The sequence below is a fragment of the Oncorhynchus mykiss genome, chromosome 5 (genome assembly GCF_013265735.2).
Source record: "Oncorhynchus mykiss isolate Arlee chromosome 5, USDA_OmykA_1.1, whole genome shotgun sequence".
NCBI lineage: Eukaryota > Metazoa > Chordata > Actinopteri > Salmoniformes > Salmonidae > Oncorhynchus > Oncorhynchus mykiss.
Window position 1 is genome coordinate 52296600 of NC_048569.1, and position 576716 is coordinate 52873315.

The 576716-nt window shown below is 42.8% G+C and overlaps 2 protein-coding genes across 28 annotated transcripts; both read right to left on the reverse strand.

Annotated features, from left to right (window-relative positions):
• Positions 1-55210: 55210 nt before the first annotated feature.
• Positions 55211-76802, reverse strand: LOC110524020 (thromboxane A2 receptor-like). 2 transcript variants are annotated; one of them, XM_021603305.2, is made up of 3 exons: positions 75213-76802; positions 67963-68846; positions 55211-55782 (listed from the first exon to the last, which is right to left on the reverse strand). In XM_021603305.2, exons 2-3 carry the CDS (start codon positions 68749-68751, stop codon positions 55453-55455), a joined length of 1119 nt encoding a protein of 372 aa, XP_021458980.1. In that variant the 5' UTR covers positions 68752-68846; positions 75213-76802; the 3' UTR covers positions 55211-55452. The 2 variants fall into 2 exon arrangements, with proteins under 2 accessions (XP_021458980.1, XP_021458981.2); XM_021603306.2 differs by lacking the exon at positions 55211-55782 and adding an exon at positions 59767-61591.
• A 31325-nt stretch (positions 76803-108127) lies between these two features.
• Positions 108128-391447, reverse strand: ptprsa (protein tyrosine phosphatase receptor type Sa). 26 transcript variants are annotated; one of them, XM_036977783.1, is made up of 39 exons: positions 391242-391447; positions 335750-335833; positions 264793-264978; positions 247184-247329; positions 244079-244220; positions 219233-219421; positions 217169-217177; positions 212517-212534; positions 203700-203810; positions 201469-201480; positions 193247-193516; positions 192505-193086; positions 192204-192340; positions 191859-192003; positions 184157-184483; positions 182970-183163; positions 181657-181683; positions 180283-180400; positions 170260-170853; positions 169102-169196; positions 168498-168748; positions 167843-167930; positions 166583-166795; positions 166087-166253; positions 165192-165206; positions 164777-164892; positions 156074-156121; positions 151705-151802; positions 149079-149202; positions 146223-146398; positions 142191-142316; positions 139113-139267; positions 136332-136617; positions 130258-130436; positions 129976-130102; positions 129613-129738; positions 125212-125366; positions 112871-113006; positions 108128-112258 (listed from the first exon to the last, which is right to left on the reverse strand). In XM_036977783.1, the coding sequence occupies exons 3-39, from the start codon at positions 264887-264889 to the stop codon at positions 112190-112192; spliced, it is 5868 nt and encodes a 1955-aa protein (XP_036833678.1). In that variant the 5' UTR covers positions 264890-264978; positions 335750-335833; positions 391242-391447; the 3' UTR covers positions 108128-112189. The 26 variants fall into 26 exon arrangements, with proteins under 26 accessions (XP_036833678.1, XP_036833682.1, XP_036833680.1 ...); XM_036977787.1 differs by lacking the exons at positions 335750-335833; positions 391242-391447 and adding an exon at positions 322120-322593 and having other exon boundaries at positions 142197-142316; positions 165192-165203; XM_036977785.1 differs by lacking the exons at positions 335750-335833; positions 391242-391447 and adding an exon at positions 322120-322593 and having other exon boundaries at positions 165192-165203.
• Between the last annotated feature and the right edge of the window lie 185269 nt (positions 391448-576716).

Genomic DNA, 576716 nt, shown 5'->3' on the forward strand with positions numbered 1-576716 from the left:
GACTAGTAACCGGAAGGTTGCAAGTTCAAATCCCCAAGCTGACAAGGTACAAATCTATTGTTCTGCCCCTGAACCCACTAGGCCATCATTGAAAATAAGAATTTGTTCTTAACTGACATAAGTTAAAATAAAAATGTTGATTTGTGCTTTATTACAAATGCCAAGTCACTCACCCACTATTGCACCTTGTAACAAATGGTGGGTTGGACCTCACTTTATATGCGCAGAAAGCTACATGTGTTGTGTATGTGTTCTACAAAGACTACAAAGACCTTTTGGGTAAACTCCCTCTTTACCTCTCTAGTCTAGTCTCCTTCACCACCAGCAATTACCATACCCGGTCTGCTAGGTGGTTGCTACTTAAAGTCCCCAGGACATTTACAGTATTAGGCAAGACTGCTTTCTCATCTTGTGCACCAGAGGCATGCAATAGTCTACAATCCATGCTTCATCTAGATACGTTATTATCACGGAATTAATAAAACAATTTGATAGGAGACTGTTACAGAGGAGTGTAAAATGCTTTTTTTTAGGCTGGATCATGTATTGCTGTATGTTTTAATTATGTATTGTATTGATTGTTGATGCCTTCTTGGCCAGGTCTCCCTTGAAAATTAGACTATGGGTAGGCTTTTCATGGTTAAATATAAAATAAAAAGAGAACAGAAGATCATAGGTTTGAATCTCACTGATACAATGTTACAATAGGTTTGCATGATTAATGCCCAAGCAAATACATTACCATGGGTCCTACTGTTTTGATGCTTGGGGTATTTTATTTTTTACACAAAATAAAGGAAGTTATTCAAAAACTTCCAAATAACCTTTACATTTACAGTGGGGCAAAAAAGTATTTAGTCAGCCACCAATTGTGCAAGTTCTCCCACTTAAAAAGATGAGAGAGGCCTGAAGATGTCATCATAGGTACACTTCAACTATGATAGACAAAATGAGAAAAAAAATCCAGAAAATCACATTGTAGGATTTTGAATGAATTTATTTGCAAATTATGGTGGAAAATAAGTATTTGGTCAATAACAAAAGTTTATCTCAATACTTTGTTATATACCCTTTGCTGGCAATGACAGAGGTCAAACGTTTTCTGTAAGTCTTCACAAGGTTTTCACACACTGTTGCTGGTATTTTGGCCCATTCCTCCATGCAGATCTCCTCTAGAGCAGTGATGTTTTGGGGCTGTTGCTGGGCAACACGGACTTTCAACTCCCTCCAAATATTTTCTATGGGGTTGAGATCTGGAGACTGACTAGGCCACTCCAGGACCTTGAAATGCTTCTTACAAAGCCACTCCTTCGTTGCCCGGGCGGTGTGTTTGGGGTCATTGTCATGCTGAAAGACCCAGCCACGTTTCATCTTCAATGCCCTTGCTGATGGAAGGAGGTTTTCACTCAAAATCTCACGATACATGGCCCCATTCATTCTTTCCTTTACACGGATCAGTCGTCCTGGTCCCTTTGCAGAAAAACAGCCCCAAAGCATGATGTTTCCACCCCCATGCTTCACAGTAGGTATGGTGTTCTTTGGATGCAACTCAGCATTCTTTGTCCTCCAAACACGACGAGTTGAGTTTTTACCAAAAAGTTATATTTTGGTTTCATCTGACCATATGACATTCTCCCAATCTTCTTCTGGATCATCCAAATGCTCTCTTGCAAACTTCAGACGGGCCTGGGCATGTACTGGCTTAAGCAGGGGGATACATCTGGCACTGCAGCATTTGAGTCCCTGACGGCGTAGTGTGTTACTGATGGTAGGCTTTGTTACTTTGGTCCCAGCTCTCTGCAGGTCATTCACTAGGTCCCCCCGTTCTGGGATTTTTGCTCACTGTTCTTGTGATCATTTTGACCCCACGGGGTGAGATCTTGCGTGGAGCCCCAGATCGAGGGAGATTATCAGTGGTCTTGTATGTCTTCCATTTCCTAATAATTGCTCCCACAGTTGATTTCTTCAAACCAAGCTGCTTACCTATTGCAGATTCAGTCTTCCCAGCCTGGTGCAGGTCTACAATTTTGTTTCTGGTGTCCTTTGACAGCTCTTTGGTCTTGGCCATAGTGGAGTTTGGAGTGTGACTGTTTGAGGTTGTGGACAGGTGTCTTTTATACTGATAACAAGTTCAAACAGGTGCCATTAATACAGGTAAAGAGGGGAGGACAGAGGAGCCTCTTAAAGAAGAAGTTACAGGTCTGTGAGAGCCAGAAATCTTGCTTGTTTGTAGGTGACCAAATACTTATTTTCCACCATAATTTGCAAATAATTTCATTCATTTCAACTTTCACAACATTTAATGTTATTATTTCATTATCTTCAAATAACCTAAAATATCCATTCTCAGTGTTAATCGCCCAGTGCAGTCGAAAACATGATTTTCCTGTGTTTTATTTACACTCACCAGCCAGTTTATGAAGTACACCACCCCATTCACCAAAATGGATCGCTCCTAGAGACAGTGAGTCATGTGGCCGTGGCTTATTATATAAAGTAAGCAGGCAGGCAGGCAGGCGGGCAGGCGGGCAGGCAGGCGGGCAGGCAGGCGGGCAGGCAGGCGGGCAGGCAGGCAGGCAGGCATCCAGTTACTGTTCGATTGAACGTTATAACGGGCGAAACGAGTAAACTAAGTGACTCAGAGCGGGATAAACGTCGGCGTCAGGCACACTGAATGCAGTGTCTCAGAAACAGCAGCCCTCCTGAGCTTTTCACACACGACAGCATCTAAGGTTTACCGAGAATGGTGCTACAAACAAAACATCCAGTTAGCGGCAGTCCTGTCGGTGAAAACAGCTCATTGATGAAAGAGGTCGAATGAGAATGGCAAGAATCGTGCATGCTAACAGGCGGGCTGCAAACAGACAAATAACAATAATGGTGTGGTAATGGTAATAATTATGGTGTGAATAGTGGCAGCTCGGAACGCACAACTTGTCGATCCTTGTCACGGATGGGCTATTGCAGCAGACGTCCACCCCGGGTTCCACTCCTATCAGCTTAAAATAATAATAAGCGACTCCAGTGGACACACGATGACCAACACTGGACAATTGAGAAGTGGAAAAACATTGCCTGGAACATAACAGCGAGTTCAGTTTACTTAAGTGACCTGCGCAGTCCCCAGACCTCAACCCAATAGAGTATATTTGAGCTGAGATGGAACGGGCTGTTCGCAGCATGAATGTACAGCCGTCAGATCTGCAGCAACTGCTTTATGCCGTCATTTCAGCATGGACCAACATCCCTGCGGAACGTTTCCGACACCTTGTAGAATGCCCCAAATAATTCAGGTTGTTCTGAAGGCAAAAGGGGGACCAATCCTGTACTAGATGGGTGTACCTAATTAAATATATTTCCACACTATGAGGTTGGAATAATACTGTAAAATTGTAAAGATTATGACAATGCCCTTATAATTTAGTGTAACATGCTGACCAGAACGCTCACGTGCATCCGCGTGCGCCATCACGCTCATGCTGATTTTGTCCTCCCACACCAGACGAGATCAGGAGACGCATGTTGAAATATAAAAACGAACTCTGAACCAACTATATTAATTTAGGGACAGGTTGAAAAGCAGGAAACATTTGAGGCAATTTAGCTAGCTAGCTTACTGTTGCTAGTTAATTTGTCCTGGGAAATAAACATTGGGTTGTTATTTTACCTGAAATGTACAAGGTCCTCTATTTTGACAATTAAACCACAGATAAAAGTGTCAACCTAGTTAGTTTCTAGTAATCTCTCCTCCTTCCGGCTTCTTCTTCTTTGGACTTTATATGGCAGTTGGAAACCAACTTTAAGGTGCATTACCACTACCAACTGGACTGGAGTGTGAACCTCACTTCATCTTTCAATCGCCCACGTGGGTATATGCTCAAAAAAAAACAATGAGGAGATGGGAGAGGTGGGAGTTGCAGCGTTTCAAGCGTCACAAGCGTCACAAATAGAACCAAGTTCTATTTTAGCAGTGTGGGCGCAATGATTGAATAACATGTATGTGTACATTTATTTTTGCAACGCTCACGCATGCAACGCGAGTGGTGTGGCCAGCATGTAAGAGCGGTTTGAAAAGACGACCTGAAATTTCAGCCTGTTTTGATGGGATGGCATTTTGGCCTGCCTGGTGACATGACCAGGTGGTAAATTAGACCAAGAGTTCCAAAGCTCTCTGCCAATAACAGATCGTTTTTCAGTTTTCCCTTCCCACTCAGACCATTCCTAGACAGTTGTAACTAAATTGTTGTTTGAGAAATTGCTCTTTGCTAAAAAGCTATTTGTTTCTTTTTGACAATTTTTATGAAAAACAATCACAATAAGGTACTTAAAGATACAATATGCAACTTCTTGGGTGAGCTGGCCAAATGCAGTTAGAAAGGTGAGTTATTGATCTGCCATTATCATTTAAAGCAAGTCTAAGAAGTGATAGATTTGTTCTGCGAGCGCTATTTCTATGCTTCCCGTTCTTAAGTTTAGGTTTTGCGTATTTTACTTTTTGGTTTTGTACACCAGCTCCAAGCAGCTGCAAATACTGTATTTTAGGTTATGGAAAATATATTTCATGGTTTAGATGGTACTATAATTCTCTATACACGATTACTGCTTGTTTTGTTACATAAACTGAAATCAGGCTAACTTTTAGCGACCAGGAAATGGCGGAGCGATTTATGCATATTGCACATTTAATTGTTACTCAGAAATTATATCATTGAGACAAAAACGACTGCATTGGAGCTTTAAATAAAATCTCCCAGAAAAACTTAAGGAAACAGAGTAAAACATTCTCAGAACTCCCTACAACCTAAAAATAAAGTTAGGTTGTAGGGAGACTAAATGTTCACTTCTGTTCTCATAATGTAAAACAATTTAGAAATCAGTTCTACCAGTCAAGAAACGTATGGCTTCGTTCCCACAACCAATGTGAAACCAAAAACACATGTTCCCACAACTTCCAACAAACTAAATGTGCTAGCTGTGTCTTCACATAAGGAACAGAGGAGGCACTGTAGTGCCACATGACACAGCAAACACTCCACACTCTAGCAATCGGGATGTCCGGCTGACAGGAAAACAAAGAGGGTGCTTGCAGTAGAGGATTAGGAAACAAGGCTTATAATAGAGCTGGGAGAGGTTGATGGGGATATGTTGAGGATATTGTGAAAAGGGATATAATGAAAATAAAGATCAGTTGTCATATGGGCGTGGTGGGGATTTTTGATAATTGCTCAGTGGAGTGGGTTCTTATGAAACATGGGGATATTTTGTCATTTTCATTACATTTATATTATTGTTCAGTGTTTTGGGCCTTACACATTTGATATCTATTTTTCCTACAGCACCAGTCATATTCTAGTAACCGTCAGGGCACAGTTCATCCCAGGCATTTGATTGGATAGGAACAACTGAGGAACTGTGTTGCACCAACATGATAGAAAACAAAATACCATGGTAATAGCTCTATAAGACTTTGTTAGTATACAATAAACTGTATAGTCTATCAATATTGACCATGTGAGTCATAAAAATGAACATGCTCATATGATTTTGGCCTACGCAAATAATATTCACGATTTCAAGGAGGAAATAGCATGGGCACTCAGAGAAGGCCAATAGTTTTTTGAAAATAATTTAAACATGTACACTACATGACCAAAAGCATGTGGACACCTGCTCATCGAACATCTCATTCCAAAATCAGTCAAGTTCTTCCACTCCAATCTCAAGCCATTTCTGTATGCACCACGCTTTGTGCAGGGAGGCATTGTCATGCTTAAACAGGAAAGGGCCTTCCAAAACTGTTGCCACAAAGTTGGAAGCACAGAATCATCTAGAATGTCATTGTATGCTTACTTTAAGACTTCCCTTCACTGGATCTAGGAGGCCTAGCCCAAACCATGAAAGACACCATGCCATTGGGGCGGCAGGGTAGCATAGGGGTTAGGGCATTGGACTATTAACTGAAAGGTTGCAAGTTCAAATCCCCGAGCTGACAAGGTACAAAATCTGTCGTTCTGCCCCTGAACAGGCAGTTAACCCACTGTTCCTAGGCCGTCATTGAAAATAAGAATTTGTTCTTAACTGACTTTCCTAGTTAAATAAAGGTAAAATAAAAAAAAAATTATTGATGGTGTGGAAAGGCACCCATGCAGGTGCCCACAAAGTTGTCAAAGCCACTAGTAAGGGGTTCTAAAAGACAGCCACCATGGATGCCCACTAGGTTTCTCTCTGAAAAAACAAACGAAAAGAAAAACACACAACAACTTAGGATAGGAAGTAAAAATAACATGGAGCAAAACGAACAGGGAAAACTCAGGCTTCTTTCAAACTTAAATAGGTTGCGCTTCAACTCTCAGCTCAGCTGACGTGAAGCGTAGCTTTCCCCACATCTCTCAAGCTCAAATGGAGCACTGGGCCAGCCACTCTTAAATATCCCCTGGGCCAGCCCTGGTGAAAAACCTTCCGACCAACGAGATGGACAAGCCAGAACAGGTACAACAAATACTCAGCAACGAAGTGAAACCAATCGGTGCGCCCCCATGTGCCACCTCGAAATACAAATAGAAAAAACAAAACCTGTTACAATATGACCCTAAAGGGTCTGGCATGTAGTAGTCAATGACATTTCAGATTTATATATGTGTCATGCCCTGACCATAGAGAGCTTTTTATACTCTATCTTGGTTAGGTCAGGGTGTGACTTGGGTGGGACATCTAGGTGATTATATTTCTATGTTGGCCTGGTATGGTTCCCAATCAGCTCCAATCAGTTCCCAATCAGCTGTTTATCGTTGTCTCTGATTGGGGATCATATTTAGGCAGCCATTTCCCCTTTGTGGGATCTTGACTCTGTATGCTAAGTAGACTATGAGAGCCAGAAATCTTGCTTGTTTGTAGGTGACCAAATACTTATTTTCCACCATAATTTGCAAATAAATTCATTAAAAATCCTACAATGTGATTTTCTAGATTTTTTTTTCTCATTTTGTCTGTCATAGTTGAAGTGTACCTAAGATGAAAATTACAGGCCTCTCTCATCCTTTTTAAGTGGGAGAACTTGCACAATTGGTGGCTGACTAAATACTTTTTTACCCCACTGTATAGGACTATTTTTTTGAAATTCTGAAACAACATAGTTTGACATTTGTTCACTTCAAAATATAACAGCCTCATTTCTCAATATTATTAAAAATAGTTTAAAACGAAATGTGTCATACTTGCTTCCGGCTTGGTAAAACGGTCTGAGCCTTTGCAACGCTTTGAGGGGATCTCTCATTTCTCATTTCCCAAATTTCCGGAGCATGACTGCTCAAGATTCTCTGCAGTAAAATATTGGACAGCATTATGGCAATTCTTAGTACAATTAGAATACCTTTCCCGGATACATTGATCTAGAATGAGAATAAGGGGTTGGCTGACGTTGTAAAGCGTCTTCCTCATTATAATCACTTGAAGGCTTGCGTGGTGTTTTAGTTTGCCATTTCCCCTCACCACCAATACTTAGTGGATTGCAGGGCGTTTTAGCCTTTTGCTTCTTAGTGGCATTGGCACAGGTTTTCTGGCACTTCAGAGCAGATTTTAGTGGAGGCTTGGGAAGGCCAAAAAAACAGCAACATGCAGCATTTTTCTACACTCAAATACAATATAAACACAATATAATTTCTACCAAACTTGAAACCAAAATTCTAAATGGAGAGTTTCATACTTGCATCTGCCACAGGAAAATGTTCTGATCCTTTGCAATGATTTTGTGAGGGGGAAATCGCTCAATTAAGAGAGAAGGAGCCTTGAGCCCTCATGCTCCAGGGTTAATCCATGTGAGAGACCAAGATGATTATCTGCAATAAAAGATTGGACATGTCAATTGTTTTTACAATAATGCATTTCTCAAATACAATAATCCAGAATAAGGAGATCGAAGGGTGTTCCTCACCAGCATTAGGCTACTTGGTGGCTTGTGCTGCATTTGAGCCTTTTTAGCCTAAATCATTGGGTACAGCGCAAGAAAAAAGTCAGAGTAATCTTAATAAATGGGGGCATTAATTCATGTTCACATTTACAACATAACATACATAGGCATTTTATCATTAAGACATTTAGAAAAATGTCTGTAGGGTGAAAATCCCAAAACATATTTTGCTCAGAGCATTATTTAAATCACCTCCCCTGTCAGATATCTTCATTTTCTCTATGCCACAAAATCTAAAAGGTAGAAATGTCATGTTTTGATCATTAAAATGTACCGCCACTGGATAATCCCTGCCGTTTCACCTAATGTAACTTTTATGTTCACAAATTTTCTGCAGAGAAGGAGAGATTTTGACCTACATAACACAGCCCACATGGACATTTAATCACGTAGATAACATGGGTGGTGGAGCACGTAATAATGTCATTTATTTGGCCAGCCGGGGTTTGTCCTTGTTCCATCACGCTGTAGTGACTCCTGTGGCGGGCCAGGCGCATGCACGCTGGTGTTTCCTCCGACACATTGGTGCGGCTGGCTTCTGGGTTAAGCGTGCATTGTGTCAAGAAGCAGCTTGGCGGGATTGTGTTTTGGAGGACACACGGCTCTCGACCTTTGCCTCTCCCGAGGCCGTACGGGAGTTGTAGCGATGGGACAAGACAATTGAATATAACGAAAAGGGGGAAAAAAAAAAAATTGTGGATGGGTATAATTTGTATGTTTAAAATGTATAATAGTAACTTTGTGTAATTTTCTATACATTTATTGAAAATTGCCCGATGTACTTGGGCCGATTCTGGGCAGTCACTCATTTTGAACATAGGCCGAACCCGAAACCCGATTCCAGGCCGATTCAATCAGTTCTGGCTGGGCAGGCCTGCTACGCTATGAAACCACACACTATTGCAGAGACAAAAATATGTGTCTCTAATATGGTCATACATTAGGCAGGAGGTAAGGAAATGCAGCTCAGTTTCCACCTCATTTTGTGGGCAGTGTGCAAATAGCCTGTTTTCTCTTGAGAGCCTGGTCTGCCTTCGGCGGCCTTTCTCAATAGCAAGGTGGGAAATAGCAAGGCTAGTGCAATAGCAAGGTCGGTCCATAGTCAAAGATGTCCTTAAATATTTGTCAGTCACGTGTACTTTCTGTTTAAGGCCACATAGCATTCTAGTATGCTCACTTTTTTTGTAAATTCTTTCCAATGTGTCAAGTAATTATCTTTTTGCTTTCTCATGATTTGGTTGGGTCTAATTATGTTGCTGTCCTGGGGCTCTGTTTTTGTGAACAGAGCCCCAGGACCTGCTTGTTATGGAAGGTTTGGAAATCACTTCCTTTTAGGTGGTTGTAGAATTTAACGTCTCTTTTCTGGATTTTGATCATTAGCGGGTATCGGCCTAATTCTAGTCTGCATTCATTATTTGGTGTTTTACGTTTTACACGGAGGATTTTTTTGCAGAAAACTGCATGCAGAGTCTCAATTAGGTGTTTTCCCCATTTTGTGAATTCTTGGTTGGTGAGCGGACCCCAGACTTCACAACCATTAAGGGCAATGGGTTCTGTAACTGATTCAAGTTTTTCTGCCAGATCCTAGTTGGTATGTCAAATTGTATGTTCCTTTTGATTGCATAGAAGGCCCTTCTTGCCTTCTCTGTCAGCTCGTTCACAGCTTTGTGGAAGTTACCTGTGGCGCTGATGTTTAGGCCGAGGTATGTAAAGTTTGTGTGCTGTAGGGCAACGGTGTCTAGATGGAATTTGTATTCGTGGTCCTCGCAACTGGACCTTTTTTGGAACACCATTATTTTTTAAAAATCATACTGAGATTTACTGTCAGGGCCCAAGTCTGACAGAATCTGTGCAGAAGATCTAGGTGCTGCTGTAATCCCTCCTTGGTTGGGGAGAGAAGCCCCAGATCATTAGCAAACAGTATACATTTGACTTTAGATTCTAGTCGGGTGAGGCCGGGTGCTGTAGACTGTTCTAGTGCCCTCGCCAATTCGTTGATATATATGTTGAACAGGGTGGGGCTTAAGCTGCATCTCTGTCTCACCTCCTGGCCCTGTGGAAAGAAATGTGTGTTTTTTGCCAATTTTAACTGCACACTTGTTGTTTGTGTACAGGGATTTTATAATGTTGTATATTTGTCCACCAACACCATTTCCCAAAAATGTGTATAGCAGGCCCTCATTCCAAATTTAGTCAAACTTTTTTGAAATCAACAAAGAATGAGAAGACTGCCTTTGTTTTGGTTTGTTTGTTTGTCAATTAGGGTGTGCAAGGTGAATATGTGGTCTGCCTGTCACGTTCTGACCTGTATTTCCTTTGTTTTGTATTTATTTAGTATGGTCAGGGCGTGAGTTGGGTGGGCAGTCTATGTTTGTTTTTCTATGTTTTGGGTTATTTCTATGTTTCGGCCTAGTATGGTTCTCAATCAGAGGCAGGTGTCATTAGTTGTCTCTGATTGAGAATCATACTTAGGTAGCCTGGGTTTCACTGTGTGTTTTGTGGGTGATTGTTCCTGTCTCTGTGTTTGCACCAGATAGGACTGTTTTTGGGTTTTCACGTTTCTTGTTTTTGTAGTGTTCATGTTTATCGTTTTGTCATTAAACATGAATCAAAGAAACCACGCTGCATTTTGGTCCGCCTCTACTTCACCCGAAGAGAACCGTTACAGAATCTGCCGTACAGTAATTTTGTAAAAAGGCAATTTGACATTTGCTCAGAACATTGTTTTCACAGAGGAAATATACGAGTCTGCTGTTAATGATAATGCAGAGGATTTCCCCAAGGCTCCAAATATCGGGAAGTATGCCAGAGCTGAGGATGATGTTAAAGAGTTTAAGTATAGCCAATTGGAATTTGTCTCTAAATTTTACAATTTATTTTAGGATACCATCAACCCCACAGGCATTTTTGGGTTGGGAAGGTTTGTATTTTGTCCTGTAGTTCATTCAATGTAATTGGAGAATCCAGTGTGTTCTGGTACTCTTTAATAGTTGATTCTTAGATTTGTACTTGATCATGTATATGTTTTTGTTGTTTGTTCTTTGTCATAGAGGCAAAAAGATTGGAGAAGTGGTTTATCCATATATCTCTGTTTTGGATATATAACTCTTCGTGTTGTTTGTTTAGAGTTTTCCAATTTTCCCAGAAGTGGTTAGATTCTATGGATTCTTCAATTACATTGAGCTGATTTCTGACGTGCTGTTCCTTCTTTTTCAGTAGTGTATTTTTGTATTGTTTTAGTGATTCACCATAGTAAAGGCATAGGCTCAGGTTTTCTGGGTCTCTATGTTTTTGGTTGGATATGTTTCTCAATTTCTTTCTTAGGTTTTTGCATTTTTCACCAAACCATTTGTTGCTAATTTTCTTAGGTTGTCTGCTTGATTTTTTTTATTTGATAGGGAGGCTGAGAGGTCAAATATATTGAACTCTCTGACTTCCGACATCAGTGCGTTCAAGACAACAAGGAAATAAACGTGCTCCGACTGGTAAAAATAGTTTTGGATGGTCATCCAACTCTGAATCTCGGGCCTCTTTCGAGAGCGCCGACTTTCTGACCTGAAGATCACTGACGTCATGATTTGTCCTCGTATTTTTCTGGGTTCCCAGTTGTCTTGAAAGCACCATCAGTGCTCTTGTCTGCTTTAAAACCAAAAATCAATCCAAGTTGGATGTGACAGCAGAGATGAGGTGCGTGCTGTCGACCACGCCCCCTGGCTTTGAGAAGCTCAGAGGTGACATGCATCAAGCACATCCATCTCATAAGTGGTGGTGAGATAATGTACATTATGTCAGACTCATTTACAATTGACTGTCATAGCCCCACATTAAAAGTATGTGATGGTGAGTTGAGAAGACAATCAGAAATACTGTTAGAATGTCTTTCAATTGACTGCCATAGCCCCAAATAAAAAAAGTTAACATTGGCTGTTAATTACAGAATTGTTTTCACATGGCTGGGGTTGCGAGAATTTTCAGATATCAAAAATAAGTTTGGGAACACCCATGGGATACAGTATAATCAACAAAAGCTAGAGTCATTTGCTGGTATTTCCTGATTCACGAGGGGGATAGAAGACCATTGTGTCTTCATCCCTGGGGATCTTGGGAAGAGCCCAGACATGTCAGGGACCACTGGACATGCTGCATCATAGTCCCATTATATTTGATTCATCTTTAAATAAGGCAATTAAATTAATCAATTGGATACACCACTAATGACAAAAGAAGTGCTATTCTTGTACCAGTCGGGTGTAGTGGAAACACTAACCAACACACATGCCTCCAGGCGAGGGGGGTTCAAGCCCTGCTTGGCCACTGTCGGTGCCCTTCCTTTCTGTGGCTTTCTTGAGATCTGTCTCCTTCTGTACTGACTATCCAGTCAAAATGTATCCTAAAAAAAGTAGATTACTTGTTTCCTAAATTTAGGGAATATCCTGTGCTTTCGGAAGCATACATAATTTTGCAGGACTGGTTCAAGGTTTTGTGAATAAAATGGTAGGTCTTACTGTGATCTATATTTACACCATAATATACAGTGGCAATAAAAAGTATGTGAACCCTTTGGAATTACCTGGATTTCTGCATAAATTGGTCATCAAAATCGATCTTATCTTCATCTAAGTCACAACAATAGACAAACACAGTGTGCTCCCAAGCGCCCAAGTATAAAGTCTCAAATTAGTATGATATATTACACAAAGATGTGCTCAAGATCCTGTTCAGAGTTGGAAGGACTTTGATCATTTTGACTTTTGATCGAATGTTACGTACTAAAAAAGTAAGATTGAAAATAATTCATTCAACATTTCCAGAACATTCCAGGCCTGATTTCTGAGTGACAGATCCTCAGTTTACTGACCTGTCTTGATAGTAACTGTGAATGAATGCTTTTAACATTGAACAACTCCAATGTGTGGATGTCCTTCTAGTAATGTCGTAAAAACAGCTGGAAGAACATACAAAATGTCCTTGAGAGAAATATACTGATCTGGCCTAATGAACAACCATTTAGTGGGTCACGGCCGTCCACACTGCAACCTGTTGCTGTCTCAATGCCATCACAGATGACATAAAGATAGGGATTATCTAAAAGGAGGTGAGTAGAATTATATAATATAGTTTTAAGAACAGTTTGATTTGATACTATAATATAGAATTGTCCTTTCTTGGGCGGTACAGTTTTTTGTCTTGTAAATGTTCCTAATAATGCTGTTGTTTGTGTACAGTTGGGCAAAAAAGTATTTAGTCAGCCACCATTTGTGCAAGTTCTCCCACTTAAAAAGATGAGAGGCCTGTAATTTTCATCATAGGTACACTTCAACTATGACAGACAAAATGAGAAAAAAAATCCAGAACATCACATTGTAGGATTTTTAATGAATTTATTTGCAAATTATGGTGGAAAATAAGTATTTGGTCAATAACAAAAGTGTATCTCAATACTTTGTTATATACCCTTTGTTGGCAATGACAGAGGTCAAACGTTTTCTGTAAGTCTTCACAAGGTTTTCACACATTGTTTCTGGTATTTTGGCCGATTCCTCCATGCAGATCTCCTCTATAGCAGTTATGTTTTGGGGCTGTTGCTGGGCAACACGGACTTGCAACTCCCTCCAAAGATTTTCTATGGGGTTGAGATCTGGAGACTGGCTAGGCCACTCCAGGACCTTGAAATGCTTCTTACGAAGCCACTCCTTCGTTGCCCGGGCGGTGTGTTTGGGATCATTGTCATGCTGAAAGACCCAGCCACGTTTCATCTTCAATGCCCTTGCTGATGGAAGGAGGTTTTCACTCAAAATCTCACGATACATGGCCCCATTCATTCTTTCCTTTACACGGATCAGTCGCCCTGGTCCCTTTGCAGAAAAACAGCCCCAAAGCATGATGTTTCCAGCCCCATGCTTCACAGTAGGTATGGTGTTCTTTGGATGCAACTCAGCATTCTTTGTCCTGCAAACACGACGAGTTGAGTTTTTACCAAAAAGTTATATTTTGGTTTCATCTGACCATATGACATTCTCCCAATCTTCTTCTGGATCATCCAAATGCTCTCTAGCAAACTTCAGACGGGCCTGGACATGTACTAGCTTAAGCAGGGGGACAGGTCTGGCACTGCAGGATTTGAGTCCCTGGCGGCATAGTGCGTTACTGATGGTAGGCTTTGTTACCTTGGTCCCAGCTCTCTGCAGGTCATTCACTAGGTCCCCCCGTGTGGTTCTGGGATTTTTGCTCACCGTTCTTGTGATAATTTTGACCCCACGGGGTGAGATCTTGCATGGAGCCCCAGATCGAGGGAGATTATCAGTGGTCTTGTATGTCTTCCATTTCCTAACAATTGCTCCCACAGTTGATTTCTTCAAACCAAGCTGCTTACCTATTGCAGATTCAGTCGTCCCAGCCTGGTGCAGGTCTACAATTTTGTTTCTGGTGTCCTTTGACAGCTCTTTGGTCTTGGCCATAGTGGAGTTTGGAGTGTGACTGTTTGAGGTTGTGGACAGGTGTTTTTTATACTGATAACAAGTTCAAACAGGTGCCATTAATACAGGTAACAAGTGGAGGACAGAGGAGCCTCTACCCTTTTGTGACTAGGGGGCAGTATTTTCATTTTTTGAAAAATAATGTGCCCGTAGTGGGATATGGGATATTTTGTCAAGACAAGATGCTAGAATATGCATATAATTGACAGCTTAGGATAGAAAACACTCTAAAGTTTCCAAAACTGTAAAAATATTGTCTGTGAGCATAACAGAACTGATGTTGCAGGCGAAAGCCTGAGAAAAATCCAATCCGGAAGTGCCTCATGTTTTGAAAGCACTGCGTTCCAATGCGTCCCCATTGAGCAGTGAATGGGCTATCAACCAGATTACTTTTTCTCCGTATTCCCCAAGGTGTCTACAGCATTGTGACGTAGTTTTACGCATTTATGTTGAAGAATACCCGTAAGCGGCTACATTGCGCAAGTGGTCACCTGATGCTCCCAGAGAGATTCTCGTAAAATACAGAGGTAGCCATTATTCCAATCGGTCCTACTGAAAAACTAATTGCCCGGTGGATATATTATCGAATAGATATTTGAAAAACACCTTGAGGATTGATTATAAACAACGTTTGCCATGTTTCTGTCAATATTATGGAGCTAATTTGGAATCTTTTTTTGCGTTTTCGTGACTGCAATTTCCGGGCGATTTCTCAGCCAAACGTGAAGAACAAACGGGAGCTATTTCGTCTACAAAAATAATATTTTGGGAAAAAATAAACATTGGCTGTCTAACAGGGAGTCTCGTGAGTGAAAACATCTGAAGCTCATCAAAGGTAAACAATTTAATTGGATTGCTTTTCTGATTTCCGTGACCAAGTTACCTGCTGCTAGCTGGACAAAATGCTATGCTAGGCTATCGATAAACTTACACAAATGCTTGTCTAGCTTTGGCTGTAAAACTTATTATGAAAATCTGAGATGACAGGGTGATTAACAAAAGGCTAAACTGTGTCTCAATATATTTCACTTGTGATTTTCATGAATAGGAATATTTTCTAGGAATATTTATGTCCGTTGCGTTATGCTAATTAGTGTCAGTCAATGATTACGCTCCCTCATGTGGGATGGGGAGTCACTAGAGGTTTTAAAGAAGGTCTGTGAGAGCCAGAAATCTTGCTTGTTTGTAGGTGACCAAATACTTATTTTCCACCATAATTTGCAAATAAATTCATTAAAAATCTTACAATGTGATTTTCTGGATTTTTTTTCTCATTTTGTCTGTCATAGTTGAAGTGTACCTATGATGAAAATTACAGGCCTCTCTCATCTTTTTAAGTGGGAGAACTTGCACAATTGGTGGCTGACTAAATACTTTTTTGCCTCACTGTATGTGGTATTATAGTGTGCCGTTTGTTCTCAAGTCTTATGAGCGGGAGTACCCTGAAATGTGATGCAGCCAGTCATGTATAGAACAGAACTATCAATGTGGAGTCACAGTTTCACATGGGTTTTCAAATCAAATCACACGATTTCATGTGATATTGGTGGTATCCAGGGCAAAGCGTCAGAGGCTCGTGAAGATTAGGTCACGTCTGTCTAACTAGTATCACACTATTTAAGTCCCATCTGCTCAATCTGTTTTCATGTATGTGGTTCTAGGCATTTATGTCATTTGTCTAATTGTGGAATATTTAAGTAACTGTCTTGTGTTTCCAGATTTCTAGGAAATATAATTATTTACAATATGAGTGAATTATTTTTCCTTAAACAAAATAAGCAGCTTTTATGTGTTGGAATGAAGTGGGCATACCCCAACAACAGAACGATGACGGCGTATACTGGTCATTAAAAATATGAACGCGAGTAGACCGCTGATTGGCCAGCTCATCTTCTTCAGGAGAATGACTTCATCTTTAGGAGAATGACTTCATCTATGAGGAAATAGCAAGCATTTTGTGAACGGTATGTTTGAGATACAAGTTTGAGGTGGGGTTTTTGAAGTGTTTTTTTTCTCTCCAATTTATGCTTTGACCACAAATACTAGTATAGGATGAGCCAACAACATTATTAAGAGAATATTAACTTGTAAAAGTGTCAGCTTGGGTGGCAGGTAGCCTAGTGGTTCGGCCAGTAACCGAAAGGTTGCTGGATTGAATCCACAAGCTGACGAGGTAAAAGTCTGTCGTTCTGCCCATGAACAAGGCAGTTAACCCATTGTTCCCCGGTAGGCCGTCATTGTAAATAACAATTTGTTCTTAAATGACTTGCCTAGTTAAATAAATACAAATCATTTCACTAGAAAGTTAATTTAATGATGTTGTCTTTTACTCAGTGCTCTTGAACATAAAAAAATTCCCGGACAAATACATTTTCTGATTATATTTCTAATTTTAGGCCTTTGGATAGCAAGCTGGCAGCATTTCACATTACAACCTGCAATAAAGTTCTAGTGTCACTTGACAGACAGGCTTATACCTGTCCTTGAACTAGTGTCGAAGACACTAGGCTAGGCTGAGATACAAGAGTTTATAGGTAACACATTACCTACAGGTTGCAAATTCAACATTGAGAGAGATTACAGAAGAGAGGTTATTGATGTTCCCAGTTATTGCATTAAACTAACAGTGTTTTAAGGAGGTAAAAATATAAAACTATGATTCGTTGAGAAAAGGATTGTCCAGTCCAGACAAGATCACAAAATGTTTTCATTAAGTTCTGTCGCTTGACTCTGTTACAACACTGCCCTCTGCTGTTGAGATTTAGATTTTTTTCTCCCTACTGAACATAATCCTATTGTCTCTTTTGATGTTGATGACCCTACTGAAATTTCATATAGATTAATCTTTAGACTTCATTACATTTTGGGGGAATATTCTTCAAATGTATTTGATTTTGAGGAATAGGCCTATTTACTATTTGTACAAGCCATATATCCATTCATTTGCACCACTTCATTGCGTTCCATACAGTGGTAGCTGTTTGTTTTATTGTTGAATGAGATTACATGTTTTGAACTATACTGAACTAAAATATAAACACAACATGTAAAGTGTTTGTCCCATTTTTAATGAGCTGAAATAAAAGACACCAGAAATGTTCCATGCGTACAAAAATGTTTTTTTTCTGTCGACTTTTGTGCACAAATTTGTTTACATCCCAGCATTTCTCCTTTGCCAAGATAATCCATCCACCTGACAGGTGTGGCATATCAAGAAGATGATTAAACATCATGATCATTACACAGGTGCACCTTGTGCTGGGGACAATTAAAGGCCACTCTAAAATGTGCAGTTTTGTCACACAACACAATGCCACAGATATCTCAAGTTGAGGGAGCCTGCAATTGGCATGCTGACTACAGGAATGTCCAACAGAGCTGTTGCCAGATAATTGAATGTTAATTTCTCGACCATAAGTCGCCTCCAACGTCATGTTGGAGAATTTGGCAGTACATCCAATCGGCTTCAAAACTGCAGACCAAGTGTAATCACGCCAGCCCAGGACCTCCACATCCGGCTTCTTCACCTGCGTGATTGTCTGAGGAGGGTGCTGAGGAGTATTTCTGTATGTAATAACAGTCTTTTGTGGGGAAAAACTCATTCTGATTGGCTGGACCTGGCTCCCAAGTGGGTGGGCCTATGCCCTCCCAGGCCCACCCATGGCTGCGCTCCTACCCAGTCATGTGAAATCCATAGATTAGGACCTAATGAATTTCTACCAATTGACTGATTTCCTTCTATGAACTGTAACTCTAACTCTGTAAAATCTTTAAAATTGTTACATTTATATTTTTGTTCAGTGTACCTTCATGTATTTCCTGTTGACCATTGCTCCTCTCTCTTTTCTCTCTGTGGGCATAGATCCACTTCTGAACTCCCACAAGGTGGACATGCAGAAGCTGTTGGGTGGTCAGATCAGCCTGGAGGAGTTAATCTTTTCCCATGTCAAGGGGGGAGACCAAAGAGGTGGAGGCCACCAAGACAGGACGCCCTCGGGCTGACCATCACTGGCAACGGAGCAGGATATGCTTTCATTAAAGTAAAGACGTACATTTGCAAAAATGACGAGGAAAAACAAACAATTTAATCAATTTTATAATAAAGCTGTAACGTAACAAAATGTGGAAAAAGTCAAGGGGTCTGAATAGTTTCTGAAGGCACTGTATATGTGAAAGCCAGAAGGAGGGACTAGAGCAGCGTTCCCCAAACTCGGTCCTCAGGACCCAAGGGGTGCATGTTTTGTTTTTTGCCCTAACACTACACTGCTGATTCAAATGATCTTATAAAATATATATTTTAAAAGTGTCAAAATTATTGGCATTCGTTTTCAAATACTCCCCTTGCGAGGGTAACGGCACTGAGCCAGCCTTTTTCTAAAATGTTTTATGAGAATGGAAAACACATTGGGGCATTCCTCCATGCAAAAATATCCTTCAGTCTGCGCTTATGGACTACCCTCTTCAGTTCAAACCACATGTTTTCAATGGGGTTCAAGTACAGACTCTGTACAGATGGTCATTGCAACATTTTTATTTTATGGTCAATTAACGTTTTCTTTGTGTATTTTGATGTATGGTTGGGGTTATTGTCTTGCTAGAAGATTCACTTGTGGGCAACTTTCAGCCTCCCGGCATAGGCAACCAGGTTTTTGGCTAAAACATCCTGGTACTTGGTAGAGTTCATGATGAGGTTAACCTTAACAAGGTCTCCAGGACCAGTGGAAGCAAAACAGTCCCATAACATCAAAGATCCACCACCATATTTTATAGTAGGTATGATGTTCTTTCCTGCAAATGCAACCTTTTTGCGACGCCAAACCCGCCACTAGTTTGCGTGGCCAAAGAGCTCTATTTTGTGTCATCTGACCAGTCCAAGTGCCGATGCCATTTAGCAAACTCCAGGCGTTTGCATTTGTTGGTTGCTCTCATTAAAGGCAAGAAACAGAACAACACATAGACATGAAACAGAAACAATGACGCCTGGGGAAGGAACCAAAGTGATATATATAGGGAAGGTAATCAGGGAAGTGATGGAGTCCAGGTGAGTCTAATGACGGCGCAGAGGCGCCTAACGATGGTGACAGGTGTGCGCCATAATGAGTTTCCTGGTGACCTAGAGGTCGGAGAGGGAGGAAACATGACATAAATAAATCCCCTTTGCACATAACAATAGATAAATCTGACAGGAGAGTGATGAAAGTTGGACAGAGGATCTCAATCTCTGAGAAAGATATTTTCTGGCAATTGTGCTGTTATTATGTGCAAGATGTTAAGACTACAAACCGTTATAAATAGCCCATTTGCGAGATTGACTCATTTCAATAGGCATAGGCTACAGACTAAAATTTGAGTTTATGATTGCAATTCAACTTTGCCATTGTTTGCTTGGATAAAGGCAGGTAGCCTAATATACCCTGATAGGCCTACATCTCATTTCAGTCTACAGTAGCCTAGCCAAGATGTAGGCAAGATGTAAACTGAACGATTTAGCAGCTTATTTAGTTCAAACTAACAGACCCATTTACTCATCATGAATAGTGAGGCGATTACAAGGTAAAAAGTGCTTGTTTCCTAAATAGCCTGCTGGAATAGGCTACTGAGGATGGGGTCATAATTTCAATCATTGAATTAAATATTAATAATATGTACATTGTATATGAACTGAATATGCTTGTCAACAGCCAGTATTTATTTTTGATCGGCAATTGCGATAGAGCTTTGATAACTTCCAATTTAATTAACTAAACATGTTCATTAATAATTGCATAATAACAACAACAACAATAAACTGAAGTTATAGGCTAGTTATTAAATTGGTTTGCCAGTTCCAGGTAGGCTACAGTGATATATTTATTGTATCAAATGGTAGCCTACAATGGCATAAAAATGAATAGGCTACTTGATGGTCAACAAAGGCAAATGTAGGCCTATCATTCTCCACATTTAATTTCCCCATAAAAAGAAGCACGCGAGGGAGTTCCATAACTTCCATTGTAAATTCACACTCGGGCAGCCCCCGGAGACCAAAGAACTGATCATGCATAAAACACTTTGCTTAATACCCTTTCCTTTAAACAAAGTCAACATTAGAATGCAATTTAAACAACCTCAGAGGGAATTTACGTAATGCGTTCTACTGCGCCCAATGTTGTTTTCCAGTCTCCATATTTTTTTGATGTGCATCAGTTCTAGCGTATTAATATATATATTTTTTAACGAAAAAAGGGTTGGAAATAGGTGTCTCCATAATGACAATCTAAATAGCCTACCTACAATTGGTAAAAAGTGTTCCCGCTCCTCTCGCTCAGCTGACAGCCTTACTTACTGCCTTTAAAAAAAAGGTTTCTACTGACAATTGAGATGTACAAACTATGGCATAAGCGAACAATGAGCGGATAGGAGGCAATCCGTAATTTCAATTAAGACAATGAGTGAGCTAGGACTAACGTAGTCAATATAACTATTTGTTCAGCACTTTTGAAATGTACAGCGACAGAGGGCCGTCCTCGCAGTATTCTCCCTGTACTCCAAGTCATAACAATAGGATACATAAAGGGGGCTTATAAGTAGACAATGAAAAATCATACAATTTGCGATGATGACATTTCTCTAAAAGAGGCTACAGGCTACATGTGCACCACCAGAACAAGTCAGAACAGTAGGCTAAGTTACGAGGGGGAAAGGGACCAAATTATTAGGGTGAGGCACTTGGGCTAATAACAACTTACTCCACAACACACACTTAGTATTACTTTCTTTGCTACAGTATACATATCTACCTGGCATATTACATAATTTATGCAGCATCATACAATACATTTCTGGACACACAGTTGTGCTGTGCTCAATTGAACAGGAAGGTGGTGCGGTGGGCCTTGTGGGCAAATTTTGTTATGAAACTTTGTCATCGAAGTCTGGCATTCTCTGGATTTATGGGGCTTTCAAGACAACTGGGAACAAGGTTGAATTATGACGTCAGTGATCTTCAGGTTGGAGCTCTAGAAAGAGGCCTGAGATCCTGACTTGAAATTCTGAGTTGGATGACCGTTCAAAACGTATTTTCCCAGTCAGAGCTATTTTTTTCAGAGTTCCCAGTTGTCTTGAACTCACTGAAGTCTGAGATTGACAGCATGGCCAATGTATACAACCTTTTCTGGCCCATGTGTGTGAAATGTTTACCATTTTAAGCTTGGAAAAAAGACCCTTAAACCCAGACTTGGACCACACACCCTCTCCACCGAATAGCAGGGGAAGCAAAATAGTGATTGCTTTGTAATCCTTGCAGTGAGCCACTTATTCCTTCCAAACCACTCATTGTTGAATTTGTGGTTTCCAACTTGTTGTGTAATGTTTATGTCCAATGACCGATGAGCACCGATAAGTTTTATCTATAATTTCTCTTCATATGGCAAGGATTGAAAAGGAATTGCCAATAGATTGTCGACATGATTCATGATGATAACTGCTTGTCTAGCTTCCTTGGCGTTCACGTCACCAACAAGCTAACATGGTCCAAGCACACCAAGACAGTTCTGAAAAGGGCACGACAAAACCTATTCCCACTCAGGAGAGTGGCATGGGTCCTCAGATCCTCAAAAGGTTCTACAGCTTCACCATCGAGAGCATCCTGACGGGTTGCATCACTGCCTGGTGTGGCAACCGCAAGGCACTACAGAGTGTACTGAGTACGGCCCAGTACATCACCGGGGCCAAGCTTCCTGCCATCCTTCCTGTCATCCTCTGACACCAGGCGGTGTAAAAAATCAAATGGCTACCCATACTATTTGCATTGCCCCCCTTCTACACTGCTGCTACTCTCTGTTATCTATTGTGGCAAAGAAGGGGGTCGAGTGATAAATGGCAGATATGTGAGAGCAGAACTAATAAACGGGCTCTGCCCGATCACTAAAATGGCCACCCCTGTCAGAACTACAGATCACAAAATGTCCGACCTCCAAAACTACAAGTCCCAGAAGCAAGGGGAACCCTCAGAAGGTGGAGCCGACCCACAGATAAAGGGGCAAGAAAAACCAGGAAGAGAGAGAGAGAGTGCTGGAAGGATCTATGAACAATAGAGAAAGAGACAATAGAGATTGGCTGGATTTACCATGTATGAGCTGGATTGTTTTGGATTTACCTGTTGGTGTTTGGACCTGGACCTACCGAGAACCCGATTCGTGTACTGAACCCTGCTATCCTTGACCTCGCCTACGGCCTGGGTGGACCAGGACGGAGAAACAAACACACAGGTACTGTCCTGTTCGAAAGAACTCTCATTCTTGGGTGATTTGGTGACAGTTTACCACTTAATTTGTGACAAACGCTCCTAACCTTGAAGAGGTTTGCCACACTATGCATACTCACTTTAATAACTCTACCTACATGTACATATTACCTTGACACCGGTGCCCCTGCACATTGACTCTGTACCATTACCCCCTGTATATAGCCCCGCTATTGTTATTTACTGCTGCTCTTTAAACATGCAACAAATAATTTGACCAAGAAGTGAATATAAATCATTACTACATAGAATTGCAGGACATTTGTTTAAAACAGCCATAAAATCAAGCTTTTGATATGGTGTATTCATGCATCTCAATAAACAATAACCTAAATGCACTCCCATTGACAATTCCCATTTCCAATTGCCTACCCTGACATACCAAGCTAGAACAGGCCCTGCATCTCAACCAATAGCCGATGTAGGCTAAATATCCCAAGTAGGGCTACAGCAACTTCCGGAGAGGGTCTGGTTCCTTGGGAATCTCCTTCCTGATCAGTATGACAGCTGCGTGGTACCATGGTGTTTATACTTGCGTACTATTGTTTGTACAGATGAACGTGGAAATTGCTCCCAAGGATGAACCAGACTTGTGGAAGTCTATAATTTTTTTTCTGAGTTCTTGGCTGATTTCTTTTGATTTTCCCATGATGTCAAGCAAAGAGGCACTGCGTTTGAAGGTAGGCCTTGAAATACATCCACAGATACACCTTCAATTGTTTCAATTGATGTCAGTTAGCCTAAAGCCATGGCATCATTTTCTGGAGTTTTCCAAGCTGTTTAAAGGCACAGTCAACTTAGTATCCGTAAACTTCTGACCCACTGGAATTGTGATACAGTGAGTTATAAGTGAAATAATCTGTCTGTAAACAATTGTTTGAAAAAATACTTGTGTTATGCACAAAGTAGATGTCCTAACCAACTTACCAAAACTATAGTTTGTTAACAAGAAATTTATGGAGTGGTTGAAAAACAAGTTTTAATGACTCCAACCTATGTGTATGTAAACTTACGACTTCAACTGTATGTAGAATAGAGTCCAATTTGATGATTTAAAGTGTTATATTTTGTATATCTTTTGTTTGTGTGTTAATTCATTTGTATAAAATGTTCTTTGACACTTAGAAAGTGATACTACCACAAACAAGTTCCCCATACAACCACCAGTTAGTGCCACAATGGCGCTCATTTGGGGAAGAAATGTAATGATGTATTGGGTGAATGTTGTGCGTTATTAAAGCTTGTCTAAGTTACTGCCTAGATCCACCAGCCTGGACAACTGGACGACAGGTCCGGAACGACGACTGAAAGAAATTGTATAATATCTGTACATTATAGGAACACCTGAAATTACAAAAGTACAATGATTCATGTTTTGCTTTAGTTTTGAGATTAAGAATCAGTGGTAGACACCTTGCAAGTGCATAAAGAGGTCAACTGTACAAAAGTCATATGCCTGTTTGTTGAAACTATACTTTCAGTTCCTGTTGATACTATGTTCCAGTCTTACTTCTGCTGGCACATGATATCAATAAGAGGAAGAAGGATTGGGAAATTAACTGCCAATAAGGATATAGCTGAACTCCACCTAGCAGAGACCTCTTTGTATTAGCAACTGATAATTATGAATTTATGAGCTTATATGGTATTAAAGTTAAAGGACATCACCCTGGGCACGGTAAACCTCAGTAGGGGATAAAAAGGGTAAACCCCATCTTGAGAACTGAGTGTGTTACTTGCAAATTACTGTAAGTGTATACTCTGGGTTGCATTCCGGATTGCAATCGTTATTAAACAAACTAACCGCTGATCAAAGAAGTTTCCTGTGGTCTCTTGTATGGCAAAAATCCCTAGCACGATCCACAACCAGGACATCCCATGGCCATTCATGTGGTGGTCTGCAGCTTGCAGAAATCCTACCAGGTTAAACCACCAGAGGAGGACTGACATGATGATCCACAAAACAGGACATGTATTTCTGTGTGTTATGTTATAATTAAGTCTATGATTTGATATTTGATAGAGCAGTCTGACTGAACGATGGTAGGCAGCAGCGGGCTCGTAAGCATTCATTCAAACAGCACTTTCGTGCATTTGCCAGCAGCTCTTCGCAATGCTTCAAGCATTGAGCTGTTTATGACTTCAAGCCTATCAACTCCCGAGATTAGGCTGGTGTAACCAATGTAAAATGGCTAGCTAGTTAGTGGGGTGCGCGCTGAGAGCGTTTCAATCGGTGATGTCACTCGCTCTGAGACTTGGAGTAGTTGTTCCCCTTGCTCTGCAAGGGCCTCGGCGTTTGTGGAGTGAAGGGTAACGATGCTTCAAGGGTGGCTGTTGTCGATGTGTTCCTGGTTCGAGCCCAGGTAGGGGCGAGGAGAGGGACGGAAGCTATACTGTTACACTGGCAATACTAAAGTGCCTATAAGAACATCCAATAGTCCAAGGTTAATGAAATACAAATGGTATAGAGATAAATAGTTCTATAATTCCTATAATAACTACAACCTAAAACGTTTTACCTGGGAATATTGAAGACTCATGTAAAAAGTAACCACCAGCTTTCATATGTTCTCATGTTCTGAGCAAGGAACTGAAACATTAGCTTTTTTACATTTCTTCTCCAACACGTTGTTTTTGCATTATTTAAACCAAATTGAACATGTTTCATTATTTATTTGAGGCTAAATTGATTTTATTGATGTATTATATTAAGGTAAACGAAAAGTGTTCATTCAGTATTGTTGTACAAATACATTAAAAAAAAAGTTTTTTTAAAAATCGGCTGATTAATCAGTATCGGCTTTTTGTGGTCCTCCAATAATCAGTATCGGCGTTGAAAAATCATAATCGGTCAACCTCTAAAAGAAATCAGCCAAGACCTCAGAAACAAAACTGTAGACCTCCACAAGTCTGGTTCATTCTTGGGAGCAATTTCCAAATGCCTGAAGGTACCACGTTCATGTGTACAAACAATAGTATGCAAGTATAAACACTGTGGGACCACGCAGCCGTAATACCACCTAGGAAGGAGATGTGTTCTGTCTCCTAGAGATTAACGTACTTTGGAGTGAAAAGTAAAAATGAATCCCAGAACAACAGCAAAGGACCCTGTGAAGATGCTGGAGGAAACAGGTACAAAAGTATCTATATCCACAGTAAAATTAGTCCTATATAGACATAACCTGAAAAGCCGCTCAGCAAGGAAGAAGCCACCGCTCCAAAACCCCCATAAAAAAGCCAGACTACGGTTTGCAACTGCACATGGGAAGAAAGATCGTACTTTTTGGAGAAATGTACTCTGGTCTGATGAAACAAAAATAGAACTGTTTGGCCATAATGACCATTGCTATGTTTGGAGGAAAAAGAGGGAGACTTGCAAGCCAAAGAACACCATCCCAACCGTGAAACACGGGGGTGGCAGCATCATGTTGTGGGTGTGTTTTGCTGCAAGAGGGACGGGTGCCATTCACAAAATAGATGGCATCATGAGAGAGGAAAATCATGTGGATATATTGAAGCAACATCTCAAGGCATAAATCAGGAAGCTAAAGCTTGGTCGCAAATGGGTCTTCCAAATGGGCAATGACCCCAAGCATACTTCCAAAGTTGTGGCAAAATGGCTTAAGGACAACAAAGTCAAGGTATTGGAGGGGTCATCACAATGCCCTGACCTCAGTCCTATAGAAAATTTGTGAGCAGAACTGAAAAAGCGTGTGCGAGCAAGGAGGCCTACAAACCTGACTCAGTTACACCAGCTCTGTCAGGAGGAATGGGCCAAAATTCACCCAACTTATTGTGGGAAGCTTGTGGAAGGCTACCCAAAACATTTGACCCAAGTTAAACAATTTAAAGGCAATGCTACCAAATACTAATTGAGTGTATGTAAACTTCTGACCCACTGGGAATGTGATGAAAGAAATAAAAGCTTAAATAAATCTCTCTACTATTATTCTGACATTTCACATTCTTAAAATAAAGTGGTGATCCTGACCTAAGACAGGGAATTCATATTTGGATTTAATGTCAGGAATTGTGAAAAACTGAGTTTAAATGTATTTGGCTAAGGTGTATGTAAACTTCCGACTATCTGTATGTTCAGCTTCATTAACAAAATAACACCATTGTTGTAATAACACTTTAAACAGGTAGTTTGTCAATGTGTAGAATGTGTTTGTTTTGGGTCCACACTGGTAAGTTAACTCATGTAAATTAAACAGTCACAAAGGATTTTCTACTGAATGACTGGTCAGGGCATAGGACTTTCCATTCAGCTTCAGACAACTTTGATGTAAGGCTTGATCACACCTGTAGTGACTAATTATATCCGTCACGCACATAGTTGCTTATCCATTGTTCTCTAGATATATCAATGTAATTACACCCAGCACAATGTTGAAAAACAGAATGCTTCCCTACACTAGATCACATAACTAGATGAGAGCTGGATGTGATCCCAACGCTTCCACCAATGTAGTGGAAGAGAAAGCTTCAACAGGGACTCTAACCAGGGCTCATACGTAGCAAAGTGAACTCTAACGGCCGTTGCCATGAAAGCCCAGTAGACTTTTGGGCAGAGGCAGTAGTCCTAAAATGCTTGTGCATTCGGAAAGTATTCAGACCTCTTGACTTATTACATTACAGCCTTAATCTAAAATGAATCAAAAACTTTTTTCCTCGTTAATCCACACACAATAACCCGTAATGACAAAGTGAAACCAAGTTTAGAAATGTTTGCTCATTTGTTAAAAATGAAAAACAGAAATATCTTATTTATATAAGTATTCAGACCCTTTGCTATGAGACTCGAAATTGAGCTCAGGTGCGTCCTGTTTCCATGGAAACAGCTTGACTTGATCCACCTGTGGTAAGTTCACTTGATTCGACATGATTTGGAAAGGCACACACCTGTCTATATAAGGTTCCACAGTTGACACTGCATGTCAGAGCAAAAACCAAGCCATGAGGTTGAAGGAATTGTCCCTAGAGCTCTGAGACAGGATTGTATTGAGGCACAGAACTCTGGAGAAGGGTACCAAAAAATGGCTGCAGCATTGAAGGTCTCCAAGAAAACAGTGATCTCCATCATTCTTAAATGGAAGAAGTTTGGAACGACCAAGACTCTTTCTAGAGCTGGCCGCCCGACCAAACGGAGCAATAGCGGGAGAATGGCCTTGGTCAGGGAGGTGAATGGCCTTGGTCAATGAACCTGATGGTCACCATGACATGAGTTCCAGAGTTCCTCTGTGGAGATGAGAGAACCTTCCAGAAGGACAACCAGCTCTGCAGCACTCCACCAATCAGGCCTTTATGGCCAGATGGAAGCAACTCCTCAGTAAAAGGCGCATGACAGCCCACTTGGAGTTTTCCAAAAGGCACCTAAAGAATCTCAGACCATGAGAAACACGATTCTCTGGTCTGATGAAACCAAGATTGAACTCTTCGGCCTGAATGCCTAGTGTCACATCTGAAGGAAAACTGGCACCATCCCTACGGTGAAGCATGGTGGTGACAGCATCATGCTGTGGGGTTGTTTTTCAGCGGCAGAGACTGGGAGACTAGTCAGGATCAAGGAAAAGACGAACGGAGCAAAGTACAAAGAGATCCTTTATGAAAACCTCCTCCGGAGTGTTCAGGACCTCAGACTGGGGCGAAGGTTCACCTTCCAACAGGACAACGACCCTAAGCGCCTAGCCAAGACAATGCAGGAGTGGAATTTAATGTCCTTGAGTGGCCCAGAAAAGCCTGGACTTGAATCTCTGGAGAGACCTGAAAATAGCTGTGCAGTGACACTCCCCATCCAACCTGACAGAGTTTGAGAGAATCTGCATAGAAGAATGGGAGAAACTCCCTAAATACAGGTGTGCCAATCTTGCCTCAACTGGTGCTTTGTTAACAAAGTACTGAATAAAGGGTCTGAATACTTATGTAAATGTGATATTTCAGTTTTTTTTTACTTTGCAAAAAAGTCTTAGAACCGATTTTTGCTTCTTCATTATGGGATATTGTCTGTAGGTTGATGAGGGGGAAAAAATGATTTAATACATTTTAACATAAGTCTAATGTAACAAAATGTGGAAAAAGTGAAGGGGTCTGAATACTTTTTGAATGCACTGTATAACATGATTGACACGACTGTAATAATCATCATGAAACAGCCTTGGAAAAGCCATGTGTAAGCCATCATAATTCATTATTTTACATTTATTTTTTTGTCTTTTAGATCATAATGAGTATAATTACATGGACAGGGGGGGACCTGATCCTTGACCAGCACTCCAACTCTGAGATGCTTTATACGGCTAGGGGTCCTGGAGTGCTACAGGGTGTGACTGGGAAGCTAACCGTCTTAGATGATGTATGATTATTAGAACATTACAACACCAAATACCTGAAAACAGAAACATGCACGTCTACTGCTCCACTAGGGTTAAAACATTTAAAAAATAGTTTATCAAGGGTTTATCATTTCTATATTTATATTTATATATTTATATCCGGCAATTGTTTTGTTCTCTCGCACCATCGGACGCACAGATGGAAGTCCCCCACACTCCAACCAAACCCACACATAAACGCAGACCCAATATCAATGTCTATGTACCCCTGGGACTTCGGAAAACACATTTCATTTCTTGACAAGTTTTACCGGTGAATGAGGACATTTATCTCGTCCTGTCACAAGGAACGAGGAAGGAAAGGCAAATGGCTTCGTCTTAACTCACGAGGGAAATGCCCTCTTCAGATGAACAAGAGACATGCAGAGATCTGGAGCCATCACCTGATTACATTAAATGGCCTCTTTATCAACTGGTTTCCACTAGCTACCACAGCCACAGAGTCAAAAAAGGTTAGGCATGAGATTAGCAGTGTGGTTAAGGTTAGGATTAAGGCTAGGGTTAGGTTTAAAATCACATTTGAAGAAGATACATTTTAGGAATAGGTAGGATTTATTACTCTGTGGCATTGGTAACTAGTGACGACCTTATCAACTTCCTGTTCAGACAGGAAATAAACCCTAAAGCCATGTACTGACTTCCTGTGAGTGATCAGTATCACTCAATTACTCTGTAGGAGTAAACATTGCATATCCATGATAACAAAAAAAGATGTGCTTTGTAGTTATGAAACATAATTACTGTGAAGGTAACTTGAACTTGTTGCAACGGGCAGCTGTTTTGGAATACATTAGAGTGTTGCACAGTGTATGAGTGTTGTACAAGCTCTACCAACGGCCCAGCCTGTCGTGGTACATATGGTTAGTCTGCACCACAGGATCATATGATCGAAGGATGTTCAGCTGCTCTCACTTACAAGAGTAAAACACCTCTCCATCCAAAGGTTTAAGGGATCATTCAGCAATTTTATATTTAAATATTTGTTTCCTTATCTTGAAAGCAGTCTATGGACAAGGAGGGACAACAATCCATACTTTTTCTGGTTTTGTAAACGAGCCACTGCCAACAAATGCTATTATTACACTGAAAATAAATATAAATGCAACATGCAACAATTTCAAATATTTTACCTAGTTACATACAGTTCATATAAGGGAATCAGTCAATTGAAATAAATTCATTAGGCCCTAATCTATGGATTTCACATGACTGGGAATACAGATATGCATCTGTTGGTCACAGATACCCACAGAAAACCTGTCAGTATCTAGTGTGACCACCATTTGCCTCATGCAGCTTGACACATCTCCTTCGCATAGAGTTAATTAGGCTATTGATTGTGGCTTGTGGAATGTTGTCCCACTCTTATTCAATGTCTGTGCGAAGTTGCTGGATATTGGTGGGAACTGGAACGCGGTGTCGTACATTTAGATCCAGAGCATCCCGAACGTGCTCAATGGGTGATAATGTAGGCCATGGAAGAACTGAGATATTTTCAGCTTCCAGGAATTGTGTACAGATTCTTGCGATATGGGGCCGTGTATTATCATGCTGAAACATGACGTGATGGTGGCAGATGAATGGCACAACAATGGGCCTCAGGATCTCATCACATTATCTCTATGCATTCAAATTGCCATCGCTAACATGCAATTGTGTTCGTTGTCCGTAGCTTAACCACACCGGCACCGGCACCATGGGGCACTCTGTTCATGATATTGACATCAGCAAACCGACACCATCTGCATGGTACATATGAAACTGGGATTCATCCGTAAAGAGCACACTTCTCCAGCATGCAAGTGGCCCTCAAAGTCAGTTACGACGCCAAACTGCAGTTAGATCAAGACCGTGGTGAGAACGACGAGCACGCAGATGAACTTCCCTGAGATGGTTTCTCACAGTTTGTGCAGAAATTCTTTAGATGTGTAAACCCACATTTTCATCAGGTATCCGGGTGGCTGATCTCAGACGATCCCACAAGTGAAGAAACCGGATGTGGAGGCCCTGGGCTGGCGTGGTTGGACGTAATGCAAAATTCTCTAAAATGACGTTGGAGGCGGCTTATGGTAGAGAAATTAACATAAAATGATCTGGCAACAGCTCTGGTGGACATTCCTGCAGTCAGCACAACAATTGCAAACTCCCTCAAAATTTGATTCACTGAGTTGTGTGACAAAACTGAGAGTGGCCTTATATTGTTCCCAGCACAAGGTGCACCTTTGTAATGATCATGCTGTTTAATCAGCTTCTTGATATGCCACACCTGTCAGGTGGATGGATTTTCTAGGCAAATATAGAAATGCTCACTAACAGGAATGTAACAAATGTGTGCAAAAATTTGAGAAAAATTAGCTTTGGAACATTTCTGGGATCTTTTATTTTAGCTCATGAAACATGCGACCAACACTTTACATGTTGCATTTATATTTTTGTTCAGTGTAGATTTTCTTTTTTTTACCATGTACTGTAAGTCAATCACAGGAGGTTGGTGGCAGCTTAATTGCTGAGGACGGGCTCATGGTAATGGCTGAAGCGGAATAAGTGGTGTGGTGTCAAACACATGGTTTCTATGTGTTTAATGCCATTCCATTAGCGCCGTTCCAGCCATTATTATGAGCCATCCTCCCCTCACCAACCCCCACTGGAGTTAATGTACCCCATTAAATATGGAATCAGCATTAGGAGAAACAGCGCCACTGGTCGCCCCCCAGCGCCTTTGTTATTGTTTTTGTTTTGTTGACTAAACAGAGGTGAGCAGTGTGGGATAAAAAAAATATCTGTACATATAAAGCTGTTCTATGCAATGAATGCATGCAATGAAAAAAAAAAAACTGTTTGTTGTTTGCAGTAGCTTCTTTATTGTTCTAATATCCCAAACAGACGTGGCAGTTTTACCGTTAAGGATTCCAGCTTTCATCATCTCTTAAATTGATTCAGTCACTCCTTGTCCATAGCCTGCTATTACGGTAAGGAAACAACATCTAAATACATACAAATGCTGAACTGTCCTTGACAATGTTACTTAGGTCACCCTACCTGGTCGAGAGGGGAAAATAATGTAATGAAACAACAGGGAGCACATCTCAAACCCGAGGTCCGGACTGTGCCGCAAAAGCATTTAAGCGGCAGAGTCGATTTCCGCACTTATAAACCTAGGGTCGTTACACTACTCCCTCCTTTCAAAGAGAGCGTCCTCTACGTCTTACAGGAACGCGCTCACCGGCTAAGCACACGCACTGTAGTGGATGCAAGGTCCGATCCCACTTCGGACACCAGTGTAACGAAACAGCAAGGAGCAAGTCTCGAACCCTCGACCTTCTAGCCCGAGGTCCGGCGCGCTATCGACTGTGCCGCAAAAGCATGCTCAAGCGGCAGAGACGATTTCCGCTCATGAACCCAGGGTCGTTACAATAATAACAATGGTTTCAATAAGGATTTAATAATAAAACCATGTATTTTGAAATCACCCCAGCGTGATTTGTAACATGAGAAATAGGTGTCAGAGAAAATAATTAATTAACTTTATGATTATTACTGTACCTTGTGTTCCCATCATGTATTTGAGGCAGAATAACTCAATTTCTCTTACAGGCCTAGTGTACACTTGATCACTATGGCTGACAAACTAAGAAAACATGCATGCATATCATATGAGTCTGCCAGTACATTTTTTCCATTGTCTGAGGCAGTAAATGGGTCGTTCCCAGAGCCGAAGCCAGGCTCTGGGTTTTAGTGAGGTCCGGACAGCCATTATCACATTGGTTGCTGTTGCTTCATTCACCACAGTCGATCTACAAACACATAGCCTATAAGCTATACAATTAGCTCAAAACACATTAACTCACAACCGGGATTCAAAACTGTAATTTAATACAATTTTGCAGACACTCTTATCCAGAAGCAATTAGGGTTAAGTGCCTAGGATATAAGGAGTTTTCCTATGACTTTGGCAGTGCATGGCCGGACAAACCATGTCTCAGGCCCTGGGATTGTAATTTTCCTGCAATTCAACAGTATTTGCTATGGGGCAGAGATACCTTTTGTTGATGCAGCTTTAAAGCGAATGTCCTGCAATTTGGCAAATTGTGCCATGAACCAGAGAGAAACAATTGCAGTTTTAAAGCTTGAATAACAGTGCATTTATGCTCAAACATTTTAAGGAGAATACAAGAAGTATTGGCTTTGAAAATGTATAATTGGTGGAGTACTGTGACCCTCCCAGGCCCATGTGGCCCAGGGTTAACCTTTTAATGCAGTGGGCTAAATCAGGGTCACACAGAGTGTTTCCTGGTAGTCTTAAACAAATCTACTTTGAAACCTCACACACATGGTTATGGGCTTAAAAAAAGAAGACACCTGAGCCATGTCAGATATAGAGTTGAAATGTATTCAATTTTGAGTTTGCATCCCAATATTACACTTGATATACATTACTGAAGACTGAAAACTGTTTGACATAGAAACAACAGATTTTCGGCAGTTAAAAAAAGAAAAAGTTCACTAATTATGAATTTATGACAAATATAAATAAAATTCCACCCATGAGGTCACTGGACTGGGACTTGATAATTTGACTGCAGGAAAGGGAACTATGAACATACATTGTAGATTAAAGAAAATGTCATATTTTTGTATACAAAAGGTCCTTAATATACCTACAGTAATAGTGGAATGATGGTGTTTTACAATATCTTTTCTCCCAAAAATGTATTGGGCACAGACAAAATTGTATTCTAATGGTGCAGCCTTCTAATTGGTCAACTAAAGATAGACCGTCTCATGTTGTCAAATTGACAATTTCTACACGTTTGACGCTTGCTCTTTGCTGGCCAACCTGACAACAAGAGATTTGCTGGCCCCAGTCAATTTGACAACAAGACACGGACCAATAAGGCTGCAAATTTAGAATACAATTTTCTGTGTGCCCAAAAATCTGTCCGCAGACCCCACTTTGAGAACCCCTGAGCTAATTTACCAATGTTTTTAACTGACATGGGCTAATTCAGTGACTGTCATTAACCGCGTTTCTATCCACAGTGTTTATGCAAGTAAAGTCATATCGTATAAAACAAAAATTCACAACAGCTGTGATGGAAACAGGATGTTTCGGTGTGATTTTATAAATGCAGATAGGTCATTTGTTCGTTCGACATGGTGGGATTTGTTTGTGTCTGTAAAATTAATTATACGGGGAATGGCGGTGGTAATGGAGTTATGATATGGTATGTAGTCCTCAGACTACGGCTCAGGAATCAATGCAGTTTGTTAGGCTACAGATTAAATAAATGATGATGAATTTCACAGGGTGGTGAAAGTGCACGGTGATGAGTTTGATGTTGCTTTCCAACAAATACAGAGGGTTTTATTCTGGTGGCATGATGATCGATGCTTGACTGCCGTTTGACAAATATTCTCGTTTTTTATGAGTTTTATGCATAATAATCTCATGTAGTCTAGCCAACCCACACAGCCTACCCGCACTGTATCTGCAAACTGTTGACTAGAGTGCAGGTGCCAAGACCAGAGTATGCACATTTGCTATTCAACGCAACAGTTTTTGTGACAAAACTATCCGTAGAGTTAAAACCTGCGATAACCGACAACTGCATAGCATAATCATTGCTTTGGTTTAGGCGATGTTGGAGGTATAATAGCATTGGAGCTGTCAAATCGGTGAGCGGCTGCTCTTGTGGTTGTCACACAAAAAAACACCCATCCCTAAATCCCACCCATGTTAGAAGTTCAGAACGAGAAAGGATTGAAAATCATGAAACAAAAGGATTTATATCAGCCTAACCACATTCCAGTGATTGAATTTGTAACAAGGCTGCATGGGATTTCTACTAATGTGACTTGGTGCATCTAGTGGCAATGTCCGCGATAGGTATATTGCCTTCAGAAGGTATTCACACCGCTTGAATTTGTTTTACAAAGTCTTGCCATAGATATTCAAGCCGATGTTGTCAAAACTGTAACGAGTCCACTCAGGAACATTCAATGTTGTCTTGGTAAGCAACTCCAGTGCCTTCGGAAAGTATACAGACCCCTTGACTTTTTCCACATTTTAAAATGGATTAAATAAAAACATTTCCTCAGGAATCTAACACTACACAATAATGACAAAGCAAAAACAGGTTTTAGAAATGTTTGCTAATTTATTTTAAACAGATACCTTATTTACATAAGCATTAAGACCCTTTACTATGAGACTCAACTGAGCTCAGTCGCATCCTGTTTCCATTTATCATAATTAAGATGTGTCTACAACTTGATTGGAGTCCACCTGTGGTAAAATAAATTGATTGGACATGATTTGGAAAGGCACACACCTGTGGTCCCACAGTTGACAGTGCGTGTCAAAGCAAAAACCAAGCCATGAGGTCGAAGGAACTGTCCGTAGAGGTCTGAGACAGGATTGTGTCGAGGCACAGATCTGAGGAAGGGTCCCAAAAAATGTCCCCAAGAACACAGTGGCCTCCATCATTCTTAAATGGAAAAAGTTTTGAACTACCAAGACTCTTTCTAGAGCTGGTCCCTCGGCCAAACTGGGCAATCGGGCGAGAAGGGCCTTGCCAAAGCGCACCTAAAGGACTCTCAGACCACGAGAAACAAGATTCTCTGGTCTGATGAAACCAAGATGAAACTCTTTGGTCTGAATTCCAAGCGTCACGTCTGAAGGAAACCTGGCACCATCCCTACGGTGAAGCATGGTGGTGGCAGCATCATGCTGTGGGGATGTTTTTCAGCGGCAGCAACTGGGAGACTAGTCAGGATTGAGGGAAAGATTAACAGAGTAAAGTACAGAGAGATCCTTGATGAAAACTTGCTCCAGAGTGCTGAGGACCGCAGACTGGGGCGATGGTTGAACTTCCAACAGGACAATGACCTTAATCACACAGCCAAGACAATGCAGGAGTGGCTTCGGGACAAGCCTCTGAATGTTCTTGAGTGGCCCAGCCAGAGTCCAGACTTCAACCTAGTCGAACATCTCTGGAGAGACCTGAACATAGCTGTGCCGCAACACTCCCCATCCAACCGGACAGATTTTGAGAGGATCTGCACAGAAGAATGGGAGAAACTTCCCAAATACAGGTGTGCCAAGCTTGTAGCTCCATACCCAAGTAGACACAAGACTCTAATCGCTGCCCAAGGTTATTCAACAACGTACTCAGTAAAGGGTCTGAATACTTATGTAAATGTTTTTATATTTTTATAAATTTGTTCAAATTTCTAAAAACTGTTTTTGCTTTGTCATTAAGGGGTATCATTTGTAAATTGATGAGGGGAAAAAAACTATTTAATACATTTTGTAATAATAATAACGTTACAAAATGTGTCAAGGTGTCTGAATACTTTCTGAATGCATTGTATATGTTTTAAGTTATTGTCCTGCTTTTTTTTTTTTTATCTTAAACTCCCTAGTCCTTGTTATAGTTATGAGGAAAGCATTTCATGTAACCTGGTAATGAGGGATTTGGTCTCTAGTCTCTTGACATGCATTTCCCACAGCACTCAGTCTGAACTGACAAGCATACCCATAGCATGATGCAGCCACCACCATGCTTAAAAATATAAAGAGTGGTACTCAGGGATGTATTGTGCTTGATTTGCCCCAAACATAACACTTTGTATTCAGGACATTAAGTTTGCCACATTGCAAACACAATGCATGTTTTGGAATAATGTTTTATTCTGTACAGGCTTCCATCTTTTCACTCTCATTTAGGTTAGTATTGTGGATCAACCACATTGTTGTTGATCCATCCTCAGTTTTCTCCTATCACAGCCGTTAAAACCCCCAAGAGTCGATGTCCATGCCCCCGCGGAAATCTAATGAGCTTAAAAGGATCCTCCCCCTTTTTTTCCCAATTTTTCTCAAAATGACATACTCAAATCTGACTGCCTGTAGCTCTGGACCCTCAAGCAAGGATAGGCATATTCTTGGTACCATTTGAAAGTAAACACTTTGAAGTTTGTGGAAATGTGAAATTAATTTAGGAGAACATAACACATTAGATCTGGTATAAGATAATACAAAGAAAAAGTATATACATTTTTTTTGTACCATCATCTTTGAAATGCAATAGAAAGGCCAAGTATTATTCCAGCCCAGAAGCAATTTAAACTTTGGCCACTAGATGGAAGCAGTGTATGGGCAACGTTTTAGACTATCCAATGAACCATTGCATATATGTTCAAAATGTTGTATCAAGACTGCCCAAATGTGCCTAATTGGTTTTTTCATACTTTTTAAAGTTCCTAATTGTGCACTCTCCTAAAACAATAGCATGGTATTCTTTCACTGTAATAGATATTGTTTTTTTTCGTACAACCTCATGCTAATCACATTAGCCTACGTTAGCTCAACCGTCCCAGACACCGATCGTGTAGAGGTTAATAAAAAATCCCCATAAAAATCTATCAGTTTAAACTCCTGATGTCGCACTTCCGCGGTGAGCGGTGTTTGTCAGACCATGTGACATCCCGAAAAATTGTCTGTAGCTTCAGAACAATTTGTGCTAATAACTATTATGACCGACCTATGGAAAGATGAGACTCTCACGAACATGTACATCACACTACCCAAAATGCACTCTACAAATGCACTCAAAAAGTGCTATCTAGAACCTTAGGAGAACCCTTTAAATAGCTTTTTTTTGGTTGCAGATTGAACCCTTTCAGTTCCAGGTAGAACACTTTTAGTTACATTTTTACATGTGTCCAAACTCAGCAAATCTAGCTAGCTAGCAAGCTAATGTTAGCACTAGCTAGATTAGTTACTATCTAGATAGCTAGCCAGCCACTTGCCATCATCAAAGTTAAAACATTCTGATTTTCATCTCGAGGTTGGACCCCAAATAGGAATATTATTGTCTTACTAGCTAAATAAAAATAGCAAATTGTTAATACTGTAGCTGAAAGCTAAATTGGCTGACGTTAGCTAGCTAGCTACCTCACCAACTGTTCCAATTTTGAAGTAATAACTGGCTAAGTTAGCTAGCTACATTTGAAGTCGGAAGTTTACATACACTTATGTTGGAGTCATTAAAACTCAATTTTCCAACCTCTCCACAAATTTCTTGTTTGCAAACTATAGTTTTGGCATGTCGGTTAGGACATCTACTTTGTGCATGACACAAGTAATTTTTCCAACAATTGTTTACAGACAGATTATTTCACTTATATTTCACTGTATCACAATTCCAGTGGGTCGGAAGTTTACAGACACTAAGTTGACTGTGCCTTTAAACTTCACTAGGGTGGGGGGCAGCATTCGGAATTTTGGATGAAAAGCTCGCCCAAATTAAACTGCCTGCTACTCAGGCCCAGAACCTAGGAAATGCATATAATTAGATTTGGATAGAAAACTCTAAAGTTTCCAAAACTGTTAAAACAATGTCTGTGAGTATAACAGAACTGATATGGCAGGCGGAAATCCGTGGAAAATCCATCCTGGAAGTACTATTATTTTGAAAGGCTATTTTTCCATTGAAAACCTATCCACCATACAAATACTTAGAACCCCGTTTACGATCTCTATGGCTTCCTCTACATGTGGCCAGTCTTTAGGCATTGTTTCATGCTTTTACTCTGAAAAAAGCGTGTAATCGGGAGCGTGCCTTTCTTGTTACTCCTTTTCTATTGACAAAGCTTTTGTCTGGTTTGAATATTATTTATGACAAAAACAACCTGAGGATTGATTTTAAACATCGTTTGACATGTTTCCACAAACTTTTATTGTACTTTTAAAAACTTTTCGTCTGAATATTGAGAGTGTGCATTGTGCCTTTGGAATACTGAACTAAACGCACCAACAAAACTAAGGTTTTTGGACATAAAGAGGGACATTATCAAACAAAACAAACATTTATTGTCTAACATGGAGACGTGGGAGTGCCACCAGATGAAGATCATCAAAGGTTAGTGATTAATTTAATCGCTATTTCTGACTTTTGTGACACCTCTCCTTGTTTGGAAAATGGCTGTATGGTTCTCTGTGGCTATGTGCTGACCTAACATAATCGCATGGTGTGCTTTTGCCGAAAATACTTTCTGAAATCTGACACAGCAGCTGGATTAACAAGATGTTTATATTTAATCCTATAAATAAAACTTGTATTTTTCATCAAGGTTTGAGTATTTCTATAATTTGATGTGGCTCTCTGAAATTTCACCAGATGTTTGTTAGAGACAATGATTACTGTACATAACGCGCCAATTTCAATAGATTTTTGGACATACAGATTAACTTTATCGAACAAAGCACACATTTATTGCGTAACATGAAGTCCTGTGAGTGCCATCTGATGAAGATCATCAAAGGTTAGTGATTCATTTAATCGCTATTTCTGACTTTTGTGAGCCCTCTCCTTGGCTGGAAAATGGCTCTAGGGTTTTCTGTGACTAGGCGCTGACCTAACATAATCTCGTGGTGAGCTTTCGCCGTAAAGCCTTTTTGAAATCAGACACTGTGGTTGGATTTATAAGAAGTTTCTTTAAAATGGTGTATAATACTTGTATGTTTGAGGAATTCTAATTATGGGATTTCTGTTGTTTTGAATTTGGCACCCTGCAATTTCACTTGCTGTTGTCGAGGTGGGACGCTACCGTCCACTGGTGCCAGAGAGGTTAAACAGCTTGGAAAATTCCAGAAAATTATATCGTGGCTGTAGATAGAAGCTTCTGATATGCTAATTGACATCATTTGAGTCAATTGGAGGTGGTCCTGTGGATGTATTTCAAGGCCTACCTTCAAACTCAGTGCCTCTTTGCTTGACATCATAGTAAAATCTAAAGAAATCAGCCAAGACCTCAGAAACAAAATTGTAGACCTCCACAAGTCTGGTTCATCCTTGGGAGCAATTTCCAAACGCCAGAAGGTACCATGTTCACCTGTACAAACAATAGTACGCAAGTATATACACCATGGGACCACGCAGCTGTCATACCGCTCAGGAAGGAGACGTGTTCTGTCTCTTTGAGATGAACGTACTTTGGTGCGAAACGTGCAAATCAGTCCCAGAACAACAGCAAAGGACCTTGTGAAGATGCTGGAGGAAACCGATACAAAAGTTTCTATATCCACAGTAAAACGAGTCCAATATCGACATAACCTGAAAGGCCACTCGGCAAGGAAGAAGCCAGTGCTCCAAAACCGCCATAAAAAAGCCAGACTATGGTTTGCAACTGCACATGGGGACAAAGATTGTACTTTTTGGAGAAATGTACTCTGGTCTGATGAAACAAAAGTAGAACTGTTTTACCATAATGACCATCGTTATGTTTGGAGGAAAAAAGGGGATGCTTGTAAGTCAAAGAACACCATCCCAACCGTGAAGCACGGGGGTGGCAGCATCATGTTGTGGGGGTATTTTGTTGCAGGAGGGACTGGTGCCATTCACAAAATAGATGGCTTCATGAGAGAGGAAAATGATGTGGATATATTGAAGCAACATCTCAAGACATCAGTCAGGAAGTTAAAGCTTGGTCGCAAATGGGTTTTCCAAATGGACAATGACCCCAAGCATACTTCCAAAGTTGTGGCAAAATGGCTTAAAGACAAAAGTCAAGGTATTGGAGTGGCCATCACAAAGCCCTGACCTCAATCCTATAGAACATTTGTGAGCAGAACTGAAAAAGTGTGTACGAACAAGGAGGCCTACAAACCTGACTCAGTTACACCAGCTCTATCAGGAGGAATGGGCCAAAATTCACCCACTTTTTGTGGGAAGTTTGTGGAAGGCTACCCAAAACGTTTGACCCAAGTTAAACAATTTAAAGGCATTGCTACCAAATACTAATTGAGTGTATGTAAACTTCAGACCCAATGGGAATGTGATGAAAGAAATAAAAGCTGAACTCATTCTCTCTACTATTATTCTGACATTTCACATTCTTAAAATAAATTGGTGATCCTAACTGACCTAAAACAGGACATTTTTACTGGGATTAAATGTCAAGAATTGTGGAAAACTGAGTTTAAATATATTTGGCTATAACGATTGTCTTCGGGTGAAAGAGAGGAGGACCAAGATGCAGCGTGATGACAATCCATATTTAATGGGAATACATAAACACCGAACAAACCGACAAAAGGAACGTAGACGAAACAGTCCCGTAACGTGAACACTAAACACTGGAACAATGGAACTGGAACAATCACCCACAAAATACCCAAAGAATATGGCTGCCTAATTATGGTTCCCAATCAGAGACAACGATAGACAGCTGCCTCTAATTGAGAACCAATCTAGGCAACCATAGACTTACAAAAACACCTAGAATAGAAAACACCCCCATAAACATACAAAACCCCTAGACGAGACAAAAACACATACATCACCGATGTCACACATCGGCTAAGGTGTATGTAAACTTCCGACTTCAACTGTAGCTATAGCTTTCAGTGATTGAGTACAATACTAAAACATGACAGCTATACATGGAACAACATAAGTTTTCAAATGTCTGTTTCCATAGGCTGAATGGAGAGAATGTGCTGCCCTGAAGACATTATCATGTAATTTAAAGCAGAGCAAGCTTTGTAATTGTGTGGGTCAATGTTAGGTAACATTTTATTTTGGAAAAAATGTGTCAAAAGTTGTTTTGCTTTAGGATGCCCACAGGCCCCGATCACACTTCGGGAACTATCTGTTGTTCCACGTAGCGAATCTATTATTCAATGCGTTTGTATGGGCTAATAGCAGTAAGGCCCAAATTTTTTTTTGAATCAAATATTTTTTATCTATATGTTTTTGATACTTCAATGGGTCTTAACATTCAATATCAAGTAGAAATATGATCATTGGTATGATCTTCTTAATACCCAAATCTAACTGCCTGTATCTTAGGACCTGAAGCAAGGATATGCATATTGTTGATACCATTTGAAAGGAAACACGAAAATTTGTGAAAATGTGAAATTAATGTAGGAGAATATTAATGTATATAGGAGAACACATTAGATCTAGTAAAAGATAATGCAAACATAAAAACGTGTTTAAATTTGTATTTATTTAAAATGCCTTAATGTATTATTGCAGTCTAGGTGCAATGTAGATTTTGGCAACTAGATGGAAGCAGTGGATGTGTGCAAAGTTTCAGATTGATCCAGTGAAGCATTTCAACACTGGACAATATTTTGTAACAAGTCTGTCAAGTTTGCCCAAATGTGTCGAATTGGTCAATTTATACATTTTCAAGTACATAACTATTGAGAACATAACTATTGAGCAAAAATGATAAGCTTACACACTCCAATGAATGACATACATGATGGATCATTAGCTTATACACTAACTTTCACACATCTAGATGGCCAGACGGGGTGGGTATGGAGCCAGACACAGCAGGGGTTCAAACTGTCGAACCTAGTTCCAACATTTGAATATAACAATTTATTTTATCAAACAAAACTATGCAACATTTTATCTCTGGGACCCTCAGGGTGACAAATCAGAGCAAGATTACTGAATTTAAGTACATTAAATATCTATCTATACTGAAGAAAATTATAAACGCAACATGCAACAATTTAATTTTTTTTACTGAGTTAGAGGAAATATATTAGGAAATTGGACAGTTGAAATAAATGCATTAGGCTCTAATCAAGGGATTTCACATGACTGGACAGAGTGCAGCCATGGGTGGGCCTGGGAGGCAATAGGCCCACCCACTGGGGAGTTAGGCCCAGCCAAGCAGAATGAGTTTTTCCCCACAAAAGGGCATTATTACAGACAGAAATACTCCTCAGTTTCATCAGATGTCCTGGTGGCTGGTCTCAGATGATCCAGCAGGTAAAGAAGCCGGATGTGGAATTCCTGGGCTGGCGTGGTACATGTGGTCTGCCGTTGTGAGGCCGTTTGGATGTACTGCCAAATTCTCTAAAACGACGATAGAGACGGCTTATGGTAGAGAAATTAACATTAAATTATCTGGCAACAGGTCTGGTGGACATTCCTGCAGTCAGCATGCCAAATGCACACTCCCTCAAAACGTGAGACATCTGTACATTGTGTGTGTCACAAAACAGCACATTTTAGAGAAAAAAATGAATTTTGTGCGTATGAAACATTTCTTGGATTTTTTTAAAATTTCAGCTCATGAAACATGGGACCAACACTTTACATGTTGCGTTTATATTCTTTGTTCAGTGGAGAACCCTTATGGTTCCAGGTGGAACCCTTTTGGATTCCATCTAGAACCCTTTCTACAGAGGGTTCTACATGGAACCCCAAAGGGTGTTACCTGGAACCACAATGGGTTCTTCTATGGGGAAGGCTGAGCCGAAGAACACTTTTGGATTGTTTTTTTCTAAGCCTGTATTGGTGGAACAACCCAAATATGGGCTGTTAATAATTTAATAGCCTTTGCTTGTAGTTAAAACATTAGCTAATTGGATCGTTGAATATGATGTATTACGTTTCATGGTCAAATTCCCTAATTACACTCTTGAGTGCACTCAGAACATCTCAGAGCACCCAGGAAAAACAGATCACAGTCACATGGCGGCTATATTTGACAGCAAGCTGGCTCACTTTCAGGACAGAGTTTATGGCTAAGGTTTCTAAACGATGACTGAAAGACTGTCATTATCCACAAATAGATATTTGGTAAACTTTCTCAGAACATATTCTGGTCAACTCGTCTGGCCTTCCTCTACTAGGCAGGTGTTTTGAGGATTTTCATTGGGACAATTTTGTTAGATCCCATACAAAACAAAAAAGCACTGTCAAGTAAGTTTTTATTTTAAAATGAACACATATGCCTACATTTTGCCAGCTGATGCTATTATCTTCTAAAGGCAATTAGTAGTTTCTCAAGTTACAATTTGACATGTGTGCAAACTCAGCAAAGTTAGCTAGCTAGCAAGCTAATGTTAGCACTAGATCTTTTTTTTGCTACAAGCTATGATAGCTATCAAGCTAGCCAGCCACTTGCCATCGTCAAAGTGAAAATAATCTGATTTTCATCTCAAGGTTAGACACCAATTAGGAGTATTGTGATCTAGCTAGGTAGGTAAAAATAGCATATTGTCAATACTGTCACGGAAAATTAAACTGGTTAATGTTAGCTAGCTATCTAGCTAGCTACCTTACCAACTGTTCCAATTTTTAAATAGTAGCTAGCTAGACACTGAACCAATCACTGAAAGCTATAGCTACTAACTCTCAAACATGACTGTGTAGCTATGCCGATCAGCTAGCTAGCTAGCTAGATACTTCAATAACTCTTCAAATGTGTGTTTCCATAGGCTGAATGGAGAAAATGTGCTGCCATGAAGACATTAACATGTAAAGTAAAGCAGAGCAAGCCTTGAAATTGTGTGGGTCAATGTTAGAAAATAATTTTATTTACAACAAAATGTCTCAAAAGTCGTTTTGCTCTAGAATGCTCACAGACTTCACAAGATTCATCTGAATGTCCACCGGTACCAGTTGTTCAATAAATAATCAAGCAATGTATATTTATTTGAAATTTGATTCACCATTTCTCGTTTCTTCACAGAGGTAAGATATGTATAGCTGGATGGCTTTGTAAACTTGGAATGTCATGTTTCCAACTAATTACTTCAAGAACTGTCTTAAAATGTGTCTGTGCTCTTTTCGTTTCCATAAACTGAAGTTAATGGAGAATGTGCTGTGAAGCCCGTAAGATCATAATGTAGTAAATGTAAGCAGAGATTAATAAAACTTGGAATTATGAGTCAATTCCAAATGTGAAAAAAACACCCTAATTTCAAATTCCACTGTTCACAGCAATGTTGATGGTGCAAACTGATGGTGCCTGCCTGATTTGTTAATGATATCAGGGTCATTTTTTTAAAGGTAAGTTTCAATTTAAAGGTTAGGAAACACAGTGTGGTCAAAGATTTAGTAACTTAGTTGTAGCCACGATCTGGTTACTTATGGTGCCTTGCAAAAGTTTTCATCCCCCTTGGCGTTTTTCCTATTTTGCTGCATTACAACCTGTAATTTAAATGTATTTTTATTTAGATTTCATGTAATGAACATACACAAAAGTCCAAATTGGTGAAGTGAAATGAAAAAAATAACTTGTTTCAAATAATTCAAATTGTTTTTTTGAAAACTGGTGCGTGCAAATGTATTCACCCACTTTGCTATGAAGCCCCTAAATAAGATCTGGTGCAACCAATTACCTTCAGAAGTCACATAATTACTTAGATTGCATACAGGTGGACTTTACTTAAGTGTCACATGATCTCAGTGTATATATACACACCTGTTCCAAAAGGCCCCAGAGTCTGCAACACCACGAAGCAAGGGGCACCACCAAGCAAGCGGCACCATGACGACCAAGGAGATTTCCAAACAGGTCATGGACAAAGTTGTGGAGAAGTACAGATCAAGGTTGGGTTATAAAAAATATCAGAAACTTTGAACATCCCACTGAGCACCATTAAATCCATTATTAAAAAATGGAAAGAATATGGCACGATAACAAACCTGCCAAGAGAGGTCCGTACCTGAAAACTTATGGACCAGGCAAGGAGGGCATTATTAATCAGAGGCAATAAGGAGACCAAAGATAACCCTGAAGAGCTGCAAAGCTCCACAGCGGAGATTGGAGTATCTGTCCATCGGACCACTTTAAGCCTCACACTCTACGGAAGATTGGCCAGTTAAAATCCATTGCTTAAAGAAAAAAATAAGCAAACACATTTGGTGTTCGCCAAAACGCGTGTGGGAGACTCCCCAAACATGAAAGAAAGTACTATGGTCAGATTAGACAAAAATTTAGCTTTTTGGTCATCAAGGAAAACGCTATGTCTGGCACAAACCTAACACCTCTCAACAACCCGAGAACACCATCCCCACAGTGAAGCATGGTGGTGGCAGCATCATGCTGTGGGGATGTTTTTCATCGGCAGGGACTGGGAAACTGGTCAGAATTGAAGGAATGATGGATGGCACTAAATACAGAGACATTCTTGAGGGAAAACTGTTTCTGTTTTTCATAGATTTGAGACTGTGACGGAGATTCACCTTCCAGCAAGACAATGACCCTAATTGTATTGCTAAAGCAACACTTGAATTGTTTAAGGGGAAACATTTAAATGTCTTGGCATGGCCTAGTCAAAGCCCAGACCTCAATCCAATTGAGAATCTGTGGTATGACTTACAGATTGCTGTACACCAGCGGAACCCATCCAACTTGAAGGAGCTGGAGCAGTTTTGCCTTGATGAATGGACAAAACTCCCAGTGGCTAGATGTGCCAGGCTTATAGAGACATACCCCAAGAGACTTGCAGCTGTAATTGCTGCATAAGGTGGCTGTAAAAAGTATTGACTTTGGGGGGTGAATACTTATGCACGCTCAAGTTTTCAGTTTGTGTTCTTTCTTGTTGGTTTCACAATATAAAATATCTTGCATCTTCAAAGTGGTAGGCATGTTGTGTAAATCAAATGATACAACCCCCCCCCCAAAAAATCAATTTTAGTTCCAGGTTGTAAGGCAACAAAATAGGAAAAAATGCCAAGGGGGGTGAATACTTTCGCAAGCCACTGTATAACTACAAACACAGTTATGTTTTTCTGTTATTACATTTTTATTAAGTTATTTCTCTATCTTCTAAACTACCCACAATGCACTATTTCTCAACGCCATATGGAGAATCTACTCTTTGCCACCAAGTTTGTATGCTAGCTCAGTGGCTAGCTCAAGCTGGCTAACATTAGCCACTAGCCATGCTAGCATGTAATTACATTCCAGACTTCCAGGCTGTGGTGAGCTACAATCCACCAATCTCGAAGAAGTGTGATGTAAACAAGAAACAGATTGGGCACGTATCCTCATGCTCTTCACAAACTTTGTGGCTGTGGTATATAGTGGGTACCCGTTAGCACGGCAGGATCTGATGCCTTCTTGCCGTGGACTCAAAGCGAAAGAGAAAATCATACCTGCTTGATCTAATTGTGTATGACCTCGTCTGTTCTCTTTTTTGTTTTGTCAACTTTTCGGTATGTTCTGGTAGGCTACTGGAGTTTTGTAACTTTTTCCACCTTGGCTTAGTGCTAATACGCTAGCTGTCTAACATCCCACTATTGGATTTCTCTCACTGACTCTCACTCGGACCGGTGAAGCACCCACCTCTCCATCGCTTTGGTAGCTAACTCGGCTTGTTAATCTTTTACATAAACTTTTACCCAGTCGTCAATCTGTAAGTCTCTGCTCTGTCTTTGCTTTTTTTAAATCTGTGGTTATGTTGTGCAACAGGGCCTCCCACTCCTCTTTTTATTCAAGTTAGAGCCCGTGAAGGGAGTAGTACAGTTTCAGAAGAAAGTTCTTTGTTTCTGGCCATTTTGAGCCTGTAATCGAACCCACAAATGCTGATACTCCAGATACTCAACTAGTCTAAAGAAAGCCAGTTGTATTGCTTCATTAATCAGGACAACATAATTGCAAAAGTGTTTTCTAATGATCAATTAGCTTTTTAAAATGATAAACTTGAATTAGCTAACACAACGTGCCATTGGAACAGAGGAGTGATGGTTGCTGATAGTGGGCCTCTGTACACCTATGTAGACATTCCATAAAAAATCTGCCGTTTTCAGTTACAATAATAATTTACATTAACACTGTATTTCTGATTAATTTGATGTCATATTAATGGACAAATGTGTTTTTCTTTCAAAAACAAGGACATTTCTAAGTGACCCCAAACTTTTGAACGGTAGTGTATAATATCAGCAGGAAAAATTGAGATGACATGACTTTTTTCTCTACGCTGACGCCAGCCAGAACATCTGCAGAGGGCTAAAACAAAGCCTTCATGCCAAGTCATGAGTTAGAGTGACTCAACATCTTAATTCATACCAGAGACACAAGTTAGCTTTTTTTCTATGAGCGCCAAGTTAAAGACCTATGGCCGTTAGATCCTAATTTATCTACAGTACATGTAGCAGTGCTTTTTGGTATTTTTGTACTTTTCCTTGGGACATCTTGTCGCAGTAAGCTATATCAGAGAGAATTGGAGGGCTTATAAAGGCCCAGTACAGTCAAAAACTTGGTTTGCCTGTGTTTTATTTACTATATTTCTACACCATGAGATTGGAATAATATAGTGAAATTGTTAAAATGACGAATGCCTGTTTCATGTTAGAGCTGTTTGAAAAGACCACCTACATTTTAAGCCTGTTTGATGGAATGGAGTTTTGGCCTGCCTGGTGACATCGCCGGGCGGTAAATTGGTTAATAAAAAAAGAGTTCAAAACAGCTCATTTTCAGTTTTCACCTCCCCACTCAGACCACTCACAGATAGTCCTAGCAAAATTCTTGCTTGAGAAAATACTCATAGCTAAGAAGCTATTTTAGTTTTTTTTAAACAATTTTAATTGAAAACAATCACACTAAGGTACTTAATTGTTACCCAGAAATTATTTGAAATTGAGAAGAAAAAAAAAATCCCTAGGGCCAATACATTTTCCTGACCAAGTGACCTGCAAAGAGAACTCTGGGCCCTAGTTAGGCCTATATTTCGAACCTCGATTTCAGGTTCTTACGTTCATTCAGAAATAGACAAGTTTCAATAGCCGAGTCAATTAGACTTGGAAGTGAAGCAACGCAAGGCGTGTATCTGATAACTGTGAGAAACCAAAAGGAGACTCATTACTATTTTCCACTCATGAGAGAACTCTCTCTTGCAGCCTTATGAGCTTAGTCTAACTGTAGTACAGAACCCAAAATATAAGCTTTGTAAAAAATGCAATTTTCAACAAAGATTGAATAGCCTCAAAACATGTTTAAAACTATAATTTGGGACTATATTTTGGATTATTGATGGTAAATCCTTGTATTCATAGCACTGTCTATGCATTTGAGAGCGGTTACATTTATCCAGCCTCATCCCTCAGCTGTTGACCAAATCAGTGTTGGGGTGCCCACTTTGTTGTTTGAACTGCAGATTGACCCTTTAATCAGTACAGAACCCAACCACTGTTGTGCATGCACACAAGCAAGTGATTATTCAAGTACACAGACAATAGTGGAAGTTTGAAGGTTCAATTCATATCTGAAACCAGGAAGTGATAAGAGCTTGTTTGTTTCAGACACAGATCACCACGGTTGTCATTAATTTGATCCAAAGGGAAGAGTGCCTTCTACAGACCCACCCACAATATATCTCCAGCAACAGGTAAAATTAAAGTAAATATATTGATATTCTTGTCATCTGAGAGAGTATATTTCAAGTGTATGAAAATATCTCTAAATCAAATATTGGTATGCTATAATAAAGTCATGTTGTTTGGCCATACCAAGCATTCCAATGTCTCCTTAAATCCATATAATTGTCAAACAGTAATTTTCCCAGTGAAGGAACTTGAGTCAAAATAATGGGGAATAGACAGGCTACTCACAACCAGTAAATTCATTGTGTATACCTTACAATACTAATGGAAAAACACAACATGATTTCAAGATTATTCATTGTAATTAAAGTAAATGAAAAACATGTTCGAAAGTCCCTCTTTCATTGCCTAGTATTTGTCCATTACTGTACCTTGTTTGCCTGAAAAAACAAGGTTATCATATTTTTTGTATGTTATCATTTACTGTCATAGGCTTTTGAACTAATTTCAAATATTCATTTTCTTCATCAAATAATACTTTTATATTATAAATCAGTGTGGGTTGTTTTAGAAACAGAATGTAAATAACAGTTACTTGAATTGTCAAATGTGTGGAAAGTTATACCTGTTTTGAATCATAAATGTATAAACTAGTAAAGTTGCGTGTGATAGTTTGACTTACAGTATCATTTAATGTCTGATGCATATTGTTATCACTATGGAGATCTGAAAATATTAGGGTTTGTCTTTACAATTGGTAATACAAATGTTCTAAGTCATTCTCAAGTTCTGTGCTTCCTAGAGCAACGACAGCATTGATAAGTTATTATTCTATGGATGTTCCTTCGATTCACAGCATAAGTACACATGCTCTGTTACTTAGTGTATTTTAACACCAGCTTAGAAATAAAGTCTAGACACTTAAAAAAATATTTATTTAAGTGTTTGGATGAGCGCACCAGTCTCATTTTCAAAGGGTAGTAAAAACAAAACAGACAAAGCAAACTTTGTCTAATCTTAATGTTTTATTTCCCCTTGGAGTAAACACATGCCAATGTTCGAGCACTGTATAAACTCTACATCTGCATTGCACATGCTGTGTCATGACACAATACTCTAAAATGTATGAACCATATACACAGTCAGACAACATAGTCCCATCTATTTTCCTTCTAAAAATAAGACTTGCAAAAGCAAGAGTGTACAAAACATTAAGGACACCTCTTTCCATGAGTTGCATCCCTGTGGAACGCTTTCAACACCTTGTAGAGCCCATGCTCTGACAAATCCTTAATGTTTTGAACACTTAGTGTACACATGCACAGTGAACTAACATGCAGCATGATATGTATTGTTTCTGGCATCCTCTCACATAAATAATATAATTATTTAATTATCCTTCAAAGGATTTGTAACACAATGAATGAGGAGTTTATTGGAGTAATGCTCATGATTAACAAATAATGATGCATTCATGTCCATATACTGGGAATATCTCTCCCTGGACGTGAATCCATGACATTCCACAAAATAAACGCCTCTTTGGCCCATCCCTTGCTTCACTGTATGAAAGTCAGCCAGAGTTGAACCCGAGGACAGAATAGGGGGTCAACTCTAAGAGTCATTAAGCAGATAAGGAGTGTTGAGTCAGTATCCCTCACCTGGGCATATTTTGTCTGAAGGGCAGTCAGCCAACCAACCTGCGGCACTGTTCCATCGGAGGCCAAATACCTCACCAGAGCCGATGACAGTTGTCCTTTGTTATCTTTGGTGATGAATACTGTGCTTGGTTGCTCTGTTAGAGCAGCTGCATACCATCAGGAGAAAGTTAGTGCACGCACACACACAAACACACTTTCACATGAAGGTATAAATTCAAGCGCATACTCACACACATACGCCACGACCTTGTGGTCTTTGGCATGGAAGCTGACGGCTGTTTATTCTTCAGAAACATCCACACGCTGCATACATTTCCTTGTTCTCAACTAAACAATGCTTAATACCACCACACACAATCACCCCACTGGCAACAGTATTTAAGTTTTTCTTTATTTATCCTTTATTTAACTAGGCAAGTCAGTTAAGAACAAATACTTATTTACAATGACGGTCTACACCGGCCAAACCCGGGCGATGCTGGGCTAATTAAGCACCGCCCTGTGATACAGCCTAGATTCAAACCAGGGTATCTGTAGTGACGCCTCTAGCACTGAGATGCAGTGCCTTAGACCTCTGCGCCACTCGGGAGCCCCACTATGTGCTTAAGGCACAGGAATAACCAGCTCTGAGCTCCAATGCCATGTGACAGCCCTGCCCATGTTCAGTCTACTTTTAGAACTCTATAAACAGCACATAAAAAAACCCAATATAAATCACAGTCAACACTCTTTAGGAAACAGTACAGCAGGAAGGCTGCCGGCCTAGACAAGGTCTCTCCAGCCACACTTAAGCACTGCGCTGACCAGCTCTTCCATTTTCACGGACATATTCAACCACTTACTAGAGCAATGCACTGTTCTTGCCGGTTTACATAATTGTTCCAGTTCTGAAAAAACAAAATGTGTCCTGTCTGAATGATTACAGACCTGTAGCGTTCACCTCAGTCATCACGAAAACCTTAAAGCGCCTCGTACTGTCCCATCTCAAAACCATCACTGATAGCTCCCTCGAGCCACTGCAGTTTGCCTACAGAGCTAATAGGTCTGTGGATGACGCTGTCAACATGGGCCTCACTACATCCTCAAACACCACGGTAACCCAAAGACATACGCAAGGATTTTGTTTGTGGACTTTAGCTCTGCGTTCAATACATCATCCCAGAAGTGCTACAAAACAAAACTCTCCCAGCTGAACGTGTCCATCTGTCCGTGGATCACTGACATCCTGACCAACAGGACGCAAAATGTGAAGCTGGGAAAGCTCGGACTCGGAACGCCGCAAGCATGTGCGTCCAAAGCATCTGTCAAACTACTCAAGTTTGCAGATGACACCAGACGGTGATTAGTCCATGCACAGTGGAGAGGTCGACCGGTTGGTGGCCTGGTGCAGTCGCAATAACATGGAACTCAACACAGACAAAACCGTGGAAATGGTGGTTGACTTCAGAAAACACCAAAGTCTGAAAGTTCAGACACTGACTTTTTCCACACTTTGTTACGTTACAGCCTTAATCTAAAATTGATTAAATTGCCCCCCCCCCCTCAATCTACACACAATACCCCATAATGATAAAGCAAAAACAGGTTTTTAGAAATGTTTGCTAATTTTTATAATAAAGACATTTTACATTTACATAAGTATTTAGATCATTTACTCAGTACTTTGTTGAAGCACCTTTGGCAGCAATTAGTCTTCTTGGGTATGACGCTACATGCTTGGCACACCTAATATTTGGAGAGTTTCTCTCATTCTTCTCTGTAGATCCTCTCAAGCTCTGTCAGGTCGGATGGGGAGCGTTGCTGCACAGCTATTTTCAGGTATCTCCAAAGATGTTCGATCGGGGTCAAATCCGGGCTCTGGCTGGGCCACTCAGAGACTTGTACCGAAGCCACTACTGCGTTGTCTTGGCTGTCTAGACGTGGCGCTAGGCATTCTGGCCAAATAGTGCAATCTTGGTTTCATCAGACCAGAGAGTCTGAGTGTTTAAGTGCCTTTTGGCAAACTCCAAGCGGGCGGTCATGTGCCTTTTACTGAGGAGTAGCTTCCGTCTGGTCACTCTACCATAAAGGCCTGATTGGTGTAGTGCTGCAGAGAAGGTTGTCCTTCTGGAAGGTTCTCCCATCTCCGCAGAGGAACTCTATAGCTCTGTCAGAGTGACCATCAGGTTCTTGGTCACCTCCCTGACTAAGGTCCTTCTCCCCCGATTTCTCAGTTTGGCCGGACGGCCAGCTCCAGAAAGAGTCTTGTTGGTTCCAAACTTCTTCCATTTGTGTTCTTGGGGATCTTCAATGCTGCAGACATTTTTGTATCCTTCCCCAGATCTGTGCCTCGACACAATCCTGTCTCAGAGCTCTACAGACAATTGCTTCGACCTCATGGCTTAGTTTTTGCTTTGACATACACTGTCAACTGCGGGATCTTATATACACAGGTGTGTGCCTTTCCAAATCATGTACAATCAATTGAATTTCACACAGGTTGACTCCAAGTTATAGATACATCATGGGTAATCAATGGAAACAGGATGCACCTGAACTCAATATCGAGTCTCATAGCAAAGGGTCTGAATACTTTTGTAAATAAGGTATGTTTATTTGTAATACATTTACAATCATTTCTAAAAACCTGTTTTCCCTTTGTCATTATGTGAAGATTTGAGGAAAAAGTTTTATTTAAGCAATTTTAGAATAAGACTAACGTAATAAAATTTGAATACTTTCCGAATGCACTGTAGCCATACTGATACTATACATTTGTATATATGCTCATTCTCTTATGCTCACACTGCCTAGTTGTATATAATGTACACTTCCGGCCCAAAGTTTTAGAACACCTCATTCAAGGGTTTTTCTTTACTTTTACAATTTCCTACATTGTAGAATAATTGTGAAGATATCAAAACAATGAAATAACACAGTAACAAAAAAAAAGTGTTAAATCAAAATATATTTGAGATTCTTCAAATGCCACCCTTTGCCTTGACAGCTTTGCACATTCTTGCCATTCTCTCAACCAGCTTCATGAGGCCATCATCTGGAATGCTCTTCAATTATAGGTGTTCCTTCTTAAAAGTTCATTTGTGGAATTTCTTTAATTCTTGATGCGTTTGAGCCAATCAGTTGTGTGGTCACAAGGTAGGGAGGGGTATATAGAATATAGCCCTATTTGGTAAAAGACCAAGTCCATATTATGGAAAAAAACAGTTCAAATAAGCAAAAATAAATGACTAAGACATGAAGGTCAGTCAATACGGAAAATGTCATGAACTTTCTTCAAGTGCAGTCACAAAAACCATCAAGCGCTGTGATGAAACTGGCTCTCATGAGGACCGCCACAGGAATGGAAGACCAAGAGTTACCTCTGCTACAGCGGATAAGTTCATTAGTTACCAGCCTCAGAAATTGCAGCCCAAGTAAATGCTTCATAGTTCAAATCAAATTTCATTGGTCCCATACACATGGCTAGCAGATGTTCATGCGAGTGTAGTGAAATGCTTGTGCTTCTAGTTCCCGACAGTGCAGTAATATCTAACAATTCCACAACAACTACCTAATACACAATCCAACGGGATGGAATAAGAATATGTACATATAAATATATGTCTTCAAGTAACAGACAACATCTCAACATCAACTGTTCAGAGGAGACTGTGTGAATCAGGCCTTCATGGTCAAATTGCTGCAAAGAAACCACTACTAAAGGACACCAATAATAAAGAAGAGACTTGCTTGGGCCAAGAAACACGAGCAATTAGACATTAGACCAGTGGAAATTTGTATTTTGGTCTGGAGTCCAAATTTGAGATTTTTGGTTCCAACCGTCGTGTCTGAGAAGCGATGTGGGTGAACGGATGATCTCCGCATGTGTATTTCCCAGCTTAAAGCATGGAGAAGGAGGTGTTATGGTGTGCTTTGCTGGTGACACTGTGATTTATTTAGAATTCAAGGTGCATGGCTACCACAGCAATATGCCATCCCATCTGGTTTGGGCTTAGTGGGACTATCATTTGTTTTTCAACAGGACACCTCCAGGCTGTGTAAGGACTATTTTACCAAGAAGGAAAGTGATGGGAGTGCTGCATCAGATGACCTGGTCTCCACAATCCCCGACCTCAACCCAATTGAGAGGGTTTGGGATGAGTCGGACCGCAGAGTGAAGGAAAAGCAGCCAACAAGTGCTCAGCATATGTGGGAACTCCTTCAAGACTGTTGGAAAAGAGAGAATGCCAAAATTGTGCAAAGCTGTCAAGGCAAAGCGTGACTACTTTGAAGAATCTCAAATATAAAATATATTTTGATTTTGTTTAACACTTTGGTTACTACATGATTCCATATGTGTTTGTTGATGTCTTCACTATTCTACAATGTGGAAAATTGTACAAATAAAGGAAAACCCTTGAATGAGTAGACGTTCAAAAACTTTTGACCGGTAGTGTATGTAAACTATTTTTAAACTCCGTTGTCTGTATTCTGTTTCTAAATGTTGTCTATCACCAACAGCACCAAGTAAAATAAAGTTGATTCTGAAATAACGACTTCACCGACAAAGATGAACACCAATGCACAACAGGAACCAGTCAAGGCGGTGAAGGTGGAGCCTTCACATTAAACGACTGGGGTTTGCCTTCCTCTTTGACCGACACACCCCCATCGCCTCCCCCTAGCGGGTCACTGCCCACGGAGGCACGGGTCAGCCGGCAGACGGTACCAACGAAGGAGGGGTACAGGGTCCTGATGGAGCCCTGGGACCAGTCCCAGCGGGGGTAGAGGCGCTTGAGGACAGCGCGGCGAAACAGGATGTACACCCAGGGGTCCAGGATTTGGTTCCAGGTGGCGAAGCGAATGAAGAGCAGCAGGTAGTGGATCCGGAGTGGGCTCCCCGAAAACACAGTCTTTGTAATAAACACCTGTGGAGTGTATGGGGAAGGAGGGAGGAATGGGTGGAGGAGAGAGGTAGATAGAGAGACAAATAAAGTAATAGGGAAAGAAATAGAAGGACAGAGAGAAAGACGGATATACATAGAGAGAAAAGGACAGAATAAGGAGAGAAGGAAAGACAAACCATTTACAGACAGACAATGAGAAAGGGGGGAAAAATAAAAACAACAGAGAGGGACAGAGGAAGTGAGAGGAAGAGAGAGTTGTCATCAGTCATTTGAACACACAAGTGCAGCAGCTTCGGCCTTCACACAAACACACATACATACACAAACAGATGTCTCAGAGCAGGACTTGGTCCACCCAGGGAGTACATTGCTGGGCTAATTTGGGCCGGGCCTCTGAGGTACTGGCCCAAGCGTCCACAGAGCAATCATTCTCCCATATAGGCATGCCTCTAGCCTTATTGCTAGTCCCATTAGCGCCAGGGCAACAACACTCTTTTGGGAGCAGCTAGATATGCTAACAAGCTATGCTAACAAGCTCGACTCCTCAGGCATAACATATGCACTTGTGTTCAGCAAATAATTTGCATTTTACAGATACATCTAACGCAATTGTAGGATCTTAATTTGAGCCGGTTTGCTACAGCAGGAAAATAATCCTGCAGCAACAGAAAATAGGAATTATGTGTACTACAAATAATGGACATTTTTTTTGTATGGGTTGATACATTTTTTTGCAAATCAAGTCTGTCATTTTAAAGTGGAAATCAAACTTTAGAATCCTTTTAAAACCTTGAATACACTACAAGTTTGCATTTTTTAGCAACAAAAGAGTGATACAATTAAAAATCCTACATCTGTATGTCAAAAATACTAAACAGACCCAAAGTGACTTAGTGTCTCAGAACTGCAGCTAACAGCCAGTGAGTCAATGCGGTCGGAGGGGTCATGCCCACAAGGGCATGTGCCGTAATTTTAAATAAAATATATACACTGCGATTCAAAAGTTTGGGGTCACTTAGAAATGACCTTGTTTTTGAAAGAAAAGCAAAACAAATTGTCCATTAAAATAACATCAAATTGATCAGAAAGAGTGTAGACATTGTTAATGTTGTAAATGACTATTATAGCAGGAAACATCTGATTTTCAATGGAATATCTACATAGGCGTACATTATCAGCAACCATCCCACCTGTGTTCCAATGGCATGTTGTGTTAGCTAATCCAAGTATCATTTTAAAAGGCTAATTGATCATTAGAAAACCCTTTTGCAATTATGTTAGCACAGCTGAAAACTGTTGTCCTGATTAAAGAAGCAATACAACTGGCCTTCTTTAGACTAGTTGAGTATCTGGAGCATCAGCATTTGTGGGTTTGATTACAGGCTCAAAAAGGCTAGACAAAGAATTTTCTGAAATTCAGTCTATTCTTGTTCTGAGAAATGAAGGCTATTCCATGCGAGAAATTGCCAAGAAACTGAAGATCTGGTATAACGCTGTGTACTACTCCCTTCACAGAACAGCGCAAACTGGCCCTAACCAGAATAGAAAGGGAAGTGGGAGGCCCTGGTGCACAACTGAGCAAGAGTGTCTATTTTGAGAAACAGACGTCTCACAAGTACTCAACTGGCAGATTCATTAAATAGTACCCGCAAAACACCAGCATGAATGGCAGTGTAGGGTCTGGGTGTTTCAGCAATGGGGCAGAGGTGAAATTCCCCTTCAGCAGGCGGAAGGTCTCATCAGCTGCAGGATTCCACGCCAACTTTCGAGGACCACCTCTGAGGGGAGAGGAGAAGCGGTGGAGCTGAAGTTCCTGATGAAGCGGCCAAAAAACGTTGTAGTCCCTTTATAGTGGTTGGGTCTGGCCATGACCTTACCACATCTACCTTTCTTTCCTCCATAACAACTCATTGCGGGCTGATCCGATATGCCAAGAAGGAGACGGCAACCGGATGGAACTGGCACTTCTCCACTTTCACATACAGATGGTTCTCCAGGAGGCATCCCGGGACTACCTGGATGTTGGCAATGTTCTACTCCAAGGTGTCCGAGTAGATCAGGATGTCGTCGATATACACGACCACCTGGCGCCCAAGCATGTCCCGAAACACCTCATTCACAAATGCCTGAAACAGCGATGGAGCATTGGTTAAACCATAAGGCATCACCAAGTACTCGTTGTGCCCAGACACTCTGCTGGTCTCGCCTTGTGCCCTTATAGTACGAACTGGCCATGACAGACCCAGCAGACTTGGACCAGCTCCGCCACGCTGTCTCCATGCAGGGAGCCACCATTGGGAGGCATGAAGAGTTACTACAGGACCTTTTGGAAGGGCTTCGTTCCCTGACGGAATGCCACGACTAAGTGTTTAAGGATATTATGGAACAAAATCAGGGAGTTAGTTATTAGGCAGCCTGCCACCTCTGAGAACCCCCAACCACCCAGTAACTTTTTCCCTATTAGTGGTGAATTTGCACAGCCTACTCCGGCTCCCCAAGAACCACGCTTACCTCCTCCGGAGCGATACTCTGGGGATCCTGGTACCTGTTGGGGTTTTCTGTCTCAGTGCTCTCTTATTTTTGAGCCAAAGTCATCTTTGTTTCCTTCGGACCGATAATGTCGGGAAGGGTGCTCTCCTGGGCTACGGCAGTTTGGCAGCAACAATCCGACATTTGTCATCATCTGGAGGATTTCATGGCAGAGGTGAGGAAGGTGTTCAATTCTCCGGTATCCGGGAGAGAGGTGGCCCAAAAACATATTGAATTACCTCAAGACTCCCGTAGTGTGGCAGACTACTCTGTTGACTTTCGCACGTTGGGCGCCGAGAGTGCCTGGAATCCAGAGTCTCTTTTCGATACCTTTCTTCACGGATTATCCTAGGTGGTAAAAGATGAGCTAGCTGCTCGGGAATTACTGGTGGACCTCAATTCCTTCATCGCCCTCACCATTAGACTTGATGGACATCTAAGGGAACACAGGAGTGAGAAGAGGTCTGGCCTAGGTCACACTCATTCATCCACAGTGGCTCGCTCACCTTCGAAGGAATCCGGAAGTTCCCAAAGGCTGTTTTTTTAGAGAGGATCCGAAGCCACCCGAGCTACCTCGAGAATCATCGGCGACGGATGAGCCAGATACTCCCTTTCTGGGATATGTCATAATTGAGGGAAATGTCCAGATGGATCCTGGAAAGGTGAAAGCAGTGGTGGATTGGCTTCAACCTACGTCCAGGGTGCAGTTGCAACGTTTCCTGGATTTTGTTAACTTCTACCGCGGTTTCATTCAGGGTTACAGCAACCCCCCTCTCTGCACTCACCTCTCCCAATGTCCCGTTCACATGGTCTCCAGCTGTCGACAGAGCCTTTGTGGACCTGAAGCATTGGTTCACCATAGCACCCATCCTCATCCGTCACGTCAATTTGTGTTGTGGTAGAGGTTGATGCTTCCGATGTTGGAGTGGGGGCAAACCTGTCCTAGTGATCTGCCCAGGACCAAAAGCTTCATTGCCTGTCCACGATCATTCTCTTGCCTACCCCGTTTGGATTGTTGAATAAATATCAAGACTCAAACCATCTGTCTCTGCATCTGGGTTTGGCCTGGTGCCCTTATACCTCTCAGATGCCGATCAAATTGTTAGCACTCCGCAGGTCCAGCTTGGTAAAACAAATTGGGCCCCGTGCAGCTGTTTAATGGCGGCCGGAACCAACTGGAGGGGTAAGAGACTTCTGTAGTCAGTACACAGAAGATGACCCACATCCTTGACCACGAAGATGCAGTGGTGGAAAAAGTCATGAGTAAAAGTAAAGATACCTTAATAGAAAATAACTAAAGTAAAAGTGAAGTTCACCCAGTAAAATACTATTTGAGTAAAAGTTAATAAATTTGGTTTTTAAATATACTAGTAAAAGTCAATGTAAAAAAGCTCAAATATACTTAAGATAAAAAGTAAAAGTACAAGTATAAATTATTTCATATTCTTTATATCAAGCAAAGCAGACAACCGCATTTTCTAGTTTTTTTAATTTACAGATAGGGCACACTTCAACACTCAGATATAATTTACGAATGAAGCATGTGTTTAGTGAGTCCGCCAGATCAGAGGCTGTAGGGATGACCAGGGATGTTCTCTTCATAAGTATGTGAATTAGACCACATTTCCTAACCTGCTAAGCATTCAAAATGTAACGACTACTTTTGGGTGTCAGGGAAAATTTAAAGTTCATTATTTTCTTTAGAAATGTAGTGATGTAAACATTGTCAAATACCCCCAAAAACGGACTTAAGTAGTACTTTAAAGTACTTTTACTTAAGGACTTTACACCACTGCGAAAAAGAAGCCAGCTAGTGCAGGGGAGTCGGCTGGGCGGATGAAACCTTGTTGGAGAGCCTCCTGGATGTGCTCCTTCAAAGGCTTGGTTTCAGCCACCGACGGGGTAGACGCGGCTGCGCAGAGGCGCAGATTCTGTAAGCAGGTCGATGGCTCAGTCCCAGGGGCAAAGAGGAGGGAGACAGGTGGCGTGAGTCTTGGAGAAAACCTCCCAGAGATCCTGGTAAACCTCTGGGATGTCGGCCTGGAGGAAAACCACTGGATTCTCAACCTACGTGAACCACAAGGTAAGGAAAGGCAGGTCTTCCGGCATCTTGGTACCCAGGCCGTAATCTCCATCCTCGGCCAGGACATGGTGGGGTCGTGGCGTTTAGCCACGGGAGGCCGACTTTGTGTACGGGTGCCTGGATAATGAAGGTGGTGATGCTTTCTTGGTGCTGGGCTCCCACGGTGATGGTGAGTAGTGCTGTGATGTGTGTGACTGTGCCAGATCCCAGTAGTTGGTTATCCAGTGCTTGAACTGAAAACGGAGAGGAGAGCCAGTATGATGTTCAGGGAGGAGGCAAGGGCCTGGTCAATAAAATTCCCGTGGCTCCGGAGTCAAATAAAGCTGTGGAAACAACACGAGGGACAGACAGCTATTGAAATAGGTACTAAGAAAGGTTTGTTGGAGAGTGAAGATGAATACTCACACCCTGATCTACCCCATGAGACGGATGATCATTGGACCGTCCCTCTGCTTCAGTGACTCTCGGTTTAGAACTTAGTGGACACAGTTGAAGCTGTCCCTCCTGGACACAATAGGGACATAGCCCTAGTTGTCTCCGACCGCATCACTCAGCCGTGGAGATACGCGTAGCCCCTACCTCCACTGGTTCAGGCTCTGACTCAGATCAGTCAACAAAGGAGGGAGATAAGCGATGGGAGTGCTGACGCTCCCGAAGGAGGTTATCCAGACAGATGGCCGTTGCGATGAGTGCGTCCAATGAGAGAGTGTCATCTCGGCATGCCAGCTCCGTCTGGACCTCCTCACTCAAACCTTTTGTGAATAAGGTGCGGAGCACCAGCATATTCCATCCACTGGATGCTGCCACAGTATGAAAGGTGAGGGCGTACTCCGCAGCAGTCTGGTCCTCCAGTCGTGGTTGGAGTAGGCGCTCAGTGTTGGGAGCTCCCGTTTGATGAGCAAAATAGAGGGGGCACTGGGGGAGGAAGGCACAGCATTTGGATGGAGTCCCATCATATTTGTCTGGAAGGGACAAACGGACATGGCTGACCAGGGCAGACTGCTGAATGGGCTGGGGTGCTGGTTCGCTGGGTCAACTCATGGTAGAGGATCCTCCGCTCATTGGGGGTGACTCCCTTGGGGAAGAATCTAGACGTTGAAGAACTCCGTTCCCAGGTGCGCCAGCTGATCGTGGTGTTGACGAAGTAGGTATCCCTGTTCGCCGACCATCTGGGAGACGTCTCGGTTGGCTGCCGTTTCCATTCTGTGAGGCAATATTCTGTAACGTAGATGCAGATGAGTCAGGAAGCAAGTGCAGTTAATGAGTTTAATGATGAAGAACATTGAACAATACAAAACAAGAAAATAAAGAAAAGTCCATATTTTGATTGTGGCATGACTGATTCAGGCATTTGGATGATCAGGTTCGAGATGAGGTCCGGACAGTCCCAACAGCCCAAACCAATGTGGGGTGAGTGAAGACAGGGGTGCTATACAAAAAAAAAAAAATCTTTGCCTCAGTCTTGACTCCTGGCACAGGATGTAAACCCAGGGGTCACATATCTGATTGAAGGTAGCTGGAGTGGCGATTTCCTATGAAAAGCCACGTGCGCAGGAGAGATCTGTCCATAACACAACAAAAATCAGATGTCCAAACGTTTTTGGGTGAATTTCCCATGTATTGCGCATATAAAATTTAAATAGCTCCAAAACACATTCCTGTAGAAAAGGTGCAGAGCGATGCATTCTATAAGCTACATCTGTGATACGGTAAGAACTGTAGGGGCTCTCCTCTCGCCTGTGCTAACCCTTCCTGGTCACCTGTGCTACCTATATACAGTGCCTTGCGAAAGTATTCGGCCCCATTGAACTTTGCAACCTTTTGCCATATTTCAGGCTTCAAACAAAGATATAAAACTATTTTTTTGTGAAGAATCAACAACAAGTGGGACACAATCATGAAGTGGAACGACATTTATTGGATATTTCAAACTTTAACAAATCAAAAACTGAAAAATTGGCCGTGCAAAATTATACAGCCCCCTTAAGTTAATACTTTGTAGCGCCACCTTTTGCTGCGATTACAGCTGTAAGTCGCTTGGGGTATGTCTCTATCAGTTTTGCACATCGAGAGTGACATTTTTTCCCATTCCTCCTTGCAAAACAGCTCGAGCTCAGTGAGGTTGGATGGAGAGCATTTGTGAACAGCAGTTTTCAGTTCTTTCCACAGATTCTCGATTGGATTCAGGTCTGGACTTTGACTTGGCCATTCTAACACCTGGATATGTTTATTTTTGAACCATTCCATTGTAGATTTTGCTTTATGTTTTGGATCATTCTCTTGTTGGAAGACAAATCTCCGTCCAAGTCTCAGGTCTTTTGCAGACTCCATCAGGTTTTCTTCCAGAATGGTCCTGTATTTGGCTCCATCCATCTTCCCATCAATTTTAACCATCTTCCCTGTCCCTGCTGAAGAAAAGCAGGCCCAAACCATGATGCTGCCACCACCATGTTTGACAGTGGGGATGGTGTGTTCAGCTGTGTTGCTTTTACGCCAAACATAACGTCTTGCATTGTTGCCAAAAAGTTCAATTTTGGTTTCATCTGACCAGATCAACTTCTTCCACGTTTGGTGTGTCTCCCAGGTGGCTTGTGGCAAACTTTAAACAAGACTTTTTATGGATATCTTTAAGAAATGGCTTTCTTCTTGCCACTCTTCCATAAAGGCCAGATTCGTGCAATATACGACTGATTGTTGTCCTATGGACAGAGTCTCCCACCTCAGCTGTAGATCTCTGCAGTTCATCCAGAGTGATCATGGGCCTCTTGGCTGCATCTCTGATCAGTCTTCTCCTTGTATGAGCTGAAAGTTTAGAGGGACGGCCAGGTCTTGGTAGATTTGCAGTGGTCTCATACTCCTTCCATTTCAATATTAAATCGCTTGCACAGTGCTCCTTGGGATGTTTAAAGCTTGGGAAATCTTTTTGTGTCCAAATCCGGCTTTAAACTTCTTCACAACAGTATCTCGGACCTGCCTGGTGTGTTCCTTGTTCTTCATGATGCTCTCTGCGCTTTTAACGGACCTCTGAGACTATCACAGTGCAGGTGCATTTATACGGAGACTTGATTATACACAGGTGGATTGTATTTATCATCATTAGTCATTTAGGTCAACATTGGATCATTCAGAGATCCTCACTGAACTTATGGAGAGAGTTTGCTGCACTGAAAGTAAAGGGGCTGAATAATTTTGCACCACCAATTTTTCAGTTTTTGATTTGTTAAAAAAGTTTGAAATATCCAATAAAATGTCGTTCCACTTCATGATTGTGTCCCACTTGTTGTTGATTCTTTACAAAAAAATACATTTTTATATCTTTATGTTTGAAGCCTGAAATGTGGCAAAAGGTCGCAAAGTTCAAGGGGGCCGAATACTTTCGCAAGGCACTGTACACACACACACACACACACACACACGACCAACATGTAGTACCCTCTAGTGGTCAGAGTTTGGGTGGGGGCTAAAGCTTAAGATGATTATTATGGCATTGCACACAGTCAGTGTGAACCAGAGTGACTTGACACAACAACAGTGGGCAAAGCAAGCTGTACAAGCAAAACAGAAACGGCACAGGACGTCTTATATAATGAAAGGGGTTGCAGTCTGCTGTGAGGCATTCATCCATGTACCGAGTAAGAGTCCAGCTACAGTTTCAAATATTATACATTTCTAATTTCGGCAGAAAGTTGTTTTCATTGCAAGTTGAAGCTTACTGTTAGCTAGCTAGCTGATGTTACATGGCTGGCTCGCTAGCTAACATTACGTGTATGATCTGTGTGTACAGTCACAGCCAAAAGTTGAGAATGACAGAAATATTCATTTTCACAAAGTCTGCTGCCTCAGTTTGTATGATGGCAATTTGCACATACTCCAGAATGTTATGAAGAGTGATCAGATGAATTGAAATTCATTGCAAAGTCCCTCTTTGCCTTGCAAATGAAATGAATCCCCCAAAAAACACTTCCACTGCATTTCAGCCATGCCACAAAAGGACCAGCTGACATGTCAGTGATTCTCTCGTTAACGCAGGTGTGAGTGTTGACGAGGACAAGGCTGGAGATCACTCTGTCATGTTGATTGAGTTCAAATAACAGACTGGAAGCTTCAAAAGGAGGGTGGTGCTTGGAATCATTGTTCTTCCTCTGTCAAACATGGTTACCTGCAAGGAAACACGTTCCGTCATCATTGCTTTGCAAAAAAAGGGCAAGGATATTGCTGCCATTAAGATTGCACCTAAATCAACCATTTATCGGATCATCAAGAACTTCAAGGAGAGCGGTTCAATTGTTGTGAAGAAGGCTTCAGGGCACCCAAGAAAGTCCAGCAAGCGCCAGGACCGTCTCCTAAAGTGGATTCAGCTGCGGGATCGGGGCACCACCAGTACAGGGCTTGCTCAGGAATGTCAGCAGGCAGGTGTGAGTGCATCGGACTTTTGGAGGATGGCCTGGTGTCAAGAAGGGCAACAAATAAGCCACTTCTCCCCAGGAAAAACATCAGGGACAGGCTGATATTCTACAATTGGTACATGGGACTGCTGAGGACTGGGGTAAAGTCATTTTCTCTGAATCCCCTTTCTGATTGTTTGGAACATCCGGAAAAAGCTTGTCCAGAGAAGACAAGGTGAGGGCTACAATCAGTCCTGTGTCATGCCAACAGTAAAGCATCCTGAGACCATTCATGTGTGGGGTTGCTTCTCAGCCAAGGGAGTGGGCTCACTCACAATTTTGCTTAAGAACACAGCCATGAATAAAGAATAGTACCAACACATCCTCCAAGAGCAACTTCTCCCAACCATCCAGGAACAGTTTGGTGACGAACAATGCCTTTTCCAGCATGATGGAGCACCTTGCCATAAGGCAAAATGTATAACTAAGTGGCTCGGGGAACAAAACATGGATATTTTGGGTCCATGGCCAGGAAACTCCCCAGACCTGAATCCCACTGAGAACTTGTTGTCAATCCTCAAGAGACGGGTGGACAAACAAAAACTCACAACTTCTGACAAACTCTAAGCATTGATAATGCAAGAATGGGCTGCCATCAGTCAGGATGTGGCCCAGAAGTTAATTGACATCTGCCCTGGCATGCTTGTAGAGGTCTTGAAAAAGAAGGGTCAACACTGCAAATATTGACTCTTTACACCAACTTCATGTGATTGTCAATAAAAGCCTTTGGACACTTATGAAACGCTTGTAATTATACTTCAGTACTCCATAGTAACATTTGACAAAAATATCTAAAGACACTGAAGCAGCAAACTTTGTGAAAATTAATATTTGTGTCATAGTCAGCAGACAATGATGGTAGCAGTAGACGATGGTACATTGCATTCAATTTGAAATCCGCAGCAGGTGAAACAGCGGCACTATTCTCCCCAGGCGCATTTGTTACTGTTTTGTTTTTGAAATGGGGCGGAGGAGCATCCTGTATCGTGGTAAAAAAAAGATCATAGAACCGCAGGGTGTGTGCTATCGCATGTGCAATCATGTGCAACGATGTCAGGGGGGAAAAAAAGTGTTTGTTGTTTAAGTCTGTTGTAGTAATATCAAAAACAAACGTGACAGTTTCACAGCTAAGGATTCCAGCTTAGAAATGACAAACTTTCTCACATAAATACTGAGTGATGATTAAAATGTGTTTAAAGGATATCATGTTCTCCTGACCTACGTGCATATATACTGTACAGTGCCTTCAGAAAGTATTCACACGCCTTGACATTTTCCACATTTTGTTGTTGTGTTACAGCTTGAATGTAAAATGGATTAAATTGAGATGTATTGTCACTGGCCTACACACAATACCCCATAAAGTCAGTGGAATTATGATTTCAGAAATAAAAAAAATGGAAATGTCTTGAGTCAAATAGTATTCAATGCCTTTGTTATGGCAAGCCTAAATAAGTTCAGGAGTACAAATTTGCTTAACAAGTCACATAAGTCGCATGGACTCACTCTGTGTGCAATAATAGTGTTTAACACGGTTTTGAAATGACTACCACACCTCTCTACACATACAATCATCTGTAGGGTCCCTCAGTCGAGCAGTGAATGTCAAACACAGATTCAACCACAAAGACCAGGGTGGTTTTCCAATGCCACACAAAGAAGGGCACGTAAAGTTATTAATGACACTTTGGATTGTGTATCAATACACCCAGTCACTACAAAGATACAGGCGTCCTTCCTCACTATCACGTTTCAGGGAAGACCCAGATGTAGACAATGTCAAAGTAATAAAAGTTTATTACTAGAAGAGGGGGCAGGCAAAACGACATGTCGATGGCATGCAGAGGTCAGTAATCCATATCAGAGTTCAAAAGGTACAGAACGCCAGGCAGTCGCGGGGTCAGGGCAGGCAGAGGTCAATAATCCAGTGTGGTGTGACAAGGTACAGAAACGGCAGGCAGGCTCAGGGCAGGCGGAATGGTGAAAACTAGAAAACTGGAACTAGAAACAGACAGGAGCAAGGGAAAACCGCTGGTAGGCTTGACAAATAAAAATGAACTGGCAACAGACAAACAGAGAACACAGGTATAAAAAAAAAAAAAATGGGGAAGATGGGCAACACCTGGAGGGGGGTGGAGACGAGCACAAAGACAGGTGAAACACTAACTCAGTTGCCAGAGAGGAAAGATTCCGCTCAGGGATTAAACCATGAGCCAATGGTGACTTTAAAACAGTTAGAGAGTTTAATGGCTGTGATATGAGAACTTAGGATGGATCAACAACATTGTAGTTACTCCACAATATTAACCTACATGACAGAGTGAAAGAAGGAAGCATGTATAGAATAAAAATACTTAAAAACATTAATCTGTTTGCAATAAGTTACTAAAGTAAAACTACAAAGCATTGTGTTTGGGGCAAATCCAACATGACACATCACTCTTCATAATTTCAAGCATGGTGGTGGCTGCATCATGTTATGGGTATGCTTGTAGGATAAAGGACAAAGGACAAAAAATAAATGAAATAAAGCTAAGTAGAGGCAAAATCCCCCCAAAAAACCTGATTCAGTCTGTTTTCCAACGGATACTGGGTTGACAAATTCAACTTTCAGCAGGACAATAACGTAACACACAAATATACACTGGAGTTGTTTACCAAGACATCATTGAATGTTCTTGAGTGGCGTAGTTAGTTTTGTTTTTTCAAGTCGGCTTAAATCTATAGCAAAACTTGAAAATGGTTGTCTAGCAATGATCAACAACCAACTTAACAGAGCTTGAAGATTTTTTAAAAGAATAAATATTGAACAATCCAGGTCTGCAATGCTCTTAGAGCCTTACCCAGAAGTACTCACAGCAGTAATCGCTGCCAAAGGAGTGTGAATACTTATGTAAATTAGATATCTGTATTTCATTTTCAATACATTTTCAAACATTTCTAAAAACATGTTTTCACTTTGTCATTAAGGGGTATTGTGTGTAGATGGGTGAGAAAAATTAACAATTTTATTAATTTTGAATTCAGGCTGTAACAAAACAAAATGTGAAATAAATCAAGGTATATTAATACTTTCTGAAGGCCCTGTATGTACTTTTTATTGTGTGTGCATGTGTTGACAGAGTGCCATAGGCCGCCACTTACCAGCAGGGGGCACCAGCAGATGGAAGCGATCATCATGATCCAGATGAGCTGCACCATCATCTCCACCTCGTAGTCGCGGCGCCGCTGCCTAGCGTCCTGGCTGCAGCACACCTTGACCAGGGTCACCACGCTTATTGTATTGAGCAAGAAGGACACGGCGATGGACAGCAGCCCTACCAGTGAGAAAAGCAGGCAAAAGGCCATGTCGCTTGCCTCTGAGCTAATTTTAAAGAAGCACCAGGAGCCCGGTATCTGCATGTGGTAGCTCCCAACACCAACCAGGGGCAGCAGTGAGATGCACCCCGCCCCTGCCCATACCAGCAGCACTATGGACACTGCCCGCGACTTGGTCATCATGCTGGTCGAGCGGGCGAACGGCCGATTGATGCCCACGAAACGCTCCATGGCCATGGTGGCTCCCAGCAGAAGCGGGCACAGGCCGTAGAAGACCATAGACATGCCCATGAAGTTGCAGAAGTGGCAGTGCGGGTCCAGGAGGCGCCAGTTGAACTGGGTGAAGTGGAAGGAGACCACGATGGAGCCGGTGACCAGGAGGCCCATGAAGTCGGTAAACACCAGGCCGCAGAGGAAGATGAGGAAGGAGGAGCGCGACCGGCTTTGCGTGCGTAGGAAGGACTTCAGGAGGACCACGAAGGCGATGAGGTTGAAGGTGAGGCCCAGTGCACTAAACACTGATGAGAAGTAGGCGGAAGCAATGGTGTGGGTGTAGTTGAAGGGGGGACTGTTGATGGAAAAGCACAGTGGGGTCGACTCGTTAGAGTGGTTCATGGTGGCTGGAGGAGGTTTGGCTATTCCCAACGCACTTCAGAAGAGAAGGAGGAACTAGTCCATTTTGAAGATTTCCATAGTCTTTTTTCTTCACCCTGACAAATAAGACAGAATTTTGGCTTAGTCAGAAATGTGAAGACAAAGTTTATGAAATTTCAGTTTACATCAGAGGACAGAATCATAAACGGTGTACACTTCCATTCAGCAGAGACTATATAATATGTTGTGGCTGAGTAATTATTCCAAAACTGGAATAATTACTGGACTGACCTCGAAAACTGCTTACAGCTTTCAAACATCTAGTTTCTGATGAAAAACATGGAAACTGTCTGGGAATTGCCAGAGACCTCACAATACGATATTATCATGATACATAGCTGCCGAGACGATGTATTGTGACTCTACATGTATTTATGATATGATACTGCAATTGTATTGCAATTTGATGTTCCAAACGTATTACTTACTATGTCTAATGCAGAGAGACAAGAGAGAGCATGAGAACATTTGTTTTGGCTTGGGGGGCAAAGGTGGGTAAGGATGGGAGGGTGGGACAAGCTTGGCTTGGGTGGGGTAAAGGGGGGAGTAAAGGTGGGAGGTGGTGGAGAGGGATGGATTTGGTTCGGGAGAGAGAGAAGAAAGGACTTAAATGTATAATTATATATGTTTTATGTCTTGTAAACCCATTGTAAAATGAATGAGTTCTGGACAGATTAGAAAATGTTGAATCATTAGTATTCCTTGTTTGTTATTAGAACTAAGATTTAATGGTGGTTATTGGTGAGAGAGGGGCTGTCTGGGGGATTGGGATGGGGTGACTGGGAGGGCATCAAACACTTCTCTGAGGTGTGCGTGGGGCCTACACACATCCCATTTCAGTCTCACAGAGGACCAACTCACCCCAAGTAGACCCCCACCATCCTTTACAAAACAACCACAGTACTTAAGTGGCAGTCCTTCAAACGTACAGTACCGGTCAAAAGTTTGGACACACCTATTCATTCAAGGGTTTAATAGTGAATAATAGTGAAGACATCAAAACTATGAAATAACATATGGAATCATGTAGTAATTATATATATATATATATATTTTAGATTCTTCAAATTAGCCACCCTTTGCCTTGATGACAGCCTTGTACATTTTTGGCATTCTTTCAACCAGCTTCACCTGGAATGCTTTTCCAACCGTCTTGAATGAGTTCCCACATATGCTGAGCACTTGATGGCTGCTTTTACTTCACTCTGCAGTCCAACTCATCCCAAACCATCTCAATTGGGTTGAGGTCAGGTGATTGTGGAGACCTGGTCATCTGATGCAGCACTCCATCACTCGCCTTCTTGGTCAAATAACCCTTACACAGGCTGGAGGTGTGGTGGGTCATTGTCCTGTTGAAAAACAAATGATAGTCCCACTAAGCGCAAACCAGGTGGGATGGCGTGTCACTGCAGAATGCTGTGGTAGCCATGCTGGTTACTAGCAAAGCACATCATCACACGTCCTCCTCCATGCTTCACGGTGGGAACCACACATGTGGAGATCATCCGTTCACCTACTCTGCATCTCACAAAGACATGGTGGTTGGAACCAAAAATCTTACATTTTGACTCGTCAGACCAAAAGGACAGACTTACACCGGTTTAATGTCCATTGCTCGTGTTTCTTGGCCCAAGCAAGTTGCTGAAAATAAATGCAGTTGATAGTGAGAGGACATTTCTTTTTTGCAAAGTTTTTTTTTTTTCATTCCAAAAACAAAACAAAGACTTTAATTTTTTAAATGTAACCTTTATTTAACCAGGAAGGCCAGTTGAGAACAAGTTCTCGTTTACAACTGCGACCTGGCCAAGTTAAAGCAAAGCAGTGCGACAAAAAACAACAGAGTTACACATAAACAAACTTAGTCAATAACACAAAATAAAAGAAATCTATGTACAGTGTGTGCAAATGTAGAAGAGTAGGGAGGTAGGCAATAAATAGACCATAGAGGCAAAATAATTACAATTTAGCATTAATACTGGAGTGATAGATGTGCAGCTGATGCTTAAAGTTAGAGGGAGATATAAGACTCCAGCTTCCTTGATTTTTGCAATTCATTCCAGTCATTGGCATATTTATATATTATCAAAAAAGGTAAATGATTTGGTAAGAGGAAATTTAAAAAAAATCAATGACAGAATTAAAAAGTAATGTTGGACTGACCAGTGTAGATAGTTTCAAATACATAGTTACATTAAGTTACATATCAGAAAATATCAATTTGAAATGTTTTGATCATCAGAGCAACCTTGAGGGAATCTTATTTGAGTCAGAAAATGATGTTCATATGATAAGGAAGATATACAAAACCTTGTAGAGAGCATATCCAACTGACTGTCTCAATTAGAAAAATATATAAACTATTGGAACCAAGATGGAGGGAAAGGTGGAGCATTACTAAAGAAATTACAGTTAACAAAAGTGTAGGCTTAATCCAGTATAAGATCAAGTAAATTAGTTTTGATCAGTCATGGAAATAAGTGCTGAAATCATGTCTCAATTTACTATTAAAAATAAGATGGAGAACAAGCTATAGGATGAAAAATACAGGCAGGCATATAGCCGACTACCACTAGCTGACGCTACATATATTTATTTTATATATTTAAAAAAAAAATTGAAATATGTAACTGTATCAATCCCCCCCACTACTGAAATACTGAAAAAAATTCCATAGCCTGGTGGAACCAGCCTGATTGCTACATTTACACTTTTATTAAACAGAGTGATCAGGCTGTTGCCACCTGGCTTATCTTAACATGCGGACACTGTTTAAACAGCAGACCCCTTACAAAAAAAGATTGCCGTTTTGAAACTGCAGTAAAAGAGCACTAACTGCAGTTGACTGTGATGCTTTGAATGCGGTAATTGCAGAATAACTGGAGTGTACTGCAGTTGAACTTCAGTTATACTGCACTCTATCTACAGTTACACTGCAATAAAAAAAAGAAGGTTATTTTGGAGGCAGTATTTGCAGTATAATGCAGTTATACTGCACTTTAACTATCATGGTTCCTCCTGGCACCAGGGGGTGGCAGAGACCGCCCTAGAGACTTTTATTGGACTCAGATGTGTCTTATTATTTCATGATTGTTTCCCTGTTAAAAGAGTTGCGTTTTCTGTTTTCCTATGTAGCAGAAGCTTGAATTGTTTACCGTGTGCGGTCGTTTCCTAAGTGAGTTTGAGACGTTTTATTTTTTCCCCAACTGTACTGTGATCCTGCGGCTACAGTTTCTCAGTAAAGTATTGTGTTTATCTTTAACCACGGATTCTTCGTCTGGTCTTTTCTCGGCACCTTGGTCCAACCTTACCACGTCACACTAACTGCAGTTATATTGGATTCTGACTGCAATCTTTTTTCATAATGGGATAATCTATCCCAAACCACTAATTCATACGATTAACAGTGTTAGTGTTAAATAACACTATGTAAAAACAAATGTTTAATGTTGCAGTTATAACAAGGTTGGTAGCAACATGTGAAAATCGTTGTCATGATTTTTATTTTTAGGGTGGATTATCCCTTTAATCAAGCCTTTCTAGACAACTATAATTTATGGTTGATCGAGAATTTAACCCCATGGATTCCATAGTGTGGGAGCTAGTGAACACACAAACATAACTGTCATAGCCTGTAGTATCTCTTGGCAGGAAATGCAGCTATGTTAACGTTACGTCAAAATTTACTTAATGATGTCCTTAATTAAAACTGACTTTTCAGAGGTCAGTTTACTAGTCATTCACTATTGCCATCAAACGAAATGGAAATTACAAAGCCTACCGGTAAAATTAGGGACTATCATGGGGACATACGGGAGGCACAAATAGTGAATGCTAACAGAATTTGAGGATGGTTGTTATACAATCCCAGGAAACACATATGCACTATCAAATTCTACCCTTTAAACATATATTGGCTTGGACCTGAAATATCCAAAATGGGAAAAACAGGAAACAGATTCTCCAAATGACATCCTAGAATGCTATCACTGAGGAACTTGTTCTAAATGCAATGAAGGTATGAACCCAAATCACTGCGGCCAGAACGTCATATGCTCTAGTAGATCATATAAGAAAACGTATCAGAGAAGTTGACCAATCAAATATTGAACACAGAGAGAGAGAGAAGGGTTCAGCTCAATATTAGTGGCTTAGTAGATAGTTGGGGTTGCTGAGATGTAGTTATTGATTTTGTTTCCTATACGAGACCCTTCCAGCTATGGCTTGACCTCCAGTCTTTCTGGGACCAGGATGCAAACCGGTATCAGGTATCGCCTGTATTCCTTGAAGGAATGGCATGCATTATGAGGGAGATGTTGCAACCAGGCTCCAGTCTTCCCTGTCTACCTCCATGATTTGACTACACCGTCACAAGAGTAATTACACTGAAGCACTCAGCCACTATCATAATCCTCATTTCTGTACTCCTTCAATTTTGTTTTCCAACTAATGAGAGTCGATTACCACTGGATAAATGCACCAAAAAGAGAGAGGACAGGAAATTAAAGACGACAACTAGTATTACAACAATTATTAATTACAACAGGAATAATAGTGTATGTATGGATTGTGCCATTTTTAATGCATGCCTTAGTTGCAGTCCACCTCTAAAAGGCCTAAATTATGATATTATGCTTTTCCTTTTAAGATCATGAGGTCAGGAAAAGATTAATCATGGCGCTATCATCTAATGTAGTCAATCTCCAATTTCCTTGCAATTTCTAGTAGTTAGGAAAGCAGCATCTTTCCATAATAACAAAAATTGGGTTTGTTAATCACATTTTGAACATGAAATCTGATATTATTGTCTGCCAGATGCCCTCTCATCGGTGTTAACAATCAGTCTCTACATTACTAGAAAATATGATCAAATGCTCAACAGTTTTAGAGAATAGGCAGCAGGATAAGTAAGCCAACATTGTAAATAAGAATGTGGTCTTAACTGACTTGCCTAGTTAAATAATGGTTAAAAAAAATTGTTTTAAGAAAACAAATAAATTGGCAACAGGTGCGGTGTTCAGTCAACAGTTTTATGACATGTGAATTTAGATTTGAGTTTTATGTAAGAGCTTTCAAATTGTTTAAATGAGAACCGTTTACAGTAATGTATAGTTTTATAAGTCTGGCTGTGGTCAATTCACAGTAGCCTAACCAGTTTAAAATAGCCTATAGGGCCTAACTGCATCGTTGTCACATGACCTGGGGGTCTGCCCTATATTCCCTCAGCCCAATTTTCACTCAGTACCCACAGAACCAATTTCAATCAAATTGGCACAAATGTTTATTGTTATAAAGTAGAAAAATCTGGATTATTTTCAGCATCCATGAATATGTAAGCGTATGGGACCTACTGAATATGTTCAACCATTATGACCATGACCTTTTGTCAATATCATATTTTACTCAAGTAAAAACGGTTTAATGCTTTCTCTGAACAGTTTTTTTCAAAATACAAAAATGATGTTACAATAAACACACATCTGATCTGTTATTGATGATCCTTGTTTATTGATTCAAGCAACAGTGAATCAAGTTACCAAAAGATCTGTGTACTTCAAGGATGTGAAAAATATTTTTTTCCCCCCTCCCTAAACAGGGTTACAATCTGTTTTTCCTCATTTGGCTTGCTAACGCCTGGTTTAGAAGATAGAACTGAGGGAACACAAGGCTGAGTAAAGATGGGGCTGAGGGAACATAGCGTGAGGGAAATACTGAGGAAACCTAGAGCTGAGGGAACATGGGGCTGAGGAAACATACATGCCAGCTAGCATAACGTTCTGAGATCCAGATGTTTCTTAGAGCTTGGTGAGAGCGTGGTTGTCCTATGGTTATTTTGCATACTATACTTCCCACAATGTTCTGGGAATTGCTTGCCATGGAACATTCTCAACACATTTAAGAAACTTGACAAAATAAATGTTATTTTCTTTGCATTTCATTACTTTAACAGAACGTTTCCTAAAAGTATATTTTTTTCTGTATTTTTCATCCTGTATTTTATCCAAATATTCAGAATAACCATCATATCAAAGTAAATTTGGAGTCATGCAATGATATGGCGTGTGTTACAAATGTGCTAGCTGGGATGGTCCCATGGCCAGTTCTACCCTTACTGTTTTAGGCTAAACTTGGGATTGCTTGACAGCTTGACACAATTAATTCGAAAATACAATTCCATCACGAGGCTATAAGAACAGCAATACGCAAACAAACATTTCTTAGTGAAATTGTTTACAATACCATTTCATGTAGACTAGGCACAAGCAAAACAACTTACAGTATTGTCCACTGGAAGAAGATACAGCCCATAGGCTCCGTAAACATGTTAAAGAGACATAACTTTGTGAATATTTGAATAGTCTAGAACTAGAATAGCCTACAATGACCTGTTCATTTCGGTTTCAAAAACGTAACATGAAACCTACCTTTCCACAGCAGAGCGTCGCTGTCAAACACAAGTCATCAGGCGAAGTTGACGGCACCTCATCTAATCGATTCCTCGAGTCCTTGCCCGCCGACTCGCATTTCTGGGTGTCAAGATTCGGAATTTACTCCTCGACTCCTAAGATTCAGTATTTTTTGCAACGGAGGAAACTATTTCCCTTGTATATTTCAAAAACAAAACTCTCACAGCAAAGAGCGAGCTAGCGATAGATATAGATGCAGACAGTCGGAACCGTGCATGAGGTAATCATAAAATGTAGGCTATAGGAATTTCTTGTCTTGCAATGTAGGGACAATCAATGAGTGGGCTGAGCTATTCTACACCCAACAGACCGAAGACCAAACACTAGCGAAGAGGAGCAGGCGAGGGAGAGAGAGGATCAGGGCAGGCAGATAGACAGTCAGTGCCGTTCACATAGGCTATATTTTGGTAATCTGTATCTAACAAAGCCTAAAATATACTTTTGGTCAATTTACGAGGCAATCACTATGGTGTACGGTTAAGGTATTATTCGTTGTGCCAGTGAATTTAAGTTGAACATCGCCAAATGTATCAGTTTAATTAGGCCTAAATTTGCAATAAAATGTGTTTTCTATAGTTTAGGCTATTTAATTCAACCCTGTTTTATGGCATAGGTGAGGGCTCTCCAATTCTGTTCCTGGATAGCTACCTTCCTATAGGTTTTGCTCCAACCCCACTTTTAACTAACCTGATTCAGTTTATCATCCAGCTAATTAATTAATCAGATGCCCTAGATTAGGGTTGGAGAACCTAACGAATGGTAGCTCTGCCATGGATGGATCACTAAAATAATTAGTATGATCACACTTCAATTTAAATGCACTGAACAAAAAGATAGTTTGGAAAAACGAACTCATTTTGTGTGAATCGTCCTCTGGAATAACGCATATCCTTGGATAATAATTACAAATCCAACGTCTCTAGTAACACCCATCCAAATAGGGCTATGATGTCATAATAGTCGTAGGCCTACGTTAGGTAACGGACCTCACGAGAGACACCTGTATATGAAAACATACATAATTGATAGAACCATGCAAAATGCCTCTAAAGTTCCCGGAAGAAAATAGGATTGGCTCTGGCAAACATCCAAATATTCTCAGGGCAAAGTTTTAAAGTAGACAGCAGTGAGAGATGCAAAATCGATGATTGAATCGTTGAAAGGTCTTGGAGATAAAGTGAGAATATAATTATGTGTTTACAGCTGTGAAATGTGACTCACGGAAAGTGATTTTCAGAAAAAAGTCCTAAGTGCTTTTTGCTTTACACTCCATTAGACCATAGCTCCATAGAGGCCCAAGTCAAAACAACTTCCCACACATTGGTCACTGATGACCATGAGTATCACAACAAGTGTGAAATATTTTGGTTATAAAACAGATGCACACACTCACAAACAGTTATGAAACCAATAACTAGCCTACTGATTTTGAAGTGGTAGTGAGATAGTGTGCTCTCTAAACTACCTAACACCTCCCCAACAAAAATAAAAAATAAACTACTTTACAGTCACCAATATCTATTTTTCTGAATGTTCCTTTTCCCCCTCCATAAAACACTGAGCTGCGAAACTATGAAACTTGGCTACAAAAACATCAACTCTGAGATAAAGCCCGTCTAAAAACCAGAAACCAGTCAAAGCCCCAACCATCAACTTCATTGCTCTGCATTCAGGTAATTTATTCCTGTGAAAATTACAACCTGGCTTCATAACCACTAAGCTAGTGTGAGATTCAGCTGATGGTTTTTTTGGTCAACAGAAATGTTTGGTGTATCCACACCCACAAAGGTAGTCAATTGTCAATTAATTGATTGCAGCTGGTAGTCATTAGATACTGCAGAACAATCACCTTAATTGGCAGCACCTGTCCCTTTATCAACCAGGCTTAGCACCTCTCTCGTTATCAACCAGGCTTAGCACTTGGACAAGGTTGCTGCTGCCCCCTGGGAAAGTTGAGTGTGGAATTGGTAGTGAGCTGAAGTGCGTCGTCTTAACTATCTAACCTATTCCACACACTCACTTTACATATTTAGCAGACACTCTTGTCCAGAGTGACTTACAGGAGAAATTAGGGTTAAGTACCTTGCTCAAGAGCACATCAAGAGATTTTTCACCTAGTCAGCTCATATGCAAATTAGGTTTTTGGTTACTGTGTGTTAACACCATTGAAATGTTTTACCTATAAAAACCAAGTTACATCATTTTAAATGAACTTGCTTCTCACAGAGAAAGCTAAACATACTAAATATCCTAAACATGTATTCAATATATTGACAACATTTACATGAGAGAAATGTGAACACTATGGGGATGTTGACCTTAGGATGATAAAAGGGGCAACTACAGAATGAACATGAGCCAAGTGATAACTGAGCAATAGCTTTCAACCAATGGAAGATTACATTTTTTTTTTTTTTTAACTAAATCAACCCATTGCATAACTATTGCCTTTTTGAGTGGACTTTGGAAATTGTGCCCTGTGGAAGTCCTTTGTTCAAAACATGTTGAATGCATGCACTGAAACAATCAGAAAACACAAAAACAACATTACGATACTGAAAACAATCGCTGAATTTTTTATTATTATTTTGGCATCATCAAAGGTAGACTCAGCAGCTAATGGGCAGGTTTGGCTTTGGAAAAATGGGGTCAGCTGTTACAAAGTTGCCTTGATGTTGCTATGCTTCTCACTGAAGCTGGCATTCTACATTTTTCAGCTAGGTAATAATATTTCTGCCTTGTATAAATGCTATATAAACAAACAATGTAGCTAGCAGAAACTGGGACTTAGGCCTACTAAATGTACCTTTAAATGTGTGGCCAACTGTTCCAATAGAGCCATAGTATGCAAGATTATTCTCCAGCCAAGTCTTAACACAATTGATTCAAGCTAATCTAATAAATATGATATTCAATCTAGACTGGGGACTTCATCATTAAGAGAAAGTTGTCTGCTTCCTGACTCAGGTGTATAAGGCTTGGGTGGAAGAAAAGCAACATACAATTGGGTTATGCCTAATGTGGCAATTCATATTATTTTTCCAAAATGAGTTATTGTTAACTTAAATCTCAAATCTATGCATGCAAGAAGCCTTGACCTGGTGCACATATATGTCTCTGTCCTCAGTTTGATTGAAGGCCTCAATCTGTACTTTTGCCTTGTAACTGATTGCTTCTGGAAAGAAAAAGAAACACATGATCAAGATGAGCTAGCTACCAGTTTAAAGCATTGAAAGATCTAATTGTTACAAATAATGAATGTATGGGCTACATTTATGAGAATAATACATGCATTTGCTGACCTTATCAAGCTTGAAGACGATACACACATTTTTCACTCAAAAAAAGTGTTGAGTGCACCACAAACATCTTTCCAGGGTGTTGATGCAGCCTCTAACAAAGCCTAAAATAGGTAGGAGAAGGGTATCCATCTGCAAAAGGGAACTGTTTGCCACTAGGGGCAATAAATATTATTGTTGCCAAAGGTTTGCTGCAGATTCACCACTAGTGGCAAACAATTTGCCACAAACCTGCGGGAAGTTTGGCGCAATAAATTCATTTTTGTAAGGGCAATGAAGGAGGCCCATTCATCTGCAGGAAATACACCAGACTGTACAAATGAGAACCATATTGAAAACATTATGTCACTAGTATAAGACATTTTAATGCTGGCAGTTACAGTAATGCTCAACTTCAGTAGCGTTCAGCTGCAACAGTGTTCAGCACTGCTGTTCCAGTCCAGGAGCGAGAGAATGTGCACAATTAATCTGAACACCATCCATTAGTAGTAACTGTCAGTGGATTAAAACACTCTCTCATGATAAGAGGATGGTGATGCCTTTGAACGAGACAGGGATGGCCTGAGGTACCAGACATTTCATGACAGAATCTTGATGATTAACAGGTCGGATTAACTTCTAGGTTGAAGATGGAAAAAGTTACATCTGGAAGCTGTTTCCAAGGCCATATGTATCTACTGTACTGTACTTCCTCGGTCTTACTTTGAAGATCACATTGAACTGCCATTTTGTATAGCCATCCTCCAGGGTCAAACATCATACCAATAGTCTAACATTGAGTAATGGATCGGGGCTGCAGGCAATTAGCAAATACACTTGAAACCGTCAAGCTCATTGACATCTTTATGTTGTTTGCACGACACACTAAAAAAGTCTGGTTTTACAATATTGTGTCCAGATATGTCCTCTTAAATGGGCATTACCCAAAGAGGCGTTACACCTAATATCTTCAAAGGGAGAGACTCACGCTACGATTTAAGGCTTTATCGTTTTATCCCGTAAAGAGGAACAGAAACCTTCATCATTGTGATCTGCCTGCCTGCTACTAATAGACCGTGACTACATGCAGTTGAATGTGGTCACATTATACACATCTAAATGACCTGATGCATACTTTATAGTAGTAAACATTACGTCAAGAAAACTAGTACAGCCAAAAATGTCTGTTAGAGCAGTAAGCTAAGATGTAAATGGAGTGTAAGATGTTACAACTAAACCGTGGACACATATTGGTCTAACATAGGGGTCTCACCACTGTCAAATCTACCTAGTACAGAGTAGTACTGAGCTGAGTGAGCACAGAACCCATCTTTTATCACTTAAAGGATTTCCTGTTCCCACAACAGGAACGTGCGTATGATGTACAGAAGGTTCTAGCGGCATACACTGCCATTTTGATTTTAATATGGAAATTATGATTTTGACACGTCACAGTAGATTACTCAAAGTGGTTCCAGTGGTTGTAGATTAATATCCCTTGTAGTGGATGATGACAGGCACAAGATCTTGGTGTACCAATCCAAAAATTGTTAAATTGTCAGCCACCCAAGTCATAGACTGTTCTCTCTGCTACCGCACGGTAAGCGGTACTGGAGCGCCAAGTCTGGGACCAAAAGGCTCCTTAACAGCCTTTAGCCCCAGCCATAAGACTGCTGGACAGTTAATGAATTGGCTATCTGGACTATTTCCATTCAACCGCTTATTTAATTTGTATCTATATTATAGTTTTTTGCACTGACTCTCTTGCACAGGCTTGATGTACAATCACTGGACTCTAACCACACATACAGTGCCTAGCAAAATTATTCATCCCCCTTGGCGTTTCTCCTATTTTGTTGCATTACAACCTGCAATTTAAATATATTTTTATTTGGATTTCATTTGATGGACATACACAAAATGGTCCAAATTGGTGAAGTGAAATTTAAAGAATAACTTGTTTAAAAAAAATTCAAAACAGAAAAGTGGTGAGTGCATATGTATTCACCCACTTTGCTATGAATCCCCTAAATAAGATCTGGTGCAACCAATTACCTTCAGAAGTCACATAATTAGTTAAATAAAGTCCACCTGTGTGCAATCTAAGTGCAATCTAAGTCTCACATGATCTCAGTATATACAGTGCCTTGCGAAAGTATTTGGCCCCCTTGAACTTTGCGACCTTTTGCCACATTTCAGGCTTCAAACATAAAGATATAAAACTGTATTATTTTGTGAAGAATCAACAACAAGTGGGACACAATCATGAAGTGGAACGACATTTATTGGATATTTCAAACTTTTTTTAACAAATCAAAAACTGAAAAATTGGCCGTGCAAAATTATTCAGCCCCTTTACTTTCAGTGCAGCAAACTCTCTCCAGAAGTTCAGTGAGGATCTCTGAATGATCCAATGTTGACCTAAATGACTAATGATGATAAATACAATCCACCTGTGTGTAATCAAGTCTCCGTATAAATGCACCTGCACTGTGATAGTCTCAGAGGTCCGTTAAAAGCGCAGAGAGCATCATGAAGAACAAGGAACACACCAGGCAGGTCCGAGATACTGCTGTGAAGAAGTTTAAAGCCGGATTTGGATACAAAAAGATTTCCCAAGCTTTAAACATCCCAAGGAGCACTGCGCAAGCGATAATATTGAAATGGAAGGAATATCAGACCACTGCAAATCTACCAAGACCTGGCCGTCCCTCTAAACTTTCAGCTCATACAAGAAGAAGACTGATCAGAGATGCAGCCAAGAGGCCCATGATCACTCTGGATGAACTGCAGAGATCTACAGCTGAGGTGGGAGACTCTGTCCATAGGACAACAATCAGTCGTATATTGCACAAATCTGGCCTTTTATGGAAGAGTGGCAAGAAGAAAGCCATTTCTTAAAGATATCCATAAAAAGTGTCGTTCAAAGTTTGCCACAAGCCACCTGGGAGACACACCAAACATGTGGAAGAAGGTGCTCTGGTCAGATGAAACAAAATTGAACTTTTTGGCAACGATGCAAAACGTTATGTTTGGCGTAAAAGCAACACAGCCCATCACCCTGAACACACCATCCCCACTGTCAAACATGGTGGTGGCAGCATCATGGTTTGGGCCTGCTTTTCTTCAGCAGGGACAGGGAAGATGGTTAAAATTGATGGGAAGATGGATGGAGCCAAATACAGGACCATTCTGGAAGAAAACCTGATGGAGTCTGCAAAAGACCTGAGACTGGGACGGAGATTTGTCTTCCAACAAGACAATGATCCAAAACATAAAGCAAAATCTACAATGGGATGGTTCAAAAATAAACATATCCAGGTGTTAGAATGGCCAAGTCAAAGTCCAGACCTGAATCCAATCGAGAATCTGTGGAATGAACTGAAAACTGCTGTTCACAAATGCTCTCCATCCAACCTCACTGAGCTCGAGCTGTTTTGCAAGGAGGAATGGGAAAACATTTCAGTCTCTCGATGTGCAAAACTGATAGAGACATACCCCAAGCGACTTACAGCTGTAATCGCAGCAAAAGGTGGCGCTACAAAGTATTAACTTAAGGGGGCTGAATAATTTTGCACGTCCAATTTTTCAGTTTTTGATTTGTTAAAAAAGTTTGAAATATCCAATAAATGTCGTTCCACTTCATGATTGTGTCCCACTTGTTGTTGATTCTTCACAAAAAAATACAGTTTTATGTTTGTTTATGTTTATGTTTGAAGCCTGAAATGTGGCAAAAGGTCGCAAAGTTCAAGGGGGCCGAATACTTTCGCAAGGCACTGTATATATATATATATATATATACCTGTTCTGAAAGGCCCCAGAGTTTGCAACACCATTAAGCAAGAGGCTCCACCAAACAAGTGGCATAATGAAGACCAAGGAGCTCTCCAAACAGGTCAGGGACAAAGTTGTGGAGAAGTACAGATCAGGGTTGGGTTATAAAAAAATATCAGAAACTTTGAACGTCCCACTGAGCACCATTAATTCCATAATAAAGAAATTGAAAGAATATGGCACCATAACAAACCTTCCAAGAGAAGGCAGGCCACCAAAACCAAAACTCATGGACCAGGCAAGGAGGGCATTAATCAAAGAGGCAACAAACAGACCAAAGATTACCCTGAAGGAGCTGCAAAGCTCCACAGCGGAGATTGGAGTATCTGTCCATAGGACCACTTTAAGTGGTACACTCCACAGAGCTGGGCTTTACAGAAGAGTGACCAGAAAAAAGCCATTGCTGGGATATGTGAGACGCTAGCTTCCCATCTCACCAACAGCCAGTGAAGTTGCAGGGCGCCAAATTCAAACAACAAATCTGATAATTACAATTCCTCAAACATACAAGTATTACACACCATTTTAAAGATAAAGATCTTGTTAATCCAGCCACAGTGTCTGATTTCAAAAAGTCTTTACGGCGAAAACACACCTTGCGATTATGTTAGGTCAGCGCCTAGCCACAGAAAACCATACAGCCATTTTCCAAAGAAGGAGAGTTGTCACAAAAGACAGAAATAGTATTAAAATTAATCACTAACCGTTGATGATCTTCACTGGATAACACTCCCAGGACTCCATGTTAGACAATAAATGTGTGTTTTGTTCGATAAAGTTAATCTTTATGTCCAAAAACCTCATTTGAAATTGGTGTCTTATGTTCAGAAATGCATTGTCTCAAACAAATATCCGGTGAAAGTGCAGAGAGCCACATCAAATTACAGAAATACTCATCATAAACATTGATCTAAGACACAAGTGTTATACATACGATTATAAATTATAAACTTCTCCTTAATGCAACCACTGTGTCAGATTTCCAAAAAGTTTTACGGTGAAAGCACAGCATGCAATTATGTTAGGTCAGCGCCTAGCCACAGAAAAGCATACAGCCATTTTCCAACCAAGGAGAGGTGTCACAAAAGACAGAAATAGCGTTAAAATTCATCTGATGGCACTCCAGGGTCTCCATGTTAGACAAATGTTTGTTTTGTTTGATACAGTTAATATTTATGTCCAAATACCTCCTTTTTGTTCGCTCATTTAGTCCAGTAATCCAAAATGAACAAAGCGTGGGCACAAGTCCAGACGAAAAGTAAAAAAAGTTCAATTACAGTTCGTAGAAACATGTCAAACGATGATCAATCTTTAGGAAGTTTTTGTCGTAAATCTTCAAAAATGTTTCAACCGGACAATTCCTTTGTCTTTAGAAATGAAAAGGAACGGAGCTCGTGCTCACGGCCGAGCGCGTGACTTAGCACTTGGCTTTCTGCCAGACCCCTGATTCAAACAGCTCTTATTCGCTCCCCCTTCATAGTAGAAGCCTGAAACAACGTTCTAAAGACTGTTGACATCTAGTGGATAGGCAATCACTTGAAAAACTACAAACCTCAGATTTCCCACTTCCTGGTTGGATTTCTTCTCAGGTTTTTGCCTGCCATATGAGTTCTGTTATACTCACAGACATCATTCAAACAGTTTTAGAAACGGCAGGGTGGCGGCCTCCCGGGTGGCGCAGTGGCTAAGGGCGCTGTACTGCAGCGCCAGCTGTGCCATCAGAGTCCCTGGGTTCGCGCCCAGGCTCTGTCGTAACCGGCCGCGACCGGGAGGTCCGTGGGGCGACGCACAATTGGCCTAGCGTCGTCCGGGTTAGGGAGGGATTGGTCGGTAGGGATCTCCTTGTCTCATCGCGCACCAGCGACCCCTGTGGCGGGCTGGGCGCAGTGCGCGCTAGCCAAGGTTGCCAGGTGCACGGTGTAGCCTCCGACACATTGGTGCGGCTGGCTTCTGGGTTGGAGGCGCGCTGTGTTAAGAAGCAGTACGGCTGGTTGGGTTGTGTATCGGAGGACGCATGACATTCATCCTTCGTCTCTCCCGAGCCCGTACGGGAGTTGTAGCAATGAGACAAAGATAGTAGCTACTACAACAATTGGATACCACGAAATTGGGGAGAAAAAGGGGTAAAAATTCAAAAAAAAGAAAAAAAGAAAAAGAAACGGCAGGGTGTTTTCTATCCAATACTACTAATAATATGCATATATTAGCATCTGGGACAGAGTAGGATGCAGTTCACTATGGGCACCTTATTCATCCAAGCTACTCAATACTGCCCCCCAGTCCCAAAGAAGTTAAAGAAAAAAATAAGCAAACACATTTGGTGTTCGCCAAAAGGCATGTCCATCAAGGAAAACGCTATGTCTAGCACAAACCCAACACCTCTCATCACCCCGAGAACGCCATCCCCACAGTGAAGAAGGGTGGTGGCAGCATCATGCTGCGGGAATGTTTTTCATCTGCAGGGACTGGAAAACTGGTCAGAATTGATGTAATGATGGATGGCGCTAAATACAGGGAAATTCTTGAGGGAAACCTGTTTCAGTCTTTCAGAGATTTGAGACTGGGACAAAGGTTCACCATCCATCAGGACAATGACCCTAAGCATACTGCTAAAGCAACACTCGAGTGGTTTAAGGGGAAACATTTAAATGTCTTGGAATGGCCAAGTCAAAGCCCAGACCTCAATCCAATTGAGAATTTGTGGTATGACTTAAAGATTGCTATACACCAGCGGAACCCATCCGAGTTGAAGGAGCTGGAGCAGTTTTGCCTTGATGAATGGGCAAAAATCCCAGTGGCTAGGTGTGCCAAGCTTACATACCCCAAGAGACTTGCAGCTGTAATTGCTGCAAAAGGTGGCTCTACAAAGTATTGACTTTTGGGGTGGAAAAGTTATGCATACTCAAGTTCTGTTTTTTGTGCTCTTTGTTGTTGGTTACACAATAAAAAATATTTTGCATCTTCAAAGTGGTAGGCACAAAATCTATTTTAGTTCCAGGTTGTAAGTCAACAGAATAGGAAAAATGCCAAGGGGGATGAATACTTTCGCAAGCCACTGTACTACACTGACACTCCAGCACACACACACACGGGGACACACAAAGTGCTCGTACTGTAAGTAAGCATTTCACAGTACAACCTGTTGTATTTGGCGCATGTGACTAATAACATTTGATTTGATTTGTAAGTGGGCACAGTGGGTCGTTCATGCATGAGATTTGGATTCTGGATAGATACCTCATAGAAGGTCTCCTGGTACTCACCACACAGTTCTGGAGAACACAACACCATATGATTACGATACATGATAAACTAGTAGGAAAACCTCCCAATGACCACTCTCGTCAATCTCACTGCGTGATGAACAGTCTCTCCCAGTGGGAGCGAAACAGCTGCAGTCAGGGTTGGACTGGCAATTGGGCAAATGCCAGATGGGCTGGTCCATTTTTGGTCCAGTGGGACTGTCTAAATTGTTTTTTTCCCCCAAAATCAGACAACCACATATCACAGTAAAATATATAGGATTTTCATACACATCTAAAAGCTAGGAATTAAAAATCGGAGAACAGTAATATTTTACACACACATAAGTCATTTCTGATGAAAACAACAAGTGCTGTTCCACCCTCCTTATGAAATCATGGCATATTTGAGGGAAAACAAACAAAGGGCAGTAATCTCTTCAGCCAGTTCCACAGACTGCTGTTTAAAATGTACTATGTTTTAAAGACGTCAAAAACTCCCTGTAGCATTTCCTAATCGCATGCTGTCTTTCACATCTGTACAATTCAGCATTGACATGACAGTTACACTATTTGCAACAAAAGCAACAATAATAGTCACATGACCTGTTCTGAAATGCCAGTCTAATGCCAGATCCAGATCAGACATCAATATCAGGCTCTTAATAAAAACAAGGCCATCTCTCCAAAGCACTGGGTTGAGTGGCACCTGGAACTCCACCCACCTGTCCCTCAAGCAGGTCTGCCGGTCGATATGAACAAACAGACAGGTTCCGCTTGGTTTCCCTCCAAATCGGCCCATTTCCCAGCTAATTGCATCAAGGTTCTGGTGCCAAAGCCCACAAGCTGGTATGCCAACCCCTCACCCCCTTCCTTGGGAGCCAGCTGGATACTTGAGGCACAAAAACAATATCTGATGGTTAGGAGGCATAGGTTAGAGGTGAGGGGTCAAAGATTAAGTGAGATGTGCCCAGACATGAGTGGAGGTATAATAGAGTACGCTTTGTTAGAGGATCTCATTATTAGACCATACCGCACTTATTTTTTTTATTTTAATTTAACCAAGAAAAGCCCATTGAGACCCAGAGTCTATTTTTCAAGGGAGACCTGGCCAAGAAGGCAGCAACAATGAATACAATACATAATTAAAACATACAACAATACAACATGATCCAGCCTAAGAAAAGCATTTACACTCCCCTGTAACAGAGTCTCCCATCAATATTTTAAATATCTAGATGAAGCATGGATTGTTAAACACACGTACCTGCACACACGCACACAAGCATGCACGCGCACACACGCGTTATGTTCTTCTATCCTCATGGGGACCTAAAATGTATTTCCATTCATAATACTATTTTCCCTAACCCTTATTCTAACCTTAACCCTAACCCAAGCCTAACCCAAATCCTAAATCTAACTCCCAACCACTAACCCCTTATCCTAACCTTTGTTGTAACCCTAACCCTAAACCTAACCCATAAACTGAAAATAGCCTTTGGCCTCATGCGGATGTGGGAAATCTCCCACGAGGGAGATGCAACTAGTGGTCTCAATGGTGCAGCTGTATAACCTTTTCAGGATCTGAGAACCCATGCCAAGTCTTTTCAGTCTCCTGAGGAAGAATAGGCGTTGTCGTGCCCTCTTCATGATTGTCTTGGTGTTGTTGGACCATGTTGGTGATGTGGACACAAAGGAACTTGAAGCTCTCGACATGCTCCACTACATCCTCGTCGATGAGAATGGGGGCATGGCTCGGCCCTCCTTTTCCACGATCATCTCGTTTGTCTTGATCACGTTGAGTAAGAGGTTGTTGTCCTTGGCACCACACTGCCAGGTCTCTGACCTCCTCCCAATAGACTGTCTCATCGTTGTCGGTGATCAGGCCTATAGTACCATCGTTGTGCCGTTGGTAAACTTAATGATGGTGTTGGAGTCGTGCTTGGCCACGCAGTCGTGGGTGAACAGGGAGTGCAGGAGGGGACTAATCACGCCATTACCTGAATCATTTGGAGTTAATGCCTAACCTTAAGATTTCAGAGTTAATCCCCAAACTTAACCCTAACCTTAAAAATTCTGAGTTAATGCTCAAACTGAACCTTAAGCACTTCTAAATTTGACTTTTGCAACACCATCAAAAATTTGACGTTAGAGAAACTTGTATGACGTGAGACTGTGATTGCTAGTTTTAACCAACAGAACCAGCTCGCTGGGCGCTGATGACATGGATGTCGATTATGGCAGCCCCAGCCACACCGTTCTGATTCAGAGGGATTGGGTTACATGCAGAAGACACATTTCAGTTGAATGTATTTAGTTGTGCAACTGACTAGGTATCCCCTTTCCCTCCCTTCCCATTGAGAAGCTTTGAAGCCACCGGTCAGCCATATTTGCACTACCCAGAAAGAGAAGTTCTCCATAGGAAATAATGGAATTCTACAGTATAACAATTAAATGTTTCAAGGACAAATATTGAAGTATTTTTGGGTTGTAGTTGGGACAGTAATATTAGTTATCTCCAAATGTATGTACTTTAAGGAAATTATACTTCAAGGGAAATGTTTTTAGACATTTTGTTCCAAAATATTTTTTACAATGGTGGGGAAGTGGTAAGATGGAGGCACAGTGGCTTCAACACAGCGTCCACTATCAGGCATCTAGTGTATATATAAACTATTGGACTAATTACTCTCGGTCTCCTTGAGACAGCAATGTACAGCATTCCTCTCTTGAAAAATGCATGAAAGAGGAGTTACCGAAATGTCTGCACAGGCTCACTACATTTCCACCCGCCTATGGGAGACATGTTCAAATAGAACCGAAGAGGGCAAATATTCAAGGTGAGAGGTATGAGTCATCATCTGTCACACTGTGACGAGTGTGCATTTCAATTTGGAGCCCACTAGAAATGCATGGCTTACCAATTTCGTTTTCAGACAAAGACAACCCATATGTCTGAGACCCTTCAAAGACACCACTGAAACTTTATTTTTCTAATGGGCGTACAGCTACAAATCCTTTTAATCTCTCTGCAGTACTAACAATGGAAAGGCAATAAACTATAAACAAATCTCTTTAAATGTAGGAATGATGTATCAAGTTCGGTCTTGGGATGGATCCAGAAGTACAGTTAAAGCGATAAGCATGTCCCCAGGGGTTGTGTGAACGCATCGACAGAAGAGGTTGTTAGCCCCTTAGTGTCGTGGAGAAAATACTTGACGAGTTTCATTCCAAAATGCTATATATCCATTTTCAGAAATGTTGGTTAATTAGTTCAATTGTTTAAAGAAATTATGAAAGTGTTTTAAGGTGTTTTTTTTCACTATTTAATCAAGCATGGGGTTGTTCAATGAGAGACATGTATTTGTTTAAAATCTATCTCTTGGCGGTTTCATGTCAGAGAGACATCTAATCATGTTTTTTTTTGTAAAATGCTATATATGTTTAATAAAGAAATCTACAAATGATATATTTGTGACATAAATATTCAATAATAATTTTAAAAATCAATGCAGTAATATGATTTTTGACATCGTAGTTATTTAGCAGATGCTCTTATCCAGAAAGGAAAGGGAAGAGGAGCGACTTACAGTAAGTGCATTAATCTTAAGACAGCAAGCTAGGTGAGGTATCCACATATCACAGTCAAATATACAGGATACAAACATTACAGCGAAACAATTTCATACACATCTAAAATCAAGTAATAAAATATCTGAAAACAGTAGTATTTTACACACACGTAAAGCAATCCCATAAGCAATCTTTTCTGATGAAAAAAACAAATGTGAAAATTGGTGGGAGGGAAAAGCCGGGCCAAAGCAAACAAACAAACAAAAACAGTAAGACCGGACCCATTGGTAGAATCTGAATGTATGTTTTATGAGAGGCTGGAGGATTGCGTGAGCAGGTGAAGCTTCTCAACTAGGCTATTTTTGTATCTGGTGGATGGAGTCTTTAATGCATAATGCAGCTTTTCCTGCTGCTCGATTTGAGTTCCTGCACTAGTATTAAAGTATACCCTTCGATAGGACTACTTCTATATACTTTCACTTAATGATGTTTCTGCTTTAGGAATGAGATTCACTTTCTGCCCTAGAATTATCCTGGTTGAGATTGAATTGTGTTCAAATGGTATTGCTCATATTTATGTGGTGGACGGTGATGACATGTCATACTATCCAGGTCTGTTCCCAGACAATATGAGCTTCTACTTTTAAAAATGCACCTTTCCAGAAACAAGTCTCTCACCGTTATCACTTGTTATAGACCCCCTGCAGCCCCCAGCTGTGCCCTGGACACCATATGTGAACTGATCACCCCCCATCTATCTCCAGAGTTCGTACTGTTAGGTGACCTAAACTGGGACTTGCTTAACACCCTGGCCATCCTACAATCTAATATAGATGCCCTCAATCTCACACAAATGATCAAGGAACCTACCAGGTACATCCCAAAATCCTGACCAACTTGCCCTCTAAATACACCTCTGTTGTCTTCAACCAGGATCTCAGCGATCACTGCCTCATTGCCTGCGTGCGTACTGGGTCCGCGGTCAAACGACCACCCCTCATCACTGTCAAACGCTACCTAAAACACTTCAGCGAGCAGGCCTTTCTAACCAACCTTGCCCGGGTATCCTGGAAGGATATTGACCTCATCCGGTCAGTAGAGGATGCCTGGTTGCTCTTCAAAAGTGCTTTCCTCTCCATCTTAAATAAGCATGCCCCATTCAAAACATGTAGAACTAAGAACAGATATAGCCCTTGGTTCACCCCAGACTAGACTGCCCTTGACCAGCACAAAAACATCCTGTGGCGTTCTGCATTAGCATGGAATAGCTCCCGCAATATGCAACTCTTCAGGGAAGTCAGGAACCAATATACTCAGTCAGTTTGGAAAGCTAAGGCTAGCTTTTTAAAACAGAAATTTGCTTCTTGTAGCACTAATTCCCAAAAGTTTTGGGACACTGTAAAGTCCATGTAGAGTAAAAGCACCTCCTCCCAGCTGCCCACTGCACTGAGGATAGGAAACAATGTCATCACCAATAAATCTACAATAATCGATCCTTTCAATTATCAGCTGAAATTGTTGCAACCCCTATTACTAGCCTATTCAACCTCCCTTTTGTATCGTCTGAGATCCCCAAAGATTGTAAAGCTGCCGTGGTCACCCCCCTTTTCAAAGGGAGAGACACCTTAAACCCAAACAGTTATAGACCTATATCCATCCTGCCCTGCCTTTCTAAATGCTTCGAAAGCCAAGTTAATAAACAGATCACCGACCATTTCGATTCCCACCTTCTCCACTATGCAATCTGGTTTCCGAGCTGGTCATGGGTGCACCTCAGCCACGCTCAAGGTCCTAAACGATATCATAACCACCATCGATAAAAGACAGTACGGTGCAGCTGTCTTCATCAACCTGGCCAAGGCTTTCGACTCTGTCAATCACTGCATTCTTATCGGCAGACTCAATAGCCTTGGCTTCTCAAATGACTGGTTCACCAACTACTTCTCTGATAGAGTTCAGTGTGTCAAATCGGAGGGCCTGTTGTCCTCGGGCAGTCGCTATGGGGGTGCCACAGGGCTCAATTCTCAGGCCGACTCTTTTCTCTGTATATATCAATGATGTCGCTCTTGTTGCTGGTGATTCTCTGATCCACCTCTACGCAGACAACACCATTCTGTATACATCTAGCCCTTTTTTGGACACTGTGCTAACAAACCTACAAACAAGCTTCAACGCCATACAACACTCGTTCTGTGGCCTCCAACTGCTCCATGCTCTTCAACCAATTGCTGCCCGCACCCTCCCGCCCGACTAGCATCACTACTCTGGACAGTTCTGACCTAGAATATGTGGACAACTACAAGTACCTAGGTGTCTGGTTAGACTGTAAGCTCTCCTTCCAGACTCAAATTAAGCATCTCCAGTCCAAAATTAAATCTAGAATCGGCTTCCTATTTCTCAACAAAGGCTCCTTCCCTCATGCCGCCAAACATACCCTCGTAAAACTGACTAACCTACCGATCCTTGACTTCGGCGATGTCATTTACAAAATAGCCCCCAACACTCTACTCAGCAAACTGGATGTAGTCTATCACAGTGCCATCCGTTTTATCACCAAAGCCCCATATACTACCCACCACTGCGACCTTGTTTGGTGTAAGTGTGCCACAAAGGAAATCACAAAGCAGTCAAAGGACACTTGCATGGCCGTTTACATAGTTAGAAACAGTGCAGCCTAGCAAGAAGGACGGAGAACGCTGGTCAGTAGTAATAGTGGAATGACACAATGTGTACAGTATGTGTTGTACTTAAACCACATTAAATGTAATCTGATGAGAACCAGTCCAATCAAGTGGCTTCAGTAAGAAGGCCTGAAATGGAGATGTCCCAGGGATATACTCTTGTAATGATACATGCACCATTTATACTTCTTCATATTTGGATCATGTGGAACCATTCAAGCAAACAGGGTAGTGTTTTTTTACTGCTCAATGGTGATTCAGGTACTTCATAAAAAAATAGCTTGAGGGTTAGTGGAGGTTCGGCTTTACTTGTCTCATCGCGCTCTAGCAACTCCTTGTGGCGGGCCGGGTACCTGCAGGCTGAGCCCGGTCGCCTGTTCAACAGGGTTTCCTCCGACATATTGGTGCGGCTGGCTTCCGGGCTAAGCTGGCGGGTGTTAAGGAGCGCAGTTAGGCGGATAATGTTTCGGAAGACGCATGACTCCACCTCTGCTTCTCCCATGCCCGTTGTGGAGTTGCAGCGATGAGACAAGATCGAGAATAAAGGGGTCAAATATTATTTATTTTTTAAATCATCCCAGCAGGAATTCCTCTCACAAACGTCTTCTTCTCCCCACACATAATCAAAGCCTAAACAACGTGATTAAATAGAACACAGCTATTTTTGCTTAACGACAAATTAACGGACAAATCTGATTACACATGACGATTTTGAAACAACCTTTAAAAAATGGCAAAATGTGTAGAATAGCATGAGATTAGATATAAAACTGCAAATGTTTCTCTCTGCCCCATGGCAAAATGTGTAGAATTGCAGGAAGATTGCTGTTTTCTTAAAAAATATATGTTTCCCCAGGGGGGCCCCTGGAGGTAGGTGCCCCGAGGCCCAAGATGTGGTGATCCTTCCCTGCCCTGCCCTGTAAGCCTGATAATGCAAACAGTGCACTGTATGGCAGTCAGACTTAACCACTTTAACAATCAAATACAGTTACTATTAATCTCGCATAGCAAGAGCAGGAGAGGGAAAGGAGAGGGAAAGAAAGGTGGAAGCAGGGGGAGAAATCGGAAAGGAGAGAGTGTACACTAAAGGCCCTATTAGACTTAGAAATTGTACTCCTGTCATACGCACGCCTTCCCTACGCAATTCTCCTTGGTTGGTTTTCAGACTTAACCTTATGCAAAGTGCATAAAGGGCTTTGCAGGCGTGCTTCCCTTGCACTCATTGAATCAATTTTATTAAGCCGCTGAAAACACTCCCACTTGCTGGGGAGGAGTTTTCATTCAATACGGTCTAAAGCCATCCCTTTAAGTTTGGTGTACATTTAAATATAATTTTCTAGACAGACTGGGGTCACTTTGAAATGTCCTTGTTTTTGAAAGAAATGCAAAAAATGTGTCCATTAAAATAACATACAATTGATCAGTAATACAGTGTAGACATTGTTAATGTTGTAAATGACTATTGTAGCTGGAAATGGCAGGTTTTTTAATGGAAAATCTGCATAGGCGTACAGAGGTCCATTATCAGCAACGATCACCCCTGTGTTCCAATGAAACGTTGTGTTAGCTAATTCAAGTTTATCATTTTAAAAGGCTAATTGATCTTTAGAAACCCTTTTGCAATTATGTCAGCACAGCTGAAAACAGTAAAACTGGCCTTCTTTAGACTAGTTGAGTATCTGGAGCATCAGCATTTGTGGGTTCGATTGCAGGCTCAAAATGGCCCGAACAAAGAACTTTCCTCTGAAACTCCTCAGTCTATTCTTGTTCTGAGAAATGAAGGCTATTCCATGCCAGAAATTGCCAAAAAACTGAAGATCTGGTACAAGGCTGTGTACTACTCCCTTCACTGGCTCTATCCAGAATAGGAAGAGGAGTGGGGGGCCCTGGTGCACAACTGAGCAGGAGGTTAAGTACATGAGAGTGTCTACTTTGAGAAACAGATGCCTCACAAGTCCTCAACTGGCAGCTTCAATAAATAGTACCCGCAAAACACCAGTCTCAACGTCACCAGTGAAGAGGAGACTCCGGGATGCTGGCCTTCTAGGCAGAGTTGCAAAGAAAAAGCCATATCTCAGACTGGCCAATAAAAAACAAAGATTAAGATGGGCAAAAGAACACAGACACTGGATAGAGGAACTCGGCCTAGAAGGCCAGCATTCTGGAGTCGCCTCTTCACTGTTGGTGTTGAGACAATAGTCATTTGCAACAGTAACAATGTCTACGCTGTATTTCTGATCAATTTGATGTTATTTTAATGGACACTTTTTTTTTCTTCATTTCATTTCTAAGTGACCCCAAACTTTTTAACGATAGTGTACGTGAGAACGGTTCAGAATAGTATGAATCAATGCTAGAAAGCCATGCAAATACACGCACATTTGTCTACTTCAGCACTGGTAGATACAAAAAATAATACTCTGATCTTGTATATTATTTAGGGTTCGGAAAGTATTCATGAATAGTACTAAAAAAACAGTTTGGAGAGCTTTCTTTGTGCACTAAACGTATGGGTTTATCAGAAATACAGTGGTTTGATTCATCCTGAAAGTTGCGATATTAAATTGTTCAATCCAGGTGACAAAAAAAGGGGTTGAACAGTAGTCCTATAAATATACCCTAATAATCCTCACTGGTCATGGGATTATGATGACAACGGTCCAGTCATTGTGAACTGTGCTGCGTTCCATAATGATTCAAATAGGCTTGTGAAACATTAGACTAATGTGATCCACTATTGCTAGCAATCCTCAGGAGCAACCACATAAACTTGACAGAGGAAAGCCACTGGGCACACGCTGGTTCAATCAATGTGGTTTCTGCTTAATTTCAATGAAATGACGTTGAACAATGTGGAATAGACGTTGAAATGATGTCTGTGTCCAGTAAGAAGAAAGATAAACTAACGGTGTAACGGAATGACGCAAATTTTAAGGCAACTAAAACTAAAGTGGCAGTAATAAATGTATGTGGGTATGACTGACAGTGGCTACCAATACTGTCTAATATTGAACATGATACAAATTGCTAAAAAACAATACAGTGAATAATCCAGGCATATAATGAAAACATTCTAGAAATCATAAATCAACTCAGTTGGTTTAGAATTGAGCATGGCTACAGAAGTATAGCTTGGGTCTCCAAATGTCATCCCTGTTACAAGGCCAGAATTTCATGAACTTCACTGTGGAAAGGTGATATGTTGATATGCTTCAATTTGCTGCCATATGTCTGGTTTCACATTTGTCTCCAGCGATCATGAGGTAAAATAGATCTGAAACAATTGCCATTTTGATTGACAATCCCCTTATCCAAACGGCTTACTAATTTACCTAGTTATTATCAATTGCCCCACTTGGCACAGAAGTAATTTCCATGTCTAGTTTTGATTTATATTTGGTTGAGTTGTCGTTCAATGTGAAATCAACAAAAAAATGTCACTATGTCATCAGATTTAGGTTAAAAGTTAGGCGAAAAAAAGTCAAAATCCCCGTACTTTGATGACTTTTTCAAATCTAATCAGTTTTCCACATTTGTTTCAACATCATCCTGTATATATTTTTTGCTGAAATGATATGGAAACAACGTTGATTCAAAACACTTTTTGGCCAATCTGTCTTATCAATTTGTAAATTGCAGTGCATGGAGGAATGGTGTTCGGAATTTAAAAAAAAAAGTTTTTCCACTTAGAACCTAAGTAAACTCACCCCATTCCGTACAAATGTGCATTACCGTGATATTCAAACGAGGCTACAAAGAAAACTAATGGGGCTGTAGTGACTGTGTTGACTTCAAAATCGGGGGTGTGAGCTAGGTTTCTATTCAAGCGTTGATCGACATGGTAATGGCTCTATAGTATTGGAGAAAAGTTTTCAAAAACGGACACTTACATCACGCATAAAGCAACTATTTCTGTCTTACAATCTCTCTCCGCCAGGTGTAGCACTACTCTCATCCTTTAAAAACAAGAAATGGACAGTGACAGGGGTAAGGGGAGGATACCTAGTCATTTTTTGCTTCATCATTGCGTGCTATCATCATTCTCAAAGCCGCTGTTTACTTCTTAGATCACTTTAGCACCGCCCTAAAAACCTGATTCAAATTCGACACAAACCTTCAAATAGGTATGTAATGACACATTATATAAACTCTTTATAGTTTTTTATTTACATTTTAGAGGCGGTAAGGTGATAAGTTGGACAGATCAAGTGAAAAAAAAACAATTTTTCCACACATCTCTCCATCCCGCATTAGTTTCGCTTCCCCACCCGCTATTTTTAAAAAGACCCGACAGGGCTCATTGCCTGCTTGAATTATGCAGAAACGGGCAATGTTTAGGTCATGTAATTGATTCTGTTGGAAAGGGGAGAAATTGTGCTTTACAATGGTATTGACATTACAGTTGATCTGGAAGTATTACGTTTTGGGGGCGCTAAAATAAGGGCAATTGTGACGGACCAAGGCGATGTACGAGTTTACGTTACAGGTTGCTCAACCTTCATGGTTTCACCGCGCGTAAAGGTGGTGTAATTATGAAGGAAATAATGTTCAAAATAAGGCGTATCTGTAGACACACCTTCATTTATTTGATCTCCACCCCAAACGAACAGCGAGTGAATAACATGCTATTCTCATGCTTAAATTCAAGGTCAGAATGCCCGTAGAGAGAAAAGTGCATTAATTAAGAAGAGAATTTACGTTCCATTTACAAGCGCTTAACTCCGGACAGAATTCCTCCCTATGAGAGCGAAAGAGCGCCTCAGTCTATTGAGAGGTGTTGGGCGGAGAAATCGGGAAGGAGAGAGTGTAGCCTCAGAGAGGTAGCCAGAAGAAACAATTAGAGGCAGCGAGGTAGAGAAACAGAAAGAGAGGGAGCGAGAGGGAGAGTTACCAATGGCCCCCTCTCTCTAACATTATCCAACTTTAATGTGGGCCATCAGTCAGTGGCGTCGCTGAGCCTGGACACAGACAGAGGAAGACGGGATGAGGGAGGAGAGAAGAGGTGGAGGGAGAAAGAGACAGATTGATGCAGCAAGCAGCAGGGAGGCATAAACAGTACCCGTTTGGAGAAGATGCTGATTTATATGGTTCCCCTTGACTGCTGGGAGACACTCAGACACACTCAGCAAGCCCCTCAAAAGTTTCCATAATGAAGGATGCAGATCATTTAGATACGTAGCCATACATTCGATGAGTTTGACTGCAGACTACCTATTTCTTACAATGCAACGGCGGTGGTCTATCACAATGCACTGTACAACAATGTCCTTAAATGTGCGCGTTATATGTGTAATTTCTTCCAAACCACGTCTTAAATCTTTGCAGACTAACACAATCAAATCTAATTTGACCATCTGTCTTGTAAGAAATGGACTAAATATCTTAAGGATTACAACAGTACCGCTGGGAAACAGAGCACACGCCGTCGCTCTACTACTACATCATCAATGTTCATCAATGATTTAATTGAACGGAAATGACACTTTAGTCAGTGTCAGAACGATAACCTATATTCTACAAAGTATCCAGGAGATGGCAGCATAGCCATGTGGATGTGAGAGAGAGAGCTTTTATCATGTTGAAGACCGCTGCTGAGTCTCGGCTTACTGATGTTACTGATGCATGAGAAATCTACTGAGAGATACAGGGTACCTGGGTACCTCTATGTCCCCCGGTGTAAGCTCGCAACTTTTAAAGGAGGAACCGCTGTAGCTAATCGCTTGCTTCAGATATATATTAAACATGTGGAAACCACATAACTATGCACACAGATGATCAAGTTATCAAACAAATGCCCTCTAACATTAAGTGATTGCAAGCCACAATACAGATGAGCTCATTTTAAGCACATCATCCAATTGCCATATGTTTTATTTCAGGATTGTCTCTCCACAGCCTCAGTTTACGAAAGTAATATGCTTCAATGTCTCTGTTAGACAACATGCACATTTTGTGACATGTACATTAATCACATGTAGCCTATGGAATTAAAGTTAACAACCCATCCCTCATCTTAAGGACAGTCACACTCTCTATCAAATTGACAGCCACCAGAGGTGATCTTTTCATATGCCTGAGCTATAGATTTTTTTTCTCACTTTACCACCATTGACCACCACCACTTTGCGGATATGAGATGAGTATTGAGCACCAGTGGCAGAGTGAGGTCCTGTAAAAATCCTTTCCTTTGTTCAATATCTAAATCAAGTCAGTAACATTTTGTCAATAACAGGTAGTCATACATAAATATCTAATGGCCAGTTATGATTTGTTTTACAATAATGATTTTGTGCTGCCACATAGGCCTGATACAGAGAAAAACCCATAGTGCAGCATTCTAAAAGCCTTTGTGAATGGATAACCTCCAAAAAGTGGCAAGACACAAGGCCTTTCCCGGTTATTACTTTTCCCAGGCCTGATTGGATTGATTTGTCATTTGCAACAGAGAGCTCGGCCACGGGACTGTGGATAATCCAATTTATCGCTTTTTCATTTATTACACATTCTTTTCCTGGCTTTTGGGTCCAGTGTCACATCGATTCTTTGATCGCTTGCTTAGCTGGCTCCTAATGAGCTTCCGTTTGAACCACTGCTTAATTACCATCCTACTTCCCTAGCTCTGTTGTCTCTGGGCTTGCCATTGACATCAGTTGAAGAAGACAATTCCAAACATAATACTTGAAGTGGTGTGTCATAATAGCTGCATTATTCTCTTCTAAGAGATAAATCCTTAACCTAATAATGTAACAATAATGTTGGATATTAAAACCTCTGTTTAGGGGACCTGCGTGGTTCTTGTACCAGCTCCGAACAACATTTCTGCTTACAAATCGATCTGTGCACACCGTAGATCGAAATGGCTTGCGTTGAGCGGCAGCCCTGGTTCTCGCAGACACAGAGAGATTATACATAAAGATCTGCAGGGCACACATAGAGGTCCTATTAAAACCTAACACACATATATATAAAAGTATTAAACTTAAAAATTATTTGAATATACAGTGGGGCAAAAAAGTATTTAGTCAGTCACCAATTGTGCAAGTTCTCCCACTTAAAAAGATGAGAGAGGCCTGTAATTTTCATCATAGGTACACTTCAACTATGACAAACAAAATTAGAAAATAAATCCAGAAAATCACATTGTAGGATTTTTAATGAATTTATTTGCAAATTATGGTGGAAAATAAGTATTTGGTCACCTACAAACAAGCAAGATTTCTAGCTCTCACAGACCTGTAACTTCTTCTTTAAGAGGCTCCTATGTCCCCCTCGTTACCTGTATTAATGGCACCTGTTTGAACTTGTTATCAGTATAAAAGACACCTGTCCACAACCTCAAACAGTCACACTCCAAACTCCACTATGGCCAAGACCAAAGAGCTGTCAAAGGATACCAGAAACAAAATTGTAGACCTGCACCAGGCTGGGAAGACTGAATCTGCAATAGGTAAGCAGCTTGGTTTGAGGAAATCAACGGTGGGAGCAATTATTAGGAAATGGAAGATATACAAGACCACTGATAATCTCCCTCGATCTGGGGCTTCATGCAAGATCTCACCCCGTGGGGTCAAAATGATCACAAGAACGGTGAGCAAAAATCCCAGAACCAAACAGGGGGACCTAGTGAATGACCTGCAGAGAGCTGGGACCAAAGTAACTAAGCCTACCATCAGTAACACACTATGCCGCCCGGCACTTAAATCCTGCAGTGCCAGATGTGTCCCCCTGCTTAAGCCAGTACATGTCCAGGCCCGTCAGAAGTTTGCTAGAGAGAATTTGAATGATCTAAAAAAAAGATTGGGAGAATGTCATATGGTCAGAGGAAACAAAAATATAACTTTTTGGTAAAAACTCAACTCGTCGTGTTTGGAGGACAAAGAATGCTGAGTTGCATCCAAAGAACACCATACCTACTGTGAAGCATGGGGGTGGAAACATCATGCTTTGGGGCTGTTTTTCTGAAAACCTCCTTCCATCAGCAAGGGCATTGAAGATGAAACGTCGCTGGGTCTTCCAGCATGACAATGATCCCAAACACACTGCCCGGGCAACGAAGGAGTGGCTTCGTAAGAAGCATTTCAAGGTCCTGGAGTGGCCTAGCCAGTCTCCAGATCTCAACCCCATAGAAAATCTTTGGAGGGAGTTGAAAGTCCGTGTTGCCCAGCAACAGCCCCAAAACATCACTGCCAAAATACCAGCAACAGTGTGTGAAAACCTTGTGAAGACTTACAGAAAACATATATAGGGTATATACAAAGGGTATATAACAAAGTATTGAGATAAACTTTTGTTATTGACCAAATACTTATTTTCCACCATAATTTGCAAATTAAAAATCCTACAATGTGATTTTCTCGATGTTTTTTCTTCTCATTTTGTCTGTCATAGTTGAAGTGTACCTATGATGAAAATTACAGGCCTCTCTCATCTTTTTAAGTGGGAGAACTTGCACAATTGGTGACTGACTAAATACTTTTTTGCCCCACTGTATGTAGAATTTGCCTTTACTACTATAGCCCATAGAAACACATTGAATAACACATTCATAAATGACAAAAAAATCCATATCTAGGAGATATAAGAAAGCACAGGAAATATATATATATAGTGTAGTGTAGTGTGTGTATATATATATATATATAAATGACATATGTAGTGTATATATATATATATATATATATATACTACAGGTCAAAAGTTGTAGAACACCTACTCACCTACTCAGGGTTTTTCTTTATTTTTACTATTTTCTACATTGTAGAATGAAAGTGAAGACATCAAAACTATGAAATAACACATACGGAATCATGTAGTAACCAATAAAGTGTTTAACAAATCAAAATATATTATATATTATATATTCTTCAAATAGCTACGGTTTCCTTGACAGCTTTACACACTCTCTCGCATTCTCTCAACCTGCTTCATGAGATAGTCACCTGGAGTGCATTTCAATTAACAGGTGTGCCTTGTTAAAAGTTAATTTGTGGAATTTTTTTGAGCCAATCAGTTGTGTTGTGAAAGGGGTGGTATACAGAAGATAGTCCTATTTGGTAAAAGACCAAGTCCATATTATGGCAAGAACAGCTCAAATAAGCAAGGAGAAATGACAGTCCATCATTACTTTAAGACATAAAGGTCAGTCAATACGGAACATTTCAAGAACTTTGAAAGTTTCTTCAAGTGCAGTCGCAAAAACCATCAAACGCCATGATGAAACTGGCTCTCATGAGGACCGCCACAGAAATGGAAGACCCAGAGTTACCTCTGCTGCAGAGGATAAGTTCATTAGAGTTACCAGCCTCAGAAATTGCAACCCAAATAAATGCTTCACAGAGTTCAAGTAACAGACACATCTCAACATCAACTGTTCAGTGGAGAATCAGCCGAATTGCTGCAAAGAAACTACGACTAAATCGCAGAATGGTGAACTTACTAAATGGCTGAGAGTTTGACTGTGTGATATTAGATTGCTTCTTGTGTAAATATTTTCAGTCTGGATTTTAAAGATTTAAAAGAAGAGACTTGATTGGGCCAAGAAACACGAGTAATGGATATCAGACTAGTGGAAATGAATCCTTTGGTCTAGAGTCCAAATTTGATATTTCTGGTTCTAACTTCTGTGTCTTTCTGAGACACGGTGTGTGTGAATGGATGATCTCTGCATGTGTTTTTCCCATCATAAAGCATGGAGTAGGAGGTGTTATGGTGTGGGGGTGTTTTGCTGTTGACACTGTCTGCGGTTTATTTACCGTTTCAAGGCACACTTAACCAGCATGTCTACCACATCATTCTGCAGCAATATGCTATCCCATCTGGTTTGGGCTTAGTGGGACTATCATTTGTTTTTCAACAGGACAATGACCCAATACACCTCCAGGCTGTGTAAGGGCTATTTTACCAAGAAGGAGAGTGATCGAGTGCTACATCAGCTGACCTGGCATCCACAATCCCCCGACCTCAACCAAATTTAGATGGTTTGGGATAAGTTTGACCGCAGAGTGAAGGAAAAGCAGCCAACAAGTGCTCAGTATATGTAGGAACTCCTTCAAGATGGTTGGAAAAGCATTCCAGGTGAAGTTGGTTGAGAAAATACCAAAAGTTTGCAAAGCTGTCATCAAGGCAAAGGGTGGCTATTTGAAGAATCTCAAATATAAAATATATTTGGATTTGTTAAACACTTTTTTGGTTACTACATGATTCCATATGTGTTATTTCATAGTTTTGATGTCTTCACTATTCTTCTACATTGGAGAAAATAGTAAAAATAAAGAAAAACTGTTGAATGAGTAGGTGTTCTAAAACCTTTGACCGGTAGTGTGTGTGTATATACATATATATATATATATGTATGTGAATGGAAGTTTCAGTATATATACTATATGTATATATATACATATATATATTTTACACATATTTAACACACCTCCAAACTTCCATTCACTTGTATGGGCTACCTTCAGACGAGTCCCGGAGCGTAGAGCAAAATGTTCTTTCGGACGCTACAGACGACCAAATTTTTGGGATGTCTCATGGTCAGACAAACAACGCTGTAGCTTGGCCACCTTCCACCACAGGCCGACATAGGCGGATGCGGTGTATTGCATCGCAGCCCATGGAGAAAAAAAAACTCCAGCTTAAACTGACGGATTTTGATTGGGATTGTTTTTATTATGTGACTTAGATTGAGGCATGGGTGCGTCAATAGACTGTTAAGGACTTTAAAGTACTTAGTATTCTAATTCCTAATTCTGTGAGTATACCTCTTCTGTCTGTGTGACTTAGGATGTGAAATATGACACTTTAAGCTGGGATTTCCCTCCTACCATTTAATTCGCTCTTCGGACTGTCCATCAACTCCTGGCTGAACCCTACGTCACAGCCATTGACAAAGCACATGCCTGCAATCCTAGTCGGAACTAGGACACTCGAACAGGTTGAACACAACACGTGTATAACTACAACAATTCTGAGTTCCAACTAGCGCGTGATCGTGGCATTACATCATAGCGCAGCAGGAGAGAGTGGTTTCGTCACTCTCGCACATTCACTTTATCAAAGTAATGTAAAATAATTCACACATTTAAAATAAAAAAAACGCTTTCTATTTGTCATATATGTACAATATTAATATGAGATGAAAGGCAAGTTCCTATCGAGTTCAGGAAGCCAAGTCAGAGATGTTTTGATCAAGAAAGATCTTTAGAAAATCTGCCCATTTTTTCTGTCACTAAACATTCAAATATGTATTTTAGTTGTTTTATAATTTGATTGTACTATAATAAAGAAAGCATATGTCATTTCAAGCTGGATTCATACAGATTTGTTGAATAGGAAATACAGTACATCATATAAAATATTTGTACTGTGTACTTGAAAGTCCTCAAAAGTGACCAAATCTCACCTATTTAAAAAAAAACTTTTCTTGGAGTATGCAGCATTACTAGTTATTGATAAATGATTAAAAAAATATTTTTGGGGGTTTTTACACATACTCCAGCATCTTATTTATTTAACTAGGCAAGTCAGTTAAGAACAAATTCTTATTTACAATGACAGCCAATGTACAGTGGTTTAACTGCCTTGTTCAGGGGTAGAACAATATATTTTTACCTTGACAGCTCAGGGATTTGATCTAGCAACCTTTTGGTTGCTGGCCCAACACTCTAACCACTAGGCTACCTGCCACCCCAGGCATAAAAAGCAATACAGATAAGCATGTCTTATTACAAGCAACTTAACCATAGGCCTGTTGCAACTTAAAGGCCTATGCTATTTCCTGTATGAATCATAAAGCAGTTAAAGGTCAAATGCAGGCGTTTTTATCACGTCAAACCATTTCTGGTTAACCATTTGTCAGTGCTTAAAATGTACTTTTTGGTCCACCAGGCACTGTGGCAGGTAGATGTAAAAATCTACCAGCCCCTCCAATTTTTCACCAGCCAAAATATATATATTTTTGCTGCTAAATTTATTATTAGTAAGAAGTAACTAATGTGGTATATTGAATCATTTAATTTCTTGTGACGAGTTTTTTAAACCAAAATAACACAGAAGCGACAAAAATTTTCACCTGCTCCTTTAAGGCAGGGAGGTTACCGTGGTTCTAGCGCGACTCGAGTCATGTTTGTACCTGTGAGACTGAGTCTGACTAGTAGAAGTGTTGTCTTCTCTCAGTTGAAACTCAAATACAGAAAAACAACCTAGCTTGTGAACAAAACACTGTACACTGAAGAAAAATATAAATGCAACATGCAACAATTTCAAAGATTTTACTGAGTTACAGTATATAGAATGAAATCAGTCAATTGAAATAAATTCATTAGGCCCCAATCTATGGATTTCACAACTGGGCAGGGGCGCAGCCATGGGTGGGCCTCGGTATAGACCCACCCACTAGGGGGCCAGGCCCACCCACCGGGGGGACAGGCCCAGACAATCGGATTGAGTTTTTCCCCACAAAAGTGCTTTATTACAGATATAAATAATCCTCAGCACCCCCTCCCCCTCCTCAGATAATCCCGCAGGTGAAGAAGCCGGATGTGGAGGTCCTGGGCTGGTGTGGTTACATGTGGTCTGCGGTTGTGAGGCCAGTTGGATGTACTGCCAAATTCTCTAAAACGATGTTGGAGGTGGCTTATGGTAGAGAAATGAACATTACATTCTCTGGAAACAGCTCTGTTGGACATCCCTGCAGTCAGCAAGCCAGTTGCACATCTGTGGCATTGTGTTGTGTGACAAAACTGCATATTATCGAGTGGCCTTATATTGTGTATCTTTCACTCAGCTCTTCACATGCGCACAGCCCCTAGCCAGGAAGTGTTGCAGCGCGAGGTGGAATAGGCTATATAGGATTCGTAGTTCTTTGACTTTGTGCGATTTAATTTACCAGATATGAAACAAAATGGCTGAAAAACTTTGAAAGCAGCTACTGCAGCACTTATTTTACTATAAATGTGAACATACTTTTATGATCAGACTATTTTTATTCACAAATGCGATTGAAATTCTCACACTGTGGCGCACTGACCACCTGCCAAGGTGGCTGGTGAAATAGACATCTACCCACCAATGTCAAAATCTACCTGCAGGTGACATGTTCATTTTTGGCCCTGGTAACAATCAAGTACCTTACTTTGATTGGTTTCAATTCAAATGGTCAAAAAGAAGAAGAAAGAAATGCTTCTTCTCAAGCAATAATTTTTATAGGACTGTTTGGGAGTGGTCTGAGTGTGGGTCCTAAATTGGAGGAGCCTAATGGGAGGGACATGTAACCTGAAAATTAGCTGTTATTGGCAGAGAGGAGGGACAACTCTATTTGTTATTGATCTCATAACCTTAACCGCCTGGTGATGTCACCAGGAAGTACAAAACCCGACCCTTGCAAAACAAGTTGAAATTTCTGGCAGCCTTTTTGAACAGCTCTTATACTAAAAGTGCTAATCCAACATAGTGTGTACATTTATTTAAACCACAAGAAAATCACGTTTTTTACTGCACTGCCCCTTTAAACATTTCAGTCTTGACCTGAACACTTTCCTTTTTTATACTTCATAAGGTTATATGGTTATAAGGTTATGCCATGTGTGTAAATGCTGTCATCGTAACATGTTAAAATAATTAGCTCTTATGTCTGCCATCATCTGTTCGATGTTGTATGAACTTGTTAACTCGCTGACACACCGATCACGTGCTGATACAGTGCCTTGCGAAAGTATTCGGCCCCCTTGAACTTTGCGACCTTTTGCCACATTTCAGGCTTCAAACATAAAGATATAAAACTGTATTTTTTTGTGAAGAATCAACAACAAGTGGGACACAATCATGAAGTGGAACGACATTTATAGGATATTTCAAACTTTTTTAACAAATAAAAAACTGAAAAATTGGGCGTGCAAAATTATTCAGCCCCTTTACTTTCAGTGCAGCAAACTCTCTCCAGAAGTTCAGTGAGGATCTCTGAATGATCCAATGTTGACCTAAATTACTAATGATGATAAATACAATCCACCTGTATGTAATCAAGTCTCCGTATAAATGCACCTGCACTGTGATAGTCTCAGAGGTCCGTTAAAAGCGCAGAGAGCATCATGAAGAAAAAAGAACACACCAGGCAGGTCCGAGATACTGTTGTGAAGAAGTTTAAAGCCGGATTTGGATACAAAAAGATTTCCCAAGCTTTAAACATCCCAAGGAGCACTGTGCAAGCGATAATATTGAAATGGAAGGAGTATCAGACCACTGCAAATCTACCAAGACCTGGCCGTCCCTCTAAACTTTCAGCTCATACAAGGAGAAGACTGATCAGAGATGCAGCCAAGAGGCCCATGATCACTCTGGATGAACTGCAGAGATCTACAGCTGAGGTGGGAGACTCTGTCCATAGGACAACAATCAGTCATATATTGCACAAATCTGGCCTTTATGGAAGAGTGGCAAGAAGAAAGCCATTTCTTAAAGATATCCATAAAAAGTGTTGTTTAAAGTTTGCCACAAGCCACATGGGAGACACACCAAACATGTGGAAGAAGGTGCTCTGGTCAGATGAAACCAAATTTGAACTTTTTGGCAACAATGCAAAACGTTATGTTTGGCGTAAAAGCAACACAGCTCATCACACTGAACACACCATCCCCACTGTCAAACATGGTGGTGGCAGCATCATGGTTTGGGCCTGCTTTTCTTCAGCAGGGACAGGGAAGATGGTTAAAATTGATGGGAAGATGGATGGAGCCAAATACAGGACCATTCTGGAAGAAAACCTGATGGAGTCTGCAAAAGACCTGAGACTGGGACGGAGATTTGTCTTCCAACAAGACAATGATCCAAAACATAAAGCAAAATCTACAATGGAATGGTTCAAAAATAAACATATCCAGGTGTTAGAATGGCCAAGTCAAAGTCCAGACCTGAATCCAATCGAGAATCTGTGGAAAGAACTGAAAACTGCTGTTCACAAATGCTCTCCATCCAACCTCACTGAGCTCGAGCTGTTTCGCAAGGAGGAATGGGAAAAAATGTCAGTCTCTCGATGTGCAAAACTGATAGAGACATACCCCAAGCGACTTACAGCTGTAATCGCAGCAAAAGGTGGCGCTACAAAGTATTAACTTAAGGGGGCTGAATAATTTTGCACGCCCAATTTTTCAGTTTTTGATTTGTTAAAAAAGTTTGAAATATCCTATAAATGTCGTTCCACTTCATGATTGTGTCCCACTTGTTGTTGATTCTTCACAAAAAAATACAGTTTTATATCTTTATGTTTGAAGCCTGAAATGTGGCAAAAGGTCGCAAAGTTCAAGGGGGCCGAATACTTTCGCAAGGCACTGTATATTGGCTTTGGGCAGAGCAGATGTGCGGAGAGGCTGGCTGAAGGACAGGTGGCAGGCAGAACAAATAGCAGCAGGTGAAGGTTTAGCCCCACCTTCACATCGACCCGTCTTAGTGGCATTTATCAAGTTCTTGACATGTTTGTAAACCAGGACATGAGCAAATATGGGAAAACACAAAACCCCCTTACAGGACAATTAAGTGTAATGTGTTTTCATGGATCCGTATGGAGACTAATGGGTTTTCATGACCATTAAGTGGTCAATTTTCACTTAACAAGTGGGGGTTTCTGAGTGTAGTGGTTGTTCACATTGTTAATCTACAGCATATGGTTTTGCAGATGTTGTGCAAGCAATGGTACAAGCCCAAAGGGGTTCTCAGTGAAATGGAGTAGGTTTACAGACATTTTAACACATCTCAAGAGATGTCAAAATGAGAGGTTATTTCAGCTACTTGGGACATTGGATGTTTCACTGAGATAGGTTGATGTCCAGACTAGTGCAGAGGCATGAGGTGTTCACAAAAAGATACAAATCCAGCTTCATTCATCCGATTTTGTCTCGTCAGAAGCTGCCATTGGGGACCCACAGCCATGACTTGCATAAAGTGTCGGAAGAAACAAAACCATGGGGGTGTCTTAAGCAATCATAAAAATGATTTTTACAATGATTACAAACACAGCACGGCATAAAGGAACACTGATTCGATAGCAGGTCTGCATAGAAAACAAAGAGTGTGCTTTTATGTACCATGCTCTGTGTCACCTGTAGATTGAGTCTCTCCTTTCAAACACTATAATTAAGTATTAGTATTTAGTAATCATTTATTAAAATGTGTACCATTACCATACTCAGAATGCCTTACGGACTACACTTAAACCTGGTTTAAAAAGGTTGGGCAATATTTGGATGAATAAAACGACAAGAGTACACTCTCAGACAACATTTCTTTAATACAAAGTCAACATATCTACATACACAGTGGGTTTTAAACCAATCATTGTTTCAGTTAGAAGTAACAGTTTGAAAGCGATAGCACTTGGCCCTCATAAAAAGAAAAACTATTTTGCTTGAGTTTGGGTTCTTCATCTTTTTGTTGGCTGTTGTATGTATACGTTCTATTATTTTGGAGTCATTTTTCTATTTCGTTCATTTCCCCCCTCCCTCTGTGGAACATTGCAGTAATTTGGCTGCTGTTGTCAAAAGTCTGGCATCTTTACATGAAGTCAAAGAGTAACACGTCACACGAGCATCCAAAGACGTCCACTGTCTTGGTTTTTGGCATAACCAAAACCAGTCTTTGAATTCAGTCACAAAAAAAGTCCTAATTTCAAGATTTAGTTCATATGAAATGGTTAGATTCCCACTGCTCTTTTCTCCTGGTCTTTGCATCACACGGCTCCTTCTCATCTAGTCCTGATTCATTCTGCATCCCGTAACAAAACATGGCAACAACAACAAAAAAGGAACACAGTATGGTTCTATACAAGTCTTATGTGAGCAAAACATATTACATCATTTCATGATTCAGGGGGCAGCGGTAGTGTAGTTCTCTGCCCCTAATGGCTGTGACCTCGCACTATGGCCAGTTGCTAAATAGCAAAATGATCTCCTCTTTCTCCCTTTGACTGCCAATGGACTGTCTACTTCTTGGCTTTTTAGGCAGTTGGGAAAACTAGCACTTCTCCTTTTTTTTGGGGAGCTTTTGTTTAGGAAAGGAATAGTCCTTTGGTTGCCATCATTTCCCATGTCTGGAGAAGGAAGCAGTGTTCACTTTGCAAGAAGCCTGTGCTGAGGCAAATGTTATGGGTCCTCACTGACCTGTCTCATAACAGAGTTAGCTGTGGGTGGCTAGTAGGGGATATTGCTAACATGGCATATATGACAAAGAAAGTGGGGACTTAAAAACAGGGAACAGTGGAATACAAATGTTACAAAGGGAGAAAGCACGCTTTACAAACACCAGGAACTTTGCAATGAGTCGAACCTTATAGTTGCAGTTCAGTCTTTGATTTGAAGGTAAGATAGCATCGAGGGTCAAATTATACAAATACATATAATCTATATATTTGTTTATTTACAGGTATTATATTCTGGATCATAGTTGATATCTAACAAAGGGATAATCATGTTGTGTCTGAAAAGAAAGACAAAATTAAAAGGAGGGACAAAGGGACTTCTGAGAAAGAGGGAGATCATAGTCTGTACATGGTCAAAAAGTACAGTACCTTTAGTCTGGCAAATTCATAAAAAATGTGTAATAATGTAGTTTGCCTCTAATTGAATGCTTTGTATACTATTTCAATCTACTATCTATGAAAATAATACTCAAACGAATACTAATAACTACTGTTAATGATAATAATAATTTCAACGACAATTAAAAATGCCATCTCCTTATCGGCACAGGTCTACCAAGTGGTAGGAATTAAAAAAGGGGTTGTAGGAGCGGCGCTCGGCTAGACAATTCCCCTCATTGTTCCCAGAGAAACAAACAATATTTCCCAAGGTTAAGGTTATGGTTACAAAAAAATATATATATACAAAAATCCATCATAATTTTACATGAGTAATTGAAAATGTATGGGTAAAAGAAAAACAACTAAATTCATACTAAGAGTTTGGGTATATTTTTATATTCTGTATTTAAATATATATGTATGTGTGAATGTGCGATATATAAGTATATATGCACACATCCACACAAACACATGTTATACTTAACATTTCTACAGTGAAAAAATAGAATGTATTTTAACATAATATGAACAAATAAGCATTTATTTCTTACTGCTAATTAAAAAATGTGATACAATATCTCTGTTAAAAAACTAAACAAAAACTAAAATAAAAGTCAGCTATGTAAAGTAAAATAACAATAGTCATCATAATACAACATTAATGTTTCCATAATGTTACAATAACAATAAGGCTTTTTTGGAAATAAGAAAGACTACACACAGTTCCTTTCATCACTCTGTTAGTGTACATACCAATCGAAAAGCCTTCATAGAAGCCAATGTAAAAGTATACTCCTGGGTATACCAATGCACTGACCTCTGATTAAAAAAATGAAATTGGGGGCTTTGAGGGCTTGTTTTTATCAGACACATGTACATAGTGCGTAGAATCGGCCCTGCTATCGTTTAGGTTTCAAGTTTGGTGATGTGCAATTCATTTGTATTGTGGCTATAACTTTCACCTCACGACATCCCAATCCAACATGGCCACCTCTTCCGCAGTCAACTTCAGTGGCCGTTGGCCTATAGGTGGAAGGGAAAAGACTGGAACCTTTCTCTGGGTTATCAACTCAGTTCCTCACAACTTTGAACTACTTTCCTTCCACTCTTAGTACCATAACTGCAAGAGGACTAGTTTCTTCGCTAAGCTTGGGACTAAAATGTCTAGTGAGAGATGGAGGAGGAGGAGGGGGGGCAATAACATGTGGATGCGCTTTCCATGACCAGACCAGGCACCTCCATTGTCATCCCATACCAAAGAGTTACACCTACAGCATACAGGAGAATAAGCAGCATGTTTGGTATAGACAGAAAACCCCAGAAACACAAGTAATTGTAAGACGAAGTAACAAGTGATTACAATGGGTTGTTGGTCACTGTACACGTTTGCGGAGAGCCCAGTTGCCGCCATTCACCATTCATTCCCCGACCTCATGTGGTGACTTCACTCGTTTTAGCCTAAAGGCCGCCTGAGCTCACCATTCAAAATGGTGGACACTGCACCAGTAACTCATGGCACAACTAGTCCTGAACGAAGAGTGATCGTAAAAAGTCATGGGACATGGTTGTCATTTCTCTGGTCTTGCAAGGGCGGTCATTTGCCCAGTGTCCTTGGTGACCGAGGCTAAGAGAGATATACCAATGGTTACTGTATAAACATGTGGGGTTTGTTCTCAACAGCACCAAAACAAAACAAAAAAACGGTCCACAAGTCAAGTGCTGGAGAAACTGACGCAGTAAATTGATTGAATTGGCATTTGACAAAATCCACCTATGGTCGTCACTTTAAGACACCGTCCTCACTTTCACCCAGACTATTCTTTACTGCAGAGGCTCCTCTCATCCCAAAGAGTTGAAGGGATATAGGGATGCCCTTTGTGGGTATGATGGACACTTGAAGAGTTGTGAGTTTGAAACGTCATACCAGAACTATGGGCAGTAGAAGTTCTCTTGCTAGAAAGAGGTGAGTGGTAGGGGGTACCGAATGGGGGTTGACTTCTCTTGCCAGTAACTTTAGCGTTAACTCGGTGTGTTAGTCTCATCACCGGTGTCCGACGTTTTGGGGGACAATCATCTGTGTTCACAGGCAACCACAGTTAGGCCATCAAAAGTGTTAATAAACAATTAGGAACTCTGAACCTCTGCCCTAACATGTTAAAAAATAAGACAGCTTCCCTCAGCCAAGCTACATCCAGTCCATCCTTTTCTCAGTTTTTCAATTCTTTAGCTTTTTTTTGTTTTTTTTTACCACAGTCACGTTCACCTAGTCACTTTTCCTTCATTTTTCTGTTATCTTTGTATTGTTTGTATGTAGTTATTTTTTTAATAGATGTCCACAAAATGTTTACAATGTCAACCGCCACATCTGAACACTTGAGGTAAGGTTAGCAGTCTGACACTTTTGATTATTCCCACCCCACAGCTTGAGCCACCACTTTTGGTTCCTTTCTCCCGAGTGAGGGCGTCAGTTGGTTTTGCTGATGGAATCATTTACACTTTCCTCACCGGCATCAAAGTCCATTAGGTCCAATTGGAATTGCACTATTGTTTGTGTTTTAAATGGATTTCTTTACAACAACAAAACATCTACAATTAGTTTGCTTTCCTGTTGGTTGAATTTTGTTTTCTGTTTGTTGTTGTTGTTGTTTTTTGTTGTAGTTGTTGTTGTTGTTGTCGCCATTTCAAATTTCAAGCACGTTTCTATGGCTCAGGAGACTGTTGAGGGGGACAACGGTTCGGGGGACGAGATGGCTTTTTACGTTGCATAGTGATCAAAGCTTCCTAGGTACTCCAGACCCGCCTGGTAGGAAAACTGATATTCATCCTGCATAGACAAAAGACAACATATGAAACATTAATATCACGTGGTGAAAGCAGCAGAAAAGAGAACCCTACACTGTTCAATGCAATACTTACTACAAAGCCAGCAGCTCTAAGACTTACAGAGAGTACCAATGCTAACGCAATTCCGATGCGTATTCCTAGCACCCGTAGCCAAACTACATAAAAAAAACACAAGGACCACAACATCCACAAAGGCTTGTGGGTCTAGAGTGGAGACGTCAAAACTATTTTTTCCTTCTTCACTGAGGTGGCACTTAAAATGTATTCAAATTCATGGCGTCAAAATGAGCAAAAAAAATTTAGTTATTTTCCGGTCGCTTTTGGAATTTTTTGATGCTCCCTGACTGTCGAGCTTTCATTTTGATAACTGTTAGCAAGCTGGGCAGAGTGAGGAGACTATAACTCTAGGTCCATTATCACTTCTACCCGGTTTCAATTTTGCTTTTAGTCATGGAAATGTCGATTGAGATCGTTTTTCATTAAACCTTTTTGAAATAAAATAAAAAATTACTCAGACCACCCACAGGTCGGATTGAATAGGCTCACCCTAGGGCCTTGAGTTTCACACATGTGGTCTAGAGTGACCTCTCACCTCTGTCTGCACCATGGCCGGCCTCTGTGTCCGCAGCATCTTGACCGTTTGGAAGATGTCCACTACGCCCTCGTAGCGCATCCTCTCTAGCACGATGCTGAGCGTGATGAAAACACCGGTCCGGCCAACTCCCGCACTGGGAAAAACAACAACAACACACACACAACAGATGAAGTCCAACTCCTACACCAAGAGCTCTATCTTGCGTGCATTTTTAAAAAAGTTGTCTAAAGTGTATTGGCTGGTTTAAAGCTAGAGTCCTTTATTGAAACAATACCAAACCACCTCTGTTTTGGTAAAAAAGCTGAGGGATGGGCCTGGAGAAATGTAACCACTCTCAGAGAGAGAGCCATGGATGACCATCCATGATATTAAAATTGTAGGTTGAACCATGTTTTGAGGCTTGTTTACATTTACATAATTTAGAAACATTGGAGTAAAACACGAGCGCATTTTGGATTCTGACGGAGTACGACAGTCTGAACTAAGCCCATGAGGCATGTATGTATAAGTTATATTCTTCAAGAATCAAACCGGTATATATCATTCATTTACATGTCAAAATAAAAATGTGTGCAGCAACTTCGGCTTTAAAATGAAGCCGAAATCCTTGACTTAAAAAGTATGAATGAATGGAGAATCTCCATTGAACATTATTCTTAGTCTAGGGCTAGGTTTATTAATCTACGTCCAGGAAACCAGCCCTAAATATGGGTCTAGGGAAATCAAGTTCCAGTAACAGCTATTATGTGTACATTTGGTTCATTCTATGTTCTTTCTTCTGTCCCTGGATACCAGTCATCATCTGCCGTCGCCAGACAGTTTAACGCCTGGTTGTAAAATGATCATGTGAGAGATAATCTTGACGTGAGGAACGTATACGTTCCATTTTGATGCCCGCCCGCCTACACAACACACACACACACATGCACGTACACAATCTCAAAAGCATTCGTGCACACACACACAAACACATACCCGCATATGAGCACGCACGCACGCACACGCGCACATACATGCACACATGCAAGTACACAATCTTGAACACACGCGAATGCATACATGGTCGCATGTACAGTTGAAGTCAGAAGTTTACATACACTTAGGTTGGAGTCATTAAAACTTGTTTTCAACCACTCCACAAATTTCTTGTTAACAGACTATAGTTTTGGCAAGTCGGTTAGGACATCTACTTTGTGCATGACACAAGTCATTTTTCCAAAAATTGTTTACAGCTAGATTATTTCACTTATAATTCACTGGTATCACAATTCCAGTGGGTCAGAAGTCTACATACACTAAGTTGACTGTGCCTTTAAACAGCTTGGAAAATTCCAGAAAATTATGTCATGGCTTTAGAAGCTTCTGATAGGCTAGTTAACATCATATGAGTCAATTGGATTACATGTGGATGTAATTCAAGGCCTACCTTCAAACTCAGTTTCTCTTCGCTTGACATCATGTGAAAATCTAAAGAAATCAGCCAAGACCTCAGAAAACAAATTGTAGACCTCCACAAGTCTGGTTCATCAATGGGAGCAATTTCCAAACGCCTGAAGGTACCACGTCTGTGCAAACAATAGTACGCAAGCACAAACACCATGGGACCACGCTGCCGTTATACCGCTCAGGAAGGAGACAAGTTCTGTCTCCTAGAGATGAACGTAATTTGGTGCAAAAAGTGCAAATCAATCCCAGAACAACAGCAAAGGACCTTGTGAAGATGCTAGAGGAAACAGGAACACAAGTATCCATATCCACAGTAAAACGAGTCCTATATCGACATAACCTGAAAGGCCTCTCAACAAGGAAGAAGCCACTGCTCCAAAACCGCCATAAAAAAGCCAGACTACGGTTTGCAACTGCACATGGGGACAAAGATCGTACTTTTTGGAGAAATGTCCTCTGGTCTGATGAAACAAAAAATAACTGTTTGGACGTAATGACCATCGTTACGTTTGGAGGAAAAAGGGGGAGGCTTGCGAGCTGAGGAACACCATTCCAAACATGATGCACGGGGGTGGCAGCATCATGTTGTGGGGGTGCTTTGCGGCAGGAGGGACTGGTGCACTTCACAAAATAGATGGCATCATGAGGTAGGAAAATGATGTGGATATATTGAAGCAACATCTCAAGACATCAGTCATGAAGTTAAAGCTTGGTCGCAAATGGGTCTTAAGGACAACAAAGTCAAGGTATCACAAAGCCCTGACCTCAATCCTATAGAAAATGTGTGGGCAGAACTGAAAAAGAGTGTGTGCGCAAGGAGACCTACAAACATGACTCAGTTACACCAGCTCTGTCAGGAGGAATGTGACAAAATTCACCCAACTTACTGTGGGAAGCTTGTGGAAGGCTACCCTAAACACTTGGCCCAATTTAAACATTTTAAAGGCAATGCTAACAAATACTAATTGATTGTATGTAAACTTCAGACCCACTGGGAATGTGATGAAAGAAAGAAAAGCTGAAATAAATCATTCTCTCTACTATTATTCTGACATTTCACATTCTTAAAATAAAGTGGTGATCCTAAGTGACCTAAAACAGGGATTTTTTTTTACTAGGATTAAATGTCAGGAATTGTGAAAAACTGAGTTTAAATATATTTGACTAAGGTGTATGTAAACTTCCGACTTCAACTGTATACACACACACACACACACACACACACACACACACACACACACACACACACACACACACACACACACACACACACACACACACACACACACACACTTTGAATCATTAAGCCCCCATTGCAAACCTTTCCCTGCAACAGTCCCCAGAAATAGGGCGAGTCTTAACTCTGATCCTGAAATACTTGAGGGCTGTCTCCGTAAGCTACTTTGGTGTGAAATGACTTCCACTTCACCAATGGAACAATAATTGATTTGACAACAGATTTATTTCTCTCTCTTACCCGCCCCATGACAGTTTCTGAAAGGTTACAACGTTTTTACCAAAGATAACTTTCACCATTTTCTACCTCGAAAACTTCCGACAGTAGATTGACCAGCGACCCCCCCCCCCCCCCCCACAAAAAAACCTCAACTGTGGACTATGTCACCACAAACCCCCTACTGTCTACCCCCTTCTGTCCTTTCAACCCCCCTTCCCCTCCTCCATTCCTACACACTAACCCCATCCTCTCCTGGAGTGTAAAGAAAGCTCTTCCTGGGGAGCTAGTCACAGCTTGTCATATGGCTCTTAAAGTCCATCAAACCCTTTTAAATAGATAGACTTCCAAATCTAACTGCCGTGGAAAGCAGCATTGAATGAGAGGATTTACTCTCCCATTCACAGAAAGTAATCAGGCAATTAATGACAAAAACCGTGTGGCTCTATTAGACAGGAATTGGGGAGGCAGTAGAATAGAGAGAAAGAGAGATGGAGAGAGAGTTGTTTGTTTGTTTATTTGGATCCCCATTAGCTTTTGCAGAGGCAGCGGTTATTCTTCCTGGGGTTCACAAAAAAACATAAAACATGACAAGTAAAAAAATAAATCAAAATAATACAAACAATACAACTAAATACTGTGCATAATGTGTGTGTGTGCCTGGGTGTGCATGTGTTTGTGTATGTGTCCCCTCAAAGTCCCTGCCGTTCCATGAGATGTTGTTTAATCTTGCCATCTTTGCTGTTTGCCATAGGAAGTGGAGATGGAAGGAAGTTCCATGTAATCATGGCTCTGGGGACTTGGGGACTGTGAAGAAACCCTTGGTGGCATGTCTTCTTGAGTAATGTAAGGGTGTCTGACCTGAATGTTATTTGATTATGCAGACAATCTGGAATTTTCATCAAAGTAATACTTCTCGTAATAACTAGAAGAGAAGCAGTTATTCTCTCATCAATCCACAACCAGGAGAGACGTTCTTGATGTTAGTTCTGTGTGTGCAGTTAAGGGCAAGGCGTGCTGCTCTGTTTTGAGCCAGGTGCAACTTTGCTAGGTCTTTCTTTGTTGCACTTGACCATATTACCAGACAATAAATCAAGATGGGACAAGGCCAGAGCCTGAACTACTAGGGTAGCTGATTTTTTTGTGTAAAAAAACGCTAAGGGGTTGGGTTAAATGCAGAAGACACATTTCCGTTGAATGCATTCAGTTGTGCAACTGACTAGGTATCCCCCTTTTCCTTTCCAACAACTTTAGCAATATGACTTGACCATGATAATTGACCATCCAGCTTCCTCAACTTGCTCAATGGTCACACCCTTTATACACAACACCAGTTGAGGTTGAGGTCATAGAGAATGTGCTCAACCAAATGAAATACTTTTAGTTTTAGATGTATTTAAGACCCGTTTATTATTAATCACCCATTCGGATACTGACTGTAACTCTCAGTGAGCTTTCAGTGAGCTCACTGGCTTTGGGTGCTGATTTGTGAAATCATCCACATACATAGTAATTCTAGCTTTGTGTAAGGGCAAATCATTTGTAAAAATAGAGAAGAGTAACGGCATAAGGCAACTGCCCTGAGGGACACTGCACGGTACATATCTGATGTTAGAGAAGCTTCCACTGAAGAACACTCTCTGGGTTCTACTGACTTGGAAGATTGAGTAAAGTTAAGGGGAAAATGCAAGACATTGAGAAAATATATGGAGGGATAAAAGATAAAGGAAGAAAGTGAGGGAAAGAAAATAATTATGTACCATCTTTTGATATAACACAGTGTGAGTAGTTGGTATTTGGTATTTTAGTATGATCCCCATTTGTTGTTGAAAAAGCAGCAGCTACTCTTCCTGGGGTCCACACAAAACATGATACATAATACAGAATGACATAATACAGAACATCAATAGACAAGAACAGTTCAAAGACAGAACTAAATACATGTTTTTTTTAAAGGCACACGTAGCCTACATATCAATGCTCACACACAAACTATCTAGGTCTAATAAGGGAAAGGCGTTGTGTCGCGAGGTGTTGCTTTCTGTTTTTTTTTTTTTTTTACTTCTTATGGCTAAGGGGCAACATTTCCACGTTTGGATGAAAAGCGTGCCCAAAGTAAACTGCCTGATACTCAGTCCCAGTTGTGAATATATGCATATTATTAGTAGATTTTGGTAGAAAACACTCTGACGTTTCTAAAACTGTTTCAGTGATGTCTGAGTATAACAGAACTCATATGGCAGGCAAAAACCTGAGAAAAATCCAACCAGGAAGTGGGAAATCTGAGGTTTGTAGTTTTTGAACTCTTGGCCTATCGAATACACAGTGTCTATGGGGTCACTTCCACTAGATGCCAACAGTCTTTAGAAACTTGTTTGAGGCTTCTACTATAAAGGGCTCTTAAGGGCTCTTTGAGTCAGTGGTCTGGCAGAGTGCCACGAGCTGGTCATGCGCATTCACATGAGAGGTAGCTCGGTTCCCATTGCTTTTCTGGAGACAAAGGAATTCTCCGGTTGAAACATTATTGAAGATTTATGTTTAAAAACATCCTAAAGTTTGATTCTATACATCATTTGACATGTTTCTACGGACTGTAACGGAACTTCTGAACTTTTGCCTGAAGTTTAGATTGTGTACTGAACGCGCAAACCAAAATGTTATTTGGACATAAATGATGGACTTTATGGAAAAAATCAAACATTTATTGTGGAACTGTGATTCCTGGGAGTGCATTCTGATGAAGATCATCAAAGGTAAGTTAATATTTATAATGCTATTTCTGACTTATGTTGACTCCAAAATGGCGGATATCTTTTTGGGTTGTTTTGGTCTCTGATCGCTGTACTCAGATTATTGCATGGTTTGCTTTTTCCGTAAAGTTTTTTTTAAATATGACACAGCGGTTGCATTAAGGAGAAGTATATCTTTAAATCTGTGAATAACACTTGTATCTTTTATCAATGTTTATTATGAGTATTTATGTAAATATATGTGGCTCTGTGAAAATTCACAGGATGTTTTGGAGGCAAAGCCAAATGTAAACTGAGGTTTTTGGATATAAATATGTACTTGATTGAACAAAACATACATGTATTGTGTAACATGTTGTCCCGGGAGTGTCATCTGATGAAGAATATCAAAAGGTTAGTGATTCATTTTTATCTCTATTTATGCTTTTGTGACTCCTCTCTTTGGTTGGAAAATCGCTGTATGCTTTCTGTGACTAGTTGCTGACCTAACATAATGATATATTCTGCTTTCGCCGAAAAGCTTTTTTGAAATCGGACACTGTGGTTGGATTAACTTCTTGAGTGTAGGGGGCAGGATTTTTGTTTTTGGCTTAAAAAAAACGTACCCATTTGAAACTGCCTATTTCTCAGGCCCAGAAACTAGAATAAAATAGAATATGCATATAATTGTCAGATTAGGATAGAAAACACTCAAAAGTATAACAGAACTGATATTGCAGGCGAAAACCTGAAGAAAATCAAACCAGGAAGTGCTGTTTTTCCTGAAAGCTCTCTGTTCCATTGGATGCCTTGCCTCCATTTAAAGGGATATCAACCAGATTCCTTTTCCTATGGCTTCCTCAAGGTGTCAACAGTCTTTAGACATAGTTTCAGGCTTTTATTTTGAAAAATGAGCGAGAAAGATAATATCGCGTGGATGGCTGGGTGTTCATAGAGTTTTGCTTGCGCAACAGAGTGGAGCAGCCATTGTCTCTCCCTTTCCTATTGAAAAAGCGACAGTCCCAGTTGATATATTATCGATTGTATATTTTAAAAACAACCCGAGGATTGATTATAAAAAAACTTTGACATGTTTCTGTGGACATTACGGATACTACTTGGAATGTCGTGACCGCTCGAGCCTATGGATTTCTGAACATAACGCGCCAAACAAATGGAGGTATTTTGGATTTATTGTGTGACTGGGAGTCTCGTGAGTGCAAACATCCGAAGATCATCAAAGGTAAGCGATTTAATCTATTGCTTTTCTGACTTTCGTGACCAAACTACTTGGCTGCTAGTGTTTGTAATATTTTGTCTACTGAGAGAGATGTTCTTACATAAACGCTTGTTATGCTTTTGCAGAAAAGCTGTATTGAAATCTGACACGCCAGGTGGATTAACAACAAGCTAAGCTGTGATTTGCTATATTGTACTTGTGATTTCATGAAAAAGTAATATTTTTAGTAATTTAATTTGAATTTAGCGCGCTGCAATTCAGCGGGTGTTGATGAAAATGATCCCGCTAAAGGGATGGGTGCGTCAAGAAGTTAAGGACAATTTTATCATTAAATTGGTGCCTAATACTTGAGATTTTTGTTGATTGAATTTGGCACCCTGAAATTTCATTGGCTGTTGGCGAGGGGTTTTGCTAGCGGAACAGGTTTGCTGTTTACTTGAGCAATATGAGATGGAAGGACGTTCCATGCAATTAGGGCTCTACGTAATACTGTATGCGTTCTTGAATTTGTTCTGGATATGAGGACTGGGAAAAGACCCCTGGTGGTATGTCTGGTGGGATAACTGTGTGTGTCAGAGCTGTGTGTAAGTTGACTATGCTTTTGAATTTTAAACACAATGTTTCTTATAAAAAAGTTTACGATCTAAAGTAACACCAAGTAATTTAGACTCCTCAACTTGTTCAACAGCCACACCATTTATTACCAGAATCAGCTGAGGTCTAGAACTTAAGGAATGACTTATACCAAATACAATGCTCTTAGTTTTAGAGATGTTCAGGACCAGTTTATTACTGGCCGCCCATTCCAAAACAGACTGCAACTCTTTGTTATGGGTTTCAGTGTCTTCATTAGCTGTGGTTGCCAATGCGTATATGGTTGAATCATCAGCATACATGGACACACATGCTTTGTTTAATGCCAGTGGCAGGTCATTGGCAAAAATAGAAAAGAGTAGAGGGCCTAGAGAGCTGCCCAGCGGTACACCACACTTTACGTGTTTGACATTAGAGAATCTTCCATTAAAGAAAACCCTTTTAGTCATATTAGATAGATAGCTCTGAATCCACAATATGGCAGAAAAAAAAAAAAAAAAACAGGTCAATAATATCAAAGGGTGCACTGAAATCTAACAGTACAGCTCCCACAATCTTCTAATTATCAATTTCTTTCAACCAATCATCAGTAATTTGTGTCAGTGCAGTACATGTTGAGTGCCTTTATAAGCTTGCTGAAAGTAAGTTGTTCGCTTTTTATTACAGAGAAATAGCATTGTATTTGGTCAAACACGTTTTTTTCCAACAGTTTGCTAAGAGCTGGCAGCAAGCTTATAGGTCTGCTGTTAGAGCCAGTAAAGTCCGCTTTACCACTCTTGGGTAGTGGAATTACTTTGGCTTCCCTCCAGGCCTGAGGACAAAGACTTTCTTTGGATTAAAAATATGACAGATAGGAGTGGCTATAGAGTCAGCTACCAACCTCAGTAGCTTTCCATCTAAGTTGTCAATGCCAGGAGGTTTGTCATTATTGATCGATTACAATTATTTTTCCACCTCTCCCACACTAACTTTACAAAATTAAAACTTGCAATGCTTTTCTTTATTTGTCATCATTATTTGTTTTTTATGCATGAATACAATTGCTCCCTGTTCGTTGTTGGCATTTCCTGCCTAAGTTTGCCCACTTTGCCAATTAAATAATCATGAAAATAATTGGCATCATCAAATGGTTTTGTGATGAATAAGCCATCTGATTCAATGAAAGATGGAGTTGCAATTGTCTTTCTGCCCATAATTTAATGTAAAGTACTCCAAAGTTTTATATCATCGATCTTGGCTTCATAAAACAGTTTCTTCTTCTTTTTGTTGAGTTTAGTCACATCATTTCTCAATTTTCAGTAAGTAAGCCAGTCTGATGGGCAGCCAGACTTATTAGCCACTCCTTTTGCCCCATCTCTTTCAACCATACAGTTTCTTAACAGTTATAACAGTCAGTTTCTTAACAGGTGCATGTTTATCAATAATTGGAAGAAGCAAATTCATAAATTCATCAAGTGCAGCGTCTGGATGCTCCTCATTAATCACATCAGACCAACAAATATTTTTTACATCATCCACAGAGTCACAGCAAAATCTTTTGTATGATCTCTTATACACTATTTTAGGCCCAGCTGTTGGAACTTTGGCTTTCCTGGATATAGCCAGTATATTGTGATCACTGCATCCAATGCCTATGGATACAGCTTTAGAACAAAGTTCTCCAGTATTAGTAAAAATGTGATCAATACATGTGGATGATCTTGTTCCTGTAGTGTTTGTAAACACTCTGGTAAACTGATTAATAACCTGAACCAGATTACAGGCACAGCTTGATGAAAACCAGTCAAGATTCAGGTCCCCAAGAAAGTACACCTCCCTGTTTACATCACATACTGTACACTATCAAGCATTTCACAGATATCACTTAGATACTGACTGTTAGCACTTGGTGGCCTATAGCGACACCCCAAAAGAAAAGGCTTTAGATGTGCCAAGTGAACCTGCAACCACAACACTTCAATAACACTTGACATAAGATCTTCTCTAAGCATTTCAGGAATATGGTTCTGAATATATACAGCAACACCTCGCCCATACGCATTTCTGTCTCTTCTATATATGCTATATCCTTGTTTTGCTACTGCTGTATAATCAAATGAATTATCTAAGTGAGTCTCAGAAATGGCTAATATATGAATCTTATCTGATGTTAGCAAGTTATTGATTTCATGAACCTTATTTCTAAGGCTACATATATTAATATGGGATATTTTCAGCCCTTTCCTGGGTAGCTTATCAGAGAAAAACAAAATACTGAAAAGAGCAGACAAAGCAAGATAAAAAAATATACATTCAGCAGTGAATTAATCAATTGGTGTGTGTGTGCAGCGGGGTTAAAGCTACAAACTCATAGGAGTGGCTCTTTTATCCCTTCCAGGCTTCTGGGAGGGAGGGTGGACAATGAGCCTGTTATAGCAGATGTAAGCAATGTCCCCACCCGCTCTGGCATCTTTCATGGCTGGGATCAGTTCTTTCCTCTTCTGGCGCAGCTTCAGGATAGTCATCGTTGAGGAAGATATAAGTTCCTCTCAAGTTCTTGGCTCTTTCCAGAACAGCTACCTTGTCCTTGAACCTCAGGAACTTGACCACTATTGGCCTGGGCCTGTTACCTGGGCGGTGGTGGAGTTTCCAGTCCTGTTGGTGCGCTCCACCTCAATCTTCCTGTGGTCCATCTTCAATTTCTCACCGATCCGCCCAGGTCTCATAATGGAGATTCTGCAATTCCGTTCACAACCATGTTGTTCCGCCTTGATTGTCCCTCGAGATAGTCTGATTTATCTGTCGTTGTTAACATGGGTTCACACACACAACTGATGTCCTTTCAAAATGATTTACGGATTGCTGTCATCTTGCCGTTCTCCTGTTTCAACTCATCGAGCTGACCCTGGGAGAACTGCAAACTGTTCTTCAGGTCCTGGACCTCTCTGGTCAGGTCGTCCATTATTTTATTAGTAGAATCCACAATTATTTGAACAAAACACTTGGAGCTATTTCTTGTTGTTGTAACAATTGCTTGTAGGTCTCTTTTTGTTTGTTTAAAAGATCCTTCACGTGTGATACAGAGACACCACTGTCCTCAACGGTACTCCACCCGGCTTTGGTTTTTGTCATGGTAGCTAGCAACGCATGTTAGGCTGTTACTCCTTGCAGTTCCAGACAGAGCAGGTCACTGGGAAAATTGAAATCAACAAACAGCAGGGATCTAGACAGCCACACACCCGGGACAAGCCGAGGTCCCAGCCAGTATTGCGAGCTGCGTTGCAAGCTGCATTCAAGAAAACCCTGCTAGCTTGATATGCGACGCCAAATAGCTCCTCAGACCCATCCTTGGTCGGCATAATCACTGGAAAGAGACAAGCAGTCCCAGCAACTGATGCCAACTGCATTGCAGGATCCAAAGAAGAACTAAGAAGCTAGCTAGCTACCAAGAACTTTCCAATACACTTTCAAACAACAAACTTCGGTGTTCAACAGGGAGTGACGTGAAAATCGAGAGGACAATAGGATAACAAAGGAGGGAACCTACACAGTCCAGACAGACAGACACTCCAGGCAGACAGACAGTAGCTGAGCCCAGTTCTCAGTGTTGGGCTTCCAGAGCTTTCCGAGAAGAGCAACGGTGGGAGGGGGCATCCCTGACTCGTTCCTACTTCCCAGCATGCATTGGGTCAGAACTGAGATGATTTCCGAGGTTTTAGAGTAGTTCTGCAATAACACTCCCGGGCCTGTGCTCAAAATCCCAGGCGAAGACAACGCCCTCACTGCATGCGTCCCGAATGGCACTATAGGGCTATGGTCAAAAGAAGTTCACTATATAGGGAATAGGGTGCCATTTGGGACATCGCCACTGAGCCCTCGCCTTCCTGAGCCGCTGCATTAGCTGTGCTTCCTCTACCAGGCTACTGGGCTAAATCCTTTCATCAAGGGAGGATAACTCAGCTTTATTGCAGGTCCTAAGACACAGCCCTCTCTCTTAAAGGGTATATGCAATGTCTGGTGGTGATATCATATTTTACCCATTGGAGTATGGTGGTGAAAGTCTGGTGACATAATAATGATGTCCATATTGGTAGATCTAGTGTATAGGTGGATCTCATGTTCGCCTGGTCCTAGATCTGTTTATGCAACCACCGGAGTTGGCTAAACAGTACAAACAGATCTGGGACCAGGCTAGTGTTTGGTGGCTTTGCGAAGGAAAAACGATGCAAAGAGGGAGTTTTTATTTTCAACCAACACGTTGTTTCAATACAATGATGACACTTTGCAAGTTAGCAGCGTGCAGGGACTTTTTTTTAAACCATAAACATACTAAGTAACACATTTCAGTGTGGTAGCCACACAAATATTTTTTGAATATGCTTGCCAAACTAATGACAAAGGTTACCTTGGAAGAAAGAAAACACAATGTGATAAAAATTTATCACACAGGGAATCGTAAAATAAAAATGGACGAATTATTTCATGTGCCTCCCATTTACAAATGCCAGGCTGGCGCTCCGTGTGATCAATTATGAATGAGCTGAGCCTTAGGCGTTGTAATGCCAGCCCACTGCAGTGGCAGTAAGGAGAGAGAGAGAGAGAGAGAGAGAAACATGCATCATGTCTGTGGAGGACATTAAGACTAGCACCACGGGAAGCTGGTTGTAATCCCCTTAACAACACAAGGTATCAGCCCGGGAGTCGGACACCCACACACCTACAGACTCAGGATACTGTGTTATGTGCTGACATTGTTAGGTACAAATAATGGTGTGGGTCTGAATTATAAAGAACACCACTGACACATGTCTCACACCTACACGCAGGCCCATGTGCGCATGGAGACACACTTAGACACACGCAGACACGCGCACACAAACACACACAGGGCTCTTACCTGCAGTGGACAGAGATGGGTCCGTCCTGGCCGAACTGCTCCTTAGTTTTGTGCACCTGGCCTATGAAGTCTATGAAGCCCTCCCCTGACTTGGGAACCCCCTGCTCCGGCCAATCAGTGAACTGGAACTGCCGCACTGTCCTGGACTGCCCATCCTGAGAAAGGGAACGAGAAGAAGAATGGATGGATGGAAAGGGTAAGAGACAAGGAAGAGAGGGATGGAGTGTGGGAGACAGAGGAGGATTGAGAAAACGGGAAAGAGAGTAGGATGTAAGGGGAGAGAAGGGATTGGTCAGTAAAAACCAAGGCCCTTCACGTTACACTTTACGTGCCACAGACTCTCTCATTGTCCACAATGATGACCACATGCCAAGCAAAAGAAACAGATTCAGGAACAGAAACAATAACTGTTTCACCACACTCCCCAGATAGAAACTTGATCTGGGGTCAGCGAACCGCCAAGTCCCAACGCTGTCCCTATCTGTGTCTAGTAGACAGCTCAATAACAACAACAACAACTGGTCCAGGTCCAGTTCAACTTCACCCTCATACAACACCACAATGTCCCGTCTCCCCTGACAGTCTATCAGTTCTCTTTTTCTCTCTAACTATTCTCTCTCTCTCTCTCTCTCTCTCTCTCTCTCTCTCTCTCTCTCTCTCTCTCTCTCTATTCTCTCTAACTATTCTCTCTCTCTAACTATTCTCTCTCTCTCTCTAATTATTCTCTCTAACTATTCTCTCTCTCTCTAATTATTCTCTCTAACTATTCTCTCTCTCTCATTAACTATTCTCTCTAACTATACTCTCTCTCTCTGCCTCTCTCTCTGCCTCTCTCTCTGCCTCTCTCTCTGCCTCTCTCTCTGCCTCTCTCTCTGCCTCTCTCTCATTTTAGCTTGTCATTTCTTCGGTGGAATAAGTCCCGGTTAGAGGAAATCAATAGGGCATTTGGCGTGACAAGCGTCTTCTTCTAAACATTGTGTTAAACGGGGTAATCGTGGACGGAGGACTGATGGACGGAGGGACCTGACATGCAAAAAATGGCATGCAGCCAGGAAGGGAGGAAGACCAATTTGGGGTGGCCACCCACATCGGTGCGGACTGGACTTATACTAATCGAGAAAATTGCTTTATTTGAATCTCTGCCGAAGGGTAGTCAATTATGGTGGGGTCTTAATTTCAGTAGTAGACTGGAAGAGAAAGGAAACGGTCTCTGAATTTGAATTTGGCAACTGAGGCTGAGGATACAATACAGAACCAAAGGCTACGTCCTTATACTCCTCAAACATTCCCTAGTCCTTAGCCCTGTCTTCTTCCTTGATGACCACTGATCATTGGACAGAGTTGATTGGGTTCCACAATGCTGCTTATACCTATCAAGTGATTTCAGGTCCATTGTCAGGAAAGGAGACAAGGAAAAAAGGAAAGGAGAGGAGGCTGGCTGTATGTTTAATTGGAACCCAGCCCTTCTACACTTAACAAAAATATAAACGCAACATGTAAAGTGTTGGTCCCATGTTTCATGAGCTGAAATAAAAGATTCCCGAAATTTTCCATATGCACAAAAAGCTTATTTATTTCAATTTTGTGGACAAATGTGTTTACATCCATGTTAATGAGCATTTTTCTTTTGCCAAGATAATCCATCCACATGACAGGTATTGTATTTCAAAATGCTGATTGAACAGCATGATCATTACACAGGTGCACCTTGTGCTGGGTTCAATAAAAGGCCACTCTAAAATGTGCAGTTTTGTCAATTTGGCAGTAGGTCCAAACAGCCTCACAACCACAGACCACGTGTGTGGGTTTGTGTGGGCGAGCGGTTTACTGATGTCAACATTGTGAACAGAGTGCCCCATGGTGGCGGTGTGGTTATGGAATGGGAAGGCATAAGCTATAGACAACAAACACAATTGCATTTTATAAGATACCGTGACGAGATCCTGTGACCCATTGACCTGCCACTCATTTTCCACCATCACCTCATGTTTCAGCATGATAATGTACAGACCCATGTCGCAAGGCTCTACACAATTCCTGGAATTTGAAAATGTCCCAGTTCTTTTATGGCCTGCATAATCACCAGAGATGTCACCCATTGGGAATGTTTGGGATGCTCTGGATCAACAATTACGACAGCGTGTTCCAGCTCCCGCCAATTTCCAGCAACTTCGCACAGCCACTGAAGAGAACATTCCATATTCCATAATCAGCAGCCTGATTAACTCTATGCGAAGGAGATGTGCCGGGCTGCATGAGGCAAATGGTGGACTGGTTTTATGATCTACGCCCCTATCTTTTTTTGAAGGCGCTGTATCTGTGACCAACAGATGCATATCTGTATTCCCAGTCATGTGAAATCCATAGATTAGGGCCTAATTAATTTATTTCAGTTGACTGATTTCCTTTTATGAACTGTAACACAGTAAAATCTTTGAAATTGTTGCATGTTACATTTATATTTTTGTTCAGTATAAAGTCCCAAGCAAAAGGCCAAAACATCCTAATACTCTCCAAAACGCTCCCTAGTCCCCTAGCCTTGTCTCATTTCCTTGACGACTATTCTTCAGACTCATCCGTGTCAAGAGTGTCTTTCATTTGACTGTCACAAGCCACTGTTTACTCTTATCTCTCGCTTACCATTCTGTCGCCTTTCTGAACCTTTGTTTTTTTCCTTTAAACCTCATTTGAAAAACGTTTTGCCTCCCCGCGCGGATTAAAAGCGAAGGAGGAGAAAAAAACAACAACACAATTAATGAAGTGCGTAGAGACAAATCTAAATAAATACATTTAACACACAACCTCAGGGTCTGCGCACTGTGTCAAATTGTGTGATTAAATACGTGACTGCCTCGCTAGCAGAGACAACTGAAGTGTGGAGTCTCTGCTATTGCACGGGCACGCACACACACACACACACGCAGACACACACCCCCCTACCCTTTCCACACAGGCATACCAACCACCTCCCATAACCTCCTCCTCTCTCCCACTCACCCACCTCTCTCGCTACCCTCTCTCGTTCCTTTCCTCGTCCTTCTCCCTCTTCCAGTCATCTCTGATTAGAGGTCCCTTTCATTTCTTAGGGAGACCTTACGCGTGCGGCCCAACCTGATTACTGGAGTGGGCCGCTTTGATGATTCAATCACAATTAACACAGCCTAGAATCACCGCTGCAGCTGCTGCTCCAGTCCACCTTTCCCGGGCACTCCTTACTCTGTGTGTGTGTGTGTGTGTGTGTGTGTGTGTGTGTGTGTGTGTGTGTGTGTGTGTGTGTGTGTGTGTGTGTGTGTGTGTGTGTGGTAGGGGAAGGTATAGTTTGTATGTGTGGTACCTTGAGCACCAGCTTAAGCAGCATTTATGTCTAATCTGCCCAGTGGGAGACACAGGGGGCTGAGTGCTAGGCCAGTGTGTAAAGTGTTTTTTTTCCCCCCAGACCAACATGAGTGCTCCTAACTAGCCGCCATGCTGGCTCAAGCAGCAATCCAACATGTCCGCCAGTCCCAGGTGGGCTAGTGTTCTGCAGTACAGTTACCGCTACATTGGACACAAAATGGTAGCCTATACTGTGGAATGGGCCTTTGTGCTTAAACAGATCACTGACAATCATATTATCATAGAAATGGTTGTGGTCATGCATTTCCTTGAAATGGGCGAATGGCACACACATATATGAAAAGGACAAAAAGGGCACTGTATGCTCCTTTGTCAGGTCAAAACTCTCTCTGGATCTAAATATTGTCGTTAATAGGGGCAATCTGGGATATTCTCCAACCCAATCCCTCAGGTGTTTACCAAAACAGTGGCGGAGTGGCCCCTTTGTTGTTGTTTGAACTACAGATTGCTCCTTTAAAGGTGGTATGAGGAGCAATCATACTAGCATACTCATGACACATACCCTATCAGCACTGTATTGTCATGTGATGGAGGAAAATAGCCTCAATCAGTTTGCTTTCTCAAGCCTCACTGATGATACAGGTGAAAGGTTGAATGGAACATAGACTAGGTATGCAGACGGAGTAGAACAGCCTCAATTCGTCGGGGCATGGACTTTACAAGGTGTCGAAAGCATTCGGGATGCTGGCCCATGTTGACTCAAATGCTTCCCGCATTTGTGTCAAGTAGGTAGTCTTAAAAATCCTTCTTTAAGCTGTCTCCTCCCCTTCATCTACACTGGTTGAAGTGGATATGAAAAAGTGACGTCAATAAGGGATCATAGCTTCCACCTGGATTCACCTGGTCAGTCTATGCCATGGAAAGAGCAGGTGTTCTTAATGTTTTGTATACTCAGTGTATAGGACAGTAGCGTTTCTAGACATAGTATCAATGGGAGGGAGGAATGAATAGAAATAGAATGTGTCATCCCTAAGGACATATGCATGGACACACACACACACATACCCTGGCGTCAGTGACTTTGAACTCTCGGAGGATGTACTGGGGCATGTTGTACTCAGCCATGGGGTCCACCACAAAGTACTGGTACCTGGCCGAGCGCTCAGCGGGCCAGTACTGATGACATTTTTCCTGTGAACAGAGAGAGAGAGAGACACACACATATGAGGAGGGGGCATAGGATAAATAGATCTGAGATGAGCGTGAATACATAGACTACAGTAAGTGCAGGTTAGGCATGTGCTCTGTTTGTCATTGGGGTAATAGTACAGACTGCACTACAGAGGATAACTGAATGATGGACAGAGAGAAGAATGCTTGAGTGGGTCTGTGTGAGTGAGTGAGTGAGTGAGATAAAGTATCTCCTACCCTGCCCATCTCTCGGAGTTTGGTGAGCATGACTACGATGGTAGAGTTGTTCTCCCACAGCATCCTCCAGAAGTCTTCTGTGGTCTCTGCCAACGGGCCCTGCGTGGCGATGTAAGCCTTCTGTTGCCTGGAAACACACACACACACACACACACACATACGTCAGACATGTAGTGTGGTGAGTCAGACAGACAGAGAGACAGTCACAGTTGCATGCACGCAAACACACACACCCCTCCCCGTCTTCCTCTCTCTTTCCGACCCCACACCCATTCCACCTACCTGTATCCGTCGATGAAGCTGGAGTTGATGTAGTCGGATCCCTCGAGGCCCCTGATGGGCTGCAGGCAGACGCGGGTGGTCTCGTAGGGCATGATGTTCACCAGACGGTTCTTGAACTTGTTGCAGGGCAGGTTGGCACTGATGAACCTGGACGTGTGGGCCTTGGAATTGGCCAGGCGCTGTAGAGGAGGAAGAGTCGGAGGATTGGGCGGAGGGATGAAGGGAGGAATGGCGAGAGGGAGCGGTGGAGGGATGAGGGAAGATGGGTGAGAAGAGAGGGAGGGAGGGAGAGAGGGAGAGGGACATGTAGAGGGCGGGAGAGGGGTAGGGGGAAGAGGGGAGAGAAGAGAGGGAAGGAGGGAGAGGGGTAGGGGGAGATAGGAATGAATGTCATATGGAACGAGAGTCAAAAGGATAGAAAGTGGTAGAGAGAGAAGCAGAGATGGAAGGAGAGCGAGAGATGGAAGACTGCAGAGTAATAAAGAACTGTGAGATGTTATCTAAGCAAGACAGAGCTGAGCCATAGACGTTCGCTGAAGCACCTTAAAAATGCAGACATATCTATTTGATGAATGATTTCATAATGTATGGCTGGATGGAGCAATCAAAGAACACAGTCTTTAATCTACTCCCCATTTCCTTTTCATATCTCTGTGTACTTTGCAATGTGAAGTCTTGTGTGAGGTGCTATGAGGTAAAATAGTACGACTTGAAGCACCCCTCTGTACTACTGTAACAAGCTACCATCAAACAGAAACTGGAGAGAGGGGTTTCTGTGAGGCAGTAAACCCGTCTGCAAAAAGTGGGTCACTTAAGTCTTTGATAATGGGAGTCTGGTATATGCTCTGCACACAGTCGAGCACACAGTCACACCGAATACATTCGAGCAGGCCCGTGCACACACACACACACAGTGTCATGATCCAAATTGGGACCTGTACTGACAAATGACCATCAAAGGGACCATCACGGCAGTTTGTGGGTCAGTCTGTCTGACAATATCATCCCTCACACGCACACCTCATCCCCCTCTTCTCCCTATTCACTCCTTTGACCTTGATGTCTGCTGTGTGTAAGCTATACTTTTTCTGACAGCCTCTCTCTATCCCTTCTCAATCTTTCTCTCGACCTAACTCTCGCTACTCCTTCCTCCCTCCCTAAAATGTCTCTCACCCTGTCCCCCAATGTAATTGTTTCTCTCTCCCTCTCCCCCTCTCTTTCTCCCTCGCCCCCTCATCTCTCTCCATCCCTCTTTCGGTGCCAAAAGCCCAGACTGTCATTGCCACTTGGATTTGGGTCAACCCCCCCTGTCCCCATCCCCTCCTCTCTTCCCTCTCTCCTTTCTTCCCTTTGATCCCCCTTTAACAGAGGCAACTGGAATGAGTCTGACTGGCAAGGCTGAAGACGCCCAGATCTGTTACTACACCAAACTCCGGGGGGAGAGTTTCGATTGGAAAACCAACCAATCTGGGAACCCGTCCTTGTTGCCCCCCCCCCCCCCCCCCCCCCCCGTAAGGGCAGAGACGCACCTAGGAAACCTCTAGTCAAAGAAACAACCTTAGTTGCCCCTTTCCACCGGGAGTTCTGGATGATACTGTACTTATGTTCTCTGTCATGTAGCCTACCACTACCACAATGCTAAGCATGATAGGCGGGATTTGCATTTTCTGGGACTATTCCATTGGTTCCATTGGGCCAGGCCAGCCTAATCGAGCATAGGTGAAGCGTCGTTTGAAAGAAAATAAATACTATTTGAACCTAGGTCTGGTGTGCGCGCTGGCAGTCGTAAGTAAACAAAGGCATAAATGTTGCTATGGACGACTGTACTGATCTCAAGCCTATAGACCAGGGTTTCCCAAACTCTGTCCTCGGCACACCAAGGGGTGCACATTTTGGTTTTTGCCCTAGCACGACACAGCTGATTCAAGTAATCAAGCAATCGTCAAGCTAGGGGGAAAAAAAAAAAACGAGCCAAAGACTTTTGGCGGTCATGAAAATTGTCAAGCAAAAAACAGCCGGTTTCAGGGTAATTGACTGTTAATGAACATAAACACATTTATCACAACTCCTGGCTCAATGCATAACCTATAAGCCACTGATGCAGACCTTTGGAACCGCTACATTTAATATAGGAACATCTGCATTTAATATAGCTTACACCATCACAATAAATACATTTTTTTTTTTACATTTCAGACAGGTCTAATAAAACATGATATGAATAAAATGTAGTCTATTTCAGAAGAACAGAATAGCATTGTCTGAGTTGTCCTTATGTTAGGCCCTGATCTGGCTATGCCATATGGCTGTGGGCTACACAAGTTAATTTAGCAGACAAGATTTGCTTAGAATTCCGTGGCATCATTTGATATTATTTTACGAAGAATACAATTGAACATAGCTGAAAATAGAATCGAACGGATATTTTCTCCAAACGATTTGCGGCACAGCCTTTGTGTAGCTGTAAATGCAACCTAAAAAAATCCTTGCCTTTTGCGGCCAGTTGTGCCCTTGGCCTGAACATAATAGTAAGAATTCCCTTCTCCTGGCAGCATGCTCTGAAGCACCTCTCACTCACATGGCTCTCTCAGATATCTCAATTCTTATTAGCCAACGCCCGTCATGTTGAACGGGTCCTTCCCACATGGCTACAAGTAAACATGGCTCTCCATCATGTAGGCTACAAGTGAAGACAGACACATCGGGAACGCAACTGCGCCAGTCCTTATTGAATTCCGAGGCGCATATTGAAGATGTTGGACTGTCTACATTTACTTTTTGTCAGTCAACAAGATGAGTAGAACTAACGAACGGAAAAATCACTAGCCTATGTCAATATACAATCCCCCATAGTACAAAATTTGAGGTATTATATTCTGTGCGAGAAATAAATATTCCCAACTTAGTCTGGGACAGTTGTGAGTTGCGATAGATCCCAGATTAATACAACGACTAACATTAAAAAAAAACATTTTAAAAGCAATGAGGCTGACGCAACAGAACTTTTAGCTTAAAATGTTGATCAACTATTAGGCTATTTCTTCACATTATAAGCGCAGCAATGCATACATGGAAATAGCGGGAAAACACCATCTCAAAAGTGACCGCAAATGCCATTATACAAGTAATGCTAATGGTGAAAAAAAAATTATGATAAAAATGATCTTCCCCAAACTTGAAACACGCTGCACATGTATGTATGCCATGTAGGCTCTACACCAGTTGTAAAGCGGATTAATGTGCTTCATTTTAAGAAGTTATTTGGCCACTTTAGTTGAGATAGAAAACGTCTCAAAACATATGGGCCTATGGCTAGGCTACATCGGGCGTGCAAATACGATTTGAAAAAGGTCGCAAAAAAAGGTATGCGATGTTTCTTGCCTAACGGCACACAAGCTGTGCATCATTCACAAGTGATAATATATCATTCACATGTGATAGGCTAATATGGTCAGCCATCAGAATATTCTTGATTTAATCTTGTCTTTACGTACAGTGCATTCGGAAAGTGTTTCAGACCCCTTGACTTTTTCCCCATTTTGTTACGTTACAGCCTTATTCTAAAATGTATTAAATAATCCCCCCCCCCTAATCAATCTACACACAATACCCCATAATGACAAATAAAGGTTCACTTTTTTTTTGCAAATTTATAAAAAATAAAAAACATAAAGTCCTTATTTAAAGAAATGTTCAGACCCTTTGCTATGAGACGTGAAATTGAGCTTTCCATTGATCATCCTTGAAATGTTACAGCTTGATTGGAGTCCACCTGTGGTAAATTCAATTGATTGGACATGATTTAGAAAAGCACACACCTGTCTATATAAGGTCCCATAGTGCATGTCAGAGCAAAAACCAAACCATGAGGTCAAAGGAATTGTCCGTAGAGTAGCCAGTCAGAAGCCACTCCTTAGTAAAAGGGACATGACAGCACGCTTGGAGTTTGCCAAAAGGTGCCTAAAAAACTCAGACCATGAGAAATAATATTCTCTGGTCTGATGAAACCAAGATTGAACTACAGGTGTGCCAAGCTTTTACCGTCATACCCAAGAAGACTTGAGGCTGTAATTGCTGCCAAAGGTGCTTCAACAAAGTACTGAGTAAAGAGTCTGAATACCTATGTAAATGTCATATTTCAGTTTTTATTTTTTAATACATTTTCACAAATAAAATTAAAAACATTTTTTTGCTTTGGCATTATGGGGTATTGTGTGTAGATTGAGGAGGGGAAAAAAATATTTACATTTGTTTTGATTTAAAATGGACCATTATCATGCAACTGTCTCCAAACAGGGTTAGGAGAAAATACATGTCATCTATGCACTTAAATAGGGAATGGAGGATGCTTTTCCCGTGGTTCATTTTCATGCCAGCCAGGTAGGCTATACTCCTGTTGTAAAGAGAAGCAATGTGCTTAATATTAGGGAAGTTGAGAAATAAATATTGTAGGCCTAGCCTATAGAAAGTTGATGGGACCCTCCTCTTTTTAATAGAGGCCATCAAAACTCTGTTTTCTCACTCATTGCATAGAAATGTTGTGCAACATGTGCTCATGAGCTCTCATGAAGTGTTTGATTTTCGAATACATTTGCATCGATGCCAGGATGATTAGAGGGACAATAGAGTGCTGAGTACCAGGCAGTTAGCAAGTTTGGTAGGCTACTAATGACTATCAGCAGCATCAGAGCTTGGAGAAGCCTAATTACCGTGACTAAATGGTCTTATTGAATTTGACTGCGAGTCATGACTCGTGACTGCCTGTGTGGCGGTAATATGGTCACCATACCAGCCCTACGTGCAACCCTTGGGGTCCTAAGGACCGAGTTTGGGAAACGCTGGCTAAACTGTTGCAGCAACTCCTTTCTAAGACGCAGTAACGTCTCTCTGTTCATTAGTGAGAGGACCGCCCTGCTTGCCCTCGCCGTTCGCCTCGCCGTGCGTCATCATTAACTATTAATAACATCCTTTCACTAACGCTCTCGCGCCACGACCGCCGCTGCTTGCCGTTATTAATCCGGCAACTGCATCCGACACGACTGCATACCTCTCAGTACCATTATCGCTATTACAGAAGGGGCTGTAGCTGTTAGAGATTATATCGTGGTATACTGTAGCAAATGTCTCGGATGAAACCGTCCTCATTATTGTTTCTTAGCGCGGCGAGATGATAAATGGCACTGGGAATATTACAAATGATTCTGAGGTGAGATAGGGGCATGTACATGTACAATTCAAGGTCAAGTGTGTCGTTGTGCAAAGGGGGAACAACAAAGTTCGGATAGCACTGGATCGTCGGTCTCTCGCTTAGTGTTTGGCCACATTCCATGCTCTTCCACGTTCGGATAATGGGTTCTCATCGTAGCAGTTATTTGTTAAGTTTAAATTCATCGTTTTATGCCTTTACAGAATAATCCTTCCTTTGGAGTCTATACGCTGATTACAAAGCTGCTCTATCTGGAGGATAGTACTTGAAATCCTTCAGAAATAGATTCACACCAAAGACAAAGAGCAGACAGCTTAACTGTTCAATTTCTAGCTTTTTAAAAGACAATGCTATTGAGTGGTGTGAGCAAACAGTGACTGAATGATGGAGGTTAAGGCTCACACGAAGGAGGTATAATAAACTGTCTATAAACATTTATACCTCCAGCAATTGGGTGTGATATCGACATGCCCATTCTAATGCGCCGTTAAAAAAATATATACAAGTCAATATATATTTAAAATGTTTCCAAGGCCATTTCAATTTCAAACGTTAGTGTTTTACCTCTGGCTCAAAGATATCATGGATATGACAGAGCATTGAGAGCAACTGAAGATAAAAAACGAAATGTTGCGTCTCCTCATAATTTATGATTTCGTAGTAGTAGGCCTCATCTGAAATAAACCTCCATTTTGTGCCTTTCCCCAACCTCTCTTTTCTCAGGGTCACCGCAGCCTACGTACCTAAATGTCTATGGCCTACCTTAAACTCAGGCTCTGCACCACTCTACCAAACAAACACCCTCCAGTTCGTACCTTCCCCAGCCTCCCCAGCCCCAGTTTCCCTACACCCTATCGGCATCCCCTACCTTAAACTCCAGCTCCATGCCGGTGACGTGCTCGCCCGTCTCCACCTGTGCCAGCTTCTGGATGTAGGAGTACAGGCTTCTGGCTGCCACCTCCGTGTTGCCGCACGCCACCGCCTCCAGCAGTGCATCGTGGATGAAGCTGTACTGGTCCTCCGTCTGCACCATGTAGTTCCGCTGCGAGCGCATGAGCGTCACGTGGCCGTAGATGTCCACCGTCTTCTCGTGCTTGATGCGCTCCAGCATGGCATCGATCACGATGAAGCAGCCCGTCCGCCCAACGCCCGCACTGGGGGAGTAGGGAGTGGGATTGGAAAACGGGGGGAAAAAAACGGGAGAGTGTGGAGAGGGGGAGAGAGAGAACATTAGAGATTATTCTTGAGGAATCACATAAGACGGACAGATAGAATTTCATCACAGATGAGAGATTTGAGCGATCGGAATTTCCCGTCTGTCGTTCGTGGCTTTGACAATGTCTGCTTGACCCGGTCACGCTAATACATCTACATTGCAGCGGTCATCTTGCCGACACCAATAGAGTGGGAGAGAGAGAGTGGGCGGGCCAGGAGAAAGACGCGGGAACAAAGAGAGGAAGAGAAGGGGGCGAAAGAGGACGTGAAGGAGAGACATAGTTGATAAGGAGCGAGTGTCTGTGTGAGTTGTGTGTCTGTGTGTGTGTGTGTGTGTGTGTGTGAGACTCAGAGCCCTGCAGTCTAGTGTTAACACATTAGAGAGCTATGACTTTCACTTTACTCACCACTACTACTGTTATTCCAGCACTGCGTGACTGGATCTACGCACTGAACCGTACAAACACACACACGCACGCACATACACACACACACACACTGATGTGTATCGTGTGTATTGTAAAGTGTATTGCTCACGCTGTTGAACAGTGGTTGTGTCACACCTCCTGTACAGGTTCCCACTGACATGGTAGGTTCCCACCGACAACTCGCTTGGTTGAACCCTTGTTTGTTGCCATGGCAGTAAACTATTTAGTACATTGAATTCAGAGCATACATACTGTGAGTGAGGATATCTTTCCAATAAATATGAATAATATGAATAATATGATCTACTACCATGCTGTGTGAACAAAGATACTGTAAGTATGGATCGAATCCTAACGGTACACTTAAAATCAGTCATCTACGGATGTGAGTGGAAAATGTAGGGTTACGATTTGGCCTCTGTATTCTGAGGAATAAGGAACTGTTTTTCTCAAGTGCTGGGTCCATAGTTCATTGGTGAGGAAACCTTGACACACCTCATTCAACGAATCTAGTTGAATCCTTATGCAGTCTCGTTAACCAAGTTGAATCTCATCCTAGTTTGGTCCAAAAGCTGGATCGAATCTCCGAGCTGACAAGGTAAAAATCTGTCATTCTGCCCCTGAGCAAGGCAGTTAACCCACTGATCCCCAGGCGCCGATGACGTGGATGTTGATTAAGGCAGCCCCCCCTTAAAACTTACTCGTGGGTGAACAGGGAGTACAGGAGAGGGCTCAGAACGCACCCTTTTGAGGCCCCAGTGTTGAGGGTCAGTGGGGTGGAGATGTTACCTACCCTCACCACCTGGGGGCGCCCCGTCAGGAAGTCCAGTACCCAGTTGCACAGGGCGGGGTCGAGACCTAGGGTCTCGAGCTTGATGACGAGTTTGGAGTGTACTATGGTGTTAAATGCTGAGCTGTAGTCGATGAACAGCATTCTCACGTAGGTATTCCTCTTGTCCATATGGGTTAGGTCAGTGTGCAGTGTGGTTGCGATTGCGTCATCTGTGGAACTATTGGGGCGGTAAGCAAATTGGAGTGGGTCTAGGGTGTCAGGTATGGTGGAGGTGATATGGTCCTTGACTTGTCTCTCAAAGCACTTCATGATGACAGAAGTGAGTGCTACGGGGCGGTAGTCGTTTAGCTCAGTTACCTTAGCTTTCTTGGGAACAGGAACAATGGTGGCCCTTTTGAAGCATGTGGGAACAGCAGACTGGGATAATTGATTGAATATGTCCGTAAACACACCAGCCAGCTGGTCTGCGCATGCTCTGAGGACTGTGATTGACTATAGACCCTGCCACATACCTCTTGTGTCTGAGCCGTGGAATTGCGGCTCTACTTTGTCTCTATACTGATGCTTAGCTTGTTTGATTGCCTTGCAGAGGGAATAGCTACACAGTTTGTATTCGGTCATGTTTCCTGTCACCTTGCCCTGGTTAAAAACAGTGGTTCGCGCTTTCAGTTTCACGCGAATGCTGTCATCAATCCACGGTTTCTGGTTTGGGAATGTTTTAATAGTTTCTGTGGGTACGACATCGCTCACCAAATCAGCATATTCGTCAATGTTGATGTTTGACACAATGCGGAACATATCCCAATCCACGTGATCGAAGCAATCTTGAAGCGTGGAATCAGATTGGTCGGACCAGCGTTGAATAGACCTGAGCGCGGGAGCTTCCTGTTTTTGTCTCTGTCTATAGGCAAGGAGCAACAAAATGGAGTCGTGGTCAGCTTTTCCGAAAGGAGGGCGGGGGAGGGCCTTATATGCATCGCGGAAGTTAGAATAACAATGATCCAGGGATTTACCAGCCCTGGTTGCACAATCGATATGCTGATAGAATTTAGGCAGTAGTAGTTGAATGGGGTGAAACAAAAACCTTCACCAAACTGTGTGTGGTCAGTCAGAAGTATTATTTTCATATACTATATACCCTGCTGTGAAACCTGTACACTATCTGTAGCTGTGTAGTGTGTGAGCGTGTGAGTGTATGTGTGTGTGTACCAACCTGCAATGGGCGATGATGGGGCCTGCGTCAGGGGGGTTACAGGTCTTGACTCTGCGTAGGAAAGCCAGGAAGGGGGTGGGGTACTCGGGGACACCGTGGTCAGGCCACGCTGTGAACTGGAACTGACGTACCTCCCGCTTCTCACTGGAACCATTCTGGAGGGGCAGAAGAGAGAGATGCGGGTTAATTCAACATGTGTTTGTTTGTGTGTGTGTGTGTGTGTGTGTGTGTGTGTGTGTGTGTGTGTGTGTGTGTTTGTGTGTGGGTAGGATGTGGGGGTAATATAACGTGTGTGTGTGTGGGGGGGGTAATTCAGTTTGTGTGTGTGTGTGTGTGTGTGGAGGGGGGGGGTAATTTAACACGTGTGTGTGTGTGTGTGGGGGGGGTAATTCAGTTTGTGTGTGTGTGTGCGTGTGTGTGTGTGTGCGTGTGTGTGTGTGGAGGGGGGGTAATTTAACACGTGTGTGTGTGTGTGTGTGGGGGGGGGGGGGGGGGTAATTTAACGTGTGTGTTGAGCGGAGGGTAATTCCACTTGTGGGTGTGTGTTTGTGTGGGGGAGGGGTTAATTTAACATGTGGGTGTGTGTGGGGTTAATTCAACGTGTGTGTGTTTGTGTGGGGTGGGTAATTCAACTTGTGTGTGTGTATGTGTGTGTGTGTGTGGGGGGGGGGGGGTGTTATGTCAATGTGTGTGTGTGTGAGTGAAACAGCTCTGATTTCAAGCCCCATGTCTATTTGGCTGTACATTTTTGGCTCGATGCAAACCCATTCAAAGACTGGTTCAACTAGCAACGTGCCTCCTATTCTTATATAGGACCTAGCATGTCACTATCTTAGCTAGTATTCATGTTTCTACCCCAAAATCTGTTCCCCTGTCTGTGGGCCAACCACAATAAACAGAGGACACGCCCGATACATGAAGAGAGCGGTAATAAGGGCGCATTGGAAAGCCGTCTAACGCATTAAAAACATTATCCAGCGCAGAAAAAACAAAAAACTAAATGAGAAAAAACACCTCACATTGCCCTGCCCTCTAGTTTTCCCTTTCCCTTTCTTCCTGGAAGCTCTTTAAAGCTATCGTTTGCATTTCAATGCAGCGTTTTCTGCTATCCTCACAGACTTTTCTGCTGAATAAATGAATAAATAGATGCATTAATTAAAAGCAAACTGACCTAGTTTGAGGGGATTTGTCTATTCTTTATCTATTTATTTCCTGGCCATTCCACTGGTTTTGTGTTTTCTGCTGTGGATGTGCTTCTTTCTTTGCAGGGAGGGATAACTAGCTGTCTGGTGCCCAGATTATTTTAAAGAATTTATCACTCGTCAGGAGGGTTCTGTGTCACTACACATTACGCACACATATGCCTGTGTGTGGAGAGTGTGTGTGTGTGGAGGGTGTGTGTGTGTGTGTTACAGACTCTCTACAAAGCAAATACCGTAACCAGAGTTCAGTTAAATCCAAGAACAGAACAATGAGACACTATACCAGAAATAAGGAGAGTAAGAGAGGGAATGAGGGGAGAGAGAGAGAGACAGAGAGAGAAAGAGAGAGAGAGAGAGAGAGAGAGAGAGAGAGAGAGAGAGAGAGAGAGAGAAAGATAGAGAGAGAGAGAGAGAGAGAGGTGGGGGGATAAGAGACAGCTGGGGAAGAAGAGAGAACATGGAGAGATGTGTGAGGGATAGAGGGAGGGTAAGAAGGAGATGGAATAGCAGCGTGTGGAGAAAACAGAGGAAAGAAAAAGGGGGGAGGGTGGAGTATAGAGAGCACAGAGGGATCTAGAGGGACGGGTCGACAAGCTGCCGTAAACCAACAGATGTGTACAACAAGCCTGAAAAATTGTAACCAAAAAAAAAAGCACCAGAAAGCACCAGTGCTACTAGCTAGCCTTAGCTAGCTACTCTACTTAGCTCCAGCATAAAGCAACAGAACGCGTTAGCATAGTGTTAGCCACGTAGCACTGAACCTAACTAGCCCAAAAGCACCTGTGTTACCAGCTAGCTAGTTCCCCTTAGCTCCAGCACATAGCAGTCTGTTAACATAGCATTAGCGTAGGCATCGTGCTCCATTTAACAGAACCAAAACACACTGCCACAGACATCTTAAAGGGCCCACTTATTGCAGTCGTAACTTTTAAAGATACATTTCCTTTTTTAGCTCTACTCTTTTATGTCGGCTTGACCGCCAAGAGTCGCGGAAGGGTGGGATATAAAAAGTCGGCCAATTATGCATGTAGCATTTTTTTCCGCTCACTTAGCTAAGTGCTTCTATTTGGCAGACGGGCATTAAAAGATGATTGGACAGCAAACAAGAGAGGAAGAGGAAAGAGGTCTGGGAAGAAGGAAAGAAAGTAAATAGTTTGGGAGAAGGAAAGAGAGAGAGAGAGAGAGAGAGAATTTCCTTCTCATTTCCATCCTTCACCTATTCCCCGCCATTCTGCTTGTTTATTTGCTTGTTGGATGCAGCAGGGGGATGTTGTGTTGAGTGCCGGCACCAAGAAATACACTGCTGGTGACTTTGACTCGCAAAGCCAATACAATACAAGGAGGCAGACAGACCGGCTCCTGAAGGGCTTGCTCTCCCCAGGGCCCACCACGCAAGGTCCTGCATACAGCAGCATATTACAGCTCATATCACATTCAGGACAATTCTTATTCCTTTCCTCACATTATTTCCACATTGGTTTCTCCTCAGATTGCCTCACAAGACATACAAACAAAGCCTCCGCTGAAACAATAAGACGGAGGGAAGAAACACGGGGAGGGTTCCGCCAAGCCTACGAGAAAGGCAGAGCCATAGTGCTTTGAACTACTACCGTACCTGGTATTTTCAGTTCTATAGGGGACCTGGGGAGTGGTATGGATATAAACCGTCTGGACTGGAGTGGTATAGTGTGCAATGTGGATACGTAGGAGTGGAGTGTAGAATGTAGGAAGTCCGATTTAAAATGTAGGGCCGTTTTAATTGTGTCGTGTGGTGAGGTATGTTTTGCCCGTGTGTACAGTACTCTGCAGTGTGACTCGCAGCACAACATCGTGTGAAATTTGTTTCAGTATGGGTGGAGTAAAGTTGTGTACTCACTCGTACCTTGTGCAGGGAGAAGGTGCGGACGCAGAAGGTGGCCAGCTCTATGGTGTCCAGTAGAGTCACCTGGGTCATCCCATAGGTCTCTGTTCCTCGACTGGGCCAGTACTGGTCACACTTGATCTGAGGAGAGAGGAGACGAGGTGGGTAAGTGCACAGACACTCCCAAACACGCAACAAAGGCAAACTATGGCATTCATTCACAAATATACACTCACACAAAAATGCAAACATGCACGCATACACACCCAAATGCAAAAAACGCACGCTCCACACACAAATCACACAGAATCCTATTACACAGTGAACCCCATTCCTTCACCAGCCGTCCTATAAAGAAAAAGGCTCACAGAACACACCAGGGCCCGTTTTCCCAATAGAACATAAGCTTAGTGTGTTTTAACGATGCATCATTCCTATAACGGCCGAAGAACTCACATGCGCTTCCCAAAACACCACATAGGGAGACATTTCTCAAAGTTCGTAGTCGGAGCTTGTGTCGATACAAATAGGATCGAAAGAAAGGCAGCACTGCTCTCAGATCAGATTTCTCCATTCACATCTTACTTTAACATTCAGATTATTCCACAATGCTGATGACAGATCAGTTCGTAGAGATAGGCTATCACTTATGGTACCATTCAAAAGTTTGGACACACCTACTCATTCAAGGGTTTTTCTTTATTTTTTACTATTTTCTACATTGTGGAATGAAAGGGAAGACGTCAAAACTATGAAATAACACATATATCACACACATCATGTAGTAACCAAAAAAGTGTTAAACAAATCTAAATATATTTTATATTTCAGATTCTTCAAATCAGCCACCCTTTGCCTCGATGACAGCTTTGCACACTCTTGGCATTCTCTCAACCAGCTTCATGAGGTAGTCCACTGGAATGCATTTCAATTAACGGGTGTGCATTGTTAAAAGTACATTTGTGGAATCTCTTTCCTTCTTAACTTCATATGGCTGCAGGGGCAGTGTTGAGTAGCTTGCATGAAAAGGTGCCCATTGTAAACGGCCAGCTCCTCGGTCTCAGTTGCTAATATATGCATATTATTGTTAGTATTGGATAGAAAACACTCTAAAGTTTCCAAACTGTCAGAATATTGTCTATGAGTATAACAGAACTGATATTGCAGGCGAAACCCTGAGGAAAATAAAAACAGGAAGTGGCTTCTATTTTGAAAACTCCATGTTCCATAGCCTCCCGTTGCTCCAGATTCCTTTTCCTATCGCTTCCTCAAGGTGTCAACAGTCTTCAGACATAGTTTCAGGCTTTTATTTTGAAAAGTGAGCCAGAACGATAACATCGCATCAAGTGGTCACATGAGTTTTGCTTGCGCAACAGAATTTGGACAGCCATTGTTTTCCCCTCTCCTACTGTGAAAGACATTTGGGGTTGATATATTATTGATTATATATTTTAAAAACAACCTGAGGATTGATTATAAAAAACGTTTGACATGTTTCTGTGGACATAATGGAAACTATTTGTAATTTTCGTCTGCGTTGTCGTGACCTCTCTTTCCTGTGGATTTCTGAACATAACACGACAAACAAACGGAGGTATTTTGGATATAAAAATCATCTTTATGGAACAAACGGAACATTTGTTGTGTAACTGGGAGTCTCGTGAGTGAAAACATCCGAAGATCATCAAAGGTAAATTATTAATTTGATTGCTTTTCTGATTTTCGTGACCGAGCTACCTGATGCTAAGTGTACTTAATGTTTTATCGTGCGATCGATAAACTTACACAAACGCTTGGATTGCTTTCGCTGTAAAGCATAATTTCAAAATCTGACACGATAGATGGATTAACAAAAGGCTAAGCTGTGTTTTCCTATATTGCACTTGTGAATTCATTTATTTATAGTAATATTTATTGTATGTAGCGCTATGCTATTCAGCGGTTGTTGATGACACTTATCCCGATAGGGGGATTGCAGCCATAACTGGTTAATGCATTTGAGCAAATCAGCTGCGTTGTGACAAGGTAGGGGTGGTATATTGAAGAATCTAAAATAAAAAACTATTTTGATTTCTTTAACAATTTTTTGGTTACTTCATAATTCCATGTGTTATTTCATAGTTTTGATGTCTTCACTATTATTCTACAATGTACAGTCGTGGCCAAAAGTTTTGAGAACGACACAAAAATACATTTTCACAAAGTTTGCTACTTCAGTGGCTTTAGATATTTTTGTCAGATGTTACTATGGAATACTGAAGTATAATTACAAGCATTTCATAAGTGGCAAAGGCTTTATTGACAAATGTTGCAGAATATCAGTCTGCCCCTGATGTTTTTCCTGGAGAGAAGTGGCTTCTTTGCTGCCCTTCTTGACACCAGGCCATTCTCCAAAAGTCTTCACCTCACTGTGCGTGCAGATGCACTCACACCTGCCTGCTGCCATTCCTGAGAAAGCTCTGTACTGGTGGTGCCCCAATCCCGCAACTGAATCAACTTTAGGAGATGGTCCTGGCGCTTGCTGGACTTTCTTGGGTGCCCTGAAGCCTTCTTCACAACAATTGAACCGCTCTCCTTAAAGTTCTTGATGATCCGATAAATGGTTGATTTAGGTGCAATCTTACTGGCAGCAATATCCTTGCTTGTGAAGCCCTTTTTGTGAAAAGCAATGACGACGGCAAGTGTTTCCTTGCAGGTAGCAACCTTGCATGGTTGACAGAGGAAAAACAATGATTCCAAGCACCACCATCCTTTTGAAGCTTCCAGTCTGTTATTCGAACTCAATCAGCATGACAGAGTGATCTCCAGCCTTGTCCTCGTCAACACTCACACCTGTGTTAACGAGAGAATCACTGACATGATGTCAGCTGGTCCTTTTGTGGCAGGGCTGAAATGCAGTGGAAATGTTTTTTGGGGGGATTCAGTTCATTTGCATGGCAAAGAGGGACTTTGCAATTAATTGCAATTCATCTTATCACTCTTCATAACATTCTGGAGTATATGCACATAGCCATCATACAAACTGAGGCAGCAGACTTTGTGAAAATGTATATTTGTGTCATTCTCAAAACTTTTGGCCATGACTGTAGAACATTTTTAAAATAAAGAAAAACCCTGGAATGAGTAGATGTGTCCAGACTTTTGGCTGGTACTGCATTTGGCTGTGAATATTAAGGTGGCTTATTCTAATGCTTACCCTATAATAATAGACTCATCTTATATTTGGTACATTATTGCTCACATGTTGTTACACTCCATGAAATACACTGAGTATACCAAACATTAGGAACACCTTCGGGCCCTGGGATGCCTTTACATTTTCTACACTCCAGGACAATAAACAGAGAGAACAGGGGGAATGAAAGGAAAAAAGAAGTGTCAAATCAACTCATTCCCTGTAGGCTTCACCTACAATCATCAAACCCCTCCCCATCCCTTCATCTTCCCATCCCCCTGCCTCCCCCTAGCAACAACCACCAATCAATCAAGGGTGGGTATGTATCCCTTTCAGCAGAGCTACACGCAGTGTGTCCAAGACAGCTCCCCCACCACTCCCCCTCCTCCATCCCAACACTCAGTCACCCTATCCTTCCTTTTCATCCTAACCTAATGAAGATTCATTCAATACGCCCCCCCCCCCTCCCCCCCAGGCCCTGATGCGATGTGACAGCTAGTCCAGGAAACGCATCGTTCTAACACTCTCATTGAGTTCACAGTCAACGCTTGCCGCCTGCTAACCCTGATGGTGTCTGACAGGGGTGGAACACACACGACGGAGGGATAGGTAAATGGATAAAAGGGGCAGAGATGGAGGAGGATAACAGAGAACGAGGTAAGATACCTGAGGTAAAGAAACTTGGCATTCTTCGTATTGTTGGAAGACGATTCACAATTCCTAGGCTGATTATGGCTTGCTTATAGACAACAACATTGCACCAACCACAAAGGATTATCTGTTCCTGTTTTTCTGTAAAGTCTGTTTTGGTCAGAAAACAAGCCTAACACTGATCCAGGGGGAACACCAGATTCAATTCTGTAGTTATTTACCCGTGATTTTTCTTCCAGTCTGGTCATCATGACCACAGTGGCTGCCCTCTGTTCCCACACCATCCTCCAGAAATCTCCGAACGTCTCGGGCAAAGGACCCTGCGTTGCGATGTAGGCATTCTGCTTCCTGTAACCGTCTATGTAGTTGGCGTTAATATAGTCGCTGCCTATGATACCTGGAAATTGAGAGAAGAGCGTAATAGAGTTGAAGAAGGTACAATTTCTAGAATGGTTGGTTGTTAATAAGCCAAGTGGCCAACTTTAACGGCAAAGGCAATTTTCCGACCTCGCTGTGCTCTTATTGCTCTTATTGCTGTGTTCTTAGGTCACTGTGTCCTCTCTCTTTCCACCTTTCTGCCTCTCAATTTCTTTCTTTCACTTTCGTCTTCTCACTCTCTCTCTCTCTCTCTAAGTTTTATTTATGTATTTCTCTGGCCTGGTGTTGTGGTTGTGATTTAGTGTTGATGCTGGAGTGTGCAGTAAGGAGCGCGGGCCTGGGGAGTAAATCAGTGCTCAGAGCGGTCCTCTCTCCTCCATCGCTCTACAGCCGTCACCACGGCCTGTCACACACACAGGCCCCACTAAATCTCAGCTAAAATAGCCCTCCTGCAAGCAGGCTGGGTGAGTGTTTGTGTCAGAATAAGCCCTGCAGTGTGTCTAATTGTGTGTCGCTGACATATGTATGAGATCGAGCACACAGCCATGCGATCTCCATAGTCAAACATTGGCTGTAGCATGGCCTGACTGACTGTTAACGTGGCACCGCCATAGGATGCCACCTTTCCAACAAGTCAGCTCATAACATTTCTACGCTGCTAGAGATGCCCCGGTCAACTGTAAGTGCTGTTGTTGCGAAGTGGAAATTTCTAGGAGCAACAACGGCTCAACTGCGAAGTGGTAGGCCATACAAACTCACAGAATGGAACCACCGAGTGCAGAAGCGCGTAGCGTCTAAAAATCGTCTATCCTCGGTTGCAACACTCACTACCGAGTTCCAAACTGCCACTGGAAGCAAAGTCAGCACAATAACTGTTCGTCAGGAGCTTCATGAAATGGGTTTCCATGGCCGACAAGCCGCACACAAGCCTAAGATCACCATGTGCAATGCCAAGCATCGGCAGGAGTGGTGTAAAGCTCGGTGCCATTGGACTCTGGAGCAGTGGAAATGCGTTCTCTGGAGTGATGAATCACGCTTCACCATCTAGCAGCCCGATGGACGAATCTGGGTTTGGCGGATGCCAGGAGAACGCTACCTGCCGGAATGCAGTGCCAACTATAATGTTTGGTGGTGGAGGAATAATGGTCTGGAGCTGTTTTTAATGGTTCGGGCTAGGCCCATTAGTTCCAATGAAGGGAAATCTTAACGCTACAGCATACAATTATATTTTAGACAATTCTGTGCTTCCAACTTTGTGGCGACAGTTTGGGGAAGGCCCTTTCCTGTTTCAGCATGACAATGCCCCCATACACAAAGCAAGCGCCATAGAGAAATGGTTTGTCAAGATCGGTCTGGAAGAATTGACCTCAACCCCATCGAACACCTTTAGGATGAATTGGAATGCCGAATGCGAGCCAGGTCTAATCACCCAATATCATTGCCCAACCTCACTAATGCTCTTGTGGTTGAATGGAAGCAAGTCCCCGCAGCAATGTTCCAACATCTAGTGGAAAGCCTTCCCAGAAGAGTAGAGGCTGTTATAGCAGCAAAGGGGGGAACAACTCCATATTAATGATTTTGGAATGTTTGACAAGCAGACTTCCACATACTTTTGGTCATGTAGTGTAGGTCTATCTTTGTGTGTGTGTGTGAAATAGTCAAATGTAGCTCATCGTTCCTCTCTGCCAAAAATAGCCATAGTCTATGTGTATATGCTCTTGAGACCCTGTCAGCTTAATATGTCCCAATGTCCAAAGCCTTTGACGCCATACACATGCCACCCACCACAATACATTCTTTAGGCAAATGCATATATAATATATGGGAGCTCTGAGAATACAATTCGTTTAGTCTCCAATGTATCCTCCGACCATTGTATCTATCTTTAACCAGGCAATCTGTAACCTCAATGACCCTACTAATTGTATTTACAGTTATCTAGACTAGAATCTACTCTTCTATCAACTAATAAAATATGGTTGAATGTCACACGCCTTCCTTTATAACATACTAGTTATAACTCTTAAACTCAAGCGACAAACAATGAAACACTCGACTGGGCTAATTTAAGAGTAGGGAGATGCGACAAAGAGCGCGGCGACAACCGTGGGGTGGGGGAGAGAAAGAGAGAGAAAAGGCAAACATCATTAAAAAGGATTCCACGTCGCACAATGCGATTGTGGCGCATTGGCGTTAGTCATAGCTAAGTGAACAGCAAATGGCTGCATACATGAATTGTTCTACTGCTGTGACTAATGGCAAAATCACTGCACTGTAAAATGGAAATTTCAGACTTGATTAATATTATGTATTTATGGACGCTTTGCCAGGGATGATTTTGTCATGTGTGCTGTCGCACTCTTAAATTGGGCTTATTGCGAACTGTCAAAATCAAGTCTAAATGGATAAGTCGCAGAAAAAGGTGGAGAGAGGTTGAGAGCTCGGCAGGGTTGAAGGGTGACGAGTTCACCTGGCTATGACGAACGCTAGGAGACTTTCACTGTTGAAGGGTGAGCTCCTCTGGCAATGTTCTCAACTATGCACCAATGGTCATTTCATAAGATCAAATAAGATAAGACCAAAGAGTATTGGGCAGTCAGTCTACCTCAAACCTTGGACTGCAAGACATAATAGACCAACACAGAGTATTGAAGTTGCAATTGGTGGAGTAAAAAGTTAATAAAAGTGTCTAGTCTTACCTTCGATGGGTGCAAGGATGACGCGGGAGTGGTCGTAGGCGATGACATTGGCATAGCGGTTTTTGGGCTTGTTCACCTCCAGGTTGGAGTGTTCCCATGTAAATTGCTGGCCCGGATCGATGGACTGTGGGACAGGATAGAACACACACACACACACACACACACACACACAGACACACACACACACACACAATATGACACCCTCCGAAAGGAGACGAAGGAAAGATACAGAGAGGGAAGGCACAGAAAGGAACACAACAACAGAGAGAGAGAGAGAGAGAGAGAGAGAGAGAGAGAGAGAGAGAGAGAAAGCAAGAAAAAAATGAAAAAAATAAACAAGGGAACAACAGCCTCATTAGCAGTTGCTCGTGCCCACTTCAAACATAAACGTCTGTGCAGGTGGCTTCGTCATCTCTTTAATGTAGACAGTGCATAATGGCAATGGAAATATTGATCAAGGTGGCAGCTCTTCTCTTAGGGAGAAAAAGAGAGAGGGGGAATAAACCAGGTTCCTGGGCCCGACACTGCTGGCAAGACAAATGCTGCCCGCGCTTGGAATACGAGATTTCCGGATAAATATTCTATTCCCTTGTCAGGGTAATTTAGTATTCCATTATGATTCGGCGCTCGCTCGCGGGCCCTGGCGCTAGCTTGAAGGATGTTTTCGGTTTGGGCCTGGCGCAGGGAACAGAGATTGAGGCTAAATAAAGTCCAAATAGGAGCCTGATGTAACAGTTTACCCGCAATCATCACAGTGAAATAACAGACAGCCAGCTCGGCACAAGGAGAACCTGCTCTGCATTGTCCCCATCTCTGTCTCTCTCTCTCATCCCATCCTTCTCCTTCTCTTTTTCTCTTGTCTGGTCTCCCCTGAGGCTGACTAGGATTATGTTGTGCGTAGTAGTGCTCTCTTGAAGGCGTGAGTGTGTGTGTGTTTGTATAATAGGGCGAGTGTGGTTTTGACTTTAACAGTCCTCTCCCTCCTCCACTTCCCCTATAATGACAAAAAGGTGTAGGCAAGGGGATGAGTATGAGTGACAGCTCCCATAAAAAGGGGGTGGGCCTTTCTTGAATGGGGCATGTTGTTGCTGACACCTGATGGATTAGTTACTCCACCTCCTCAGTACATTCCATAGCTTTAGACGATGATGGACCCTTCGAAAAAATCTCCTCCCTGTCCCTGTTTCCGGAACCTCCACCAGCCACGCCTGCTCTGTACATTCTCTGAAGATATGCCGCGCCTCTCCATCCAGCTCCTGTACTGCCTTCCTGATCATTAACCGAGCTCCCCTTCCTTACCCCTCTCCTATCTACGCTTTCTTCCCTCCTTCCTCCTCTCCTCCCACCTCCATCCCGCCACACTAGAAAAACCAATCACTCAGAGCCCCAAAGAGTCCGGGCTTGGCAAGCCAAGACGCCCAGATGAGCAGCCATTCATCAAGAAAATAACAAAATGAAAATTACACTTCTCCATTTAATTTGGTCATTTATTTTTCTGGGGGAGCGAGATGGCGAGGGGAGAGGGGGAGCGAGATGGAGAGGGGAGAGGGGGAGCGAGATGGGGAGAGAGAGAGAGCGAGAGAGAGAGAGAGAGAGAGAGAGAGAGAAGTGCACTGCAAGTAGCATTCCTTTTAGAGCCAAGTAATTAAGAACTTTGCGTTGTACCAAAGTGTTTCCGAAGTGGCAACAAGTCACTCTTTTCCAAACCCTCGCCGATGACTCGATACCCTCCTCCTTCTCTGCCTCGCCCGTGTGAAGGGAAGTCGATTTGGTACACGGTCCAACCCAGATGTATAAATAATAGATAAGAAGAAGATGTACTGTATGGCTGCAAGCAGTCATTATCCCAACAGCCACCAACATCCACCGCCAGCTTAACTGTGGTTCTACTGTTGGCTTCCAGTACTACAGTACCCACAACTCTCCCTGGTGCAGCTCTGATGCTCTGAGGGAGGATATTGCTGTATGCAAACGAGGGCTGATTCAGCGATCCTGATTTCTAATCAGCGGTGGGGTTCATTTATAACCTCCCTGGCTGCACTCGGGGCTTCGACAGCTCGGCTTCATGCTCGCCCGATGCCAGTGTATGTGTGTGTGTGTGTGTGTGTGAGTGTGTATGTGTGTGTGTGTAGATCCACCATGCTACAGCTTAGAATCTTAAGGGTGGTTGACAGGCCATCCGTTGACTGGTGTGGGACTAGATGCATTATGACGGAATAAGTGCTCAGTTATTTTTGGTAGGATTATGAAATTGCATTGGGGGAAGGGTTGTCTGGAAACCCAACATTTAAGTATAGAATGTAATTTGTGTTGATTCATTATTTTGCGCCCAATTGAAGAGGATGTGGTGGAGCTTTGATTATACTGTATATTACAACGCCAACTGATTAGATAACATGCCACTACAATGTTAATTGATACAGTTAGTTCACTAAAACCTTGGAATCCCAGTAATCTCATTCTACCCTGGTCAGGGGTGAAGTTTCTCCTAGGAACAGATCAAGGATTAGCTTCCTCTCCCCAAAACTGACCCAAGATCAGCATCTAGACGCAACTTCCACCTACACCATCCTACCTCACCAGAGACCCAACTTTAACCCTTAACCCCTGATCCCAGCCCACTCACCTCATACTCCTGGGAGAGCTTCAGGTTGTCGTTGGCTTTGAGAAGCTCTGTGTGTTCAGCCAGCTCTGCGATAGGGATGGGTGGATGATTCATCATACCTGTTCACCACACAGATGACGAGAGAGAGAACCGAGGGAGGGGGGAAGGAGGGATAGAAATAAAATGCATCAGTACAGCTGCCATGGCATTTGAAGTGAGAGGCTAAAACCCTCAAAAAGTTAAGAGAATGACAGGACAAGGGTTTGGGGGGAATGGGGGTTGTGGATAATGCGGTTCTGCTAGCTGCAGAGGAGACGGGGGGGGGGGGGGGGGGGGGTGAGTGACAAAGCCTTAAGTGACAAGGGAGGGAGGGAATACTAGGGAACATTCTGGAATTCAAACACACAGTCCGTATGGAGTTGATGGGTGATGTTAGGGAATACAGTTGAGACCAGGCCGGAGCTCAAATTTTTATTCTGCACACTCACTACTATTCCCCTTCGTAATGGCGCACAAGTTATAGGGCCGCAAATGAAGGACAACCAATGGGTGATTGCTATGGTGAGAAAGAACCCCCCGACCAATTACCGCTCAAGTCTACAGAGAGACGCGGCTTTTAATAGCTTGGCAACAGAGACAAGGCAACAAACCTCGGTTTTTGATGGGGGAAATAATAAAGGAGAAATAACACCCCTTGAGTTTAGCCTTTGGAGCCAATATGATGCAATGTTGACATAAATTGTTCATCACTCCTCAGTGCACAAAAACAAAAGGAATTATAGTTTCTATGCTAGGGTAAGAGGGAAAAAAACTAGAGCTTTCTCTTAACCGAGTCACTGTGACAAGGAAGAGCTATTAACAATAGCATGAAAGCTGCCCGTGAAAATCTTTTTCACATTCAGAGGCACAAATATTTAATATGGGAATTAACTCAAATCGTAAATAACGTCACCTCATTGTAGAGTGGCATTTCACACAAAATAACAACACTCATTTCCCATCAGCCAGGAAAACTAAGGCCTCAGTTTTTTGTTTTCTGAAAAATATATTTAGATTAATAAAACAAGCAGTCAAAATGTTGCCACAATGAAGTACCTCTACATCACTGCATCTGTAAACTAATCTGGCTTCTGTCTACCTAGTTCAGGGGTTAGGGGTTAGGGGACAGTTGACGAGCCCTGGCCTGGCGTTTCGGTTGGATGAGATGGACGAGGGGGAGGGGGTCAAGAGGGGAAGGTTATAGTGACAGTGGTGAGTGACGCGATGACGCAGCGAGCTGCTCCACTCCAGTCAGCCAAGGCCAAGCAAGCATGACGCTAGGATCAGTCACAGACACCCTTTTATGGCTTTCAGCCGGGCCATCCAAAAAAGCATCCAAAACCCTGGGCCCTTAAGATGGACGCCTCTCCACAGTATCCACACCACCCAAAATGTTAGAACCTGCGTAGTCGGTTAAAGACAATTTTTGCATGGTCTCTGTAGCACTCGTTCACCACTACCGCCTTCCCAGCAGCCCTAGAAATATAGTAATATTCAAACCAGCCGAGTCAGTACTGGGGATATTTTAGCGACTTTTTCTCTATAGCTCTCCAAGTGCACCAGGCAATGTGCTGTAACGTTATTGGCGGGGCTGTGTGTGTACACTGGAGCTAATCCATTTAGGAGCATAATGCTGGGCATGTAATGGAATACGGTGGAGTCATATATTGTTGGCCTGTCCCTGGACATATCCCCGGCACGGAACTTAACGCTAGTCATATTTTTAAAAGGAGCTTAAGCCCACTTTGTTGCTTTCTGCAAATGGAGGTCAAAAGTTGTCTAAATCTTGATGACGTCCTTGGGCGTGCAAAATCGGCGTAATCAGATTAAGCATCCTAAATTTATCCCATTTGCGTGGCGCTTAGCGTCCTCCCGAATGTCGACGGGATCACAAATGTTTTGTTTTGTCGGGGAGGGGACACTCGACCCTCCCTGGCGTCACTCCCAATTAGTGATGGTATTTTTTTTAAATGAAGGGAACAATGTTATGCCGACAATTACATGGGGATTAGCAAAGATTATAGGGATATAACAGGGATATAGGAGACACAGGGACTAATGGAGGTTGAGGCACTGAACACCACAGTTCTAGTTGATGACTGGACATGCTGTGTTGTATTAGAGGACTGGTTCAAAGGTGGATCACACTAGATCGTCTAAAGACCCACTGATTGAATAAGGCCCACTGATTGAATAAGGCCCACTGATTGAAGTTATTATTGTATTATTATGCTCAATTTAATTTTAACGGTGCTGGTGTTCATATTTTAGAGCATAAGAGATGTAGTTAAAACTTCACGGTCCCAGCACTGGCCAAATTCAAACACTGACTTTTACACAGTTCAATAGCATGTCTTCATTTTGTCAATAAGTGAACCAATCTGACGATCCTTTGTGTGAGGCCAAATAAAATTACCTTCTTAATAGTCCTTTAAGAATGGTTCTGTTCATTGATTTATTATCTTAAGTTGAATTAATAGACAAAACCTTGCATGGGAAGAGCAGTATTAGCAAGCCACCCCCCCGATGTATTAGGACACGTTCCTAAATTTGTTTGCTCACACATCAGTTTCTGACTGAGCTAACATTGCATTCTACTTTCCTATGGCCCCGGCTGGAAACTTGTTGTTATTAATCATTGCCGGATGGTGCATTTATTAACAACGAATGCGGGTTAGAAAACGGAAGAATTCGACTTGGGCTGTCAATTTGTTATCCCATAAACTCAACGGGAAAAGGTTTCAGGAGCTATAAGGCGAAAAGAACGGACGCAAACGAGGACGCCGCCTACCCTTATTTTCTCCTTTGGGGGAAAAAAAAGAGAGCGGTTTGTTAGCGGCAAGATCAAAAGCAGAGTGCGCTTAGTGTTTCAGTGGCAGACAGCGTTGTACTCAAACACTTAGTACCTCAGTGCCTATCTACAGCCAATCGTACTGCCTCAGATGTACTGTATATGCAGGACAGTTGCTACAGCCTGCGGAGGCTACGGTTTAAGTGTTTGGTTTGGAAAAAAGGAACTGTAACCTGGGATTTACAAAAGAACGTAAGCCCACTGGCATATGTGAACTGTATTAACTGTGTTTATTTAAACTTAGAGGAAATGTATATGAATTGGAATGACGTTTGCTTCATTAATTTAACAAAAGCACGGACGAGTAAATAATAGCTGTCTAGTATAATTTTACTGGCATTCATTTGGGCTCTCAATCTGTTTAAAACAAGCAATACATCTAAACTGTTTTTTTTATTTTTATGAATACAACCCACAATGCATTGCAGAGGAGCAGACTGGACCGCGCTCCGAGTTGGTGCTTATGGAGACAGTCCATTTTCATCTCGAATCCTGCCTAACTCAACAAAATATTATCTGTATCAACACAGACAGTGGGACTGCATCTGAAATGGCACCTATTGGTACCCTGTTCATTATTGTACAATGTTTAACCAGGGCTCAGAGAAAAAAGGTGAAATAGTACAAATTTAAGCACCCCCCCAAATCATTATTATTATTATTGGGCCAGCCAAAGACAAACGAGTCGATCACATGTAAAGTCTTTCAAGGACAAGTTATTGTCCACCCCCCACCCCCTACCCCCCACCTCCTCCTCCTCCTCTATCCCACCCCCCTCTTCTCCCACAGTCTTTCCTTCCAATATCGAAGTAGTCCCTCCGTTTGTTTCTCAGCAATTAACAGCAGCGATCAATGGGCACGGAGAAACACAACTAGCGTCTGATTAAACATTTCCAATCTCCGATCTGCAGTCGATATGCCTGGGGAAAAAAATATTCCTTTTGATAGCCCCAGCCACTGGCCTGTTTATATATGTTTATTTACATATAAAAGAGAAGATACTCTCAGCGTGCCTCGGCGTTGAAGGGAAAAAAAAAGATGTTCCTTTTTTTCCCCCCTGCGAGAGGGAGACGATCAAATGTCGAACCATCGTTTGCCAGGGTCTTTAATTAATTCCGCTCGTTATCTCGTAGACTGCAGAAAGACCCAGTCAGTTTAGATTGGAATTGAAGCAGTGGTGGGGGTGGAGGGATGGGAGCAAGGGGAGTGAGAGAGAGAAGACAGAACTCCTGCAAAAACCCAGTCTTTACATCAGCAGAAGTGATCGCAGAGGTTACGTATAGTGGATTAATGTGCAGCCAAACAGCTTTCAGTGAATAACGCAACTGAAAATCCAACCAAAGTCAAAAACAGCTGGGTTACGAAAGAAAGAAAAAAAAAGAAAATGGAGTGCTGAAATTGCAACGTGTGGGAAATAAACGTTGTAAATGGGGGCAATGCTAGAAAATCAAAAATAATGCGAGAGGACAAAACACAGGAGCTAAATGCGTAGGGACTAACTTTCATAGTCAAAATCGGCATCACTTAGAGGACTGCTCAGACCAGAATCTGTGAAGAATAGCAAACATAAAAAAGAAAGAAAAACTTGTTAAAAAAAATGCTGAAATGCAAAGGCAACTTAAAAATCCTAAAAATTGACACAATTATAAAAGGCGAAGAAACACACATACAGAGATGCAAATGATCTCAATCCTTCACTTATTCACAAATGTTTAACTATGTTATTAATCACTATTCTTTGGGTTATTTTTGTACAGATCCTCCCCTGTCCCAGAATTATTGAGCTCCTTCACAGGGAGTGTTGGATTTGAAGCCAGCCTGTCAGACAGGCAGGGGGAAAGTAGGCCACACATTCAGCAGCATACCTTGACCCTCCTCCCACCCACTGGCAAAATCAGTGCCGCGGTGGCAGCGCAAGCTGTTTGTTTGGCACAGGCGTCAATCACTCCTGCCCAATTGAAACTCCTCTATCAAGCTGTCTGGCCATAGTGTGGGTCAGAAATTGATTTTGTTTCTCGTACATAAACAGAGGTAAGAAAATTGCCATCATAAAAGAGAGCGAGAGAAAGAAATAAAGGAAGGAAGAAAGAAAGAAAGAAAGGGAAACGGCTTATATACAGTGCCTTGCGAAAGTATTCGGCCCCCTTGAACTTTGCGAACTTTTGCCACATTTCAGGCTTCAAACATAAAGATATAAAACTGTATTTTTTTGTGAAGAATCAACAACAAGTGGGACACAATCATGAAGTGGAACGACATTTATTGGATATTTCAAACTTTTTTAACAAATAAAAAACTGAAAAATTGGGCGTGCAAAATTATTCAGCCCCTTTACTTTCAGTGCAGCAAACTCTCTCCAGAAGTTCAGTGAGGATCTCTGAATGATCCAATGTTGACCTAAATGACTAATGATGATAAATACAATCCACCTGTGTGTAATCAAGTCTCCGTATAAATGCACCTGCACTGTGATAGTCTCAGAGGTCCGTTAAAAGCGCAGAGAGCATCATGAAGAACAAGGAACACACCAGGCAGGTCCGAGATACTGTTGTGAAGAAGTTTAAAGCCGGATTTGGATACAAAAAGATTTCCCAAGCTTTAAACATCCCAAGGAGCACTGTGCAAGCGATAATATTGAAATGGAAGGAGTATCAGACCACTGCAAATCTACCAAGAACTGGCCGTCCCTCTAAACGTTCAGCTCATACAAGGAGAAGACTGATCAGAGATGCAGCCAAGAGGCCCATGATCACTCTGGATGAACTGCAGAGATCTACAGCTGAGGTGGGAGACTCTGTCCATAGGACAACAATCAGTCGTATATTGCACAAATCTGGCCTTTATGGAAGAGTGGCAAGAAGAAAGCCATTTCTTAAAGAGATCCATACAAAGTGTCGTTTAAAGTTTGCCACAAGCCACCTGGGAGACACACCAAACATGTGGAAGAAGGTGCTCTGGTCAGATGAAACCAAAATTGAACTTTTTGGCGTAAAAACAACACAGCTCATCACCCTGAACACATCATCCCCACTGTCAAACATGGTGGTGGCAGCATCATGGTTTGGGCCTGCTTTTCTTCAGCAGGGACAGGGAAGATGGTTAAAATTGATGGAGCCAAATACAGGACCATTCTGGAAGAAAATCTGATGGAGTCTGCAAAAGACCTGAGACTGGGACTGAGATTTGTCTTCCAACAAGACAATGATCCAAAACATAAAGCAAAATCTACAATGGAATGGTTCAAAAATAAACATATCCAGGTGTTAGAATGGCCAAGTGAAAGTCCAGACCTGAATCCAATCGAGAATCTGTGGAAAGAACTGAAAACTGCTGTTCACAAATGCTCTCCATCCAACCTCACTGAGCTCGAGCTGTTTTGCATGGAGGAATGGGAAAAAATGTCAGTCTCTCGATGTGCAAAACTGATAGAGACATACCCCAAGCGACTTACAGCTGTAATCGCAGCAAAAGGTGGCACTACAAAGTATTAACTTAATTAAGGGGGCTGAATAATTTTGCACGCCCAATTTTTCAGTTTTTGATTTGTTAAAAAAGTTTGAAATATCCAATAAATGTCGTTCCACTTCATGATTGTGTCCCACTTGTTGTTGATTCTTCACAAAAAAAATACAGTTTTATATCTTTATGTTTGAAGCCTGAAATGTGGCAAAAGTTCGCAAAGTTCAAGGGGGCCGAATACTTTCGCAAGGCACTGTATCTTCTGAAAAATGAATGGTGAAAAGCCCCTTTGTTCAGAAGTCTGAGCTGGTGCGAAAGGAAGCAGTTCTGACAGTACAACGTCTGTCAAGAAGATCCATGAAGGTAAAAGCTGCGTCACAGCCACACCCTCTTAGGTCTCTGTCTGTCTTTCTACTCGGGCAGAAAGAGGGCCATCTTAGGCCGTGCTCCTCACATCTGTCTGTTTGGTCAAGATGAGGTCACTGAAGCTCGGCACTGCAGCTGCTTACTGCTCGGGACTCGAAAGGAGTGCAAATTCAGTTTCAGGGCCACAAAAGCATTTTCTTTTGAAAACACTCATGGACCGCTAGCACACGGTAGCCCAATGAAGCGTAGATGCATACTCTAGATTATAAGTACAAATGCTGCAGCAAATACAAATACTGTACACGGCAAGGGCACTTGGTGGTGAAAAGATTGAGTACGTGAACTCAGTTTTAGCGTTGCATATTGTGGCCTTACTGTAGCCCTCAAACTACATTGTAAGGAGAACAACGAACACTTGCCATTTGAGTAAACCATCACTGTTATAACAAAACATCTCCGCCAAAAAGCTTTCAGGGAATGGAAAAACTGCCGTATTGGACCATTTATGAAGACGCATAGCAACACTTTATTTCCAGCAGCTACAGGTTTTCTTCCGACAGAGACAAAACATACTTCTGGTCATATGCACAAGAGAAAGCAAGGAAACGAAACAGCGGATGTGCACAAAAGGTAGTGACCAAAAGGTTACAGGTCATCTCAATGGAAGTCCTCAGAGCACACGGTTTCCGGTCCTCAAAGTGTGACCTTAAAAACCCGTACCACACTTCAGAGATGAGTGGCTGGGTGTACCCAAAAGGCTAACTCCTAACTACGATTCATCCTTCTGTAAGTCATCCGGCCAGGCTTCTCTGAGTTGAGAATCTGACTCAATTGGCAATTTCCACGAAGAGAGACTGGGAGTAACGATAAGGGGATGAGAAGGTCAGGAAATCAGCAGATGAGTGCAGAAAGATGGGGACGAAGACGTGCGACATCCCCTTCTCTGATTTCACTGTGACAATAACTAATTAAACGGAGGGGGGGGGGGGGGGGGGGGGGCGTTCCCGATGCAAGCGTGGGGTTGGAGCATGTATTTGTGTGCACGGTGCCTTCGGAAAGTATTCACACCCCTTGAATTCTTCCACATTTTGTTGTGTCACAGCGTGAATTTAGATTTTTGTGTCACTGATCCACACACAACACCTCATAATATCAAAGTGGAATTATGTTTTTAGAAATGTTTACAAAATGAATTTAAAAAAATGAAAAGCTGAACTGTCTTGAGTCAGTAAGTATTCAACCCCTTTGTTACGGCAAGCCTAATTAAATTTGTGAGTAAAAATGTGCTTAACAAGTCACACAATAAGTTGCATGGACTCTTTGTGCAGTAATGTGATTTTTTAAATGACTACCTCATCTCTGTTCCCCACACATACAATTATCTGTAAGGTCCCTCAGTCGAGCAGTGGATTTCAAGCACAGATTCAACCACAAAGACCAGGGAGGTTTTCCGACGGCTCGGAAAGAAGACATTGAATATCCCTTTGAGCATTGTGAAGTGATTAATTACACTTAGGATGGTCACCCAATACACCCAGTCACTACAAAGATACAGGAACACTTCCTAACTCAGTTGCCAGAGTGGAAGGAAACCACTCAGGGATTTCACCATGAAGCCAATGGTGACTTTAAAACAGTTACAGAGTTTAATGGCTGTGATAGGAGATAACTGAGGATGGATCAACAACATTTTAGTTACTCCACAATATTAACATAGATGACAGAGTGAAAAGAAGGAAGCCTGTACAGAATAAAAATATTCCAAAATATGCACTGAAGTACTCCCAAAAATAAATTAACTTTTTGTTCTGAATACAAAGCGTTATGTTTGGGGCAAATCCAACACAACACATCACTGAGACTAGGGAGTTATTTGGGATAAAAAAAATGAATGGAATAGAGCAAAGCACAGAAAACATCCTAGAGGAAAACATGTTTCAGACTGCTTTCCAACACACAATGGGAGACAAATTCCCCTTTTAAGCAGGTAATTCAACAATTGCCTAAAACACAAGGCCAAATCTACACTGGAGCTGCTTACCAAGACGACATTGAACGTTCCTGAGTGGCCTAGTTACAGTTTTGACTTAAGTCGGCTTGAAAATCTATGGCAAGACTTGAAAATGGCTGTCTAGCAATGATCATCAACCAACTCGACAGAGCGGGGGAGCGAGAGATGAACAGAGGAAACAAGGGAGTAAGGAGAAAAGACAAGGATTTTTAAAAGAACAATGTGCAAATATTGAACAATCCAGGTGTGCAAAGTTCTTAGAGACTTACCCAGAAAAACTCTGACAGCTGCAATCGCTGCCAAAGGATGTATTGACTTAGGGGGTTGAATACTTATCTAATCAAGTTATATTAGTGTTTTATTTTCCATACATTTTTTTTATGTTCAAATTCTTCTTCCACTTTGACAAAACAGAGTATTTCGTGTAGATCGTTGACAAAAAAAAAAGGCAATTAAATCCATTTTAATCCCACTTTGTAACACAACAAAATGTGGAAAAAGTTGAGGTGCGTGAATACTTTCTGTATGTGTCTGTGTAAGTGTGTGGATGCATAAGTGAGCAGAGCATGGTATTCTCCTGCAGGCCTGGTAGAGGAAGTCAGCCTCCGACCAGAGGGCTTGGCAGGAAGTGAGATGATTAGAGCCGAGACCTCTGAGAGTTGGATTTGGAGATGTGGGAAAGTGGCCCTCAGAGAGAGAGAGAGAGAGAGAGAGAGAGAGAGCGAAAGCACAGAAAGAAAGGAACCAGAAAATGCAGACAGATGACAGGGGACAGAAAAATGTGAAAAGAAGGAAAAATGTGGGAAAGAATGGAGACAGAGATAGGAAGAGAGCGAGAGAGAGGTTAATAACTGTAGGAGGCACAAAATGAGGAAAAGAAAAAGAGAGAGAGATAACTAATAGCTATAGACGGGGAGGAGTGGGTTTGGAGGGGGAGATGACAGATATCAACTAAGTTGTGCTTCATTAGCCAGGCGAGTCTGGAGACAGACCCGGAGTACAAACCTAAAGATAAGGACAAAAGGGCGCCAGCGCAGCACGAACACACGCAAATACACACGCCTAGACTATAGTCTAGTTTAGCATCTGACATATCATCTAAAACATATTTCATGCTAACCCAAGGCAGCGGCCACTGCGCAGGCATGGGCTTGGTGACATATGCTCCTTTGGGTTGGACTGGAGGGCCCTCCAAGTGTAGTAGAGTACGCTCGTTTGAACAATGGCCACTATTAGCTAATGGGGATGTTCGAAAATGTTCTCCGCCCAGCTTAATTGCGCTAAAATGTCTGTTTAAATTAACATCTCACCGAGTGAAGAGATAATGACATTGAATTCAATGGAACGACAGTAATAGGCAAAAGGAGAAGAGGATTCACTTAATAATACGTAGAATGTGTGTGTGTGTGTGTGTGTGTGTGTGTGTGTGTTAGAGAGAGCCACCGTAATAAGGTTTTTCATTATTCTTTAAGGAGCGGTGGAGGAGGAGGAGAGGAGAGACGCAGAGGAGGGAATGTACTGGAAGGAAAGCAGACACAAATACGACCAAAGGCCATCATGCTCATTTTCTCTGCTATTACAGGACCGGTGGTGAGGGTGCAAGCCCTACATCCGAGAGTGTGTGATAAAGGAGAGGGGTTCAAGCTACTGGAACCTGTGTCTGCCTGTCTGTCTGCCTGTCTGCCTGTCTGCCTGTCTGCCTGCCTGCCTGCCTGCCTGTCTGCCTGCCTGCCTGCCTGCCTGCCTGCCAATGATATTTCGCTCTGTCCTCCAATGTACAAATAGGGTGGGGGTTACAAGTATAGGCTGCCTGCACCAAATCCCGAGTTCACCATGCAGCACAGGAGATTAGGTCCTTTGAAATGTGAGCCTTTTGATGGACTGAAGATTGGCGACAGAAGACTGATGACTGATAGACAAGGAGAGGGGGAGCGAGAGATGAACAGAGGAAACAAGGGAGTAAGGAGAAAAGACAAGGACGGCGGAATGTGTGACAAGGTCACAGGGTGTAGACAGACAACGAGGCCAGACAGAAGCCATGGGGAAATGTCAGCCAAGGCTTTAGACGGAGGAGCCCGGAGAAAATGAGAGCAGGATCAAGTGTTCTTGTCTTTTAACGGAGAGGGCTTTTCCAGCCAAGATGATGAACAACATAATACTTGAGGACAGTGATGGTGGAAGGACAGAAAAGTGGACTAAAAGTACAGGACGAGGTTTTGAGAAAGGTGCTTTTTGTACTACAAAAACAATCTCTAATCTTTATAATTTTAGAGATCCAAGGGGTTATGGTTATTGTGAATGGTTGGTTTGTAGTAGTATGTATGGGTAGATGGAGGAACACAGATTAAGTATCAGCACAAAACACAGCATTGGTCTACATTCAAAACATTTCAAATATAGTTTAATTGAGCTGATGGGACTGAAAGTCTGAAATCCACCATGGTTTTTAGTGATACATGAGCCATTCACATTTTTTTTCACATGATAATTGTGTGAGGTCACTTGGGTGTATGCATGAACATGTTTGTATGTGCATAAGCTGGAGAGAGTATGGATGTCTTTATGTTCCATGTGTATGTCAATGTGTGAGGGGTGTTTGATTGTTCGTGTACGAGGGTGTGCATTTTCCTAAAAAAGTATGTATGTACAAGTGTTGGGTGTTTGCATACACTACCATTCAAAAGTTTGGGGTCACTTAGAAATGTCCTTGTTTTTGAAGGTAAAGCAAATGTTTTGTCCGTTAAAATAACATCAAATTGAACAGAAATACAGTGTAGACATTGTTAATGTTGTAAATTACTATTGTAGCTGGGAACGGCAGATTTTCAATGGAATATCTACAGTACATATGCGCACAGAGGCCCAATTTCAGCAACCATCACACCTGTGTTCCAATGTCACGTTGTGTTAGCTAATCCAAGTGTATCATTTTAAAAGGCTTATTGATCATTAGAAAACCATTTTGCAAGTATGTTAGCACAGCTGAAAAAGGTTGTCCTGATTAAAGAAGCAATAAAACTTACCTTCTTTAGACTAGTTGTGTATCTGGAGCATCAGCATTTGTGGGTTCGATTACAGGCTCAAAATGGCCAGAAACCAAGAACTTCTCAAACTCGTCAGTCTATTCTTGTTCTGAGAAATGAAGGCTATTCCATGCCAGAAATTGCCAAGAAACTGAAGATCTCGTACAGCGCTGTGTACTACTCCCTTCACATTATAGCGCAAACTGGCCCTAACCAGAATAGAAAGAGGATTGGGAGGCCCCGGTGTACAACTGAGCAAGAGGACAAGTATATTAGAGTATCTAGTTTGAGAAACTAGAAGTCCTACAAGTCCTCAACTGGCAGCTTCATTAAATAGTACCCATCAAAACACCAGTCTCAACATCAACATTGAAGAGGTGACTCCGGGATGCTGGCCTTCTAGGCAGAGTTGCAAAGAAAAGCCATATCTCAGACTGGTCAATAAAAAGAAAATATTTAGATGGGCAAAAGAACACAGACACTGGACAGAGGAAGATTGGAAAAAAAGTGTAATGAAAAGACGAATCTAAGTTTGAGGTGTTCGGATCACAAAGAAGAACACCCGTGAGACGCAGAAAAAATGAAAAGATGCTGGAGGAGTGCTTGACGCCATCTGTCAAGCATTGTGTAGGCAATGTGATGGTCTGGGGGTGCTTTGGTGGTGGTAAAGTGGGAGATTTGTGCAGGGTAAAAGGGATCTTGAAGAAGGAAGGCTATCACTCCATTTTGCAACGCCATGCCATGCCCTGTGGACGGCGCTTAATTGGAGCCAATATCCTCCTACAACAGGACAATGACCCAAAGCACAGCTCCAAACTATGCAATAACTATTTAGGGAAGAAGCAGTCAGCTAGTATTCTGTCTATAATGGAGTGGCCAGCACATTCACCGAATCTCAACCCTATTGAGCTGTTGTGGGAGCAGCTTGACCGTATGGTATGTAAGATGTGCCCATCAAGCCAATCCAATTTGTGGGAGGTGCATCAGAAAGCATGGGGTGAAATCTCTTCAGAATACCTCAACAAATTGACAACTAGAATGCCAAAAGGTCTGCAAGGCAGTAATTGCTGCAAATGGAGGATTCGTTGACAAAAGCAAAGTTTTGAAGGGCACAACTATTATTTCAATTAAAAATCATTATTTTTAACCTTGGCAACGTCTTTACTATATTTCCTGTTCATTTTGCAACTCGTTTCATGTATGTTTACCATGGAAAACGAGGACATTTCTAAGTGAGCCCAAACTTTCGAACGGCCGTGTACATGTGCGCGCATTCACCTATAGGTCCCTACAATGCTGCTGAATTGGTCTGTGTTTGTATGTGTCCCGTGCCCCACACCGTACCTGGGGTTTGGAAGTTGATGCGTCTCATTTCCACGGGGTCTGTTGGATGGTGGGGTGTGATCTCTGCGTTGTTCAGCAGACATTTTGTTCTGGGCTCTGACTCCTTTCGTTTACGGCTTTGAAGGGGGGGGGGGGGGGGGGGGGGAACACAGACGCACACCGTCAAGACCCAACTGAAACAAAATGTCCACCCTCCACACACACAAAATAAAGCTCACTGTGCTGCTACGACAACTTTAGTGCTGAATGTTGAAATAACCCTCCACGAAACAAGTCCGAGAGTAATATCTAGTGAGCCAGCTTCTCTTTCCCTGACATTTTTTTCACCCCGACTAATTAAAAACATATTTTATGCTGAGACAGGTTATTTTCTCGCAGAAATAACACACAGCAATAAAGTACGGCTAAGCCTTACCTGTCAGGTTTGCTGCTTCCGGAGAAAGCAATGGGAGTTTCAAATAAATATATAAAGAGGGAAAAAACACAACACAAGGAGAGAGAGGGGGGAGAAGAGAGAAATCAATAGAGAGCATTTTAAAATTCACAGGGGCAGCCGCCTCGCAGTGCTAGCTAGATAAAGCTCATCAGCATTTGGAGGAGCCGGTCTGGGTCGTGTGTGTGTGTTACCGTGTGTGTGTGTGTGTGTGTGTGTGTGTGTGTGTGTGTGTGTGTGTGTGTGTGTGTGTGTGTTTATGACTGTGTGTGTGTCTTGGTGAGGGGGTGGGGGGTGTCAGGACCAAGGGCAGGTAGAAACACTAGCCACCAGGGAGAGAGAGGGAAAGCAGGAGAGAGAGGAGAGAGGAGAGAGAGAGAGATTCGAGGAGAGATGTTACTCTCCCTTACCACCAGCATGCAGAGGTACAAGCCAAGGTCAGACTAATTGTCAGGGAGCATCTGAAAGTTAGGCCCTGTTTCTCCTACTCAAACTTTGGCCGGCCTATTCTACATACATGACTGCACACAGTTACAGTATACTACCGGGGCTTGTGGTCTCTTAGACAGTGTGTTGCCTACAACTGTTAAACCAGAATCAGATACAGTACTTTAACTGCTTGCTTGCTCCAGCCCCTCAAAAACACATGTAAATACTTTAGATTTCAGTTACTTTCAGGTTAAAACAATGCTTTAGATATCTCCCCATCAAGTAAAGGAGCAGAGCATTAGCTCTTTCCGTAACTCTTCTATGTCTTCTTTTCCCCACAGTCCCTCCTTTTTTGTTCCCCGCCCCCCAACATACGGAACAAACGCCACCCCCTCAGAATCCCCTGTAGCCTACACACCCCCCCAGAGTCTCCTACAACGTAACTCACTTCTTGTAGAGGAGGATGGCGATGACGATGCAGATGATGAAGACCACGGCCAGCACGGGCCCCACCACCCAAATGAGGCCATCTCCGCCCGTCTCGATGGGCAGAGGATCCACTTCCATCTCTGGGGTCACCACTGGATCCGTGTATGGGCTGGCCGCAAACATTTTCTACACAGAGCGAGAGTAGAGAGAGATACACATAGGGCTCAATACAATTAACAGGAAACAAATAGACAGACATAAAATATAGACAAGGGCTCAATGGAATTAAACTGAGAAGTAGTGTAGCTTTGAATAACATGAATACCTTTCATTAACTCACTCACACATCTGGGATGACCAGTCAGTTATCTCTATACTGTATATGGATATTGCATATGGATCTGTGTGTGTGTGTGTGTGTGTGTGTGTGTGTGCGTGCAAGCGTATTTGTGTTCTGAGTGCGCATGTGCACGTGTATCCACATTGCGCCTCTCATCTCCATCTCTAGTCCTCACCCCGGCCGTGGTGTTGAGCTCGGCCAGCAGGAAGAAGACGTACTCCTGCCCAGGCTCCAGAGGTTTGTTCTCACAGCTGCTGTGGCGGTGCTCTGTGCCCAGGGTGAACGTGGTGGGGAGCTGCTTGAAGCAGGCTGTGATGTAGGGCTTTTTGCCGTCCGCCTGGCTCAGCTGGCGCCTGGTGCGACGCTTCGGGGTGATGTCCCTCAGCAGCTGGAGGAGACAGGGAGAGAGTGGTGAGGGGGAATGAGGTATGGAAGGGGGTTGAGGAGGGTGTGAGATGTCTAAGGGACTTTATCTTGGTTGGTTGGTTTGTCCGTCTGATTTGTCTCTCTGTCAAATGTATCTGTCTGTCCATCTCTCTGCATATTAATTGCTTCATCTCTATTTGATAAAGTGGACTGAGGATGTTCATGCGTGCTCTTTTAAAACGTCGAAAAGGGAAAGAGTTGGCAGACCCACGGTATCCATGAAAAGTACAGTCCGTCTGTCTATCTCTCTATCTTTTCCTCCACCGACCTGTCTACTCATCAGTTTATCATTCCTATTGCTCCGTCCGTCCACCTATCTGATCAGTCAGTGTGTGAGTGAAGAGGAGAACATCAATGGAGATAGTTTGTGTACAAATGTAAATGTCAGCTGAAAACGTCCTAAATAGGGTTTTTGCGGGTCGATTCCCTCCGTACACTCTGGCCCCAAAGTCAATAGGGTGCTTGTTGGCATGGTGCCCTGACAGACCAGGCCACTCCATTTCTTTACAACAAGAAAATGAAGGAGTCCTCAGAAGAGGCGGAATATTGGTCATTCCAAATCCAAGAGCTCACCGCTGATCCAAAGCCGCGGGAAGATCTCAACCCCCAACCCCCGAAACAATCTTCCCGCGGCCATTCGCTGATCACAGCTCAAGATCACCCCTAACAACCGAGGAAGGGTGGGAGCAGGGAGGTAATCCCCTTCTCTCCAGGCAGGATGGTTGGAGGGAGAGAGGTACCACCCCTGGGGGAAATGACAGTACCTCTCCGATATGGCAAACTTAGCCAGAACCACACGCGAGGGTGCAACATGACATTTTATAGAAATGTTGTGCCCTTTGTGAATGTCATACAACAACAACAAAAATGCAGTTTTACTCAGATATGGTTCAAGTTTTTAGTGATAAAAAAATAAGTTGAGTCACCTGGGAAGAGCACTGTGGTTGAAACACAATTCCATTGGGGACTTTGAGCAACACTGGGATGTGCGTAATTCCTCGGTTCTTACCTCTTCCAAGTCCATCTCGTCTGGGTTCTTGTGATGTCGGGCTGTTCCCGAGCCCTTCTTTAGTGGTACCACCACCACATAGAAATTCCTGCGAGGCACACAGACATCAGTACCGTCGACATACAACATCTTCAGAGAGCCATAACACTAACTTACACTAATAGGGACGAATGGGCTAGGTTGGATTTAGCCTGAAAGTGTGTGTGTGTGTGTGTGTGTGTGTGTGTATGTATGTATGTATGTATGTATTGATGTATGTATGTATGTATGTGTGAGAGTGATAGAGAGATAGAGAGCAAGATAGAGTGATAGAGATAGATAGTAAGTCAGAGGAAAAGGAACGTGAGAGGGAGAGGATAATGGAACACCGGAGTGAGAGTGGAGATGAGAGAGCAAGACAGAAGGTTGGCAACAGCGAGGGCAAGAAAGCAAGGTGTAATGTGTGCTCTGTGGAAGAGTGTGGGAGTTTGAGGAAGAGAGAAGAAAAAAAAAGAGAGGAGCGCAAGCAAGTGGGACGAACCGGCAAAAGAGCGGAAAGAAGAAAGCAAGATAGAAAGGAGGATGAACCAACAAGAGAAAGAACGATGAAAGAAAGAACCACGTCAGACAAACCCATGAACCCATATACCGAAACCTAGGTGTCAACTTCTCTCACTTGATGTCCTTGCTTTCCACCGGGGTGAAGCCCATGGTCAGAATGTTGTCCGGCTCCGAGTAGAGGTCCAGCTTGGGCTTCTTGACCAGGATGGGCGGTGCAGTCCTAGCGACCACACGGTGGCGAGGTCCACCCTCTGTTTTCTCCTGACACGTGACCCGGAACTCATAGGTGGTGTTGGGCCGCAGGCTGGTGACCAGCGCCTTGGTCAGCCGGGCGTCCACGTCCATCTTCTGGCGGTTGTACTCAATCTGGACAGGGGGCAGATGGACAAACGGAGACACACCAAAAAAAAATACACATTAGGGAAGCCTCAGCTCTGGGGTAAAACTGCTCGGTAAAAGCATGGACGATGTAAAATTAGTTTGAAGGAGATATTCTTTGGGAATAGTGTGTTCCAAGACGGCATGTGTATGCCTGGCTGTCTATAGACATCTCTCTGTGAGGATTGATTGACTCTATAATTTGGTCTATGCAAGATTGCATCGTTTGAACTATGACTTAAATCAAAATTGCAGTCGGTGGCATAATTAGTCACAAATGAATTTATAGAGTCCTGTAGACGTGTGCGTCCTTTTTGTCTGACTGTCTACCGTTTGCTCACCGTGCACCGGAATGGGAACCGCCTCTCAGCAAACTTCCACGTTAGCAACACCGTTGTCTTGGTGACCCACTTCACTGTGAAGTTCTTCGGGACGTCTGTCGTGAGAGAGAAGAGTAAAAAATAAAGAAAAAACGAACAAAACAAAAACAGAGAGGTTGTGTTTAGTTTGGAGAGCTGAGGAAGGAGGAAAGGAGAGAGTGAGAGAGTGTGAAAGAGAAAAAAAGGGAGCGTAGGTCATTTTCCCAGCTGGGGTTCCTCTGGGTTGGAGTAGTGAGTGGGCGGTGAGCTGTGCTGTGATAGGCTGTGAAGGGGGCAACGCTATTGGTTAGACACACAGCATGGGAGACTCATGGACAAGTACGGACCCATGGAGCACGGACGTGCCCGCTGGCTGGCCACCCGGGCAGTGCCAACCCCTCTCTGGCCACTACATCTTTCTACTAGTAACTATCCCCCTTTGCCCGCTCCCTTCCCATTGAAAACCAGGAGTCGTTGACCCTTGTGGTTCTGGCGCCAACCATCTCTGCACTCTGAGCATGGATTGGCACTGCCCACGATGTGCTGCCTGGCGGGCACAAAGACAGACCCAAACACAGCATGCCGACAGTCGTTAGCAGTGCATCGGGGGGATGCCATGCCACAAACCTTACCATAGTGGGAGGGGGGGAACAGAGTAGGACTCAAAACAAACTGAAAACCAACGGAAATAAGGAACCAAAGTCTTGTACTTGATAACGGAAATGTACTAAAACTCTTGACTGAAACAAACTCTTGACTGAGTTCCTACCTTTGTTTCGTTTCTTTGCAAATTGGGTGTGTGTGTGTGAGGCTGCATTAGCTGTGTAAATGTGTGAGGCTGCAAAGGGCTGAAAGGAGACTGCAAGGTGTCTGACCAACCGGCACTTACCTTGGAACGCCGCGTCTCCTCCCCTTTTTCAAACTGACTGACTGTAACTTACTGACTGGTTTTACCTTTGGGTTAGTGAAGTGAGTGTCCCCCGCAAACTTTTTAACGTTCTAGGATTTTTTTTTTGTCGTGGAGAAGAAGTGAAGGTGGTTGGAGGGGGGGGGAAGTTGGTTTCATTTTTGTGTTGTTGCTTGTTGTTTTCAATTTTGTATTTTCCCCCCCGGGTTGGGAGAGAAACAGGCAAGCCATACCTGTCTCAAACGCCACAGTCCGATACTGGATCGGCGGGCTGTAGGGCCCTGGACCTACACTCGTGTGCGCTCGTATTTTCACGTCGTACGCTGAGTTGGGTTTTAGGCTGTTGAGCACGTAGCTGGACTGGATGGCGGGCAGGCTGAGTTCCCGGGGTGCGCCCCCAACGCCCGTCTCCTGGTACGCCAGCGTGTACTCCGTGATGTCCCCGTTGCGCTCCGCCAGCACCGGGGGCGACCATGCCAATTCTACCGAGCAGCAGGTCACGTTGGAGCTCTCGCTGATTTGGGGGTACCCTTGGGGTGTTTGTTCAGGCACATGCAGTTCGGCCGTAGCCTCCTCCCCAAAGCCCCCTCGGCTCTTAGCCTGGACTTTGAAGAGGTAGGTGGCACCGCGGTGGACGCTGGCCACCGTGTACTGCCTCTCCTGGGGGGTGAACTCCAGAGTAGCCAGGGGGGACACGTCCTTGCGGCCAAACTGAAGCCGGTAACCCTGCAGCTCCATGCCAGGGATCATAACATCGGGTGCGTCCCAGCGCACCACGGCCGACGTCTCCGAATCGTGAGCCACTGACAGATAGGGCGGCCCGGGCACTGTTGAGGAAAGGAAACAAACAAAACTTTCATCCATTTATATTTTAACTCTAGGAGGTCAAACAGGATTTGTTTTGAAGAGCGAGAATGGTGTGTGGTTTGTACATCTAGGTACGTCAAAAACAAATAATAGACTGTGCTGTAACATTGTGGACAAGATTAAGGCTGCTCGGGAGGACAATGGTGTATGTTTGGTGTGGGATAAACGTGTTTTCTTCATTATCGAATGGAATGTGCCTTTTAGTGGGGCAAAAACATTTTTTTTCTTTCAGCAGATGAAAGGTTATGCAAGAACAGAGTCAGTAGAAACCACTAAAACCGATTTTGTCTGGGACTACTTTACACTTTCAACGGCATAATGTTGGGCCGGTAGACCTACAGTACTCTATTTGGGTTGGTGCCGATTCCATTTGAACTCAGTCAATTCCGATAATGACATGCAATTCAACTGCAGCTTCAAAGGTCCTCTCAACAGAAACAATGAGCCATTTCTCCTATTCACAAATTGATATTCAATACATTCCAGCATTGACGAGTAGAAGTGTGTGCAAATGCGAATTGGAACTCAAAGTGACTGTGATGTGGCCTTGTCACAGATCTGTTTGTGCTTGGCCAACTCCGTTGTCATTGTCAAGCCTTGGCAGAAACAGACCGGCACCCAGGCTAACTGTGATGTGACGCTCTGACCAAAAAAAAGTATTCTCAAAGTTTCAGTATAAAAGCTAAGAGATAATCAACTCTAGACATGAGGCTTTAGACTGGATGAGCCACAGACCGGATGATGCAGTAGTCTAGACGTTCTTCTTCAGTGACCCAGATTCGGGGTTGTGGATGGCTCTCTTCTCTGTGTTTCTCCCCGTTAGTTAGAGGTCCCATCAGTGTGATCGAGCCAGTGTCAACACGGAGGCTTTGTCTCAGAAGTGAGCGGCGCTTAGTGAGAGATGAGCGCTGTGAAATTGCACTTCAGTCCCATCTTAGTGCAGGCGATCCCACACCAGACTTGTCATCTAACGTTGTCTATGAAAATACATGAGGCGAAAGATGTGATCTTTCACTTGATACACCTGACTCCCAAAAACGCTATCCCCGAAATACTACTACACGGGCTTAATCATAAACATACACGCACAGGCTCCAACACACACACACATTAGGTGCAAAAGTTCAATTTGTGTACATGTGTGTTAGGCTACTCTGCAATATAAGTACTTCTGCCTTTTACGTGCGCACATGCTTATGTGTGTGTGGGTTGTGTATGCACCGTGCCTCGTGATTTAGCCCAACTCAGCAGACAGTTCCTGCCCTTACATCATCCCTGCTGCACACAGGGTAATTTGGCCTCTCTCCCAGGCCAGGGCCCAATATGGAGAAGCCAAACATTTGTCTGGAGCCATCGCTCCCTCCCTCTCACTGGCTGGAACAATATCTACCTCAATGCTATGTGTGTGTGTTTCAGTGTGTGTGTGTGTGTGTGGATTTCTGCCAACACTGTATGTGTGCACTCTTGTACACACACTCTTAGCCACTGTGTAGCACGCACACAGGCTCCCGTACCAATTGACAACTCACATCTACCCCACTTCCCCATATACCCATCCACTTTGTTCCTTCTTGTTAATGGGCCTGTTCTGGGCAGGGGCAAATTGAGTTGGAACAATAATGGAAAAACAGCAGTCTCCAAACAGCGGCGAGATGAATACGTCTATTACTCCCCGCTAACAAACTATAACTTCAGCCTTGCAATCAGCCTGCCTTGTTTAAACTTGACTCCCCTCACATTCACTGCTTAGTAAGCCCCAATGAGAACATCCGAGATAATGGGCCTGAGATGTGTGTGTGTGTGTGTTTACAGTGTAGGCTCGAGACTACTGTATATGAAGAGGAAAGGGTAGGTGGGGTTAACTGAGAAAGCAGGTTGATGCTAAGGGGAAACTGGAGGATGGAGGGAGGAAGAGGAGGAAGGGGTGAGAATGAGAGTCCTCATGGTGAAGGCGACATAGGACTGGGAGCAATCTGCCGCAAAGAGGGGACAACGAGGGAGGAGTGGGGGGGTGCGGACACCTTGATTTACCCCCCTCTCTCCACCTCCCCCTCCTTCCATCCCTCTCTTTCTCCTTCCATCACTCCATTCCTCTCCACTTGGCCTCCCTCAATCCCTCCCAGTGGAGCTAGAGGCACGTTTTCCATCAGGGCTGGCTTTAATGGCCGCTGTTGACACACAGTCATCTTGATTGAGTAGTGGATTGGGTTTCCTACTCATTTTCTCTCCTCTCACACACGCACACACACACACACACACACACACACACGTAAAACATACATGGGTGCATGCACACACAAAGACAGCACGCTCTCTCTATTGCTCTGTAATCCCCCCTAAAGACAAGTAATACGTGTGTCTGTGTATAAGAGCGTGTGTGTATGTGCCATGTGGAAGTGAAAGTTTTAAAAAATTGCAGCATTCTTACATGCTGACCAGACCCCTTGCAAGTGTGCATATTGATTTTGTCCACCCACACCAGACGCGATCAGGACACGCAGGTTGAAATATCAAAACGAACTCTGAAACAACTATATTCATTTGGTGACAGGTCAAAAAGCATGAAACATTTATGCTAATTTAGCTAGCTAGCTTGCTGTTGCTCGTTCATTTGTCCTGGGATATAAACATTGGGTTGTTATTTTACCTGAAATGTACAAGGTCCTCTACTCTGACAATAAATCCACAGATAAAAGGGGAAAAGTTTGAACCTCCTTCAGGCTTCTTCTTCTTCTTTGGACTTTATATGGCAGTTGCCAACCAACTTTAAGGTGCATTACCACCACCAACTGGACTGGAGTGTGAACCTCAGTTCATCTTTCAATCACCCATGTGGGTATATGCTCCTAAAAACCAACGAGGAGATGGGACAGGCAGGACTTGCAGCGCATCAAGTGTCACAAATAGAACCAAGTTCTATTTTAGCAGACACTCGTTGACGTGCGCGAGCAGTGTGGGTGCAATGATTGAATAACATGTACGTGTACAGTTATTTTTGCAACGCTCATGTCGCGCGGTCAGCATGTTAGTGGTTAACCTGCGGCTACAACTTCCAGAGAGATATATCAGGGGTCGTGGGCCCTCCTCACTCTACTGTACACTGGCTAAGGCACTCCAAAAGTGCTCCGCTGCATTTTTTGCATCCAATTGATATCAGGCGTTGAAGGTGGCACGAGCTGACCAGCGTTGGAGGGCAAACATAATTGAAAATGCTTCCCCACATATACCTAATTTAGCTGTGGCGATGAAAAATCGCCTTGCCCACACTTAGAGATTCAGCTGCTTTGACAGCAAAGGTCTTCTGTAATCCCTTCTGTTAAACCCTCCCATCTTAATTTTCCTTTCTTTTTTTTCACTATGCTTGACACTGACCCCAAAAATGTAAAGTCTCCACTCAAACAATGCTGACATTTCACCAACGTTTATTTAAGAACCCATTAGACTACCAGAATGCACCACTAAGTGGGTGGGTCAGTGGCCCACCAGAGACAGTTGACAAGAATCATTACATTAATTTAGCATCTATTTTAAGACAGAAAAGACAGAAGAAATCAAGATAGTTGAAGGAAAGCCATAAATATGCAGTGCTACAAGCTTCGGTTTGGTGCAATCACCACATGTTGTGCTAAGTAGCCAATTAGGAGAAGGAATAGCCAGGCGGTCTGTGAGGGCTAGTGGCATCCAGACGGTTTCTTCCCAGTGTATTCCGGGGCCTGTCCAGGCATCCCGGGATTAAAATAAACTCCCCGCTCCGCTCAACGTTATATAGCGCCAACATGCAATCTGCTCACCTCACGGGAGAATTGAAATGGGATGGGAGGATGAAGAGGAGGAGGGGGAAGATGGAGGGATGAAGACTAATGAGAAATTCTGACTATTAGAGTGGGAGGAGAAATGGCCTTTGGTGGCCTGGAATGTTAATGGACTTAATTGAACAGAGTAATGTCCTTCTGTATACATTATATTATTAGTACAGTATGGAGATATTTTAGTATTCCTTATTTTACTGTTATGAATAGTTAGGTACAGTTCAAAATGTGAGTGTGGGGGGGGGGGGGGGGGTTCAAAATAGAGGAGGGTTGTCTAACTTTATGTTTTGCTTTGAGGAGTGTTGTGTGTTATTTTTATTGGGTACAGGGGAGGGTAGTGTGTTTTTCTCCCCTGGTTTACATTCACTCTTTTGCAGGTTTTACTATGTAACTTGTTTACACCTAGCCAAACGTCCCCATCAACTTGCTTGCGCTATACTGTAGACACCCCAAAGACTCGGGCAAGTGCGCTAGTCCAGTTTAACTTTGATTACGCCTGCACATCATGGTTCACAAGCAGCCCCACACATCTAAAGAATAAGCTACCAGCCAAAACAAGCTTGTAAGAATTGTACTTAACTCCCCCCTCATTCTCATCTGGAGGTTGAGCATTTTAAGCAGCTAGGTTGGCTATCTGTAGAAAAAACGAGTACTATTAATTCAACTTGGTATGGTCCAGATAATTATCATGGACTCATCCCCCAGGTACAGTACCTACCCAACTATTTTTAATTTGTTAGAGATGTCCACCAGCATGAAATAGGAGCCAGAGACTCTAAAATTCGCTGTTTTAAATATAAGAGTCTATCTGGTACGAACACATTTTTTAAAATATAATCGGTGCTGTTGACTGGAACAAACTACCACAGCAACTCAAAGCCATACCAAAAATCATGTCAAAAGCTGGCTAATGTGTGCAGGATAAACTTTTTTTGGTCTGTATCTCTGTAACGTCATTGCATATGTGTTTACCTGTTTGTAAAAAATTGGGCCCACAATGGAAATAAGTCCCCGACTTTTTACTCACAAATAAAATCAATCAAACCAAACTATGCAGTGGCCATTTGATGAATGGAATGAGACATCTGTTACAAAACACCAAAAAGTTGAATGACATTCAGAGATTGTCAAGCGAAGCCTTTAATACTGGCTAGACCTACAAAGTCGGGAGGGATTGTATTTTCTGTTTGTCGAGATTGACATAGTCTATTTATTGCTGAAATCGCAAACCAGGATATTGAAGCGCCCAAAGTCGGTATGCTTTGTATATTGGTTGCATTGGCACAGAAACCTGTTGAGGCTCTGATTGCAGTGTAGGCCTAATGAAACAGGCAAGGAGAATGAGCTTGTACGCGGTAGTCGGACCCCTCAACCTTCTGGCCCGTAGCACTGTGTGTCATCAAATGTGCAGCAAAAGTCGATATCCACGTTTATAAACACAGGGTCGCTACAGTTATTGTTACTTGTTGTCGTAAACATTGTTTTAAGTTTATTCTATGAGGGAGGAGGGTGTGCAGTTTTTTGTTTATTTTCACAGTACAAGGGGTCATGCGAAAATATATTTTATGTTGGTTGTGGGGGGTGCTTTCTTTTTCATGAGACCTTGAGTTGGACCAGCCCCCCCTCCACCCATACATTTCAAACTGTCCCTTGTTCTGAATAGCCAGGGACTGGAGTATTCTAAACTCTGTTGTATGTAATTGCTGGCTTTTTTGCGTATCGCACAAAACCATTAATTTCAATTTGATGTACATGTCTGGCCCTTTCTTTCAAAGTAATTCAACTTACATCAACCATGAAGGCCTTAGAGCCCGAAGGCGATTTGAATAGACAAGGTGACGTCACACACCACAAAGTTCTATAAATCTGGCTGTTATTACTTGGTAAATTAACACAGAGGAAGCATAAGTAATGTTTGCCTGGCTACCAATACACCCACAGACGTTAGTTTCTTCTCCGCAATGAGTCTGGGTACCTCCCCAACTCTTCAAACAATGCGAACACATTAGGGCCGTCTGATTAGTCCAGAAACTGATGGGTTGGGCCAGAACCAGAACACACTTGGGTAAAGCGGTGGTTTGAAAAGTCGTCATTGGCTTTGATACTCTGATTGGTTAGAGACGATCCAATCGCTGATAACTTTGTTTTGTACAATGCCCCCCGTGCCCCTCAACACAATTCACTTCAATGATGGCAGTCTTAGACTAAAGTATGTTGCCGAAAGACAGAGCAGCGGAATAATTTAGTGTGAGTCATCAGGCTAAACTAACGCATGAAGACTGCTTCAAACCTCGACTCCAACACCTACACAAAAGTAGCTGGCTGTTACATGAAGTCATTGATCTTGACTTGATCAACCAACCCCTTTGAGTTGGATGAAATTATTCTATCCTTGATTTTCACAATGTTTGTATTGACGGAGTTTGAGGCATTATGTATTGAACCAAGAATTAAGAGTTTGATATAGTCCTACTTTCATCAACTTACCCTTTCTTTATTTTGCTGTCATAAGAGTCTACAGTCGTGGCCAAAAGTTTTGAGAATGACACAAATATTAATTTCCACAAAGTTTGCTGCTTCAGTGTCTTTAGATATTTTTGTCAGATGTTACTATGGATTACTGAAGTATAATTACAAGCATTTCATAAGTGTCAAAGGCTTTTATTGACAATTACATGAAGTTGATGCAAAGAGTCAATATTTGCAGTGCTGACCCTTCTTTTTCAAGACCTCTGCAATCCGCCCTGGCATGCTGTCAAATAACTTCTGGGCCACATACTGACTGATGGCAGCCCATTTTTGCATAATCAATGCTTGGAGTTTGTCAGAATTTGTGTGTTTTTGTTTGTCCACCCACCTCTTGAGGATTGACCACAAGTTCTCAATGGGAGTTTCCTGGCCATGGACCCAAAATATCGATGTTTTGTTCCCCGAGCCACTTTTGTTCCCCAAGCCACTTTTGCCATATGGCATGGTGCTCCATCATGCTGGAAAAGAAAATACATTGTCGTCACCAAACTGGTTGGGAGAAGTTGCTCTCGGAGGATGTGTTGGTACCATTCTTTATTCATGGCTGTGTTCTTAGGCAGAATTGTGAGTGAGCCCACTCTCTTGGCTGAGAAGCAACCCCACACATGAATGGTCTCAGGATGCTTTACTGTTGGCATGACACAGGACTGATGGTAGAGCTCACCTGGTCTTCTCCAGACAAGCTTTTTCCGGATGCCCCAAACAATCGGAAACAGGATTCACCAGAGACAATGACTTTACCCCAGTCCTCAGTAGTCCAATCCCTGTACCTTTTGCAGAATATCAGCCTGTCCCTGATGTTTTTTCTGGAGAGAAGGGGCTTCTTTGCTGCCCTTCTTGACACCAGGCCATCCTCCAAAAGTCTTCACCTCACCGTGCGTGCAGATGCACTCACACCTGCCTGCTGCCATTCCTGAGCAAGCTCTGTACTGATGGTGCCCCGATCCTGCAGCTGAATCAACTTTAGGAGACGGTCCTGGCGCTTGCTGGACTTTCTTGGGAGCCCTGAAGCCTTCTTCACTTCAAGTGAACCGCTATCCATTAAGTTCTTGATGATCTGATAAATGGTTGATTTAGGTGCAATCTTACTGGCAGCAATATCCTTGCCTGTGAAGCACTTTTTGTGCAAAGCAATGATGACGGCACGTGTTTCCTTGCAGGTAACCATGATTGACAGAGGAAGAACAATGATTCCAAGCACCCTTCTTTTGAAGCTTCCAATCTGTTATTCGAACTCAATCAGCATCAATTCGGCCTTCAGCCTTGTCCTCATCAACACTCGCACCTGTGTTAACGAGAGAATCACTGACATGATGTCAGCTGGTCCTTTTGTGGCAGGGATGAAATGCAGTGGAAATGTTTTTTTGGGGGGGGGGGGGGGGGGGGGGGGGGGGTTCGGTTCATTTGCATGACAAAGAGGGACTTTGCAATTCATTTGCATATTCTGTAGTATATGCAAATTGCCATCATACAAACTGAGGCAGAAGACTTTGTGAAAATTATTTATTTGTGTCTTTCTCAAAACTTTTGGCCACGACTGTAGTTGCACTTCTGAAAGATTAAAACCAGTCTCTCTTCCTGTGTGTGTGCACTCACTCTTTTCACATGCATTTGCATTACACACTTAACATGCACCAGTGTGTGTGTGTGTGTGTATGTTTGCAAACCAGTGTTTCCCAACCTCTGTCCTCGGGGCCCCAACGGGTGCACACTTTGGTTTTTCCCCTAACACCACGCAGCTGTTTCAAATGATCAAAGCTTGATGATTAATTGATAATTTGAATCAGCTGTGTCGTACTAGGGCAAAAACCAAAACGTGCACCCCTTGGTGTCCCGAGGACCGAGTTTGGGAAACCCTGGTGTAAACATTTGCAAGGGCCCTCCCTCCCATCTGTGCCTTTGCTTCATCAAAGTACAAGGCAGGGGCTTAACTTGTCTGACAGCACAATGTCTCCCTGAAATGGGCCTGAGAAAACCATGAAAACCGTCTGGACCACGATTTGACTAAGCCCCATGGCCGAGCTGGTAGCTCCACTGTCACATGAAAAATGAATAGGAAGCCTCCTTTATCTCCTAAGGGACTTCTTTTTTCTCTTCTTTTCTTTTTGTTCTTCCTCGCGCTAATTTATTTATTTGGGGCCGCGTAAGCCCTTTTTCCGCTCTTCAGTAATAAAAAGGGAAAGCGGGACGGCTTTGAGGGATGGATGGATGGAGTGAGTGATCAGTCAGCGCGGAACGACAAGGGAGGGAGGAGAGGAGTGACAGTACCAAGGCCCTTTGCCGCCCGTCACACTACCTGACACCTGCGATAGGCACACCTGTCAAGATCAGGACCTGTCATATGAGGCGTGTTTGTGTGAGAGTGTGTGTGGGTGTGTGTCTGCTTTCGAGTGTGTGTATATTGAGTGTCTGAAGGCCGTGAAGCGGACTGGCGTGGATGCATACACAAAGGAGCCTCATATCTTAGCCCTGACGGCCCCATATTTGCTCAAAGAGGGCTTTCACGGCTCTCCAGTCTTGCAGGTATAGGCCGTGTTCACAGTAGCTAAGCCTTCTGGGTTCTAAAGAGGCTTAAGTACCCTGGTTCAAATCAAATAGGATTGTCTCTGTCTTTCAAAATGTCTATTTTTTTCCCAATAAACCCACAACCGTTTCATCGAGAAATATTTGAATGGTAATTTTCTTTCCAATATAGGGAAGGTAGCTTAAAGCCTACAGGTGTAATGAATTATGATGCAGTACTAATGCATTGTAATATATGTCATGAGCAGGAAAAAGTACTCAATTGTCATACTTGAGTAAAAGTAAAGATACCTTAACAGAAAATGAAAGTGAAAGTCACCCGGTAAAATACTACTTGAGTAAAAGTTTAAAAAAAATTGGTTTTAAATATACTTAAGTATCAAAAGTAAATATAACTGCAAAAATATACTTAAGTATCAGAAGGTAAAGTAAAACTATAAATTATTTCACATTCCTTACATTAAGAAAACCAGACGGCACAATTGTGGTACTATATAGGCTGATATATAAACTGTATGAAAGACTGACCTGCTCCTTTGGTAACCACCAGTTTGGGTTTGCTGCGTGCTCCATCTCCCTTGGTGGTGTACGCAGCTACTGTGATGGAGTAGGTGGTGTCCGGCTGGAGCCCTCCGATGACCATTTCCTGTAGGAAACAGGAAGTAGACAAACAATATATCAGAACACTGGTGAAAACATATGACCATCACCAACTCCGCAGCCAACCACCTTCTCTTACTATTTTATCATGTTCTGCTTATTTTGACCTCTAAGGTGGATAGAATGCTTTCTGTCCTCCATTTTGTTTGCAGGTTGAATCCTAATCCTACCACTCCTAAACATCCTACAACTCTCCAAAGCTACAAGATGCATATGATAAGGAGGAGGCAAAAGGATATACATTATCTGAGGTATTAGCCAAGTTACGCTCACAATCAAAAAATGGATGCACCATGGCTGGTGCACGCAGTTTTCCTTCAGCCATTATTTTCTCTGGTGCTCTTGAGAGAGAAGAATCTTCGATCAATGCTGATGAATCTTTCAGTAGAGGGGCCTAGCTAGCTAAATGCATGCAGGATGTTTTTAGACTGGTCAGCTGGGAGATGGAGAGGTCAGTGGCGGTAAAGAGAGGACATTATGTACTGTTTTCACACCAAAGATGGCGGCGTCAATATCATGTATATCATGCAAGTGTTTATGAAACTGGGGAATGGGGCCAAACGTTAAGACTCAAATCATGTCAGAAAGGAATTGTTGATAAACACAAGGGTCAATCGGGTGAGTTTGAGAAGGTATGATGATGAGGCAGCCATTTTAGATTTCAAGTCTCTGATGATACATTATATCATTCATGTTAAGATTTACTTAAAAATAACTGTCTAAACAATGTGACCACTGATTAACAGATGATTTTTTTGATTATTATTTCACACTCAATCATAGGCATGGCACCAGCAAAGTAAAAGAAAAACAGAAAAATCGCAACACAAAACACACCATCACGACATGACACGACACACACCACGACAACACACAGTAGCACGTAGTAGCGTTAAGCAGTCCAGGCACAGGGAGAAGCAGCACCCAGATATTGCATCAGCCACCGTCTCATCATCCGCACAGCTAATTAGCATTATGAATTCTGCCTTTACTCTCTCTAGGACATCAATACTGGAGATAGGTAGCACCGGATAGGCTATGCTAACTTGAGAGAGCCTGTTTATAATCTATAGTGTTGGGGGGTTACTGATAAAGCACCATAATATCAAAGCTCTAGTGAATAGGATGATGTAAGTCCGGCCGGACTTACACATGTGAACGTGGCTGGGGTGATGCAATAACCAGTGCTTTTTAACCTCTCGACTACACCGTAGCACTCTGGCGACTCCATAATATACTCACGTATTCGGCTGTATCGTCCGTTTCCCACTAACCCACCCCCCCCATATAGAGGAGAGTGCAGGAAAGAGAGCGAATTTTAAAAGAGAGAGAAAGAGGGAAGAAAGAGGAATGTGAGAGGAACTCAAAGAGAAGGGGAATGTGAGAGGGGAGCGTGTTGTGAGGAGGTAGAGAAGAGGGCGAGGGCACAGACATGTCAGAACAGGTCAGACCAGAGAGGGAGAGAGAAAAGCTAGTCTGTTTTAAGGAGAGCAGTGGAGACTAGGGAAGAGGTGTGAACTGAAGTCTATGGGGGCTGTTTACAGTGTTTTTTTTTCATGAGGTTACTCTATCTACTATAATAACAGTGCATTACCACCAAGTTGGATGACTCAAATAATACATATAAAAGGTTACTAAAACATCCAAACTTTGGCTGAACCATTAACAATTTGTCAACAGCCTGTCATAATAAGGTTATTTTAATTAAAACATTTGTTTATACAGGCTATGCTCATTAAGATAAAGTCTATTTTACAAGAAAGACCTGTGAAAGAAGAGACCACACGTTATGAATGTTGCTTGAAAACGTTGTGGAATAGACTTCTGGGGATAAATATTCAGTTTGTTTGTGTACTTTCGCTTTGTTTGTCCTAGTGGTGCAGAGCTGTAATTTACTGTATGATGACACAGCACACCGAAAAAACTTTGTGTATTTCCTACACTGTTTTGTTGACAGAGGCTTTGTAAAAAACAACCATTGTGCCGGCTTCCATTATAATTCTAGCTTTCAGCGGGGGACAATTTTTCTCTAAAATGCTTTCATGCCAATTTTGGTTTTCCAGCCTCAAGAATACTATAATCAGCCATTTTGTGCCGAGTTACTATGCTCGATACGAGCCGTGCAATCACACTTTTCAAGAAGAGGACCACTGAGGTTCTCTTAAAGGGGAGTCTATACAGCCCTGATAAAAGGAGGGGAAGTGAAAGAAGGAAGGTGATTTTATTTGTTGAGGGCAGAGGAGAGGAATATTGCAGAAACATGAAATTATAAACTAAAAGGAGAGAGCGCACGTATTGTACATATCGTAGCACACATTGTAAAAGTAATGTGTAGCATTTACACTTCCACAAAACTTCAAACAAGACCACAGAACAAAGGTCTTCAGGTTCATCTTCAGGTTGTTGTACCCGTGACAATTTTTCTTTCAAATTACACTATCAAACAGAATTGAACTAATCTTTACATAGTCACTCCATAAGAGTGTGTCATTCCAATAGGACAGCTTGATACAATGAAATGGTTATTTAGGGGACCAAAAGGGGCTGGATCATACCTGGGCGTCGGCTAGCATGACATCCTTGATGAGAGGCAGGCCACGCGATTCTCCGTTCTCCACGCGCACATAGTGCACCTGGTAACCACGGATCTGGCCGTGCTGTCGCCCCGGCAACAGGGAGCGCCACATGACCTTGAGCGCAGTGGAGTTTAGCACCTCCACCTCGACCCGCCGAGGAGGAGCCCCTGGAACTGTGGGTAAAAAAAAGAAGATAGGGCCAATGTTAAAACACCGCGACAGCATAGTACACTCATACAGTATGAACAGGTTATCGATCGGGCGTAAGCGCACTTACACACAAAAACTACAAGAGCTATTCCCTTGAGAGCCAGATAGACTAGAAACTTAAACTCTGCAGTCTGCACACATAACCCCCCACCAGACTGTAGGGGCAAACCTTTCAAGCACACAAAACTGTACTAAACAACTCTCCCTCACAACCTGACCTCCCAATACGTGTCTACTCTGTGTCGCCGGTCTCCGGTTAAACCCCTATCTCTCAGACATAATGGAAAGCCTTTATGTGAGGCCTTGGCGTCCTGCCTTTTACTGTGCACCGACACTGGCCTCCAGAGACAAATTGGCTCCTACGCACGGTTAATAAAAGTGTGGCCCATTTGCACCAGTGTATTGTGAGGGATGGCGAGCCATCACTTGGCTGAGTTACTGTCAGCCTCCCATCAGTGGAATTGGCTGTGCTGTGACATGGCCAGCCATACGAGGTGTGGCATGCTCATAACTGTTAAGAGGCTAAACACTAGGCTGTTAGACACCATAGAGGAAGAATGAGATGAGATGGGGCGGCTATATCATACATTTAATGTAGGAGGGGAGGGAAACTGGTTTAACAACAACTTTTGGATTTCCAAAGGATATTGTGATGTTGCTGGGGGTGGTCTGGTTTTTTATTAAGACGCTTATGTCTGGGGGTCCTTGATTTGAACCACTGAGCTATGCTATTGGCAGTGTGAATTTATTCTATGTTTAGGGGTATGGGTGTCATAAGTGAAGCTTAGGTGAGGTAATTTTATGGGTTGCTACTGCTACATCCCTGTAACCATACGGTAGTAAAGGTATTGCCCATTGTCTGAGAAGCAGATTTTTGTGTAGCTATGTCGACAGCCCAGCTATTGTATTTGCCTCACAACAAGTGTACAGATTGCGGGTGAAATAAGCTCAATTACCATCCTCGTCGGTGCGGCAGAGCAGGGGTTCGCTCTCTGGGCCCGGCCCGATTTCGGTGAAGGCGGCCAAGGTGACACGGTACTGGGTCCACTTCTCCAGCTTCTGCAGCAGCACCTGCCCATCCCTGGGCGGCACGGCCGGCTCCTCCATGGGTTCTCCGGCACCGCCGCCTCCACCCTCTACGAAGGCTCCCACCACCTGGTAGCGCACTAGGTACCCCGCCAGGGCGCCATTCTGGCTCTCCACAGGCGGGGGGCGCCAACTTACCAGTAGGGTGGTGGAGCTGGAGCTGCTGCACTTAATGTCTTGAGGGGGGGCTGAGGGCTCTGGTCAGGTGGGAGGATAGGGAGGAAGGGGGGAGGAGGAGGCGGAGGAGGAGGAGGGGAGGAGGAGGGGAGGAAGGGGGAAAGGGGTGAAAAACAAAAAACAAAAAGATGGGAGAGATAAAGAAAATGATAAAAGGAAAAACCCAACTCAAAAGGAGACTTGAACTGACAAGAATGTTAACACAAAACAGAAACACTGACTCGTCAGGCAAATGTAAACGTAAAAGGTGTAAGGAGGACTGGACGACACAGCGTGCGTAATGATGAAGCAAAATGGACGCCTCTCGTGAGATACTGGGCCAGTTCTTTTGATAGCTGGGACTATGTCACGGACTCACAGAATTATATTTCCAGACATGTGCACAGTGGTCTGTAACACCAAGGGGTCTGTCAGGGTCTGTCAGTTATCAGCCCGTGTGTGATACCACGGGAGCTATCTGATGTTAGCCTGTCCAGGCCTGCACTGCGTGCTACACACTCACACTATCGATTAAAGGATAAAAACCAGAGCCCCTCTCTTTTTGGCAGACTTACACTCCTCCTTAAACTGAAAGATGTTGTGCTTCCAGTATGGGAGTTAGAGGAAGGGGGAGAAGTAGCAGAGTGGGTCTTTTTATTATTATTAATATTATTATTATTATTATATAAAAGCTATTCAACACAGTGGCTGGGTTTTTTTGTGTGGAGCGCTCTTCCAAAACATATTAAAAACGAAATCAAAATGGAAGCCTATACATTCTAATCTGCACAGAGCTCTTAGAACTCCTTGAGTGTGCAAGGAGTGATAAAATGTTTCACTTCTCAACCCGCACCAGGCATTAGACGGATACGAGAACATAGATGAGACCCTTTCTATCCAAGTCAAGATCCCCCTTTTTCTACCAACACTCCTCCGTTTTACTATAATATAACATTCTTCACATCATTTGTGACAAGCCCAGTTAATTTTTTACTATCTCATTCATCTGGGATAGTGGTGGGCTAAGCTAAATGAAAAACATGAATTCATAGAAAAAGGCATTCCACATTGTGCAAATCTTGGACAAAAATGGAAATGAAATACAGTATGTTTTCATTCCAAACAAGCAAAAGCAAAACACAAATTGACACGAGCTACTGGAAAATGAATTTGATCTGTAACCGAGGTGACTCAAAAGAAAAACGTTAGGGTCCGAAATGTCAAATCATAACAAACATGAAAAAAAACAGGCTATTGGGTAGAAAACGGAAAATAAGAACATTAAAACTTCAAAACACAAGTACAGTCTGCATTATACGTACCTGGCTTCCTTCAAATACTAACTTTTGAAGACCTTCTTACCACCAGCACCTGACTACAGATTGCGCTCACCCTGAGCCAGTGAGCTTACAACCCTCTCCTTCCACAGAGTGTGTCCAAATAGAGACACGTCTTATCAAATTCAAACCCAGACAACTGTGCTTTGTAGTCGGTCAAATTGGCCTGTTTTGGGCTGTTCCGGGTTGCTAAGAGGGAGAGAGTTGGCTCTGTGCTGTAGTCAGGACTGCATTATACTCTTGTATAACTTGGGCCGGAGGGAGGGTCCACAAGACTGAGGGATGGGAGCAGTTGGGGGAAAACCTACACCCACTGGATTCTGGGTGTCTGCATTTGACCTTGGGGGAAAGGACACAGTTCCTTTTTTATCTTAACCGTTTGCTCAGAGAATCCCATTTCATAGCTTCCCCACTTTTACCGACGGGGAGTAGCCTGCCTAACTCTTAAACAATAATGAAAAATAAAAAAAAGAACACAGGCAGCACCGGCACCGAGACGGATGACTTGTGCTGCTGCATTCATTAAGGTTACTGCTGCGGTACCAACCGCACTGCCACTCTTGCTAACAGTGCAGCCGGAGAAGACAGGAGGTATTTACAATCAGTGGACAGCCTCAGTCAAAAGCTATAAGAACGGACTGTTCTGGAACAGCTACAGTTTAGAACCTTTTCTGTGTCCAATGTGCTTATTTACTTACGGTTTTAACGGATTTGAGCCTTTCAGCTTCTTCTCTCTCCATTCTTCCCCACAATAGATTGTATTTTGCAAACTCTCAGTGTCAAGAATGATCGCTCGGTGCTCAATCATGTGAAGAGAGAAACTGTGGAATCTGTCAGGGTTTGAGCTATGGCGCCACGCAGACCCCTCACACCAGATAAACTTAAGACAGGCAAGGGGCAGAGCCATGGGGTAAGCCTCGGCTCCCACAAAGCCCAGTGGTGGAGATTATGGACGCTAGAACTATGACAGCAACAAAAGATGGAACTCTGGTAATGATTCACTTTCAGTAGGTCTTTTGAAGCATCTTTTGAAAGCCTGTATGAATGCCATATGATTTGACATACAGTATCATTAGTCATGTCTGTGGAGATATCGTAACCATATTCTAAGTCTGTTATGATGTGAACGGAAGCTTAGAGGGAGATGTGTTCTGGGTTGTTTTCTAGTGCTAGAGGCACTAGTGCTAGAGGCTTTATAAATGACTGCAAACATGTACCTCCTTCAATAGCCCTGCTCGCAACACAAGCTGGTCCACAAGTTATTCGTCTGCGGCTAGTCACAAATCAAATTCACATTCAGTCAGGAGTGTAAGTACAAGATGCGTGCGTTGTGTTTTCATTTTCACCGTCGAATGTCAGAGAGGTATTTGTCATCAGAGAGGTATTTGTCATCATTACGGAATTAATCCGACTCCATGCCAAATGGCCGCTTTCGTACAAATATTCCAATAAATCTAAAAACCTTCAGCAATTACAGTAAGTGGTGGGCTAAACTGCTTGTTTGGCTAAATACAGGGATTTAGAATCAGCCATTTTAATTTGAGCGATAACACTCCACTGGGTGCTGGCAGCTTCAAGGTATAATCTAAATGTGTAACAAAGCCTGACAATCCAGAGGTCTCCCTATAGCTCATCGGCAAAGCGTGAAACTAATTCAGACGCTATGAAATGGGATTCTTATCTGACATCCTAGGGCCCTTTACTCTCCCCTCTGCAAAAATCACGTAACACCCACCCCGGGGTCCTGCCTGCCCCCATTACCGTTCCTCTCGGCCAGGTAACGTTGAGGGAGACAGGGGAAGCTCCCGGTCCCGGTGTGTGGACCCTCCGCGGCCGCGTCTGAACGGTTGTCTCATAGGTATCTCAACCTCGTCTGACTGGGACAGCGTATCCCAAGGGGCCTTGCGTCTGAATGGGGGCCATTGCTGCCCACAGGACCAGTGTAGGAACATTTAACTCAATGGTGCCACATACATTTCTTTATTTCCTAGCCCAAAATAATTGGACTCGGATACACTTTAATTGATCTTCTTGGAGCCAGATATTGCAGATCTGAGATCAAATAAGTGACTTCTTGAAGCTAGGGTGTAGGTGAGGAGTCGGGCAAGAACTCCTTGGCTGTGGGTTTTCACTGGTCCTTAGTGGCAGAGCAGCCCCCATGACAATGGCCCCTGGTCACGCCACACTGACTGAAGACAAACTCCACACTCTGAGGACATTTGTACTGTACCAGAGAAGATCGACAGAAAGGAAACAAGGAGAAGATTGCCTTTTGTCTTTCACTTCACTTGGTTGGAAAAGAGGTCCAGTCTGCCGGGTAACGCAAGGGTATTTTGCCGGCTCAAATCTAGAATAAATCTTAAATGTTCTTGGGTAGTATTTTATTTTGTGTCTCCCGTCCTAATGGTCTTTCCCTAACATGTCATTAGTGTTTAAACACATCTGAGTGTGTGAGTAGCAGGCCCAGGCAAGCCTCTGGTAAACAAGGTTTCCTCTTTTCCTCATTATACTGTAGCCTGCAAATGTGTGTGTGTGTGTGTGTGTGTGTGTGTGTGTGTGTGTGTGTGTGTGTGTGTGTGTGTGTGTGTGTGTGTGTGTGTGTGTGTGTGTGTGTGTGTGTGTGTGTGTGTGTGTGTGTGTGTGTGTGTGTGTGTGGCTTATGTATAGCGAGCAATCTCATGCTACTCCAATGAGGTGTGTGTTTATAATGACAGTGTCTGGCAGTGCCGCACTAAGGTAATTGGATTCTTAGAAGGGGGAGGAGGATGGAGATATGTATGAGGGCCAGCAGTCTAGGGCGGGGCAGTCATGTGTCTCAAAGCAGTCTCCCAGAATCCCTTGGTTTGTTTTAAGGGTGGAACTATGTGATGATTGGCTTTGCTTTTTGCGATGGACACAGCATACTCTTTACTTTACTTGATGTACTTCTCCGCTCTTTTACTGCCAAAGTAGAATACATTTGTTTTCTAGAAAGCCAGCACTTTAGGGTGTGTGTGTGTGTGTGTGTGTGGGGGGGGGGGGGGACCACTGGGAGTGTTTGTTTTTGTGCTACACGTCGCACTCTAATAGTACACTCACTTTTGCTGAGGTTTTTGCCACGAGGCAGGGAGTTTCAACTAACTCCACTCTTCACTGCACTGAAGATACTTGCCCTGAGCTAAACATGTCACAAGGACCTTTATCAACTCAGACTGAGCTGTCTGGAAGAGACATATACTCTCTATTCCCAAAATGTATGAGTAGCCAAACCACAGACATGTTGTATTAATATTTAACCATTTCACATATGGAGTCTCCTAACCTATTTGTGTCTCTTATTTTGGGACAAGTATAATGGAAATAGACTTCTAAGTTGAGTGGCTAAGTGGCAGGGGTAATGGGGGGGTCAAAGGGGTAATGGGGGGGGGGAGGGGGTCATTGCTATGGGCTACGGCAGACTGGACCACCTGTGCCAAACAAACACTTACCTCAAAGATCATGTTTTGTTTTGATGTTTTTGTGTTGTGGTGTGAAACACAGTTTTGTTTTGACTGTCTGAGTTCGTAACCTTTCTGATCTCTTTGATGTGAAGCCACTGGCTTTTTCTGACACCTACTTCGGAAGGGGTGACTGGCTGTACACGAGCAGCCATTGACTAAGAGAAGTGACTGATGTCCCTGGACTCTAAGGACAGAGCTCAATGGGTTGAAAAAAGGAGACCCTCAGCACAAGCAGGGAGCTGAAATAGACCCCAGGAGATACTTACTCTAATTAAACGGATAAGGTTTGGAAATGTTATCACTAAGTGGTGTATGTTGTAGCTGGTGTGGTGGCTGCAGTTGACTTCACATTAGAACCCATTCGCCAGCAAAAATGTGGCAAGCTGCTTCCTGATGTAATGTGTGCTTAAAAAAAAAGTTAAATCTAACTAAAAAGTTATTAAATTGACTCAACAAAACAGGAGGAAGGAAACAAAGTAAGCAAGGTGATGTCAAGCCATTCCAAGGATAGATTTTGTTTCCATTTCAGACAAGGGTAACGTGACAGAGACAGCAATGGAAGGAGAGACAGAGACAGAGAGAGAGAGAGAGAAAGAGAGAAGGAGGGAGAGAGAGAATGGAATTGCTGGAATGGTGTGAATGGAATGGTATCAAACACATGGAAACCATGTGTTTGGTGTGTTCGATACCATTCCATTTATTCTGTTCCAGCCATTACAATGAGCCTGTCCTCCACAATTAAGGTGCCACCAGCCACCTGTGACATACATACATATACTGGCGGAAATACCAACACACATACTTGAAGACACAGAGACAGAGATGGAGTTGACTGTGCATATATAGGTAGGGTCATGCCTGGTGTAGCCGTTGATCAAGGATGCAGTTACAGAATCTCAACAGCACCCCCAGGGGATAGGAGGGAGTATTGCATGCAACTGGTGCCCTATAAGTGATTCAGCAGCACTGTCTGCATAGCTATCCAAACCACAACCAACATAAATGTGAAGTGGTTCTCCCAAAGCCCTATACCCCCAACAAGGGGCACGGCTAACAAGTTGCACTGGTAAAAACAGAAAATGTGTTAAAGGAGGTCTCCTCCCACTACCATGGCTTTCCGATGGCCAACCCCAGTCAAAGTTCTTCATTGTAAACCCCTTAGGAATCGGAAAGAGGACAAAACAGCTCCAACCTGTTCTCAAATTAAACATCCATGTACATTACTGAAATGATAATGGAATTGTGTGGGCTATGATTACATGGATGCTGTATGATTAATACACTCATTTGATCTAGGCTAGGGAATCCACATATTTGAGCAATGCTCATTGATCTGTACAATTTATCTATATTAACTTACTACCCTGCAGAAATGTCCAAATTGCACAAAGGCTGCCCTGATCCATCCACAATGTAAGCAAATCCAGATACATTGTCTGAGTTCTTTGGAGATAAAGCCTTAAACCTCAACACATAACTCATATCTAAATCTTTGAATACAGTATGTAACCCCTAAGGAAGTCTGGAGACTTACAGGCGATTGTACATGTAATATCCTAACAGCTCCACATTCCTCAACCAGCATTGAATATTTGTATTCCATCTTCTGCACCTACTGGGTACCATGATGTCACTTGTTTGGGACTATTTTTAGCAAGCAGTGTTTCAATTATTTAGATGTGTTCCTGGCATCTGGGGAAAAAATGTACAGGCCACTCCTGAGTTGACCGGCTGGAATTCATTTGCAAGGTAGGGCTGCTGAGGAACAGTAAAGGCTTGTGATTGGATGGTTTTGCTGCCTGTCTTCAGATTCCTACACCCACCCTCTCCCCTGTCTACTGACGGTTCAGCAGAAAGCCATGGCAGTTATTGGGGAGTTAGACATTTTCTATGTCTCAGTCACATGGGTTAAAGTGCACTTGCTGTTGACAAAGGAAAACCAACTGCAAAACCAAAGCAACTGCAAAACGTTGTCTGTCCACATTGACCGGTTTGTTTGACAATGTAGGATAAACTGCATCATAGTTAGCACCATGACATACAGTTTAAACCCAGGTTAGAAAATAATCAAATCAAAAGGTAAAAAGCGGTTAAAAGCCATAAACGACTGTGAATACAGTACTCACAACCTTTTGCATTACCGAACACAACCCTATCCTCCAGAAGAACAGCACAGTGTATGTCATGTTCATGAGGCAAACGTAAAGATATTGTTGTCACGTAGAAGTCTTTGGGAGAAAACATCATTGGTCATTCACAAAGCATTAAATCACATGTTTTCAAAAGATGACCTGCATAGTATTGAATCAAGAAAGACATTGCAAAACTGAATCAGCTTTGAACCCTGAGTATGGCCTCATAAAACACATTCACAGTTCAAAGGTGATGAGAACTTCGATATCAAGGCAATAACAGATACGCTTCCTTTAATTCCATGGTTCTAGCCTGGAGCCAGGAAGAGAGTTCATGTCCTCACAAAATATCTGCATGATTAAAGGTCCCCAGAAGACACACATTGTTAACCGCTGCACCACAGAATCCTACCACCCGCCCACACCCCACACAGAGTACATGGAAAAGAGAGCAAAAGGGCTACATACTGGCTTGCAAGGTTTTCTGGGATATTTCGTTGGTGAAGGCTCCAATGCCTTTGTTGGAAATGGCAGCCAGAGAGAAGTAGTACTCTGTGTTTGCTCGCAGACCCTCAACGACGTATGAGGCAGTGGGGACAAAGGTTTTGGTCACCTGTTGGTGGAGAACAGAGGGAGTGAGGCATGCTTTTGACGGAAATTAAATATCACTTCAGTTTACTGTACCTTTTGTTTGTTCCTTTTTTAACCTTGTTTGACCACCTTTCCTCAGATAGGGTGTTCAAGAGTACTTAAAGGCAAAAGCTTGGTTAACAATCTTCCCATAGCTTTAAACAATGGACAATAATATCTTACCTGGCTGCCAAAACTGCCCTCTTTGTACCGAAGCTCAAAGTTGATGATTCCCTCCTTCTCAAAGGCAGGTTCCCAGGTCAACTCGATGCTTGTGTCGGACACCGCGCCAACCTGGAACTTTGTTGGCTGTCCGGGGACTAAGATAGTCAAAGATACATTTAATTAGTGACAGTGATCATTGCAGTGAACCTTCTTTCCTTTCTACAGTACAGGATCATAATGGATCACTTGTGGTATGCATTCATCCCTAGTGAGAGCACACAGACATGTTGATAGGAAAGGTTGAACCCAGAACCCTAACCTCCTTGCAGCACTTTGACGTGGATGGGGTCAGAGAAGGGCCCATCGCCCACCGATGTAAAGGCCAGGACACGGATGGTGTAGGTCTCAGACGCCACCAGGCTCTGGATGGTGGTGATGATGCTATCCTGGACATTATGGATCTGCCATAGGCTCATGGGCTGGGACGGGTCCATGGTGTAGTACACCCGGTACCCTTTGATCTGCCCGTTGGGTTCCTCAGGCTCGTCCCAGCGGACCATCATGGTGTTCTGGGAGATGATCCGGGCCTGGATGTTGCGGGGCGGACTGGCCGGGGCTTGTTCCCCAGTACGGGTCTCCACCGGCTCACTGGGGGGGCCCTGGCCGATCGTGTTGAAGGCCGAAACGCGGATCTCATACTCTGTGTTGGGGTAAAGGCCTCCGATGCTGTATCGCGTGGTGGTGATGCCGTCCATGGTCTCAAACTTGCTGTCAGGAGACTTGGCGCGGTACTGGATGATGTAATAGGACACAGGGTCCGGGTTGCCCGAGTCCCAGGTGATGGTGACGCTGGTGGCCGTGGTCTCGGTCACCATGGGGATGCCTGGGGGCTTGGGCAGGGCTGTGGGGGTCAGGTGGGGAGGGAGGGGTGAAGAGGGACTTTTAGATGCAAACATAGAATTATCATAAAGATGACACCTCATAACACATCTCCATGCTGGTTTTGCCCGACCATAGCAGTAGTAGTAGTAGCCTAGATGAATCCCTGTGCCCCCTCTTACACTTGACTGTGATCTGCGCGACCGCCTCGATGATGCCCAGACTGCTCATGGCCACACATGTGTAGTTGGCCGACTCTCGCACGCTGTTGAGTTCCAGAACGTTCCGGCCCACCGGCATCTCGTCCTCCGGCGTCAGGTCCTCTGAGTTGAGCATCCATTTGACATAGGGCATGGGCGACCCTACCGCCACGCAGGTGATGTTCACACTGCCACCTGGCATGATCTCGTGACTGGTGGGCGGGATGGAGAAGCGAGGGGGCACGCGCCGGACTGGGAGTGGGAAGGAGGGAGGGAAGATGTGGAGGGAGGGAGTCAAAAAGAGAGAGAAAAAGAGGTAACAAGACCGGCCGATGAAAATTGACCCTTTCAACGGCATCCGTTACATCAACAGAAATCAACACGGTGCATGACAACTAAATCAACTAAATCTAGTACGTTTTTCTAGGACATACTTTCCAAATTAACAAAAAAATACTAAACTAACAAGAACTGCTTCAACAACAATATAGATTGACATTAAAGCAACGATTCATAGCAACAAGGTTCCATTTACCAAAATTTGACCCATCACGGCACAATTAAAGACACAAAAATCTATTATGAGTTTCTCATCTTTGAAAACTGAACTACTGACAGAATATGCATCTACAACATGGAGTTAACACCCATGAAGACAGAGTATAATATTTGAGGGAGTACTGTATGATCGATGCTATACAGTAAACAGGAACTTCCTGTCCTCACAGCCACTCACCACTCACAGCCATTATAGGCCCTCCCACGACAAAGGAAGAATAAAGGAAGATCTCAATTGCTTACTCCTCTCGTCCTCTCTCCTTGTCTCCCTCTCAAAACCCATAGGATGAGAAAACCAGAGCTCTCTCCACGCTGACCTTCTCCTCCAATGGGTTTTGAGAAGGAGACAAGGAAAGAGGAGAGAGGATGCGAGGAGTATGCAATTGAGATCTTCCCTAAGACATTTCTCCCATTGTATTTATTCTGTGGATAGAGTTATTATAGTTTGAGTTGGGGCCTCATGCACCTGATTGGTAAACAGGCTCGTGCTCTTAGTCCTAATGGTACCTGGCTAATGATGAGAAACTTTAATCAGATTTTTGTGTTTTAGGGTAGATCCACTGGACAAAGCCTTTTTAAGATCTGACACGGTTCCATTGATAGATGCAACTATCAGTCCCACAGACAGCATGCATAATAGACTGAGGTAAACCAAGGATTAAATGATAAGTAACAAAACCAGATATAAAATTTAGATAAAATGCATTGAGGAATATAACTTAAGGTTCGCTAGCATGCCCAGACAAAGACGATTGGAGAGGAAAAGAGAAATATCAGATATAGGATAAAGCGCGCGCAAGGAATAGAGACAGAGAGACAAAAAGAGAGAAGGGAGGGGTGGGAGGAGGGAGGGGGGGAAACCCACTTCAATGCTGTGTAAGCTCCTTTTTTTTTCTTTTTTTTTTTTTTTTTGCCAATGTGACCTAATGTGACAGTTGGCACATTGTCACATCGCAGTCCTGGCAGAAGTAACACAAAATAAGTATAGAGAAGAACAGGTAGTGTGTTTATAAGAGGACATAAAGAGATAGCTGTAGTAGTTGTAGCTAGAGCGGAACTATCACAGATAGTAAAAGAAGTCGAGAAACAAACCGACAGAAGGTAGAGGAAGAGCTGGAGAAAGGTACAGTACAATGGACGTCTAGGATGGGAGAGAATTGGCTGTGGGTTGAATGGTCAGAGGACGTTGATCATTGGATTGAGAGAGGGGAGAGGGTTGAGTTGGGTAATAGTTTGGGTTTATGTGAGCATGCATAGTATATCTACATGCGTGCGATGTTTGCGATATGTGTGATGTAATGCTATGTGTATGCATGTGCCTATTTGTGTGTGTGACAGACACACTGTGTATGAGGCTTTGGGACTCAGGTTGAGAGAGAGAGACGTAAAAAAAAATATGATGTGAATATGTAAGGGGTGAGACTCAGACTTTGAGACAGACAAGACAGACAGACAGAGGACAAGGAGACGGGACACAAGGCAGAACGGAACAGACCCAAGCAGCAAGGCAGCAGACTGAAGGGACAGACAGACAAGACACTGATGGGCACAAGGACGTACTGTACGCAGAGGGAGGGGAGAGGGTAGAGGAAGGTAGGAGGGGAGAGGGGCGGAAGTGGGATAGAGTAAGGAGACTGTGATTCTGGCCAAAGTAAACAAAAACATTGCTCAAAGTGGGTTCAAGGTCTCACACACTGGGGCTTCAAATCAGAGATTCAACTGCCCCCCCCCCCATCCCCCAGCTTGTTGCCAACAAAACCAGGGGTGCACTAAGGTTAGGGGGGGAAGATGGGACATAGAGGAAAAATGGCATTTCAAACACACCGTGTCGATCCAAATGGGATTCATTCGATAGTAATATTGGATAGCCTTGGTTGTTTTTCCACGAGGGAGCGCACCAATCAGCTTACAGCACACTCCTTCTAAAATGATTTACCCGTTTGTGTACACTACCGAGTGTGCATATCAATAAAGTAACTCTGGGCTGGGATCTATTATACATAAACCAAGCTTGTGCACAAAGAGACATCCAAGAAATGTTCATCTCTACTACTTTTTTTTAACTAGAATCTGAACTACAGAATACAACCAAAATTGATTGGTCACAGAATCATGGAGGCGTATCGCCTTTGACTGTATGTGTAAAATGACTAATAAAGCATTTATTCACATGATTGTTCTGATTGAGTTGAAGATGAATGGTGACCATCTATGGTCCCCATTGGCCGATAATCATATTATCTTATACACCCACACCACTGCTCTCCTGGAGTACCTTACAAAATACCTCTAATTCACTGACAATGTCATTTGTTCCAGTTACTACCTCAGAATGTCACAATCCAACCTTGAGGCTCTATTCCGATAAAGTAGAAGTAAGTTAGCTTGTGGTACCTACACATTTCCTTTTAAGATAACATTATGTAAAATACATTTGTGTTTACTTTTAGTAAAATGGTAACTCAAATTGCATCATGTCAAAAAGACACCAAATAAACCATAACACCTTTGAACTTTTTAGACACATTTGAGATAAACAATTATATCCAAAATTGGCTCCTATTTCCAAAAAACGAAAAGAGCGTAGGCACCATATTCAACAGGAAGTGACAATCACAATGCTAGTAAAACGGTGGCATGACATAATTTATTTCATAACAGGTCATGACTGAATCAACCCTCCATTTATATCAACGAGTATAACTTCGTTAACAGGCAGGAGAGTGTAGTTTCAACATCTTTCAGATGTTACAACAATCAGGCATGTCAGAACAAGGTCATATCTCTTAGCATTTTTGTCATGATCCCTGTCCTGTCCTGTTATGGTAGGTATGATGTCACTCTTATGGCAGCCGTTTTGTAGCGCACTTTGAGTAAAGCATTCAACCAAAAAGGCCATAGCCTTATTCTAATCCCTCCCCAAAAAGGGCTTATTGAAGAACAAAGGTGAAAGGGCAACCCATTCCTCACACGGACATGCATGGGTGTGACTATGGCATGAGTAACAGACAACAGTCAGGCATCCTTCCATCCACCAGGTCCGACACAAGAGAACCAGTACAGTCCAACCATGTCAACCAAGCCCATCCAAGCATGCCATTCCCAATCTAGCATGGTGTACACATACACCTTACATACACACAAAATCAAAGAAAGGAAATCCAACTTAAAATCCACAAAACCAGTCTTAATAGCATACACAATATCACAGTATGCATGTGTGTTCCTCAAGGCTCTGTATAAAGACCATTGGATGTTTTGGAACTTGTGTTTTTTTTTTGGGGGGGGGGGGGGGGGGGGGGGTCAAGGCAAATAGAGGACTTACGGACACTTTTATATTTGACTTACATAAATCAAATTCCAAACACTTGAATATCAAAGAAGTCTAATTTTAAGGGAAGTCCAATCAGGATGAATTGTATGGACATTCGAATAAGAGAATACCAGTATTGGTTTTGACGGTGCTGTTCTCTCCCTTGGGGCGAGGGTCAGCCAATGGACCGGGAGCATTGGTGGTTGAGTGAATGAGGCTTTAACAGAGGAAAATATCTAACCCTTCACCTTTGGCTACCTGCACTTCGAAGGCCCTACTGTTTTCTGTAATATAAATCTCCCCCCTGGAAAAAAGGGTACACCAACCTCCATTAAATTATTTCAAGCATGCGTCAAAGGAGCAGTCATCTAACCTCTAACCCTATGCATTTATGTAGCCTCTGATGAATTCTGATAAATTCTACCCTCGGAATGTCTCCAGAATATCTGTTTAAACAGAGCATCATTAGTTGACAATAAACGCAGCTTCGTTAAATCCTATTCATCTTGAGATGGGTAGGGTGACCGTGGCAGAGGAATTGGGAGCTGGGCCCCCAGTATGCCGTTACTGGTCGACATTTGTATCTCTAGCCAATGCCTCACCCACTACCATTACCTTGATATAGTACTGTATACGAGATAATTAAGGGATAGAGTGGAGTACATGTATTTATCATTGCACCTGGCTCTGTGAGATCGGCCGAGCAGACAAGATGTGGTGAGTGCTGCTCTTTCTTTGCAATGCTACCCTTTAGAAACGCAAACCCAGCTTAAAAAGAATCCCAATTGCATTGACACGTCTCCTCATTCACAAAGACCAGGAGCCCAACCGGCCGATATAGAATGGAGAGAATAATAGACCACTCATTTTGACTCAGTAACAAGTATATAATCCTATTTAAAGCCCCAATGTGGAGAGAGAAAGACAACTCAAAGGTCATACAGTGGACGATGGTGGAGAAGCAGTCAAGAGAGAACGCCAGAGTACTGCGGTAACTCCAAGTGGGCGGTACGTGGAAGGAGTTCAGTGCCAAAACAGAGGTCAGAAGAAGGCGGACATTATCGGCCATTTTGGTGAGGCAGTCTGTCCTGCCCCAAAATGAAGGGGTAAGCCAAAATAATGTGCAGCCTTTAGTGTCACCTTGAAGCTGAGATTACACCCTCTTGGTGCCTGAGGACACAGGCATGATATGGAGATCCTTTGGTTACACTCGTGGAGTGAGGCCGAGCACATTTACATAGAAACCACAGGGGCCGCCCATATTAACACACCGTGGCTGTGGCAATGCTAAATAGTCTCTATGGGTGGCTCATCAAAATGGATATTATCACATAAGGAATACTGACAGAAATCCTGGCTGGATATCTGATAATAGCAAACAGTAGGCTCAGAAGATTGTAGAGTGCCTTGTTTTTCCATCGTCTTACAGGTAGACAAGCAGCCAAACGATACTGCAGATATGTCTCAGCTTTGTGGTGAATTAGTCAGATTGGAAAATGTATAAACATTTGGTCCAGATTGAGAGTAAATTGATCCCTGTTTTGTGACCCCCAAAAAAGATGCATTTCTTAATTCATACAGGGCTCCAAGGAAACAGATATGTGCGGTTTTGAGGGGGCCTGTTATCTCCAGGACTCCTTCAAACAAACATCTACTTAGCAATGGCTGGCTTCCACTTTGGCCAGCGAGAAAATAAGGTGTAATCTAGCTTTCTTTCCCAACAGTTACACACAAATGCACAGCAGGACATGCAAGCGCATTCAAAACAAGGCAGGCATCATAGTAGGGGTGCAAACATTCACATGCATTCATCACAGCACAGTCTTCCTGCATCAATGACAATGTGGATAAAGTCTTTATTATATTTCTCCAGACACTAATTACAGACCTACTACAATAATATATATATATATAGTTATCAATATATGTCTGCAAAAAAAATCTACCGAAATGTAATCGTTGCCCAAGTCTCCTGGGCTCACTTGTTAAGTTTCCTTCGTTGGGATCATGTCATGTTTTAAGGACTCTATTGTGGGAGGACAATAATGGGAGGATATCAAGTCTGCGGTATGCAAGGCTTCAATTGGTACATTTGCTAATAGAGTGTATTTTTTATCATTAATTGGTGCAAGGTACAGTGGGAGCCGACAAACCCCCTCATTTGTGTCGGCGACGAGTGAGGGCTCAAAAGAGATGATTATGTACATTTGCCTAATAAACTGTCTCGCTGAACGGCGTTAAGACCGAGGATTTCAAAGGGGGCATTGGCTTAGTTGAGTCTAAAGCGAGACGGGCAAGGAGACACAAAAGAGACCACACATGTCGAGAGCAGCAGCAGAGCAGTGTGTGGGTCGACTATTGTGAGATGTCATTAACCCTCAACTGCAACTTGGTGGCTCCACTGCCCATATTGGGGTTAGGATATGTTACAGTGTGCCATTAAGATAGTACAGGACCAGGTCCACGGGCGAATACAACTACAAAACTAAGAACTAAAGCCAATAACCAAGTCCATGGAGACACGGCAGGGGGCGATGTGTTTCATTATTTATTCTTCCGCTTTTGCGTTGGCGAGGGTACAGGCAAAGGGGTGAACCTGTGTCTCTCTTAGGCAGCCGACATGCTCGGACCACATGGGCACTCGCGCCACAGGGGAGAGTGCAGCTCTCCACTCTGCGTCAATTTTAAAAAGGGACTATTTTGTCGCAGTTGGAACGCAACACGGCTCTGGACATGCTTTCGCAGACCCAGAGCAGGGCCACTTTTACCAATATACAGAGCTCATATTCTTGGACCTAATCCTCAGGAGATCCATAAAGAGAGAGAAATAAAAGAGAGAGAAATTATCATAGCTCTCAGAGGAGTTAGATACGGGAAGTCGTGAGCAAGTCTGCGATCTTTTCTGCCTGAATGAGTGATTTCTGCCTGATAGAACAAACTTGTTGAACCTCATGTAATTCTGTCGCCCAACAACCCGGCTTTTGCCCAAAATCTATGTAATGTATAAGCGCTCTGGAGCCGTGCAAGTTTACTGCAGTGGGTGACATGATATTTAATACAGATCTGGCTCTGATTCAGGTCAATATCTGCTGCTCCAAAACTAGCACACACACAGTAACACATTATGCTGAAAACTCATTCGAAAGCTGATGGAACGCTAGATTCAAGACACTCAATTTAGTGAACAAATGGTGCTCGCATTGGTCTGCAATTCATTTGGGGCCCTTCTCCTCACCATTAGACCGGGGTTTAAAGCAAACGCATCAACAACAACAAAAAACGCTCCGTATTTGTTTTTGTCCAGTTTGAGAACCTTCGTTACCCGCCCGAAAATCAATCCAGACATGCAGTGTCGAAAAGGCAACTGAATTAATAACAAAGCGGAGTTTGATTGAGTCTGCCGACTGCTGAAGGACAACGACAGTCAGCCAACGGACCAATCGTGTCTGATTGCCGCCATTGGAAAATAAAAAATACCCCTGCACCCGTGCAGGAGTCATTATATTGATATTGATCTTCTTGATACTGTAAAATGCTAAATCTCCACTCAACCCAATCTAGACCAATCAGGATTGATGTATTCATAATGGATTACTTTAAACACGATGACAGGAACACTGGCTGTATACACACATATTATTTGATCTAGCATTAAAATTTGTGTAGGGACTCAAGAAGCAGCAGCTTTACTGAGGTAAAAAACTAACAACCACAAACAAAAGAACCACGAATAACACATACATTTTAAGGAAAGGAAAGTAAAAAAAAACAGAACAAAACTAAGGGACAAACACGACACTAACACCACTATACAAAAGGACTAACTAAAAGAAGAAGCCAACTAAGGTCTCAATTAGGTAAACAGTGGGTGGGTAAACAGAAGAAGTAGAGAGAAACAAATTGAAGAAAAAAACACAGGAAAGAATGCAGAAATAAAAGAAAATGCCCAAAGGAATTCTGTTCAGGCATGCAAGCGTAGTTACATTCTCCAATCATGCATCAGGCCCTGTTATTTCCAAGTGCTGGGTTTCCATGAGAAACACATGCAAGAAAGCTTTCAGAGCAGAAGCAATACCAAAGGATGCAAACGAGAAAAGGCCCCACAATGCAAACTTAAAAGTAAAGAAACAAAACCCGAACTAAGCGGGTTTCTTTGAATCATTTCTTCTTTTGACTAAAGAAAATTGCCCTTCATAAGTATTTAGCATTTTTGATACAAATTGTTTAGGATTTCATCAAATTAGTAATGAATCGAGCTTTGTAATAGATAAATATATGTTCAACATGTTTTTTTATGTGGGTAAAAAAAGTAAAAAAGAAAAAACACACCAACCTTCTCGAAGCTCTGAGGGATGTAAAGGGGTTGATGCAGAACACAATGACATGAGGAGAAGAGAAAAATAGGGGAAACACAGAGAGAGTAAAAAAAGCCACCTCAAGGCGTTTAGCTGCAGCTACATTTCTAGTTTTAGGTTTTCCCTCGGCTCTCTGTCTCTGCTATCAGTGACATCCGTCTTTAAGAAACTTGCCTGGCCCGTTAAATAAGCTTTAACCCAAAACAATCAGATTCACCCCAGTGGCCGCGCTGTCGTCTGTTAGGAAAAATGGGCCGCCACTGGAGTAAAATCAAGCGTATCATCATTATCAAAATTCACAAGCTCCTTAGCCACCTAGAAGAGCTCCCATGGTGGCCGAATTTGCTTTCATTAGAGAACGAAACAAAATAAAGAGAAAATAAAAAAACAACCCAAAGTAAAAAAGAAAATAACCAATAGAAGGACACAGTTTGAGCTCAAATTAGCAGCTGCAGTATTAAGACATTTACTTCAACCAGGTGGTTATGAGCAAGCCAAAAAGTGACATTTTGACAATGGCTTGATTTTTGGATGGTCTATGGCTACAGTCTTATAATCAAGTACTGTATACTACTGCAGGGTAATGTCCATTTGAGGTTTGATCCCTACTGGAGCTGCTAATTTTAAGTGCAATTTGATTTGTGAACAAAACATACTAGTCAACATCAAATTTTAGAATTGAATGACAAATTAAAACCAAAAAGAGACAATCGACACAATCTAGGCATAACTTGTGCCACTGGATACAGATCATATGTAGACACCATCCTGGGGATTGCACTAGTTACTGGAACTAAACTTGGTCTAAACTTGGTCTGAGGACATGATATATATTTTTTGCATTCAGATTCTAAGATTACAAAATGCTGCCAATTGTTTTCTGTTTCTTACGTCGATGGGGCTCTTCGCTTAGATTGCCTTTTACTCTGTCACACAGGACATAAGCGTGGAGGTCAACTGCTTGACTCGGAGTGCCACAGCATCACATACTCTATATGTGAACGGGAACTGGAGGTGGAGCTCTAGTAGAGGAACGGCATTATTGCACTAGGATTTTTAACTCCCTGGTAAGCAGCTCCTTCCGAGGGCATGATAATGACGGCAATAATGAAAAGGCAGCTCCCTGACCCATTTTTATCATGTAAGAGGCGTGAATTATTTAGTGGGAACAAAGTTATTTGGTACACAGCGGGTACAAACTGAGCAGATATGTGAGGCATTTAAAAAAAAAATATGCACAAACTAAATAATACATGCCTAAAAATGCATCTGCCTCAATTTATTAAAGCTGCCTCACAAGGGATTCATTATCGTTTAGCATTAGTGGTAGGGAGTCACTTTTGTCTTCATCGCCTGCTTTGTAAGAAAATGAAACGCTTACTCAGATGGATTGTTCTTCATATTTTCACAATTTCAGAATACAGCAGCTAAATGACATATTTTAAGACAAAACCCCAAAATAGTAATGTCGTAATACTAGCAATGGATGTTTCTACTTTAGTGGTGCTGTAGGCATTGCCTTAGGTTATTGTACAGCAGTTCAAACCTTTTTTCCCAATCTGAAAGGAAGAATGGGGTTAAAAATGTTGATTGGTTTGCAGTAGGCTTTGCCACCCAATCAAAATCAGACTTACCGTCATAATCCTGTGACTTAAAATCGATTCAGAAACATTCCTTGGACACTCACTTTAAGACCATTAACTTAGAGAATGACATGGGCGTTTTACAGTAAACAGATTTAAAAGCCTACTACAACTATCGCCCACTTACTTGAATAATTACTGACCACATACGTTGTCATCATAAAAGCCTAAATTTTGCATATCTGCCTCTTTAGGGTATTTGTGGCTTTCAGAAAGGGAGCATATCAAGATTAAAAGACACCAATTTGAATTGAGCACTATAACAGGGAGGGTTAGTTGGTGGGATACAGTTCAACACTCTTCACTGCAAGTTAAATGAGCATTTATGAGGAACAATACTAGTATCAATGCCACAAGGATTATGTAAATAAATCAGATTTTTCCTTGCAAATACTCTATGATACACAATAGTGCCCCATTCAAAGTTAAGAAATTGTATTGTCCCCTTGGTCACGATTTCTTAAAATGTGACTTCCTAGTGCACTTAGACTGAGCTGCCTTCTGGCAGCCATTTCCGTCAAAGTAGTAGAAGGTGTTCTGGCCTCCGGCACCTTGTTGCACCCTACCTCGCACATATAGGTTAGCAGGGGATGAGTAGCGCACGCCTTCCACGTTAGACGCCACGCACTCGTACTTCCCCTGGTCCGTCTCCTCGCTGTTCTCAATCTGCAGGGCACCTGGGAAAGACAAACACCCGACAAAGACAAAAAGAGAGAAAGAGAGAGAGAAGAAGAGGGAGGAGGAGAAAATTATTAGTAAATCCATAATGGCAGGAGATTCAGAAACCTTCTTAATGGAAAGTATCCCTCGTAAATTTCTCAAGCCCGTTTGGTTGAAAATGGTTCTCTCCCTTAACACTAATGCATACTGCCTTCCACTAGCCTCACTAACCCACAAAAAAATGAAATAATTAAATTGGTGAACTGAATAAGTCAAACTAAATTTGCTGTTAAATGTGTACGGAAAAGATCCTTGTACATGTTTTTCTCCTCAAACACCCATGAGTGCCAGTGGTGCCAGTGGCGTGATAGACAAGATGTAGACGCTGAGAGGTTGCGATTGAATGGGGATGGACAGATCACCCTTCACATAGCACTCACTGAGGGAGTGTGTGTGTGTGTATATGTGTGTTGGGGGGGCATGGGCAGATCTCCAGACATACGATTCATCAGTTCATGTCCAAAATGAGCAACTCTGAAGCACTCTAATTAGTGCAGCATATCCATCCCCACTGCAGCACCACAGAGTGAATAATTGCTAACAGTGAGATATTAATTGTGTATGTCCGCATCAGTGGCTACAGGGACACCTTCTTCAAACCTTAGAACTTGCCAGGTAGAGCTGACAAACAAACCCCAGGTTCACGTTCAAGTCTCCATGTGCAAGTCTCAATATGGGTTACAGACGAGTAAGACCAGCACTAGCTAACAAAGTAAACAGTGTGGAGAATGAAGTAGATCGAAGACAGGAGGTGAAACAATGGGTGTCAGATCATTCCTCGTTAACGCTCAATGACGGCTGCTCCTGATGATATCATTAGGACTTCGGTCTGGCTCGGCCTGCTGACAGATTGCCGCCCCTGCCTCCCTGACAAACAGCACTGGCGCTCGTTAGCGTTTAGCTAAGGAGCGTCAATATGCCACTGTGCCTGTGCTCCTTTGTCAGATACACTACCACTTCAAAAAATAAGTAATTCAGATATACCACTGCAGAAAGCTAACATGTTAAGATAGGTCCCTATAATTAAGCAATAACGCCCGAGGATGTGTGGTACATGGCCAATATACCACGGGCCAAGGGCTGTTCTTACGCACGATGCAACGCGGAGTGCCCGGATACAGCCCTTAGTCGTGGTATATTGACCATATACCACAAACCCCGAGGTGCCTTATTGCTTTTATAAACTAGCTACCAAAGTAATTAGAGCAGTAAAAATATATGTTTTGTCATACCCATGTCAGCCAATCAGTATTCAGGGCTCGAAACACCCAGTTTATAACAAACCATATACAGTGCATTCGGAAAGTATTCATACCCCTTCACCTTTTCCTCATTTGTTACATTACAGCCTTATTCTAAAATGGATTGAATACTTTTTCCCCCTCATCGATTTACACACAATACCCCACAATGACAAAGCGAAATCAGGTTTTTAATATCATAAAAAACATAAATACCTTATTAACACTATTCAGGCCCTTTGATATGAGGCTCAAATTTGAGCTCAGGTGCATCCTGTATCCATTGATCATCCTTGAGATGTTTCTACAACTTGGAGTCAACCTGTGGTAAATTCAACTGATTGGACATGATTTGGAAAGGCACACGCCTGTCTATATAAGGTCCCAGAGTTGACAGTGCACGTCAGAGCAAAAAATAAGCCATGAGGTCTAAGGAAGGCACAGATCTGGGTGAAGGGTACCAAAAAATGTCTGCAGCAGTGAAGGTCCCCATGAACAGAGTGGAAGAAGTTTGAAACCACCAAGTATCTTACTAGAGCTAGCTGCCCGGCCAAATTGAGAAATCGGGGGAGAAGGGCCTTGGTCAGGGAGGTGACCATAAACCCAATGGTCACACTGACAGAGCTCTAGAGTTCCCCTGTGGAGATGAGAGACCCTTCCAGAAGGCCAACCAACTCTGCAGCACTCCACCAATCAGGCCTTTATGGTAGAGTGGCCAGACGGAAGCAACTCCTCGGTAAAAGGGACATGACAGCCCTTTTGGATTAACCAAAAGGCACCTAAAGGACTCTCAGACCATGATAAACAAGATCTGATCTGATCTGACTCTTTGGCCTGAATGCCAAGCATCACGTCTGAAAGAAACCTGGCACCATCCCTATGGTGAAGCATGGTGGTGGCAGCACTATGCTGTGGGGATCTTTTTCAGTGGCAGGGACTGGGAGACTAGTCAGGAATGAGGGAAAGATGAGCAGAGCAAAGTACAGAGAGGTCCTTGATGAAAACCTGCTCCAGAGTGCTCAGGACCTCAGACTGGGGCAAATGTTCACCTTCCAACAGGACAACGACCCTAAGCACACAAACAAGACAACACAGGAGTGGCTTAGGGACAAGTCTCTGAATGTCCTTGAATGGCCCAGCCAGAGCCCGGACTTGAACCCGATCTAACATCTCTGGAGAGACCAAAAAATAGCTGTGCAGCGACGCTCCCCATCCAACCTGATAGAGCTTGAGAGGATCTGCAGAAAAGAATGGGGAAAACTCCCCAAATACAGGTGTGCCAAGATTGTAGCGTCATATCCAAGAAGACTCAAGACTGTAATCGCTGCCAAAGGTGCTTTAACAAAGTACTGAGTAAAGGGTCTGAATATTTATGTAAATGTGATATCATAATTTTCAAAAATGTATAAATTAGCAAAAAATTCTAAACTGTTTTTGCTTTGTCATTATGAGGTATTGTGTGTAGATTGATGACGAATGAATCAATTTTAGAATAAGATTGTAACGTAACAAAATGTGGAAAAAGTCAAGGGGTCTGAATACTTTCCAAATGCACCGTGTTATGTTACTATCTTTACTCTGACTGCCTGCCTCAATTTCCATGTACAGTATGATCTCTAGCTAAGAGCTTGTGCAAAATAGAGAGACATAGACTCTGAAACTCGACCCATTTAGAATTCTCTTATTTTCTCTCTTTTTTTCTTATTTTCTCTCTTTCAGATCATCCCGTCCCCAATGGGGAGTCCTATCTGGCATGGTGAACACATACGGCAAACTGAAACCGTCTACCTGCAAGAACGCAGGTGGTGTTTTTGCTGTGTGTGTGGGGGACCTGATTTGGATCTGTTTGATGTGCGGTTGGCACAGCGAGTGCCAGAGTCACGGCAGGTGGGCTGGAGCGTGTTCAGAGAGGCCTCCTCAGTTGGACGGCAGGGAGGCCAGTGAATAAGAACCATGTGAAGTCTGACTCTGGGCAGAGACAGTTCCAGAAATTCCTGTTGGCCGAGCTGAATTCTGAAATCTTTAAGCTGATTGAAGGCCCGGCGACAGACATTTTAACGCCTCCATAAAGTGCTGAGGATAAATAAACAAAAAAGCCTGGGTGTTTACGAAGAGAGCAAGCCCTTCTCTCCCTTCCTGTGACCATAGATCTTCGGTTGGCCCCCCTTGCCATGGGCATGCCTTAACACCATGACACAGGCTATTATTTACCTGTTTCTATATTTATTGGAGTTCCTGAACCAAAAACGAATAGAACTAAACACAGTTTCTAACCAATACCTACAGATGCCAACTGAAACATTCGGGCGCCTAGGTTTCCGTCCAATTGGCGACAGATTTTCAAGCAAACATTCTCCCATCACATAAAACCAAGATGCACATTTTCGCACCAGAGATGTGTTCCATCAAATTGACTTGTGCGCGATGACGTAGTGCACATACAAATAACTCCTGCAGTTAAATTGCAATGTACCGAACAAGAAAAATGTACCGAACAAGAAAAATGTTCCGAACAAGAAAAATGTCCCGAACAAAAAAAAAGTTTAATGGGTTCCCATTGCATTTTCAACTCTAACGATGGTTTTGTCACAAAAATGTTGTGTTATATAGCGAATGTGCCCACTCTGGTATTGCCAAGTGCGCTCTAGCTAACAGCTCGCATATACAGTGCAGGTATAGCCTACATCAGGGTTCCCCAAATGGAGGCACGTGGGCCGAATCTAGTTGATGATCCCTGGGCTACATGAAGAGATTATTATGGGAGTCATAGTGGGAGGATTACAAAACATGTCATTGCATAACTCCAAATGTATATAAACATTTATGCACGAAAGCGCTTACGATGCCATTTCTCCCATAATTAACTTTACAGACACAAAAAGATCCCACCTTGTGTAGCATATTTGATTTTGAGGACATTTGGAAAGTTTACCGACAGATTTGCACTTTCCATCAGTTCTGTCGTGTTTTCTCCAACATGTAGTTTACTTGCATAAAAAGTTGGATGGAAACCTGATTATTGATTGTTTGTGTAAAACCGCACTGATTCAAAGTGAGAGAATCTCAAGATGACTACATAAACAGCCGAGCCAAATGAATTATACACTAATTAAAACCAACGAGAGGCTCCTGTGGATTGAGCTTTTCAATCAAGGAGCGACTTTGAGTGAGTGTGTTATCTGTGCGTCGCTCTTTTAGGTAACTCCTTTCTAAGAGCCATCAGCTGGTTCTAGGGTACCCACTGAGTTCATTACATAATTGCAGCCATTATTTCAAAGCACATCTCAGGAGTACAGAGAGTTCTTAAGCTGGGAAGAGCAGGCAAAAAAAATCACCATTTTATTCTATTTCAAGTTGCTTTCTCCCTCGATCTGTCAGTCTCTTTATCGTCAAATCGCTTCCTGGAACAGAGCTGGCAATGTAATTAATGGTTTCCGGTAGCATTGGTGCTACAGATTTCATATCCTTTATTTAGTATCCCTTTCTGTTGTGTATGTCTGCTCGAATTGTGTCTGCCTGTGTCATAGTACGTAATTCTTGTATACAATGGCGATAATTTCTGTTCAAACTAATTTGCATTAATTAATTCACTGTGCTCAAGACTCTCTCTCTCTCTCTCTCTCTCTATGCCTCCCCCATTCATCTAATACATAGCTAATTCTGTATTTTTGACCAAGCAGTCCCTGGCCAACTGAGGGTACCGTCTTTAAAGACAACAGGCCCTAAAGCTCTTTTAACATGCTGGAATCCAAAACAAAATGTCTTTGATGTTCCTTCTCTTGAAACCACCCCACCGCCTCCTCGGAATCCTCTCCACCAACTCACCCCCTCTCTCCTTTCCCCTTCTCTTTCAATTTTTTGTATGACTATTTTCCATGTATTTTGCATAATTCCACTCCTAGTTCCCTGGCAGCACCCAGACAGCCTGTAGCTTTCCAGAACGTGCACGGCCATTGGCGTTGCTTGTCATTTTGTTTGTGTCTTAAAAAAAACAGCACGAAAATAACACAGAAAGAATGATCTTGCGCCAGCAAGTGGCCATGTGCACAAAGCTCCACACGGCCACACAATGGGGGCTTACAGATAGAGACCCGCCGTATGTCTTTAAGATAAACAGCAATTTACAGCAACACTAGCACAATGGCCCTCGAAACACGTCAATAAAGTTCTCTCTCCGCAGGACATTCAGCACGCCACGAACCCTCTCCAGCTGTGAAGTCTTATCACAAGCACAACAATAACGACAACAATAAAGACTTCCGGGCGCACGTCTATTTTGTTTTATCTCTTTAGGGAAAAGGACGTGCTTGCCATACCACACATCTAATGGGCATGTTTATGGCTGATTAGTCAGTCCATCACAGCAGAACTAGTTATCATTGAGCTAGCTAGTTCTCAACGAGCCACCTAGTCAAAACTAGAGGCAATAAGATATCTACAACTATGGTGATATCGATACTACTACATCGCCCTTGGGGCTAGAGAGAAAAGAGGGAGGCTCCTATTCCCAAATAACCACAAATAGCCAGGCTCATCCACAAGGACGTCCCTTTCAAGACAGGTCTATCTCAACTCCCCTCTCTCAACTCCCAACAGACAACCACCTCACCCCCACCATATCATCATCACCAGAGAAGATGTTGTCAATGGGGGTCTTAGGCAGCCATGACAGCTCTAGCTCCCCTGGTTAACAGCAGATGTAGGCTGATCTGATGCAGTGTCGAGGAAGGCAGGTGTGATAATGAGAGGCCTGCCAAGGCGTGCGCCACACAAATACACGCCAGGCTATTAGGAGTGGGTGGCGATGACGAAGGAGAGAGAGATGGGGGAAGAGAAAGAGAGGGAGGGTAAGGTAGGGGAGGGGTCTGGCACAGACAGATGATTAATTCCAGAAAGTGCCCGCGGCCACAGGCTGCCCACCCCATTGCCTCCGTGCGCAGGCTTGGCCATGTGTACCCACCCAGTCCCATTTGTGTAATTCAATTAGTGCGGGCTGGCAGGCCCTGATTGATTTGTTTAGGAGATCAACAAGATGGCTGGCTGTGGTTTAACACCCACTGCAGAACTTGTCCAGGCCTGAGGGTGGCGCAGGAGAGAGAATCTGTATTTTTCATCTCTCCTTGCATGCGTTCTCATTTGTTTTCTCCTCCAATTCTTCTCATCTCCCTTCTCACTCTCCACTGGTACTCGCCTCTTCTTTTTTCTCTTTTCAACTCCCTTCTCTCTCATCTGCTTTTCTTGCATAATCCTCTCTGCATTTGTTTAAAGCCACACCTTTGAACACAACAATCAATTCACACCATTGGGAAAAAAACAGGTTCCCAACTGTGTTTAAGAACAGTGACAACGGTGCTTTCCCAAATCAAAGGGTGCTGGAGAGAGAGAGAGAGACAGAGCAGTCTGTTTGAGAAAACAGGAGCAGGGAAAGGTGACAGCTCTGTCCAAATCTGTTGTCCCCCCTCTCTCACTGTCACTGGGACCACTCTCAATCGCCACCCCAAGGTCATTAGATGTGAGGACCCCGAGACATGACTCCATTGTTTTCACCATCCATCTGGCGTTTTGTAACGCTCTCATCACACCTGTAATGAACTGCAGGTAGGGAGTCCACTGCTTTTCTTCAGGGCAGCTATGGCACTCTTGCATGACAATAGTGCTAACAGTAGTTTGGTCACAGTTTCGGGGCGCACACAGGGGTAAATAACAAGAAACAAGTGGCCGCTATGTATCACAGCATCTGTTGTGGCTTACAGGGACACCGGTGTCTGTGGAGCTAGCATCCAGAGATCCCAACTTCATACATCTCAAATCAGGTGGTACAGTCAATCCCCCTTCCCACCCTTGCCACTCCCTTTGGTTCTGCCTAGTTCCCACCATCCCTTTTGCTTTGATGCATCCACAAACCACCTGTGTCCCTATAAATCATCTGGGATAGGAGGACAGACACCCGCTCCCTCTATCCTTCTGCCATCGCCAACCCAGTTCAGGTCTCTGGGACTGGCTGCAGTGGAGCTTCCAGTGGAGCTCCGATGGTGAGGGAACTGTCCGTTGTGGATCGCTAATCATTATGCAAATGAAAAGTTCATAATTCACGCTCGCTTTTGTTCCCCACGCCTTTTTATGCCAGACATTGTGGATATGGCTGTTCGCTGGTTTACGGGCAAGGCTCTGCTTGCTGGTTCAAGGATTTCTCCTTCATGTACTGGGGATCGGGGTGTAGTTGGATTTTGTTTATTATCTATGGGCTCGCTCATGTATGGTAATAAAAAGATAGGTAAAGATCTTTAACTGATGAATACTAGTATCACTCCTCAAACAAAAAGATGAACTTGTTGATCATAATAACACCCATCCCTGCCTGCCACTATTGGCCCAATCCCCCCCAAAAATGAGGTGAAATACTGACAGAGAAATTAGATGTTTACCTACCTGCTTACCCCTGTAAAGTAAGCCATTTTATTTCAAACACAGTTAAGATCACTTTAAAACAATAAAGTACAAAGATCAACCTTTGGGAGGCAGTGTGTCAAGTGTGGCCCAGCTGGATGATCAAGAATGGCAGAGGGTATAGGAATAATCCAATGTGGACTTTGACCTTCCATATCAGTCACCGCAGCCATGGTAGCAATACTTTCCCACAATTTCCTGTGTTCCATTCAGCCGTCACATCCTCTCCCTTATAGCCTATCATTTGGTTTGGACAATGCATCTCGTATGCTGTTTAATGCAGTGGCCACAGCCATTTTAGAAATGCCCAGTGCCTATTCCCGTACTTCACTTCATGTTCCTAAGCCGCGCCGCGCCGCACTGCAGCAGGGGATGGAAATCAAACGTAATTTATGCGAGTTACTCCGACATTCCGGGAGCGTCTCCTGCCAGGACTCATAAGGAGGCGGCAGCGGGGCGGAACATTAACATACGTAATGTGGTCATCGCCCGGGCCGCCACTGCAACGGGAGAGGATATCAGGGCTGAGGGGTGGGGGTACAGTTTACCCAGCATTCATTAGCCTGGTAAGATCAACAAATACTTCCCAAAAACCCACCCCGCCATCTCCAAATGTTTGAAATGTCAGAGGCAAAAGCAAACAAACCACCCCTAATAACCCCCCCAACTCCAACACCAGATTGAAATTGCATCGGTAGTTCTCACATTGAAGGGGTTAGCAAACACAGAACACACACAGACACACATTAAGTACGCTAAGGATGGAATGAAACACAAAAAGGGAAAAACACAGACACACACACACATAGACAAAGACACAAAGGACAAAATATGAATGTTAGCTGGACATATAAAAAGGCTTGATTTCTTTGGAGAAGGAGCTCACTCAGTTTAGTCACTTCAATTGAATAGGGGTGGTTAAGTCTGGTTAGATTAGAGGTTAAGGTTCAGTTTTGTTGTTAGTTAAAGTCTTACCTCGGATGGGGGTACCCTCTGGAAGAAGAGATACAAAACGAAGAAGACAACAGTTTAGTTCAAGATTAACATTAGTAGGAGCCAGGAGTTATTTGTTTGGTGAATCGACCAGTTCCTTGCTAATTGGCCGTAATTATCTTTGTGTTTAAGAGTATCTTGACAAGGGAAATTTCAAATTCATTGGGACTGGAAAGACCTCCCACTGCTGGTCTCACAAAGGAACAGGGAGTTTAGTATGGCGGGCACACTCTCGTCCCTTATCTCCTCCTCTCCCTCTCTTCTCCTCAGTCATATTAAGGGGGGAACACAATGCAGTGCCTGGGTTCAGAGAGAAGCTTGGGGTCTTGGCGTGTGTGTTTTATCATTGCCACTATTCCCACTGATAAGGCAAGTCGAAATAGGATTGGCCTTAAGTCGACATGCCTGCTAAGATCACGTAAAGCCTTTTCCCAGCAAAATGACCTTGGGGTGGGAAGCCAAACAGTTGACAGCTCTGTTACTCCTACTAGACTACCCACACTCTGTAGAAGAGAGGCTGGGCAGAGGATAGGAACTGTAATGAGCATTGGGTTTGGCACCTAATTGGGAGGGTAGCGTGGCTCTCCTGGGGTTCTGAGCTGCTACCTAACGTACTGTAGGTCCCCCTGGAACAGAGACGTGAGTGGGAAAAGAGAGCCAACCTAACTTCAGTCTTTCTTTCTTACTCTAATACTATTCTTTTTAGTCTCTGCCGTTGTCCCTTTTTACTCGTGCAATCTCTTTTTTTCCTTGCTCTTTTTCCTCTCACACTTTCACCTTCCCTTTCTCTTCAATGCTCTTCCCCTCTTTTTCGTGCCACTCTTGCTCCCTCTTTCTCCTGTATTTCTATCTCCCTCCCTCTCTGGATGAGTCAAAACAGCAGACTGACAGTGTTCTGCCCTGGGCTACCCCCTGAGAGTGCCACCAGGGCGGCGCCAGCCCAGCGGAGGTGCCCTATTTAGCGCCCAGGCCTGCGGCACACCGCGCAGGGGTCAAAGGTTAATGCAGCCTGTTGTGGCTGACACTACAGCCATGGCCTGTGTGCCAGTGTGACTACAGGGAGCTAGAATCACAGACACAAAAACTATCCTCTGTCTTTCATAGCTGGTCACTACAGAGAAGGCGAGACTATGCAGTAAGGAAGCCACTGCAATGTTGGAACCACAGACATGATTTATAACGGCTTCTGTTTCAAGGCTACTGTTCCTGCTCTGGGTACAGAGTGCTCCTTTATTCTTCCAGCAGTGGGGAGGTTTGAGTGTTGAGCTTGGATGTTTTGCATGGTTTTCGATTCTCCGTGGATGTTCCAGTCCCAGAAATATATTACTTGCAGGTTCTTCGAAAATCTGGCAAAACATTTAATCCTTTTAAAATGCTCATATAAGAGATATCCAACAACACAGACAAGGGAGACAGGGTTTGGGTATGTTAAGTTGTTAGAGTTAGAGTTTAAGGGTAGCAGGAATCTTGTGGATTTATTTGTTCTCCAGTGAAGTCAGAACTTTAGTTAGGAGTAAGACGTTACGAGTTCAGGTTTGGTTAGGTGAGGGTTAGGTTGGTTAAGGTTAGGTTTGGTTAGGTTAGGTTAAGGTTAATAAAGTATGTTTGTAAAGCAAGGATTGTCAACTGTGGATCCTGAGTCAAAAAAAGAGGGGATAGGAAGATTTAAAGCGATTTGGTCTGAAAGAAACATCAAAATCTGAAAGTAAAGAAAAGGGAGCAGAAAGGAAACAGGGAAATAAAAAAAGACTAACTATAGGATGTATCCTTCTCTCAGAGCCTAAGTGAAGGAATGACTTGTTAATCTCTGAAAATTAGGAAAAATCTAAAATGTCAGTGCTCAAGAGACTAACTATGCATTTACAATGCCAACGCATATGTAAATTAAAAACACAGAAGGGCTCTGGTTGAGCTTTACCTCTAAGGACGATGAAAATCAGTCGGTGTGCGTGGCACCAATCCAGATCCACCTGTATTATTACAGTAAATACACGCAAGTCATAAACTCTGATTTTAAACTCCGGTGAACTGTGGCTGGATCGGCTTAAGGTGAGAGTGACTTAAATGTACCTTAACGGCCAATGACCTTCTGTGCAATCGCCAGCAGTGGCATCATTGACTCTGCATAACGCCTCCAACCGTGTGTGTAAAATGCTACATGTGGAGCAACAAAAAAAAAAAGGATTGTTGTGGATGTGGCTAGGTGGAGTGGAAAAAGGTGTGGGGTGCAGTGGGCTGGTTGGCCAAGTGCCAGGGTTTGACCCCCCCCGGATGTCTGGATGACCTTTTCGTGTCCATGGAGACCCCTCTGGGCTCCTGGCACCCTGGATGTTACAACACCTGGTCGCCACCACATCTGTACATCTGTCTGACTGAATCATGCCAGCTCCTACTGTTCTATCCCTGCCCCTGGACGATGTTCTGTGATGTTTAGTGCATCTGTGCTTGCCCACCATTTGTGTCTATGATGTGTGTATATGCACATTAGTATTTCAGAATTTGTATGTGCACGTGTGTGTGTGTGTGTGTGTAGAAAAAAGTCCACAGCAGGCTTGTAGCGTCGAATCGTCCAGTATCTTAGGGCCAAACCTGTCATATGCCAAACCATTGCTTCAAAGAGACTGAATAGAGACCTCATTCTTGAAGAATATGTACGCACCCCACGTTACTCTCGCTCCCTCTTTCCCTCCCTCGCTTCTCTCTCGCTAATCTGCCCGGCCTGACAAGGCCAGCGAGGGCCTGGGGTCAGGAGCCATGGGGACGGGAGAGAAATGTCAGGCCTCCTTCACACCTCCAGAGGAACTCACCTCGGGGATTCTGCATGCAAATATCACAGCTCTGCCAGCACAGCAGTCAGCACTGTCTCCAGAGGCTCAACACTACACGAGCTGCGTCCAAATGCAGCTCATGTTTTTTTATCTGGCTATAAAATCGCCATCTTTGTACATGGTAAACACAGTGGCATGTGATACTGGGATGGTAGTGTGTGTTTGTGAGGGACGGGGGTAAGAGTAAGCTGCTGAAAGCTCAGTACCTCCCACCCCCAACCCACATTGGGTGACACATCAATCTCAGAATCGCCCCTGGGTCAAGTCTGCTTGCAGCTAAATCAAGTGGCTACAGCAACAGCCAACCAGCAACCAGATCACGCAAAGGCAAAAAAAAAGACAGCCCCTATTGAGGAAGTTTAACCACCATGGGAACTTTTCTAGCTTTCTTCCTCGGCTTTTAAAAATGCATGTCTCCAAGGGCACTGTCGGCAGTGTCAGGAGTGCTGTACACACACCTGGATACGTTCCCATATATCACTGACGAAGAGATGCCTGGCACCAAAACGAAAAGTTAATGAATGCCTCGGCTTTAAACAAACGGAGAGAGGCATGGCGTACTCGGTGGAGAAAAAAAGCACCAACCTCCGAACTTCACTGAACAAAGATGGAATCCGAAACGCATCTCTCACACCTCAAGAGAGAAACAATATTGAAGTATTTCTTCTACCTTGAGCGTTTGAAGCGTCTGCTCCGTTCCTTTTGAAAAGGGGAATTAAAGATGAGAGTTCAGCTGCTTGACTGGAAATGATCGCAGCTGAGGGGGTTTGAGTGCGCAGGCCTTTGCTCATCAGCATAAATTCAGCTTGCTGGTGGACTGGGGTCTGCAGTAGCAACGGCAAGCCGTCTTCAACAGAGTCGGGCCCCAAAGCTATCCATCGCTAGAACAGGCCTTTATACCAGACAACTAGGCATGAATTTGAAACGCCCTTTAATTTGCCCCAAAATATAATAGAGTTATATAAAACGTAGGCCTCTGATAAAATCAGTAGTGTAGAAATGTGGAAATAACCAACCCAAAAACGGGCTACGAAGCTTTAAAAGACAGTGGGGGAGTACTGGGCAGCAGCAACAGTATTTCTTGAGAAAATATTTGGCACAGAAGGGAAGGTCGAGCTGGCCACAGTGTGGGGGCTGGAAGGTTCCGCCACACAACGCTCCTGCAACGCCCCCAAAACCTGGAAATAACTCAAATTCACCCCGTCACCACTACACTTTCCAAGCCTTTTTAGACAGGTTCACTGAAGCCCTCGACTGTGTGCTTTCTCGTGTGTGTGTGTGTGTGTGTGTGTGTGTGTGTGTGTGTGTGTGTGTTGGTGGGACAAATGTAATATTAAGATTTTTAGGTCATCTTAATATTTTTATACTCGTACACTCATCTCATTGTCCTACACCTCAATAATCGAGTCAAACTTCTACGCCAGAGCATTTGAAACTGCCTACATAGAACCATATGACAGAGGAGGTGGGAGTAGCTTGGCCAACATAGTATTGTTTTTAAGTAGAGGGTGAGAAGTGTGTGGGACACACAAACACACACCCCACCCAGGTTCCTGTCCTTGTTTCACCTTTCTACTCAAATCTGGGAGCCAAAGACGGTTCACATTAATGGGAGGGAATAGAGAAAAAGGTTTTTTTTATGTTTAAAAAAAAAGGGAGGGTAGGAAAAGGACAGAGGGAAGAAGATGGGGAGGAAGAAGGTGGGGGAGAGGACGTGGGGCATGCATTTTAAAAGTAGTTAAAATGCCATCTGCTTCGGGGACAGTGGGGGGGGGGGGGGGGGGGCTTGTGGACTTAGACACTTACCAAAGGCTTCTGGAAATTATAAGGGGAACAGAAAAACAAACAGAAAGAAGGAAAAACAGAACAATTTATTTTACGGTTTGGTTTTACTCCGGGAGTAGTACCAGATAGAGTTCTGGAATGACACTGTTTAGGTGGGTTTATATAACCCGAGAAGGCAAATATTACACGACATTTTTCACACAAAATGTCATATTCACACAGGCGTTCAGGTAGTGAAGATGTTAGCATTGAGTAAATGTAGCACTTCTTTACTTGTGTGTAAAACTGCCGTACTTAAAATCTAAAATGTTAAAATTGTATTTAATTACACTTTATTTCATTCTTCTGGCTTTATTACTGTTACTTGACAAAATGTAATTTGCCAAATGCCTTATTCATTGTAAAATGCCAGGAGGTAAAACATCTGTGATGCATATCAGGGACAAAGTATTAACCAATGTATTTGTATGTGTTTATAAAATTGGAAGTACATTTTTACATTTTAGACACTTTAATCATCGAATAGAGTTCAACTTCAGGTTAGAGAATTAGTTATTTGGTTGAATTAGTTATTTTGCTGTCCCGTTTTGTTATTGTTATTGTTATTGTTTAGTTGTGAGAACTGTTGTGGGTTAGCTGAAGGTCAAATGGAGGTTGTTGAAGTCTGCATGATGTGTGTTCGGAGTGACACGTCATCGTTTCAACAGACAGACAAGACACAACACACACAGAGATACAGCGAGGCAATCCGCTCTGGGTGCAAAAAGCAGACGTGCAGAGAAAAGTAAAGACATTGTGAAACAGAGAGACAAGTGAGAGACGCAAACACGGGGTAGAGGTGTATATATCAGACAGCTCACGAGACGAAAATACTGTACTAACCCACCGCACCCACCTTTCTCTGAAACTCTTTGAGCCTCACTATGAGCAAAAAGGTACAAACACACAAACATCTCAGGATGTCAAGCCTAATCATGTTTCAGTATGCATGGTTGTCCGTACAATCGAAAAATGAATGTGCCTCCTATGGTTAGAGCCCAGGGAGAGCCCTGACTGTGTGCTAAAATGAGCTCTAGATCCTAAACATTAACATAAGTTAAGGGAAAAAAACGTGCTTCCTAGGAATCCCCTACAGTGGATTGCTGTCCTCAGATAGGGAAGTCAAGAGCATTTTGCACACAACCTCGGCACTCCAAAGCACTCGGAGAGCTCCTGATACCCCCACAGGGTAAACCCTGTCCACTAACACCAGGACACGGAGCACTCGGAAAGTTGTACAACATCATCTAAGTGAGCTAACACTTTCGTTTGACACCATGGGATTTCTTGTGGTGAAATTGAAGTGTATATTTTCAGCTACAACTTCTGGCGGGCCAAAGGTCATAGAAAACAGGCATTTGTTGTTTGCTACATTTCCAAGAGTCAAAGGTCCATAAAAACTGCAATTTTCTATTTCGGTCATATCTAGCCAGCCTTAAAAGTGGATACAAATCAAGTGTTTTTGTGCGTAGTTCGCAGGGATCATAAATAGGGCAAGAACTCGATTGCATCAGACTCTTTATTTAGTGTTGTTCACCCTTTTACATTAGCAGCTGCAAATCAAATGGGATGCACTGGATTTTTCTGATGGTGACAAATCATCGACCCCCAATATCTACCCCCTGTTGCCTGGGGCCTCTCTTGGGCTGTCATTTAATTAGGTATATAATTATACTTTTTATTTACTGGGTCTCTCAATAAAGTTTAATCAACGGCGGCACCTCTTACAATATTGTGGTGGTAACATCTAGACCAAGCCTCTCTTTCTCTCTCTGTGACACATTTCTGAGTCCTAGTGAATCCTTTTTGAGTGAGTCCTGCCCTCGATCAGAGGTATTGAACAGTATCAAGCCCAAAATCATCCTGCCAGTCATCGCGTATCAATCATAACGTTTCAGGGCTAAGCTATAGCGTTCACAAACTGAATCGTGTGCACTCACTTTTTTTGTACCATTTCAAAATCCTTCAAAATCAATCGGGGCAGCTGAAGGTGTAGCTAAGCAACAGGACATAGAAAGTCAAGCAAAAAGTGCATCACTTCCTTACCTGAGCGCAGCTGTTTGATTCGCCCGTTACTTGCGTTGGGGTCTATGGGCAGGAAGTCCTTGAACCAGGTGATTTCTGGATCAGGGTTGCCGCTGGCAGCACAAAGCATGGTGGCCGTCCGTGTGCGCTCCACCACTTTGAGCTGGGGACCCATGTCTATGTTGGGGAATCCTGTCGGGAGCAAGTCCTCTGTAGAGGGGACAAAGGAAAGCGACATGGTTATGTATACCGGTGAAATTAATTGACTAGCTACATCGCTACTGCAGTAGCACGACTCCACAGTGAGTCTAATCAAGAGTACCTAAATGGCTATCGTTCATCAACACTCTTAGGTAGTTGGTTAAAGCAATACACATCCTGCTTTAATGTGACTAATTCAAATGGAGGCTGTGTTCTGTGAGAGTCACCAGAGTGATCACTGTACTTATTCTAACACAGCTTTATCCACATACCTCTACTTACACATAGGGAAGAAAATAGCATAAAATAATTGTAAAAAGCAATACTCCTTAAATATCATGATTGTATAACCTGATGACAGATCAGTACCCTAACTGTATCCTCTAATATGCTTTATCACAGGCCTAAAGGACAGTGGCCATTCAGTCACCGAATATCCTAATCTGAACAACGGCAGACAGCTACACCTCTAGAGTTTGGGATTACGCTCGGCGCAGAGACAGATCAACTCCGATAAACCAGTAGAGCATATTGGGATCATAAACCCACAAAACGACACTCCTCTGAGGCCCAAGAAGTCCCGGCCTTACTCACCAGGGGACGGGAGACACTGGAACCCGTCTCCCGAGGAGGGAAAAAGCAAACCTGATCGGCAAATGTTTTGTAATCCCAGAAACAGCCTCCTACTTCCTCATTCTAAATGGGTATATTGGGCTGAGCCAATCTGAGGAGGCGTGGCAACCCACACAAACACAGCTGACCAATTAGAATACAGAATACCCAGCCTGAATTTCAAGTACCTGTGAGTGAGTATTCAAACAAATATAAACAACAGCTTGTGCCCGTTGTGTACCACCAAGCCCACCTCAACCACACTCCAAGACACAGCTACGATTAGAGAAGTGCCTTGTCTATCACCACTGGTCTTTCCATAAACAAACACTAGTAATGCTAGTCAAAGCGCACTTTCGAACAGGGAGGGAACACATACAGCACTAGAAGGCTAATTAGCCATTCAGTTGTTTTACACTGTGGCAATTTAGCAATTACTGTTGTACTTGGTCATGCACGCTGAACCAATTTAGCGCTATCAAGCAATGAGGGGCTAGTTAAGAGGTTCACAACTAGCAGTGCATTTAATGCTAAGTGTTATTAGAATGGGGAATCTCCCATTGTCTTCTGGACATGGGCTCTGGAGCGTCTTCATGCCTGACCTCTACTCAGAAGAGCTGAGTCGTGACTCACGGTTGGGCATTGAGAACCTGGGACTACCCCCTGCAGTGTAATATGCATCAGACGCCTCCGGCTACTGAGCCAGCTGTGAAGGAAAAACAGGGTCAACCTTACAGCAGAGGTCATCTCTTATCTTCAGAGTACGGACAATGACCTCACATGAACTGCCAGACATCATGACGGGCATGTCAACTCCTGGAGACCGCTTGATTGAGGAAATAAGGCCAGTCAGTTTAGTTTGAGTCACGGAGAAGAGTGGTACAAGCAGGGGTAAGCAGCTATCCCGGGTGAATAAGAGAGAGAGAGAGAGATTATCTGAGAGGAAGAGAGAGAATGAGAGAAAAAAAAGCGAGGTTGGAGAGAAAGAGAGCGAAGATGAGTGAGAAACAGACAGAGAGAGAAAGCATGAGCGAGAGGCCTCTAAAGAAGGCCCCCTCACAGACTTCCAAGCATGGGTACTGACACCAGCAGAGAAGACTAAATATTTCAGTATTTGGTTCAAAAGAATGAGAGGCATTTGTGCTGTTTTAGGCTCCATGCCAAATCCTCCCCATTGATTATTAACGAATGCTGATGTATGATCTCTTTGTACTGCGATTCCCCTGAGGGCTGAACGCTACAGCGAGCCTGTATTTCATCCCACACTTGAAGATGGGACAGAGCTGTGTGAGTCTCCCTTACTCTCTCGCTCTCTACTAGTCCCTCTGTGACATCAATGTACTATGCGTTAGACGCGTTAAGAGTTGTGGGACTACGCTACCCCCTCCGGTTATACTGGCAGGACAGACCTGTGTTTTCCCCCACAAGAGGCAGGCTATGCTGTCCCGCTTCTCCAGGAGGCTCTCGGAGATGTCTGACGTTGAGCATCCATCCACGCTTTATATCACATTGAGTTCGCCTCAACGGCCTGGAAGTGGGGGAGCGACTCCTCGAACCACATCTAGTAGTAAATGAAGCCACAAGAAACACACAACGAGTAATTTGGTTTTGAGTATAATTCAATTGGGCGGGTGACGCAGGGATCAGTGCAGAGATGTCGAGAGGAGCTCGGAGTGGCGGATGGTGGGTAAACGGAACGAACGAGCAGTCGGACAACAACAAGTACCGGGGTGGAGGAATCACAGAGCAATTACACTATCATTACCCGCCGTTCCCAGTTTCGGAGACAGCAGCCGAAAAATCTCCCTCCTTGGTAAATACCATGCGGAAGCTATTAGCTTCCCCGGGATTGGTGGTGGATACAATCTCCCCTGCCGATAGAACCTGCCATGCAAGAATAAATAAATCACTGTTTAAAAAAAAAGAATGTTAGTTCAGGGTCAGCCAGCCTGAGAGAGGGAAAGGAAAAGACAGAGAGAGAGAGAGAGAGAGAGAGAGCGAGAGAGGGAGAGCAGACAATGACGAGAGTTGATTGTACCCAGAGTTTCCCTGGGGGCGTCCTAGGACTGGCATCGATTATATTTGTGTATGACTGGTGTTCTCCGCAATGGCAACTCTCCGGAACAAATCAAATCAGCCCTGCTGCGACCCGATCGGTCAGTTGCACAAAGCCATTGTTTAATTCGCCAGAAGGGTGTCCGAACGCTCATCATCATGCGTTCGTCAGCCACGAAGCGACTGGATTTTTTACACAGGTAGCAAGTACACCCCCGCCCGGGTCAGCTCCGCAGCCCTGCCGTGCCTGTTTTTGTTTTAGGGCTATGGCTAATGCACTAACCCCCACACCTATCCTTAATTGGAGAGATTTCAAACAAACCTTGTCCATTACACTAAAAACATCTCTGATCACTCAGCGGTTACATTGGCTTTCGCAGGAGAGGGGGGACGTTGAAAGCATACTTTACCCAGCATGCAAACCAGTTGTCGCCCCCATATTTGTAGAGGGCTTTTGTTTACTGTCGCTTTTAGAAAACACGTGTCCCATTGATGCTTGAAATTGGCAGTGCCTTGCAATTACGTTTTGGTGCTCTTGCAGAGGAATTGGTATCTGGGCAGCTTAGTCTGACCCTGGCCATCCTTGGAGGCTGTGCGTCTGAAAATGGTGTCATTATGACGATCGCAATGTTGGATTACATATGTTATCTACGCCATCCAACAGCTGGCTGAGGACCCGCAAAGTGGCGGCGCAAAGCAGGGATGGCGCTCATTATCTGTAATTGTCTTTAATTGTGCTGCGCTCTTGAATGTTATTACGCAAGAGACAGGTGCAAAGCCTTTAATCTGATAGGTAAAGCTTAGCAACCGCATGACGACACGACATCTGTGGACTCGCGCCTGCTGTCATGTCCCCCTTCTCGTCTTCTGCGAGCTACGGCCCACACGAGACGGTCATCTTGAGATGGAGTTTTTACACCCACCATTTACACTCAAATCATTCCACTTCTCCTGACCTGGACTTGTGAATCAGAGCGGACAAGGGTGTAAAATGCAACTTGATAGAGTAGCTATTGAAGCAAACGATGTCACCCTTTCTGATAGGCTGGCATCAAAGCTCCATCTATTACCATCCCGAAAGGGGTTGGGGGGAAAAAAACAACACTTTCCCAATCGTAAGCCAGGGGACTGCAGCGAATGTCATCGGTGAACCTCCCTCCCCCGCACTTATTACTCATATTATTATTTTCACTTACCGAAATGATTTAATTTCATCAGTGGCATAATCAGGTTAACTGATTACCCCTCGCCACAGCCAGCAATGGGGCTTTAGAAAAGGCTGTACATTAATATCACAGAGAGACTGTGGAGGGAGAGAGGGTAGAGAGGGAGAGGGAGGGATGAGTGCTGGGGCTGCAGAGACACACACACACACACACACAGAGAGAGAGAGAGAGAGAGAGAGAGAGAGAGAGAGAGAGAGGAGTCCACTTGCAAAACAAGATTTCATCAAATGGGACAAACACCCCATTGAAACCCTGCATGCAGAGTTCTGTAAGATTCTCCGACATGTCCAGAGGAAAACTACAAAACGATGCATGCAGGGCAGAATTAGGCCAATATCCACAAATAATACAAACTCAAAAATGAGCAATTCAGTTTTGGAAACCTCTAAAATACAGTGACCCCCTCATATCATTACTGAGCAAAGACAAGAGTCCCCTCATCCAGCTGGTCCTGAGTTCACAAACTTGTTCTACCAGAACATCCAATCAATCAGGATAAACCAAACTACAACACAGTCAAAACAAAACTATATTGCTTATTGGGAAACACAAACACAAGCACAAAGCAAAATCCAGTGCTATCTGGCCCTAAATCGACAGTACACCGTGGCTAAATATTTGATCATGGTTACTGATCAAAACCTTAGAAAAACCTTGACAAAGTACAGGCTCAGTGAGCACAGCCTTGCCATTGAGAAGGGTAGACACAGGAAAACCTGGCTCCCTGTTGAGGAAAGGCTGTGCAACCACTGCACAACAGCAGAACCTGGCTCCCTGTAGAGGAAAGGCTGCGCAACCACTGCACAACAGCAGAACCTGAGACAGAGTTGCATTTCCTGACAAAATGTCAAAAATATAAAACAATTAGAGAGTGTCATTTTCCCAAATTTGAAACCCTTATTCAAGGTTTCAAAGACCTCTCTGATGAGGATAGGCTACCCGTCCTGTTGGGGGAGGACACAGAGATTAAATTCACTTTATTGGCATGACGTAACAATGTACATATTGCCAAAGCTTATTTTGGATATTTACAAAATAAAAACCCATTGGGTTGGTAGCGCACTACATTACTGCCTGCCATAAGTTGAGGGACAGTGTCTGACAGACCAGTCAACCTGCACATGTACTCTACTGTATGCTTATTATTATTGTTGAATGTATGGTTATTTTGACCCTTGGTTATTGTTGTTACTGTTGTCCCGTTGACAATTTTGATTCTCATTTTAATTTATTTTTAGTTTGTAAATATCCAAAATAAGCTTTGGCAATATGTACATTGTTACGTCATGCCAATAAAGTGAATTGAATTGAATTGAAAATTGAGAGAGAGAGAGAGAGAGAGAGAGAGAGAGAGAGAGAGAGAGAGAGAGAGAGAGAGAGAGAGAGAAAGAGAGAGAGAGAGAGAGAGAGAGAGAGAAAAGCCTCAGTATTACCATAGCCTTTGAATAAATAGACATTTAACTATTCTGCAGCCCCAGCTGTTCGGACTCCGGAGATGGACAACTGAAGATCAACACAAGATTGACAGAGTGTGAGTTGAAAGTGCAATCTTAATCAGGCTAGCTAGCTAAGTTGAAATGCCGCTCCCACTACATGCTGGGCTCACTCTGAGTCACTTACTACATGCCGCTCCCACTACATGCTGGGCTCACTCTGCGTCACTTACTACATGCCGCTCCCACTACATGCTGGGCTCACTCTGCGTCACTTACTACATGCCGCTCCCACTACATGCTGGGCTCACTCTGAGTCACTTACTACATGCCGCTCCCACTACATGCTGGGCTCACTCTGCGTCACTTACTACATGCCGTGCCCACTGCCATTGAAGCTGCTAGCTAGCTAGGACACAGGCACACAGTCCTTTACACTTGATTATTGTTGTTACTGGTTGTCCCGTTGACAATCTTGATCACTATTGTTGTTATTTTCATTATATTGCAAATTAATAACCTAATTTCCAAAGTACGCTGTGGCAATATGTACTTTGTTACATAATGCCAATAAAGCAATTATAATTTCATGTAATTCAATTTAGAGAGCGAGAAAGAAAGAAAGGGGAAGGGGAAAGGGGGATACCTAGTCAGTTGTACAACTGAATGCCTTCAACTGAAATGTGTCTTCCGCATTTAACCCTACCCCTCTGAATCAGAGAAGTGCGGGGGGGCTCCCTTAATCGACATCCACGTCTTCGGCGGCCGGGGAACAGTGGAGAGAGAGAGAGAGAGAGAGAGAGAGCGAGAGAGAGAGAGAGCGAGAGAGGGTCGGCTGGTGAGGCTGAAGATTGTTTGTGGGGGAACGGTAGGGGGATGGCAGAAGCGGGCATAGTGGGAAGCCAGGTCTTTCAGGGGGTCCTGGGTAGCGACGTTTTTTGGCTGCGCCTGTGTCAGCATGGACCGCCACAAGGGGAGAGGGGAGGGAAGCAGCGTAGGAAAACTAATCACGGCCTCTTCGTCGTGCTCCCCTTTGGACTCCAATCTCAGGTAGATAATGGGTATTATGCAGCATGCGCTCAACCTCTCCTCTCCTCTCACTGCATTTTCACAGTCTGCATGCTCTGAGAGGTGACCGGCGCCTATTGGTATTCTTCACGCTTGCCGCGGGACCAAGAGCGGAATTTACATCCAAATCTCAAAATGGAGGTGGGAAAAAAGTTTGGAGCCACTCCAGATGGCAGTTTGAACGAGTTTTTGTCGGGTCAGCTTTTTGAACATAGCAGTCGCAGGGGGTGCCACAGTGTATCTGTTTTAGGAGAGCGGTTTACACTTCCATTCTGATTGACGGACTGTGGCCTCAGCAGCTTTTCAGCTCTTGTGCTCGTCAATTCAACAGTCCCCTCACTGTGAAGATAACTTTCCTCTGGCGTATGAAGCGGTGCTGTGAGTGCTCCACAGACACTGTCCAGATCCCTGTAAACCCAGAATACAACCTTATTAGGCCGCACTTGTAAAGCTATCATCACAACTGGCCAAACTGTAAGTAGCCTTTGCCACAAGCAAAGTGTGTTCCAACCACTGTAACGGCAGCCCAGTAGCAGGGTTTTTTTCCTGAGAGCCACGTCCAATAACAACCACAGCTATAGCCTCTGGGGCTACACATTTGTCACTTCTGAAGCCTAAATGTGGACTTGTTTCAGTGAATGCTATTGGGTGCCCGAGAAGTGAGAATCCAGGAAAACAGGGTGGACTGAAGTGACAAAGGTCTTCACATTTCCCTACTTTGAACTCTCATCGCACTTCCTCTTCCTCCCAACAACCTCAATTGAGCTGAACTTTATACCCCATACAGCACTTTGAGATACAGAACTACAGCCTGACCACCAGCACTGACAGCCAAAAGCCTTTATGTCAAAGGCTCTCAGGGCCAGAGGCTATGTTCAGCAGCTTCCGCACTTCACAGCTGAGTCCAACACAGGCTAACGCAGGCCGCCCCCTTTCCCTACCTCAGCAAAAGACGAGAGAAGTAATTGCCCGGGACAGCTCCGACCCATCTCCTGCCTGCGAGGTGGCAGTACCAAATTTGAGAGAGGAAAAAAAAAGCTCTACTCTGTTTCAGCCACTGAACTAGTGAAGCATCGCCCAGCGTGCCATCTCGCCCAGGTTCCTGAGTGGCCCAGGGTTAGACAGGGGAACTCCAGGGGAGACAGGAGATGAGGCCGGGCCATTAGAAGAAATGCCTGTCCTCTGAGAGACACGACGTCGATCAGTCAAGTTGCATTCGGCAGGGGGCACCTCACGGCATGGGCTTTCACTTGCATGACACACCTGCAGGTTCGCCAATTAAACAACTTCCTTTCGATTAGTAGGCCAAAGACACAGAACTATTTACTGCAATATTGGCCTTATTACCTATATCTGTGTTTCAAGGGGTAGAATTTCAGTTCAATTGTTGACCCCCCCCCCCCCCCCCCCCCAGTCAATAACGAATGCTTTAAACAGTGTGAAATACAACAAAGGAATTCCAAATAATGCCTGTTCGTTCTCCGTACAACAATGCAAGCTTGGAGTCCCACGAGCGAGGCTGCATGAGAAGACTTCATTCACCTGAAAGAGAGAGGCCTTTTCAGAGAGCCCTCTTTAAGCCCATTCTGCAGCCGGAGCCGAAACAACCATGATTTGAGCTTAGAGCTTTGAGCTCCCCGCTGAACCTCTCCAGGGACAGCAGAAGACAGCAGGGGCCATCGCCTTGCAGAGGCCTGTATCCCCGATCAACCCAACTGTATACAGCGCAATCAGCTGAACGGTTTTGAAACCGAAAATGAGTCAAATGATAATTGTGAAGGATTGGGGGTGACATTGGCCACATTTCCCTGTAGGGCCATTGGCTTTGTGCAATTAAGCATCTAATAACAGGGTGGGAGGCAATAGGGGTGTCATGGGGAGGGCGGTTGGAGCGGTTGAATAAATAAATTGTTTAAAAACATGGCAAGCGTGAGATGATGTGCCCAGAATGACAAAAGGCCAGAGGGAAAGAGAGGACATTCCCTTTGCGATAGTGAAAGGACACAAGAGATATTTATGTGGCTGTCCCTTCCTTTTAAAAGCAAAGAAGCCAGGCTTCAATTTCAACATCATTTCCTGGGAAGACCGGTCCTCGACGGAAGAATTGGCCACAGTGGTTTAACTTTCACTCAGTCAACAGTGCACATGCCAGAAACAACAACAAAGTAAATTAACAAAAAAAAATAGGACAAGGCCATAAAAACAAACCCTTCCCTTAACTCCCACACTTACAGTAAATTTCCCAATATAACTTGTTCGGAGCCGTTCGGTTCAAAAACGACCAAAAAACCCAACAGAAGTCAACATTGCTTTTAATTACCACCATCCGCACCGTGCTCATTTAGCATCCAGCGGCTCTGTAAGAAAAGACGCTGCTGTTCCGTTCAGTCCGCTCATCTCCTGATGCGGATGAGCGTTGGTTAGTGTCGGACAAGTATCTCAGTGCGAAGTTGATGAAGAGGGAGCAGAGGGAGCGGAGAGAAAAGGCAAACAGTGCACTCAGGGAACAGATGTTCATTTTGCATGGTCCAGTGCCAACGGCAGTGCCTGGCAGAGGGAGCGGGCGCCAGCCGAGGAGGAGGAAGAGGCGGCGGGCAGGGCTAGAGCAACAGTGAGTTGCGTGCGGCATGCCCTTTAAGGCAGGAGGATGCAGAGGCTTCTTTAAATATTAAACAGCTGCTACTATGAAGCCAGTCAGGCTGAGTCAGCACTCCCGAACAGAAGCTCTGTAATCAAGGAAAAGCTGTCCGGATAGCATCTCCATTCCTTTCTCCTTTACTCTCTTTTCTCTTACTCACTCCGTCTCTCTTTTGTGGTAGGTAGTAGGATATAGTATATTTCATGGGAATTCTCAGAGCGGGGTAATGAGAATTAAATGAAATGAGAGCGAAATACTGAGATTATCAAGGAGATATCGAAACCCGTCCCTTCTCCCACTCCCCTCCACACATCCTGTGTAGCGAAACAGCGTCCTGTGCGGGAACTGAAGGCCTATCAGTTCTGCCAGAACGTGGCAGTTGGTGTGACCTCTGTGTCAATCACCTGGGTAGTGGCTCGTGTTTATTCTTGAGGACGGTGGCCCATGCCGCCTCCCCCAGCTCCTCTTTATTCATTCACAACCATCACGGCAACTGTCATTGTGGGCAGCTCAATGGTGAGACATTTCGGCCAGCCTACGGTCTGTGGACCGACTAAGGTCCACTGTCACCCAGGAGCCAGTGTCCGAATCAACTTCCTCCTACCCACGGTTCTGGCCAACTACTCAAATATTGGCAACACCGTCACGCACGTTGGTTGTAAAGACCTTCGCTTTAGGTGATCTAAGGAACTGAGGGAAGACTACAAAATCATTTGAAACACCCTCGTTAGCACAGGGAAGAAAATAATTATATCTGACCCTCTCCCGCGCTATCGAAGGGGTTCGAGAATGTTTCAGTTGCCTCGTGGCCCTAAATGAGTACCTAAAAGAACTTTGCAACAACAATGTCTCCTTTGGTGACAGTTTTGTCTTGCTATGGGTGCAACCAGCACTCTTTAAAAGAAACAGTTCTGAACCTAACCACAGGGGCTCAAGATGTATATCCAGCAACATTGCAACCTGTTTTAACCTCAATAGGGTAGGGGGCACTATTTTCACCTCCGGATGAAAAGCGTGCCCAAAGTAAACTGCCTGCTACTCAGGCCCAGAAGCTAGGATATGCATATAATTAGTAGATTTGGATAGAAAAACACTCCAAAGTTTCTAAAACTGTTAAAATCATGTCTGTGAGTATAACAGAACTGAAATGGCAGGCAAAAACCTGAGAAAAATGTTTGTAGTTTTCCATTGACTGCCTATACAGATTCCATTGACTTAGGACTCAAATTGCACTTCCTATGGCTTCCACTAGATGTCAACAGTCTTTAGAAATTGTTTCAGGCTTGTATTCTGAAAAATGAGGGAGTAAGACCACTCTGAATGAGTGGACACTGCAGTGTCTCAGAGGTTTTTCATGCGTGCGACCAAGAGCGTGTCTTTCTTGTTTTCCTTTTATATTGACAAAGCTTTTGTCCGGTTGAAATATTATTGATTATTATGACTAAAAACAACCTGAGGATTGATTTTAAACATCGTTTGACATGTTTCTATGAACTTTACTGATACTTTTAGGATTTTTCGTCTGCCTGTTGTGACTGCCTTTGAGCCTGTGGATTACTGAGCAAAACGAACGAACAAAACTGAGGTTTTTGGATATAAAGAGGGACTTTATTGAACAAAACAAACATTTATTGAGTCTTCTGAGTGCAACCATATGAAGATCATCAAAGGTAAGTGATTCATTTTATCGCTATTTCTGACTTGTGTAACTCCTCTACTTGGCTGGTAACTGTTTGTAATGATTTGTCTGCTGGGCGCTGTTCTCAGATAATTGCATGGTATGCTTTCGCCGTAAAGCGTTTTTGAAGTCTGACACCGTGGTTGGATTAACAAGAAGTTCATCTTTAAACTGATGTATAACACTTTTATGTTTTATACATTTTTATAATGAGTATTTCTGTTTTTGAATTTGGCGCTCTGCAATTTCACTGGATGTTGGCCAGGTGGGACGCTACCATCCTACACCCCCTAGAGAGGTTAAAGCCTGACGGCCTGGGTCTATTAGTGCTCCAGTCCTCCCTGTCATAATCATCAACAGGGGACATGAAAGGCATATAACCTCTCGTAGACACTGTAGTGCAGTCAATATAAGTAACCTAATTTATGTTCCTTTAACTACCCTGAATACATCTGTCAATCTGACAGCTATTGTCAGCAGTAATCATTTGCCTATGGACCTGAATTGCACTATTAGCACTGAGTCTGTTTGCCCTAGTAGGAAGCCCACCGTGGGCTCAAATGTAAATATCACTGTCATGTCTACCTCCAAAAAGCTTCCCAGGAAAGCACCAAAAACAAACAAGCAACCCTGAAAAGGGCTAAAAATAGCCTACATTAACATATGCAAACTGAGAAACAAGGTTTATGAAATCAATAACTTACTAACATCAGATAACATTCCATACAGGCTATATCTCAAACTCAGATCGTTCATTTGATGATACAGTGGTAGCAACACACCATAACTATAACACACTATAACATCTATAGAAGAGACAGGAATGCCAATGGGGGAGGTGTTGCTGTATCTATTCGGAATCACGTTCCTGTAATGCTTAGAGAGGATCTCATGCCAAATGCTGCTGAAGTATAATATGGCAACAGGTTTGCCTGCCTCACCTAAAGCCTATTCTTGTGGGAAGTTTCTAGAGAGCCAGTATCTGGATTATATGTGTGAAATGGTTGATATAATGTTAAATCATTTGACTAAAGACAAATAAACTGTACTAGGATGATACTAAAAAGCTTTGGAGTACCTCAAATTACATTTTGGGCCAAAAGGCGAACTCGGCTCCATCCTTCATTGAATCAGATGGCTAAGTAAGAACCACTGCATCCCTTAACAAAGAGCTGCAGTGTAACGGTTTTCGTTGGTGGAAGGAGAGGAGGACCAAAGTGCAGCGTGGTACATATCCATAATACTTTTACTCCAGAGTGAATACACGAACAAAAACAACAAAACGATAAACGAACAGTCATAGTGGGAACACAGGCTACCTAAGTATGGTTCTCAATCAGAGACAACGATTGACAGCTGCCTCTGATTGGGAACCATACCAGGCCAAAAGCAGAAATACAAAACATAGAACAAAAACATCAAATGCCCACCCCAACTCACGCCCTGGCCAAACTAAAACAGAGACATAAAAAAGGAACTAGGGTCAGGACGTGACATGAAGTCAGTTTTAGAATGGGTGGCTAGTAATAAGCTAGTCCTAAATATATAAAAACTAAAAGCATTATATTTGGGACAAATTATTTACTAAACCCTCATCTAAATCTAGTAATGAATCATGTGGAAAATGAGCAAGTGGAGGAGACTAACCTGCTTGGTGTAACCGTAGATTGTAAACTGGTTATTAAGATGGGGAGAGGTCTGTCCGTGATAAAGCGCTGCTTTGCTTTCTTGACATCACAATCAACCAGACAAGTCCTACAGGACCTAGTTTTATCCCACCTGGACTACCGCCCAGTTATATTGTCAAGTGGTGTAAAGAAGGACATAGGCAAATTACAGTTGTCCCACAACAGAGCAGCACAGCTGGCCCTTAAATATGCACCGGGGGCTAATATCACGAACACGCATGTCAATCTCTCCTGGCTCAATAGTAAGAGGAGAGATTGACCGCATCGCTGCTTGTCTTTGTGAGAGGTATTGATGTGTTGCGTTGTTTCTGCTTGGGCCACAGGAAGTAGTGGCTGCCTTGGCAGCAGCTAATGGGGAGCCTAATACAAAAAAAGCACAGTTAATGTGCTGGGCCCTCCGAGGGGCCGTCATGGAGCCCCGTTTCCATGGGAACCGCCCTTATCCGCCACTTTCCTTTTCCTTTCAGAGCAGGTTGAGTGTAACAGTACAGTCTATCCGCTTGGTCACCTCCAGATAAGGTTGGGGGAAAAACGAGATGACAGGCAAAGAGGAAGATACTCGGCTTAAAGAAGGGTTAAAAAGAAAGAAGAGAGCACTGAACTGAAGAGAGGAAAAACAGAAGGTCTGATCTCAACTCAGAGAGTCACAGGGGCAATCAAACAATTGAGCACTTATCCCCTTGTAAAACCAATCCCGGAGACACTGATCTTTCAATTTAGCCCGGATCGTCGAGTTGCGGCCGACACAGGATCCATTTAGCCAAACTTTACACCAAGTAATAAACCAATCAGGTCCACTGAGTTGGCCAAACCATTCTCTATCTTTTTTTTTATCCCAGCCCTGTCCCCACAGGAGGCCTTTTGCCTCTCGCAAGGCCGTCATTGTAAACAACAATTTATCCTTAATTGACTTGCCTGGTTAAATAAAGGTAAATTCCAGTCTCCCAGGCACTTTCTGAGAGGGGCTGGAGAGAGATGGAGCTGGAGGGAGTCGGGCTTGGCGTACAAATTCAGCCCAGGCACTCAGTGAGGATGAGAGGGGGAGGATGGGGTTGGGTGAGAGATGGACAGAGGGATGTTTTCTCTGCTGAGCAGTGAGAGATGACTTCAGTAAAAAAGGGGCGGGCAAAAACTTAAAACGCCACCTCATAACCTCAAAAAACCAACACATCCTTAAAAGTATAGATAGGTATAATATGACCAAACACCCGTAACACAAGAGCTAAACAAACCATTTTCAAAATACTAGTATTACTCTGAACGCACAACAACACTAACACTAACACTACGCTCTATCACAACACAAATGGGGACGTAAACATAGGGAAACGCCATTTCCCGTTTGGAGAACACTCTCGGTTGATAGTGCCGTGTGCGCAAATGTAGCCACGCGCAGCAAAGCCCCGTAGCAGATTGTGCTAGATCTTAACCGTGCTAAACACATGTATTATGCAGCAGTGGCGCAGCTGAGAGAGAGAGGGAGCGAGGTGAGGCAGTGGGAATGGGAGTTGGCTTGGAGATAATACAGTGGGCACATACAGTTGGGCGGGTGTTAATGCCGGCTCACTGCAGACTTAATCACATGAGGTCTGCTAGGGTTGCCTCTGAGATGGAGGCCCCTCTCTCTTTCTCTCTCATCTTTCTTATGTCTCTTTCTTTCTTTCTTCCTCTCTCTCGTTTTCTCTGGTTATTTTGTCGTCGTCCCCCCCCTCCTCTCGTTCGTCCGTCTGTTAGTCGGTTTCTCTATGTCTGTCTCCCCGTCTTTCTTTCATCATGAATGCTTTATCACTGCTCTCTCTCTCTCTCTCTCTCTCTCTCTGCGCCCATTTATTGATGGCCTGTTCCTACTCGTTTTCCCTCTCTCCATCTCCCCCTGCTTAGTGCATGTGGACTTGGCGGAGAGCTAAAGGTGAGATCAGCAGGTGGATCAGAGGAGGAGGGAGGAGAGGGAGGAGAGGAGGAGGGGGTAGATCTGCACCATATTTGACAGTGTCTTATTAAGACTCAATGCCCACCTGCTCCACGCACACAAGCAGACCTGCACAAACACACACGCGCGCAGAGCTACACACACACACACACACACACACACACACACACACACACACACACACACACACACACACACACACACACACACACACACACACACACACACACACACACACACACCTCTCCTTTTAGCACCCTCTGTTTTTCCATCCCTTTACCTCCCCCTTTCTCTTTCTTATCTCTTCGTCTCCTCTTCATCTTTCCCGTATCTCTTTCTACACCTTCTGAATATGTCACTTGGAAACAGGAGACACATTTATTTCCATGACAGAATTCAAAAGTCATTTTGGACTGACCAATGGAGATGGTTTCAAATGCATGCCACTTAAAAGTTACATGTCACAAAATGTCGATTTGAGATATTTTGGTCATCAGAGCAACCTTGAGGGAATCTTATTTGAGTCAGAAAAGGATGTTCATATGATAAGGAAGATATACAAAACCTTGTAGAGAGCATATCCAACTGACTATCTATTAGAAACAAATATTAACTATTGGAACCAAGACTTCAAAATAACTGATGTTGGCAGTTTTATTTAATTAGGCAAGTCAGTTAAGAGCAAATTCTTATTTCCGATGACGACCTACCCTGGCCAAATCCGGACCGCGCTAGGCCAATTGTGCGCCTCTCTATGGGACTCCCAATCACGGCCGGATGTAATACAGCCTGGAATTGAACCAGGATGTCTATATTGACACCTCAAGCACTAAGATGCAGTGCCTTTGACCACTGCGCCACTCGGGAGCCCAAAGTTGGAGCATAACTAACGAAATTACAGTTTACAAAAATGTATGCTTAATCCAGTATCAACTAACGTATAGAATGTATTATAGAAGAGACAAAATTCACAAATTCTACAGCACAACGGCAGAGTCATGTCTTAAGTGTAAAACAAATAATGACTCAATAATCCGTGCTTTCTGGGAATGCTATAAAGTCCTGAAGCTGTGGGCGGAGCTAGAAAGTTGGCCGCCAGAAGCATCACAATGTAAACATACTTTTAATCCGTCTGTCTGCATATTTCAAGACCCGATGGGCTGGACGATTCTCTTCTCATCACTCATCTTGAAAACATTTATACTAAAAACGTGGAAATCAATCTATTCGCCATCATTAACACAATGGACAAATCAAATGATTTATTATTTAAATATTGAAAGTGTGTTGGCTATGGAGAGAAACAAAATGGTAAAGTTTCAGGCCACGCGGTGGAAAGTGAGATGGGGGTGTGGGTTAGGGTTAGGGTTAGGGTTAGGGTTAGGGTATGTATGATGTTGCTGTTTGTATGTGTATGTTTTGTGTTGTTTTTTGTTTTTTTATCTATAAAATCGTAGAAAAAAAACTAACGTCACTTCCTCCTCCTCTCTCTACTTCTCTACTCTTACGACATGCTTTCCGTCACATTTGATTCACAGGTGTTAATAACAAGCATGAGAGTGATACGAAACCAAGACTATCACTGAAACAACTAGCTTTTCATGTAAGGAATGATATAACAACTACACAAGTGTAGATCATTGAAGTGGGAACTGTACATTTAATAAAACATATGATCGATCACTCTCTCTTTCCCTCACCCCAGTTGAGAGGTGAATTGTAAACTTGTCTCGTTGTTAAATCTGTCCCAGCCAATCGGGCGTTTCCTTTTCACTGGTGGCCTTATTTAACTGGCCAATTAGGCTCCTGATTCAGTCTGTTGTTGGGGTGTGGTGACCTCTGCCCCGCCCAGCACGACACAATTACCCATGAGCCACAGAAGCACGACGGAGTCGGAGAGCAGCCAAGGAGCCGGCCAAACCAAGATAATGGAGAGATGCATCATGCATGAAAACACATACTGTATACACGCACACGCACGCGCACACACACACACACACACACACACACACACACACACACACACACACACACACACTGTGACATGCATGGACGCACTCACATGCACCACACACAAATGTACCGCACACAAACACACTAATAAATTCAGAGTCACGGATGAAGAGTTTACTGAAGGAGAACAGGAACAGGGGATCAATGGACAGGGGGAAGGAGCGGGAGAATTTAGCAGAGGAGAAAGGTCACACACACACACACACACACACTCAAATACAATTTGATTTGATTTGTATTTGATTTGATCTCTATTAAGAGAGGGGTCCTGAGTATTGCTCACGTGTTCAGCCGGCCAATAGAGAAGGACTTGTTGATTGTACATGAAGCACCATTTAACCCTGCTTCTCTATGTCTCTATGGCTACTCCATTGGGACAGCAGGGAACAGGGATAGGAATAGGGAACAGCAGTAAAAAGATAGCGAATGCCTGCTTCCCAAATGGCACCCTATTCCCTATATAGTGCAGTGCACTATATTGGGAATTGGGTTCCATTTGGGACGTATCGAACATGCAGTGGGCAGGTGGGTGGTTGGGGTCTGGAAGTCAATACCCATCCATTCATATGTATCCCTAGAACTTAGTGTCTTCCCTGCCTGTCCCGAACCCACCCATTGTCACCTTCCTGGCTAGCTACAAGTGGCTCCCTGACACCTTCCCACACACATAGGATCACATGCACACTCACGTATAATTTTTTTTTGTTGTTGTTTATTCGCCAGGGACAATGTCCAACAAAACATACGTCTCAGAGTCGGAGAACGGAAGTGTCCGTTGCACCAGTTTTAGCTGACAATCCCAGGACATGGGGAACATCTAAACAGAGATCAGGACGTTCAGACATATACATGCACACACGGACACACACCCGACAACGATACACGCGCACGCATGCATGTACGCGCAAGCACCCACACACGTTTTATTTTACTATACCTGTGGGGATCAAACTATTTATTCCCATTCTAAATCCTATTTCAACCCTAACCCTTAAACCAAACTCTAACCTAATTCTAACCCTAACCCTAATTTCAACTCTAAACCTAACCCCCAAAATAACATTGTTCCTTGTGGGGACTGGCGAAATGTCCCCACTTGTCCAAATTTGACTTGTTCTACTCTCCCTGCGAGAATGTCTGATCCAACCACACAAGGGTAGGAAAACCAAAACAAAAAAAAACACACTATTTCTCAGGCCTGTGTTGTGAAGCGTCCCTCCGGCTCCCTAATGCATGATAATGCACTTTTTCTCTCCAGCTGCACTCGGGCTTTCCGGAGGAATACAGCGGGAACGATCATCAGCCACGCTCCGTTACTCCAAATCATTCACGGCACGGCTTTAAGAACACATCGCTCGCTAATACCCTGCCACCCCTGGGGCTGGCCGTCAACCACTGCAGCTACTGCACTGAACTGCCTCGACCGGTGTGGAGAGAGAGAGAGAGAGAGAGAGAGAGAGAGAGAAAGAGAGAGAGAGAGAGAGAGGAGGGAGTGATGGAGGGAGGGAGGGAGGGAGAGAGAGAGAGCGAGAGAGAGAGAGAGGGAGGGTGGGAGGGAGGGAGGGAGGGAGGGAGAGAGAGAGAGAGGGGGGGGGAGGGAGGGAGGGAGGGAGGGAGGGAGGGAGGGAGGGAGAGAGAGAGAGAGAGAGAGAGAGAGAGAGAGAGAGAGAGAGAGAGAGAGATCTCTAAAGAAATACAGAGAGACAAGGGGAGAGGGAAGAGAAGGAGAGAAGAGGATAAGGAGACATAGGGAGGGCAATGCGAGAGGACGTCCTAAGGCTTGGCCTGGAGCCAAAAGCCCCCCCCCCCTCTCCGATCTCTCTTTTATTTTAATCTGAGAAATTGGTGCCCAGCAGCGTTTGGGGCTGAGGCTATTTGGGGGGTTGATTGGGTCCTGTTTGTGGCCCACAGTGAGTTTGCTTTGCTCACAGCAAACTACCAGGGGAGGGCTGGGCAGCAGTGGTGAAGTTGGAGGTTTGTCTGGAAACCACATTCTTCTCTCCGCCACTCCTCTCTCCACTCTCGGGCCAATTCAGAGGCGAGGATGGAGTGGGGCCGATGCGATTTAGAGATTTAGATGATTCATAGGATAGCACACCAGGGCCAAGGCAGCGGTTAGGGGGCGGGGTTATACCTGATGCAGAGCTCTGCATTCTACACGGCACCCTATTCCCTATGTTGTGCCCTGTAGGGATCTGGTCAAAAGTATTGCATTACATTGGGAATAGGATGCTGTTTGGGACGTAGCCAGGCTTTTTCGTTTCGAACTATGACGGGAGGCAAAGGAAGCCCACTTTCATTTGCCAGGCGAGAGGATGTCAACAGAATTTGCCCCGAGGTTTGAGTTGAGCCAGAGGTGATATTAAAATAGCCGTGTGGACACGGGGGTTGTAATAAAAATGGGACGCCAAAACCCCAGTGTGTGCATGCGTGTCGGTTCATGTGTCTGTGCGTAACTGTGCGTGTTGGCCGGAATCCAATTAAATCGGCATGGGCAGTGAGTTGCCGAAACAAACACCGCTTCCCTGGTCACCCTGGAAAGCAGCCAATTAGCAGGCTGCCTGATCAAACGAGCCTGGTGGCCTCGCCCCGCCCGCGCGACACCACTCTACTCACTAACGAGCTCACTCAGCTAGTAGTGTCAACGAGAGAGGGGGGGGGGGTGAAAATGAATGACAGATGGGAGAGAGACACAGAGGGAGAAATACAACTGAAAGAAAGAGGTAGAGTGAAGAGCGAAGATCCAATAGAGTGAAAAAGGCCAGGGAACCTGGGAAATAGGCAACTCTATATAGCCTCAAAATCCCGGCACCTGTTATTTGAGTTGTCCTATGCCGGGAGAGAGTAGTGGGGGGGCAGAAAAGAGAGGGAGAAAGTGAGCATGGCAGAGAAGAGAGGCCTTGGTCAGGGCTACAGTGGAGTTTATCCAGGCACGCTACAGGAGGAGGGGAGAGGTTGGGATTAGTTCCACCTTGGGAGGCAATGAGGATGAAAAAGGTGGGGAAGTGGGAGGAGGAGGAGGATGAGAGAGAGAGAGAGAGAGAGAGAAAGAGACGGAGAACGAGTGTGTGTTTCTCCCTCTGTGTGTGTGTGTGTGTGTGTGTGTGTGTGTGTGTGTGTGTGTGTGTGTGTGTGTGTGTGTGTGTGTGTGTGTGTGTGTGTGTGTGTGGCAAAGTGCCAGGCAGGGCCAAAGCCAGGGTTAACAGGCAGGGAAAGAAAGAATGTGAAAGAGGGATAGAGAGAGAGAGAGAGAGAGCAGAGAGAGAGAGAGAGAGAGAGAGAGAGAGAGAGAGCAGAGAGAGAGAGAGAGAGAGAGAGAGCAGAGAGAGAGAGAGAGAGAGAGAGAGAGAGAGCGAGAGAGAGAGAGCAGAGCGAGAGAGAGAGAGAGAGAGAGAGAGAGAGAGAGAGAGAGAGAGAGAGCAGAGAGCAGAGAGAGAGACAGAGCAGAGCGAGAGGTCCACAGCCGGTAAAAACAGGATAGACAAGGAAGAAAAGAAAAGAAGAAAGAGAGGTGACCCACAGAGAGAGAGAAATGGAGCGGCGGCACAACGGAGGGTGAGAAGCAGTGAGCAAACTATGGCGGAAGGAAATACAGAACGCAGATGGGGAAAGGAAGAGAAGGAGGGAGAGAGAGAGAAATGAAAAGGAAACAGAGAGAAGGATACAGAAAGGAAAGAAATTACAGGTGTCTAAAGTCTTCCCAAGGACTCCCGGAGGACTGGGTGCAGAAGGCAGATGGCCCTGTTTCTTAGGCATTCAGCTCACTGTTCTACTGTAGGGCAGCGGCCAGGAGGTGCCACAAGCTTAAATGCATCTCTGCCAGACTCGGGACAGCACAGGAACACAGCTCGAGACAGGGCACTGCTTCTCGATACTAATGCTGAATCGAGCGGCCCGATCACTAGAAATAGACTTCGATTTCGGATGTTGGAAAAGGTCCTGAAAAAAGTCGATTACATGCCTTCCTCTGCGGACACAAAAAGAATGCTACTGTCCAGCACGGGCCGCGAACTCACGACGCTCTGAGTCGAAGAGCGCTAGTCAGACTCCTGTGCTCCAGCAGTTCACAGAGCTCTTAACTAGCCGTGAGAATACTAATACTGATGATGCCTAATGGTAATGGAACGTCATTTTTGTTTTGTTTTTTGTTGTTGTTTGTGTGTGTGTGTGTGTGTGTGTGTGTGTGTGTGTGTGTGTGTGTGTGTGTGTGTGTGTGTGTGTGTGTGTGTGTGTGTGTGTGTGTGTGTGAGGAGGGTGTGTTTGTGTGTGTTTGTTCACTAGCACCATGTCACTTGCCTCATGTCCTACATCTCCAAGTCTTTGTCCAACATCCCCTGACCCCTGACCTCTATAACCCATTGTTCTTTCTCTCATATTCACTGTTACCCCTTTTCTCTTACACAGTATACAGTGTACTCTATCCCCTGTCCCTTATACCTTGTCCATTCTCTCTCTACCCTAAGCTTTTGTCCAACTTCCCCTTGTCCCACTATTGTCTCCCATCCTCTACTTACCTCTCCCCCGTCCCCTCTCTCTCACCCAGTCCCAGCCTGCTAGGCTGATAAACCTGTACGAGGCAATGCCTCGACACAGATGGAGAGAGAGGGGGGGGGGGGGCTTATACTCTCTCCTCCACCCCCAACAGCCTCCACCCTACAGCCCCACCCACCCCCTTCCACCCTCCAGCCCTATGCCTGGAAAGAGAGAGCCCTGTCTCTGCCTGCCTGAGGGGCCTGTGTTGTGTGGGTGTGGGACGGTGCAAGGCCGCCTGGGCCCTGCTCCAAAGCCTGGATTTCCATGTGAGACTGTGGCTGCCGACAATAACCCCGGATCCTGGTCCAGTCAGCACAGGAGAGGAGCTTCACGACTGCACCACCACAAGCTACTGCCAGCTCTACGGCTCAGCCCAAGCCCCAGTCACAGCCACAACCGGGACAGATGGCAGCAGTGGAGGAGACAGAGAGGGGGAGAGGGAGGGAGAACGAAAGCGAGAGAGAGACAGCGAGAGAAAGAGAGCGATAGAGAGTGAGGGAGTGTGTATGTGTGTATGCCTGTGTGCATGTGCATGTGTATGTTTTTGAGAGATAGAGAGAGAGAGAGAGAGAAAGAGAGAGAGAGAGATGGAGAGAGAAATAGAGAGAGAGAGCGAGAGAATGGAGCGAGAATGGCGAGAGAACAGACAGTAAAGCTCTTGTCCCTGTCCAAGTGTGACGTAAAGCCAATAGAGTAGTGCCAGAATGGACAAACAGGATGAGCCACAACATGGGAGGCAGTGAGGCCGCAAAGCATGACGGGACAACAAGAGTGACTGGGACATTAATATCTGCCCAAGTACTACCTTGAACATTCATCAACCTAAATCAAATCTAATCTCATTTTATTTGTCACATGCACAGAATATAACAGTAATTTCACTTTACTGTGAAATGCTTACTTATAAGCCCTTAACCAACAACGCAGTTTTAAGAAAATACAACAACAACAACAAAAACTCAATAAACCGGCCATACTGTTTTGCACCAATCGTAAGGGCAAGTTCCATTTGAAAGAAGATATGGTTGATAAGCAGTTTTTTGGCACAGATTGTGGCCAATATAAGGGCCACGGTTCCTGTTTTCGGTAACACTTTATTTGGACAGTCCATCTGTAGATGCTCTACAGACTATCTACTAACCCTAGCCCTAGCCCTTAACTCTAACCATTATTCTAAACCTAACCTTAACCATAACCTTAGAAAGCAGTTAGCTCTCACCGTTACAGAAGGGAAATTCGAACTATCCAAATCAAGTGGGTTTTCTTTACCAATCACCAATCCCTCCCCCTCTCACTCCCCTCCCTTCCCATCAGTGTACACAGCAGAGAGAGAGAGAGAAAAAAATGACTTAATCCTGTGCTAGTCAGTTGACATACTTGTCTCAGGGGCCTCCTGTAGCATGAGTGTTCTATTTACACCACCTCATGTCCGTGTCCCACATGGCACCCTATTCCCTATATAGTGCACTACTTTTGACCAGGGCCCATATTTTTTTTAATATATTTTTTACATTTTACCCCCTTTTTCCCCCCAATTTCGTATCCAATTGTTAGTAATTACTATTACTATTGCTCTCGTCAAAATAAGTGCACTATAAAGGGACTTGTGTGCCATTTGGGATTACAACCCGTCTCACACATCTGTCTGATACCTCCCTCTAAGATCCTGTGTGTCCCTGTGTGACCAATCACCAGCCTTTCTTCAGGCCCTCTCTCTAGACCAATCAGAGGGCTTTCTTCAGACCCTCTATCCAGGCAAAGATCCCTGTTAGCACCCCGTCTGCTGCTATTGGGATACAGAGGCTGAACATTCCTCTCTGAATGGAGAGTTGATTAGTTGCAATGCAGAATGACGCTTGACAGATATCACCCACAATAGACAAGGAAGTGCACCTAGTGACTGACGTAGGATCAGCTTTCCTCATGTCCTAGTAGATTTTAGCCATACAGGGGTAAAACATTTAAACCAACATACAGTGCCTTGCGAAAGTATTCGGCCCCTTGAACTTTGCAACCTTTTGCCACATTTCAGGCTTCAAACATAAAGATATAAAACTGTATTTTTTTGTGAAGAATCAACAACAAGTGGGACACAATCAAGAAGTGGAACGACAGTTATTGGATATTTCAAACTTTTTTAACAAATCAAAAACTGAAAAATTGGGCGTGCAAAATTATTCAGCCCCTTTACTTTCAGTGCAGCAAACTCTCTCCAGAAGTTCAGTGAGGATCTCTGAATGATCCAATGTTGACCTAAATGACTAATGATGATAAATACAATCCACCTGTGTGTAATCAAGCCTCTGTATAAATGCACCTGCACTGTGATAGTCTCAGAGGTCCGTTAAAAGCGCAGAGAGCATCATGAAGAACAAGGAACACACCAGGCAGGTCCGAGATACTGTTGTGAAGAAGTTTAAAGCCGGATTTGGACAAAAAGATTTCCCAAGCTTTAAACATCCCAAGGAGCACTGTGCAAGCGATAATATTTTAAATGGAAGGAGTATCAGACCACTGCAAATCTACCAAGACCTGGCCGTCCCTCTAAACTTTCAGCTCATACAAGGAGAAGACTGATCAGAGATGCAGCCAAGAGGCCCATGATCACTCTGGATGAACTGCAGAGATCTACAGCTGAGGTGGGAGACTCTGTCCATAGGACAACAATCAGTTGTATATTGCACAAATCTGGCCTTTATGGAAGAGTGGCAAGAAGAAAGCCATTTCTTAAAGATATCCATAAAAAGTGTTGTTTAAAGTTTGCCACAAGCCACCTGGGAGACACACCAAACATGTGGAAGAAGGTGCTCTGGTCAGATGAAACCAAAATTGAACTTTTTGGCAACAATGCAAAATGTTATGTTTGGCGTAAAAGCAACACAGCTCATCACCCTGAACACACCATCCCCACTGTCAAACATGGTGGTGGCAGCATCATGGTTTGGGCCTGCTGTTCTTCAGCAGGGACAGGGAAGATGTTTAAAATTGATGGGAAGATGGATGGAGCCAAATACAGGACCATTCTGGAAGAAACCCTGATGGAGTCTGCAAAAGACCTGAGACTGGGACGGAGATTTGTCTTCCAACAAGACAATGATCCAAAACATAAAGCAAAATCTACAATGGAATGGTTCAAAAATAAACATATCCAGGTGTTAGAATGGCCAAGTCAAAGTCCAGACCTGAATCCAATCGAGAATCTGTGGAAAGAACTGAAAACTGCTGTTCACAAATGCTCTCCATCCAACCTCACTGAGCTCGAGCTGTTTTGCAAGGAGGAATGGGAAAAAATGTCAGTCTCTCGATGTGCAAAACTGATAGAGACATACCCCAAGCGACTTACAGCTGTAATCGCAGCAAATGGTGGCGCTACAAAGTATTAACTTAAGGGGGCTGAATAATTTTGCACGCCCAATTTTTCAGTTTTTGATTTGTTAAAAAAGTTTGAAATATCCAATAAATGTCGTTCCACTTCATGATTGTGTCCCACTTGTTGTTGATTCTTCACAAAAAAATACAGTTTTATATCTTTATGTTTGAAGCCTGAAATGTGGCAAAAGGTCGCAAAGTTCAAGGGGGCCGAATACTTTCGCAAGGCACTGTAGGGTTACGAGCGACAAAATAATTGATACATGGAATAAGCTAACACTATCTAGGCAGGAAGCTATCTGAGAATATTGGTGCTATCAAACACGATTGCAACAAGAAGATTATATTATCAGACTATTGAACCATGGGTCCCATTGGTCCATGGTCAATGGCCTCGTCATTAGTCGCCGCCGAGTGACTCACCTCTAATGATGGACAGCTTGGCATTGACGTTGACCTCCCCCTCGCTGTTCTCCGCCACGCACTCGTAGATATTCTCATCCCGCGGTGCTCGTAGAGGCTGGATCCGAAGCACGGCTCCGGCGGCCTCATCGAACTCTATAGTCTTTGTCAGAGAGAATTTTGTAATGTTAGAGCTATCTGTTGCTGAGATAAAGACAACCTAACTATACTTCTAGAATAAGGCTCAACAACTCCAGGTATAGCGCCTAGGGACCCCTTCATTTCACATATACAGTACCAGTCAAAAGTATGGACTTTTGGGTTTTCTTTATTTTTACTATTTTCTACATTGTAGAATACTAGCTAAGACGTCAAAACTATGAAATAAGACATATGTAATCATGTAGTAAGCAAAAAAGTGTTAAAACAAATATATTTTAGATTTTATATTCTTCAAAGTAGCCACCATTTCCTTTGCACACTCTTGGAATTCTCTCAACCAGCTTCATGAGTTCTGGAATATGATATGGTCTGATTAACAATATAGGCCTACTGCCCAAACCTCATTCCTACAAAACTCTTTATGTGAGGTTAATGTAAAAAAAATCTGAGCAGTAGATCTCAGCTTGCTTTTTGACTGCGAAAGTGATCTTGACTCAGAAAAGGTTGATGACCACTGCTTTAAGACATGAAGGTCAGGCAACGCGGAACATTTTAAAGAACTTTGAAAGTTTCTTCAAGTGCAGTCACAAAAACCATGAAGCGCTATGATGAAACTAGATCTCATGAGGACTGCCACAGAAAAGGAAGACCCAGAGTTACCTCTGCTGCAGAGGATACGTTCATTAGAGTTACCAGCCTCAGAAATTGCAGCCCAAATAAATGCTTCACAGAGTTCAAGTAACAGACACATCTCAACATCAACTGTTCAGAGGAGACTGCATGAATCAGGCCTTTATGGTCGAATTTCTGCAAAGAAATAATAAGAAGAGACTTGATTGGACCAAGAAACATGAGCAATGGACATTAGACTTGTGGAAATCTGTCCTTTGGTTTGGTGAGTCTAAATTTGAAATGTTTGGTTCCAACCACTATGTCTTTGTGAGATGCAGAGTAGGGGAACGGATGATCTCCGCATGTGTGGTTCCCACCGTGAAGCATGGAGGAGGAGGTGTGATGATGTGTGGGTGCTTTGCTGGTGGCACTGTCAGTGATTTATTTAGAATTCAAGGCACACTTAACCAGCAGGGCTACCACAGCATTCTGCAGTGATACGCCATCCCATCTGGCTTGCGCTTAGTGGGACTATAATCTGTTTTTCAACAGGACAATGACCCACGTCACCTCCAGGCTGTGTAAGGGCTATTTGATCAAGAAGGAGAGTGATGGAGTGCTGCATCAGATGACCTGGTCTCCACAGTCACCCAACCTCAACCCAATTGAGATGGTTTGGGATGAGTTGGAACGCAGAGTGAAGGAAAAGCAGCCAACAAGGGCTCAGCATATGTGGGAACTCCTTCAAGACTATTGGAAAAGCATTCCACTTTTTTGGTTACTACTTGATTGTATATGTGTTATTTCATAGTTTTGATGTCTTAACTATTATTCTACAATGTAGAAAATAGTAAAACATGAAGAAAAACCCTTGAATGAGAAGGTGTGTACAAAATTTGGACTGGTACTGTATATATATTTTTTTGCTGCAAAGCTTCAAAATATGAGCCAGGACACCACTATGCTAGTCCAGAGTGTGCTCATATCAGAGTGTGCTCATATTGTACTCTTATGTTGCACTATATTGTACTCATATGTTGCACTATACCTGTAATTTCATCATTATATAAGGAAGAGGACAAACACATTGGATCGATACGGGTGACCGTGTAGAGTGACGTGCTGCTGTGCTTTTTGTCAGACGAAGGAAAAGTTCAGCGTCGAGCCGTGATGAATCTCAAGGCCATAACACTAATGAGGAACAGTAACTGTGACTGAGTGCACATCCCAGTCAATATCAAAGTAGAAAGCTGCTGGAGGGGGAACGCAACGATTTCTATCCTCCTTCGTAAAATGACTGTTTTAAAAGAAAGGAAATAGCCATCATTTGACCCAGAGTTCAATCGCTAGCTAAATAACCTTGGGTTTGGGTTTGTCTGTAGTACGCGGCGGGAGGAGAACGCAAAATGCTAAACAGCACGGGTTGGACTGATTTTGCCCTCCATGATGATATTTCACTGGCTTGTTTATCCATTTTCTTCATGCTCCTCTTTGTGCCAGGGTTCCATCTTCTCCCCTTCTTCTCTCCTTCCCAGCGCGCTGGCAGAGTGTGTGTGTGTGTGTTCTTCCCAGTGCTGGCAGAGTTGTAATGACACTTCTCTAATTCCCCTTTCTCTTATTCTTCATTGTGCTCCTCTTCAGGCCAGGGTTCCATCTTCTCCCCTCCTTCTCTCCATTCCCAGCGAGCTGGCAGCGTTGTTAATGTGAGCGTGTGTGTGTTCACTGAGAGAGGGTGTGTGTGTGTACATTGTCGGCGCGAGGAGCGAGTTTTAATTAAGGAAACACTGAGCGTCAATCACGACTTTAGAGCCGGCAACTGAGCCGAAGCAGGGACACACAACAAACAAACATCAGAAATAATGCAAAGCGTGCATAGGGGAATGTAGACCTGCAGCCGCCATTACTAGCCCCGAATGTTTCATTAAGCTAGTCATTCAAGTGTAAGAGGACAAGTAGAGTGTATTGGCACTGTGCAAAGTCATGTCACTCGACATGCGCTGATGTCTTATAATTGATGCCTGGTTAAATGCAAACTGTCTGTCATGACAACTGATTGTGAGGTAGTCTGTGTGTGCTAGTTCAAGGACAGTGGACGGAAATGATCCACCGAGCTCACCTTGGTGGAAACAGAAAAGTGATACATCCGTGTCAAATAAATCAATAGACGCGCTGCTCAGTTGGTAAGAGCACTCGCAACGCCAGGGTCGAGGGTTCAATTCCCGCTGGGGCTGCATATACCAAAATGTATGCACTCACTGTTGCTTTGGATAAAAACTTGGTATAGATTATGTGTATTCATATTTCCACACTATCTCCACAGCAGTGTAAGGTTACAAGCCTTTAATGTCTCACCTCAATGCGTTGGGAGTTGACCTTCTTCCCCTTCTTGTTCCAGCTCACCCGAGGCTTGGGGTCTCCCGTCGCCTGGCACACGAACGAGACCACGCCCCCGGATACACCGATCTGGTCGACGGGAACTTTAGTGAACCTTGGTGGCGCTGGAGACAGAGAGAGAGAGAGAGAGAGAGAGAGAGAGAGAGAGAGAGAGAGAGAGAGAGAGAGAGAGAGAGAGAGAGAGAGAGAGAGAGATAGAGACAGACAGAGAGGGAGAGAGATAGCGAGAGAGAGGGGGAGAGAGAGAGAGAGAGAGAGAGAGAGAGAGAGAGAGAAGAAGAGGGCATTAGAACAGATTTAAGAGAACTAAAGTGATGCAACAACAAGCTCCAGTGGAGATAACCCAATTCATTACGGGGCCAGTTGTAGCTGCAAATGAAGGTAATTACATTTCGAAAAGCTTGTGTGCACACACTTTCATTGTATGAGAAGATAATAAAGTCTTGAGTGGCCTTTGGAATTCCTCAATTTCGTCCGCTGTATAATGTCACGGTCAGACACACCCACTCCGTGTGCTGCAGAGAGAGCCTATGGAAAACGGCAGTCTGCAGACTGGAGAGGCGAGGGGAATCATGGGGCTTGGATGTATAGAGAGCTGGTGGAAGGAAGGGAAGCGAGCGGCCGTGCATCAACACAGAGGTAATTACACTACAGACAATGCACACCCTGACACGCTGACGCCAACATGAATAATTTAATGGAGCAATGAATAATAAAGTGCCCACAGAGAAGCTTCTGTCTTGATTTTATGCCCCCCCATACATAAACGCACACACGCACACACACGTTCACACGTCACCCCCTACTCACAGAGAGCCCATCCAAAACCCACACACGTCCCTCACTGGCTGAGCCAGGCGCACACACGCAAACGCCAACTGAAGAAAGGGATGGCGGGATAAGAGGATGACGAACATCCATACCAGGAAGGCCGAGTGCGTTCGTTGTTGGGCATTCGGCTGTGGGGGCTGACAGGGGCTTTAGGCAAGATACGAGAAGTCAGAGAACTCATTTGTTCTGCATTACAAATGAACTTAACACCTTGCTTCCCAGTTTTTAGAAGCTTTATTTTTTTTTTTCACCTAACATCCCTCACCTTCACTGTAAAAATTGAAATCAACAATAACACGTTCGTTACCTTCCTTATATTCTCTGATATTACCAGACTTGCTTGGGAGGACGGCGCTACTTTTTGAGTTTCTTCCCTCTTTTTCTGGTGGGTCGGGGGGGGGGGTCAGCTCTCACAACAACAAGCCGGGTAGAGGAAACTCTCTGGGGGAACTTGTTAACTCCGGGGCGTAGGGATGATGAAACGTGCGGAGCGCGTTCATGTGGATTAATAATTAACGGACCGTGGGCAGGCAGGCCCCCTCTCTCTTTACTCTCTCTCCTCTCCCTGGGCCCCTATAAACACACACGAAGGAGAGCTCTGCTGCATTTGATTAGGGACAGGAGAGAGAGAGCTGGAGAGAAAGAGGGAGGAGGGAGAGGGAGGGAGGGGGTGGGTGGGGGCTGGCTGGCTGGCTGGGAGGGAGGGAGGGAGGGAGACAAAAGGTGGATGAGTGGGTGGGGTAGAAAATGAAAATAGAGGCAGCAAGGGGTAGAGAGAAAGGGAGAGGGAGAAAGAGAGAGACGGTGGTTGAGGGAAGGGACTGAAAGAGAGGTCTCGAGATTGAGACAGAGAGAGAGAGAGACTGCCCGAGGACAGCAGAAGCGTGGCACAGAAAGTTCAACATACTCCAAAAGCAATCCCTATCACACAGACCTCCACGCTCCCTTCACAGACCTGTACATGAGTCGGGAAGAGTCCAATTGACACTCAGCGAAACGTGACCCCATCGGTCTTTGTTGTGGGGGACCAGTCTCTCTTGAGGTTCCCTACAATATTCCCAGGCCGGAATCCCAAATGGTCCCCTATACCTGAAATAGTGCACTACCTTTTGACCAGAACCTTACGGGCCCTGGTCAAAAGTAGTGCTCTAAGTTCTAAATAGGGTACCACACGTAATAGGGTACCATTCAAGATGCAGCTCCAGCGATGGGAGGCCGGCCAAGGTGTCCTCTATACGTGATGCGCGTCGCGGCTCAACAACAAACAATACAAATGACGTGATGGCGAGAGATGAAACGAGGCTCGGCGCAGGCTGATGACCCGTGGCAGCCTGCCAACGACGCCACAGAGAACATTACCGACAAGCGAGCCACAAGCCTTCTCCTATGGTACAGTAACACTGTCCACTGATGAAAGGAGCAAGAGATAAGATTGTGACATTTTCTTCCTTAGAAAAGAAGCAGAGGGGATTCACCTTTTCCCGGGCTATCTTGTCGGCCGGCGTCTTGACGAATTGATCCCTGTGACGGTCGAATGAGCAGACACGAAAATATTGACCGCAGAATCTTACTGGATCTCAGTGATTGTATCTTCCTTTGGCAAAAGCTACAGGTGGGTGGCTTGCAGCTGCATTTTGCGTAGCATCCCTCCACTATGCTCGCCTTAGAGAGTATGACTCCTGGGCCCGTATGAAAAAAAGAGAAGATCTAGGATCAGCATTTTAAGCCTTTTAAATCATAATACATGTGACTATATAAACAGGGGTAATTGATCCGCTTTTTGAATAGAAGAGATAGAGATATCTACATGGGCGAGCTGGGAGTGGCCTCTGTACTGGCCGGGTCCGGCTGGGTCCACAGGCCCAGTGCCCATTAGACCAGCCGGTCAATCACGAGCTTCCCTCTGATCTCTGCCATTAAATAATACTGTTGGATTCTGGCTTGAAATATACTTATTCATGTCACCATATTAGAACATATGAATTACTTTCTACGTATAGGAAAAGGACATGTTAGGGGTCAATGGGAACCTTGTGGTTCGAAAGTCACTGTGTGTGAGACAAGGGGACGTATGGAATGTTCATGGCCGTTCAAACATGTTATTGCAGAATATTGGTATTTCTAAGGAAGGAGGCGAATTGCAACAGTCTAGTTTCAGTTCCTAGTAGCCAAGTTTCCGTTTCAGTTTCAGTTCCTGGCAGGCCAGTTGCTGTTGAACTAGAGCAAGGAGGTGTGTGGAACTCAACTAGAGATAAGGTCAACAGTTGAAGGACCATGACAATACCAGTAAGAGGAACAGACTGAGTTCCTGCCTAGCAACAAACAAGGATTGTCTGTCTTAGACATGCAGGAGGTTACTCCGCCCAGTCGAAAGGCACCAACGTGTGCTTGTGTGACCTGTATGTTGTGCTTGCAGCTGAGGTACCCAGTGGGTTGAATACACCTGGTTTGAGTTTTTGCTCTGCTTGTTCAGAACCGAACAATACCAAAGGCACTCATGAGGTTCTCTCTCTCCTGGGTTAAACTCACAGCAGAAGCTTTCAGAGGGTGAACGAAGAAAAGGGGTTGAAAAGAGAAGGGGAACAGGGAGGAGAAGAGCAACGGAGAGAGAGAAGAGACATCAAAGAGAGGGATGGGAAAAGTAGAAACGGAAAGCACAAGAGATGGAGGAAAAGGCAGCGAAGCCTTCAGTGTCCAGTGAGCTACCAGAGCAGACGTGAAGCTCCTACATGCGTCACTCCAGGCCTCGGGCACCATTTTATACCCAGCTGAGAACAGAGGATCTGACAGAAGGTTGGCCATTATGAAAAGTAGGTAGGTAGTGTGTGTGTGTGTGTGTGTGTGTGTGTGTGTGTGTGTGTGTGTGTGTGTGTGTGTGTGTGTGTGTGTGTGTGTGTGTGTGTGTGTGTGTGTGTGTGTGCGTGAGCAAATGCATGCCCATGGGTGCATGCCCCCGTCTGTACGTCTCTAAATACAATGCTGTGTGTGTGTGTGTGTGTGTGTGTGTGTGGTGTGTGTGTTTGGATGACATCCGAGATCAGCATAATTAACCTTTAAACATTTTCAATTGCCTCCTGCCTCAGGCATACCGCTGGTGGTTATTGTTGAATTCAACCCTTTATTCAGCGTCTGAACACCACTGTCACGCAGGCAGTAATTGCATGATAGAAATTGGCTATTGAAAATAAATTGCTTTCTCATTCCACCATAATAAGCAACATCACCGCAAACTAAACAATATGATACTGAAATTTCAACCAAAAAACACAAACACATTATGATCTAGGTATAGCCTGGATGTTATCTCGGCAATTTGACTGTAATGCCTGGGAAAAGTCCATAAAAGTCCACAATAACAAACTGGTGTATCACTGACAAGTGGGTTATTGGGTTCAATAAGTATCATTAGATGAATCATATTGGGACTTTCGTTACTCCTGTGTCTCATTCCACCTCAGCAGAGCTGTCCCTCATTATCTCCCTCTATCACGGGCCTCTTTCAAATAGAGAAACGTACAGCTTTACACTGATAAAGCAAACAGGACCCAGTTTATCTGCCCAAGCAGGAGACGACATCGGGACAGAAATAACCTGAAATGTGGGTAGTGAGCTATCTTCACAGGGACATAGAATGGAATTTTTATTGAGCCAACTGCCACTGCTAGCGGGGAAGGCTAACCCATACTGTGTAAAGCAGACACTTGTTTTGCTAATGTAGCATCCCTCTACTGACTGGTAGGTTCTGCTCACCCAGATAAGAGAAACGACACCGCCTCCTTTCAAATAGCCTTTCGCTCCATGTGAGTGCGAATTCCATTTGCAGTACCTCCAGATTGCCATTTAGTAGGTAAATCAGGCAATGGTAGGGTTTGGTTAAATGCGTAACACTGTAATCGATGAGAAGCTTTTGGAGAAAAATAGGACCCATTATGATGTGGCTTAGGAAAGAAGAGGCCAAAATTGTACCTCATCTACCCATTGAATGATTTATAAAAAAGGGGTGATGGGTAGAAGCCACTTGTCTTTCATATTGATCAAAATAGGCACCTTTTACAGCCGATAACACCTTTTACAGGCTTATTTGGTGGTGAAAGGAACATTTGGACATATTAGAGGTACTATTCACCAACGAATTTGACCTTCCTCTCTAATACCCCAGAGGCCAATAACAGTGGAAGAAGGTTAGAGTGATTTTTGTGTCATTTTTTTGTAAATGCTGCTGGCTTAGAGAACAAAAGAAACTGCTATATTTGAGGGTCACATAAGCTTCACAACCCACACAACCAAACATGCACACCATAATTACTCATGTGTACAAATTGGATTAGCCCTGTCAGCATTTTCTGACAGGACACCATCCTTTTTCATTGCTGGACGATAATACATTTAGTCAGTAATGAAGAAGAAATGTTGTAAGGACAAAAATACGAGTATTCAAGTAACCACCTACTAACCTACTTAAGCATAGATATTTGCGGCTCAGCTGTGTGAGGTAGGCCCACATCCACAGATCTCAGCATGCTAGCTAGCCACTTGTTACAGAATCCTGACGGGCTAGGGCCTGGCTTAAGACCTACCCCCCCTCTACCCCCCCCCCCCCCCCCCCCCCCCCCACAACACCCTCCAGGCCTCAACACATCAAGCCCCTATCAGCCAGGAACCAATTTTCACCGGCTGCCCAGGCAAGATCTATCGCTATGGAAACTGGCCTCTGTTTCTATACCCCTTGCCTCTCTTGCTCTTTTGTCTTGGGTTCCTGTCTCTCGCACACTCTTGCTCCTGGCTAGGGCTAATCAACTGCTGTGAGGAAGAGGATGAACCAGGAAGCAGAAGAACGAACGAAGCAGGAGCATGGGCGTATGGGAAAAGAGGTGGTTGGTTGGGCTTCCCGGCCGCCTGCTCCGATACCCCACCCCAGAGTTACATCGGTGGTGTAAGCGGTCATGGGAACCACTAAGATGGAGGTTTGACGTACGAGGACATCCCAGTTCCCCATTCTAGCTGTAGCGATGCTGGAAGACATATGGCTCTTGATCCTCCACTCATTGACTGGTGTCGGTCCCATGTTAGACCGTTGCTGTTAACAGATAATGGCTTCCACCGAGTCCCATCAATAAACAATTGGCAGCCCGTGCTAATCCTGTGCCACGCAGTGAAGTTTCCGAGGGCTCATTTGGCATCTCTCACCACCTGATGTACTGTAATCCTCGCCTTGCCTGGCAAATCTAACGACTTAATGAAACAATTGCTTTTTCAATTAAGGCAGGGGAAGAGGGGTTCATTGGGATTTGCTCTCGGGGCCAGGTGGTGGATCGAGTCACCTTGGATGCAGTCATTCACAAACTGAGCGTGCTGACTGGATTGTCAGACCAAACATCCGAGGGGGCCATCTTCTTATTCTCACTCCAGTCCAACTGGGCCAGGGGGTTGGAGCTACGGAGGCTCAGGAGGCCCAGACTGAGGAACCGCACGATAATAATGATCATTTTTATCTTCACGTCTTCACATTGTCTCCTTCCGCTAAGTATCATAAAGTGAATGCGGTCCGTCTACACTGCAAATGAGGTTGCACAGTACACAGTAGGCAGGCCAACAAAAAACTTACTGCGGGATGTGGGAAGGAAATGCGAGTTCTCAGAGTGTTAATGCCCAGTGGTCTCCCAACCACACGACTGTCGAAGAAGCTGAACTGGAAAGTGGTGCGCTCATAATAGCTCCAAATTGGTCCCATTGAAACCATTGTTTAGTGCACAGACTAAAAGAAAACAGCTAAGTATACCTTACCTCGTTGGAAATAAATCAGTTCAATTCCGGGGAGGTGACAGAAAATTAAGTTTAAGAGCGCAAGCAATTTCAAAATGGCTATGCGATCAGGGGAGTTAGTGCAATAGGCACAATTTTGTGTCATTCTGAGTCTCTTCAGGCAATTGACACTTGGTGACTCCACCTGAATGAAAAGAACACCTGCAATTGCTGAGAGCCAAAGACGGCTCAGGGACACATCTTGGGTCAAAACGTGTAACGCGAGACACAGAAAATGGGTCTGCCTGAAAGGAGAAAGAGATAAATCCACTCCATCTTCTCACTGAATAATAACTTTAGTGGGGGAGAAGGAAAAATACAAAGACACAGCCTTTTGTTCATGACACAGGGTAATTGGAAACGTTCAGTTTTTTTATGAAAAAGATCACTGTCTTTGCTTAATTCAACAAGGCATGAGAACAATCACGAGGTCATTACTTAGTGTACTTTTTTTAAAGTCAGTCTACATTTTGACAGCCATACTCATATTCAACCTGAATACCCAACGTCAGCACATGAAACCAATCAAGCGCTCACCCGGGAAAAGCCATGAGCAAAACAAATGTTGTTGACAACATCATGAATGGTAGAAATGTAAAGTCCCATATTTTGGAAAACTACTGCATTTCCATCCAGAAGAATCGGCTCTTATTTAAATCACATGGAGGTCTAGTATAAAATTAAATGATATTATTCCATTTGTAAAAAACCTTTGAAGATGTAAACTTGAGGAGAGTGCTCATCAAAGTGTTTGACACATTACAATTTCATGCACTTCAATCACCTGCATTGGCTTGTCAAACTTGACTTGAACAACATCACTCAAACTAATGGACCAAATAACCTAAATAAACTTGGCCTGTGTCTACACCTGACACTTACATATGTCCTCTGCTATCAGAATACGAAGATCGCATTGAAAAGACAGGTTGCATTGTGTTCCGATCTGGCTGACCACTTCAGGTGGTGGTCAGGGATGTGGATTTCTCCTCAATTTGGATGCAATCAGCCCTTGTAAAAATGAATTTGTTGCAGCAAACTTCCTGCAAGTTTGTAGCAAATTTGCTGCAAACTAAAGAGCGTGCCGCAAAATGTTGCCAGAAGTTTGTGGTGAATATGCGGCAAACCTTTGGCAACAATTATATTTATTGCCACTAGTGGAAAACACTTCACCAGAGGTTTTTTCTGGCAAACAATTTTCTCAAGATTATATTTGAATCTGTGGCAAACCTGTGGCAACAATATGTATTATCCACTAGTAGCAAACAGTTTACCAGAAGCCGTATCTGGTGAACACATGAGTTCCTAGACCAGTAACCGTTGACAACTAATCAGGGAGGATTAAAAAAAACCTGTTGGAAAATGATAGCTATCTACCAAAGTTGTCCTGTGAGTATCTAACTTTTTAATTAAACTTCCTAATAAACATTAAAATGGTGTTAGCTAATTGATATCCAGTTAGCAATGTCATGTTTTATGGGATAGAGTGAAACACATTTTGTTGATACCGGTTTCATTCTGTCAGCCCCACTGACTGGCCAGCGTTTGGCTATCATATTTTTTTTTTAGGTGAAGACGTTGGGGTCTTTTAATACGAACATGCATGTTAATATGCTACGGTCCATTTTCAGTAGCATATTAGCTAGCACCACAGCTAAGGTAGCAACAATAGGAGCTGACTTGACATCAAAGCAAGACGTCAATTTTGCAGATGGATGCCCTTCCCCTACCCTGAGGCTATCTTAGCTGGAGGCTGCATCAACACCCTGGAAATATGTTTGTGGTGCACTCACTCATAACCCTTTTTTTGTGATAAATGATACTTCAAGACTGATAAGGTAAGTAAACTGATGTATTACTTTCATAAATGTAGCTCATACAGTCATTCCTTGTAATAATGACATATTTCATTTCTTTCAACTAGTAGCTAGCACATCTTGATCATGTGTTGTCCCTTCTCTCTTTCTAGAAACAATCATTTACAAGGCAAAAAGACCGATTGAGGCGTTCAATCAAACTGAGGACAGAGACATATGTGTGCACCAAATACATTTTGGGAAAATAATATGAATTGCCAAATTAGGCATTTATGTTGCTTTTCTTCCACCCAAGCCTTATACACCTGAGTCAGGAAGGAGAGACAACTAGTAGACAACTGTCTTTTAATGATGAAGTCCCAAGTCTAGGTTGAATATCATAATTAGTTGATTAGTTTGAACAATTGTGTTAAGGCTAGGCTGGAGACAAATATTGTACACTGTGGCTCTAGGAACAGTTGGCCACACATTTAAAAGGTAACCAATTGAAGTTAAAAAGATTGTAAAAATTGTAATTAAATATGACAAAATTGGGGAGAAAAGGGGGTAAAAAGTATTTTTTTTAAAGGCATGAGGTAGAAGAAATTGTCCGTAGAGCTCCGAGTCAGGATTGTGTCGAGGCACAGATCTGGGGAAGGGTACAAAAAAATGTGTGCAGCATTAAAGGTCATTAAAGGAACATAGTGGCGTCCATCATTCTTAAATGGAATAAGTTTGGAACCACCAAGACTCCTTCTAGAGCTGGCCGCCTGGCCAAACCGAGCAATTGCGGGAGTATGGCCTTGGTCAGGGAACTGACCAAGAACTAGAGGTCGACCGATTATGATTTTTCAACGCCGATACCGATTATTGGAGGACCAGAAAAGCTGATACAGATTAATCGGGTGATTTTTAAAATGTATTTGTAATAATGACAATTACAACAATACTGAATGAACACTTATTTTAATTTAATATAATATATTAATAAAATCAATTTAGCCTCAAATAAATAATGAAACATGTTCAATTTGGTTTAAATAATGCAAAAACAAAGTGAAGGAGAAGAAAGTAAAAGTGCAATATGTGCCATGTAAGAAAGCTAACGCTTAAGTTCCTTGCTCAGAACATGAGAACATATGAAAGCTGGTGGTTCCTTTTAATATGAGTCTTCAATATTCCCAGGTAAGAAGTTTTAGGTTGTAGTTATTATAGGAATTATAGGACTATTTCTCTCTATAACATTTGTATTTCATATACCTTTGGATGTTCTTATAGGCACTTTAGTATTGCCAGTGTAACAGTATAGCTTCCGTCCCTCTCCTCGCTCCTACCTGGGCTCGAACCAGGAACACAACGACAACAGCCACCCTCGAAGCAGCGTTACCCATGCAGAGCAAGGGGAACAACTACTCCAAGTATCAGAACGAGTGACGTTTGAAACGCTATTAGCGCGCACCCCGCTAACTAGCTAGCCATTTCACATCACATCGTTACACCAGCCTAATCTCAGGAGTTGATAGGCTTGAATTCATAAACAGCAGAGCTGCTGGCAAAATGCACGAAAGTGCTGTTTGAATGAATGCTTATGAGCCTGCTGGTGCCTCCCATCGCTCAGTCAGACTGCTCTATCAATTCATAGACTTAATTATAACATAATAACACACAGAAATACGAGCCGTAGGTCATTAATATGGTCAAATCCGGAAACTATCATCTCGAAAACAAAACATTTATTCTTTCAGTGAAATACGGAACCGTTCCATATGTTATCTAACGGGTGGCATCCATCAGTCTAAATATTCCTGTTACATTGCACAACCTTCAATATTATGTCATAATTACGTAAAATTCTGGCAAATTAGTTCGCAATGAGCCAGGCTGCCCAAACTGTTGCATAAACCCTGACTCTGCGTGCAATGAACGCAAGAGAAGTGACACAATTTCACCTGGTTAATATTGCCTGCTAACCTGGATTTATTTTCGCTAAATATGCAGGTTTAAAAATATATACTTCTGTGTATTGATTTTAAGAAAGGCATTTATTTTTCTGGTTAGGTACACATTGGAGCAACGACAGTCCTTTTTCGCGAATGAGCACCGCATCGATTATTTGCAACGCAGGACATGCTAGATAAACTAGCAATATCATCAACCATGTGTAGTTATAACTAGTGATTATGATTGATTAAGTTTAATGCTAGCTAGCAACTTACCTTGGCTTCTTACTGCATTCGCGTAACAGGCGGGCTCCTCGTGAGGCTAGAGCGTTGGACTAGTTAACCGTAAGGTTGCAAGATTGAATCTCTGAGCTGACAAGGTCAAAATCTGTCGTTCTGCCCCTGAATAAGGCAGTTAACCCACCGTTCCTAGGCCGTCATTGAAAATAAGAATGTGTTTAATCTAAAGATTAAAAAAGGTCTACAAAATAAATAAAAAATAAAATAAAAAAATCGGCAAAATTGGCGTCCAAAATTTCCGATTTCCGATTGTTATGAAAACTTGAAATCGGCCCTAATTAATCAGCCATTCCGATTAATCGGTCGACCTTAACCAAGAACCCGACCTCAGACTGGGGCAAAGGTTCACCTTTCAACAGGACAATGACCCTAAGCACAAAGCCAAGACAAGGGAATCAAGACACAATGTGGACATGCTAGACACATTTAAATGTAGGCACGACGTGTTCTGAATTCCATGATCAGAACTCCATGATCAGAACTCCATGATCAGAACTCCATGATCAGAACTCCATGATCAGAACTCCATGATCAGAACTCCATGATCAGAATTCAAAAGCTGCACGAAATGTCAAGTCTAGACACGGCCTCAGAAAAAGGGCAGAGTAAGCTTCAGTGCTCATAAGGCGAAGCAACAGAATTGACAAGAACATATGTGTGTTCTGCAATACATGACGTACCACATAAAAACATTAGAAGTCAACATCACTAAATCCTGATAGTTACTAACAGTGTGGCCTGTGAATGGTTAAACAACAATTTAACTCAAAACTATATGAGGAATAGGGTTGAGAGTGAGAGAACCAGAAAATGACTCTCTCCTGCCTAAGGGGCCTGAAATGTTTCACTTGGCAACTTCAAAGGAAAATAAATAATTGACCCCCCCCCCCCCCCCCCCCCGCCTTCCATCACTTTGGGCTCTAGTCAATTACAATTAGGCGGTCCAGCCAGAACACTAGGCTAGCACAGCCACTCTTAAGTAGATTGCACATAAGGACAGGGGGCATAAATAAACGTCGCAAATAAACATCACAGTATTCAATTGTCCTTGCTTGTTGCACACAAAAAAGCACTTGTACCCTCCCAAAAAATAGAACATTGTGCTAATACCCATATGTTTATGTATATAATACTGTATATATACATTCCAAGAAAATGTTAACATTGGTTGGAGTAGAGGGCCTCATTTATTGCTCAATATTGTTGGGGAATTGACGAGCCGTCCAGAGTAGAAGGGGAAGAGGCGCTTTTTATGGCGGAGGGAGGCGGAGTAACTGACCGCAGAAGAACAAATACGACTGTGCAGCCAATTGTTATTTCTGGACGACGGCGCTGTCGCCCGTGGTGTCTGGCAGTCGGGCGTTTTTTTGGACGAGACAGACGGAAGGATAATGGTGGCCCTGGGTGCTGTGGTTAGACACACTGACACACCCTGGACGGAGGGACAGGGCCTTTAAATAGTGTGTGTGTGTGTGTGTGTGTGTGTGTGTGTGTGTGTGTGTGTGTGTGTGTGTGTGTGTGTGTGTGTGTGTGTGTGTGTGTGTGTGTGTGTGTGTGTGTGTGTGTGTGTGTGTGTGTGTGTAGGAATTGAGAAATGTGGGAATCAGGACGCCGACATTTGGCCCCTTTTGGAAAGGAAGAGGGTAGTCCCACACTGCAGGGATCAGATCTGAGGAAACACAAACACACACACACACACACACACAAACACACACACACACACACACACAAACACAAACAGAACAAAAAACAAACATCGACCAAACATGCATCCATTTCTCTGAATTTGAAGGGCAAAAACAAGGAGCAGAGCTTGTGATTGGTCAATCGAGGGGAGTGACCGCTTGTTTTGCTAGGTGACCCTACAATCTCCTCTAGTACACAGGCAATTTAGAAGATGAGGGACCGCTATGCTCTTTTCCCAACAAGGCTGTTAGCAGGGGGTTACACACACACACACACACACACACACACACACACACACACACACACACACACACACACACACACACACACACACACACACACACACACACACAGTGATATAAACCAATGCTTTATTACAGCGGGGTAGCTAGATTTATTCAACAGCCTTTTTTCCCTTTTTGATTAAAAACATCTCCTCCTCGTTGTGATTTATGACAGTGAAAGGAGTAGCGAGAGAGGGAGAGAGAAAGGGAAAGGGAGGGGGGAGAATGACATCATGCTTTTAGCACAGGCCCCCTTTGATGAGGTGACATCCACTTGCTCTGCGCGTGTGAGAGAGAGAGAACAAGAGAGTGGGAGGTGTTGATGGAAAGAGAGAGAGGGGGGGGTAGGAGGTGTTGATGGTGAGAGCGAGAGAGAGCGAGAGAGAGAGAAATAGAGCAAGAGAGAGAGAGAGAGAGAGAGAGAGAGACAGACGGGAGGGAGGGAGGGAGGGAGGGAGGGAGGGAGGGAGGGGAGACTAATGTGAGGCTCTTCGTCCCCCTACGATGAGCAGGTGGGAGAAAATAAAGTTGGATGACTGCACCCCTGGGCCACTCTGGTGTGTGTGTGTGTGTCTGTGAGCGCATATGCACGTGTGTGTGTGTGTGTGTGTGTGTGTGTGTGTGTGTGTGTGTGTGTGTGTGTGTGTGTGTGTGTGTGTGCATGTGTCAGGCTTCATCACAGATAAAGCCCACAGGTGCATCGAAACAAAAAGGGTTGGGAGGAGAGAGGTAGAGAGATGGAGGGAGCGACAGACAGATTGCTTAAACGAGGCAGGGGGGAGAAAAACAGGATTGAGACAAAACAAAAAAGAGGGGGAGGGTGGGGGTAGCTCTGTCAATCAGTGGGAGAGGAGTGGTGGCTGGATCCAATCTCATCCAGCAATCAGAGGAGGGAGAGAGACGGCGAGATGGATGGACTGTGTGTGTGTCTAAGTTTTTTATGTCCACCTCAGTGTGCATATTGATGTGTATTAGAAAGCGTGTACCTGAATGTGAATGTGCGTGTGTGTGTATGTGTGTGCGTATGTGTGTGTGTGTGTGTTCGTGTGTGCCTGTTTACTGCTAACAGGACCACGAGGGGGGCCGGTGAGCCGGGTGGTTGGGGGAATTGTGGGAAGAGTGATTAGAGGTTGGGGGTTGAGGGAGGCTGTGTGTGTGTGTGTGTGTGTGTGTGTGTGTGTGTGTGTGTGTGTGTGTGTGTGTGTGTGTGTGTGTGTGTGTGTGTGTGTGTGTGTGTGTGTGCGCTGCCTGCTAAGAGACTGCCGTGCATTATTAGGAGGGTTGAATACAAAAGCTCTGCTGATGGAGAAGGAGGAGGCTGAGAGAGACAGAGAGATTGATAAAAAGAGCTATCATATCCGCTGCCGGAACCTGATGAAATGGGGCAGAATCTCAATACTGACAAATTGCAAACAGAAGAAAGAGATGGAGGGACGTTTGTGTGTGTTTGTGCATGTACAGTTGAAGTCGGAAGTTTACATACACCTTAGCCAAATACAGTTGAAGTTGGAAGTTTACATACTGTACACATTAGCCAAATACATTTAAACTCAGTTTTTCACAATGCGTGACATTTAATCCTAGTACAGATTCCCTGTCTTAGTTAAGTTAGGATCACCACTTTATTTTAAGAATGTGAAATGTCAGAATAATAGAAGAGAGAAGGATTTATTTCAGCTTTTATTTCTTTCATCACATTCCCAGTGGGTCAGAAGTTTATATACACTCAATTAGTATTTGGTAGCATTGCCTTTAAATTATTTAACTTGAGTCAAACGTTTCGGGTAGCCTTCCACAAGCTTCCCACAATAACTTTTAAAGTATGCTTGGGGTCATTGTCCATTTGGAAGACCCATTTGCGACCAAGCTTTAACTTCCTGACTGATGTCTTGAGATGTTGCTTCAATATATCCACATCATTTTCCTACCTCATGATGCCATCTATTTTGTGAAGTGCACCAGTTCCTGCAGCAAAGCACCCCCACAACATGATGGTGCCACCCCGGTGCTTCATAGTTGGGATGGCGTTCTTCGGCTTGCAAGCTTCCCCCTTTTTCCTCCAAACATAATGATGGTCATTATGGCCAAACAGTTATATTTCTGTTTCATCAGACCAGAGGACATTTCTCCAAAAAGTATGATCTTTGTCCCCATGTGCAGTTGCAAACCGTAGTCTGGCTTTTTAATGGTGGTTTTGGAGCATGGCTTCTTCCTTGCTGAGCGGCCTTTCAGGTTATGTCGATATAGGACTCGTTTTACTGTGGATATAGATACTTTTGTACTTGTTTCCTCCAGCATCTTAAAAGGGTAATTTGATGTTGTTCTGGGATTGATTTGCACTTTTTGCACAAAAGTACATTAATCTCAAGGAGACCTTCCTGAGCAGTATGACAGCTGCGTGGTCCCATGGTGTTTATACTTGCATACTATTGTTTGTACAGATGAACATGGTACCATCAGGCGTTTGGAAATTGCTCCCAAGGATGAACCAGACTTGTGGAGGTCTATCATTGTTTTATGAGGCATTGGCTGATTTATTTTGATTTTCCCATGATGTCAAGCAAAGATGCATTGAGTTTGAAGGTAGGTCTCAAAATATATCCACAGGTACACCTCCAATTGACTCAAATGATGTCAATTAGCCTATCAGAAGCTTCTAAATTCTTGACATCATTTTCTGGAATTTTCCAAGCTTTTTAACGGCACAGTCAACTTAGCTTATATAAACTTCTGACCCACTGGAATTGTGATACAGTGAATTATAAGTGAAATAATCTGTCTGGAAACAATAGTTGGAAAAATTACTTGTCATGCACAATGTAGATGTCCTAACCGACTTGCCAAAACTATAGTTTGTTAACAAGAAATGTGTGGAGTGGTTGAAAAACTAGTTTTAATGACTCCAACCTAAGTGTATGTAAACTTCTGACTTCAACTGTATGTGTGTGAGGGAGAGATAATGTGTGTGTGTGTTTGTGTGTGTAACAGTATAGCTTCCGTCCCTCTCCTCGCCTCTACCTGGGCTCGAACCAACAGCCACCCTCGAAGCGTCGTTACCCACCGCTCCACAAAAGCCGCAGCCCTTGCGGAGCAAGGTGAACAACTACTTCAGGTCTCAGAGCGAGTGACGTCACCCGATTGGAAACGCTATTAGCGCGCACCACCGCTAACTAGCTAGCCATTTCACATCGGTTACATGCGCATGATCCTCTCTCCCAGCTATTTAAACAGCGCACAATGAGTGAAAGAGAGGGGGAAAGAGGTGAGGAAGAGAGAACAGGCAACAATAGATCACGTTGTGGAACAGACAGGTAGATAGACGGGGACTGATTCCAGACAAGAGGAGTGATAGATATACATCAGCCTATGGCGTGAGTGTGCCATCAGTCTCTACTCCAGACACTGGCCACAGAACAGAACAAACAGACACAAAGAGCAAAGGACCAATCGTAAACAGATAGTCGGACAACTCTCTATACGCTGTATACGCCGTATGCATTCTATCATGCACGGTGTTACCATGCACGCAAGCTCAACCATACACACACAAAACACAAGCAACAACAACAATAAAGACTGAGAAGAAGAGATGAGGAGAATATTGGGGAAAGAAAAGGAGATGGAAGAGGAGAGGGAGGAAAAGGACCAGAATGTGACACATTGTCATGCAGTCACACACACACACCACAGACCCTACCAGCCGTACACTGACTCAACTGGATTTAAACAGTGAGAAAGTGTGTGAACAGTGAGAAAGTGTCTCTCTTCTCCCTCGTTCTCTCCCTCTTTTATTTCTCTCTGCACTCCCTTTGTTTTGTTTTCCTAACGCGTCTCTAAATCCATCTTATTTCGGGATAAGAGAGCCGACGATATTGAAAATCGGAGGAGCGATGGGGGTACGTCACAAATGGCACCTTATTCCCTATGTAGTACAGTGCTTTTGACCAGGGCCCATAGTGAATTGGGTGCCATTTGGGACAAAGCCATTGTATGGTGAGAGATGGGACGACATACCGGTAGTGTCACGCTGGTATCAATGATTCGGGAGACAGACGCAGGAATGCGTAATATTTTTTTTTATCAAGGCCCAAATTACATCGTGCCGTGTAAAGGCACGGGGACGAAAACCAAACAAACAAGTAACAAAACACAAGGTAGAAACCCAAAACAAAAGAGCGGGGAGTACCTCGAATAAATAACACTAGCGCACAATGATTATCACACGGGACGAGACCCGGAATCATCTGCACAATCCACAAGGGCACGAAAGCCCAAAACACACAGCCCAGGTACTCACACGCACCAACGGACATAGTAACAATTATGGTAAACAAAAAGGCACATACATACAAATACAATCAGTGGGAATAGGGGCCAGGTGTGCGCAATGAAAGTTCCAGAGGGATCCGTGACAGATGGACAGATAGACAGACACACAACAACTCCGTGTATGTCATGTCATCTGACGTACAACATGTCGTTAATAAAAGTGAATAACATATTAAATAGGTCACAAAGTAAAACTCAAACTCAGAACGTAGGTGATATCCAGTCAAAACCCTGAAAGTGCATTTGATTTGAAAAACAATGTGACATTCATATGATTTTTACACTAAAGTGCTGACCAAAACCAAACTGTGAAGTTCCACATATTTTATATTCACATGATCCTTTTCAAGCCGGTTCCAGCATTGATGCATAATCAGGCCGGCTCAGTACAGCATGGTTTAGAATGTCTCGGTTCAGCTCAGTAGTGTGAATAGCCTTCAAGACGTACAGTATACACGTTCTCTCACACACACACAAACTATACCTTTCCCACCACGCACACACACGCACACACACACAAGCACACACACACACACACACACACACACACACACACACACACACACACACACACACACAAATATTATAGTAGTACTCACATAGGGCATGGGAGCCAGTGAACAGCAAACAGAGCAACAGAGCGCAGAGGGGCAGCAGGGCCGGCAGAGAAAGGCAGGGTGGACCGCCGGCGGCCATCTTGTTCCGGGGGCGACTTTTTACCTGGCTGGAGAGCCGAGGCCCCACAAGAAGGAGGCTGGGGTCTTCACACAGGACGTCGTGGCACTCTGCAGGGAGGAGGAGAGGAAGAGAGGAGATGATGAGCTAGGATGTCGCCAATTGAGTGTTCAAGTGTTTTAAAAGGGAGTCTGCTTCAAAGCCTGAGGTGATGTCAAACACACACATCCCGGTCACATACAACACATGAATCTTTACTTTTTTCAACAATGGACACATTCCAAACCTCTACCGCCTCTCTGTGAGTAAATGCACAGTGTTGAGCATACATTACCATACATGTTCCTATCAGCTGTGTTGCTAGTGAGACAACACAAGGCTCATATGCACGGAAAACATTTATGACAAGACACACACCACCGTCACATAGATTGAGAGAGGCAAGGAAGCAGGAAACCATCTCCAGAGCTGTTCTCCCCCTATCCTAATAAACTGCTTTTCACATCTCATAATTAGCTGGAGCATTTATCTCTCGATCTTGTCATTATTTGCTTATCGGCACATTGTGTAATTATGGGGGTACCCGCCGATATTTCAGACAGCGTGTCTTTGTTTTAGTCAAATTACCATTAATCCCTGCATGTGTCCCGAAGTGCACCCTATACCCTTCGTAGTGGACTACTTTCAACGGGCGACTTACGGGCCCTGGTCAAAAGAAGTGCACTATAAGGGTAATAGGATGCCATTTGGCACGGATCCCCTGTGTGCGCACGGCGGTGGCGCCCAGCAAGTGGGCCCTCGTTGATATGTCTGCCACGTTTAATGCCCGAGCGCAGTTACACACTTTAATTAAAAGAGGAGGAATTAAGAGAACACGGAGGGGAAGAGAGAGGAGAGAGATGAGTGATTTTTCAGGATCCATGACAGGAATGGAGAGGAGTCTGAATACCTGGTATTATGAATACCTGTGTATGTGTGTGTGTTTGTGTTTGTGTTTGTGTGTGTGTGTGTATGTATGTACACTGAGATGCTGTGCTTGGTAGACAGAATGGGGCTTGGTAACAACTGCCATTTCGTAGCTGCGTTCCAGGTCACTGGCAGGTTCTAAAAGTTCCAGACTAGTTCTGAGGGGTTCTAAAATGTTTGGAGACATCAAAATAACCACTACCACTGGGTTGACCACCTCTTCCAATTACCCATTAGTGTAGTCATTTATGTGGTCAATCCTCGACTGCTGTGTGACCGCAAAACATTCACTGTGCATCAGATGCCATTAAAATTCCTCAGTGTTCCACTTCCAATGGGACAAGCCTGAGGTCTCTTTTATTTTAGCCACGTGAACGTAGCTAGAGGGAGGATTGTTTTGCAACACACACCTCCAGTCAGGCAGGCCGCAGCTATACTTGCAGTGTAACCCGGCACCCCAGACGCCACGCCACACCGCCTGCCAAGTCTTCACCCGCCTAGCCGCAGGGCCCATCCCTCCACACACACATACACACATGGAGATACCCACGCACACAGACAGACACACGAGCAAGCGGGCACACCCGCATACACACACACTTCGAGACTCATACACACACACGTACACACAACGTAAGCACACACACACACTCCGGGGAGGAGTCGAGTCGGCAGAGCTCCTTAGCTCCAACAATGGGCCCTTTGTGGTTCTCCGCGCCAAAGACTGGGGGCCCGTCAGAACCTGAGCTCATCGCTCAACACACACACACAGACACTCTCAGTACACGCTTCTAGCACTCTTCCTCCCTCTCCTCTTTCGTATTTGTGTTTAGAAACAGTCTTGTGTTGTTGTTTTTTTCTTCAGGGCAGGTGATGTCAGTTAGAGAGAGGGAGAGGTAATGAGAGGGGGGGGGGTATGGAAGTGTGGAGGGGGATGGTTTGCTGTGTCAGGCTTATTGTTCTAGATGTAAACGGTGGGGGTGGGGGGCGTGGAGGAATCGCACCGTGTTTCTGGATCTCTCCAGCAGGAGGCTAAGCCTCGCCTGTCTGAAGCCCATAGGAAGTAAACATTGTGTGGGGTAGTGATTTATTGCGCTCCCCTTGAGCTGGCTCCCTGCCTCCAGGCTCAGGTTACAATGCAAAATGGCCTATTGTTGTGGTGAAGTACCATCACCTGAGCATCCTGATCACATACACAGGTTCACACGAGAACAAACGTGCAGACACGAGAACGCATGTGCACACATGACGACAAACAGACACACACACACACACACACACACAAACAGACACACACTTCAAATGTGAGACGGATAATAGAGCGATAATATCTCAAAAACGACATAGACAATACCTAGAAATCCAGACGCCACCATTCCACAATGACCAGCTATGTGTGTAGACTTGCAGCTGTCCATAGAAACACGAGAATCACACTCACACACTCATGGTCGGGTGGTTGAAGCACAGCAGCGCAGCACTTCCCTGGCTAATAGCACCTCGCCGGGAGAAGAGGAGAGGAGGAGCTCTACTAAGAGTGGCCACGGCCTCCGCCATGGAGATGGAGGCGAGATGAACAGTGCTTCACAGTCAAGTGATGCTCGCACCCATCGATTGGTAAAACCTCGCCGCAACGAGGGGCAGGCGGAGTGGAGTGGAAACCGTCAATCGCTAGCTAGCGGCTAACGCTCACGTTTCACTTTGTTTCAGATTTGTCCTTGAGCAGCTCCAGGAAGGTTTTTCTTGTGTTAGGACGGTATTGGCAACTCGTTTCACAATATATGCCTGTATTATTTTTTATTGGGATAGGAGCGCAGATTGCTAGCTCATTGACATATTTGGCCTAATATGAGCGCTAATCGCTAACACTGACATTGCACTGACTTCAACTGTCCGATACGTATATGTTTTCACTGGCTACACAATAGCCTAACTCTGACATAGAACGAGTCCAAATGGCCAGGCGTCTGAGAACCGTTAACATGCTAAATGCAAGATATCCAGGGTCCTGCATTAAAATGCTTTATCTTGGCCAGGTCTCAGTTGTAAATGAGAACTTGTTCTCAGCTGGCCTACCTGGTTAAATAAAGGTGAAATGAAATTACATTTAAAAAATGAATTATCGAGCTTTGTAACCATCTCCAGAAGGCTCTTGTCCCCGTTTTCCACGCTGACAGACTAGAATCTATCACATACAGTAATAATGAAATGCAGAAACACACACATACACTCAACAGGTGATCAATACAGGCCGCTACTCCCCACATATTTCAGATATGTATGTTTCTCCACTGGACCAAGTTTCACTCTCCCTGTCTCTCAATGCCTCTCATTCCCTCACACCACCTTGATGGTCGCTGTGTTTCTGGGGTTTCTCCCGCAGTCAGTAGCAATCAGGGATGCTCTCTCTGACACGCAAAGCCTCCTAATCCAGCACTTCACCATGCATTATTGATGCTGACATGTTGGACTCGGTCTGGAGACGAGAATTATGGGTAAAGACAAGAAGGGGAGGGACCAAGTCAAAGCCGGCAGGGAGAGAGCAGGAGCCAAAGCACAGCGTGGAAATACACTCAAGCATGTGCACTTACACATACACAAATGGAGATGCGCACGCACCCACACACACATACACACACACACACACACACACACACACACACACACACGCACACACACACACACACTGTGAAAAGATGTGAAATAACACTAATGAGAAAAAACAACATCTCTCCGCCCGAGGGGCCAGAAAAACATGTCTCTCCAAGACGAGCGGATCTTGCATCAGGTTACCGTGCACAGCACACACATACACACACCCGCACACACACATGCACACACACACAGCCTTAACCACCGATAACCTACTCAAGGGGAGACAGCTACTTTTCATGCGTACGGCTCTAAATAACGCATTTCTTAGGCCTTTTGTCCTGAATAAAGTTCAATGTTGGTGCTAGGTTTAGGTCCCCCGTGTAAAATGCTGTTCCAGCGCAGCATCCATATCATATCCATGATCCCCCCCCCCCCTTGCGCAACAGGTTGCTAGCTTAGCTGGGCTGGTTCAAAGTGACACCGCCGCGTGATTATGAAACAGCACAGGGGCTGTTGATCCTCCAGGGCAACAGGGTGGGGTGTGGGTGTGTGGTGCGCAGGGCAACCACCCTTCTTAGACCGGGACAGTGCGGGCAAAGATATAGGTAGCAGGGAGAGAGAGAGAGAGAGAGAGAGAGAGAGAGAGAGAGAGATAGAGAGAATTGGGTAACAATGAGTGTAGTTGTGTGTATGTTGTGCACTTGAGCAGAAGATGGACCTGCCATGATGGGTCTACATCAGCAACTCACTCTGTGGAGGCCAAGATAATGCTAGTGGGTGTGTGTTTGGTTAAGTGATGGTGGCGTCTTGGGTGAGGACGGGGGTAGTAGTAGACGAGGAGCAGTGTGTGGGGGGTCTGAGAAAAATACTTGATTGTGTGTTCAGACCTTTGAATGGGACAGACAAGAAGAACTCAAGAGTCGAGACTAGACTACCACATGAATGCCACTCTATCAAGGCAAACACTTGTATCCGGGGAGAGACAACAACAGCTAATTCCCATTGTCATCAAGAGAAAGGGGCCATATAACCATTAAGTGAAGTGATGCAAATATACGCAATGAGGCACGGAGGAAGACCTTGTTGATTGGAACCAAACGGGACGTAATGTCAGACAGGGCCACTTAACAACACAGTATCGAGAGCTATATAGGTTCATCTAATGAATAGCACAAACTGATGTCTGATTTTGTCTGATTAAAAAACAAAAGGATGTCTATTTAATTATTTTTTAATTTTTTTTTAAACAGTTCGTAGGCTCTTCGCAATAGTCTGGAGACAAAATAACCAACTGAAGCTGGATTGATGCTTTTTAAACTTCTCTGACTATACGGATGATTCTCAGCAAGTGTAACGCTTCACTCTTTTATTTTAATTTTTTTACAGCCGTCCCTAAAGTCCAGTGTCCGCTCATCCCTATGTATGTTAACAATGAAAAGGTGTTGTAAAGAGTGCATACGACCGCTCACTCCAATCATCGCCTTTTCAGTGTGTGAGCCTTACGCGCCACCACGCACTTAATTCCTAGCATTTAACTCAGGAGTCTTTATTTGATTCATCAGACCATAGCATAGATCGTCTTTTGCTGTCGTAAAGCTAGAGGCTGCCGCAGACCAAAAAAAAAAAATCTGTATTTCGACGCCTATTCCACGTTGGTTTCGGCGTAATTCCATTGGAAGTGATGCGGGGAACAACGTAGATTCACCAAAGTGTGTGCCCAGTGAGTTATCAAAGCTCTCCTCTCTCTCTGTTACTCCTCTCTTTTTCTCCTCCTGTCGTAACTCAGTTGCTCTCCATCCATCATTTTTGACTGACTACTTCCTCGTACTGTGCACCGGGCAGTGTTCATAAACACAGTGTACCCCTTCAAAACAGGCCAGTATTTGCATTTTGGTCATTGAGCAGACGGTCTCATCCAGAGCGACGTACGGTCAGTATCATAATAAGAAGCACAAGGATAGGTGTGTTTCATATGCGCCAGCGCACGCACTTGTGTGGCTCAGCTAAAAATCCCATCAGGCTCATCCTCCTTCATCCCCCCCTCTGTTTTCCATTTTCCCTCTCTCCCTCCCTCATAAGCATGCATACTTTAAGAAGTGGGCTTTCATTGCCGATGTTAAGTGGGAATTCTATTAATGTGCATGGTTCATTGTAAACGCCAGTGCCTGTGTGTCTGTCTATCCCCCCTTCCTTCCCTCCCTCCTTCCTCACTGTCTCCTACTCCCCCATCCCCCATCCCTCCATCACAGCTAAACCTGCACATTAAGAAGGCCCTTCTCAGACTATTAACCCTTGATGCTCCACACACCACCCAGCGTCGCCAATTCCAGTACAGAGAGCAAAACAACCACGACGTGGATTGACTGAAATTGACATGATACCTTCGCGGAAATGTCTCCTACAAGCCCACTGTCTTGTTGTGTCTTAGTGCCGACACTACAGCTATAGAGTTGTATTGGTTCGTATCCTTGTGCTGTGCTGTAGCGTCAGCCACTGCCTAAAACGTGTGACCCATCTGCCGCACAGTAGCCATTGACAAGACACAGCCTCAATTGGAACCCTGGGTGGAGGAAGGTCCTTCACGTATGTAGGGTGCTACAGACGGACTTTAGTGACCTCCTTAAAATATACCCAATAACCTTGCCTGACAACAACCCTCTTTCTCGGAGGAGCTTTCCCATGAGCCTTTGCTCTTATGTCAGGTCTCTCCAAAGAAGTGGCATTCAGACGGCAGGGAGCGCTGGTTGACACCTCAGCGCCACCGCCGAGCCAACCTCCAAGCAGCTCCTGGGGCCTTGGGCTTTCATCGGGAGTTAGGGCTTTTCTGCTTTGATTTTGCCTGTTGCTACAGCCAGACGAAGGAGGTTCACTGTTGCTGAGACTATAAAAACACTTCCCCTCAGAGTGAAGGAGGACACAAAATGGCTGACAGTTGCTCGTAGTTCCAAATGTTTAAACCTGCATTTTGATATGTCAGCAGGTGGATAGAAGACTAATTTCTTTCATACCGGGCTTTGCTTATAAATTATTAAAAACACAGGTGTCACGTTCTGACCTTAGTTCTGTTATTATATCTTTGTTTTAGTATGGTCAGGGCGTGAGTTGGGTGGGCAGTCTATGTTGGTTTTTCTATGTTGGTTTTTGAGTTCTGCCTAGTATGGTTCTCAATCAGAGGCAGCTGTCAATAATTGTCCCTGATTGTGAATCATACTTAGGTAGCCTGGGTTTCACTTTTGGGTTGTGGGTGTTTGTCTTTGTGTTAGTGTTCGTACCACACGGGGAATGTTTTGTTCATTTCACGTTTATTGTTTTGTATTTCGTAGTGTTCAGTTTATGTATTCAAATAAACATTATGGACACTTACCACGCTGAAAATTGGTCCTCCGATCCTTCTCGCTACTCCTCCTCAGAAGAGGAGGACGAGGTTCGTTACAGCAGGTATATATGACACGGAGTTGTTATATTCCTGAGTAAAGTGGTAGAACTGCTTTTGCTGCCCTCTTAACTTAACCTCAGTGAGGTTGAGCACACGAGAGTGACAGCGTGGAATTGGGCAGAGCTGACCCCTAAATCTAGGCATTATTACTGCCCACTTTTCTACGACAGAGGGCACACTATCTGTCTCTCTGACTGACCCTGCTATGACAGGCTGGTTTGGCAGCAGAGAGAGAGGGAGAGGGAGGAGAGGAAATAGAGAGGGGGGGGGGATAGGGAGAGATAGGGAGAGAGAGGGAGGAGAGAGGGAGAGATAGGGTGATGGATAGGGAGAGAGAGAGGGTGAGACACCGACACCAAGAGAAAATCCTTACTTCGCCTGTTCTGCTTTATCCTCACCAGTCTCCCTACCCTACAAGCATCACAAAGGGCAGAGGTCACCGTCCAGCTCTTACAAGCATCACCTGGGCGGGCAGCAGAACGAGGAAGGTCACATTATAGATGGGTAGCATTTAATTACGACACACTGCAGCGGTCTTGGCAGGAGGCAGGGAGTACAGAGACACATTAGTCCTTAACAAAAGGGGTAACGTCAAGCACTGGCAACCTGCCAAGACTGACAGACAGACATCAGAATGACTCTCAAAGTGATAGCCGCCCAGAGAGAAAACAAGACTTAGAGGGCAACGGGACTGTTAGGGATGGAGGTGGAGGGAAGGAGATGGAAGGAGAGAAGGAAGACACAACGAGATTATGGTAAGCAGGTGAGACAGAGGAGAAATTGGCCTGAGAGAGAAACTAGAAAGAGTCTCACACAGGGGTTGCGCCCCCCATCTGTGTGCTCCAAAGTTTCCTGGGGGGCTCACGGGACCTTCCTTGATTTGAGGTGTAAAAAAAAAAAAATCTGTGATTGTATATACTTCTCTATATCGACACAGAAATCCGTGATGCTTTAAGCTAGAAAGAATCGGTAAAATGCCAGAGAACAACACTACGCTGATTGGAGATATCTTTGTCTCTATGACATTCAGAAGCTGAGCTACAACATTCTAAAGTCGACAAGTCAAAGAAATTGGACTTTGCTTGGAAAGTAATCTTTTACCATGTGTGGCTGTCGCTATCAAATGATCTATTCACTTTTTGTAAAAGAGGGATATCGGGTCCTTATCCATTATTATTATTATTATTATTATCATCATCATCATTAAATAGCCTGCCTAAAAGATGTTATGAGTTTTGTTAAGTTAAGGATCCAAACCTTTTCTTCAATTTTTGCCTAAAATGACATACTCAAATCTAACTGCCTGTAGCTCAGGACCTGAAGCAAGAATATGCATATTCTTGATTCCACTTGAAAGGAAACGGAAAGGAAGTTTGTGGAAATGTAAAAGGAATGTAGGAGAATATAACACATTAGATCTGGTAAAAGATAATACAAACCAAAAACATGCTTTTTTTTTGGTTCCATCATGTTTCAAATGCAAGAGAAAGATCATAATGTAATTATTCCAGCCCAGGCGCAATTTAGATTTTGGCAACTAGATGGCAGTGTACGTGCAACGTTTTAGACTGATCAAATGAACCATTGCATATCTGTTCAAAATGTTGTATCGAGACTGCCCAAATGTGCCTATTTGGATTATTAATACATTGTCAAGGTCATAATGGTGCACTCTCCTCATGGTATTCTTTCACTGTAATGGAGTTAGATTAACAATAATTTAAGCTTCCAGCCCATATCAGACATGTCTATGTCCTGGGATTTTTTTGTTTGTTACTTCCAACCTCATGCTAATCACATTAGCCTACATTAGCTAAATCGTGCCGCGGGGTGGGACCCGATCACATAGAGTTTAAACTATGTAGAACTGAAGGAAATGAGCTTCAAAACAACTACATTTTTGTAGGACCCTCATAATTAACAAAATCAAGCAGATTTCATATGTGAAAAAAAGGGGAACTGGTGTAAAAAATAGGGAACCCCTGAATTAGAATACTCCAAATAATGGTATTGGGATAGGGGTCGCTTGATATGTATAAATAAATACTGGTGTGTGTGTGTATCCATACATGTTTATGTATGTGACCGTGTGTGTGTGTTTGTGTGTGTGTGCGAGCGTGTGTACGTACAGTATGTGTCGGTGTGTGTGTGTGTGTGTGTGCGAGCGTGTGTACGTACAGTATGTGTCGGTGTGTGTGTGTGTGTGTGCGAGCGTGTGTACGTACAGTATGTGTGTGGGTGTGTGTGTGTGCGAGCGTGTGTACGTACAGTATGTGTCGGTGTGTGTGTGGGTGTGTATGTGCATACATTTTTATGTATGTGATCGTGTGTGTGTGTGTGTGTGTGTGTGTTTGTGATTTATCCTATCACAGGGACACAAATGCAGTGCCAGTCATTGTAACTGACAGTTACAGCAGCATCCCTGCTTTCCTGGTTCATTAGTATTCCAGCCCAGTTTTGGCCCTCTTTATTCACCGCTAGGTATAACCGGGTCCTGGGACGGCAGTGTGTCAGCCGGGCCCGACCCGAGTGGGGACGTATCGAGCTATGTGTCTGGTCCAGGTGTCAAGGCCACCCATCCATTTACAAGCAGAACCGAGGAAAGCAAAAATGTTGCGAATTGTATGGTCTTTCAGTGAATACAGATGCATGTGTCATTACTATTAAAGTCATTGTGGGTTCAAATAGTATTTGAAATCTTTCGATCACTTTTTTCCCCTCCAGGCTGCTAGGAGTGCCAGATGGGCGGGCATTTGCAGTTATGGGACTATTATATTGGTCCATTTGTCAGGCAAGCTCAATCAAACACAGAATAAGACGGAATAAGTTCAAATAGTATTTGAGTCCAGGTCTGTCTTTGTACACCACTGAATCCACTAAAGGATTTAATTATATTTTCCTGAATGGGGCCAGGGTTCTATGAGAGAGAGAGTGTAATGTGAGTGTAAATGTTTACTGTTTTTTTTTATTACACTTTTGTATATTATCTACTTCACTTGCTTTGGCATTGTTAACATATGTTTCCCATGCCAATAAATCCCCTTGAATTGAATTGAGAGAGGGAGAGAACTATATAAATACTAGTTAATCAAGGACATCCATCTCTTCGAAGTTCAAAATGAATTGAAAGAAATAAACCTGCTAATTTGTCAGCAATTTGGTGTCAAATCATCAGCGATTTGCTTGAGCACCACTTAGTAACCTAGCCTGGGGAAGATTATCAAGGAGGTCCTTTACACAGCAGAAACTCATGTTAGAGTAACACAGCAAATATGTGTTAGGATAAAAAAAATACAATTACATGTATGTCTTATGAGGTAAGGCCAACGTCAATTTCCCATCTGTGTGTGGACAATAAATTGCTCCTACTCTATGCTGTAATACCTTATTCTATTCTATTATACTCTACTCTGCAGCATCAATATTTTAGGATTGTACAAAAGCCGCTCGCCCATATCCATTCAATGCCTGTGCATGCTAGCGGCAGAGAGATTTGAAACTGAGAGACTCCACACATGTGCTTGAATACTTTCTAGAGGGTCGTTCTGAAAGTAGCGCCCACCAGCCAAAGGTGGTTCCCGGAAGATGGCGTGCTTACGTCACAAATGTGCCGATGCGTGCACCACGTCACTGCTCTCTCTCACGCTCTACTCTGTGTGCGCGTCTTGCTAGCTGCCACTCAAATGGCGAGGGGCTGAAGCTCATTGGCTGAGACTCAAATTGCTAAGGGGCTTGGCCCAAGTGGGGTGACATGTAGGGAAAATGGTGCCGCACAGCTTCCAGAAAACAGTTGCTTTCAAACTAGGGATGATTCTGTGGATGATTCAGGTAAAACTGTGATTCCGGTCATAGATTATGCATGTACGAACAACACATTGACACATCTATCCAACAAGTGGAAGAAAAAAAAAAAACACTTACTATTCGCCAAAGTAACCGGAGCATGTCTTTAACACTCACGAGGAAGACTTGGACCAACGTCAATGGGAGCGTGACAAATTCTTCAGTACTAGTTAGGCTATTCCCAGGAAGTAATTGCTTCTTGATTCTCTCGGTTTCAAATCTCTCTTGCATTTGCACGCAATGGCTTGATTTGGCCTGATAATAGCGTGATAGGGAGACAGCGTGATAACAGACACTGGCTATTAACAGCAGCAACTGTTATGGCAATGCATAGTGCTCAGAGTTGTATACAGACAGACAACACAGACTACATCCCAAATGGAATGGTACCACGTTCCCTATATAGTGCACTACTTTCCGACCAGGGCCCATAGGGCTCTGGTTAAAAGTAGTGCACTATATAAGGAATGGGGTGCCATTTGGGACTCACCCACAGCCTAATTCGAGGTGTCAGTTGAAGGGTAGTTAGAGTGTGTGGGGGGGGGGGGGGGGGGGGGGGGGTCCTCGTGTCTCCTGCCTCCAGCGACGCTCTATAAAAGAGCAAAGACAGATGGTCAGGTTAGGCTGGTGGCTGCCTGTCACCTTATTCTCCTCTATATCCTCCCACCATTCCGGGAAAACAACTGGCCTGGGCCTCCCCTTCGTCCGGAGTTGCAGTCAAACCAAGAGGAACCTTGACTTGTAGCATTTAGCTGACGATATATATCCCTGGATATCCTCTCTTTTGAAATGGTTGATGAAATCTAAAATGGCTGACAACGGAGAGTCAGGGATATACAGAGTAGGGCGATTTCTGGAAAGTTCTGATTCTGAAGTAGCGTTGGTAGAGCGAGCGCGAGAGAGTCGCATGACCCGAGTGTAACTTGGGCCAGGGGTTCAGGGGTTGGGCGGCCATGGCATGGCCTGGGTTAATGCATTCCTACATAACAAGGGAGGGAGAGATGTGGGGAAACACAGGCTATGTTGTCCAGTGTTCCTCCTCCTCTGTCGTAAAGGGCGGTGGTGCCGAGGCTGGCTGGAGAGGCAGACACAAGGTTATTGTTGGAGCCCAGGGCCACGTGTGTAAGGAGCCATGAAGACCGCCAGTGTTCCCCACAATGTCGCCCAGGGTTGAAAACCAAACACTGTCACAAATATGCGCACACACACACACACACACAGGCACATATGCACATGGACACATACACAGTAGTGAAGTCATAAAACCATGCAGGCATGAACATGCCCACATACACACCCACGTGCATACCTGCACATGCACACCAATTAGTGTAGGCGCACACACACACACACACACACACACACTCACACTCACACTCACACTCACACTCACACACACACATACTCTCAAAGTCACAGTTCATTCTTTTCTCCCCTGAGACCCCCCCTCCACCTTCCCAAACCGCCCCTCAGCCTCAAACCTCCCTGGTTTCTCTGTTGCCAACTGAGAGGTTTCAGTGAGGGGTCAGAGTTGAAGGGTCAAGCAGCTGGTAAAGCTCTTAAATGGTTATTTCTTTATACTACACAGCATTCCTTCACAGCATGGGCCAACACATTCCATTCCTGTCTCGTTTAGGCCCAAAGGACAGGGCTTGGAAAGGAAATATCACGAGGATGTTTGGATTTGTTTGGGGGGGAATATCAGAAGACACAGGTGAGGTGCGGTAATAGCACTGCTTTTAGAAAAAGGATTTCGGAACCCCATGCCTTGCTCATAAACAAGCTCTCTGGCGTTGCCACTTTGCACGCACCAGACTATTGTCAGAGAGGGACAGAAAAAGAGAGAGGGAAAGAAAGAGGAGCAGAGAAAAAGAGAAAGGGAGAGAGGACGACCCACAGGGCAAAAACTGGTTGAATCAATGTTTTTTCCACGTCATTTCAACCCAAAAAATGTAATGTGATGACGTTGAATCAATGTGGAAAACTGATTAGATTTTTTAAAAGTTATCAACTTATGGGAATTTACGTCTTTTTTTTCACCCAACTTTTAACCTAAATCCAATGATATGGTGAAATGTGTTGTTGATTTTATGTTAATTTGACATTAGTTGACAACTCAACCAAATGTAAATCAGTTGTAAATCAAATATAAACCAAATGTAAATCAAATGTAAACCAAATGTAAATCAACTGTGCCTAGTGGGGAGCGAGACAGAGCAATTGAGGAGACTTCCAAAATCCCTTTATTCTAATTGGAATGGCCGATTAATTAGGGCCGATTTCAAGTTTTCATAACAATCGGAAATCGGTAATTTTATTTAATCTTTATTTAACTAGGCAAGTCAGTTAAGAACACATTCTTATTTTCAATTATGGCCTAGGAACGGTGGGTTAACTGCCTTGTTCAGGGGCAGAACGACAGATTTTTACTTTGTCAGCTCAGGGATTCAATCTTGCAACCTTACGGTTAACTAGTCCAACGCTCTAACCACCTGCCTCACGAGGAGCCCGCCTGTTACGCGAATGCAGTAAGAAGCAAAGGTAAGTTGCTAGCTAGCATTAAACTTAATCAATCATAATCACTAGTTATAACTACACATGGTTGATGATATTACTAGTTTATCTAGCATGTCCTGCGTTGCATATAATCAATGCAGTGCACATTTGCGAAAAAGGACTGTCGTTGCTCCAACGTGTACCTAACCATAAACACCAATGCCTTTCTTAAAATCAATACACAGAAGTATATATTTTTCAACCTGAATATTTAGCTAAAAGAAATCCAGGTTAGCAGGCAATATTAACCAGGTGAAATTGTGTCACTTCTCTTGCGTTCATTGCACGCAGAGTCAGGGTTTATGCAACAGTTTGGGCAGCCTGGCTCATTGCGAACTAATTTGCCAGAATTTTACGTAATTATGACATAATATTGAAGGTTGTGCAATGTAACAGGAATATTTAGACTGATGGATGCCACCCGTTCGATAACATATGGAACGGTTCCGTATTTTACTGAAAGAATAAATGTTTTGTTTTCGAGATGATAGTTTCCGGATTCGACCATATTAATGACCTACGGCTCGTATTTCTGTGTGTTATTATATTCTAATTAAGTCTATGATTTGATAGAGCAGTCTGACTGAGCGATGGGAGGCACCAGCAGGCTCATAATGATTCATTCAAACAGCACTTTCGTGCGTTTTGCCAGCAGCTCTGCTGTTTATGACTTCAAGCCTATCAACTCCCGAGATTAGGCTGGTGTAACGATGTGATGTGAAATGGCTAGCTAGTTAGCGGGGTGCGCGCTAATAACGTTTCAAACGTCACTCGCTCTGAGACTTGGAGTAGTTGTTCCCCTTGCTCTGCATGGGTAACGCTGCTTCGAGGGTGGCTGTTGTCATTGTGTTCCTGGTTCGAGCCCAGGTAGGAGCGAGGAGAGGGACGGAAGCTATACTGTTACACTGGCAATACTAAAGTGCCTATAAGAACATCCAAAGGTATATGAAATACAAATGTTATAGAGAGAAATAGTCCTATAATTCCTATAATAACTACAACCTAAAACTTCTTACCTGGGAATATTGAAGACTCATGTTAAAAGGAACCACCAGCTTTCATATGTTCTCATGTTCTGAGCAAGGAACTTAAACGTTAGCTTTCTTACATGGCACATATTGCACTTTTACTTTCTTCTCCTTCACTTTGTTTTTGCATTATTTAAACCAAATTGAACATGTTTCATTATTTATTTGAGGCTAAATTTATTTTATTGATGTATTGTATTAAGTTAAAATAAGTGTTAATTCAGTATTGTTGTAATTGTCATTATTACAAATACATTTTAAAAATCGTCTGATTAATCGGTATCTGCTTTTTTTGTCCTCCAATAATCGGTATCGGTATCGGCGTTGGAAAATCATAATCAGTCGACCTATAGTGTATGTTACATGAAAACATGAAGTTTTTAGATCGGAGAAGCAATCTGAGGGCTACCGATTTCGTTTTTGAGCAAACCTAGACGTCCTGATGTTTGATTTTATCGGCACAAAATCTGCAATGCTCATGTAGTGTGAGATGTGCAACAACAAGTTTAGAGAACGGAGGTCAGCAAATAACCAATGAGAGTTCACCAGAGAAGAAGCCAGTGAGATGACAACGTTGTTCTGCATCAACCCAGAATGCATAGACTCTCGAGCAGGAGCGATGACTACCACTAGTATGTGTTTGTACTCACCTTTAACCAAAGCCAAAGTGTCAAATCGTTACAGCTCTGAAGTTCACAAGCAATGTTATTCAATTCAAAATGTTGGCTAGATATTTCAACGTGAATGTCTGACAGAAAACATTTGAGGCTGCTTTGAGCCACAGCTCGTTGTAGTCACTTTCAAATGTAATCATATCGTCACATCATTGTTTTCGCGAGACAGTGTGGTATCAAGAATCCTCACGACCAGGTGAAGAATCTTCTAGTGTGTCCCAGACAAGGTCTACATTCTTTAGTGTACGTACCACTACGCTGGCAAGCCAAAAAAAACGACAGAAATAGTATTTTTAATGTGAGAGGATCAGCAATGTTAGAATTTTGTAGTGTGCACCTGGCTTAAAGCACATCACAAACAACACGCACGGATAGAGAGATGGAAAATGAGGGACATAAAAGAGAGAGCTCCCTTCCTCATCACTAGGGCAACCTGACATGGCTTCCTAGCCAGCGTGTGTGCACACACACTCACACACGCACACATGCTCTATCCCTCTCACACACAACCATCGCCATAAAACTCCCCAGGCCCCAAAAACGTGCCCTTGGGGGTGAGAGTAGTGAGAGAAAAAAAAATGGAGGTGAGTTCCTGCAGGTGTCCAGGTAAGAAAGACAGGGCAGTGCTGAAGGAGCATTACTCTAATCCCTCTCTATTAGCCATGCTCAATTGACCCTGCCTCGTTCATATTCCTGGAATGACCCACAGAACTCAGAGAGTGGGAGGGGGGGGGGGGGGGGGGGGGGGGTGCTGTTCACCTCTGCCACCTCGGGGAAAAAAAGAGGAAAAGAGAGAAAAAATAGAGAGAAAGAAAGTGCAGTCGATAAGAAAGAAAGAAAGAAAGAGGGATGAGCAAAAGAACGAGCGAGATAAAGACAGAGATTGGAAGAGAGAGAGAGAGAGAGCGATATAGCCCACATCTGTCCTTTGTCCTCTACCACTCGGTGTAACCACATCCAGGTCAATCAGATGGATCGATGCCACACACAAACACACACACACACAGTCTTGCTGGGGGGCACAAGCTAGACTTATTACCGACGGATCCATTTTTCATTACTGTTACCATTGTCCCAGCCGACCAAGGTCTGAATGCCAGTTGCTATCGGCTACACTTAAATAATGGAGGGAAAAGTGCCTCATCACGACCATGATTTAGAAATGCACCTATATTTATCTGCAATATCACAACAGGATGCTTTTAAGTGAGCATAAATGAAGAACTAGCTCAAGAGCTAATATTTCAAGGCGTTCACTTTATGGGTAGACCATAGTAATAACGAAAGCAGAAAGCATCTCGACTCATCTGGTGAAGTCTGTTCCACTAAAGTGAATTGTGCCAGCTCTGCCACAGCCTCAGTCTTGCCTCTGCCTAGTTAGTACTCAGCCAGTTTCGAAACAAAACGTGTGGACTGCCTTCAATGAAAATCATACGGGATTCAAATCCCTTAAATTAAAAAGCACTCAGTGGGGTGTCTTGCCTGAAGCTTGTTGTTAGGGTAGGACCACCTGGGATGCAGGGGGTAAAAGGATTGACTCAAGGTATTCACCGGAATGAAAAACAAAATGGGGGCTCCAATGTTGGAAACGGGTGTTTAACCAATTCAGCCGTTCTTTATTTTCTGCGCGAGAGAGACTCCCTCGAGGTGAATGCTTGTTTTCAGTGCTACCCATTGTCAGTTGTACTGAAGGAAAAAACACTTTTGAAACCTCCGGGGTCTGAAATACCAGGTCAGAATCCAAGTTCTAATCACACTTGGCCTGCACTGCACTGCACTACAGTCACGATTCTCTTCTAGTGTTTATGGAAGTGTGTGAGAGAGAGAGAGAGAGAGAGAGAGAGAGAGAGAGAGAGAGAGAGAGAGAGAGAGAGAGAGAGAGAGAAAGAGAGAAAGAGAGAGAGAGAGAGAGAGAGAGAGAGAGAGAGAGACATAGGAGGGGGAGAAGGGCATCATTAAACTACCTTGGAAGTAGGTCAAAAGGAAACCTCAGTATTTGACTATGATTTGTGTTGACTGATAGCCTTGTCCTATGGCAGGGTTCCACAACTGGTGGCTCATGGACAGTTTTATTTCCCCCCCAAGTTTAAACATTTTCATTGTTGGATATAAAAGACTGTAGAACACCAGGAAATCAGCTCCAAGTGATTTTAATTTTGGAAATCTGTACCCAAGTATTCCCATGCAGGACAGAGAGACACGTGATCGTATACAAATGTAAGGTTTGATTGTTTTAGTAAAATATTATAATTGTTTGGCCTTCTTGCGGTCAATTTGCAGTCTACTAATTATTTGTACTTATGTTCCAGCCCCCGACCATCCGCTCTAGACAAAAAAATCGACCTTCGGCTGAATCTAGTTGATGATCCCTGTCCTATGGTGTCGATTCTTTCCCGTCCTCTTTGTTTGAGGAAGTAAATTTGTTGGGGGGAAAAAATGTGCATGTGTGTGTGTGTGGTTAAACGAGTGTGGCCTGCCCCTCCAGTGTGCCTCAAGCTGTTCAGCTGTCGTCAAGCGAGCTCAGCAAGATGCAGGCAGCTCCATATGGCACGCACAGCCCTTCCATCTCTAGAGACACGCGCAGTCTGTGTATGAGTATGTATGTGTTATTCTGTGTGTTTGTTACGTTGCGTGTATTCACACTGGGAGGTAGTCTGAAAAGACAGCCATGACCTGGGGCCCTGTATATCTGAGGCCTGGTTGGGCTAAAGGCGTCTGTTAACTAGATTCGGTTTGCTCCTAGCAGAACTCTGCCAGGTGAAGGGAACGTCTGTGCCTCGTAAACTCCCTTAAAAGACCTTCTCTTGAAAAAACAAGGAAAAAGTACTGTTTGTTCCTCTTGAGATGATGTAGCCAGTATACACCTCTTCAAAATAGTCTGAATCAATCTAAGATTACTTAAGAAATCTGTAACTCATTTAGACATTTTATTTTTTTTACCTTACTCATGCAATTTTACATCTAACGAAGATGTCAGGTGTTGTATTTCTCAAATGAAAAAAATGTGCATGAAAACGAGTCTTCTCTCGTTAAATGACAACAAACACTTAATTGAATTCCTACTGTTGACCCATCACCGACGAAGGCTACCAAACTTTGTCTTGCCTCAACAACAAAAATAATTGTGTGCACACGAACAGCCGAAAAAACCCTTGTCAAAGACCAAAACGAAGAAAGAAAACGTCACAAAATGGCATCATAATACCATTGCACAAACTGTTTCGAACTGTTTCTGAGGGGAAGCACGTGGACACATTAAAGATGCACTATGCATAAATCGCTCTGCCATTTTTTGGGTCCTTAAATTCTAATAGTTCGCCTAATTTCAGTTTATGTGACAAAACAAGCATAGTGTAGAGAATCAATGTACCATCTAAAAAAAACGAAACTTAATAACGTGAAGCATAAAAATTGCGCACATAGAACAGATCTACCGCCTCTTAAACGTCCTTTCAATGAGAGTGACAGACCTATAACTCACATTTCTATGTGAATTTGGTCGGGTTGCCCCAAAAAGTTACATATTGCAGCTTTAAGGGGTATTTCCTTACCCCGCGTCAGCTTGTGTCTGCCTGTGTCCACTGCGGTGACAGAAGGGGAGATGAGAATGAAAGAGGCCGTTGCCAAAAGCAAAGGCACCCCTGCCAAAATGGGCTCTCTGGAATTTTACAGGCTTGCCTATTTCTAGAGCAGAGGGCCCGAGCCACCGAGTACACCGCCTGCCAGCCAGAGAGAGCTATTTGGGTATATGTGTGAGAGATATGGCTGTGGATGATTATCATGTATTATTCTGAATGAAGACTAGGGCTACATCTGCAATGGCACTCTATTCAGTATGTAGTGCACTCCTTTTTTGACAAGGATCCATAAGGCTCTGATTAAAAGTAGAGCACTATATAGGGAATAGGGTGCATTTCATACACACTCGGGGTATTGCTGTCCTGTTGTCTTTGAATCCTCCATATCGTTGAGGATGCAGACATATTCCTTGTCCAGTTACACTCCTACCTCATTTCGACTCTCCTCGCAATCTTATATTTTTTTCACTATACTGCTGTCTGTCAAAGGGATATTTGGGGATTTTTATCAATGAGTAAGATGAACTTGTGGATACCATATTTATGTCTTGGCGTCCAGTATAAAGGAAGTTGGAGCTAGTTTAGTGAGCAAATGCTAACTAGCGTTAGCGCAATGACTAGGAGTCTACAGGAACAGTTAGCATGCTAACTGTTCCCATAGACTTCCAGTCATTGTGCTGAAACTAGTCAGCAATTGCGCAAATGATAGAAAGCAACTCCATTGAAACTGAAAGCACAGGCAAAAATGGTATCCACAAGTTCATCTGAAGATAAAGAGCCTCAATGCCAAAATCCCCAACTATCCCTTATGAGAACAGGCCTTCAACCGGCCTACTTGGTTATAGGCCTATATGACAGAGAAAATACATCATATCAAGCTTGAAATGTCATAAAAGGTGAAGGATGACAAATAAACAAGACATAAACAAGCAGGTTTCATAGAAAACTGGGTTGGCCTTCACCTAGTGACACAGAGGTTAGCTTCCTGAAGCTAATCTTGTATTTTTCTTCCCTCAGGCTGTGTCTACCACCTCCTAGAAACCCTCTCTACTCCCATGGGGCTGGGAGCTGTGTGTGTGTGTGTGAGAGAGAGAGCGAGAGAGAGAGAGAGAGAGAGAGAGAGAGAGAGAGAGAGAGAGAGAGAGAGAGAGAGAGAGAGAGAGAGAGAGAGAGAGAGAGAGAGAGAGAGAGAGAGAGAGAGAGAGAGAGAGAGAGAGAGAGAGAGAGAGCGAGAGAGAGAGAGAGAGAGAGAGAGAGAGAGAGAGAGAGAGAGAGAGAGAGAGAGAGAGAGAGAGAGAGAGAGAGAGAGAGAGAGAGAGAGAGAGAGAGAGAGAGAGAGAGAGAGAGAGAGAGAGAGAGAGAGAGAGAGAGAATTGAGCCCTCCATGCTAACAGCTAGCTTCAATCCATTACTACAGTAGGGGGCTAAAGTGGCTAGCGAGCTGTTTTGGTTAATGTAGCTCTTATGTCTAGTGGCATTATTTGACCATTCTGTGAGGTTATAAAAGCAGCACAAATTACAACATTCTCAAGCACTGTGTAATTAAAATTGTATGCAAGGGCAATGTGCGAGCATGAGTAGAGCAGAAGTGTGTGGGCACGAGAGTGATAGAGTGAAACAAGTGCTAGGAGCTAACAAAGCTACCACAAACCTCTATTAATTCTTAGCTGCAGAAGAATTCCTGTATGTGTGAGTATTAGGGCTGTCCCCCGTCAAAAGACAAAATCGTGGTCTACCCAGAGTCGTCTGTTCTTTCGACTAATCGCTTGGTTGAAATGTTAAAATGTGTATTTCTCAACATCCTATGTGTTTTAATCAAATCAACTACATGCACTGATCTTGTCTGACTCTGTAAGCAAACTGTTTGATGAAGTAATTAAGGTACACAAACGACTAGAGGGAGTCCAACCGCTATTGATTTCATTGTGCCGGGCCTGGCTCGGGGGTTTCTGCGATGTGTTCAAACAAAAAAAAAGGGGGGAGAAAAAGTGAGTGACTGCGTGACTAGCATCCTGTCTGCTGCAGCGACCACCACAGAACATCAGCAGTGTTTGTCGCGCTGTCCGTGTTGCTGAAGCATAATTACAGCCATTTCTAACTGAAAAGCTCTGTTACCAAACTTCCAAATTTGTTTAGGAAAAAAAAGGACCCTGTTCCCTCAACCCTTGCTCTCCTTACGTGACACATGTACCTATCACAATCACATCGATAAATTGTTTCTAACAAACTCTGAACACAGTTACACTTGTGCAGCGAAATGGATGCGAATGGCATGACAAATTCACAGGGGAGCGTGTACCCCGCTTGCGCAAAGGGGAAGTGAGCTGTGTGGAATAAATTTGGCTAGTTGTGGAAAATACGTGAGATTAAGAAAAAATAAGGTAAGGAGGAAGCTCGGCGTGCATATTATGTGTGCCAAACAGGCGCAGTTCGATTACAAAATAATTTTTCAGACCAATGATAAGTGGGGTGGCAGGTAGACTAGTGGTTGGAGCGCTGGACTAATAACCGAAAGGTTGCGAAATTGAATCCCGGAGTTGACAAGGCGAAAACAATTCTGCCGTTCTATACCTGAACAAGCCACTGTTCCTAGGCCGTCATTGAAAATAAGAATTTGTTCTTAACTGACTTGCCTAGTTAAACAGCAAAGACTTGAGAAAAAAAAGTCGCATTCATTCGTGAATACAATTTCTGAAATGGAACAGTTCAGGCCGATTTATTGTTTACACCAATTATTCAATGGTCGCTTTGTTAATTCATTTTAAAACCAAAATGCTTGATTGCATTTCTTATCATGAATGACTGGTATGCTGTGCGATGACATAAACAAATAGATGATCGATTGATACAGTAGCCTGGAAAGTATATTGAAATATAGGCCTAAGAAAGTTACGGTATTAAGACTGAACAGGATGCTCTCTTAGGCCTACAGCTCGATGGTGGTTATACAAGACTACTACACAAAGGCTACTAATGATAACGACATGACTTATTATTATAATTATGATCATTATTATAATAGTAATAATAACAATAAGAAGGAAATCAAGGAAAAGGGGAGGGTGACTATCATTATTATAAATATATTTTTCGGACAATTTGGAACGGTGTAAACAACATATACACATTACATAAATAATTATAATTATATATAATATATATATATATAAATAATGCCAGAGAGGCTGGTCTAACAAAGAAAAGTATAAAGCCTTTATTATAATATAGCAAATATTAAAAACAGCTGCATGTTTTAAATTGTTGCGTGAGACTTGGTGCTCACAGAATCAGTAGGCTATTGAACGAACAGTCAAACAGGCAACAGAAGCCGGATCTGTTCATTTTATGTAGATATATATATATATATATGGATGATTTATAAAGCCAGGCACATTTAAGTTCGGCTGTTGATTGTAGACCTAACCAGGTTGGGGGGTTTCCTCTCTCCTCACTTTTCTTAAGACAGTAAAGGCACCGGCTGTTTTCTCCTCACTCCGCTGCTGACTCCGTCGCATTGTTCTCAACACCAATAGGCTGTCGCTATTAGGCACATAGCAACATGGCCTAGGAAAAGGCGCCAAATCAACGGCACACGGATGTGTTTCAGAGACGTGGACAGCGGCCGCTATCCAATGCGGGAGAAAGCGCCTTTTGTTTTCAAATATTCTTGTTTTTAGTTGTGTTGCGCCACTGTTCTTACATAATATAACCACGTACAATTTGTACTTTCATACGCAATTTTAGTAGCACGTCTCAGACTGACGGACTGTGCCATCCTTACGGCCTCCACCATGTCCACTCAGTCCACTCAGACAGGCGCAAATCAGAGAGATGTCTTGTACACTATGATTTGTATTTTTTTTAAAGAAAAAAATGTAAAAAACGTTTTGCTACTGCTCGACTAAGACATCTCGGTCGAGCAACAGCCTATCAACCAAACAATCGACCAGTCGACTAAATGGGGTCAGCCCAAGTAAGTACAGAGTGAGTGAAAGAAGTGTGTGTTCACCAAGGCGGGGGTAGGTCAATGAGGGAGTTGTGTGTGTGTGTGTGTGTGTGTGTGTGTGTGTGTGTGTGTGTCAGACGGGGGTAGGGAGGGAGGCTGGAGTGCAGCTGGCTGCCGTCTCCCTCCCGTGGAAATGTGAACCAGCTGTGCCATTCTGGGGCTCGATCTGCTCCAGGAGATAACACAGAGCCTTTTGTACCCCTGCTCCGTCCCCTCTGACATTCTCCCCCTCTGCCTCATTCCTCATCCCCTGTGTTCTCTCTCCTTATCTCCTCCACTCTCCCTCCCTCTTTACCTCATTCCATGCTCTCTCTTGCTCTCTCTCTCTCTCTCTCTCTCTCTCTCTCTCTCTCTCTTTCTCCTTATCTCCTCCACTCTCCCTCCCTCTACCTCATGCCATGCCATCTCTCTCTCTCTCTCTCTCTCTCTCTCTCTCTCTCATACCCTGCTTTCTTTCTTTCTCTCTGTTTATTTCTCTCTCATGCCCTGATTTCTCTCTCTCTCTCTCTTCCCTTATCTCCTCCACTCTCCCTCCCTCTTTACCTCATTCCATGCTCTCTCTCTCTCTCTCTCTCTCTCATACCCTGCTTTCTTTCTCTGTCTTTCTCTCTTCCCTTATCTCCTCCACTCAACCTCCCTCCACCTCTCACTCTCCAGTCACTCATTCGTCATTCCCCTCCTCCCTCCCTCTCTCACTCCCCTGCCAATCAGGCACAGTAGACAAGGGCAGCTCAGTGAGAGGGCTAACTCTCACTCCCTCACACACAAACGCTATCGGGAAGGCGAACACACATACAGACGAACACCCAAACAAACTTGAAATGGACACACGCACACGAAAAATAAACAGGGCTGTCAACAGAACATTGCAGCACTCGACAATTGCACCGAGGGGATAGTGTTTCGGGTAATCGCAGGTCGCAAATGAGAAAATGACAGTGTGGTCATTGTTTTGCTTGGTCGTATTGGGAGTATGTAAAGATCAAATACAGCATGACATTTACGTGTATTATTAATTAATTAATCCCAATTGAGAGAGAGAGAGAGAGAGAGAGAGAGAGAGAGAGAGAGAGAGAGAGAGAGAGAGAGAGTGACAGTCCCTACTAAGGCACATGACACCAGAGGACAGCTTTGTCTCTTAGGAAATCACATACATCTTATCTCTGAGGTGTATAATTGCTACACTACACCGGTGTCGCCACACACACGCACACATGCACACATATGGGCGAGTGCACACACACATACAAGCAGTTAGTGAAAACCTACCACCCTCACTCACTCTTTTCATCAGCCCTGTCCGTTGTCCCAAAACTCAATACGGTGTCTATCTTGCCTACACTGCCCTCCTCCGCATTCCTTCACCAGAATAAATGACCCTGTTTAGGATGGCATTTTAATGCATGTGTGTGTGGCAGTAGGTCTCAAAGGGTGAGGATATAATGTATACACACACAGTCTCCACGGTGGAACAACAAACCCCTGTTAAGCCAGTGTGTGGGAGAGGGATATTACAGACATGCCATTGACAAAAAGACAGCCGACGACAAAGTACCACATAACTACATTACCCACAATTACTCATCATCTCCATTGTACTTACTAGTTAAGCCAGGCTAGTTTATTACCCAGGGACAATTCAGCACTTAAAGGCGACGCTAAGCTACCTAAGCCACAGCAATAACACTGCTAACATAGCTGCCGTAGCAGCATTAATATTACATCAACACACACACACACACACACACACACACACACACACACACACACACACACACACACTGCCGCCAAATCCCACATCAAATCTGAAAAGATTTGGAGTGGTCCCTCAGATCCTCAAAAAGTTCTATAGCTGCACCAACGAGAGCATCTTGACTGGCTGCACCACCGCTTGGTATGGCAACTGCTTGGCATCCGCCGTAAGGTGCTACAGAGGGTAGTGTGTGAAGCTCAGTACATCACTGGGGCCGAGCTCCCTGCCATCCAGGACCTCTATATCAGAGGAAGGCCCTAAAAATGGTCAAAGACTACAGCCACCCAAGTCATAGACTGTTCTTCCGCACGGCAAGTGGTACCCGACGTCAATTCTGGGACCAAAAGGCTCCCGAACAGCTTCTACTCCCAATCCATAAAATAATCTACTGGCTACCCAAACTATTTGTGTTGACCACCTTTTTTCTGGGGGCACTGGCTGTCTTGCGCTGGCTCTATGCACACTCACTGGACTCTACCCACAGACTCACACACTCACACATAAACACACTTTCACAGTCTTTTACACTCTTCACATGAGCTGCTGTTATTCTATTTATTGTGTATCCTGATTGCCTAGTCACTTTAACCCCTACCTACATGTACATTTTACCTCAATTACCTCAACTACCTCGTACCCCTGCACATTGACTCTGTACTCCTTGTATATAGCCTCGTTATTGTTATTCTATTCTGCTATTTTGGAAACGGGGACAAGGATGACACACAGACAAGGAGAAACACTGAGAGGAGGCATACACACACACACACACATATATATATACACACACACACACACACACATGAGGAGACACACACTGTTAAAGCTCTCGTTCTCCACAAGCCCGTTTATAACCTTCAATTAACCTCTGTCCTAGAGAGAGAGATGTGTGTGTCCCTGCTGAAGTGTGTGTGCGTGTGTGCATCAGCTTATGGGTGTGTGCCGAAATGTGTCTGTTATGTGTGCGCATGAATGTGTTGAGCACCAAAATCTATTTTACTAAACCCCTTCAATCAACTGTAGGCAAAGCCCTATTCAAATTCACCACACATTTCCCCCCAGGACACGGATAATGAATATAAACCAAAGCTTGTTCAATCTAAATAAATAACTACTTTAAAGAACATAGTCAAACTAAACAAGTTTTTAATTCTTACATTTTCGCAAGGGTTTTATATGTTATTTAAAATCGCCAGGAATGACTTGTGTTTTATCTTAGTAACTGAACACAGAGATAAACGGCACGTGACACACACAAAATTAGTACTTTGTTTTGCATTGTGCCTATGAACGCCCCTGAGCTGTATGTTATTCACAATATATCACGGGTTCTCATGCCTTATTGTTTGGATAAAAAAAATATATATATATATAGTCACATATAGTAGGTGAAGTGAAATGTGTTGTTTTACAGGGTTAGCCGTAGAAGTGCAGCATTCCTAGTTGCAAATTAGGTTTAAGTGCCTTTGTCGATTTTCACATAGACACCGAACCAGCAACCGTTCGGTTCCTGGCCCAACGCTCTAACCGCTAGGCTACCTGCCGCCTAATATCGAACAGCCAGTGCGGGGATTAGTTCGGTGGAAAAGTTATATATTACATATATTACATATATTACATATATATTACATTTCCATTACATTTAACAAAAGTAACGTGTTACTTTACAACACATTTCTTTTGTAACGCGTTACAGACAACACTGCTAACATCTAATATCTATTATGACCCTGCTAGCTGGTTCTTCTCTTCATTGCGGGCAGACAGCGGGTGACAAACGGGGAGATTTGTGACGCCATGAGAGACTCGTGGAGTGTGGCTGACTCTGGGTGGTGTTGGGACCGGACACGTGAGGCTGCATTGGTGGCGATTTATTGCAATGTGAGCCAGAAGAAGCTATTCAAGCCTCCTTTGGAAGGCACTGGGTGAAAGGATGAGCCTGGATCTCTGCTGAACAAAAAATATAAACGCAACATGTAAAGTGTTGGACCTACGTTTCATGAGCTGAAATAAAAGCTCTCAGAAATGTTCCCATACGCACAAACAGCTTATTTCGCTCCAATGTTGTGACCATGTGTGACCACGCCAGCCCAGGACCTCCACATCTGGCTTCTTCACCTGCGGGATTGTCTGAGACCAGTATTTATGTCTGTAATAAAGCCTGACTGTCTGATCCTGGCTACCCAGGCCCACCCATGGCTGCGCCCCTGCCCAGGCATGTGACCAGTAGATTAGGGCCTAAAATCAGTAGGCTGATTGACTGATTTCCTTATATAAACTGTGACTTGTTCTATTTTGCATTCATATTTTTGGTCAGCATACTGTTAACTTGGGTCGTGGGGGTGAGTGAGCTACCTGCTGTGTTGCTGGTGCTGTGTGTGTAACTGTTCCGTGATACATCTGAGGGCAGGAACAGATGTTGCTTGGAGCGCGCGTAGGGGAACACATGCGCAGACAAACACATTGGCACTCACTCACCCGCCCGTGTGTGGAGTACACGAACTCAAAGCGGCACGCACGCTGAGATATGTGCAAAGATACACTCGCACACAAACACGAACGCCCACCCACAGTCACACACTTCCACTAAAAAGAGCAACTTCCCAGTTCCCAATAAATCTTGGCCTCTTGTCTTATCGGCCCATAGCCTTCCTACGTGTGACGAGGCCATCTCACACAAACACCCAGCCCCACCACCACCACCAACAACCTGCATTTGCAAGTCAAGTAACCCCAATTCACATTCACTGGAGACAGCCCAGAGCCGATAGCGTCTGCCCTGTGGCTAGCGGCAGCGCTGATTGATAAGAAGCTAAATGAATAGGCACAAACTGGGGGTGGCTTACTGCCTGTTACAAGTTGCTGGGCTAGGTAGACATGGGAATAGGGCATAGGTGTGCAGAAGAGGGGGCGTCGTGAGAGACTTGAACAAACCACGAAGACCTTAACGTTGGCTGTCCGATGTTTGTCTAATGTTTGCTTTACGTTAACATCCTCTGCATCTTAAAACATGACTGACGCCCTGCTCTCGATGTGAGCGGCTCATATTGCCACTGACAACTACCCCGGACGAGAGACTTAGAGCCAAGGGGCTGGGTGAGCAGAGAAGTAGCGGCAGCAAATCCCCGAACAGGAGCGGCGACCATCTTGGAAAAGGGAAGCTGCTGTTCAGAGTATAGTGCCGTGAATTTTGTGGGGCAGAAACCTCTCTTTCTACACTTGTCCTGGGGGAATCTTATGTTGGGATCCCCCTTGACATAGCAGTTAAGAGGGGTATAATGACGACAATAGGCAGACAGAAGGGTGCCAGATGAAAAAGGAGGAGAATGAAAAAAACGAGAGGAAAAAGCAAATGGAGATTTGAAAAACCCAAATTCCTCCTGTTGCTGCTTGTGTTTTACCCTTTCCCTTGTCACCCGGAGCTCGGGTGCTAAAAATAGCTAGCGAAGCAACGAGCACCTAGGAAAAAACACTCCCAGCCCCATCCCTGGGGATAGAAACCAGGGTTGTTACTAAGGCCCCGAGTCAATATGAGTTAGGCGGCACAAACAAATGAACAGAATCAATATAAAGACCTGGGCCTGGTTACTATTTTCTCAAGAGCTTTCTCAATGAAAGAGAAAGTCATTTGACCTATTGGAAACATTACACAGAGGTCTAGATAGCCATAGAACCCCCCCCCCCCCCCCCCCCCCGTCTGTGCCTAAGAGATAGGGAATCGATGGAAAAATGTGTCTTGACTAGAGGTCGGTCGATTAATTAGGGCCGATTTCAAGTTTTCGTAACAATTTGTGGACGCCGATTATGGCCGATTCCATTGCACTCCATGAGGAGTCTACGTGGCAGGCTGACTACCTGCAGCAAGGAGCAAAGGTCAGTTGCTAGCTAGCATTAAACTTATCTCATAAAAAACAATCAATCTTAACATAATCACTAGTTAACTACACATGGTTGATGAAACTAATAGTTTAACTAGCTTGTCTGGCGTTGCATATAATCAATGCGGGTCCTGTTAAATTATCATTGAATCACAGCCTACTTCGCCAAACGGGTGATGATTTAACAGGCGCATTCGCGAAAAGAGCACTGTCGCTGCACCAATGTACCTAACCATTGTAACGGGTGCGTGCTGGTGGCAGGGAAGTCAGGCGCAGGATAGTGAACTTGGTACGAACGGAGCAGTTTAAGGAATATACAAAAAACTCGGAAAACCAAAATATACAAAATAAAATGAGAGGGTGCAAAATCCGTTGCACACCAGAACATAACTAGCACCAATACATACAACAAACAATCACCGACAAGGACATGAGGGGAAACATGTCCTTGTCAAGACAAGACAAAACCAATGGAAAATGAAAAAATGGATCAGCGATGGCTAGAAGGTTACGTCGACCGCCGAACACCACCCGAACAAGGAGAGGGACCGACTTCGGCGGGAGTCGTGACAACCATAAACATCAATGCCTTTCTTAAAATCAATAGACAAGTATATATTTTTAAACCTGCATATTTAGTTAAAGATATATTCATGTTAGCAGGCAATATTAACTAGGGAAATTGTGTCACTTCTCTTGCGCTGTGTGCAAGTAGAGTTAGGGTATATGCAGCAGTTTGGGCCGCCTGGCTCGTTGCGGACTGTGTGAAGACCATTTATTCCTAACAAATACCATAATTAATTTGCCAGAATTTTACATAATTATGACATAACTTTGACGGTTGTGCAATGTAACAGCAATATTTAGATTTAGGGATGCCAGCCGTTCGATAAAATATGGAACAAAATAATAAACAGAACGAAATAATAAATGTTTTGTTTTCTAAATTATGGTTTCCGGATTTGACCATATTAATGACCTAAGGCTCTGTGTGTTTATTAAATTATAATTAAGTCTATGATTTGATATTTGATAGAGCAGTCTGACTAAGCGGTGGTAGGCAGCAGCAGGCTCGTAAGCATTCATTCAAACAGCACTTTCCTGCGTTTGCCAGCAGCTCTTCGCAATGCTTGAAGCACAGCGCTGTTTATGACTTCAAGCCTATCAACTCCCGAGATTAGGCTGGCAATACTATAGTGCCTATAAGAACATCCAATAGTCAAAGGTAAATAACATACTGTACAAATAGTAGAGAGAAATAGTCCTATAATTCCTATAATAACTACAACCTAAAACTTCTTAACTGGGAATATTGAAGACTCATGTTAAAAGGAACCACCAGCTTTTTTACATGGCACATATTGCACTTTTACTTTCTTCTCAAAAACTGTGTTTTTGTGTTATTTAAACCAAATTAAACATGTTTCATTATTTATTTGAGGATAAATTGATTTTATTTATGTTTTATATTAAGTTAAAAATAAAAGTTTTCATTCAGTTTTGTTGTAATTGTCATTATTACAAATATATATATATATATATAAAAATCGGCCTATTAGTCGGTATCGTCTTTTCTGGTCCTCCAATAATCGGTATCGGCGTTGAAAAATCATAATCGGTCGACCACCAGTCTTGACAGTTCATGTGGTAAACTGAGGTCTCATAGGTTAAAGCAAAGGACCTGAGGTAGTGAAGAAGAGAGAGAGAAAGAGTGTCCTGTTGCGTGAGAGTGTACTTGTGTTTGTTTGGGTATAGCATGAGCAAGAAAAAAAGATCAACAGAGGAGAATTCAAAGAAGTGCATCTAAGCCCTCGCTTGGAAGAAAATAGTCTGCTTAATGCCGTATATTATATGAAGATGGTAGATGCCACTCCCTGCAGCAGCCCCATACCCCATCAAACCTTTCCCTACATGCCAGTAGTAAGAACACCCCATCCCCCTCACATTCCTCTACACAACGAGGGGGCCTGATGACTTCCTGTCCAGCCCTCACTGACTGACACACACCCACACAAGTGGAAAACGAGCACCAGGCCAACATCAGGATTCCTGGAAGAGAGTTGTGTGTTTATTATTAGTTGAGTTTTATTTACAGAGTGGGGAGAGGGGTGTAGTTAGCTACGGTACAGTACTATTACTCTGATTGAGGAGGGGGTTTGCTCTGAGATGGCTCTGAACAGAGACATCACTGCATGTGCGGTAGCCTACGTAAGGTGTTTGTGTGTGTCCATGTGTATAAGTGTCCGTGTGTATCCGGTGAGTGTATGAAGAGTGTGTGCAAATACAGTGTAGGAGCACGTAGCATGCTTTGCGTATCAATTTATCTGGGTGTATCAAGCGTGCATGGGGTGCTCTACTGTATTGCCTGCCAGCCCAGGTGTCTGCATGCCGGCACATGTATACACATGTACATCCCTCCCTGTTTCCCTGCCACCGCCAGTCACTGCTCAGACACAGAGAAGGGATGTGCTGAATTGTAATCTGGTGTGAAAAATTGGCTGCGTGCGTGTGTGTCTAGCACGTGTGTGTCTTGCACGTTTGTGCGTGTGTCTAGCGTGTGTGCCTACAGTGGGGCAAAAAAGTATTTAGTCAGCCACCAATTGTGCAAGTTCTCCCACTTAAAAAGATGAGAGAGGCCTGTAATTTTCATCATAGGTACACCTTCATCTATGACAGACAAAAAAAAATCCAGAAAATCACATTGTAGGATTTTTTATGAATTTATTTGCAAATTTTGGTGGAAAATAAGTATTTGGTCACCTAAAAACAAGCAAGATTTCTGGCTCTCACAGACCTGTAACTTCTTCTTTAAGAGGCTCCTCTGTCCTCCACTCGTTACCTGTATTAATGGCACCTGTTTGAACTTGTTATCAGTATAAAAGACACCTGTCCACAACCTCAAACAGTCACAATCCAAACTCCACTATGGCCAAGACCAAAGAGCTGTCAAAGGACACCAGAAACAAAATAGTAGACCTGTACCAGGCTGGGAAGACTGAATCTGCAATAGGTAAGCAGCTTGGTTTGAAGAAATCAACTGTGGGAGCAATTATTAGGAAATGGAAGACATACAAGACCACTAATAATCTCCCTCGATCTGGGGCTCCACGCAAGATCTCACCCCGTGGGGTCAAAGTGATCACAAGAACAGTGAGCAAAAACCCCAGAACCACACCCCCCGTGTGGCCTAGTGAATGACCTGCAGAGAGCTGGGACCAAAGTAACAAAGCCTACCATCAGTAACACACTATGCCGCCAGGGACTCAAATCCTGCAGTGCCAGACGTGTCCCCCTGCTTAAGCCAGTACATGTCCAGGCCCGTCTGAAGTTTGCTAGAGAGCATTTGGATGATCCAGAAGAAGATTGGGAGAATGTCATATGGTCAGATGAAACCAAAATATAACTTTTTGGTAAAAACTCAACTCGTCGTGTTTGGAGGACAAAGAATACTGAGTTGCATCCAAAGAACACCATACCTACTGTGAAGCATGGGGGTGGAAACATCATGCTTTGGGGCTGTGTTTCTGCAAAGGGACCAGGACGACTGATCCGTGTAAAGGAAAGAATGAATGGGGCCATGTATCGTGAGATTTTGAGTGAAAACCTCCTTCCATCAGCAAGGGCATTGAAGATGAAACGTGGCTGGGTCTTTCAGCATGACAATGATCCCAAACACACTGCCAGGGCAACGAAGGAGTGGCTTCGTAAGAAGCATTTCAAGGTCCTGGAGTGGCCTAGCCAGTCTCCAGATCTCAACCCCATAGAAAATCTTTGGAGGGAGTTGAAAGTCCGTGTTGCCCAGCAACAGCCCCAAAACATCACTGCTCTAGAGGAGATCTGCATGGAGGAATGGGCCAAAATACCAGCAACAGTGTGTGAAAACCTTGTGAAGACTTACAGAAAACGTGCCAACAAAGGGTATATAACAAAGTATTGAGATAAACTTTTGTTATTGACCAAATACTTATTTTCCACCATAATTTGCAAATAAATTCATAAAAAATCCTACAATGTGATTTTCAGATTTTTTTTTGTTGTCTGTCATAGTTGAAGTGTACCTATGATGAAAATTACAGGCACCTCTCATCTTTTTAAGTGGGTGAACTTGCACAATTGGTGGCTGACTAAATACTTTTTTGCTCCACTGTATGTGTGAGTGTTGCCTCCTCTTCCCCACATTGTCTGGAGGTTAATCCTAGCAGGAGGATTTGACTGAGAGCAAGCCAAGAGACCAAGTAGCGGACACACACACACACCACTTTCATCCTCGGCACACAAGCTAAACACAAGAGAGTTGGTAAGGGCTCCTCTCTCTGTCTCTTTCTGTATGGATGAAAAATGCATAAAGGCTCGCTGGCTATTTACATGAAGCCCCTAGCCATTCCACCTCACTTTACATCTGAGGTGAAGAGGAAGCGGTTGCATGAAAAGCAGACGAGCTGAGAGATGCTCCACTCAGAACCAAACCTGGCTTGCGGGGGGAATATGATTGCAGTCCATCATCTTTCAGTCATTAAAATGCCTCCCTGTTCCTTAAATTGACTGTTCAACCTTAGGAATCTGCCCTCGTTTGCTTTGGCCTAACCTCGTCAGTCTGGAATTTAAAATAAGGACCACATCCAAATTGAAAAGGAATCTTTACAGTCCTCGACCTTCGATATTCAAATGTCCAAATGTTCCTGGACTGGAGAGTGATTTAATTTGTCCGCGCCGGCTTCCTCGTCCATTTAGTTATCGTTAATCAGCTCAGAGAGGACAAAATGGCAGCTATCGCCGTTACTCATCGACAGAGCTAACAAGGACACAAAAGTCAAGGCAGGAGAAAGCCAGGGGTATCAAACGAGAGAGAAAAAGAGAGTGGATGGTGGTATTTCGCTTGTAACGGCTACTGAGCTCGTTTGATCAGTATAAAAACAAAGATGACGTTCTGGACTCTTCGACTGCTGTTAATTAAGCAGGCTAGGTGTTGGATTATTCAGGATGAATGATAAGATATGGAGTGAGTGAGGCGCGGGGAGCCGTGCTTTGAATCACAAAGTTTCACCAGGCACTGTGGACATTGAATTTTTTTTTAAACGCTTTGGATGTGTCTTTTTGTGGTCGTGTGTGCGTGCGTGTGTGTGTGTGTATGTATGTGCAGATCTCAATCTAAGATTTACCTGTACTCAGATTTCAGCAAGAAACCAGGTAGGGGGTGTTGTGTAATAGTGTATAATAGTTTGATTAAAACGTTTATGTGCTTTGCAAGAAGAACAACTTGCCTAATAATGCTGTTTACATGAACACATCTGAAATCAGGCTACCTGATGGCACTCTGATAAACGCAGAGACAATCGGCAATCAAAATGAACGTTCTCCCGCATGACAATGTTCTTTGTTTATATTTGATTCTGAGTTTGGTCATATCGAGTTTGTATGTGAAAACTACTTCTAAGATGCACACATGCAGACAGTTGTTGGGGTTTACCTGACTTGTTTAAGGGCAGAACGGCAGGTTTTCCACCTTGCCGGCTTGGGGATTCAAACCGGCGACTTTGTGATTACTGGCTCAACACTAGGCTACCTGCCGAGCATTGAAAGCCATAGGCCTTGGCTAGCAAATCAACATCCACTTCCCAGCTTCTTGATGTCTGTATGCTTTTCCAGCCTGCAAAAGAAACGGCAAAAGCACTTCTCCTTAAACGCTCTAACTTTCAGGGGAACAAGGAAACCCATTGACGGCGGCAGGCTTCATGCCGTTAAGTTGAACATTATTTTGGTTGCTGTGATCGAATTTCACTCGTGTTACTATTTTCTACTTGAGCGCCATCCAAGAAACCGGGGAGGAGGAGACCCAGAGAAGGGATTGAGCAAGAGCAAAGCTCAGCGGAGGAATGCAGAAGGAAAACAGAGAGCTGAAAAGAAGAAAAACAAGAAGGGAGAGAAGGGAGAGAGGAAATCAAGACCTTCTCTTGAGGAGAGGCCGACAATCCGTTTACCTTTATTACACTGATCAACAGCATCTACATAGAAGATGCGATCCCTGTCTCTTTAAGACCCAAAATATGATCTCGACTTGGAAGCGACGTGAGGCGGGGGGAGACAAGTGAATTAATAGCGTTTTTTGGGGGGGTGACATCATCTTTGTAATCAGCAATATTTTGGTTTGCATTATGGTTTGCATATTATCACAAACAAGGTACTAGGGTCGTAAATTGATGTTGGCTTCAGCTGTAAACTAGCAGGTAAAGTTAGCCTGCGAACCTGGCAGCTACCGGTATCTTCTTGCAATTGTAAGGTGCTCTAGCCTGTACTGGACATTGTTTTGGGAACAGTAATTAACAGTTTCAACATTTCTACATGCCGTGCATTAATCAAGTGTGTTAACTTCTGTGCAGCATAATGTGATGCAGCCCAGACTCCCAGTAAGTTCAGTGGTTCCTCATGGCAGGCTAGAGCTAGCAATGAGTGAGTAGAGCAGGCCCGGTGCCCTCACGCTATAAGGGGACATTGGCTGCGCTGATAGACAGACATGATCCTCACTCAATCAGTAGACGACGTGAGACACATTTGACAGAAGCACTGAACTTTTTTGTGTTTTTTTTATCTAGTACCGAACCGTTTTTCATCTTCGAGTATTGAAAAAGTCTACGGTCACATACTCCAGCTCTGAATCACAGTCTTGTAACAACAAATGTCTCTGTTTCTCAACGCCCACCAGAAACCATGACATTGGACAGTGGTGTAAGACCTTGATTCAGCAGCTGGACGATGGGAAGAAACAACAACACAGCCACATGAAGGGGCGTGGAGGGGTGAAGGGGGGAATGTTTCGCAAATGGCATGCCGGAACATTTGTGGAATGCTGTGGAGCACCACAGGACTTTGAGAAGCTGCCACTCGAGGCCAACTGAAAGGGGAAGGGTGTTGACTGGATACACTAACAGTCTAACAAGGTTAACTGCGGAAAATTGCTAGCATGCTGTCGAGCTTTCAATATTCTTAGCTTAATCATTGGCTTGCCACTGAGGACTGTTTGTCCCAATGTCTTATAAAAGGGACTATCTTCCCTAAGACACGTGCAACCTATATAGCGACGTTACCAAACTGATCTAATTGAACTCACTTTCCCCCGAAGGGCCTGGCTTTTTCGACAGCTTACAGCAAAGTTTCCTGTTGGTCAGAACATTGGTTTTCCGTGAAATGCGAGTTGACGTATGAAGGACAAAACTGACAGAGTTTGGTGACAGTTGCTGCCCGTACCATATCACAGGACGTCTAGTACATATTGATACGGACAACAGGGATGAGTAAACTACGTTACCCAACATGCCTCATTTCCCCCCCGTGAATGCTGGGAGTGATTTGACAACTCCAGAGGGGAGCTCTGTGGCAGTAAAGTGCTTGGCTGACAATATCACTGGTGAGGAGAAGTCAGGCTAATGTCAGGAAGCATCATCCAACTTCTCCAAGTTGAGAGTTTCACAGAGTGATGAGTGGATGAGTTGGTGGTTCTGCTTCAGACAAAAGCAAAGCAGCTGAAAAGAGGATGGTGGGGTTAATCTGGTAGCCTACCACCAACTACAGTTGAAGTCAGAAGTTTGCATACACCTTAGCCAAATACATTTTAACTCCGTTTTTCATCATTCCTGACATTCCTGGTCTGATTAAACAAAAATAGAACTGTTTGGCCATAATGATCATTGTTATGTTTGGAGGAAAAAGGGGGAGGCTTGCAAGCCAAAGAACACCATCCCAACTGTAAAAGCAAGGGGGTGGCAGCATCATGTTGTGGGGGTGTTTTGCTGCAGGAGGAACTGGTGCACTTCACGAAATAGAGGAGGAAAATTAAGTGGATATATTGAAACATCTCAAAGCATCAGACAGGAAGTTAAAGTTTGGTCCAAATGGGTCTTCCAAATGGACAATGACCCCAAGCATATTTCCAAAGTTGTGGCAAAATGGCTTAAACAAAGTCAAGGTATTGGAGTGGCCATCACAAAGCCCTGAACTCAATCCTATAGAAAATGTGTGGGCAGAACTGAAAAAGCGGCTGCGAGCAAGGAGACCTACAAACCTGACTCAGTTACACCAGCTCTGCCAGGAGGAATGGGCCAAAATTCACCCAACTTATTGTGGGAAGCTTGTGGAAGGCTACTCGAAACGTTTGACCCAAGTTTAAAAAATGTAAAGGCAATGCTACCAAATACTAATTGAGTGTATGTAAACTGCTGACCCACTGGGAATGTGATGAAAGAAAGAAAAGCTGAAATAAATCCTTCTCTCTACTATTATTCTGACATTTCACATTCTTAAAATAGAGTGGTGATCCTAACTGACCTAAGACAGGGAATTTGTAATAGGATTAATTGTCAGGAATAATGAAAAAGTTTAAATGTATTTGGCTAAGGTGTATGTAAACTTCCGACTTCAACTGTAATAGCGTTTCTTTAAGCATCAAACATATCACAAAAAGGAGCTTGTGTCTGTGTCACTTGAAAAATGTAACTTGCGCATGTGAAAATAGAAAACATTGAAAAATGAAAATGGTTCTGGCCTTTCATCATTATTTGTAGTGACCCTGAAACATCAATTGCTTTTGATGTTATTCATTTGTATGCACTAAGGAACAAAAATACACCGGGTAGATTCCCCACTGAATCCACAAGCAAATAATATCTTCCATTGAAAATACACTGAGGAGCGCCTGTCATTCTTATCAGAAAGCTCACAGTAATTCCCATTGGTAGAGCCTAGGAAAAGGCCACAACCTCAGCAGAGATCACGCCAAGACATAAGAAGGTAACAGTCGCAATCGACGTGCAATAAGCAGCGTAGGAGAAACACACACACACACAGCAGGCAGTTGGAATGAATTAGGCCCGAGAGTTGCGAGATAGACATGTCATTAAACGGTGCAATGGAAGCGATTACAGGCTCCCTTTTTACATTGCATTGTTTCCTTCCTTGACGGCTACGGTTAAGCTGACGGAATGGCTCCTTCCTCCTGCTATGTGGGGGATCCTCCATCGTCCTTCCAATGCACCTGTTCAGTAAACCCGCTACTAATAGCCGTATGTGCCGTGCCCACCGGCAAAGCGGAGCATCATTAAAATCTGATTGGACCACATCAAAGGTGAGGTCTAGCTCTCTCCCCTTCTCTCTCTCTCTCTCTCTCTTCCTTCATTCGCTCCTTTTGTCTCCACCTCTTCTCTCTCTGCTTCAATCACTCGACTGGTCTCTCTCTCTTTCTAATGGCCGCTCTCTGTTTCCTTCCTCCTCTCTCACTCCCCCTCTCTCACTCCCCCTCTCCACTTCTCCTTGACAGAGCTGGCAGCTTCCGTCTCTAAGTCTCTAAAGGCTTCCACCCCCCCCCCCCCCCCCCCCCCCCCTCTTCCTCCTCCTTTCTCTCCATCTCTCGTTCCACACAGAACAAGTGGAAAAAGAATACGGCTGCACACTGCAGAGCACATCCCTGGTTCCTACTCTCCCTCCATCCTTCATCCCTCCATCCTTCCCTCCCTCCTGCATCCCCCCAGTGTGCAGAGCCCACGCAGCTCAGGCATAACAGGTCAAGTGCACGCAATCGCTTCAGCTAACGACCTGCACCAACTGAGATCAAGTGAGATCATACTCTCTGAGTAAAAATATCTCATGGTTCTGGCCTCGATTCAAAGGAAAATAAGAACAAACTAGTTTTAACAAAGGGTCCTGTTTGGGTCTTTGTGGTGAGCTTGTGAAACAATCATTCCGGGTGTTTTGATGTGTACATGTAGGATACATATGATTCACTGTGCATAAAACGGTGAGAATATTACAAAGGCCCAGTGCTATGGGTCTTTTTTGTCTCTTGGTGCTAAATGATTGAACACTACTGGTCCAATTTCAACCTCTATTATCAATAAGTAAGGGTGACATTACTGGGGGCCAATGTCACCTTCGGAGTAGTCCACAAGTGCGGACAGCCTTGTCACATGCTATAAGCTGGAGGGGGCTGATGGATAGCTAGCCCAAACACTGGCTCGACTCCCTGACCACTAGAGATGACTAGGACACAATTCTCCATTGTTCACAACTCCACTGCTCTGTGGAGTAGAGGAGAGAAGGGGGTAACTCCGTGCGAATACACACACCGCATGCACAGGAGCATATGCACACAGAGAAAAACACACACACAGTGTATTGGTATTGTGATGAAAGGACACACTGTTCAGGCAGATACAGTTGAAGTCGGACGTTGACATACACCTTAGCCAAATACATTTAAACTCTGTTTTTCATTATTCCTGACATTTAATCCAAGTAAAAACTCCCTGTTTTAGGTCAGTTAGGATCACCACTTTATTTTAGTAATGTGAAATGTCAGAATAAAAGTAGAGAGAATGATTTATTTCAGCTTTTATTTATTTCATCACATTCCTAGTGGGTCAGCAGTTTACAAACACTCAATTAGTATTTGGTAGCATTGCCTTTAAAATGTTTAACTGTTTTCGGGTAGTCATCCACAAGCTTCTCTCAATAAGTTGGGTGGATTTTGGCCCATTCCTCCTGACAGAGCTGGTGTAACTGAGTCAGGTTTATAGGCCTCCTTGCTCGCACACGCTTTTTCAGTTCTGCCCACAAATTGAGGTTAGGGCTTTGTGATGGCCGCTCCAATACCTTGACTTTGTTGCCCTTAAGCCATTTTGCCACAAATTTGTAAGTATGCTTGGGGTCATTGTCCATTTGGAAAACCCATTTGCGACCAAGCTTTAACTTCCTGGCTGATGTCTTGAGATGTTGCTTCAATATATCCACATAATTTTCCTCCCTCATGACGCCATCTATTTTGTGAAGTGCACCAGTTCCTCCTGCAGCAAAGCACCCCCACACAAACCACCCTCGTGCTTCACGGTTGGGATGGTGTTCTTTGGCTTGCAAGCCACCCCCTTTTTCCCCCAAACATAACAATGGTCATTATGGCCAAACAGTTCTAGTTTTGTTTAATCTGACCAGAGGACATTTCTCCAAAAAGTACAATCTTTGTCCCATGTGCCGTTGCTAACCGTAGTCTGGCTTTTTAATGGTGGTTTTGGAGCATGGCTTCTTCCTTGCTGAGCGGCCTTTCAGGTTATGTTGATATAGGACTCGTTTTTACTGTGGATATAGATATTTTTTGTTCCTGTTTCCTCCAGCATCTTCACAATGTCCTTTGCTGTTGTTCTGGGATTGATTTGCACTTTTCGCACCAAAGTTCGTTCATCTCTAGGAGACAGAATGCGTCTCCTTCCTGAGCGGTATGACGGCTGCGTGGTCCCATGGTGTTTATACTTGCGTACTATTGTTTGTACAGATGAACGTGGTACCTTCGGGCATTTGGAAATTGCTCCCAAGGAAGAACCAGACTTGTGTAGGTCTACAACATTTTTTTCTGAGGTCTTGGCTGATTTCTTTTGATTTCCCCATGATGTCAAACAAAAAGGCACTGAGTTTGAAGTTAGGCCTTGAAATACATCCACAGGTACACCTCCAATTGACCCAAATTATGTCAATTAGCCTATCAGAAGCTTCTAAAGCCATGACATCATTTTATGGAATTTTCCAAGCTGTTTAAAAGCACAGTCAACTTAGTGTATGTAAAATTCTGACCCACTGGAATTGTGATTAAGTGAATTATTAGTGAAATAATCTGTCTGTAAACAATTGTTGGAAAAATGACTTGTGTCGTGCACAAAGTAGATATCCTAACCGACTTGCCAAAACTATACTTTGTTAACACGAAATTTGTGGAGTGTTTGAAAAATGAGTTTTAATGACTTCAACCTAAGTGTATGTAAACTTCTGACTTCAACTGTACATAGTTATGCAAGCTCACACACAATCCGGGCATCTTTAGAACTACATTGGACAAGCATCTTGGTGCTTCAATCAACAGGCTAATCTTACACTACTACACACAGGTCAGGAGTAAGCAAGGGTTTTAAAACTTGTTTTTCCACATAATTAAAGATTTGATTTAAACAAGTTTTTCTTAATTCTTCATCCCGTTGACATCAAAGTCATTAGTGCTTTTGAAGTTAATTACAACATGTGGCTTCTTAAAAATATGGCCTGCGAGTGTGGCTTTGATGATGGCAGATCTGGTGTGGCCACAGGGCTTGTGTTCACCAGCTTTCTCCAATCCCATGCAGTCTAGTCATAGTCATTGAAGCCAATGGGCACAAACCACAACTGAGGCCCTACACACCAACCACGCTCAAATCTCCACATTACTCATAAACCACAGGGGTCAAATCGACTTAACTATGACTCCACACACTGCAATGTGCCTCCAGAATTCCAGCTTGTTGGCGGAGGCAGCCGTAGCCAAGCTCTATCATAGCATTGACCCTTTTTTTAAACTTTTTTTTAAGTCATCACATATGCTGCTACTGTTTACTATCTGTCACTCAATTCTTAGTTATATGTACATATCTACCTCAATTACCTTGAACCCCTGCACATTGACTGGGTGCTGGTACCGCTTGTACATAGCCAAGTAATCGTTACTCGTTGTGTATCTATTATTACCCGGTTTACTTGTTTTCTTACTCTCTGCATTCTTGGGAAGGGCCCATAAGTAAGCATTTTACTGTTAGTCCACGCCAGTTGTCTACGAAACATGTGACAAATAAAATCTGATTCAGTTTTTCAACCACTCCACAAATTTCGTGTTACCAAACTATGGTTTTGGCAAGTCGGTTAGGAAATCTACTTTGTGCATGACACAAGTAATTTTTCCAACAATTGTTTACAGGCAGATTATTTCACTTATAATTCACTGTATCACAATTGGTCCACCCACACAGACAGCATCGTGAAGAAGGCGCAGCAGCGCCTCTTCAACCTCAGGAGGCTGAAGAAATTCGGCTTGTCACCAAAAGCACTCACAAACTTCTACAGATGCACAATCGAGAGCATCCTGTCGGACTGTATCACCGCCTGGTACGACAACTGCTCCGCCCACAACCGTAAGGCTCTCCAGAGGGTAGTGAGGTCTGCACAACGCATCACCGTGGGCAAACTACCTGCCCTCCAGGACACCTACACCACCCGATGTCACAGGAAGGCCATAAAGATCATCAAGGACAACAACCACCCAAGCCAATGCCTGTTCACCCCGCTATCATCCAGAAGGCAGGGGCGGCAGGGTAGCTTAGTGGTTAGAGTGTTGGACTAGTAACCGGAAGGTTGCGAGTTCAAACCCCCGAGCTGACAAGGTACAAACAAATCTGTCGTTCTGCCCCTGAACAGGCAGTTAACCCACTGTTCCCAGGCCGTCATTGAAAATAAGAATTTGTTCTTAACTGACTTGCCTGGTTAAATAAAGGTAAAATAAATAAAATAAAAAAAAGGCGAGGTCAGTACAGGTGCATCAAAGCTGGGACCGAGAGACTGAAAAACAGCTTCTATCTCAAGGCCATCAGACTGTTAAACAGCCACCACTAACATTGAGTGGCTGCTGCCAACACACTGACTCAACTCCAGCCACTTTAATAATGGGAATTGATGGGAAATGATGTAAAATATATCACTAGCCACTTTAAACAATGCTACCTAATATAATGTTTGCATACCCTACATTATTCATCTCATATGTATACGTATATACTGTACTCTATATCATCTACTGCATCTTTATGTAATACATGTATCACTAGCCACTTTGTTTACATACTCATCTCATATGTATATACTGCACTCAATACCATCTACTGTATCTTGCCTATGCCGCTCTGTACCATCACTCATTCATATATCTTTATGTACATATTCTTTATCCCCTTACACTTGTGTCTATAATGTAGTAGTTTTGGAATTGTTAGCTAGATTACTTGTTGGTTATTACTGCATTGTCGGAACTAGAAGCACAAACATTTCGCTACACTCGCATTAACATCTGCTAACCATGTGTATGTGACAAATAAAATTTGATTTGATTTGAATTCCAGTGGGTCAGAAGTTTACATACACTAAGTTGACTGTGCCTTTAAACAGCTTATAAAAACACCCGGAAAATTATGTAATGGCTTTAGAAGCTTCTGTTAAGCTAATTGACATAATTTGAGTCAATTGGAGGTGTACCTGTGGATATATTTCAAGACCTACCTTCAAACTCAGTGACTCTTTGCTTGACATCATGGGAAAATCTAAAGAAATCAGCCAGGACCACCTCAAGTATGGTTCATCCTTGGGAGCAATTTCCAAACACCTGAAGGTATAATCTCAAGACATCAGTCAGGAAGTTAAAGCTTGATCACAAATGGGTCTTCCAAATGGGCAATGACTACAAGCATACTTCCAAAATTGTGGCAAAATGGCTTAACCTCTTGAACCTATAGGGGCGCTGTGTCATTATTGGATAAAAAGACGTGCCCGTTTTATGCGCAATATTTTGTCACGAAAAGATGCTCGACTATGCATGGAATTGACAGCCTTGGAAAGACACACCTCTGACGTCTCCAAAACTGCAAAGATATTATCTGTGCGTGCCCCAGAACTAATGCAACAGGCGAAACCAAGATGATGTTTCATACAGGAAATGCCCCGGATTCTGAAGGCGCTGTGTTCCAATGTCTCCTTATAGGGCTGTGAATGCGCCAGGAATGAGCCTGCGCTTCCTGTATATTCCCCGAGGTGTCTGCAGCATTGTGACGTGTTTGTAGGCATATCATTGGAAGATTGACCATAAGAGACTACATTTACCTGGTGTCCCGCCCGGTGTCCTGTGTGCGTAATCAGTAAGTCCATGCGCGTTCCATTTCTTCAGAATTGAAAGTAAACTGCCACGATGGATTTTATCGTCGATAGGTATGTGAAAAACACCTTGAGGATTGATTCTAAACATCGTTTGCCATGTTTCTGTCGATATTATGGAGTTAATTTGGAAAAAAGTTTGCGTTTTAATGACTTTTTTTTTTCTTTCGGAGTGATTAGTCGACACAAATAATATTTTTTGTAAAAACGGAACATTTGCTATCTAACAGAGTCTCCTCATTGAAAACATCTGAAGTTCTTCAAAGGTAAATTATTTTATTTGAATGCTTTTATGTTTTTTTGTGGAAAATGTTGCATGCTGAATGCTAGGCTTAATGCAGTGCTAGGCTATCAATACTCTTACACAAATGCTTGTTTAGCTATGGTTCAAAAGCATATTTTGAAAATCTGAGATGACAGTGTTGTTAACAAAAGGCTAAGCTTGAGAGCAAATAGATTAATTTCATTTCATTAGCCATTTTCATGAATAGTTAACGTTGTGTTATGCTAATGAGTTTGCTGATAGATTTACACAATCCTGGATACAGGGGTTTTTTCGTAGCTAAACGTGACGCAGAAAACGGAGCGATTTGTCCTAAACAAATAATCTTTCAGGAAAAACTGAACATTTGCTATCTGAGTCTCCTCATTGAAAACATCTGAAGTTCTTCAAAGGTAAATTATTTTATTTGAATGCTTTTCTGTTTTTTTTGTGTAAATGTTGCATGCTGAATGCTAACGCTAAATGCTACGCTAAATGCTACGTTAGCCATCAATACTGTTACACAAATGCTTGTTTTGCAATGGTTGAGAAGCATATTTTGAAAATCTGAGATGACAGTGTTGTTAACAAAAGGCTAAGCTTGAGAGCTAGCATATTTATTTCATTTCATTTGCGATTTTCATGAATAGTTAACGTTGCGTTATGGTAATGAGCTTGAGTCTGTATTCACGATCCCGGATCCGGGATGGGGAGATCAGAAAGGTTAAGAACAACAAAGTCAAGGTATTGGAGTGGCCATCACAAAGCCCTGACCTCAATCCTATTGAAAATTTGTGAGCATAACTGAAAAAGCGGGTGCGAGCAAGGAGGCCTACAAACCTGATTCAGTTACACCAGCTCTGTCAGGAGGAATGGGCTAAAATTCACCCAACTTATTGTGGGAAGCTTGTGGAAGGCTACTCGAAATGTTGAACCCAAGTTAAACCATATAAAGGCAATGCTAACAAATACTAATTGAGTGTATGTAAACTTCTGACCCACTGGGAATGTGATGAAATAAATAAAAGCTGATATAAATAATTCTCTCTACTATTAATCTGACATTTCACATTCTTAAAATAAAGTGGTAATCCTAACTGACCTACGACAGGGAACCTTTACTAGGATTACATGCCAGGAATTATGAAAAACTGAGTTTAAATGTATTTGTCTAAGGAGTATGTAAACTTCTGACTCCAACTGTAGGTAACGTTTTCAAAAAATCCCTAAACTAAACCATTTTTTTTTACAAAATTAAAATCACAGTGTAGTTATCACAAAACTACAACTAACAGGTTCCGATCATCATTATAAATGATTTTATTTAATATTTTTTTTTACAAATACCTAATGTAACAATGCTGTAACGTAGCTCCAAGGCCGGCAGGTGGCTATTGAGTTCTTTCATTTTACAGTCTGGAGGCATAGTATGCAGCCAGCTATACAATCGTATCCCCTGTCGCCCGGTTTTTATATAAATCACTCTCCATACAGGCTGCAAAGGCATTGATTCCTCCTTAACTTGATTTAATGGCGAAAAAGCAAAAAAAAGGGGGGAAATATGGGTACTTTCTTTATGAAACACCCTTTTCCACCACCATGCTAGAGTGACTAATTCCTAAGAACGCTAGTGCCAGATGTTGCATATTGTGTTCAGACAATCAGGTTGCAGCAGTCTGTTGTTTACCCCTGGCTGAACGCAGGGCGCAACATCAGGAAGTTGCATTAGCTACTCTATTATGATGGTAAAAAATGGTGTTTCAGTATTCTCCCGCCTTCTTGCCATTAAATCGAGTTACGGAGGAAATGAACGCCTTTGCAGGCTGAATGGAGAATGTTTTATGTATGAACTGCTCCACCAGGGATACGTGTTTATAGCTAGCTGCATACAATGCCTTCGGACGGTAAGATGAAACGACTCAATATCGCCATCTGACGGCCTTTTGGGCTAGCTGTAACGTTAGTAGGAAGAGATATGCATATTTCAAATGCCACGGATATGAAGCGCTCTGCACGTCATCATCGTTAAGAGTTGGGGGAAGAAGGCAGAAAGGGAGACAGGGAAGAGACGGCAGCAAAGTATAGCAATACTTCGAGAAGTTAAATGAGAAGGTGGTGAAATGCAAGCTTTACAGTGGCAGGACTCATAAACACCAGTGCTGAACGGGAGGCACCTCAAGACCCAACCTGTTGCTCGCAACAGTGTGATAAGGGACGAGTGAGAAAATCACAGAAATTATGTCGGCTTCAAGAACCAGACTACAAGATGCCATGTTGGAAAAAACTGTGACTGCCCAGATGGAGATATTGTGGGACATGAAGTCCCATGTACTGACAACAGAGAACATGGAGGAGAGGCACACAGCAGAGAACCTACCACCGTTGCTGAGAGGCCAGGTCTGCGGAAGATTGAAACTACATTTCCCGCTAGTGGTCATACGCAACACCATATCTGAATTGTGAATTCACTTCATTATATGATTTCTTCTTGTCATTTAAACAATATGGGCAGTTTAAATGTTTTTGTTACTTTTATTTAACTAGGCAAGTCAGTTAAGAACAAATTCTTATTTTCAATGACAGTCTAGGAACAGTGGGTTAACTGCCTGTTCAGGGGCAGAATGACAGATTTGTACCTTGTCAGCTCAGGGATTTGAACTTGCAACCTTCCGGTTACTAGCCCAACGCTCTAACCACTAGGCTACCCTGCCGACCCAATGTTAACAACATTTTTACATTTGTCAAATCCCTATATAACAGTACACCACGCACACACGCATTTGCAATTGCATTTCCCATCCGAATAAAGCTAGTATCATACACACACAAACACACTTCACCTTGAGTTACAGCCCTGCTCCCAATACAGCTACAGTATACCCTTCTAGAAAAAAACATTGGTTATGAGTCGCAGATTGTGTACGTAGGAAAAAAAGAAAATCAATAGGTTTGCAATGAAATTCCGTCTTTGAAGTCGGTGACGCACTTGAATGGGATTAAATAGCTGACTTCAAATGAGGCCGTAGGTTTCCTCAAGGTTCCTTCTAGCCTTGACCTGTTTAAAGCTACGTTGATATTTTGTAGGGGGGGGGGGGGGGGGGGGGGGGTGCAAGGAGAGGTTTTTAATATATTTGTCATGAGAGCTGAAAAAGTTTTTTTTTTTTTAAATGTCATAATCTCTCAGACTGGTCCAAACCGGTCCATAACTGTTTAACTGTTCCCTCAACTCTAATTTTGTCCAAAATGCCAATGTCAGAAGACAGATGAATCTCCCCGTCAACTTGAATTCCTAAATGGCCATCCTACCTCGCGTCCCTTCTCTGTTGTCTTTAATATTCAGTTAGCATTCATTAGTGTTGAACAAAGGTAAAGGCCAGAGACTGATCACTTTTACAGCCATTACACCCAACAAGACCCGACTGTGATTTACAATGGAGGGGCCCACCTCTTTATTCGTTTCCGGGTAGAAGCGCCTGAGGACTGATTATTCCCACCACACAGCTACAGCTGGAAGATAGGCAGATACACTGGCTCTGTGTGTGTGTATGCTAGCTAACAACACGCTAACATGAAAGATATGGTTGTGTATCTCAAGAATAGCTAGTCAAAACAAAGCTACAGGCAACTGTAGAGTTCCATCGTGCGGCAAAAGGAAACACTGATAGAGGTTGGCAGTGGCCAGAAAACACAAACAAACACAAGAAAATGAATTCAAGTCTACACTTACATACAGTGGGGCAAAAAAAGGATTTAGTCAGCCACCAATTGTGCAAGTTCTCCCACTTAAAAAGATGAGAGAGGCCTGTAATTTTCATCATAGGTACACTTCAACTATGACAGACAAAATGATTTTTAATGAATTTATTTGCAAATTATGGTGGAAAATAAGTATTTGGTCAATAACAAAAGTTTATCTCAATACTTTGTTATATACCCTTTGTTGGCAATGACAGAGGTCAAACATTTTCTGTACACCCTCTTTACTTTACAAACTACACCCTGTAGCACGCTAGCTACAACCCACCACACAGAGATACATGGACAGATAGATTAATAATCTGCTTGGCAGATGGTACGGTTGTATTCAGGCACTCCCCCTCTGGCATTGCCACTATAATATGGCCCTGGCAGGGGCTCTGCCACAGCAGTTGGCAAGTGAAGCGGCAGGCGGCCATCTTGGGCAGAATGGGGTTAAAAGCAGCCTGACATGAGGAGAGAGAGTTTGGCTCTGGTTGGTGGAGCTGAAGCCAGCCTGTCTCTATTTATCTCTCTCTTCACCCATATGGAACCGCAAAGGAAGAATGGACAGGGATCAAATTCATTAGCCCACCTTTATCTCGATGCTAATGACAGCTAGCCCCTCGCCTGTCTCTCCATCTCCCTTCTGCTTCTCTGACAGGCTCTCTGTCTGTCTGTCACTCTCTCGCTCTCTTTCTCCATCTTTGTCCCCCTCTCCATCCATCTTTTCACCCCAGGGCAGCTCCCATGCTCCGCCTGTTACCCCCCTCAGACCTGCTTTTGTTTCTCCTCGTGTTCTCCCTCTCCTCCTCCACCTCCGCCCAATCGCGACTACAGATTGGGGGCTGCGCGATGACACATGTCATGTGGGGACACGCCCCCCCGTACCCCACCATGGATGGAGAGGGAGTGCCAGCCTATGTGCTCAGTCATAGAGGGTTCGGTAACGAAGGGCGTCCTTCCAAAACGTCCCATTTCTCTGACCGGGTTATCCATAAAGTTCAAACTGCCTGATGCGTGCATGTGCGTTCATGTAACAGCACTTCCACAACTCCCTCTTCCTGCTTAACACACCTCTCATATCTAGCCTCCATATTCCTTCCTAGCATGTACAGCAGCAGTCAAAAGTTCAAGGCAAAGGGTGGCTACTTTGAATATTTTAAAATCAAATATAATTAAAACACTTTTTTGGGGGGTCACTACATGATTCCATATGTGTTAATTCATAGTTTTGATGTCCTCACTATTATTATACAATGTAGAAAATACTACCAATATAGGAAAACACTTGAATGAGTTGCCGTGTCCAAACTTTTGACTGCTACTGTATATGAGAAGGCCTCTACATCTCCCCATGCAGCGCACACTGTGAGAGCTCGCTGCCTCGCCAAGGTACACAGCAGGCCTTAATCCACCAATGCCTGCTCCGCACACCCTTTATTTGTTGACGCTATCCCCTTGCATCAACCGGCAAATAGACAGCGCGAGATAACGGCCCCATTTATTTCCTTGTAGGCTTTCCCTTCCTGTTCTCCCTCCTTTGTTCATCCAATTCCCATCCCCGCAGATAAATCGGCAGTCTTTCTTTGTTAGAGCACCGCTGCTCAATGGCAAAAGGCAAGGTCAAAGCAGAACGCTGAGACAACGCTCAGGTAATGCTCTAGCAACGTCGGAAGCCCACAAATTACAGGTGTACGGCGAGGTATCATTGATCTTATTCTCTAATCTTGACACTGGGGGGAAAAGAGGGAGCGCGACAGGGGCCCTCAATCAGCTACTCTAGCTGCCACAAATCCCCACTTTTGTAACAAACAAAAAGTGTAAAGCGGTTTACCGTCGGAGACAATCTCTCCTATTAAAAAAATGATTTTTTTTTTTCCCCCAAATGTATTTCAGCATGCGTAATAATAAATAAATAAGAAGGCTATATAGATACACCTCCCTCTGGTCCCAGTAATCTCCAAAGCGCTGTATCGCTCTGATTGCCAGGATTATCTCCACTGACACTGAGACACAAGAGTTAATTTATGTATTTTCCCCATCATTCTTCCCTTCTCAATTACGTTTAGCTACCGCTACAGAGATTGGCTACTGTTCAAAATTTGGGGATGAGGTAAGAAAAAAATTAAGACAAAAAAAAATACAGTTTTATTGTAACATACACCAGGGGGCCTTGGTGTCACTGTGTATCAAGGGGATATGTTGCTACCTTTCATATATGTGTGTGTGTGTGTGTGTGTGTGTGTGTGTGTGTGTGTGTGTGTGTGTGTGTGTGTGTGTGTGTGTGTGTGTGTGTGTGTGTGTGTGTGTGTGTGTGTGTGTGTGTGTGTGTGTGTGTGTGTGGCCAGAGGTTGTGGACAACCCGAGGCACATACACGGATAGCAGCAGTGCTCTAAACAAGAAAATAAGGAGCTACAACTATGCCTTCATCCCACCTGACAGGGTAACGGTTGGGTCCAAACAGCCAAGCATTTACCACAACAAATGTCTGGGAAAAACAGTCTGTTAGCTGTCCTCCTGAATACAGCGGGGGCCGCCCGGTATTTACATAGAAATGTCATACATCGAGCTGCCTGCGAGGGCGTCTCGCCTCCGAAAGGTGTACTTGCTTCCAGAGCGATGCGCATGACAAAACACGTTCCTTTCTTCTCGTCGGCAAGAGACAAGCCTGTGATTCGCAGCAAAGGCGAGGGAAACAAAATGCATCTCGACTCGCTCTTTTACACGCACCACTGGTGCAGTGTCATTTGTGTATACAGGCTAGAGCACATGTCTTTTGAAAACCAGGCGCACACTGCTACGCTATTAGAAGGAGCTCGATCTCCCAGTTGTAATTACAGTCTTTTGATTGGAGCTTTGACGGGAAAGGGGGATTATTAATACAAAATAAATGGTTTCAGTGTGTCGGTCTGAAAAGAGACGGAAATTAGAATTACGAGAAATCGTGAGGAGGCGTTTTAGGCACACAACAACAGCCACTGTATTTGCAACAAAAAAAAACAGCGTCTGCATACAAATCGAGTCAAGATCGGATACCAGAAATATAGGATACCAGAAAGACTGTACGCCTTCCGGGTACTTCCAATTGGACTTGTTTGAGGCTGACATAGGGGGCTCCCTGACTGCTATGCTATTTGTCACAACCAGACGAATATCCCCCATGTACTGAGATGAACAAATGACTTGACAGAATGGTTCTTACTCCTGTTTAACCCTAGCCATCCTTGAGTGATGCGCTGTAACAGCCATGAGATGCAAACTCATTCCCCCCCTCTCTCCTCCTTTCCCTAGCCCCTGCTCTCCCAGAGGCCCATGTTTCCATGCTTGCACTACACACAATTACTTGCATCCATCAATTATCTGCCAACTCCCATTGGTCGTTCCCTCCTTTTCGCTATAACAACACCCCCTTTCCCTCACTCGCTCAACCCCCCTTCCCCCAAAGTTCCCCCATTGCCATTCCGTTTCCCCTACCAGATGTCCGCCAGTTTTGGGTGGAGAACGACAACAAAAGAGGGGCTTTTGAATGCGCCCGGACCTACCCATCTTGCCCTGGGCTTTCTGTTTGGACACAAAAGCCAGAGGATTAACAGCTTTTCGCACATGAAGACCCCCATCTCCCTCGCTCTCGCTCTTTTTCCCTCCCCTACCCCTTCTCCCCTCGAGGCTTTTTTAGCTTCTAAAGACTCAACGCCCAACACCCCCCCCCCCCCCCCCCCCCCCCCCCCCCCCCCCCCCCCCCCCCCCCCGCACACACCCCCCTTAACCCCTATCTTTACCACCCCTCCTTCAGCTTGGGCAGGCTGTTACTACTACCTGACCCAATCTTCCACTACTGTTGCCAGTTTCAGTCTAAGTATAGCAGTAGCCCCACTCCCAAGCCTGAAGCGCTAACACAGCAACATTCCCACTTTCTATAGCACTGAAATGCTAAAGCCGGGGGAAAACAATAAAGATTTACTATGTTTGGTATGCATTTCGAATGTCACATGTTGGCATTCTAGCAAACCTCGTACATTGCTAATAGAAATGTTAAACGTAATGTGTAATTCAAGTGCCACGTCGTGCATTAACAGAGCGAGTGCTTTTTGTTTGTGACTGAGGATAAAGTCTGTGTCACTTGTCATCTTAGCATTCATTCGTCTTAGCAACATTCATTTTGCTCTGCGAGATGCGTGAAAGACGGAAAACAAAGGTGTGTTTATGTACAGTCGTGGCCAAAAGTTTTGAGAATGACACAAATATTAATTTTCACAGTCTGCTGCCTCAGGTTTGTATGATGGCAATTTGCATATACTCCAGAATGTTATGAAGAGTGATCAGATGAATTGCAATTAGTTGCAATTGCAAGTCCCTCTTTGCCATGCAAATGAACTGAATCTCCAAAAACATTTCCACTGCATTTCATCCCTGCCACAAAAGGACCAGCTGACATCATGTCAGTGATTCTCTCGTTAACACAGGTGTGAGTATGAGATCACTCTGTCATGCTGATTGATTTCGATTAACAGACTGGAAGCTTCAAAATGAGGGTGGTGCTTGGAATCATTGTTCTTCCTCTGTCAACCATAGTTACCTGCAAGGAAACACGTGCCGTCATCATTGCTTTGCACAAAACGGGCATCACAGGCAAGGATATTTCTGCCAGTACGATTGCACTTAAATCAAACATTTATCGGATAATCAAGAACTTCAAGGAGAGCGGTTCAATTGTTGTGCAGAAGGCTTCAGGGCTCCCAAGAAAGTCCAGCAAGCGCCAGGACCGTCTCCTAAAGTTGATTCAGCTGCGGGATCGTGGATACCACCAATACAGAGCTTGCTCAGGAATGGCAGCAGGCAGGTGTGAGTGCATCTGCACGCACAGTGAGGCGAAGAATTTTGGAGGATGGCCTGGTGTCAAGAAGGGCAGCAAAGAAGCCATTTCTCTCCAGGGAAAACATCAGGGACAGACTGATATTCTGCAAAAGGTACAGGGTTTGGACTGCTGAGGACTGGGGTGAAGTCATTTTCTCTGATGAATCCCCTTTCCGATTGTTTGGGGCATCCGGAAAAAAGCTTGTCCAGAGAAGACAAGGTGAGCTTTACCATCAGTTTACCAACAGCAAAGCATCCTGAGACCATTCATGTGTGGGGTTGCTTCTCAGCCAAGGGAGTGGGCTCACTCACAATTTTGCCTAAGAACACAGCCATTAATAAAGAATTGTACCAACACATCCTCCGAGATCAACTTCTCCCAACCATCCAGGAACAGTTTGGTGACGAACAATGCCTTTGCCAGCATGATGGAGCACCTTGCTATAAGGCAAAAGTGATAACTCAGTGGCTCGGGGAACAAAACATCGATATTTTGGGTCCATGGCTAGGAAACTCCCCAGGCCTTAATCCCATTGAGAACTTGTGGTCAATCCTCAATTGTCGGGAGGACAAACGAAAACCCACAAATTCTGACAAAGTCCAAGCATTGATTATGCAAGAATGGGCTGCCATCAGTCAGGATGTCGCCCTGAGGTTAATTGACAGCATGCCAGGGTGAATTGCAGAGGTCTTGAAAAATAAGGGTCAACACTGCAAATATAGACTATTTTCATCATCTTCATGTAATTGTCAATAAAAGCCTTTGACAACTATGAAATGCTTGTAATTATACTTCAGTATTCCATAGCAACGTCTGACCAAAATCTCAAGACACTGAAGCAGCAAACTTTGTGGAAATTAATATTTGTGTCATTCTCAAAACGTTTGGCCACGACTGTATATGTGTGTCCTTCCTCCTGCCTTTTGCTCGTTCAGAAAAGTATCTCAATTGACCTTGAATTCCTTTACTTCAACATGTTGGAGTGATCAACAGCATTGATTGAGAATGCACTGGGGGATGGGGATCCCCTTCGATACTACACCCCACCAGCACACAACTCCGACAGTCTGTCGGTGGGTCTGAGGAATACTTACAATACTTCATGTAGGCCTACATTTACGACAACTCCTTATTAGACAAACTAAGACTTCACAAATCCCCCTGCCAATGGCTCAATGGGACAGCCATCCAGTGTGGGCCCTAAATGGAGAATAAATGGGCCAATCCCAACCTGCCAACATGACCCCCTCAGGCGTATGAATGGGGTGTCAGTGGCTCTCCACAACCTCCTAGGGGTCATAACTCTGGGTGGGGTGCCTTTTTCCTGACATAACCAGGTTTGTGAGGACGCCCCACGGCGAAGGCTCCATCAATCTGGGAACACCAGCTGGTAATCATACTTAACAAGCTGGAGAGCGGCCCAGTGACGGAATCAGAGGGGGCATGAGAGACAGAAAGAGCCCAATCGCCTGGCTTATCCCAGGCGGGGTGTTAATTACAACCTCTCCATGAAACACCAGTTCACATTAACTCCATAACCATAAAGACTGAGGATTGGAACAGGAGGGGTGTGTGGGGAATAGCCGGCATAGGAGTCAAACAAGGGGGTACCCTTGCCCCCTCCCCAAAGTAAATAATGCACTATCAACACATCATCATCAAAGGAACTGGAGCAAATCATTGGGGCAAACCCCCCGTATCTGGGGACGAGGGATGTGTATGCCCTGGCAGTGTGTCTATGAAGTCCCTTTAGAGCCCCCAGATAAACAAGAGGAAGTTCTGGTGCTAAAGCAAGGTCAGGGCTTGAGCTTTATCTGTCTGTGGGCAGATTTAGGAAAAGCCAGCATGAGACAGAGAAGAGACTTGAGCCTCCCGTCCTAGCTCAGGCGTACAACCGAGAATGATATGGATCAATCCTGTCGAGTTCGCCGCCACTATTCCTGTCTGTCTTATCTGGTCTCGGGCTCTGACCCTGCGGCACCCCCTAAAGCGAGCACTGCTTGTTTTGGGCCAACCGCGCTCAGGGGAGACTCGTGTGTAAATACAATTTTGGGAATCTCGGGATTAGGGCAAATTCTCACCTCCAACAGGGGCCTGTTGCCGAGGCCAATCTACTGATTTGGACTCCGGTGAACACGTCTGGGCAAAGCGGTCAATAATTCCACAGCCCTAATCGCTTATCCCCTGTGGCCACAGTGCAGGTGTGAGGTGGAAAGCTACAAGCAGTAACTGGAGCCTGGAAGAAGGTCCGATTTATTTCAACACTACTTTTGGGCAGTTTGAATGGAGGCTACTCCGTCTACGATTCACCACTGAGATCTTGATGAAGGGTTAAGTCACAAACCAGTCATAGCCCTCATTATTATTTTGTTTTGCTCCTTTGTACCCGTTTCTCTACTTGAACATTCATCTTCTTCACATCTACCACTCCTGTGTTTAATTGCTAAATTGAAATGATTTCGCCACTATGGCCGATTTAATGCCTCACCTCCCTAATCTTACCTCATTTGCACACTGTATATGTACATTTTTTTGTGTTATTGACTGTATGTTTGTATATCCCATGTGTAACTCTGTGTTGTTGTTTGTGTCACACTGCTTTGCTTTATCTTGGCCAGGTCGCAGTTGTAAATGAGAACTTGTTCTCAACTGGCCTACCTGGTTAAATAAAGGTGAAATAAATCAAATAAAAAATCTACAGCGCAAGTCATGATCCACCCTTTCCATTAACTGACTAAGTAAAAGGTTTCCTCCCTTAGTGACGATTGAAACCACTAAGTCTGGGTATCAAAGGGAAAGGGCTACCGTTCAAAGACACAATGCCTCCTCCATTCACCGCCAGACAAATTGCACCCAACGCCAGTTGAAGTGCACCGATTTAGCACTCAGGACAAATTAAGAGGAATAAACACAATTAGTAGGCCGAGTAAAGACGGCAGGTGCTGCACACACGTCTCTCTATCCCGCTCGCTCTCTCTCTCTCGCTGATAACACAATAGAGTCCGCTGGTGCAGCTGCTATTAATGCTGCCTGTCACCATAGCGTCCAAAGCTGAAAAGCAACAGGGCTAATTGGAAAACATGTTGCCAAAAATGTTCTTATTTCATTTCAAACGCAATCAACATGGCACTGGGTGGTAAAGACTCACCCAATAGAAAAAAATCAATTAGGCCTAGTACTACATGAAATTGTTAATAATACAAAGATTTTTTTTAACTTGGTTTGACAACGCGGCATGAAGGTCCTGCAATCTAACAGTATAAAGAACCATTGCCTTGTGTGAGCTCCTAAACAGGCCTCAAAGTGGGAGGCAGAAAGTCAAACAACTGAAAACTTAATTTTGTGCCCCTCAGTGTAATTAGTATTTACTCTGACAGTGGGCCTGAAGACTAGAGTCTGGAATCACCTCCTTTTGATCCTTTCAAAAATGGAGAAAAAGCACTGTGCAGATAAGTGGGAAATAAGAAAACAGCTCTGAAAGTAATAATTGCAAGGAAATGAATTTCACAACCCTAGGGAGGACACCTACAAAGACCTTTTTACAAAAATCATATCCGGGGCACAATTCAATTAACTTTTTCCCTTCCAAGTGAGAAGAAGAAGAAAAAAAATCCCCCAACGCTTCGGGGAAATCAAAAGTTTGTTCAATAAACAGAGTTTTCAGATTAAATGTTTTCATCACTGAGCAACTTTTATTCATTACAGCTCCTTACGGGCTTGTCAGTCATAAATGCATTGATTTGTGGTTTATCCGAAGGCAGATACAGAGTCTGTGACATCCTTTGGTCACAGTTAACTGCCTCTGCCTGGCTGGCAGCATTCCTCTTGCCTTTTCCTCTTCTTTGTTTCCTAGCATCTGACAGTGATCAGTGGTGATAAATTGTTCAATTAAAGTGACATTAAGGATGCTGGACACAGTTGGCTCGTGCCTCTTTGTATGCAAGGTGTTGTCCAATTACTCTAAAGGATTACACTTTTTCTCCCTTCTGACAATCAACATGTGGATCTCATCATTACAAAGTGGTTTATTTATTCTATCCAACAACAAGATGTAATATTTAACTGCAAGCAGATTTCACAATTTAAAAAGCCTGGAAGAAAACAATAAATCCAATGTTTTTCTGTTGACATAGACCTCAATATATGTATTTTGTGAAGCTATTATATATATATACACGCTGCATTAGAGGGTGGTGTAATATGTCATATATAATATGACAACAATATAGTCCAAACGTAAGTATTTCATTGTTATTTCTATGTATCAGTCACACTGATTCATTGTCTTTCCTTATTTGGGTTTAAATTAAGTGAGAGTGTGTTCAAAAGGAACAAAATGTTGCCTCTGGAAAGATTTTAGAAGTGCTTAGATGCTAAATCAAGACCAATTGTGATTCAAATTCGATTCGTCCTACATAAAATAGGATAATTCAGCACTGCCTGTGGGCAACCGAACCGTGTCCAAAACTTTCCAGCACAGCATGCGTCATCAAAAGTTCACCGCGTCCTCACTGATATATTGAACTGATGTTAATAGGAGAGTGAAACAGAAGCTATGGCTCAACTTCAATCTTTTTCTGAGCTATAATTTAGGAATAGGCCTAGATCTTTTATGCCCAATGATTTCATGACAATCGCCCTCAGATCACGCTTCAATAGCGGCTCCTACAATTGAGCTCATCTCAAAAGGAACACATCATCAACATAATAACAGTCTTGAGATAGGCCGTCCTTGGGAACGAAGTGAAAAGCGCATATCCCCTGGGCACAAGCCTTCACCAATTGCCGCGACGTTTTGATACGGTTGTTTGCAACACGAAAACATAGTGGAGACCACATTTAACGAGATTACTGTAGACTACATACGAGTCTCTAAACCAAAAATAGTCATCAAGGAATTCAACTTCATTTGTCTAAATACATTTGAAAGGCTTGGCTACATACTGCAACATTGTAGCTTTATTTACTCAACGTCTTGCTGACTGTAAGTCAAATAGAATAAAACACTAATGACTTTCTTAGTTATGGTTGAAAAGATGAATTACTTAAGAAAATAAAAAAAGTACGTTTTGCTATAATAATACAGTTATAATGTAACTTTGTCATACTGGTGTGAAATAAGTGTTTTTTAAACTGTTTTCGTTTTGTGAAGTTGAACAAAGGCATCTGCGGGAAGCAAGTAAGGGTAAGTTGAAGACTAATGTTACTGGTGAGAAAACGTTTACAGCCTATGGATAGGTACTTTGAATCAAACAACTATTATTTTCGTTCTCATTTCTCTCTAAAAAAAAACGCAAGAAAGCCAGAAAGGAAATAGTAAGACCTTACTTTAGTGGCGTGAGAAGAGTCTTTTTTTTTTAAACCGCCCCCCTCCGAGAGGTTAGTTTATGGGGGGCAGATGAGAGATACTTGAAAATTCCTTCTCCAGTGCAAAAAAAAGCTTATGTCGCGTCCATGAAATAACGAAGTGGAGAATAATCATACATTTCAATTGGGCAAAAGCGTTGAGTCACTTTGATACGGGGAAAACCACCGCTACAATCATTCTCTTTCTTGCAAGTCTGTCTTCCGTTTTCATATCAGTCTCCTTCAGTAAGTAGATCGCCTCAATAGAACAGAAGTATATGATCCCAAATGCGAGCCGTGCGATGATTTCCATGCGTATCTGTTTGCTGCTGTGGTTTATCTCCACGTCCCAGGTTTTGGGATTTTTCCTAAATCCACCTCATTCGACTGGCGGTGGGAAGACCCGTGTCGAGTGCCCCCATAGTCGATTTACCCCCCCGCCACACACACACACACACTCACTCACACACACACACACAACGTACAGCCTCCTCTCTACACTCACGTGACCGCTCGCTGGTGAATGACATTACAGAGTGGAAACAGATGAGGATTTGGGGGTCGAACGTTATTTGAAACCTTCACGGTCGACCCTTTTGAGGAAAAACTGGGCCAGGAGAGAGGGAGGGTTGTGGAAGGTTAGCGGTGTATGGGTACAACGTGGACATAGTGATCTTAAATTAGCCAGTTTTCTTACATGTGTTCTCAAACAGTCAGATGTGGTATTTTACACTACGATAGATAGGCAGGACAGTAGGCTGCATTTGGACCTGATTTGCGCGCGTGCGTCTGCCCATTCCGTTCAATCGGAACAGCATAGTGTTCCGCAAAGAATAAACATTCATTATTTGCGCATTCATTTGATCAAACATGTAATTAACCTACCATTGCTTGTGGTTAAATAACTGAATGTTATAAATTAAATGTAAATGTTGACAATATTGTTGTTAAACAATAGGCCTACACGATTGAAATCTGACGTAAAAATTAATAGTTCATAGGTTCATAAAATATGATACACATTAAGAAAAGTGGGTTTGCCAAGGGTTCTTAGCAGTTTAGGAAAGGGTTCTTCCCTCTTTTAGTGATAATTCAAATGTAAGTGGCTGATTAGAATATTTTGGGGGCGTGGTTTGATCACAGCTCTTTTTCTTTAACAGTGAGTAAATGTCATTCCAGTGGATTTAACCTGTTGTGTTATATGACATTGCATTGTGAATATGACCATGGCCGTTAATGGCGTCTTGTGAAAGACTCACGTTTGGCCTTCTGTCAATTCAAATCACATTTATTTATATAGCCCTTCTTACATCAGCTGAAATCTCAAAGTGCTGTTGTCTACATCAGTTCTCAATTTTGTCCTCAGGCAGCCACAGCCATTTCAGGGCTAGCACATTTGATTCAACTTGGCAATTAACACAATAATAACGTCTATGGAAATGAAACGATTATAATATGGCGTACCAAAATAAATAAACAAACCTGTATGGTTCTTCAAAAGGGTATACAAAATAACCCTCAAGATTGAAGAAGGTTATTTATAGAACCATTCTCCATAAAGGTTGTATAAAGAACCATAAGAACATTTGTTCTATATAGCCACAAAAAGGGTTGTAACCATAGGAGACACTTTTTTTGTTGTTGTTGCTATGTGGAACTTTTTATTAATGGTTCTTTGTAGAACCCTTTTTATAGCACCTTAAAGCTTAATTTTGGAACCTTATAAACATGGTTCTTTATAGAACATTCCAATAAAGGTTCTATATAGCACCATAAAAGATCTGCTATGGTTACAAGCCAAAAAACACTTATTTGGCACTATATAGACTTTTTGTGTGTACCTAGGTTAGTAAAATAAGGTTAAGTGTAAATCAATACATTTTATGATTTCACTTTTAGTTTACTTCAATTGCCAATATTCCTTCCTTAAAAAACAATAGGTGACATCTTTGCACAAGTGCAAAAGTCATAAATCAGTCCCATTAGCCTATTTCGAAACCAAAGATCAAAAAAGTTTACTCTCTCTGAGAGTCGGTTATTAAATGACAGCTTCCTAAAGGCTCTTTAATGGGGGAGTTTTTAAACAACAATCTTTAGTTGCACTTTTCAAATCAGCTGTTACAGATCCCCTGCCTGAATTCCAGTTAGCGTGCAAACACGACTGGTTCATCCTCTACAAGTACAAGTTGGTCTCCGTTGTTTGGCCTGAGGCTCTGTTCAAATCGGTTATAATTGACATGAACACTTTCAAATCGAATGATGTCAACACTTCTGTTTATTAGCCTTGAGGCTGTTGCCATCCGCAATGGATATTGGACAAGAAAATAGAACAAGTAGAGGCGTGGCATGCCTTTTGGAGGAACAGCACTAACAAGGCCATTTCTCCAATTTGAGGGTGTATTTGTGCCGTGAACTTTTCAAGGGGATCAGATCGTAATGGATTAAGTCTTTCAAATATCAATATCTAGTGTACATTCTGTGACAAACTACCCATGCGAGCACCCCCCCCCCCCTTCACTACTCTTTGTTTGAAACCCAGTTTGATATGTAACACTGTAAAAGGTAAAACGGGGCTAATCAATTTGAACACTGAATAAAACTTCGGCGTGATTTTTATGTAGATTTTTCTTCTCCTCCCCATCCTCCTTATTCGCCGCTGCCTAATTTAATCATTCCGATAAATCTTGGAGCGCTGCACACCGCTTTTCCCCTGGTGGCGTGGGGCTTAACATGGTAAATTTCACTGGGACTAGGGAAATACGGGTTAGTGCATGGAAGGATAAAGGAGCACTTACGGCTTGACATGTGCAATCCATAACAGAGTAATGAGTCGACTACACTGGGAGTTCTTATCCTCTCTCTCTCTCCCTCTCTCTCTCCCTCTCTCATTGTTTTTGTTGAGGGTTCACCAAAGCTGTGTAACTGCATGTGATGCATGCCGCTGGAGAAAGTGGAAGAGATATAATTTTGATGTGATGTGTCTCATTACTAAATCATGCACATACAGTGGGGAGAACAAGTATTTGATACAATGCCGATTTTGCAGGTAGTAGGAAAACCTGCAAAATTGGCAGTGTATCAAATACTTGTTCTCCCCACTGTAGAAGTGATGGAACAATGCTTGAAAAGTGTTGATTGCTTGAAATATTTGGAAATCTTTGGGAAAGCATATTGATTGTAATAAAAAAAACAATTAACTATAAGCTTGGGTTACTATACAGATCTAATAATTGTTTTACTGTATCCATTAGAAAGACCTTAGTAACCCATTTGCTGCTTTCTGTCCTAGACTATGGTGACATCATCCATAAAAAAAAATCAATTCCTGGATGCCATTATAAGACACGTCATTGCAGACTGTATGAGTCACTAAATTGTCTGTAACTTCCAAACAGAAGATAACTGCGTATTGGTAACAATGTATTTTTTTTAAATGTACCAACTTACATTTCCCTGTATATAATAAGGAACAACTAACTTTACAATACACTATTCCTTTTGACAATGGCAGCAATTACAAATGCAAAGCGTACATCCTGACAGGAATAATGATGATATGTGTAAATATGTATGTAGATATTATAGGTACATAGTTTTATTAGTTGTATTAGTAGTTTTTAGCAGTAGTTTTTATTAGTTGTAGGCCTATTAGTAGTTGTACATCATCTTTTTTTTATGCTGTTAATGTATGTTTTAGTTGACTATTATTATTATTATTATTATTATTATTGTTATTTCATTGTTTTTTGTATTAGACAGTAGTTGCCATATTATTCTTCTTACGAAGTATTGTTTTTTGTTTTGTTTTTCTTCCGAGCCTGTGAAGACGATATAATCCCCAAACGATCATATTTTAACACGTTACTTTATACAGCATGGGTCAGATTGAGCCTAGTCTTGGACTAATATGCGTTCTCAAAGGAGATTCTCTGGGAATCTGTGTTTGGGAAATTGGCACTGTATGGATTATACAGTACTATAAATATGTGGTCCCTATATGCTTTCAAGCTTAGGGGGTCAGGGTTGACATTCCAATCCAAAATAGTCACCACGTGTTACTCAAGGTCCACGGCTGAGAAGACCTGTTGCAATTATTTTTTACGTGTAACCTTTATTTAACTGGGCAAGTCAATTAAAAACAAATTCTTATTGACAATGACGGCCTACCCCGGCCAAACCCTAACACGGATGACGCTGGGCCAATTGTGCGCCACCCTATTGGACTCCCAATCACGGCCTGTTGTGATACAGCCCAGGATCACACCAGGGTCTCTAGTGACGCCTCTAGCACTGAAATGCAATGCCTTAGACCGCTGCGCCACTCGGGGGAAAGTAGCTCAGATTCTCTCCTGTTCTGTTTTCAGGTGACAACACATGTGCAGGAAAATGAAAGATGCTCTACAGTCCCCCTCCTCCTCTGTTCCTCTGTGTCACCCAGAGGGGTGGCAGCGGCAGCTGGCAACTTCAGTTACTTAGAGTTCCTCATATGGCACTATTTACTCCCCCTGTGATGGAGAGTTTGTCAGGTAGGTCTAGGAGAAGAAGAAGAAGAAGGCCCCAGGTACAAAACACATTTATTTCCAGCCAAACGTCCCTTAGGGGCTCCCTCTCCCCGACACTTAACACTCAAATATATTCTCATCTTTTTAGAGGAATTCGCACCATTTTCATCTTGGTGGATGGACACACAGAGAGCTGAGGACTGTAGCTTTGTGAGGGAGCAGTACTGGGGCTGCTGCTGATGGCTTGATTGGTTTCCACACACACACACACACACACACACACACACACACACACACAGGCACGCCAGTGGCGCTCAGTGCAATTCAAGATTAGGGAGGGCGCTTTTTTTGTGTGCATGAATTTGCCCTACAAAATTAAAGTTTATAACGTAGGTGCACAGGTGATACCGTCTAGCTGATCTGGGGTGTAACCTTTTGTCCAAACAGTTGCAGAATGTGAAAGGACAAATTCAGGTAGGTCCCTCCCCATTTCGTTGCATTTGCTTCTGTTTAAGAAACATTTAGCCACCGAATCGGTAGAATCAATACACCCCTGATCACCCACACACAGTTCACAGCTACATACAGCATCATCACTTTGCTCATTGTATAATTCTTTCTCACATCTACGAGTTCTCCGCCTCTGACCTTTTCCCTTCGCTTGTGGACTTTAGTGCACAGCATAACAGCTGTCTGTGACCAGGTGCTAAAACCTGTCCTAGCCAAACCTTCATACCATAACTGCTAAAAACGGGCCTCAAGGGGTGCACGTTTTGGTTTTTGCCCTAGCACGACACAGCTGATTCAAAAAATCAACTAATTATCAATCTTGGATCATTTGAATTAGCTGTGTAGTGTTAGGGAAAAATACAAAATGTTCACCCCTTGGGGTCCCAAGGACTGAGTTTGGGAAATGCTGCGCTAACCGCTACACAGCCTACACCGTTGTCACCATATATATTAACATTATAGTCAACAAACTAGAACTAACACGTTAGTAAACCCACAATCCAATCAATGTGTACAATCATGCAGTACAGTGTACAACAAGCCGTTTATCAATTACACCGGCAGGCCCCAGTGGCAATAAATTAGTAAAACTGAAAGCTTACCTTGAGTTGGAAGAGTTGCAGTGTTGAATGGCAGCCAGCTAGCTAACATAGCATTCCTCTCTTTTTGAGTTAGGTTGTCGAGTAGGTTAAATTAGCCGCATTAGCTAAGTAAGTGAAAGGTAAACTAAGAAGAGAAAATCTAGATTGAATTATTCAATTCAATATAAGGGATTTATTGACATGGGAAACATATGTTAGCATTGCCAAAGCAAGTGAAATAGATAACAAACAAAAGTGAAATTAACAATAAAAACATTAACAGCAAACAAACCCTCAAAAATTCCAAAAGACATTTCAAAGGTCATATGTGCAAATAGTTCAAGTTCACAAGGGAAAATAAGCAAACATAAATATGGGTTCTATTTACAATGGTGTCTCGCTGATGGTATTTCACCCAGTAGATATGGGAGTTTATCAAAATTGGCTTTGTAATAATATGGTCATGCATTTGGCAGGAGGTTAGGAAGTGCAGCTCAGTTTCCACCTCATTTTGTGGGCAGTGTGCACATAGCCTGTCTTTTCTTGTGTAACAACGGCACTGGAGAAGAAGGCTAACGTTTTACGTGTCCCCAACCGATTGTGCTTTTATGTTTGTTTATTTGAGTTGTTTGTAACTTATTTGTGTACTTATTTTGTACATAATGTTGCCACTATCGTCTCTTATGACGAAAATAACTTCTGGACATCAGGACTGTGATTACTCACCACGGACTGGTAGAATCCTTTTTTCCCTTGAACAAGTCTGAAGAGCCCGACGCGAATGATATACTGCTTTCTCGGGAACAGGCCCAGATCCCTGTGATTTGCATGAAAAAGAGGCAGAGAAAAGGGGGCCAGAGGGCGGGCTGCCTTCTGAGAATTCGTAGGTGATCGAATAAACCTCCACTTCCTTCCATTCTGCTAGCAAACGTGCTATCTTTGGAGAATAAAATAGATGACCGATGCAGAAGAATAAAAAACCAACGGGACATTCAAAACTGTAATATCTTATGCTTCACGGAGTCATAGCTGAATGACGACACTATCAACATACAGCTGGCTGGTTAAACGCTGTACTGGCAGGATAGAACAGCGGCGTCTGGTAAGACAAGGGGCGGCGGACTATGTATTTTCGTAAATAACAGCTGGTGCACGATATCTAAGGAAATCTCAAGCTATTGCTCGCCTGAGGTAGAGTATCTCATGATAAGCTGTAGACCACACTATCTACCTAGAGATTTTTGATCTGTATTTTTCGTAGCTGTTTACATACCACCACAGACTGAGGCACTAAGATATCATTGAATGAGCTATATTCCGCCATAAGCAAATAAGAAAATGCTCACCCAGAGGTGACGCTCCTAGCAGCCGGGGACTTTAATGCAGGGAAACTTTTATCTGTTTTACCAAATTTCTATCAGCATGTTAACATTTAACATGCTGATAGAAATTTGGTAAAACAGATAAAAGTTTCCCTGCATTAAAGTCCCCGGCTGCTAGGAGCGTCACCTCTGGGTGAGCATTTTCTTATTTGCTTATGGCGGAATATAGCTCATTGTTGTTGCAACCAGAGGGAAAAATACTCTGGACCACCTTTACTCCACATACAAAGCTCTGCCTCGTACTCCATTTGGCAGACGGATTACCAGGACGTGCACTGCGTGCATGCGCTGACCAACTGGCAAGTGTCTTCACTGACATTTTCAACCTCTCCCTGTCCAAGTCTGTAATACCAACATGTTTTAAGCAGACCACCATAGCGCCTGTGCCCAAGAACACTAAGGTAACCTGCCTAAATGACTACCGACCCGTAGCACTCACGTCTGAAGCCATGAAGTGCTTTGAAAGGCTGGTCATGACTCACATCAACACCATTATCCCAGAAACCCTAGACCCACTCCAATTCGCATACCGCCCCAACAGATCCACAGATGATGCAATCTCTATTGCACTCCACACTGCCCTTTCCCACCTGGACAAAATAAATACCTATGTGAGAATGCTATTCATTGACTACAGCTCAGCGTTCAACACCATAGTGCCCTCAAAGCACATGAATAAGCTACGAACCCTGGGACAAAACACATCCCTCTGCAACTGGATCTTGGATTTCCTTACGGGCCGCCCCCAGATGGTAAGGGTAGGTAACAACACATCCGCCACACTGATCCTCAACACAGGGGCCCCTCAGGGGTGCGTGCTCAGTCCCCTCCTGTTAACCTGTTCACTCATGACTTTACGGCTAGGCACGACTCCAACACCATCATTAAGTTTGCCGATGACACAACAGTGGTAGGCCTGATTACCGACAACGACGAGACAGCTTATAGGGAGAAGGTCAGAGACCTGGCTGTGATCAAGACAAAGGAGATGATTGTGGACTACAGGAAAAAGAGGACAGAGAACGCCTCCATTCTCATCAACTGGGCTGTAGTGGAGCATGTTGAGAGCTCCTAGGTTCCTAGGTTGTCCACATCACCAACAAACGAACATGGTCCAAGCACACCTAGACAGTCTCTGTGGGGTCTGCTTGTGTTTGTGAACAGAGCCCAAGGACCAGCTTGCTTAGGGGGCTCTTCTCCAGGTTCATCTCTATGTAGGTGATGGCTTTGTTATGGTTTGTGAATCGCTTCCTTTTTGGTGGTTGTAAAATTTAAAGGCTCTTTTCTGGATTTTGAAAATTAGCGGGTTTCGGCCTTATTCTGCTCTGCGTTCACTATTTTGTGTTTTACTTTGCACACGGAGGATATTTTTGCAGAATTCTGCATGCAGAGTCTCAATTTGGTGTTTGTCACATTATTTTTAGCCAGATCCTAATTGGTATGTCGAATTTTATGTTCCTTTTGATGGCATAGAAGGCCCTTTGTGGAAGTTACCTGTGGCACTGATGTTTAGGCCGAGGTATGTATTGTTTTTTGTGTGCTCTAGGGCAACGGTGTCTAGATGGAATTTGTATTTGTGGTCCTGGCAACTTTCTCTCTCTCTCTCTCTCTCTCTCTCTCTCTCTCTCTCTCTCTCTCTCTCTCTCATTCTCTCTCTGTTGCTTCTCCTTAATTTGTTTAAAAAGGTTCAACTACTGTCTTTCTCTCGCTTTGCGTCAACTACTCACCACATTTTATGCACTGCAGTGCTAGCTAGCTGTAGCTTATGCCTTCAGTACTAGATTCATTCTCTGACCCTTTGATTGGATGGGAAGGATGTTAGTTCATACCGTAAGAGCTCTGATAGGTTGTCCTCTGAAAGTCGTCACAATTACTGTGTAAGTCTACGGTGTTGAGAACCTTGAGCTTCCTAGGCTTTGTATTGAAGTCAATGTACCCAGAGGAGGACGGAAAATACCTGTCCTCCGGCTATACCATGGTGCTACCCTAGAGGCTACTGTAGACCTTCATTGTGTTTTATTCAGTTATTTAGTGACGGGAATATATTTAGCATAGTTGTATATAAACAGGATAACTTCTTTATTGTTTCACAATTTTTGTCTTCTTCAGATATTCGCTGAGTAGGATGGTCCTCCCCTTCCTCCTCTGAGGAGCCTCCACTGATGCACACACACACACACACACACACAAAGGGAGGGAGGGAGGGAGAGAGGGAGAGAGGGAGAGAGGGAGAGAGAGAGAAGAGAGGCAGACTGACAGCTATTAGAGCAGAATGATGCTTCTCTTATCTCCACGGCGATAGAGATCTACAAAGGCCTCGGCTAGAGATTATGAATTCATTACCTCGATACACAAGCAGCGGAATGGGTGGGGGTGTGGAGCGATGAAGGGAGGTGGGTCATTTGTGCTAGATTTTCTATTAATATTGACTGTGGGCCTGTGACTGGGCATTTGATTTGGAGATAGGGGTGTATTGTGAGTCGAGATCAGTTCTGACCTCTTTGTGTTAGTGCAGAGCTGTCCAAACCTGTTCCTGGAGAGCTACCGTCCTGTAGTTTTTCACTCCAACCCTAAATTAGCGCACCATTTTCTAATAATTAGCTGGTTGATCAGCTGCATCAGGTTTGTTACAACTGGAGCTAGAGCGAACACTCTCTAACACTCATCAGTGGAACAAGGAGTGTGGTCTATGTGGAGGAAATGGGTCCCTCCCACCAGGAAAGTGGTTGAAAATAATCGACAGACATATTACTAAACAGCACAGAGGAAGCTTTTAACTGTGTGCATTTCTGAAATCAAACACGTTTACCTCTATCAAACACGTTTACCTCTATCTTTCTTGTTCTGTCTCTCTCCCTCTCTCTATTTTTCTCTCTCAATGACTCATCCTCGTTCTCACTGCCTATCTCAGTCCTTTCTTCACCTCAGCTTTTGTTGAACTCAACTGCCATTTGCCAGTGTGTGAATACCATGGAGAAATCCACAAGTGGAGAGAAAGAGCTAGAGGAAGAAAGAGAGAGAGAGAGCAAGAGGGAGGTGTGTAAGTGAGGGAGAGGCAGAGAGAGAGAGAGGGAGAGGGAGAGAGAGAGGAAGACGAGTAAGTGAGTGAGAGAGAGAAAGAGAGAGAACAGTCAGCTTTCCACACCTCTATGAGAGGAGAACTGTTTTGTGAGTGATGAGTGAAGCCAGGGGCTGTTTCTCTCCAGACCTTTGGCTAACTGGCTGGCTGGTTGGCTGTGTCTTTCTTATTTGGTGCAGGGAGAATATTGGACTGAGGGAGCCACGGCACTCTGTTTACACATGGGTTCACGAGGTCAGCACAACGCCGCTGCTGCAGAGCAAATACAGCACTGCTCACCACTGACACTGACTGAGGCATTATGGGGGATTCTACTCTCACACTGACAGACTAGAGTGGGGTCAGCCTGTGCATGGTTAGACCTGCCCGTTCGGGTTCTTGCACTGTGTACCCACATGAAAAGATACTACAGTTTACTCTAGAACACTACAGTACTTACTATAGAATTATGTAGTAAACTGTAGAATACTTTACTTCACATTGTAGTATACCTCAACCAAATCCCCCACTGCTATGTTAAAGATAATAAAACAAAACACTATATTAAATACTACAGTAATGTCTGCAAAAACACTACAGTAAATACTACAATATACTACAGTCCACAAAAATTCTACAGTAATTACTATAGTATAACTACAGTAATTTTTACTACATGTTTTAGACTATAGTGAACTGTAAAAACTACAGTATAGTACAGTCATGTCCGCAAAAAAACAGTAAATACTACAGTAAAGTCTACTATAGTATTTAACGATAGTATACTATCGTATTTTTCATGCGGGTATGTGAGAATGAGACAGGTTTGAATGTAAATATAAACTGTTTAACAGTGCACATGCATGTACACTCATAAACTGTGAAAACACATCCCGAAACACCAAGACAAGTACGACACCAACACAAGGACATAGCTAGAGCCTGGAGACAACACCAACGGAAAGGGATCGATGAAAACAACATGGCTGCCTCAGAGAGCATGGCTCTACCGAGCAGTGTTTACACTGTGGCCCGACCCAGGCAGAGAATGGATTCAGCCAACACAGCACTGTGCTCTCAACCAGGGCTAATTGAGGCTGGCAAGTCTGAGCCGCAGACCATTCGCTCTGCCTGTCTCAGGATTTTGTAGGCCGGGCCCTCGAGCAACGCACAACTGGTCCGGCTTTGTTAATAAAATGCTAAATGATAGCATCTCCAAACTAGATTTGACCGTATAGGCTATACCCACCATTGCCAACCATTTCTCTTTGTTTGTCTGTCAACTCGGGAAAAGATGTGTGAAAGTGTACTGCGGTGGCCTGAGAAAGTAGTTTTTTGTTAGTTTTTTTGTGCAGTGGTAAAGTTTAAGGTGGTTTGAATTCCAGGGACTCATGCTAATGTGAGGTTAGGAGCCATACAAAATGGTTGTCATTTGTGAAATTAACAGTTGGGTTGAATTGAATAACCGTCATGAATCCTGGCTGGTTTCCAAAATGGGATACGCACAACACAAAGCCCTTAACGAACAGACAAACAAACAAACTCATGTAACGCCTTGGAATGTGTACAAATATTCACCAAACAATATGAATGATCCTCTTTTAAAATGCGACACACTGCTTAAGCTGGATGTGCATTACTGGTGGGGGGAACATCTAAAAAAGAAAATACGCCTTTTGATTCCCAAATAGCATGAAATTATATACGCCGGAGGAATCAAATTCATTACCTCAAGACTTGAGGTTAATTTACATTTCTTTAAACACAGCTGTAAATAATTGGAGCGTTCATAATTGAATAATGGTAGTTTATTTCCTATTGCACAGGGCAGCTGGCCTGGCACATTGGGGTGGCAGGGTAGCCTAGTGGTTAGGGTTTTGGACTAGTAACCAAAAGGTTGCAAGTTCAAATCCCCGAGCTGACAAGGTATCTGTCGTTCTGCCCCTGAACAGGCAGTTAACCCACTGTTCCTAGGCCATCATTGAAAATAAGAATTTGTTCTTAACTGACTTGCCTGGTTAAATAACGGTAAAAAATTCAATAAAAAAAAAAACAGACTATCAAACAAGGCCGCCATGCTAGCTGCTGCTAAAACAGAGCGCCGCCGTCCGACCCAATGCTAGTAGTAAAGATGAACATGCCCTCATGAGCACTGCTCTTTCACTTCTATCCATACTAAAGCCCACCCAATGGTAGGTAGTACTCCTTGTTCATTCCGGTGCATAGCCCTTAAAGAATTGCCCATTCGAGCCTAAGCTCCCAGTCTCTCCCACATTGAGTGCTGCTGCTGCTCCGGAGGGTCCAGATGTGGCACTTCTCTGTTCTCCACTTTCACAGTTAAACGAAAGCAGGTCATCGAGGGCCTAAGTATCATCTCCCTCAACATGCTGAATGCGGCTATTAATACGGCTGCTTGTGAGCCTTAAGACAGTGTTGGAGAATGGCCTGCTAGTGCTGACACCAAGAAACCATCTGTCTGCCTAGTTGCTAACTGTACGGTAGTGCTGACATCCCTAACAAAGTGCGGAAGTCCATTTTCTTCTGTGTCCCCTGTTCCCAGGCCGTCATTGAAAATAAGAATTTGTTCTTAACTGACTTGCCTGGTTAAATAAAGGTAAAATAAAATAAATAAATACAGTGGATAAAGTATGTTATATGTTAAAGTTGATGTCAATGAGATTTGTCAATATTCAAAAACACAGGTAGCTAAGATATTGCCCAGACGGAAGCAGTGCATATCGAAAGTAAAAAGTTAATGCCCTCCAACTTAAACGATGGGTAAATGTAAGATCACGTGCGTAAATAGAAGATTTCCATCAGTGTTGAAAGTAGGAAGATAATGTCATTTGTCAGTAGTCAAAAACCGAGGTAATACCCAGAAGGAAGCAGTGAATACTGGAGAGTTGGTGTCTGCCAACCTAGGGAAATGAAACCCTGAGCACCGAGAGGAATGTGCAGGCAGGTAGACTGGACTACAGAGGGTAAACAACGCTCCTCAACATTAACCTGCTCTGACAGTTGGATGATGGTTCTCTCTTTTGGACACAGCTGTCAATACAGATGGATGGCCTGCGCAGACGGGGGAGAAATTAACCTGAGTGGTGGCACTCTGACCTCTTACTACAGACACACACATCTGATTGGTGGAAATCATTGGACTGATGGTTGACTAGTAGAGGTTGTTACTACTACTACTACTACTACTACCAATCTGCTAATAATATCACAGCAAATACTCAAATATTTAAAAAATGTAGTAGTGTAGTAGTAATAGTACTTCTAGTAGGTTGAGAAGTAATGATTGTTGGGGTTTTGGCATTTCTAATTCTATAGTACCATAGTGGTAATAGCACAATTTTAAAGTACAGTAATACTGGTAGACATAGGCCTAATAGGAATCTCAGCTGTAAAGTTGGAGAGTGTTTACGCAATGTTTTTGAGGTAGAAAGTGCAATTGATTCTTTTGGGGCCTAGAGAAATTCGAGCTGGAACAGAATTAGGCCACTATAACTGCCGTTTCTTCCCCCTCCCACCAAGATGGATGAGGCCCGGGGCCATGCAAAGTTTAGAGCCACTTACCTCTCGTTTGCTTTCAAAAGCCCTTTAGCTTCATATCTTCAGTTGTTTCAGTGGCGTTGTCTTCTCCTTTTTGCTCAAGTGTACCTTTAACCAGAGAGGGAGAAATGAAAGAGAAATGTTAATGAAAGGGACTGCCAAATGAACGGCCTCTTTGAGTGGAGAAACTTAGCGCCTAGATGATTTTCACTTTTTTTCCCCTGCCCTTCGGTGTTCGAATCACAGGGCTCGAACGAGGCAAGGCTGATTGCTGGAGAACATTGCTGGAGTGTGAATCTACATTAAATTCCACTTGCATTTAAAAAAATATATATAATCCATAATGAGGGCCTGGCCAGAGTGTGTGTACGTGTGTGTACGTGTCCATGTGTGTGCACATGGACACGTAGCCTGTATGTATGCGCGCGAGTGTGTACATTTGACTATGCATGCGTGCTTGGCAAGTTCATCTCTCTCTCTCTCCTATGTCACACACACACACCTCCACCACAGTCTTGTGTGTGTGTGTGTTGTGGATGCTTCGCTCACCGGGGGGAGAGGGGTTATCTTTACCAAAGGTCAGAGTATCTCATCATTAAAAAAGGCCCCAGGATCACTCTTATAAGACATTACCATGAATACTGTAGTAATATGATTATGAAAAGGTGTATATTATACATGCCAGCCTGACACCTTGTGTGTTCCAGGGTTGCATTATGACTGAGCAACACTGAGCGGAAAAGGACTTTCTCCTCCCTCGATTTCTCTTACACCGCCCTTTGTCCCCTCCCTCCCTCATTCTCTTCCTTGTTCTCTCAGCTCAGTTCATAGACAGGCCCCCCAGCAACCCCATCGTTACCACGACAACCAGCCAGCAGGGAGACATGATTCCTCATCCTGACTGCCGCTTGAATTCCAGCCCGGCCAATCATAACAGCTAAAAGGGGTTGTGCCTAGTCCCCAGTGGAGCTGGGCTGGGGCACAGGGAGGAGGACGCGGAGGGGGGTATGTACAGTGTGTGTGTGTGTGTGTGTGTGTGTGAGAGAGAGATAAAGAGAGCAAGAGAGAGACAGAGAGAGAATGAGAGAGTATCTGTGTGTGAAAGAGTGTGTGTATGTGTGTGTATATGTGTGTGTGTGTACACATGTGTGCATGGAGGGGGTATGGAAATCTGGGCTCCAGTGTGTCCTCCCCTTTGCAGCTAATCTGCTGCCAAGAGAAGCGCAAAGGGAATTTGTTTAATGTATGGCATTTCTTCTCTGCACACGGTGTTGCACTACTGCTGCTCCCCTCTCTTATGTCCCTGCTAACAATGCACAGAGGCTAACGCTAGGCTAACGCTATGGCTAACGCTACGGCTAAAGCAGTGCTGTATCCTCACATTTTGGTATGAAACGAGGGCGAGGCCGCATCTCCACCCATGAGGAAAGAGCTCTCCGGTTTGTTTTCTCATGACCCTGCAACATATTGGCATGAAGTTTAGTCACCGCTGAGACAGATGGCCAAGCATCATGGTGCACAGTAAATTGGGAGATGGTGGAACGCGGATGAAAAGACATCTCAGTAGAGCCTGCATCCTGTGATTTTCTCACTCTGTTTTTCTTTCTCCAGTACTGTGACATGATTGGTGTAGTGAGGCAAAGGCGTTTGAGTCCTTTTGTAGCTCAGTTGGTAGAGCATGGCGCTTGTAACACCAGTGTAGTGGGCTTGATTCCCGGGACGACCCATATGTAAAATGCGTCTGCTGAATGGCATGTATTATATAATTATATACAATGAGTGTACAAAACATTAAGAACACAGTCCTCATATTCAGTTGCCCTCAGAACCGCCTCAATTCGTCAGGGCATGGACTCTACAAGGTGTCGAAAGTGTGCCACAGGGATGTTGGCCCATGTCGACTCCAATGCTTCCCACAGTAGTGTCAAGTTGGTTGGATGTTCTTCGGGTGGTGGAACATTCTTGATACACACGGGACACTGTTGAAAAACCCAGCAGTGTTGCAGCTCTTGACACGAAGGCACTTGCGTCTTGCCCATTCACCCTCTGAATGGCACGCACACACAATCAATGTCTCAATTGTCTTCAGGCTTAAAAATCATTCTTTAACCCGTCTCCTCCCCTTCATCGATACTGATTGAAGTGGCTTTAACAAGTGACATCAATAAGGGATCATAGCTTTCACCTGGATTCACCTGGTCAGTCTATGTCATGGAAAGAGCAGGTGTCCAGAATATGTTGTACACTGTGTATATTATCAGATTTAGCACATGGGCCAAAATACAAACACCACAAATGTCTGACCTATTCAAGAAATGTGTCTCTGTCAACAAGTGTTGTACTTGTAAAGTAAAAAACCCACCTTTACTAGTGGGTTGAATATATTGGACGAATGAAATAGCACCACCAGCTTAAGCCTCGGTGTCTGCATTCTGCACTGTATTTGGTGTTTGGGTGGGTGTGCCCCCTGTCTCTCCAAATGAGGTTCCTCCACCACACACACATGCATGCACTCGCACACACCGAAAGTCTTTTGACTGGAAAAGGACATAACCATAGCAACCTCCGTCACCCCCCACTTCCCGGTCTCACCACACCTATCACCTTGTGTGACCCTGTCGTCCCCCCGCCCCTCCCCCCTCTCCAACCCCCCCTCCCTTCTTCAATGTTCTGAGGGCAAAAAGTGATTGTTGTGACCCACAGCAATTAAACCTGGGCCTCTGCCACGGAGCCGGGGGGTTAGGGAAGGGGTTGGGGAGGGGGGGAGCTCACCTAAGCTCCTCTAATATATTGGACAGATAGAGGATCTGTGCTCTTGGCAGTCGTCCACTGTCTACCGGCGGGCGGAAGGTCAGTCACTCACTCATCCCCTTTCTCTTTTTATTTCGATATATAGGTGAAATTATGTTATCGAAAATAAATAGAAACAGCACCCTATGAATGCAAACAGTAAATATTACATGGCTTAGGAGATACATCAGCGGTGTAATCCTGTTGAGTAAAATGAGATGAAAAAGAGAAAAAACATTTAATGCAGATTGTAGATGATAATTCAATGGCATTGGAAGAATGGAGCGCTGAGGAGTCCGCCAAGGCCTTCGGGCATGAGATGATGAACTACAGGGCTTTCAGAAAGTACAGCATTCACACCCCTTGACTTTTTCCACATTTGGTTGTGTTGTAGCCTGAATTTGAAGTGGATTACATTGATATTTTAAGTCACTGGTTTACACACAATACCCCATAATGTCAAAGTGGAATTCTGTTTTTAGAAATGTGTAAAAATGTAGAAAAAAATGATAATCTAAAATGTTTTGTGTCAATAAGTATTGAGTAAAAAAAATAATAAATGTAACGAGTAAAAATGTACAAGTCACAAAATACGTTTCATGGACTAACTCTGTCTGCAATAATAGTGTTTAATGTGATTTTTGAATGACTACCTCATCTCTGTACCCCACACATACAATTATCTGTAAGGTCCCTCAGTCGAGCAGGGAATATCAAACGATTCAAACAGAAACAACAGGGAGGTTTTCCAATGCCTCGCAAAGAAGGGTTCCTAACGGTAGAAAAACAGACACTGAATATCCCTTTGAGCATGGTGAAGTTATTAATTACACTTTGGATGGTGTATCAATACACCCAGTCACTAAAAAGATACAGGTGTCTTTTCTTACCCAGTTGTCAGAGAGGAAGGAAACCGTTCAGGGATTTCACCATGAGGCTAATGGTGACTTTAAAACAGTTGCAGAGTTTAATGGCTGTGATAGGAGAAAACTGAGGATGGATCAACAACATTGTAGTTAGTCCACAATACTAACCAACATGACAGAGTGAAAAGAAGGAAGCCTGCTGAGAACAAAATTATTCCAAAAACATGCATCATGTTTGCAGGAAGGCACTAAAGTAAAACTGCAAAAAGTGTGGCAAAGAAATTAACTTAATGTCCTGAATACAAATCCAATACAACACACCACTGAGTACCACCCTTCATATTTCCAAGCATGGTGGTGGCTGCGTCATGTTATGGGTATGCTTGTCACCAGCAAGGACTAGGAGGAGGGGGGGGGGATAAATGGAATAGTGCTAAGCACAGGCAAAATCCTAGAGGAAAACCTGGTTCAGTCTGCTTTCCAACAGACACTGGGAGACAAATTCACCTTTCATCAGGACAATAACCAGAAACACAGGGCCAAATACGCACCGGATTAGATGTTCCTGAGTGGCCTAGTAAATTTAAATTGGCTTGAAAATCTATGGCAAGACTTGAAAATGGCTTTTTAGCAATGATCAACAACCAATTTAACATTTTTTTAATGTGGAAATATTGTACAATCCAATGTGCAAAGTGTTTAGAGAGTCACCCAAAAAGACTCTCAGCTGTAGTCACTGCCAAAGGGGATCCTAACATGTATTGACTCAGGGGTGTGAACATTTATGTGAATGAGATATTTCTGGTTTATTTACATTTAAATAAATACATGTGCATTTCTAAAAACGTGTTTCCACTTTGTCATTTGTTGTGTGGTGTGCAGATGGATGCAAACAAAAATCTATTCAATCAATTTTGAATTCAGGCTGTAACATAATAAGTCAATGGGTATGAATACTTTCTGAAGGCAGGAAAACCTGTATCTTACAGTTGACAAATAATGAAAAGTCTGTTTTTATCCTTTAAATGTGGAGCTACGTCCAAAATAACACTCTAGCAAGTCCGTCACACAGGTTCCAGAAAGTGATTAACGTATAATCTGTTACACTTTACAATGAGGCTATATTTATTTTTATTTTTTAATTTTTTTTTTATTTCACCTTTATTTAACCAGGTAGGCTAGTTGAGAACAAGTTCTCATTTACAACTGCGACCTGGCCAAGATAAAGCATAGCAGTGTGAACAGACAGCAACACAGAGTTACACATGGAGTAAACAATAAACAAGTCAATAACACAGAAGAAAAAAAGAGGAAAAAAAATTTAACATTAAAAAAAAAAAAATAGTCTATATACATTGTGTGCAAAAGGCATGAGGAGGTAGACGAATAATTACAATTTAGCAGATTAACACTGGAGTGATAAATGATTAGATGGTCGGTCATGTGCAGGTAGAGATACTAACGTGCAAAAGAGCAGAAAAGTAAATAAATAAAAACAGTATGGGGATGAGGTAGGTAAATTGGGTGGGCTATTTACCGATGGACTATGTACAACTGCAGCGATCGGTTAGCTGCTCAGATAGCAGATGTTTAAAGTTGGTGAGGGAGATAAAAGTCTCCAACTTCAACGATTTTTGCAATTCGTTCCAGTCACAGGCAGCAGAGAACTGGAAGGAAAGGCGGCCAAATGAGGTATTGGCTTTAGGGATAATCAGTGAGATACACCTGCTGGAGCGCGTGCTACGGGTGGGAGTTGCCATCATGACCAGTGAACTGAGATAAGACGGAGCTTTACCTAGCATGGACTTGTAGATGACCTGGAGCCAGTGGGTCTGGCGACGAATATGTAGCGAGGGCCAGCCGACTAGAGCATACAGGTTGCAGTGGTGGGTGGTATAAAGTGCTTTAGTAACAATGCGGATGGCACTGTGATAAACTGCATCCAGTTTGCTGAGTAGAGTATTGGAAGCCATTTTGTAGATGACATCGCCGAAGTCGAGGATCGGTAGGATAGTCAGTTTTACTAGGGTAAATTTGGCGGCGTGAGTGAAGGAGGCTTTGTTGCGAAATAGAAAGCCGATTCTAGATTTGATTTTGGATTGGAGATGTTTGATATGAGTCTGGAAGGAGAGTTTACAGTCTAGATATTAATAAGCATTAGTTGATGTGCCCTTATTGTAAAGTCGTTCCATACTATCATTTACATGTTTATCATAAATTATTTTCCAGACACTCATGGGTATTTTGCAACCAGTTAGGAAGGCTGTTAGGAAGGAACGTGTTGAATTACCTCATGACTTATTTAAATGATGCAATGGCTTCGTCTGAAATGCCACCTGTTGTTCAAAGTGGTGTGTCCCCCCCGTTCAACAAATGGGCAGCTCTGTTTCAGGATCCATCCAGCATCCATGCACTAAAACAAATAGCTAGGCCATCAGTTGGGGTCAGGTTTGGTTCAATGTCATTTCAATAATATGTATTTCTTTGTATGTGATGCAACTCAAACGGCAGCCCAAACAGCGTTGCCTTGAACTCTCCTGATCACTCAAAAAATTAGACGCGCACACACACACACACACACACACACACACACACACACAATCCTCCACCCCACCGCCTCCATATCCTCACATACAGATCGCCCTTCTAGCGAATCCCATTATAAGCAACAGAAGGCCTGAACAATCACACAGCCCTGTATGTTTTGTTTCTGTGGAACATCTCCCACAGACTGACGAGCCACTCCACGGCAGCCACTATGATTCAAGTTTCATTAGGGGGTCTGTTTTGCGCCGATAAACGCAACAGTGCCCATTATGTTAGCTGACTCTCAGCGAATTCCCAAACAATAATTACTGCTGTGTCTGTCTGTCTGCCGTAGTTGGCCTCAGCATTTCCCCTTCTCCTGTAGATGCTTCTGGGAATTGGGGTGGGAGTGGCGTTTCAATTAGAGGACCTGCCCGACTAAAGTCTCGGCAGTTTCCCCCCCTGTTCACTAAATCACAATCACAACGCCAGACAGACTGGAGTTAGATATTCCTAATATCACAATAACTTATGTTATTGAATCTGGTGGTGATGTCTTTCACAATGCTAAACTATCCCCGAAGTAGCCTCCTACCTAGGAGGAGTCTGGTCCCTTGAATGACTGTGTTAACTGGGGTTAGGTTTGTATAAATCATAAAACAATTTCAAACACCTTTGTAAGCTTTCAAATGTTATCAAACTCAACTTTTTTATTTTTCAGTGATGAAGACATGTCTCATGGTGGGGTATGCAAAATGGATCAACTTTGATCACCTCAATCTCCTGAATGTTTTGGTATTCAGGTCCAAAAAGTCACTTTCTGACCACTTCTACCATAGGTAAACACATATGGAAGGTTTCCTTCAAATCAAAATGGGATGCAGTCAGAAAGTGATTGAAATCATATGGAACGATCTGTCTAGTAAATCTGCTGATGCCCTTCAGTGAGAGGCTGGTGACATTGGATTGGAAGCATTATTTGGTCACAGATGTGTCCCTCGGCCAGGGGGACTGGACACAGCAGAGGATTAATTACTATAAATCATCTCTCTCTCTCTCGCTCTCTTTCTCTCTCTCTCTCTCTCTCTCTCTCATAGACACACACAGACACACAGACACAGACACAGACACACACACACACACACACACACACACACACACACACACACACACACACACACACACACACACACACACACACACACACACACACACACACACACACACACACACACACACTTACTCACACATGTTTATGACTGCTCAGACTGTTGGGTCCAGCTTGCGGCATTCTCTTTATCCATCTATCCATCTCCATCTATCTCTCTCCATTTACGTCATCTCTCTCCCTTCCTCTTTTTCTCTCATATTGTGGAAGAAGTTTTGTATGGCTGTTCTGTAGCCTATGTTAAAGGTATCCCATATTTCTCTGAGGAAAGCCAAGATATCACTACGTCTTCACATCGGCCCATAAATCTCAAGATTCGCTGTTTGGTAAAAACAATGGCACCCATCAAATGGGATCGAGGGGACCAAGAAACAAGCCTGTAAACTTGCCCTGTGGATGAAATTGGGACATAAGTCACTCGTATTTAATAGATGCTTGCAAATATTGACAGTTAGTTGAACAGACCAGTGGAAAGTCCCATTTCCAAACGTTATTTGTCATCTTCTCACACGTGACGACTCGGCAAATAATTAAATGAATAAACAAATTGCTTTGGAGAAATATAATCAGTGCTTAGTACGCCCGTCGTCATTGAGGGAGGGGGTAGGGCTGGTGTGGCATGGCGATTGGCAGCAGGGGGTAGTGGGTGGGTTCTGGGAAGGGGGGGGGGGGGGGGGGGGGGTGGCGATGGGAGGGGGAGGGGGGTGAAGTAGTTTAGTTCATTATTACTATTATCTACTGTTGCCGTATTTGTGTGGCATGGAATTCCGAAGCTTCCGAGAACTTTGACCTCCCCAGCCCTGGACCAGGGGTTTGCAAAGCCTGGATCATCCCCTCTAATCCGCACTCATTAAGGATGAGCTGCATGATAGCGCACCACCACCCTCCACACCCATCCACACTCTAACCAGCCTCCCCACTGTGGATAAGTGGCGGCTTTTATGGCAAATGTTATAAATTACTGCAGGCCATTGCATGTGCGCAACTGCTGGCTCAGTAAATAAAGCACCCACACACATCAGCATTAATAGGGACTATAGTGATTGGAGTGACAAACTGTGTGTGTGTGTGTGGGGGGGGGGGGCGTTTGGTCGATCAAGGGAAGTTTACTGTAAGTTGTGCACTGCACTGTACTCACATGAAATTAGTTGTTTTAAGAGATGAGAAGTTGAGACTTAGAGTTCTAGGTTCATTGGGTTGAGACAGCTTGCGGTAAGTATGCTGTAGGCCAATCTGACACTCGGGATGCCCATTTTTACCCACTTAAAATGTGCTTCCTTCTATAAATACTTTAGGTAGGTCCATAAGAGGAGCAGGTATTATATTGGCCAAAACATGGAAAGTAAAATATTTTTGGGGATGTTATATTAGAGACATTGGACTTCATATACATTCCAAATGGCCTCTCCTCTCCGCCAAGCCTACACATGAAGCCCTGGGGTGAACAACAGCTGGGAGTTTAGATAAATGACATCTACACTATCCTCCAAAGATGTGATCTCGGTTCCAGAGCAGCAAATTAAAAATGTAAACCCATTTAGCAAGGTGGCCCAGAGTAACTTCAAGCAGTGTGGTCGGGAGGGGAGGGATGCCCGATATTCCATCAGCGTCGTGTCACGCCGACCCTCTGAGTAATGACACCAGTCGCCAGACTCGCCGCTACTCAGCGAGAGGCCCATCCACGAGAGGAAAATGTGCCACAATATACTCCAGCCGTAATTGATCTTAGTGCCATCTTTATTTTTAAACCCCCTTTCCTTTCCGTCGTCTTCTTGAAATGTCTGGCGAATTTCAATAAAGTGCCACCACTGGGCCTATTACTCGGACAGAAACGAGGCAGTGCTCCTGACTTAATTGTTCTCCTGTCTGCCTGGAGCAGAGAGGAGATTTTAGACGGTCCCTTTGGAGAGTGCCATGTTTAAAAATGCACAGCCTCACCGAGGTAGTATTAAAAGCACAAGGACAAGGGGTAAAATGAAGATAGAAGGGATAGAACGAAGAAGGGGATCGTTCATGACAAAGAGAACTATCATAAGTACTGAGCTGAAGCTGAGGCCAACCAAGCAAAATGCAGTCACATACACATACTCATTCAAAGAGTCCACCAAAAAGTTCTGATACAACCTCAGCAAATCAATTAATTCACATTAAAATCCTCCATAAACAAATTGAATAACATTCATAAATGGCAAGACAAAATAAGTAATAAGGTTTTGAAGTGTCTTTCCTCCAGTATATCTAGGGGCATATAAAAAAGCTAAGGACATATTGTTTTTTTGGGGGACACAAAACTACATCCATACTTCCATTCATTTTTTTGTTTGTTTTACCAGTACTGGTTACTTTCAGACGAGTCCCGTGGGGCTTGAGGGGGTCATAGGGCAAGATGGAGAACACTATCATGTTTTTGAGAGTCTAATTTTTCTATATAGTGGGTCATATTAGTTTGTCAAGCTGGTCGGACGCTACAGACGTTTTTGTGAGACAAACACCACTGCAGCTCGGCCACCTTCCACCGCAGATGCTGAAGGCCGACATAAGCAGATGCCTTGGATTGAGACGCCCCATGCCCCATGCAAAAAGCCAGATATCACTTGCTTAAACTGACAGATTTTTACAGGGATTTAAAAAATCTTGTTGCATAGATTGATGCATGGGTGCGACACACAGCCTATGTATCACTTTCCCTTACTTCAGAAACAGGCTCCTGGCAAACAGTTGTTGCAAATATTTGGCCAATTGGCGGTAAATTTTCACAAGAAAATTTGTTTTGCGGCACACTGTTGTGACAAATTTGCGACGATTTGTGAAGTTCTGGCAAACAATTCTGGGAAACTTGTGGTGAACATTCTACTGTTTGCTGTAAATTTGCTGCAAAATCATTATGAATATGCAAATTAGAGTCAATAAGTATTCAACCCCTTTGTCATGGCAAGCCTAAATAAGTTAACAAATTACATAATAAGTTGCATGGACTCATTCTGTGTTCAATAATAGTGGTTAACATGATTTTTTTTTTACCTCATCTCTGTACCCCATAAATACAATTATCTGTAGGGATCCTCAGTAGAGCAGTGAATTTCAAACACAGATTCAACCACAAAGACCAAGGAGGTTTTTCAATGCATTGCAAAGAAGGGCACAGATTAGTACATGTGATTAAAAAAAAAAAAGAATCTCCCTTTGAGCATGGTGAAGTTATTAATTAGGCTTTGGATGGTGTATCAATACACCCAGTCACTGCAAAGACAAAGGCCTCCTTTTTAACTCCTTTGCTGGAGAGGAAGGGAACTGCTCAGGGATTTCACTAATAGGTCAATGGTGGTTTTAAAACAGTTACAGAGTTTAATGGTTGTGATATGAGAAAACTGAGAATGGATCAACACCTTTGTAATTACTCCAAAATTACAAACCTAAATGACAGAGTGAAAAGAAGAAAGCTTGTGCATCCTGTTTACAACAAAGTAATACTGCCAAAAATGTGGCAAAGAAATGTACTTTTTGTCCTGAATATGAAGTGGTATGTTTGGGGAAAATCTGTTTGGGGAAAATCTATGTTTGGGGAGTACCATTCTTCATATTTTCAAGCATTAGCATCAAGCATTCAACAGAGGTTGAAGAATTAAAAAAATAATAATGGGCAAACATTGTTCAATCCAGGTGTGCAAAGCTCTTAGACACTTAGCCAAAAAAACACAGCTGTAATCGCTGCCAAAGGTGTTCCTAACATGTATTGTCTCAATGGGATGATAACTTACATTTTCAAGATATATTAGATTGACCTAAAATGACAGATCAATCAATTCTAATCCCACTTCGTAACACAACAAAATGTGGAAAAAGTCAAGGGGTGTGAATACTTTCTGAAGGCACTGAAGCTACTTAAACCAAATCACATATAACTTTAACTTAACCTGCCTCTCACAGTGAAAAAAACTCAAATCATACTAAATTTACTAAATATACTAAACAACACGTATTCAATGTCTTAACAGATAAATATACATCCAATACAGTTTTAGTGATCTTATAATGAAAACGTTATGCCAAGTGCCACAATAAAAACCTTGAAATCATCAGCATGTAAATTAGAGAAAGAGAATGAACAACATTTCTGTATTTAAAACCACAAAAACAAATCAACCCCAATTCAGGACTATAGCCTTTTTGAGCGAACTTTGGAGGCCCCCTTTTGGGGGCCGTAAGAGAGATATGGTTTGGGGGCTCTCCACCTCGCTGCAAAACATTTTAATGGCCCCCATCCTGATGGCGGAGAGAAATGTTTTTGTTTTAATGTTCATTTCCTGCAATTTGACACATTTTGGCATACGACATACAGAAAATGTTGCTGCTTTATAACATATTTCATGCATTTCTCTACTCATTTTGCCACGGGGCAGAGATCATTTTTTGTTGCAATTTTACAGCTAATTTACTGCAATTCTACACATTTTGCCATATGGTGGAGAGATATGTTTGCAGTTTTAAAGAACATGTCCTGTAATTATACACATTTTTCCATGACTTATGCCATGTTAACATGATATCTGAGTGAGAATGACTAACAAAATCAATGGGGGGGACACCTGGAGGTCAGGGCCTCTGGGCATGGTCGGTATTTGGCCAAGTTTAGATAGCTGGCTAGACTAACCACCAATCAAAAAATTGTGAGCTTACATGGTTAATTAAGTGACTGACATAACAAGAGAATAACTGCTGATGCACAACCAAATATCGAAATTGCATCTGGTTTATTCTACTATTCTTACTCTCAATAGTAAGTTGAGAACCTGACTGAGATCCTCTGTTGGGGTTGGGGGCCCGAAGCAACCAATTATGTTGCTTATGCCTGGAGCCGGCCCTGCGAAAGTCCTTCATCCAAAGCTGGTTGAATGCATGCACTGAAACAATTAGAAAAGACCAAAAAAACAACATTAAAACATACTGAAAACAATTACTGAAAACATTTTCTATTTTGGCATCTTAAAAGGTAGACAGTGGCTAATGGGCAGGTTTGGCTTTGGAAAAGTGGGGTCAGCTGTTACAAAGTTGTATAAAAGCTATATGAACAAACAATGCAGCTAGCATAAACTGGGACATAAACTGTCCCGGACAAAAAAAATGGTTGACCAATATTCATCTGTTCTTAAAACGTGTATTTTCCCATATATAGACAATCCTATGTGTTTTAATCAAATCAACTATATGCACTGAGCTTGTCTGATGCTTTAAGCACACTTTTGATAAAATACTTAAGACAAACAAATGACTAGAAGGAGTCCGACCGCAATTTGATTGTGCAGGGCTGGGCTCAGACTTGACTTGCTGTGCTGTGCTAAAAAGAATTAAAGCGAGTGACTGCGTGACTAGCACCCGTTGTCTCTCTCTCCTCTCTGCTGCAGCGACCACCACAGAACATCAGCAGTGTTTATCACGCTGTCCGTGTTGCTGAAGCATAATTACAGACATTTCTAACTGAAAAGTTCTGTTACCGAAATCCCTAATTTGTTTCAGAAAAACATTCCCTATTCCCTCAAGCCTTGCTCTCTTACAATACACATGTATGCATCGCATGTGAGCAGCAGGGCTTGACCCATAGCATATCATAATCACATCAATAAATTGGTTATAAGACCATAACAGCAAAATGGATGAAGAGGTAATGACAAAAAAAATCTAAATAGTGGAATGTTTACTGGTTGCCCAGGGGGTAAAGGGGAAGTCAGATATGTGGAATAAATTTGACTACTTGTGGAAAATACTGGAGATCAAGAAAAAGAAGGTAAGGAGCAAGCTCTGCGTGCATATGTCTACTAAGCTGTATGGAATTGTTTTAACAAGGTCATACCATGGATCATTTTGCTATTTTATTTTGAAGTATTTAAAGTATTCAAGTATTTTTTTAAAAATGGGGGAAAAAAATGTCTGACATTTTTTCTTTGGCCTTATATTAGCTCATGCAAATGCATTGAACAACAGATTCACTGCATAGAACAGATAGTCCCAACAAAATCTAAAGGAAGTTTGTTCTGAAGTGTCTGTCCTATACTGAGAGACATAAGAATTATTTTAATTAATGTATTTAACCCTTTATTTTTGGCACTAAACAGTCCCCATATACTGTACAGTGCCTTTGGAAAGTATTCAGACCCATTGACTTTTCCACATTTTGATACGTTACAGCCTTATTCTAAAATGGATTAAATTGTTTTCTTTCCTAATCAATCTACACATAATATCCCATAATGACAAAGCAAAAACTATTTGAAAAAATACATATATTACAAATTTAAAAAATGATTTCAGACCTTTTACTCAGGACTTTGTTGAAGCACCTTTGGCAGTGATTACAGAAACAAGTCTTCTTGGGTATGACGCTACAAGCTTGGCACAACTGTATTTGTGGAGTTTCTCCCATTATTCTCTGCAGATCCTCTCAAGCTCTGCACAGCTATTTTCAGGTCTCTCTAGAGATGTTCAATCGGGTTCAAGTCCGGGCTCTGGCTGGGCCACTCAAGGACCTTCAGAGACTTGTCACAGCCACTCCTGCATTGTCTTGTCTGTGTGCTTAGGGTCGTTGTCCTGTTGGAAGGTGAACCTTCACCCCAGTCTGAGGTCCTGAGCACTCTGGAGAAAGGTTTCATCAAGGATCTCTCTGTAATTTGTTCTGTTCATCGTTGCCTCAATCCTGACTAGTCTCCCAGTCCCTTCCACTGAAACATCCCAATATCATAATGCTGCGACCACCATTCTTCACTGTAGGGATGGTGCCAGGTTTCCTCCAGACGTGACCCTTGGCATTACAGCCAAGGTGTTCAATCTTGGTTTCATCAGACTAGAGTCCATTAGGTGCCTTTTGGCAAAGTTCAAGCAGGCTGTCATGTGGCTTTTGCTGAGGAGTGGCTTCCGTCTGGCCACTCTACCATAAAGGTCTGATTAGTGGAGTGCTGCAGAGATTGTTTTCCTTCTGGAGGTTTCTCCCATCTCCACAGAGAAACTCTAGAGCTCTGTCAGAGTGACCATCGGGTTCTTGGTCACCTCCCTGTCCAAGGCCATTCTCCCCCGATTGCTTAGTTTGGCCGGGCGGCCAGCTCTAGAAAGAGTCTTGGTGGTTCCAAACTTCTTCCATTTAAGAATGATGGAGGCCACTGTGTTCTTGGGGACATTCAAAGCTGCAGAAAGGATCTGTGCCTTGACACAATCCTGTCTCTAAGCTCTACGGACAATTCATTTGACCTCATGGCTTGGTTTTTGCTCTGACATGCACTGTCAACTGTTGGACCTTATATAGAAAGGTGTGTGTTTTTCCAAATCATGTCCAATCAATTGAATTTACCACAGGTGGACTCCAACCAAGTTGTAGAAACATTTCAAGGATGATCAATGGAAACAGGATGCACCTGAGCTCAATTTCGAGTCTCATAGCAAAAGTATGAACGTTTTTCGCTTTGTCGTTATGAGGTATTGTGTATAGATTGCTGAGTATTTGGGTTTATTTAATTCATTTTAGAAGGGTGCTGAATACTTTCCGATGGCACTGTATTCATTTTTTTCAACTGGTACCAGGGACCCGCAGACGAGTCTTGTGAGGCCTGTGGGCATCCTAGATTTTCGGGATGTCTCATGGTCTGATAAACACCTATCTAGCTCTGTCACCTTTCACCGCAGATGCGGAAGTGTGACATAGGCGGATGCTGTGGATTGAGACACATCCAATGCAAAAAATATTTCTAGCATAAACAAGCAGATTTTGGGTGGGGGGGGGTTTAATTATGCTAATTCGATTCCCGTGGGAGCGCAGACACCGACCTTAGGGGGTTAAAGCAATTAAAGTTCTAATTGTTACAAGGAAATAATGAATTGACTACAGTTATAAGAATAAAACATGCATTTGCTTACCTTATCAAGCTTGAAGATGATACACTGTTATGAGTGAGTGTACCACAAGCATCAGGGTGTTGATGTATCCTTCCAACACCATGGGTAGGGAGGGGAAGGGTATTTTACTTTGCCTAGTTTTTCTTTGATGTCAAGTTAGCGCATATTGTTGCTACCTTAGCTGTTGAGCTGGCTAACATGCTACTGAACAGTGATGGTAGCATACTGACATGCACATAGGTATTAAGTCAGCAACGTCTTCACCTAAAAATACACAGGTAGAAACTGAAATATCCCCGCACTCAACTGGCGGACCGCGGTCTAAATCCAGACCCTCACCTCACCTCCTCCCTGTAGGCTGTCTCGTCATTCTTGGTAATCAGGCCTACTACTGTTGTGTTGTCTGCAAACTTGATGATTGAGTTGGAGGGGTGCGTGGCCAGGGAGTACAGGAGATGGCCCAGCACACACCCATGTGGGGCCCCTGTGTTGAGGATCAGCGAAGTGGAGGTGTTGTTTCCTACCTTCACCACCTAGGGGGCTGCCCGTCAGGAAGTCCAAGACTAATGTGTTGACCAGACTTTCTCAAATAGTACTTGAGTAACCCTGTGATATAGCAACCAAATGTGTTTCACTCTATCCCATAAAACATGACTTTGGTAGGTAGCTAGATCCCCTGGTTTCCATTTGCAACTGATTTTCTGGTCTTGGAACTCATGTGTTCACCAGAAACAACTTCTGGTAAACTGTTTTCTACTAGCAATAAATATTGTTGCCACAGATTCAAACAGAATCTCAAGATAATTATTTACCAGAAAAAAACTGTGGCGTTCTGTTTGCCACTAGTGGTAATAAATATTATTGTTGCCAAAGGTTTGCTGCAAATTCATCACTACTGGCAAACATTTGAAACTTCTGGCAACATTTTGTGGCACACTATTTAGTTTTCAGCAACTTTGCAACAAACTTGCGGGAAGTTTGCAGTAACAAATTCATTTTGGTAATGGTTTCCAGATGAAGAAAGAAAAAGCTAATTAATCTGGAACTCATTACAAAAACGTCTTCCGTTCATTACCTCAGTGTTATAAATAAATGAGATGGGGAGGGTTGCAGGAGTTTAATAGAGCCAACCTGACAATGAACTGAGTAAAAAGTGTTTTGTCGCTTGAATTTCATTACCAGTTTTATTCATCCTCTCTACTCTACCGATAAATAAGAATGCCTTCAATTGTAGCTTCGTCCCAGCAATGTTGGAACATCTCCCTAGACTTGCTTTTCATTAGCTTTTTTCTCACCCCTGTTAACAATGACCACATCCCAGAAGAGTAAAATGTACTATTAACGTGCTTTTAGAAGTCATTAGTATTGTTTTTTTATTGGAGGACCCCCAAAAATAATATATACAGTACCAGTCAAAAGTTTGGACACACCTACTCATTTAAGGGTTTTTCTTTATGTTTGCTATTTTCCACATTGCAGAATAATAGTGAAGACATAAAAACTGTATAATAAACACTTCGCCTTGATGACAGCTTTGCAAGCTCTTGGCATTCTCTCAACCAGCTTCATGAAGGAGTTCCCACATATGCTCAGCACTTGCTGGCTGCTTTTCCTTCACTCTGCGGTTCAACTCATCCCAAACCATCTCAATTAGGATGAGGTTGGGGGATTGTGGAGGCCAAGCCATCTCATGCAGCACTCCATCACTCTCCTTCTTGGTCAAACATCCCTTACACAGGCTGAGGTGTGTCTTGGGTCATTGTCCTGTTGAAAGACAAATGATAGTCCTCCTAAGCTCAAACCAGATGGGATGGCGTGTCGCTGCAGAATCCTGTGGTAGCCATGCTGCTTAAGTATTCATTGAATTCTTAATAAATCACTGACAGTGTCACACCATCACACCTCCTCCTCCATGCTTCACAGTGGGAACCACATATTCGGAGATCATCCATTCACATACTCCGCATCTCACAAAGACACAATGGTTGGAACCAAAAATCTCAAATTTGGACTCATCAGACCAAAGGACAGATTTCCACCGGTCTAATATCGATTGATCGTTTCTTGGCCCAAGCAATAACTTCTTCTCATTGGTGTCCTTTAGGAGTGGTTTCTTTGCAGCAATTCGACCATGACAGCCTGATTCACGCAGTCTCCTCTGAACAGTTGATGTTGAGATGTGTCTGTTACTTGAAACATTAATTTGGGGTGCAATCTGAGGCTGGTAACTCTAATGAACGTATCCTCTGTAGCAGAGGTAACTCTGGGTCTTCCTTTCCTGGGGCAGTCCTCATGAGAGCCAGTTTCATGTTAGCGCTTGATGGTTTTTGCAACTGCACTTGAAGAAACGTTCAATGTTCTTGAAATTTGCAGGATTGACTGACCTTCATGTCTTAAAGTAAAGTAAAGACTGACATTTCTCTTTGCTTATTTGAGCCGTTCTTGCCATAATATGAACTTGGTCTTTTACCAAATAGGGCTATATTCTGTATACCACTCCTACCTTGTCACAACACAACTGATTAGCTCAAACGCATTAAGAAGGTAAGAAATTCCACAAATGAACTTTTAACCAAGCACACCTGTTAATTGAAATGCATTCCAGGTGACTACCGTATGAAGTCGTTTGAGAGAATGCCAAGAGTATGCAAAGATGTCATCAAGGCAAAGGGTGGCTACTTTAAATAACCTCAAATATAAAATATATTTTGATATGTTTAACCAGTTGCATCTCTAGGGGCGCTATTTCATTTTTGGATAAAAAACGTTCCCGTTTTAAGCGCGATATTTTGTCACGAAAAGATGCTCGACTATGCATATTCTTGACAGTTTTGGAAAGAAAACACTCTGAAGTTTCAGAATCTGCAAAGATTTTGTCTGTAAGTGCCCCAGAACTCATTCTACAGGCGAAACCAAGATGATACGTCAAACAGGAAATGAGCAGAATTTCTGAAGCTCTGTTTTCTAATGTCTCCTTATATGGCTGTGAATGCGACAGGAATAAGCTTAGACCTTCTGCCGTTTCCCCAAGATGTCGGCAGCATTGTGACGTATTTGTAGGCATATCATTGGAAGATTGGCCATAAGAGACTACATTTTCCAGGGGTCCGCCCGGTGTCCTTTGTCTAAATTTGTGCGTAATCTTCAGGTGCGGGCATTTTCTCCTGGGATTCAGGAGAGAAAGCACACTTCCACGAACGATATATCATCGAAGAGATATGTGAAAAACACCTTGAGGATTGATTCTAAACAACGTTTGCCATGTTTTCAGTCGATATTATGGAGTTAATTTGGAAAAAAGTTCGCGTTTTGAGGACTGAATTTTCGTTTTTTTTTTGGTAGCCAAATGTGATGTACAAAACGGAGCTATTTCTAATACACAAAGAATATTTTTGGAAAAACTGAGCATCTGCTATCTAACTGAGAGTCTCCTCATTGAAAACATCTGAAGTTCTTCAAAGGTAAATGATTTTATTTGAAGGCTTTTATGTTTTTGTTGAAATGTTGCGTGCTGGATGCTAACGCTAATGCTAACGCTAAATGCTAACGCTAAATGCTACGCTAGCTAGCTACTTTTACACAAATGATTGTTTTCCTATGGTTGAGAAGCATATTTTGAAAATCTGAGATGACAGTGTTGTTTACAAAAGGCAAAGCTTGAGAGATGGCATATTTATTTCATTTGCGATTTTCATGAATAGTTAACGTTGTGTTATGCTAATGAGCTTGCTGATAGATTTACACAATCCTGGATACAGGGGTTTTTTCATAGCTAAACGTGACGCAGAAAACGGAGCGATTTGTCCTAAACAAATAATCTTTCAGGAAAAACTGAACATTTGCTGTCTGAGAGTCTCCTCATTGAAAACATCTAAAGTTCTTCAAAGGTAAATGATTTTATTTGAATGCTTTTCTGTTTTTTTGTGTAAATGTTGCCAGCTGAATGCTAATGCTAAATGCTACGCTAAATGCTACGTTAGCCATCAATACTGTTACACAAATGCTTGTTTTGCAATGGTTGAGAGCATATTTTGAAAATCTGAGATGACAGTGTTGTTAACAAAAGGCTAAGCTTGAGAGCTAGCATATTTATTTCATTTCATTTGCGATTTTCATGAATAGTTAACGTTGCGTTATGGTAATGAGCTTGAGTCTGTATTCACGATCCCGGATCCGGGATGGGGAGATCAGAAAGGTTAAACACTTTTTTGGTTACTACATGATTCCATATGTGTTATTTCATAGTTCTGATGTATTCACTATTATTCTACAATGTAGAAAATAGCAAAAAATAAATAAAAACCCTGGAATGAGTAGGTGTGTCCAAACATTTGACTGGTACTGTATGTATATAGATCGGAGAGTGATCTGAAAAACTCTTGCAGTAAATAAAAGGAGTGGTTTCAGTTCACTTCAATGACTGAATAGTTACACAACCATGTGTCTTTGTCTGTTTACAACTCCCAGAATGCACCTCTCTAGGTGTGGGCGTGAGGGGGGCTGGGGATGAGAGTGACGGGTAACAACCCTCACCTTATTCTCGGAGAGTTTGTGATAGATGTCCTCCGGTGAGTTTCTAGAAGGAGGCTTCATTTTTTTTCTCTCTACTGAAACATTGGCTGGATTAACCCAATCAAAAGATAAATCAGACCTGGAACACCAAAGGCAGTGATGGTGGCCTCTTAAACTGACTACACCGGGCAAGAGGATTGAGATGGAGAGCGGGGAGACAGTGGATAGACATGGTTCCCACACCCTTTAGGATTTCCTCGACTGCCAAAAGCTTGAGAGGCTAGGGAAATGAGCTGTTCCCAGTTTACCCGAGATGGAGTGGGATTTCTACAGGAAAGATTCATTACCATGAGGACAAGGGAGGAATAGTTTACTGTGACTGCCAAACAATAGACAGGTGCGTTGGTGAGATTGAGGGATTCAAATAAAGTGGGAATAAACGTAATGCTAGTACCAATGTGATGTAACCACTGTTATCCGAGAAATTTGCCTTCGAACTGAAGGTAAGTGAGTAGGAGCATGATGAAATGCCTCAATAACCACCGGTATTTGTCAAAGATCTCGAACTAGAATGACAGTTCTAGTTAGATAGTCCTAACTAGAACTGTTATGATAGTTAGGAACCTTGAGGGAGGACAGTTGATGTCTCAACCCCGATCTAAGTGGACAGGCCCAAAATATACCCAGCCCCAGCCTATACTACACTTCTCCTGACCTAGTCGACTTCGTCCTTGCTCACTCCATTATAGCCTGCACCAGTCAGACTGCCACAAGCCCTATACAGCAGAAGCCCCAACCTTACATCCAGCAAACTCATCCCGTCATACATTGCAGCCCACCCCAGTTTACTGTACATGACACTCTGCCAACTCTGGCCTACGCCAGCCTACTCACACTAACCCTGGTGTGCTCGCTGTGTCCTCACTTTACTGACCATCAGGGCATGAGACACCATTAAGGGCAATCCCAGCCTATCACCAGGGATTTAAATGCGCGAGACGCGATTGCCCCAAAACTAGCGGAAATTAGCTTTTCCTCGTGCCCTGTTTGCCCGGGCCCTATAATATTGTATACATCTGGGTAGTAACGCTGCGCTACACTTTCTTTTTAAGCTACCCTGGGCCACATGGTCGAAGGACGAGGGATTTTTTTTTCCGGGTGGGAGAAAATGAGATATACGGCCTTAATCTGTGGTGGAACAAACACATAAATAAAACATGTCAAGGAATTACTTCTCCATCTGTCTGCCTTAAATGCTGATGCATCTAATCGTTGAGCTTGGTGAAAGAGAGAGAAAAAAAGAAAAAACAATGGTGTCCATCCATGAGAAAAAATACTGGGGGTTGAGTTAGAACAGAGGCCTCCCTGACTGTTCTGTAGTGATACAGTTGAACATGGAGCACTGTCAAAGGCTGGTGTTGCAGTAACAGGGTCATTGATAGGATATAGTGATCTTTGGCTCACCTGATGACTTCTATACCCCAGCGCTCAGCTTGAGGCCAAACTCCAAGCATTCTTTTCTCTCTCTTTTCTCCCTATCCCTAAATTGATTCGATGATGCAGCGAGGTGGAAACCTATACTGCTTCGCCACGGTCACTTAATTGTACGGGGAACATCATTTTTCAACCACAGCACAACTCTTCCCATCCCCAAGAGGTGCTTTTCTTTAAGAGTAATCATTATGTGTTTCAGAATGAGCCGCTAGGCAGAATGAAAATGCAACTAGGACCAACAAACCGAGAAACAAACAGAGGCACACCCCAGGAGTATGGCGCACGACGGAGCAAAAAACAAGGAACAAACCCCGTGGAGAAATGGAGCGAGCGTCTCACTTTGATCGCCTAAAGTCCCTTGCGATTTATCGATACCGGAATCCCGTCTCAAGCTTCGCTTTTCCCCGCGCTCACGCTCGCAGTGCTACTGGAAGATATGCATCTCTCAGCGTTCAGTCTGAATGCACTTAAACAGAATTGAAGAGGAAAAAGGGACAAACCACGTTTTAAGGAGTTAGCCGGGAGTCAGCTCATAGCCGTTTATCGTCAAATTCATAATGATGTCGACAACTTTCCCAAAAAGGGACATTCTGATTATTTGTTTACTGAACCATGCTACTTTGTCGTCGAGTCAAGCCCACTTATTCTGTATTCCACTTCCTTCTTCAAATTCGCTCCCTGTCAAAACGTGTAATATATGGCCCCGCTCGTCATTGACACCTGAGAAAAAATATCGTTTCACTGTCCGTTACAGTGCAGCCGCCGTCTCATTTGTGACAAATTCAGGGATGTCACCCGATAACACCTTGACAAATGGCTTCCCTCCCCCTCCTCCAATAACCAATACGTCTCTCTCTGTCTGGCTGTCTGGCTCCAATATTAGATGGTATTATGTGATATTATATCACGACACAGCTGAGCACATTAACCAGACTGGGTCTGAATAGCTATGGAGGAAGCATTGGTGGGAAAGGGTTTTGAGTGAGGAGCAGGGCCCTGGTCAAATATCTTTCAAATTCATCCTTCCTTCCTTCCTCCCTTCCTTGAGATAATCACAAGGCTTCTTTCTACCCCATTGTTCTCACCAATCTTACTGTGTTAGATCAGTGATTTTCTTAAGGAAAGTAAGGGAAGAAGGAAGGGTGCATTTTAAAGTTATATATATATATAAAAAAAGGAAAAGCTGCATGGGCCTCAATGGGGAAGAAGAACCCGAGGCTAGAATCCCCAGTCCCCACAGAACTAGTTATCACCTGTCAGTGGCTGGTGCACTGGGATGGGTAATATGCACATAGAATGAGTCCCTCTGAGGCTCAGAGAGAGAGAGAGAGAGAGAGAGACGTATGCACACAGGCACTGTGCAAGCTGGCTCTCCCTGCAACCCGTCAAAACACTGGGGTTAGTTTGCCTTGCAACCCGTCATCACATCATCACAGTGGGGTAATATAAACACACGTTGTACGAGAGGAAGAGTGCACGGCGTACACGCTTGAGCAAGGAGAGATATAATCTGTCTCACAGTTGGATCACAGGCAGAGAGAGAGAGCAGTGTCTGCAGGAAAAGGGAAGTTTCCAGAATTTCCTCGACTAGAGTTACACGTGTGTTGCGGTTGTGGCTGTAACGTTTCTTTGTCCTAGTTTGTCCTCCTTTGTTGCATTTGTGTAGAAGTATTTTGGTTTGCTGTGGCTAAGAAAGGCCACCTGCAAAGATGAATATAGTAGCATACAGTGTGTGAAGAGGCATACATAGAAGTCCTGTGTGGATGAAGCATTTTAGGTACGGTAGCTTGCCTTGACCTGAGCACCTGTGTGTTGTGCTGCTGTCAGCCGTTAGTGAAGAGAGGGCATCATTCTCTCGCACATCGTGCCTGTCTGTCCCCGAGGAGCGGCCCGAAATAGTCTTGCGTCACCGACCAATGGGGCGCCATGAAGCCTCTTCTCCCAGAACATGCACCACCGAGCCGAGGTGGGTGGTGGTGGGAGCCACGGAGGGCAGCAACAGGGCCCAGATAAGAGGATTATACCACTATTATGTACCCCAGGGGGTTTTAGCCAGTGCAGAGAAACAGTGTTTAGAAGGGCAGGACCTCAGCCTCCACGGCCTCTACCAGTGACAGTGTAATAGACGGAAATGGAAGCTGGTGACACAGCGTGAGGAAGGCAGGGGAGGCATCAGGGTCGCGGCCAACGTGCTTCACATCCACACAAGCCCCCGGACTGTGTTTTAACACGGCCCTGTAAGGGGAGTGCATCACGCGGAGCGCTTCTCGTGTCTCTTCTCTCCCCTCCTGGGAAGAGTGAAATGGTCTGGTTGAGATGGAGGAGAGGATTCCTACTATGGGCCTTAAGATGGGATTTTATTCATATACAGTGCCTTCAGAAAGTATTCACACCCCTTGACTTATTCAAAATGTTGTTGTGTTACAGTCTGAATTTAAAATGGATTAAATTGAGATTTTGTGCCACTGACCTACACAAGATACACCATAATGTATAGATTTAGCAGCAAGGCCAAGAGGTGGTATTTATGTTAAAATGTCTGAAAATGAGCTACAGTTCTTTTGCAACATAAGTGTACGACATTTAGGCTAATTGAGACATTAACCCAAAACTATATCCAGTCACAGGGCATTGCAATGGGATCCCCTTTCGCACCTAATTATGCAAATGTTTGAAGAAGATTTTTTTGTAATAATGATAATTAGTTTAGACCCCTCTTGAAATGTCGGGTTCACTTATATTGATTCTGCTTTTTTTTTCATTTGGAGTGGGACCTAGGAGCAATTGGAAGGGTTCAGACTGTACATTAATTCCAGGTTGCCCACTATTAAGTTCACTCTCAAATCCAGTGAGGAAACAACGGACTTCAGACCACTGTGTTCCACGAGACAGACTTTTCCTGGACTTTTCAAGTCACCATCCGTTTACTCTTAGACACAGTCTACCTTATAGCTCACAGAAGAATGTGTAATACCGACGATACATTTGAAAAACAAGCAACCACCTGTGATCACTTTGTCTCCAAGGGTTGTGATGAGAAGTTGTCGGATTAGTCTGTTCTTAGAGTGCGTAATGTTATACAAGACCCCGTTATTGAGCCCTAAACCTGCAGCTCCTAACGATCAACGCGCTGTATTTGTGTCTACCTATTCCCCTTTCTCGAGCTCAACGTTCGTTAAAAAAGCATTGGCTTGTTCTGCTTACAGACCCCTCTGTGGGCCGGCCACTTCAGAATATTCCTCAATTCGCTTTTAAACGTGCTAGAGACCTATGAACATGTGACCCCTCAGTATTTCCGATCTACCCTCCCGCCAGGCAATTTTCCCTGCCATAATTGTGTAAACTGTAACGCAACGATCAAGGGAGATTTATTTATTACCCCCCATACGGGAAAGAAAATGTATGTGAGGGTTAAAACATCTTGTAAATCCCCATTTGTGGTCTATTTACTGAAGTGTCCATGTGGTTATTATTATGTTGGGAAGTCTGAGAGAGATTTGAAGGTACACATTAAAGAGGACCACAGCAATATCAGAACTGGTGATGAGAGGCCCCCTGTAGTCAGACACGTTAATGCGGCGGGTCATGACGTGTGACAACTCAGATTTTAGGGCATAGAAATCGTGCAGTCACCAAAGAATTGATAGACGGAGGCATATTGTATTGATGCCTTACAAAAGCCTGAAGGAAGAACTTCCGTTAGGTTGCTTCCTGTGAGCAACAGGTGCGATATTCTCTATTTAAAAAAAGCTCTTTGTCGCAAAACAGTAGAAAATGTATGCAAATAAACGTAAACAATGCATCGACATAATGAATGCAAACACGGATTGTAAAATGATGAATGTGAGTAATGATGGTAAATAATGAATGTGCATAATGAATGTGCATAACGAATGTACATAATGAATGTACATAATGAATGCAAATAATGATTGTAAAATAATGCATGTAAAATAGTGATTGTAAATAATGACTGTACTGAACAAATAGTCCTGCCGATCACTGAGCATTGAGCATTTGCATCGGGCTCGCTCTTTAACGTCAGACGGGATTTGCTCTGGGATCTTATGGCGATGCCTGCCGAGGGATACCCGAGATAATAATAATTGTAGATAATGACTGTGAAAAAAACGAAAGAAGCAGCACTACAATGTAACATTATCTATAAACATGGGTGAATGCCTTTGGTTCTCCAAAGGCTGACCAAGGCTGTGGCCAAAACACGTCAGTTTCCTCCTGCAAAAATATATATATACATATACAGTGCCTTGCGAAAGTATTCGGCCCCCTTGAACTTTGCGACCTTTTGCCACATTTCAGGCTTCAAACATAAAGATATAAAACTGTATTTTTTTGTGAAGAATCAACAACAAGTGGGACACAATCATGAAGTGGAACAACATTTATTGGATATTTCAAACCTTTTTAACAAATCAAAAACTGAAAAATTGGGCATGCAAAATTATTCAACCCCTTTACTTTCAGTGCAGCAAACTCTCTCCAGAAGTTCAGTGAGGATCTCTGAACGATCCAATGTTGACCTAAATGACTAATGATGATAAATACAATCCACCTGTGTGTAATCAAGTCTCCGTATAAATGCACCTGCACTGTGATAGTCTCAGAGGTCCGTCAAAAGCGCAGAGAGCATCATGAAGAACAAGGAACACACCAGGCAGGTCCGAGATACTGTTGTGAAGAAGTTTAAAGCCGGATTTGGATACAAAAAGATTTCCCAAGCTTTAAACATCCCAAGGAGCACTGTGCAAGCAATAATATTGAAATGGAAGGAGTATCAGACCACTGCAAATCTACCAAGACCTGGCCGTCCCTCTAAACTTTCAGCTCATACAAGGAGAAGACTGATCAGAGATGCAGCCAAGAGGCCCATGATCACTCTGGATGAACTGCAGAGATCTACAGCTGAGGTGGGAGACTCTGTCCATAGGACAACAATCAGTCGTATATTGCACAAATCTGGCCTTTATGGAAGAGTGGCAAGAAGAAAGCCATTTCTTAAAGATATCCATTAAAAGTGTCGTTTAAAGTTTGCCACAAGCCACCTGGGAAACACACCAAACATGTGGAAGAAGGTGCTCTGGTCAGATGAAACCAAATTTGAACTTTTTGGCAACAATGCAAAACGTTATGTTTGGCGTAAAAGCAACACAGCTCATCACACTGAACACACCATCCCCACTGTCAAACATGGTGGTGGCAGCATCATGGTTTGGGCCTGCTTTCCTTCAGCATGGACAGGGAAGATGGTTAAAATTGATGGGAAGATGGATGGAGCCAAATACAGGACCATTCTGGAAGAAAACCTGATGGAGTCTGCAAAAGACCTGAGACTGGGATGGAGATTTGTCTTCCAACAAGACAATGATCCAAAACATAAAGCAAAATCTACAATGGAATGGTTCAAAAATAAACATATCCAGGTGTTAGAATGGCCAAGTCAAAGTCCAGACCTGAATCCAATCGAGAATCTGTGGAAAGAACTGAAAACTGCTGTTCACAAATGCTCTCCATCCAACCTCACTGAGCTCGAGCTGTTTTGCAAGGAGGAATGGGAAAAAATGTCAGTCTCTCGATGTGCAAAACTGATAGAGACATACCCCAAGCGACTTACAGCTGTAATCGCAGCAAAAGGTGGCGCTACAAAGTATTAACTTAAGGGGGCTGAATAATTTTGCACGCCCAATTTTTCAGTTTTTGATTTGTTAAAAAAGTTTGAAATATCCTATAAATGTCCTTCCACTTCATGATTGTGTCCCACTTGTTGATTCTTCACAAAAAAATACAGTTTTATATCTTTATGTTTGAAGCCTGAAATGTGGCAAAAGGTCGCAAAGTTCAAGGGGGCCGAATACTTTCGCAAAGGCACTAACTTCAAAGAATATTCTTTGAGAGTGTTTTTTTTTCTTCTTCTTTCGTTTCTTTCATTGTGCCAGTACAAGCAACATGTAAACAGCATTTAAAAACCCAACCAGGTGCCTTAACGGGAAAATTCACTTAAAAACTATCTTTTGGTATGTTGAAACAGTCCCAAAATGTTTTGCACGTCAACAGCTAAGTTTTCAAAATATTGGAATTTCAAGAAGAAACGTGTCATTTGGCCACATCATCATGATGATGAAAAATGCCATACACCTAACTCAGTTGCCGAGTCCAGGAGAGTTGTCGACGGAGCACTTGCTTTGTTACCAACCAATAAGGAGCTCTTACAAAGACCTTAGAGTGTCAGGAAATGACTGTCAATCAAGCTGAGAGCTCACAGAACAGTGACTGTCACACACACACACACACACACACACACACACACACACACACACACACACACACACACACACACACACACACACACACACACACACACACACACACACACACACACACACACACACACACACACCCCTACAGGGCTCCACAGCTGTGCCCTGGCAGCAGAGTAGAAGAAAGCTCTTTCATGGGGAGTCAGGAAATTCCCCCGCTGGCGCTGTAGCAACAGCCGATGAAGAGGGCTGCCACAGAGGCCACTCCATAGAGTAAAATACCAGCCATCCAGGGTTTACCTGCCTGGGCCGTTCCACTCCATTCAACGGCAGAGGGGGACACTTTCAGGACCTTCGTAACTCGCAGCACTTACAGCCAAAGCATTCAAGTCTGGGAACAGTTCTCCAAGGCCCCCCCCCCTTTTCTTCTCCCACAAACTTCCCATAAAATAAATAGCTTTTTCCTCTCCCACATCACAGGATAACTCGGTGAATAGCAAATAGGAGTCCTGGCCTGGCCCAGTCAAGGTTATGAAGACCTGGAACGTAAACATTTTTATTTAGTGGCTCGTGATAAAGCATGCTAAAAGTTAAAGCCAAGGCTGATGAAAAGAGCCATGTTGGAAAACGAGCATATGGCAGGTGAGATGCAACCCTTGCAGCCTCAACGGGCCACTCGTGTCTGGGAGTAAGTGCCGCCGATCGACAGAGAAAGAAACACAGATAAGGCCAAGTGGAAAGACAGCCCGAGAAATGTACCAAGGGAAAATATATGACCTCTGCCCTCTGGGTGGCTCTTCGGCTCTCTTTCCCTTCGCTCTCTCTTTCTCTCTATCAGCCACACACATGGGACATGGTTGTGCGCATCCACACCGACAATCTCATGCTCTCTTATGCAGTAATACACACACATGCTCAGTCAGTAAGACACACACACACACCAATCCAGACAGGCAATCTCTCGCTCTCTCATGCACATACAATCCCCCCCACCCACACGCACAAGCGCTCACTGTCCAACAGTCAATATTTTCTGAACGATGGCCTCCCTTGGGGACTGCAGGCAATCTGGAGCGGTATAAGGCCCTGCACAATGAAAGAGCCTGTGATTGCATTCGACCGTGCCTTAAAAAGATGTCATACATCAAACGGAGCAACAGATAAAATGGCCATTCAGAGTGAATTAATCAATGGAGTGCCATTCATGGGCACACGACCATTTGTCTCAATATTATAAATAAGGCGGTTCCGTACAAGCCGTTTTTCAATAAAAAAGCACAAATGTAAATAACCCGAGACAACGACGCGTGGTACCAGGCTGCTGAATGTGCTCGCCAGGCATTAGACCATGCTCAACGGCTATCGGCGGTGGGTTATTATCCGACCATTGCGAGATGGAGTGACCTTGACTCAGGTGTCGTGTTACGAGCCTTTCTTCTGTTAATAGCATAACTAGCGTTAATAGCATGCCACGTCTCCCGTCCCTCTCTCCCCAATTTAACTGGCTCAATTGTGAAGAATCTGGCCACGTAGATTCCCAGTCACTGCAGGAACAAGTAGTCCTGCCGAGCATTGAACATTTGCATCGGGCTCGCTCTTTAACGTCAGAGAGGATATGCTCTGTGATCTTATGGCGATGCCTGCTGAGGGATACCAGAGATAAATCACAGATTGCGTTGGCCCCCCACTTCCAACCCGCATTTCAATCAAATTAGGCCGACAATCTGGTTAAAGCCACAGAAACACACAGAAAGATCAATGAAAAGGACAAGAAATTTCACCCCTGGAGAGAGTCTCACAAATACTGAAGAAAATAAAAAAAACGCTTCAAAGACCTGGTCTCTAAGTGGGTAACGGCGCATACCTCCTTGCATGGAGGGCTACAGCAGCACGGTGCCTTCTTTTGATCAAGCATATGAAATGGTCTTGTTGGTCTCCTTGTGTCTTGTTCTGCCTCGCAAAATTGCACAAAAACATAACGGAGGACCAGACCACACATGAAGGGGACCTAATTCAATTCACTTTTGAGTGTCTAGCTTTTGTTTGTAGCCTATTTGTTAGCATTAGCAAAATGCTTGTTCTGTCGCACTACGTTAGCATAGCACACGTCGCTGGCATTTGAGCAGTTCAAAAGACTGTGGAAAGACAGGGCTGTTATTCCACTGAGAATACTATGTCTGGATCCATACTCTGTCTGCTGACTGGACGTTGAACAGGCAGTCTTCAGTCTCAGGACACACTGGCCCAAGGCATCGGACATCAGCATGTCAGTCTGTTTCATCATGGAGTGATGCATCGGTAATGAGTAACCATCTGTAGTAAACACAGTAAATGAAAGGTTGGGTCAATATGGTGCCATAATGCCTAGCCTAAGGGCCATGATGTCTTACCGTGGCCCTGACTCTCAATAAGGAGATGATGTCTCTAGAGCCCCCTCTAGGTGTTCTCTCTCTCTCTCTCTTTTCTGTGTGTGTGTGTCTTCGTGAACTAAACTTAACACACACACCCGCACACACACAGTCACAGGCAAGTTATGAGTACACCACTTCATCAGACATCTGCCGTATCACCCTCCCCAGCATCATCAACAATCAACAGGATGTACTTGGTCTTTTCATTCCCATGCCAAGAACAACCGACAATCTACCACCAAGGTTACTTGAATGGCAACTCCGATAGCTACTGAGCAGCTCGACGGAGAGGTGGAGAGGGGAAGAAAGGAGGAGGAGTTGACATTACTTCAGAAGTGTCTCTCTCTTTCCCTCTCTCTGCCACTCTGTGGCCGTTTCACACACACACACACACACACTTCTCTCTCTATCTCTCCCCTAAGAACAGGGGGAGAGCTAATGCTGTCTCTGAATTATTAATCGTCAGACAACAAGGAGTCGGAATCTCTGGGAATTATCTGACGGAAGGTCAAACCAGGAGCTCAGCGTAGCCAGAAACCAAACCCTGGCTCCTTTCATCCGTCCATCCTTCCACTCTCCTTTTCCTTGGCTGCCTAGTGGAGAGAGAGAGAGAGAGAGAGAGAGAGAGAGAGAGAGAGAGAGAGAGAGAGAGAGAGAGAGAGAGAGAGAGAGAGAGAGAGAGAGAGAGAGAGAGAGAGAGAGAGAGAGAGAGAGAGAGAGAGAGAGAGAGAGAGAGAGAGAGAGAGAGAGAGAGAGAGAGAGAGAGAGCAGAGGCACCTCGGGCATCTAACTGCAGCAAAGTGCCCTGATCGCCCAAGTACACAGCTGTGAACGGGAAGCAAAAACAAAACCGGGGAAACACATCTAAATCCTGTAGTGTTGTTGAATCCTTAATAGCAGAGAAAATGCAGTGCATGATGCTGCATCACGGTCACATTGTATCTGCGTGGGAGTTGAATACAGAGTATGAGAAAGACCTGTTTGTCAGAGATGTTTTTGTCGATCAGGGGGAAATATTTTACGAGGCAGGATGAGTCCCAAATGGCTCTAGCCCCCTATGGGCCCTGGTCAAAAGTTGTATATTATACAGAGGTGCCATATGGGATGCAGCCGCACTCCCTGTAAGGGAAGGAAATCGTGACGTTTTAGTAGAGTCGAGGGGTAGATACTGTACGTGTCAGAAGTGTGGACAAGTTGAGGGCGTGTCGGTGTCTCACATTGCGTCTACTGCTACAGGAGGAAAACTAACAGCCGCGGGTCGGTCGTCTTAAAATGAAAAAGAGGGAGGTCGGAACTTAGTCGCCAACATGACTTCGATCTCTCTCGGTTCAGTCGGTGATCAAATACCGACACCGGGCTGTCGGGCTGGAAAGTTCCATTTAACCCTTCACCCCTCCGTCACTCGAAATGAGACGGCCCACATCCATCACACAGATGAGTGCAGGGCAGTGGATGGGGGGCGGGAATGGTCTCGACCCCACTCAATGGCTGGACACGCACCGGCCTCATGAAGCAACCTTTTAAACATGGCGGACCATCCACCAAACTAGACATAAAGGCCTATAATAGGCCTTAAGCCGGAACTTTACATTGGATAGTTGTATGGTTGTGAACAGGAGAGGGAGAGAGGTAGAGAATTATAGGGAGGGATTCCCCAGAGGTCTTCCTTGTCAATACTCAGGCCTGGTCTCTTGGATTCCAGGGGTAGCCAGAGAGCAGCCATCCATCAGGCTTCAACTCACATAACATGAGGCGGAGGGAAAAACAGAATGATTTATGTCCCTCTGTAGCCTGGTCAGTCTCTCTCCTCTCTCTCTCTCTCTCTCTCTCTCACTCTCTCTCTCTCTCTCTTTCTCACATACACACACAGACACAAAGTTATGAACTGCGTAAGCTTATAACGTGGCAAAGAGAAATAGCCCGGCTCAACTTCTTCCCTGGCTAACCTCGACACCTTGAGGGTATTATACTGTAGTAAGAACAGCCACGGAGCCACCGGTACAACTCCGTAAGTCTGCCATTACACATGTTAGAGGAGGTTGGAACTGGAACAACTGCTAGCTAGCATACACAGTATATCTGGCTTAGTGAACTCCTGAACGATCTAAAAGTGGCAATGTTTGCCTTTTTGCCATCTGAAAAATCCAATTGTATTAACATAAAAGCCCGTAAAATACTTTATAACGGAACAAGACATTTTATGAACGAGGAAACCCGTTTTATGCAAACAAAAATATTGTCCAAAACTAGGAAACCACATATTCAACGCATAACAACGCATTATGTATTAAACGCAATACACATTATGTATTCTAATACAAAGCGCTGTCCTGCAGCCTAATTCCAGAAAGAATTATCATTTCACCATAGAGCCACAGAACCAAAACCAAACAACATTCCAGCACTTCAGCTGCGCATCTGCAGGAGCCGTACTATCTGCTACAGCATGTGATCCGTCTCTTCCTGTATTGAGTCATTACTTACTAATGTTTACATGGATGTTGGACAGAGATCCGGGCTGATCATTGCACACGCACGCACGCAGGCACGCACGCACACACACACACACACACACACACACACACACACACACACACACACACACACACACACACACACACACACACACACACACACACACACACATTCAATGAATGAAGCCCTAATGGTCATGCACTCAGTCTATCAGTCTATCTGATTAGCAGAATGGGGTATTGGATAGTTGATCATGGATAAAGTCAAACCGTATTGCATGTTATTGGCTGTATAAGATTAGGCTCTTAAGAAACCTCTGTAAGCGGACTAATGTCGGTACCACCTCAAACGATGTTAACGGGGGCTTTCCTAGAACCCACACTCTTTATCCAACCACAGATCAATGCAGCGTATAGTGAGTGGCTAAGGTGCATTAATAGTGTGGAGGCAGGGTTGACGGGTGTAGAGGTGGAGGTCAGGCTGAGTGAAGGGCAGTCATCCATTGAAACGACACCACACAATAGAAGATAATTGACAAGTGCATTGGGGGGGGGGGGGGGGGGGGGGGGGGATTATGACCTGTGAGTTTTTCTGAATAGGGAGCCAATATGTAAAACAGTAGCATCAAGACATGATCGATTAATGATTCTCACCGATGGTGGTGTTAATCACAGCTGATCAATTGGGAATTTTGAGTGGAGGGGACTGTCACTGAAAAATGTGATACTTTTGTCCACAGTGTGATAGGGTTTCGTCCACCATCTCATCAAAAGGTGATGGGACTCTGGTTTATTATATTCCTACAAAATGTACACCTGGGGCACAAGCTTGCCAAAGTCCCCCACGGAAAACGTGCATTGGTTGGAGTATGAAGTTCCTTTACGGAACTCTGTTGAAGTGTTCTATCCGAATTCTATCCGAATTCATCCCAGATCTGACATGATAGGATAGGTTGAAACAAGGGTTCCACTCCTATATCCCACGCTATCGACACATAGAGCTATACAGCAGCAATCCTTTGCCTATGGACCTGAATTGCACTGTTAGCACTGAGACTATTTGCCCTAGTAGGAAACCCGCTGTGGGCATACGTATCCCACAAGACATGCCACCATGGGTCTCTTCACAGTCCAAAAAAAGAGGCCGGGAAAATCAGTGATGGCCACAAGTACAGTAGGTGAGGAAGAAAGAATGAAAGAAAGACAGAAGGGACGAACAAACAAATGAATGAATGAATAAATGAATGACCAAACCATTAACCAAAAGTGCAATTTCTTTCTCCAAACTGGGCTACAGCGGTGAGTACTGGGTTAGGACACTTGGCTGTAGTCTCAGTGGACGCTATTGGCCTGGCCTGCCCATCAGTCAGCCTGATGCATGGTTCCAGGGGACACAAATGAAACCTGTCACAACAAGGGTAATGATGTCAGACGCACTATATCTCACTGTAGAGTGTAGAACAGAGCTGGAGTGTCGCTCGGCAACGCCAGGTCCCCGCTGACCTTGAGGTGGGGTTTGGAGGAGGGACAGGGGGTGGGTGAGGGGTGGTTGGTGAGGTAACCTGAAACTTTGTCCACAAAGGGGTACTTAAAGGGCGAAGCAATCCTTTTCTCCCTTCTCTCTGTGCGTATGTTGCGATTATACAGGCTCATCATCCATTATCATTCACATCATCCCTCCCTTTTTGTCCTTGCCACCCTGTTTTCCTCCCTAACAACCCCTCTCTCTCTCTTAATTTCACATCTCAAGAAATATGTATTTCTCTAATGGATTGAAAGTCTTGTGAAGAACCAACAGTGATTGAAAGATTGTCATGACTGATATTCTGAAGGACAATCTCTATATGCCAAGTGCGTGTATGCGTGTGTGTGTGTGTGCGTGCGTGTGCGTGTGTGCGTGCGTGTGCGTGCGTGTGTGTGTGTGTGTGGGAGAGAGAGAGAGAGAGAGAGAGAGGAGGAGGACGTGCATGGGTCAGCTCTTCTCAAATGCCCTCTTCATTACCAGCCATTAGGCAAAGACAGAGGGAGGAAGAGAGGAAAGAGAGCGAGAGAGAGTCCAACTCTAAAACAGCCATAGTGCAGGAGGATGGGTTAGTCCATAAAGACACATTACACATTTTCCTGTCTCAGCCAGAACTTAGAGGCCATTAAAGCAGCCACTTCCAACAATTAGCATCACTCTAAACCACTCGATAGTATTCTTGAAGAAGTAGTCCTCGTGCAGTATGTACTGTACAGTAGCCACATACCCTCCACACTTTTATGAAGAAATAACATGAGAAGGACTCCGTCATTTCACATCACAATGATTGAGAATACAGGCCTATATTGCATTTCAAGCACCTTTCGAGAAGCTCAAGGACAAAAGAAGAGGAGGAAAAAAGCAAGGAATAGGCACTTGAAGTTGGTCGCCAATACCAATAACGCACAGTAGCTACAGAGTGATTAACAAGTTCTACTATACAGTAGGCTATCTCCTTATGCCGAGCATTAGCCCGCCATAAATAGTTAAGGCCCACACAAGCATGTCTGATTTATGGTGTTTGCGCCTGATCAGGAGGAGGATGATAGGAGAATGGATTGCCTCCCAAGCCTTTTACACACAGCTATAAATTAGAGCAAATTTGTCAAAAGGGAAAGAAAGGAGAGACACAGTAAGTGTGAAGTCAGGGCCACAAATAAAACGGTATCACAACATCATACCCAATACACTGTCAGGATACAGCTGTTGTTCGGGGGGGGAGGCATATGTTTCTGACAATGTGGAGATAGTAGGCTATAGACATTCATGAGAGGAGAGAGGAGATGAGTAGCTACTTGACTCACTAGTGCGGTGCCCTATGTACATAGGAGTGTACACTTAAATTGAAGTAGGCCTAGAATACATGTGAAATGGAAAGGTTCTCTTTTACCCATACCATCATTTACTGGTATATATTTCCAGGCAACAAAAAAAAGGCCCAGAGGTCGACAAGAAGAGAACATCAATATGAAAGCATTCAGAAATAACAGTAGGACCAAAACAAGGCAAGTCAGCCTTTTGAAAAGAGGATAACAATTCATTATGGTAGATATCAATTCATTTGATTGATGTTCGGGACTTTGAGAAAGGCCCGTTGGTCTAATAGCTTCGTGTCTCGACTAAAAGGCACCAAGACCTATAGAAAAGAGATACATAGAAAAAAGGACCTTTGATCACTCTCTCTCCAGAGAGTCGTCATTTCAACCATTTTACTGACGGGAATGAAGGTTTGACCTGCATATCAATTTGCTAACATACTTTATGCTAATCCTGAGTGTGCTGTAGAGAGTGAAGAGAAAAAGATGATGTCCTTATGTCAGTGAATACAGTGCACAGAGTGCAAGGATACATATATAGCGATCTAACCAACAAGATCTCATAGTTTCCTTTTCGAAAATTAAATGTGTTATGGGTGAATGTCTATATTTGATGCATTCATCCCACTTGCTTCCAGGGTTGAAACAGAAACGACTCAACGGGTTAAGTTTCGGTATTAATTCCCGAGTGATTAAGGTTGGTGCAATGGTTTTCAGGGGGAAGGCTTAAAACAAGATCATGAAAAAAATAAACGACACGCTATTACCATCAGGTATCATCAATATTCTTGTGGCTTGCTAGGGCACTGCGAACCGCCAGAGCGCAGTGCTCCAAAGGAGAACTCTGCGGAGCCGAGCAACACGAGTTTGCTCCGATCGCTGGGCAGTCGTTTGCGGTGAGCACAGAGGAAGGCATACACCGACGTCCTCGGGACCTTTTTCTCAAACGTCCGAAATCACAGTGTTGTTTCTAGTGTTCCCCTTTCCCTTTCCTTTGCAAAAACTCCCTCCACACACACACTTGTGCGATACCAGAGAATACAACCCCGCACATCTATGTCATTCCAGTGAAGGCAATGAAAGCAGAGTCGGTCCAGGTAAATATTAAACAGAGTGTCTGGTGTTGATCATTGCTTTGAATACCAAAAGATGCAAACAAAGGTGGCCATTAATGCACTATATTGAGAGGGTTAAAATGCCAAGGCTTAGCAGGAACTAGTGGAGACGAGGGCCACTCAGAGTAGGACACGAGGGACATGAAAAATTCATAGCAGGTGACGATCCGCATTAGATGGGGTTGGCATTTAATATAGTCACACATACAGTGGGGCAAAAAAGTATTTAGTCAGCCACCAATTGTGCAAGTTCTCGCACTTAAAAATATGAGAGAGGCCTGTAATTGTCATCATAGGTACACTTCAACTATGACAGACAAAATTAGATTTTTTTTCTCCAGAAAATCACATTGTAGGATTTTTTATGAATTTATTTGCAAATTATGGTGGAAAATAAGTATTTGGTCACCTACAAACAAGCAAGATTTCTGGCTCTCACAGACCTGTAACTTCTTCTTTAAGAGGCTCCTCTGTCCTCCACTCATTACCTGTATTAATGGCACCTGTTTGAACTTGTTATCAGTATAAAAGACACCTGTCCACAACCTCAAACAGTCACACTACAAACTCCACTATGGCCACGACCATAGGACACCAGAAACAAAATTGTAGACCTGCACCAAGCTGGGAAGACTGAATCTGCAATAGGTAAGCAGCTTGGTTTGAAGAAATCAACTGTGGGAGCAATTATTAGGAAATTATTAGACATACAATTATTAGATATACAAGACCACTGATAATCTCCCTCGATCTGGGGCTCCATGCAAGATCTCACCCCCGTGGGGTCAAAATGATCACAAGAACGGTGAGCAAAAATCCCAGAACCACATGGGGGGGGGGGCCTAGTGAATGACCTGCAGAGAGCTGGGACCAAAGTAACAAAGCCTACCATCAGCAAGGGCATTGAAGATGAAACGTGGCTGGGTCTTCCAGCATGACAATGATCCCAAACACACTGCCAGGGCAACGAAGGAGTGGCTTCGTAAGAAGCATTTCAAGGTCCTGGAGTGGCCTAGCCAGTCTCCAGATCTCAACCCCATAGAAAATCTTTGGAGGGAGTTGAAAGTTCGTGTTGCCCAGCAACAGCCCCAAAACATCACTGCTCTAAAGGAGATCTGCATGGAGGAATGGGCCAAAATACCAGCAACAGTGTGTGAAAACCTTGTGAAGACAGAAAACGTTTGACCTCTGTCATTGCCAACAAAGTGTATATAACAAAGTATTGAGATAAACTTTTGTTATTGACCAAATACTTATTTTCCACCATAATTTGCAAATTAATTAATTAATTAATTAAATCCTACAATGTGATTTTCTGGATTTTTTTCCTCCTTTTGTCTGTCATGGTTGAAGGTGTACCTATGATGAAAATTACAGGCCTCTCTCATCTTTTTAAGTGGGAGAACATGCACAATTGGTGGCTGACTAAATACTTTTTTGCCCCACTGTACGTGCACTTCTAGTCTAACTCTGAAACTCCCATAGTAAACACACAGCGGGAAGCACATTTGAGAGAGTTTCTCAAACCGGCAGCTAGGATACGTCTATGACATGGCATACATTGTTTTTCCATCAAATGGGTATCATGACTCACTTAAAAATCCATCCCGTGTGCTGAAGTAAAATGTACTATAGGTAAGAACTACTAACCTTCGCTTTGGTTTCATAAAATTAGACTATGGGTAACAAATCTCCAATTACGAGACCATAAGGATTTCAACGTCAGCTTCATTTCAAAACGTATAATGGTACTGGCTAATTTATGCAGATTGGCCTATATATTTTCCAGAGCTGACTGCCTAGGAAAGTCTCTAAACAATACCTGACCTCAGTCCCTATCTGTCTTCATTTCCCTCTTTAAAAAGAAACCCCAGAATGCTTTAGAAATCGAGTGGAAGAGATGACAAGCGGAGAGGCAAGCCAGGAGAGAATTCAAGAGGGAAATGCAAATAGATGAAGGGAAAGAGAGAGACTTAGAGAGAAGAAAGGGAGAGAGCAGAGGAATCAGTGGGGAATGGAAGGGAGTTGAGCAGCTGAGGAGTAAACGAGAGAGAATGAGAGACAGAGAGAAAGAGAGATAGAGAGAGAGAACGTGAGAGAGGAAAATGAGAAACAGAGGAGAGAATTTACTTGAAATGACATGAAACAGGCTCAGCAATCGAGGCTCTCGAGTGGATAATGAGGCCTTTCTTCTCCTGTCAATTAAAAAAGGCACTCGCTGACTTCACAGAGGTACACAGAGGTTGGGGGGTTAGTGGAGGGGGTGAACTCCCTGCTCTCACTCTCTCTCCCTCCCTCCAGTGGCACTGCTGAGTCATCAAGAGGTTGCAGCTGGACCGAGACATGAGGTGTTATCCTCCTCTCATCGCTCCCTCTTAAAACATTTAAACATTCTGAAAAAGCAGCCAAGCCAAGTTCTCCAGGACTGTCCAGTAATAAGCAAGTCTAACCATACCCCATATCTCCCCAGCCCATCTCTGTGAATATGATGAACAGGGCAGCGTTGAGAAATTGACAGTCCGATTTGGTTTGTCAAAGGTCTGTTACATACCAAAGCAATGGCGATAGAGGGGGAATTGGCAGTGTTTGTGCGTTTTTTTTCTTCTCTTTTTTAAGCCCTGTGAAACTCCCCCCTGGTTAACTCATCTACCTCACTGCCACAGTAACACGCACCTCCAAGGACATGAATTAAACAGAGAGGCAGCAGCGACTTCCTGCTGGAAAGCCGCCCGACAGCACTTAGCTGGGGGTCATAAACAACCGGCGCTTTGTCACTTCCTCCCTTGCCCCAACAAAGCAACAGCAGAAATAAATAACCTTTAAGTAGACTTCATCCTTCCACCGAGCATCCTTCCTACCTTCTGTCTCTATCCTACCTCTGATTGGAGGTGGCTAACCAACAAGCAACTGACCGAAAACAAGCAACCAAGCAAACAAACGGCAGCTATAATAAACACGAAAAACTTGAACATGGAGGCAGGAAGCAGAAGTAAGATGGCACGGCCAATCATAAAGCTTGAACACAGAGGCAAGAGGCAGAGGGAGAGGTTTGATGAGCGCAGGTTATGTGTGGGAAAGAGGGCCCGAACCTCTCTAGGAGTTATCATTGGGTTCAAATATGCTAAGCTCCCTGCGTCTGAAAACACGTTGGGACCTCTGGCTGCTCTCCGGCTTTCAATCATCTCTCCGCCTGTTCCTCCTTCGCAAACCGCACCTGGGAATCCTCCCTCCCTTTCTCCCCTTCTTTCTCCAGGATTATGAAAGTAAAAAACAACCAGGCACATTCCCAACATTCCATAGATTACACAGACTCATCCATCCACAGCAGAGGACAAGCACATTGCACATTCATTGCTTCTTACTCTTGTATCTGAGGCCCAGTAGCCCACCCATAGATAAGAGCCAGACATTTTTTAACCATTCACTAAGCACTGTTAGCTAAGCTAATGATCCTTGGCACTCATCTCCTCCTCATGAAACTCTATCTTCGCTTTGAAAATTAGTAAACAAGCGAAAGGCAGCCTCTTCTCCACTTAGTTTTACTCAACATGCCTATCAAATCAAATCAAACCAAATCAGAGGAGAAGCCAAGCTAACACTAGCAGTCAGGGCGGCTATTGAACTCGCTGGCTGAAGAAAACACAGGTCAGGCGCAGGCAAAACAATTACGAGAATCCTTTAATCAATGGGACTGGACAAACAATAAATCCTGCGGGGCTTCAGCAAAGTGTGGCAAGGGGGACATTTTTCAACTCTTAATTAAATGCAATACTCCTGATAGACTATCATGTGCTAATAACTACACCGCAGTGCCATTTAGCCCCTCAGATTGGGTTTGTGAGACGCTACAAGGCTGAGCGGAGACAGAGGCCCGAATTCACAAACATAATGGCTCGCAAAAAAAGAGCACGACAAAAACTAACATGCCTACTGAAGCAACATTTCGGCGTGTCGCCTAAGCCTATCCTTTGTGCTGGTGTTTATAGCTTGTTAGCCCGTCAAGAGTGACACACACAAATAGGATAGTCTGTTCATTCTCTTAGATGCAACCCGGAGCATTGAAATTCCAATTCCAATTCCAAATCCTCCCCAGTTGGATCCAGAATCTGGATTCACTCGCATGCATGGATCGAAGCCTAATAGGACACTTGGAATTACGTCTCCGGGAGGGTGAGTCTAAGAAATGGCCTGGGAATCAGGTAGACAAATCCATTTGGATTCACGAGGCTTTGTTTGAGCCGGTAATAGGAGAATATATAGACTGAGAGAACAGAGGGGAGGGAGTGAATGGCACTAGCATTGAATAATATAATGTGTATGCTGTTGTAGGTAGCTCTTCACCAGCGATGGAAAGTCGAGAAGGGGAGGCAAAGATAATAATCCAGCAAGGTAGGCTGGACATGTTTCAACCAGGTACAATGGCAGACATATATCCACATTGATCAATAATTGTTGATGCCTCTTACAAAGGCCCAGTCCCCCCTTTTCTCTCTCTCTCTCTCTCTCTCTCTCTCTCTCTCTCTCTCTCTCTCTCTCTCTCTCTCTCTCTCTCTCTCTCTCTCTCTCTCTCTCTCTCTCTCTCTCTCTCTCTCTCTCTCTCTCTCTCTCTCTCTCTCTCTCTCTCTCTCTCTCTCTCTCTCTCTCTCTCTCTCTCTCTCTCTCTCTCTCTCTCTCTCTCTCTCTCTCTCTCTCTCTCTCTCTCTCTCTCTCTCTCTCTCTCTCTCTCTCTCTCTCTCTCTCTCTCTCTCTCTCTCTCTCTCTCTCTCTCTCTCTCTCTCTCTCTCTCTCTCTCTCTCTCTCTCTCTCTCCCTTTCTCTGTCCCTCACTCCCAGTTCCCCGGGCCCATTGTTGCATGCAAACGGAAGCTTGCACAGCACTCTCGGCTAAATAATTGACGAGGCCCACATGGTCACGCACACAGCGGAGTAAGTGGTTTATTCTTGGGGAGATCAATGTGGGGGCTATGAGGATTTTATTGTACCTGCAGGTGAAATGTACAGGGTCTTAATTCTGCTGCCCTAGCCTTGGTCCTCCCTTGAACTCACAAAACATACAAAACACACACAGACCATTGTAGTATCACTTGAATAAAATATGAAGGCATTGAAGACAAAAATATAAATAATTCACAGATAATACACCGATAAATAAATGATGTTGACGAACAACCAGCGGTTGTTCAAACTAAGAGAGTAAACAACTATCGATGGCGTCTTCCTGCCGTTGTCTCAAAGAGCTATCATCATGGGTTCCCCTCGCTGGGACAGACGTTATCTGCAGCAACCAGCGACTGGGTTGTCACGGCAAAGAAGCGTCGGGGAGCAGGGGAAATGTTGAGGTGACCTTCAAGAGGTAAAGACCGGAGGGGCCATGTGGCGCTAGCCTCGTTAACAGCATAACCCAGAGAGAGACTTCTTCCTCAATGCCAATGATAGAGCTCTCAACTGTCTATGCTCCTGAATAAAGGTGTCCTGCCAGGGAGAGTTTGTTGTCCAATCTGTATGGAGCTGATTGGAGACGGGGGAACCTGCCCGTGCAGGGAGGATGAGACATCAATCACAGCATGGTTTCTCATCCGCCACCATTCATAGTCTATCTTGACATTCACTTCGTGACTGTTGCTTCATGTTGATCCAATTAAATGTCTTGTGTAATACGTCGTGTTGTACGTTCTGTGTATATGTCAGGGTAGAACAACTGCCCCCTCTCATTGACAGGCTGACAACGGTACTGCAGGCATTGTTAGCAGAAAACAGGATCCCTCATTATAGTGTATGGGAAAATGGCAATCTTTGTGGTCAATCTTCGTGTACATTTTTTAAAATTAAAAATCTAAGACAATCATGGTACAAATAATTGCTTCTATTACAGCAGATATATGCCGTTGAACTGTTTATTTTCAAATTGCACACAGAATAGGTTTACTTGCTAATAGTAGCCTGCCGTACACCGGTCGACCCAGCAAACCGGGAACATTGCCCAAATATCTACTAAGATTCCCATGAACTTCTTGTTAGAAAAAAAATCCTAACATTAGGATAATAACATCCCAAAATCATTAAAAGAATGATCATACATTTATTTATTTGAAAAAATATGAAATATCCTTGGAATGCTCTCATAACACACACTAAAATGTTGTACACAACATCTGTAACAGTCACAACATTCCCAATAAGTTCTCATTGAGGTTTCCAGGTAATGTTATAATACAATGTACCAGTAATGTTTTCCCAACAAACTAAAATTGGTTCTGTGAATGTTCCCAGAACATTTGCTAGGTCGCGGCAAATGTTCTCATAACACAATAACTGTCCAGTCGTGCTGATGATTCTACATTGTTTGTATAAAGCATTCACCTAACGTTGCAAGAACATTCCAGAACACATCTAGTCTGTTCTTTTAAAGGTTCCCAGAATGTTTCATTAGTTTGTGGGAACAGTCTGGTGGGAACATTGTGGGGACATCACAAAGTATATGGCCCCACTACAAGGTGATATAGACACACAGTATTTTATTAATAGGACATTTGAACAGTGTTTAATCTAACAAACACAACCACATTTTCTACACGTTAACAATATTCACATGTGGGTTCTGAACCTATAATGGTTGGTTTCCAAGCCAGATCTTTCATCCTCTGGCAGTATGGTCAATCAGGAATTACATGCTTCCTTTTTAGCCTTAGACATAACTAACAGGGAAATACTGGTTATTCCCCATCATTTCACTAATCCTCTTTATATTCTACGTACTTCTGGGACCATATTTACAAGGTATTCAAGACTATGAGTGAACTAGGATCACTTTTTCTTTTCAGATCATGAAATATATGACAGGGGAGACCATGTCAAGCTTCACAAAGTAGAAATTATATTGGGTGCGTTTCAAAAAAGAGAGTTCAACAGTCATTTTTACACTATTATTTATTGTTTAGAGTTAATAAATTCTGCATTTCTGACTGGATGTATAAATATTTATGAAACAAATAGTTATCTGTCAGTAGAGTGTATCTGAGCCTCAATTTCACAATTGTATTTTTCTTCAAAAGAAACATGGTAAAAGAAGCCTGCAATCTTCAGATCTGTAACTAGATCATTAGCCCTCTGTGCCACCAGTGGATAGCTATGGCCTTGCAGGGGTTTTTCGGTCTAATATGGTCAGTCGGGACACAGAACCATTTCAGAGTTATAAAAACATTCCCATCCTCTTCATACAGTGCATTCGGAAAGTATTCAGACCCCTTGACGTTATGTTGCAGCCTTATTCTAAAATGGAATACATTATACATTTTTCCCTCATCAATCTACAGACAATACCACATAATAACAAAGTGAAAACAGGTTTTCAGAAATGTTTGCATGTGTATTCAAAATAAAAAACTTAAATATCACAATTAGATAAGTATTCAGACCCTTTGCTAAGACACTCGAAATTGAGCTCAGGTGCATCCTGTCTCCATTGATCATCCTTGAGATGTTTCTACACCTTGATTCGAGTCCACCTGTGTTAAATTCAATTGATTGGACATGATTTGGAAAGGCACACACCTGTCTATATAAGGTCCTACAGTTGACAGTGCATGTCAGAGAAAAAACCAAGCCATAAGGTCGAAGGAATTGTCCGTAGAGCTCCGAGATAGGATTATGTCGAGGCACAGATCTGGGGAAGGCTACCCCAAAAAAATTCTGCTGCATTGAAGGTCCCCAAGAACACAGTAACCTCCATCATTCTTAAATGGAAGAAGTTTGTAACCACCAAGACTCTTCCTAGAGCTGACCGCATGGCTAAACTGAGCAATCGTGGGAGAAGGGCCTTCGTCAGGGAGGTGACCTAGAACCCGATGGTCACTCTGACAGAGCTCCAAATCAAATTGTATTGGTCACATACACATATTTAGCAAATGTTAATGCGGGTGTAGCAAAACGCTTCCTCTGTGGAGATTGGACAACCTTCCAGAAGCACAAACATCTCTGCAGTACTCCACCAATCAGTCCTTTATGGTAGAGTGGCCAGACGGAAGCCACTCCTCAGTAAAAGGCAGGTGACAGCCCGCTTGGAGTTTGCCAAAAGACACCGAAAGGACTCTCAGACCATGAGAAACAAGATTCTCTGGTCTGTAGAAACCAAGATTGAACTCTTTGGCCTGAATGCCAAGCGTCATGTCTGGAGGAAACCTGGCACCATCCCTATGGTGAAGCACGGTGGTTGCAGCATCATACTGTAGGGATGTTTTTCAGTGGCAGGGACTGGGAGACTAGTCAGGATCAAGGGAAAGATGAATGGGAGCAAAGTACAGAGAGATCCTTGACAAAAACCTGCTCCAGAGTGCTCAGGACCTTAGACAGGAGCAAAGGTTTATTTTGTTTTTTTCACCTTTATTTAACCAGGTAGGCCAGCTGAGAACAAATTATCATTTACAACTGCGACCTGGCCAAGATAAAGTAAAGCAGTGTGACAAAAACAACACAGAGTTACAGATAAACAAACGTACAGTCAATAACACATATTAAAAGAAAAATAGAAAAATCTATGTACATTGTGTGCATATGTAGAAGAGTATGGCGGTAGGCAATAAATACGCCCTAGAGGCAAAAATAATTACAATTTACCATTAGTCACGGAGTGATAGATGTGCAGATGATGATGTACCAGTAGAGATACTGGGGGTGCAAAAGAGCAAGAGGGTAAGTAACACTATGTGGATGAGATAGCCAGGTGTGCTATTTACAGATTGGCTGCTGGAGTGCGCGCTGCGAGTGGGTGTTGCTATGGTGACCAGTGAGCTAAGATTAGGCGGGGACCCCTAGCTTATAGATGGGGCCTCCCGGGTGGCGCAGTGGTCTAAGGCACTGCATCACTGTGCCACCAGAGATTCTGGGTTCAAGCCCAGGCTCTGTCGCAGATGGCCGAGACCGGGAGGCGCTTGAGGCGGCGCACAATCGGCCCAGCGTCGTCCGGGTTGGAGAGGGCTTGGCCGGCAGGGATATCCATTGTATCATCGCGCACTAGCGATTCCTGTGTCGGGCCGGGTGCAGTGCACACTGACCAGGTCGCCAGGTGTTTTATGTTTCCTCCGACACATTGGTGCGGCTGGCTACCGGGTCGGATGTGCATTGTGTCAAGAAGCAGTGCGGCTTGGTTGGGTTGTGTTTCGGAGGACGCAGGGCTCTCAACCTTTGCCTCTCCCGAGCCCGAGTTTCAGCGTTGAGACAAGACTGTAATTACTACCAATTGGATACCACGAAATTGGGAAGAAAAAAAGGGTGAAAAAAAGACTCATAGATGACCTGGAGCCAGTGTGTTTAGCAACAGGTATGTAGTGATGGCCAGCCAACAAGAGCATACAGGTCGCAGTGGTGGGTAGTATATGGTGATAAAACGGATGGCACTGTGATAGACTACATCCAGTTTGCTGAGTAGAGTGTTGGGGGCTATTCTGTAAATGACATCGCCAAAGTCAAGGATCGGTAGGAATGTCAGTTTTACGAGGGTTAGTTTGGCTGCATGAGTGAAATAGGAAGCCGATTCTAGATTTAATTTTGGATTGTAAAAGCTTAATGTGAGTCTGGAAGGAGAGTTTACAGTTTACAGTCACCTAGGTATTTGTAGTTGTCCACATATTCTAGGTCAGAACCGTCCAGAGTAGTGATGTTAGTCGGGCTGAGGGTGCGGGCAGCAATCGGTTGAAGAACATGCCCTTAGTTTTAGTGGCATTAAAAAGCAATTGGAGGCTACAGAAGGAGTGTTGTATGGCGTTGAAGCTTGTTTGGAGGTTTGTTAGCACGGTGTCCAAAGAAGGGCCAGATGTATACAGAATGGTGTCGTCTGCGTAGAGATGGATCAGAGAATCACCAGCAGCAAGAGCGAGATCACTGATATATACAGAGAAAAGAGTCGGCCCGAGAATTGAACCCTGTGTCACCCACATAGAGATTTGACACACTGAACTCTATATGAGAAGTAGTTGGTGAACCAAGCGGCGCAGTCATTTAAGAAGCCAAGACTATTGAGTCTGCTGATAAGAATGCGGTGACTTGGCCAGGTCGATGAAGAGGGCTGCACAGTACTTATGACATTGTGTAGGACCTTGAGTGTGGCTGAGGTGCACCCATGACCAGCTCAGAAACCAGATTGCATAGAGGAGAAAGTACGGTGGGATTCAAAATGGTCGGTGATCTGTTTATTAACATGACGTTCGAAGAGTTTAGAAAGGCAGGGCAGGATGGATATTGGTCTATAACAGTTTGCGTCTAGAGTGTCTCCTCCTTTGAAGAGGGGGATGACCGCGGTAGCTTTCCAATCTGTGGGGATCTCGGGCGATACGAAAGAGAGGTTGAATAGGCTAGTAATAAGGGTTGCAATTTCTGCGGATAATTTTGAAAGAGAGGGACCAGATTGTCTAGTCCAGCTGATTCGTAGGGATCTAGATTTTGCAGGTTCACCTTCCAACAGGACTACGACCCTAAACACACAGCCAAGACAACGCAGGAGTGGCTTGGGGACAAATCCCTGAATGTCCTTGAGTGGCCCAGCCAGAGCCCAGACAAAAATTAGTTTTTGCTTTGTCATTATGGGGTATTTGTATTTTATGATGTATTCCAATCTGATTTCTTATGCTTTAAGGAGCTACAAATGTGCATGCTGAGAATGTTCTTGAAATATTCTGAGGACCTCCAAGACAAGGTAAAATGTTTATTTCGTGATCATCAATGGAATATTATGTTAAACCTAAAACAAATATGCAATGATTCGTCATAAAAATGACTTATTTGGAAATTGTGGAACATTGCGCAAAGTTGTTGGAATGTTCTGTGCAACCTATGTGAGTATCCCAGACAACTCCCATAACTTAATGAAATGTTCTGGGAACCTTTAAAGAACTCAGAACGGCTGTTCTGTCAACATGCTTGCATCAATTAAATGTTTTGTGAACCCTGATAAAAACATTATCTGAATGTCAGCACAACTGGGCTGTTTTAGTGTTTTAGTGTTTTTCTCCTTGTCATTTCCCCACATAGTTCCCACTACCTAAAGAAGCAGTCTGTGTTCTGGGAACGTTCTTGCAACATCAGGTGAATGTTTTTTTGCACCCTAAAAGAATCATTGTAGAATCATCCGCACAACTGGATAGTTTTTATATTTAGGAACATATCTTCTGTGATGTCCCCACAATGTTCTCACCAGGGTGTTCCCACAACCTAATAAAACATTCTGGGAACCATTAAAGAACAGACTAAATGTGTTCTAGGAATGTCCTTGCAACATCAGGCAAATGTTTTATTCAAACATTGTATAATCATCAGCACGACTGGACAGCTTTTGTGTTATGAGAACATTTGTCGATACCAAATGAATGTTCTGGGAACTTTCACAGAGACACTTTGGGTTTTCTGGGGATACTCATTGAAAGGGGAAACACTGAGCTAGCCTGCAATATCACTTCCTGGACTAGCTCAAACTGTGTATGTTGGCTTCAAATGCCCTGTTAAATCTTCACATAGGAATGAATGTTGTCACGTGATCGATGGCTTTGTCCATTCATATACAGTTGTGGTGTCTTTGGCTATGCCGGATTAAGTGATATGACATGCTATTCTATAAAATCCTTTCTCTGTAATTAATATTACCTGATTGAGCTAATCATGTAAATGTAATTAACTAGTAAGTAGTTATCTTCCGAATAAACTCTTAAAGACCTAGAAATATTTTACATCAATAGCAGTCAATATTAATCGTCATCTTTTTTCAGTCTCAACAAAGAATTTACAACTTTCAGATATCTTCACGAACCCTGGCTAACAAGTTGAATCAGCAATACAAAATTGGGTTTAATTATTTATTTACTAAATACCTAATACCTAATCACACAGAATTACATATACACAGAATGAACTATACATTGATTACAAATAATTTCATAAAGGAAAACGTCCCTAACGTCCGAAGCGATGTCTCTGTCGGGCCGTAGGCAGCTACTCTATCGTACATGAAGAATCTTATGCATTCTAAATTACCGCCCATTTGGAAAAGGAAAATGCAATAAATATTTACTCTGAGCTGCGCTTCGGTAGGTTGGTCGTAGATGCTGATCGTGTTGGCCAACAGAGATCTTCCTGCCCTCGGAAGAATGTATCTGGTGGTAATTGGATACGTTGTAGTAACGTCATTGTGTGGTAGACGGGATACCCTGTCTGTTCTTTCCTAGCCCACGTTTGCAGCTGCTGTTGCTAACTCAACGGCTAGGAGGAATAATTTCTGTAGTGAATAAGAGTTCAAAGTTCATACCATTCGCAACCAAAGCTCACGCTGAGGTTGGCTTCGTTCTGTAGTTATTATCTGAACCCTTCTGATATCGGATCGTCATCCTAATGTACCTGGAACAGAAAGTTATATTGTCGTCAAGGCTTTATATAGGAAGGGAGAGGAGGGCGTGTTTCATAGTTTATAACCAATTTCTCTTCACGTGGGTGGGCCACTGAGTCGGGCCAAATTCACTCATGAAAACCCAAGTCTCACATTTTAGAAGCTAAAATCACATTTCATCCACTCCCAAATAATTTCAAATTCAAACATTTAAATTGCACAACAATTCCATGTGAACCTGATAACTATAATGTGTAGACTTTCCACTGTACCGTTTATGTCATCCTATCATTGATGAGAATGTCTCAGATGACAACCGAACTGACATCATATTCATTAAGTACCAACGCATATGTTCAACTGGTTGGATTACCAAACTATGGTTCATTTCCCCCCACCTTCTGACGTTCCCAGAACGTCTCTGTTTAACAAAGGCTTTCAAGAGTCCCTCTGTAGAGTCAAGAGAGAGGGAAGGGAGAAATGTATTTATGGGGGGGGGGTCATAAACCTTACCCACAGGCCAACGTCATGACACAGTCATCTGTACCTGGTGTTGCAAACTGTCAGTGCTTCAAAGATGAAACGTCCAAGAGAAAGTGCCTAAAGGGCAATTAAGAATTCTACTCTCATTTGAATGTCTCTAAGCACGCAATCTATCATGTTGGCTCAAACAGGTTTGTTGAGTACACACCAACACAGAAGGATAAAACGTAGTAAAAATAGAAATCCATTCCCTTGTTTTCAGCTTGTCCATCATACTCTTCGACATCAAAATCACACATTACTAATGCTTGTGTGTAAAAGGCCTATTTCCAAGTAAAAGCAGTGGAGTACCAGAATTCAGGGCACACGTGATGCGGTCTCAACACCACTGAAATGATGCCATGATTACTTCTATTATGTGTTTCCAAACATATATTTACCGGTGTGTCTTATATGCCATGTAATTGGATTTCCCTCTATTAGCTTAATTCCTAAATATACAATAACTGTATCTCTGTGTAGTTATTACAATGATGTGTTGATTTTTCTTTTGAACCTTTATTTAACTAGGCAGTTAAGAACAAATTATTATTTACAATGACTGCCTTGTGAAACCCCCCAGGAAAACCCTCCCCTAACGATGCTGGGCCAATAGTGCGCTGCCCTATGGGACTCCAGATCACGGACGATTGTGACACAGCCTGGGATCGAACCCGTGTCTGTAGTGACGCCTCTAGCATGGCGACGCAGTGCCGTAGAACGCTGCGCTACTCAGGAGGCCTAAGTGTTACTGAGATGGCAACACGGTGAGAAATGACTTAAATTGAGCAGGCGTTTCTCAAAATATACTTAATGATACTTCATAAAAAAATACATGTGAGTAGATTTGAAGTCAACAGTAGGCTGTATACTAATGAGTAACATACAGTAGGAGAGAAAAAGTATAGTGCACAACACCTGTAACTTAGGCTATATCTATCTATTACTGGATGGATATCTGGAGGCGACACTCCCTAACCTCCAATAGAGGCTAAGCCTGTAGCTCAGAAAATACAAAGGAAATCAGCACTTGATGATTTCTTCAGCATTCACAGCAGCATCTCTTGCTATCTTTCTCCCCCCTCTTTTCCTCCCTCCATCCCTTCCCTCTCTCCTTATCGGTTGATCAGAAACCAAGCCAGACTTTACCATGAGTGCCACCTCCTTTCTTGCATCCCCCAAGAACATCGATCGTTCCCCTTTAAACAGAGAAGCATCCAGCTGTGCGCTGACGGTCACGTGGTCTACCAACCGCCAAGCATATGCGTGTGAGTCTCAGATGGTATTTTTGCGTCACAAACGGCATGTGCGAGCGCAACCTGTCGACCTTTATTGGTCTTGTGCATCGCCTGAGTCAGTTGCTTTGTTCCAGGGAGTCAGTGTGCAACTCACATACCAGTTGGCGCACTAGCTCTGGTCCGTGGTGTTATGTCAACCACCGTTGTTTATGTAGCTAGCTAGTACACTCTAACTAGTACACACTAGCTAGCTAGTACATTCTAGCTAGTACACACTAGCTAACTAGTACACACTGGCTAGCTAGTACACAATAGCGTGTACCAAGCTTCTAATTGTAAATGTAATTACACCACCTGTGCTGTTGGTGGCGGTAACGGACCTGCCTCTCTGGCACCCTTCGGCATCCTGTCTCATCTCCTGTGTCTCACAGCGTCTGTGGAGTGAGGAGAAAGTATCTGCTGGAGCAAGACCCTATTGCTTTAACTGAGAGACAACGTTGAGACAACGGATCACTCCGCGTAGTCCCCTTCCATTTGGTTGCCACGGGAGACGCCCTCAAGGTGTTTCTCCCAGAAACCTCAGAGACATGGAGAGGAGAGTGAGCTTGATCTCTCTCCCCAGATCAGAGGAGACGTCCCTGGCTTTCCACATGCAGTGTACCCCTGTCCTCATCTTGCTTTTTCTTGAAATCCCCACTTGTTCAGGAAGTGCATACACATCAAACCCATTAAATTGTCACGAGTAAAATGAGGCCAGAATGTTCATGGATGGAAACTTAGTGGTGAATCATTATTTTCTTCACTCGCTCTAGTTCTAGAGGCAATGAACATCATAAAAGGTCTAGCAAGTCTGCAGTGATGATGGTGGACCACTAGATCTATTCAGCTAAAAGCAAGGGATTTTTATCACCTTCCCTGAGTATTCATGGGATGGATTTGCATATACAGTTGAAGACCATATGCTTCCTGATAAGAACTACTGTATGAACCACCATTTGGCAGCAGCAGAGAACTAGCTGCACCAGTCGTGGGTTTCTCTCACATTATCTGACTTCTGATCTCGTTTAAATGACTAATTCACGGCGAGTTGCGAGGGTGCTCAGAGTGTAGAGTCTGTGGATGTAGGAGGGATATTTAGACTTTTACATTTTCCTACTCAGAAATTCGAATTCCGCTGGCAGCGTGAAAACATGACCCCAAATGTTTATCTTGACGTGACAACTAACAAGCTCTCGCCGGATAATTAGATGGCCGCCGCCGAGTGTATGTGTGTGCGACAAAGCTCTCGATAACACTTGACATTATTATATATTTCTTGCTATGCGCCATGCCTTTATGGTGCTTTAAAAGCCTCGCCAGCCGCATCCATTTCCATTTGGACTGCATTAACGAACGCGGCGGCCACGCTCATGTACTGTATGGTGGTGAAGTAATGAGACTGCAGAATGTGACTCATCTCAGTAACTGTGGATTGGAACCGGTGTACGTTTGTGAGCACATGCATGTCGATGCACGTTAATGTGTGTATGTGTGTATAAACCGACCAGCAGCAGTATACCTCCCATCTGGCAACAGCCCTCTTTCGCCAGGGAACATGATTGAAGTGAAGGTCTCGCATTGTAAACGAAAGTTGCTCAACCACCCTGAACCCACCCCCAGTTGCATACGTACAGGTCTGCTTGATTGATTAGACGTGCTACATTTTAGTAATTCAGCAAATGCTCTTAGCCAGAGCAATTAAGGTTAAGTGCCTTGCTCAAGGGCACAACAACTGATTTTTCACCTAGTCGGTGCAGAGATTTGAACCAGTGACATTGCGGTTGCTGGCCCAAAGCTCATAACCGCTAGGCTACCTTCCGCCCTAAAGCCTGCATGCCTAAAGCTTCTTAACAACCTACAGCCTCTTTGGTCTGACCGTAGGCCCCTAACAAAACATGGTACAACAGTAGATTGCTGATCGGCTCTGGGCGTGTTACAGCACACATCCGGCAACACAGGTATTTGACTGTGTGTGAACAACACATTTTACGAGTGGATGCTTCATAAACCACGTACAGGCCATTAACTCCCGGGAAGTCCCCCTTAATATGGATGTCAAGTGACAGAGCTGACTAAAGACATTGTGGAGGAGACTCCTGTTTAGTCCTCACCTGGTAAGATAACGTCTCTACAGAAGAGATGAAACACTGAATCATTTCTCAAATCTTTGAGCTAAAATATAACGAATAGACATTCACCTCTCAGAAATGTCTGGTGGCACTGGTGGAGGGAGGGAGATATAATATCTATTGGAGCCAACATTAGAGCTGGAAGGAGAAACAGAGGATGCCATGGATTATTTCCATGTAGTTCCATGTAATATTACATAATAAAGAATGGGGTGTGGTCTAGACCTATATTAGAAATGACATAATTTATGGTGTGATGGTTTTCAGTATTTGACTGGCATTTACACAACATCATTTAGAACAAAACGTTTGGCTAAGGTTAAATTACAACCGGATGTCTTAACTGTTCTTTGAAGAAGAGGAGGAAGGGGGAAAGGAGAGGAATGGAGGAAGGAGAGGGCGGGAGGAGAGAGGTAAGAGGAAAGGGATGGAGGGAGGATTCTGAAACAAGATATGCTGAAAATTACATAGACTTTTCCAATGGGCAAGCCCCCAATTATACCCACACATATTCGAATTAAACATTTTCGTTCAGATAATATTCAATAGTTCCAAACCAATCCAGGTTCAAATGTTTGAGTAGCCCCCATTCAGACTACTGAGACTCAGACTGGGTTATTTTCAGTTTGAGTGTGAGCAAGGGGCGTGGTCGTGCTTTCTGTGGAAATCTTAGGTGAGATGCCACCTGCACGTCTTGGATGCTTACCGGCATCCAGGAGAGAGGAGTCAGTCCACATTTCTCACGTGATGATGCGTAATGGAGAACTGTAATACACAGCAACATCATATACATTTGATTACATTACATTGGAAACCCGTAAGCCATTTCCTAGGCATCATAAAAAAGCTATAACTACGTTACCGGGGTAGGACAGCGGAAAACCCCCCCGAATAAACCCATTTTCTTTTAACAGCCTTGGCCCTGGCAATATACGGTTCCTCGCGAGCTTTTATGATGTGCCTCGCTAAAGCTTATAACGCACACCCATTCCGATCAAGTCAGGAGATTTCGTCTACAAGGCAGGATGCGCAACTTCATAAAATAATAGGATTAGCCTATAATGATGTATTAATCACAACCAAATTAAATTGGATCAGTTTGAAAAAAAGGTTACATTTTAGATGTCGTGGTTCCCTCTTCCCCATTTTCAATGAAAGTGTTTCATTGGGGGAAACTGAGTGATTGTATCGGCTATAACAATTGAACATTTTATTATCCTATTTGGGAAACAAGGAAATATGTTTTTCAATAGCACTTTTTGCAAGGTTCTTTATGATATGTGCCTATATTGGTAACCAATCAATGGCACTTAAAATCTCCATCCTTCGGTGACAAGTCCACATAATGGCAATGCGTCTGTGAAGCCGATTGCAGTGTAACTGGTGCCAATAGTAAAACACCATATACTTCAGGATAAATAATGTTTAGGCTAATCTCCATATAGAGAACTAACAAATAGAATCCTAAACCTCATTTCAAAAGGCTAAATAAGTAATTATGTAGAGTATACATAAAAGGCTAAAAAATAATGCAACCTAAAATAGAGAGTAGCAGTCCCTCTACAAGTAAAATCTCTCCAGCAGTCAAGGCGGTCGAAATAGGATAATGACATTAAGAAGGGTGTCACCTGCACTCTAAAATTCAGACAATCACCAGACATCACACTGCTCCTGACTCCACCTTTCAATGAATGGGTTTGGGAGCGCACCTTGAAAAAACGCACCACAACTAAAAATCATTGGCAAGAAAAAGAACCCCGCTATTGAATGCGCAAACATGGATCAGAGTCAGATTCCCGACGATACAGACCTATGTCAATGCATGTTCAAAATCTGCATTAGGCTACCACAACAATAGATCAAATTGACGTTACTTGTCTGATGCCATTGAATTCTCGAAACGTATCAGGTACCGTGCCATTTATGATCAATACGATTGTATAATGTGATATCAATAGCCTACATGCATATCAGTGAACTCAACTGCAACGCATTCGCATCTCATGGTTGGCTTCATTAACCGGTGGAGATATGCACCTGCTACATTGAGCATTCATTTACATGTTAGTCATTTAGCAGACGCTCTTATGCAGAGCGACTTACATGAGCAATTAGCGTTAAGTTCCTTGTTCAAGGACACATCGACAGATTTTTCCCCCAGTCGGCTCGGGGAATCGAACCACTAAACTACCTGCCGCTTCTACCTGCCGCAGCACCCCCCCCCCCCCCCTCCTCCTCCCATTGAAGATGATTCAGAAATGCGTTATTAAGACTAGCCACCTCTGAAGCGTACAGGCTTTATAATGTAACAAATGGTTGCGTGAAATGCATGCCCAGTTTCACCCCAGTTAGGATATTGTAAATTCATCCTGGTGTGGTTTAAATAAGACAGAGTGAATAAACTTGTAATGACCAAATGCCGTCAAAACGAGGGTCACATAGCCGACCCTGTATTCTTTATAACAGCTCTTTTGGCTATAACGTTTGCCGCCACCAGTACTGACACTGTACAAGAATATGAGAGGATGGCATCGGGCACATTTTGGCTACGGAGTAGGGCTACAGCATCACCTAACCTTTGCTATAGCCTATCAGCGTCAGCTCTACCCCGCCGAGTTCCGCGGCACTGGTACGCTTCTTGCAGTATTCTTGAGAGCTGTTTTTTGGGTACCACTACCAGCCTGCATCCCCCTCCTAGGCTACTCAATCAGCATTTACAAGTATGTACACAGACAGGCACTATCGGGCGCAGACTGCCCTTCACGCATTCCACAGTGGAGAACCAGTTGAAATAGCTTAATTATTTTCTCGTTTCAAGAAGCACCTCCAAGCATGCGGATACAACTCCGTTAGAAAAAAAGACAACTGTTCCTACCGTTATCAATGATGGAGTTCCTTTCTTTCTTATTGTGCATATACAAAACACACACACATTTTGTTCAAATAAACAAATAAACAATAATCCCGTATGCGAGCGTCCTGCGGCAGATCCAGAGAATCGGTTCAGGTTCTAGCGGTGAGTAGTGTTTAAAATCCCCCTGACAGCGCAGGTTGCTCGGACGCATGTGGAATCGCAGGACTGTACCCTCAACCGCGCTTGGATAAACCACAGCTCTATGCGTTTGGCTGGAGGGTGATGTCATAGCGCCCCCCTACTTCTCCTCTCTCGCCCCCCTCCCTTTTATCCCACCCCTCTACTCGCAGCTGTCCTCCTCCTTTCTCTTCCCATCCCGTGCGCTCTTTTCACCCCCTCCTTTCCTTTTCCTCCACATAACGTGATGAAGTCATGGCGTTGCGCACGCCTTGCTAGCGGTGCAGTCCAGTAGCATCCGCAGCCTCATTTCCCGGGATTAGATGGAAGAAAAGGTGGCATAAAACAGGCCAATGCGTGAGGGAGGATTTGAAGGCTACCGCCCCTCGTGATCATGAAGTTAGCGCTGCTTAAAGGAAAAGTGCATACTCCTGAAAAAGATAGACGGTATAAAATAGTTATAAGGGCTAGAATAAAGTAATCATACATTTTTTTCTTCCCTGAACCTGAAAAATGACTATCAAATGCTTAAAAATGCAATCAAGTTAATCGCAGGATTTGCTGTGATTAATCTAGATTAGTCACAAATGTAGAATTAGCTCAAATTGAGCGGCAATTTAATAGTTAAAAAAAAAAAACACAAAAAAACATTAGCATGCAAGAATATTGAAGTTTAGATTTTGTCCAAGCGTTTAGCAAAATCAGGCAAATTGATAAAGCACACTTTAACCCCAATGTCAACAATTTCACATTGTTGTTTTTAGCTGTATAAATTATGTATTTTGGATGTTTTCAGTCGAGTTTAAATCCTTTTAGACCAAGATAAAATAAACTGTGCACTAAAATCACAAAATGTTAACTTAAGTTAACTGATTCATTCAAAAGCAGCTCTTTCTGTAAAAGTACCTGTTTACATTCATTACAGTAGCAAACATATTCACACATTTTTAAATACATTAAAATCCCATTTAGGCCTTTGAATGACATGTAACAAAAACCAATGGACAGCTAACAATAACAAGAAGCTAAAAATAGCTAGCTAGTTAATATAAAAAGTAACCTAAAATATATATTTTTAAATGTGTGTGGTTTCTATGTACATGTAAATACACTCATACAAAGTGTGTTAGCTACTTAGCTTGGCTACACTCATGTAGATGAAAATAATCTCACTAGTTTTTCATTCGGTCAAAACAATTAAATCATACTGTACATCAAAATGACTAGAAAACTCAACACAGTTTTATTAAACATTGCGCACATTGCTTGCTGTTTGGGGTTTTAGGCTGGGTTTCTGTATAGCACTTTGTGACATCTATCAAAAGGGCTTTATAAATGCATTTGACTTATTGATTAAACATGTGATCTCTATATTTAGAAAACGTAACCAAATGTAACCATCAACAGCAAAGATGGCACATGAGTAACATGTGTAAAAATGGACACCACCAGAATACGTGAATTTATTTCAAATGTGAACTTGCAATTCCACATATGAAAGTGGAATATTTACATGTGGATTTTTTTTATTTAATAAATGTAGCATTTTCTTTTACCCCTTTTTCTCCCCAATTGGTAGTTTACAGTCTTGTCCCATCACTGCAACTCCCGTACGGACTCGGGAGAGGCGAAGGTCCTCCGAAACACAACCGAAATGCTCGGCCCGCCACAGTAGTTGCTAGTGCGCGATGGGACAAGAAAATCCCTGCCGGCCAAACCCTCCCCTAACCCGGACGACACTGGGCCAATTGTGAAACTGCAATTCACATGTAAGGTCTTGTTATTTTCCTCACATGACAAAAGGTTAAAATGTGAATTCTAAATTTAAAGGTTTTGCACAGTGAAAATGATATTTTTCATCAAATTGGATGATATTTGGATGAAACCAGTTCAAAGTAGGGTGACCTAAGTTTGAAAAATAACTAGCTGGTACATTGATAAAGTTTTATCGTAAAGTCACGGGTCCCCTTCCACCGAGTCAATAACTTGGATTCAGGAGGCAAGCATTACCAAGGATTTGCTACCGGCTTTCTGCAACATCACATAAAGCAGGAAATATAATACAATGGCAGCGTTTTATCGTCTTAACTAATTGAAACATTAAAACCATCATCGAAAATGAAACGTATTCTACAAGAACCAATATCACTCCCTAAACACACAACATTATTCAACAATCCTTGGATAGCTTTTCAGAATTCACAGATAAATTGGTCCACATGGAAAACTAAAGGCATTGAAACCGTAAATGACTTGGTAGCAGGAAATACATTTAGTTCCATGACAGAATTAAAAAGTAATTATGAACTGACCAACTTAAAAGTTAAATAGCACAAAATTTCGATTTCAAATCTTTTGGACATCAGAGCAACCTTGAGGGAATCTTACTTGAGTCAGAAAAGTATGTTCATATAATAGGAAAGACATACAAAACCTTGCAGAGAGCATATCCAACTGACAATCTCGTAGCAAAAAATTGGAAGCAAGACATACAAATATTTGATTTTGGCACAAGATGGAGGGAAAGTTGGAGCATAACTAACAAAATTATAGTTAACGAAAATATACGCTTAATCCCGTATAAAATAATGTAGCTCTATAGAATGTATTATACAAGAGACAAAATTCAGAAATTCTACAGCATAATGGCAGAGTAATCCCTTAGTGTAAAATTAATAATGACTCAATAAGTCCAAAAGTTATGGGTGGAGCTAAAAAGTTGGCTGTCAGAAGTATTACAATGTAAATGTACTTTTAATCAGTCTGTCTGCATATTTCAAGACATGGCGAATGGGGGTGTAGTGAGATACCCAATGGGCTGGACGATTCTCTTCTCATCACTCATCTTGAAAAAACACATACTAAAAACTTAGAACTCAATCCACCATCATTAACACAAAGGAAACATCTAATTATTTAGATATTGAAATGGCATGAGCGACTGAGAAAAACAAATTGGTATAATTTAAGGCCAAGTGACGAACAATAATGCTGGCACTAGGAATGGGGGTTTGAGCATGCGAGTCTTGGCAAATAAGATGTAGTAGTTGTTTGTGGGCATCTGTCAGTGGTTTGTGTGTATACATTTGTATTCGGAGTTTAAAAAAAAAGAATAAAGCAAATATCCGTATCTATACAGTACCTTTCAAAAGTCTGAGGTGCTGAGCTCTCTTGAGCAAGTTTTCATCCAATATCTCGTCGTACTTTTCTCCGTTCATCTTTCCTTCGATCCTGACTAGTCTCCCAGTCCCTGCCGCTGAAAAACATCCCCACAGCATGCTGCCACCATCATGCTTCACCGTAGGGATGGTGCCAGGTTTCTTCCAGACATGACGCTTGGTATTCAGACCAAATAGTTCAATCTTGGTTTAATCAGACCAGAGAATCTTGCTTCTCATGGTCTGAGAGTCTTTTAGGTGCCTTTTTGTCAAAGTCCAAGCGGGCTGTCATGTGCCTTTTACTGAGGAGTGGCTTCCTTCTGGCCACTCTACCATAAAGGCCTGATAGGTGGAGTGCTGCAGAGATTTTTGTCCTCATATTTCCACAGACGAACTCTGGAGCTCTGTCAGAGTGACAATCGGGTTCTTGGTCACCTTCCTGACCAAGGCCCTTCTCCACCGACTGCTCAGTTTGGCAGAGTGGCCAGCTCTAGGAAGAGTCTTGGTGGTTCCTAACCTCTTCCATTTAAGAATGATGGAGGCCACTGTGTCCTTGGGGAACTTTAATGCTGCATACTTTTTTTGTACCCTTCCCTAAATCCCTAGATCTGTGCCTCGACACAATCCTGTCTCTGAGCTCTATGGACAATACCTTCGACCTCATGGCTTGTCAACTGTGGGACCTTATATCGACAGGTGTGTGCCTTTCCAATTCATGTCAATTGAATTTACCACAGGTGGACTCCAATCAGGTTGTAGAAACATCTCAAGGATGATCAATGAAAACCGGATGCACCTGAGCTCAATTTCGAGTCTCATAACAAAGGGTCTGATTACTTATGTAAACTTGTATTACATTTTTTAATGTAACTTTTATTTAACTAGACAAGTCAGTTAAGAACAAATTCTTATTTAAGGAGAATTTGGGGGGCAAAAAAGTTATGCAAGTTCTCCCGCTTAAAAAGATGAGAGAGGCCTGTAATTTATCATAGGTACACTTCAACTATGACAGACAAAATGAAAAAAACTATCCAGAAAATCACATTGTAGGGTTTTTAATGAATTTATTTGCAAATTATTTTGGAAAATAAGTATTTGGTCACCTACAAACAAGCAAGATTTCTGGCTCTCACAGACCTGTAACTTCTTCTTTAAGAGGCTCCTGTGTCCTCAACACGTTACCTGTATTAATGGCACCTGTTTGAACTTGTTATCAGTATAAAAGACACCTGTCCACAACCTCAAACAGTCACACTCCAAACTCCACTATGGCCAAGACCAAAAAGCTGTGAAAGGACACCAGAAACAAAATTGTAGACCTGCACCAGGCTGGGAAGACTGAATCTGCAATAGGTAAGCAGCTTGGTTTGAAGAAATCAACTGTGGGAGCAATTATTTGGAAATGGAACAAAATTGTGGACCTGCACCAGGCTGGGAAGACTGAATCTGCAATAGGTAAGCATCTTGGTTTGAAGAAATCAACTGTGGGAGCAATTATTAGGAAATGGAAGACATACAAGACCACTGATAATCTCCCTCGATCTGGGGCTCCACGCAAAATCTCACCCCGTGGGGTCAAAATGATCACAAGAACGGTGAGCAAAAATCCCAGAACCAGACAGGGGGACCTAGTGAATGACCTGCAGAGAGCTGGGACCAAAGTAACCAAGCCTACCATCAGTAACACACTATGCCGCCAGGGACTCAAATCCTGCAGTGCCAGACGTGTCCCCCTGCTTAAGCAAGTACATGTCCAGGGCCGTCTGAAGTTTGCTAGAGATCATTTGGATGATCCAGAAGAAGATTGGGAGAATGTCATATGGTCAGATGAAACCAAAATATAACTTTTTGGTAAAAACTGAACTTGTCGTGTTTGGAGGACAACGAATGCTGAGTTGCATCCAAAGAACACCATACCTACTGTGATGCATGGGGGTGGAAACATCATGCTTTGGTGCTGTTTTTCTGCAAATGGACCAGGACGACTGATCTGTGTAAAGGAAAGAATGAATGGGGCCATGTATCGTGTGATTTTGAGTGAAAACCTCCTTCCATCAGCAAGGGCATTGAAGATGAAATGTGGCTGGGTCTTTCAGCATGACAATGATCCCAAACACACTGCCCGGGCAACGAAGGAGTGGCTTCGGAAGAAGCATTTCAAGGTCCTGGAGTAGCCTAGCTAGTCTCCAGATCTCAACCCCATAAAAAATCTTTGGAGGGAGTTGAAAGTTTGTGTTGCCCAGCAACAGCCCCAAAACATCACTGCTCTAGAGGAGATCTGCATGGAGGAATGGGCCAAAATACCAGCAACAGTGTGTGAAAACCTTGTGAAGTCAGAAAACGTTTGACCTCTGTCATTGCCAACAAAGGGTATATAACAAAGTATTGAGATAAACTTTTGTTATTGACCAAATACTTATTTTCCACCATAATTTGCAACTAAATTCATAAAAAATCCTACAATGTGATTTTCTGGATTTTTTCCCTCCTTTTGTCTGTCATAGTTGAAGGTGTACCTATGATGAAAATTACAGGCCTCTCTCATCTTTTTAAGTGGGAGAACTTGCACAATTGGTGGCTGACTAAATACTTTATTGCCCACTGTATATCTATAATTCCATGTGTATAATTTATATTATCATCTACATTTATGATGAGTATTTCTGTTGAATTGATGTGGCTATGCAAAATCACTGGATGTTTTTGGAACTAGTGAACGTAACGTGCCAATGTAAACTCAGATTTTTTGATATAAATATGAACTTTATCAAACAAAACATACATGTATTGTGTAACATGAAGTCCTATGAGTGTCATCTGATGAAGATCATCAAAGGTTAGTGATTACTTTTATCTCTATTTGTGCTTTTTGTGACTCCTCTCTTTGGCTGGAAAAATGGCTGTGTTTTTCTGTGGCTTGGTGGTAACCTAACATAATCGTTTGTGGTGCTTTCGCTGTAAAGCATATTTGAAATTGGACACTGTGGTGGGATTAACAACCAGATTACCTTTAAATGGTATTAGATACATGTATGTTTGAGGAATTTTAATTATGAGATTTCTGTTGTTTTGAATTTGGCGCCCTGCACTTTCACTGGCTGTTGTCATATTATCCCGTTAATGGGATTGCAGCCCTAAGAAGTTTAAATAACGTATTTCTGCTTGAAATTTTTAATAAATGTTTTTTTCAATTCTATGAAACCTGTTTTCACTTTGTCATTATGGGGTATTGTGGGTAGATTGATGACAATTTTTCAATTCATTTTAGAATAAGGCTGTAACGTGACAAAATTGTGAAAAAGGTGAATTTTTTTTTTTTTAAAAGGTGAAAAATATATATATATTCACACAAAAGCATGTGTACACTTCTTCAAAATAGTGCATTTGGCTAGTTCAGGAACACCGGTTTCTGATAGGTGTATAAAATCGAGCACACAACCATGCAATCTTCATAGACACAATGGCAGTAGAATGACTTTCAATGTGGCACCGTCATAGGATGCCATCTTTCTAACAAGTCAGCTTGTAAAGTTTCTGTCCTGCTAGAGCTGCACTGGTCAACTGTAAGTGCTGTTCTCTGGAGTGATGAATTGCGATTCACCATCTTGCAGTCCGACGGACAAATCTGGGTTTGGCAGGTGCCAGGAACACGCTACCTGTCCCAATGCATAGTACCAACTGTAAAGTTTGGTGTAGGAGGAATAATGGTCTGGGGCTGTTTTTCATGGTTCGTGCTAGGCCCGAAATCTTAATGCTACAGTATACATTGACATTCTAGACAATTCTGTGCTTCCAACTTTGTGGCAACAGTTTGGGGAAGGCTCTTTTCTGTTTCAGCATGACAATGTTGAAAGGTTTGTAGACATCGGTGTGGAAAAACTTGACTGGTCTGCACAGAGCCCTGAACTCAACCCCATCGAACACCTTTGGGATGTATTGGAAAGCAGACTGTGAGCCAGGCCTAATCGCCCAACATCAGTGCCGACCTCACAAATTCTGTTGTTGCCGAATGGAAGCAGGGCCCAGCAGCAGTGTTCCAACATCTAGTGGAAAGTCTTCCCAGAAGAGTGGAGGCTGTTATAGCAGCAAAAGAGGGACCAACTCCATATTACTGGCCATGATTTTGGAATGAGATGTTCAATAAGTGGGTCTCCATATACTTTTGTTCATGTGGTGTGTATAAAAAAATAAATAAAACATCATTAAATATGCCAGCCTGGTCTCAGAGACTAGACGTAACATAGTAAAAGTCAGTCCGGTACACAAATTAGTGGGATATGTTACATTTGGTATGGTTACATAAGAGAGAAGGTTACTTAAGGCAAAAACTAATGTACATTAGGGTGTTTGGTCGGGAGGATGGGCGGATGTATAACGCTAACGTCTAGCAACTACTTACACATTTTTAGCTACCTTGCAACTACTTAGGTTGTTCGCTAACCCTTCCCCTAACCCTTTAACCTAACTTCTAACCTTAATCTTAACCCCTAACTTAGCTAATGTAAAGAGAACAGTCTATGACCAGGGTGGCTGGAGTCTGTGACAATTTTTAGGGCCTTCGTCTGACACTGCCTGGTATAGAGGTCCTGGATGGCTGGAAGCTTGGCCCTGGTGATGTACTGGGCCGTACGCACTACCCTCTGTAGTGCCTTGCGGTCCCAGGCCGAGCATTTGCCATACCATCCAGTGATGCAACAAGTCAGGATGCTCTCGATGGTGCAGCTGTAGAACCTTTTGAGGATCTGAGGACCCAATAGAGTCACACCCTCCATATATATACCTCCTAGTAATTAATTGGGTAAAACAAAATACCAGGAAACACCAAAAATACCATGGACATCCACAAATTAATACAGTGTCCCGGATTTACATTTACTATGTTACGTCTACTCCTGAGTCTAGGATGCATGTGCGCGTATGCCTTTCTTTGTTTACAAACCATAAGCTAGCTACTAGTAGATAGCTCAAACAGAACTTACAACCAAATGTACTGGCAACCTTTAATCTGTGGTGTGACTGTTAGCTAGCAAGCTACTTACCAGCATGCCAGCAAAAGCACACTATGTTTTGACAGGATGCCATAATGTAACATTTTGAGAAGAATGAAGGCATCTGACAGCTGTGGCTGCTTTTCATTTTCCTACTCAAGCATTTCGCTCCACACGCAATAACATCTGCCAGATATGTGTATGAGACCAATAAAATCAATTTGATTTGATTTTGGGTGGACAGTCTGAGCTGAAAATTTGAATAATGCCATTGATTTATCAATTGGGGAGAACATTCGATGGGTCTTGCCAGGAAAGCTAATCCTGAAGACGCATGCTGTACCGTCATAGACAGTGGATCATACAAGTGCTGACCATAATGCAACTTTCAGAGTTTGATGAGTCTGAAAAAGTATCCAACATTTTTTGGGGGGGGATCGTGGGCTAACGTTACATAAATGCAAACGTCGCTGTGTACTGCTTTGACTTGTGAACACACTTGTAACACACTTACCTGATAGTCACTGTTCTTCCATCCCCATTGGGTATTAAAACTGCTAGCACACAGCAGGCAAAAAAGGAATGCTGTCCACAAAAGGAGTTGCGGTGTGTGTGTGTAGTATTTGTAGTTTACCTCTGAAAATCACATTTTGCCATTCCATTGTGTGGGTCATTTTCTTACACTTGATGTACAGTAGCTTGTGTCACAAGGGCTAATGATTAGCCCCAATGTTCCATCTCCTTTTGTCTTTCCACTATCATCAAGCTGTAATGATATACATTTTCGAAAATTCAACATCTCCTGCACATTTTCCCAGACAACCACCGCAGCAGGAATGGTGTAATACAGCTTTCCCAAGGCAAAGAAGGGAGTGGTATGCTGTGAAAGCCTGTGAACACAGACCCAACGTACCTATAAGTCATAGCTATTCATTTAAAATCCGCATCAACTGAGCATTTCAGGCACACAAACATTTCAACTACAAACATTGAAAAGTTTCACAAAAAAAGTGCACGACCAAAAATGGCATTTTTCAAATTGTGTACTTCCGAAACACCAGTAAAATCAACTCTTTGACAGCCTCACACCTCAGAACAGTAAATAAAGGGAAATTCAATTCACTACTCGTTTTAAACATTTCCCTTTTCAAAAAAATTACAGGCTTCGTAGACAGGCTCCTGTATCTCCTGGACTGAGGTAGACAGGCTCCGAGGTCACCATGGACTGAGGTCCGTATGTGGGGAAGCTGTGCGGGCTGTCCATCCCAGGACCCCTGTCTGCCCAGTGTGAGAGGCCTGACAAGGAAGAGGCCATAGCTGGATTTAGTCTCCCACTTTAATCTTGGGGGTGACTGAAGCCTGCTTGATTTGAAGCAGGGTACATGGGTCCCCCCCCTTTCCCGCTCTCCTCCCCATCAATCTCTGTAGTTGGTTGCATTTCTTAAAGCCTAACTAACTCACTTTTATGTGATCTCATATCACATTTCGTTACGTTGTATTATTTTATTCAAGCATGCGGATGGGAGATGATTGTTACAAATTGTACGAATCAATGGGTCCTGCATACTGATCTATACTGGGCTAATGGCTCTAATATTTTTAATGTCAAATTATGTCTCACCATGAATTCTTTATTTATTTCTCATGAGTGTTCACGTTGATCAATATTTTGGCTATGCTGGCCTGTTGTAAAATATAAAAATAAATGTCTGATCAATACGCTGTTTTCATGTACATTCCCTTATGTCTAACATGACTGAACACCTCCCTCTGCAACTGGGTCCTGTACTTCCTAGGTAGGCCTGATTACCGATGACGATGAGACAGCCTATAGGAGGAGGTCAGAGACCTGTCAGTGTGGTGCCAGGACAGCAAGACAAAGGAGCTGATCGTGGACTACAGGAAAAGGAGAGCCGAGCACATCCCCATTCACATCGACGGGGCTGTAGTGGAGCAGGTCGAGAGCTTCACGTTCCTCAGCGTCCACATCACAAAGGATCTATCATGGTCCACACACACCAACACAGTCGTGAAGAGGGCACGACCATGCCTCTCCCCCCTCATGAGACTGAAAAGATTTGGCATGGGCCCTATGACTGGCTGCATCGCCGCTTGACATGGCAACTGCTTGGCAACTGACATCCAATCTCAAGGCACTACAGAGGGTGATGGTACGGCCTAGTACATCACTGGGTCCGAGATCCCTGCCATCCAGGACCTCTATAGCAGGCAGTGTCAAAGAAAGGCCCTAAAATTCAAGTCACATACTGTACTCTCTGCTTGGCATCAATCCAAGTCTGGAACTAACAGGACCCTGAAAAGCTTCTACGCCCCAGACTGCTAAATAGTTAGTGAAATGGTTAACCAGATAGCTACCCGGACCATCTTCATTGACTCTTTTTGAACTCCCTTTTTGAACTCATCACATACGCTGCTGCTACTGTTTATTATCTATCCCGTTGCCAAGTCATTTTATTCCTAGATATATGCACATATCTAGCTCAATTACCTCGTTCCCCTGCACATCGACTCGGTACTGGTACCCCGTGTATATAGCCAAGTTGTCACACCCTGACCTTAGAGATCCTTTTTATGTCTCTATTTTGGTTTGGTCAGGGCGTGAGTTGGGGTGGGCATTCTATGTTTTCTATTTCTTTGTGTTTGGCCGTGAATGGTTCTCAATCAGGGATAGCTGTCTATCAGTGGTCTCTGATTGGGATCCATACTTAGGCACCCTTTTTCCCACCTGTGGGTGTGGGAAGTAGACTTTGTTTAGAGCACTTTGCTTTTGAGCTTCACCGTTTGTTTTCGTAGTGTTTAGTTTGGCGTCATTTTGATTAAAATAAAGAAAATGCACGCTCACCACGCTGCACCTTGGTCCTCTCCTTTGAACAGCCGTGACACAAGTTATCATTACTCATTGTGTATTTATTATTATGTGTTATTACTTTTCTAAAGTGACTCAGTCTTTACTAATTCTTGTTAAGAAGTATATCAGTGAAGTGTATTCTGTAATTACAAAACAATAGCAATACAATTGTGTATTGGTGCTATTTTTCTGATATCTAACAGTCCATGATTAGCTCTGTTGACCATGAGAGCATTTTGCAGAGAAAATGGGTTGAGGCATACTATTTAGGCTTGGAATGACATGTGGACCATTGTTTACCTAGTCATCAATGACATGTGGCCCATTGTTTACTTTGTTACCTGGCAATGACCAAAGAGCTGTCAGTCATGAACATAAGCTCCCCGTCCACTCGTCCTGTTCTTTCAGGCTTCCTAATAGTTAGAGATGAGAGTAAAGGTACAATTTCTTCAAATCTGAGCATTTTTATAGCATACAAATATTATGGGTGATGTTTTGGTCATTCAAAGTCTGTTTTTACTTGGGGAAATAGGATGACTGTGTGGGACATTTAATACACGTGAAAAGATGGTTTCACGTGTGAAATTTAAGCTCAACATGTGAAAACAGCCATTTCACATGTGAAATCTCCGCCATCTTTCAAACAGACCTGGCATACCATAATTTTTTATGTCGACTACAAAGGATTCTGTGTACAGGCCAATGTAGCAAGGCCTAGACCTCAAAGCCATTGTTGTGAATCATACTGTGATGCCAATGAAGGCTGTTTGGTGAATCAAGCTTGCATCATGAGACCAGGTTCAAGATTGACTTTAAAATTGGATGTTTGTCCATGTCCTCCTGAGGATGTTTGTAAATGCCTTCAAAACCGGCCACTAGGGGCAACAGTGAGTGCTATTACCATAACACGTTAACACTGATGGTTGCGTGTTTTAGACTATACCATACCTTAACCCTTCACTTCACCATTCAGAATGAGTGCTTAATCTTAGTGTTTTAACCATATCCAAAACCTAAACCCTTAACTTCTGAATTTGACGCTTGGAGCAACTTAGAAATTGGACGTTTGGAGAAAAGTGCAAAAACGTCTAATTCTGCATTGAGTGTGTGAGAGCTTGTAGCAGGCATTGCGAAACCTTGCCTTACCTTAAGGCATGCAACAGTTCCCCAAGCTTATGCGTAAGCTTTAGCTCAGAGGGCTAACAATCACGTGGCACCCAAGAGACTTGAGTTTAAACCCAGTTGGACACTCCAGTGCATTCCTTTTCCCAACAATCCCTTTTTAATTGCACTACTCTCCATTATGAGAGTGAGAAGTGTGAGGTTAAGACTGAAGTGGTATGAGCCTTCATTAAGCCTACTGCAATGCTCTCTCACCATCGGAGCTATAGAGGTGTGACCATCTTATCTGCCCACAGATGAGGCTGGGGCTCAGCCTAGAAGACCAGCAACCTCCTCCCATTTCCTCGCATTTCCCTCCCGCCCTCCAGTTGCACCCTTCTATTCCTGGCTTCTAACCTTGCCCTGACCCCTCTCTCCATCTTGCTCTCCATCCCTCCTTCCCTCCCTCTTTCACTTTACACAACTAGCTGTGTGTGGGAAGTAGCCAGTGTCAATCAGGGGGGCCATGGACAGATGAGAGCTTTAATTAGTGGAGGGAAGGAATGTTTCACCTCTCAGTGAATGGGAGTGCAGAGCGGTCAATCAGGGGTGACAGAAGGCAGGGAGACCTGGACGGGCACTGATAGGCCATAAGTGTTATAGCGCCTTAACTAGATGTTACATGCTTTTGATTGGGATGTTAGCACAGCTTTAATATGGAGTCGCTCAGATGAGAAGCCATCAAATGTCCTATCTAGCCAGACTGTCATGTTTATGTGCAGTGCTGGAGGCCACAGGGTGTTTGTGCAACCAACTGGGCTTTCCTGTGCACCACAAGACTGTATTAGCCCTCTGAGCTTAGGTCTCAGATAAAGTCAGTCATCGCGATTGTGGTTCTGAATCACATTACCACATTTCATAAGCACACAATAAGGGTTGGCGTTCACATGAATGACAGATGCAATAATAAGGATATTTTTGACAAAGGTAGTGGGGCATGGTTAGCTTTACATCAATTCCTATATTTCAATTCACTTCCCGACTACAACAATGAGGCATTTTATAATGACTCCTAACCCCAAAAAATGCCTACTGTACAAATGAGTTCCTGAGATTGGTAATGGATGAAGGAAGTCAATCCAATGATGTGTAAATTGTCATTCGTTACCACTCAATGATCTATTTAATCGACTACAGTTACAATCAAAGGTACATCATTAATTAAGCTGTACAATGAAATCACATTAGGTTGCGCAAGACTTCAGAATCAAAATAAATATCCCTACTTCAGAGGAATTAGCTGCGACACTATCATCATTCACACCGTCCAAAATAATACATTGAAACACACACAGGAAATCTATGCATTACTGAATAATAATTGGCCAGTGAATGACAGAAGATGTAATGAGACCAAACATACTTTCAGCCAGTTTCAAGAGAAATATCCATCATCTTTATGGCTCTGTCGTGCAAACAGTTTCTTTGATGATTTGATGTGAAACAGATTATGGAAACAACGAAGGATTCTCAGATGGGGAGAAATGAATGTGGGATTCTAGATCCATTTGAGATATTTGGAGAATTCATTTGACTACCCAAGATTCCCACTGGGCAGAAGCAGCGAAGTCTTCAATATTTCATAATCTTTGTTTCAAAGGGTTAACAGAAGCAACTGAATGAACCTATTCCCTTTATAGTGCATTACTTCTGACCAGGGCCTATAGGGCTCTGGTCAAAAGTAGTGCACTATGTAGGGAATAAAATGCCACTTGGGACAGTCGCCATAGAGTCCTTATTTTAAATTGCACTGCGATGATAACGGTTGTTTTCATAACCCGCAGTTTACCATCATTTGAAGTTCTCAAAGGAAATCCGCGAGCATCGCGTCTGTCATCATGCTACTTAAAGCTAGACAATTACATGTGAATTAATGAGCCACTCACAACAAATAAACACCATCAAGACATGCCAAGGGAAGCCAGGCTTCCCCAAATATCTGACCAATAAAAATAAATGAAATAAAAATAATGTATCTTTTGTCTCTCTCTGTGTTCTCATCATTTTTTGTTAATTTGCAAGTGGCTGAATCTGAATCTCACCGGTGAAATCATCCGAATGAGGGAAACTGCGCCCCCATTCTCAATATGTGTAGCCCATGTATCTGATGCCCATGTATCTGATGCTGTCTAGACCAAAAGAGTAAAACATGTTTCTGCCTTAGCATTTGATTGAATGACGCCAGCAAGCATTTGGCATCCCTTGATAAAAAAATGATAGAAATAATTAGCCAATCAGCATTAAGCTGAACTCAGCTGTGGGTTGCCCTGGTGCAGCAAAATGCCCCCCAAGTTAGGCCAGTTTGGATTTAGCTTCAGACCAATTGTTTTTGGTATCTTTAAGTTCGTTTTCAGTGTATTAAATTAAGTATAGCCTTGCTGATTTGATGATGTTTAAATGTTTAAGGTAAAATGGTGTTGGAATAGCGACCTGTTGTGTTTTTGCTGACTTGCGCCAAATCTGTGGTTCTAAATCCGTAGTTGTTTAGTAAACTGCTAAACGTTGAACTTGCTTGAACATGCAGCAGGTGATAAAATGGTTTGTTATATGCAATATTTATTTTGTGGACTTCACCTTTATTCTGCCACTATGTGACTTGTCTTTTTGCTGTCACAGCCTTATTGTATATCACGGTGGCGTATGAACATATGGGTTATGGGAGCAAACAAAGCAATTATCACAACATAGGTTGTAATATGGCATTCTTACTGGCTTGGTTTCCTCAGTGATTGTACCCACGCACCGCTGCTGATGTAGTCGGAGTGTGCTTGATTAGGAGAGAAAAGTGAAAAGGGCAAAGACATTGGAGCAACTTGAAATGATGAAGGGGAGCTATGCTCTAGTTAGCGTTGAGTGTGGGAGAAGTACTGTGCTGTACTGGTGACAAATGGCCAATAGCAGCTGCGGTACAGTGCTGCCGTTGTAAGCGGAAGCCATTGAGAAGCACCTGGCTCATCAGGTTAAGGAGTTCACGGTCGGAAGCTCGTGCTTTTTTATTATAATCCTTCTTTTTTTGTTGTCTATCTCTCCTTCTCTCACTGACAGACAACAACTCTCGTTTAATATAATTCCATTCCATGAGTCTATTTTCTCTCTTCCCTTTCTCTCTTTCCTTCTATTTCTGCTCTCCACCTACCATTCCTGTTCTGTGAGGAGAGCACCTATAGCAACAGCCTGACATGACATTTCAGGTGGGCGAAGGTGCTAAAAAGCCCCTTAGAAAAATAGAACATGATTTCTACTTGCTTGGCCTCTACAGTCTAAGTGTACCTGCTTCATAAGCAAACAAATAGAATAATCGCTATTCATTATTAGTGCAAACACTAGATGACTGGAGACATTAGTTTGGGTGGTGTGTATTTAGGAACCATCCATTTTCTATTGCAAGATAATTAATAGTACAAACAGAAGAAAAAAATCCAAAATGGTGGCTTGTTGAATTAATACTCGGACCAGGTAAGAAACAAAGCCAACTGGGTTTGTTTTCTAGGTGTGAGTTAGGGAACAACTGCTTTACACATTTTCCACCTCAGAAAATGTGAGTTTATGCTAGTGTTTGAATGCCAAAGGGAGAGAAGAAAAAAAAAATGACATCATCAAATAATTTTACCTCAACCTTTGCTTGCCCTCTTTCCCACCACCACTACCCAGGTACTGTAGCTTCGTTCCTCTCACCGTAGTGGTGTGATCATTTGACTATAACCTTGGCGAGGTAGAGCACCTCCAACAATAACACCGCCCTGTCACTACTGCGAAACATCACCTCTCCTAGGGAGAAACAACCAAGGGATGAGGCACTGTGAGTCCTTGCTTGCGTGTAGCTACTAGTTAGCTCCCTGCCCTGTTAATTTTATTACTATTGGGCCGAAGCCACTCTCACTGAGGTATTTTACTTTCTTAATGTTTCGTGACATCTGTTTTCCTCCCTCTCTACCTCTCTCTGTTTCCCTCACCTTTCTTTTTTTTGTTCCTATCGGTGGCTGACATCTCCGTGCCACCTTGCCCACCCCGAGGGCAGCGAGCCGAAAATAGCACCCAATGATGAGCCAATTAATGAGACTCTACAGAAACCAGAAACAACGTGTCGTAAGAAGAACTTTAGAGAGAGAATACCCAGGGTAGTGTTCAACACAATTCCAACCAAAGTAAGTACAACAAACACAAAGTATACGGACTGAGATTTGGTGAAAGTGTGCAGTATGTCGATAACAAACCAAACCTATTCCATGACAGAAAAGAGAAACAGTGTCTACAGAGTGGGGAGCATCAGTCAGCGATAGCTCTAGCCTCACAATGAGACAGGTCAGTTAGCGCTGTAGCAAGCAGGTGTTCACAGTTTGTCTCGTGCTAACAGGGTACACTGAGTGTCCAAAACATTAGGAACACCTGCTCTTTCCACGACAGACTGACCAGATAAAAGCTATGATTCTTTATTGATGTCAATAATATGCCACTTCAATGCCTTGAGACAATTGAGACGTGGTTTGTGTATGTGTGCCATTCAGAGGGTGAATGGGCAAGACAAAAGTAGTAAGTGCCATGCTCACCGGTTTGAGTGTTTCAAAGAACTGCAAAGCTGCTGGGTTTTTCACAATCAACAGTGTCTGTATCAGTGTGTGTATCAAGAATGGTCCACCCCCCCAAAGGATAGCCATCCAACTTGAACTGTGGATACCATCCATCCAACTTGAACTGTGGAAACCATTGGAGTCAACATAGACCAGCTTCCCTCTGGAATGCTTTCGACGCCTTTTAAGAGTCCATGCCCCGATGAATTGGGGCTGTTCTGAGGGAAAAGGGGGTGCAACTCAATGTTAGGAAGGTGTTCCTAATGTTTTGTAAACACAGTGAAGATCTTAGGTTAGATGATAAGTGAGGGGGGTAGACATGCTCTTTTTAGGGACTGAAAACAGACTGCTGCTGGTGGTATGTTTGTGTGTGTGTGTGTGTGTGTTTTGCCTTGCAGCTGGTGATAGAGAGAGACTGGAGTATGCTGATATGTCAGCCTCTCACTAGGACTAGGTTGACGATAATATCTAGAGACGGTTGGGTATTTACTCCCAGGCAGAAAATACTCTCCTACTGTATATCCCCTACAAGTGAACATACTGATTAAATGTCAATATGTAATTGAAAATGGGCTTGCTGTTGTTCTGTTTGTGAATCTCATGAGGTGGCACATAATAAGCTCTAAAGCCCTGGGAATTTAGAATGGAAAAATAGTTTACACACCCTCTCCCTGTCACACTCACACAAGAGTTAGACACTGACACGTACGTCGGCATGCACACACACACACACAAACAAACACACACACACACCTGAGGATCTGCATGTTGTTTTGTAGGGAAAGTCTAGCTGCTTCCGAGGTCCATTAACCACGGTGTTGGATGTTTATGTGAAGTAAGCTTTGTTTCAGATTCTCCCTCTCGGTCCTCTTGTTGTATCCGCCCGTCTCTTTTTGTCGCTGTCTCTATGTACTTTCCACTGTCTCTTTCTGTCTCTTGTGGTTTCCTCATCATCAGTATCTCTTGGCCTCAAGCTTAACAACAAATACCTGGGGACATTTGGCAACAGGTTTACACCCTCATACTCAGATACATCCATATTATCCATATGCACGCTGACGTAAAGAACAGGTGTACACAGGAGTACACACACAGACACACACGGATCTGTGCCTGCGCCCCCCCCCCCCCCCCCCCCCCCCCCCGCCCCCCTCCAAACTGATCCAGCAGACTTTATTACATAGCTGCCATGTTGCTGCCATGTTGCTGCCAATTGAAAGTGGCAGCGGAGTTCGTCACAGAATCCTAATCACGGGAGGTAATTGGCGGCTGGTTCAGCCTGGGTGTGTGGGATAGAGATAGCTGTGTGAGCATGTCTGGCTCACCCCGTGGTGAGGTCAGTCAGCATGTGTCGGGAGAGAGCAGGTCTGCTTGACCAGGCAGCTGTGGTCAAATGCTGCCTGTCTTGCGTCATGAGCTGCCAACAGATTTGATCAAATCTCAATGCTATGTAAATACTGTGAAATAGTGGATGGAGGTGGATTCATCTGTCATAATATAATGTATCCATGCCAGAAACGGTTGATATCATGAGAACAGTATCTGTGCAATCTATGTACAACGTAATTGGAGTACACAATCATGATATAACATGCTTTCGACCAAATCCACTCCGGCTCCAGAGTGGTGCAGTGGTCTAAGGCACTGCATCTCAGTGCAAGCGGTGTCACTATAATTCCTGGTTCCCATGGGGCAGCACACACTTACCCCAGGTCCAGGTTTGACTGGGGTATGCTGTCATTATAGATAATAATTTGTTTTTAACTGACTTGCCTTGTCAGTTAAATTTAAAAAGCTTGGTTGCCATTTAGAAGGTTTGCCAGAGCGCAACTCCTCCATCCTTTATTCTGTGCCAAGTTCTCTAAATATACACTCTCTCTCTGCAGAGATGAAAACATACGATCGTGACCCTGAGGTTCATCCAAAGATAAAATGTATTCTAGATGCCAGAGGGGTATGCAGCAGGTGCAAAGTTTGAAGGGAAACATGTTAACCAGAAATCTATTGCCTCTCAAGATTTGGTCAGTTCAATCGTCTCACATGGAAATGAAAGTAAATGGTGCCCATTGTTTCCTGCCTGGTGTGGTATTTAAAACGTGTGGTGCATTACATTCACCCCCGCCCTCCACAGTTCCTTGTTCCCCCGACTCCTCATATAGAACACGAACAGTTAATTTGCTGTGAACAGGAAATCAATGGATGAGGAAAGATGGCTTCCTTCCCTGCGAGGGAGATACATCAGGTGGTGGTGGGACGTTTCTGGGAATCAATGGCAGCGAGAGAGAATTGCTACACGAATGGGGTTGTAGCTGGGACTCAGATCACAAGAAAATTGATCAAAATTTCAGCAGCAGAGGGAGAGAGAGTAAATGGGTGAGCTCTCGTAGTGGGCACACACAGGACATTTGACATCAAGAGACTGTGTTCTCCAAAGATTTCAGGGCTATAGGCTGATGTTGCAGCCATTGCGTAGCAGCCCTAACTTGGTTTGTTCTTCAGAGATTTGGTGGAGATAGACAGAGGATGGGTAGCTTTCTGGAAAGTGAGAAAACTGAGGATGTGTGGGATTGTTTGCTTGTTTTTCAACCAATTGACTTCTCTAAATTGTCTTTGTGAGTTGGTACGAGCCTAAGTGTAGAACAGATACTCGCTTTGCAACGGTCCTCCAACAGTTAGACCTCCTCGGCACAACCAAAGCTAAACCTGAGGGTGTGTCAGAGGTGACATGACCTCTGGAAGTTAAGGTCACGTAGACAGGAAGCAGTTAAAATGACATGCAGGAAGGAGATGCCACCAAGGAATTACCTTTAGAACAACGGAAGGAAAATCCTGGAAAGAACAACTTGACTTTTCTCTTTGAGAGTTAGAAATTTCTGTCACGTCGGTAGACTTTCTCTGCCTCTCTCTCAGATGTCAGAGCCTGCAATGAAGTCTTTTATCCTGGGTGACGCTAAGGTGCATTATCATGCTGCTCTTATTCAGCAGAGCACAGGAGATAGGGAGCTGGAAGTGAAGTTGGGCAACCAGTGGGTTGTGTGTCTCGTTAGGGATGGGATCCAATATGGTGGCTGGGGTGAAGGTTGATGGTGTCAATGTACCCAAATTAGGCATAAGGTTTGTGGCTCTAGATGGGAGGAAACTGCTTTTACAGGGGTGCGTTCACCAGAAACCAAATAGAACTAAATAGGCATGGAAACACCTTGAATTTGTTCAATAAAAACTCTCTGGAAAACGTTTTGCTACAGTGTGCATTAATGTATACACCCCAGGTATTTGCAAAATACAAAACGCTCCAGATTACGAAGGGTTCACCCTCATCCCATTTGCACCGCAGGTCCTCTCTGCCCCCTAAATGACGCCCCTGACTAGAGGCGTAGTCATTATCTGTGTAAACCATGAGGTAACATCGTAATTAAATAATTGATATGAATAATAATGGTAACTACATACACATTGTTGTCAGCTATTTTCAAGATCGAGCACTTTCAGTACAGAACAAAAAACTGTTAGATGATGCATTTTCCAAAATATACTTTTTGAGTGTAGAACTCCTTTAATGTGTTACTTTCATCTTTCAGAAGTGTTTCAATCTCCACTTGGTGTCTTCAGACTCGGTGATCACAACCAACCAATCAGGCTTTGAAGAAAGAAAAGCATGGTGGTGGTTTTAAATTGGCCCTTGAAAAGATTGCCAAAAGATTGCCAATTGTGATGCAAAGCAACTATTTAGCACCCCACCATTCTCTATACAGTGGGTGGATGTGGGTTTCCACTTGCCATTGTGAACCCTGAATATCATTTCAGGCTTAGGTGGAGACACAAGTTTGCTGTGAATGTGTTTGGACCATCACCGCACTCTATTTTACACCTCACTAGCTTTCGATGAACTCATAAAATGACCTCACCAAGTCTTTCCCATGCAGTAAACCCGGTATTGCCAACCCTCCCCATTCTTTCCTCAGAATTGTATATAAATTCATGACTTATTTTCTCCGCCTCCATTACTTTCAAAAGGCCCGATTCCGACTTGAGTTAAGCGCACGTCAATGGAACGTTATTTCCATTTATGGGGTGGCAGGGTAGCCTAGTGGCTAGAGTGTTGGACTAGCAACCAGAAGGTTGCAAGTTCAAATCCCTGAGCTAACAGGGTACAAATCTGTCATTCTACCTCTGAAGTTAACCCACTGTTCCTAGGCCATCATTAAAAATAAGAATTTGTTCTTAACTGACTTGCCTCGTTAAATAAAGGTACAATCATGCACATTTCTCTCTGTGTTTTCTGACCTTGAACTTAAAGCATTCACGAAAAGAAGGTGTGGTAGTGTGTCTACAAAATTGTATTCTATAAAGATGAAATAAGTGTAAATTCTATCATAAGGATTGACATACCACTTTTCAGGACGAAATTAGGTTAAGTGCACTCTTTGTGATAACGCCTAGAATTCTTGATAGATTGGCACCTGCAACCCCCACGGGGAAAAAGATGCTGCTGACAATGTTGACGGAGGAAGCGGTATAGAATGGTTAACAATAACAACACAAATATGTTGATTGAATGTATAGAATTGTAATTACCGGCTCTATTTATTTGATAATTTACTTGTTGCCTGGAATGTCCTTGGGCGAGGAAACTAAAGAATTAGTCACAAGTTTCTTTCAAGTGCAACAGGCTTCCAGGTGGGTTGCTGCGAGGCGTTTTGATCATATTTATTTCCACTATCGATTGAGTGAAGGTCATATGAATAAGGTACAATTTACGGTATCTATACAGTCTTCAATACCATAAAAAAACAGCTTTGCTTGCTTGGGAAGGTAAAGTAAGGTCATACTCACGCACATCATCAACCAGGCAGGCACAAGAGTCCTATAGCATTTGGTGTTTGCCAAAGAAGTCCCTCAATTTATGGGGTGGCAGGGTAGCCTAGTGGCTAGAGTGTTGGACTAGCAACCAGAAGGTTTGCGTTCCTGTTGCTTTTTAAGGTTTACTCAAGCACGCTTCTCAACATCAATATCCATGTTCAAGTGAGCTTTGATGTTTAATCAAGCTTCTAGACGAGTAACAACAACCACCAAAAGACCAAGCTATCCAGTGCAGGTGTGAGAGGGAGTTTCTGAACCACCGTCACAGCAGAACAAATAGTGCATTGTCTCGAAACAACGTCTTTGTCAAACCTGTCTATTCCTGGCTTCTCTGTTCTTTTATTTTGCATTGTAACATGTCAAACAGATGTTTCGGGAAGATATACAACCCGGCGCCATGCTCCAGCGACACTCAGAGAATGACAATCCTTTGCTGTAAAGGTGTGCCTTCGTGGGAATATTTAATTAAGGTTGTAACAAATGTCATGTTGCGGAGGATGATAATTTTTTTTTTTTTTTAAATGGCCCGCGGGATATCTCTGAGAAGGAAATCCTTGGAATAACAATAGCTATGAGAAATGTTTTTTTATTTCTCTCTGGGTCTCAGTAGCTGTCAATAATCTCTCTTAATTTTATAAATTAAACTACGATTTATAAGATTTATTGTAATAAGAAGGCATCTTCTCTCCATTATTATCTACAATTGACGATTGCCCCCAAAAATCTTTCTCCAACTGAATAAAGTGAGCTTTCTGACAGTTATTGTATGCTATCAACAAAACCAAGCTACAGCCTCATGCAGTTTTTATCTACAACTAAATGTCAATATTGATTCAATCCCACGTCTGGAGAATTCCACTGCTTTAGAGGTGACACTAGCTCCACAATGAAGACTATTTGTGGTCGCACGTTACCATTCATTGGTTCATAAATGCTATTATGACAATCATCAATCCATATGAGCTTTAATCTCCCCAAAGAAACACACACAGTGACCGTAAACCAGACATTAAACTGGACGCTCTTTTCCTACGATACCAATTCAGGCACACGGCGGCGGCCATTTTGTATTTGTTGCAGTGGTGCTCGAGTGAATGTTTTATTCCAGCCAGCGTGGCTATGGGTAATTACAGCACCTTTGTTACCCAGCGCCATCCTCTGACAGGGTTCTAATGGATTCCGCGCTCCACAAACACCTGTCAGCGCCCGCGTGAGGGGAGCGTCTGTGTTTCCTTTTACATTTCAGTCATTATTTCATTACTCATTCTGTGCTTACATTCTGTCTCGCCTCGGGTCATTCGGGCCCCCTCTCTTTCTTTGGGTGAGCGGGGGAACGAGCGAGTGTGACATGAAAAATTAATGAACACTCCTTGGCTGTTATTAAAACTGAGACAGCGAGTTATGCAGAGAGAGGGAGGGAGAGAGGGAGGAGGGAGAGTGAATGAAAGAGTAAGAGTTTTCGTGTTGTGTGAGATGAACACTTTGAAGCGTTTGCTTATAGTTGAGTTGATCTTGCCACAGAGTCTGAAGAGCATAGCTACAAGCTGAATAGGTTGTCAATTAAATAAATACAGCAGAACAAAAGAACCTGACATTTCACAACCATTATCTGTGGTTGGAAGGAGGATTGATAAGCAAATTGTGCTCCATTCAACAGGACCAACCTACTGTCACTATCAAGTCCGTTTGCCAAGCATTTCATGTGTAATGATCATGAAGTAACCAAATTGATGGCTATCAGCTAGCCCATCAACTGAAATTGAACTTGTGGAACTTAAAGAGTAAAGATGGTCAATTACTTTGGCAGTCTAGTTGTGGTTGTCGGTTTGCTGTTTACTGTTATCACAGATATCAACAAGAAAGTGAATTCATCAATGACAACAAGTGTGTGATACTAACCATTGATCAGCAATTTGTTGAAAGCCCCAAAGACGTAATGATATATAATAGCTACACTAGTAGCAAGCAAGCTGTGAATAACCAACCAATGCCAAACTTAACGATAGGCCATTTGCTTGTAATGGCAACAACATGGGTTATATTTCTATCAAGACTTTTGAAATTCTACCCTGTTTCTATGGTGATACGAGTGGGCTCTCAAATGAAGAGGCTATTTCAGCTCAGTTAAGACCTGCTCTTTACAAATGGAGTGTCACTCATACTTAACATTTAGATCCTGCCTGTGATACATTTGCTACTTGTGGCTGGTATTATCACAAAAATAACATTTACATCTACAGAATATAGAGGTACATGTGCTGGTAATTCATTCTTGGGGAGTATTATTTGGCATGAACGAGAATGACGGATCACTCTATGGACCTTTCTATATGTCCCCTGTTGGCGCTTGGACCATGTCAATCCCAGGACAGAGTGTGTGTGTGTGGGGGGGGGGTTGTGCATATCACAACAGCGTGACTGCTTGGACGGTAATTAGGATTTTGCACCACGTTTCTCAGAAGCAACCTAGAAGCAAGATGTAACTTGATTAGAATGTTGATAGCATTTCTATCTTGAATCTGTATTATCAAGCATTGTGAACTGAAACATCCCGTTTGAAAACAGACTAAATTAATTACACTAAAATAGGCTCGATTAAGGGGCCTTTGGTCAGTCCAAGGCCAATGCCCCGACCAAGTCACACAAACTACACTCACACTGTAAGTATGCGCTGTATACCATCCTCTTGACCCACTACCATGCATTGCATTAGAACTAGGGGCGAGACTGTACTACCACAGTACTGTCTCCCGAGAAGAACATCCACATATTCAGCTTTGGACAAAAGAAAGAGAAGAAGGTCACACTTGGGGAGTAGAAAGTAAATGTTTACTGCTGCTGTCTCAGCCTCCTCCCCTCAACCCCTCCTCACCCCTCCCTCCCCCACTTTGTTCTGCACTCTTTCTCACCTTGAAGGCATAATCAGCTCCTCTAATCCATTCCCCTAGGTTTAAGTGCTGCTTCTTCCTCCATCCGGGCCATACCATCGAACACACCGTCTTCCCAGTCTTTCAGAAAGCCTTCCCAGTCGCACAGAGGAGATTGAGCGGCGATCCTCATAGCTCGTCTGACGATGCGTGCTCTATTTGAACGACTTCTTAAAATAGGTGGAGAGTGTTTTTTTTTTATCTGTTTCGTCATGGATGTCACCATACAATACTGGGGTATTCTCGTGCCACCTTTCCCTAGAGGAGATAAGCTATTTCTAGTCACCAATCAGATGGAATAACATTGTACTGTATCTTTCTCGACATTAAATGTATGTTACATAAAGGCAATTGTTATAAATCAAGTTCCTTATACAACAGGTTAAGTAAACAGAGAAAGGAGGCAGCGTTGGAGTTATTTATAATAGTCGCAGTATTAAAAAAAAAGAAAAATTGTTAAGTACAGTGGGTGGAAGTGTTTGCATGCACTCATCTTGGAATATGAACGAGGAAGGCAATTACAAAGCCAAGAAAACATCCTACATTCCATGTAACAGGGTTTTTTTGCGAGACTCACACAGAGACAGATACTGTTCACTGGAGCCTATCTTCGTGGAGCTATCAAAATAACCATTAGGTCAAAAGGACCGAACAGCGCAGACCGAACAGACCGAACAGTGAAAATCCCCAATTTTCAAGATCACCAACGAAACATCCATTCCAACGGGACTGACTCAGCTAGCTCAAAACACGTGGGGCTTTGAGCATTCTGCATCTCGTCTCTCACAGACACAGGTGAATCATCCAAGATGGCTGCTCTGTATGTGTCCGGGGCAACTATCTTTGAACAGACCTGATTATTTCAGTTGGAACACCAAAGCAAGACACCCGCTTGCCATTTCACACAGTCTCTTTTCAACGTTCAAACCTTCCTTCATTGGAACTTCAAAATTGGAGTTTTAAAGCCTCTGTGTGAGTCCTGCCGCCCACACTTGAGTATCGGAGCCACAGGGTCCTTCTCGTTCGCCGATGCTGGTGTATGCCAGAGACCGGTGGGCGTTCATGCCTTTACCTCTGTCTGAACGGCCTCTACATCTAATCACTGTTTTATAATTGGCGGTTAGAGTGGTCATCAAAGAGATAAAGTCAAACAACCTAAATGACTACTCTCCCATCAACAATTCAGGGTCCGGCTGTCTTTTTCATTCAGGCTGAAGGGTAGACATCATTTGCTGAAAATAAAGTAAGGGGCGCTTTTTTGATGTTATATTGCAGAATGGAGCTGAAATGCACGGTGAGACAGAATCCGCATCACAGCCACCCTCCCTGGATCCTCCTCTTTTCTCTCCCCTCATTAATTCTACAACATGTCGAGCTTGTCGTAACCTTTGAGAGTCGCTGAGTTGTCGGGAACAATCAGCGTGGCTGCTAACTCTTTATACAGCTCAGACTAATCTTACCTTAATCTACCTGTTTCCCTGGCCTAAAATCAGAGCAAGGCTAGCTCCCACAGGGAGAAGTCGCTGACTCACTCTCTGGACCTTTTAGTAAGATACTGCAGGACTTACTAGGCATCAGACCAGGCCTGGAATAATCAAATAGGATAGATTTATTTATGATCTAGATTTAAAGGTAAACTGTTAGCTGTGGGTCATCTTTATCCAATATGACTCCAAAACCCCTAAACTCTGCCGAAAACGTCATTGAAATCTTCAAACGTCTGCGCTATTTCTCACTGCACAGCTTCACATTTCAACCATTTTGTAACAATGTTTCAGTTGGAGAAATGCTACTGAGTTGTCTGAAATGGGTTAACTTGCCTTTCATTGCAGGAACACTTTATAGTCCATTTGAGGCCTATTCTCCAAGGCCCAGTGAAGCCAAGCCAGTGATGTGATCTGATGACGCACTCCCTGTGCTGTTACATTCTTTGTTTTGTGCATACTTACAGTGCATTCGGAAAGCATTCAGATCTCTAGACTTTTTCCACAAATGTATAAATTGTTGTTTTTTCCTCATCAATTGACACACATTTTTTAAAATGTAAAAAAAAAACTAAAATATAACAGTTGTCAGCCATCACAGCCTCGAGTTGTCTTGGGTATGACACTAAAAGCTTGGCACACCTGTATTTGGGGAGTTTCTCTCTTTCTTCTCTGCAGATCCTCTCAAGCTCTCTCAGGTTGGATGGGGAGCTGCGCTGCACAGCTATTTTCAGGTCTCTCCAGAGATGTTCGATCGGGTTCAAGTCTGGACTCTGGCTGGGCCAATCAAGGACATTCAGAGACTTGTCCCGAAGCCACTCCTGCCTTGTCTTGGCTGTGTGCTTAGGGTCATTGTACTGTTGGAAGGTGAATCTTCCTGAGCGGTCTGGAGTAGGTCCTTTGCTTTGTTTATCTTTCCCTCGCTTGGCATTCAGGCCAAAGAGTTCAATCTTGGTTTCATCAGATCAAAGCATCTTGTTTCTCATGGTCTGAGAGTCCTATAGTTGCTTTTTGGCAAACTCCATAAAGGTCTGATTGGTGGAGTGCTGCAGAGATGGTTGTCTTTCTGGGAGGTTCATTCATCTCCACAGAGGAACTCTGGAGCTACGTCAGAGTGATCATCGGGTGCTTGGTCACCTCCCAGACCAAGGCCCTTCTCCCCTGATTGCTCAGGTTTGCCGGGTGACCAGCTCTAGGAAGTCTTGGTGGTTACAAACATTTTCCATTTAAGAATGATGGAGGCCACTGTGTTCTTGGGGACCTTCAATACAGCACACATTTTTTGATACCCTTCCCTAGATCTGTGACTCGACACAATCCTGTCTCGAAGATCTATGGACAATTCCTTCAACCTCATGGCTTGTTTTTTGCTCTGACATGCACTTATATAGGTGTGTGCCTTTCCAAGTCATGTCCAATCAATTGAATTTAACATAGGTGGACTCCAATCAAGTTGTATAAACATCTCAAGGATGATCAATGGAAACAGGATGCACCTGAGCTTAATTCCGAGTCTCATAGCAAAGGGTCTGAATACTTACATTGGCATGAAAAAGTATGTGAACCCTTTGGAATTACCTGGTTTTCTGCATAAATTGGTCATCAAATTTGATCTGATCTTCATCTAAGTCACAACAATAGACAAACAGTGTGCTTAAATTAATAACACACAAATTATTGTATTTTTCTTGTCTCTACATAATTTAAACATTCACAGTGTAGTTAGGAAAAAGTATGTGAACCCCTAGGCTCATAACTTCTCCAAAAGCTAATTGTAGTCAGGAGTCAGCTAACCTGGAGTCCAATCAATGAGATGAGATTGGAGATGTTGGTTAGAGTTTGCCCTAAAAAACACTTACACAATTAGAGTTTGCTATTCACAAGAAGCATTGCCTGATGTGAACCATGCCTCGAACAAAAGAGATCTCAGATGACCCAAGATTAAGAATTGTTGACTTGCATAAAGCTGGAAAGGGTTACAAAAGTATCTCTAAAAGCTGTTCATCAGTCCACGGTAAGACAAATTGTCTATAAATGGAGAATGTTCAGCACTGTTGCTACTCTCCCTAGAAGTGGCCGTCCTGCAAAGATGACTGCAAGAACACCGTGCAGAATGCTCAATGAGATTAAGAAGAATCTTAGAGTGTCAGATAAAGACTTACAGACATACCTGAAACATGCTAACATCTCCGTTGACGAGTCTACGATAGGTAAAACACGAAACAAGAATGGTGTTCATGGGAGGACACAACAGAAGAAGCCACTGCTGTCAAACAAAACATTGCTGCACGTCTGAAGTTTGCAAAAGTGCACCTGGATGTTCCACAGCGCTACTGGCGAAATATTTTGTTGAGTTGTTTGGAAGGAACACAACACTATATGCGGAGAAAAAAAGGCACAGCACACCAAAATCAAAACCTCATCCCAACTGTAAAGTATGGTGGAGGGAGCATCATGGTTTGGGGCTGCTTTGCTGCCTCAGGGCCTGGACAGCTTGCTATTATCGACAGAAACATTTATTCCCAAGTTTATCAAGACATTGTGCAGTAGAGTGCAGGAGAATGTTAGGCTGTACTCCAATTGAAGCTCAACAGAAGTAGGGTAATGCAACAGGACAATGACCCAAAACACAGAAGTAAATCAACGGAATGGCTTCAACAGAAGAAAATACGCATAACCTCAACCTGAGTCCTAAACTCAACCCGATTTTGAGATGCTGTGGCATGACCTCAATAGAGCATGTCACACCAGACATCCCAGGAATATTGCTGAACTGAAACCGTTTTGTAAATAGGAATGGTCCAAAATTCCTCCTGACCGTTGCGCAGGCCTGATCCACTCTACAGAAAACGCTTGGTTGAGGTTATTGCTGACATAGGAGGGTCAACCAATTATTAAATCCACAGCTTTACATACTTTTCCCACAGACTGTTTGTGTATTTGTTGGTCAAATTTTATGACCAATTTATGCAGAAATCCAGGTATATCCAAAGGGTTCCCATACATTTTCTTGCCACTGTATGTAAATAAGGTATATCTGAGAAAGAAAGTCTAAGAACCTGTTTTCACTTTTTCATTATGTGGTATTGTGTGTAGATGGATGATAAAAAAAATTTTTTAATACATTTTTGAGTAAGGCTGTACCGTAACAAAATGTGGAAAAAGTCAATGTGTCTGAATATTTTCCGAATGCACTGTATATCTGTCATCATCCAGCACGCTTTACAAGGACAATAAAACCTAATCTGATCTGGAGACATTCATCTCTCAAGGTGAAACGCTGTCTTCAAACACCTGTGTCAGTGGTGGATCATCGCTAGGGCAATTCAAATGTCCACCTCTTCCAGTTCCATCATTGGTCCTCTTCTCCCTCTCCCTCCTCTTTGTCTCTGGATATTACAGGAGGGCATCCACTCGGCACCTTATCTATCACCGCACGTCAGCCATTTTCAATGTAGTCTGTTTGGCCATATCCAGTCTGCTGATTTAAGGCGGACCTCCGGCCCTCCCTAGCCGTGTCTCCTCTTGCCTCCTGACAGTTCCACTATCAACCCACCGGGACCTTCCCTTTTTACATGATGGATCACGGCATCCTCACAGCATCCGCATGCACAGCCCCAGCATGCAATGCAAACATGCATCCATCACACGTGAGGTGATGATAGTCGGGCTGAGAAGAAACCCATTCTGGAAAATGCACAGTACAAGGTTGAGGTGGGAAGGGGAGGGAGGAATGTACAGTGTGCGTTTGGTGTGAATTGTCTAAATTGGCTGTGATGTCATGTACTTCTCCTGGTTCCATATTTGACATTTAGAGCAGGGGGTGTGATTAAGGGTTTAAATAATTGCCCTTGAAAGCCGCCAAGTGTTTGCCATTCGATCGCGGAGCCATGCTGTTTGTTGAAGCGTGTAAAGATCCTGCAACACCCGAAGTCGGTTGCATTAAGTTAATAATTCATCTTCGCTTTAATCAAGATTTCTCAACATTTGGGGAATGTAGCTACGTGACGCAGTCAACAAAGAAATGCCCAGGTCTGCAGAAGTAGGAAATCACTTCAAAGGGGCCAGACTGCTGCTGAAGAAGTTCATGCACCACTAGACTCAATTATAACCCACTCGTCCAATGCCTACCCATTGAGAAAAGGAACAAAATGGTGTTTACGTTGCTTCTGTCAAGCAAACAGTGTTTAAAGGACGATACTTATTTATTCATTGTTCTGTTGCCAACTCCCGTGTGCACCTTGGTAATTTAAAAAGTGTCTGCGAGTTACTACTCGCCTTTGATTGATTTGATAGAATTCAAAGTGCAAAGTTAATGCACAAGCTGAAGTTACTCATCCTTGGCCTAAGGATTTGCCAGTGACTATGAGAGTTGAAAGAGTGATTGGGATCTTTCACTGTCATCCTGCGTACACTGTTCTCAAGAAATACCCACTTGCACACTGAACATATTTAATCTACTGTTGGAGGAAGGCCTTTTAGCCATTACGGCGCTTGCAAATATGTTCCTTAATATTAATAGAGACAAGCTCTTTGGCTATATCACCTTGAAAAGACCAGGGGATTACAGTAGGTGTGCAAATGACAGGTGCCACTGATATTCTGGTATCCGTCTGTATCATGCTGATATTAGGAGCACTTTGTGGATGATACGTACTGCGCTTGGTTTATTTGGTCTGCGACCTTGTAAACAGACGGCATTCAGGCAGACATCGAAAACACAATTATCCCTCAGCATAGCAAACCTGTGTGGGAAATGTTACCATTGAGCCATTCGTTTTATGACATTAAGTAAAAGAGGATCTGAGCAGTGAGAACTTAAAAGGTGACTGGTTTCTTGCAACAGGCTAAAAGATGAAAGGAGGGAAGGTTAATAGAGGTAGGAGAGGAGGAGAGAGACAGAGAGATCGGTGGATGATGAAAAGGGATGGGGGCTGGATGGGTGAGAGATGGGGGCAAGACTGAAGTCAGAACACGAGACTGACTGGGGACGTAGGAGGGGGTTAATGGTCAGCGACTTAAAAACAGTAAACAGCACAACATAGCTAGGCTTACACTCTGTATCTTTGAGCTAGCATTGCCGATAGTTGTTGTATTGTTTTTTTGTCTCTGTATCCCAAGCATTAATCCTGTATTAGCAGGTCCACTAATTATCCCACATGTCCTCTTTTAATCCTGGTAATTGTAATGACCCGTCTCTTCAGAATCTCTTATCTTTACTCCGTTCTCTGTCGGAGACACTCAACCTGCCAACATAACGACTGTGTTACTGCAGGGCCATTTAAGAGTAATAATCATCATAACAATTAGAAAGCCTCTCAGACAGTCTAGCCATGACAATATTTTACAGCACCAATTATTTTCTCTCGCCATGACTCAAGTGTCATGCTGTAATTCCTTTCGGGGTGTTGTCAACGGAATAATAATAAAAAAAAAAATTAACAGCCCCAAAAAAATAAAAATAAAAGGGGCCGAAAAAAAATGAAACACCACAGGGTGGTTTAGCATTCGACATGGCAGATGATTAAAATGTTGAGGATTACAAACATGGAAATTGAGCTTAAACACAAGCACTGAAAGCACTATGGAGAGCTTCCTAACAGTACTCACGCCGGCGAGGGTGACTGACATGGAAATAACTGTTGAGAGGGTCATTTCAAGTTTGAGAACTGAGGTCATTGATCACTGACGCCAGAGACCCAGAGTAGCCAAGGTCCTTTTCATCACTGGTAATGATGCATCAGTAGGGCCATTTTTGAAGTCGACCATTTTGAGTGCAAAAGACATTCTTCGTCCATTGATGTGCCCTTAAGATCATTCACAAAGAATGCACAGAACCTTCAAAAACAGCCATACTACAGTTACTATTTTAAACACAAACTACACATCCCTCCTCCTACTCTTTTTTTCCCACCATTCTTCTTGCTCCAACTGATTAATCTGCTGAAAACCCCTACATTTTAATTGCTGTCAGGTGTGAAAAAGCAGCACAATTAAATGCCAAATCAAGGAATAAAAAGCTGCGGTCATAAATGCAAGTTGTTAATTTGGCATACATTTGAGCACTTTTCACATTCCCCAATTTACTTAGCAGTTATATGGTGTAGGCAGAACTGTTTAAGACAAATATGGCACACTTCTCCTGTCTGCACAAATCATCATAATTGTGTTACTTTTTAATAGAACCAGTCGATTCCGTGTCATTTTTTATAGGGATCATCAAATAACTCACCAATAGAGCATGAAGTACATTAAATAGGAGTGTATGAATAGGAAGGGTTGGACAGAGTAAGGCAGAGAGAAGCAGATCAATTGAGGTGGATTATTAGCTTTCTCGAGAAACATTGTCAGAGGCAATGAGGATTTGAAGTACTCCACAAACTGGCTGATTGCATTATAGACATCCTGCACAGCTGGCAGCTGCTTCCTGACAATATGATGATTAAAAAACAAACACTTGGTTCTTCTCAAACCAGTCAATTAAGGGGAGAATCATTGAATGATACTGATTCAGCACAGATGCCTCAGCCAGCTCACCTGCACATAAACTGGTGTTCTGGAAAAATACATTTATGACAAACATGTCTGATGGCAATTAATGCTAAGTCCCTGATGGATGCAGTGTTTTCCCTACCGTAGTTCGCAAACCAGGCCAAAGACCCCTCAGAGACACCAATACTCCTTAGCCGGCCCACAAGAATGGAATGGTCTACTGTATCAAATGCTTTGGCCAAGTCAATAAAAATAGCAGCACAACATTGCTTACAATCAAGGGCAATGGTGACATCATTGAGTGCACTTCTTTCTCATTTGCCTGAACGAGAGCCAGTCAGCCTGAGTATGCGTGTGCCGAGCCTTTTGCCAAATGCAATTCTTGAGGTGGAGTAACTCTGCAAGATCACGGCCGAACCAGGGGCTGAGCATGTTTTTAATTCTCATTTTCTTTTCGGGGCGTGTTTGTTAACAATACCACTGAAAATATTTAAAAAAGAAGGTCTTTGATCGAGGGGATCAAAGCTCTAATCGCTACCGAAGGTGCTTCAACAAAGTACTGAGTAAAGGGTCTGAATACTTAAGTAAATATGATATATCCGTTTTTTTATTGTCTAAAAAACAGTTTTTTCTCTGTCATTATGGGGTATTGTGTGTAGACTGATGGGGAAGAAAAGCAATTTCATACATTTTAGAATAATGCCGTAACGTAACTAAATGTGGAAAAAGTCAAGTGGTCTGAATACTTTCTGAATGCACCGTACGTGGTCAAATAAATCCTGGTAAATCGCTAACAGTCACAGCGTTGGGTGACATGGATTATGTGCAATTGCAGCAATTACAGTACGTTACAGTAGAAAATGATGGATTTTGTCTTCTGTAACCTTGTTCTTTAGCTAATGTATACCATGGATAAAATAACATTTTTTTTCTTCAAAATAGGATAAAAAAAAATGACATTACTAATTCCTATGTGTGAGAAGGGCAGATCAAAACTCTCTAATGCACACACACACACGTGCAGACACACACACACGTGCAGACACACTCTCTCTGCTGTTAGACCTTGACTAACATGGCTCCCATTGAGAAGGATGATAAAGAAGTCTAATTGGGCTCCAGAGCCAGCTCCCACGTTTTCATGGTCAATCAAGCGATCTTGATCCTGCAGAGACAGCAGAGAGGGGTCGTGCAGCAGCACCGGTGGATGGAGAGAGGAGAACCCACATCAAGCCAAGTGAAAATCTGAGAGAGAGAGAGAGAGAAAGACAGAGAGAGAGAGAGAGAGAGAGAGAGCAGCTACACAGCCACAGAGTGGGAATTAGTGTAGCAAATCAAATGTTTGTTAATAGTGAGTGGTTAATAGCAAAACACCGTTGATAACTATACTGAACAAAAATATAAATGCAGCATGTAAAGTGTTGGTGCCATATTCCATGAGTTGAAATAAAAGATCCCCAAAATGTTCCAAACGTTCAAAAATATAAATTCTCTCAAATGTTTTTCACAAATGTATTTAATGTTAATTTCTCTACCATAAGCCTCCTCCAAGGTCGTTTTAGAGGATTTAGCAGTACGTCTAACCCGGCCTCACAACCGCAAACCACAGCCCAGGACCTCCACATCCGGCTTCTTCCCCTGCGGGATCGTCTGAGACCAGCCACTCTGACAGCAGAGGAAACTGTGGGTTTGCACAACAGAAGAATTTCTGCACAAACTATCAGAAACATCTCAGTGAAGCTCATCTGTGTGCTCGCCATCCTCACCAGGGTCTTGACCTGACTGCAGTTTGGCGTCATAACCGAATTCAGTGGGAAAATGCTCACCTTCGATGGCCACTGTTATGCTGGAGAAGTGTGCTCTTCACAGATGAATCCCGGTTTCAACTTTACTAAATAGATGGCGGTATGCCGTCGTGTGGGCGAGCGGTTTGCTGATGTTGTGCCCCATGGGTGGTGGGATTACGGTATGGGCAGGCATAAGCTAGGGATTTTATCAATGGCAATTTGAATACAAAGAGATACCGTGATGAGATCCTGAGGCCTATTGTCGTACCATTCATCCATCGCCTCATATCACCTCATATTTCAGCATGTCGCAAGGATCTCTACACAGTTCCTGTAAATTGAAAATATCCCAGTTCTTACATGGCCTGCATACTCAGACATTTCACCCATTGAGCATGTTTAGGATGCTCTTGATCGACATGTACGACAGCGTGTTTCAGTTCCTGCCAATATCCAGCAATTTCGCACAGACATTAAAGAGGAGTGAGATAACATTCCACAGGCCACAATCAACTCTATGCGAAGGTGATGTGTTGCGCTGCATGAAGCAAATGGTTGTCACAACATATACTGACTGGTATTCTCATCCACTCCCTTACTTTAAAAAAAGTAATCTGTGGCCAACAGATCTGTATTCCCAGTCATGTGAAATACAGAGATTAAGGCCTAAAGAATTTATTTCAATTGACCGATTTCCTCATATGAACTGTAACTCAGTAAAATCTTTGAAATTGTTGTATGTCACGTTTTCAGTGCATTCAGAAAGTATTCAGACCCCATACCTTGACGTTTTTACAGCTATTTTCAGGTCTCTCCAGAGATGTTCATTCGGGTTCAAGTCCGGGTTCTGGCAGTGCCACTCAAGGACATTCAGAGACTTGTCCCGAAGCCACTCCTGCTTTTTCTTGGCTGTGTGTTACGGTCATTGTCCTGTTGGAAGGTGAACCTTCACCCCAGTCTGTGGTCCTGAGCACTCTGGAGCAGGTTTTCATCAATGATCCCTCTGTACTGCTCCGTTCACCTTTCCCTCAATCCTGATTAGTCTCCCAGTCCCTGCTGCTGAAAAACACAGACCCAGAGCATGATTCTGCCACCACCATGCTTCACCGTAGGGATGGTGCCAGGTTTCCTCCAGACGTGACACTTGGCTTTCAAGCCAGAGAGTACAGTCTTGGTTTCATCAGACCAGATAATCTTGTTTCTCATGGTCTGAGAGTCTTTAGGTGCCTTTTGGAAAGGCCCAGCGGGCTATCATGTGCCTTTTACTGAAGAGTAGCTTTCGTATTTTGCCTGATTGTTAGAGTGCTGTAGAGATGGTTGTCCTTCTGGAAGGTTCTCCCATATCCATAGAGGAACTCTGGAGCAGTGGTGGTCAGTGCCGTTTAAGACAAGGGAGGCCAAATCTTTTTTAATGAGCGTGGCCTGATTTCTATTACAACATATTGAATGACCGTCATTCATATTCCATTCACCCAGTTCAATGTAACATTGATATGTTTAGGCTACTAAATGATACTAACATATTCCCTATACCCATCATGAGGTTGCTATAACCGAGCCTATGAATGAAAGTTTACAACGTAGGTGCAAACAGGTTGAGAGACAAATTTGAGGTGACAAACAGTGACACACTTGCAACCAAGAGTTTCTATTGGACAAATTCAGGTATGTTATCTCCGTTTTGTTGCGTTTGCTTCCGTTTAAGAAATGTTTTCAACAGAATCAGTGGAATGAATACACCCTTGATCACTAGTAAACATAGTTCACTTTTGTAGCAGCCACTTTGTATTCCTTCTTGCATGCGCTCTCCTCCTCTGCACCTCTTCCCTTCGCTTGTGGACTTCAATGCACAACACATCAGCTGTATGTGACCAGGCGAAAAAACCTATCCAAGCCAAACCGGTAAACACAGCTTACATAGTTGTATTTGCTAAAGTAACATCATAGTCAGCATAACTAAGATAACTAACGTGTCAGTAAACCCGCTACAATCATGCAATAATGTTACAGTGTACAGTCAGTAAGCCGTTACACCGGTGTGCCCCAGAGTCAATAAATTAGTAAAATATAAGCTTGCCTTGACTTGGAAGAGTTCCAGTGTTGAGTGGGATAGTCATAGCCAGCTAGCTAACATAGCATCCCTCTGTTTAAGCAGGGTGATTCCATAGAATGAAACTAGCTAGCTGCATTTGCTAGCTAAACAAGTGAAACTGAAGGTGAAAAAAAATATAATCTCTCTCTCTCTATATTTCTTTCTTGCTTCTCCTTCATTTTGGAAGAAAAACATTTCTTTAAAACTGTTCAACTATTGTCTTTCTCTCTCTTTGAGTCAACTACTTACCACATTTTATGCACTGCAGTGCTAGCTAGCTGTATCTTATGCTTTCAGTTCTAGATTCATTCTCTGATCCTTTGATTGGATGGACAACATGTCAGTTCATGCTGCAACAGCTCTGATAGTTTGGAGGACGTCTTCCGGAAGTTGTCATAATTACTGTGTAAGTCTATGGAAGGGGGTGAGAACCATTTGCCTCCTAGATTTTGTACTGAAGTCATTGTACCCAGAGGAGGACGGAAGCTAGCTATCCTCCGGCTACACCATGATGCTTCCCTACAGAGTGCTGTGGAGGCTACTGTAAACCTTCTTTGCAAAATAGTTTTCTAGTCAATTATGTGGTGACGTGATTTATATTTAGTTTAGTTTTATCGAAAAAGTTTGGGGTCACTTAGAATGTCCTTGTTTTTGAAAGAAAACAATTTTTTTTGTCCATTAAAATAACATCAAATTGATCAGAAATACAGTGTAGACATTGTTAATGTTGTAATTGACATTATATGGAAACGGCAGATTATTTTCTGGAATATCTAAATAGGCGTACAGAGGCCCATTATCAACCACCATCACTCCTGTGTTCCAATAGTGGTAGCTAATCCAAGTTTATAATTTTAAAAGGCTAATTGATCATTAGAAAACCATTTTGCAATGATGTAAGCACAGCTGAAAACTGTTGTTCTGATTAAAGAAGCACTAAAACGGGCCTTCCTTGGACTAGTTGAGTATCTGGAGCATCAGCATTTGTGGGTTCGATTACAGGCTCAAAATGGCCAGAAACAAATAACTTTTTTCTGAAACTCGTCAGTCTGTTCTTGTTCTCAGAAATGAAGGCTATTCCATTCGAGAAATTGCCAAGAAACTGAAGATCAACACAGTGTACTACTCCCTTCACAGACCAGTGCAAACGGTCTCTAAGCAGAATAGAAAGAGGAGTGGGAGGCCCCGGTGCACAACTGAGCAAAATGACAAGTACATTAGAGTGTCTAGTTTGTGAAACAGACTCCTAGATTTTAGATTCTTCAAAGTAGCCACCCTTTGCCTTGATGACAGCTTTGCACAATCTTGACATTTTCTCAACCAGCTTCACCTGGGATGCTTTTCCAACAGTCTTGAAGGAGTTCCCACATATGCTGAGCACCCGTTCATTGCTTTTCCTTCACTCTGTAGTCCAACTCATCCCAAACCATCTCAATTGGGTTGAGGTCGGCTGATAGTGGAGGAGAGGTAATTTGATGCAGCACTCCATCAGCGCATGTTAAGCAAAAACCAAACCATGAGGTCGAAGGAATTGTCCGTTGAGTTTCGAGACAGGATTGTGTTGAGGCACAGATCTGGGGAAATTTCTGCAGCATCTTAAATGGAAGAAGTTTGGAACCACCAAGACTCTTCCTAGAGCTGGCCACCTAGCCAAACTGAGAAATTAGTGGAGAAGAGCCTTGGTCAGGGAGGTGACAAAGAACCCGATGGTCACTCTGACAGAGCTCCAGAGTTCCTCTATGGATACGGGAGAACCTTCCAGAAAGAAAACAATCTCTGCAGCACTCAACCTTTATTTTAGAGTGGCCAGACGGAAGCCATTCCTCAGTAAAAAGCTCATGACAGCTCGCTTGGAGTTTGCCAGAAGGCACCTAAAGGAATTTCACACCATGAGAAACAAGATTTTCTGGTCTCTGGTCAAGTTTGAACTCTTTGGCCTGAATGCCAAGCGTCATGTCTGGAGGAAACCTGACACCATCCCAACGGGGAAGCGTGGTGGTGGCAGCATCATGCTGTGGGGATGTTTTTCAGTGGCAGGGACTGGGAGACTAGTCAGAATTGAGGGACAGATAAACGGAGCAAAGTACAGAGAGAGATCCTTGATGAAAACCTGCTCCAGAGTGCTCAGGACCTCAGACTGGGGCGAAGGTTCACCTTCCAACAGGACAATGAGTCTAAGCACAAAGCCAAGAGAAATGGCTTTGGGACATGTCTCTGAATGTTCTTGAGTGGCCCAGCCAGAGCCAAACATCTCTGTGCAGTGACGCTCCCCATCCAACCTGACAGAACTTGAGAGGATCTGCAGAGAAGAATGGGAGAAACTCCCCAAATACAGGTGTGCTAAGCTTGTTGTGTCATACCCAATAAGAATCGAGCCTATAATCGCTGCCAATGGTGCGTCAACAAAATACTTAGTAAACGGTTTGAATTCTTATGTAGATGTGATATTTCAGTGTTTAATTTGTAATAAAAAATAAAAAAATTCAAAAAACATGTTTTGCTTTGTCATTATGGGGTATTATGTGTAGATTGAAAAATTACTATGTAATATATTTTAGAATAAGGCTGTAACATATCAAAATGTGATAAAAGTCAAGGGGTCTGAATAATTTCCGAATGCACTGTAGATGTGACCATTTGGGGATCTGATAGTATTTCTGACTGGCTTAAAGCACCACCACATCTGTGGAGCTTCTCAAAGTAATGTTTTCTTCACCTCAAACAACAATCTAACAAAGACTGTTTTTACATCCATTGAGAATGACAAAAATTACTCAATGTATTTGAAAAATCTTTCCATCCCTTTCGATAACCACTCAGCGTGAAACTGACAAATGTCATGCTCTGATCCAGTGGAAACTTCATAAAATAGGCCTACTTGATTACTTTTTTAGCCCTTGTGCATAAAGCCTACGTCTTCTTCTGTCCCGAGCTCACTGGTGCAGGAAACTCTGAGGTCCCAGAATATTTTATATAATGTTGCAAGGAGCTTCAGGCCAGACCCAAGTTAATAGTTCATACAATTTTTCAAGTGTGCTGCAGACAGGCCATGCGTAGCCAATGTGATTCATAGGATATTTATTTTAATCAGGATATTTTCTACCTGCAGGCTGCAATGTTGTTATTTATTGGATTTATAGGCTATTTTGACATACTTGGCAATGACAATAGAAGTTAATTTTTAGGTTTGTATAATTTTAATTTAGATTTGGATGGAATTTTGATTAACCACATGACAATGATTTTGAATAGGAAGATCGTATTATAAATTTAATGAAACTGTTCCACAAAAATGTGCGTATGAAAACCATAAGTGGCATGCAGATCAGTAGAAATGATAAGCTAAATTGGCATTCCACAAGTTTGCGGACTCCTCGTGTAGCTTTTACTGGCAAATTCGGCAGAATCTGCGAAGCCAGTAAGAGGATGGTCGGGACAGGTAAGGTATTTTTTCTTCTGGTTATCTTGATCTCTGGCTCCCTCTTCAGTCATGTGTGTCTTATTTAACACAACAGTGAGCTTAAAGTATCAGAAAAGCTCAGTGCATATATAGTTGATTTTATTAAAACACAAAGGGTGTGTCTACATATGGAAAAATACACTAACAATTTTGAACAATCAATTGATCGAAAGAACAGACGACATTCGGTCGACCAAGATTTGTTTTAGTCGGGGACAGGTGAATTAAGGACAGTCCAGTCAAGATAAAACTCTATAAGATTGATAGTTGACAATGTAAGCCAAACGATCTCACATTTTCTTATACAGTATGTGTCAAACCAAACAGATGCACTGGAATAGTTACATTTCTGGCACTTGTGCTTGTCGCCTTTTATTCATCATAAACTGTCAATAAATTGACCCAAAAAGCTGTTTGTGTGCCTCAAGTGTTTTGCATTTCATTGGTTGATTCTTCTCCAACATTCTTTAAGATGAACCTACACATCACATTGGCGAAAGGTTTGCAACCACACTACAAGTTCACTTCAGCAACCAACAGTCAACCCAAGTCATGTTAACCGTGAATCCATACTAGCCGACTCCCCTTGAGCTAATTGTTGATTTCCAACTGAGACTTCATATTATGACAAACTTTAATTACTCTCTCGCAGATTCCTCTCCGTAAGAACACTTCTTGCCCACCCAGAATTTATAAATACACCATGCAGTCAAAAAAAAAAGAAGCCATGGCAGCAGAGACACATTCTGAAGTGACTCACCTAGGTGTAACAATGCCTGTGTTCCAAATGGCATCATATGCACTACTTTTGACCAGAGCCCTATGGGAATAGGACGCCATTTGGGACGCGGGCCAATGGCTTCTGCCAGTGAAACAGATGTTCCCTGTTACGTAAAAGATATGCACCCCCGATGGGCTGGGGAAGGAGGAGAGTGGTTCTCCCCTGTGACTGCTACATATGAAAGCTCTTTGAACATGCGGGTGAAGTTCCCTGTTGTGACAGAGAGAGAAGGATAGAGAGATAAGGTAAGAGAGAAAGGAAAACAACTAAGAGAGCGAGAAAGAGGTGCTGGTGGAAGGAGGAGTAGATGAGAAGGTGAAGAGGGAAATGGATGGAGCTTGGATGGGCTGAAGGACAGTACAGCCAGGACAGGTGGATATACACTGAGTATACCAAACATTAGGAACGCCTTCCTGATATTGAGTTGCACCCCCCTTCACACCAACCATTTGCCATGAGGGAAAAAAAGACCAGAGAATATGAGGACACAGCCCTTAGCCCTCAAATCCTTGTTGTCCCCATCTCTCCCTCTATATACACTGAGTGTACAAAACTAATATTGATTTGCACCCCCTTTTGCCCTCAGAACAGTCTCAATTCGTCGGGGCATGAACTCTACAAGGTGTCGAAAGCTGCTGGGTTTTTCATGCTGAACAGTTACACTGTTAAGGCTTTTATGAGGGCAAAAAGGGGTGCAACTCAATGTTAGGAAGGTGTTCCTAATGTTTTGTACTCTCAGTGTATATAGAGGGAGAAATGGGGACAACAAGGATTCGAGGGCTAAAGGCTGTGTCATCATGTTATCTGGTCTTCTTTCCCTCATAGCAAATGGTTGGCAAACAAACTGTCATCTACTGACTCATTTCAGATATTTGACCGTAGAAGGAAAGTCAAGTCAGAAAGTAAGACAAGGTGTAGCAGCCATTTTAGACTACTGAGGACATGGCCGTAGACAGACAATCCCATAGTCCTCTGCTCTGGGCTTTGGACATTTTGGAGCAGCATCTGGGATGGGCTGACAGATGTGAACTGTTCTGTCTCCAGAAGACCCCAGCTGTTCATCCCTCTCTCTTTATCTCTCTCTTTCTCTCTCTCCCCCCATCCCAAATTAAAAGTGTGTTTCAGAAGTCCTGGGAATTGGGTTGTTGAGGATGTGACACTCAAACCTTACAACATTTTAATTTGAGTTCAAACAAAGAGTCAGTCGGCCCTGGCCTGCATTCGCAACACATATGACTAAACAAAAAAGTAGTCAAACATCAGTTAGAAGTGGTACGGTATATGCGTTCATATCAACTCACATCTCCTTATAAAGGCCCATTAGGCTAGCTGTGCAAATGCTTGTACAGAAAATAAAGTACAAATGCACAATGCATTACACACAGGTGGTTCATCTAGTGTTAGATCTAATTGAAGTTGATGCTGAGTTACAGATGCACTCATCCATGGAGGAGTAGTCAGTCAAATGTGGAGTTGATGGCAGCGCTATGGAGAGGCCTTGTGTTGATGCCCTGGCTTGTGCCTGTCTTGCTCTTGGGCATGGTGGGCGAGTCTGGGTACCATGCTGGGGCGAGGCAGGGTGCTGTCTAGGTGTCTGGCCCATCCAGAGTGATGGGTCCATTAGAAGAAAAAGAGAGGGGAAAAAAGAGGTAGAAGGAGGAGAAGAATTCGGGAGGGATTGACATGCCAAAGTAGTCAATCATGCTAGGAAACACACTCACTGTTCCTCACTTGCTCTCTATCTCGCTCTCCTTCTCCTTCCCTCTCTCCTCATCTTTCACCACTTGTCTATCTCTCATCCTCTCTCCTATCTCTCACCCTCTCTTGATCTCTCCATCTCGACTACAGAGTGATATTTGTCTACAGCCTCACTGCTCCCCCCTTTTCCCTACTATAGCCCCAGAACATGTGACCCTGCCACCTACCTCCCTCCACCCCATGCTGTCTCCACCCCCTCCATCCATTATGTCTGTCTCTCTGATGTCTGGTACAAGGGTAACAAGATTACAGCCATCCATCTGTCACGGGCCATTCAAATGATCTGTGCGTGTTCATGCCCGGCAATCAAGCTATTATCCCAGAAACCCTAGACCCACTCCAATTTGCATACCGCCCCAACAGATCCACAGATGATCCAATCTATTGCACTCCGCGCTGCTTTGAACAGTTGATTCTCACAACACCTATGTGAGAAGGCTATTCATTGACTACAGCTCTGCGTTCAACACCATAGTGCCCTCAAAACACATCAATAAGCTAAGGACCCTGGGACTACACACCTCCCTCTGCCACTGGATCCTGGACTTCTTGACGGCCTGACCCCAGGTGGTAAGGGTAGGTAACAACATATCCGCCACGCTGATCCTCAACACAGGGGCCCCTCAGGGGTGCGTGCTCAGTCCCCTCCCATACTCCCAGTTCACTCATGACTGCACGGCCATGCACGACTCCAACACCATCATTAAGTTTGCCGATGACACAACAGTGGTAGGCCTGATCACCGACAACGACGAGACAGCTTATAGGGAGGAGATTAGAGACAGATCAACAACCTCTCCATCAACATCATCAAGACAAAGGAGATGATTGTGGACTACAGGAAAAAGAGGACCGAGTACTCCCCCATTCTCATCGACGGGGCTGCAGTGTAGCAGGTTGAGAGCTTCAAGTTCCTTGGTGTCCACATTACCAACAAACTAACATGGTCCAAGCACACCAAGACAGTCATGAAGAGGGCACGACAAAACCTATTCCCCCTCAGGAGACTGAAAAGATTTGGCATGCGTCCTCAGATCCTCAAAAGGTTCTACAGCTGCACCATCGAGAGCATCCTGACTGGTTGCATCACTGCCTGGTATCGCAACTGCTCGGCCTCCAACCGCAAGGCACTATAGAGGGTAGTGCGAACAGGCCAGTACATCACTGGGGCCAAGCTTCCTGCCATCCAGGACCTCTATACAAGGCTGTGTCAGAGGAAGGTCCTAAAAATTGTCAAAGACCCAAGCCTCCCTAGTCATAGACTGTTCTCTCTGCTTCTGAAAGGCAAGTGGTATCAGAGCGCCAAGTCTAGGTCCAAGAGGCTTCTAAACTGCTTCTACCCCCAAGCCTTAAGACTCCTGAACATCTAATCAAATGGCTACCCAGACTATTTTTTTTATTATTGTTATTTTTACCTTTATTTAACTATGCAACTCAGTTAAGAACAAATCCTCATTTACAATGACAGCCTAGGAACAGTGGGTTAACTGCCTTGTTCAGGAGCAGAACGACAGATTTTTACTTTGTCAGCTCTGTGATTCGATCTAGCAACCATTTCGATTACTGGTCCAACGTCCTAACCACTAGGCTAACCCCCCCCCCCCCCCTTTACACTGCTACTCTCTGTTGTTATCATCAATGCATAGTCACTTTAATAACTTTACCTGTGTGTGGTGTATTGGAGGTTGTGCATATTACTCAACTATAGTCTTGCTATTGTAATTTTACTGCTGCTTTTTAATTACTTGTCGCTTTCATTTCTTATTATTATCCTTATTTTTTAAAACTGCATTGTATTTAGGGGCTCGAAAGTAAGCATTTCACTGGAAGGTCTACACATGTTGTATTCTGCGCATGTGACTAATAACATTTGATTTGACTTATAGACAGTTCAAAGCAAATTGTATAGTATATTTGAGATGCATTACCGACATGTGTGTCTGTTCCAGGAGCTCGCATATGAACTCACCTGTCTGCCGTTACCCTTAACGAGCCTGCAATACAGAAGCACACCTTCAGAGTAGACGCTAATGACACTGACGAAGACTTAGGTCTATCTACCAATCCCTGAATTAAATAAATACTAAAAAGGAATCTTGAATCTCCTTTTTGAGTGCGGACCACCTACACTATTTTGGAATTCTATTACATTTTGGTCGACACACCTGTACTGAGCGTAGTGGTCACACATACTTTCATCCCCATAGAGGGCATGCCACATCACAACAACGCTCAGTGAGATTGAACGCAGCCCAAATGGAGCCCCCCAGTGGGTGTTCAAGAGCTAAAAAGTCTCCCATTGATCAGCCCAACCTCGGAGACTTATAAATTGATGCTAATCCAGTTGAAGTTTACGTGCTGTGCAGTCGGGCAGTTTTTGTTAGCGAAAGTGATTGGTGTATTGGAGGTTATTGACTTTTCCAATCAGTTTGGAATTTACTGTAGATGAGTAAAATGATGCCCAGGGGAAATCCTGATGATTTGTATGGGCCAAGTCTACGGCTACTGTTGCCAGCTTAGGCGGTCTTGGGGTGTTTGAGGTTGTTTTCACACTTGTTCCCTTTTAGCCCATTTTTGTGAACTCGGTTGGCTTAATGTTTTGTGCAGTGGGAACATTCCAAAAGAGACCCCGAAGTGAACCGAACTGAGACCATCTTGAAGTCCATGGTCTGGTTCTTACTTTTAAGACGATGTAAACACTAAGCTCTCCAGGTTTGCTTGTCATTATTCCTTCGCCACACACTAGACTACTTCAATACCGTTTCCCCTGTCATAACCCTTCACATTGATGCCCTAAAAGAGAGAAGATGATGATGTACATGTTCGCGGAAAAAACATGTGCTGTTTTTGGATATTGATTGGTGACTTTCAAGGATGTACAGACGTTACAAAATATGTGCTGAGTTTTGTATGTTCAGGTTGTTTGTTCGTAATATATGATCTGTAGGCTAAGTGCTTCATAAACTGTTTATAATGTGGGGTTTGAATAGTGTGAGAAGACAACAACATATTTGGTGAAACAATGCTAAGTCTTAAAGGGGCAGTAGCCTACATTAGGTGTACAATTTTCAGCATTACTTAATCTGCAGAAATTATTTTGCTATTTATTCTGTTACCAATAATATTTACATGTATTTTTACATGTATAACATGTATAATATTTACATGATTATAATTATTATGTCTCATATTTTAAGTAAATGCAATCTTTTAGCTTCCAAAATGTAAGTAGGTATATCTAGCTGTCCGATAACACATTCTGATGGGATGGCTTGACCTGCACTTTGTAAAAACCATTGTGCATTGAGTGAATGTTGGAAAAAGATCTTGGTTCCTTTCTAAACATAGGAATGTGAATGCAAAGAGGACTCGGACCACAAAATAGGTGAATTGAACTGGCAAAAACAGTTGAGTCCTCATTCAAATTCAAGGGCAGCTTGAAAAGAAAGAGAACTGAGTTCTTTAGCTTTTTTTTCACCCTAGAGTTCACTTGAACCTTTTCACACATGCCAACAAACAGGTGTGATCATTCTACAGTGGTCCCTGCAGCCAATGCTCAAACCGGTGTGATTAGAACGCTTATTTTGGGCGTCCAGTTCCCATTGACCCAACAGTCAGCGTTTGAGCTCGCCACACTGGTTTTTCACAGAGGCATTTTCCACAAACACCTTCCTTAAAAAATGATGTCCTGAATGTGATCAGTTTATTTTTGGATGCAATGTTCAGACATTCACTGAAGTAGCTACAGCATTCAACATAATCCAAACCCGGAAAATGTTGGCTACATTAGTCCTTGCGCTAACTGAGGAAAGATTGACATAACACAAGCTGTCATATTTAGAGAACTCTCCGCTGACATAAACCACAATATGAATGAGCTAATAGCAATTACTATTTATAATTCATCACATCATGAGTGAGCTCAACATTGATCCAAATAATTGAGTGAAACACATTCTAGAAATCTAACATCATCCAACGATGGGTACTTTGTGTGCGCCGCCATATTTATTTTTCTGCGTCTACTAAAGATAATAAGAGGAGACAAGATGAGTTTGGTCTGTCTGCAGTATGCATGTTAAAGGGTGTGTGTCGTATATGGAATCATTCACTTCCCTTAATACACTCCCGGAAGTTTATCGAAAGATAAGTGAACCATTTCTTCACCTCCATTATAACATCTTTGGTCTGACAGACGTTTACGTGACACACAGAATGCATTTTAGAATGTCAACCAACATGGCGCCACACATAGCTGGCAAATAGCTTAGCATTAGCTCGTTATAATCAGTACAACCTTCAAAAAAGTATTTTACACACATCATAGGTGTCCATTGCAATCTATGAAATAATAGGAATGCAGTACTTGAAAACGTGAATAAAACTGCAAAACACCCGTCTCAACGTCAACAGTGAAGAGGTGACTCCGGGATGCTGGCCTTCAGAGTTGCAAAGAAAAAGTCATATCTCAGACTGGCAATAAAATATTAAAATGGGCAAAATAACACAGACACTGGACATAGGAACTCTGCCTAGAAGGCCAGCATCCCGGAGTCGCCTCTCACTGTTGACGTTGAGACTGGTGTTTTGCAGCTACTATTTAATGAAGCTGCCAGTTGAGGACGAGGAATCTGTTTCTCAAACTAGACACTCTAATGTACTTTTCTACTTGCTCTAATGTACTTGTCTACTTGTGCACCGGGGCCTCCCACTCCTCTTTTTATTGTAGTTAGAGCCAGTTTGCGTTGCTCTGTGAAGGGAGTAGTAGACAGCATTGTGCGAGATCATCAGTTTCTTGGCAATTTCTCGCATGGAATAGCCTTCATTTCTCAGAACAAGAATAGACTGAAGAGTTTCAGGAGAAAGTTATTTGTTTTTGGCCATTTTGAGCCTGTAATCGAACCCACAAATGCTGATGCTCCAGATACCAGATACTCAACTAGTCTAAAGAAGGCCAGTTTTTTGCTTCTTTAATCAGCACACCGTTTTCAGCTGTGCTAACATATTTGAAAAGGGGTTTTCTAATCATCAATTGGCCCAAAAATGTGCTTTTCTTTAAAAAACAAGGACATTTCTAAGTGACCCCCAAAAATAGGACAAGTTTTACCAAAGCTTATGAATAAAAGTGGTGATACAGAGGTGTATGTGCACTACTCTGGAAAGTACTTGTAAAAGAGTGCTCTGGCATCAATAAAACTGAACTTTCTGACATCAAAAACCAACCAAAGGGACAAAGCTGTACTCCAAGAGAGGGGACACTTGGGAGTAGTTTCTTAAAATGGGACAATGTGTTATCCTCAAGAATATTTGTAATATTCTGACTTGAATTACCCTTAGGCTTGTTTTCAATACAGCATGTCTTGGCTCCCTGTTTCTTTATCTTTCCAGCGTTAGATGTGTCCCATGAATAACGAATGCAACAAAAAAAAACACTTCCATGTGCCTTTCACATTCCAGTTTGATCAAATCTGTGGCGTCATTTCCATTTGTCTAGCTAGCAGATGCACAGTGGTCAAGAAAGCAACCCTGAAAGTGTTGAAGGGTTTCAGTTATGTATAAAGGAAATTCAATGTGGCCCCCTGCTTTGCTCCCCTGAAAGTACCAGAAACCCAGATGAATAACGCCCAGACGTCTCGAATCCGACACAGCCAAGCCAAGCTGAGAGAAAAGGCCTCCTTTTCATTTAGCAGAAAAATAGGCTTGTCGTCCTCCTTTTCTCCCAATTTCCCCAAGTCTTTCATTCGAAGGCTGGCTTTGTGGAGTCCATCAGCTGCCACAAAAGCCATGGGGTCCCGCTGTCCCTGTTTGGCCCCCTCAAACTGGGCTGGGTGAAACACCCCCAAGTCTGACTTAATACCAATATATAGACATGTCTGTCGCACTGCAGCGGGGGAAGTTTAACACTTTTAGCTACCATTTGACAGCGACGCCTGCCTGGGGACCAGAAATCCCAGTTCAATCCTGAGACTTTTGCCTGCAATGTAAGTCTTAAGACACTGATGTGCTATACCAGAGTTTTTTCCTCCGCAGAGGTCGAGCCACAGTGCAAAATGCCACCGCAGGCCTTTTTTATTTACTGCACTTTGGGCGCACTTTGAAAAAGTTGCCTTCAGAGACCAACCCTGTCTCGAATGTACATCAATTAAATAGGATTTCGGAAATCATACAACACACTCCGATGATACTTCAAACATTCTCGCAGCTCGTCCAGTGATCCTCTCATCTCGCATATTAGTTGCAATTCATGTAATTGCACAGACAGGCGATCAAAACAACCCCAAATTATGCGGTGGGATGATTCTAACCAACTTAGCTTTTTGAGTAGGAAATAATGAATTCATCATCAGTGGTGAGGGCAAACATCTGATTCCCCCCACAGTGTGGAGAGACTGAATAGGAGCTGCAGAGGATAGGCACACTTCAGTGTTATTAGAGAGAAGAGGTTATGATGTAGAGAGGGAGTGGTAGACGGGGAGTGAGAAAGTTGCTGGTGTAAACAGCATCAGTGTGCTAGCTTAGCAGCTATGCTTGCAAACACACGTGACGGCCCAATTGACAACATACCAACCAGTCGCACCACTGAAAAGGATCTACTGTGGTTGGGAGAGAGTTGACCTGAGAGAATCGGAAGTGTACATAGATGGAGGGAAATGAAAAGGTAAGGGGATGTATGGATGGATTTTCTGAATGAGTGAATGGATGGGAGAATGAACAACCTGATCATTGAGTGATAATACAGTTGAGGTCGAGAGAAATGGAAGGGTACGTGGATTGAGGGAGCGATGGAAAGATGATAAAATGACTCTTACATTGACTCTGGGGACAAACTCCTGTACAGATGTGTCGATTTGGGAGACATCTGGCAGTCAGGCATATAAGTGTATACAGTGGAGTGAGGTTAGGGATTAGGGGCCCTACATGTCTGCTTCCCTTTTTTCTTCACTATGCACTGTAAAGGGGTTATTGTGAATTTGACAGCTTACAGGCAGCTCCGTGGCAAGTAAAATTCTGTATTTCATATTACAGTACACCTACTGTAATATAAATATGGTATCAAAGCAAGTACTGTGTTATGACACACAGTATAATACTGTAAAATTGACTGTATTATGCTGTAAAAATAATAATAAATGCTACCGTAATCAGATTGAATGGATGAATTGATGAAATTTATTGAGGGGAGGGGTTTGCATTTCACAGTTGGCTGCAGTTGGTTGAATTAGTACAGCATTCTCACTCACGGGTGCAACAAATATAGCCTCAAAATATGATGATGAGCCAAAACAATACCATGCACCCGCTAGTGTTCAAAGGGTTTATGGCGCTCCAAAGATACGGTAAAAGATACGGTATGGTACTGGAATTACAGTACCATTCGAAATACTGCAATTCTTTCCCCGCCCACAACATTTGCCCACAACGCACCATAATTTACAATATGCTTCAGTAAAACACATTTGACTGTTATTAATACCCCAAATTACCATATCATTTATTGTTTTCTATTGCAGTGTGTGAACAGAATTCCTCCGCCTGGATGTTACAGACTTTATAATTTGCTCACTTGTTGCCTGCACCATCCTCACCTCTGCCAGATTGCGGACTCAGCCAATCAGTGATTAGCCATGAACCCTCACCCCGTGGCATGCCCCGTAGCATGCATTGTTTCTAGGTCCTGATTGTTCAACCAGCCCAACCCACACTCTCTCAAGGGCATAAATAGAGCAGTCTTTTTTCCTTCCCAGTGTTGTCCTTGTGAGAGCGTGGTTGAATTGATGGCTTTGGGGTGCATGCATAAAAGTATGTTGGCTATTTGTTACTGCTTTTATCATTGCAGTGTGTACTAGCTTAGCTTTGTTTATCGACGTAATTACACCTTGTTGTTATTATTGTGTTATTGCCAACACTTTTGTCCACAATAACAAGTAACATCCTTCCCACATCGATTCCCTGTCTGCTGTGTGTGTAAATAAAGTTTCCATGTGTGTGTAAATAAAGTTTCCATTTGTGTGTAAATAAAGTTTCCATGTGTGTGTAAATAAAGTTTCCATGTGTGTGTAAATAAAGTTTCCATGTTTGTGTAAATGAAGTTTCCATGTGTGTGTAACTAAAAAGTTTCCATGTGTGTGTAAATAAAGTTTCCATGTGTGTGTAAATAAATTTTCTATGTGTGTGTAAATAAAGTTTCCATGTGTGTGTAACTCCTGTGAGGCTGCTTTATTCCCCACTCACCGGGGACGGTGTCAGTGGGTCACAGACCAGCAAACGCGTAGAGCCGGGTCGCTCTCTTTCACTATGTGTTTTGCAATGTAATTGCAAGGCAGATGACAAACTTTGAGTCGAACCCAGACCTCTCATATGAAATCAAAATCAACAAATACAGGAAGTGATTCCACAAAACCTCCAATGGGGTAGAAAAATATTTGTCCCATTTTAAAATGTATCTAATCCCACTGTTAATGAAAACGGTACTAGCAGCTTCACCAACAGTATTCCTCTATACTCTCCAAAATCCTGAGCTGGAACAGAATAGCCTGTTTTGCGCACTGACTGTAGCCTGAGAGTGACACAAAATAAAACCGACAGGCACGATTTCCAAAGATCAACTCCGATCAATCACTCAAACTCAGATTTTCAGTTTTACAATTTCTTGTCACGGTGACTCTATCCAGACTGAGTTCCACCATTTCTGAACACGACACCTTTCTGGCTTTCTCTGTCCTCTCTCTTCACATTTGGGAGAACATTCGATTATGTAGAACACGGTAGCGTTAGCCGTCCAGGAGAGCCCCTTATTGGTATTTACCTAGTTGCAGGGAAATGGAGGGGTTTCTGTGGTGACCCTGCCTGCTCTGATATCCGTCAGCGGCCCTACGACCGGCTGTAAAAAAAAATCCTCTGCGAGCTGTCAGGTGGGGGGGACCAAAGTTTTTATGTCAGGAGGATATAAATATTTCCTTTGTGTTTATTGTCCTTAATGCCAGCACCGTGACATGTGTTGGGATGTATTTTCTCCGTAGCGGTCTGACTCAGGCTACACTGTGGCTCTATTGGGACTGCTTTCTGGTCCACTGAAGGGGGACTGACAAGACATGACTGGTTTGTATGGTGTGTGGGAAGGGGAGAGTAGAAGGTGACAGCAACTCCCATGACTTCTATTTAGAACTGCAATGCCTTCAGAAAGTATTCACACCCTTGACTTTTTCCACATTCTGTTGTGTTACAGCCTGAATGTAAAATGGATTTAAAATAAAACATTTTGTCACTGGCCTGTGAATTTCTTTTGTGCAAATTATTGAAAAATTTGAAACCTGAAATGTCTTCAGTCAATACGTTTTCAACGCCTTTGTTATGGCAAGCCTACATACGTCCAGGATTAAAGATGAACACGTCACAATAATAGCGTTTAACATGATTTTTTGAATGTCTATCTCATCTCTGTACCCAAACGCATACAATTATCTGTAAGGTCCCTCAGTCAAGTAATGAATTTCAAACACATTCAGCCACAAAGACCAAGTAGTGCCTCGCAAAGAAGGGCACCTATTGGTAGATGGGTAAAAATACTAAAAGTAGACATTGAATATCCCTTTGAGCACGGTGAAGGTATTAATTACACTTTGTAGGGTGTATCTGTAGAGAGGTGCGTACTGGCGGCAGAGAAGTCAGGTGCAGGAGAGCAGAAACTGATTTACAACGATGTCGTTTAATATCCATAAACCACCGTCAACAGAACAATAAATGGGTCAAACAAAACCCGGTAAATACCAGCATACCGTTGCATAAGCACTACAAGAAACAATTACCGACAAGGACATGGGGGGGGGAACAGAGGGTTAAATACACAACATGTAATTGATGGAATTGGAACCAGGTGTGATGGAAGACAAGACAAAACCAATGGAAAATGAAAAGTGGATCAGCGACGGCTAGAAGGTCGGTGACTTCGACCGCCGAACGCCGCCCGAACAAGGAGCGGGACCAACTTCGGCGGAAGTCGTGACAGTCGCAATATCCAGTCACTACAAAGAAGTCCTTCCTAACTCAGTTGTCAGAGAGGAAGGAAAGCTCTCAGGGATTTCATCATGAGGCCAATGATAACTTTAAAACACAGAGTTTAATGGTTGTGATAGGAGAATGGATGGATCAACAACATTGTAGTTACTCCACAATACTAACCTAATTGACAGAGTGAAAAGAAGGAATCCTGTACAGAATACAAATATTCTAAAACATGCATCCTGTTTGCAACAATACACTAAAGTAACACTGCAAAAAATGTGGCAAAGCAATTTACTTTTTGTCCTAAATACAAAGTGATATGTTTGGGCCAAATCCAATAAAACACATCACTGAGTACCACCCTCCATATTTTCAAGCATAGTGGTGCTGCATCATGCTATTGGTTTTCTTGTAATCGTTAAGGACTGGGGAGTTTTTCAGGATAAAAAAGAAACGGAATGGAGCTAAGCACAGGCAAAATCCTAGAGGAAAACCTGGTGCAGTCTGTTTTCTACCAGACACTGGTAGGAAAATTCACATTTCAGCAGGACAATAACCTAACACAAGGTAAAAATCTACCTAGACTGAATACAGTGAATGCTAGTGGCCAAGTTACAGTTTTGACTATGAAATTCTATGTCAAAACCTGAAAACGGTTGTCTAGCAATTGTCAACAACCAATTTGACAGAGCTTGAAGTATTCTGAAAAGAATAATGGGCAAGTGTTGTACAGTCTAGGTGTGGAAAGCTCTTGGAGACTTACCCAGAAATACTCAGTAATTACCCAGTAATTGCTGCCAAAGGTGCTTCTACAAAGCATTGACTCAGGGGTGTGAATACTTATATAAATCAGATATTTCTGTATTTCATTTTCAATAAATTTGCAAACTTTTCTAAAAACATGTTTTCACTTTGTCGTTGTGTGTAGATGGGTGAGGAAAAACATCAATTGAATCCATTTTGAATTCAGGCTTTAACACAGCAACATGTGGAATAAGTCAAAGGGTATGTGTACTTTCTGAAGGCACTATATACGGACAACTACATTCAAGGGTAGAAGTACAGTTGTAGCTATTCTAATGTAGACCAATTAGTGTTGATGTCAGTGTCATTGTCATCACTCCTCCTCCTCATCTTCATAATCACTTTTATATTCCGCATAACCTTGCTATTATTGTGCATATCCTTATTCCCACTCTGTGGCATCCTGTTGTTCTTTTGGATATTCATACATTATAGTCCCCATATTTGTTCTGACCTCCCACACCACCACTCACCACTGATACTGTGGCCTGGTGAGTAAACAAACATGCTCGGCTGCACAGGATTCTGGGCCAGTGCTGTCAGGGCCTGAGTAAATATGATATGACCTGACCCCCGGGACCTTGGCAGTGCCCATTGGCATGGCTACCTGCTGTGCCCTCTCACCCCAGACGCCTCTGCCCGGGGCAGAGTGAGCTGTGAGCTATCAGCGCGTGGCGCCAGTAGGTTGGCCCACCTCCGCTTTGACAGACAGGGTGTCAGATTGGCCCCTAGACACAGTGGCCAGGGCCCAGTGCTTCACTCTGGATTATCTTTCTCCTGAGTATCTATTGTCTACGGCTGCTGCCGGTTGCCGTATTCAGTAGTGTGTTTACACACTGGTGGGCTGCCTGCGGTTGATTCTTTTTGGGTTGTGGCTAGAGAGGGGGGAGTCATTGAAAGTCCCAAAAGCTTTAGGTATGGTCGTCGCACAAACAAAGTAGGTAACCACTTAGATACCATATCAGGACAAAACAGCATGTTCCATTTCTGTATTTACAAGTAACCATTGTTAATTAAAACAGACTGCAACATAAATACACATGACATAATAAATGATGAATTTTGAGGGCATAGCATTTGGCACAAACTGAAAAGTGCACGCTGTAGGACTAAGCCGATGTCATAAAATCTAGTTTGGGTGGCAAAAAGTACCACAACACTTGGACTGCTCAACAGCAGAGACTAAAAAAAATCACATCACTGCCCAAAAATAGAAACGCCCTTTCGCCCTTCCTGGGCAATTGACCATATTGATCCGGCTTAGCAATAACGCCACAGGTAAACATAACCAAAAAACAGGAAGTCTGTTTTTAGCACGACGTGAGCACCTCTAATTGTGATAAAGGGGGCGTCCGACATGTCCCAGAAGTGCATGGAGCGCTACGGGAGAACGTTACGAGAGAGGAGCTGACATGGCAGCGTTGTGTGTGCCAGGGATCTCTCCCTATGCCACGGCCCCGTAGACTGTGATTTATGGCAGGCCCAGGAGGCTGACACTCATCTTCCGTGGAGGAAGGGAGGAAAGGAACAGGAAGCTCTTTATTTTCAGCTCATCAAGCTCAGGAGTGATGGCTACCTGCTGTATGGCTGTATATTGTAGTGTAGTGGAAGTGGGGTGGGCGGAGGAGGTGGCATGAAAAAAAGAGGCCCCAGTTTAAAAATAGTGGACTTCCTGTCTGGTTTGTCTGACGTCGTTCACAGCACCTGGTACTGTTTTCGCTATCATAGTTTCATGCAGTATTCGATCCTCTTAGGGTTAGAAAATAGTCTTTGAAATCTTTCCACCAAATCAATGGATTTTCCCAAATAAATTCTCTCTCTTATAGGATTCCTTATTGCGCATCAAAGTCTATACTGGTCAATGACGAGAACAGGAGCATTCCAGTCCCTTCCTCATGTCTTCACTCCAAACGGATTCTTTCAGAAGACAGAGATATCTATTCCAGGGAGAGGTGTAGCGGACATCCCAAAGAGCACCTGCAATTGTGCTGAATTAGAAATCGATAGCGCTGTTCTATATTAATTACCCGCCCAAGGCAGCAGGGGAGGCGGGAATGGAAAACGACGAGCGCGGTTGGTTGGGGCCCTTCACTCTGTGTGTGTGTGTGTGTGTGTGTGTGTGTGTGTGTGTGTGTGTGTGTGTGTGTGTGTGTGTGTGTGTGTGTGTGTGTGTGTGTGTGTGTGTGTGTGTGTGTTTGTGTGTGTGTGTGCGTGTGTGCGTGTGTGTGCGTGTGCATGCGTGTGTGTCTTGCAATCTGTACCCTAAACACCAAACTCATTATGGCTCCAATCAATGAACAGGCCTAACGGATGACTGATCTGTGTTCTGTTTTAGAGACACCTTCTTCTCTCTTTCTTACCTCCCTTGTCCCTCCATCGTGGCTGACTGTGGGTTATAGTAAGGTTCTCTAGGGCAGAGCTGAACTGCCATGTGACACAGTGACATGCCACTGACTGACAACTCTGTCTTCTCTACTCTTTGGGGTGATATGATCTGTCACTGAAACTGAAAGGAACAGTTTGAACATGTCTTTATTCTAGGCATTATAAAATTGAAAAGGATGTATTAGATCACAGAATGCCCTTGCCATCATTGGGGCCCATTTTGACAGAGCAAATAAAAATAGAACGTGTCAAACAAGATTATAATACTCCTTAGAATTAGTCCTTAGATTTCTTTCAATACATCTTATTCTGTGTGGTCCATTTCAAATGTAACACTATACAAGAGGTACAAATCAGACAATCAGACTTTCAATTTCAAGCTGAGGCTTTGTGGTGTAACAATGTGTGAAAAGGTTCATCAGGCTAGCGAGCTAACCACATTTACACTATATGTGCAAAACTATGTGGACACCGCTTTAAATGATTGGATTTGGCTATTTCAGCCACACCAGTTGCTGATGTGTGTATAAAATCGACCACACAGTCATACATTCTCCATAGAGAAACATCGGCTGTAGAATGGCCTTACTGAAGAGCTCAGTGAAATTCAACATTGCACCGTCATAGGATGCCACCTTTCCAACAAGTCAGTTCGTCAAATTTCTGCCCTGCTGGAGCTTCACCGGTCATCTGTAAGTGCTGTTATGTGAAGTGGAAACGTCTAGGAGCAACAACGGCTCAGCCGCGAAGTGGTGGCCACACAAGCTCACAGAACGGGACCACCAAGTGCTGAAGTGCTTAAAAATTGTCTGTTCTCGGTTGCAACACTCACTACCTAGTTCCAAACTGCCTCTGGAAGCAACGTCAGCAGAAAAGCTATTAGTCAAGAGATTCATGAAATGGGTTTCCATGGCCGAGCAGCCGCACACAAGCCTAAGATCACCATATGCAATGCCAAGCGTTGGCTGGAGTAGGGTAAAACTCGCCGCCATTGGACTCTGGAGCAGTGAAAACGCGTTCTCTTGAGTGATGAATCACGCTTCAACATCTGGCAGTCCGATGGTCAAATCTGGGTTTGGCGGATGCCAGGAGAACGCTACCTGCCCCAATGCATAGTGCCAACTGTAAAGTTTGGTGGAGGAGGAATAATAGTTTGGGGCTGTTTTTCATGGTTCGGACTAGGCCCTTTCATTCCAGTGAAGGGAAATCTTGACGGTATAGCCTACAATGACGTTCTAGATGATTCTGTGCTTCCAACTTTGTGGCTACAGTTTGGGGAAGATGGATTAGATGGTTTAAATTTTTTGGGCATATTAACCTATACAGTCCAAATAATGATAATACAAGCTTCTTTGAAAAAATATATAACAATTTATCAACTCTACAAGCAACATTATAGACTATTATTATGTGGGGGATTTCAATACGGTTTTAAAGACCAACATGGACCGTAAAGGAAATCACACTACAAGCTATCACCCTTAGGCACTTAAGGAAATCATGAACGTCATGGATATATTGGAATTAGTGGATATATGGAGGTTTAAATACCCTGACCTAGTGAGATATACATGGCGGAGGCTAAATAAAGCTAATCGTCTTGATTACTTTCTTATGTCATTCTCTCTGGCACCAAAAGTTAAAGTTAAAAAGTGTTGATAGGGGACAGAATGCGGTCGGATCATCACATAATTGGCATGTACAGTGCCTTGCGAAAGTATTCGGGCCCCTTGAACTTTGCGACCTTTTGCCACATTTCAGGCTTCAAACATAAAGATATAAAACTGTATTTTTTTGTGAAGAATCAACATCAAGTGGGACACAATCATGAAGTGGAACGACATTTATTGGATATTTCAAACTTTTTTAACAAATCAAAAACTGAAAAATTGGGCGTGCAAAATTATTCAGCCCCCTTAAGTTAATACTTTGTAGCGCCACCTTTTGCTGCAATTACAGCTGTAAGTCGCTTGGGGTATGTCTCTATCAGTTTTGCACATCGAGAGACTGACATTTTTTCCCATTCCTCCTTGCAAAACAGCTCGAGCTCAGTGAGGTTGGATGGAGAGCATTTGTGAACAGCAGTTTTCAGTTCTTTCCACAGATTCTCGATTGGATTCAGGTCTGGACTTTGACTTGGCCATTCTAACACCTGGATATGTTTATTTTTGAACCATTCCATTGTAGATTTTGCTTTATGTTTTGGATCATTGTCTTGTTGGAAGACAAATCTCCGTCCCAGTCTCAGGTCTTTTGCAGACTCCATCAGGGTTTCTTCCAGAATGGTCCTGTATTTGGCTCCATCCATCTTCCCATCAATTTTAAACATCTTCCCTGTCCCTGCTGAAGAACAGCAGGCCCAAACCATGATGCTGCCACCACCATGTTTGACAGTGGGGATGGTGTGTTCAGGGTGATGAGCTGTGTTGCTTTTACGCCAAACATAACATTTTGCATTGTTGCCAAAAAGTTCAATTTTGGTTTCATCTGACCAGAGCACCTTCTTCCACATGTTTGGTGTGTCTCCCAGGTGGCTTGTGGCAAACTTTAAACAACACTTTTTATGGATATCTTTAAGAAATGGCTTTCTTCTTGCCACTCTTCCATAAAGGCCAGATTTGTGCAATATACAACTGATTGTTGTCCTATGGACAGAGTCTCCCACCTCAGCTGTAGATCTCTGCAGTTCATCCAGAGTGATCATGGGCCTCTTGGCTGCATCTCTGATCAGTCTTCTCCTTGTATGAGCTGAAAATGTAGAGGGACGGGTAGGTCTTGGTAGATTTGCAGTGGTCTGATACTCCTTCCATTTCAATATTATCGCTTGCACAGTGCTCCTTGGGATGTTTAAAGCTTGGGAAATCTTTTTGTATCCAAATCCGGCTTTAAACTTCTTCACAACAGTATCTCGGACCTGCCTGGTGTGTTCCTTGTTCTTCATGATGCTCTCTGCGCTTTTAACGGACCTCTGAGACTATCACAGTGCAGGTGCATTTATACGGAGACTTGATTACACACAGGTGGATTGTATTTATCATCATTAGTCATTTAGGTCAACATTGGATCATTCAGAGATCCTCACTGAACTTCTGGAGAGAGTTTGCTGCACTGAAAGTAAAGGGGCTGAATAATTTTGCACGCCCAATTTTTCAGTTTTTGATTTGTTAAAAAAGTTTGAAATATCCAATAAATGTCGTTCCACTTCATGATTGTGTCCCACTTGTTGTTGATTCTTCACAAAAAAATACAGTTTTATATCTTTATGTTTGAAGCCTGAAATGTGGCAAAAGGTCGCAAAGTTCAAGGGGGCCGAATACTTTCGCAAGGCACTGTATATTACTCTAACAGAATTTCCACATGGGCGAGGATATTGGACATTTAATCAAAGCCTACTGGATGATAACTTTTTATTTTTTTATATATTTTTTTTATAACTAGGATAGAATAATTTACAACTGACTTTTTCCGACATAACATAGATACAGCAGATCCCCTTATTGCATGGGACACTTTTAAATGTGCCTTTAGAGGCCATGCGATTCAGTACCTACCTATAAAACAAAAGCAATTTAAATCAAAAGATTACATTTCAACAAAGGACATGGAAGGACTAACAGTACAGCTAAATGGCAATAAAAACTGTACCATAGAGGCACAGTGTCACGCCCTGACCTTAGAGAGCCTTTTATTCTCAAATTGGGTTAGGTCGGGGTGTGACTAGGGTGCGTACTCTAGTTTTGTTATTTCTATGTTGGCCTGGTATGGTTCCCAATCAGAGGCAGCTGTCTATCTTTGTCTCTGATTGGGGATCATATTTAGGCAGCCTTTTCCCACTGGGTTTTTGGTAGGATCTTGTTTGTTTGTGTGTAGTTGCCAGTGAGCACTGCATTTTACTTCACGTTTCGTTTCGTTCTGTATTGTTTTGAGTTAGTGCATGTTGCACCTCTTATGTTGTTTGTTTCCTTTTTGTTTTGTAAGTTTCACAAAAATAAAGATGTGGACCTCAGAGAAACTACTCTAGTTTTGTTATTTCTATGTTGGCCTGGTATGGTTCCCAATCAGAGGCAGCTGTCTATCTCCTTGGTCCGTCTCTCCACACAGCCGGGACACACAGAATATGTTAGAGGAAAAACAAAAAGAAATGGACAAACTTATTCAAGAAAGATCCAGTGTAATATATTATAAAAATAAACCGAACTGGATGGAATATGGGGGAAAATGCACCAAATTCTTTTTCAATCTTCAACATAGAAATGCTACTATTTTGAAAGGGAATATGTTTTATTTTCGGTCTCCTCCATCTCCAGTAACTGAAGCTAATTGTATGGATTTTTTCCCTATTAATAACTTATTAATAATAATTTTCCCTATTAATAACTTCTTGATGCAATTAAAGCCTCTAAGGCTGGGAAGACTCCAGGGCTGGATGGCATAGCAGTGGAAGCAATGCAACTTTTACATTACCATGTAGTTTACCAATAAAAAGGTCTGACGGGGATGTGGACATACTCGGTATACATATCCCGAAAGAAAGAAATGATCTCACTCCAATACATTTTTATAGAAAGTTTGCAAATATAGATAAGATCTTGCTACCATGGAAAGGAAAATACCGGTCTATTTGCAGAAAAATTACCCGGATGAACTATTTAGTCATATCACAGTTTACCTACTTGCTTATGGTTTCGCCTACACCTCGTGACCTGCGTTTTAAATTATATGAACAAAAAATATTCAATTTTATTTGGAACGGCAAGCCAGACAAAATTAAAAAGGCCTATTTATATAACGAATATGAATTCGGAGGGCAGAAATGATTAAATATTAAAGCATTAGACCCCTCACTAAAGGCATCAGTCATACAAAAGTTATACTATATCTGAAATGGTTCTCTCGTAAACTGGTAAAAATGTCTCACCCCATGTTCAAGAATGGCCTTTTTCCCTTTACTCAGATTACAACTGCTCACTTTTGGTTATTTGAAAACTAAATAATCTCCAATAATCTGCAACATATTTTTTTTTAAACAAGCCTTAGAAAGTTGGTTGTAATTTCAGTTTAATGAATCTACTTGAGACGCACATGTCCCAAGTAGGCACCTGGAAATGCAAATGCGCTACGCTAAATGCTAAATGTACTCGTTAAAACTCAAACCTTGATCAAAATTCACAAGCAGGGTATTAAATTAAAGCTACACTCGTTGTGAACCTAGCCAGCAAGTCAGATTTTTAAAATGCTTTTCGGCGAAAGCATCAGAAGCTATTATCTGATAGCATGCACCCCCCAAAATGCCAGCTCGACACGTAAACAACAGATTTTGCGATAGACGGCGCTACCCAAAACGCAGAAATAAAATATAAAACATTCATTACCTTAGACGAGCTTCTTTCTTGGCACTCCTATATGCCCCATAAACATCACTATTGGGTCTTTTTTTCGTTTAAATCGGTCCATATATACCCAAAATAGCTTTGTATAGAAGTAGTGTCATTCAGAAAAATTCATCGTTTTTAAACGCTGCGTAATTTTTTAAAATTAAAAAAGTCGACGATAAACTTTCACAAAACACTTCGAAATCCTTTTGTAATCCAACTTTAGGTATTAGTAAACGTTTATAATCTATCAAAACGATTACAGGGCGATGTCTCTTCAATAGGTCCTCACTTCAAAAACAATGCAATCTGATCTCTCCTTGAACTGCATCCGGGTGAAGACTGGAAAACTTGGGGTCAGACAGATGGATTTTCCAACAATTAATTCGATTGAAAATTAGTACAATGGCGCCATCGTGCGGAATTTGTATGAAGTGCAGGCAAATTTCCATTAAATTCTGTTCTCCTTTAACAACTGGTGGAAGTGACTTATGGAAATTATTTTTTGCTTTCAGAGAGCAGTTTTTCTTGCGTTTTTCAATGAAACACACGCTCTGTTATAGTCACAGCCGTGATTTAACCAGTTTTATAAACTTCAGAGTGTTTTCTATCCACACATACTAATCATATGCATATACTATATTCCTGGCATGAGTAGCAGGACGCTGAAAAGTTGCGCGATTTTTAACAGAATTTTCAAAAAAGGTGGGGGTAGATTTAACAGGTTAATCCACCTGAAAAGACAGAACAAATAATGCAACAAATATTGTGGTTTAACTCAAATATACTAATTGATCATTTTTTAAAAATCTATAAAAAAGGTATAATTTTTGTAAATGATATCATAAATAAGACTGGTGGAATTGTGTCACACATGCAGCTAACACAGACATAGGGAAGTGTCTGCTCTACCAAATATTACAACCAACTAATGGCAGCATTTACCACATTTCCACAAAAATGGAAGAGGCAAGTAGAAGGGGGACAAAGTAAGGAACTTGTCTGTCGGCCCTGCATAAATGGTTAAAGAAAATTGTGATAAATAACTACCTATACGAATTTAATTTAGGGACCAAAGAATGGACAGCTGTGCCGTATAAATTGCAAAGTAGTTGGGATGAGATTTTCAATGTACCGATTCCATGGCACATGGTATGTGAATTGAAACGCAAAACAACGCCAGAGTCAATATATCGCATTTTTGTATTTAAATGATTATACAAAATTCATGCAACCAATAGAATGTTATATATATGGGGGATACAATCTTCCCAGCTCAGATTTTGCTGTGAGGAGGCAGAGTCATTAGATTATTTTGTTTTGGTACTGTCCGTTTTTGGCCAGAGGTCCAGGAATGGCTGAAGAATTGCAACATTTACTTAGAACTAACACTGCAGATAGCAATACTGGGTGATTTGAAAAGTCATAGTCAATCAATCAATAATATAATAATTATTTTAGCAAAAATGTTATCTTTAATTTACAATCTGTAGAAGCTATGAGAATAGAAAAGTTCAGTACATTTTGTGAAGCATTACAGCACAATTGGAAAATATATGGCAAATAGAAATCCAAAATGGGTGGTATTAATTCTTAAGGATCAGTGTCCCGCTAGAGGGACAACTTCCGGGAAACTGGAGGGCGCGCAATTCAAATAAATAATCATAAATATTATGGATTTTAAACATTTTGGTACATATATCTTATTTAATATCTTATATCGGCTGAAAGCTTAAATTCTTGTTAATCTAACTGCACTGTCCAATTTACAGTAGCTTTTACAGCGAAATCACGCCATGCAATTGTTTGAGCACGGTGCCCCATATCAATATATTTTTCCACCGGCACAGGTTTCATATAACGACTAAATATTCACTTACTTTTTGAAAATCTTCCTCTGATTTTTCATCCAAAGGGCTCCAGCTTTAACATTGTGGTGTCGTTTTGTTAGATAAAAATCTTCTTTATATCCCAAAAAGTCTGTTTAGTTGGCGCCATCAATTTGGGTAATCCACTCGTTCAACTTGCAGAGAAAGGAATCTGAAAATCTACTTTGTTTCAACAAGTCAAAATACATTTCAATTTACTCCTCAGACACCCTAAAATGTAATCAAACTATAATATATCTTTCGGAAAGAAGTATTTTCAATAGGAAACCGATTTTAGCAGTTGCATAATGTCTTCATTGTGTGTGCAAACACAGATTTCCAAGACTGTGTCCTACTAAAACTGTTCGTTTTTGAAGTTACAAGCCTGAAACCTTGAACATTGCATCCAGGGAGATAATTTTCAATATGACCTTTTTCTTGCGTTTCTAAGAGAATGGTCTCTCAAATAAATAAAAAATTGGTTTTTCTTGGTGGTTTTTCTTTGTATTTTCTCCTACCATATCTATTGTGTTATATTATCCTACATTATTTTAACATTTCTACAAACTTCAAAGTGTTTTCAAATAATCACAGCTATAACCATTGCTAAAAGTGATTCTAATATGTGTTGACTCAGGGGGTTGAATACTTATTTATTATTACTGTTTTATTTTTCATTAATCTTTCAAGCATGTTAGAATTTGTCTTCCACTGACATTACAGAGTATGTTGTATAGATTGTTGAAAAAAAAAAATTAATTAATATTAATCCATTTTAATCCCAATTTGTAACAAAATGTGAATACTGTCACGCCCTGACCTTAGAGAGCTAATTATGTCTCTATTTTGGTTTGGTCAGGGTGTGATTTGGGTGGGCATTCTATGTTCATTTTCTATGTTTTGTATTTCTTTGTGTTTGGCCGGGTGTGGTTCTCAATCAGAGGCAGCTGTCTATCGTTGTCTCTGATTGAGAATCATACTTAGGCAGCTTTTTCCCACCTGTGTTTTGTGGGTAGTTGTTTTCTGTTTTGTGTCTGCACCAGGCAGAACTGTTTTGTTCCATTTTGTTATTTTGTCTCAGTGTCCAGTTTAAATAAATGATCGTGAACACGTACCACGCTGCTCTTTGGTCCACTCCTTCGACGACAAGCGTCACAAATACTTTCTGAAAGTACCGTAAATGGACTGATCCACTCTAAGTAGTTTTTTTTTTACTCATCTATGTTTTGGCATTAACATGATTCAACTTAACAGTTAAGAGCACACAAATCAGCAAATCAATGGTGCTTGAGAGTCATCTCTAGTTTTTCCAATAATGAATAGCAAATGTCAAAGCAGCACATTGCCATTATGAAGAAAGCACCATCTCTTTCATGGGGGTTTGGAAATAGTATGCTTAATCATAGTACTCATACACACTACACACATCAAGGGAATACAAGGTTTGTGACTCCTGTGTGTCCCTGTACACTTCAGAAAGTAGCCTACACTTTTAGCTGGATCCTATTCCAATGTGAAGGGCCAAATTGCCTTCCTCGAGCAAGCAAGAGAATGTGATCGTGTAATTTTTTTGAATGGAAAAGTATTCTTATGTGTTTACATCAAATACCCTACCCCTTGAAAGTTGTGTAATGATATAGCATATGTGATGAATGATGAACACGGGCAATCAACAGCTGCAGTGTAGCTCTTTGGATAACCACATATCATGGAATAGGCTACGAAAGGCTGTGAAAGTTCAAAAAGACAAAAGAGTGACACGTGGAATTAGTTTATTTGGATGGATGGTTGACATGACAGAATGGTAAACAGATATCTAAAAGGTGGGACATAAAAGGACATACAAGTTACACAGGGGGCCCTGAAATTGTTGACACTCTTGATAAAAATTTGCAAAACTGACTATATCATATAAATAATTCAAAGCTGAGCTACATGTACATGTGCATTTGGAAAGTATTCAGACCCCTTGATTTTTTTCCCCCACATTTTTTAGGTTACAGTCTTATTCTAAAATGTTCACTCATCAATCTACACACAATGTCCTATAATGACAAAGCAAAAACAGGTTTTTAGAAATGTTTGCAAATGTATTACAAATAAAAAACAGAAATATCGTATTAACATAAGTATTCAGAAGCTTTGCTATGAGCTGGCCGCGCGGCCTAACTGAGCAATTGGGGGAGAAGGACCTTAGTCAGGGAGGTAAACCGAGAACCTTCCAGAAGGACAACCATCTGTGCAGCACTTCAACAATCAGGCCTTTATGGTAGAGTGGTCAGATGGAAGCCACTCTTTAGTAAAAGGCACATGACTCCGCTTGGAGTTTGCCAAAAGGCACCTAAAGGACTCTCAGACCATGAGAAACAAGATTCTCTGGTCTGATGAAACCAAGATTGAACTCTTTGACCTAGTCTCCCAGTCACTGCCACTGAAAAACATCCCCACAGCATGATGCTGCCACCACCATGCTTCACCGTAGGGATGGTGCCAGGTGCCAGGTTTCCTCCAGACATGACGCTTGACATGCCAAGCGTCATGTCTGGAGGAAACCTGACACCATCCCTACGGTGAAGCATGGTGGTGGCAGCATCATGCTGTGGGGATGTTTTTCAGTGGCAGTGACTGGGAGACTAGTCAGGATCGAGGGAAAGATGAATGGAGCAATGTACAGAGATCCTTGATGTAAACCCGTTGAAGGTCGCTCAGGACTTCAGACTGGGGCAAAGGGTCCCTTTCCAACAGGATGACAACCCTAAGCACACAGCAGGAGTGGCTCCGGGACAAGTTTCTGAATGTCCTTGAGAGGCCCAGCCAAAGCCCGGACTTGATCAGCCAAAGCCCGGACCCAATCTAGCATCTCTGGAGAGACCTGAAATTAGCTGTGCAGCGATGCTCCCGTCCAACCTGACAGAGCTTGAGAGGATCTGCAGTTAAGAATGGGAGAAACTCCCCAAATACAGGTGTGCCAAGCTCATACCCAAGAAGACTTGAGGCTGTAATCGTAAAAAAATTAAAAATAAATACTGAGTAAAGGGTCAGAAAACATATGTAAATGTGATATTTCAGTTTTTGAATCTATTTTAGAATAAGGCTGTAACGTAACAAAATGTGAAAAAATGTAAGGGGTCTGAATACTTTCTGAATGCACCGTACCTCTGTGGCATTTCACCAATGCAGTCTCTTCTCACCCTCCCCCCACCCTCACACACCATAATTAACATCCAAATTAGCGTCGCAGACACAGAGACGAATATTCCTTTCTCTTTCTTCTCTTTTACACTGGCTCTCATCTCCGGCATATGATCTTTTCCATTACAATGAGTTGGGTGAAAATATGTGGCAAACACAACATTCATTTTGATGATCTGCTGCAGCTCAAATCAGTTACATTCCATCATGGGCGGATTGGCCATCCGGCAATTCTGGCAAATGACTGAAGGGCCGGACCATCTTTTTTTGCACTATTTCTCTGTTGTCATTATTTTCTATATTGAGCATTTGGCTGACCGTTGGGCAAAGGCCGGCCCCCCTACCTAAATGGGCCAGCACAGATCTCTGATTGGCTGAGCTGACGTGGCACAAATTCACTTTCAAAGTCAAACTTATATCATCAAAAGAGTGAGACCGAGAGTGATTGCGATACCGCGAAGTTCTGGTTCTGCTGGTCAGAGTGCTTTGTCTGTGTCCGTGAGAAAGGGCAGACCCTCTGCTGTGGTGCAGTCGATGTACAGTAGGGAGAAAACAGAGAGAGACACTCTCGCGCACACTGACACAGATCATGTAGCCTACTACTGCCAGTTCGGCCTAATATTTTGTCTGTATATTGTATAATAAAAAGCCAGCTCATGCTTTATGTTGTCCGTATATTGTATGAAATATTTGTCATAACTACTTTAGTAGGCTAATCGGAATGGGGATCCGGTGGGAACATTTGCAAAATCGTCTAACAAGTCATTAGATTGACTTTTATAACACACAGCTAGGCAATAGCCATCTACTAGAAATGTATACTATGCTTTTAATAAACACAAGACATCAGGTATTACAATTAGGGGACTGGCTGTGTATTTTTAATGTTTTATCAGCTGAAAGGCCCGGCAATTTTTGATAGAAAGATACACACTTGAAATGCACACATTTGTAATATGTAGTTTGAATGTTATAAGATATTATATAAGCCATTGGTCATCATATCGAGCTAAAATATCAATAAACTGGCAGTACATGTATCAGTGTGTGTGTGTAGCTCGCTCTCTCGCCGTTTTCTCCCTACATCCACTATACCTGACTGCTGCAACAGCAGCTGAGATGTTTGTGCTGCTAAGCCTAGCATCACTGTGACCAGAAGACCAGGGGACAACACTGTCTGCGCTGGGCCCAGCAACCTGCTATGGTATATGTTATAGTAATGAACCCTTACGATAGGTGGGACATGTATGATAGCCAGGCACTTATTTTTGAAATATAAGTAGCTAGGCTTTTATAAGGAGTTATGAGGAATTATAAGGAATTAGACATTTATTCAGTCATCTGAATTTTTTTACCTAATAAATGTTTTTATTCATTCACAACTAGGATGTTACTGTGCCCGGCACAGGCAATGTGGTCCTCTGATCTTCCGGGTACTGGTGCTGTGAAATGCCAGGGCCGAATTTTTGTCCCAGTCCGCCCTCGCATCCCATTAAATATTCAATGGATTTTGGCTCTGATTATGGTTTGGAAGAATGGGAGTATGCACCATGCGGACGCGGTATGGACACGCACATTGATTGCAAATGCAGCAAATAGATCTTTTTTTTTATGACTTCCCTTCTTCTCATTTGTTATAAAGTAGCTTGCTTCTATTTTCTGCAACAAAAAAAATTACCCACTGGGGTTCAGAGCTATGCAGTATGCACCATTCTGTCGACACACATTTTCTAAACACGTTCAATGTTTTTTGAATGGTTGGACTGGCAGTCACATGAAGTGTTCCTATGAAAGTACTGTGGTCCGAGGGGCTTTGTCCCATTTAGTAATTCTATGGCATACACTTTGTTATGCAAGTACTGAGGATTAGTTACTGCGTAGGTTATGGAGAGGGCCAAAGCTATGTAGAGTAGTGCATGCAGGCAAAGCATTTTACAACCATGTTAGCTTGTAGTGATGACTAGGTTCATATGTTTCATAGTTTCACATGAATGTATTTGAATGGAATGATGAGTAGGTGCCTACTTTTATTTGCACCGCCTTGTTGCACATTGCATCGTTGGACACGCATGTTTTGTCACCACCGAGAGACGTCCCCAGACCATTTTCACATGTTCCCAGTAGAACCAAACTGATATGAACTATTTTTGTTTGTTATTTCTATTGAACTGTGGCTTGTAAATCCGTTAGACCTGTACACCAAATGTGGTCAATCAATCAATTAATCAATCACATTTATTTCATAAAGCCCATTTTACAACCGCAGTTGTCACAAAGTGCTATACAGATAACCAGTCTAAAACAAGAGCAAGCAATGCAGATGTAGAAGCACAGTGGCTAGGAAAAACTCCCTAGAAAGGCAGGAACCTAGGAAGAAACCTAGAGAGGAACCCGGGCGCTGAGGGGTGGCCAGTACACTTCTGGCTGTGCGGGTGGAGTTTAGCCATTTAGAGTACGGCCATTTAGGCCAGATCATTCTTCAAGACGTTTAAGCGTTCATAGATGACCAGCAGGGTAAGATAATAACCACAGTGCTTATAGAGGGTGCCGTCAGTTGACTTTTCATAGCCGAGCATTCAGAGGTCGAGAGAGAGAGTGAGAGACAGAGAGATACCCTTTTCAAACTAAACATGCATGCTGCCTACAGCGAGTGCAAAATGCTTGATTGGCTGTACATTCAATGCAATTTTAAAAGCAAAATGCTACAGCCCACACTTTTATTGTTCAATATTGTTGTTCAATGTTCTATCTCCTGCCTTGTTATAGACTCTGAGATACACTATGATGTTGAGCTCCTATCGCACAGTAGCCTATGTCTGTACTGTCAAATCTTTTACATAAGGTAGCGGTTTATTTACTGTGTTGGCAGAATGTTTGAATCTTTTGCATTCCGTTTATGCTGCATTTGGCAAAGGACTGGGACAATTTCTGAAAGAGAAAACTATGGCGCTTAGCGCTGACTTTCCTCCGAGCCTAATGTGCCAGACTGCCAGCGGGATTCTGAAACATTGTCTAGGCTACTCAGTTTTGTTTTAAATTACAGTAGCCTACAAACTTTAATAACTGAAATATTTCAAAGTAAAATATAAACCGTTTCCGTGTTCACCGGTGGAATTTGACTGTAGGCTATAAACCGGCTTCCAATGGGATTGCATTACTAACCAAACCAAAAGATCAAGAATTTATTCTGCAATGGTTATGAAAATAAAATAAATAGGATTAGATTCCTATGTCTAATTATTCCAAAAATAAAACACTGATTTCCGATATTCTCACTAATGGCAAATTACTGCATCTTATCATGTTTTTATGAATAAGTGTGTCATCATATCCACCATTTGCACAAAGTACTTACATGCCTTCTTGCGATGCAATACTTCAACCACTAGAAAATGTCTAAAGTTTGTGTGGAGGAAAGGACATTCTCAAACCAAGTTCCGTTTTTATTGTGCAGATCAGAATGTAAGGAGCTCCTCCTTTGTGGATCTATATGGATTATTTTGGGAATCTCACCTACTACTGGTTTACCGGTATACTATGTACTGGATATAGACTAAATACTGCATGTACCAGCTTGTGTTGTAAATGATTAGAAACCCCCCCACTCCAACCAGACCCTAATCTATAGTAGCTCTGATATGCCACGTTGCTCCACCTCCATGCCCAGTGTTTCTCTATCCATTCCTGGGTAGACCACAGGGGGTGCACTTTTTGTTTTAGCCTAGTGCTAACATACCAGATGAATCTTAGGCTTGGTGGCAGTGCAATCCATGAAGGTTCACGAAGAATGGATCGAGAAACAATGTACAGCCAGTTGCTTCGCCACGATAGACTCCAACCAGCATCACTGGCGAAAACACTGAAGAGTTGCATCCCAATAATGTCTCCTTCCTTCTGAAGTGTAAACTCGTTCATTACACCCACACGTTTAAAAGCATTGGATTGGTGTAGCAAGGACATTTCTATCAAAGCTATTGTAGTTGTATTTTTTGGTTTTTATTTCTATTAGATTGTCAATGTTTATTTTGGTTGTAGTTAGTTTTACCGACCTGATTTGCTAGTTTTAATTTAGTTTTAGTTGTATTAAAATATTTTCTATTTTGTTTTTTAATATTATTTCCTTTTAGTTTTAGGGACAGAAAGCATGCTTTTGAGGCCATGTGTTTTTTGGGATGTAATTTCTTGCAACTGGGGGGGGGGGGTAATACATAAGATAATGGGTCAAAGGTTAGGTTAGGTTTAAATTATAAAGTCAATCTCAAGTTGACTTGGATTTAAATATTGCAGAGACTGGTGCAACAAAATATGGTGGAAGAAAACGCTCTCGCCCACGTTTACACCAATCCAATGCTTTAGTAGTACACACAAGAAGAATCAAGTTCGCTTCCTAGACAATGTTTTTCCCTGTAAGCTAGTGATAACTAGTGATACTAAATGGACAAGCTAGGCCTATTTGAAACATCACCATCTTAAAGATAGTAGTTTCAGTACAGTTTTCATTCATTGAATAGGTTTGTTAATTATTTTGTTTCAGTTTACTATTCTTTTTTTCATGATATTTTTTCACTTTAATTTACGATAATAATGTTGGTTTCCATAAACACGTACATTTCTTTCAAAGCCATGAAGGAAAGTTGTCACGATCGTCGTAGTGAGGAGACCAAAGTGATGTGAATACATACTTTTAAATGTAAGACGAATGAACACGAAGTACACTACACAAACAAAATAACAAAACGACCGTGACCGCTATCAACACTGAGTGAAAACATGCAACATCACATAGACAATCACCCACAAATTACCCAAGGAATATGGCTGCCTAAATATGGTTCCCAATCAGAGACAACGATAAACAGCTGCCTCTAATTGAGAACCAATCTAGGCAACCATAGACATACAAAACACCTAGACTAGCAAACAACCCCATAAACATACAAAAACCCTAGACAGGACAAAAACACAACAAACCACTCCTTGTCACACACTGACCTAACCAAAATAATAAATAAAACAAAGATAACTAAGGTCAGGGAGTGACAGTACCAGCACCAACCTAAACCGATACGGGAGGGTATGGGTGGGCATTACTCCGCGGTGGCGGTTCTGGTGAGGGACGTGGACCCCATTTCACTTCTGACTCGGCCCACTTACGTAATGTCTCTGGAGCGGGAACACTCACCACCAGCGACGGACAAGCAGGAGACTCCGGCAGCTCAGGACAGACGGGAGACTCCGGCAGCTCAGGACAGACGGGAGACTCTGTAGGGAGGAGACGGAGAGACAGGCTGGTACGGGGGGCTGCCACCGGAGGCCTGGTCTGTGGAGGAGGCACCCGATAGACCGGACCGTGGAGGCGCACTGGAGGTCTCAAGCACCGAGCCTGTACAACCCTACCTGGCTGGATGGTCCCCGTAGCCATGCCAGTGCGGCGAGGTGGAATAGACCGCACTGGGCTGTGCTGGCGAACCGGGGACACCATGCGCAGGGCTGGTGCCATGTACCCTGGCCCGAGGAGACGCACTTGAGACCAGATGCGCTGAGCCGGCTTCATGGCACCTGGCTCGATGCCCACTCTAGCCCGGCCGATACGAGGCGCTGCGATGTAACGCACCGTGCACCTCACGGCATAACACGGTGCCAGCCCGGTCCACCTCTCTCCATGGTAAACATGGGGAGTTGGCTCAGGTCTCCTACCTGACTTAGCCACACTCCCCGTGTGCCCCCCCCCCCCCCCCCCCCCCCCCCCAATACATTTTTGGGGCTGCCTCTCGTCCCAGCCGTGCTGCCGTGCTGCCTCCTCATATCGTCGCCTCTCCGCTTTCGCTGCCTCCAGCTCTGTCTTGGGGCGGCAATATTCCCCAGCCTGTGCCCAGGGTCCTTTGCCGTCCAAAATCTCCTCCCATGTCCAGGAGTCTGGAGATCGCTGCTGCTGCCCGTTACCACGCTGTTTGGTCCTTGGTTGGTGGGTGATTCTGTCACGATCGTCGTAGTGAGGAGACCAAAGCGCAGCGTGATGTGAATACATACTTTTAATGTAAGACGAATGAACACGAAGTACACTAAACAAACAAACAAAATAACAAAACGAACGTGACCACTATCAACACTGAGTGCAAACATGCAACATCACATAGACAATCACCCACGAATTACCCAAGGAATATGGCTGCCTAAATATGGTTCCCAATCAGAGACCACGATAAACAGATGCCTCTAATTGAGAAACAATCTAGGCAACCATAGACATACAAAACACCTAGACTAGTAAACAACCCCATAAACATTCCTTGTCACACCCTGACCTAACCAAAATAATAAAGAAAACAAAGATAACTAAGGTCAGGGCGTGACAAAGTGAACAAGCGCACACTAGAGTAGTAAGGAGAGATTATTGGCAAGTAAGCCATTTTTCCAACATCATCATCGCTGGTGGACCACAATTTTTTGGGAAAGTTGAAGCTCATTTACTGAATTTCATTTACTGAAATGCTATTTGGAGAACAGCAAAAACGAACAAAAATGACCCCTGCTATTATCACCTTGGCCGCTGTAGGTACATTCACGTCAGTCGATCTACAAAAACCACATAGCCTATTAGCGATACATTTGTAATGTTATACTCCTGAAAGGGATTACAGAGGTTATAGAGTAAACAACACAATTATCACAACACATAGGTTGTAATATGGCTGGTTTTCCTGGCTTGGCTTCACCAGCGATTTTACCCACACACGGCTATTGGTGTCAGCACAATGGACAGGGTACATTGCGGTGTATGTAGAGGGGCTTTGGAAAGCTACTGGGTGGTTAGGTATGACTCCTTTGCGTTTCCATAAAAATATGAGTCAAGTTTACTGTTGAAGCTGCTCCGCGCCTAGCTAGCTGTAAAAATTGTGCGTGTTATTAGCCTCAGCCTATTGAGCTGGCTTGAACTAGCTTATCTGTCACGACGGATATCAGAGAAACAAAGGAGAAGCAGTAGCATCAGACCACAGAGGCCGCCACCAAGCCCAGCAGTGATGAGCTCCAGCTGCTCTGTGTGCAAAGCCTACCTACACCAGGATAATGGCTCCACAGCCGTCTCCACCTTCGACTGTTCCTGATGATCTTGAAACAGAGGAGCCAGCCCAGGTTAGCCTAGAATCCTACCCTAGCCACAGGTTTCATGTGCCAAAAATGTTAATTTAATAGCAACTCGGTTACTGCAGAAGCTATCATGGTTTTCTTGGTAGCCTACTGGTTTTCATATCTGTTTGGAGGAAGAAGAAGGATGAGTACAACCCCAAGAACACCATCCCAACCATGAAGCATGGAGGTGGAAACAGCTTTCCTTGGGGATGCTTTTCTGCAAAGGGGACAGGACGACTGCACCGTATTGAGGGAGGATGGATGGGGCCATGTATCACGAGATCTTGGCTAACAACCTCCTTCCCTCAGTAAGTGCATTGAAGATGGGTCGTGGCTGGGTCTTCCAGCATGACAACGACCCGAAACACACAGCTAGGGCAACTAAGGAGTGGCTCCGTAAGAAGCATCTCAAGGTCCTGGAGTGGCTTAGCCAGTCTCCAGACCTGAACCTAATAGAACATCTTTGGAGGGAGCTGAAAGTCCGTATTGCCCAGCGACAGCCCCGAAACCTGAAGGATCTGGAGAAGGTCTGTATGGAGGAGTGGGCCAAAATCCCTGCTGCAGTGTGTGCAAACCTGGTCAAGAACTACAGGAAACGTATGATCTTTGTGTCACGCCCTGGCCTTAGTTATATTTGTTTTCGTTATTATTTTGGTTAGGTCAGGGTGTGACATGGGGGATTCATGTGTTTTGTCTGGTCTAGGGGTTTTGTATGTTTATGGGGTGTCACCTAATCTATCTAGGTGTTTATGCAAGTCTATGGTTGCCTTGATTGGTTCTCAATTAGAGGCAGGTGTTTATCGTTGCCTCTGATTGGGAACCATATTTTAGGCAGCCATGTTCTTTGGGTATTTTGTGGGTGGTTGTCTTCTGTTTCCTGTGTCTGTTTCGTTGCTAGTTCACTTTGTTATTTTGTATGTGTTTATGTTCAGTTTTTCACATTAATAACCATGGACACTTACCACGCCGCGTATTGGTCCGATGCTTGTTACACCTCTTCAGAGGAAGAGGAGGAAATCTGCCGTGACACACTAATTGCAAACAAAGGTTTCTGTACCAAATATAAAGTTATGCTTTTCTGATGTATCAAATACTTATGTAATGTCAATAAAATGCTAATTAATTAAAAATCATACATGGTGATTTTCAGGATTTTTGTTTTAGATTCCATCTCTCACAGTTGAAGTGTACCTATGATAAAAATGACAGACCTCTACATGCTTTGAAAGTAGGAAAACCTGCTAAATCAGCAGTGTCTCAAATACTTGTCTCCCCACTGTGTATGTATATTTCTTATACTTCAAAATCTAATAGCAAAATTATCCTTGGTATGACCTTAAAACAATTCCACATAGCTTAGTAGTCCTCCCTCCTTCCCTGGTTTACACAGGATTTAGACTCTTATGGGTTAAATAGGCTATGTCTATATATACTTACAGGAACCATAATGGCTCCCTGTGGGCATATCATATTAAAGCAACACAGACTATGGAGGGTTTTACGCACATCCAACCTTTTCTCAGTAGCTGGACAAAGATCCAATATAAAGAGAAAGGAAGAATGTCCACCAGTGGAGGCTCCTCAGAGGAGGAAGGGGAGGACCGGGTCTTCCTCAAGGAATCTCTTAAAAAGTGACATTTTTAGATACAACTATACTAAATATATTCCCCTCACCAAGAAGGTTTACAGTAGCCTCAACAGCATTCAGTAGCTGTAACAAAGTCAAGAAGCAGGTGCAGATGAAATGCTTAATAAAACAACAAACATGGAACGAGACAACATAACAGAAGCATCTTTGCATAAACACAGGATCAATACTGACTGGGGAAGGAAGCTAAGGGATGGAGTCCAGGTGTGCCTCATGATGACGTACAGGTGCGTGTAATGATTGATGCTAGGTGTGCGTAATGATTGATCCCAGGTCCGCTGGTTTGTATACCGGAGACGTCGAACGCCAGAGGGGAGGAGCGGGAGTAGAAGTGACAGTAGCAACATGGTGTAGGCAGAGGACAGCTAGATTCAGTCCTCCTCTGGGTACATTGACTTAAAATCTAATCAAATCAAGTTTTATTTACATAGCACATTTCAGACATGAATGCAACACAATGCGCTTGACAGGAAAAAACTCATAAACAATGAAATTAAAAACAGAAATATTTACTACACAACAAACATAAGAGGATGAAAAAACTAAACAATTTAAAACTGAAAGAAAAAACCCCCCGAAGGAAAAGCAAAGAAAAAAAAGTGTGTTTTGAGATCTCTTTTAAACATGTCCACACTTTTGGCCCCCCTCAGGTTCTCTGGCAGGTGAGTATTCTGCCAGAGGCAAAGGGCATAGTCATTAAAAGCTGCCTCTCCATGTATCTTGGTCCTAGGCTTTGGGATAGTTAAAAGGCCAGTGCCAGAGGACCTGAGGGACCTACTGGGTACATAACTTAAAAGCATGTCTGATATGTATTGGGGTGCACAATCGCGGATTGGCTTGAAAACCAATAGAAGATACTTAAAATTAATTCTTAAACTCACAGGCAGAGACTTTAAAACCGGTGTAATGTGTGCTATCCATCTCGTCTTGGTCAATACTCGTGCATTGAGTCTCTCTGTATCAGCCTGAGATAGAAACGGCTGCACCTTGGCAATGTTCCTCAGCTATTTGGTCACATTCCCAACGTGTGATTCCTAACGTGTTATATCTTTATTACTGTGAATTGCCGTAAATTAAAATATTGGACCAGATTCTCTTTCTGTGCTTTGGCTCCAATAATAAGTACCTCGGGTTTTAGCTCTAGGAAGTTGTGAGCCATCCAAGTATTTAAATCACTAATACAGTCTAATAATTTATCCGTGGAGCTAAACTCCTCTGGTGACACAGAAATGTGAAGTTGTGTATCGTCTGTGAAAATCAATGCTTTCTGATAACGCTGCCAAGGGGTAACATATTTAAACTGAACAATACCGGACCCAAAATTGAACCTTGTGGAACGCCACATGTGATATCTACTTTCATCATGTTCAACAGTGTCGAACGCAGCACTTACATCCAAGAGTACAAGGACACAGAGCTATTTGGCATCTGTGTTGGCTCTAAGATAATTTACCACTTTAACTAAGGCTGTCTCTTTGCTGTGGTGGGCCTGAAAACCAGATTGGAATTTTTCTCAAATACTGTTTGTACTTAAAAATTAATTTAGCTGTTTGAAAACCAATTTCTCCAGAATTTTGCTTAAGAATGGAAGGTTGGAGATTGGCTGAAAGTTGCTAAGAGCTGAAGAATCTAGATTACTTTTCTTCAGAAGGGGTTTCACCATAGCAGTTTTTAGTGCAGTGGGGAAAGTGGCTGTGAACAGGGAGTGATTAACAATAGCTTGCACTTCTTCAGATATGCAATTAAAACCTGTGTTGAAGAAGGTGGTGGGAATAGGATCGAGAAGGCAAGTAGAAAGGCTTAAGTTTTATATCACTTTCCCGAGCACGTCTGTTTCAACCAGGGAAAATAACTCCATAGTGCCTTCTCATCAGGTCTTGCTTGACTGATACCCAGCCTAATGTTTTTCTATCTTATCTCTGAAATGTGCCGCATAGTCATCACATTTAGATGTGGGGGAAAGTTCATATAGGTTTGCGGGGTTAGGATTTATCAGGCCATCAATGGTCGAGAAAGGCACTCTCAAATTATTCTGATTATTAGTGATCAAGTCAGAAAGACCATCCCGTCTGGAATTTCTAATTGCCTTGTTATATATGTCAAGTTGCTCTCTCTGAATATTATAATGGACCTGTAACTTTGACTTTCTACACTTCCGCTCTGCCTTTCTGCAATTGCTCTTTAATTTATTTGTTTGAATGTGGCCTTTTTCATGCTTACTGGAGCTATGGCATCAATGGTTGACCATAATTTGCTATTAACTTTATGAACTAAATCCTCAAAAGATGAAGGCAGAAGAGGTGATGTTTTATTGTTCATGCACTCAATAAAATCTTTAGCAACATCCGAGGTAAGATAGCGTTTCTTATTGTGTTCAGTATTAACCTGTGCTATAGGCAACAAGGTAGTAAAAAAATACACAGTGGTGATCAGATAAAGCAACATCAACAATAGAGGATATGTTAATAGAAAGCCCCTTGGTAATAACCAGGTCCAGAGTACGGTTATAGGTAGGCCCGTTAACATCTTGGATAAAGTCCATAGATCTCAAAAGATTCACAAATTCAATGGCCTTGGAGTCAACCTCTTTGTCAATACGTATACTGAAATAACCCAACACAATGATTTTTATCATAGTTCTCAAGGCCAATAGGCAATAGTTCAGAGAAATCCATAAAGAAAGTTGGGCAGTGCTTTTGGCGGCCTATACAGGGTTATGACCAGCACTGGTGGCTGATATTTTAACAGTATGGCATGATACTCAAAAGACCCAAAGTCATCAAATGAAATGTCCTTACAGCTGAGAGCATTAGTAAAAATAAAGGCTGTTCCACCACCCTTTTTCCTTTTTATGATAGAGTATGAAAAGCTGTAGTCTGGGGGGGGGGGGGGGGGGGGGGCTCTGCCCCTGGGCCATCTGCCTCGAGGTAACCAATGGAATAATAACAAAGTTATTAATGTTATAACCACGTTTTCTGACCGTCTCCAATCTATCAGAATGGAAGGATATGATAGTTTGTATAAACTCACTAGAATGCGGAGTGGGGGGAACATAAATTAGATTACTCACAATAACCATTGTGCCATTTCTAAAGGGAGTTGATACAGTGCCTTCGAAAAGTATTCAGACCCCTGGACTTTTTCCACATTTTGTTACATTACAGCCTTAAAACCTCTTAAGTGTCCACCCTTTTTTTTTTTATGTTCACCTAAAATGACCTACCCAAGTCTAACTGCCTGTAGCTCAGGCTCTGAAACAAGGATATGCATGTTCTTTGTACCATTTGAAACACTTTGAAGTTTGTGGAAATGTGAAAGGAATGTAGGAGAATATAACACAATAGATCTGGTAAAAGATAATACAAAGGAAAAAAAAACCTTTCCTTTGTATTTTTTTTGTACCATCATCTTTGAAATGCAACAGAAAGGTCATAATATATTATTCCAGCCCAGGTGCAGTGTATGTGCAAAGTTTTAGATTGCTCCAATGAATCATTGTACTTCTGTTCAAAATGTTATATCAAGACTGCCAAAATGTGCCTAATTTGTTTATTAATAACTTTTCATGTTGAAAATTGTGCGCTCTCCTCAAACAATAGCATGGTATTCTTTCACTGTAATAGCTACTGTAAATTGGACAGTGCAGTTAGATTAACACAAATTTAAGCTTTCTGCCAATATCAGATATGTCTATGTCCTGGGAAATGTTCTTGTTACGTACAATCTCATGCTAATCGCATTAGCCTACATCAGCTTAACCGTCCCGTGGACGGGACACCGATCCTGAAGAAGTTTTAAATAAAAATCTTCAACAATCTACACACATAACTCAATGACAAAGTGAAAACATGTCTTTCAAAATTTTGGCAAAATTATTGCAAATTAAAAACAGAAATACCTTATTTAAATAGTATTCAGTCCCTTTGCTATGAGACTTGAAATTGAGCTCAGGTGAATCCTGTTCCCATTGATCATCCTTGAGATGTATCTACAACTTGATTGGAGTCCACCTGTGGCATCTTCAAATGATTGGACACGATTTGGAAAGGCACACACCTGTGTATATAAGATCCCACAGTTGACAGTGCATGTCAGGGCAAAAACCAAGCCATGAGGTCGAAGGAATTATGCGTAGAGCTCTGAGGCAGGTTTGTGCTGAGGCACAGCTCTGGGGAAGGGTACCAAAAAATGCATTGAAGGTCCCCAAGAGCATAGTGGCCTCCATCATTCTTAAATGGAAGATGTTTGGAACCACCAAGACTCTTCCTGGAGCTGGCCGCCCAGCCAAACTGAGCAATCGGGGGAGAAGGGCCTTGGTAGGTGACCAATAACCACTCCAACAATCAGACCTTTACGGTAGAGTGGTCAGATGTAAGCCATTCCTCAGTAAAAGGCACATGACAGCCCGCTTGGAGTTTGTCAAAAGGTACCTAAAGACTCTCAGACCATGAGAAAGACGATTCTCTGGTCTGATGAAACCAAGATTGAACTCCTTGCCATGAATGCCAAGCGTAACGTCTGGAGGAAACCTTGCACCATCCCTACGGCGACGCACGGTGGTGGCAGCATCATGCTGTGGGGATGTTTTGCAGCAGCAGGGACTGGGAGACTAGTCAGGATCTAGGGAAAGAGGAACGAAGCAAAGTACAGAGAATCCTTGATGAAAACCTGCTCCAGAGTGCTCAGGACCTCAGACTGGGGGCGAAGGGTCACCTTCCAACAGGACAAAGACCCTACGCACACAGCCAAGACAATACAGGAATGGCTTCGGAGTCTCTGATTGTCCTTGAGTGGCCCAGCCAGAGCTTGAACCTGATCAAACATCTCTGTAGAGACCTGTAAATAGCTGTGCAGCAACGCTCCCCATGTGCCAAGCTTGTAGCATCATACCCAAGAAGAATCGATGGTGTAATCGCTGCCAAAGGTGCTTCAAGAAAGTACTGAGTAAAGGGTCTGAGAACTTATGTAAATGTGATATTTAATTGTTTACTATTTTTTTATGTAAATGTTTTTGCTTTGTCATTGTGAGGTATTGTGTGTAGATTGATGAGAGGAAAAAAATATTTCATCCATTTTATAATAAGGTTGTAATGTAACAAAATGTGCAAAAGTCAAGGGGTCTGAATACTTTTAGGAGGCACTGTATGCTTCCCAAGTCCTCTGTTGCTTATTGTGACAGGGAGGACAGGAGCACTACCAGACCCTTTTCGTCAGCCTCTAAAAGAGTTTGCGATACTGCTGGAAATAATCCTGGAACCCCTGCGGTTAGGTTGAATCCAGTCTCTTTTAAAAAGTTCTGGTTGCTCCCACAACAAAAAATCTAAGTTGGCACAAAAGGTGACATTCCTATCATTGCAAAGTTTCTTCATGTACACGTTTAGGGCAACGAGTGAAGGTAATTAAAGTTGACACAGGCTCCTGGTTGACAGTGAACCTTGGTCAATCCACAGACCGTAGGCAGATCCAAATCTCTCCCCATTGAGCTGCCCACAATGATGGTGGCCATGATGGAATCCGATTGGGAAGGAAGAGGGGGAGCGGGATGGGACTGAGAGCGGGGATGGATGCTTCTAGCAAGGATGGCCTGACTCTTCGCAACAGCGGATGGCGTCGGAAACCCCAGGAAGGTGTAAGTTGGCCCAAGATCCTTCTATCTTGAGTCAGCGACCTGCTCAACTGTGTTGGCCATGGGGAAGGGTGCCACCAGGCGGCTGCAGGCCGGTGGCATACTCCCAGGATCCATGTTGAGTCCCGGATATGGTAGGTCCTTCTCAAGCGGGCCAAAGCTTTTTGATAGCTGGATCCGATCTTCTCGGATAGATGAATGGTGGCCAGACTGCCTCCCTGAGAATACTATTGAGAATGCACAGGGCAAAGTTATATTTATAAGAAAATGTGCTTCCTTTCCGAGTTTCTGCGCTGCTGGGATGGTGTATATAAAACTAGGCTACACTGCATTACACACTGCACTGGACAGGTTATCCCATCATGAGCTCTGGCCAAAAATAATAATATCTGTGTGCGCAAACTAGGCCTATTGATGTCCTGTTCAGTTTGAGAGGGAGAGCGTGAAGATGAGGAGGACCGGAGGTAAGCTCACTTAATTTATTATGTGGGTCGAATTTGATTCACAGAAGTGTATTATACCATATCACAGCGAGATGCTGAACTCATGAGTGAGCGGCATGATTTTCCATGTTTGAAGCTGGCCTGTATAGGTCTATTTTACTTGGCAAGACAGCTGTGCATGGCTGCATCTCAATGTAGAAGGTTGTAGGCTATGTTTTGGTTATTTGGATCCCCGTTCACCTTTTGTTTATTGCCTTTGTTTACTCTTAATGTAACTAGCCTAAATATACTGTAGATTGTCATGCCTTTATCGATCTGGTATTTTGTTTACTACTTGGAACCGCTGTTTTGTTCTGTTCACGTTGGTTCGCACTCGCAGTTGTGGCGGTATTCTAAGCCAAACTGCAATTCGGTATTTTTGTTTGCATGCATGAATAACTAGGCTACTACTTTCAGCATTTAGTGAGCAGTATTTGGGTAAGACAGCTGTGTGTACGGCTGCATTCACATGGGCTGTTTTTAATAGCCTACAGTACATTCATTACCAAAATGGCTTACAGTTCCTTCAGAAAGTATTCACACCCCTTTACTTTCCCCACATTTTGTTGTGTTACAAAGTGTGCTTAAAATGGATTTAATTGTACATTTTTGAAAACTCTCTACACACAATATTCTGTAATGTCAAAGTGGAAGAGAAATTAAAACTTGTAAAAACATGAAAAATATAACACTAATATATCTTGATTAGATAAGTATTCAACATTTTACAATCACCTTTGGAAGTGATTACACCTGCAAGTCTTTCTGGGTAAGTCTCTAAGAGCTGGATTGTACAACATTAGCAAAATGTTTTAGCATTATTCTTCAAGCTCCGTCAAGTTGGTTGTTGATTATTGCAAGACAGCCATTTTTCAAGTCTTGCCATAGATTTTCAAGACAATTTCAGCCAAAAACGTTACAAGGCCACTCACTAACATTCAATGATTTTTTGGTAAGCAACTCCAGTGTATATTTGGCCTTGTGTTTTTAGGTTATTGTCCTGCTGAAAGGTGAATTTGTCTCCCATTATCTCTTGGAAAGCAGACTGAACCAGGTTTTCCTCTAGGATTTTGCCTGTGCTTAGCACTATTCCATTTATATTTTTACATAACCTCCCTTGCCGATGACAAGCGTACTCATAACATGATGCAGCCACCACCATGATTTAAAATATAAATAGTGGTACTCAGTAATATGTTGCATTGGATTTGCCCCAAAAATAATGCTCTGTATTCAGAACATAAAGTATATTTATTTGCCACATGTTTTTTAGTTTTAGTTTAGTGCCTTATTGCAAACAGGATTCATGTTTTGGAATTGTTTGATTATGTACAGGCTTCCTTCTTTTCACTTTCTCAATTAGGTTAGTATTACATTGATGGAAGCAACAATCTGTCCACAATATTAAAGCTGATCGACCCCAATAAAAATAAAAATAAATGAGTTTAGTATTGCAGAGTAACTACAATTTTGTTGATCCACCCTCAGTTTTCTCCTATCGCAGCCATTAAACTCTAACTGTTTTAAGATCACCAATGGCCTCATGGTGAAAACCCTGAGCGGTGTCCTTCCTCTCTTGAAACTGAGTTAGGAGGGACGCCTGTATCTTTGCAGTGACTCGGTGTATTGATACACCATCCAAAGTGAAAATATTAATTTCACCATGCCCAAAGGGATATTTAATGTCTTCTTAAATTTTTTTTTTTTTACCCATCTACCAATAGGTGCCCTTCTATGCGAGGCACTGGAAACCAGTAAAAAAAAATCAGGTTTAACACTATCATTGCACACAGAGTGAATCCATGCAGCTTAGTATGTGACTTGTTAAGCACATTTTTACTCCTGAACTTATTTAGGCTTGCCTTAACAAAGGGGTTGAATACTTATTGACTACTTAGAGTCCCTACAGGAGTTGCAGCAATGAGACAAGACTGTAATACCAAATGGACATCATGAAAAAGGGGTACAAAAATTTGAGATATGGACTGTGTATGTGTGCCGTTCAGAGGGAAGACAAAAGATTTAACTTCTTGTTGCACCCATCCTGTTAGCGGGATCATTTTCATCATCATCCGCTGAATTGCAGAGCGCCAAATTCAAATTAAATTACTAAAAATATTTAATTTTCATGAAATCACAAGTGCAATATAGCAAAACACAGCTTAGCTTGTTGTTAATCCACCTGGTGTGTCAGATTTCAAAAAAGCTTTTCGGCGAAAGCATACCAAGCGTTTATGTAAGGACATCTCTCTCAGTAGACAAAACATTACAAACAGATAGCAGCCAAGTAGATTGGTCACGAAAGTCAGAAAAGCAATAAAATGAATCGCTTACCTTCGATGATCTTCGGATGTTTTCACTCACGAGACTCCCAGTTACACAGTAAATGTTCCTTTTGTTCCATAAAGATTATTTTTATATCCAAAATACCTCCATTTGGATGGCGCGTTATGTTCAGAAATCCACAGGCTTGAACGGTCATGACATCGTAGGTGAAAATTCCAAATAGTATCCGTAAAGTTCGTAGAAGCATGTCAAACGTTTTTTATAATCAATCCTCAGGTTGGTTTTACAATATATAAAAAAAATATATACTTCAACCGGGACTGTAGCTTCTTCAATAGGAGAGAGAGAGAAAATGTCTGCTCCAAGCTGTTGCGCATGCAAAATGCTGCTGGCACCCAGCCATACAATGACGCAATGTGATCTTTCTCGCTCATTTTTCAAAATAAAAGCCTGAAACTATGTCTGAAGACTGTTCACACCATGCGGAAGCCATAGGAAAGGGAATCTGGTTGATATCCCTTTAAATGGAGCGAAGGCAGGCAATGTAACAGAGAGCTTTCAGGAAAAACGGCACTGGATTTTTGGTTTTCGCCTGCAATATCAGTTCTGTTATACTCACATACAATATTTTGACCGTTTTGGAAACTTTAGAGTGTTTTCTATCCTAATCTGACAATTATATACATATTCTAGATTCTGGGCCTGAGAAATAGGCAGTTTCATTTGGTTACGTTTTTCATCCAAACATAAATACTGCCCCCTAGTCTCAAGAGGTTTTAAGTGCCTTAAAATGTAAGTTCCTTTGATTTAAGTGCCTTTTAAAGTTGATGATGTGTTTGTTACTGACAAGAAGCACATGGCTGAGCTCTTTATTCACCACTTCATTAAGTCAGGATTGCTATTTGACTCAGCCATGCCTCCATGCCCGTCCAACATTTCCTCACCTCCCACCCCTTCAAATGCAACTATCCCCGATGCTTCTCCCTCTTTTCCCCTGCCCCGCTACAAAGTTTCTCCCTGCAGGCAGTCACTGAGTCCGAGGTGCTAGAGGTGCTCCTGAAACTTGACCCCCAAAAAACATCTGGGTCAGATGGTTTAGACCCTTTCTTCTTTAAGGTTGCTGCCCCTATCATCGCCAAGCCTTTCTTTTTCTAATTCTATTTTGCCCTGTTTATAAAAAGTGTTGGAAAATCTTGTCAATAATCATCTGAATGGCTTTCTTGATGTCTATAGTATTCTCTCTGGTATGCAATCTGGTTTCCGCTCAGGTTATGGATGTGACACTGCAACCTTAAAGGTCCTCAATGATGTTACCATTGCACTTGATTCTATTGGTGTCTCTGAGGGGTCTTTGGCTTGGTTTGCTAACTACCTTTCTCAAAGAGTGCAGTCTATAAAGTCAGAAAATCTGCTGTCTCAACCACTGCCTGTCACCAAGGGAGTACCCCAAGGCTCAATCCAAGACCCCACGCTCTTCTCAATTTACATCAACAACATAGCTCAGGCAGTAGGAAGCTCTCTCATCCACTTATATCCAGATGATACAGTCTTATACTCAGCTGACCCTTCCACGGATTTTGTGCTAAACTCTCTACAACAAAGCTTCCTTAGTGTTCAACCAGCTTTCTCTACCCTTAACCTTGTTCTGAACTCCTCCAAAACAAAGGTTATGTGGTTTGGTAAGAAGAATGGCTCTCTCCCCACAGGTGTGATTACTACCTCTGAGGGTTTAGAGCTTGAGGTAGTCACCTCATTCTGGTAGTATGGCTAGACAGTACACTGTCCTTCTCTCAGCACATATCAAAGCTGCAGGCTAAAGTTAAATCTAGACTTGGTTTCCTCTATCGTAACCGCTCCTCTTTCATCCCAGCTGCCAAACTAACCCTGATTCAGATGACCATCCTACCCATGCTTGATTACGGAGACATAATTTATATATCAGCAGGTAAGGGTGCTCTCGAGTGACTAGATGTTCTTTACCATTCAACCATTATTTGCCATCACTGCACTCTATACTCCTCTGTAAACTGGTCATCTCTGTATACCCGTCACAATATCAAATCAAATCAAATGTATTTATATAGCCCTTCGTACATCAGCTGATATCTCAAAGTGCTGTACAGAAACCCAGCCTAAAACCCCAAACAGCAAGCAATGCAGGTGTAGAAGCACCACTTGTTGATGCTTAATTATAAAACCCTCTTAGGCAACACTCCCCCCTATCTGAGATATCTACTGCAGCCCTCATCCTCCACATACAACACCCATTCTGACAGTCACATTCACTTAAAGTTCCCCAAAGCACACACATCCCTGGGCCGCTCGTCTTTTCAGTTCGCTGCAGCTAGCGACTGGAACGAGCTGCAACAAACACTCACACTGGACAGTTTTATCTCAATCTCTTAATTCACAGACTCAATCATGGACACTCTTACTGACAGGTGTGGCTGCTTTGCATGATGCATTGTTGTCTCTACCTTATTGCCCTGTGTGCTGTTGTCTGTGCCCAATAATGTTTGTACCATGTTTTGTGCTGCTACCATGTTGTGTTGTTACCGTGTTGTTATCATGTTGTGTTGCTACCATTCTGTGTTGTCATGTGTTGCTGCCTTGCTATGTTGTCTTAGGTCTCTCTTTATGTAGTGTTGTCTCTCTTTTCTTGATGTGGGTTTTGTCCTATATTTCTGTTTTTTTTATTATAGTTTTTTTTATTTAATCCCAGGCCCGTCCCCGCAGGAGGTCTTTTGCCTTTTGGTAGGCCGTCATTGTAAATAAGAATTTGTTCTTAACTGACTTGTACAATTTTGAACGGGGTATGGTAGTAAGTCCCAGGTGCACTGGTTTGTGTCAAGAACTGCAATGCTGCTGGGTTTTTCATGCTCAACAGTTTCCCGTGTGTTTCAAGAATAGTCCACCACCCAAAGGACATCCAGCCATCTTGACACATTTGTGGGAAGCATTGGAGTGAACATGGACCAGCTTCCCTGTGGAACGCTCTCAACACCTTGTAGAGAGGGTGTAACTCAATAATAGGAAGGTGTTCCTAATGTTTTGTGTACTCAGTGTATAAGTGACTATTTAACAGTTGTGCACTCATTCTACGAGAATCCAATTTTGTTTGTTTGTGGGTAGTTTGTTTCACGTTGCCCTTGGCTTTTGCCGCGAGAGGGCAGAGTTAGCCATTTGAGAGAGTGGTGAATGTGCTGTTAATGACGCAAATCCGGGGGACACAGGCGAACATAACGAACACACCACTGTTCATGATTCCACTCGTTCACAAAATGGCAGGCGCGATTAGAACTCGATCAGATCAAGAATATAAGCGTTCTGAGCTTTGATCAACGCTGGGATCAATACTTAGATGTTGACCAGTAATGCAAAATCAGTTTTGTAGCATAATGAGAATTATTAAAACCAGTCTCCAAAACTTGACTAAATAAATCGTTGGAATATTCAACTTCAGTCTCGTAACCTCATATTCAGGATAATCGGCACACTGTCACATGGACTGAAACTAAGATTTACCATGGTTGATATTTTCAAGGTGCACAGTGCACAGTGTTAGTTAGGTTAAGTTTACATACATTGATTTTACAATGCCTTATTATTATTACCAACAAAACATGAAGGTTTGGGCACCATACTCAAGAGAAACTGCTGGAGAAGGACAGAGAGTAGCTGTCTCTTATTTCCCAGAAGCCAAACGGAGAAGAAGAAGGCCCAAGAGAACATGGAAGAGAACAACGGAGGCTGAGCTCCAACATTATCAGCAACAAAAGCTGTGTCACAATGGAGAAGACGTCCAAAGACCTTCAGAAGTGGAGAGCCTTTGTTGCTGCCCTATGCGACCGCTGGCAGTATTGGGATAAGAGAGTAATTACATAACTATCTACTTACCATAGTATTGTGAGATGACAATGAGTGATGACAACCACAAGGTCAGGTCACCTTATCTTAGACGGTGAGTTTTTCCCATTTTTGGACTTAGAAATTAGTGATATATATCTTAAACCCATCGAATCTTGTGGAATATAACTTAGAAATGCCTCATGGCTTAGTTCAACTGTCGTACCCCATCAGAACCCAAAATATGAGCTTGTTTTACTCCAACGTTCGTAAACAATGCTAATGTAAACAAACCACTCTACAGCCTCAAAACATGGTTAAAACTATCCATTTTGTTTAAACGAAGGACTCTCGCTTTAAGTCATACTGTACATAATCATAGTATTCCCTCGCTCACTGTCCTTGATAGGTCTGCTCTTTTCTCTAAGATCACCAGCTTTGTCAGCGAAGTAGGGAGGCATGTTCTGCCGTTGTGTGACCATATGGGTGCTATTAGAGAGTGAACACACAGGGCTGCTACATTAAACAAAGCCCAACAGTGTCCTTTGTCACGGGTGCTTACAGGCCTGGTGCAGAAGGCCTTCCTTGGCAGAGAGCTCCATCAGGGAGGTTGAGCCCAGATGGGGAGCAGTGGAGTGCAGTCAGAGGGCAAGCTGGCAGAGGCCCTTACCCATGCAAAATACACACACAAAAAAAGTGCATGCACACACACTGCAGGGAAACATTAACCCACACACAGGCATGCTCATGCATGCACACGTGCACGTCACACACACACAAACATATGCATTCATGCTTATATGCAGGATTGGGTAGGTTACTTTCTAAATGTAATCCGTGACGGTCGCTAGTTACCTGTCCAAAAATTGTAATCAGTAACGTAACTTTTGGATTAACCAAACTCAGTAATTAACCAAACTCAGTTACATTCAGTTACTTTTAGATTACTTTCCCCTTAAGAGGCATTAGAAGAACACACAAATGTATGTTACCAATTGAACAATATCTATTACAGGATAAATCAATGTTAAAGTTTACATAGCTGACTATAATATGGATGTAAAATTTTACTTTATGGGTTGGTTATGTGGCCTTCTTCTAACCCATCGCTTTCTACTACGTATCATTCTGTGATTAAGTTATATCTTTATGTAAATAACCAAAGTCTATCAGAAATCCAGTCTTCCCAATACATCTTATACCCCTTGTTCTTCAAGAATAGGACTTGAAAATCAAATCAAATTTTATTTGTCATGTTTAGCAGATGTTGTTGCGGGTGTAGCGAAATGCTTGTGTTTCTAGCTCCAACAGTGCAGTAATATCTAACAATACACACAATCTAAAGTAAAGGAATGGAATTAAGAATATATAAATAATTGGACGAGCAATGTCAGAGCGGCATAGACTAAGATACAGTAGAATAGGATAGAATACAGTGTATACATATGAGATGAGTAATGCAAAATATGTAAACATTATTGAAGTACTAGTGTTCCATTGTTAAAGTGGCCCGTGACTTCAAGTCTAATGTGCTAGTGATGGCTATTTAAAAGCCTGAGACATGTAACCAATCTCAGATTAATAGACAGAGCTATGGATGCAAGGACTGACCATCCATGATATCAAAATTATTGTTTTAACTTCTTCGGGACCGGTGGTTGAGCTAATGTAGGCCAATGCGATTAGCACGAGGTAGTAAGTAACAAGAACATTTCCCAGGACATAGACATATCTGATATTGGCAGAAAGCTTAAATTCTTGTTAATCTAACTGCACTGTCCAATTTATAGTAGCTATTACAGTGAAATAATACCATGCTATTGTTTGAGGAGAGTGCACGATATTGAACATGAAAAGTTATTAATGAACAAATTCGGCACATTCGGGCAGTCTTGATACAACATTTTGAACAGAAATGCAATGGTTCATTGGATCAGTTTAAACTTTGCACATACACTGATGCCATCTAGTGGACAATATCTAAATTGCACCTGGGCTGGAATTACACCTTATGGCCTTTCTCTTGCATTTCAAAGATGATGGTACAAAAAAAACGTAATAATTTTTTTTTTTGTATTATCTTTTTCTAGATCTATTGTGTTATATTCTACTACATTCCATTCACATTTCCATAAAGTTCCAGGTGTTTCCTTTGAAATGGTACCAAGAATATGTATATCCTTGCTTCATGGTCTGAGCTACAGGCAGTTAGATTTGGGTATATATATATACATTTGAAGTCAGAAGTCAGAAGTTTACATACACCAGAAGTTTACATACACCTTAGCCAAATACATTTAAACTCAGTTTTCACAATTCCTGACATTTAATCCTAGTAAAAATCCTTGTCTTAGGTCAGTTAGGATCACCACTTTATTTTAAGAATGTGAAATGTCAGAATAATAGTAGAGAGTGATTTATTTCAGCTTTCATTTCTTTCATCACATTCCCAGTGGGTCAAAAGTTTACCTACACTCAATTAGTATTTGGTAGCATTGCCTTTAAATTGTTTAACTTGGATCAGCCTTCCACAAGGGGTAGATGTTTCGGGTAGCCTTCCACTACATTGTAGAATAATAGTGAAAACATCACAACTATGAAAAAACATGTATGGAATCATGTAGTAACCAAAAAAGTGTTAAACAAATAAAATATATTTTAGATTTTAGATTCTTCAAAGTAGCCACCCTTTCCCTTGATGACAGCTTTTCACACTCTTGGCATTCTCTCAATTTATATGTCCAAAAATGGATGTTGCAACTACATATTGCCCCTAAGTCTATCACGCTCTCCGAAGCCGATGTAAGTAAGACCTTCAAACACGTCAACATTCACAAGGCCGCAGGGCCAGACGGATTACCAGGACATGTACTCCGAGCATACGGTGACCAACTGGCAAGTGTCTTCACCGTCATTTTTAACCTCTCCCTGTCTGAGTCTGTAACACCAACATGTTTCAAGCAGACCACCATAGTCCCTGTGCCCAAGAAAACTAAGGTAACCTGCCTAAATGACTACTGACCCGTAGCACACATGTCTGTAGCCATGAAATGCTCCGAAATGCTTGTTATGGCTCACATCAACACCATTGTCCCAGAAACCCTAGACCCATTCCAATTTGCATACCGCACCAACAGATCCACAGATGATGCAATCTCTATTGAACTCCACACTGCCCTTTCACACCTGGACAAAAGGAACACCTATGTGAGAATGCTATTCATTGACTACAGCTCAGCGTTCAACACTATTGTGCCCTAAAAGCTCATTACTTAGCTAAGGACTATGGGACTAAACACCTCCCTCTGCAACTGGATCCTGGACCGCGCCCAGGTGGTAAGGGTAGGTAAAAACACATCCGCCACGCTGATCCTCAACACAGGTGTCCCTCAGGGGTGCGTGCTCAGCCCCCTCCTGTACTCCCTGTCCACTAATGACTGGACGGCCAGGTATGACTCCAATACCATAATTACGTTAGCTGATGACACAACAGTGGTAGGCCTGATCACAGACAATGATGAGACAGCCTATAGGGAGGAGGTCAGAGATCTGACTGTGTGGTGCAAGGACAACAACCTCTCCCTCAATGTGATCAAGACAAAGGAGATGATTGTGGACTACAGGAAAAGGAGGACCGAGCACTCCCCCATTCTCATCGACAGGGCTGTAGTGGAGCAGGTTGAGAGCTTCAAGTTCCTTGGCGTCCACATCACCAACAAACTAACATGGCCCAAGCACTTTTTTTTTTTTATTTTTTTTTATTTCACCTTTATTTAACCAGGTAGGCTAGTTGAGAACAAGTTCTCATTTGCAACTGCGACCTGGCCAAGATAAGGCATAGCAGTGTGAACAGACAACACAAAGTTACACATGGAGTAAACAATTAACAAGTCAATAACACAGTAGAAAAAAGGGGAGTCTATATATACATTGTGTGCAAAAGGCATGAGAAGGTATGCAAATAATTACAATTATGCAGATTAACACTGGAGTGATAAATGATCAGATGGTTATGTAAAGGTAGAGATAGAGATATTGGTGTGCAAAAGAGCAGAAAAATAAATAAATAAAAACAGTATGGGGATGAGGTAGGTGAAAATGGGTGGGCTATTTACCAATAGACTATGTACAGCTGCAGCGCACACCAAGCACACCAAGACAGTCGTGAAGAGGGCACGACAAAACCTTTTCCCCCTCAGGAGACTGAAAAGATTTGTCATGGGTCCTCAGATCCTCAAAAGTTTCTACAGCTGCACCATCGAGAGCGTCCTGATGAGTTGCATCACTGCCTGGTATGGCAACTGCTCGCCCTCCAACTGCAAAGCACTACAAAGGTTAGTGTGTAAGGCCCAGTACATCACCGGGTCCAAGCTTCCTGCTCCAGGACCTCTATACCAGGCGGTGTCAGAGGAAGGCCCTAAAATTGTCAAAGACTCCAGCCACCCTAGTGATAGACTGTTCTCTCTGCTACCACACGGCAATCGGTACCAGGGCGTCAAATCTAGGTCCAAGAGGCTCCTAAATAGCTTCTCACGCCAAGCCATAAGACTCCTGAACAGCTCATCAAATGGCTATCCAGACTGTTTGCATTGCCCCCCTCTCTAATATCTCTACCTGCATGTACATATTACCTCAATTACCTCGACACCGGTGTCCCCTCACATTGACATTGACTCTGTACCGGTACCCCCTGTATATAGCCCGCCATTGTTATCTCTTACTTTTTTTGTGGTATTTTCTTAAAACTGCCTTGTTGGCTCAGGGCTTGTAAGTAAGCATTTCACTATTTGGCGCATGTGATAAATACAATTTGATTTGATTTGAAAACTGAGCATGTGTCCATTAGGTCTTTTTTTTATCAGAATGAATTAGATTGAGCAATAAAAGCCCCACTTTCATTCCATAGGCTGGGATCTGCACAATGCAGCTGTTGCAAGAGCGCATTTATCACTGGCTGCCCACTGGTTTCAAAAACAATGATTGATAGGCAGCTAAAACTTCTTGAATTCAACCATTATGGGGTTCAAATAAACATTTAGATTTGCAAACAGTCATCCACAACAACCACAATCCGTAAGGCGCAAATAGCCAAATGAGAGAGCAGCTGTGTGATTCACATCAATGTGTTATGTAGATACCTATAATAAGTGACATCTGTATCACCATAGACTACACCACTGCTGTCATCCTTACCTCCAAGTGTATAGTCAAGTTGGATAATCTTTGGATGCCAACAGCAGTCGCACCATTGGAAGACATAGCTTGAACTGCAGCCTACAAAAGCCTATTCCTGCTCTTTTCCCGCGATCCATCAAACACATTTTTGGTGTGTCATCATTGTGGTCTCTGACTTGTGGTCATTCTCACTCAGGTGGAACAAACTTAAACTTACGCCTTTTTTCAATGCTGATTCAAATGTCATTGAGAGACAAGTGTTTTATTTTTATTTTTTTGCAAACATTCTTTCTGAATTTAAAAGTAATCCTCGAAGTAATCATCTACTTTTTTCTAAAGAATCTGTAATCTGATCACAATATTTTTGCTGCTAACGCAACGGATTACAGTTACCGTTTTTTTGTAATCTGTTACTCCTCAACCCTGCTTATACGGGGATCCACAACCTCACATATTTAGACGCTATTGGGGAGAGAGGACAGAGCTTGATAATGACAGGTGAACGACGACAGTGGTTGAGTGAGAAAAGGAGAAAGAGTCAAAGAAAAAATCATATGCAAAGACAACCAGAAAGCGAGAGAGAGAGAGAGAGATGAAATATAACATATGTGAGCAGACATAACACAGTATCTTGGAGCGAGCTGTACTCCTACACCTGGACACGAGCCCATGATGCCAGATGCAGAGGAGAGCCAGCCACACACACACACACACACACACACACACACAGCGAGAGAGAGAGGGACAGAGACACAGACAAACATCTCTGTGACTACATATGGCCATGCAGCCCAAACAGCTGCCGCGCTGCTGCTGCTGCTGCTGCTGTCCGCCTCGCTTCCTCTTTAGTTCATACAGTATAAATCAGTGGCATTATGGCCTGCTCAGAGACTAGGAGAACTGCCAATGATAACAATTGACATTAAAACCAATTAAAAGCCATTGGAAATAATCAAAGCCATGGAAATAATCAAACCACTCATTTGACAATTTTGTGTTGTTTTGATGATTAGACATATTCTGCTTGGCTTTGACAAGAGTGCATTACGTTTTGGATGACATTGTAGGGTTTTATAATAAACTAAGTATGTACAGTACCAGTCAAAAGTTTGTACACACCTACTCATTCAAGGGTTTTTCTTTATTTTTGACAATTTCTACATTGTAGAATAATAGTGAAGTCATCCAAACTATGAAATAACACATATGGAATCATTTCGTAACGTAAAAAGTGTTAAACAAATCAAAATAAGTTTTGTATTTGAGATTGTTCAAAGTAGCCACCCTTTGCCTTGATGTCAGCTTTACACTCTTGGCATTCTCTCAACCAGCATCATAAGGTATTCACTTGGAATGCATTTCAATTAACAGGTGTGCCTTTTTAAAAGTTCATTTGTGGAATTTCTTTCCTTCTAAATGCATTTGAGCCAATCAGTTGTACAAGGTAGGGGTGGTATACAGCAGATAGCTCTATTTGGTAAAAGACCAAGTATGGCAAGAACAGCTCAAATAAGCAAGTCCATCATTACTTTAAGACATGAAGTTCGGTCAATGCAGAACATTTCAAGAACTTTGAAAGTTTCTTCAAGTGCAGTTGCAAAAACCATCAAGCGCTATGATGAAACTGGCTCTCATGAGGACTGCCACAGGAAATGACCCAGAGTTACCTCTAATGAACTTATCCTCTGCAGCAGAGTTAACTGCACCTCAGATTGTTGCCCAAATAAATGCTTCACTGAGTTCAAGTAAGAGACATCTCAACATCAACTGTTCAGATGAGTCTGCGTGAATCGGGCCTTCATAGTCGAATTGCTGCAAAGAAACCACTACTAAAGGACACCAATAATAAGAAGAGACTTGCTTGGGCCAAGAAACACGAGCAATGGACATTAAACCGGTGAAAATCTATCCTTTGGTCTGATGAGTCCAAATTTGAGAATTTTGGTTCCAACCGTCTTTGTCTTTGTGAGACACTAGGTGAATGGATGATCTCCGCAAGTGAGGTTCCCACCGTGAAGCATGGAGGAGGTGTGATGGTGTGGGGGTGCTTTGCTGGTGACACTGTCAGTGATTTATTTAGCATTCAAGGCACACTTAACCAGCATGGCTACCACAGCATTCTGCAGCAATACTCCATCCCATCTGGTTTGCGCTTAGTGGGACTATCATTTGTTTTTCAACAGGACAATGACTGAAAACACACCTCGAGGCTGTGTAAGGGCTGTTTGACCAATAAGAAGAGTGATGGAGGGCTGCATCAGATGACCTGGCCTCCACAATCACCCAACCTCAACCCAATTGAGATGGTTTGGGATGAGTTGGACTGAAGAGTGAAGGAAAAGTAGCCAACAAGTACTCAGCACTTGACTGTTGGAAAAGCATTCCAGGTGAAGCTGGTTGAGAGAATGTGCAAAGCTGTCATCAAGGCAAAGAGTGGCTACTTTTAAGAATCTCAAATATAAAATATTTGTTAAACACTTTTTTGGTTACTACATGATATGTTTAATTTAATAGTATTAATGTCTTCACTATTCTACAATGTAGAAAATAATAAAAAATAAGGAAAAACCCTTGAATGAGTAGATGTGTCTAATTCTGAATGCCATGTCTTGTCTACGTTCAGGATATACAGTAACTGAGCATTAGTGTTTCGATATAGCCTATGCATTGTTAACCGTATTCTGTTTGCTCATGTCTACTTTCTGGTTGTTGTCAAGTCCGGTTATGTATCTCCCACATTTCCTTGCCCTGTGTATTCCACCCGATACTGACCCACAAAACCCAAAAGCCTGGGAATGACTAATTAAGGATGTGTTTCATTTGGAATGCAACTAGGATAACCGAGGGGGTGCAGTAAGCAAATTAGTGCCTTCTTTTAATCATCCCTGTACTCGTATTAGTGGTAGTCTTTGATCACTGCGCACCAGAGAGAAGTCCACGAGTGCATTTTGATATGTTTCCTGACACAGGTCCTTGTATTGTTGATGTTCTATTCAGAATAATGCAGAATATTCAATGTGGCATCATGTGTATGCTGATGTGTGTGTATAGTAAACGTATATGTTGGACTGTTATTGTTGAGTAATGTTTGTCAGATATGAAGGGAATAAATTATATTCTATGCCATGACACAGAAAGAGTTATCATCATCATTCAATTAAAATACAGTAGCTTCCTCTAGAAGAATAGAGAGGTCATTCTATTTTCTTTGGCATTTCTGGATACATTTCTGGGTATTTATTTCTGGATACATGTCCTCCTACAAAGCAAATTTACCAGTGTTCATATCCTGGTGTATGCGGTTTTGGTGTTGATGTGGTGTTACTTTGTGTTACCATCAATGATCCCAGTTGGTGTTGCTTTAAAAAATATATACTGTGGTTCAATCAGGGTGTCAAATTGACCAGTGTTACCTACAGTGGCACAGCGCAAGGTCAGGCAAGGAAAAAAATTCCAATAGGAATTGCAAATCACTTTGCAAGCCAGCATAATGTGACTTGCAGGCTTGATTTTGCCTGCAAACCATGAGTTTCAGGCCACCGTATTAGGGTAAAACTAAGGCCTCATGAATTATCTGTTGTTTTGTGTTAAATAATACACCACCCCAATAAAAGGAAAGGAGATATTTAGTTATAGTGTAGGATCAAAAGTATGAACGTACTAACATACTCCATCTCTGGTCTTTTAATGTCTAATGCTTTCTATGAGTCATCTGTGATCTTCAATCACCCCAAAAGGCTTGATGAGACTTTCTGTAAGCATTTGTAAAGAATGAATCCAAAAAGTGGAGCTCCCAAAGGATGTGGCACAAAAGGGCGCAAATTGACCTTCTCCCATTGTCCATACACTTCTATTGACCTCTGACCTATCCGTATGACTGGTCAGGATCCATTAATGACCCTTTTTATCCCAACTGTATTTTGAGAGGTTCTCCAGGCACGTTGACCTTTAAGAGCAGGGTCACAGGGTCAAAGGCTCTCCCTGTAGGTTCAGACCATTTGCACCGCAGTAAGAGCAGGATGTAATCAGTCGGACCAAAATTCTAATACAGACCTATTAATTTATTCATATATTTAATTTGCATTCATTATTTCTCACTCTCTCTCTCTTTCCACTTTTTCCTTTGGTTAGCTGTGAACAAAGGTCACAAAAGAAGAAAAAGGTGAGAGAGAAAGAAAAGGGAAGAGGGAGAGAAAAGAGGAAGGAACTGAATCTAATTTGTCAACCTATTCAGACAGCTGCGGCTGAGATGAGAGTTTTAACATAAAACATCTCGACGACTTCTCTTTAGTTGGAACGCTCTCCTCTTGACATGTACAGTCACACGTCGGTGACAATGATCATGAGGGTGTGTGATAGCTCTAACGTCGGTGTGTCACTGCCACATCCAGATGTGCTTCCTCTCAGCACAACAGTATGAAACACAAACATTTGGCCAGCTGGGCTACGGGACGAAGTGTTGATCACAAAGCGCTGTTACTTTAAATGCTTGTTGCCCTCCAGAAAATAACATTATATAAAATTGCTTTCGGTTTTGGGCACTTAACATTGTTGCCGAAGTGTTGTTGCAGGGCCACTAGAAAGTCACTTATTACATACAGTAGTGTTAATTATTTTTTAGAAATACGGAGTTACAATTTGTGATGTTTAGCTGGATATAGGACTAATTTGAGTGCTTTGATTATGGTGCTTCTCAGCATGGATTCTTTCTACAGACTAACCTGTGATTGGTCAAAGTTCACAGTGAATTGAATGAAGGCGCGGATAATGCACAGCACTGTAGCCACAGCGGAGTTGGAAAGATGTGTTTTGTCATTACCAATACTTTTGTGTTTTGTCATTTAGCAATACGTTTGTGTTTTGTCATTACCGATACGTTTGTGTTTTGTCATTTCCGATACTTTTGTGTTTTGTCATTACCAATACTTTTGTGTTTTGTCATTTACCGATACTTTTGTGTTTTGTTCAACTGTTCAACTGAGGAAACCTATTTAGAAGACAACCCAGCTGTAGTTATATTAGACAGTTGAAAAGAGATGCGTCACCTCACAAATAATCCATGTTGTGTCGTAGGTGGACTCGAGGACTACTGATGCGTTCAGGTAGACAGAAAGCAAATGCACCCTACTGGTTAAGAATTACTGGAACCCTAATATTGAGTCTACGTTGGGTTTAGAAGCTTGCCAAATCTTCCTGTGTAGATCCACATAAAGCCAACGGCATGCTTCAAACGGCCTGCCTTGAGCTGCTTTTGTCAATGTAATTTAGATGTACAGTGGGGGGGGGATCCTTGTGTACATATCAAGAGTGTGGAGTGTGGAGGCATGTTCATGCAGAGTTTGTTTGCAATGAGTGTGTGGTCATGTGGTGTGTATATGATTAGGTTGTTACATGTGTATGCGTATCTGCGTGGGCGCGTGTGCGTGCGTGCGCCATTAGCAAGCTTCCCAAATCTGCCTTCTAGGCACAACTCAGTGTTAGCGAGAGAGAGAGAGAGATAGAGAGGGAGGGATTATGGTCGGTGGCAGCAGGCGACCAAGCAGCAGAGGTGGCTGCCTGCTTAGCATCCAAGTAGAGGAGATGTAAAGTGACGATGTCCCCCGTGGTGTAAATATGTTAATTCCAAATGAGTTTGCTGGCGGAGAGGAGCGCGCTGTATGGCGAGGGGAATGGAAGAGATGCTGATGCACCCGCTCGCCCCCTGATTCATTCTTTAGTTATCTAGCCGCTCGGCTTAAAGTTGCCCCAGCCAGGCCCCTGTCTTTCTTCGTCTTCCTCTACTTCTTGCTGCCATATGCAAATGAGGCCTTGGATGAGAGGGGAAGACTCAAACAAAACAATTCCCAGGATCGCTGGATGGGCTGAGTTTTTGTTGGTCTCTGCTGAGAGTCAACCAGGGGAGGACGACTGCCCCCTCTCATTGAAGCCCCAAAGTTCAGGGCCGACAGGGGTAATACCGGAATTGTTCACAGAAAACAGGATCCTCCATTATAGTGAATGGAACAATGGCAATCTTCGTGTGAAGAAAAAATTCATTTGAAGACCATCAATGGCATCAACAATTGCTTCCATTACACCAGATGTATGTCCTTGAACCGATTATTTTAAAATCGCACACAGAATAAGTTATAAGGATAATTTAGTAGCTATTGACAGCCTGCAGTACTCCGGTCGGCCTTCAACTTGACACACTCAATGAGAGGGGGCTACACTGAGCTAGCCTACAACATTAATTCCTGGAGTAGCTCAAACGGCACATGCTATGTCTCCATAAAGCTTCCACGAGACGCCATCTTAGCCCAACTTCCAACTTGCCAATTCACCCTTTCGAATGGCACACATACACAGCCCATGTCTTAATTGTCTCAAGGCTTAAAGATCTTTCTGTAGCCCTCTAGAGTCTAAGACCCCTTAAGTTATCAACGTCTCCCAAAAAAATCTAAAGGAAGTGTCTGTCCTATATTTGAGAGATTTAAAGAAAGATACATAGATCAGGAAACTATGTATTTTTTGTATCCCCTTATTTTAGGCACTAAACTATCTCTATATACAGTACCAATCAAAATTTTGGACACACCTACTCATTCAAGGGTTTTTCTTTATTTTTAATATTTTATACATTGTAGAATAATAGTGAAGACATCAAAACTATGAAATAGAACATATGGAAGCATGTAGTAACCAATAAACTGTTCAAAAACACAAAAATACTTTATATTTTACATTCTTTAAAGTAGCCACCCTTTGCCTTAATGACAGCTTTGCATACTCTTTGCATTCTCTCAACCAACTTCATGAGGTCACATGGAATGCATTTCAATTAACAGGTGTGCCTGTTTCCTTTTTAATGCTTTTGAGCCAATCATTTTTGTTGTGACAAGGTAGCGGTGGTATACAGAAGATAGACCTATTTGGTAAAACAGCTCAAATAAGCAAGGAGAAACAACAGTCCACCATTACTTTAAGACATGAAGGTCGCTCAATACGGAAAATGTCATGAAATTTGAAAGTTTCTTCAAGTGCAATCGTAAAAAACATCAAGCAATATGATGAAACTGACTGTATTGAGGACCACCACAAGAAATGAAGACCCAAAGTTACCTCTCCTGCAGAGGATAAGTTTGTTAGAGTTAACTGCACCTCAGATTGCAGGCTAAATAAATGCTTCACAGAGTTTAAGAAACAGACACATCTCAACATCAACTGTTCAGAGGAGACTGCTCGAATCAGGCCTTCATGGTCGAATTGCTGCAAAGAAAACACTACTAATTGACACCAATAAGAAGAAGAGACTTGCTTGGGCCAAGAAGCACGAGCAATGGACAATCTGTCTTTTGGTCTGATGAGTCCAAATTTGAGATTTTTGGTTCCAACCTCTGTGTCTTTGTGAAACGCAGAGAAGGTGAACGGATGATCTCTGCATGTGTGGTTCCCACCGTGAAGCATGGAGGAGGAGGTGTGATGGTGTGGGGGTGCTTTGCTGGTGACACTGTCAGTGATTTATTTAGAATTCAAGGCACACTTAACCAGCATGGCTACCACAGCATTCTGCAGCGATACGCCATCCCATCTGGTTTGCGGTTAGGCTGTGTAAGGGCTGTTTGACAAAGAAGGAGATTGATAGAGTGCAGCATGAAATGACCTGGCCTCCACAATCACCTGACCTCAACCCAATTGAGATGGTTTGGGCTGAGTTGGACGGCAGAGTGAAGGAAAAGCAGTCAGCATATGTGGGAACTGCATCAAGACTGTTTGGAAAAGCATTCGTCGTGAAGTTGGTTGAGAGAACGCCAAGAGTGTGCAAAGCTGTCATCAAGGCAAACGGTGGCTACTTTAAAGAATCTAAAATCCAAAATATTTGATATTTTTTTGCTAATACATGATTCCAGTAAAAAGAAAGAAAAACCCTTGAATGAATAGGTGTGTCAAACCTTTGACTGGTACTGTATACTTCCATGATTTAAATTCTTCTGGTACCAGGGACCTTCACACGAGACTTGTGAGGCATGCGTGTGGACGCTACAAACGTTTTAGTGAAAATAACATTTTTTTTTCCCCCTCCAGCTTAGTCTGACCATTTTTTATTATTAGTTGTAGGATGAGGGTTCATCTGTCTTCGTCTACACTGATTGAAGTGGATTTAACCAGTGACATCAATAAGGGATCATAGCCTTTACCTGGATTCACCTGGTCAGTCTACGTCATGGAAAGAGCAGGTGTCCAGGTGTCCTTAATGTTTTTCCACACTCATTGGACAGCTATGTGTAGAGCCATAACTTTTACTTCAGAGTCAGAAATTACATAAATTACTCCTGGTGGTGTACGTCTGTACCTCAGAGAACCCAAACAGCTGGTCAAGGGGTCATGCTTCTTGTGTGTTGGTCAGGGACCTCCATTGGTTTAATTGTCAACATATTTGTGCTCTCTCTATTTCCCGCTCACTCTTGCTCTCTCCTCTCCCACTTTCTCTTGATTTCCCTCTCTAGCATTCCCCTCGCTCACTTTCACTCGCCCTCTGTCTCTGTAGCTTCCCTTCCATAACTTTATCTCTCCCCTCCCTGTCTTGCTGTCCCCTCCCTTTCTCCTCTCTGCCTCTACCCGATGGCATCATAAACCTGGCCCCATGTCCAGTGACTATGGTTCAAGATGGCTGCTGTCCAGGGCACTTCTGAGAGCAGCGTCGAGCTGCCGATGATGAACGGGGATGCATTGGGCTTCTGACATCCCTTCTGTTCCGCCAAGCGTGTCCCCCTTATATACACTACACCCCTGCACTGCGCCACTGCCAGCCTAGCTTTAAACATGAGGCAGATTGAGAAGGGACACGGATAAACACACACAAAAAGTCAGACACACGCGCGCACACACACACCATGCACCGCTGTACCCGCCTCACCGACACTGCATGCATTTGTCTGCGGGGCAGGATCACATGTTCCTACCCAGCGTGGTAGAATATTCATGGCGCTCCCTCTCTCCAATCCGCATGTGGATTAAACCAGTCCCTCCATTTGTGTATCATCAGATCAAGCTCATGTACAGCGGGCGGACATGAAACAGTCATCCGGATGGCATTATGTAAGGCACAAATGTACTCCATACTACACTGCCTGTTCAGGGCAGGGATGTGGTGAGGTCGGGCTTCAGGTCTGCATCGTAAATGACACCCTATTCCCTACACACTGCAACACTTTTGAGAAGAGCCCTATTGAGCCCTGGTCAAAACTAGTGCACGATATAGGGAATAGGGTGCCATTTGGGACGCAGCCCTTGTGTCTGTCTACTACCCCTCGATCTTACTTAAGATCACTTCCTATGATGATCCCATTTAGAAAACGAAGCAATTGGTTCACATGAAGGGGTTGGTTTGGTTTGTGTCGATGCCTTTGCTAACTGGCATTTCACAATGAAATGAGAAGCCTTTTCTATAACCCCTTATTAATATAGAATAAGCTGTTAGGGTGGCACAATTGACGTGAGCGTACTAACGTGGGGTTGTGTGAGTACATTAATGTCAAGAGGAAATATATGCTCATTCATGTTGAGTGTTGTGTAATTTTATAATAGCATTCTGGTGAGTACGTTTAATATGGAAAAGCTGGTTGAACCAACGTTAGATGAAAACTCAGAACAACCAAAACCAAAGGCTATGAATGATGTGCATGCATGTAAAACATTAAGAAATGCTGTCTGAGAATATAAAGTCTCACTGTGAAAACATTTATTGTGATGTCCTACTCATTTTAAAATGTATCTTTGTTACACAATGCTTCAGCTCGATTTTGTATTTACAGAGCTGACAGACTAAACTTCACCAAGTTATTTTCACCAATACACACAGCTATTGGTGAATTCTAGACTAAAATAGATGACATTTGTTTGGCTAACCAATCACTCAAATGCCTACCTCACGTTGAAAATGACAACATATTTTATAGAAGCTTGATCCTCAGAATGAATGACACATACGGATGTCTGTTTTGCAGAAACCATTCATCGGGATCTGGTTTATCATTGGCCCTAATTTGCCCAATTTGGCCCCTGTGTGTTCCCCTATGCGTGCCCTGCTATGTTTGAGTGCTAGGCATGATGGGCGCCGTGCTGAGGGGCCGTTGGCAGAGCCTACTTATTGGACGCTCAGCTCTTCTGTCAGGCAACGGCTGTCTGCTTGTGCAGGGTCCATGTCAGGAGAGTGTTAATCAGTGCAGTGCTGATACACCCACAAGACTCACAGCTGGAAACAGGCCACTGGCATTCGATCTGCTTCTCTAGTTGTCCCACCTCTCGATTTGTCCTCAAACGCAGTAGCCGTATGCCGAGGTAACGTGTCTAATAATGTCTACGTCCCAAATGGAAACCTATTCCCTACATAGTGCACTATTTTTTTTTACCAGAACCAACCCTATATGGGTCCTGGTCAAAAGGTGTGCACTATATAGAGAATATGGTGCCATTTGGGACACAGTCAATGGGCCAATAAATCATTCTATGTACTCTCAAAATAACAGTAGAAGAAGAACATTGGTGTAAGGGCGTTCGTCTGTAGGAGGAAGAGAAGCGGACCAAAGCGCAGCGTGGTGGTTATTCATGTTTTAATAAATCCCTACACATGAACAAACTAACAAAAACAAGAAATGTGCAAACGCAAAACAGTCCTATCCTGTGACAACAAACACAGTGACAGGAACAATCACCCACAAACACACAGTGAAACCCAGGCTACCTAAATATGGTTCCCAATCAGAGACAATGACGAACACCTGCCTCTGATTGAGAACCATATCAGGCCGAACATAGAACTAGACCAAAACATAGAAAAACAAACATAGACTGCCCACCCAACTCACGCCCTGACCATACTAAATAACTACAAAAACAAAGGAAATAGAGGTCAGAACGTGACAGTACCCCCCCCCAAAGGTGCGGACTCCGGCCGCAAAACCTTGACCTATAGGGGAGGGTCTGGGTGGGCGTCTGTCCGCGGTGGCGGCTCTGGCGCGGGACGCGGACCCCACTTCGCCATTGTCTCAGTCCGCCTTATTGTCCGCCTCCGTGGCTTACTCACCATGCCCACCCCTCTCAATGACCCCACTGGACAGAGGGGCTGCTTGGGACAGAGGGGCAGCTTCTCGGGACAGAGGTGAAGCAGCTGCTCGGGACAGAGGGGCGATAGCAGCTCGGGACAGAGGGGCGATAGCAGCTCGGGACAGAGGGGCGATAGCAGCTCGGGACAGAGGGGCGATAGCAGCTCGGGACAGAGGGGCGATAGCTGCTCGAGACAGAGGGACAGCTGCTCGGGACAGAGGGACAGCTGCTCGGGACAGAGGGACAGCTGCTCTGGACAGAGGGGCAGCTGCTCGGGCGGCCCCTGGCTGACTGACGGCACTGGCGGCCCCTGGCTTACTGGCGGCCCCTGGCTTACTGGCGGCCCCTGGCTTACTGGCGGCCCCTGGCTGACTGGCGGCACTGGCGGCCCCTGGCTGACTGGCGGCACCTGGCTGACTGGCGGCACTGGCGGCCCCTGGCTGACTGGCGGCACTGGCGGCCCCTGGCGGCACTGGCGGCCCCTGGCTGACTGGCGGCACTGGCGGCCCCTGGCTGACTGGCGGCACTGGCGGCCCCTGGCTGACGGGCGGCACTGGCGGCCCCTGGCTGACGGGCGGCACTGGCGGCCCCTGGCTGACGGGCGGCACTGGCGGCCCCTGGCTGACGGGCGGCACTGGCGGCTCCTGGCAGACGGGCGGCACTGGCGGCTCCTGGCAGACGGGCGGCGTTGGCGGCGCTGGGCAGACGGGCGGCGTTGGCGGCGCTGGGCAGACGGCGGCGTTGGCGGCGCTGGGCAGACGGGCGGCGTTGGCGGCGCTGGGCAGACGGGCGGCGTTGGCGGCGCTGGGCAGACGGGAAGCTCAGCTGGCGCTGGGCAGACGGGAAGCTCCGGTAACGCTGGAGAAAAGGAAGGCCCTGGTAGCGCCGGAGAGGCGGGAGACTCCGGCAGCGGCGCCGGACAGGCGGGAGGCTCCGGCAGAGGCGCCGGACAGGCGGGAGGCTCCGGCAGAGGCGCCGGACAGGCGGGAGGCTCCTGCAGAGGTGCCGGACAGGCGGGAGGCTCCGGCAGAGGCGCCGGACAGGCGGGAGGCTCCGGCAGAGGCGCCGGACAGGCGGGGGGCTCCGGCAGATGCGCCGGACAGGCGGGAGGCTCCGGCAGAGGCGCCGGACAGGCGGGAGGCTCCGGCAGAGGCGCCGGACAGGCGGGAGGCTCCGGCAGAGGCGCCGGACAGGCGGGGGGCTCCGGCAGATGCGCCGGACAGGCGGGAGGCTCCGGCAGAGGCGCCGGACAGGCGGGAGGCTCCGGCAGAGGCGCCGGACAGGCGGGAGGCTCCGGCAGAGGCGCCGGGCAGGCGGGAGGCTCCGGCAGCGCTGGAGAGGAGGAAGGCTCCGGTAGCGCCGGAGAGGCGGGAGACTCCGGCAGCGCTGGAGAGGAGGAAGGCTCTGGACGGATGGGCCGGAGAGACAGCCTGGTACGGGGAGCTGCCACCGGAGGGCTGGGGTGTGGAGGTGGTGACGGATAGACCGGGCCGTGCAGGCGCACTGGAGCTCTTGAGCACCGAGCCTGCCCAACCTTACCCGGTTGAATGGTCCCGGTCGCCCTGCCAGTGCGGCGAGGTGGAATAGCCCGCACTGGGCTATGCAGGCGAACCGGGGACACCGTGCGCAAGGCTGGTGCCATGTAAGCCGGCCCAAGGAGACGCACTGGAGACCAGATGCGTAGAGCCGGCTTCATGGCACTTGGCTCGATGCCCACTCTAGCCCGGCCGATACGCGGAGCTGGAATGTACCGCACCGGGCTGTGCACCCGCACTGGGGACACCGTGCGCTCCACAGCATAACACGGTGCCTGCCCGGTCTCTCTAGCCCCCCGGTAACCACAGGAAGTTGGCTCAGGTCTCCTACCTGGCGTAGCCATACTCCCTGTTAGCCCCCCCCCCAAGAAATTTTTGGGGCTGACTCCCGGGCTTCCATCCACTACGCCGTGCTGCCTCCTCATATCTGCGCCTCTCAGCTTTCGCCGCCTCCAGTTCTTCCTTGGGGCGGCGATATTCTCCGGGCTGAGCCCAGGGTCCTTTACCGTCCAGTTCTTCCTCCCATGTCCATTTCTCCAGGTGGTGCAGCCTCTCCCACTGCAGCTGCTGCTGCTCCTGCTGCTGCTGCCTCTGTTGCCTCTCCTGTGGCTCCTGTCTGTTAACACGCTGCTTGGTCCGTTGGTGGTGGGTGATTCTGTAAGGGCGTTCGTCTGTAGGAGGAAGAGAAGCGGACCAAAGCGCAGCGTGGTGGTTATTCATGTTTTAATAAATCCCTACACATGAACAAACTAACAAAAACAAGAAATGTGCAAACGCAAAACAGTCCTATCCTGTGACAACAAACACAGTGACAGGAACAATCACCCACAAACACACAGTGAAACCCAGGCTACCTAAATATGGTTCCCAATCAGAGACAATGACGAACACCTGCCTCTGATTGAGAACCATATCAGGCCGAACATAGAACTAGACCAAAACATAGAAAAACAAACATAGACTGCCCACCCAACTCACGCCCTGACCATACTAAATAACTACAAAAACAAAGGAAATAGAGGTCAGAACGTGACAATTGGAGGCTCTCTGAAAAGAACATTAGGAATAATGACGGCATTCTGAGATCCTATTTGTTCGATCAGTATGCATATTACGGTCCATCAATTAGGCCTATACCTCTGAATAACTGGACTTGATGTTCAGTATTGAAAGTCTGTTTACAGTGACTATTTCTATGTTCCTTCTTTTCAAATCTCTCTGGATAATATTGAGCTGCTGTTACAATCCCACTTGCAGGGTTCCCAATAATGACATCTTTTCACCTGTGTCGGTCTAAAACACGACATTACTTTGAGCTTAGGTAGGGGGGAAAAAAGACAAAGACATTTGAGCCGAACCCTCTGTGTATTAAATCCCCTGCCGTGTAACACAATCTTCGGTCTGATCCTCTTAATGTACAATTTCAATGACTATCATTCTTTTGGGAAGAGCGTTCCGTCTTCAATCGCTGGCAGAATCATTCAATCTAATTAAAGACAAGGATAAGACTGTGTGTGTGTGCGCGCGCGTGTGTGCGCGCGCGTGTGTGTGTGTGTGCGCGCGTGCGTGTGTGTACCCCGTACTGTTCCAAGTGAGAGATGATAAGTGCGAAACCTAGATAACCTGAGGATATATTGTGTTTCTCCTGGGAGGTCTTTGCTCATAAATAAGATGGCCGATAGCCTTTGTGTGGCGCAGGGGCTGCCTCAAAATACTTTTTTACTTGAGTTAGGTCCTTTGTACTTTGATAACAGCCACCCATGCTAATAGGCAGCAATTGAATATTCAATTCATTGAACAAGAACGATTTAATGGATAATATATAATTCACGTTGGAGATGTATAAACATACGCATTGCTGATTGGACTGTAAAGTCACATCGGTGTTTACCTTTATTTGAACGCTAATGTTGGCATTTAGCTGCTTGTCATCACATTGGTTTGTTTACCTAATGGAGACAGACGTCTATTAAGGGCGAGGTGGGACTGGGAGATCGCGTCGCATCTCATTAAAGCCACATTAGATTGCTCACGGTAGACGACCCTACTGATTCATCAGATCTATGCCACTGACTGGTAATGATTGCTCCTTTAGCTTAGCAACGGTATGGCTAATAGATGTGTTTGGACGTCTCTTACCAGACACTTGTTGTTTTCTGAGGTGCATGCCTTTTGTGTATGCTACTCAACAGCGTGAGATGTAGTGCACTTCTGCAACTCTCTGACTGGCACTTGGTTGGGAGGAATGGAATCGTTGCCTTTAACATTATGTAACAACCTCCTCGTCATTGCTATTTTAAAAAGATCAGCACTGTGGAGCAAAATTATGTGTTGTAAATGTTCTTTTCAGACACAGAAATGTATTTTGCTTTCTAGAGCAGATTTAAGGGTTAACGACCTTGCTGTAGGGCACAATGGCTGCACATGGCGTAGCATACCCACCAGATTATCAAACAGAACCAAACAGAGTGGGTCTTAGAGTCAAGTGTGATGGGAGAGAGACATGGAATACCATCCATAGTAATCTAAAGAGCTGTGTTGTATCCCCTCGTCCTGGGGTTCATCCTTATTAATTTGGGTGATTATAATCTGATGACAGAGCAGTCCCTGTAGGAACACTAATTAGTTCCACTGCAGGAGACCAAGCTGATCCCAACCGTGACCTGATATTTGCCTGTGTGCGTTGGGCTGAAAGATGTCCGCAGGGCTGGTTTTAATTGCAGCGCCATTGGAACGTGTCATAACCTCACCAGACCCCACGATCAAAGGACTGCGTGCAGAGACACTTCCTGGACATACCTCAGAGGGGCATTACCTCAGATGAGGGTGATAACGGCGAAGACAGGCAGGCCAAACAGCAAATCACAATCAGAGATAGATAAGCCTACAGCTTCCAGCACTGAGGTGACATCACCACTTAGCAACCAGATAAGAGAGAAGCGTGTGTGTGCAACAAAATCGCACTGTTTTACCAATTTTACTTCAGATTTTGTTGTTTCTCCATACGTCAAATTTCTAATTGTCTTCGACACGCTGGGCTGACTCCTGCTCAGAAAGTGTTCCCTTTCTCTAAACGTAACACTCCAAAGTTAAAGGTTAAGGTTTTGGATAGGGTTACGTCATTAAGATTTGGCATTAATTCCGGATGGAATGGTTAAATGAACATGTGCCCTTCGGATCCGGAGTCAAGGGATTACCACTGAGTGTCTACCACTGGGATTGAACATGTGACCTTCGGATCCAGAGTCAAGGGATTACCACTGAGTGTCTACCACTGGGATTGAACATGTGACCTTCGGATCCAGAGTCAAGGGATTACCACTGAGTGTCTACCACTGGGATTGAACATGTGACCTTCAGATCCAGAGTCAAGGGATTACCACTGAGTGTCTACCACTGGGATTGAACATGTGACCTTCGGATCCAGAGTCAAGGGATTACCACTGAGTGTCTACCACTGGGATTGAACACATGTTCAGATCTGGATTTACGCCCACCCGCCATCCCCGTCCACAGCGCCATGCCCATCCGCCACACCCGTGCACAACGCCCTAGCAAAACCCAAGCCTACTTGATGGTAATAGCGCTCGCTGTTGCCCCTAGTGGCTGGTTTTGAAGGCATTTCCCGACATCCTCAGGACATGGACAGATGTCTAATTACCAAGTCAATCTTCAGCTATGTGCCTGGTGTGTGTGTGTGCCTGTGTGTGTGTGTCCGTCTGTGTGTGTGCGTGTGTGTGCCCATGTGTGTTTGTGTGTGTGCGCACATCTTCCCAAAGACATGGAGCAGCAGTGAATTATTGAGGAGGTGGTAACGAAGCCGGGGCATGGGCCAGGTGTGGGGTTTCATAGGCACATTGAGGGGCAGGCACTTGCTGGCAGAGATGGGATGGGATTAGCGGGTATTAGGTGAGGGTCGCCAACACTAGGTGTCTGGCAGAAATTGTCTCAATCCACATCAACCCAGTATTGTCACACACACACACAAACAAACACACACACTGCACCAAGAATCCTAGAAAGAATAATTGGGAGTAAAGTTTCTCATGGGGTTCCATTTCAGAAAGGTCTATGTGGGAGGAACCTATGCAACAGTAGGGGATCTTAAACTCAAGGAAGGGTGCTACTATGATGGAGGCAATTTGAAAGAAGTGGGTCCACACGCATTCCTCGGTGGTTACACTGAGGGTTGGAGCTAGCGCTGGTGCTAAACCCAGACTGTGTCAAGTGATTACTCCAGACGCTGAATTAATATCGAAGGCAAGCTTACTGTACATAGTCACTGGTGGCCAAGATTGAGGAAATGCTACTTTAGGGACCCGCAGCACTAAGAGGCGCCATGGCAACAGACAGATGCCGGGGAAGGAGAGGATTTCGGAGTGCATTTCGTTAAGGACTAAAGAAAACTTACAGGAGCCACAGGAGTGCTAATAATAAGATTATCCTCTCTGTTCATTAACTCAATCAAATCCCATACCCGTCAAATCACAGGTATCCATTTTGAAAAGAGAGAAAAGCGAAAATTCAAACAGAAGCTGATTGGCAAAGCCAATGCAAGATACAAAGAGTAGAACAAACAGCTGAGCCAAGAGGAGTGGGAGGAAGGAGGAAGAGGAAGAGTACAGTATTTCCAAAATGATAAATCCATACATTTTTCACATTTATGTTTTTTCATCAGAAATGATTGTTTATGGGAACTGTAATGCTTGTGAAAAAATATTACTGTTCTCAGATTTTAAATTCATAGATTTCAGATGTTTATGTTTTGCAAAACGCTATCCATTGTTTAGGTGGAATGGAATGTCCGAATCCTATATATAAACTGCTCAAAAAAATAAAGGGAACACTAAAATAACACATCCTAGATCTGAATGAAATATTCTTATTAAATACTTTTTTCTTTACATAGTTGAATGTGCTGACAACAAAATCACACACAAATTATCAATGGAAATCAAAATTATCAACCCATGGAGGTCTGGATTTGGAGTCACACTCAAAATTTAAAGTGGAAAACCACACTAAAGGCTGATCCAACTTTGATGTAATGTCCTTAAAACAAGTCAAAATGAGGCTCAGTAGTGTGTGTGGCCTCCATGTGCCTGTATGACTTCCCTACAACGCCTGGGCATGCTCCTGATGAGGTGGCGGATGGTCTCCTGAGGGATCTCCTCCCAGACCTGGACTAAAGCATCTGCCAACTCCTGGACAGTCTGTGGTGCAACGTGGTTTTGGTGGATGGAGCGAGACATGATGTCGCAGATGTGCTCAATTGGATTCAGGTCTGGGGAACGGGCGGGCCATTCCATAGCATCAATGCCTTCCTCTTGCAGGAACTGCTGACACACTCCAGCCACATGAGGTCTAGCATTGTCTTGCATTAGGAGGAACCCAGGGCCAACCGCACCAGCATATGGTCTCACAAGGGGTCTGAGGATCTCATCTCGGTACCTAATGGCAGTCAGGCTACCTCTGGCGAGCACATGGAGGGCTGTGCGGCCCCCCAAAGAAATGCCACCCCACACCATGACTGACCCACCGCCAAACCGGTCATGCTGGAGGAAGTTGCAGGCAGCAGAACGTTCTCCACGGCGTCTCCAGACTCTGTCACATCTGTCACGTGCTCAGTGTGAACCTGCTTTCATCTGTGAAGAGCACAGGGCGCCAGTGGCAAATTTGCCAATCTTGGTGTTCTCTGGCAAATGCCACACGTCCTGCACAGTGTTGGGCTGTAAGCACAACCCCCACCTGTGGACGTCGGGCCCTCATACCACCCTCATGGAGTCTGTTTCTGACCGTTTGAGCAGATACATGCACATTTGTGGCCTGCTGGAGGTCATTTTGCAAGGCTCTGGCAGTGCTCCTCCCTGCACAAAGGCGGAGGTAGCGGTCCTGCTGCTGGGCTGTTGCCCTCCTCCACGTCTCCTGATATACTGGCCTGTCTCCTGGTAGCGCCTCCATGCTCTGGACACTACGCTGACAGACCCAGCAAACCTTCTTGCCACAGCTCGCATTGATGTGCCATCCTGGATGAGCTGCACTACCTGAGCCACTTGTGTGGGTGGTAGACTCCGTCTCATGCTCATGAGTGAAAGCACCGCCAGCATTCAAAAGTGACCAAAACATCAGCCAGGAAGCATAGGAACTGAGAAGTGGTCTGTGGTCCCCACCTGCAGAACCACTCCTTTATTGGGGGTGTCTTGCTAATTGCCTATAATTTCCACCTGTTGTCTATTCCATTTGCACAACAGCATGTGACATTTATTGTCAATCAGTGTTGCTTCCTAAGTGGACAGTTTGATTTCACAGAAGTGTGATTGACTTGGAGTTACATTGTTTTGTTTAAAACTTCTAGTGACTCCCCATCCCGCATGAGGTAGCGTAATCATCGACTGACACTAATTAGCATAACGCAATGGACATAAATATTCCTATTCATGAAAATCACAAGTGAAATATATTGAGACCCAGCTTAGCCTTTTGTTAATCACCCTGTCATCTCAGATTTTCAAAATATGCTTTACAGCCAAAGCTAGACAAGCATTTGTGTAAGTTTATCGATAGCCTAGCATAGCATTTTGTCCAGCTAGCAGCAGGTAACTTGGTCACGGAAATCAGAAAAGCAATCAAATGACATTTTTCACCTTTGATGAGCTTCGGATGTTTTCACTCACGAGACTCCCAGTTAGATAGCCAATATTATTTTTGTAGACGAAATAGCTCCGTTTGTTCTTCACGTTTGGCTGAGAAATCGCCCGCACGAAAACGCCGAACAATATTCCAAATTAGCTCCATAATATCGACAGAAACATGGCAAACGTTGTTTATAATCAATCCTCAAGGTGTTTTTCAAATATCTATTCGATAATATATCCACCGGGACAATTGATTTTTCAGTAGGACCGATTGGAATATTGGCTACCTCTGTATTTTACGCGAGAATCACTCTGGGAGCCATCAGGTGACCAGTTGCGCAATGTAGCCGCTTACGGGTATTCTTCAACATAAATGCGTAAAACTACGTCACAATGCTGTAGACACCTTGGGGAATACAGAGAAAAAGTAATCTGGTTGATAGCCCACTCACTGCTCAACATGAGGCACTTCCGGATTGGATTTTTCTCAGGCAATACCAGTTCTGTTATACTCACAGACAATATTTTTACAGTTTTGGCAACTTTAGAGTGTTTTCTATCCTAAGCTGTCAATTATATTCATATTCTAGCATCTTGTCCTGACAAAATATCCCGTTTACTACGGGAATGTTATTTTTCCAAAAATGAAAATACTGCCCCCTAGTCACAAAAGGTTTTAAGTGTTCCCTTTATTATTTTGAGCAGTGTACATTTACACCTGGATCTCGCAGCTAGCTAGCTGCTATCCGTGTGATTATTGGCTTACGTCGATCCCGGAGCAAACATCAATTATTCCGGAGCTAGCCAGCTGAAGAGTTCCATCAGCCACTCCTGGGCTACAATCACCTATCTGGACCCGTTTTACTGCCAAAGCGGAGCCCCAATGGGCCTTCACGACTGGACTACTGACGTTATCTGCCCGAGGGAGTTATCCAACTGGTCCCTCCGTCGCGACGTTACCTGAACGCCCATCTGCGGCCCGCTTATCGGCTGCTCTCTGAATAGGTCTATCGGACAATTTTTCTTGGGTCACTATAACTATATCTATTTTGCCAATTGGATTGATCCCCTCTACCACACGGAACCCCACTAATCTACCGACGGAAACGCACGAGGTGGCTAAAAACAGACCACCATCCTATGCTAGCTTACTGCACCTCCCACAGCAATTCGCCCAAGCCTTCCCCATTTCTCCTTCTCCCAAATCCAGTCAGCTGATGTTCTGAAAGAGCTGCAAAATCTGGACCCCTACAAATCAGCCGGGCTAGACAATCTGGACCCTTTCTTTCTAAAAATGATCTGCCGAAATTGTTGCCACCCCTATTACTAGCCTGTTCAACCTCTCTTTCGTGTCGTCTGAGATTTCCAAAGATTGGAAAGCAGCTGCGGTCATCCCCCTCTTCAAAGGGGGGGGGGGCACTCTTGACCCAAACTGCTACAGACCTATATCTATCCTACCCTGCCTTTCTAAGGTCTTCGAAAGCCAAGTCAACAAACAGACTATCGACCATTTCGAATCCCACCATACCTTCTCCGCTATGCAATCTGGTTTCAGAGCTGGTCATGGGTGCACCTCAGCCACGCTCAAGGTCCTAAACTATGTCATAACCGCCATCGATAAGAAACAATACTGTGCAGCCGTATTCATTGACCTGGCCAAGGATTTAAACTCTGTCAATCACCACATCCTCATCGGCAGACTCAACAGCCTTGGTTTCTCAAATGATTGCCTCGCCTGGTTCACCAACTACTTCTCTGACAGAGTTCAGTGTGTCAAATCGGAGGGTCTGTTGTCCGGGCCTCTGGAAGTGTCTATGGGGGTGCCACAGGGTTCAATTCTTGGACCGACTCTCTTCTCTGTCTACATCATGATGTCACTCTTGCTGCTGGTGTGTCTCTGATCCACCTCTACGCAGACGACACCATTCTGTATACTTCTGTTCCTTCTTTGGACACTGTGTTAACAACCCTCCAGGCGAGCTTCAATGCCATACAACTCTCCTTCCGTGGCCTCCAATTGCTCTTAAATACAAGTAAAACTAAATGCATGCTCTTCAACCGATCACTGCCTGCACCTGCCCGCCTGTCCAACATCACTACTCTGGACGGCTCTGACTTAGAATATGTGGACAACTACAAATACCTAGGTGTCTGGTTAGACTGTAAACTCTCCTTCCAGACTCACATCAAACATCTCCAATCCAAAGTTAAATCTAGAATTGTCTTCCTATTTCGCAACAAAGCATCCTTCACTCATGCTGCCAAACATACCCTTGTAAAACTGACCATCCTACCAATCCTCGACTTCGGCGATGTCATTTACAAAATAGCCTCCAATACCCTACTCAATAAATTGGCTGCAGTCTATCACAGTGCCATCTGTTTTGTCACCAAAGCCCCATATACTACCCACCACTGCGACCTGTACGCTCTCGTTGGCTGGCCCTCGCTTGATACTCGTCGCCAAACCCACTGACTCCAGGTCATCTACAAGACCCTGCTAGGTAAAGTCCCCCCTTATCTCAGCTTGCTGGTCACCATAGCAGCACCCACCTATAGCACGCGCTCCAGCAGGTATATCTCTCTGGTCACCCCCAAAACCAATTCTTCCTTTGGGCGCCTCTCCTTCCAGTTCTCTGCTGCCAATGACTGGAACGAACTACAAAAATCTCTGAAACTGGAAACACTTATCTCCCTCACTAGTTTTAAGCACTAGCTGTCAGAGCAGCTCACCGATTACTGCACCTGTACATAGCCCATCTATAATTTAGCCCAAACAACTACCTCTTTCCCTACTGTATTTATTTACTTATTTATTTTGCTCCTTTGCACCCCCATTATTTCTATTTCTTTACCTCCCTTATCTCAACTCACTTCTCACATTGTATATAGACGTATTTTTCTACCGTATTATTGACTGTATGTTTGTTTCACTCCCATGTGTAATTCTGTGTTGTTGTATGTGTCGAACTGCGTTGCTTTATCTTGGCCAGGTCGCAATTGTAAATGAGAACTTGTTCTCAAATTGCCTACCTGGTTAAATAAAGGTGAAAATAAATAAATAAATAAATATATTTGACTGTGATATCTGGTTGTGTCACCTAGCTATTTTAAGATGAATGCACTTCCTGTAAATCTCTGGATAAGAGCATCTGCTTAATGACTAAAATGTCTTATCTCACATTACTCTATTGATATTATTATTTTTATTACTGTCACAAATGTATAATTTGTACAGTTCTTTATAAAAAAAATTATTTAGTATCGATCACGACACCATTAAATCATACATGAAGGCTCAATAGCGCATTTGAAGCCAAGGAAGTCAGTTAAGATGGTATTTCATGTGGTAGAATTATGTATACATAACATGCGCAGCTTGTTCTACTCCAGGAAGTGATGTTGCAGGCTAGATCCGTGCTGCCCCCTCTTATTGAGTATCTCAAGTTGAAGGCCGACTAGGGTACTGCAGGCTGCCATTAGCTACTAAATTATCCTTCTGTCTTCTGTGTTAACGGTTCAAGGACATACTGGTGTCATAAAATACATTTTTGTTACCATGGTTGTCTTCGTAAAATGTTTTTATTTACCCGAAGATTGACCACAAAGCCATTTCCCCATTCACTATAATGGGGATTTTGTTTTCTGCAAACAATATCTCCTGTAATGCAGTTGGCCTTAAACTTCATATCTTCAATGAGAGGGGGCAGCCATTCTCCCCTGTCTGTAGCCCCTGAATGGTTAACTACAAAGACAGAGTCAGCAGTGAGAGGACCACTTTCCCAGAAGGCAACATGAAACGGAGAGGAGGAATATTTATCCCGAGAGCCCGCTAGGGAACTAGCCCGCTGCTGGCAGCTGGCAAAGTCAAATGGCTCACCTGAAAAGTTGGTTCACAAGTTCAACGAGCCTTTCCCTCTTGAAATAGTCGCACTCTAATGACATGAAAAAAACATGCTAGTCTTTTGTTCGGTATTCTGACAGGAGTTTGACGACGACCGTTTTTGGCCACTGTCGTACACAATGGCTTAAGTGCATGTAGAAATCAAACAAATAGGACATGAATTCAGTCCACTGCCCTCTATTATGAGATGTGTACCAATCAGGGTTGGGTAGGTTACTTTCTAAATGTAATCTGTTACAGTCACTATCTGTTACAGTCACCTGTCCAAATTGTAATCAGTAACGTCACTTTTGGATTACCCAAACTCAGTAACGTCATCTGATTACATTCAATTATTTTTTAGATTACATTCCCCTTAAGAGGCATTAGAAGAAGACAACAATGTATGTTACCAATTGAACAACATCTATTGCAGGATAAATCAATGTTAAAGTTCACATAGCTGGCAATTGAATCCCCGAGCTGACAAGGTAAAAATCAGTCGTTCTGCCCCTGAGCAAGGCTCTGAACCCACTGTTCCTTGGGCACTGAAGACGTGGATGTCGATTAAGGCAGCCCCCCGCACCTCTCTGATTCCGAGGAGTTCGGTTAAATGCAGAAGACACATTTCAGTTGAAGGCATTCAGTTGTACTGAACTGACCATATATCTCTTTCCATACTTTAAGACATAAGGGCCAGTCAATCTAGAAAATTTCAAGAACTTTGAAAGTTTCTTCAAGTGCATCAAACACTATATTGAAACTAGTTCTCATGAGGACCGCCACAAGAAAGGAAGACACAAAATTACCTCTGCTACAGAGGATAAGTTCATTAGAGTTACCAGCCTCAGACATTGCAGCCCAAATAAACGCTTCACAGTAACAGACAGTAACAGACACATCAACTCAGGCCTTCGTGGTCGAATTGCTGCAAATGAACCACTACTAAAGGACACCAATACGAAGTAGAAACTTGCTTGGGCCAATAAACACGAGCAATGGACATTAGACCGGTGGAAATCTGTCCTTTGGTCTGATGAGTCCAAATTTGAGATTTGTGGTTCCAACCGCTGTGTCTTTGTGAGATGCAGAGTAGGTGAACGGATGATCTCCGCATGTGTGGTTCCCACCGTGAAGCATGGAGGAGGAGGTGGGATATTGTGGGGGTGGTTTGCTGGTGACACTGTCAGTGATTTATTTAGGATTCAAGGCACACTTAACCAGCATGGCTACCACAGCATTCTTCAGCGATACGCCATCCCATCTGGTTTGCACTTAGTTGGACTATCATTTGACTTTCAACAGGACAATGACCCAAACACACCTCCAGGCTGCGTAAGGGCTATTTGACCAAGGAGAGTGATGGAGTGCTGCATAAGATGACCTGGTCTCCACAGTCACCCAACCTCAACCCAATTGAGATGGTTTGGGATGAGTTGGACCGCAGAGTGAAGGAAAAGCAGCTAACAATGCTGATTTGAAAGTCCTTGAGAAAACAGAGAAGTGTCAAATAATTGTAATAATAATATAGTTTTTCAAAAGTATCTGTAATATGATTACAATTGTTTTTCTGGTAACGTAGCGGATTACAGTTACCATTTTTTGTAATCCTTACATGTAACTGCCACGCCCTGATCGGTTTCACCTGACCTTGTGCTTGTCTCCATCCCCTCCAGGTGTTGCTTAATATCCCCGGTGTATTTATCCCTGTGTTTCCTGTGTCTCTGTGCCAGTTTGTCTTTCTTGTCAAGTCAACCAGCATTTTTGTGTCTCTGCTCCGGCTTTTCCCAGTCTCTCTTTTCTCGCCCTTCTGGTTTTGACCCTTGCCTGTCATGACTCTGAGCTCGCCTGCCTGACCACTCTGCCAGGCCCCTGACCTCGAGCCTGCTTATCGTCTTGTACCGTTTGGACTCTGACCTGGTTACTGAACTCTCACCTGTACCAGACCTGCCTTTTGCCTACCCCTTTTGTTATAATACATATCGGAGCTCAACCATTTGCCTCCTGTGTCTGCATTTGGTTCTCGCCTTTGCCCTTATATTAACAGATTACATGTAACTCGTTACTCCCCAACCCTGTGTACCATAAGCAAAGATATGCCACCATTAAATATTATGCCAGCAGTACAAGTACAGTACAAGATTATTTCATGTTAATTAATGTAACGATATTGTAGTGTTACCGATTTAGCTGATTGATAAACGCTAATTCCTTCCATCCATGTGTTTTCACAAATTCTAAAACCATCGTACAAGTTCCATCAGTCTGTTCCAAGAGACCAAAGGCCCACATAAACCAGATCCCCTGTAATTCAATCTGAACTCTGATTCAAAGTGATATCTTTAGTCAGCCCTATTGAAATACCCGTAAATCCCCACATGTGCCATTCTCTCTGTTGCAGTGAAGTGCAGTCAGGTTAGGCAGAGTAGGTAGTGCTACCCCTGTGATAATCTAATCACAAAATCTGTCATGAAACACACATAAGAAATACAATTATATAAAAAAAAATCATTTTTTTTGTTCTCTAATGTTTTTTCTCAATGATTCTGTTTGTTTTAATGCTCAAAATCTAAACAATTGCTACAACTGAATCAAAACCTCAGGAAAGGAGCCAGGATATTCATGACTTCCATTCCTCCTATTCAAATCCATTCATATCGTTGAAGTGTGTGCGACCGTTCCTGACTCCAGTCACAATAGACAGGATCAGTACAGGCGTCGTTGCTTTGCCTACTGTAGCTTTAAGTGGCATCAATCGTTGCATTGAGCCAATTTAATTTTTTTGCGCATACGTAATTGCTTAAACATGTTGTGGGTATTGGGTATTGCCTGCGGTTAGCTCTGCATATTTGGGTATGTCTACTGAAACCGAGTGTATAAAACATTAAGTACACCTGCCCTTTCCATGACCTAGACCGATCAGGTGAATCCAGGTGAACGCTATGATCCCTTATTGATGTCACTCGTTAAATCCACTTAAATTCAGTGTAGATGAAGGGGAGGAGACAGGTTAAAGAAGGATTTTTAAGACATGAGACAATTGTGACATGCATTGAAGTATATGTTCCATTCAGAGGGTGAATGGGCAAGACACAATATTTAAGTACCTTTGAACAGGGTGTGTTAGTAGGTGCCAGGCGCACCAGTTTGTGTCAAGACCTGCAACGCTGCTGGGTTTTTCATGCTCAACAGTTTCCCGTGTGTATCAAGAATGGTCCACCACCCAAAGGACATCCAGCCAACTTGACACAACTGTAGGAAGCATTGGAGTCAAAAAGGGGGCGCATTCCTGTGCAACTCAGATTAGGAAGGTGTTCCTAAAGTTTTGTACACTCAGTGTAGTTTGGCGCTCGCAAACCTTGTACTGAACAAAGCTAGTTAGCGAGAAAAAATAAACTGACAAATGTACCAAGTTGGAATAATGTAATGCAGCGTTTGGAGGGTTTGAAGAGTGAAACGTCAACTATAATGAAAGTTAAGCCCAGACAGGGAGCATACAGGAGCTATACAAGATGTGACTGACAGGCGAACAGTGAGTACTGGACTATCCAGTTGTCTGAAACGTCATTACAAATTCCTTACTTTTTAACCTGGATTTTTACACATCTTGGACATCTTTTGCTATGTGGATGTAACGGAAAGGGCTTCTCCCGCCACTAAATGCATTCCCGAGCCTTGGCTTCCACAAAATGGATGTGACTAACACGATTCTATGTGTGTGGTGCATGGGGGTACACTTACGCAGGAGGATGCTGTTCTCCGACCGGCTGAATGCTCTGAAGGACCGATGAATGGACTTAATTTACAATGTAGGCCTAAATGCATTGTCCTTTGCAATTTGCTTGTTAGGCTATTGTTAAATTAACATGAGAATATTACTATGTGTGTGTGTGTGTGTGTTTGTGCACGCCACACACGGTGCATTGGAAGACATGTAAATCCATTGTGAATGTATTTACAGTAGATGAAATGTGTCCATATATTGGTCTTTTAATGCCACCTATCAGTTGTAACTGTGGATTCTACATCGGTCTATGGCTGATCTGAGTTGTTGGAGCAGTTGCATTTGGAAGAGTGGGGTGGACAGTCTAAATCAGTGACACTTACATAGCAGCCAAGGGGCCGTAGCTAACCTGATATTACTTTTCCCGAGCTCGGCCTGTAACTTTGTAAACAAAACATACACAGAACTCTTATAAAATATTGACGAAGCAATCCAAATACATGATGGGATCACAACCAACTGCCAGCAGTAGATATCATTCAAAAAAAGTGAATATTATGCAGATTAATTGTTTGGCATATGGTAATTAGTTGATCCTCTCCTAATCATCATAGTCAATGTACAGCAGGCAACATTTCTCTGTCTCTGTCTCTGTTGAGACTTCTAAAATGGTCTCTTTCCGTCCGTTTGCGACCTCTCGTTGGTTTAAAACGGTAAAAGAATTGCCTACTTGAATCTGATAGAAGATCAGCACTCCAGAGGTTCTCCTTGGTGGCTCTCAGTGGAGCGTTGTTGTTGTTGCTGTTCTGGGACAGACCTCTATCCTCCCATCTTCCACACACAGCTCACAGTCTCTCTTAGCTTTATAATGGAGCACCTGGTAGGTAGGCTGAGTCTGGGAGATGTGGAGCGTGTGGCAGGGTGCCAAGGCCACGCACATTAGTACAGTTAAAGTTTGATGTGCTAATGTGTTCTGGTGCCAACGTCAACACCACTGCAAGCTTGCTGGGAGGGATAGGGATGGAAGGCTGGAGGGAGGGAGGGAGGGAGGGGGGGGGGTACAGTGAGGGTTGATTCATTCACCAATAAAATGATGGCCTTGTGAGTCAGATATTTTTCTCGAAAATGAGAGGAGATGAAGGTGGAGATTGTGATGAGGCACACACACACTGTATAACAAATATGTTTTAAGGGCCCTTTCCTCCAATACTAGAGTGTGGTAGAGTACATCATTAGCCAGGGAGGAAAATGTCTATTCGTCTGAGAGACAACAGCTGTATGCTCCATGAGTCTATATTTAGAACAATTAAAAACAGTGAAACAGCCATCGATGTAAACCGTCACAAACAACAGATTTACAGCCTTTCCAGCAGTCTGCCTGACTGACTGAGATTTCAATTTGCCGGATGGTAATGTGCAAATTAATATTGGTTGGAATTTAAACACTTTGCATGACATTGGTACAGTGAGAGCTGCCACGTTTCATGGAATTCGTACTCATGGTTATCCCCATATTGTTCTCTGAGTTAATGGAAAAGACCGTATCAAAGTACTGAACTAATTAATAGGGCTATACACAGTGTGTGCACAAACATGCGCATGCAGCGCACACCGCACACAGTTCCTTAATACTCAGTCCTTCTGGTAACCTCTGTGCACAGATGTGCCGTGGATGCCAACGCCCTGTCTTAAGAGCAAACACATTTTGTCACCAAGTCTTTTAATTTTGGCACTCACAAACAGTGTTGATTAGAATTAATAATTTTATGACAATAAGAAATGTACGACCCAGTAGAAGTGTTGGTGTTAATTGGAATCTCTTCACTTGCAGTGTAATTTGCCCCGAAGGTCTGATCTGGTGGAGACCCGGCATAAGTTGGAGGAGAAGAAGGGGAGATGTTGTATTAGCGTTTGTTACAGGTTGCACATCACCCGACTTAGAGAGGCTCTAACAACCTAAGGAAACAGGATTACACTCATAAAGTGGGTACCACAATATACAGTAACCATCATAAAGAGTGAAAAAATTAAGAATGGGCCAGAGAGGTTATTGACGTGATAGGGAATATTTAAACTTTTGAATGCCTTAATGTTTCCATGCATTATAGCAGTATTGATAGTTGTCACGACTCTTGATCGAAACTTGTATGTGATGACGAGCATCATGCCACTCAAAACCTTGTCATATACATGTGATACGGGAGTGTCCATCATGGGATGCTAGTCTCTACTACAGTATGTTTGCTCTATCTCCCCCCACCTGCTTAGTATCTCCCACTCCTGCTTAGTTGATGTAGGGAAGAGAAGGGGAGGAAGGAGTATGGCCCATCTCTCTCTCTCTGCCCCCCCCCTTCCCCCCTCCCCCATGTCTTCTACACTCTTAGAAAAAAAGGTTAATTGGGGTTCTATATAAAAACCTTTTGGTTCTTTGGTCAAAATGTTAGAACCTTTTTCAAAAAAAGGTTAAATCCTCTAGACATACAGCCTTAGGGGTTCTGTAATTAAAATGTTTTGATCATCACTGTCCACCAACTGCCATTTTTATCTAGCATGATAAAGATGATGGTTGACTCAAGATGACGGTTGGAAATACCAAAAAGCATGCGGTTTGTTATTAAGGTAAGAAAGTCGCTATTTTTATTCAAATATATGAATCCATAATCATATGATAAACTATAAGCCGGATACTGTACATAAGGTTGTTTTAGAGTTTGTAGGCTACCGTTTGTTTGTTGGCTAGCTAATGTTAGCTACCTAGCCTGGGTAAAAGGAACTTTCAATTAGCCACTTTACAAGCTAGCTAGCTAACCCGTCTTACAAATAAATGTACATTTGTATTATTGAATGTACCAAAAACAGCTACAGACTCAGCCTGACATTGGCGATTACATTTTTTTAAATTAATGTTTTTTTAATGTCTGTATAGATTCAGAGGCAGAGGATCCCTCGTACTGCTAATGCTGATGACAACTGCATGTAAGTTGGTCTTTAGCATGATAATGATTATACAGTGCATTCAGAAAATATTCAGACACCTTGATTTTTTCCACATTTTGTTACCTTACAGAATTTATCTAAAATGGATTAAAAAGTTTTGTCCCCTCGTCAATCTACACACAATAACCCATAATGACATAGCAAAAACTTTTGAAAATGTTGCAAATGTATTCAAACCAAAAAACTGAAATATCATATTTACGTAAATATTCAGACCCTTTACTCAGTACTTTGTTGAAGCACCTTTGGCAGCGATTACAACCTTGAATCTTCTTGGGTATGAAGCTACAAGCTTGGCACACCTGTATTTGGGGAGTTTCTCCCAATCTTCTCTGCAGATCCTCTCAAGCTCTGTCAGGTGGGACGGGGAGCGTCACTGCAAATTCTCTCCAGAGATGTTCGATCGGGTTCAAGTTCAAGCTCTGGCTGGGCCACTCAAGGACATTCAGAGACCACTCCTGCATTGTCTTGGCTGTGTACTTAGGGTTGTTGTCCCATTGGAAGGTGAACCATCGCCCCAGTCTGAGGTCCTTAGAACTCTGGAACAGGTTTTCATCAAGGATCTCTCTGTACTTTGCTCCATTCATCTTTCCCTTGATCCTGACTAGTCTCCCAGTCCTTGCTGCTGAAAAACATCCCCACAGAATGATAATGATACTGCCACCACCATCCTTCACCATAGCTGGTGCCAGTTTCCTCCAGATGTGAAGCTTGGCATTTAGGCCAAAGAGTTCAATCTTCAGTCAAAGAGTTCAATCTTGGTTTCATCAGACCAGAGAATATTGTTTCTCATGGACTGAGTCCTTTAGGTGCCTTTTGGCAAACTCCAAGTGGGCTGTCAAGTGCCTTTTACTGAGGAGTGGCTTTTGACTGGCCACTGTACCATAAAGGCCTGATTGGTAGAGTGCTGCAGGGATGGTTGTCCTTCTGGAAGGTTCTCCCATTTCCACAGAGGAACTCTGGAGCTCTGTCAGAGTAACCATTGGGTTGTTGGTCACCTCCCTGACCAAGGCAGTTCTCGTCCGATTGCTCAGTTTGGCCTGGACGGCCAGTTCTAGCAAAAGTATTGGTGGTCCCTAACTACTTCCTTTTAAGAATGATGGTGGCCACTGTGTTCTTGGGGTCCTTCAATGCTGCAGAAATGTTTTAGTTACCCTTTCCCAGATCTGTGCCTCGACATAATCCTGTCTCTGAGCTTTTTCTTGAAAATTCCTTTGACCCCATGGCTTGGTTTTTGCTCTGACATGCACGGTCAACTGTGGGACCTTTCATAGACAGGTGTGTGCTTTTCCAAATCATGTCCAATCAATTGAATATACCACAGGTGGACTCCAATCAAGTTGTAGATGATCAATGGATACAGGATGCAACCCAACAACATTTTTAGTCCCATATCAAAAGGTCTGAATACTTATGTAAATAAGCTATTTCAGTTTTTTATTTGTAATTTGTTAAAATTTCTAAAAATCTGTTTTCGCTTTGTCATTATGGGGTATTGTTTGTAGATTGATGATGATTTTTTTTCATTTAATTAATTTTAGAATAAGGCTGTAACGTAACAACATGTGGAAAAGGTCAAGGGGTCTGAATACTTTCGGAATGCACTGCATGTATAGTATTTTGTCTATAAGATTGACTCATGCTTTGGCTACTTTTTTCTTCTTCCCAGCCAGACAATAACCTTTACTGTACTATTCCATGAAGAAGCCATAAACCCCCTTAAGGTTGGTACCAAGATTGATGTGGGCCGTTGTTCAAACAAAGAGCCTTTCTGGCTAACAGTGCACATTTCCAAACGTTGCAAACTATGCTTGCATTACCTAAACTGTTTTTGTTTGAGTGTGACTGTAAGGACAATAAAATGTCAAAACTATGCTGGTATTCTCTTGTGCATGATCTAATTATTTATTTTATTATGTTCTTAGCTAGTAAGCCCACTATTACTATTTTATTAATAGTAGCCATGATTCATAAATGGCACCATACAGGGTTCTATATGGAACCAATTTGGCCCTGTGAGGAAAAACTCATAGGGTTCTATATTGGGTTAAGTGAAGAAGGACCCCTAGGGTTCTGGTCAAAGAACCCTACTAAAGGTTTCTATATATAACTTTATACAGGTCGTTATCAATAAAGCGTAACAATAGGGTGCAGAGCGTTCAATTTGCCTGCTGGGGGGAAAGGAGAGCCCAGCTCTGCTAAAAACCCTTGACGACTGCATGCCGTTTTCAAGGGATCGTTAAATAAATGTTACCTATTTGGTTGCAATATCCTCACCTCTTGAAGAGCATAGTCAGAACTACAAATGTCTGATTATTCTATGCAAAACAATTGCGCACATATTTAGCCCTATCGTAAGGAGTTATACAGAAAGTAACTGAATGCTTTTCATGATCAGTAAACATCAATTGATCATGTCATTTCAGATACGTGAGGGTAGCCTCACGATATCTCTAATTTAATTGGATATTTGAGTGATATAAATATGAAAGTGAACCATACAGTACCTGACAAGTACGAGTGGTTTAGATTCATTTACCATCCTTTGTGGGCTCTGCCTGTCAAGCAGCAGAATGGTGCATTTGCCGATGTCCTAGTAATGATAATGTTACATTCCAAGCTACTGATAGCAACTTTGTACAGTTGGCTAAACACAATGTGCTTTGTGCCCCAACCAATGTAGGCCTACCTAGAGAAGTTAGCAAAGAACCCATTTTGAAAAAGGTTTGTAAGAGTGTTTAACTACGATTTCTGCTGACAGACATGATAGTCCATCAATCAATGTAGCCTATGTTAAATTGGCTAGCAAGCTAGCTAATAACATATCACATCAATATGGGTAGTTAACAAGCTGACTTCCAGGGAATTAACTAGATGGCTATATCCAAATGTTGTTTGATTTGCCCGCCCTCTATAGTGGTGATGAGAGTAGTCCGACGGGCTACTTTACCACGACAAGGACTTGCTAATTTCAAGCAAATTCCAAAAGCCTAATCTCTGATGAAGCAAGCTAAATGACATGCTGTCTGCTTAGCTAGATAGCCTTTCCATCTGGCATGTAGCTACCCTCATGTATCTGAAAAATACATGATCAATTGATGTTTACTGATCATTATAAGCTTTCAGTTACTTGCTGTATAACTCTGATGATAGAGCAAAACGTGGACTAACCGTAAACGTGTTGTTCTGACCATGCTCTTTAAGAGGTGATGATATTCAAACCAAATAGTTATAACATATATTTAACAATCACTTAAAAATGGCACATAGTTGTCAATGGTTTTAGCAGAGCTGGGGTTCTCCTTGAATAAGTCAAATGGAATGCCCTGCATCTTATTCTGCCGTTTTACTGATAACGAGTTATATGAAGAAGGCGATAGAATCCTTTTTGGTTCTATATGGAACCTTTTTTTTTCTCTGAGTGTAGCTCTGTTTCTCCCCCTCTCTGTCCCTCCATCTCTCTTTATCTGGTTCTCTCGCTCTCTCTCTCTCTCTCTCTCTCTCTCTCTCTCTCTCTCTCTCTCTCTCTCTCTCTCTCTCTCTCTCTCATGAACATTTCAGAATATTGGATGACTGTCATTCATATTCCATTCACCAAGTTCAATGTAACATTGATAGGTTTAGGCCATTACGTGAAACACTATATCCATCATGAAGTTGCTACAACCTAGCCTATGAATGAAAGTTTACACGGTAGGTGCAAACTGGTCGAGAGACACATTTGAGGTTACAGACTGTGACACATGGACAGACAGCGACACATTCAGTACCGCCTATTATTGCCTGCATCTAGCTGATATAGGGTGTAATTGTGACGATCGTCTGAAGAAGTAGACCAAGGTGCAGCGTGGTAAGTGTTCATGATCTTTAATACTCAGAACACCAAACAAAAACAACAAAAGGAATAACGACCGTCACGTTCTGCCGGCTTCACAGAGCTAACAAAAAACAAGATCCCACAACATAGGTGGGAAAACAGGCTACCTAAGTATGATTCCCAATCAGAGACAACGATAGACAGCTGCCTCTGATTGGGAGCCACACTTGGCCAAAACCAAAGGAATACAAAACATAGAATGCACACCCCACATCACACCCTGACCTCACCAAATAGAGAAATACAACGGCTCTCTAAGGTCAGGGCGTGACAGTAATCATTAGTCCAACAGTTGTAAACAATAGTTTCTATTGGACAAATTCAGGCATGTTTATCCCCGTTTTGTTCCATTTGCTTTCGTTTAAGATGGAAGGGATACACCGCTGATCACGGATAAACATAGTTCACTTTCATAGTAGTCACGTTGTATTCCTTCTTGAATCTATGCACTCTCCTCCTCTCACCTTTTCCCTTCGCTTGTGGACTTGAATGCACAACACATCAGCTGCATGTGAAAAACCTTTACAAGCCAAACCATATCATACCACCGCTACACACAGCCTACATCATTGTCACTATATTAGCTAAAGTAATGTCATAGTCAACATAGCTAATAGAAGTAACGCGTTAGTAAACCCGCTACAATCATGCAGTAACTTTACAGTGTACAGTTAGTAAGCAGTTTGGCAATTACACAGGCGGGCCACAGTGGCAATAAATTGGTAGAACCAAAAGAGTTCCAGTGTTGTGTTGGATAATCATAGCCACTTAGCTAACATAGCATCCCTCTGTTTGAGCAGGGTGATGGATTAGGCTAAACTAGCCAGCTGCATTTTCTAGCTAAGTAAGTGAAACTGAAAAAAAATGACAATCTTTCTTTTGGTTCTCCTTTCTTTTAGAAGAAATGCATTTGTTAAAAACTCTTCAACTATTGTCTTTCTCTCTCTTTGAGTCAACTACTCACCACATTTTATGCACTGCAGTGCTAGCTGGCTGTAGCTTATGCTTTCAGTACTAGATTAATTCTATGATCCTTTGATTGAGTGGACAACATGTCAGTTTATGCTGTAAGAGCTCTGATAGGTTGGAGGACGTTCTGCGGAAGTTGTCATAATTACTGTGTAAGTCTATGGGAATGGGGTGAGAACCATGAGCCTCCTAGATTTTGTATTGAAGTCATTGTACCCAGAGGAGGACAGAAGCTACCCTACAGAGTGCTGTTGAAGCTACTGTACACCTTCATTGCAAAATGGTGTCTTCTAATAAATGATTTGGTAATGTGAATATATTTAGTATAGTTTTATCTAAAAAGTGTAACTTTTTTAAATGTTTTACAATTGTTATTTTTATAAAATTCACTGAGGAGGATGATCCTCCCCTTCCTCCTATGAGGAGCCTCCACTGCTCCAGACTCTGACAGGTAGCAGAATGGAGGCCCTTAGCAAAGACACCAATGCCTTCAACATCTATTACACACACACACACACACACACACACACACACACACACACACACACACGTGCAAATAGACATGTGCAGACATGCATGTGCAGACACACACGTATACACATACACACGCACATATACATTTACACACACACAAACACACACAAATGCACACAGGCACACACTCACGCACTCAAATGCAGACACGCACTAACACACACATGGATGCACACGGTGATGTTGTGGAATGTATACACAGGATCATAAACTGGGTGGTTTGAGCCCTGAATGCTGATTGGCTGAAAGCAGTGGTATATCAGACCGTATACCACGGGTATGACAACATGTATTTTTACTGCTCTAATTGCGCTCCTAACCAGTTTATAACAGTAATAAGGCACCTTATTGCTATTGCGTCGTGCCTAAAAACGTTGTGCCTAAGAACAGCCCTTAGCCGTGGTATATTGGCCACATGCCACACCCCCTCGGGTCTTATTGCTAAAATACGCCATATAGCCGCTTATTTTTCAGTGGGCATTGCGTATACTCACTTCTTAAACCCCACTGATATGTATCAAAGTAGTGTAGTCGATGAAGCTAGTAGTCGCATCAATTAATAGGGCTGATGTAACAGATCTAAATGTTTAGTTTAAAGTGTTGATAAACTATTATTTCTTTACATTTTAGATGTAGCAATGTACATACAACACTAAAGGCTACTTTGAAGCAAGATAAGACAATCCTCATAATATGAAGTAAAATGCCCAGGTATCACTGAAGGAACAGGAAAAATATAGCGTCGGTAACGATAGGCGTAACCGTCTTCTGGTAAATGGAAAGGCTTTGCCAAAAACTACTCTATTCTATTACTACTCTATTAAATAAATGTTAACTACAAAGCAGCCTATCAATCCACTAATTTTGCAAACTCCAATCTCATGTGCTACAGAAACACCGCTAATCAAACAATAGTGCCAGGTACCTGCACACGTCAATTAATGAATAACTACATAAAAGTGGTATCCTGATGTGGTTTAAAAATTGTTATGGACTTAGAACATACAATTTTGTTATTTTTGTGTTTAAAAAAGTGTGACTTTGAGAACAAAAACCTGAAAAAATGGGGGAAATCTCAAACCTGTGATTTTTTTCTTAGTTTATCTGTTTCAATAGTACACCTACTACTAGGCTACTGCACTTAACTAGCATCCACCTCGATGCTCATTTTACATTCAACACATTATCACCAGAATTGCAATTGGGCAATGTGAAGACGACAAATTCAAATGTCAAGTTAGAACATGTTGACATGTATCTGATATCCGCGCTTCTTTAAAGTTGCTGTAATCCGCAACTAAGGATTTAGAGACTTACTTCCTCTACATTCTCCCATTGGCACAGAAAAGGTAATGAAGACTCATATTCTATTTGGAATGCAAAGTTTCCAATATAGTCAAACGTAATTGTTCCTTTACCCAGAGAGACATCATAGGAGGGAGAGAGAGTGGGAGAGATTAGTGGCAGACCAAGATGGACAGAAATGGCAACCAGAGCAGTTGCTCTCTCAGCTGTATAAGACTGATATATTCTCAGGAAAAAAAGGTATAGGTACAGTACACAGTACATAGTGTATTTTGTCATAGGTTTCATGGTGCATGCATCTAAACAAAGTGGATAGTTTTAAGATATGTCTCTTTAGATACAATATGAGGTCTTTAACCTAGCATTGTAGCTGTGTGGGATAATATAATCAAAATGTTTGCTTTGGGCTTAGTTGAGCCAAGTAAAATCAAATAAAAATACACAAAAGTAATTCATAACTGATAGTCCTGCAGGACTAAAAATAGTTTAAAATAGTTTTTTCTCACAGAAGTAGTACACTGGGTCATCTGGTATTAGCAGACCAATACAGCCACCTGTAGAGCGGGGAGATGCTTTTTCCCCCCCAATAAAGTGTAAGGAGTGCTTGTGTGTGGATTTACATTGGCCTTAATATGTGTGTGCGTGTGTGTGTGTGTGTGCATCCAGTGGTGCCAGGAAAGGTGGGTATACTCAAATTTTGCGAAGGAAAGGTGCCCCATGTGAATAATCCTATGAGAAACTCTGAATGACCTGAAATGACAAATCCCATTCATATTGGTATTTCACAGTAAGGCCAACCCAAACTGAGTTAAACATCCCAAAATGGTTGCCAATTTCACAGGTTGAAATTGAACCAATATGCAGGCAGCTTGTCGTGATGCAGGCTTTTTTTTTATCGCCAGTTCAAAAACTGCTTATAACAAGAGAGCAACATAAAAGGCCAAATAGGATTCCTCCCGTGTTTTGGTAGGAATGCTTAATGAATTATGGCCTTTTTCTGAATTGGCATAAAATAAATATGATTCGGTTGGCAACTATTGTTGCTTTGCTTCGTTGCAGCTGCGTTTGAGTGTGTTTGTCTAGCAATTACATCTGTGTATTTCTCAGACAGTTTGTGTCTCAAGCATATTATTTCATGTGAGCGCTATTCAATGGTTCTTTGATTTGTACCTCGACTGTCTGTCAAAAGACTCAAACCTGCAATCGTATCCATTTAATATTGCTAGTCCTTGTGGTAGAATCAAACAGGCACAGTCTGCCCATCATTAATCGGTGTAGGTCTACTAGGTGAAGCCCGCCAACTCAAACACTGTAGCTGTTCAAAGATCAAATAAAAACCTGTTTAGTTTAGTCTTCAAGACTGACAAACTGTCATTAATGGCTTTACATAGGGCACTAAGCTTTAGCAGGTGAAAGGGGATAGAGTGAATTGAGTGAGAGAGCACCCTTCCAAGAAGAGGTTACCCACTAGGCACAGACATCAGTTCAACATCTAGGTTTGATCACTATCCTTCCATTTGACTGAGTTGTCAACTAACGTGAATTCAGTGTGAAATCAACAAATGATTTTAGCAAATTTGGTTAAAAACCCAGTAGGACTTATTCCTTTCCACTTGGATACAACATTGACAAATGTTTCTTCATTTTTAGTTGAAAGGGTGTGGAAACAACGTACATTTCTACCAACTTGTGCAAATACGGTAAAAAAAAAAAGATGTCGCAGCAATCTTTGATACTGCATTGCATTCCTGTGACGCACCAAAGTAATCAAGTTAGGTATAAAGACATTTGGCAGGCGACGGTCTACAAAATGATAAAGCAGCTGTAAAAGCTGTACATAAAAAGATGCTTGTCCAAGATGTTGGTTGGGAATGAATTGAATCATGCGGATACATTATCCCATAATAGATAAATCACACACGCACATTACTCAGCACGAGTGTGGTGGTTATGTCCAGTCGACAAAGGGAGAGTGGGGTAAGTTGAGTCCTTTTTGGACTTTCAGCATCATATTGACATACATTTCAGGATGTTGTGTGTCACCGGAAATAATCAACATTTATGTAAACATATATATATATATATATATATATATATATATATATATATATATATTAAATAATAATCATAATAAAGTGGTAAAACTGAGCAAAGGGACACGGTAAGTTGAGCATAATAGGGACACGGTAAGTTGAGCCGCCTTGGGGTAAGTGGGTGATGGGGTCCTGTCACAGTGGGTGAATGGTCGGTAAAAGTTACCTTCATGGAATGGATGTGTGTTATGTTGTATATCTTAAATGTACACCCACATTCAGACATAGATCTCTCTGTTCAATATCACTTACCCTTCCATTTCTTGACCAGTTGTCTGGGACATGGATGTTGTTTCGATGTGCCAATTCGTAAGCAAGTTCTCTGCATTTGAAGCTACTAAGACCATGACAATGGTCCGTGATTATTGACATGCTGAGCAAGCTCAGACGCTGTGTCCTTAGATAAGACATGTTGTGGCTCTGCTACTCTAGCATAGCCTCTCTTTCGCACACAGATACACGTTTGTCTCCTTTTTTGTCAATGTACCTCATTCAGTCATTTTTTTTCTTCATCTCTTGCTTTCTGTTGCTCGAACGGACCTCTATCCCTTATCTCACTTCCTTGGCTGCTCTCTCTCAGGGGGGGCTAGACTCCTGCTTGTTTCACATTTGTATACACGAGGCATGACGATGTCTGCTTTGTAACAATAAAAATGGACTATCTTGAGTTCATATGCATGACACTGCACAAAACGGACTAAATGCAATCATCATTTGTATAGGGTATGGTGGCCATTAGTTCAACTTACTCCATGGCCATTGGCTCAACTAAGCCCAAGGCAAACCTGAATATTATCCACAATGATGCACTTTCATGCTAGGTTTAAGAGCTCATATTGTATCTTGTAGAGACCCCAATTGATGTATAAAACAATCTTAAAACGATCCACTTTGTTTAGATACAAGCACCATGAAACCTAGAACATAATACATTAATTTGACCGGGGGGGAATCTGATTTTTGACCTAACTTGCATACCCCTTTTTCCATGTGGTTTCTTCCTTCACAGACGCCATGAAATGATGACCTCTTTCAAAACGAAATTGGTCAAATGATTCATTTCTGTGTATAGTTTCCTAGAAACAAGGGGTGGCTCAACCAACCCTTAAGCCCAATTTACCTCACTCTCCCCTACCTAAGTAGATTATGCATGCACATCCGTACACGATGTCGCCTGACACCTTTAGATACATAGCTAAAGAGGAGACGCGACCGCAAGTTATCTATTAAGTCAGATGTTTTTTTTTTAACATATGTACATTCGTTGATCGTCCTATTGAATACTCAGGTAACTGTGTATGAGTAAGACCTCTTTATGATGTTTGTCTTGTAATGATGCATAACTGAGACCAACATTATTTCTTATCCCCCTTGACAAGGAGCGAGTCTCCATTAGGGACTTTTCAGTCCTCCGATGTGCGAGGCTACCACTTCATCTGCCGCCAATGTATGGATCTCTCAAAGCACAGAGAGCCAGGAAGAACAGAGAGGATAAAAGGGAAAGAGTCCACACTCTCTCTTTCTTTCCAGCCTCTTTGGAATGACCCTGCCAAACACACCGAGCGTTTATGGGGCTTTATGCAACAATCTCCCAGCCTTTGTTCTCTTGTGTCACTCATCTTTCTCTTTCTCTGCCGTTCTCCCTATTTCATTCCATCCATCCCTTTCCCACTGATGCCTGTAAGAGGTGGAGACAGAAACCTCAGTCGGTGCTGAGGCGTTTCCCCTGGAGGCAACAGGTCTCGTTGTTTGAAGAGGGAGAAATATACCACGGGGGAGTGCTCTATAAACGTTTTGTGTGTGTGGAGTATGTGTGTGTGGAGTATGTGTGTGTGGAGTATGTGTGTGTGCCTCCGCCATTGTATTTGTCTCTGTTGGTGCGTTTCTACTACGCTGCTGTGCGGCACTGTGTGTGGTGACTGGCAATCCCACAAAGGATTATCATGGCGGGCAAATTATAGACCCTCTGCCACAACATCGTAATTGGGACAGTGCAACATTGCTTTTGTTAACGACTGTACGCAAAGGCGAGCAGAAAAGGCTACAGCAGTTTGAAGCAGTTGAAGGAATACTTTTGTCTGACTTTCTTCTGAAGAAGGCCTAAGTGAACTGAAATCAGGTATGGCCACACCTCAATCAGTTGGTAAGCAATTGTAATCAGCATCAGTCATGCATCATGATGCACATAGAGCTAAACTATTTATTTATTTATGTATTTATGTATTTGCTTATCTGGATCCCCCATTAGCTTTTGCCGAAACAGCAGCTACTCTTCCTAGGGTCCACAACAACAAAAAACACAAGATATGTCAACTACCAAACACTGATGGACAAGTACAGTCACACAAATGTTTTATGCAACGATATACAAACAATACAACACCAAAATAATGTGTGTCTATGTGTGCGTGTGTTTGTGAGTGTCCCCGTACAGTCCCCGTCGTTCCATGAGACGTTGTTTAATCGGGGGGGGGGGTTAAAGTAATTTTGCTGTTTGCTTGAATAATTGGAGATGGAAGGGAGTCTCCATGCGATCATGGACTTTGTGAATTTGTTTTGGACTTGAGGACTGCGGCGAGAACCCTGGTGGCATGTCTTGTGGGGTATGTATAGGTTTCTGAGCTGAATGTTATTTGATTATGCAGACAATGTGGAATTTTCATCACAGTACTATTTCTCATAAAAACTAGAACAGAAGCAGTTATTCTCTCTCATCAATCCACAACCAGGAAAGACTGGCATGCACGTTGTTGATGTCAGTTCTGTATCTGCAGTTAAGGGCAAGGCGTGCTGCTCTGTTTTGAGCCAGCTGCAGCTTTGCTATTTCTTTCTTTGCCGCACTTGACCGTATTACCAGACAGTAATCAAGACGGGACAAGGCCAGAACCTGAACAACTATAAGTGCAATTGATTTTTTTGTGTCAAAAATGCAGAACATCTTTTTATCATAGCAAAGCCTCCGCAATTCCAACATGAACTCTAATGAAAAAGTAGCTTTTGTATTGATTTGGACTTAAACAATATATTGTCAAAGCCACTCCGGCAAAGACTGATTCAATTGTACAGTTCTGCTCCTATGTCAGGCCAACCGTCTGATGTTAAAACATACCAAAACTAACACATTCTGAAACGTTCTTGAGTTGTTTTTGTTTTCTACCACTGAGAATTTATATAAACTCTCTGCAAAATAAAGCTTTGACCTTGGTTCATGTTTGGTCTATCCTGAGTTAAGGGCTCGACACGGTTTGGGCTGGAGGGCAATGTGGTGTGGACTCCTGCTCCAATGCGTTTTAACACTGAGTACTGCCTCCGGATAGACATTAGCTATAAAAAGCCCAGCTCTCTCCTCTTCCCTCACCTGGCTTAGAGGTGTAACCAAAGAGAGTATGAGTGAATGCCCACAGATTGTAATAAGAGAAAGCGAGTGTGTGTGTGTAAAGGTGCACGTGTGTCTTCATGTGTGTCAAGGACGTTGTGTTGAAGTGCATTGGACCAAAGAGTCCTTTTCTACCCTCAAGGTGAGAGAGTTAAGATAAGGTTTAACGGCTACAGGAAAATATAAATGAGTGGGAGTAAGTCAATGTACGATGTGTGTAGTGCTGCACAAAGCAAACAACCATTATAATGTAAAGCATAACGTGTCAGGGAGATGGGATGAAATTCTACCAGGATATGTATAGTAGGCTAACCAATACTGTGCACACAATGTGCGACCGCTATGAGGTGAACGAACTCGAGATGGAGTTCTTGTGAATCGCAGCGCCCCTTCAGTACCAAGTCAGGACGACATGTTACAGTGCACAGTAAACGGTTTCCTCAGGCTTTTCTGAATATTAATATATGAATGAATAAACCACCGAATCCATCTCGGCCCATTCATTGGTCACGCAAGTCGTTTTTATGCAGGAAATGGCGTTGCCAAGCTATTGCAATGGCGTTCATCCGAAAAAGTATTTTTTTTAAACATTTTGTAATTAGGCAAAGTTTGTGCCCGGGTGAGATGCACGCACTTTAACAATACGAAAAGCCTGCATTAGGTGGAGACAGTGGGTTATTTTTAACGGGAGCTTTAGAGGGAATTTGTGGAAAGGGATAATGAGGAGGCGACTGGACAAGAGACCAAAGGATGGGCGCGAGTTAAAAACACATTAAAAAGTACAGTCGAGTGTCCTCCAGATAGCTTAGTACCTAGGTACAAAATGTCGCCCGAACCAGAGTGATCCTAACATTTGGAAATGGCTTCCTCTTCTCATCTCCATTTTGTGACCTGGATGTGGCCCACAAAAATTGTGAAAGTGATATGGTAATTCAAGCTAAATAGGTTGGGAGCCTGGCACCTAATCCTGCCTCATGAGATCAGTGATCACCAAGGAAAGACGAAAGGTGTCCATGTTACGGTTTGAATGAGGTTCTAATCAAGATTGGTTTTCCAAAAACAAATTGGCATAAAATGTCATTTACAAGCTGTAGTGAGTGCCACACCCTGTCTCTGTCCACACACCTCTGCAGTCCATCTCGGTCGCCCAGCCAAGCAGGTCTAATAAAAGCTTCCATTGATTTTACTGCACAGCTGAGGATGCTGGGTGTTGCGTTCCCTTGTTTACCTAGGTGATTGGACAGCAGATAGGCCCTTATCTTCCCCTTCCTCTCCCATGCAGATAAGAAGGGGAGGGAGTGAGGGATAAAAGTCTGGAAAGTGGAGATGCAAGGGGGGTTGAAGGTGGAGAAGGGTATAGTCGGAGGGTAGTCGATACTCAGACGCAGAGCACTACAAATCGCTGTGCGCTCCCGACCCAATCAATAAGTAGATATTTCAAGTTAAGTTCTAAACTCTGGGGGGGTGCCCCCTTGAACTTTGCGATCTTTTGCTACATTTCAGGCTTCAAACATCAAGATATAAAACTGTATTTTTTTGTGAAGAATCAACAACAAGTGGGACACAATCATGAAGTGGAACGACATTTATTGGATATTTCAAACTTTTTTAACAAATCAAAAACTGAAAAATTGGGCGTGCAAAATTATTCAGCCCCCTTAAGTTAATACTTTGTAGCGCCACCTTTTGCTGCGATTACAGCTGTAAGTCGCTTGGGGTATGTCTCTATCAGTTTTGCACATCGAGAGACTGACATTTTTTCCCATTCCTCCTTGCAAAACAGCTCGAGCTCAGTGAGGTTGGATGGAGAGCATTTGTGAACAGCAGTTTTCAGTTCTTTCCACAGATTCTCGATTGGATTCAGGTCTGGACTTTGACTTGGCCATTCTAACACCTGGATATGTTTATTTTTGAACCATTCCATTGTAGATTTTGCTTTATGTTTTGGATCATTGTCTTGTTGGAAGACAAATCTCCGTCCCAGTCTCAGGTCTTTTGCAGACTCCATCAGGTTTTCTTCCAGAATGGTCCTGTATTTGGCTCCATCCATCTTCCCATCAATTTTAACCATCTTCCCTGTCCCTGCTGAATAAAAGCAGGCACAAACAATGATAGTGCCACCACCATGTTTGACAGTGGGGATGGTGTGTTCAGGGTGATGAGCTGTGTTGCTTTTACGCCAAACATAACGTTTTGCATTGTTGCCAAAAAGTTCAATTTTGGTTTCATCTGACCAGAGCACCTTCTTCCACATGTTTGGTGTGTCTCCCAGGTGGCTTGTGGCAAACTTTAAACAACAACTTTTATGGATATCTTTAAGAAATGGCTTTCTTCTTGCCACTCTTCCATAAAGGCCAGATTTGTGCAATATACGACTGATTGTTGTCCTATGGACAGAGTCTCCCACCTCAGCTGTAGATCTCTGCAGTTCATCCAGAGTGATCATGGGCCTCTTGGCTGCATCTCTGATCAGTCTTCTCCTTGTATGAGCTGAAAGTTTAGAGGGACGGCCAGGTCTTGGTAGATTTGCAGTGGTCTGATACTCCTTCCATTTCAATATTATCGCTTGCACAGTGCTCCTTGGGATGTTTAAAGCTTGTGAAATCTTTTTGTATCCAAATCCGGCTTTAAACTTCTTCACAACAGTATCTCGGACCTGCCTGGTGTGTTCCTTGTTCTTCATGATGCTCTCTGCGCTTTTGACGGACCTCTGAGACTATCACAGTGCAGGTGCATTTATACGGAGACTTGATTACACAGGTGGATTGTATTTATCATCATTAGTCATTTAGGTCAACATTGGATCATTCAGAGATCCTCACTGAACTTCTGGAGAGAGTTTGCTGCACTGAAAGTAAAGGGGCTGAATAATTTTGCACGCCCAATTTTTCAGTTTTTGATTTGTTTAAAAAGTTTGAAATATCCAATAAATGTCGTTCCACTTCATGATTGTGTCCCACTTGTTGTTGATTCTTCACAAAAAATACAGTTTTATATCTTTATGTTTGAAGCCTGAAATGTGGCAAAAGGTCGCAAAGTTCCAGGGGGCCGAATACTTTCGCAAGGCACTGTATATATATATATATATATATATATATATATATATGAGAGAGAGAGAGAGAGAGAGATATATAGATATAGATATAGAGATATAGATGTAGAGAGAGATATATAGATATAGATGTAGAGATATATATATATATATATGTATATATATATATATATATATATATATATATATATATATAGAGAGAGAGAGAGAGAGAGAGATATAGATTTAGATATAGAGATATAGATATATAGATGTATAGAGAGAGAGAGATATAGAGATAGAGATTATGGTCGGTGGCAGCAGGCGACCAAGCAGCAACTGTAGCTATATGGGAAGACTATTTTATTTCACATCAATAGCTGGCAGCCAACAGCTTGACAGAAACATGAGAGACAAGACAACTTTTAAATAGAGGTCTGACCTCACTATCTTGTCGGGCTATCTTGTCGGGCTAGTTCAAGGGCTATTCAGCCGATTTACGTTATTTTCATAGACTAAAAGACACATATGTAGTGTAAAATTTACTTTTTGTTTGTTTTACTAGCTGTCATGATATTGTGCCTTTACTGTATGGGATAAAACTTACTGGATGCCCATTGACTTCTAGTCATTGTGCCAACGCCAGTTAGCATTGGCTTGCAAAACTTCCTCATGATGGACACGGAGACATAAAAATGGTATCTACAATTTCATCTGACTCTGAGGAAGTAGATAAAGGGCCTCATTGCCAAAACCCCAAAGTATCCCTTCAAGAAATCAACACACTTGCAGTACTTTTTCACAACCCTATTTCACCTTACATTCCTATTACTAACAACTCAAATGAGAACTTCCAATCATTTTTTTCAACTTTATGTATAATTTGGAAATTACAGAGCTCTACCAGACAGTTGAGAAGTCAAAAGAGGGTCATATTAGCAATGCAATAGCATATTTACTCATCTCAAAAATATAACATAAATTACTTTAGGTCAGTCTGCTTCAATGGCTTTCATAGGTAGGTGAGGTGAGCATTGTTAAATGAGGGCTGAAAATTTAAACAAATTATGGTAAGTGTGTGTGTATAAACATGAATGTGTTTTCAGGTAGAGCAATATCCCCCCAAATGTTTTTTTTTAATTGAAATTCAAATTATCCAGGCTCTTCCATAATGTGTCCCACATGTTCAGACTACATTTTGAGATAACACATTACAAAGACCAGTTTTGTATTACTACTATAGGAATTATTCAGAAAATTGATTAATTGACCCCATGGGGCATGAAGTGTGGATTAACCCATTTATGTTTCATATTATACTGTCGTGTTGGCAACAATTCATGTTTGACATGTTTTTCACCAAAATAAGTATTTTTTTAATTTAAAAAGAATAATAATACTCTACCCTATTCTTAGTCCACCTTACTTTTGAGTGATTTAATAACCACCATCTTGAGAACATTTTTTACAAAAATATTTAAAAATATTTATTTTTTTACATTTGAACAATGTGTTTAAATATTCGTACTCTTCAAGGTCTCTACTAACAGGAAGGGTACAACAGTCATCCCTCAACAACTGAATTCCTGCCTTTTATAGAAATATCTTTGTCTGATTTTGAGTTTTGTTATAAAGTTACGAGTACCATAACACTGAACTGCAGCAACCCAAAATGATACTTGATGCAGGAGGGCTGGTGGAGTTGACCAATCAAGTTCAAGTGAAGATTTGTTTCATATCCACTTCTAAATACACTGTCAAAACATGCTCTACTAGCCAGTTGAGAATAGGGTTAAAGTGGTCAGTTCAATTTAACCAAGCGCCTCTATGGTACACTGTGTAGTCTCAGGGGATCTGAGGGGAAAACCTGGGAAGTTGTTGCTTCATAAGAAACCTGGTGACATTTGTGACAAGTTGCAAAATTGCCACACCCCGCCTCCTCTCCCCCCAATGTCCTGTACCACTGTCCCAACTACTGCTGCATGCAGCCCTGCCTTACCCCAGACCTCTCAGTGGTGGGCTCCTGCTGAGCTTGTGTATCGACTGCTCCACGCCGTCTGAGTGCCTTGCTCTCCCCTAGATGCCGGGGAGCCAGGCACCTGTCTGGCAGTGTGCGCATGATTCGAGATGACAGGTTAAGTGGCTAACCTCTCCTCTGGGCCCCCGCTAATACAAAGAACCTGCCGAAATCTCAAAAACTCCTCATGCTTTCTGCATGAGGGGAGGAAGGCCGGCGGCTGGCTGGTGCCCTGGTGCTGATGTAGCGGGGGTGGAGGAGAAGGGTATGGGGGAGGAGGTTGGACGCGTCAGGGGGAAAGGGGAGATGGTGGAGAAGGGGGTGGTGACGAGAGTTGTCGGGGGCACCTGCCCTTATTGATTACTCTCGATATTGCATTGACACACACCACAAACTCCAGACATGACACACTCTCCTCACACACAGATGAGGCAGCTCTCACAACACCACATTCCAGATATCCCCATCCCCTCTAATGGTTGATCTGAGGTTGAACCACTTTTTTTCTTCCTCTTCTTCCTTCGTGGCAATGGGGTCGGCTGTTTCTTCTTTATTAACGATCGAGTGGTTGTTTAATTCCGAGGAGCATTTTACGGCGTCTTGAGGGGTCTTTTGAAGTCTTGGCGGAGCACGGAGGGTCAAACAGAAAAGCAAACACATAGATGAAGCAGTTGTCTGGATCTCCCCTGGACGGCGTGACAGGCCGGATGCGGGGAGATTCCATCACTCTGACAGACAGCTTCTGCAGGAGAAGAGTTAATTGCTGTGGGACTGGAGTGCCTTCACCATCTATCAAAGAAAATTCCCTCCAGCTCCATCCAGGGCTGGGAAAGGGGATGGGGGGACGGAGGGCAGGGGAGTAGGAGGGGGGGAGGGGAAAGAAAAGTCTGATTCTCTGACATTACGGTCAAATAACCTTAAAAACCGAAGGCAGTTGTGTTGCAGTATGAGTGAGGAGATACAGTACCTCTGACACTCTGACCGCTAATGCCTCAAATCACTGATGTATCTTGTTCAAATCAGGATTTTAACAGCCACGATTTAACAATCTTTGATGATTGTTGAAAGACAAAAGCAGAAAATGTGTGCTGTGCCCTAGAAACTAATTTCACCCTGCAGAAACTAATGTGACCCTGCAGAAACTAATGTGACCCTCTAAAGACATTTGTTATTATAAGAAGCTTAAACATTGTCAAATTCCTGTAGAAGTAATATTGTGTTAATTCACTGTAAAAAAAAAAAAAAAAAAAAAAAGCACTGTTTATCTGTTGATGTATTGCATTGGAAATTATACACTGTCAAGTTGAGAATGACCTCATGCAAGAGGTCAGTCAGTTATGTGATCGCTATCACGGAACACCTACACTATTAAAAGTTACATTTTTGTAATTGAACCAAGCCTTATATAAAGTTGCCAAAACAAAGATGGACTGGAGTTGTCTGAGTGATTTAAGGGTGCAACACGAGCAATCACTCGGAACGAGCCAGATATACTCTCTCTCTCGGGCTTACTAAACACACAGTCGAGGTGCATACTGTTACGAGGAGACTTTGATGGATGGTTGTGAGGGAAATAAAACAAGTTGTAGGAAAGGTGAGATTAAACAACTTCCATTCATGGGTAATTCACGTAAATGTTTAAGTGCCATATTTCATTGTTTTATGAGTGCATGCCGATAGCAGGAAATCCAGGTAATCACATCTAAGCCGTGCGTAAAATCTCCCGAGATGCGGATTGTTTGTTATTATAAGAGGCTTGACACATGGATGAAGAGAATTAAACCCTCCCACTTACGGTATGTTATCGCACACGAGCTAATGATGCATCCCCAGCATTCTACCATTGGGTGGAACGGAGAATGTGACAATGCACACATTCATGACAAATGTATGTACTTCCACATGAAAGTAATGTGGATAGGCATGAAGTTGAACCTTGTGGTTGTAATGGTGTGAGGCTGAGGTAACATTTCTCGATATTGGTGTCTAGTTTTTTCCACCACGTTAACAGTGGGTTTTCAATTGCTTTTCAAGGAAGGCTGCCTTTGAAACTCCAACATGTATTATTTCTCAAACACAAAGGGAGTTTCAGTAATCTACAATTGAAGAGCTAGCCAATCATAAGGGGATTGTGCTTGTATCTCAGTGGTCCTGTACACTCGGATGTCCACAAAGTTCAACCCTCTCTCCTCCATGAAGACAGAGGCTCTTCTGTCGGCCACTACCCATTCTCCTGCTGCAGGAACGACAAAACCGAGGATCTCGATTTAATGGATTTTTTTGCGCGACCACAAAAGAGATACGAGGAACCGACAAAATAAACAGATAAATAGACCCAACTCAGAGGCATTAGTCTTCTCAAAGAGAACGTATCTTTCTGACAGTCAGTAAAATAAATAAGAAAAGCAGTGGGGGTTGAGAGTGAATTCTGAAGGGGGTGTCTTTATGCCAAAGATTGTGACTAAGACAACATACAACATCGAAACAACAACCCAGACACTGACGGATAATGTGTTCATAGGGAACAAAACAAAGAAACACAAATGGCACCCAAGCATACAGTACACACTGTGAGGGAGAGAGGATGGAGGAAGAGTGGAAAAAGAGGAATACAGGCTGTTTTGAGATCTGAGAAGGGGGGGGGGGATTGCCAGTGTGTGAATATGAGAGAGAGAGAGAGAGGGTGGTGGCAGAGCTCGCCCCTCTCATTGAGGATGGGAGCCCACACACCAGCCAGCGCACCCGGCATGTGCCCGTCAGACAGTCCCCCCGTTGTCACAGAAGCAGGAGCCTTGGTCTCCCATTTATCTCAACAGACACTTGACAGGACCGCCCAGGAATAATCCTTAGCCATCCCTCTCAGAACAACACAACACGCAGGGGATAGGTTTTATGGTAGACAGCAATGAAGGTGTGGAAGAGATGCAGATGTTTTGAGTAACAGATTGCAGGGTTTGCTTTATAGCAGGAAGTTACTTTGAAGTTACCCTCCCCCTGTCTATATCCATTTCAACCAGAAATCACGACTGCATTTAAAAACTAGCATGAACCCTGATATTATAGTTAATGTATGTTTAAGTGTGCACAAATGACTGAACCCAGACTATTACAATCTGTAGCATACACAGACATTATGTGGCGATGTGCTCCTAGCTCTGTGAAACTAAAACCCTATGCGCTCTGCTTTTTATCTTACAACTTCTTCTTTTTTAATATAAATACAAATTATTTGGTAATTTTGTGTATTTACCCATGCAGCAATTATCACTTTGTGCCACTGCGAAAGAGGTATTTGTTAAGTCTGTTATTAATTCATGTCTTTAGAATTTGCACACTCAAAATATACAGTAACCTACTTAGCACAATCCCATTCGCTGGGAAAAATCAAGTCAGACTGTAAATATTTAGGTCCATGTGTGCGCTTCATGCAATTACACTGTGGGCTATATTTGTCCAACACAGTTATATCAACTCACCATGGAACGTGCTCGTTCCCCCACACTCCTTTGTCAATGCTCAAATCATCCTGCCACTGAAACATGCTAGCGTGTGACATACCGTAATTTATCCTTGAGTGGAGGTCTAACAACGAGGGCTTTCAAGTGAACGTCAAACTTGTCAAGATATCAATGGAGTCATTCGCTGCACAGGATGCCCAAATAGCTCCCCCAACCTAACTAGCAATGCAATTATTTGACGTCGTGCTGTGCTGAGAGAGGGGTGCTTTGTGGTTTTAAAACACAGAAATGCCTTTCTGGGGAGTTTTTCCTAGCCACCGTGCTTCTACATCTGCATTGCTTGCTGTTTGGGGTTTTTAGGCTGGGTTTCTGTATAGCACTTTGGGACATCGGCTGACGTAAGAATTGTGTGTGTGTTTGTGCGTGTGCGTGTGTGTGTGTCAGTCACCAGGGGTCTCATTTATAACCGTTGTGTCAATTTCACAAAACATTTGTGTGTGTGTGTGTGTGTGTGTGTGTGTGTGTGTGTGTGTGTGTGTGTGTGTGTGTGTGTGTGTGTGTGTGTGTCAGTCAACAGGGGCCCTGTTTTTTACCGTCGAGTAATTTTCACACAGAATCTCGGAAAAGTCGGTGCACGTACACAAATATCAAGATTCATAAAATTTGCGCACGCCATACATAAGCATGTTTCTGTTATAAATCAGAGCTGTCTTAAAACTATAAAGGCATTATAATTCCGCCTGAGAAAGGCCAAGCCTTCAGCTTTTATTGTGACATAACACCCTTCAATTGCTCTATAATTTGCAACTATTGGAATTAGGCCGTGGCAGTTTCCATAAAGAAAGAACAATGGCAATTTTGATCACATCTCTGTAGAGATGTGGGAAGAACGTTGATGTTTTTTGCAGTGACTTTTTCAAACTAATCATGCATGCTGCCTATAGCGAGGGCCAAACACTGTCCGCACACTCTGCATAATTGATTGTATATTCAAAACTATTTAAAAGTAAACGCTACAGCCCACACTTCGTTGCAAAAGACGAATTGTTGTTCTATATATTGTTTATCAACAAATTATTGTAGGCTCTGAGATTAAACAGGCTATGATGTCTCGCTCATATTGCACAGCAATACTGTAGGAAGCTCACACCATCGTTATATATAATTACCGGGGTTTGGGGGCCCCTAGTGGCTGGCGCCCTAAGCGACCGCTTATGTTGTTTATGGCTTGAGCCGGCCCTGCTACCGTTTTTTTTTACTGTGTTGGCAAAGTGTTTTAATCGTTTGTTTTAATCTTTCTTTGTAATTTATTCTGTATTTGCCAAAGGAGCTGTGACAGTTTTCTGAAAGAGAAAAGAATGACAAATTGTTGTGGACCTGTCTGTAGAACGTTTGACTACCTTTTTTTGCATCAACTTTTCACCCAACCTATGGAAATATTCTGTACTGCAAGCGAATTATGAAAAATATTGTCTAGGCTACAAAAAACAAAAAACAAAAAATCAATAGGTTACATGCAGTGGTTGTAGCACACAGGAGGTTGGTGTCATCTTAATTGGGGAGGACGGGCTCATGATAATGGCTGGAGTGGAATTGTGGGATGGCATCAAATGGTTTCCATGTGTTTGATGCCGTTATTATGAGCCGTCCTCCCCTCAGCAGCCTCCACTGTTGCAGCCTACATGTTTCAAAATAAAAAATCAACTGTCTTGATGTCCACCTTTTAAAATTGACTGTATGCTATAAACCGTGCTGCCAATGAGATCGCATACAGCAAAACTTGAAATATACTGATCAAAAAATATAAAAGCAACATGCAACAATTTCAATGATTTGACTGAGTTATAGTTCATATGAGGAAATCAGTCAATTGACATGAATAAATTAGGCCCTAATCTATGGATTTCACATGATTGGACAGGGGATTAGCCATGAGTGGGCCTGGGAGGACGTAAGACCACTTACAGGGGAGCCAGGCCCACCCAATCAGAATGAGTTTTCCTTCTTAAAGGGCTTTATTGCAGACAGAAAAACTCCTCAGTTTCATCAACTGTCTGGGTGCCTGGTCTCAGATGATCCCTCAGGTAAAGAAGCTGGATGTGGAGGTCTTGGGCTGGTGTGGTTACATGTGGTCTGCGGATGTGAGGCCGGTTGGACTTATTGCCAAACTCTCTAAAATGATGTTGGATGCAGCTTATGGAAGAGACATGAACATTACATTCTTAGGGGGTAGATCAGCTTTAATATTGCAGATAGATTGTCGCTTCCGTCAATGTCTTTGTCTGCATCATTTCCAATCCCACATATATTTTTCTGTAAATATATACAGTGCCAGTCAAAAATGTTGGACTCGCCTGTTCAATCAAGGGTTTTTCTTTATTGGTATTATTTTCTACATTGTAGAATAATAGTGAAGACATCAAAAATATGAAATAACACATATGGAATCATGTAGTAACCAAAAAAGTGTTAAACAAATCAAAATATATTTTAGATCAGTCAAAGTAAACACATTTTTGCACATTATTTGAGAGAAATAAGCTTTTTGTGTGTGTGTGGACAATTTGAAAAATATTCAGCTCATGAAACATGGTACCAACATTTTACATTTATAATCCATAGTTTTGTTCAGTTTATATATAAAACACAGGAAAATCCCGTTTTTGACTGCACTGGGCCATTAAAGACACTTTCTGTTGGTTTTCCCTTTATTTTCGGAGATACCTGTATGCTTTAACTCTCTTCGTGACATACAACAAGTAGAAAAACCCAGCATGCATCTTTAACGACCCGTATTCTTTAGTTACCTTACCTAGCAAGTTCCTATGTTTTCCTTTGTGTGCCTTATTAACACTGGATATGTGTGAATCAGTTCACAAGTCGTGAATAACTTCCATATGTGAATGTGGAAAGGATTTGAGCTTTCTCCAGCTCTCCCGTTGACACTTTTTCTCAGAGGATAGTTGAAGCATCGGTCTCTTTGAAAGGGTCCCAAATGCCACTGTTCGTTATATACTGTGCTACTTTTGAGCAGTGGGAATAGGGAATAGGGCTCCATTTGGGACGCGTCCTTTGTCTTTCCCCCAGTTGACTGGGGCTGTCTACAAGTCAGCAGGGGGCTTCACTCTCTGGCTTCACTCTCTGATGCCTGTCGTGTCATCTATATGTCACTCAGTCCTCTACAGGAGCTACACACACACTTGCATGCAAATATATAGGCCCTACGCACATATCAGACAATTGCACACTTACAACATTATAATCAAATTCGCCTAAAAGCAGCAGACAACTCAAACACACGGCTACCAATCTGCAAACTTGATTGTAGCAATCAGACACGGTACGGCATCCTTAACCGATTTAGACATCATTTAGTTGAAGGACACACTGATTAGATCAAAATAAAGTCATTCCATTATATCCAGCTCACTAAATATCTTTGCTTTTTATAGCATGCCCAAACAGGGGCAGAAAAAATAAAACGCTGGCTTAGTTAATCACTCTGTTTAACTTGTGATGAGATGAGTTTGCCTCCTCGTTGCGATTCCATTAGAAACCGATTCAACCTACTAGGATGGCTGGGAGCCAGGAGGTACTGTTGAGGCGTCTCCAGTCGTAATTGAATCACTCCAGACATTGAGGGAAAGGGGATAGAATCATATGGGTTCATCTTATTTGATGTTAATTAATAGATCTCCCCCTTATCTGGAGATCTGATGAAACATATTTTAGTTTATGAAGTCTAGTCGAATTAATGCTAATTCCATTTCGAGGGACCTGAGCCCCCCCCCCCCTATTCCCCCCCCCCATGCCCCCCTTCCTCGGCTGCTGTAGGAGGAAGATAAGCTGCAGACTCCTGTAACATCCATATATCTGGGCCCATCACTGCTCTGCTGATGTAGACACTAAATAAACTGGTACCTTTTAGCAGATGTAATCAGGAAAGGTGTAGCTGACCCGATGAGGGAGATTAGCTGGGGTCTATCTAGCAAGGTGGTTCGCTTTCAGAACGAGGCGAGATAAATGTTTTGCGTTTCCCGTACTACTACACATCTCTCTCTCTCTCTCTCGCTCTCAATTCAAAGGGCTTTATTGGCATGGGAAACATATATTTACATTGCCAAAGCAAGTGAAATAGATAACAAGCAAAAGTGAAATAAGCAATCAAAAATGAGCAGTAAACATTACACTCACATACGTTTCAAACGAATAGAGATATTTCAAATGTCATTCTATGTCTATAAAAGTATAAAAGGGAAAACTAATACATATGGGTTGCATTTACAATGGTGTTTGTTCAGGTTACAAATATTGCTGCTGTGATGGCACACTGTGGAATTTCACCTCATTTTGTGGGCAGTGTGCACATAGCCGGTATTCTACCCAGCCAGGGGTCTGCCTATGGAGGCCTCTGTTAAGGGATTTTTTTGATCAATAATGACTAATTATGTATACATTTCAATCAGGACTGACTAATCAGAATACTATTATGTTACTGTATATGTATGAATTTTCTTTTTATCCTAGTACTGAATATGATGTGTGTAATTATAATCAAGTAGAACAATGACTGTCTGGTAGAAATTAATTAACTTATCGCCAGACTGGCTAGAATGCTTATCTACACAGGCAGATCTTGGCTCGTGTCATAAATTATCTAAATTAGGAGAGACGATGTGGGAAGGCTTGAGAACTATACAGCCTTTGTACCAGGGTGAAGAAGAGACGGGACAGTTAGAAAACTAATGACGTCATTTTCAGTTTATAACCTGTGGTAAACTGTATCATGTTCAGTACTCTCGAGAATAAACGCTGCTGGTTGATTTTGAGACTGGTCTCTGTCCATTTTATACAAATAAGAGTCTTACAAATTTTTAGGAATTGACAGAGTGTTTAATTTGAATTGGGTATTAAAACATATAGGAATTTAATTCCTGTAACAGCCTCTCAGTGAGTTTTTACATATTCAAAGCTTTCCTTCATTTTGGGTCAGTCACAGTGGTCAGGTATTCTGCTACTGTGTATTCTCTGTTTAGGGCCAAATAGCATTCCAGTTTGCTGTTTTTTTCATGATTTGGTTGGGTCCACAATTGTGTTGCTGTTTGTGAACAGAGCCCCAGCACCAGTTCGCTTAGGAAACTCTTCTCTAGGTTAATCTCTCCGTAGGTGATGTCTTAGGAAATTTCTTCCTTTTAGGTGGTTGTAGTGGTTGTAATTTAATTTATCCAGATTGTTCGAAATAGGCGGGTTCGTCAGGCTGACGCGCTCCTTGACCTCACTTGGGGGAGTGACTTGTCACAGTGCAAAGTTTATGTAAAACAATTCTCTCATAGCATCTCAAATCACAGCCTTCTCTCTCAAAAAAAGCATATCATTTTTGATATGCACAACGCATAGTATGGAAACGTCGTACATGTAGTGGGTATTACTTTCCAAGTTACCTTTATAACATTTTTAGTTACAAAATACCAAACAAAATTACATTAGTGTTCTATAGATCGCCTCTGACCATTCCCCACGCTCTAGGGTAATAATGTTGTTCCAGTAGTTGCTTTTGAACGTGTTACAGTTTTAGCGAGAAAAAGGTCTGTTGAGACAAAGCACATTCCTTTGGTGAATTTGGAGAGGGAGACCTGAATCGTCTCCCCTTGATTTACAACAGGACGTTAGTTGTTAATCCCGTCTAGTTGTTAATCCTGTCTAGAGGGGGTCTGATTGAAGTTATTCACTGCAAACCTGATCTGACCTTTTTAGATTCTCGTGGACAGTCATCTGTGTAGTAATATTATTTGTATCTCAGAAATCCATTAGCATGGCTAGTTATAGCCTAATGTTAGTTAGCTAACATTGAACCTATTTGGTTAGCTTTAGCTACCTGTAGATTCACGCATGGAGCATGATAGTATGTGTTGGGGTTATGGTTAATTGTTTACCTAGCTAGTTAGCAAGCTAGATGTCTAAACAAAATACTCCACTATGGGTGGGGCTAAGGCTTAAGAGTGTGTGAACAATGAATGGGCTCTCCAGTAAGTGTACCAAAACATTCAATGGCCATTTTTTCAAAGTGGGGTTATAAGGGCACAAGGCGAGACCCAGATGCAGACACGGGAGGCAGGTGGTTTGAGTCTTGATATTTATGAAACAATCCAAAAGGGGTAGGCAAAAGAATGGTCGTGGACAGGCAAAAGGTCAAAACCAGTTCAACAAGAGAATGGTCGTGGACAGGCAAAAGGTCAAAACCAGTTGAGAGTCCAGGAAGTACAGAGTGGCAGGATTACGTTCCCATTGTTCCTCAACTGCAGTGTATGATATATAATTTTCTCGCTTTGAGTTTCTACTTCTATCCAATGTAAAAAAAATATATAATAATTTAAAAACACAATTTCAAATGTTGGTACATAGGACCAAATTGAGGTGGTGGGTCACAATTGAGTCAAAAGCTTTTTTGAAATAAACAGAGCATGAGAAGACTGCCTTTGTTTGGTGTGTTTGTTTGCCAAGAAGGGTGTGCAGGGTGAATACATAGTCTGTCGTACGGTAATTTGCCATTTACCTTGGGAGAGAGAAAAAATTACAGAGTAAAATAACGAGTCTGCTGGGTTGAGATCCCGCTAACGGGATGATATGACAACAGCCAGTGAAAGTGCAGGGTGGCAAATTCAAACAACAAAAATCTCATAATTAAAATTCCTCAAACATACAAGTATTTTACACCATTTCAAAGATACACTTCTTGTTAATCCCACCACAGTGTTCCTTCCTGGTTGGATTTTTTTCTGAGGTTTTTGCCTGCCATATGAGTTCTGTTATACTCACAGACATCATTCAAACAGTTTTAGAAACTTCAGAGTGTTCTATTTATCCAAATCTACTAATAATATGCATATATTAGCAACTGGGCCTGAGTAGCAGGCAGTTTACTCTGGGCACCTTATTCATCCAAGCTACTCAATACTGCCCCCAACCATAACAAGTTAATGATAATGCAGAAGAATTTCCCAAGGTTGCTGTTGACGGATATCGCACCTTAGTTATTGTAACGTCTGCTTCCAACTCACACCCTCAAACACGTAGATCCCCTGAACTCAGCTCACTTTCCAGATCCCAATCACCTGAATTCTAAGACCTTTTTGGGTTGGAGGGTTTGTATTTTGTCCTGTAGTTCATTAAATGTAATTGGAGAATCCAGTGGGTTCTGGAAGTCTTTAATAGATCATTCTAAGATTTGTAATTGATCATATATATGTTTGTTCTTTGTTGGAGAGCCAAAACGTTTGGAGAAGTAGTTTATCCACACATCTCCATTTTGGAAAGATATATCTTTGTGCTGTTCCAGTGTGTTCCAATTTTCCCAGAAGTGGTTAGATTCCATGGATTCTTCAAATACTTTGAGCTGATTTCTGACGTGCTGTTCCTTCTTTTTCCGTAGTGTACTTCTGGATTGTGTTAGTGAGTCACCATAGTGAAGGCTCAGGTTTTCTGGGTCTCTATGTTTGTGTTAGGATAGGTTTCTTAATTTCTTTCTTTGGTTTTTCCATTCTTCATCAAACCATTTGTCACTGTTGTTTCTTAGGATGTCTGCTTAACATTTGTAGATTTGATAGGGAAGCTGAAAGGTCAAATATGCTTTTAGGCTTTCTACTGCCAAGTTTACACCTTCACTATTATTCTCTGTCTGTCGCTCTCTTTATCTGTCAACACAAATCCGAGGGGATGTGTGCGCAGAAGGCCGGGTGACACCTGGCTTTGGTGAGATCAGATAGGCAAAGGAGGAAGGACATCACAAGCTTCTGTGATGTCTCTCCAGACGCTAGATCAGTCTGTTTTCTGCCCCAAGATAGAAACTGACACAAAACAGAAGCCTTTACAGTACACCATACACCTAATTCAACCTCAATCAAGCACAAAAATAGTTTTTTTGTCAGTAACTTGGTGAAACAGTAGCCTAGCACAATACATTCCTTAGCCAGTGTTATTCTACACACTGAGGATATTTATGTAATCATGATTGACACACTATGATTTGTAAATCTATGATTGACAACTGCACAAGTTTGTGTTTAACTTTGTTTTACCCATGCCGGAGTAGAGCATTAGTTGTGTTGTTTGAGACAGACATATCATTTACCACTAAAGTCCTGCAAGCACTTAATAATCCCCAACAAACCTGGCATTTGGCTTGATTGAGGGGTGATTCGCCGCCACTAATTGGTTGGTAAACATTTGAGCAGCAGCCATTCACAAAGGCTGCCGTCTTTGACCCCCCCCCCCCCCCCCCCCCCCCCCCCCCCCCCACCACCCCCCTCTTGGTTTTCCACAAACCTAGCTCTTTAATGTACTTAATCGTGGGACTAAAATGTTAATTGGATTTCATTATGTATAATTTATGTCGTTTCAGCTGAGGGAATCTTTAATATGGAGCTAATTTGAATGGCATAATGCAGGCCTAGCCACTGATTGTGCTGCTGCTCTTTGAGCTGATCTGTCAATTAGGCACAGTGATGACAGACAGGTCCTGTTCTCACAACGGCCTCCTCTCTTTGAGCCTCTTATTCACACTGCATGTTAATAACTTAATATCACAATGTTATTTGGAGAGATATTCACATCTATGTTACAGGCCTAGGACAAACTTGGACATTGTCATTGTCGGATAGCCAATGTGGAATGGCTATTAGGGTCCATTAGTGACGTCACCCGCTCTGAGACCTAGAAGTAATGATTTATCAAGCATTGCAAGGGCCATGGCTTTTTTTTGTGGTGTGACAGGTAAGTGCAGAGTGTTGTTGGGAACAGAACATTGTTGGGTCGAGCCCAGTGACGGATGGACGGACGTAATCTAATCTGTTACAGTAGAACTGGACAACCATTTTTTTTATATTATTACGCTGTGCCTCCAATATCTTTGTAGAAATTGCTCAGTCTTCAGAGAGTCTTTCAAAGTATACTCAGTCTTTCAAAGTATACTATTAGTTATTTAAAATGTTTTAAAGACAAATGGTTTGAGCTGTATCGCAGCCAAGGTGACATGGGTAGAATTAAGTAATCTTGACTGGCGAAAGAACCCTAGCAACTGACATGAAGTGATAATCTTGTTTAAAACTTGTTGACGCCACACACTATTCAATATTCTGAGACGGCGCTCAGATATAAGCTACATTTCTCCGTAATGTTGGAGTCAACAGAAACACAGATTTCAGCATAAATATTCCCTTACCTTCGATGGTCTTCGTTCAGAATGTTCTGGAAAGGTTCATACTTTCCCAATACATCGTTTGGTTTCAAGTCTTGCGTCTGTATGCCAAAATTACATATTATATGTCGACTAAACAGGTCAAACTAAGTGCAAAACCAAGCTTTAGGATGTTATAGACATACAAAACAATTTTCAATTCAACCGGTCATTGTTTGTCCTTCTTCTGAGTGCTGGAACAAAGGAATGGCTGGGACCAATTCGCGCCCTAACGCACAGGTTTTTTCTTGCGGCACTTACTCAATTCATTCCCATAGGGCCAATTCTCGCGGGATTGAACGATTGAACGATTAAACGCTCTACAGAATGAGGACATCTAGTGGAAGACATAGAAAGTGTCCCCAGATCCATAGCTGGTTGGGAAGGGTGGGGGCGATGACGTCAAAGTTGCCCCAACTTTCATGACCACAAAACTAGTTTGGAAGAATGCCTGCCCTGTGAGTTCTGCTATACTTACAGACATAATTCCAACGGTTTTAGAAGCTTTAGAGTGTTTTCTATCCAATAATAATTATTATATGCATATATTAGCAATTTTTGACAAAAAAATGTCTGTTTACTATGGGCACGCAATTGCTCCGAAGGGGGCAGTAGTCAGCCATATCTTTAACAGGTTTTAAAGCTAGGTAAAATAGCTGAGATGTTCAAGTTCAGCGATAAATAAGGGGACGTTTCAATTGAACCTGAAGCAGGCGACAATTTGCCTGTTGAAGATGATGAGAAACTGAACACAACTTTTAAAGGTGTTCGTACCAATTACTTTTGAATGTAGTTGTATGATTCATCTGACACATTCATACTTTTATTTGTGTCAGAAATGTAATAATTGGTCAACGCTTGTACTTGTGGTAAAAACGATGTGGGTAAAAAAAAGCGCGAATTAGAAGTACGTGTCTCAGAGCATCGTAGCACCATTAGGAGTGAAAAACTAGACTTACCCAGTTGCGGCCCAGTTCTTGGAGGCAGGCCACTCGATTTCGTCTCTGCGTTATATTGGCATCGAACATGTCACCCTCCCTAGGAGAGGGGGTGACCTTGATAATTTATTGTTAAAACAAGAGGTTGCCTGGATCTTTAACTTAAAGACCCTTGCTCCCTTCGGTCTCAACGTAGACTTTGATCTGAAGCCATTCTTGTGATTATTGTGACTTTGCCATTGTAATTGTTTGTAAGCTTGTGTAGTCTAAAAGGTATTTATGATCGTATGCTATCCATTTGTTGTTTGTATGCTGTTCTTTGTATGCCATTTTAATATTTGATAATTAACCAATGATATTAGGCCACTCTTGGCCATGATTACAGACACCTGTGTCTTTTGACACTACATAAACGAGTCATCCCGCAGTGTTTGTGATTATACCCTGATGAAGACGTTGGTAATTCAATTTTTGCATCTGAGCTCCTAGAGTGTGCGGCTCTCTTATTTTCAAAAAAGGTCAACTGCACCACCTATGAAAGCATTAGTAGGATGAGAATACATTTACGAATCATAACTTATTCACCACACATTATAATTTGATCTAAAGTATGAGCTTTGGTAGATTACATAGTTGAGATACCTGGAGTTCTCGGCCCCAAACAAAAAATGTATTATCTGTGCATACTCACTAATAACTCACTAATAACTCTACCTACAGTACATGTACATATTACCTTAGTTACCTCGTCTTACCGGTGCCCCCGCAGACTAACTCTGTCCCCGTACCCCCTGTATATAGACTCGCTATTGTCTTACTGCTATTGTCTTATCTTACTGCTGGTCTGTAATTCATTACTTTTATTTAGGTATTTTCTTAAAACTGCATTGTCGGTTAAGGTGTTGTAAGTGAGCATTTCACTGTTGTTTTCGGCGCGTGTGACAAATAACATTTGATTTGATATGAATCAATCAAACATTTTTTTTTAATTGATTGAAAATATTATTATTTTCCACCTCTTCAAAAAGCTGTATCACCTCAATCATGAGGAGCCATTTTCAAATGCACACAGCGGGCTGAGATAATGGAGAAGTGTGTGAAATATGATTGGTGTTCTTAAAGGAATGATCCACTCAAAGACTATATTTTGGTTGTTTTTTTTGTTAGTCTACTGTTAAATGTTTTGCATGTCAGCAGTCAAGTTTCCAAGATGTTGGACAAATTATCATATGATGCAAAACACATCTTCATGATGATGTGGCAAGTTATACTTTTCTTCTTGAAAATCATATACTGTATCTTGAAAACTTGTGGGACCTTATCAACATTGGACTAATGAACAAAATACCAAAAGTTAGTTTTTGAGTGGATTATTCCTTTAAACTCTTTACACTCGTGGAAATTGGCCTATAGATAGGGCTAAATTGAAATGTTTCTTACAGAAGAAATATTAAAAGCATAAGCACGGTAGCAATTGAAAGTGAACAATTTGGAGATTATGGGAACATTATTAGACGAAAGTTGAGGACACAACAGTTCACCTGACAAAAGACTGAATCCAAACATTATACGGTTGATTTTATATGTAGTGTACTTTTCGCTGCATTTGTTGATTACAAAATCTTAAAATAATCTGGATACATTCAGTAACATGATAAGAATATTTCTGGAAAATGTGGGGTACTGTAGGTGCAACATCAGACAAAAAAAAGGGTTTGAATGAGAAGACGAACTGATGTCTCCAAGTGGCCACACACCTATCTAAAGTTTGCAAAGTTAATTTCAATGCACTTTTATCACTCAAAGTCATCAACTATCCGGTCCTTTGTTGAGCTGTCCTAACTGTGTTGTTAAGGAACTTGAGCAAGCACACTTGTAGTTGCAAGCACACAACCCGGCATCCCCGCCATCACACATTTACTGTTGTTGTTTGCGCAATCCAAAAACGGCCCATTATAAATCGCAATCTTGGTCAGGTGGGCATCAATTGAAAGCTTGTTCTAATTGCCTCACATGACTAGCGACATTCTAAAATCCAATCTTACAGTGTTAGGCTTTCATAAGGCAATTCAGAGAAACAGACCGTCATTGTGTCGAGCATAGAAAGGAGTTGTAAATGCACTCAGGTGCGTGTTCAGCAGCAGATTTCCTTCACAATAGACAAACACAAGCTCATTCTGTTTAGAACAACCCAGGGTATGACGCCATGTCATCTCGTAACTGTCAATCAAAAATAGTGATCATAAACGTTGACACTGTATATGACAGGAGTTTTATGATATGGGGCGGCAGGGTAGCCTAGTGGTTAGAGTGTTGGACTAGTAACCGAAAGGTTGCAAGTTCATATCCCCGAGCTGACAAGGTACCAATCTGTCTTTCTGCCCCTGAACAGGCAGTTAACCCACTAGGCCGTCATTGAAAATAAGAATCTGTTCTTATCTGAGTTGTCTAGTTAAATAAAGGTCAAATAAAATATATGTATATGACAGGAGTTTTATGATATGGGGCGGCAGGGTAGCCTAGTGGTTAGAGTGTTGGACTAGTAACCGAAAGGTTGCAAGTTCATATCCCCGAGCTGACAAGGTACCAATCTGTCTTTCTGCCCCTGAACAGGCAGTTAACCCACTAGGCCGTCATTGAAAATAAGAATCTGTTCTTATCTGAGTTGTCTAGTTAAATAAAGGTCAAATAAAATAAAATATGGAAATGTGAAGTGCACATTTGGACTCGCAAGTGTTTGGCTTGCTTGAATGACGTCAAAATGTCAAATGTTTCAAAATATATCTGGCTTAATTAACAGCATTTCCCTCGCTCAGACAACAACAAAAATGCAAAAGTTGCCCAATTTAACGGAAGGGATGGGGCGGGGGGCAACTTTATGTTGCGCAAGGCGTTTAAGTTCAGAGTGGCTGTAAGTCAAAATCCATACAGCACAGCGAAGAGCAGAGCCTGTGCTCTGACGTGATTTATAGCCTGCTACTGTACATCCACTGCGTTCCAATTTAGGCGCTGATTAGCGCCATTTTCCATGGCTACGAGTGTAAAGGGCTGCACTGCGGTTAGACAAGAACATTCCTGCGTAATGCTGTACCTCCTGCATTTAATATATGACTGGATATTTCAAGTGAACTCCAGTGCCAGTGTTCATGTATCACAATGCCATTTGTCTGTCATACTCTACGATGACTCCAATAGAGTGGACGATCTTCTTACATGGAATTTGGGTTCTCTGAAACGGAGCATCCCACATAAAAAAATACTTACTACGGAATTCTGTAGTAAATTTGAGTATACTGTAGAATACTATACAAGACGCTGTAGTATCCCTCGATCACGTAGTACTTACTATAGAATGTTGTAGTATGCTGTAGAATATTACACTAAATACACTACAGTCCACAAAAACACCACGCTTTATGAACTACAGTATTTCATTTGCATTTTACCCTGCCCATTCCCCTCCCCCATAACCCAATTTGTGCCACCCATAAGTAAGAAAGCTACATGCCAAACTTAGACCATACATTGTGTCCCTTACAGGTTATAGAAAAGAGCAGAAGCTCTCATCTATCTGTTCAGACCCCCAGTCCTACCTTCCTACAGGTTATGGACAAAAAAAATTATTAAAAAAAAGAAGTTTTTCTCCAGTATGATCCCTCAAGGAAAAAGCCTGCATTTCTATGTCAAAGTTAATAATGAAAGAAAAGCACTATTGTAAATACTACAGTAATGTCCTCAAAAATACGACAGTTTACTGCCGTCCGCAAAAACACTATATTCATTATTATTAGCATATGCTACAGTTTTGTTTTACTACAGTATTTATGGTACTGTTAACTGTAAATTCTACAGTAGACTAAAGACTACAGCAGACTTGAGTCCGCAAAAAAATACTACAGTGAATACTACAGTAAAGTCTACAAAAATACTGAAGTGAATACCATAGTATGTATGCTATAGTATTTATTTCATGTGGTATAATTGATAGAAGGGGATTTCAATTGAATAAATGGTTTTACATTGTTTTACGACACCGGAAGGTTGATTGATACACACAATATTAACCCGGAGTAAATGAATGTGGCTTTAAGAACGAGATTAGATTTGATTCCCAAGCAACGCTAGGCTATGACATCACTAGATTAACCCGGATCTGACCTGTACTGCCCTCTTCTCAGCCGAGTACAGCGGATACATTTCATTGGATGGGGCGGTGGACACCAGCTAAAGATGTTTGTGCGGGTACAGCAGTTAGAATTTACTAGTGTCTAAGAGGTTGAAGACCACCAGCAGTTCGTAATCTGTATATACAACTAATAGATGTGGCCGTTGTAATCAATTGAAGAAACGATCGATGTGTTTGTAATGTCTCAAATATCTCTTTGTACTGTAGACATCATCAAATCAAATCACTTCCACGTCACAGTGCTGTGGTTATAAACATTTACATGCTGTACAATTTTCAATGTTCTACCCTACATAGCTAGTCCACTAAAGGGCCTCTTCTTGTTACAGATACATGTGGTACAGTATGTGAGCATGGGAATACTAAAGGCATGACAAAATGAGTTTCCCATAACAGTTTAAAATCTTTGAACGAGACCCAGGACTTATTATCTCATACAGTATGTGCTTTCAACTGTGCAGTCCGTCCATGTACAGAGAGAAGAGCGAGGGGCGGGGGGGTAAAGCGAGACAGAGAGAGAGAGAGAGAATGAGAAAAATAAAGCCATGGCAACCTACAAGAGAGACAACCAGAAAAATATATAGACTGTAGTTGGGGCTCCACCACTCTCCCCAGTCCCCTCCCTCTCTTCAAAGGGCCCTGGTGCTATAAAAATATATCCACATTGGTGGGGAGTGCCAGCAGAAATGTTTGTTGTTCTGCTCTTTGGCTTGACACACAGCAGCTTGGCGTCGGGGAGGGCCCGGATGGAGGGATGGCTGGACACGCCTGAACACTTTGATCAATGGGGGCCTCTGGTCCCTCTGAAATCAGCCTCTTTGGAACACTGGAGCCACTGAGCCGTGATACTGGCTGCACTAGACTAGAGGGATGAGGGTCGGAGGGATGGAGCAGTCGGTACAAATGGGACGGGATGGGATGAAAAAGTGGGCCTGGATGGTGCACTGGTGGTTGGCAAACCTGATCTGGAAGAGGAATAATGCATACAGTTGGAGCTAGATATGAAGGTTTGCCATTCCAGTCCTACTCTATGACTGTTCGAGAAGACATGGTGCGATATCAATGCAACTCATGTTCCAAATGACACACTCAAACATTTTTTATCAAGCAGATATCTGCAGATACAAAATCCTCCAATCCAACACTGAACTGTCATGGTTCTGACAGACAAATCTAAAGACGCACTATTCAGCTCTTCCTGGACATATGCACTGTACTTTACAGATATCTGTCCATCCCAGCCATTAGTATTACCTCTGTTCTTTGACCAGCCTCTTCCTCTCTTTCAGGTTCAACGGAAGGGCTCGCATGATACGCTGTGATAGCCCCCACAAGGAAGAAGAGAGGAGTGAGCACTTAGTACCCACTAACTAGTGCCCTGCATGGCCCTCCCTGATTCCATTAGGGTGTTAGCTGAGGGTCTGTATGCTCCTGAGGAAGCCTAGGTAACTAATGCCTGTACCCTCAGGCCTTAAGAGTACTGAGTAGCAAGATAAAGAAAAATAAGACCAAGAAACACTACTCAGAAGTCGTGAACCTTGGGGTGCTTTCCCCAGCTACTGTAGCGTGGGCTCTGAGAAGTCGCCACAGAGTGATAGTGCTCAAGCAGAATATAAACAGACCAGAGATCCCAGCCTCTTGGTTTTTTTTACATCAAAGTAATGTTGTCCCTTGGGACTTGCATACCCGACTGAGATTTCCAGAGCATCAGTTAGTGTGTGTATTGCATAGAGATAAACCATCCCTCCAAGTTGTATTGCATGTTGCTCTAACATGTGTTATTCAATATATTTTGTAAGACCTGAGATTAAGACGCATAAAGGAAAGACTGTATAGGACGTGAATCACCGTTTAAAAGTAGTTGCTATGATATGGAGGAAAATATGTCCAAACCCATTGTCAATGTGTGTCCTCTGCTGCTTCTGACCGGCAAATACTGAGATCGGGAAATACATTATATAAGGGCCTTCAAATTGCTGCCTTATATCAACCAACTTGACAAGTTGCTCCATATGTTCCACTCAACAGATAATTATATGCAGTGGACAAGGGAGATAAGAGCAGGAGAGAGTGAAAGATAGAAGAACCCCAAGCCCCCGCCACGGACCTACACATAGAGGACCCACGCCGAGAGGACCTACATCCAGACCACAGACCACATCCACACCCCCACCAATCAACACCCCCCCAAGTCAACTATGTCAACACCTCATGTAGGCCCCCTCAGATCAGACCTATGCCCCTCCTACCCACCCCATGCCCCCATTCCCGCATAGAGGGTTACAGAGAGCTGGTAGTCCCATCGACCAAACTACCAAGTGTGAAACAGGTAAGGTTGCCCTCTAGGTTACAGATGCTAATTTGTATGCTAATTTGATATAGAGAAGACCAAACTCACTCTATTAAAATAATCAAAACAGGAACATTTTACATTTGGCTAGAAATTCAAAAGGAAATGATCTTAACAGAGAAAAATGTCCTCCTGTGTGCTACCTACAGTTGAAGTCGGAGGTTTACATGCACCTTAGCCAAATACCTTTAAACTCAGTTTTTCACAATTCCTGACATTTAAACCTAGTAAAAATTATGTGTCTTAGGTCAGTTAGGATCACCACTTTATTTTAAGAATGTGAAATGTCAGAATAATAGTAGAGAGAATTATTTATTTCAGCTTTTATTTCTTTCGTCACACTACCAGTGGGTCAGAAGTTAACATACAATCAATTAGTGATTAGCAGCATTGTCTTTAAATTGTTTAACTTGGGTCAAACGTTCCTGGTAGCCTTACACAAGCTTCCCACAATAAGTTGGGTGAATTTTGGCCCAATCCTCCTGACAGAGCTGGTGTTACTGAGTCAGGTTTGTAGGCCTCCTTGCTCGCACACGCTTTGTCAGTTCTGCCAAAATAATTATATAGGATTGAGGTCAGGGCTTTGTGATGGCCACTCCAGTACCTTGACTTTGTTGTCCTTAAGCCATTTTGCCACAACTTCAGAAGTATGCTTGGGGTCATTGTTCTTTTGGGAGACCCATTTGAAACCAAGCTTTAACCTCCTGACTGATGTCTGGAGATGTTGCTTCAACATAATTTTCCTCCCTCTTGATGCCATCTATTTTGTAAAGTGTACCAGTCCCTCATGCAGCAAAGCACCCCCACAACATGATGCTGCCACCACCGTGCTTCATGGTTAGGATGGTGTTCTTCGGCTTGCAAGCATCCCCGTTTTTCTCCAAACACAACGATGGTCACTATGGCCAAACAGTTCTATTTTTGTTTCATCCGGCCAGAGGACATTACTCCAAAAAGTATGATCTTTGTCCCCATGTGCAGTTACAAACCGTAGTCTGGCTTTTTTATGGCAGTTTTGGAGCAGTGGCTTCTTCCTTGCTGAGCGACCTTTCAGGTTATGTTGATATAGCACTCGTTTTACTGTGTATATAGATACATTTGTACCTATTTCCTCCAGCATCTTCACACGGTCCTTTGCTGCTGTTCTGGGATTGATTCACACCAAAGTACGTTTATCTCTAGGAGACAGAACGCATCTCCTTCCTGAGCGGTATGACAGCTGGTCCAAGGGTGTTTATACTTGCGTACTATTGTTTGTACAGATGAACGTGGTACCTTCAGATGTTTGGAAATTGCTCCCAAGGATGAACCAGACTTGTGGAGGTCTAAAACATAATTTTCCCATGATGTCAAGCAAAGAGTCACTGAGTTTGAAGATAGGCCTTGAAGTACATTGTCACGGGCGTCGTAAAAAGTGGACCAAGGTGCAGCGTGGTGAGCGGACATATTCCTTTTATTTATAGAAATGTAGCCAACAAAACAAGAAAACAAGGAAACGACCGTGAAGCTTCACAGGGCTATGTTGCCTCTAACAAAGTTAACTACCCACACTGACAGGAGGTAAGCATGGGGAGTTGGCTCAGTCCTATAACCCGACTCCGCCAATCTCCCCGTGTGCCACCCCAAATTTTTTTCAGAGGGCTGCCTCTCGGGCTTCCTTGCTAGCCGTGTTCCCTCGTAACGATGGGCCCCTTTACCAGCTGCCTCCGCCTTCCTGGCTGCTTCCACATGTTCCCATGGAAGGCGATCCCTTCCGGTCAGGATTTCCTCCAATGTCCAGGATCCTTTGCCGTCCAGGATGTCATCCCATATTCAGTCCTCCTTTTTACCACGCTGCTTGGTCCTTTTGTGGTGGGTAGTTCTGTCACAGGTGTCGTAAGAAGTGGACCAAGGTGCAGCGTATTTGAGCGTACATATTCCTTTTATTTATAGAAATGGAAACAAGGACATGACCGTGACGCTTAACAGGGCTATGATGCCTCTAGCAAAGTTAACTACCCACACTGAAAGGAGGGAAAAAGGGCTACCTAAGTATGATTCCCAATCAGAGACAACGATAGACAGCTGTCCCTGATTGAGAACTATACCCGGCCAAAACATAGAAATAAAGAAACATAGAAAACAAAACATAGAACGCCCACCCCACATCACACCCTGACCTAACCGAATAGAGAAATAAAACGGCTCTCTAAGGTCAGGGCGTGACATACATCCACAGGTACACCTCCAATTGACTGTCAATTAGCCTATCAGAAGCTTCTAAAGCCATTACATTATTTTCTGGAATTTTCCAAGCTGTTTAAAGGCAGTCAACTTAGTGTATGTAAACCTCTGACCCTCTGGAATTGTGATACAGTGAATTATAAGTTAAATAATTTGTCTGTAAACAATTGTTGGAAAAAATACTTGTGTCATGCACAAAGTAGATGTCCTAACCGACTTGCCAAAACCATAGTTTGTTAAAACTATAGTTTGGTAACAAGAAATTTGTGGAGTGGTTGAAAAATGAGTTTTAATGACACCAACCTAAGTGTATGTAAACTTTCGACTTCAACTGTATGTACAGACTCAGTGAGCATAGCCTGGCTTTTGAGAAAGGCCGCCGTAGGCAGACCTGGTTCTCAAGAGAAGACAGGCTATGTGCACACTGCCCATAAAATGAGGTGGAAACGGAACTGCACTTCCTAACCTCCTGCCAAATGTATGACCTTAGAGACACTACTTTCCCTCAGATTACACAAATCCACAAAGGATTTAAAAACAAACCCAATTTTGATAAACTCCCATATCTACTGGGTGAAATACCACAGTGTGCCATCATAGCAGCAAGATTTGTGACCTGTTGCTACAAGAAAAGGGCAACAAGTGAAGAACAAACATGATTTTAAATGCAACGCATATTTATGTTTATTTCTTTTCCCTTTTGTAGTTTAATTAATCGCACATCGTTACAACACTGTGTATAGACATACTATGACATTTGAAATGTCTTTATTCTGGAACTTCTGTGAGTGTAATGTTTACTGTTCATTTTTATTGTTTATTTCACTTTTGTTTATTATCTACTTCACTTGCTTTGGCAATGTTAACATATGTTTCCTATGCCAATAAAGCCCTTGAATTGAATTGAATAGAGAGAGAGAAAGTTAAAAGAGAGATAGAGAGAAAATGAGAGAGAGGGAGAGAGAAAGATGGAAACAGAGAGTGACAGAGAAATCGAGAGTTAGAGAGAGAGAGAGAAGTGAAACGAATGAATCCACGTAGGTCTGACATGCAAAGCCACATGTTGCCACAGAAAGTGATCCGCTTCAGTCTGTTTTCAAGCCAGTCAAAGGTCATATCAACAGGTACTGTTTTAAACAAGGAACACCATGGAAACATGAACTTCACAGTTGTGCAATGAGAAACAATGACACTGTAGCCCTGTAGTGTGGAGATAGTATTGTATTTTGAAATAATATATTTTACAGTACAGCAGGGGTATTTCAAATCCAAGCCTGGACGTCCGGGGTAATGCTGGTTTTCAGTTCTACCCAATAATTAATTGCACCCCTCTGATGTCCCAGGTCTAAATCAGTCCCTAATTTGAGAAGAAGATGGGAAATCAGCGGTGGATCTAGGTTCGAGGTCCAGATTTGAATTTACCTGTAGTATAAAATTATATTTTCTTCTGTTAACACGGTTTCATTCAGATTGTTCATCATGCCCGCTGAAAAGCAGCCCCTTAGCTCATTTGTTGAAAGTTTAAAGTTTTTCAGGTATGTTCAGTGACTGGAGAAAGTATTCCTTGACGTATTCTACATGTTGTGTTACAGCCTGAGTTCAAAATGTACTAAATAGATCTACACACAATATCCCATGACCAAGTGAAAACATGTTTTTAGACATTTTTGCTGATTTATTGAAAATTAAATACAGAAATATCTCATTTACGTACTGTTAATATTCACGCCCCTGAGTCAATACCTTGTAAAAACACCTTTGACTATGATTACAGCTTTGAGTCGTCTTGGTTATGTCTGTATCAGCTTTGCACATCTGGATATGGAGATATTCTCCCATTGTTCTTTGTAGATTTTCTCAAGCTCTGTTAAGTTAGATGTGGAGTGGCACTGAACAGCAATCTTCAAGTTTTCCACATATTTTTCAATGGGATTCAAGTCTGGGCTTTGGCCGGGCCACTCAAGGGCTTTGACATTCTTGTTCTGAAGCCATTCCAGAATGGCTTTGGCTTTATACTTGGGTTCATTGTCCTGTTGGAACGTAAATCTTTGCCCCCAGTCTAAGGTCCTTTGCACTCAGAAGCAGGTTCTCATCAAGGATTTGCCTGTATTTGTCTTCATTCATTGTTCCCTCTATCCTTACCAGTCTCCCAGTCCCTGCCACTGAAAATCATCCCCATAGCAGGATGCTGTCACCACCATGCTTCACAGTAAGGAGGGTGTTAGATGGGTTATGAGCTGTGCCCGGTTTTGTTCAGACTTTGTATTCAGGCCAAGAGTTAAATTTTTGTCTCATCAGACCACACAATATTTTGCCTTATCATCTCAGAGTCTTTCATGGGCCTTTTTGCTAACTCAAATCTAATCAAATCAAATTGTATTGGTCACATGCACATGTTTAGCAGATGTTACTGCGGGTGTAGCGAAATGCTTGTGTTTCTAGTTCCAACAGTGCAGTAATATCTAACAATTCACAACAATATACACAATACACACAAACCTAAAAGTAAAATAATGGAATTAAGGAATATATAATATTAGGATGAGCAATGTTGGAGTGGCATAGACTAAAATACAGTAGAATAGAACACAGTATATACATATGAGATGAGTAAAGCTAAAATATGTAAACATTATTAAAGTGACTAGTGTTTAGGCAGCAGCCTCTAAGGTGCAGGGTTACGTAACTGGGTGGATGCCGCGGTGTGGCTATTTAACATTCTGATAGTCTTGTGATAGAAGCTGTTTTTCAGTCTCTCGGTCCCAGCTTTGACGCACCTGTACTGACCTCGCCTTCTGGATGATAGCAGGGTGAACAGACAGTGGCTCGGGTGGTTGTTTTCCTTGATTGTCTTTTTGGCGTACCTGTTACAGTGGTTCTTCCTTTAAAAGTTACAAGCTTATGCTGCGACCGTTAGTGGTAGATGGTGGCATTCTGTCATTGCACCACACTATCACAAGGGGGAGGTAGAACGATGATCGAAACTGTGGCAATTAATGGAGGCGTTTTCAGTCTGAGTGTAACGATCGTCGTAGGTGGAAGAAGAGGACCAAGGTGCAGCGTAGTACGTGTTCATGATCTTTTAATTACACTGAACACTATAACCTGGTTCCTCTCTAGGTTTCTTCCTAGGTTTTGGCCTTTCTAGGGAGTTTTTCCTAGCCACCGTGCTTCTACACCTGCATTGCTTGCTGTTTGGGGTTTTAGGCTGGGTTTCTGTACAGCACTTTGAGATATCAGCTGATGTACGAAGGGCTATATGAAAAATGTTTTTGATTTGATGATCGCAAGTTAGCTAATTTTTTATTTTTTTACTTAAACTGTATCACAATAGATTCGGAAACAAAATCCCAGCAATAAGCTCACAAAATAAGTCAGTAAAAACATGAACACTGCACTCCAATCAAGAACTGTAAAACTGCTTAGAGCTAAAGTTAATAAATATGTTATGTTTATTCAGGTCTGCTGCTCCATCCTCATCCACTGTCTCTTCGTCAACCCACTCCTGGAAGTCACAATAACACAAATTGGTAATTATTTCCAGTAAACAAATGATCGAAATGCCGGGTTAACGTTGACTCCCTACCACATTCCCTTTGTACTAGCACAATAATTTAGCTATACTGACCAACAGGATTAAAGTGAATTAAAAAAAAAGATAAAAAAAGAAAAGTGTTCTGTTTAATCACACCTTTCTCTTACTGAGCTTTTGAATGTTTGAGTGCGTCTGCAAATTTGTCATCTACCTCTTGGTAGGAAGCTTGGGGTGTGCTTTCAGGCTCCTATGTTGTGATTTTTTTTTTAAATGGTACATTCCATGTCATATCACTTCTTTCCCACCTATGCTGGCTGAGATAGAGGTTGGGTATTGTCCCTCTCTTCCCTCATAGGCAGTTTTGGCCATGAGACCTCTCTCCTTCACATTTCCTTTGTCCTCCCGCTACGATCTTAACAGGTGGTAGGATTTCACATTTAGTTTGAAACAACCTTGTTACTGATTTCAGTCATTTACAATTGTTATAAATACACATTTGACTTACCATCACTTGACCAATAATACTATCTACTAAATAATAATAAATAATGATCTAAACTTGTGCATTTACTTACTTGTGACAGCATCATAGACTGATCGCTCATTAAAGGCCCACTTCCCCTTCCTGCCCTTCAAGGACTAGCCTGTCCATAGCTCCTCTTTACAAATTTGTATCATCATTCGTCTGATTCCTGAGCCCAGGTCCTGGCCAGAGCAGAGGGTCAGGTATCGGATCTGATTAAAAATATATAATAATTCCCACTCATTTGTGTGTTCCTTAGCTAAAACAGCTGGCCATACAGTTCTGATTGATAGTAATGAGAAATAATGTTTGTATCATGTAATCATGGGCTAAAACTTGTGTAAACAGGCTGAGGGCTGATAGTTTCTTCTTATTAAGATAAGTTAAGTGTTACTTGGGAAATCAATCCAAACACTAAGCAGGCATATGGCATATAAACTCAGCAAAAAACTGTCAACTGTGTTTATTTTTAGCAAACTTAACATGTGTAAATATTTGTATGACCATAACAAGATTCAACAACTGAGACATAAACTTAACAAGTTCCACAGAAATGTGACTAACAGAAATGGAATAATGTGTCCATGAACAAACAAAATCAAAGTAACAGTCAGTATCTGTTGTGGCCACCAGCTGCATTAAAAATGGTGAGATTTTACCCCACTCTTCCACCAAGGCACCTACAAGTACCCGGACATTTCTTGGGGGAAAAGCCCTAGCCCTCACCCTCCGTTCCAACAGGTCCCAGACGTGCTCCGGGCACTTCGCTGGCCAAGGCAGAACACTGTCTTGCAGGAAATCACCCACAGAATGAGCAGTATGGCTGGTGGCATTGTCATGCTTGGAGGGTCATGTCAGGATGAGCCTGCAAGAAGGGTACCACATGAGGGAGGAGGAAGTCTTCCCTGTAACGCACAGCAATGACAACAAGCTCAGTCCGATGATGCTATGGCACACCATGATGGACCCTACACCTCCAAATCGATCCAGCTGCAGAGTACAGGCCTCGATGTAACGCTCATTCCTTCCATGGTAAACGCGAATCCGACCATTACCCCTGGTGAGACAAATCCGCGACTCGTCAGTGAAGAGCACTTTTTGCCAGTCCTGTCTGGTCCAGCGACGGTGGGTTTGTGCCCATAGGCGACGTTGTTGCCGGTGATATCTGGTGAGGACCTGCCTTTACAACAGGCCTACAAGTCCTCAGTCCAGCCTCTCTCAGCCTATTGCGGACAGTCTGAGCACTGATGGAGGGATTGTGTGTTCCTGGTGTAACTAGGGCAGTTGTTGTTGATATCCTGTACCTGTCCCGCAGGTTTGATGTTAGGTTTTACCAATCCTGTGCAGGTGTTGTTACACGTAGTCTGCCACTGCGAGAATGATCAGCTGTTCATCCTGTCTCCCTGTAGCACTGTCTTAGGCGTCTCACAGTATGGTCATTGCAATTTATTTCCCTGGCCACATCTGCAGCATGCCTAAGGCATGTTCACACAGATGAGCAGGGACCCTGGGCATCTTTCTTTTGGTGTTTTTCAGAGTCAGTAGTGTCCTAAGTTTTCATAACTGTGACCTTAATTGCCTATCGTCTGTAAGCTGTTAGTGTCCTAACGACAGTTCCACAGGTGCATGTTCATTAAATGTTTATGGTTAATTGAACAAGCATGAGAAAGTGTTCAAACCCTTTACAATGAAGATCTGTAAAGTTATTTGGATTTTTATAAATTATCTTTGAAAGACAGGGTCCTGAAAAAGGGACGTTTCTTTTTTTGCTGAGTTTATGACAACTGAATTTCATTGACTTTGAGATATTTGGATTCAACAATATTTCAGGTTGCAATCTCTCAAATCTGGTCCCATTCAAGTGGCTCTTGATAAACAGCTAACTTTTTTTGCTAATTGCTGTTCAAATACGTATATTTACATTTTTTTTTTTTTACAAACAAATACATTATGAAGCAACATTTTTGTAACATGTAGGCTAGCATACTATACCTGTAATGTATCCAGCAGGCATCTCGGAAGACACAGGCTCATTAAACAGGGATGGCAGCTCTTGGTCTAAAATATAAGTACATTTACGATTTCGAGATCAATATCTTGATGGCTAAAGAAACTTCATTATAATGCTCTGTCTTGGCCAGCTTCTTCCTGGCTGACTAAAAAAATGAAGACATACTTTGCGCAAATTTTGAAACTGGCACAGCACCGAAAGGGAAGGGAAGTCAATCAGGAGTGCAGTGGGAAGGTTAATGAATTCTACGCATACTTTAATGGCTTTCAATAATGCTTTTTAGTTTGAGGGCAAAAACATAGATATTTACAAGCATGGCATCGCACTTGTGTTTTACCCCAGAAGAATATGCTGATTTCGCTACTGTTGTCAGTACAGGTTTCACACATACACACCACAAGTATATGGAAAGTTCATTATGCACAAAGCAGTAATAAGACTTTAAATAACCTAATATGCAAACATTTGATGGTAATTGTATTCTATTGAGTGGCTTTGAAATGTTTTATTTTATCATATATTTTTAATATTTTATATCTAATTTATTTCTAAATTAGATACATATGTATATATTTTGTGCATTTTGCTATTTCATTATTTGCCTCATGACTCCTGCATGCTTTGTTGACTACGAACTTTTCTTTACCCAACCGTGGGACAGACTATGTTTGTTCTCACACCCGGAACTCTCTCTATTGGTTACACAGTCTTTTGGCCTCCCATCCCTTTCTATCCACCTCTCGCTGGCTTTGTATTCATGTTACCTGATGAAATTGCTGTACAATATGATCTTGTTGCCATCGATGCACATTCAGATGTCATAAATCAGCACTGTAGAGCTCTCCCTGTCCTATGCCGTGCCTTGATGTTGGTGATATCTGGAAATGTGCACGTACACCCTGGCCCATCTACTATTGATGATATCTGGAAATGTGCATGTACACCCGGGCCCATCTACTATTGATAGCCCCAATTCTGACTTATGCTCTGATATCTGCTTCACTGATTGCTGCTCTCGTAAAAGCCTGGGTTTTCTGCACGTTAACACTAGAAGCTTATTACCTAAAATGAATCAATTGAAAGTGAGGGTTCTCAGCTCCAATCCAGATGTGTTGTTCATTACTGAGACGTGGTTAAGGAAGAGTGTTTTGAATACTGATGTTAACCTTTCTGATATAGCCTTTTTCGGCAAGACAGATCTTCCAAATGTGGGGGAGTGGCAATCTTTACCAAGGATCACCTTCAGTGCTCAGTTGTCTCTACCAAGTCTGTCCCCAAACAATTTGATTTGCTGGCTTTAAGCAATCAACTTTCAAATAGCTCTTTGTTGACTATTGCTGGGTGCTATCGTCCTCCGTCAGCACCAGCCTGTACCCTACCTGCCCTAAGTTTTCTCCTGGCCCCTTACACTAAGTCTGAATTTGTCCTGCTATGTGACCTAAACTGGGACATGCTGTGTTTCAGATTTCTCTCTGAAAAATGTAGTTCATTTAATTTGATTGTCATAAGGTTCCATAACTTTGTCCACACAGGGCATCTGAACACACAAAATACATGCGGATGATTTTCATTACATTTTAGGTGTTTTACTTAACTTTTGTACACGTGGTGTTCCCGGTCAAAAATGACCGGTCATTAGAAATGAATGGGTGAGACTACAAGTAGTGTATAAAATTTAGTTCAGGCTCATGCCCATTCCACAAATGGACACACTTCATCTCCCAGACCCCCACAAGTATGTGTGTTTGAGCACACACACACACACACACACACACACACACACACACACACACACACACACACACACACACACACACACACACACACACACACACACACACACACACACACACACACACACACACACACACACACACACACTTCTCACTCCCCTTCTTGGCTTCCATGGAAACCCCCACAGGAACCTATCCCCAATATAATCTTTCCCCCACGGGAACCACACCTGTTAGCATTCCCACAACCAATCGCAACATTGTTTCAATAATATATAGAACTTTTCTCGCAGCTCTGGTATATGAAGGTTTTTTTTTAGGCCTTGCTCACAATTCCTTCTGTGGCAGCACAATGACCAAACTATATACTGTATGTGAGGATCTTAATCATATCTTTGATCATGACACTGGTGAGGAGGAGAGAGTCCTTGTTAAAACTTTGACACAAAGTAGTCTGTGATAAATAGCACAATAGGTTTCATCTGAGTATTTGTTATAGTCAAAATAATTCATACAATATGCTTTTTGTTACTCAAAAACAAGTTGTATGAGCTCAGGTCAACGAGGCCTACAGGCCATAAATAGCAAATAGAAGTTCAAAACGGATAATGTTCACAAGAACTTAAGTTTATAAAAAGACCTAACACAACATTAGGTGGTAATGTATGTTTTATTATGGATTTATAATCAGCTATAATGTGGGGGGTTTGGGGGGGGGGGGGTCATTTTGGACCGGGAACACATAATGAATTAACATGAAACGAACACAACAGGAGGGTTGAACCCCCTGACCAAGTCCTAAAGCAATGGGACTCCCTGACTCAGATTATTACCAATCCCACAAGGTATGACTCCAAACACCCAGAAAAGGCTACTATTCTTGATGTTATACTCACAAATAATCCTCAGTCTGGTGTTTTCTGTAAAGACCTTAGTGATCACTGTTTTACAGCCTGTGTTCGTAATGGCTGCTCAGTGAAACAACCTGTCCTGATTTGTCAAAGACACTTCAGGACAGTTCCTTCATGAACTGGCCTCTGTAAAATGGTATAAAATCAGCTTGTCGAAGATGCTTGGACCTTCTTTTTTGATATTTTCAGTGGTATTGTTAACAAACACGTCCCCATAAAGAAAATGAGAATGAAACACAGGTTCAGCCCCTGGTTCGACCGTGATGTACTCCACCTCAAAAATTGCAATTGTTGAAAGGCTCGGCACACATATATTCAGGATGACTGGCTCTCGTTCAGACAAATGAGAAATAAGTGCACTCAGGCTATCCGGAAGGCCAAAGTTAGTTACTATAAGGAGCAGTTCTCTCTCTTTGGGTCTAAACCCAAGAAGTTCTTGAAAATTGTTAAAGACCTGGAGAATAAAACCTCCTTCTCACAGCTGCCCATGTCCCTTAAAGTTGATGATGTGGATGTTACTGACAAGAAGCACATGGTTGAGCTCTTTAATCACTTCATTAAGTCAGGATTCCTATTTGACTCAGCCAGGCCTCCTTGCCCGTCCAACATTTCCTCATCTCCCACCCATTCTAATGTGACTATCCCGATGCTTCTCCCTCTTTTTCCCCTGCCCCACAACAAAGTTTCTCCCTGCAGGCAGTCACTGAATCCAAGGTGCTAAAGGAGCTCCTGAAACTTGACCACAAAAAAAAATCTGGGTCAGATGGTTTAGACCCTTTCTTCTTTAAGGTTGCTGCCCCTATCATTGCCAAACAATCTCCGACCTTTTAACCTGTCTCTCCTTTCTGGGAAGGTTCCAATTGCTTGGAAGCCAGCCACGGTCCATCCTTTATTTAAAGGGGGGGATCAAGCTGATCCTAATTGTTATAGGCCTATTTCTATTTTGCCTACAGTATTCTCTCTAGTATGCAATCTGGTTTCTGCTCAGGTTATGGATGTGCCACTGCAACCTTAAAGGTCCTCAGTGATGTCACCATTGCCCTTGATTCTAAGCAATGTTGTGCTGCTATTTTTATTGACTTGAAAGCCAAGAACAGTAGACCATGGTACAGTAGACCATTCCATTCTTGTGGGCCGGCTAAGGAATATTGGTGTCTGTGAGGGGTCTTTGGCCTGGTTTGATCTGCTGTCTCAGCCACTGCCTGTCACCAAGGGAGTACCCCAAGGCTCAATCCTAGGCCCCACGCTCTTCTCAATTTACATCAACAACATAGCTCAGGCAGTAGGATGAACTTATGAACTTATATGCAGATGATAAGGTCTTATCCTCAGCTGGCCCCTACCCGCATTTTGTGTTCAATGCTCTACAATTAAGCTTTCTTAGTGTTCAAAAACCTTTCTCTACTTTTAACCTTGTTCCGAACACCTCCAAAACAAAGGTAATGTGGTTTGGTAAGAAGAATGCCTCTCTTCCTACAGGTGAACGGCTAGATGTTCTTTACCATTCGGCCATCAGATTTGCCACCAATGCGCCTTACATCGCTGCACTGTATACTCCTCTGTAAACTGTTCATCTCCGTATACCCGTCGCAAGACCTACCTGTTGATGCATATTTATAAAACCCTCTTAGGCCTCACTCCCTCATCTGAGATACCTACTGCAGCCCTCATCCTCCACATACAACACCCGTTCTGCCAGCCACATTCTGTTAAAGGTCCCGAAAGCACACACATCTTTGGGTCGCTCGTCTTTTCTGTTCGTTGCAGCTAACGCCTGGAACGAGCTGCAACAAACACTCAAACTGGACAGTTTTATCTCAATCTCTTAATTCAAAGACTCAATCATGGACACTCTTACTGAAAGTTGTGGCTGTTTTGCGTGATGTATTATTGTCTCTACCTTCTTGCCCTTCATGCTGTTGTCTGTGCCCAATAATGTTTGTCCAATTTTTTGTGCTACTACCATGTTGTGTTGTCTGTCTTGTCGTGATGTGTGTTTTGTCCTATATTTATTAAAATATATATATCAATCCCAGACCCCATCCTTACAGGAGGCCTTTTGTCTTTTGGTAGGCCATCATTGTAAATAAGAATGTGTTCTTAACTGACTTACCTAGTTAAATAAAGGTTACATTTAAAAAATAAAGCTATAACACTTCATACAATTCAATTGTTTACCCTAAAAAATTACAAACAGACACTTACTGTCACTCTGGCTTGAGGTGGTACATGGCCTGAAGTCCTCGGCATCTGCAACTTCAGAGAATATCACAGATGTCAAACCGTTACCACATTTACAGTACACGCTTAACAGATTTTCCCGTCCATCCCATGCAGTTAGTCGGAACAGAACTTTGAGAAAGTAGGCTCGTTTGTCAGCCTTGAAACATTTAGCTTCTTATTATGTACCTCGTAGGGTATTTTCAAACACACTGGCTCTTGAAGTTGCTGGCTCTTGCTAATAGAAAACAAAATAACTGTTACGCTTTGGTAATGTGACTAATTCATCAAGTATGTCAAGATCAGATGGGTGTGGTAATTTCTTCTCATATCAACTGTCATCAGGTTATGATTTCATGCAGTCTCTACAATTTAAGACTAGTATTTACATTAACTGTAAGCTTTTCTTCACCCTTGAATGTGTGTCACACATTCACACACTTGAATGTGTGTCAAACTTACCGTCAACTTGCTGATTATACATTTAATGACCTAGTAGCCGAAAGCAGGATCTTACCACTAGGGGCTGGTGGAAGCTGGGGTACTGGAAGCTGGGCTTGTCTGGGTTCATTTGACTTTTTCTGGAGTGCTTCACTTGCATCATCATCTTATCCACAATACAAAAAAAGTAGTCATATTTAATCTACTTCCTGATGCATGCATGTAATGCACACAATGGAAGAAGAGTAGTTAAGAAATCCTCACCAGGTGGCTCTACATGGAATCTGATTGGTTTAGTCACCGCCCTCTTCGCTGGTTCCTTGTCAGATTCAACACTGGAGGTGTCAACCCCCCGTTTGGCTCGTGCAATAAACATTGTCATAAATACTTTCCTATTAACACTGACAAAACAGGGTCAATTGACTATTAGGAATTCACATGGTTATACTTTCAGCAAATACATATAGTACTTAAGAGGGGGAAGTTACTGACTCTACTGACCAGGAGTGGGTTGCACCAGTTAGACGCGAACAAGGTGTAAGAGATAAGTTGGTCCTACCTACACCCTACTTAATGATTTAGAAAATTTAACAAGATGCGACATGACTAGTCATGAAACACATACCTTGGAAACTAGTTATAGATTTATACTATATGCCTACCCCACATTACACTTAGTTTTTACACCCTGGCATAGCAAAAGCTATTACTTACAACCAGGTGGTGACACAGGTTTACGCCTGGCTTAGAACATTTTCTACATTGGAACTAGCCTCACGTATCCAAAGCATTACAATATAAATGGGAGTGGATGGATACAGTAAAATATTATTTTACCAGTGGATGGAAATATGGAAATTCTGTACTTCTACCATAATATTTTGTCAGGCCGGTCTCCTCTCTTAATCAATGTTGCGCTGGCATTTCTTGGCCAGTAGCAACACAGAACCTGCAAGATATGTTAACTATTTATCCATCTGTTTGGCTGAAAAGGGTAAACAAATTAACTGATCGACTCACCCCAACTCTCTTCTCCACCCACTGCTCTGGTACAAATTCAACAGTGTTCTCTTTTGCAAAATGTACAACATGATAACGCTGCGTGCCCTGTGCAGAAAAACAAAACACAAATTCCACACTGTTCAGTCTCTTGATTTACCAGTCAAGATCATTTGCAAAACTAATACAGTGAACATGGATGTAGCTAAATGGGGCTTGCTACAGACTGTGCAAGATTGTAAGCCCAACACGAGTGCCATCGTCCTCCTCAAGTACAATAGCTCGCTTAACAAGACTGCTCTTTGCAACGAGACGCACTTGTGCACTCCTCGTAGTGGTGCGGAAATACAGTCTTGAGTCACAAGGACTTCTGAGACACAGGTTTTTTGTTTTTTTTTTTTTTTACCTGTGGGTAAATCAAAATCAAATCAAATTGATTTATATAGCCCTTCTTACATCAGCTGATATATCAAAGTGCTGTAAAGAAACCCAGCCTAAAACCCCAAACAGCAAGAAATGCAGGTGTAGAAGCACGGTGGCTAAGCAAAACTCCCTAGAAAGGCCAAAACCTAGGAAGAAATCTAGAGAGGAACCAGGCTATGAGGGGTGGCCAGTCCTCTTCAGGCTGCGCCGGGTGGAGATTATAACAGCACATGGCCAAGGTGTTCACATGTTCATAAATGAGCAGCATGGTGAAATAATAATAGTCACAGTAGTTGTCGAGGGTGCAACAAGTCAGTACCTCAGGAGTAAATGTCAGTTGGCTTTTCATAGCCGATCATTGAGAGTATCTCTACCGCTCCTGCTGTCTCTAGAGAGTTGAAAACAGCAGGTCTGGGACTGGTAGCACGTCCTGTGAACAGGTCAGGGTTCCATAGCCACAGGCAGAACAGTTGAAACTGGAGCAGCAGCACGGCCAGGTGGACTGGGGACAGCAAGGAGTCATCATGCCAGGTAGTCCTGAGGCATGGTTCTAGGGCTCAGGTCCTCCGAGAGAGAGAAAGAAAGAAAGAGAGAAAGAGAGAATTAGAGAGAGCATACTTAAATTTACACAGGACACCGGATAAGACAGGAGAAATACTCCAGATATAACAGACTTACCCTTGCCCCCGACACATAAACTACTGCAGCATAAATACTGGAGGCTGAGACAGGAGGGGTCAGGAGACACTGTAGCCCCATCCGCTGATACCCCCGGACAGGGCCAAACAGGCAGGATATAACCCCACCCACTTTGCCAAAGCACAACCCCCACAACACTAGAGGGATATCTTCAACCACCGACTTACCATCCTGAGACAAGGCCGAGTATAGCCCACAAATATCTCTGCCACGGCACAACCCAAGCGCCAACCCAGACAGGAAGACCAAGTCAGTGACTCAACCCACTCAAGTGACGCAACCCTTCTAGGGACGGCATGGAAGATCACCAGTAAGCCAGTGATTCAGCCCCTGTAATAGGGTTAGAGGCAGAGAATCCCAGTGGAGAGAGGAGAACCAGCCAGGCAGAGACAGCACGGGCGGTTCGTTGCTCCAGAGCCTTTACGTTGACCTTCACACTCCTGGGCCAGACTACACTCATTCATATGACCTACTGAAGAGATGAGTCTTCAATAAAGACTTAAAGGTTGAGACCGAGTCTGTGTCTCTCACATGGGAAGGCAGACCATTCCATAAAAATTGAGCTCTATAGGAGAAGGCCCAGCCTCCAGCTGTTTGCTTAGAAATTCTAGGGACAATTAGGTGGCCTGCGTCTTGTGACCATAGCGTACGTGTAGGTATGCACGGCAGGACCAAATCGGAAAGATAGGTAGGAGCAAGCCCATGTAATGCTTTGTAGGTTAGCAGCAAAACCTTGAAATCAGCCCTTGCCTTAACAGGAAGCCAGTGTAGGGAGGCTAGCACTGGAGTAATATGATCACATTTTTTGGTTCTAGTCAGGATTCTAGCAGCCGTATTTAGCACTAACTGAAGTTTATTTAGTGCTTTATCTGGGTAGCCGGAAAGTAGAGCATTGCAGTAATCTAACCTAGAAGTAACAAAAGCAGGGATGAATTTTTCTGCATCATTTTTGGACAAAGTTTCTGATTTTTGCAATGTTACGTAGATGGAAAAAAGCTGTCCTTGAAACAGTTTTGATATGTTCGTCAAAAGAGAGATCAGGGTCCAGAGTAATGCCGAGGTCTTTCACAGTTTTATTTGAGACGACTGTACAAACATGAAGATTAATAGGTAGGGTAGGTCATACTCCCATCACACCTGCCTTTTTGTGTGCACCTGTCACAGCCATAACAGCAGCTTTATGCATTTTACCATGGCTTTTGCAGGTGCACTACATGTTTCAGAACAAACTTTCAATTGCAGTGTTTTGTCTCCCAACTTCAAGCCGGTCTCCATCAACTCTTTAAGCTCCAGCAAAGTATCATTGAGGAATTTCAGGGAGCTTGGTTTCCATGATGCCATTATGATGCCATAATGACTTATTGGTTACTTTAGAAGAAAGGGAGACCATCCAGATTAAGGGATACTTCTAAGACATTCAAATCTCCAACAACAGATTGAGGATAGATCCTTAGATGTTTCACTAACTCCATCTTCACTTTACATCTGACAAACTCTGACAAACAAAAATCAGGCTTGACTTCAGCACAAACATAGGTATTTTCTTGGAGCGGAATGCACATCTGGGTGACCATTAGACTGCAGCATCTTCAGAAGTGCATCAACAGCATTGTGTTTCACTTGGAAATCACTTATCCAGGTTGCCAGGTCCTCTCTGAAGGTAAAATCTTTTTATCATCATCATTGTCAGATTCAGCTGTCTCCTGAATTGCACAACCAGCATTTGCATCAGTCTATGAATATATGTCACTGTGTGATGGCAGTCTTGGAGGAGTACCACCTACTGCCTCAAGCTCACCATCTGACTCTTCATCAGCGTGTGTTGGCAGTCTTGGAGGAGTACCACCTCCTGCCTCAAGCTCGCCATCTGACTCTTCATCAGCGTGTGTTGGCAGTCTTGGAGGAGTACCATCTACTGCCTCAAACTCGCCATCTGACTCTTCATCAGCGTGTGTTGGCAGTCTTGGAGGAGTACCATCTACTGCCTCAAGCTCACCATCTGACTCTTCCTCAGTGTGTGTTGGCAGTCTTGGAGGAGAACCACCTACTACCTAAAGCTCACCATCTGACTCTTCCTCAGTGTGTGTTGGCAGTCTTGGAGGAGAACCACCTACTACCTAAAGCTCACCATCTGACTCTTCGTCAGCGTGTGTTGGCAGTCTTGGAGGAATACAGTACCTTCCACTGCCTCAACTTCACTATCTGACTCAATTTTACTCTCAGATTCAGTAGGACTGGTATCATCACACTTCGTGTCAGACTGGCTGAGACTGATGAGACCCTCTTCCTGTGGAACCATAAGATGTAATTATTGGAGAGAAGGAGGAGTGTCCAAAGTGGGGGTATATATACTTGTGATGGTGAGGTTTTTGGGGGGTCTGAATACAGCTGTGTCGTCCCTTTGGGAAGAATTAAACTTGGTTAAGCTTCTCTAGTGTCCTTGAGTTATTTACTCTGAAAATTAGAACCTAACAACATACTGTACAGTACAATATAAAATTGACTGCCTTACTTGTCCATTGAAAATGAATAACCAGATAGGTTTACTTTTTTGAAGCCATTTTCAATCTTCAGAACACTAAGTAAAGAAATGGAAAGCCCATTAATGTCTACTACACAAGATGTTATCCATAATATCAGAATCATAATATTGAATCATAACTTAAATGAGGAAAGAGGTGACTACAGCTTCTCAGGGTGTTGTGACACTGCAAGGCATTTGAATAAGGTCGGTGCACTTTTCATAATCGGGATTGTGCAAATTTAGACAGCCCTTTAGTAAAACTGTATGTATCAAGCCATAGCTTGCATTATATTTTTTTACGTGCTTATGCTAGTAATAGACCATGAACACTTGTCAATGTTGTTCAACAGGATCTAAGAGCACGATTACTGAACCCTGTAACACAGGCTGTGATTAGGCAGTGTAACAAACCTGTGCAAGACATATTTTACTCACAATAGCTTTTTTTTATTTTACAGCATCAGTCACCTTCCCGAAACACAAGCCAACAAATTCCACATGGACTGAGTGGAAATCAGCAAATTGAGTTCGAATATCTATTTGATCGTGTCTAGCACACAAAGGAACCACAGCAATAACAAAAAAGTACACCAAGTTAAATGACTACATGATATCTATTCAAAGCCCTCGTGAGTGAATCGGTTGCAAAACATCAAAATCCATCAGGTTGAAGTCAGTTTTTTTTAACAAGTATAAATAGCATTCTGGAATGGAACGGGAGAATATACAGTTGATGTCGGAAGTTTACATAAACTTTGGTGGAGACAATTAAATTATTTTTTCAACCACTCCACAAATTTCACGTTAACAAACTATAGTTTAGGACATCTCCTTTATGCATGACAGAATATTTTTTTCCAACAATTGTTTGCAGACAGATTATTTCACTTATTAATTAATTCACTGTATCACAATTCCAGTGGGTCAGACGTTTACATACACTAAGATGACTGGACCTTAAAACAGCTTGGAAAATGCCGGAACATGATGTCATGGCTTTAGAAGCTTCTGATAGGCTAATTGACATCATTTGAGTCAATTGGAGGTGTACCTGTGGATGTATTTCAAGGCCTACCTTCAAACTCAATGCCTCTTTTCTTGACATCATGGGAAAATCAAACGAAATCAGCCAAGACCTCAGAAAAACAATTGTAGACATCCACAAGCCTGTTTCATTCTTGGGAGCAATTTCTAAATGCCTGGAAGTACCACATTCATCTGTACAAACAATAGTACGCAAGTATAAACACCATGGGACCACGGAACCGTCATATCGCTCAGGAAGGAGATGCATTATGTCTCCTAGAGATGAACGAACTTTGGTGCGAAAAGTGCAAATCAATCCTAGAACAACAGCAAAGGACCTTGTGAAGATGCTGGAGGAAACAGGTACAAAAGTATCTATATCCACAGTAAAACGAGTCCTATATCAACACAACTTCAAGGGCCGCTCAGCAAGGAAGAAGCCACTGCTCCAAAACCACCATAGAAAATGCCAGGCTATGGTTTGCAACTGCACATGGGGACAAAGATCATACTTTTTGGAGAAATGTCGTCTGGTCTGATGAAACAAAAATATAACTGTTTGGCCATATTGACCATCGTTGTGTTTGGAGGAAAAAGCTTGCAACCCGAAGAACACCATCCTAACCGTGAAGCACGGGGGTGGCAGCATCATGTTGTGGGGGTGCTTTGCTGCAGGAGGGACTGGTGCACTTCACAAAATAGATGGCATCATGAGGGTGGAAAATTATGTGGATATATTGAAGCAACATGTCAAAACATCAGTCAGGAAGTTAAAGCTTGGTCTCAAATGGGTCTCCCAAATGGACAATGACCCCAAGATTACACTCCAAGTTGTGGCAAATGGCCTAAGGACAACAAAGTCAATGTATTGGAGTGGCCCATCACAAAACCCTGACATCAATCCTATAGAAAATTTGTGGGCAGAACTGAAAACGTGTGTGCGAGCAAGGAGGCCTTACAAACTTGACTCAGTTACACCAGCTCTGTCAGGAGGATTGGGCCAAAATTCACCCAACTTATTGTGGGAAGCTTGTGGAAGGCTACCTGAAACATTTGACCCAAGTAACAATTTAAAGGCAATGCTACCAAATACTAAATTAGTGTATGTAAACTTTTTACCCACTGGGAATGTGATGAAAGAAATTAAAGCTGAAAAAAATAATTTTCTCTACTATTATTCTGACATTTCACATTCTTAAAATATAGTGGTGATCCTAACTGACCTAGGACAGGGACTTTTTACTAGGATTAAATGTCAGGAATTGTGAAAAACTGTTAAATGTAAAGTTAAATGTATTTGGCTAAGGCGTATGTAAACTTCCGACTTCAACCGTATGATTCACCAGAGAAAAAGGTGCCAGACGGAACAGCATATTTACATACAGAGCAAAGTTATCGGATAGATTGTTTACATGACAGTGGATTGGTATAATTCAGTGTTATGCCCTGGTTACTGTCCGGGGGGAGTCAGAATTACTGATGCCCAGCTGTCAATTCGTGCACCTGCCTGTGACTGTTTCCTTCTTATTAGAAACCAGTTGTTCTTAACTTCTTTAGGCTAGGCCCCTATTTTCTCCACTTTCTGTCTGACTGACGTGCCCAAAGTTAACTACCTGTTACTCAGGCCCAGAAGCCACGATATGCATATAATTGGAAGCATTGGATAGAAAACACTTTGAAGTTTGTAGAAATGTTAAAACAATGCATGAGACTATAACACAATTGTAGAAAATCCAAAGAAAAACCAACCAGAATGGTTTGTTTTTTAGATCCCATGCTCTTCCATTAGAATGTATAGGGTCAATGTTAAATCCGGTTCCCAGATTACAATTCCTATGGCTTCCATTAGAAGTAAAAATTCTTTGTTCAAGGTTTCAGGCTTCCAAACTAGAAAGAATTTAGAGTTTTGGCACCGGGAGTCATTCCTGGAAATCAGTCTGTGTGTGCGAAATGAAGGACGCACCTGCTAATTTTACTTTTCTATTGAACTTACTTATTTCCGTATGCAATATTATAGTTTAATTACATTTGAGGGTACCTGAGGATTAAAAAGAAACGTAGTTTGACTTGTTTCCCCAAAGTTTAGCAGTAGCTTTTTGGATTACTCGAATCGATGGTGCCAACTAAACAGAGTTTTTGGGATAGAAAGGATTTTATCTAACAAAACGACCATGCATGTTGTAGCTGGGACCCTTTGTATTGCAAACAGAGGAAGATTTTCAAAAATTAAGTGATGTGGGGTGCCATCCTCAAACAATCGCATGGTAGGCTTTCGCTGTGAAGCCTACTTTAAATTGGAAAATGCAGTTTGATTAACAATAATTTAAGATTTTAACCGATATATGATACTTGTATGTACCAAAATGTTTAATATCCATAATTTTTATGATTATTTATTTGAATTGCGCTCCCTCCAATTTCACCGGAGGTTGTCGACAGATCAAATCAAATCAAATGTGTTTATATAGCCCTTCGTACATCAGCTGATATCTCAAAGTGCTGTACAGAAACCCATCCTAAAACCCCAAACAGCAAGCACTGCAGGTGTAGAAGCATTAAACAAGAGAACTTACACAAAGGTAGAGGCAGAGTTATAACTAAATAAATGTGAGTCATTAAATACATCAGGAAATCGTTTTCTAATAAAGACAAAAGTATTTCCTCTAAAGAAATTGTACCACAACAGGTAACGTCACCTCTGACAACACATTACGCAAACGCACAATTCAACATAATAACATGGTCCAACCCTATCCACCAGCTCTTAATAGGGCAGTCTATTTAAACACTGAGAACACACACACACACACACACACACACACACACACACACACACACACACACACACACACACACACACACACACACACACACACACACACACACACACTGTTACATTACTTCACATTTTGGTAAAAGGCACTGGCTGGTGTCTTTTTCAGTTGAACTAGCTTGCCGCCAAGTGACCGACACAAAGTAGCTAACGTTACTTACCACAAATGAATGCGACCATACCAGTTTGTTTCCGATGGTAACTGTACAGCTAGGTTGGTTAGTTGTTTATGAGCTCTAAAATATGCCTTCAATATGCCTTCAACACTATCCAATTAACATATTTAGGCTAAGCTATCTATTAGCCAACTGGCTAACTAGCTGGCAAGTTTCCTCACTGGTTAGATAGCCTGACATCAAACTGTTTTTATCTTGGGAGCTGGGAGTACACTAACTTACATGTAAGGTTTAAATAGTACACACTGTATGACCTACCTTTCGTCAACACTTCCAGGAGGGAACTGTGTTGGGTCAGTCGGAGTCGGTGGCGTCTTGGCTGTTCAGCTGTGTTGTTTAACACTTCAAAAACTAGTAGCGTAGCTTATGTTTTCTGGTGCCAGCCTCAGAATCGTTTGTAGCCGCATCCACTTTTATATTTGCAATGACGGATAATGGAGACAAAGGGAATATTTAGGATGTACCGTTGTCAGGCCACCGCTACTGTCTGTAGCTAGCCACAGGATCCGCCATTTTTGACTTATTTCCACTTTTTACACATAGTTTAATAACTTATTTACATACAGCTATTACCAACATACGGGTATCGGTGTAATCCACCTTCTAGTATACATAACAAATCAATTTGGCTGAACTTGATTGAAAACACACTAAATATGGTTTTAACACGATTTTTGGCACACAAGAAACGCAAACCATGCCACTAATGATGTTTTAAAATTATTATTATTGTTATAGGCTACGTTCATAAATTAATATAATAAAATATATATATATTTTCAGGTATTGGTCGCTCTTCCATAGGCCTATACCGAGGTCAAAATGATATTATGAATTTCCATACATTTATTCAAATCGGTAAAATTATGGAAAAATACTTTGCTGAATCCACTTCCTTCGCTCCAAATATACATACAAAATTGTCTCAAGGCTTAAAATCCTTATTCTCCTCCCCTTCATCTACACCGATTGAAATTGACAATAAGGAATCCTAGCTTTCACATTGATTCACCTGGTCAGTCTATGTCATGGAAAGAGCAGGTATTCTTTACTCAGTGTATATTAATATAATATATACTTGAGTTCCTCAAGGAACCATTGCAGTCAATGGGTTTATATTTGCACCTTCGGTTAGTTGATGGGTTCTTGGAGGAACCTTTAATGTTTCAAAGTAGAAAATGGTTCCTGGAGGAACCATGGACTGGAGGGGTGGCTTAGTAGGTGCATGGCTTTCAGACAGATATTTTTTTAACCACACATGAGAGTAAATGTCATTCCTGTTCATCTGTTCTGTTGTATTGTCATCACATGTTAAGATTGAACGCTGATAGTGTTGTAGCTTCAATGAGTTCCTCAAGAGACTCTGAAATCTCAATGTTGGAATAGTCCACACTTTATTACTGTATGTAATCAGCAATGTTAATTTTATCCATATTATATAAGAATATGTAATGTGGATAAACATTCAAGGAAAATTGAAAATAGCAGCATACTTACAGGAATTACAATTACTTTCACAAGTGGCCAAAAATAACTATCTGAAAGCCATGCCTCTAATAAGTCACGCCTCCAATCTTCTGATAGGCTGTCGCTGATACAATATTTTATTAAAAAGGTTCTGTTTGAACCTTTCCAGAGGGGTTCCTCGAGGACTGGTGTTGCAATCTTTTTGAACCCCAAAAGATTATTGAGGCTCCTCTTTCTTACTTAGCACTTTGGATTAGACTTCTAAGAGTGTGGGTCTGGATATTTGGTGCACCATTTCTCTTCCATCATCCTCCATCTCGTTATTTTGGGGAGCGAGTGCCTCTAATGACTCGATGTGTTGCCCGTTTACTGAGAGGCTCAAAGATAAAGGCGAGGACAAAATGATGTAAAGAGCATTATCACTAACAATGGACTCCTCGCGGCATCGCTTTAAATAGAGAGAGCCTGATTCCCTCTTTGTAGCCGGGATCTTTTGCGAGATAGAACAGATGCTAATGAATGCCCACACGCTTGATTTGAGAATGGGCCCGGTAGTAATTCCCGTACAGAGAAAAAAGGACCATCTAAGTACAGGGGTATTCGACTCCTACCCTACGAGGTCCATGGCCTGCTGGTTTTCTGTCCATAGCCTTCCGGTTTTCTGTTCTACCTGATAAATAATTGCATCCACCTGTTGTCCCAGGTCTAAATCAGTCCCTGATTAGAGGGGAACAATGGAAAAAAAGGAGTTGGACCAGAGTTGAGTGCGCGTGATCTAGTACATGGAAATCTCCCCTTTTTTAGTCTCAGCAATTGGTGTGTGAACTCGATCACTGTATTTATACAGTATGCTCATCATTAAGTGTGGACATGTGTGTCATGCAGGCTGGGATTTGGGGCATATCTTCTAGGCACAAGGCAAAGCGACAATGTATCAAAATCCTCTCTGTACAGTCTAAATGTCGACAAATGTCAAAATAAGGTTTCTTAAGCAGTCCATATAATATTTATAAATCAGACTTGCATCCTGCAAATACATGAACAACAATCACGCCCATGATTAATGTAGCCACATCCAAAGTGGCAATGGTTATCACGGTCATTGACAGAGGGCACAGACACATTAAGGGACATTCAAATAATGTGTAATTACTACTTATACAGTATTTACATAATGGATTAAGATAATACTCTAACTATGCATGCGTAGAGAAGAGGACCACAACACGGTGCGGTTGTCAAAGTTTCAAAGCTGTTCTCTTCATCTCAGCAGCCTAGTGAAGCTAAACTCTCTTGGCTGTGCCAGCGGTGTGATTGCGGTGCGAAAGGCCAAAGCTGTCGATTGCCCTGACAAATGGACTCCATCTAAAGGCTCTAATTTATGATTTGCTGTTGCACCAATTAGCACCGCGGGCCAAGACTGCTGAGCTGCCGAGGCCTAGTGGTGGCCGGGCTTTTGCTGAAAAGACAAGAATCTGTTAATGACTCGCCTTGGCTACCACTCCTTGTAGCAGCTCCAAAGGACATGGATGCTACTGTGTGGGTATGTATAGAACATGCAGAGAAAGCAAAGCTGGGGGAGAGTTTGGTGTTGACGCTTCGAGTCTATTTGTGTGACTTTCTGTACGTTGTGAACCAATTCTGTTTTAGTCATCGAAGATAAGTCTAATTATAAATGTGGTCTTATCTCCCTTATCCACTGCATATTTTCTCTATAACGGAGTCGTGGCATAATATTGGTCGGTCATTGCGCAGTAAGCCATTTGTCATGTCTATTTTAAACCGACACTTTGGGATCTGCCATGCCATAGACAGATGTCATAGACTTCCAGCCATTGCGCTAACACTAGCATTGGCTGGAGAAACTACCTCAAACTGGAAATGCTGAGACATGCAAATGGTTTCGACGAGTTCATCTGACTCTGGGGAAGTAGATAAAGGGCGTCATTGCCAAAATCCCGAAGTATCCTTTTAAGTTAGAGGCCTATTTAAGTTAGAATAGTCTAGTTATTTGGTACTGCAGAACTATGTCTGAGTAGTAGAAGAAAAAAAGAAGGGAACTGGTCCAAATCGATATTGCCACAATACCCTCTGACGCAGGTCCTTTAAGCCACAAACAAGAAACTACACATGCCTGTTCTGGACAGA

Bases quoted from the DNA above. Each gene is read 5' to 3' on its own strand.
- LOC110524020 (XM_021603305.2), bottom strand. From the start codon at position 68,751: ATGAACCACTCTAACGAGTCGACCCCACTGTGCTTTTCCATCAACAGT. The intron at 55,783-67,962 runs GTAAGTGGCGGC...TACACTCCACAG, and splicing joins TCTGCTGGTGCCCCCTGCTG to GTGTTTATTACAAAGACTGT.
- ptprsa (XM_036977783.1), bottom strand. From the start codon at position 264,889: ATGGCCGCCGGCGGTCCACCCTGCCTTTCTCTGCCGGCCCTGCTGCCC. The intron at 181,684-182,969 runs GTATGATCCAGC...GGGGTGGGTTAG, and splicing joins TCATGCTAGCCGACGCCCAG to TGGGAAACGGACGATACAGC. The intron at 167,931-168,497 runs GTGAGAGAAGTT...TGTGCCTCGCAG, and splicing joins GTGGAAAGCAAGGACATCAA to GAATTTCTATGTGGTGGTGG.